This window comes from Pogoniulus pusillus, chromosome 10, assembly GCF_015220805.1.
Source record: "Pogoniulus pusillus isolate bPogPus1 chromosome 10, bPogPus1.pri, whole genome shotgun sequence".
Lineage (NCBI taxonomy): Eukaryota > Metazoa > Chordata > Aves > Piciformes > Lybiidae > Pogoniulus > Pogoniulus pusillus.
The window spans coordinates 35,166,076-35,742,791 of NC_087273.1; the positions used below are offsets into that span (position 1 = coordinate 35,166,076).

Below are 576,716 nucleotides of genomic sequence, written 5' to 3' on the forward strand. Positions count from 1 at the left end.
AGCACATGCAGGAGTGATACTGTCCTGCAGTCAGAAAGGTTTCAGGATTGGCTCTGTCTGACATGTACCTATCTCCCTCTGAGTCACAGCTCCCATTTCCATCCTCTCCCTGTGCAAATGTGATTTTAGTCCTGGAGCACATGCAGGAGTGATACTGTCCTGCAGTGAGAAAGGTTTCAGGATTGGCTCTGTCTGACATGTACCTATCTCCCTCTGAGTCACAACTACCATTTCCATCCTCCCTGTGCAAATGTGATTTTAGTCCTGGAGCACATGCAGGAGTGATACTGTCCTGCAGTCAGAAAGGTTTCAGGATTGGCTCTGTCTGACATGTACCTATCTCCCTCTGAGTCACAGCTCCCATTTCCATCCTCTCCCTGTGCAAATGTGATTTTAGTCCTGGAGCACATGCAGGAGTGATACTGTCCTGCAGTCAGAAAGGTTTCAGGATTGGCTCTTTCTTCAGGCTCCTTTCATTTAGTTGTTTGGAGGTTTTTTGTACCGCCTCGTTCCTGCTCGGAAATATCTCTGGCTGCACAGGAAGAGCATCCATTGCGGTTTAGTCTTCCTGACCTATTGTGAATCTAAAATAAACTGATTTTTTGGAAAGAAACCAGAGGCTCTCCTCTTTGCTCCCTTCAAACAAACCTGACCTTAGAGTTGTTTCTCATGGAGACAGCTGAAGCTTCTCCTTGAGTCAGTGAAAAGGAAGCAGGAAAGAGTAAAATTTTCCTATGTTGACCTTTTCTTTTTTAAGCATTCAGATTTGCTTTTAAAGAGTACTGGAGTTTGCAGCCTTTTTCTCTTATTTGCTGCTTGGCTTGTCGTGTCCTACACTCCCAACCTTTTGTTGCTTTTACTGAGTGCTTGGCTTTCCCCCAACCTCTCTACATATCCTCACTCTCCTGGAGCCCTGATGTGGCTGCTGCTGTTCCCTCTAATCCGTAGCCAGAAGAGATGAGAGGATGTGCAGAGACTGGGCTGAATCTTGGGCTGCATCCCCAGGACTATGGGCAGCAGGTCAAGGGAAGGGATTCTGCCAGTCTCCTCTGTTCTGATGAGACGCTATCTGCAGTGCTGGGTTCAGCTCTGCAGTCCTCAGCACAGGAGATACATGGACCTGCTGGAACAGGTCCAGAGGAGATCACTTGGGTCACCACACCCGCCAAGCAGTGCTACAGGTTTGGGACAGTGTGGCTGGAGGCTGCCTGGCAGAAGGGGATCTGGGGGTTTTAACAGTTAGGCAGCTGAATATGAGCCAGCAGTGTGCCCGGGTGGCCAAGAAGGCCAACAGCGTCCTGGCTTGGATTAAAAATGCTGTGTCCAGCAGGAGTAGGGAAGTGATTGTGACTCTGCTCTGGTGAGCACCTTGAGTATCGTGTTCAGTTCTGGCCACCACAATACAAGAGAGATGTGGAGGTGCAGGAGTGGGTCCAGAGGAGGGCAATGAAGCTGGGGAAAGGCCTGGAGAATAAAGTTGATGAGGAGTGACCGAAGGAGATGGGGCCAGTTAGGTTGGGGAAGAGGAGGCTGAGGGGAGACCTCATTGCTCTCTACAGCTACCTGAAGGGACATTGTGGAGAGGCTGGAGTTGGGATCGTCTCACAGGTAATTGGAACCAGAACAGGGAGGAATGGCCTCAAGCTGAGACTGAATAGGTTTAGGTTGGACATTAGGAATAAGCTTTTCACAGAGAGAGTGGTTAGGTGCTGGAATGAGCTGCCCAGGGAGGTAGTGGAGTCACCAACTCTGGAATAAATCCTGCCTGCTGGGGAGGGCTCAGCATTCTAATACTTTCAGCCTGGAGAAGAGGAAGCTCAGGGGAGACCTTTTTGCTCTCTATAACTACCTGAGAGGAGGTTGTAGCCAGATGGGGTTGGTCTCTTTTCCCAGGCACCCAGTGACAGAACAAGGGGGCACAGCCTCAAGCTTCACCAAGGCAGGTTTAGGTTGGATGTTAGGAAGAAGTTCTTTATGGAAAGAGTGATTGGAATCAGAATGCCTGGGGAGGTGATGGAGTCACCATCCCTGGGGGTGTTTAAAAGGAGGCTGGATGAGGCACTTAGTGCCATGGCCTAGTTGATTGGACAGTGCTGGGTGATAGGTTGGACTGGATGATCTTAGAGATCTCTTCCAACCTGATTGATTCTATAGTTTAGTTAATTAGAAGGTGTTGTGTGATAGATTGAACTCAATTATCTCAAAGGTCTTTTCCAGCTTGGTTAATTCTGTGATACATAGTCCTGAAGATCACAATGAGACAGGTCTCAAGTCCAAAATAATTTTGCAGGATACCATATTCAGGTTTATTGTGGGAGCTGGAGATTCAGGTAGTGTCTATGTGGGCCTGCAAGACGGAGATAAGCTCTGATGCATAGAATACCCTACAGTATGTATCTACTCTGATACACAGAATAAGCTCTTAGCATAGAATACTTATATTTTGAGGTCCCTTCCAACCCTCAGCTCCTGCTTAGCCCAGAGAATGCTCAGCTCAGTCTAGGAGAGAACATCAGGTGACTTTCTAAACCTTTTGCTTTTCCAGACTGGGGTTGTGTTTTGGGGAGAAGACGACGAGCTCTGGTGGGCATTGACCATGGAGTTCTCAGTCTTAACTATGTGCATCTGTCTTATTCAAATGTGAGTTTTCAGACTGGACAAAGTGCTTTAAAATCACTCTCTGAACTGAGCAAGTAATGAACCATCCTGACCATCGTGGGGGAAAAACAAATGCAGTTGGAGGCTATCAGGAAAGGCTCCTTTCTGACAATTACTTCTATCAATGTGATGGAATTTAGCTGGGAGCTAGGGAAGAGCTCTGGGGGGCAAGGGGAGAAACATCTCTCCCTCTGGTTAACCTTGCTCAGGAAATGTGAATCACTGAACTAAATAAAGTTTGCAAAAGATGCTTTGAAAACACTCTGCTACGCCCTATAATTCAGACGAGAATGAAGGAGGAGGGAAAAGAAAACATCAAAACTCTCTGCTTCTTTTTATATTGCTTCCTGGCACATTTCCCTTTCTTCCTTCTGCCCCATGCCCACCCCCTCAAAAAAAACCCACCCCAAATCTTCTTTCTGGTTGGGTTTTTTTTCTCTTTTGTTAAAACAACAACAAAACCCTCTTCATTTTGTGGAGCTGCTCCCATAACCTTAACCAACAACCTTGTCGTCTACAGACAGCAACAATCCTGAGAAATGCCAAGGGAGGAGGGAGTCCTGTTGGGATTGCAGGACAACAAAGGCCTCTCTTTTTTTCTTCTTGGTAATGTTTTTATTAGGACCTGATGATGTACACATGAAAAATTAATTTCAGAGCATGAGCTGCTCTTCAGATGGCGCCGTTTAAATCTGGAGGACGTTAACATTCCTGCGGCATGACAGAGGCCACCACCCCCTGTGCTTGATACTCATCCTGCTCCAAGGGGCAAGAACGGCTAAGGATGAACACAGGCCAGGGCACCAAAGCCTGCTTGGGGGGCTACTTTCACAGACTTAGCTTGGGATTTTCTGGCATTCCTTGTCAAGGTCAGTTTGCCCTTGAGGGCTAGGCTGCAGGGCTCCAGCACCTCCATTGTTTGCACACATCAAGATGTCACTAGCAGAAAAGGGCACCAAGGCTGCTGAGGTGGCTGGAGCACAGCCCTGAGAGGAGAGGCTGAGGGAACTGGGGTTGTTCAGCCTGGAGAAGAGGAGGCTCAAGGCAGACCTTATAGCTCTCTACCACTACCTGAAAGGAGATTGCAGCCAGGCGGACGTTGGTCTCTTCCGCCAGGCTCCCAGTGATGGAACAAGAGGACACAGCCTCAAGCTGCACCAGGGCAAGTTTGGGCTGGATGTTAGGAAGAAGTTCTTCACAGCAAGAGTGATTGGCATTGGAATGGGCTGCCTGGGGAGGTGGTGGAGTCACCATCCCTGGAGGTGTTTTAAAGGAGGATGGATGAGACACTTAGTGCCATGGTTTAGTTGATTAGAAGAGTTAGGTGATAGGTTGGACTTGATGATCTCAGAGGTCTTTTCCAACCTGGTTAATTCTGTGATTCTGTGACTTTGCTTTGGCAGAGAGGGTCATTCGTGGTGGAGGAGGAAAAGCAGCAAGGAAGTGCCCCAAAAGTGTGGAAGTGCTGATTTAGGAGTTCAGTGCTGATTTAGCAACCATAACTGGATGACAGAGTAGGGAAAGAGCCATAACCTGTTTGCATGGATGAGCTCATCCATTGGTGCTCCCATGCTGGCATGAGTGGAGCAGCGGGAGCTGGTGATGGCAAGTGGTGGCCAGGTGATAGAAGGCAGTGGGAGATGCTGGGCTTGTAGTCACAGTCACTCGTCCCTGTCATGTCTGCCTGGCATTGAGTCTTACCTGTTTAAAGGAAACTTAGCAGGGCTAAGATGTGTGATTCCTGTGAACAACCTTCCTCAGGAAAATGCCCAAATTTTGCTCTTAGCACCAAGGAAAGTAACAACAAAACTTAATAATTTTACTTTGTATGAAGCCAGAGTGCCAGGGCAACCACAGCTGCTCTTTCCTTTCCCTGGCCCTGACAGAAGCCTTGCAGACAGCTCAGAGGAGCTGGGACCTGGTGGTAAGCAGCCACCTGGGCTTTGTTTATAAATATATAAAGGGTGAGTGCCAGGAGGCTGGAGCCAGGCTCTGTCTTGGTGATGCCCAGTGACAGGACAAGGGGCAGTGGGTGGAAGTTGAGGCATAGGAAGTTCCATGGAAACATGAAGAAGAATTTTGTTCCCTGTGAGGGTGACAGGCTGCCCGGGGGGGTTATGAAGTCTCCCTCTCTGGAGATATTCAGGACTCACCTGGATGCTTTCCTGTGTGATCTGGTATAGATGATCCTGCTCTGGCAGAGGGGTTGGGCTGGCTGAGCTTTCAAGGTCCCTTCCATCCCCTGATAGTCTGTGATTCTATGATGCTGTAAGCAGCCACTCGGGCTTTGTGAGGAGGTGGCAGCTTTTGTGCTGTCGGAGAGGCACCAAGAGAGTAGAATGGGGCCGTGAACTTGGCTTGTCATCTGCTTTTCCATCTCTGCTTTGCTGCTTAACCCCTTGCCCTTCTCGTAAAAACAAATACAGGCAGCTTGACTTCCAGGTGCTTTGACTGGTTAAATGCCCATCGCAGCGGAGGCAGCCTGGGGAGGGCTGGGGCTGTCTGCAGGCTGAGAAGGGAAGGAGCTTTTCTCCCCAGGCCACCGAGCTCTGCAGCCGCTGTTTAGCCCGAGGGCTGGACTAGCACACATGTGGCTCAGGAGCTCCCTACAGAGCAGTAATGACCTCTGGATCTGTAGCTGTAGCTCCACTGTCCCCGGTCCTGGTGCTTTCCCATCTGGTTCCTGCTATTCCGCTAAATCCCTGCTGGCTGTTGAATAGTTTCAGTGAAGCTGAGGTCACTTTGACTCGCCAAGTGTCGCTGCTTCTAAACTGGAAGCAGCCTGAGCCGAGGGCAGCGTTTGTGCTGGGTGGGGAGCAGTAACAGAGTGTCCTACGACTCCTCCTCAGATGGGGATCACAACGCCACATCCTGAGCTCCAAGGTTGGCTTTGTGTGAAGGTCAATCCTTGGGAGCACATTTGTGAACGTGCCACTGAGTGACTTCAGACGTGGGGGTTTACACCAAGATCCTTGCCTGTTTTGCATGTACACACTGTGTATATCTAGAGAGGCTTGATACACCCAGCCTTTGAATTGCCCTCTGAGGAATATGCACAAGCACCCAGAAGCCCAATGTGAGCAAAGAGCTTTATTTCTCTTTAAGGTCAGTAAAAGTTGAAAAGAGATGAATTCTGACAACTGCTTGGCTTGCAGATCTGTCAGTAGCACCAAAACTCTGTGGTCAGTTAAGCACTGCTGAAGCAACCTTCCCCAAGGTTAACTATGCTTTACCTGGGGGCTCTGGCTTCTTTGTGCTGTCTCAGAGTGCAGCCTTATGCCAGGAGAGCTGCCCCGGGGTTGCTGCACAGCAGGGCTGTGCTCTTGATCTGGAGACAGAAGCCCCTGAAGCTGCTCTTTCATGCAAAGCTTGAGTGCCCTGCAGAAGGAGTAGTTGTGCTGCTCTGCTCTCCTATCCCCAACTCAACCTTCTTTTTTCTTTCTTCCTTTTCCATCTGAGAAGAAATGGGGGCAGGTTTGCAGGAGAAGAGTGTTTGCTGAGCTTATGCAAAGCTCAGTGACAAATGACAGCTGGAGAAGCATGACAAGGCATGTAAACTGGAGCTAATGGAAACCTGTGTGCCAGCTGAGTGTTTATTCAGGCCTGTCATTGTCAACACAGACCTCTTTACCAGACAGGTATTGTTTGTAGGAACAAGTGCACCGTGAAGGGGGAATGCAGCTTTGAATTCTATCAATGCACCTCTTGAAAATAAAATTAAAGATGGGGAAAAAAAGCCCAACCCAAACTCTTACTCCATCCTTGCATGGAATAATGGTTGTAGCTAAATACCTTCTTGCATGTCTGCATATTTTGAGTTTAATCAGTCTCTCTTTCATAAATCAAGGCACTTCTTAATTGCATTCTTCCCCTCAGTACTGTGGGGCCCATGTTGTTGTCTCAAGTATATGTAGCCAGGTTGTCACCTTGAAGCTGTATCTTTTGGTATCACTGGCTGAAAAACAGTCCAAAAAGGGAACAAACTGATGATGTTTTCTCCCTGCAGAACAAAAGGAATTAGAGTTTGTTGAGCAGAAAGTCACCCTAACTCTTCAGCAAGGTGTTTCTCAGCTAAGCAAACAGTAGTGAGAGCTGGTGTTGAATGAAAGTCACTGTTTTGCAGCTATTCAGACAAAATCTATGCAGACTCTCAAACACAGCATTAACCAAGTACTAAATCTCATGTCCACGCTGCACTGGGATGCATTGCATCCTCCCTGTTGTAGCAAGAGAGAAATATCCCAGCAGTTTTGCTGATCTTTGAATGGGTTTATGAAATAAACCTGGGCTGCATCAAAAGCACCTCCAGAGAGGTGATTCTGCCACTTTGCTCTGCTCTGGTAAGACCTCATCTGTAGTACTGCATCCAACTCTGGAGCCCTCAATACAGGAAGGACACAGACATGATAGAACTGGTCCAGAGGCAGGCCAGGAAAGTGATCAGGAAGCTGAAGCACTTTGGCTGTGAGGACAGGCTGAGGGAGCTGGGGGTTCAGCCTGGAAGAGGAGGCTCTGGGGAGACCTAATAGCAGCCTTCCAGTACATGAAGGGAGCCTGCAAAACCATAGAATCATAGAATCAGTCAGGGTTGGAAGAGACCACAAGGATCATCTAGTTCCAACCCCCCTGGCATGGGCAGGGACACCCTACCCTAAAGCAGGCTGGCCAGAGCCTCATCCAGCCTGGCCTTAAACACCTCCAGGGATGTGGCCTCAACCACCTCCCTGGGCAACCTATTCCAGAGTCTCACCTCCTCACATTCAGTCTGAACCTACCCACCTTCAGCTTTGCTCCATTCCTCCCAGTCCTGTCACTACCTGATGGAGGTAGGAGATGGATGGAGAGAGACTGTTTACAAAGGCCTGCAGTAATAGGGTAGGGGAAAATGACTTTAAACTACAGAAGAGCAGATTTTGATTGGATATTAGAAAGAAGTTCTTTACCATGAAGGTGGTGGAACACTGGAACAGGTTGCCCAGGGAGGTGGTTAGGGCCCCATGCCTGAAGATATTCAAGGTGAGCCTTGACAGTGCTCTGGGCAACCTCATCTAGTTGAGGATGTCCCTGTTGACTTCAGGGGGATTTGGACTAGAAGAACCTTGGAGGTCCCTTCCAACCCAGACTATTGGACTAGCTGAGCTTTGGAGGTCCCTCCCAGCCCATTCTATGATTGCATGAAATATGTCAGTTTGTCCCTTTGGAAAAACAGAAGCATCCTAGACCTGTAGAGTTCTACTGACCTCATGGACCTGTATGGATGCTGGTGAACTGGATACCAGATGGCTGAGACTGAGAGCTCACTCTATGTAAAACAGGGCTAGATATTTGATGCACAGAACAAACTTCATCCTCATAAAGTAATCTGAAATAGCACTCAAAGTTGGTCTGTCAGATCTCCTGAGTTTCATTGTGGAGAAATGAGTGTGTGATAGCACACACTAGAAATTCAGGGTCAGTCTGTTTCTGATTCCATTCTGGCTTTCTGAGACAGATACTTAAGTTCATCATGCCTCAGTTTCTCCTACTTAAACTCCCACACACACTCACCCATACCTGCCTCAACACTACTTCCCTCAAAAAGATACTGTGGAATATAATTACTGTGCAATTCATGCAGATCTTTTGGAGAGAAGACATCTTCAGAGATGTGCACTCACAGCCCAGAAGCCAACTGTGTCCTGGGCTGCATCCCTAGCAGCTTGGGCAGCAGGTGGAGGGAGGGAATTCTACCCCTCTGCTCCACTCTGCTGAGACCCCACGTGAAGTGCTGGGTCTAGCTCTGGAGCTTGCAACACGAGCAGGACATGGATCTGTTTGAGCATGTCCAGAGATGATTACAACAGTGATGTGAGGGCTGGAACCCTTCTGCTGTGAGGACAGGCTGAGGGAGTTGAGGTTGTTCAACCTGGAGAAGAGAAGGCTCCAGAGAGACCTTATTGCATCCTCTCAGTGTTTAAAAAGTGCCAATAAGAAAGCTGTGGATAGATTTTCTATCAGGGCCTGTTGTGACAGGACAAAGCCAATGGCTTTAAGCTAAGAGAGGGGAGATTTAAACTAGACAGAAGGAAGACATTTTTATGCTGAGGGTGGTGAAACCCTGGCCCAGGTCACCAAGATAGCTGCATCCCTGGAAGTGTTTAAGGTCAGATTGGAGCAAGCTGATCTAGTTGAAGATGTGCCTGCTCACTGCAGGGGTGTTGGACTAGATAAAGGTCCTTGCCAACCCAAGCTATTCTATGCCTGTCTGTGCAGGGAAGCAGCTGTCAGTTTGAATTATGAACAGTGCCACACAGTGAGCTTTGAGCTGGGGTAAAGGAGTCCTCTCACGAATGCTATCTCTTTTTCCCTGGCTCCTTGGGTCTTCTCCAGAGATAGCTGCTGTGCCAGGATCCCAGTAAGGCTCCCTACACAGTCTGGATGGAGCTGATTTAAAGACAGGCCTGGTTGTGCTTGGGGTAAACTGTCTCCTCAGCTACACCACTCCCCAACATTACTTCATTTCCAGAGCTGCAGCAGAAGCTGTGGGAAGGCAGTCCTGCAATCTGCTGCTGGAGATAATGTTTTAATCTCTCCTGTTTTCCTTGGAATTCCTGCTGGCTGGGCACATGGGAAATGTGTTTGAGGCAGCTCTGTGTGTGGGATTTGCATGCAGCTTTGGGAGGACCTTGCTTACCAGGCTCTACTCTCTAGCTCACCAGAAAGAGCACCAAAATGGTGAGCCTCTCAGCAGCTTGGAAAAATGTCCATTTCTGGTCTTGAAGTCTTCTGGAGCAAAGCCTTTAGGGTTGGCTGTTGCCTTCATGAAGCAATCTGAGATGAAATGTAAGAAACTGACCCTGGAAATAGGTGAAATGGAAAAAAAAACACCATATATTTGAGTAGATAAGGACAGAATGTGCAAAGCAATTTAAGGCAGAGCAGCAGTGAGCAGTGGGTGGTGGAAGGTTTTGCTCTCACATGCTCTGATTTTTCTTTATCAGCTTGAGAACTAAGCAGATTGCTGGCATTCAGTTCAAGAAGTATACAGATAATAGTTGGACTTGATGATGTTAAAGGTCTCTTTCCAATCAAAATGATTCTGTGAGCCAGGCCTCTGCAGTCAGGGACAAACCCTATGGTGCTACCAACAGCAGAATCCAAACTCTACCAGTAACACCAGTGCTTAAGTACTGAAGTGTTAGCAAAGTGCTTGACAAAGGTTCCTGCCCAGTGTGGGCAGTATTTAACTGGTTTCTGCATGTTTCTGCTGGGCAGAAACTCTTACTAGAACCATACACAAAAATACCTCTGGCAAAGTGTCTGGAGTCAAAAGAATGCAGGCTGGAAAAGCAGTACCTTAAGTCACCTAAACAAAGAATCTCATTTGCTTTTGCTTTCTTTAGGAGGTATCACTGAATTCTTACAGTGAAATGTGTTGCAGAGATCACCTTAGCCAGAGCTTCTGGCACTGCAGGCAACAGAAATGTACTGTCATGGCTCCTGCCCAAGCTTGCATCCTGATCAGATGCAGGATGTGCTGCTGAAGTGCTTGTCCCCTGTGTGTGGCTCCTAGGGCACTGTGCCTCCAAGTGTGCCAGTGATGGAGGGACAGACAAACCTCCAAGGGTGCTGTGTCTCTGAATGTGCCAGTGATGGAGGGACAGACAAACTTCCAAGGGTGCTGTGTCTCTGAGTGTGCCAGTGATGGAGGGACAGACAAACCTCCAAGGGTGCTGTGTCTCTGAGTGTGCCAGTGATAGAGGGACAGACAAACTTCCAAGGGTGCTGTGTCTCCGAATGTGCCAGTGATGGAGGGACAGACAAACCTCCAAGGGTGCTGTGTCTCCGAATGTGCCAGTGATGGAGGGACAGACCAACCTCCAAGGGTGCTGTGTCTCCGAATGTGCCAGTGATGGAGGGGCAGACCAACCTCCAAGGGTGCTGTGTCTCCGAATGTGCCAGTGATGGAGGGACAGACAAACCTCCAAGGGTGCTGTGTCTCCGAATGTGCCAGTGATGGAGGGACAGACCAACCTCCAAGGGTGCTGTGTCTCTGAGTGTGCCAGTGATGGAGGGACAGACAAACCTCCAAGGGTGCTGTGTCTCCGAATGTGCCAGTGATGGAGGGGCAGACCAACCTCCAAGGGTGCTGTGTCTCCGAATGTGCCAGTGATGGAGGGGCAGACCAACCTCCAAGGGTGCTGTGTCTCCGAATGTGCCAGTGATGGAGGGACAGACAAACCTCCAAGGGTGCTGTGTCTCCGAATGTGCCAGTGATGGAGGGACAGACAAGCCTCCAAGGGTGCTGTGTCTCCGAATGTGCCAGTGATGGAGGGACAGACAAACCTCCAAGGGTGCTGTGTCTCTGAGTGTGCCAGTGATGGAGGGACAGACAAACCTCCAAGGGTGCTGTGTCTCCGAATGTGCCAGTGATGGAGGGACAGACCAACCTCCAAGGGTGCTGTGTCTCCGAATGTGCCAGTGATGGAGGGACAGACAAACCTCCAAGGGTGCTGTGTCTCTGAGTGTGCCAGTGATGGAGGGACAGACAAACCTCCAAGGGTGCTGTGTCTCTGAGTGTGCCAGTGATGGTGGAGGGACAGACAAGCCTCCAAGGGTGCTGTGTCTCTGAGTGTGCCAGTGATGGTGGAGGGACAGACAAGCCTCCAAGGGTGCTGTGTCTCCAAGCTTGCCACTGATGGAAGGACAGAAAAACCTCACTTGAGGGCCTGGAGATGGCTCTCAGTAATGCTCTGAGATACACTGCAATTACATCTCCTGTTCCCTATTTTCTCTCTGCAGCACTGCTTAGCCAGTCTGGAGGGGCTGGACATGCTGCCTAGCAGAAAAGAACCAAGAGGTGTTGGGTGATAGCAGGTTGAATATGAGCCAGTGTGTGGCCAGGTGGCTAAGGAGGACAGCAGTATCCTAACTTGAATCCAGCAGGACTAGGTGATTGTGCCTCTGTACTTGGCACTACTGAGGCTGCATCTTGAATCCTGGGAGCAGTTTTGGGACTCTTGCTGCAAGAAGGACCAGTGAGGTTCTGGAGCATGTCCAAAGAAGGGCAACAAAGCTGGCGAAGGGTATAGAGAACAAATCTGGTGAGGAGAGGCTGAGGGAACTGAAGTTGTTTAATCTGCCAAAAAGAAGGTTCAGGGGAGACCTCCTCACTCTCTGTACTGCCTGAGAGGAGGTTGCAGCAAGGTGGGGGTCAGTCCTTTCTCTCAAGTAGCAAGCGATAGGATAATAGGGAACAGCCTCAAGGTGCACCAGGGGAGGTTTAGGTTGGACGTGAGGAAAAATATCTTCACTGAAAGGGTTGTTAAGGCCTGGAACAGGCTGTCCAGGGACGTGGCAGAGTCACCATCCCTGGAGGGCTTTAATGGAGGTGTAGATGTGGTGCTGAGAGACATGGTTCAGCGGTGGATTTGCTGATGCTGTGTTAATTATTGGACTCAATGATCTTAGAGGCCTCTCCCAGCCAAAACAGCTTCAAACCCTAGGCAAATCACTACTGAGAGTCCAGCTTTATTAAAAACCTTGGAAATGCCTGGATTAAAACCAGATGTGCTTTTCCATAGGTGCTTCTGCTGACAGGTTCATTTTGTCTTAGTGCCTGGGAGGGTGAAGTCATCAGTGTACAGCAAGTTATTTGTCTCTAGAAGGGTTAAGGCAAAGAAAACCGTGAGTCATTACAGAATAATTCCTTTATTTGAAGCACAGATGAAACAGGAGCCTGGAGAGCAAAGGAACAAAGGCTCATTCTTTCCTGTGTGCGTTTGCTGAGGGCCTTGGTGTCTTAGATAAAGGACAAGTGTCTTCTAGAGGATTAACATTACGAAAAAGTCAGGATTAAACAAAAAAAAACCCAACCAAGCCAAAAGACATCCTGGGTGAAGCTGTATAGTTGAAGCTCTAGAGCAGTTCAAAAAGCTGAGGCCAGTAATCTCCTGGCCACCAGCTACATTCATGTATTTCAGGACAAGAAGACAGAATGCTAACTGTCAGGGCAGCACACGGAGAAGGGGGGAGAACAGGAGGGATGCCCTGGATATTCAGTGACAACCATCTGAACCCCACTTCAGAGGCAGCACAGAGGGTGGTTAACGTGCTGCCTTTGCCCTGTCTGAGAGCACTGACCTTGCTCTTAATCCTGCCCCTCCAGGGGACTTCATTTCCAGCCTTGCTCAACCCAGTCAGGCCTGTTTAACAGTTTCTTTTCTGAGTTTAGACTCTTTGAAGAGGCCCTATTTTCTCTTCAGTGACATGAAAGAGATACTGATGTTGATTATCAAAGGCATGTGCTCCAAACCACCAAGCCTCTAATGCCCAAGGGAGGTAATATTATCTCTGCCTTCAACGTTTACATCCTCTTGCCAAGAAAGATGTGGTGGTTAACTAGCACATCTTTTTTATTTCTTCCTACTAATTTTACATAAGCTATTAATCAGAGGGGAAAATGAACTAATTCTTCAGTGTGTAGGTCATGCTAGGGCAGGGTTCTCATCTAGATGAAAAGGACAGCAGAGTGGGGCTAAGTCAGCTTGGCTATACCTTGAAGCAAGGCAGGTTTGTGTATGATCTTTTCACTACGTGGTACCAAGGAAGTCATCCTGTACTTTCTCAAAGTCTATCCAGCAACTGCAAACCTTGGCCCAACTGCACAGCTGCAGGACTGGTGACCCCCCACCTACTCCTGCCCTTGGGGGGAGTCTGCCCTACCTACCAGCTGCTGGGTAAAGGTCAGCCAGCATCTGCCTGTTCACTCTGAAAAGAAAAGAAGCTCCCCTGAAGAAGGAGCTCCTGAGCATTCACGTTTGAGTATGGCTTCTCTTTCAGGCAATCATTGTCTGAGCTTTTAACCCAAAAGCCTTGAAATCACACTGTGGACAGGTGAAGTTAGGGAGGTGACTGTCCCCTTGTACTCAGCTTTGGTGAGGCCACACCTCGAGTATTGTGTCCACTGCACCGTGCCACCGAGTGTTGTGGGCACTGCAATACAAGAGAGATGTGGAGGTGCTGGAGCAGGTCCAGAGGAGGGCAGCAAAGCCAGGGAAGGGCCTGGGGAATAAATCTTATGAGGAGTAACTGAGGGAGCTGGGGATGGTTAGTTAATGAGTAATCCCTTCAAAACTGAATTTGCTAATATGTTTCTACTAGGAAACACTGAACCAGCATGTAGGAGCACATGTTCGTGATGTGCCTTCATAAGGGGCTTGGATTTGGTCTTGCAGAAGAGGATTGGACTGCATTTGCTTTAGTCTTGATTATTCCCAGAGTGAAAGAGTGCCAAGATGTGTTCAGACACTTTAGTTCAGATGGAGACTGATTTTACTCACTAGTGTGTCTACACATACTAATATATTTAACGATGGCTGTGCTTATTCTGCCAGCATTCAGCCCTGGAACTAAGGACACTGGCAGTGGTGTATACAGACATATGGGTAGAAGCCCATACTGATGAGTTCTACACTGGGAAGACCAAAAAAAAACCCAAAACAGGACCCTTCTCACAGGGAAAAAAAGATATTAGTATGATTGCAGCTTTATCTTGATTTGGAAACCAATGTCCTGGCTCATCACCAGTATCAGACTTCTGTTCTTGCATGCTTCACCCTCTGGGAAGCCCAGGTTTGGAGTGAGGCCACTGGGTAATAATTGGAAGCTGCCTCTGATCCAAAGAACAGTAGCAGCTGACATAATGGCAGGGCTGGAGCTAACCAAACCACATGAACTGCTGCTGCTCACTCATGACTTGGAGGGAGCTGTGGAAAGAACAGGCAGATAGTCCAGCCTCTTGCTGAAACCAGGGCAGGCTTCTGATCCAGGGCAATTCCACCATGGTCTGAACTGGCTGTAAGCTGTGTGATGGGCTCCTCAATTCAAGAGAGATGTTGAGGTCCTGGAACATGTCCAGGGAAAGACAACAAAGCTGGTGGGGAGGGACCTGGAACAGTCTTGTGAGGAGAGGCTGAGGGAGCTGGAGGTGTGCAGCCTGGAGAAGAGGAGGCTCAGGGCAGAGCTCATTGCTGTCTACAACTACTTGAAGGGAGGCAGTAGGCAGGTGGGGTTGGTCTCTTTTCCCAGGCACCCAGCAACAGAAGAAGGGGACACACTCTCAAGTTGTGCCAGGGGAGGTCTAGGCTGGATATTAGGAGGAAGTTGTTGGCAGAGAGAGTGATTGGCATTGGAATGGGCTGCCCAGGGAGGTGGTGGAGTCACCGTCCCTGGCAGTGTTGAAGACAAGACTGGCTGAGGCACTTAGTGCCATGGTCTGGTTGACTGGATAGAGCTGGGTGCTAGGTTGGACTGGCTGATCTTGGAGGTCTCTCCCAACCTGGTTGATTCTATGATTCTATGTGTTTTCCCAACAGTCCCAGTCCCCACTAGAAGTTTTGGTCTTTGTTGTAGGATACTCCATGGGAATGGACAGGTTTAAAAGCCTCTTCTTTTTTCTACTTTGTCTTGTAGGCAGTACACAGATCTGTTTCCAGTGGTTCAATTTCCACCACCAAGTTGAGCCAATCAGGTGAGTTAAGCTCATTTTTGATCACTTGAGTGGCTGTGAAATAGCTGATTAACTCCCACTGCCAACACCATCCATTTGCAGACAGCCTGCTTAGCTGTGAGCAGTTACAGAGGACACTCAGGCAGGATATGATCTTCTCTAGAATGAGCTGATGGTTTTGTGGAAGCTCCATTTTCCCCTTCTCCATCTCCATGTCATATAAGTCTTGAATTCAGTGGACAACCTAAACTCTAGGTTGTGTTCCTCTTTTTCATCATAGCTCTGCCAGTGTCCAAGCACTCTGTGAAGTGTCTTGTGGAGTTCATGGGAATGTAATGTTGATATTTAAAGAAGTCAGAGTATTTTATGCTGATGCTGTCAGTTCTCTGGTTTGGGTTGAATAGTAGGAAAAAGATTCTGCACAGAAAGGTTTGTCAGGCCCTGGAACAGGCTGCTCAGGGACGTGATGGAGTCACCATCCCTGGAGGGATTTGAAAGATGTGGAGATGTGGTGCTGAGGGACAGAGTGTAGTGGTGATCTGGCAGTGCTCAGTTGACGGTTGGACTCCATGATCTTAAAGGTCTCTCACAAGCAAAATGATCCAATGATTCTGTTAAACAATGTTCAAATCTTTTGTGCTCTAGAAGGAACAGTAAATGGGTTTATTTTTAAGGATCTCAAGTTGCTATAAGCAGCATTGGGTCTGAGTTCAGCCTCAAAGAGCATCCATCTGCTGTGCCCTCATGTGCTGAGTTCACTGTCGGTTAAGTACAGCTCCACTACTCAAACTGTGTAGGTTTTGTGACCTTAAAATAAGCTTCTTTAGTCTCTCCTGAAGCCAGCATTACCCCCAGATTTGTTCACAGAGCAGTAACAATTCATCAAAACAAATTTCAATCTCTTTTTCATGCCAAGCCTCCATGCAGCACTCTGCCAGCTTCTTTCAGAAGGTTTATCTCCCCAAATACAGTTAAGAAGGTGGTTTAAAGGCTTCATGCCAAAAATAATGATTTTTCTGATTCCACTTTTCCTGTTCTTACACTCCCAGAGCTAGATGCAGAAAAGCATTATATAATTTATTGACATTTGGAGCTGATTCAGGTAGGTCTTGTGCTTCCATGACACCACTCCTCTGAGCTCAGCAACCAGCAGAGAAGTGCTGGTGGTCTTGAACACGAACTGATGTGTTTTTCCAGTTGAAAGCTTTTGACTGGAGACCCAGTTGGCCCAATAACTCTTTTTTTGGGCTGAATTTTTGCATGCAAAGCAACAAATGCAACCTGTGGTCAAAGGCTAATGGAACCATACTTAGCTATTTCATCTCTGTGTAATTATCTTTCAGCACTGATGTGCAGTACAAGATGACACTTGGATGGTTTCAGACAGATCTGTTGCTCTCACTCTGATTATGGAACAGCTGAGGGCTTTGATCAGCACAGCAAAAAGCTGCTGGCAGTGTGGAAGAGCCAATTATTTTTACAAAATCCTCCTAAAATAGGAATCTACAAATCTAAATGTATAGAATCAGAGAAGAGTTTGTATTGGAAGGAACCTCTACAAGCCATTTAGTCCAACATCCTTGCAGTCATCAGGGAAATATTCAGCTCGATGATCAGAGGGCTGGAGCACCTCTCCTGTGAAGACAGGCTGAAACACTTGAGTCTGTTCAGCCTGGAGAAGAGAAGGCTCTCAAGAGACTTTATAGCTACATTTCTGTATCTGGAGGGGACCTACAGGAAGGCTGGGGAAGGATGAACACTTTGTGCCATGGTCTAGTTGATTGGATAGGGCTGGGTAATAGGTTGGACTGGAGGATCTTGGAGGTCTGTTCCAACATGGTTGATTCTATGATTCTGTGACTGTTTAGAAGGGCTTGTAGCAATAGGACAAGGGGCAGTGGTTTGAAACTGGGGCAGGGTAGATTTAAGCTGGACACCAGGAGGAAGTTCTTTACAATGAGAGTAGTAAAATACTGGAACAGGCTGCCCAGGGTCTTAGTTGAGGTCTCATCTTGGAGACATCCAAGATCTGACTTGATGTGGCCCTGGGGAGCCTGATTTAGTTGGAAGTATCACTGGTTTCTGCAGGGGGGGGGGAGATAGGAAAAGATGACCTTTGACTGTCCCTTCCAGCCCAGTGCAGTCTGTGAATCTGTAGATCGGATTGCTCAGAGCCCAGTCCAGCCTGGCCTGGAGTGTTTCCAGGGATGGGGCATCTGGCACCTCTCTGAGCAAGCTGGACCAGTGATTCACCACTCTTGTTCTACAGCATTTCTTCCTTCTCTCTAGTCTAAATCTCCTCTCTTTTAGTTTGAAACCATCACCCCCTTCTCCTGTCACAACAAGCCCTGCTAAAAGTATTGTCTCCATGGGGGTTAGACTCGATGATCTCTTTGGGTTCCTTCCAACCCCTAACATTCCTGTCATCCTGTGATCTTTCTTCTAGACCCCCTTTTCAATATTAAAAGGCCACAGTAAGGTCTCCTTGGAGCCTTCTTCAGGCTGAACAACCACAGCTACTTCTTTGCCTTGTTGCCTCTGTTGAGAGCTTTCTCTCAAGGTAAAAGCCACTGCCTACACCTGAGGTATAGAAAGACACCATACATGGATCCTGTGGAAAGAGAGCTTAGAAATTATATAGGAGAGGAAAATACACACCATAAACCAAGGAAATGCCTGCCACAGAACACCTTAAAAACTGTCTTTCTTACATTGAGCTGCTCACAGCCTTTAAGGAAGGTTTCATGACCTTTGCTGATCATAATCCCGAGCATGCTCTGTATTCAGCAAGCTGAATGAACAAATAGTTCATATGCAGCAAGAAATGAAAAAAATACAACAACAACAACCCTTAGAAATGGATTGTAGTCTGTAACTGTCCCACTAAGGAGCTGCAGGAGCTTTACAAATCAAGTGACAGCAGACTCGGGCAAGCCAAGCAATCAAAGGCACAGCCAAGCCATAGTGAAACCAAAAAGCCAGAAAATAGGACAGCAGCCAGCAAAGCTGACTAAACACACAGAGCATGAAAAAGAAAATACATAGTAGATATGTGAGGTCACTGTGGCCATCAGGAAATGGTGCCAAAGAGTTCTTGCTGGCTCGACTTCCCCTTGGCTTAGACATACAAGTGGATGCTGAGCTGAGCCCAACTAGGCATTGAGCATAGCCTTGCCTGCTCCTTCATTGACTCAGCAGTTCATCCTCTAGAGGTTGCCTGAGCAGGTTTGTCATAGAGATTTGCTTCTCTAGAAGGGAAATAAAGGTGAAAAGCTTGATCTGAAATCCCTTCATGACCCCTGAAAGTTGGAAGGGACCTAAAGAGATCATCCAGTCCAACTCCCCTGCCAGAGCAGGACCATACAATCTAGCTTAGCTCACAGAGGAACACATCCAGACAGGCCTTGAAAGTCTCCAGAGAAGGAGACTCCAAAACCTCTCTGGGGAGCCTGTGCCAGTGCTGTGTGACCCTTACAGTCAAGAGGTTTCCCTTGTGTTGAGGTGGAACTTCCTGTGCTAAAGCTTAACATCCATTGCTCCTTGTCCTACCATAGGGAGCAAATGAGCAGAGCCTGTCCCACTCCCCCCCCACCCCCCAGCCCCCAGATATTTATAAACATTTATTAAATCCCCTCTCACTCTTCTCCTCTCCAGACTAAACAGCCCCAGGTCCCTCAGCCTCTCCTCATCAGGCAGTGTTCCAGTCCCCTAATCATCCTTGTAGCCCTCTGCTGGACTCTCTGTCCCTCTTAAGCTGGGAAGTCAAAACAGAATGCAGTACTCAAGATGAAATTTCACCAGGGCAGAGTAGGTTTCATCAGGATCACATCCACTGATGCTCTAACAGTAATTTTTGGGTTTGATTTTTCAGCTGTGATCTGAGAATAAGAGCTCCTGAAAGCAGCCAGATCTGGCTTTGTCATTTTGCAGAGCAAGAGCCTAGTGAAAGCAGCCAGATCTGGCTTTGTCATTTGTAGTTCTTTCTCCTCTGCAAAACGGTTTTGAGAGGTGCTGAACGTGTAATGAATGTTTCCAAAGGCTCAGTGTGCTCCATATGTCATATTGAAGCAAAAGCATTTTATTTGTGGTTCTAATTCCTTTAATGAGACTCTTCACCATGCTCTAGGCACCAGATTAGCTTTCTGTGAGGTATTTTGTTTGAGTACCTGTGCATCAGGGCATGTGTTTGTTTCCTTCCAAACAGGGAGAGGGATCCTCTGAGGGATCGACTGAGGTGACCCAAGGGTCTGGGTCAAGGGTTGAGGGGGTACCCAGGGTCTTTTATTTCTGCAGACAAACCTATTGACCACATACTTCACTATGAGTACCAACAAGTAAAGACATTTCATAGAATGGTTTTGGGGCAGAGGGGCTTTCAAAGTCATCTAGTACAAGACTCCCTGCAGTCAGCATGGTGGGCGTTGGGGCTGTTCAGCTGGGAGAAAAGAAGGCTCCAAGGAGACCTTACTGTGGCCTTCCAGAATCTGAAGGGGGTCTACAAGAAAGCTGGAGAGGGATTTTTTTTTAGGGTGTTGAGTAGTGATAGGACTGAAGGGAATGGAGCAAAACTAGAAGTGGGAAGATTCTGATTGGGTGTTAAGAAGAAGTTCTTCACCATGAGGGTGGTGAGACACTGGAACAGGTTGTCCAGGGAGGTGGTGGAAGTCTCATCCCTGGGGGTTTTTAAGCTGGGCTGAATGCAGCTCTGAGCAACCTGATCTAGTAAGAGGGGCTTGGAACTGGGTGATCTTTGAGGTCCCTCCCAACCCTGACAGTTATGTAGTTCTATGATTCTGTGACATCTGCAGCTAGAGCAGGTTACTCAGAGCCCAACCCAGCCTGACCCAAAATGATTCCAGGGATGGAATTTGTACCACCTCTGCAGACAACGTGCCCCAGTGTTACTTTCACATGCATCAACAGTAAAGCTGAAAAGTAAGAGTAAAACGTGTCAGCTTTTGATGTTTGCTTGTCTCTGGAGTCTCTTGGCTTCCTCATGCTTGCAATGCCTATTGGCAAGAAAGGCTGGTGACATAAAAATAGCTAAGAAGAGTGAAAAAGGGGGGGGGAAATGGTCTGAATCAGCAAGAGAAAGCTCTGTGGGGTTTTCTTCTTTCCATTGCCATCAGTGGGTTTTGACCAGGGCTTCCCTGAATTAGAAATTAGGCAGAGATAGAATGTTTGGCTCAGAATATGCACTTCAGATGCCCTCCCCCCTGCAAAGAAAAGAAAAAAAAATAGAGAAGATCATTCAGATTTGGTGCAGATATGCAAAACAAATCTTAAAATTATTAGGACTACTTACATGATAATTGTTTTTCTTTAGGGCAAAATGGTAATTGGGAGAAACAAGACCTGGGACTGATCTTTTGGGTTGTAATTACCTTTATAGATACACAATTGCGTGCTTGGCTCTGGCAGCTGAAATGGTTTCATTTGCTTTTCCTTTGTGTATGTTGCCTGTAATTACTGCATCTGAGCAGAGAAGACTTTGTGTTGTTGCTGTTTTGTAAGACCAAAAAGGGTGAGGGGAGGACTGTGGTTTAGTTTGCTGGCTAATTTCAGAAGTTTTGAATACCAGAAAATTCCTAAGGAATTGCCTGCTTTGTTCAGCTGCTTTTATTGTACTTCTTCTTTCTCTCATTTTTCCCCTCCCCTTTTTCTAGTGTTCTTAAGAGTATAGGGTGGGAGGAGAAATGGCAGGAGCACATTGGCTTATTTACTACCCACAAAGGGGTTCAAGCATTTCTCTGCCTGCTCTAAGTATTGTGGAATGTTGCTAACAATTGTGAATAATTTTATGCTGCTTTTGCACTCTGCTTGAGCATCCTGACTGGAGTCCATGGTTCTACTGCTATTGTCATGGACAGATGTAAGCTGAGAGCCTAAACAAAAATGTGATGCTCAAGTGCACTTCCCCTTCAGTCACACCCCAGCCAAATTCAGTGGTAGCCTTCTCTGATTTCTGGAGAACAAAGAGTTGGATGGAAGGAACTGGTCACAGAATCACAGAATCAGTCAGGATTGGAAGGGACCACAAGGATCATCCAGTTCCAACCCTCCTGCCATGGGCAGGGACACCCTACCCTAGATCAGGCTGGTCAGAGCCTCATCCAGCCTGGCCTTAAACACCTCCAGGGATGTGGCCTCAACCACCTCCCTGGGCAACCCATTCCAGAGTCTCAGCACTCTCATGGTGAACAATTTCTTCCTAACATCCAGCCTGAATCTACCAATTTCTAGCTTTGTTCCATTCCTCCTAGTCCTGTCACTCCCTCATAGCCTGAAAACTCCTCCCCAGCTTTTTTGTAGCCCCCCTTATTGTGATAAGGTCACCTTGGAGCCTCCTCTTCTCCAGACTGAACAGCCCCAACTCTTTCAGTCTGTTCTCATAGCAGAGGTGCAGCAGCCCTCTGAGCATCCTCATGGCCCTTCTCTGGACACGCTCCAGCATCTTCCATACGTCATTTGTCATGGTCCAAACATGAGGATTGATGCCACAGATGGACAATTCAGCACCATGGGGCCATATTTTCAGTTCTTTGGGGCGTAGAAGAAGGGCTCAGGAAACAGAGGATTTTGTTCTGTGACCTAAGTATTCTGCCACAGTACTCATAGCACATAGTAAATATATCCCCTGCCATATTGACTCATGCATTTTGAGCTTTCATTTTCTAGTTGGAAAGCTGCCTTTGCAGCATACTGCTGCAGCAGAACAACTCCAACACATCTACTGTTTTCAAGGACTCTTAGGCTTCTTTGCATTTCTACACTCGTACTTGTATATATACAAGAGCAATGCTATGGGCTACAACCTTGCCCATTTGGAGAGGACTCTTCTCCATGAAGTTCCCACCCAGTGGAATAAACTCTTCCAGAAGTGGAGCTTCTACACAGACTTAGCCTGCCCGTTTCAAGTGCAAAGCTACTTCTTTGACCTCATCTTCTGTAGTATGAATACATATCAACTTATCTAACAACAACTTAAAATGATCCCTACCCTAAACACAAAAGATATTTTTCACTCCTCAGGTCCCTCTTCCTTGGGGAGTGGGGAGCAGACAGGATGGGCCAGATGTTAGCTTTCAGAAATTGGTCAGACATTATCACAGGTACACAGAACTTTAGAGGTTGGAAGGGACCTCCAGAGATCATTTAGTCTAACCCCTCTGCCAAGGCAAGATCTCCTAGGGTAGTCCTCACAGGAATGCATAGAGGTGGGTTTGGAAAGTCTCCAGAGAAGGAGATTCCACAGTCCCCCTGCGCAGCCTGTTCCAGTGCTGTCACCCTCACTGTAAAGAAGTTTCTCCTCACTTTGCAGTGAAACCTTCTCTGTTCCAGTTTGTAGCTGTTGCTCCTTGTCTTATTGCTGCTGACCACCGAAAGAGATTGGCCCCAGCCACTTGACCCCCACCCCTCAGATATTTGTACACATTGATCACATCTCCTCTCAGTCTTCTCTTCTCCAGACTAAACAGGGCTCTCAATCTCTCTCCATAGGGAGATACTCAAGTCTCCAAATCATCCATATGGCTCTCTGCTGGACTCTCTCCACCATGTCCTCTTGAACTGGGGAGCCCAAAACTGACCCTATGGGTCAAAAGTAGAGTATAGGCACACAAATGCAATGGGGATGAAAGATGTTAAGATGTTAGGGTTGGAAGGGACCTCTGGAGATAGAGTCTGAATCCCCTGCCAGAGCAGGACCATACAATTTAGCTCAGGTCACACAGGAACACATCCAGACAGGTCTTGAAAGTCTCCAGAGAAGGAGACTCCACAACCTCTCTGGACTGCCTGTTCCAGTGCTCCATGACCCTTACAATGAAGAAGTTTCTCCTCATGTTGAAGTGGGACTTCCTGTGCTGTAGCTTGTATCCATTGATTCCATTGAATCAGTCATGGTTCTTGTTACTTGAAACTTGTTCCTGCAGAAGAATTGGTAGTTTCTCTCATCTGTCCACTTGGACCTTGCTAGGTACTTGTAGGGATAAAGAGAGATGTACAACCTACAGCTCCCTGACTCCCACTTTCCCCTTGCCCTTTGCCTCTCCTGATACTTTCTGAGTTTAGAGGGTTTCCAGAAAAAGCAGCAGAGAGGTTCAGTAGCCCTAGGCCAACACTGAGAAAGAAGAGATAAAGGAAAGTGGAATGCAACCACAAACTGTGTTTGTTTCCCCCTGAAGACCTCTCTTCGTTGCCCCAGTGGGTTGCAGGTGGAGAGCCCCAGGCAGATGCAGCCGGGGAACAGCCACAGATGATCAGAGCTGGGATGTCAACCTTCTTCCCAGCCAGAAACAAGGGAAGTGCCTCGAGGGAAAGGTGGGATTTTTCCCTGGGCTGTACCTTGGTATCTGGCTCTGTTATCAGTGAAGCATCAAATAGTTTATCTTTTGCCTGCATATGTATTTCTCTCTCTTGCCAGCCCAGCATTTCTTCCTCTGAACATGTGACTAATAATCCCCTTGAGTTGCTATGGATAAAATAAAAGCATGCTAAAATCCTCAACTGTTCAGGGAAAGATTTTATCTTCTGTTACGTGAAAAGATGTCTGCAGCCTGGCTTCAATAAAGGAATAACTTAAAAGGCAGAAAAAATAAGCAGCAGCACATCAGCTCTCACTTTGGTGTATAAACTTTGGAAAGGCCACCTGTCAGATCCCTGGTGGAAAGCAGCATTTTGTTTGGCATCTGGCAGATTGCCACCATGAAACGTTGAAGTGTTTGGAAACTTGCAGGACTTTCTTCAAAAGGCACACTTCCCCTCCCCCCTGTTCTCTAAATAATTAAATCTTAAGCGTTCTGGCTTGCAGTTAAGGGAAGATAAAAGGCTGCGGCAGGCTTCTTTCAAACACACTGGCTAATAACGTGGGGGCCTTTCACGCTATTTGTTTTAGCTGTCCCCACGTGAAATGCAGGAGAAATGGCTTTGGTGTCACCTTAGCTTTCCATCCTGGGCAGTCACTGCTGCTGAGCTTGGTAGCTGGAGTAAATCTGAAGTAACTCTGCTGAAACATGAATCACAGAATCATAGAATGTCAAAGGATAGAAGGGACCTTGAAAGCTCAGCCAGTCCACCCCCCCCCTGCCAGAGCAGGATCTCCTATACCAGATCACAGGGCAAGGCATCCAGGTGGGTTTTGATTAACTCCTCTGAGCAGCCTGTTCCAGTGTTCTGTCACTCTCACAAGGAAAATATTCCTCCACATGTTGATATGAAACTTCGTGTGCCTCAACTTCCACCCATTGCCCCTTGTCCTGTCATTGGGCATCACCCAGCAGAGCCTGGCTCCAGCCTCCTGGCACTCACCTTTACGTCTTTATAAACATTGATGAGGTCACCTCTCAGTCTCCTCTTCTCCAAGCAGCAGAGCCCCAGCTCCCTCAGGCTCTCCTCAGAATAGAGATGTTCCATTCCCTTCATCTGCTTTGTGGCTCTGTGTTGGACTCTCTCAAACAGTTCTATGTCCCTCTTGAACTGGGGGCCCCAGAACTGGACACAATGCTCCAGATGCAGCTTCTCCAGGCCAGAGTAGAGAGGCAGAAGAACCTCCCTCGACCTACTGGCCACAGCCTTTCTGATACAGCCCAGGATGGCACTGGCCCTGCTGGCCACGAGAGCAGACTGCTGGATTGCTGTGTCATTTCTAATTGGTAAATAATTGTACATACATGTAAACATACATCTTTATAAATCACCTGTCAGGCCCCTCTTCTCCAAGCAGCAGAGCCCCAGCTCCCTCAGTCTCTCCTCTTAAGAGAGCTGTCCCATTCCCTTCATCCTCTTTGTGGCTGACCTAGTTGCAGAGTGCTGCGTACTTATTCCAGCGTACAAATGCGTTGTTGATCTCAGGAACCTTCTCCTGTCCTAATGCTGATCAGTCCCCAAAGCTGCTCCAGATTTTAGTGACTCCCATGAGCCACTGCTGAGTCGGGCAGTGTGACTGAGGGCAGGAGGAGACCCGCAGCTGTCAGCTGGCTGCCGACTTGTCTCGCAGAAGAGATAAAGATGCGACTGGACGTCTGTCGGGCGGCTGGCAGAGCTTGCTCTGATCGCTCTGCCTGACTCTTTCCCCCCACTGCTACCTTCTGCTGCAGGGTCCTGTTGGAAGCAAGTTGCTTCATGATTCCGGCACTTTGGGGAATGCAAAGCTCCTGATTAACACCATCTGCTACTTGGAGATAAAAGTGAAGAGGCTGCGTTAGTGGCCAGCCCTCTTTGTAACTGCTGCTCTTTTAAGTAGCAGACACTGTGAAGCTATAAGGCTGGTGAGGGGGCTGGAGCACAGCCCTGTGACGAGAGGCTGAGGGAGCTGGGGGTGTGCAGCCTGCAGAAGAGAGGCTCATGGTGACCTCATTGTCTACCACTACCTGAAGGGAGGCTGTAGCCAGGTGGGGATTGGTCTCTTCTCCCAGGCAACCAGCAACAGAACAAGGGGACACAGTCTCAAGCTGTGCCAGGGCAGGTTTAGGCTGGAAGTTAGGAAGAAGTTCTCCACAGCCAGAGTGATTGGCATTGGAATGGGTTGCCTGGAGAGGTGGTGGAGTCACTGCCTTTGGAGGTGTTCAAGAAAAGGAGACTGGCTGAGGCACTTAGTGCCATGGTTTATTTGATTAGAAGGTATTAGGTGACAGGTTGGACTCGATCTCAAAGGTCTTTTCCAACCTGATTAATTCTGTGATTCTGTGATCCCACATATGCAAAAAGGGCTTCAGGGTAACCATATCAACCTGCTTTCCTTCTCTGAGCTTCCTCTGTGCTCTCTTCAGACCTGCTCAGGGCAAGGAGATATCCCAACCCCTCATAGCTAGTCTTCAGGGGAATTATACTGCAGCCATGCCAGATGTGGAGCTGATGGGCAGCTTAAAGGACTTCTTCCCTGATTAGTATCTGGAGGCAAGGCCTGCAGCATAGCCCCTGTGGAGCAAGTGCAAAAAAAGACCCAAACCAATGCAAAACCCCCTAAGGAGCTGCATGAAGGTATTTTCTCACAAAGGTTGCCTTCTCTAGAACCTCTTCCTGTTGGTTTCAATGACAATGGGGATGGTCCAGACCACTGTAAATTAAAGGAAAACAGGAATCCAGTTTGCCCTTTACTGTCAAGGAGTCATTTCTTCTCTCTGGGTGCTAGTTTGAGCCTAGCTGGGATATTTTGGTGAGAAGAATTAGATTATAGGCTGTGGAGAGGAAACAGTGGTGATGTCTGCTTCACTCATAGGCTTGCTGAGATGTATAAAAACAAGAACACAAACATAGACAATAGAGTCTCTCTCTGGGCTTTTTGGGCTGGATGTTAGGAAGACCTTCCTCACGGATAGGGTGAGTAGACATTGGAATGGACTGCCTAGGGAAGTGGTGGAGTCATCATCCCTGGAGGTGTTTAAGAAAAGATTGGATGTGGCACTTGGTGGCATGGTTTAGCTGATGTCTTGGTGTAAGGTTATGGGCTGGACCGGATGATCTCGGAGGTCTTTTCCAGCCTCGGTAATTCTGTGATGTTAAACCTTCAATGACTAAAATCATAGAATCAACCAGGTTGGAAGAGACCTCCAAGTTCATCCAGTCCAACCTAGCACCCAGCCCTAGCCAGTCAACCAGACCATGGCACTAAGTGCCTCAGCCAGGCTTTGCTTCAACACCTCCAGGGACGGCAACTCCACCACCTCCCTGGGCAGCCCATTCCAATGCCAATCACTCTCTCTGCCAACAACTTCCTCATAACATCCAACCTAGATCTCCCCTGCCACAACTTGGGACTGTGTCCCCTTGTTCTGTTGCTGGGTGCCTGGGAGAAGAGACCAACCCCACCTGGCTACAGCCTCCCTTCAGGGAGCTGTAGACAGCAGTGAGGTCTGCCCTGAGCCTCCTCTTCTGCAGGCTGCACACCCCCAGCTCCCTCAGCCTCTCCTCACAGGGCTGTGCTCCAGGCCCCTCACCAGCTTTGTCGCCCTTCTCCGGACACATTGCAATATCTCAACATCTCTCTTGAATTGAGGAGCTCAGAACTGGACACAAGACTCAAGATGTTGCCTGACCAGTGCTGAGTCCAGGGGAAGAATAACCTCCCTTGTCCTACTGGCCACACTGTTCCTGATCCAGGCCAGGATGCCATTGGCTCTCTTGGCCACCTGGGCACACTACTGGCCAGTACAAAGAACAGCAACAGATTTCTATGGTTACACTTGTCCCATGGAAGGCTTTATTCTCCTGTTCAAGCCTTTCCTATTTATCCATATAGGCACTAACTCTGTTCTTTTATGTTTTCCATTGTATTTATCACCTTACATTTCTCTCTTGCTCATATTGCTTGATTTAAGCAATATAACATGCACCACTGGTTGTTCATAACCCTCTCAGGGAGTTCCTCTAGAGCACTTAGCTAAATACCACGTGGCTCTGATTAACAGTTATTGTGCAGTTTACAGTTTCTTCTAGGCACAAAAAAATCCTTGTATCAACACTTCAGATGGAGAGGAATCTTCAGACCTTTTGTCTCTAAAGAATGGTCCTGGTATGAGGAGCTCAAAAAACTCCTCAGCAGCCAACAGTGAAGCCTTGAGGTCAACTTCACATTTGCTGCTCCGGTCTGATCTTTCTTAAGTGTGCATTTTACACATAGATCATTTTTCAAGCTCACCAATTCCTTGGCATGTTTCCTACTTTGGATGTTTGCATAAGTTCCTTTTATTACTTTTAATACCTTTGCTGGAGGTTTTGGCCTTCCTTATTAACAGCTTCATGTTTATCTCACCCATATTAATGCTTTCTTCCATTTCCCTTCTAACCACAACCCCTGGGTTTGAAGAATACAATTTCCCCCTTCATAGTTTTCTTTTCCTTTCTTTCTTTGGCTTCTTTTCTTTGGTCTCTTTGTGTCTTAACTGATCATTTTCAACTGGTAGAAAACATTTAGTTGTCTGACACAGTGACTAAAACCTTTTTTGCTCTTGTTCTCCCAAGCATTTCACCCTGTTAGCTCCTCCATCTGATTAGCTTTGCCTTACCTTTCACTGACCTTTCTGAGAGTCACTGCTTGTGCTTTGCATTTTGGGGGGAAATGCATATTTAGTTAGCTTTATCTGTCAGAGAAGAATGTGGATTTTCCATGCAGTCTCATCCCTGACCAAGAAAGTTTCTGAATTAACACATCATGGACCAGCTCCTGCTGGTTTCTGCACTGGAACTGCTTCTCTTCTTCAGATCTTTCATTGTTTTTATCCAAAGTGCTACCATTTCCATAATTAACAATTGAGATGGTCCTTCCTTTGGGGATCTTTCCCTTGTTTGCAGTAGGGTGACTGAAACTTCCAGATACATCTGACAGTATCTCAAAAAATCAGGATGCTCAGAGGGCTGCAGCACCTCTCCTATGAGGACAGACTGAAAGAGTTGGGGCTGTTCAGTCTGGAGAAGAGGAGGCTCCCAGGTGGCCTTCTTGTGGCCTTGCAGTATCTGAAGGGGGCCTATGAAAAAGCTGGGGAGGGACTTTTTAAGCTCTCAGGGAGTGACAGGACTAGGGGGAATGGAGCAAAGCTGGAGGTGGGTAGGTTCAGGCTGGACATGAGGAGGAAGTTGTTGAGCATGAGAGTGGTGAGAGCCTGGAATGGGTTGCCCAGGGAGGTGGTTGAGGCCACATCCCTGGAGGTGTTTAAGGCCAGGCTGGATGAGGCTCTGGGCAGGCTGATCTAGGGTAGGGTGTTCCTGGGCATGGCAGGGGGATTGGAACTAGGTGATCCTTGTGGTCCCTTCCAACCCTGACTGATTCTATGATTCAAACCTGCATTGACTGCGTTTTCCAGGATCCTAAACGTGTGTTTTCCTATAACTTCCACTTCTCTGGGTGCTACAGAGCTTGAGTCATCTACCCTTGCCTGGTGTAGGTACAAAAGAATACAAACCTAAGACAAGTGGCTGATGATGCAAAGATAAGTGACTAACACATAGGAAAGTTGTGCTGCCATTCAGTGGGACCTGGGCAGGATAGAGAGTTGGGCAGAGAAGAGCCTAATGAAGTTTAAAAAGGGCAAGTATAGAGGCCTGCAGAGAGAGGAACAATGCCCTGCACCAGTGTGGATGAGGGACTGACCTGCTGGAAAGCAGCTATGCAGGAAAGGACCAGTGAGTACTGGTGAAGAAGTTGATCATGAGCCAGTAATGTGCTCATGTGGCCAAGAAGGCAAACAGTGTCATGGGGTACATCAAGATGAGTAGGGAGAGAAACTAAGAGCTCTGGGGCTGTTTAGTCTGGAGAAGACTGAGAGGTCTGATCTGTGTGTACAAATATCTGGTGGGTGGGTGTCAAGTGGCTGGGGCCAAGCTCTTTTCAGTGGTCAGCAGCAATAAGCCAAGGAGCAACAGCTACAAACTGGAACAGAGAAGGTTTCAGCTCAACATGAGGAGAAACTTCTTTCAAGTGAGGGTGACAGAGCCCTGGAACAGGCTGCCCAGGGGGGTTGTGGAGTCTCCTTCTCTGGAGCCTTTCAGAACCCACCTGGATGCATTCCTGTGTGGACTACCCTAAGTGATCCTGCTTTGGCAGGGGGGTTGAACTTGATCACTGGAGCTCCCTTCTGACCTCTAAGGTTCTGTGATTCAGTGAACTGTTTTTTGGGTGTTACTGGTAGCAGAGACTAAGAGAGAGCAACCTGGCCCAGCAGAAATGTCACCAGTCAGCTGGACAGCTCCTGCCGTTCCAGTCAGGAGAGGAAAGGGTGACTTTCTGGAAGCAGGGACAAGCAGGCAGACGTTTGGGAAGCTGGCAAGCTCTTGAGTAGATCTGATCTCTGAAAAGCTTCTTCATCTGCATGGGCTTTATTTCGGTTTGGTTTTATTTGATGCTGTTGTTTATAAACAGTTTTAAATGTATCATCTATTCAGAATGTTTTCAGTAGTTTGATTTAAACTTCATCTTGGCCTGGATTAAGAGTGATTTCAAGAGAGATGAATAACAAACAGTTGCTTAAGCAGGGAGAACCAGACCACAGCTGTCCCTATCTGTTAGAAATGCACTGGTCTGAGAATCACAGGGTGATGGAATGGTAGGTGTTTGGAAGGAACCTCTAGAGTTCATCTAGTTCAACACCCTCTGCTAAAGCAATTCCACCTAGAGCAGGTTGCCCAGGATCACATCCAGGCAGATTTAGAGTCTCTGAACAGAAGGAGACTCCACAACCCCTCTTGGATGCCTCTTTCCATGCTTTGGCACTCTCAAAGGAAAGAAGATTTTCCTCAGGTTCAGATGGAACCTCCTGTGTTCCAGTTTGTGCCCATTGCCACTTGTCCTGTCAGTGGGCACCACCAAAAAGAGTCTGGCACCATCTCTTTGCTCCCCACTCTTTAGTTCTTGATGACCATCAATAATAGCCTTCTCAGTCTTTTCTTTGCCAGGCTAGACAGCCCAAGCTGTGGTCAGCCTCTCCACTTAAAAAAGATGCTCCAGTCCCCTCAGGATCTTCACAGCCCCCAGCCCTCCACTTGACTCCAGTAGTTTAAAGAAGCTCAAACGGATGTCCAGAAGCACAAATGGATCCAGTGACAGACTTGGTCCTCAGATGAGGGGAGAGGTGGCATTACTTTTTGGTTTGGATTATCATAAAATCAACCAGGCTGGAAGAGACCTCCAAGATCATCCAGTCCAACCTAGCACCCAGCCCTGGCTAATCGACCAGACCATGGCACTAAGTGTCTCATCCATGCTTTTATTCAACACCTCCAGTGACAGTGACTCCACCACCTCCCTGGGCAGCCCATTCCAATGCCAGTCACTCTCTCTGCCAACAACTTCCTCCTAACATCCAGCCTTGACCTCCCCGGGCACAACTTGAGGCTGTGTCCCCTTCTTCTGTTGCTGGTTGCCTGGCAGAAGAGACCAACCCCGACCTGGCTACAATGTCCCTTCAGGTAGTTGTAGACAGCAATGAGGTCACCCCTGAGCCTCCTCTTCTCCAGGTTGCACACCCTCAGCTTCCACAGCCTGCCCTCATAAGGTTTGTGTTCCAGGCCCCTCACCAGCTTTGTTGCCCTTCTCTGGACACATTCCAGTATCTCAACATCTCTCTTGAATTGAGGAACCCAGAACTGGACACAGTACTCAAGGTGTGGCCTGACCAGTGCTGAGTCCAGGGGCAGAATAACCTCCCTTGTCCTGCTGGCCACACTGTTCCTGATCCAGGCCAGGATGCCATTGGTTCTCCTGGCCACCTGAGTACACTGCTGGTTCATGTTCAACCTACTATCTACCACTACCCCAGGTCTCTTTCTTCTGTAGCTTGCACAACTCAGTATTCCTCTGAAACATTAAGAAAAGGTAGGCTGCCTCCTGTAAATGGCTTAAGGAACTTTCCCCTTCCCCCAGTTAAAAATGTGCTAGACCAGCTCAGACAGATTGGAAGTTAGATGAAGCTATATTTGCTGCAAAGCCTATATACACAATATATTTAAATGTATTTACAACTACAAATACAGAAATCCAAATTCCCTCCTGGACACACAAATGAAGCCCAGAAGGGACTCAACACCACCCTCTCTCCCCCCAGACAGAAAACAATCATCAAGGCTCAGCCAGGGTTAGTGGAAGAGATTCAAGGGGAGCAAAGGAGAAGCAGAGGGAGAAGCATCCCAGAGCAAAAGAGGGACAAGTTGTTTGTACTTTGGCTTTGTATCCCTTTTAGCAAAGCAATGAATGATACAGACTTGATCATTATTTTCTTTTATAACCAGTGATCTAGTTTCTCTTCTTAGACTATTCCAATTAGCCTTCAGCCAGCACACCTCCCAGAACCTGTCCTTGGCTTATGGCTGCGTTCCCTGCAGAAGGCTGCCAGGCACTCTCCAGTCCTGGGCTGGGACACAGCTGCAGCGTGTGCCACAGAAGGTGGATCTTTACCCTGTTTTCAGGAAGGATGTTCTTGGGCTGGTGGCAGACTAGCTATGACAAGCTGCCAGGCACTGTAGGGTGCAAAATGCTCATGAGAGACGTGGCAAATGAAAGCCATGTTGTGTTTTCTCCTGCTGTTGGGTGCTGAGTAGTCGCTGCTAGCTCGACGCCAGGTTGTTTAAATCCAGCTCAAGTATTTCTGCACGCCAGACAGAGGTATCCAGGAACTCTCCTTGCATTGAACAGACAAACTGTTCTGTATTTTTAGTGGAAAGAGAAAAAACCCCACAACAACACCTCCCCCCCCTAAAAAAAACAACAGACCATCAAACCTGCAGTCTAAAAAATATTTATATAGGACATTGCAATTACTGTTCAGAATTAATGAGTTCTATCCCCTCCTTTTTGGCTGAAAGAACACAAAATCCCAATGAAAGGAAACAGATGTAGTTGTTTTAAGCATTTCCAAAGGAAACTGCAGTAAAGGCTGGAACATCACTGGATAAAAGCCTTGTGTGTCGTGGAGATGGTCTGATATTGTTTTCATTTGCCAGCTGTGTGTAAAGAGGGAGTTATGGCTGCGGCCAATAGGTCTTCCCACATCAGAGCAGCAACAGCAACAAAGCAAAGGAAATATTAGGAAAATGCTAACTTTACCTTCACATACACTTGATTTTCCTAAACAAGAAACACGGGCTAGGACTCACTTCAAAGAAAAGAAGTGGTCAGAATTTACAGAGCTCGACTGAAAGAGACAATAATAGGAAGAAAGAGCATTCATAAAACTGATAATCATGCTAAAGGGAGTGAGGCCAACGAGTAAGAGATCAGAACATTACCTCCTAGCTCTCTTCCCTGGAATCACAGAATTGTCAGGGCTGAAAGAGACCCCAAGGATCATCCAGCTTCAGCCCCACTGCCATGGGCAGGGACACCTCCCACTAGGTCAGGCTGCCTAGAGCCTCATCCACCCTGGCCTTAAAGACCTCCAGGGAATGAGACTTCCACCACCTCCCTGGACAACCTGTTTCAGTGTCTCACCACCCTCCTGGTGAAGAACTTCTTCCTAACAGCCAATATGAATCTACCCACTTCTAGTTTTGCTTCCTTCCCCCCAGTCCTATCACTACCTGACACCAGAAAAACTCCCTCAGCAGCTTTCTTGTAGCCCCCTTCAGATCCTGGAAAGCCACAATAAGGTCTCCTCAGAGCCTTCTCCTGTCCAGACTGAACAGTCCCAACTCTCTCAGCCTGTCTTCACAGGAGAGGAACACCAGCACCTTCAGTTGGCCTGAAGAGATGTGGAACAATAAACTAGCAAGCAATTTCTGAGCCTGTGAATGGGGTGATTCAAGTCCAGCTCCTGCCTCTGCCTTCACCACTGGTGTTAAGTGCTATTATCTGTGTCTTATGGGAACACCAAGAAATCTCACTCCTGCTGTAACAGCCATTTCTATGACAGATTCATAAAGCTGGAGATTGTGTCCTGGAAACAACCTGCAGCCTGGTGATAGGAGCTTCCCATGCTTTGGCTTTCCTGCTGGTCCAACCAGGAACTTCTGTTTGACTCAGAGATTCATAGAATGGTTTGAGTTGAAAGGAACCTTAAAAGTCATCCAGTCCCAGCCCCACCACCGCCATGGTCAGAGACACCTTCCAGTAGACTCAGCTGTGGGTTTCCAACTGAAGTTCTTTTTCACTCGCTGCCCACTGGAAAAACAACTGTTTGGATACTGTAAGCTGCAGATCATAGGTCCTAGTTTTGCATTCAAGGCTACACAGTCACAGAATTACAGAAGTAACCAAGTTGGAAAAGACCTCAGAGATCACCAAGTCCAACCTATCACCTAACACCTTTGCATTAACTAAACCATGGCCCTAAGTGCCTCATCCAGTCTCCTTTCAAACACCTCCAGGAATGGTGACTCCACCACCTCCCTGGGCAGCCCATTCCAATGCCAATCACTCTCTCTGGCAAGAACTTCCTAACATCCAGCCCATACCACCCCCATCACAACTTGACACTGCATCCCCTTGTTCTATCACTGGTTGTCTAGGAGAAGAGACCAACCCCACCTGGCTACAGCCTCCTTTCAGGTAGTTGTAGACAACAATAAGGTCTGCCCTGAGCCTCCTCTTCTCCAGGCTGCACACCCCCAGCTCCTTCAGCCTCTCTTCACAGGGCTGTGCTCCAGGCCTCTCACCAGCTTTGTTGCCCTTCTCTGGACACTTCCAGTATCTCAACATGTCTCTTGAATTGAGGAGCCCAAAACTGGACACAGGACTTCCAACATCCTTCTTAAATTGAGAGGCCCAGAACTGTGGTTTACACCTTTACATGAAAACTGTATCAATGACCAATATCTACAACTGCATTACAGCATCAAAACCCTTCACACTTCTCAGGCACCAGAGGAGTCACTGATAAGAAAAAGGATTCCTTCTAAATCATATCCAAAATCACAGTGCTCCCTGATACCCTGCATAGTCTCAGTGCAGGGATACATTCACACCTTGCTACATACAGACACCAAGCTACTGAACTTACAGACTCATGGAGTGGTTTGGATTGGAAAGGACCCTTAAAGGCCACCTAATTCAAGCACCCTGCAGTGAGCAGGGGCATCTTCAATTAGATCACGTTGCTGAGGGATCTATTCACCATAACTTGCTCACCTTTTGCATTTCAAAGGATTATCCTTTCATTTCCAAGAACTGTGCTGTTGCCCTGACAGCTTGCAATTAAACCATAAGACTCAAAAAAACCCCCTCAGCCCTAAAACACTTAAAGAATGGTTTTGTTTGTTTGTTTGTTTTAAAAGCCCTAATGAAAGATTGTATGGAAGTAAACTCCTGGTGACCCAACAGAAAGAAAATATCAGAGAACAATAACCCTTTCAGGAGACAGACATTTCACTAAGTACATATCCTGTTCAACAAATACCATCTAGAGTGTTAATAAAACACAGGAAGGCTGTCAAAGCTCACTTGCTGGACAAAGGCTCTAGAAAAAAAGCACTTTTGTTTTTCTACTAAGAGAGGATCATAGAATCAGTCAGGGTTGGAAGGGACCACAAGGATCATCTAGTTCCAACTCCCCTACCATGGGCAGGGACACCCTACCCTAGAGCAGTCTGGCCAGAGCCTCATCCAACCTGGCCTTAAACACCTCCAGGGATGGGGCCTCAACCACCTCCCTGGGATTCCCATTCCAGGCTGTCACCACTCTCATGGTGAAGAACTTCCTCCTCCCCAGGTAAAGAGAGTGATGAGTTATCTTGTGTCTGTATTTCACGTAGCTGCTAGAACCTTATGTAGCCACCACAGAGGGGAGAGGGAGAAAGAAGCTCTCTTAAATTCACAGCGTCACAGGATGATGGGGATTGGAAGGACCCTTAGAAATCATCTAGTCCAAACCCTCTGCTAAAACAGGGTCACCCAGAGCACGTTGCCCAGGATTGCAGTGTCCAGTTGGGTTTGGAATCTCTCCAGAGAAGTAGACTCCACAACCTCTCTAGCAGCCTGCTCCAGAGCTCTGGCATCCTCAAAGTCAAGATGGTTTTCCTCACGTTCAGATGGAAGCTCCTGCATTCCAGTTTATGTCTACTGCCCCTTCTGCTGCTGCTGAAAATACTCTGGCCTCATCTTCTTGCTCTCTACCCCCCAGTTATTCATCAGCATTGAGAAGACTGCTCTTCTCCTGGTCCCGGATCTTTTTAGCCTCTCTTCTTAAGAGAGATGCTCCAGTTCCCTCACCATCTTTGTGACCTTTCAGTACTTTCCTGTCTCTGTTGAACTGGGAATCCCCAGAGCTGGACACACTGTTCCAGATGTAGCCTCACTAGGGCAGCACAGAGTGCTTTTGACCTGCTGCCCATGCTCTTAATGCAACCCAAAAGAGACAACCCAAAATCTACACAGAAATAAGAGATTAGAAACTTGCCCTTCTGAATATGCCTGAACTGGGATGGTGCTGTAGCTGAATGTCTTTGCTTGGCTAGGCACAGATGTGCCTAAACAAGAAGGACATGGAAGTGTTGGAGGGAGTCCAGAGAAGGGTCATGAAGATGCTCAGAGGGTTGCATCAGCTCTGCTATGAGGACAGGCTATGAGAGTTGGGGCTCTTCAGCCTAGAGAAGAGAAGGCTTTGAGACCTTGCACTGGTCTTCCAGTATCTGAAGGGGGCTATTTACAAGGTCTTGTAATGACAGGACAAGGAATAATGAGTTTAAACTGGCAGGGGGGAGATTTACACTGGATGTTAGGAAGTTCTTTGCAGTGGGGGTGGTGAGACACTGGCACAGGTTGCCCAGGAAGGTTGTGGCTGCTGCCTCCCTGGAGGTGTTCAGTGCCAGATTGGATGAGGCTTTGAGTGACCTGTTCTAGTGAGAGGTGTCCCTGCCTATGGTGGGGGGTTGGAACTGGATGAGCTTTGAGATCTCTTCCAACCTAAACCATTCCATGACTCTATGATTCTATGTGCAATCTGTACATCAAAATTACAAGATGTAGGAGAAAAATGAGTGAGGCAAAGCTTTGCTTTACATGTCACATAAGCCTCAAAGTACAGACCCAGGCAGACATGGCACTTCAGATCATGATGCAATGGGCATGGTGGTGTTAGGTTGACAGTTGGACAGTTGGACTCTGATATCTTAGAGGTCTTTTCCAACCAGAAGTTCTTCCCAGAGAGAGTGATTTGCCATTGGAATGGGCTTCCCAGGGAGGTGGTGGAGTTGCCATCTCTGGAGGTGCTCAAGAAAAGCCTGGCTGAGGCACTTAGTGCCATGGTCTAGTTGATTGGCCAGGGCTGGGTGCTAGGTTGGACTGGCTGGTCTTGGAGGTCTCTTCCAACCTGGTTGATTGTGTGATTCAATGATAATAGCACTTTGTTGCAGTGCTTGTTACACAGCTTAAGAGGCCTTCAGGATTTCTCTTTTTTACTCTCAAATTTAACCTCCTATCGAGGCTGCTTAGATTAAAAAAGCCAAAACACAAACCATGAAGACTGATCTCATTTCTATCAACTGAATGCCAAGTTGTAATTTACAACAAGTAATTCTGACCTTCTCCTTCTAGGAGCATATTAAAGGGTGGGGAAGAATATAGATAGCAGATTGTCATACTTTGATCCTATGTCTCTCTATGCTTACCAGGCAGACTTCCCTTCCAAAGGAGGCTACTGGAAGCATTTTGCAATAGATGGAAAGCAATTTCCTTTGCCTGTGGTCTCTGCAACAATTGAAGATCTTAGTGGTATAGCTCTGTGCAAAGTGTTTTTTCTTGCTGCTTGCATTTTATTCTTGACTAATCAGCACTTGCCTGTCACAGAGCGTTGTAAGGGCAGTCAGCTGGAATTCACAGCACAGCTGACTGGTGAGCCTGGCAGAGTCAAAGCAGGACAGGAGACAAGCTCAGCACCCAGGCAGAGAGTTAGGCTTTCTCTGTTGATAGCCTAGAAGTGAGAAGGGCCTGTCTGCTTCTAGCATTGTGGAGAGTTGACCCTGGCTGGGTGCCAGGTGCCCGCCAAAGCTGCTCTGTCACTCCTCTCCTCAGATAAGCAGGGGAGAGAAAATAATAGAGAGGGGCTAGAAGGCTGGCAAAGGGCTTGGAGAAGAAGAATTGTGAGGAGTGGCTGAGAGAACTGGGCTTGTTTAGTCTGGAGGAAAGGAGGCTCAGGTGAGACCTTCTTGTTCTTTACAGCTACCCAAAAGGAGATTGTAGCAAGTTGAGGGTCAGCGTTTTGCATGGAACAGAAGTGACTGGGGAATAGGCTCCCCAGAGAGGTGGTTTAATCACCATCCTAGGAGGTGGTTACAAGATAAAATGTGATGCTAAGGGACTTGGTTTAGCACCAGACTTGGTAGATTTAGATAATGTTTGGACTGGATGATCTCAAAGGTCTCTTCCAACCCAAACAATTGTAAAATTCTGTAACAAAAGGCTCAGGTGTTGAGACAAGGACAGAAATCAGTCAGCAATTACTGCCATGGGAAAAACAGACCTGGGGCAGTCATTTTAATTTATTACCAATCAAATCAGAGCAGAGTAATAGGAAGAAACCCCAAATCTTAAAACCACCTTGGCCCATCCCCTCCCTTCTTCCTGGGCTCATCTTCACTTCTGATTTCACTGCCTCCTTCCCATCGGTGGCACATGGGGACAGGAAATGGAGGTCATGGTCAGTTCATCACACATTGGCTTTGCTGCTCCTTCCTGCTCAGAGGGAGGACTGCTCACACACTTTCCCTGCTCCAGCATAGGCTCCATCCCACAGGAGACAGTCCTCCACAAATTCCCTCAGCCTGAGCCCTTCCTATGGGCTGCAGTTCTTCATTAAGTGGCTCCAGTGTGGATCCCTTCCTTGGGCTTCAGTCCTTCAGGAGCAGACTGCTGCAGCATGGGTCTCCCATGGGGTAACCTGACAGCAAACCTGCTCCTGCACAGGCTTCCTGAGGGGTCACAGACTTCTTTTGGTGCATTTACCTGCTCTGGCATGAGGTCCTCTGCAGGCTGCAGATGGGTATCTGCCCCACTGTGGATATCTGTGGGATGCAGGTGGATAATCTGTCTCACCATGGCCTTCACTAGGGGCTGCAGAGGAATCTCTACTCCAGTCCCTGGAACACCTTCTCCTGGTCTTTGTTCACTGATCTTGGTGTCTGCAGAGTTGTTTCCCTCACATGTTCTCACTGCTCTCTGACTGCAGTTGTGCAGGGTTGCTTTTTCCCCCTCTTAAAAGTGTTATCCCAGAGGTACTACCACCATCCCTGATGAGCTTGGCCTTGGCCATTGGTGGGTCTGTCTTGGAGCCAACTGGCATTGGCTCCATCAGACAAGGGGAAGGCTTCTAGCAGCTTCTCACAGAAGTCAACCCTGTAGCCCCCTCCACTATCAAAACCTCATGACACAAATGTGCATAGGGGGAGTATTTATGTAAGAAACCTGGACAAGCTGCAGCTCCAGTATGAAACCTTGACATGACTTAATTGTACTGAGTGGTTGAAGTGCAAAGTCATGTAATAGGCAAGCAAAACGTGAGCACATCACTTAAACCAAGTCCTTAAACCATACATGTGCTGAAGCTTTGTATAAGAAGATTTAAGGACTACATAAACCCCATTTTTGGCACAAAAGCCATTTCACATCTGGAGAGACTGGCCCTTTGATTCAATCTGTTCACAACTACAAGGGATAAACTGTATATGAAGGCTGCCTTTGAAGATTGAGAGGCTGCTAGGAGTGGAATCTCTTTGGTAGCTGTGCTGAGTAGCTCTGTATCAGTATCTTTCCAGGGAAACAACTCTATCAGATATTTGGGCTTGGAGCATCTATGCTGATTCTACCAGGTACTGATTCATGACAGTATGGTCAAGCACTTCCAGTTATAAGCATACTACACATATCCCACCCTCAGGACTTTAAGAGGAAACCAGTAAGTCCATAAAATCCCAAAGGCAAGATACAGAGGAGAAAGGGAGACATTGTCAAACATCTCTTCAAGGAAAAGCACCAAGGGAATAAAATAAAGCTCCTAAAATCCAGGCTCAAACTAGAGCAAAGCAGGGAGTTCTTGTTTTAACAGGCAGATGAGTACCTTGAGTCCTCTGTCCAGTTCTGGGCTCCTCAATTCAAGAGAGACGTTGAGATACTGCAATGCGTCCAGAGAAGGGTGACAAAGCTGGTGAGGGGCCTGGAGCACAGCCCTGTGAGGAGAGGCTGAGGGAGCTGGGGGTGTGCAGCCTGCAGAAGAGGCTCAGGGCAGAGCTCATTGCTGTCTACAACTACCTGAAGGGAGGCTGTAGCCAGGTGGGGTTGGTCTCTTCTGCCAGGCAACCAGCAACAGAACAAGGGGACACAGCCTCAAGTTGTTCCCGGGCAGGTCAAGGCTGGATGTTAGGAGGAAGTTCTTCAGAGAGAGGGTGATTGGCATTGGAATGGGCTGCCCAGGGAGGTGGTGGAGTTGCTGTCCCTGGAGGTGTTGAAGCAAAGCCTGGCTGAGGCACTTAGTACCATGGTCTAGTTGATTGGATAGGGCTGGGTGCTGGGTTGGACTGGATGATCTTGAAGGTCTCTTCCAACCTGGTTGATTCTATGATTCTATGAGTCTATGAGCTGCAGAACACTTCAAAAGGTACTGTAGGAGCTGAAACCTCAAATGGGGGAAAGGGAAGACAAGGCAAGCTTATAGAAGAGAAACCCACAAAATACACATATACAGGACATAAATCCTGCTTAAGAAGACCCCATACCAAAAATATTTGGAAGAGAGGGGAGCAAAAGGGGGAGTATCATAGATGGTTGCCTCACTACATCATTTTCTATGTATTCTGGGTACTGTTGAAGACTGGAAGAGGTGGCTCTGATGTCTAACCAGGTCTGACCTTTCTTAGCTTTCAGTAGTACTCCTCAGCCTCACATTAGTCAGGCAAGACTGACTGACTTTGGACTGGCTGATCCTGCTGGTCCTTTCCAACCACAGCGATTCATAGCGATTAGAAGTTGTGCTGAGAGATTTGGTTTAGCCAAGGACTTGTCAGTGTGAAACTAATGATTGGACTCGATGAGCTTGAAGGTCTTTTCCAGTCTGAGACATTCTGTGATTCTGTGACTTCAAAGCAAGCAACCTTTTACTTTGTCACGTAAGAAATACTACCAAGTGCTTGAGTTCCAGTGTAGCATTAGAGAGTCTCTGAAAATGGTAAAGACCTCAAAGAGAAACTATAACACAAAAGCTGTGAGATTTTTGTCCTGCTTGTTTTATTCTAAGGCACATAAAGCTGTTTTCCTTCAGCTGGAAATAAACCAGGCTCACTGCCTCTGAAAGCCAACAGATTTAACAAACTGCAGTGTCAGTTCCTCTGACTGAACACACAGAAAAATAAGGGAATCACTGGTTTGCTGCTGTTACATAGGATCATAGGATGCATGGGAACCTTTAAAGCTCATCTAATCCAACCCATGTGCAGTGAGCAGGGACATTTTCAACTAGGTCAGCTTGCTCAGAGCCTTGTCCAACATGACCTGGAATGTTTCCAGGGATGGGGCATCCACAGCTGGAAAGAAAGAAAGAAAGAAAGAAAGAAAGAAAGAAAGAAAGAAAGAAAGAAAGAAAGAAAGAAAGAAAGAAAGAAAGAAAGAAAGAAAGAAAGAGAGAAAGAGAGAAAGAGAGAGAGAGAGAAAGAGAGAGAGAGAGAGAGAGAGAGAAAGAGAGAAAGAGAGAAAGAGAGAAAGAGAGAAAGAGAGAAAGAAAGAAAGAAAGAAAGAAAGAAAGAAAGAAAGAAAGAAAGAAAGAAAGAAAGAAAGAAAGAAAGAAAGAAAGAAAGAAAGAAAGAAAGAAAGAAAGAAAGAAAGAAAGAAAGAAAGAAAGAAAGAAAGAAGGAAGGAAGGATGGATGTAATTTACCTGATCCTGAGCAAGGCCTTTGACACTGTCCCACACCACAACCTGGTCTCCAATCTGGTGACACACCATGAGATGGATAAAGAACTGGCTTGATGGCCGCACCCAAAGAGTGGCAGTCAATGGCTCCATGTCCAAGTGGAGGCCAGTGACAAGCAGGGTCCCTCAGGGATCAGTCCTGGGACCAGTCTTGTTCAACAGCTTTGTGGCTGCCATGGACTGAGGCACTGAGTGCAGCAAGTTTGCTGATGACACCAAGCTGTGTGGTGCAGCAGACAGGCTGGAGGGCAGGGATCCATCCAAAGGGACCTGGAGAGGTGGGCACAAGCCAACTTCATGAGGTTCAACAAGACAAGTGCAAGGTCCTGCATCTGGGGTCCTGCATCTTGGTTGGGGCAATCCCAAGCACAACTCCAGGCTGAAGGACTTCTTTGTAGCATCCAGTCTGAATCTCTCTATTTCTAGCATTGTTCCATTCCCCCTAGTCCTGTCACTACCTGACATCCCAAGGAGTCCCTCCCCAGCTTTCTGGCAGGCCCCTTTAAGATACTGAAAGGTCACAATAAGGTCACCTCAGAGCCTCTCTTTCAGGAGCCCTCCCTTTTGAAATAATACTGCCACCTATAATCTATAAATACATCTATCATTTCCCCTAATAAATCCACACTATTTTCCCCCACCAACCTCACAAGAAGATTACTCCGAGTCCCACCCCCACTTCCCCCCAGTAAACCTGCATTGTTTTTTCCCACCAGCATGAAAACACCCAGAGTTCTCTGGTTCCCATCCCCACAGCTGAAACAGAACAATCAGGATGGAGGGTGAATATCCTTTAAAGAAATGCTAGCAAACTCTGAGTTAAAAGAGGCTTCCTGCCTGTGTTACATCACAAATGTGTTACTTCCCTCCGTCTTCCTCTCTGGAGGGACACAGCAAGCATCAAATGATGGAGTGGAGGAAGGCAATACTTACTACAGTGTTTTCTCTGTTTCTGTCTCTCTTTTTCCTTTTCCTTTTGTTACAAGCTGAGATTAATATGCTGTGGAGAGATTAGAATGCCAAGATATTTGTGGTTCATCAGACTGGAAGCAGTGATGGGGAGACTCAGTATATAAATGTGTCTGTGGGCCAGATTTGCTCAGCGAACCCACAGCTGCACTGCAGCAACACACTCCTTGTCTTTCTGGAGAGTCAGATGAAGAATATACAGGGTCTCTCCCAGTATGTATGTGGAACAATCAATCTGGACTACTTCAACAGCATTTACAATAAACATCTGAGGGGGAAAAACCTGGTCTGGAGCCAACATTTCTGCTGGTAACCCAAAGGAACGACCAGATGATGATCTGAATGAAGATTTAACCAGAGCTTCAGCTGAAAGTAGGAGGATACTTCAGGTCAGCAGTTGGCAGACTGTGACCTGGCTCTGTACTGAGCCAAATCTGCACATTCAGTGGGTGACAGCCTTGTGAGAAATTTGGATTTCAAAGGCTGGGTCAGGCTCAGCCACTGGATTGCAGGTCCATCATTCCCTGGCTAGGCTGTTGGTATATGCTTCAGCATGGCTTGAATTATTTTTTATAGCACTGCTTGCTGTAAAGAAATGATAACCCACTTGTCAAGAACAGAGTGTCTGTAACATAGGAAATTAATCTTTTCATGCTGATTAGCTGCACTTTGTAGCACTCATCCAAAGAAGAACTGCTACAAGCCCCTTTGGTAATGTATCCTGCACTCTTTTGTGTTTAACTCTTGACAGCAAAAGGAAAAGTAGCTATTAACAATGTCTGCTAAATATATATATATATATATATATATATATATATATATATATATATATATATTATTCTTTAGAAGGAAAAATAGATTGTTAAATAATTATCTGGGTTAAAAAACTGCATTCCAGTAATTCTTCCCTCCTAAAGGGTTTGTAAATGAATCCATCATTCCCTATGTCAGTGTAGGTTTATGCTTCTTGGCAAAAGAAAAGGCTTGAAAAGAACCCACCAAAACCTCCCAATTATCATAAAATCTAACAATGCTGGAGGTGGTCTTAACATGACAGATTTGAACATTAAAGTCAACTAGCTTCATAAAGGGAATGTGCTGGGGCTGACAAATGGTATTGCTTACTGGAGGCACTTAACATGCAGCCATAGTGCACAGCTGAACTCAGATAATTAGGTCCTAAAGGATTCATTCAAGAGTCTTGGACAATTCTTCATCCTACCGAAGTAGCTTTACCTTTGAATTCATTTGGTTATGAACATTTTCCTTTTTCACAGAGTCACAGGACATTAGAGGTTGGAAGGGACCTCCAGAGATCATTGAGTCCAACCTCCCCTGCCAAAGCAGCATTCCCTAGGGTAGTTTGCACAGGAAGGCATCACAGAATCACAGAACATTAGAGGTTGGAAGGGACCTCCACAGATCCTCAAGTCCAACCTCCCCTGCCAAAGCAGGATTCCATAGGGTAGTTTGCACAGGAATTTATCCAGGTGGGTTTTGAGAGTCTGCAGAGAAGGAGATTCCACAATCTCTTTGGGCAGCCTGTTCCAGTGCTCTCCCACCCTCAATGGAAAGAAGTTTCTCTTCATGTTGAGCTGAAACCTTCTGTGTTCCAGTTTGTAGCTGTTGCTTCTTGTCTTATTGCTGCTGACCACTGAAAAGAGATTGGCCCCAGCCATTTGACATGCCTTAGATATTTGTATACCTTGATGAGATCTCCTCTCAGTCTTCTCTTCTCCAGACTAAACAGCTCCTTCTCTTTGTCTTCACAGGGTAGCCCTGTGAACAGGGTGGTGGCCAGACATTGAGGAGGTACCCAGCCTCTCTTGAAGCACTGCCTGATGTGAGAGGCTCATTTGCTTTGGCTGACGTTGGACAGCTGCGCTGGAAGCTCCAAACAGAGATGGAGGCCTCCTGGTGAGCAGTTTCCCTTGAAATCACAGAAATCACAGAAACATTCAGGTTGGAAAAGACTCCCAGGATCACCAAGTCCAACTGACATCCCTACTCTACAAGGTTCAACCTAAACCATATCCCCAAGCACTGCAGCCAAATGACTTATAAACACATGCAGGGTTGGTGACTCTACTACCTCCCTGGACATTTGGCACCTGCCTGACCACCCCTTCCCTGAACATTTTTTTTCCTAATGTCCAGTCTAAACCTACCCAGTGGCAGTTTGAGGCTGTTCCTCTTGTTCTACCAGTAATTACCTGTGAGGAGAGACCAGCACAAACCTCTCCAAAATATTCTTTCAGGTAGCTGTACACAGCAATGAGGTCTCCTCTCAGCCTCTTCTTTTTCAAACGAACCAGCACCATCTCCTTCAGTCACTCATCATAAGATTTATTCTTCAGGCCCTTCCCCAGCTTTGTTGCCCTCCTCTGCACTCTCTCCAGCTCCTCCACATCTCTCTTGTAATGAGGTGCCCAAAATTGAACGCAGTACTCAAGGTGTGGCCTCACCAGAGCAGAGTCCAAGGGGACAATCACCTCCCTACTCCTGCTGGACACAGCATTTCTAATCCCAGCCAGGATGCCATTGATTTTCTTGTCCATCTGGGCACACTGCTTGCTCATATTGTGCTGCTTGTCAGTTACATCCTCCAGGTCCCTTCCAGCTGGGCAGCTTTCCAGCCACAGTGCCCTGAGTCTGTAGCACTGCTTGGGGTTGTTGTGGCCCAAGTGCAGAAACTGGCACTTGGCCCTGATGAAGCTCATGCCGTCAACATTGGCCCATCCATCCGAGCTATCCAAGTCCTGAGCTGCATGCTGGGACACTCCAACAAGGTGCCTGCCCTGGCAGTGATACCTCAGTGCCTCAAGCAGAGCCCAGTTGTGAACACCTGTTCGTGATGGAATGGCCAAACCCTATTATGCAAGAGTGGCATTTTGTTGCCTGCTGCCTTGCCTCTCCATTTGTTTCCATGGCAGCAATAGGGAAAAAAAATAGGCCTGGTAGTGTAAAATCAAGGCAAGAGCCTGTTTTTACTGTCAGGAGGCAGCTTGTGATGTACTGTGATATATCTGTGACAGCTAACCCTAAACCTGTTTCGTAAGGAGTGGAGACATTCAGCATAAATGACAAACCCAGGATCTTTCTTTCCTGTGTTCCATAGTGAGCCATTTCACTTGGGGTTTGTGTGACCTGGGTTGGGATTTCTGCACTCCAGCATGAGGAAGGCAATGTTTAGATAGAAATCCATACATGCCCAAAACAAGATGGTCATTTCACAGCAGACATTTAAGCATCTTCTACTTCTCTACGCTGCCCTGCAACTTAACTTCAGGTTATGCAACAGCAGAACAGACAGCTCCTGCTGGGCACCACACGAAATATGGGATATGTGTTCAAACAGAGCCCTCCTGTGTTTGCTGGGTTCCATTACAACAACCAATACATCTGAGAGATCATTTCTTGACCTACATTGGGAGTTGCCATCCCTGGAAGTATTCCAAGAAGCACGAGGATGTGGAAGTTCAATAGAGACAAGTTCAGGGTCCTGCATCTGGAGAGGAGTAACAAAAGGCACCAGTAACACGCTGGGGACAGAGTGGCTGGAGAGCAGCCAGGCAGAAAGGGACCTGGGGGTACTGGTAGATAGTAGGCTGAAGATGAGCCAGCAGTGTGCCCAGGTGGCCAAGAGCGCCAGTGGCATCCTGGCCTGGATCAGGAACAGTGTGGACAGTAGGACAAGGGAGGTTATTCTGCCCCTGTACTCAGCACTGGTCAGGCCACACCTTGAGTACTGCGTCCAGTTCTGGGCCACTCAGTTCAAGAGAGATCACAGGCTCACAGGATATTAGAGGTTGGAAAGGACCCAAGGAGATCATTGAGACCAACCCCTCTGCTGGAGCAGGACAATCCTATCTAACACAGATCACAGAGGAACACATCCAGACAGGCCTTGGAAGTCTTCAGAGAAGGAGACTCCACAACCTCTCTGGGGAGACTGTTCCAGTGCTCTGTGACCCTTACAGTAAAGAAGTTCCCCCTTGTGTTGAGGCAGAACCTCTTTTGCTGCAATTTACACCCAGTGCTCCTTGTCCTATCCCAGGGAGCAGTGAGCAGAGCCTGTCCCCCCCCTCCTGGCCAGCCCTCAGATACTTATAGACATTTATCAAATCCCCTCTCAGTCTTCTCTTCTCCAGACTAAACAGTCCCAGGTGCCTCAGCCTCTCCTCATAAGCCATGCCCTCCAGTCCCCTAATCATCCTCATAGCCCTCCTCTGGACCCTCTCCAGCAGATCCCTGTCTCTCTTAAACTGAGGAGCCCAAAACTGAACACAGTATCCAAGATGAAGTCTTACCAGGACAGAGTAGAGGGGGAGGAGAACCTCCCTTGGTCTGCTGGACACACTCTTCCTAACACATACACCCCAGGATCCCATTGGCCTTCTTGGCCGCAAGGGCACATTGCTGTGCCATGGTTAATTTGTTATCCACCAGGACCCCCAGGTCCCTCTCCACAGGGCTGCTTTCCAGCAGATCACCTCCCAGCCTCTACTGGTGCAGTTTATTATTCCTTCCCAGGTGCAGGACTCTGCACCTGTCCTTGTTGAACCTCATTTGGTTCCTCTGTGCCCAGCTCTCAGTCTGTCCAGGTCTTGCTGGGTGGCCACACAGCCTTCAGCTGTCTCAGCCAAGCCTCCCAGTTTGGTGTCATCAGCAAACTTGCTGAGCAGACTCTGTCTGTCTGTGCCCTCATCAATGTCATTGATGAAGATGTTGAACAGGACTGGCCCCAGCACTGATCCCTGGGACACACCACTAGTCACAGCTCTCCAGCTGGACCTGGCACCATTGATCACCACCCTCTGAACCCCATCTTGCAACCAGTTCCTAACCCACCTGACTGTCTGCTCTTCCATCTCACACCTCCTCAGCTTGCTCACTAAAATGTCTTGGGAGACAGTGTCAAAGGCCTTGCTAAGCTCAAGGTAGACTACATCCACTGCTCTCCCTGAATCTTCCCATTCAGTTATGGCATCATAGAATTCTGTCAGGTTAGTGAGCCATGACTTTCCCTTGGTGAATCCATGCTGACTACTCCTGATAACCTTCTTCTCTTCCAAGTGCCTTGAGATGCCCTCCAGCAGGAGCCTCTCCATCATTTTCCCAGGGATGGAGGTGAGGCTGCCTGGTCTATAGTTCCCTGGAACCTCTTTCTTGCCCTTTTTGAAGACTGGAGTGACATTTGCTCTCCTCCAGTCTTCAGGCACCTCTCCTGTCTACCACAGTTTGGCAAAGATGTTGGAGAGTGGTAGAGTGATAATATCAGCCAGTTCTCTCAGCACCCTTGGGTGCATCTCATCAGGGCCCATGGACTTGTTAATGTTTAATTTGTGTAACTGATCCCTAACCCAGTCTGCACTGACCAGAGGGGAGCATTGCCTCCTCCAGGCTTCCTCTCCTTCATCCAGGGTCTGGAGTACATAGGGGAGTTCAGCCTTAGGTGTAAAGACTGAAGCAAAGAAGGCATTCAGCAACTCTGCCTTCTCTGCACCCTCAGTTATCAAGGCTGCCTCCTCGTTCAGTAGTGCCCCCACACCTTCCCTGTTCTTCTTTTTCTACTGATGTATTTGTAGAAGCCCTTCTTGTTGTTTTACTTCCTTGCCAGCTTCAGTGCCAAACTGAAATGAGCAGAGGATGGAACCCCTCTGTTGTGAGGGCAGGCTGAGAGAGTTGGGGTCGTTCAGCTTGGAGTAGAGAAGACCCCAAGGAGACATCATTGTGGCACTTACAGTGTCTAAAGGGAACCAATAAGAAAAATGGGGATAATCTTTTTAATAGGGTTTCTTGTGATAAGGAGTGGTGGTTTGAAACTAAAAGAAGAAAGAATCAGACTAGATAGAAGGAAGATTTTTTTTACACCAAGGATGGTGAAATACTGGCCCAGGTTGCCCAGAGAGGTGACTACTGTTCAAGGTGAGGCTGGACAAAGCTCTGAGCAGTCTGATCTAGTTGAAGATGTGCCTGCTGACTGCAGGGGGAGATTGGGCCGGATGACCTTGAAAGGTTCCTTCTAAGCCAAAATATTCTGTGATTCTATGAGGGTGTTCAGCAACATGACCAAAGCAATTAATCTCAGGAAGGATTTTATGCTGAAGAATAAAACATAGGACATTGGAGGATTGCAGCAGATGTTGTAATTACTCCATGCTACCATCTGGAACAAAACCTAGCAACCGTGCAAGCCATGATAATGAACTCAACTAACTAGCTGTGCCTCTACCAGCATTAAAACACTAATGTGTGCCATTCATAGCTCAAAAGAGGGGAACATTGTATAGCACATTCAGTCCAAGAGTGCATTCCTGGTTCAAAGGCAATCAGCTTTGATGCCAGAACAGCTACACATCCTTTTCTGGAGCAAAGTAAGCTAAACACCATGTTAAAACAAACTGAGGAATCTCATCACTCAGCTGCAGTTCTTTCTTCAGGAGTGCAAAACCATCCCATGAACAGAAGCAGCCAAAAGCTCAGCCAGCCTCATCAATTTTATTGGATATTAGTGATCAGGCCAGTGGAGTGGAAACCTCCAATCTTTGTTTCCTCGCTTCCCTGTTGATGGATATGAAGTACAAGCTGGCATCTGAAGGCACCATTCATTATGCACTTTGGCAATCCTGTAGAAAAGTGGAAAAATCAATCAAATTATGCTTTCAAAAGTGAGGAAATCTGCTATGTTTTCCTGCCTCTCTTCTGGGATCCATGTCAAACGTTATTTTGGTGACAGACTGAAGGATGTGCTCATGTCACATTATGAAAGCCTCTTGATTTGAGGAACAATGCTGCATTTCAGGCTTCGTTTTCCACCTCTCAGCGCAGCACAAAGCATCTTGTGGAGAAACTGCAGCACTGCAATGAAGAGCCATCAAGAGCCATTAACAATGGATGGATCCAGAGAGAGAAGTAAATGAATTCCTGCCACGGCAGTCGATGTGAGAGCCTTCTGTGATGAATAATTCATAGACTAACAGATTGCATTGTGTTGAAAGAGACCCTTAAAGGCCATCATAGTACCATAGAATTGTCAGGGCTGGAAGGGACCACAAGGATCACCTAGCTTGAATCCCCCTGCCATGGGAAGGGACACCTCACACTAGATCAGATTTCTTGTCTAAAACTCCTGCAGTGAGCAGGGACACCTCCAACTAGATCAGGCTGCTAAGAGCCCTATCAAGTCTGATCCTGAATGTCTCCACAGATGGGACCTCAACCACAACCCTGAACAACCTGTTCCAGTATTTTGCCGCTCTCACTGCTAAGAACTTCCTCCTTAAGTCCAGCCTAAATCTACTCTGCTCATTTCCTGAGGTTCTGGATTCAGGAAGTTGAAGCAGAAAAGATGTTGTGTCTTTAAATTGTGCACATGCTCTATCCTGAAGAAACTACTGCTCAGAAAGACTAAAACTATGATTATACATTTCCTTACGCAATTCCTGCCTTTCCACACCACTCTTTCCTGCCCTTCCACCTCACTCTGCCCCTTCTGGGCAGCTTCTTTGTCCAGGAGGGAGTTTGGACTTCTGTGCTATTTCCAATTTGCATATAACTGTAAGCAGTTCTAAATATATTGTGTGCATGTGCTTGTCAGTTTTGCCATGCTGCAAATACAGCTTCATCTTACTTCCAAGTGGTCTGGTAAATCTCAGGTAGTGTGTGGGGGGGCAAAGGTTCCTAAGCCATACTACATAACTATGTTAATTTCCACCTACACTTAAGGAAAAACCTCCTTGAGAGTGACAAAGCACTGGACAAGACTGCCCAGAAAGGTTGGAGAGTCTCCTTCTCTGGAGAGATTCAAAGCTTATGTGCATGTGATCCTGTGCAACCTGCCCTGAGTGACCCTGCTTTCTCAGGGGGTCACTTCCCACCCCCACCATTCTGTGATTCCCTGACATGCTCAATAAACAGTGGGGAGAGCATGGGGAGTATTTCCCATTGGAACCCCTTACTAGACAGCAGAACACCCTCCTTCTCTGTTATATCCAGTGAGTCTGGAAAGGCAATTAGACATTACCTCCTTCCCCCAGTTGGGATATTTATACTGTCTCTGTATTCTCTGACATCTAACACCCACTGCAGTCCTCTGCTATTTAATTAAAGACAATCAGCAGGGAGACACAGCTCCCTTTCCCCCCCCCCCCCCAGAAAACCAGCCTTGATTCATTTTACTGCCCTCAGAGTTAACTTCTTTGCTTTCTGCCATATCCATACGACAGCGACAATTAATATCTCACAGCCAAATGGTTTCTGTGGATTTAATGTTGGAGACAGGAGAACAAAAAGTACTGGAGCACTGTCATCATCCTGGGAGGGAGTGATGGCAGAATAAAGTGTTGTGCATATAATAGGCCCAAAATGTGTCTGAGCCAATTGCTCATTAGACCATCAATGTGAGTAGCAGTCTGCTTGGGAGGAGGAATATGCAGTTCCCTTTCCCTTCCTCACAGGTAATTTCCTCAGTGTGGTGGTGCAGTTATTGTTAAGAATCAGAATCATTTCAGTTGGAATAGACTTTTCAGATCATTGAGTCCAACTATCAACCCAACACGGCCAAGTTCACCACTGAACCATGTCCCTCAGCACCACATCTACACATCTTTAAAATACCTCCAGGGATTATAGTTACAACTCCAGCTCAGACACTAATAAATGAGAGAAGGCAGAACTTTCCATGTCCTGTTGCCAAAAAAAGGGCATCAAACTGAGATGGGAAATCCAGATCTAGAAAAACTTAAATTCACCTTCCACATCCAGTGGAACAGCAGATAGGATTCTGCAGCTGATGTAAAACACAACTCACTGCAGCCAGTGTTGACTTCCTGAACAAGAACACAAGGTATTTACAGCAAAGTTAGTGTTAACTGGAAAACAGATTTAGCTATGGCTGTGTTGATAGCGTCATACATCCAACAACAGAGCTCTGAACCAAGCCTAGGCTGTCTTAATTACAGTCTCAAGATGTGCCAGGAGAAGTATAGGCTGGATGTTAGGAGGAAGTTTTTGCCAGAGAGAGTGATTGGCATTGGAATGGGCTGCCCAGGGAGGTGGTGGAGTCACCATCCCTGAAGGTGATCAAGAAAAGACTGGATGAGGCACTTAGTGCCATGGTCTAAGTTGACTGGATAGGGCTTGGTGCTAGGTTGGACTGGCTGATCTTGGAGGTCTCTTCCAACCTGCTTGATTCTATGATTATGGTGTGAGGTGCTGTCCTCAGCTGCCTGCCTTACCACTTGCCAGAGGTTAACCCCAGAGAATCTCAACACAGATGCTTTTTAACCCATTGCAGACAGAATGAGCTGTATCAGCTTATGCAGCTCATTCTTGATAACCTTTTGTTGCAATGCTGAAATGCTAAGAGAGGATACAGAAGCCCTCTGCAAGGAGTAGTGATGCCAGTTCTCAGAAGCAGCTGAGAACTGGATAATGATCAGTGGCTTCTACTGGTAAAGCTCTCTGCAGTTTACATCTGCCTAGCAGACAAAACCTTTAAGCTGATACTTTTAAAGGTTTGCCACTCCAACTGCTATGACTGTCATTTTTTTTTCCACGTTGCATGTACCTGGTGGTTTTTCCCCCCCACATTTTAATTCACAGCCAGGCACCAGATGCTGTGATACGATCCTTCCCAGATGTAAAATCTCCGGAGGTTCCACGTCTGCAAAATAAAAGCTACCCAGGAATATCCTATTTCATTTAATACTAATCTTGGAACTCTTTCATCTGGCCCTTGCAATATAAAGCCTTGCCAGACAGTGTGCATGGGTAGTTTCACTAGAAAGTGAGCTGCTATTTATAAACTGGGGAACACCAGCACAAGCATGCATACAGTAAGTCATCAACTCCTGAGAACCACTCAGAGGTTGTTCTGTCCTCTAATGCCACAGTTCTATGATTTCATTATTCCCTCTAACACAAATTGATTTGAAAGGCACTGAGACAAGCTCATAGGTCTGTGTCCAGATCTCTCCTGGCTAATACAAGGAGGGAAAGAAGAGACAGATGTGGTGACACACCAATTTTTCCAGTCAGAGCTTCCTCTATTTCTCACCTGCTACCAGTCCAGTGCTTGCCAGAAACCTCTTCATGTGTGCATTAGGCAAGCCTGGCTATTTTCTCCCAGTATGACATATAAGTCTTATGACTTATGACTATGACTTATGACAGAGAGAGTGATTGGCATTAGGATGGACTGTCCAGGGAGGTGGTCAGGAAAAGCCTGGATGAGACAGTGCCATAGTCTGGTTGATTGGCTAGGGCTGGGTGCTAGGTTGGACTGGATGATCTTGGAGGTCTCTTCCATCCTGGTTGATTCCATGATTCTGTGACTACTCATCTGCTTTGGAAAGCAGAAAAAGAAAACCTCTCTACAACCTTTTTTTTCTCCCCCTACTGTTCTAGGGCACAAAATACCAGCATGGAAGATTTAGTGAGGATTTTCTACCATCTGCAATAGATGACTGCCTCTCAAGTACAGTGCAAGAACCAAAGTTAGGAAAATGAAGTTTTAGAACCTGGGAAAAGAAAAAAGGAAGAGCCATTCAGCCCTCTGAGTCTGGTGCCTGGCTGGAATAAAACAAATAATGTAAGTATTGCTTCTTTTCACCATTAAAGGTAGCAGCAACCACGAATCTCTGATTCCTGCAAGCAGTATGGACTTGCAGTGACACCTACGGTCTGGTCAGAGTTCTGCCAGTTAAACCAGCTTCTCGCTTCACTTTCACCTGTGTTGATAAATATCTTTGCTATTCAGACACAACAATAACAATCCCCAAATGTGGAGCATGAACACCTTCCCGGCCTCAGTGACTTAGCTTAGAATCATAGAATCAGCCAGGTTGGAATAGAACTCGAAGATCATCCAGTCCAACCTAGCACCCAGCCCTAGCCAGTCAACTAGACCATGGCACTAAGTGACTCATGCAGGCTTTTCTTGAACACCTCCAGGGATGGTGACTCCACCACCTCCCTGGGCAGCCCATTCCAATGCCAATCACTCTCTCTGTGAAGAACTTCCTCCTTCTGATTAACTTCTGTTAATCAAAGATGTTTCCTGTTAAAAACAAGGAGACTGGACACACATGGGCAGTAACAGAGGCTTTAGAACCTCCCAGTCAATTGCTAAGTGTGTAATTTGGGTATCTTGCGGGACTGCATCAGTCTGTGTTAGCAGCTCTGGTGTGCTCTGCCACCACTCACACCTTCTGCTTTAGATTTCTGTGCCAGCCTAACTGGAGACAGCCTTTTGTTTTCACAAATACCAAATGAAGCAGAGGGGCACACCTCAGCCAAAAAAAACCCAAACCTCTGGAGGCTTTTTTCTAGTAGTCTACAACTACCTGAAGGGAGGCTGTAGCCAGGTGGGGTTGGTCTCTTCTCCCAGGCAACCAGCAACAGAACAAGGGGACAGAGTCTCAAGTTGTGCTGGGGAAGGTCTAGGCTGGATGTTAGGAGGAAGTTGTTGCCAGAGAGAGTGATTGGCATTGGAATGGGCTGCCCAGGGAGGTGGTGGAGTCACTGTCCCTGGAGGTGTTGAAGAAAAGCCTGACTGAGGCACTTAGTGCCATGGTCTAGTTGACTGGCTAGGGCTGGGTGCTAGGTTGGTCTGGATGATCTTGAAGGTCTCTTCCAACCTGGTTGATTCCATAATTCTATGCAAACTAATGGGTAACGTAGACATCGCTGTTATTTTCTTTTCACAGCCAATGATCTCATTTCTCTCATTAAAATACTCCAATTAGCCTCAAACCACCACAAGTACTGTGTGCAGTTCTGGGCTCCACATTTGAAGAGAGACATGAAGGAGTCCAGTGGAGGGCTGCAGGGATGCTGAGGAAACTGGAACATCTCTCTGATGAGGAAAGGCTGAGAGAGGCTGGGGCTATATAGCTATAAGAGGATTCAGAGAGTATCTTTTCAACATCTTTGCAGAGAACATGGTGGGCTTGGGGAGACCATGGTGGGTGTGGGTGGGCCTGGGCAAAAGATGGTGCACTTGGGGAGAAGACATGAACAACACAGAGGAAAAAGATGGGGATGACACAGAAGAGACAGTACACAAGGCTGTGCTTGTGGATTAGAAGGGCGAGAGAGTGGGTCAGGCCTTGGATGAGTCTGACCAGGGAGGTGGTGGAGTCACCATTTCTGGAGGTATTTGAGAAGCATGCAGATGTGGTGCTTGAAGACATAGTATAGTGGTGATGGGAGCTGGATTATGGTTGGACTCAATGATCTTAAAGGTCTTTTCCCACGTTAATGATTTTGTGATTTTTAATGCTTGTCAACAGCTAAAGGACAGGTGTCAAGAGGATGAGGCCAGGATGGGAGCAAGCTGATCTAGGTACAGGTGTCCCTGCTCAGTGCAGGGGGGTTGGACTAGATGACCTTTAAAACCTCCTTCCAACCCAAACCAGTGCATGATTCTTTTCAGTGGAGCTTAGCAACAGAACAAGGAGCAGCGGGTACAGTCTGAAACACAGGAGGTTCCATCTGAACATGACGAAAACCTTCTCTCCTCTGAGCGTGCAGGAGTCCTGCAGCAGATTGCCCATAGAGGTTGGGGACTCTTCTTCCCTTCGATAGATTCCAAACCTGCCTGGACAACCTGCTCTGGGTGACCCTGCTTTAGCTGGGGGGGGGGCTGATTCACAGAGGTCGTGTCCAATCGCCACCCTCCCCCCCCCCATTCCGTGATTCTGCTGACAGCCACAGCCCAACACTGCTAACAGCCATTCTCCTGCCAGGTAACACCACCGGAGGGCTGCCGGGAAACAAGAACACACCGGCAAACCAAAAGCACACAGCTGCCCCTACAGCGCAGACGAGTGCCGCGGTCCCTTTAAGTCCCGCCGCCGCCGCGGGGGCCGGGCTCCGGCAGCCGCAGCCCTCCCCGCTGCCTTCTGAGCCCCGTCGCGTTCCGTAGCGGCACCCCCGGCGGAGCCGCCGCGCTGGCGAGATGGCGGCGCAGAAGATTAACGAGGCGCTGGAGCACATCGCTAAAGCGGAGAAATAGTGAGTGAGGCGGCGACCGGGCGGAGGGTGAGGGGAGCCGAAGGGCCGCACGGCGGCCGGGCGGAGGGTGAGGGGAGCCGAAGGGCCGCACGGCGGCCGGGCGGAGGGTGAGGGGAGCCGAAGGGCCGCACGGCGGCCGGGCGGAGGGTGAGGGGAGCCGAAGGGCCGCACGGCGGCCGGGCGGAGGGTGAGGGGAGCCGAAGGGCCGCGCGGCGGCCGGGCGGAGGGTGAGGGGAGCCGAAGGGCCGCGCGGCGGCCGGGCGGAGGGTGAGGGAAGCCGAAGGGCCGCGCGGCGGCCGGGCGGAGGGTGAGGGGAGCCGAAGGGCCGCACGGCGGCCGGGCGGAGGGTGAGGGGAGCCGAAGGGCCGCACGGCGGCCGGGCGGGGGGTGAGGGGAGCCGAAGGGCCGCACGGCGGCCGGGCGGAGGGTGAGGGGAGCCGAAGGGCCGCACGGCGGCCGGGCGGGGGGTGAGGGGAGCCGAAGGGCCGCACGGCGGCCGGGCGGAGGGTGAGGGGAGCCGAAGGGCCGCACGGCGGCCGGGCGGGGGGTGAGGGGAGCCGAAGGGCCGCACGGCGGCCGGGCGGAGGGTGAGGGGAGCCGAAGGGCCGCGCGGCGGCTGCCCGCGAGGCGGCTGCCCGCGCGGCGCCCTGGCTGTCGGGCCCGCCCGGCTCTCGCGCTCCGTGGTCGAATCTTCTGGGCGCCTGCTCCAGCGAGGCTCCCTGGCACCGTCTCCTGGGCAGCGGGGCCGCAGCTCGGTGCCCGCTTCTCACCGGTGGGCCCTGTTTGCCTGCATTTATTGGGAGATGAAGTTCTAGACAGCGACTGCGTGCAAGTGGACGCCTGGGGAGAACTGCAGCTCCCGTGGTGCGCGGAGGAGTGAGGCAGGGGCAGTCTGTGGGGAGGTTGGGGGCTGAGGGGAGAGCTGCCTGTGTCAGAGATGGGGGGGCTGAGGAGAGAGCTGCCTGTGTCAGAGAGGGGGGGGGCTGAGGAGAGAGCTGCCTGTGTCAGAGAGGGGGGGGGTGAGGAGAGAGCTGCCTGTGTCAGAGAGGGGGGGGGCTGAGGAGAGAGCTGCCTGTGTCAGAGAGGGGGGGGGCTGAGGAGAGAGCTGCCTGTGTCAGAGAGGGGTGGGGGCTGAGGAGAGAGCTGCCTGTGTCAGAGAGGGGGGGGCTGAGGAGAGAGCTGCCTGTGTCAGAGAGGGGTGGGGGCTGAGGAGAGAGCTGCCTGTGTCAGAGAGGGGGGGGCTAAGGAGAGAGCTGCCTGTGTCAGAGAGGGGGGGGGCTGAGGAGAGAGCTGCCTGTGTCAGAGAGGGGTGGGGGCTGAGGAGAGAGCTGCCTGTGTCAGAGAGGGGGGGGCTGAGGAGAGAGCTGCCTGTGTCAGAGAGGGGTGGGGGCTGAGGAGAGAGCTGCCTGTGTCAGAGAGGGGGGGGGCTGAGGCGGGGAGTGCCTGTGTCAGAGATGGGGGGGGGGGCTGAGGCGGGGAGTGCCTGTGTCAGAGATGGGGGGGCTGAGGTGAGAACCACCTGTGTCAGAGATGGGGCGGCTGAGGTGGGAACCGCCTGTGTGAGATGGGGGGGCTGAGGTGGGGAGGGGAGAAGGGGAGCGCAGTGCTCGTCTGAGGGAGGCTGGCGCGGGGAGCGGGAGGACATGGCTGCTTGGCTCTTCTGCCTCAGGGCACCCTGCCTACGGGAGGTGGGTGCTAAAGAGCACCCTTGCACACAAAACTGGGAGAGTAGAGCAGCGTTAAGACTAACTAGTCGTGCCTGTCAGGCTGTAGGGCTCAGAGGCCTGGAGTTTGAGCTGTTTCCTTAAGGGCCATTTAGCCTTACTTGCTCACATATAACTGGAAAGCGATTGGAGTAGTCACTTCTGTTCTCCTGCTAATGTTCCTGAGAGAAAGAGAAGCAGGAGAGAAGAGCGATGGCGATTGCGATGTATGAAAGGCATTAACCTTGTTGTGATAAGTTTATTTCCTGCCTGTGAGAAATGTGTGAGCGTTTTTTTTCCACGTGTTCTAAAAGACCTGTGCTGTCCATTAGCTTAACATCTACGTGTGATAGTCTTTTAATGAGTACTTTATCATTCCATATAACCATTTTGCTTATAAACCTCAGTTTCTCAGGCCACAGTGTAGGTGTCTTGGAGCTGACTGACCTAAAGGTGATATGATTTTAGTAACGTAAGCATAGATCCAATGTATACCTTGTGATAGAGACCTCCTCAGAATAGAAAACACCTCTACCTGACTATCTTGTTCAAAGTACTTGAGCTTGACTAAAAGTGCTTTTCAGTGGAATCAATTTTCAGCTTATCTTGCAAAGCATTTGAAATAAAAGGTGCCTAAGTCTTAAACTGTGTTTAGGGAAGAGCATTGTGTATTTCAGCTCCCTGCATTTGAGACATTGCCTGTGATAAAAATGGCACTATGTGAAGGCTTGCTTTAGAGTTGCATACTTGGGATTTCATCCAAGTAAGACAAGACCAACATAGTTTATATACAACTGGTTTTCCAAACTAAGCATATATTGAATCTCAAGTGTCTGCTTAGAACAGATATGATCTGTTGTAGACATAGAAGTGACAGGTGAAGCTTTGTCTTTGCGTTGGTAAATAGATCCTTTGTGTATGCGGTAGAAAGCCTTTGATAAATCTCAGCAGCCAGTAATTGCTGTAGAGGGAACCCTGGAATCTTTGTGATGTGAGCCAAAATAATACCGTCAGGTGTCATGGTGTTGGAAGTTTTGACATCATCTTAGTGTAGGTGGGAGTATTTTTCACCTGTGGAGTTCTTACTGTTGTGAAGACTCTGGGGACAGTAGAGGCATGTCATGGTGAGGCATGTAGCTATGGGAGATCATTGCAGTGCTCTAAGCAATTCCTAACAAAGCCAGTGTTTATTTTTTTTGCAGTGGGGATGTCACTGTGGTGCTGACTTGTGAGTAATTGCTCCTTTTCAAAGGTAGTCTGAAGTGTCAAGTGTATCTGAAAGCTTAAAATACATCTGGAGTGCTTTGAGGGTAGGGCATAGCATCTTTACTGATTGTTAACGGGCCTTTCTTCTTGCATTTTAGTCTGAAAACTGGGTTCTTAAAGTGGAAACCAGATTATGACAGTGCAGCTACTGAATATGGGAAGGCAGGTATGTATGGCTGTAAATATGGTCTTCTGCTTTATGGTTTCAAAGAGGTATTTAAGTTTAACCCCTGACAACGTTTGGCATATTTTCAGTACATTGCTGCTTTGCTAAAACTGTTTTGAAGACAAAAATAAACAAAAATCGTCAGCACAGTAAAATTTGAAATTGTATTTTGAAATCCATGAGAGTTGTCAAAACAATTTCACTTTGATTTTCAAGCTCACAACTTCTACTTTATTTTTATCACATGTAGTAACATACAAAGCGTTTCCTCTTTCACTTGACCCATTTGGGAATCCTATGGCTTTACCTACAAACTAATAAATATTTCAGCTGGTTTAAAATCTTTGCTTTTTCATCATCTTCTGAAGTGTGTCCTGACAAAGACTGTCTCAGTAAGGCAGAGAGATGCTGCCAGGTTGTTTTTTAGCCATAGGAAGATCTCTTACTGCTTTTTTTACACTTCAAATGTCACACTGAGTGTAACATTCTTACAGCTGATTCCTTTTTGTTCTTTAAATTTCTTATTAATAAAAATAGTGACAATAATAATGTGATAACATTAGTAGCAATTTAATATGTAATAATTTATTATGGTGGTTTTTTTTGCTTCTTACTCAAGGCATTTCATTTTAAGCCTGAATTAAAAAAAATATATATATCAACTTGGAGAAGCAACTGGAGCATTGCTAAATGCAAATTGATTTTAAATCCTACTTTCATAGCCCCTCAGTCTAATAGAGTTAGAAATAAATATTTATGCCTTGCAGTGGTAGTGTTGAACAGATTGTTACAGGTGATGGTACCTTTGTGTTCCTGCCATCCTGATTTTATCTTACCTCTAATGATGAAAACTTTGTACGTGTGCACTCTCCTGTAATTAAAACAGGTAAATAAGGAGTTCCAAAATGCAGCTAAAATCATCCTGCAGAGTGTGTGGAGCACTGATGGTATGGAAGTGCTGTTGATAGATGGTTTTTAAATGGTGACTGATGAAGCAAGGAGGGGTGACGTGGGGTTTTTAGGAGGAGCTAGATAAACTGGAGCCATTCATTTAAAGAGCCTTGAGGTGGCTAAAGTTTTGAGCAGAAAGTGGTGATAAAAAGAAGCAAAGTCAAGCTGTAAATAACAGCTTTGTTTGATTTCTTGCAGCTGTTGCTTTTAAGAATGCCAAGCAGTTCGACCAGGCAAGGGATGCCTGTTTGCGGGAAGCTGAGGCACATGAAAACAACAAAGCGTATCTTTTCGTTGCTTGCTCTTCTCTTCTCCCAGAAGCTGGCTAGTTGCTACTTAGAATGGGGTAATAGGGTAGAAGATGTGTTTCATGTAGGAGATGTGCTTAATATATTTGTGCATTTTGTCAGGCTAACTAAATTGTCTTTTGAAAAAGCATGTGTAGAACCACAGACTGGTTTGGATTGGGGCCTTTAAAGGTTGTCTAAAGCAACCTCCCTACACTGAGCAGGGACATCTTCAACTAAAACAGGTTGCTCAAAGCCCTGACTTGTCCTGGAATGGTTGCAGAGATGAGACTTCCACCATCTCTCTGAGCAACCTAGGCTTGTGTTTCATCAAACTCAGCTTAAAAAAATTTCTTCTATTTAGTCTAACTTTCCTCTCTTTTTTGTTTAGAACTATCACTCTGTGTCCTATTGCATCAGGCCCTTCTAAAAAGATTGTCTCCATCTTTCTTGCAGCCCTCCTTGAAGTACTGGAAGGCTACAATAAGGTTTCTCTGTAGCCTTCTTTTCTGTGGGCCGAACAGCCCCAACTCTCCCAGCCTTTCTCAGCTGCACACAGCATTGCTGTGTGCTCGGAGTGGGAAAACTAAAGACCTCTCTTGATTAGAGAGGTCATGTTGTTCCCACTAGTACCTGGCCTGATAAGATGCTGACCAGTGCCTGAGATATTTAGGTGCTGCTTCAAAAATTATCCTAATAATTATCTACAACTGGACTGTATAAACTAACTGCAGCTCTGACATTATTGTAGTATTTGTATTTAGTAACCAAGAACCTATAAAGTTGGGATTTCTGCCTTTACATGTAATTACACTCTGATATGTTGTGTTTATTGTATTCTTAGAAACATTTATCTGGACACTTTGCCTACAAATGCAGTGGGTTTGAGTTGCCTGTAAGGGATTCTTTGCTTTGAAGCTTGTATTAGATTTTGTACACAAATAATTTTTCTGCATTATATTTTTGTGGCTTTTGTCCTTGACTTTGACCATGTTGCTTCCAGTCTCTTCCATGCAGCTAAGTAAGTACAGAAGCACTGAGCAATCTGAAATAAATTTTCTAACCTGTGGTACAAGCATGAACTCACATTTAGATCTCAGTGAGGTAAATCATACAATTATTAAGGTTGGAGAAGACCTCCAAGACCACAAAGTGTAACCATTAACCCATCACTGCCAGGTCACCACTAAATCATGGCCCTGTTCCAGGGATGGTAGCCTGTTCCAGGGCTTAACCACTATTTCAGCTAAGAAATTCTTCCTCATGTGCAAACTAAACCTCCCCTGGTGCAATTTGAGGCCATTTCCTCTTTTCCCGTTGCTTGAGAGGAGAGACCACCACCCATGTCACTACAACCTCCGCAGCCTCTTTTACTCCAGACTAAACGATATCACTTCCCTCAGCTGCTCCTCACAAGGCTTGTGCTCTAGACCCTTCACCAGCTTCATTGCCCTTCCCTGGGCATGCTCCAGCTCAGTGTCCTTATAGTGAGTGGCTCAGAAGTGAACAGAATATTCAAGGTGTGGCCTCACCAGTGCTGAATACAGGGGGACAATCACTTTCTTAGTCTTGCTGGCCACACTGCTGCTGATACAGGCCAGGATACTGTTTGCCTTCTTCAACACTTGGGGATATACTGGCTTATGTGTAGCCAGCTGCTGACTAACACCCCTAGGCCTTTTCTCTGTTGGGCAGCTTTCTCTGCCCCAAATGTAGAGCATTCATGGGGTCATTGTGATGCAGGTGCAGGACCTTGCACTTGGCCTTGTTGGACCTCATACAACTGAACTCAGCCTGTTGATTCAGCTTTTCTAGTTCCCACTGTAGAGCCTTCCAACCCTTGAGAGGATCAACAGTCCCACTCAGCTTGATGTGGTCAAAAATGTAATGGTTGAAGAGATTTCAGTCTTTCAAAATCACTTTAATGGAAGTGCAGGCTGGGAAAGCCTGGAGACTTGCAGTGGGCATCTGCTGAAATGATGATTTTCACCTCTTTCTGCACCTTTTGATGCAAGTTTTTTTTAATTGAGTGAGCATTTTCACATTTTGGAATCCTATACTGTGGATTAATTTTTAATTAAAGAGTCCCTCAAGCAGACAGTGATGAATACACCAAATTATTGCCTGTGAGTGAGATCACAAGAAGAGGCTTTTGCTGAGGAGTGTGATTGAAGCAGTTCATTTATGGAAGATGATGCCACACCTGCACTGTCTCATTAAATAGAGCACTTGAAACATCTTCCAGGCATTAAATATTAACAGTGGAGTGATGTCTGATGCATGTCAACTTTTATTGTGTATCTACAGCTTGCTGAAATGTTTCATGTTTTTTCTCTCTGCAGAGCTTATGAACAAGCTGGCATGATGCTAAAGGTATTTTCATTTACTAGTGTTTATTAAAACCTAGCTTTTAATGAAGAATATTGTGCACTGAACCATTTTACATTGTAGAAGTCAAATCCACATCCAAGTGATACTTTTCTGTTCCCACCAAAAGCCTCAGCAGGTTGAGGGAATTACTTTTGTAACTGGAAGGGGGAAAACTTGTTTTCTTTTTGTAGGACAGGTGAGAGTCTCCTACCAGAAGGTAATGAAAAAGTAGTGCTGCTTCTGCTCTACCACCAATTCAAGCCTTGCATGAAAGTTTGGTGCTTAGAAGTGGATTTTAGGGAGTTGGTGGTCAACTTTCACTGGTTCTATGAATAAAAATGAGAATCTTAATAAACAGATTTACAGAAGGGTTTGGATTGAAAGGACCTTAAAGATCATGTAGTTCCAACCCCCCTGCTGTTGTCAGGGATACATCATACTAGATCAGGTTGGTCAAGGCCATGTCTAACATGACTTTGAACACTTTCATGTTTGGAGCCCCCACAACTTCTCTGGGCAACCTGTTTCAGTGTCTTGCCACCCTCATGAGGAAGAACTTCCTAGTGTCTAATCTAAATCCAGCTTCTTCCATTGTGAAGCCGTTGCCCCTTGTCTTTGTAAAAAGTACCTCTTCAAATACTAGAAGGCTGCTCTAAGGTTTCCTTGGAGTTTTTTTTCCTCCAGGTTGAACAACCCCAGCTCTCTCAGACTGTCTTCGTGGCTCTCCTCTGGACCCCCCCCTCAAAGAGGGCCATTGAGACTCCAGAGCTGGACTTGGTCCTCCAAATAGGTTCTCATGAGAGTGGAGAAGAGAGGGAGAATCTCTTCCCTCAGGCTGCTGGCTGTGAGTGCAGCCCAGGACACAGCTGGCTTTCTGGGCTGTGAGCACACGTTGCTGTCTCACGTTGAGTTTCTTTTCAAGCAGCACACCCAAAATCCTTCTCTTCAGCACTATTCTACACCCAAGTGTGACAGATTTGTGCTTGAGATTGCCCTGACCAGGAGCAGAACCTTACACTTGGCTTTGTTGAACTTCATGAGGTTGACATTGGCCCACTTCTGTGGCTTGTCCAGGTCGATCTGGATGACATCTTTTCCTTTCAGTGTGTTAACTGCACCAAACAGTTTGGTGTCATCAACAAACTTTCTGAGGGATCCCTCTCCATGACTCCAGCAAAGGAGTATTGGTCCAGCCCCTGAGGTACAGCACTCATCGCTGGTCTCTGCTTAGACATCAAGCCACTGACCGTCACTGTTTGAGTGTGATCAAGTCAGTTGGTTATATATAAGGTTATACTTTCTTAATTGTACTACTTTGAGGCTAATTGGAGTATTTTAATGAGAGAAATTAGATCACTGGTTGTGAAAATAAAATAATGATGAAGTCTCTATTGGCTTACTGAGAGGGATTGAAAAGCCAGAAAGGAAATAATTTATCCCACTCTGGTCTCTGTCACTGGATCAATTTCTATCTTCCTCACCTCACTATAATATTTTTTCACTAATCTTGGCTGACAGAAAACAACCTAAGCTTTGCTGGTTGTTTTGTCTGTTTGGGAAAGTAGAGGGAGAAAGGGTAGCTTTGAGCTCTTCTGAGCAGTTTCCTTTGTCTGGGAGGGAGTTTGGGTTTCTGTATTATTTCCAATTTGTATATTCATCTTAATTCCAGGCTGTCTGAACTACTCTGGTAGATTTCAGTAGTATGTGTGTGAAGTTCCTAACCCACCACAGTAATGAAGGATTCTTACTAAACAAGTTTGCTTTGTTTTGTTTCATTGCACATAAGCACAACTCCCTCTGACTGTTGCTTTGCAGGAGATGGGCAGGCTGCCTGAAGCAGTCCAGCTGATCGAGAAAGCCAGCATGATGTACCTGGAGAATGGGACACCAGACACAGCAGCTATTGCACTGGAACGGGCTGGCAAGTGAGTCTGTGGTACTGGTAGATAGGATGCATGCAGGGCATGGATACATCTTCAGTTTCCTTTCTCATCTTTTTGATGCTTTTAAGGAAAAAATGTTTTCACCTAAACGGAAATGGTTAATGTTTCTTACAGGTTAATAGAAAATGTGAGCCCAGAGAAGGCTGTGCAGCTCTACCAGCAAGCAGCATCAGTATTTGAAGTAAGTGGAATTGGTTTTGTTGGTGGATTTGAGGGGGATTTGTGGGTTTTGGTTGTTGTTTGATTTTGTTTGGGTGTTGGGTTTTTTTACACCAACAAAGAATTTCCCTGTCCCAGAATGCACACAAAGATGAGTGAATTGGGGGTTAGAGTCAGTTATGAAGTTAAGAAAAAGCCTAAGATGAGGTTCTAAAGGATTTTTCCTTCCTTTTCACCTCAGTGATTGCTGAACATGGCTGCTATTGAGTCATGGAGCCTAAAATAGTTTGAAATCCTTGAAGGCACAGAGGAGTTTTCTTCATGTGCTACCCAGTGGCTGATGTCAACTAATGAAGCTGAAGGTTTCTTATGCTGTAGAGAGGGAAATAATACAAGTTAGCCATCAGTTTGCTTTGCCTGAACTTCATATGTCATCAAGTTTTCAGCCTCTTGTTGGACAGCACAGAGGGTAGAAACAAGACACTGCTGTTAAGTCTTGGAGCTTAAAACACCTTGAAATCATTGAAGACACAGCATTGAGGTTTTCTTTATGCTCTGCCCATCCCATGAACAGATAATTTGCCCTTTTTTTGCTGCTGCCTTTGGCACACCTCTCTGTCATCACTTGCCTGTGTTGGCATGCTACTATGGATGTTACTTTGCTCAGTAGATCCATACAGGAGCTGGCTGTGAAACGGGTGCAAGTGTATGAATTGCTGACAAAACAGCTATGAGTTGTTCTTTTCCAAATGAATCACTTAGATTAAGTTTGAGTGGTCTTAATTTGCTGCAAATGACTTAGGAATGCATGAATTCTTTTTGTTCTTCTCTAGAACGAGGAGCGTTTACGGCAAGCGTTAGAGATGTTGGGGAAAGCATCAAGACTTCTAGTCAGAGGACGCAGGTATAGCTTCATGTCTTTCTTTAGCTGCAGTTGAATCTTTAATAGTGATTTTCCTTAGGGTTTTCTTTTTATTGCTGCTGTGGAGTTTATATGCTGTTACTTAGGCTTGTAACTGGGGGAGTCACACAGGGGTCAGTACTGGGATCAGTTCTGTTCAATGTATTCATCAACGACCTGGGTGAGGGCACAGAGTGCACTGTCAGTAAGTTTGCTGATGACACCAAACTGGGTGGAGTGGCTGACTCACCACAAGGTTGTGCTGCCATTCAGCCAGACTTCGACAGGCTGAAGGATTGGGCAGGAAGAAATTGAATGGAATTCAACAAGGGCAAGTGTAGAGTCTGGCTTCTGTGAAAGGATGACCCCAGGTGTCAGTAGAGGTTGGGACTGAGCTGTTGGAAAGCAGTGGAGAGGAAAGGGATCTGGGGGTCCTAGTGGATGGGAGCAGTGTGCTCTTGTGGCCAGGAGGACCAATGCCATTCTAGGGTGTATTAGAAGGGCTGTGGTTTGTAGGTGGGGAGAGGTTCTCCTGCCCCTCTGCTCTGCCCTGATGAGGCTGCATCTGGAGTGTGTCCAGTTCTGGGCCCCCCAGTTAAAGAGAGATGTAGAACTGCTTGTGAGAGTCCGGCACAGAGCCACAAAGATGATGAAGGGAATAGAACATATGTCTTATGGGGAGAGACTGAGGGAGCTGGGGCTCAGCTACTTGGAGGAGACTGAGAGGTGACCTCGTCAATGTTTATAAAGGTGTAAAGGGTGAGTGCCAGGAGGCTGGAGCCAGGCTCTGCTGGGTAATGCCTAATGACAGGACAAGGGGCAATGGGTGTAAACTGAGGCATAGGAAATTCCATGGAAACACGAGGAGGAATTTTTTCCCTGTGAGGGTGACAAAGCACCAGAACAGGCTGCCCAGGGGGTGTGTGGAGTCTCCCTCTCTGGAGACATTACAAACTTGCCTGGATGCATTCCTGTGTGATCTGGTATAGGAGATCCTGCTCTGGCAGGAGTGTTGGACTGGATGAGCTTATGAGGTCCCTTTCAGACCTTGGCATTCTGTGATTCTGTGATACTTTATTCTTCAAGACACAAGCTCAAATTGAGTTTCTGTGGGATACGTCACATTTGTCTGGATGTCTCCATCTGTTCTGTGTTCTAGGATGGGGAGAATGTGGGCTGTAAAGCTTTGATTCCTTTCTTTGTTGAGTAGCTGGAAAGCACATAGACCAGTTTGCATTAATTCTTGAACTACTTCAAGATTTATTATTTTCTTCCAGCACTAATATGTAGAAAGTACTTGGAGCTCTTTTACAGCTGTGGAATATACACCAGGGGAATTAAGAGACTAACCTGAGGAAAGAACTGTTTGCAGCAGATTTTGGTCTTCTCAAAGAGTGTGTCTTAGTCTCAATGTTAATTGATTTTTAATTGATAATTGCTTGAGCCAAGCTTGACCTGCAGTTCAACTTGGTCTTGTTTCACTGAAACATGTAGATCCTTCAAGGAATTCTCTTGAGTGTTTCACTCTGCTTTTAAGACACTGTATTTCACTGCACAGTTGTGGTCAGAAAAGGAAATGTATCAAGTAACTTGAGTGTCTTTGTGTGAAAGCAAGTCAACGTTGCTTCAGAGCATATGAAAAATGTGGTTGCTCTGCTGCTTTGTGCCTCATCTCCTGTTGCAAATTTCTGGGAGTTTAATGAGATGATTAAAAGGGTATTCAAGCTCCAAAGTGATTGCTGTGACTTGCTGATGGCTCATAGTAACCTGATGACATGGAGAAATCTATTAGGCTATGTAACAAAGCACTTATCTTGTGCAGTGCATCCCTGTGGTGAAGGACCTAAGTCTTGGTGGGCAGCAGGTTCTCCATGGAACAGCAGTGTGCCCTTGTGGCCAAGAAAGCCAGTGGTATCCTGGGGTGCATTAGAATACTGTGTCCAGCAGATTGAGGGAGGCTCTACTCTGCCCTAGTGAGACCTCACCGGGAGAATTGTGTCCAGTTCTGGGCTCCCCAGTTCAAGAGGGACAAGAGTCTGCTGGAGAGAGTCCAACAGAGGGCTACAGTGATGATTTAAGGGACTGGAGCACTGCCTTATGAGGAAGGGCTGAGAGGTCTGGGGAGGAGAAGACTGAGAGAGGATTTAATAAGTGTTTATAAATCGCTGGGGGTCAAGAAGGAAGGAGGAGGGACAATCTCTGCTCACTTGTGCTCTGTGATAGAAGAAGAGGCAATGGATGTAAATGAAGTTCCACCTCAACATGAGGAAAAACTTCTTTACTGTAGGGGTCACAGAGCACTGGTACAGGCTGCCCGGTGTGATTGTGGAGTCTCCTTCTCTAGAGACTTCCAGGATCCATCTGGATGTGTTCCTGTGCAAACTGCGTTAGATTCTATGGCCCTGCTCTGGCAAGGGGATTGGACTCGATCTATGGATGTCCCTTTCAAGTCCTAGCATCCTGTGGTCCTGTGATGATCTTAGCCCTCAACTAAGCAATTACTGACTCTGTATTTCTTTATCTGCTCTGTTAGTAAGATCTGCTTAGTTATGTTGCTTTTCATTCTAGCAGACTTGTCTCTGTGTTAGCTGAACACTTTGTGATTGCCTTCAGATTTGTTCTGCTATCTTCCTGACACTGACACTCCTAACTTTGTTTTTTAGGTTAGATGAGGCTGCCTTGTCTCTTCAAAAGGAAAAAAGTATTTATAAGGAAATTGAAAACTACCCAACCTGCTATAAGGTAAAGTCCAAACCCATAGTTTCTGACAGTGCATTTCAGGTTTTGCTGGGTAACCAGTGTCAGCTGGCATCTGAGTGACAATGTCAGGGATGTATTTCTTGCTCAGCGATGAGAATTTGAGGTAGTGAATGGTTCCCAAACCTCTAACTGTGCTTTTTATTTTCACTGCTGTAATGTTGAGAATAAGATGTTGTCATCTACAGAAGCTGTCAAAAATAAACACATGAAAAATAAAGTTGTTTTCAAACATAACAAACCTCAAAACTTGCTACTGGGTGCAACATATCATTGCAATGCTGCAAGAGATAACAAGTTTCATACCAGCTGAGGAGATAGCTTATAACTTCTCTAAATTGTTCTGACTCTATTGTGGCAGTATCTTAGGATCACTGTGGGGTTGTATAAGCTTTTTCACACACAATATCAGTGTTTTTCTCTCTCATATTTTACTGTTAATTTCCAAAGAATTATCATGATTGAGTCTTTGTTTTATTTCTTTTTAGAAAACAATTGCTCAAGTCTTAGTTCATCTTCACAGAAATGATTATGTTGCTGCAGAAAGATGTGTGAGGGAAAGCTATAGGTAAGTCTACATCATCTATGATTTCAGACTGTTCTTAGGGTTTCCCTAACTGCCAAGAAATTCTGAGCCTGTTCTCGTGTTGCCTTGCAGCACAATAATAGCATTCCCTGATATGTGGCTGTCAGGAATTTTTCTCACTCCTCACAGATTTAGCTGTAATTACCATGGTGATTCTTCTTAATGAAGCTAAAATAAAAAGTTAGTCATCAAGAAGCAGTCATGTGCCACAGGTGAAGTGAGATGGAAATTGGAAGGTCTTCTTGATCTATTTTCATCATGCAAGGCTGAGGAGAATACAGTTTTGGCTAGGGTTCTTTCCTGACTGATCCTTTGGGTTGTGTCCTTTTCAAATGGAGCAAAGGTTAATTGGCTGTTTTAAACATGAGTGAGATTAAAAATAGGTATTTCTGGATGGTGCTAACTGAATTCTAATTTTTTGTTTTCATGATCTTTTTGCCATGATACCTGTGGAGGCCCTTAAAATGCTGAGATTCTGACCTGTCATGACAGTAAAATCAGCTCAAGCTGTCTCGTATGGTGATTAGATTGAGAGAAAGATTAATGTGTCTGGTTTCCTCAGCTGCACTCAGTAGAATTTTTTTTTTTCACTCCAGACCCTTCACCACCTTCATTTATCCTTTTCTGGACATGCTTCAGCACCTCAACATCCTTCTTACAGTGAGGGGTCTAAAATGGATCCCAGTGTTTGAGGTGCACCTCACCAGTGCCAAGTACAGGAAGATGATCACTTCTCTAGTCCTGCTGGTCACATTATTGCTGGTCCAAGCCAAGATGCTGTTGGCCTTCTTGGCCACCTGATCACATGCTGGGTCATATTCAGCCTGCTGTCAGCCAACAGCCCCAAGTCCTTTTCTGCTGGGCACCTTTCCAGCCTCTCTCCCCCAAGCCTGGAGTCTTCATAGCATTGTGACCCAAGTGCAGGACTGAGCACTTGGCCTTGTTTAATCTCACACCGTTGGCCTTGGCCCACTGACCCAGCCTGTCCAGATTCCTCTGTAGAAGGTCCCTCCTTGCCTTCAAGCAGATCAAGGCACCCGCTCAATTTGGTATCATCTGTGCCCAGACTTCCTGCGTGTGCCCTCTATCCCCCTATCTATCCCCTCTATCATCCAGATCACTGACAAAGATATTGAAGAGGACTGGCTCCAAAACTGAGCCCTGGGGAACACTGCTAATAACCAGCTACCAACTAGATTTAACTCCATTTTCCACCCCTTTTTGGATCCAGCTACCTAGCCAGTTTTTTACCAGCAAAGCATCCACTCCAAGCCATGAGCCATAAGTTTGATTTTCATATGATCCATTTGCCAAGAGAAATCTTAGTGCTTACAGTTTTGTGGAACAAGCAGTCTATCAGATTGCTGTTCTGCTCTAATGAGCAGCATTTCAAGATAAAATAGCTGAGGGCCTGGTAGATTACAGTTCTAAGAGGAAACAGCCTCAGGTTGCACCAGGGAAGGTTTGGATTGGACATTAGGAAAACCATTGTCCTCAAAAGGATCAACAATCCCTGGAACAGGCTGCCCAGGAAAGTGGTGGAGTCCCCATCCTTGAAGGGATTTAAAAGCTCTGTAGGTGTAGTGTTGGGAGGGATGCAGTTTAGCAGCGACCTGGCAGTGCTGGGTTAATGGTTGAACTTAATGATGTCAGAGGTCCCTTCCAACTTAAATGGTTCTGTCACCGAAGTTCCCTAAAAGAACTCTTTAATTTCCTTCAGTATACCAGGATTTAATGGAAGTGAAGACTGTGCAGCACTAGAGCAACTTTTAGAAGGGTATGACCAGCAAGATCAGGATCAAGTTTCTGAAGTCTGCAATTTGCCACTCTTCAAGTACATGGATAATGATGTAAGTAAGAAGTTCCTTTTCCTTGTTCAGGGCGAGATAATATATTGCCTATCCTGGGCAATAATAATAATAGCTGCCCAGAGAGGTGGTAGATGCCTCATCCATGGAAACCTTTATTAAAGGTCAAGTTGGACTGGGCTCTGAGTAATGTGATGTAGTTGAAGAGGTTGAACTAGGTGACCTTTAAAGATCCCTTTCAACCCAAGCCATGGTATGTTTCTGTGAATAGTAAAATCTAAAGAACACTCATAAGACTTTCTGCATGAAACACTACTGGATAATGTCTGCAGACTACTGGATAATGTCTGCAGAGCTGCATGCTGAAAATTTTTTAACCTAATGTTTCAACCACAGAAGCTGTAGGGTGTGATCAAATTATTTTGTAGTAAGCTGTGTCAATACAGATCTTGCATCCCATTCTCAAAGTGTTTTGAGATTGGTTCATTCCTTCTGTGTTAGTTTTATTCTAAGCTGGAAGAAGACCATCTGAAAGCAGCATCAATCATTCTGTTGTCTGTCCTGAATGTTACCTGCTTCTCCATTGTGAGCCTTGGTCGATTCTGTGTCCCTGCCCGTGGCAGAGGGGCTGGAATGAGATGATCTCTAATGTCCCTTCCAACCCAAACCATTCTGTGATTCTGTGCAGTGTAAGTCAATGAGATTTTACTGCCGTGACAGTGCAGCAGTTAACCTTGCCTTGTTACTGTCAGTATGCCAAGCTTGGTCTTACCTTGGTGGTCCCTGGAGGTGGAATCAAGAAGAAGTCACCAAATGCTGCACAAGACAAAGCCAGAGGACCAGCTGCAGCAGGGTCTCATGCTGATGAGGAAGAGGATGAATATTCTGGTGGACTGTGCTAGCTGCAGACAGAGGTTGTCTTAAGTACACGACTTATTTGTGATGCTGAGCATATCCAAAGGTACCAGATTTACCAGAGCTTCATTGCAATTGTGATGTGAGAATGCTAATCTTAACTTGGCAGCTTCTGGGTACAGTGCAGGAATAAAAGCATGATTGTACCTATCATCTCAAAAACATCTTGGGACTTTATTCCTTACCTGGTGGGAGCTTCCTCAGGGCCTTGCTTTCAGTTGACAGGAGACAAAAAAAAAGAGAGATGAATCCTTACTAAAAGCACAGTTTAAAAGAAACCCAAACCCCTGAAACACTGGAGTAGGTAGAGTGATATGAAATGCAGTTGCTGGATGTCAACAGCTGATGCTTTTTTTGGTCCCAGTTACATGTTGATGATTGCCTGAGTTAAATACACAATGATTCCTGTATTTATCTTCTGCTTAACACCACTTCAGACAGACTCTGCCAGACTGGATTATTCGCTCCTTTAAGCACTAGAGGGACTACCCAGTTCATTGCCAACATATTTTCACTCCAGTATCCATGTGAGTGTGGAAAACAGTAAGCCATCTCATCCTGCAACCTTGCAAGTGCACATGCATCTTTTCATCTGAAGAGCTTCATTGATCTGAAGTCTTTGGAAATAACCTTTTTGAGTGGTATTTCTCCAGCATGCCATAACCAAACCAAAAAGAAGAAAATGAGAGTAGGAGGTGATGTGCATTGAATGTAAAGCTTTGAAGACAGTGTTTAGCCAAAAGTGAAGTGGGATGTTTCAGTGATAGATGTGAGTCTGTGACTGCTCTAGGTGTTTATTTACTAATCTCTGCACTAATTTCATTCTCAAAGCATGGAACAGCTTACTTGTAACAAAAGGCATTTTCCAAACGAACTCAGAATCTAAAATACCCAAATTTTAATACATCTTCTCTGATTTTTCAAAAATCATTTTCAAAGCAGAATGTATTTAAGCAGTGTCTTAAATTCTCTTTGGCCATTTTATGCTTAAAGTTTGCCCAGCCTGGATGTCGTACTTGTGGTCTCTTCCTTCAGAAAGACCAAATCAAGATCCCTTGGAATCCTGCAGAGGCTCATACGTGATTTGTGGTGCCCAGAGTTCAATCCACAGTAGATCAAAAGCACAATGTTGATAAGAGTTTCTGCCCTGTTAAGGAATTGGATGTCTTCAAGAATAACAAGAGTGCATCTGACATAAAGGTGATGTCTGCCATCAGTGTGCCTGTCAGAACTGTGCTGAAGGTGAACTTTCCGAGGGTTAATTAATATTTGCTGTCCTTGGGGTAGGTAGCACTCAACAGAGTTGTGATGGCTGCACAAGCTACAGCAGGATTTGCAGGCAGGGCTGCTGTCAAAGTCACATTATACAGTTCAGTAGCTGTTCAAACAGCAGTTTCATCTCTTTGTTTTTTGGATTAATTATAATAATAATGGGTTGTAAAGCTGTTTGAGACTGCACCTGTAGTTCTTTCCTGTCTGACAGGCAATTTCCCTGTGCTGTTAATAGAAGTTTTTGCTTTTCTGTAAAACAGTCTAAATGACATTTTGGGAATTGAAATGCTCCTTTCTGATCACAAATGTACATCAAAGATGGTTTTGAAGGCTTTCCTGTAACTTCTTTTCCCACTGTTGGAGCGACTCACTCTAATTTGCTCACTTTCCTGCCTTCTAGATTTGTTCATGAAGGTGACCATGCACTTTTTATGAGGAGTCTTGATCACAAGTAGGAAAAATCCCACACCCATAGGAGCACTATGGAGGGACACTAAGTTATTTTTATCATGCTTTTCTTGATGCTTCCAGTTCTAAAATCAGTTCTCTTGAACGGTCCATTGAAATCTTGAATCTTAGGAGCAGAATCTTAATCTTTGATTGCAGTGTTGCTGCAAACACCAAATCTGCTGAAATGGAAACATCTGAAAGAAATATAAGATGGTCTATTTTGTGTGTATGTCTGAGGCCATGACATGCAGGAGATAGAAAACTGGGAGCCTCACATGTGAAAGAAGTTGCAGACATTATTTAAACTGTGCTTGTAATACTAACAGGCTCTTAAAATAAAAATGAGAATCTATGCATGAGATCCTTAAAGGATATTTCTCTTATTGCCAAAAAAACCCAGATTTGCAAGATTGTCTTCCCACTCCCCCAGCATTCTTTGCTCTTTGCCCTGTGCCAAGCGTGGAAAGCTTGAGGCAAAAGTAACTTCTACCAAGCAGGTGAAGCTGCCATTCAGTTGAAATCTGGAATCTTAGGAGCAGAATCTTAATCTTCAATTGCAATGTTGCTGCAAAGACCAAATCTGCTGAAAAAATTATAAGATGGTCTATTTTATATAACTTATTCTCCTATTTTAGGCAATGAAAGTGTGATAGGAATGTTAACTGCCTTTTAGTAGATGTTTAACTGTAGAGGAAGCTGTCTGTATATTATGTGTTTAGTGTTTGTTTCCCTTTCTCAAAGCAATTTGCACACATATGTAAATATTATGTAAGTGATTTAAAGTGGAGAAGGTGCCAGTTGCAAACATGAAAGTCTCCAAATCTGTAAGAAGAACAAACTCTGCATGAAGGCTGAGAGATGGTCAGTGCAATGTGTGATGTCACAGCAGAAGGTTTCTAAGTTACCTGTAACTTAAGACTCAGTATGCTCAAGTGCAGTGTGACACCTGTGCTTTTTTTGTCCTTTTCCCAAATCTGTGGTGTATTAGAGTGCAAAATGTGCTTGTAACAGCTCTACAAGATGCTGCCTCTCAAGAGGGGGCTTTGTGTTTCACCAACATGAGAAATAAAACTTGAAATGAACACCTGTGGGATAGCTTTTCCTGTTGTCAACCAGAGCCTGCTGAACAGCACCGTTGGAAAGTGAATATTTGTCATCTGAAGCAGATTTTGCCTCTGGCTGGCCAAAGGTTTTGTCACCAAGCATTGCAGGTATGTTGTGTTGTCGTAGATGGAGAGTGTAGAGCAAAAGGCTTGTGAGCAGTGGCTGAGGGAACTGGGATTGTTCAGCCTGGAGAAAAGGAGGCTGAGGGGAGACCTCTTGTCTCTACAATTCTCTGAAATGCACTTGGAGCAAGGTGGGGCTTGGTCTCTTCTGCAAGGAACATGTGATAGGGCAAGAAGCCTCAACTTGCACCAAGTGTGGGTTTAGGTTGGACAAACTAAAACCTCCCCTTTCTTGACCAAAAGGGTTGTCAGACACTGGAGCAGGTTGTCTAGATGGAGTCTTCATCCCTGGAGGGATTTCACAGCTGTGTAAATGTACTGAGGAACGCAGTTAGTGGTGACCTGACAGAATTGTTATGGCAGGTGATTGTCAGATCTAAGTTTCTTGCCATGTGAATAACTGAGGGACTTGAGCATCTCCCCTATGGAGAGAGACTGAGAGCCCTGGGGCTGTTTAGTTTGGAGAAGAGAAGACTGAGAGGTACAAATATCTGAGGGGTGGGTGTCAAGTAGCTGGGGCCATTCTCTTTAGAGTGGTCAGCAGCAGTGAGACAAGGAGCAACAGCTACAAACTGGAACATAGAGGGTTTCAGCTCAACATGAGAAGAAACTTCTTCAGTGAGGGTGACAGAGCACTGGAACAGGAGGGTGATTTGCCCTCTTGGCCACAAGGGCACATTGCTGGCCCATGCAGAACTTGCTGAAAGACCTCACTCTTTGTATATGTATATTTATAATTTGTATTTGCTTTTCTTTTTTATTTCTTGGTTTTCCTCTTTATTTCCTCATTTTTCCCTCTTAGGCAGGTGTGATTTGCTCTTCATCACCCAGCATAGTGAGCAGGAGAAAGAGGTCTGGTTACTACTCCAAGCAGAAATGACAAAGAGATGGTCATGAAAAGGGTAGTTTACAATGCAGTTTTCAGTTTTATTAGCTTTTCTGTACTTCCCTTCTCCCTTCTTTCCTCTCTTTCTCCTATTTCCCCCCATTGTCCTCCTTGCCATCTTCCTTTTCTCTTCCTCTCATCTTCCTTTCAATCATCTTCCTCTTTCCCCCCACTTCTTCCTTTCCGTTTGCATCTGTTCCCCATTTGCCTCTTTTCATTTCCATCTCTTTCCTCTCTGTCTCCTGCTTTTCAGCACCACCTCCCCTTTTCCACCATGTCTGCCCCTTTTCATCCCCACAGGACATTCCCCATTCCCTCCCCCAAACTCAGAGCACCTGGCTTCTGTTGCAGTCTCCTCCCACCCCAGGTGTGACCACTTTGCCTCTTTTCATCCCCACACTGCATTCCCCATTCCCTCCCCCAAACTCAGAGCACCTGGCTTCTATTGCAGTCTCCTCCCACCCCAGGTGTGACCACTTTATCCTCCCTGCCTGCTCCGTTTTTAACCTGCTCCATTTTTAACCAGCTCCAGTAAAGGCAGAAGCCCCAAGCTTGCCCTGCTAAGCAGAGAGATCATCACTGGTGAGTCCTCATGGTGTATACTGGGTGAATAAAGAGGGGACAAAGGCTGGGGGGCCTGATAGTCCCTGGTTAGGCAGCAGTAGGCTTGATGGTCATTCTGACCTCACCCATGGGTGCTGGCTGGGCCTCCTTACTTAGGCTGAGCATTGTGTCCAATTGGGCTCCTCATTTTGAGATGCTGAGGTATTGAAGTGTGTCCAGAGAAGGGTAACAAAGCTGGTGAGGGGCCTGGAGCCACAGCCCTATGAGGAGAGGCTAAGGGAGCTGGGGGTGTGCAGCCTGGAGAAGAAGTGGCTCAGGGCAGACCTCATTGCTGTGTACAACTACCTGAAGGGAGGCTGTAGCTAGTTGGGGGTTGGTTTCTTCTGCCAGGCAGCCAGCAACAGAGCAAGGGGACACAGTCTCAACTTGTGTCAGGGGAGGTCTAGGCTGGATGTTAGGAGCGAGTTGTTGCCAGAGAGAGTGATTTGTGTTGGAATGGGCTGCCCAGGGAGGTGGTGGAGTCACCATCCCTGGAGGTGTTGAAGCAAAGCCTGAGGCACTTAGTGCCATGGTCTAGTTGACTGGATAGGGCTGGGTGCTAGGTTGGACTGGATGAGCTTAGAGATTTCTTCCAAATTGGTTGAATCTGTGTTGTTGTGTTTAGCTGCTTCTTTCTGCTTACTTGTAAACTGTAAAATGGCTGGAATGAATCTGAGAAATGTTTTGAGAAGCCTTGAATTAGCATGGAGGAAATGCCTGAGAATCCCTAATAAGGGAAATGAAATAAACCTCAAATCTTATTGACACTCTTTTATGTCAGAGTGGCTAAAACTCTGTCCTGTTTGTAACTATGTTAAAACCAGCTTTATTCAGTACCAGGTGAAATCCTGACTGTTAAGTCAGGGCAGTAGGTGACTATGGTGTGGTCGAGGACTTTACTTTATGAAGCTGCTTCACAGCCAGAGGTTTTTACAGATTGCTACCTCAAACCATGTGTATTTCTGCTTCAAACTGTTAATTTTCACATAGGCTAAGCAACCTCATTTCACACCTCGTGGCTGCAAACTGCAGTCCTTCAGCTGCTCTGTGGGTTGGTTGGAAAATACATTGATTGGTTCCCAGGTGGATAGAATTATAAAGCTACTGCACTGAAAATTCCCCTAAGGCTGTTTTTCAGCACTTTTATGCACCCCATAGAATTGTGAGGGTTGGAAGGGACCTCAAAGATCATCCAGTTCCAACCCCCCTGCCGTGGGTCCCATGGACACTTTCCACTGGATCAGGTTACAGAGAGTCACATCCAACCTGGCTTTAAAAACCTCCAGGGATGGATCTTCCACTGCCTCCCTGGGCAATCTGTTTCAGTGTTTCACCACCCTCATGGTGAAGAACTTCTTCCTAATATCCAAGCTGAATCTCCCTCCTCTAGCTTGGATCCATTCCCCCTAGTCCTGTCACGACCTGACACCCTCAAAAGTCCCTCCCCAGCTTTCTTGTAGCCTCCTTCAGATCCTGGAAGGCCGCAATAAGGTCTCCTCAGAGCCTTCTCTTCTCCAGACTGAACCACCCCAGTTCTTTCAGTCTATCCTCACAGGGGAGGTGCTGCAGCCCTCTGATCATCCTTATGCTGCTTCTCTGGACATGTTCCAGCACATCCATATCCTTCTTGTAGTAGAGGCTCCAGAACTGGGTGCGGTACTCCAGGTGGGGTCTCAATAGGGCGGTGTGGAGGGGGAGAATCACCTCTCTCAACCTGCCGGCCACACTTCTCTTGATGCAGCCCAGGATCTGGTTGGCTTTCTGGGCTGCAAGGGCACACTGCTGGCTGGTGTTGAGCTGAGATACTGCAGTGACAGAAGCAGGCTCTAAGGTGTGTCTAATGGGTCATTATCAGCTGGTTTAGTAGTTTTGAATATTGATTTATGTGTGTTTATTTACACCAAGCTTTTAAACGTGGTGTGACTAGGAATTTGTGCTTTTGTAGCACTAGATGGTGCCACAGAGCCAGCAAAGAGCAGTCCTCTGCTGCTGGCAAGCCTTTGCTCCAGCGCTGGAACAGCTTCGGGGTTTAGATGGCCTCAGCTGGTGTTTTGGGTTTGGTTAGAAAGATCCACGTGGGAAGCTGATCTTGCTGCAGCTTTTCATGATTGAATCCTAGAATGGGTTGGGTTGGAAGGAATCTTTAAAGGTCTTCTACTCCAACCCCTCTGTACTAACAGAGGCATTTGAAACTACATCTGGTTGCTCAGAGTCCCATCCAGTCTGACCTGAGATAGGGCATCTACCACTTATTCTCTGGGCAACCTGGGCCAGGGATTCACCACTCTTAGTAAAAATAATTTCTTCCTTCTCTCTAATCTGAATTTTCCTCTGTTAGTGTAGAACCATCACCCCTTGTCCTGTCACAACAGCCCCTGCCAAAAGTCTGTTTGCAGCTTTCCTGTTAGCCCCTTTAGGTACTGAAAGGCCACAGGAAAGGCTCCCTGGAGCCTTCTCTTCTCTGGGCTGAACAACCCCAACTCTCAGCCTGTCCTCAGAGCAGAGGGGTTCCAGCCCTCACATCATTGTTGTGGCCTCCTCTGGGCCCTTTTCCAACAGCCCTGTGCTTAAGACTTAAGAGCTGGACCCAGTGCTGCAGGTGAGGTCTCTCCAAAGCACAGCTGAGGGTCAGAATTCCCTTCCTCAATCTGCTGGTCACCAGACCCATCTGCTTCTCACCTACCCTCTCCAAACTCAGACAAAAGCATTTAGTTTTGGTCAGAGTGCTTGACCACCTAAGGAACTGAGCCCTTCCAGAGGTCCACATCACAGCTGTGATGGACATGACCCATTTGCTTTTCTCTGAACACGGGCCTGGGAAATCGTGTGATGGAGAGCCAGGTTGCAGAGGGTGGGTGAAGAGAACGTGAAACAGTAGCTGGTGAGCAGTGTAAGTAAGTTGTTGATAGAGATTTCCATCTCTAGGGCTGTCTGATTCTGCTACAGCTGCAACTCTCCTTGCAACCAAAACATTTCCTGAAATTCCTCATGGGCAAAATGCAATGTTAAGGACAGAGAAACAAGCTGCAGGGGGGAAAATGTTAGCTGGAAATGCAAGGAGTGAGGAAGTCATCAAGCAATGGCATGTTGGCTGATGGAAGAAGTGGCTCCTGCTGGGATTTGCTCTAAGGATTACACTTCCAGAAAGAGAGCCACTTTCTGATTCAGAGTCATATAATTGTTTCAGTTGGAAGAGACTGTTAAGGTCATCAAGTCCAACCATTGTCTGACTCTGCCAAGTCTGGTACTAAACCATGTCTCTCAGCAGCACATCTCTGCATCTTTTAAACATAGAAGAGATCAACACCCACCTGTCTACAACCTCCCTTCAGGTATTTATAGACAGCAATGAGGTCTGCCCTGAGCCTCTTCTTCTGCAGGCTGCACACCCCCATCTCCCTCAACCACTCCTCACAGGGCTGTGCTCCAGGCCCCTCACCAGCTTTGTCATCCTCCTCTGGACAAGTTCCAGTATCTCAACATCTCTCTTGAGTCGAGAAGCCCTGAACTGGACACAGGACTCAAGGTGTGGCTTGACCAGCGTTGAGTACTGGAGAAGAATAACCTCCTTTGTTCTATGAAAACATGAGGAGGAATATTTTCCCTGTGAGCGTAACAGTACAGTGGAACAGGCTGCTCAGGGGGGTTGTGGAGTCTCCCTCTCTGGGGATATTGAAAACTCACCTGGATGTGATCCTGTGTGATCAGGTATAGGAGAGTCTGCTCTGGCAGTGGGGTTGGACTGGATGGGCATTTGAGGTCCCTTCCAGCCCCTGACATTCTGTGGTTCTGTGAAATGTCCAACCTATGTGGAGAGATAATGCTCTGGTACTGAATGGTCATTTTCTTTGGCTCACCAGCTTCATTTCCCCTCTCATTAGCCCCTGGAAGGAGATGCAGTACTGAAATTTTGCACAATGTGTAAAAATGCCTGAAGCTACTATTTTGTGTTCCTTTCCTTTCTTGAAATTCGTGAGTGTTTCATATTGGACACTTGGAAGCTTTAATACAGGAGCCATCTTACTACAAAGTGTGTTCTGTAAAGCTTAACCCATTTAAAATAGTTTTATCTACATCATTTGCATGAAAAGTACCAAAAGTACATGGAAGTGGCCTGCAAGAAAGCCGGGAAGTGACTTTTTACAAGAGCTCCTAGTGATAAAACTAAAGGGAATGAATTTAAGGTTGAGGAAGGCAGATTTAGTCTGGATATTAGGAAATAAATTCTTTACAGCTAGGGTGGTGAGATGCTGGAACAGGTTACCTGGGCCAGTTTGAGATGAAGCCTTGAGCAACCTGCTGTTGTGAAAGTGTCCCTGCCCATGGCAGGAGGGTTGGAACTAGATGATCTTTAAGGTCCCTTCCTACCCAGATTGGTTTATGAATCTATGAAATCAAGACAAGGTATTGTCAGAAATCAAGCTCTGGTGCATCTGAGAGGATCATCATTCCTTCTCCAACTATTCAGCTTGCAAAATTCATACCTTTATCTAAGATATGGGCCAGAAAATTGCTGGGCAGCTGAAGAATCATACAATCATAGAAAGTCAGGGGCTGGAAGGGACTTCAAAAGATCATCTGGTCCAGCCTCCCTGCCAGAGCAGATCACCTCGAGCAGATCACACTGGAATGCACTCAGACTGTTCTTGACTATCTCCAGAGAGACTCCACAGCCTCCCTGGGCAGCTGGCTCCAGTGAAAAAATTCTTCCAGATTCTCATGGAACCTCCTATGCCTCAACTTCCACCTGTTGCCCTTGTTCTGTGCCTGGGCATCACCCAGACAAGGCCTAGCATCTGAGAGTAATTGATTAGTAAATTAAATTTTAACAACCTAGAGGCTGCAGATGGGCCAGCATAGTATAAATGATTTGGATCTGCAAAGCTGAAACAGATGTGCTCTGTCTGACCTTGGCTTTTATGGAGCAGAAGAGATTGAAAAGGCAGATGCTCAGGTTCGTCTGCTTGCTTGGCCACTGCAGCCAGAAATGGCAGCAGTGCTTTCAGAGCACGCTTCACACTGATGTTTCTTTGTGAGCTGGAGAGCAGACACAGCAACATGCAGCAAAGCTGGGCTGGATCCTCCTCACACAGCTTTGCTCCCTTTAGGCCTTGTTCACCTAGGGCAGGACTCTGACCTCCCGTTGCAGGTTGAGTCCATCGCCGCTCCCTTGCCTGGAAGGGAGGGGTGTACCAGCTGCCCCCATGCCATGGATGGCAGCAGAAAGTATTTGGTCCCCTATCACACAATCAACCAAGTTGGAAGAGACCTCTGAGATCATCCAGTCCAACCTATCCAGTCAACTAGACCATGGCACTAAGTGCCTCATCCAGTCTTTTCTTGAACACCTCCAGGGACAGTGACTCCACCACCTCCCTGGGCAGCCCATTCCAATGGCATTCCCCTGCCACCTTTGCCTCAAGGAAAGTGCAGGTTTTGCCCTTTTCCTGAACGAGAAGGTTCCAGGGAAACCTTCTTGTGTCATTTCAACACTTAGAGGGAGCAATAGAAGAAGTGAAGGCTTAGAGGAGACCTTGTAGTGGCCTTTCAGTATCTGAAGGAGACTGACAGGAGGGCTGGGGAGGGACTATTTACAAGGTCTTGTAATGACAGGATGAGGGGTTTAAAAGGTGAGGTTAAAACTGGCAGAGAGATTTCAACTGGATGTTAGGAAGAAGTTCTTTCTAGTGAGGATGGTGAGACACTGGTACAGGTTGCCCAGGGAGGTATTTAGGGCCAGGTTGAATGAGGCCTTGAGTGACCTGTTCTGCTGGGAGGTGTCCCTGCCTATGACAGGGGGATTGGAACTGGATGAGCTTTTAGGTCTCTTCCAACCTAAACCATTTTATAAGAAAGGTGGGAGCAATGCATTTGGCAGGACCTGATGGGACAGGACAAGGAGCAGTGGTTTCCAACTGAAAGAGTAATGTTTAGGTTAGATAGAAGGATGAAATTTATTGCACTAAGTGTGGTGCAACATGGGCTCAGGTTCTCCCGAGAGGCTGTAGAAAGCCCACCCCTGGAAATGTTCCAGATCAGACTGGATGGAGCTCTGAGCAGCCTGAGCTGGTTGAAGCAGGGAGATCAGACTAGATGACCTTTAAAGATGCTTCCCATCCCACAGCATTCTATGATGATATGATTCTGCTGATCTGTCTTAAACCCAAGAGCCTTGAGGCACTCTGCTTCAAATGGCTTTCCCCAGGCTCATTCCCTGTAGCTACAAGCTCCAAACCCCAACTCCCAACGCTGCTTAATGTTTTCCCAGAGGTCTTTAACAAGCATCCAAAGTGAATTTTCCCCCTGAGAGCTGAAGCCCATTGCTGCTATCAGCATGGAGGAAGCTGATGCTCCGTGGGTATATTTTCTCCCTCTGTCTCCTTGGAAGGGCAGGTTCCCATCTCCTAATTTTTAGCAGTTGTGTTCTGGAGCTGAAGTGGAGACTGCATGTTTGACACCTCGGATCTGCTCTGACTGCTCTCAGTGGAATTTTCCTATGTAGATGCTAAGTATTACTCAGTGTAAGCAAAAGTCAGCCTGTTAGTTTTATTTTCCATTATAAATCAAACCTTCTCTAGTTTTTGCCTGAAGTCCTTCCTTCTAGAGAGGAATTTGCTGTAGCTGTAACATCGCCATGAAGTATTCCAGCCGTGAAAGGCTGAAAAGGGATTTCTTCCTGTCTAGAAGTTACATTTCTTAGGGAATCCAACTTGGCCTAAGACCTCTAAATATTACATCCTGATGTATCTTGACCTAGAAAGATTGGTGGAAGAGCAAATGGATTTGGGTCCTGAAGCCAACAGCTTTGGCCAGAGCCAAGCCAGCAAGCTTGGCGTAGACAACAGCCAAGCCACCAGCTTGGATTACCCAAGCGTTTGATGGACTCTTTAGGTCCCTACTGAAGGGACATAGAATCATGTGGAAGAGACCTCCAAGCTCATCCAGACCAACCTAGCACCCAGCCCTGTCCAGTCAGCTAGACCATGGCACTAAGTGCCTCAGCTAGGCTTGGCTTCAACACCTCCAGGGACGGTGACTCCACCACCTCCCTGGGCAGCCCATTCCAATGGTAATCACTCTCTCTGCCAACAACTTCCTCCTAACATCCAGCCTAGACCTGCCCTGGCACAACTTGAGACTGTGTCCCCTTGTTCTGTTGCTGCTTGCCTGGCAGAAGAGACCAACTGCCACCTGCCTACATCCTCCCTTCAGGTAGTTGTAGACAGCAGAGCTCTGCCCTGAGCCTCCTCTTCTCCAGGCTGCACACCCCCAGCTCCCTCAGACTCTCCTCACAGGGCTGTGCTCCAGGCCTCTCACCAGCTTTGTTGCCCTTCTCTGGACATGTTCTAAATTTAAATTCCATTTAAATTTAGATGTATTCTCCCTCTTTTTGTTCCAGGGCCCAAGGAAATTAAGGAGTTAAATTTTATTTAATGCCAGCCCAATTGCCTGAAACCTCTTTGGAGCATGAACTGGGGAGTCCTTGGGAGAGGACTGGAAGCCTTCCGAACTCGTAAGTAGGACCTGCAGACTTTAGGGAGCTGTTGTATGCTGTTCTTCCATGTGGATGTCGCTGCCAGATCAGCTCTGAAGCAGATTAGAGAGCATTGTGATGAAAGCTGAAGGGGGCTGAACACTAAAGAAAATGTAACAGCTGCTGGAATGCACAGTTGTGAGGTCAAAGCTGCACACAGCTGAGGGGAAAGAGCCAAAACCCAGAAGTTAATTGGTTAAGACTTGCTGAAATGATGTCAATTACATGACTGTGTGATGTAACTTCTTCAGATGAGCTTGCAAGTAGGACATTGAGAGCTAAGTGTACTTATAACCTTGCCCAATCTGCATGCAATTATTGCTTTTCATCTACTGCTTCTGCTGTTGCCTTCTGGTCCTAGCTGATACCAGTCCCCCATCCATTTGTTGCTTTCTGTCTAGCTGCTCCTATTGGGTTGTGTAGTCCGGAGCAAAGTCTGAGTGGTGCTTGAACCACTTCTGTTTTCATTTGTCAAGGGTTAGGTCTGGGTTGACCACTAGATGAGTGCCAGCGCCCCTCTATGAAACCCTCCAGCTTCCAAAACAGCAAAGGGAATAAGGGAGAGAGGCTGATGTGTTGGGAAATGAAACTGGAGCAGCTTAATGGAAATAGTAATACAATGAAATATACAAAGGTAGATAGAAACCTATATGGAACCCAACCCCCTGATGGCAATGGTGTCCCTGTCACCAATGTTGCTGTGGGCAGGCAATGGGGAACTGCCAAACTGCACTCAGTGGCAGATAGAAACTGGATTAAGAAGCTGGGTTCTGGAGTTAGATTGAGGAACGCATGGATTGGGATAGAAGGCAGAAAGGACAGAGTTCTCCTCAGGCATTGCCTATTGAAGAAGAGGCTTGACCCTGAAGATAACATCTGTGGGATGGAATCCCTTGTTGGTCAGTTTAAAGTCAATTGTCCTGTCTGCTCCTCCCCACTGCTGCCACCTCTGATTTCCTGTACCCCAGCGTGGAGCATTATATGTGGCAGTGCCCTTGGTCTGCACAGGAGCAAGTCTAAACCAGAGCCTTTCTGCAGTCCAGCCCTTGGCAGTAACTCTCCCCATCAGTGCTCTCACAGCTAGAAGCAGCCCCTGGCTGTGCGAATCTGCCTTGAACTTCATCAGGTGCTCTCACTGAGCAGAGACTGAGCTAAGAAGTCACAGCACTGACCAGAATTGGTTCTGGTCTAGCTCAAAGCAGGACCTGTAGCAGTCACATCCTTAGAGCTCAATCAGAGCACACATTTTGCTGTGCTCTGCTGGTCTGTGTGCCAGGGGAAGGGGGCAGTGCAGGCCTGGGTGACAAGGAACCAGCAAGCACCAGCCTGTAGGAAACACTTTGATATCTGCCCCTAAGCTTGTGGGGAAACTGTCATTACTGTACTGTCATCTCCACAGGGCACAAAACCCAGCACAGCTGCCTGGCACGGCCTCTGCAGCAGGCTGCAAGGAAGGAGATAGGTTAGCACCAAGGGGCCTTAAGTCTTCCTTCTAAAGAGACTGTACTAATCCATAGTTAGTTTATGGAATCAGTAGGTGGACTGCAGTGAGGAATGCTGCTTCCTAGCTGGCAGGTTGGTATCTCAGCTAGATGCTCTGGAGCACTGAAATCCTCATGGGGATCTGTCACCCCTCACCTCTACCTACCTTGTGTCTTATGGGGGAATCCTACAGCAGCTTCCTGATACCTTCTGTGCCTTGTAGTAAACAGACTGCTCCTGTGAGGGAGCACTGGACCTGGCTGCTCAGACAGGCTGTAGAGTCTCCTTCTCTGGATAGATTCCAAACCTACCTGGATTTTGCAACCCTGGACACCCCTCTGTGGTTGACTCTGCTTTAGCAGGGGAAGTTGGACTAGAAGCTCCCCCAGTGTCCCTTCCAGCCCTCACCATTCTGTGAGTCTGTGTTTCTGTTTAGGTTAGAAAAGACCTTTAAGCTCATTGAGTCAAACCATTAACCTAGCACTGCCCACCACTAAACCATTCCCTGAGCTCTACATTGACTTCATTTAACCTCAGTAAAACTCTGTCTGTTCTGAGGAGGCTCCCATATTTGATTCTCACAGTAATGCTGTGTGTTCTGTGTTGGCTAAATGTGTGGAACAGGATCACGCCAGAGCCAAGAGGAGCAATGCTTTGTGGTGTCAGTACTGAGGGATGGCAGGAGGATCCTCCTGGAAGGAAGTACTCTGCACTTCCTGTCCTGTCAGTCTGCTTGCCAGATCCCCTCTCGTCCACCTACCCTGTCATGTCTAGACTGCTGTCCTTCATGGGGCAAGCCCCACAGAGGGACCTTTCCAGGCTGGATGGGTGCGCAGAGGCCAATGGGATGAGATTTAACAAGGCCAAGTGCAGGGTTCTACACTTTGGCCACAACAACCCCAAGCAGCACTACAGGCTGGGGACAGAATGGCTGGAGAGCAGCCAGGCAGAAAGGGACCTGGGGGTGCTGGTAGGTAGTAGCTGAACATGAGCCAGCAGTGTGCCCAGGTGGCCAAGAGAGCCAATGGCATCCTGGCCTGGATCAGGAACAGTGTGGCCAGGAGGACAAGGGAGGTTATTCTGCCCCTGGACTCAGTGCTGTGTCCAGTTCTGGGTTACTCAGTTCAAGAGAGATGTTGAGGTACTGGGGCATGTCCAGAGAAGGGCAGTGAAGCTGGTGAGGGGCCTGGAGCACAGCCCTGTGAGGAGAGACTGAGTGAGCTGGGGGTGTGCAGCCTGGAGAAGAGGAGGCTCAGGGCAGACGTTGTTGTCTACAGCTACCTAAAGAGAGGCTGTAGGCAGGTGGAGGTTGGTCTCTTCTGCCAGGCAGCCAGCAACAGAACAAGTTGTGCCAGGAGGAAGTTCTTCACAGAGAGAGTGACTGGCATTGGAATGGGCTGCCCAGGGAGGTGGTGGAGGCACTGTCCCTGAAGGTATTGAAGAAAAGCCTGGCTGAGGCACTCAGTGCCATGGTGTAGTTGATTGGCTAGGGCTGGGTGCTATGTTGGACTGGATGATCTTGGGGGTCTCTTCCAACCTGGTTGATTCTGTAATTCTAAGGAAAGCTCCTATTGGGAGAATTTTACTTCAGGGCTGAAGTTGTGCTTAAGCACCCAGAGGTTTTCTAAGCAGTTTGTCTGTGTGCTTGGTTCTCCATGCCTGCATCTCACCAGCTTGAGGCCCTGGGCAGATGAGTACTTTGGGATATTATCACCACCAGTTGGCAGCTGGACAGCTTTGTGTCTCCTGGAGAAATTTCTCTGTGATTTCAGAACTGGTTTAGTTCTGGCCCCAGAGTGAGGCATGCAGCTCTAAGGAGTTTTATAGGACAGGAATGCCATAAAAAAAATGAAAGCCAGAAATAACTTCCCCTCTCCCCTCCCCCACTCCTTTCACCTCCTGCCTTCCGAGCCAGTTTTCACTCAGGGCATGGAAAAGAAGGGAGAGCCATGTGAAGACTGTCAGAGCTTTGGCTGTAAAACCTTGAGCTGCAACATCTCTTTGACAGCAGAGGCCTGAAGAATTTCATCCATAATAAAGCACTGCCCAAATGCTGTGCTTGACAGAGATCTAACTCATGCTGACAACCACTTTTGGGGTATTTTATCAGCTGTAATCAGCTATTAAGATGTTGCTATTGCCTCTTAAATCCATCTAAATGGAGCAAAGCACTCTCCACAAGGATGAAGTCCCACACCCCTCTTGCCCAGCAGATGGAGCCAGACGATAGAATGTTGCAAGTGTCTTTAAAACTAGTCTGCTGCAGCCAGGGACAGGGAAATGAAGCACACTACTTTCACAGCAAGATACTAGACTTAGAGAAACATCAGAGCACAAAGTGGGACCAGAAACAAGGGCCACAAAATTGGGCTGGGAGAGTCTTCTGGAGATCCTTCTTGCTCACTACAATTCCCTGAAAGGAGATTGTGGCAAGGTAGGAGTTGCTCACTTCTCCCAAGGATGAGAGGAAGCAGCCTCAGGTTGGACCAGGAGAGATTTAGGTTGGACATGAGGAATAACTTTCCCTGGAAGGGTTGTCAGACCCTGAAAGAGGCTGCCCAGGGAAGTGGTGGAATCCCCATCTGTGCTAGTGTGAGGCTAGCTGGAATATTTTGGTGAGAAGAATTAGATTGTAGGCTGTGAAAAGGACACAGTGGTGATGTCTGCTTCACTCATAGGCTTGCTGAGATGCATAAAACCAAGAACATGAGGGTAGATAACCCACTGTGGCTCTCTGGTGCAGCTGGTGCCTGCAGTTTTCTCCCTAACCTGCTTTCTGTGTAACTAATCCTTTTGCTTTCTAACCCTCCTGGCTGATCATCCAAACTCATCTTGCACATAAGGCAAACTCTGGGATAGGCTAGAGGGATGGAGAGGAGGTGGAAGAGTGTAGGGGGAGGTAACACCCAAGCCATCACAACATCCCTTGAGGGATTTAAAAGCCACATAGCTGTGATGCTGAGCAACATGGTTTAGTGGTGACCCTGCAGTGCTGACAGTTGGACTCAATGATCTTCAAGGTCGTTTCCAACCAAAAGGATTCTCTAATTCCAGACACTGAAATGGGTAGATGCTTGCAGTGGGGACCAGAGTTCAGTTCCTGTTCCACAGGCTGGAAGAGTCTGATTAACAAAAGAAAAAAGACAGTCAGTAAAACTCACACTCTACTGCCCTTGACATCTGAACCAGTTCTCCTTGGTCTAGTTGACTGGATAGGGTTGGGGGATAGGTTGGACTGGATGATCTTGGAGGTCTCTTCCAACCTGGTTGATTCTATGATTTTCTGGTTTGATATGGAAGTGGGATATAAGTTACAGCTGCTTTGGCAATCCATACTTAAGATGTTTTGCCTTCTACAGGTCTAATTTCTCAGTCTGACTATTCAGTTGAATATATATAAATTGAAGGAGGCTACAAACACCTGCAAGTAAAAGTTCTAATTATGTCAGCAACCTAAGCATGTAGTACTGAAGTACTGGAAGGTCACAATGAGGTCTCTCCAGAACCTTCTCTTCTCCAGGCTGAGCAACCCCAGCTCTGAGCCTGTCTCAGCTGCACACAGCATCTCTTCTATCTAGCCTAAATTCTTTTAGTTTAAAACCAACACCCTTTGTCCTGTCACAATGGAGCAGCCTGAAAACATTGTCCTCATGTTTCTTATAGGTTCTCTTTAAGTACTGAGAAGCCACAAGAGGAGGTCTCCCCAGAGCCTTCTCCAGGCTGAATAACTCCATCTCAGCCTGTTCTCAGAGCAGAGGTATTCCAGCCCTCACATCATTTCCATGGTCTTAGAAGGTACCTTTAGAAGGGTAGAATCCTTCCTCTTTTGGCCTAACTGCCCATATGCTTCCACTTGAAATTCATCCATTCAGATTTTCTAGGAGAAGGCTCCCAAGAGACCTTATTGTGGCCTTCCAGTGTTCGAAGGGGGCTACAAGAAAGCTGGTAAGGGCCTTTTTAGGATGTCAGGTAGTGATAGGTCTGGGGGGAATGGAACAAAACTAGAAGTGGGCAGGTTCAGATCAGATGTTAAGAAGTTATTCACCAGGAGGGTGGTGAGACACTGGAACAAGTTGTCCAGGGATGTGATAGAAACCTCACCCCCTGAAGTTTTTAATGCCAGGCCTGATGTGGCTCTGAGCAACCTGATCTCATGGGAGGTGTCCCTGCTCATCACAGAGGGATTGGAGCTAGATGATCCTTGATGGTCCCAGCCCTGACAACTCTATGATTCTATCATATGCTTCACAGCTGTGGGCTTCACAGCTGGCTCTTGCTCTGATGATCTCCCCTCTCTTCCTCCCCCTTCTCCCCAGAGCTGGTGAAAACAGAGAATTTTACAGCTGGATGAATGCACAGTTAATACACTGTCTTGCCCTCCAAAGTTCAGCCTCTACAAGGTATTTTGAGATGTCAGCTGAAAGGGTTCATTAATATTTTACTGCATTACCTCACTCTTGCTGCTGCACAGTTAAAAGCATGCTGTCCCCAGATGTTCGTTGCAGAAGTCTGATGGTCACTCTTTCATGAGCTGTCTGTGTCTGCTGGCAGCTCTCTCTCCCACCCCAGCATGGGCTGCAGGAGGCAGCAGCTTGAAAAATTAATGAGACCTAAAATACAGCAGTCCTGGGGGATTAAAAGAGAGCACACAGACATACACACACATGCAGAGAAATGGTCAATCTCCATAGAATCATAGGCAGGTTTGTCTTAAAGATCATCTACTTGAAGCCCCCAGGGTCAACACAGAATCATAGAAACTTAGAGGTTGGAAGGGCCCTCCAGAGATCATTGAGTCCATTGTCCCTGCCAGGGCAGTCCAGTTCTGGGCTCTTCAATTCAAGAGAGATGTTGAGATAGTGGAACATGTCCAGAGAAGGGTGACAAAGCTGGTGAGGGGCCTGGAGCACAGCCCTGTGAGGAGAGGCTGAGGGAGCTGGGGGTGTGCAGCCTGGAGGACGCTCTGGGGGGACCTCATTGCTGTCTACAACTACCTGAAGGGAGGCTGTAGGCAGGTGGCAGTTGGTCTCTTCTGCCAGGCAAGCAGCAAGAGAAGAAGGGGACACAGTCCTAAGTTGTGCCAGGGGAGGTCTAGGCTGGATGTTAGGAGGAAGTTGTTGGCAGAGAGAGTGATTGCCTTTGGAATGGGCTGCCCAGGGAGGTGGTGGAGTCTGGATGGGGCACTTAGTGCCATGGTGTAGTTGATTGGCTAGGGCTGGGTGCTAGGTTGGACTGGATGATCTTGGAGGTCTCTTCCAACTTGGTTGATTCTGTGATTCAACTAGACCAGGTTGCTCAGAGCCCTGTCCAAGCTTGCCTTGAAACCATGTATGTGTATGGATCTTGCACACACTGCTTTGTTGGTATCAGGGATTGGCCTGACCCAGGCAGGACCTTGAACTGGGCCCTGTTGAACTTCAAGAGGTTCACATGGGCCCAATTTTCAAACCTGGGCATGTTTGTTTGCATGCAATCTGATATGATTCTATATATTATCTCTCATGTGTGTTAGCTACACCACTCAGCTTGATGTCATCAGCAAACTTGCATAGGGTGCACTTGCCACTGTGTCATTGGTGAAGATATTAAACAGCACTGGCCCCAGTACAGCCCCCTGAAGACATCACATGTCACTAGTCTCCATCTGGATACGGAGCTATTCACCACAGCTCTTTGTATCACAGAGTTACTTGGGCTGGAAAAGACCTTTAAGGTCATCATTCCCAACTGCTTTCTAACTCTAACAGGGCTGGTACTAAACCATGTCCCTCAGCACCACATCTCTGCATCTTTTTGACACCCCTAGCGATGGGGATTCAATCATCTCTGTGGGGAGCCTGTTTCAGTGTTTGGGAACCCTTTTAGTGAAGAAGATTCCTCAAATAGCCAATCCAAACCTGCCCTGGTGCAGCTTGAGGCCATTTCCTTTTGTCTGTCACTTCTTAGTTGGGAGGAGAGGCCAACCCCCACCTTGCTACAACTTCCTTTCAGGTGGTAGTAGTAGTAGAGAGAGAGGTCTCTCCTAAGCCTTCTTTTCTCCAGACTGAACAACCCAAATTTCCTCAGTCATTCTTCACAAGTCTCATGCTCCAGACCATTCACAAGATTCTTGCCCTTCTCTGGACACACTCCAGCACCTCAATGTCTTTCTTGCAGTGAGTGGCCTGAAACTGAACACACTACTCAAGGTGTAGCCTCACCAGTGGTGAGTACAAGGAGACAATCACTTCTCTGGCCCCACTGTTCCTGATACAGGCTAGGATGCTGTTGGCCTTCTTGGCCACCTGGGCACACTGCTGGCTCATTTTCAGCAGAAACTGGCTGCCAGTTTGACTTTATCTGTCTGGTTTGACTCAAACGATGGTCCATCAGCAGCAAATTTTACCTGTTGTAGCTAGGTCTTGAGTCCATGTCACCACTGTGACTATAAAATTTTTCCCCTTCCAATAAATAACTAAATAAACAAACAACAGAAGAATCCTTTTATTGTCAAAGTTTGATCAATCCATGAAAGAAAGAGCAGCACATTTCTGCAAAGACCAAATAACTCTACAACTTGTTCTGCAGATAGATTTTTCTCACCAGAAATTAAGTGCCTGGTAAAGAGAAGGAACCAGGAAGGGAGCCAGGACCAACTGTGGCCAGTTGAGACACAACATCACACCCTTTATACTTCTCCCTCCATCACTGCTCTCCTTAGAATGACTGAACACCCACAAAAGGACATCTTGGCATCCCTGCTGGATCCTATTGCCAGGGCTGCCCTGTAGATTTGGATTTTTCATTCACAGGTGTGATGGAGCAAAAAAAACCCAACAACCTCTCCACTGGGGCACCTTTCTGTTACGCCTGGGAGGAAATCAGGTTGTCTTCCAGTGAGTTCCAGTCCACAAATGGTTTTATTGTTATGATACAAAGAAGCAATTTTTATTTGGTGCACTTGGTGGTGCTCAGAACGTTGCTTTTTCACAGTATAGAATGGATGTGACAGCATTTGTTACGGAAGCACTCAGCGAGGGTAGGTTGCAGCCTCCCTGGGTCATGCTGCTTTCAGCAGTTCCATAGCCAACCAAGCCGGCAAATCACACTGCCTCGGATTCTTCCTGGTGATTAACCAATCCTCCCTAGAATAAATAGCAGCTAACTACAAGAAAGAGCTTGATTTCATCACAGAACGTTAGAGGAAGGTCAGTCTTTTCCCATTTGGTGTCAAAAGGCAGAGGAGGGGGGAAAAACAAAATACCTACTTCTACAATGACTTTGCCACGTGTGCTTTATTTGCCGTCATTACGGAATCAAAACTACACAGTATGCCCCCTTTTAACATACCCTAATTGCTCGATGCTGCTCTTGGGTTTGTTTTTGCAGTATTTTCTTTTTAACATGGAATGAAACTTACATTGCAATTGTAAATTTTCATGCTACAATGTTCTCTAAATGAGCCATTTGTGTCACTAATAAGAGTAATTTTAAAGGGGGGGGGGAGGGAGGGAAGAAGAAAAGCTGTTTTCTCAAGCTCTGCGTTTGGGAACCTCAAAACAAAAAACCCACCCCAAAAAACCCGTCTTGGATGTGGAAAAAAAGAAATGTGACTTGGAAGATGTAAACATTGTCATATACCTGAAACATTGGAAGAGGAATATCAGCTAACAGCCAAAAAAAAAAACCCAAACAAAAAAACACCTCCCCAAAAAAAACCCAAACAACAGTTGCCTTAACTCATGGAAACAGGAAGAAGCGCAGCTCATAGGGAGCAGGGAGAAGCAGACACTACTCAGTCTTTAAAGGGTTCTAAGAAATGAAGTAGCTCCTTAGGTGGTTGAATTCACTTTCTTTTCTCATCTAAATGGAAAGCAGGGACTTGGAAGAGGATGGCCCAGCAGAACACCCCACCCATTCACCATCGCTGTTTCTAGCCATCAGTTAACCTCGGCGAAGCATCAAGTTTCAGTTGCTTGTTTTGATTTGGGTTTGGATTTTTTGGTGGTTTTTTTCCTGAGAAAAGTCATTGCTATTTGGTGGAAATGGCTCCTGTGACTGTACAAACAAAACTAAGGCATTGGAAGAGATCATTCTTGGTTTCTTTTTTGCTGACAGAGGCTTATCCACAGTGTTCTTTGTACATCAAGAACCGCTGCTTTTCCCTACGAATGGGTATGGCTAGGATGTCTTCAGTTCCCACTGTGGCTCCAGCTCTGGGGTGTCCTGAAGGTTAGTCAGTGTCCCATTACTGTAGCTTGTCAGTCAGTGATGTACAACAGCATATTGCACAATCCAACCTGTATGGCTCCAGGAAAGATGTCAGAAGGTACCCTGGAGTCACCTGGGCACGGGGGGGTTCATTCCTTTTCTTTCCTCTTAGTCACGATGGCCTGGAAAACTCAGCTAGCCAGGCAAAGATGCAAGCTCCTCGTGGGTGGAATTACAAAGCAGTCCCCGGGTTGTAGAGGAGTGGCACATTAAAAAAAAGAAAAAACAACCAACAAATCACCCAACCTTTGTCACTGTTGATCCTTAACTTGAAAGGCAGCATGGATTCCTAAGGCCAGAGCTTCCAGGACTCCTTCAGTGAAAAATCATTTTGCTACCTAACTATAAAAGGCTTAGCTCTTAAGAGAATATTGTGCTTTGTTTGGTTGGTTGGGTTTTTTTTTTGCTTTTCCTTTAAAATTCAGATGAAATCAACTGGCTTTGCAGTGCCACACCAAAGAGATCAATTAGTTTTTTCCCTAGTCCACTTGATCATAGTCTCTGGTGAGCGATACAGGAATATTAGTTTGGCATAAAGGTCTTCTTCTAGTTCCAGTTCTCCAGTCTCTCGCACTAAGAAGATGTCAGTGCACAGCTTCAGGATCCGGTCGACGTTGGGTAGCTCCTCAAACATGATGGAGTGAGAGATCCCGCTGAAAAACTCCCGGACAAACTTCCCTATCACCAGGACGATGGAGGCATACAGTCCCATGATGCTGAAAAGAGAGACAGGAAAGAGTTCATGCCTTGAAAAGAGGTCAGCCAAGTGTGAGTGAGCTCATCGACATGGCTCAGGGCACACTGTCAGCTGAGTGAATGCTACTTTCTAGTTAGGATCTTGTTCCTGCTGCGCTGCAAGATGAAGGCAAATAAGGTCCTTTCAAACAAGTTTTAACAAGGCCAAGTGCAGGGTTCTGCACTTTGGCCAAAACAACCCCATGCAGTGCTACAGGCTGGGGGACAGAGTGGCTGGAGAGCAGCCAGGCAGAAGGGATGAGGGTGGGGTACTGGTTGACAGCTCAACGTGAGCCAGCAGTGTGCCCAGGTCACCAAGAAGGCAGATGGCATCCTGGCCTGTATCAGGAGTATTGTGGCCAGCAGGAGCAGGGAGGTCCTTCTGCCCCTGTACTCAGCACTGGTTAGGCCACATCTCGAGTACTGTGTCCAGTTCTGGGCCCCTCAGTTTAAGAAGGATGTTGAAGTGCTTGGACATGTCCAGAGACAGGCACCAAGACTTCAAGAGGAAACTGGTGTAAAGGGTTCTTCTGCCTTTTATTTTCTCCACTGCAGAGCAGGTACAAGGGTAATGTCATTCCTTATAAACTTGAAACTGTCTAAAAATCAATGAATCACAGAATGTTAGGGCTTGGAAGGGATCTTGAAAACTCATCCAGTCCAACCCCCCTGCCAGAGCAGGATCACCTATACCAGATCACACAGGAAGGCAACCAGGTGAGTCTTGACTATCTCCAGACAGGGAGACTCCACATCCTCCCTGGGCAGCCTGTTCCAGTGCTCTGTCATCCTCACAGGGAAACAAATTTTCCTTATGTTTCCTATGCCTCAACTTCCATTCATTGCCCCTTGTCCTGTCATTGGGCACCACCAGTGACAAGCCAAGCAGAGCCTGGCTTTATCCTTTTGGTGTCCATCTTTATGTATTCATCAACATGAACAAAGTCACCTCTTACTTCCTCTCCAAGCTAGAGCCCCAGCTCCCTCTGTTTCTCCTCATAAAGAAGACATTCCACAATCTTCATCTTTTTTGTGGCTCTGCACTGGACTTATCCAGGTAGTTCCCTGAGGTTCTTCCTGAACTCAGGGGGCCTGAGCTGGATACAATATTGAAGATGCAGCCTTCCAGGGCAGAGTACAGGGGGAGGAGAGCCTCTCTCAACCTACTAATACCTTCTAATACAGCCCAGCTTGGCTGGCCACAAGAGCACACTGCTGGCTCTTGGTCAATCTTTCATCTAGTAGCATCTCCAGGTGAATCTGAAAATCTCACAAGGCTTCTTTTCAAAAAGCAATCTTCAAACCCTACAGCAGCACAGAAAAAATAACACCACCATTGCTCCCAAACCAGCAAACAAAATCACCTCTACTACTGTCTTATCTACATCATTTTAGTTTTACGTGAAGATTCCTTCTTACCCATAACCAGCCAAGAATCCAAGGCTTGGTGGACTGACTTTATCACTGAATATGAAGAGCTCAAGACTCTCCTCAGATGTTTTGTATCTTTTCCCAAGCTGATTCAAAACCCACCACTCACGAACTCCCTCTTCAGACACATTTTTGACCAGTGAAACAGTAATGTTTTCCCATCTGCAGTCTATTGAAGAACAAAAAAAGAGGAAAAAAGAAGAAGAAATGTTAATATATATATATATAGCAAGAATTGCAAAAGTCAAACTGTTTTGAGTCAGAAACTTCCAACATCTGCATGGTAAGATGGTAACCCTAACCTCCATTTGACATTACCTCTCTTCCAGAGTATAATATCTGGACTTCTGTGGTTTTCCTTCTCCAAATATTATCTGAACGTGCATTAAAGAAAGAAAGTGCTCCCTTATCACCTACTCTTTCTTCTGCACAGCTGCCAAATCATTTCAGTATTTTTGGGCAGCAGTTCAATGGCAGTCGGCACATGTCCATAAAGAAACACATTTAACCTTGAGAGAGAGTGGTCAGCTTCTATGTGGCAAATTGAAACTAACACTGTGAATAATTTAGATTAAGACTAGAATAGGTAGCAAGAATAAACTTTTTTGCACTAAGAGTGGTGAAACACTGAACCACGTTGCCCAAAGAGATGGCAGAGGCCCCATCCCTGGAAACATTCCAGGTCAGCTTGCATGAGGCTCTTTGAACCCAAAAGGATTTTCACAGGCACGTATGTGCACATCTGTGTGTAGCTGTGAGTAGCTCTGTGCATTCTGATTGGGTAACAGCACTCTGAAATTAAATGATTTTATAGAATCCTAGGATGGTGTGGGCTGGAAGGGACCTCTGGCAGAGCTGGGTCATGCACAGCAGGTTGGCCAGGAGCGTAATGCCAAGGTGGATTGTCATGGTAGGCCTGATGGGCCAGAAACAGGCTTATACATGTGCTGGCTTGCCCAGGCATGTTTTTCTCCTGTGACAAGCAAGGTACATGTGCTTAGCTTGTGCCTGCCCCGTGCAAGGCCTGTGTTTTTCCCAGATTTGGATAAAGCAAGCCTGTGGCTTTGCCTAATATGGTCAAGCTCAGCTAACTGCCATTTGGATCTGCTATTCTGTGTCCAAAGGTCCATTAGTCTCAGCCCACATGGATCAAAAGAGTTGAGCAGGTAATGCAGTGTGCTCTGCCATGCTCTGCCATTATATTCTTGGCTGTTGCCTGCTGCTGCAATTGCTCTCTCTTTCTGGCAGGATACAGCCTTATTGTTTGCCTGGAAACTCCACTGTCTCGAGTTTACCAGGAAGAAGCTCTAAATACCTCCACACGATCAGCCTGCACAGCCAGTGTGACATCCTGCTGAGACTGTACATTGTGAGACATCCTGCCTGCACCCGAAAGTCTTGGAGGTAGACAGATCATCCAGAGATCCAGGTCAGAGGTTGTCTGTCTCCTTTCCCCTAGCCTGTGAAGCCTGGGAATGGGAAGCCTCAGCGGCTGACAGTAACAGAATTCCCTGAAATCGTTTGGGTACTGTCTGAAGCTGTAGCCAGCCCTTGCAAGTCAGGAGGTAATATTTCATGAGTAAATATTTAAAGTCTCTTTGTAATTCACTATTGCCTTCTGCCAGAAGCAGAATGGACCTCCCTGAGTCCATCTAGTGGGCAAGCGGTATATGGACCGCAAGCGGCATTTGGCCCCAAGAATCTTCTCTCCCAGTTCAGTTAATGTTTATGTATTTTTGCAAGTTATTTCTAGATCTAGCTATTGTCTGTAAAATGTTTCCATCACCCTGCAAGAAGCCATTACTATTAAAATCAGTGGTGAGGTTTCTGAATACCAAACTTAATAATACTAATTGGGGAAAAATATCATCTCACAATTAACTACCCCACTTCATGACATGGGTTTAGGAATCTCTCCAGAGGACACTCCAGACTTCTCTAGGCAGCTTGGTTCAGTGCTCTGGTACTCTCCCAGCAAAGAAGATTTTCCTCAGAATCACAGAATTTCTTAGACTGGAAAAGACCTTCAAGATCACCGAGTCCAGTCATTAGTTTCACACTGACAAGTCCTTGACTAAACCAAATCCCTCAGCACAACTTCTAATCACTATGAATCACTATGCTTGGGAAGGGCCACCAGGGTCATCCAGTCCAACCTTCATCCCAGCAGCCTTCATCACTAGACCATAGCCTCAAGCACCACATCCACTGTTCTTTTAAACACCTCCAGGGATGGCAACTCCACCACCTCCCTGGGCAGCCTGTGCCAGTGCCTGACTGCCTGCCCAGTAAAGAACTTCCTCCCAACAGCCAACCTAAACCTCTCCTGATGCAGCCTGAGGCCATTTCCTCTTGTTCAGATGGAACCTCTGGGTTCCAGCTTATGTCCATTGTCCCTTCTCTTATCACTGGGCACCACTGAACAAAGTCTGAGCCCACCCTCTTGCCCTTCGCACTTTAGATGTTGATCAGCATTGGTAAGATCCCCTCTCAGTCTTCTCCTTTCTAAACTAGATTCTTTGTAGCCAATAAGGAAGCATTAAAAGAAAAGCATAATGTAATGTAGTGTTATTATTTAGGTTGAGAAGCTACACTGGCAGATGTGCTTGTGGGAAGGCAGCAGGAGTGAAACTTGTCATTACTTCCTCAGAAAACAAGGAAAAGCAGACCTGAAGGAAAGGAGCTGGACTTCATCCTTGGAGTCCTTGCTGTTAAATACAAAGCTCAAACAATTCCAGCTGCATTTTCTGCCTTGTGTAGTATTACCTCATCTTTGCCTGTGCTTGCAGACACCACCAGCTAGAAACCATTTCAGGTGTATTTTAGGCTGTGGTGCCCATAACAGCTCTGAATGTGCACATGTGGGTGCTGCGTTGCCCTTGTCTGCAGCACCTTCTGTTTTCTGTGGTCAGGACACATACCTGTCAATAGCTGCTTGATGGGTTTTGCCAGAGAATCACTAGGAGCCTTGATGTAGTAGGGGTACACTTTCTCTAATGTGCTGGAAAAAAACGAGAGAGCAAATATTTCATATTTTTATACCTCTACAATAACTTGGAAATACCTCACAGGGCCAGACACAGCTCTCGGGCAGTCCTGGCTTAGGCTAGGGTTTTAGAGTGCCCAGGTGTCACATCTGGAAGGCAGTGGGATTTATTAGCTCTGCTCTGTCGGTAGTTCAGCAGGGAGCTCCATCCATAATGTCACCATTCACAGGCCATGAATCCCACACACCTGGGGCATGTGTCTCCACGAGGAAAGGGGACTCCACATTTTTAACAAAGCTGCCTTTGATTCAGCAGCACAAAAGCAGGCAGCACATCACCAGCAGTAAACAAGCTAGAAAAATGAGTAGTGAGAGCAGCTGTTGCTTCAGAATTGGAAGGTGCTTTGATAATAACACCTGAAAGGAAGGAGATTTTTTTTTTTTGCTAGAATCTTTCACTGGAAAATGTTTTCCCAGTTTGTAGGAGGATTTCAAACTCCAAAAGAGAGAGATTTGTAAAAGATCATCTACTGGACTCAAAATTAAATCACCTTAAGTGGAATAAATGATCAGCATCTGGAGAGAGTGGCATTTCAACTTTGTCAAGGGTTAGGGCGTGGCTGGCCACTAAATGAGTGACAGATGCACTCCATCAACCTTTCTTCTTCCCTAAAGGAAGAGAGACCCAGGGATTGGAAGAGAAAGCCAAACCAGGTTTAATGACTGAATAATTTCAGGAAGGAGGAGCTCTCAGAGAAGTGTTGCCACAGTCTGTGACTTTGTCACTTTGTGATTTGCCACCAGGCTAAGGAAGAATAGAGGTGGCCAGTAAATTTAAACCCCCTGCTGATCCCTCCTACAGACTCAAAAGATCACTAAGCTCAGCAGCTAGGTTCTCCCAGCAGAGGTGGTGGCTGAAAGCTCTCTGCTGGTGTAGTCACAGAATTACAGAATGTCAGGGGTTGGAAGGGACCTTGAAAGCTCATCCAGTCCAACTCCTCTGCCAGAGCTGGATCACCTATACCAGATCACACAGAAAGGCATATAGACAGGTTTTGAATGCCTCCATCGAGGGAGACTCCACAACCCCCCTGGGCAGCCTGTTCCAGTGTTCTGTCACCCTTACTGTGAAAAAACATCCTCTTCATATTTCTGTGCAACTTCCTATGCCTCAGCTTCCACCCATTGCTCCATGTCCTGGCACTGGGCATCACCAAGCAGAGCTCCATCCTCTTGGCACTCACCCTTTACATGTTTATAAACATGAATGAAGTCACTTCTTAGTCTCCTCTTCTCCAAGCTGAAGAGCCCCAGCTCCCTTAGTCTCTCCTCATAAGAGAGATGTTCCACTGCTTTCATCATTTTTGCATCTTTGCACTGGAGTCTTTGAAGCAGTTCCCTGAGGTCTTTCCTGAACTCAGAGGCCCAGAACTACACACAGTATTCCAGATGCAGCCTCACCGGGGCAGAGCAGAGGGGGAGAAGAACCTCTCTTGACCTAATAACCACAGCCCTTCTAATACAGCCCAGAATGACATTGGCCTTGTTGGCCACAAGAGCACACTGCTGGCTCATGGTCAGACAGCTGCTGACAAAGTCAAGCAGCTTCTAGCTGCCACAACCAATCTTGCCTTTATGACAAAGTAGGAAAAGATGAACAGTATGTAAATGCAGGAGTATCTTCTGTGTTACTGCTTGCCTCCTGCAAAAACAGAATTCCTGTGGACTGCTAGAAGAGGCAGCTTTCCCCTCCTTGGCACTGTGCTGTCTTAGGAAAAGGTCCTGTATGCTCAGGCAGCAGGAAAGTGAGCTGTAGAACATTGGTAAATGTGACTATCAGATGTGTGACATCGATCTGTTTGGATGCACAAGTGTGTGGGAGTGCAAAAAAAGGGCAGATCTCATTTCCAGGTACTAACAGATAGGAACCTCTCAGAGGTTCCACTGTCCCAGTTGGCCTCAGTGTTAACTTTTCAACTCTCGTGGCCACAAACAGATCAAGCGGCCTTCGGGGGTGATGTGCTGGCTTAGCAGTATTTAGAGGCTGCTGCTGGAAAGTAATCCCTGGTGAGGAGGTGGGAGAGGAAGAGCCAAACTCCTTTCAGACCTGAAAGGAAGCATCGCTGCTGTTAATGCCATAAGGCTCTATCCATAGAATGATGTTTGCTGTCCATATGAACCCTGCGAATTTCCTCTCCAGGAAATGATCTGATGTCAGAAACGACTGCAGATGTTACCTCCTGGCCACACTGATTTAATGCTTCCTTGCCTCTCTGATACTAGTCAAGAAAAACAATGAGAAATACAGTCTGGATGGTTACTCAGAACCAAAAAAAGTCATCAGTACAACACCCTCAGAGCAAGCTGAACTGAAGTAGCTCAAAGGAGACTCAAGCTGTGACTATACTGAAACTTATAAATCAAAGGGACTAATAGCTTCTCCGTGCTCACTGGTGGTGTCTCAGTGTTCATGCTCTTCTCAATCTACACTCATAAGCTTTTACTCAAACTATTATGTGATTTCAGTGCTGTTGGCCTCTGTGAACAAGGCTGCAAAGTTATTAGAGGGGGGACAGGTGGGCGGGTAATCAAATTGCACAATCCTGATCTCCTTAGGAAATTAAGTTTAAGAAGGGAATGTTTGCCTATGAACAGGCAAAGAAAATAACTTACACCTTTTCCAGCTGCTGCTCTCCAGACATCATTGTAGCAATATCTCTTCTGGTGTTCTTTGGGAGGACAAAGGTAAGTTTATCTGATGCTATTTCTGCTTTGGCACCAAGGGTGAGATTTCTGTTGCAAGCAAAAAGGAAGACAGATTGTCAGCCTGCAATGAGAACATGACCCAAAGACTCATCTGTTCAATGCTAGAGCTAATATGTCTAAGTAGTCTAACTGCACTGATGCTGGCTACTCAGGGCTTTGCTAAGGCAAGCATCATAGAATCACAGAATGGTTCAGGTTGGAAGGGATCATCCAGTTCCAATCCCCCACCATAGGCAGGGGCAACTCCCACTGGAACAGGTCACTCAAGGCCTCATCTAACCTGGCCTTGAACACCTCCAGGGAAGGAGCATCCACAGCCTCCCTGGGCAACCTGTGCCAGTGTCTCACCACCCTCACTGGAAAGAACTTCCTAACATCCAGTTTCAATCTCCCCTCTGCCAGTTTAAAGCCGGTACCCCTGGTCCTGTCATTATAAGACCTTGTAAATAGTCCCTCCCCAGCCCTCCTGTAGGCCCCCTTCATAGAATCATAGAACCAGCCAGGTTGGAAGAGACCTCCAAGATCATCCAGTCCAACCTATCACCCAGCCCTAACCAATCAACTAGACCATGGCACTAAGTGCCTCATCCAGTCTTTTCTTGAAGACCCCCAGGGACGGTGCCTCCACCACCTCCCTGGGCAGCCCATTCCAATGGGAAATAACTCTCTCTGTGAAGAACTTCTTCCTAATATCCAACCTATACCTACCCTGGCACAACTTCAGATGCTGGAAGGAGACTACAAGGTCTCCTCAAAGTCTTCTCTTCTCCAGGTTGCAGAGCCCCCACTCTAGTAAGCCTGTCCTCAGAGCTGCTCCAGCCTTCTGAGCATCTTTGTGGCCCTGCTCTGGACTCACTCCAGCAGTTCCATGTTCTTGTGTTGGAATGCTGGATGTCACCTGCACCTGAGAAGGTGTTTTCTTGTGGAGGATATGTGGCAGCCTTAAAGGTGTATTTTCCTGACCATACTGTTTAATGTCTTACCCAGCAATGATGACAGGTGAATATAATTTTGCTCGTTATGTCAGACAAAACAGAATGGGGGAAGAGAGAGCTGACTTGAGGCAACAGGACCATCTGCATTACCATACAGTTTGTGTGAGGGCAGGTAAGGATCATCATCATAGATTCACCGCAGAATGCTTTAGTCTGGAAGGGATCTTAAAGATTATCTAGCTTGAGCCCCTGTGCCATGGGCAGGAACACCTTCTGCTAGATCAGGTTGCTCAAAGCACCATCCAGCATGGCCTCAAACACTTCTGGAGATGAGGCATGCACAGCTTCTCTGGGCACCCTGTTTCTGTGCCTTACCACCCTCACAGTGAAGAACTTCTTCCTTACATCCAACCTAAATGTACCCTCCTTCAATTTAAAGCCATTACACCTTGTCCTATCTCAAAAAAACCCCTCTCTACCTTTCCTGTAGCCTCCCTTTAGCTACTGAAAGGCTGCTTGAAGCCTTTCCTTTAGGTACTGGAATGTCTCCTTGGAGGCTGAACAACCCTAACTCTCGCAGCCTGTTCTCACAGCAGAGGTTCTCCAGCCTTCTGATCATCTTTGTAGCTTTTGCCTAACAGGTCGATAGTCATCTAACATTGGGAGCCCCAGAGCTGATCAGAGTGCTGCAGGTGGAAGGACTCTTTGCAGAGTAGAAAGACAGAATCCATTCCCTTGACCTGCTGCCTATGGTGCTTTGATTGTAGCCCAGGATATGGGTGGGCTTTTGGGCTCATGTTGAGCCATGTCTCCAAAGGACAATCCCATTCCCATTCCTGGCTGGAATGAAGGATCATAGGATTATTGAATTGTTTTGGTTGGAAAAGACCTCGAAGATCATTAAGTCCAACTGTTGGTGCTGCAGTAAGCTACAGCTTCCCAAAACCCCACCTCAGCCCAGCAGGACCATGGTTCTAACAGGATCCTCATGGTTGCCCTCAGTCTTCACACAAGCTTCAGGACACAGCTAAGGCAGGCTCAGCTTCACATGGACCTTATGCCACGTCCAGCAACTGCATGAAGCAGTTCCTGGGCTGCTGGGGCTGCAGAGGAGCACTCCTGGCAGATGATGTGCAAAGGCAGAAGGTCTGTATGCTGCCTGAGTGACATAAAAGGCTTATCTTAGAGCTGTTCTGGTCCCCTGGCCCAGATTAAAGACAGCAGCTTCCCTTTACAGGGAAAAGAGTGGGATCTCACTGTGGCAAATCTTCAGCACTTTCAGGCATTCATGGTCACAATGTAATCTGCAGGATCTAATCTGAGGGTGAAAAGGGTCCCTTTCACCCTGTGTATCAATGTTTGTATCTACACAAGCCCAGGGACAAGCCAAGTAGCAGTACTAAGAATTAATATAAGGTTCAGGGGTGGTGGAGTGATGTAATTCACTAGCTAATACTGTTTGCTTCCAGGAAAAGAGGTCGACTAAAGTTGAATTAAGGGTACAGATTGATCACAAACCTATTTTGGACTGTGGAAGGGCTGCCCCAGCACGTTCAGAGCTCCTGCAGTGATTCAGCTGACTTGTGGACAGTCTTTAGCTGAGGATTGTTACAGTGATCCAGCATCTCCTTCCAACAACCCAGGTAGATACTGGGGTTGCAAAGGTCTTTGATTCCCATGGAGTGATGACCTAATTCCAGTTCAGTCCAGTAACTCTACAGGAATTCCATCTGGTGCAGGACAGCCAACAAACCACCTTGCTGCTTTATATTCTAGGCTGTCTCTTGCAAAAGCTTCACTGTGAAGTCATTACTTTAAACAACTGAGGTCAGTTCACTGAGGCCAAAGGAACCACAAGTAAAGGCAAATGTCCCCACAAAAGGGACCTGTGCCATTCTTGTGCTATTTGCATAACAAAGTCTGAGTATGTGTGCACTAAAAAATCACTTGTCAGTTCCAGACTCCCTTCACAAGAGGACCAAGCACTTCTGATCATTTCCACTCAAGAGTTTTTTCTGCTTTAACTCGGTTTGAGTATTAATTTCCCATAAATGATAACAAGTCTGTTGTTTGGGGCAGTTTATCTGAACATCCCCATCTAAAACTGGCTAAAGTTTTCCTACTTTCCTCTCCCTCCCCTCAAGTCCCATTGAAAACTCCACCCTGCCTTTTTAAATACCGTACTTGGAAGTGGCTCCACTTCTCTAGTTTTTTGAGACCTGCAGGCAGCAAATGTCTTCCTGGGTAACAGAGGTCACTTCTCTCTGCCTCTCCCCTTCCCACTTGCAGGGCTTATTTTATTTGGGTTTTTTTTTTTTTTTTTTTGCTATGCAGTACAACAGAATTTTCTGTAAAGCTAACCACAAATGCAGTGGTGAACTGTTCTGATGAGGGAAGACTTGGCAAATGATCCATCAAGCTCCCAACAGCCACGTTAGTTACCTTTGAATAGTCCAGGAAAGAACCACCGTGAACTCAGCTGAAAAATCCAGCAGTCCCTGTATCATTTTCTCTCTGCTGGGAGGGCTGATGGTCCATAAAGAGTTTGAATTTCCCTCCAGATCTGCTAGAGTTATATCTTCTTTTCCATAGCCCTCTAGAAACTGCAAGGCAGCCTGTAGGTGCAGGAGAAGACAAGAAAAATTAAGTGCAGTGATATTCACAAGACACAATTTTCCACACAGGCAGGTCTGTAAATGTTGGATTAATTCTAAGTGCAGTGGTTTGCTTTGCACTGATTGTTTTCCTCAGGTACCAAATGGAGCTGTAGAAGGGAAGGGGAATCATAGAATGTTTTGGCTTGGAAGGGATCCTTAATGATCATCTAAGTCCAAGCCCCCTGCAGTGAACAGGAACATCTTCAACTAGATCAGGTTGCTCAGAGCAACCATCCAAATTTACCTTGAATGTCTCAATAAACAAAGTAGAGCTGAGCTAAGAAAGCAAACCAGAAATGGCCCTGCTGTTGGAAGGGTGGTGGCCACAGAGGTCCAAGTGAAGCTGCAGGTTCATAAACTAAAGTCTGTAGAGTCTATTCAGACCTAAAATTTGGCTCTCTCACTAAGCATCTTTCTGCACAGAAAAATACCTACATAGGCATTTCAAGGCAGCTTGAAACTGGTAACTTCCAAAGTGGATCAAGATCACAATATTGCTGCTACAATTCTTTTGGCCTTTTTGGTAGGATCTCTGTGCTAGTTTGAAGCTAGCTAGAATGTTTTGGTGAGAAGAATTAGATTATAAGCTGTGAAAAGGAGACAGTGATGATGTCTACTTCACTCATTGGCTTGCTGGGAGGTATAAGAATAGAGAATACAAACACAGATAACAGTCTTTGACGTGTTGGGCTGCATTTCTCTCTCTAACTCAACCTGCTGCCTGACTAATCCTTCTACTTCCTAAGCCCCCTGGCCAACCCTCCAAACTCATCTTGAACTTAAGGCAAAGTCTGGGGTAAGGTAGAGGGGTGGGAGAAGGTGGAAGCGTGTTTGGGAGCCCCTCCTGGGGACTCAGGTTTTTGGGAGGGCTGTTGTGCTTCTGTATTACTTTTTAACTTTTTCAGTGGTGCACACTAATAAGACAAGGAACAAGGGATACAAACTTGAATATAGAAGGTTCCACCTCAACATGAGGAGAAGCTTCTTTCCAGTAAGAAACTCTATTACTTTACCTGTATTACTTTTTAACATATCAAAATATGCATAGGCCAGAGCAAGAACTTTTAAAAGAGCTGAGTTACTTTAGTAATGCAACAGCTCCTTCTAGAAACTGTCAAAGCTTGTCACCTCTGTGCATGTTGCACTGGGAAATAGTGAGGCTGTGTTTAAATGGTTGTGGTTTTACATCTTCATATCAAAGATGAGGCTGTGCACAATTTCTTTGGACAGCATCACATCTCCTCAGTGAGATGAGGGGAAAGCTGCATGTGAAGGAGCACAGGGCTAAAAGTGCCAATGCTGTTTTGTCCCCACAGCATGTTTGTTTTGGCAGTACAACAACATCTTGACATCCTCTGAAGGTTTGTGTCATTTAGAGGGAAGGTTTTTATCACAGAAGGTCTCCAGAAATCATTGAGCCCAACCCCCCTGCCAAAAGCAGGATCCCCTAGGGTAGTCTGCCCAGGAATGCATCCAGGTGAGTTTGGATAGTCTCCAGAGAAGGAGACTCCACAACCTCTCTGGGCAGCCTGTTCCAGTGCTCTGTCACCCTCACTGGAAAGAAGTTTCTCCTTGAGTTGAGGTGAAACCTTCTATATTCAACTTTGTATGCCTTGTTCCTTGTCTTATTACTGTGCACCACTGAAAAGAGATTGGCCCCATTCACCTGACACCCACCCAGGTGAGAGGACACCGAGGGCTGCTTCCTCCCATGGTTTTGTGCAAAGCTGTTTTGTTTAATGGTAACTTGTCTTGCCACAACCCAGCCCCCATCCTGACAAATGACTTCTCAAACCTTTAACTCATGCAAACCTTTTATGGGAAACATTCTTCCTCCTGCTGGTCACTTCCAGCTACACAACCCAGACTCACAGTAGGCCTTTATGGAAGCGTGCACACATATTTAAGTAATGAGGTATTCCAGATGTCACTTACAGTGTTGCCCCTATAGCTTCCCAGAAAGGCATTGAAACCAGTCTGATTCAAATCCTTGAGCTGACTCTGCTGAGCACTCATTGTAAAAATAGGCTGGGAAAGAAAAGAACACACACTTATCACATTTATGACACACACACAGAGCATCCTGCACATCACCTGAGACAATCAGGGCAAGCAGTCCAAAGGAGAAGGTTATGATCTTACTCCACTCAGAAGCAAGCTGCCCTCACTTTTCTCTTTGCCATGTGGGCAGCTGAACCTGCAGACAGTTTTTGACTGTACTTAATGTAGGATCATTTATTCAGATGTTTGGGTTCTGGTTTTAACTTGCAAATTAGGAGACTATTTTATATCACTGATAAGCTAAATTCATAAAATAGTTGGAAAAGACCTCTAAAGATCATCAAGTCCAACCATGCCCACTAGGCAATGTCCTGAAGTACCATGGCTGTATGCTTTCTAAACCCCTCCAGGGATGCAAACTCCACCACTGCCCTGAGCAGCCTGTTCCACTCTCTCAGTAAAGACATTTTTGCTAATATCCAATCTAAACCAGCCGTGGCAGAGCGTCAGTACATTTCCTTTCATCCTATCCCCTGAAACTAGGGAGAAGAGACTGACCCCCACCTCTTTCTAACCTCCTTTCAGGTAGTTGTAGACAGCAGTGAGGTCTCCCCTCAGTGTCCTCTTCTCCAGGCTAAACAACCCCAGTTCCTTCATCTGCTCATCACAAGACTTGTGCTCTAGACTGTTCACCGTTTTCATTGCCCTTTGGTGGACCTGCTCCAGCACCTCAATCACAGAATATTAGAGGTTGGAAGGGACCCTCAGAGAGCAACAATGTCCTTCTTGTAGTGAAGCGCCCAAAACTGAACTCAGGATCTGAGGTGCACCCTCACCAATTCTGAATACAGGGGAACATTAACTCTCTACTCCTGCCAGCAACACTGCTCCTGACGCAGGTCAGGACGCTGTTGGCCTTCTTGGCTACCTGGCCACACTTCTGGCTCATGTTCACTAACTTGTTTTTAAACCCCAAAGGGATCATTTGTGGGAGTTTGCCTACATAAGGCAGGAGAGTTCAATTCAACAACGGAAATAAGAAACAGCACAAGGAAACACCATGCAAAACCAGTTTGCTTTTTGCCCTTTTTTACCTGATAACCTCCTAGAGTTATTGTGATTGATACATCTAGAGGCTTGTTGGTGATGCCTGCAACAGATTTGATTAGAGACATGAAGAGCAGTGGGAACCAGACAATACAAATCAGCAAGACGATAATCATGCCACCCATTCCATACTTCACAACTTTCTTTTTCTTCTGGCCTCTCGGTTGGGGATATCTCTGCAAAAGCAAACAGAACATGGTAATGTCTCTTCTGTTCGAGGTATGCTTGGTATGATGTGCTGGGTGAACATACAGTCATACAATCACAGGATGGTAGGTGTTGGGAGGGAGCTCTGGAGGTCATCTTTAGCCCACTCTGCTAAAGCAGGATCACCCACAGCAGACTGCCCAGGATTGCAATGTCCAGGTGGGCTTTCAAAGTGTCAAGACAAGGAGACTCCACAACCCCTCTGGTCAGTCTATTTCAGTGCTGTCTCATTCTCAAGTAAATGAGTTTCTACAGATTTTTCCTTAAGTTCAAGTCAAAATATTAATGATCTTAATGCTCCCCATCTCCTGTGGTAATTTTCTACCCACTGTCAGCCCAGGCATTCTGAGTTGTTTGGGGCTTTTATTAGCTAAAGCTGCACGGGGACTGAATTTCTGGTGCCAACACAGAGAAGTGCAAAATGAACCCATATCAAGTGTGTCTGGTGAGAAAAGAATTGTAAACTTCTGTGGTTCTAAACCTTCAAAACCGTAAATTGGGGGAAATTGGGTAGGATAAATTGATTTTTTTTATCTGAAGGAATGCAAATACGAACCCACAGGAACAAACATTCACAGCAGCACAATAATTTGTTTAGAAATGGTATTTGGGAGTGACCCATGTTCTTGCATTTATCCTTCCAAAAAGTTTTATCTCAAAGCTTTTATCTCAAAGGAGGCAGAATTCCTCTCCTACAGACTGAAATGCTGCACATTGTGTTTCAGAAGGAGGGAAAAAATGTAGTTTGCCATGGACAGCCAGTAGGACTGCCTGAAAAAAATTCATTGCCTCCACATTTGTTTCACTCCTCACACAGAGTGTTTCTGCATTGTTCACAGGCTTAACCTGACCTGCTCCTGGTGAATCCCACCCCAACTGCATCTGAATAATGTTTGAAGTTTTGTTTCTGTTGCTGAAGTCTTGATGCTGCTGATGCAGCATCCTTCCCTCTTCTAGCTTCTGAGACCAAAAGTGGCTTTGCTGTTGTCCTTCTCTTTTCAAAGCATATCACATAACACAGAATGAAGTCACAGGCTGGTGGGGCTTGGAAGGGATCTTTAGAGATCTAGTCCAACACTCCTGCTAAAGAAGGATCAGACACAGCAGGTCACCCAGGATCAAAATATCCATGTAGGAATTCAAAGTCCAGTGAAGGAGACTCCACAACATCTCTGGGCAGCCTGCTCCAGGGCTCCAGCACTCCCACAGGGAAGTTTTTCCTTATGCTGAGTTGAAACCTTCTGCATTGCACTTAGTGCCCATTTTCCCTTTCTTATCACTGGACACCACTGAATGGAGCCTGGCCCCACCCTTTTGTCCCCCAGCTTTTAGATATTAATAGGCATTGATAAGATCCCTTCTCAGTCTGCTCTTCTCCATGCTAAACAACTTCAGGTCTCTTAGCCTTTCTTCATCAGAGAGATGCTCCAGTCCCCTCAGCATCTTCCTAGCTTCCAGTAGCTCTTTGTTTCTTGTGAACTGGGGAGCCCAGATCTGGACCCAGTACTCCAGTTGTGGCCTCCAGCTAGGACAAAGCAGATGGGGAAGGCTGCTCTGCCTTGTCCATAATTCACATCCTGTCTTATTAACCTCATGACTGAATATTTTAATAGCTTCACCATCCTGTAAAATGCATTCAGCATCCTGTAAATGACATCACTGTGGCTTATTTTGGTGTATTCTCCTACAGGACTTAACTCCACACAGAGCTTTAAACCTCTGAGCTTCATACACTGCACAGGCAAAATATGGATGCGCTGTTGTGCTAGTCTGAACCCAGACCATCACAACTGTACTGTGCTGCACCTCAAGCACACACCAGGACTCTGGCTGTCAGGAAACTCTGCTTGGTTTGCAGCAGGAATCCATAAAGCCCTAGGAGAATATTCAGTGTGCAATACAATGCTATATTTAAATCCAATCAGTTACTTTTAAAAAGCAGTGTATTAAATCATTTATCTTGCACTACAGAATACTCTTTTCATTAAAAGAGCCTATCTAGATCACCAGGGATGCATTATTTTGTGTGTCTGAGATTGGTTCAGGCACTCCTAATAATGTTACAAAGCAGCTCAGAAAGCCTCTAGCAGACCAAGTACTTAGGCAGTCCACTCTGTGTGAGAGAGGGACAGAGAGAATCAAAGTCCCTTGAACAACACTCATGGGCTGTTATTTTTCTACATGACACACACACCCACACACACTCTCCAGCTTAGACCTGGACGTCTTCCTACCTCAGATCTATGCTACCCATGATGCAGAGTGATCCTGTGGTGGCATAAAAACAGGCAGTGAGATGGGCAATTAAAGTATCACAGAATCACAGAATGGCAGGGGCTGGAAGGGTCTTTGAAAGCTCATCCAGTCCAACTCCACTGCCAGTGCAGGATCACCTATACCAGATCACACAGAAATGCATCCAGGTGGGTTTTGACTACCTCCAGCGAGGGAGACTCCACAGCCCCCTGGGCAGCCTGTTCCAGTGTTTTGCCACCCTCACTGGGGAAAAAAAAATCCTCCTCGTGTTTCCATGGAACTTCCTATGCCTCATCTTCCACCTATTGCCCCTTGTCCTGTCATTAGGCATCACCCAGCAGAGCCTGGCGCCAGCCTCCTGGCACTCACCCTTTACATCTTTATAAACACTGATGAGGTCACCTCTCAGGCTCCTCTTCTCCAAGCAGCAGAGCCCCAGCTCCCTCAGGCTCTCCTCCTAAGAGAGATGTTCCATTTCTTTCATCATCTTTGTGGCCCTGTGCTGCACTCTCTCGAACAGTTCTATGTCCCTCTTGAACTGTGGGGGCCCAGAACTGGACACAGTACTCCAGATGCAGCCTCAGTAGAGCAGAGGGGCAGGAGAACATCTCTTGACCTACTAACCACAGCCCTTCTAGTACAGCCCAGATTGGCACTGGCCCTCCTGGCCACAAGTGCACATTGCTGGCTCATGGTCAACCTCCCATCAAGTTGGACTCCCGAATCCTTTTCTCTTTCACTACCTTCCAACAGGTCAGTCCTCAACCTATACTGACACCTGGGGTTGTTCTTTCCCAGGTGCAGGACTCTACACTTGCTGAATTTCATGAATTTCATTTCTTCCTGCCCAGCCTGTCCAGGTGTGGCTGAACAGCAGCACAGCCTTGTGGCATGGCAGCCACTCCACCCAGTTTGGTGTCTGGTGCAGCCATCAGACAGTGAAAGCAGAAGTGGGTTATTATTTCTCTGTCTCCTGAAGCCTCCGGTGACTCTCCACTCACAGCAGACATGAAAGTCATACAGCAAAAAAGCCCAAAAGCCTACACACAAGATTTGTGTGCACTTCAGCTCTGGGTTAATCTAAGTGACATACTTGGAAAGTAGCTGCTCTTAAGAGACAGGATTATAATAAAAGCAGAAACACGTCAGTAACACTCCAAAATGCAGCTGTTCCCTTGCAGAGCTCCAATTCTGACCGGCTGGGTCACTCTTAGAGGAATGCTTTAATTTCTTTCTCACCATTGGCAAAACAAGCAAGCATATGGTTGCAATCTTTGGAGAGGTTATAAGGGAGCCAGAAATTTGCAATTTAATTTCAGCTGAAGCTTAAAATGATTTAGAGAGGCTGACATTTCAGTCAGACAAATGGTGGGTTTATCTGGCCACTAGCTCAGTTGTGGATGTGCAGGGATGCTCCTGAGATAAAAGAGCCAGCTGAGCTCACTCTCTGGTGACACGAGCCAGGTGTCCCTGGGTCTTAGAGCACAGAGGCACAAGCTCTTCCTTCTCCTGAGCTTTCACTTCTGCTAGTTTCCCTGTTACTGCAGGTCACTCATTTGCCTGTTATGGGCAAAGAGACCCAGTGTGACTATCAGGACCTTCAACCCCAGTCTTGAAACTCAGGCATACAGTTAAGCTAGCAGCAGAGATGACAGTAATGGTGGAAAAATCAAGCACAACAAAGAAGCCATTCTGGCACTTGCAGTGACTGCCAACTAACAAAGCATCCAACAGCCTGACTATCTCTGGACATGAACACCAGGTTTATCTTCTAACAGACTGGCTTTATGATGGATTTCCCACTTTAGAGACTCCAGATTGTTTCTGCATGGAGAAGGGAGGCTTGGATCGCTCCTGTGGAGCTTCCTTACTTTTTCTGACTCTCTCCAGCACTTCAGGATGAATATATGAGCATAGATATCTTCAACACAGATCCAGCTGGAAAGACTGAGAGTGGTATCAGTCCAAACCCAGTCCATTACTGCTCTCAGCTCTGTCAAAAAGGGAACCAGGCGGAACCTAAAGGGAGACCACAGCAGGTAACTGGTCACAAATGGGGTAATAACATTAAATGAGCACAGTAAGTGTATATATGACAAGAGAGAGAATTGAGCCAAATGACAATGCAATGGGAGATTTTGGGAAGAGAAACACAATCACATCCTGCAATTGCACAGCTACTTTTGGGAGTGGTGTCTTTTTGCCACAGCTCATGTTTCTCTAGATCTCCCTATCAGGCTATAAACAAGCTGTTGCATCATTAAGTCCAGCAATTGTGATTGAAATATTGGTGGAATGGTACAAGAGAGACTGCCTTATGTTTCCAAATTCCAAAATGGAGTTGAGGAACACTCTTTTCACAGGCTGATGGGAATTTGTGTTTTATCTCCTTACACCAAGGGGTGCAGAGCTTCTTTGCAGTCCTCAGTTGCATATGGAATCACAGAATGATAGAATCATCCAGGTTGGAAGAGCCCTCCAAGCTCAGCCAGTCCAACCTAGCACCCAGCCCCATCCAGTCAACTAGACCATGGCACTAAGTGCCTGATCCAGGCTTTAGACACAGGATGTTAGGGGTTGGAAGGGATCCAAAGAGATCATCGAATCCAACCCCCCTGCCAGAGCAGGACAATCCTATCTAACACAGATCACAGAGGAACACATCCAGACAGGCCCGGAAAGTCTCCAGAGAAGGAGACTCCACAACCTCTCTGGGGAGCCTGTTCCAGTCCTCTGGGACCCTTACAGTAAATAAGTTTCCCCCTGTGTTGAGGTGGAACCTCTTTTGCTGCAACTTACATCCATTGTTCCTTGTTCTATCCCAGGGAGCAAGTGAGCAGAGCCTGTCCCCCACCTCCTGGCCAGCCTTCAGATACTTATAAACATTTCTCAAATCCCCTCTAAATCTTCTCTTCTCCACACTAAACAGCCCCAGGTACTTGAACACCTCCAGGGATGGTGATTCCAATGGGCTGTTATGACTCTGAATGAAGCAGCAGCAGAAGGTTGGATAAGAGGACACCCACATGCGTATAGCAGAGTTAGAAAGTGCATTATTCTCTTCACTAGTTCCACACTTTTCTATCTGGCCAGGTCACAAGGACTATTTCACATGTAAAAAGCTTTGGTCTGTATATTTTCCTACTGGAATGCAACAAGTCCCTACTGGAAATACTGGGAAAAGGCTGAAATTATGGCAAATTTCTGTGGCATGTGTTTGTTTTCAGCTGGCTTAGCCACAACATCAGCATAAGAGGAGAATAGAGTGTGCATCCTTCACCTCACTTCCCACACTGTGCCTCTTACTTGCACTAACATTCCTAACTCCAGAAGGGCTTTCAAGGTGCAGCACTTCTCAAAAGACATACCAAGGAAGCATGTTTGGATGCATAGCTCTGATTTCTCATGTGCATGGTCTTTCAGTTTAATCTTCTCACCTGCTGAGGTAGAGCCTGCAGACCTTCTCCAAAGATCACTTTGGGATTTGATGCCTTACTACTTTTTAGAACTGCAGAGCAAACCACAGAATCATAGAATCACAGAATGTTTAGGGTTGGAAGGCCCCTTCAAGGCCCATCTAGTTCAACCCCTGGAGTGTTTCCAGGGATGGGGCTTCTGCCATCTCTCTGGGCAACCTGGGCCAGTGTAGCACCATTCTCAGCATAAAAAAACCCCACCCTTCTCTCTAGTCCAAATCTCCCCTCTTTTAGTTTAAAACCATCATCCCCTGTCCTGCCAGAACAAGTCCTGCTAAAAAAGCTGTGCCCTTATTTCTTACAGGCATCTTTAAGTATTGAAAGGCTGCTATAAGGTCTCCTTGAGGCTTTCTCTTCTCCAGGATGAACAACCCCAACTGTCTCAGCCTATCACCTGTTTTCCAGCACTATGTGTAGCCCCCACCTCTGCCATCAGAGGTGATCTCCTAGAAATGTTAAGTCTGTCTCTTCCACAGGGGCCTGAGTAGCTGCCCAGTAGGGTCAGGCTTCAGGATTCTGATTCTTCTGGATTCTGATTTTGCTGAAATCTGCATTGTTGAAGTTGATTTATTTGTGTGGACTAGAGAGGACATATGACATATACAGTGTATGCTCTAGCAGAGTTTACTGCCAGCAGCCATAATTAACCCCAGCACCTCAGGATAACCAGAACTTTGCTTCATGTGAGACAGGAGGAGGGCAGTAGGGTCTGGACTTACCCTTGAAACAAGAACAGGTTGACATAGTTATAGCTTTTAGTGAGGAAGTTGCCGAGAACACGAGTTGGATATCCGCAGCGTATCTGATAGGCTGATAAGCCAAAATAAACACATTTCACAAAGTACCAGAGCTGGGCAACTGTGTTTTGGCTGAATTTCCTGTAATGGAAAAGGCAGATAAAGGGAAATGATGAGCTTTGTATCTCTGCACCACTAAATTAGCTTGAAGTGCTTTGTGCTCCTGGAAATTTCCCTTTCCTGTGATCCTATTAAAATTTCTTGGTTCTGACCCCACTGCAGGGCTAAAACAGAATCTGAAAGGCACTGGATAGGAAAAGATCTATAAACAACAGCTGTTGTCACCTCGGGGGCACAAAGGGAGAGAACAGGAATGGGTTTCCTAAATACTGAGGTCTGTGGGGCAGTGCCCTGCTGCCCAACAGAGGGCAGTCTGTCCTCAGTCCCCATGCTGACACATCTCTCTGTAAGCTCTGCTTCTCTTGGCTTTGCACAGGGCTGGTACCTAGGCTAAATCCAGGCAGCTTGAGTGACTGTGTTCCTGGGGGCACCTCCAAGGTCATGAACTGAATTCAAATTGGAGTAACCTCTGAAGATCACCTTTCCTCACCCTTCCCTGCTTGCATTCTATCTAATTACATCAAGTTGTAGAGGGATCTGTCCAGCTGAGTTTTGAGTATCTCTGAAGATGGAGGTCCCATAACTGCCTAGGAAACCTTGTCCAGTTTTCAACCACTGTCATGGTGAAAATATTTTTCTTCCTAAGTGAAATGTGCCTTTTCCCCCACTTGTGGCCTCTTGTCCTATTTGAAAAGGGCTCAGCCTCTTCTCAGTGCCCTCTTGATAGCTGAAGACAGCTCTTCAGTTTCTCTTCTCCAGATTTAAGTAACTCCCCTCAACCTCTCCTCACATGTTCTGTGCACCATCCCCCTGACCATCTTGGTGGACATGTGCCACTTCTGACTGCAATTCCACCGCGTGGTAGAATTGCAGGAGATGCCTCATGATGGACAAGATTTGTGAGCCAGACCTGATCCAACGTTTCCCATCGCATCCTGCAAAGATATTTTCTTTAAAACATTCTCAGAGGCTTCTAAGACTCAGCCTGACTCAGAAGAAATAGAGGAGGTTTCAGAGGTAGATGTGAGGTCATTAAATGTCATCAAAGCCCAGAAAAAGTCAATTCCCTCTCAAGGGAGCAAATCAAGCTGAAAGTTTCATATCGATTCTCAATGTGTAGCAGATGCACAATGAGGGAAAAAAAAAAGCATTTCCAGACCAAGTTGGGGCACAGTTCCTGCTGCCCTTAGGAGAAATAAAACTTCTGGGTTTGAGAAGAAATGAGACCTTTCAGTCTCTTTTTAACACTATTTGTCTGGTTTGGTGAGCACCTCCACATGAGCTGCTGAGCCACGTGGCAGGAGCAGGGGAGAACTTTTGCTCTTCAGAAGAGACACAGGCTTTAGACATTCCTCAGTCTGAAGAGATATAAATCCCCAGTTCACACATTCCAGGGACGTGCTAAATTATGTTACTCTGAGGGAGACATTTTTTTACTCATTCTTCTAAATCAGTTTGTAGAAGTCTTGGGAATGGGAACCCAATCAGAGGCCAGCATTGTCCCAGCTGAGGGCTCTAATCACTCTGTTACAGACAAGTTCTCTTTTACCTGCTTGTGTTTTGGCCCGAGTTAAGAATACATCTGTACATATATAATTAATCCCTCCTCAAAGTTATGTTGGCCACAGTTATTGCTGTGGAAAGGGACTCCAACATTTCTGCTTAGAAATGAGACCAAGAAGAAACTTGCTCATGATTCCACAGCTTAGCTAGAACCACCTCAAATAAAACCATAGGATCACAGGATGTCAGGGGCTGGAAGGGACCCAAAAAGATTATTGAGTCCAACCCCCCTGCCAGAGCAGAACCATACAATCCCCTCTCAATCTTCTCTTCTCCAGACTAAAAAGCTCTAGGTCCCTCAGCCTCTTATCAGGCAGTGCTCCAGTCCCCTCATCATCCTCGTAGCCCTCCACTGGATCTTCTCCAGCAGATCCCTGTCCCTCTTAAACTGGGGAGCCCAAAAGTGAACACAGTACTCAACAAAGTGGTAGAGCATCAGTATTCTACCCATATCATGTGATTACAAGGATTATACCTTTCTGTCACTCCAGGCAAGATAAAGAACATCCAGAAATGTATTCCAAAAACAAGGATGACCTGGAAGATGACCTTTCCCATGACAGTCTTTTTGAGGTACAGTGCTCTGTCTACCACCATGGTTCCAAACTGTATGAGCACCATCACCAAAAATGCCTCTGGGACCTGGTCCTCTGACAACGAAGAGGTAATATCTGCTGCTGCAGAGTGTTTCTGAAAGAGAAAATAGGGCAGTGGTGGAGGAAGGAGGACACTCACATGATATTTAGCATCTACAGCATATAAATCCAACTGAGGATTTACAGAGATGCCTCTGTGACATACCCCAAAAGCCCAAAATCCAAACACAATGATGATGAAGTCCACTGTGTCTGCGAGGAACATCAGCACGTAGACATCAGTCACTGCACTGTAGTCTGGGTGGATAAGGTTGTAGAAGAACTGTCTGATGGGCACATACACCTGCAGAGTCCTGAAACAGCACAGACCACGGTGTCAGTCCACAGCACTGCAGCTTGCACAGATGGAGAGTGGCTGAAGGTGATAGGATTCATGTTTATAAAGATATCTAAGATTATCCTCTAAATAGATACCTAAATAGATACCTAATGGACATCTTCTAAATAGGTATCTAAATAGATATGTGAATAGATACCCAATAGATATCTAATGGACATCTTCTGAGTAGATATCTAAATAGATGTGTGAATAGATACCTAATAGATATCTAATGGACATCTTCTGAATAGATATCTAAATAGATATGTGAATAGATACCTAATAGATATCTAATGGATATCTTCCAAATAGATATCTAATAAGTATCTAAACAGATATGTAAACAGAGGTCTAACAGATATCTAATGGATATCTTCTAAGTAGACATCGAAATAGATATGTGAATAGATATCTAATAGATATGTTAATAGATATCTAATAAGATATGTGAATAGATATCTAATGGACATCTTCTGAATAGATACCCAGATATGTTAATGGATATCTAATGGACATCTTCCAAATAGGTATCTAATAGATATCTAAATAGATATGTGAATAGATACCTAATAGATACCTAATGAACATCTTCCAAATAGATATCTAAACAGATATGTAAATAGAGGTCTAATGGACAGCCTCCAAATGGATATCTAATAGATATCTAATTAGATATGTAAATAGATGTCTAGTAGATATCTAATGGACATCTTCTAAATAGATATCTAAGAATATCTCAAGAGTAGATACTCTGAGTCTCCACAGGGCTCTGCAGACACCAGTCTCTTGGCCTGATTGCTCCTAAACCACCATATTAGCTTTTGTTCAGTGGAAATACACACAGCCAACCATGTTCACACAGGATATTGAGCTTTGTTTATCAGGCAGATGCTCTTTGAGCATCTGCTTGTTTGTCTGACGGTCAGCTGGTGGGACTCAGAGTGAAAGCATCTGCATACAATGAACTGTGTATGTCACTATCCAGCCCCTTGAATTAACAGATGTCATATCCTGCTCTCTTTGGCTGCTCTGCTGCTTGGAACCCCCTGCCCCAGATCAAGACAACTCCTAGCATTGCTCACTTTTTAATTGTAAAGGCCTTGGCTTTGATCATTTGTTCTCGAAACTTCTCCATAAGAAGCTCTTTTCTGGACTTTTGCTTGATGCTTAACACGCTGCTTCCTTTCTGACTGCTGTTTCGTGTACTGGTACTTCCTGGGGAAAAACAGAGAGTTAAAGAGGAGCTAATTCCAAACAAACTTACCTACAAAAACTAGAAAGCAATGCATCTTGAGACTTCTATCCCATGTGAGAGTCCCACATTTCACAGATGATTTGAAATGAATTGTTTTGTTTGCTTTATTTCCCCAATATGATAAAACCTTGAGAGCATGGAGTAAAGGGTTAATAACTGGCAGACCAAAACTTGATTACTACGAAAAGGGAAGACCACTCATAAAGGCAAGCATTTGATTGATGCAGTCACCTCAATCAGTGACATAGATTTAGGTTAGAGTAAGCCCATTGCTTTTCACAAGACACAGAATAGTAAACATTGGAAGAGACATCTGGGGATCATCTATTCCAACCCTCCTGCTAAAGCAGGGTCATCTACAGCAGGTTGTCTGAGACTGCATCCAGGCAGGGTTTGAGTCTCTCAGAATCACAGAATTAACCAGGTTGGAAAAGACCTCTGAGATCATCAAGTCCAACCTATCACCTAACACCTTCTAATTAACTTAACCATGGCACTAAGTGCCTGATCCATTCTCCTCTTAAACACCTCCAGGGTGGCAGCCCATTCCAATGCCAATCACTCTTGCTGTGAAGAACTTTCTCCAACATACAGCTTAAACCTGCCTTGGTGCAGTTTGAGACTGTGTCCTCTTGTTCTGTCACTGGGTGCCTGGGAGAAGAGACCAACCCCACCTGGCTACAGCCTCCCTTCAGGTAATTGTAGACAGCAATAAGGTCACCCCTGAGCCTCCTCTTCTGCAGGCTGCACACCCCCAGCTCCCTCAGCCTCTCGTCACAGGGCTGTGTTCCAGGCCTCTCACCAGCCTTGGTGCCCTTCTCTGGACACGTCCAAGCACCTCAACATCTTTCTTAAATTGAGTGGCCCAGAACTGGACACAGTACTCAAGATGTGGCCTAACCAGTACTGAGTACAGGGGCAGAAGGATTTCTCTTCTCCCCCTAGCCACACCATTCCTGATACAGGCCAGGATGCTGTTTGCCTTCTTGGACACCTGGGCACACTACTGGCTTATGTTCAGTTGGTTGTCAGCTCGCAGGTCCCTCTCTGCCTGGCTGCTCTCCAGCCACTCTATCCCCAGCCTGTAGTGCTGCATGGGGTTGTTGTGGCCAAAGTGTAGAGCCTGACACTTGGGCTTGTTAAAACTCCTGGCACTGGACTGTGCCCATCTATCTAACCTGTCCAGGTCCAGAGAAGGAGACACTGCAACCTTTCTGGGCAGTCTGTTGCAGGGCTTGGTCATCCTCACAGGAAATAAGTTTTGCCTCATGTTCAGACGGAACATGTCAGTTTATGTCCAGTGCCCCTTGTTTTGTTGCTGGGCACCACTAAAAACCATCTGGCCTTATCATCTTGACATTGATAAGCATAGTTAAGATTCTCAGTCATCTCTCCAGGCTAAATAGCCCCAGGTCCCTGTTTCCTTGTACAAGAGATGCTCCAGTCCCCTCACAGCATCTTCATAGCCTCCACTGGGCTCTTCCTAGTAATTCATTGTCTCCTGAACTGTGGAGCCCAGAACTGGGCAGAGTGCCCCAGATGTAGCCTCACTAAGGCGGAGTAGAGAGGGAGGAGAACCTCCCTCTACCTGGGTCAGACAAGAGAGGGAATCTATTTCTATATACATAATCAAACCTTTTTCTCTCTTCAAGAATCACCAAATGTAGATATGAAAAATACATCTGCTTTGCATTGCCTCTACCCGGAGATTAGGCTGAACTAGAAATCCTGGGTCTGGGCCACACTGAGCATTCCTTTCCCAGCTTTTTGGATCATGTAATTTTAAAAACATAATGAATCACAAAGCATGGCTCTCCATTTGAACTTTAAGGAGGCTTGGAGTGTGTTCAATCACAAAGATACTTTGGTTCATATCCTATTCCCCTACTGAGGAGTAGCAGCATTCAGTAGCCTCTGGGATCTCCACAGTAACTGACACAAGGTTTCAGCAGGATGATCTTGTGGGAAATGAACATTTGCTCTTCAGATCTTAAAAATGCCATGATAGTTACCTCTCTTAGATCTGTGTGAGGAGAAGCTGGACCTGTGTGAAAGCTGCGATACACTGCTAGAGCTCTTCCTCCTGACGGCAGTCTGCTGCTCAGGGAAATGGACATGAATGGACTCCACTGAGGCAGCCAGATTGACAGATTTCAAAGAGGCAGAGGAGTCTCTCCTGCCTCCTGTCAGAGAAAGCTCATCATCAGTATCCTCTTTATTGCTGGAGCTGTCCCCTTTGTCATCTTCATCCCACAACCCGTGGCACTAGAGAAAAAAGAAGAGAACATTTCAGCCTTGTACCTCCATCACAGAAGTTATCACAGGCATTGCTAAGCTCAGTTATGGTTTCACAAAGGAGAAGACAAATTCTTTGTGCTGGGATATCATAGAATCATAGAATCAACAGGTTGGAAGAGACCTCCAAGATCAGCCAGTCCAACCTAGCACCCAGCCCTGGCCAATCAACTAGACCATGGCACTAAGTGCCTCAGCCAGGCTTTTCTTCAACACCTCCAGGGATGGTGACTCCACCACCTCCCTGGGCAGCCCATTCCAATGCCAATCACTCTCTCTGCCAACAACTTCCTCCTAACAGCCAGCCTAGACCTCCCCCAGCACAACTTGAGACTCTGTCCCCTTCTTCTGTTGCTGGGTGCCTGGCAGAAGAGATCAACTCCTACCTGGCTACAGCCTCCCTTCAGGTAGTTGTAGACAGCAATGAGCTCTGCCCTGAGCCTCCTCTTCTGCAGGCTGCACACCTCCAGCTCCCTCAGCCTCTCCTCACAGGGCTGTGCTCCAGGCCCCTCACCAGCTTCACTGCCCTTCTCTGGACACATTCCAGCACCTCAACACCTCTCTTCAATTGAGGAGCCCAGCACTGGACACAGCACTCAAGGTGTGGCCTGACCAGTGCTGAGTACGGGGGCAGAATAACCTCCCTTGTCCTACTGTCCACACTGTTCCTGATCCAGGCCAGGATGCCATTGTCATAGATTCAATCACAGCATTGCTTGGGTGAGAAAAGACCTCTAAGAACATCAAGTCCAAATGTCAACCCAGCACTAAACCATGCCCCTGATCACTGCAGCTACACAGCTTTCAAATTCCTGCGTGGATGGTGACTCCACCGCTTGGCTGGGCAGCCTGTGTGAGCAGGTGACAAGGACTTGACAACCCCTGCAGTGGAGAATTTCTTCCTAATATCCGAACGAGTGACTTTCCTACATCCCACAAGTGACTAGAAATACAAAATGAGAAAGAAAATGAACTCAGATTACCTTTAAAATGGACCTGTGGAAGAATAAGGCAAGGAGCTGAACAAGATCATAGTGCACGTAACCCTCTTTCTTCTCAATACCGATGATATTGGGTGGATGGTAAGGTTTATCTTTTGTGTAATCCACATATTTATTCCAAGGAAAGAAGCCAAACTGGAAGAAGTACTTGATGACAATGGCCACCTGTTCAGAAGCACAGCACACATGGGGTGTTTATAAGCATGGCAGATAGAACAGCCTGGTGACATTAAGAGGATTGGAATAGGATGACTTTGGCAGCTTTAGGAGGAGGCAAACAAGTCAATTCATTGCTACAGAGGAACAACACTTCCCATCTCCTCAGTAATGAAGTTGACGCTAAGCAACAGATGATGCTCAGTGGTACTTGAGATAGCACAAGCAGTGTGTAATGTTTGCAAATGATCTGTGCTTGTGCTAGCTGCTTTGTGCAGTGCCAGGAAAGAGATCGCTCACTGCAGTGAAGAAAAGCACAAAAGAGACCTTTTTATGCCACACACACTTCTGAGGGCTTTAGCAAATATTGGTATTAGTAGCAAGGCCCAAAAGATCCTCATCCTAGAGATCAAAACCAGAAAAGAGAACATTCAAATTTCACAACATTTCTGTTGTGAACTGCAAACCCAGCAGCCTACCTCAGTGTAGACAATGGCTGTCATCCAGAAACGTTTGCTTGGCCGAGGAACAGACAGCATGGCCCAAAGGAAGATAAGGATTGGAAGCACCAAGGTTATCATGGAGGCAGAGATCATGTGGTTGAGGATGATCACGAAATAGCAGACCATTTCTGAGCGGGCCACCAGTGTATTGTACAGGGCATAGATAAGAAGCAAGACTCGAGGCTGACCGACGTAGAACTTCTCCGACTCCTCCAGCTCGTCATCACGGAACATCCTGTGAGGAGCAGAGTACCCAGCGTGAAATGAAAACTACTTTCACAACAGCTGCTTTCTTCAATTGCTCCTATTTTTCCTTTTGGAAAGGTACAAAAACCTGCTGCTGAGTTCAATAAGGAAGGGGGGGGGGGAAGAAAACTGATGGGATTTGGTATTATAATGAAATTACCTGATACTAAGCTCAGAAAACAAGAATTTCAGGCAAAATAGCTAGAAGCACTGTTCTGCTGCTTTTGTGCTTACTCAGGCAGTCAGCCTGGCCCAAGAACTTCTACAAGAACCATCTTCCTAGAACTGCTCAACCAACCATGGTGCTGTGGTCCTGTCTGGGTTTTAATCTGCTTTATCAACACAAATGGGAGTTTGTACAACCTTGAGAGGTCAGTGAATCACAGAACTTTAGCGGTTGGAAGGGACCTCCAGAGATCATTGAGTCTAATCTGCCTGCCAAGGCTGGATCACCTAGGGCAGGCCACACAGGAACATGTCCAGGCAGGTTTGAAAAGTTTCCAAAGAAGGAGACTCCACAACCCCCCTGGGCAGCCTGTTCCAGTGCTCCATCACCCTCACTTGAAAGAAGTTTCTCCTCATGTTGAGCTGAAACCTTCTATGTTCCAGTTTGTAGCTGTTGCTCCTTGTCTCATTGCTGCTAACCAGCAAAAAGAGATTAACCCCATCCACTTGACACTCACCTCTCAGATATTTATAGACATGGACGAGATCTGCTCTCAGTCTTCTCTTCTCCAGACCGAACAGCCCCAGGGCTCTCAGTCTCTCTCTCTAGGGGAGATGCCCAAGTCCCCCACTCATCCTCGTGGCTTTCTGCTGGACTCTCCAGCAGGTCCCTGTCTCTCTTGAACTGGGGAGCCCAAAACCAGATACAGTATTCCTGATGTGGTATCACCAGAGCAGAGTAGAGGGGGAGAAGAACCTCCCTAGACCTGCTGGACACTTCTCCTGATGCACCCCAGGATGCCATTTGCTCTTGAGACGTGTATTATGAACAGTCCTCTGATGTTAGACTAAAACATAACAAATGCCCTGGAGCATTAGATGTGTTCCCCTTTACCTCACCTAAATATAGAAGGCAGCAAGAAATCATGGTTTGACTTTCACCTACACTCAACAATTCTCTGCTTTCCACACAGTGTACCCTGGCCTGAGAACAACCTGAGAAGAAATCTCACTGAAAAGCAAAAAAAGGCTATGGAAAACTAGAAGAAAAGACACTGCATTCCCCAAATCAGATTTCCAGGACTCTCTCTCTCCAGCTGCAGTTAGGCTAAAAGCTTTTATACAGTTTTGAGACATTGTCCTCACATTTGGGGGAAGCTCTCCTCTAGCTGAGTTAGGCTGGAAAGCAGAGGAAGAAGAGCAGTGGCACCAACTCCACCTCAAAGCTGGCTGTGGTGGAGGGGCAAAGGGCACATCATGTCCCTTAGGAAAGGACTTACATGGACGTGCTGGAGCGTGTCCAGAGAAGGGCCACGAGGAGGATCAGAGGGCTGGAGCACCCTGCTATGAGGACTGACTGAAAGAGTTGGGGCTGCTCAGTCTGGAGAAGAGGAGGCTCTGAGGTGACCTTCTTATGGCCTTCCAATATCTGAAGTGGGCCTACAAAAAAGCTGGGGAGGGACTTTTTAGGCTCTCAGGGAGTGACAGAACTGGGGGGAATGGAGCAAAGCTGGAGGTGGGGAGATTCAGACTGGACGTGAGGAGGAAGTTGTTCAGCATGAGAGTGGTGAGAGGCTGGAATGGGTTGCCCAGGGAGGTGGTTGAGGCCCCATCCCTGGAGGTGTTCAAAGCCAGGCTGGATGAGGCTGTGGGCAGCCTGATCTAGGGTAGGGTGTCCCTGCCCATGGCAGGGGGATTGGAACTAGATCTTTGTGGTCCCTTCCAACCATTCTGTGACTTCTGAAGGTGGCCTCTCCATGTAGCCCTCAGCTCCCACTGTCTGAAACAAAAACTCTGCCAAAGTTCAGAGCTTCCTTTACGGTAATCCAAACTAATTAAAGGAGAAACATTTTCCCAGATAGCCCTGGAGGAAACTTACTTGAAATCACAGCTGCCTGGAGGAGAGGAGCCCTGTCCACAAGGAATATTTAGAAAAGCCCTTGACCCCATGACAACTGCAACAGGGAAATCTGATGCTAATTGGAACAATTAGGGATGGTATCTGGGGAGAGAGTGGAGATTCTTTCCAACATGAATTTGAATCCTTGCAGAAATCTGTAATTAGAGCAACTGCACAGGAAATGAACTTCTTCCCTTAAATCAAACTTAGCCAAAGGTCTGTATCAGAAACTATAGGATAGTTCTGAGCCAAAAAAACCCAAAGCCATGAGACCAGCAGTTTCTCCCTGCTGGGGTCCTTACTTGTTCAGAAGCAGTTCGCTGGCAGTTAGCTCATGCGTCAGGGGAGGGAGGATCGTATCCAGTTTGTCCGTCCGACTGTCATCTGGGCTCACCATCATGAGGCTCTTACCAGCTGAGTCCTCTGGGGAGCCAAAGGGAAGGTGTTCAAAGCTGACAGCTTTGCTGTAGGAAGGTGGAGCTTCTGCGTTGCTGTCCACAGTGGAGTACAAGGGCACATCAGTATCGGGAGTGTACGCAGCTCCTTCTGAATCCAGGCTGTAATCTTCCATCTCCTCTTCCTCTGGCCGCGATACAGAATGAGCTCCTTCCTCCTCATGCTCCCCTTCTACCTCCTCAATGGTTTCTGTTGTTCCCTGACGAGAATAGAGCATGGTGACCTGTGTAGGTTCACTGTTGGGGATGGATGAAGAGAGAGAGAGTTGAGGCTTGCAAGGCTCACCAGTGAATGATTTGTCAATGTTAACTTCATTCATAGAACTGAGCAACCCCAATGCATTCCCAGGCCTTCAAAGTTCAGATAATACGGTAGAAAATAAATCATCATGATCTCCTTTTGAACAGATGGACCACCTGGGTCCATATTTTCCCTCAACAACACCCCAGTGAACCCAGTGATTCACATCAACAAAGGGCAAATTAATTTCACCATCAAGAGAATCTGCACTAACTTTCTGAAAGTAGTCCAAACACTTCCTGACCCGAACCAGGATCATGTCCCCTGTGAAGGATGGGCAGCCATGGGGTTCTTTCTATGCCTGGTGCTTTTAACATCCACCAGATAGGTGCTCTACAAGTGAAACATGAACTGAATGCACACAGCAGCCACAATTCCAAATACAAGAAGTCAGCTGCTAACATGGAGAAGTACAATCCAGGTGGCAAAACTGTCCCAGTGGTATCTTGCTTACCTTTAGGTTGCCCTATGTTCTTCAGTACAGTCTTCATCTTTACCATGCCTGCCTGTTTTTCTTCTCTGTGTACCTATTTTCTTTTTCACCTGTTCTTACTCGTTCTGTTCAGCTCTCTGCTTGTTCACCTTGCTTACTCTGTGCTTTGCATCTCCATAATCACTTCCTCTCTTAATTGTCTGAGCTGATGTCTCAGCTGGTGTCAATTCACCCAACTTCACAGCTCTAGACAGGAAGCTGAACATCATAACCCCCAAAATATTTTATTTGCTTTGCATTCATCCTTCTCATCCCTCAATTATTTTTTCTCCTCTCCCTTTGAACATCATTTTTCATCTCTTTATAATCTCCATTCTAGGCCTTCCCCATAGGTTGAGCAATAGACATCAACGCCTTGTCTTTTGCTGGCTGCATGTGCTTGTACCTCAACACAGGCAAAACCAGATCTGACATAGCTCCCCTGAAATGAATGGGGCCACATTTACACTTAAAGTATACCCTTTTAAAGACAACTGTCACTGGCCCTACCATCTCCTGCCAAACCCAAAAGTTAAGTTCTATTTCTTTTTGACACTGCTCCCAACTATATAATGGCTAGGTGAGAACACCTCATTACCCCCCCACAATAATACATATTTCTGTTCATCAACTAGAGCATGTAACTCTATTATATAGGATATGTGTTTTGATGATTCTTAGTGAGCACTGGGTTAAAAAGCACAGAAGTATAAAATCCCATCATTTCATAACTGCTTGGCACCAAAAATGTGGAAAGCACTTTAAATGCTGAAAAAAAGAATGATCAAATCTGCAGGAAAATTCCACATTGATGATATTTCTAATACTAGCTGAAACAGTTTCCCAATGCCATATAAAACCCTGGGCTTTACCTGCTTAAAAAAATACAATTGAGTGAATGGCTCTGAATACTTCTTTCTTGCAGTGTATTAATGTTAATATTAATCAATATCTTTTCAGAACTGTTTCCCCTGTCTTAATTCCCACACCTCACAGCCTGCAAATGAATGGTAATCACAAGAGAATCAGGAATCTTTCCTGTATGAGGAAATCTCAAAACTGAGAGAGCAAGGCCAATGTGCTTGCCTATCTTTGTTGCTAACATTAGACATCTGAGTTCATATTTAGCATAACTGATTAGCTGAGGAACTTCCCTTCCAGCTGAAGTTTCATAGGAATAGCCATCAGCTTGCTAAGGCTAAAGATCAGACTTTATTTTGAGCTGAATAAAGGCAGAGTTCTGCCAGTGCACTGTGGTGGGAGATCTTTCAAAAACACATGAACTAAGGATGAAAACAAAGAAACAAAAGAATAAGAAGTGAAACAACACATGAGCTCTAGATTAACTCTGCTGGTTTGAGCCTAGCTGGGATATTTTGGTGAGAACAATTAGATTATAGGCTGTGAAAAGCGAACAGTGGTGATGCTTACTGCACTCATTGGCTTGCTGAGATGTATAAGAACATGAACATAAATATAGATAAGGGAGTCTCTCTGTCTCTGGGGCTGCAGGAACTTTTCTCTCTGTCTGTGTGACTAATCCTTCTGCTTCCTAACCCCCCTGGCCGACCCTCCACACTCAGCTTTGAACAGAAGGCAAAGTCTGGGGTAAGGTAGAGGGGTGAGAAGGTGGAAGGGTAGTTGGGAGCCCCTCCTGGGGACTCTGGTTTCTGGGAGGGCTGCTGTGTTTCTCTACTACCTTTTTAAGGTGTGTATTTCTGTAACTATCTGCCTGTACATTGTGCCTAGCTGTAAATACAAAGCTTCATTCAATTTCCAGAGCTGGCTGAGTCTAGCCTGGGTGATTTTCTTATGTGTGGAGGGATGGTTAACACCCAAACCATCACAACCACCATGAAGAACAGAACCCAAACCCTAGATTTTCAAACCCTGACTTTCAAACCTTGACTTTCAAACCTTGACTTTGAACCTCAGAACCACATTGCCACGCCACAGAAGAGAGTAAAGCTTCCACGAACCATGCAAACCACCACAGATCTGCAGAAGGCAACTTCCTGTCCCCTGCGGGTCAAACACGATGGTATTGGGAAAATGAGTGAACAAAGCATGCATGAGGTAAGCACCTTGACACTATACTGCCACTGTCAGCTGATGAGGAGGACATATCCATGCTCTGCATTTTACGAAGCCTAGGTCGAGCGCGCTCACTTGTTTTAGGAACAGTGTCTGGTCCATCTAAATCATCAAGGGTGGACTGCCTTGAGAACAGCATGGTTGCTTCAGTGTAGCAGCTAGCAGCGCAAACAGTTACAAAGACAGTGTTAAACACACATGGTAGGCATCATGATACAACAGGCTTCAGTCAAGGAACACGCTCGCCATGCAGCACAACACTGACACAGAGTGAAGAGAGAAGATAAGGATTTGTTTGGCGTCACCATCTCAGCACCTCTCTACGCACAGGTTGTATCAGCGTAGGGGCTCTGGAAGGCTAACAACTTGTTTGAGTACCTCCTGGATAGCTTCCTTGATAGGAAATGCTTTTCAGGGGGCAGCAGCTTATGTATGCAAGGAGGGTTTGTTTTCTTTGTTTGCCCCTGAAATTTCCAAATTCCACCCAAATTGCTTTGGGAAGTGCCCTTCTCCGTACAAACTCTGTTTTATTAATGACACGCCGTGCCCAACCTTTTGACACAGCTACAAGCCAATTTCCTCAAAGAGCCCTTCAAACTGAGCAGGCTCTCACGTTCCACAAACAGAAAAAAGAGCTGTCAGACGTTGGCTAATCCTCTTTCCAAACCCAAGAGCCAAATGGGATGCGTTACTTAGCCAGTAGGTGCGTGCCAAATACAACCTGCTCTGCATGGGATGGGTTTTATTCTGATATTTAGTAGTAAGCCCTGATGATTTCCTTCCAGAAGATTTCATTTACTTCCACCCCAGCTTTAAAATGAGCTCAGGACTGGTAACATGCACATCTTGAAAGAACAGATATAATAAACCCTTATCTCCTTTCACTTATCAAATACAACAGGACACCAGAGATGTACATCGTCTATTGAGCATTTGTGTGTTACTGGAGGAAAGAAGAAGAACTGCATGAGTTACGAGAAAGAAAGGACACAATTAAATACAAGCACATAACACAGCAACAGGAAAGAAGCAAATACATTAATGACATATGGTAGGGAAATGAATCCTTTTTTTTTCCCTGTGAAAAACCCTTGAAAAACACAGATGTCTGTGAAAGAAGCTGAAGGACCTGGTGGCTTAACACATGCAGCGACCTGCCTGAGTCTCTCAGAGAGAAGAAAGGACACCAAAACGTAGGATTTACACTCTACTTTTCTTCTTTTCAGTCCATCTGTATCACACCTGAGCAGTGGCATCAAGGGATTTGATTCCTTGGCAAGCATCATGTTTGTCCAGGGGCACAGAGAAGTGGGAAAGAGGTCAGAAGGGAAGTGCAGTGTTGCTTTCTATGTTTTTTTGGTCTTCCTAGTTTGAAGTGAGGGGGAAAAAAAATCTGCTGGCATGACGTGATGGTTTGCAATTACTGCCTTAAGGAAAATGGGGAAGAAACCTGCAAAGTAAGTGAAAACCTTACAGTCACTGATGCTCATTTCTGACAGAATGGGCTGAGACTAAAAGCATGCTTTGGTCTCTGAACAGAAGTATCACTGAAGGCACTGTGAAACAGTTTCCTTCATAGAATGGCTTAGGTTGGAAGGGACCTCTAAGATCATCCAGTTCCAACCCCCTGCCATAGGCAGGGACACCTCCCACTAGAACAGGTCGCTCAAGGCTTCATTTGGCCAAGACCCTTTACAAGCCACTCCACTGCTTCTGTGTGTACTCAGGGCTGTCTGCATGGTGCAGGGTTTTCATGTGGCTGTAGGACCAGAAGATCCACCCTAAAGACCTGATTCAGCAGCACGGAAACCAGCTGGAACTCTGTGTTACTGACTCCAGGGGCTCATTAGACCAGAGGTTTCCCTTTGCACAAATACCTATGGAGTATAACCAGGTTGTTGGACCATCAGAGAAGTGTTGGGAGATGGCAGCAAGCAGACAATCTGATTTTGCAGATGACCTTTCTGTCTATGTGTGACAATGCTATCCTGCATCTCAAGGGCTGAGTTCACTCTTTTCAGGAGTTACACCTCTTAGGTTCTGAAATATTTTAAATGCAGACAGAGTTGAAAGGGAACCTTCCAAGGGCCTTAAGCAGAGCAGCTGTTGAAGTCAAAGTAGCACATGCCTGTTCATTTATTTTCAGTGGAAGAAACACATGCCAGCTGCCATTCAAAACATAGAATCATAGAATTGTTTTGCTTGGAAGAGACCTTGAAGATCATTGAGTCCAAGCATTGACACAGTACAGCCAAGTCCACTACTAAACCGCGTCCCTCACTGTCACATCTACATGGTTTTTAAATCCCTCCAAGAACAGCGACTTCACAGTCCTGGGCACTCTGTTACAGGGCTTCGCCTTTTGGTGAAGGAATTTTGGCCTAATGTCCAATCCAAACTTCCCCTGGTGCAACCTGAGGCCATTTGCTCTTGTCCTATTGCTTGTTACTTGGGAGAAGAGACCAACTCCCACCTCACTACAGCCTCCTTTCAGGCAGTTATAGAGAGCAAGGAGGTCTCCTCTCAGTCTCCTTTTCTCCAGGCTAAACAAACCTATTTCCTTCAGCCACTCCTCCCAAGACCTGTTCTCTGGACCCTTCACCAGCTTTGTTGCCCTTCTCTGGACCTGCTCCAACACTTCAATGTCCTTCTTGTAGTGAGAACCCCAAAACTAAACTCAAGACTCAAGGTGTGGACTCACCAGTGTTGAGTCCAGGGCACAATCTTTTCCCCTAGTCTTGCTGGTCATACTATTGCTGACATAGGCCAGGATGCTGCTGGCCTTTTTGGCCACCTGAGCACACGCTTGGCTCATGCACAGTCGAGTTCTGACTTGGGTCCCAGAATAATCAAAGGAAACCAGCCTTCAATCCCAACAGCTAACCCAAAAGCCTATCCAGATAAAGTTCCTGCAGTAATTTGGCTTAAAGCTGCTTTCGCTAAACAAGGCATGACTCATTAGAAGAATCCTTGACTGAGGAGCTGCTCTGTATCTCTGCACGTCAGGAGAAGTATATGAGCTGACACCTGCACCAGTCTGCATGTTCTCTACATACTTTGTGTACTCCCAGCGTGGAGAAAATGAGAAGTTGGCAGAGCTGGTGTTGACTCAGTCACTGACTATCACATAAACTTAACCCACACATACCTTCCTGAGTGATTCTACAAATTTCTGTCCTTGCAGACCTTGAAAAGCCCTGGGCTCTTGAAAATAGTCAAAGATTTGGTATTTTAAGTTCACTGTTCATTAAAAGCCCCAAATTCAAGCATTTCTTACATAAAGTTGATTGGGTATCCAGTTCAAATGGGAGTGGATGCAGCAGAGGTGTTTTAATCCCTGGTGAGCAGGACATTTCTTTATGACTTCTTTTAGCTAAACAAATTTACCCTTGCTGGAGAGTTTATTAGTTTAAGGGGTGACTTAGAAATTTTTCTGTCCATGGGCTAGTTACTGGCTGCCATTACTTTTATGGATCACTACAGTTCCAGATGCCAAACATTTCCAATCAGTCCTGCTCCTAAACAAGACCCAGATCCAGCCTCAGACTGGGACTCCACAGAATCATGGAACCACAGAATTTCTTAGACTGGAAAAAACCTTCAAGATCATCGAGTCCAATCATTAGGTTCACACTGACAAGTCCTTGACTAAACCAAATCCCTCAGCACAACATCTAATCACTGTGAATTACTAAGGTTGGAAAGGACCACCAGGATCAGCCAGCCCAACCTTCATCCCAGCAGCCTTCATCACTAGACCATAGCCTTTCCTTCTATCCTTTCTCCTGCTTCCCAAGGCAAATATTACTTCTTCAGTACTCTCTGCCTCCAGCTTTATTCTCCTACCTGGTAAGGGAAGCACACATGAAGAGTGTTGTCCATAAACACCCTGCCCACACTGGTATGTTTACTCAATCAGGTGGGTCAGGGGGGCTCCCACCTGCAGCTCCTGTTAAAATCTACACCCAGGTAGCGCTGGGAACTGAGAACTTTATTTGTGATTGATAAAAATGAACACAAGTTAAACTGGATATAAAACCTTGAGTATGCTGAAATCTGCCTTTGGACCTGAGTCTTGCTACTATTTCATCAGCAAAGTCCCCAAAAGGCAACCAACTGGTTTTAGTAAGTTTTTAGTAAGTTCTCAACCACACTGCTGAAGGTCACAAGCTGTTTCAACTAGAAGAGAGAGGCTTAGCCTAGGCAGAAGGAAGACTTTTTTTATACTGAGGGTGCTGAGACACTGGCCCAGGCTGCTCAGAGAGGTGGTAGAAGCTCCATCCCCATCAGGGGATTGGAACACCTCCGCTATGAAGACAGGCTAAGGAGCTGGGGTTGTTCAGCCTGGAGAAGAGGAGGCTCTGGGGAGATCTAACAATGACCACCTGGTACCTGAGTGGGACCTACAAGAAGAATGGAGAGAGACTGTTTACAAAGCCCCGGAGTGACAGGGTGAGCGGCAATGGCTTCAAACTAGAGAAGACCACGTAGTGCCATGGACTAGTTGATTGGCTGGGTGATAGTTTGGGCTGGATGATCTTGGCAGTCTCTTCCAACCTGGTTGATTCTATGATTCTAAGAGCAGATTTAGATTGCATGTTAGGAACAAGTTCTTTACTGTGAGGGTACTGGAACACTGCAACAGGTTGCCCAAGGAGGTGTTTGAGGCCACATCCCTGTTGATACTCAAAGTTGAGGCTCAAGAGGGCTCTGGGCAACCTCATCTAGTTGAGGATGTCCCTGCTTACTGCAGAAGAGCTTGGACAAGACAATCTTTAGAGTTCCCTTCTCTGCTGGTTTGAGGCTAATGGGAATATTTTAGTGAGAAAAATTAGATTGTAGGCTGTGAGAAGGAAACAGTGGTGATGTCTACTCACCCACAGGCTTGCTGAGATGTATAAAAGCAAGAACACAAACATAAACAAGAGAGTGTGTGTGTGTGTCTGTCTCTCAGAGTCTGTGTTTCTCCCTGGGCGGCTTCTGTGTAAGTAGTTCTTCTGCTTCTAACCCCCCCTGCTGATCCTTGCAGCTCACCTTGCATGTAAGGCAAACTTTGGGATAAGGAGAGGGGTGGAAAGAAGGTGGAAGAGTGGTTGGGAGCCCCTCCTGGGAACTCTGATTTCTGGGAGTGGTATTGTGTCTCTGTATTACTTTTAACCTGTATTTTTCTATATATAGCTGTAAATATCTGCTTGTATATTGTGCTTTAAATGAAAAGCTTCATTCCTTAGCTTCCAGCTGGCTGAGTCTAGCCTGGGTGATTCTATAAGAGTGGTGGGGTGGGTAACTCCCAAATCATCACACCTTCCAACGCAGACCATTCTATGATTCTATGAATAGTGGTTAGAAACCCTTTGCACCTTCTCAGCAATCTTCCATTTGCAATCCTTAGGCCCATGGTGACAGGGATGCTTTTAGATTTAATTAGTTGCTTTTACTGAAAATCATTATTTTGAAATGTAAAATGTCTCTCTTTTTTTTTTTTGGTCAGTTAAAAACCAAAAAAAAAAAAAAAGGCTCCAAATTATTTCTAAAATGGCTCATAAGGAGTTTGGTCATCCCAGGAAGAGACATGAAAGGGTGCCCCAAGGAACAGATGCCATTATCATTCAATCAACAGACTCATATTTGCTTCCTCTAATTACAGGTCATTATTGGTATTATAGCAGATGTGCTCAATTTGTGCAAGAATATTTGATTGTTCCTTGCCAGAAAGAGAATCAGAGATTAATCAGTTGTGATACTGCCTTTTGCTAATCCTCTGTTGATAGGTCCTGTGACATCTTCTGAGGAAATGGAAATGACAGTAAGACATGTGAAAGACTTAACAACTTCTGTTGCAAAGCAGCTCCACAGAATCACTGAGTTCTCTGAGTAGAGATTTTTGAGTGTGCTTAAAGCAGGGTGACAAATGGGTGGTTATTCTGAGGGGAGGAAGATAGGAAGACATAAGTGGAGCTCAGCCCTGGATACCAGCTCATAGAGCAGCAGAATTCATACATGAAAATGGCAAGATTTGTCTTTCATTTTTATCATTCATTTTGGAGTTAAAGTTATTGCTAACTGTCCTGGTTTGAGCTAGACCAGAATGCATTCTGTCCAGGGATTTGACTCTTCTGCTCACTCTCTGCTCAGTGCCAACACTTTCTGAAGTTCAAGGCATGTTTGCACAGACAGTGGCTGGAGTTAGTGCCAAGAACTAGGCAGGAGAAAGGCTCTGGCTTAGACCTGCTGCTGTGCACACCAAGGGCACTGCTAAATCTTGTGTGCAACATGCAGGAAATCAAAGGTGGCACCTGTGGGAAGGAGTGGTCAGGACAGGTGACCCTGAACTAGCCAACAAGGGATTGCATTCCATGGGTATCACCTTCAGGATAAAGCTGACCAATCACCAGGGTCAAGCCTCTTCTTCAATGGCTGGTGTCTGAGGAGGACTATGTTCTGCCTTTAATCATGATCTATGTGTTCCTGAATGCAGTTCCAGTTTCCAGCTCCTAAATCTGGTTTTCATCTGCTGCTCAGTCCAGACTGTGGCTTCCCCAGCGACCACAGCACCAGTGGTGACAGTGACATCACTGCCATCAGGGAGCTGAGTTTTATATTGGTTTGTATCTACTTGTCTGTGTTTTATTTTGTTGTTATTGTTTTCCTTAAAGCTGATCCAGTTTTCATTTTCAGTCAACAGGTCTCTCAGGTCTCTCTCCCTTATTCCCCTTCTCTTTGCTTTGGGAAGGGAGTGTGGTTAATAGTGTCTGTCACTTGCCTAGTGGCCACCTGAGTCCTAACCCCTGACACTGCTATGGCTGTATAATAAGGACAGTAAACAGTGTGACTAAAACCCACTTAATGGAAGCAGGACTGATATTATCATGCTTTTTTAGGTGAGACTGAACTTTGTGTAGTCAAATCCTGCCCCACAGACATCCAAGTGGCTCCGAGTGAGCTGGTAAAAAGACTTTGGCTCTACATTTTTCTCATGTCATCTGACTTCTGTAAAACTTGGAGACAAAACACAAAGGTGTTGCTTAATTGGGTAGCTGGCCACCAGGAAAGATTTGCTGGGCTTTGGTGTTTTTACTGGAGTGACCCCCTCCAAGGCCAGTGCTCACCCTAGGGAGCAATCTGTGTATATCTTGTTGAAGTACAGCACTCCCAGGCGCTCTCTGACACTTTTTTCTTTAGCAGTAGAAAGAAAGACAAGCCTTCATTGTTTTCAGCCTCCTCACATCTATCCATATGTCATTAGTAAAAGCTAACCATAATTCAGTATACACAGAAGCTACTGAGTTTGCTGGGAGTACCAAACACCAGCTGATACTACTGCACTGCAGAGGAGAACAGCAGACAGTGGGACGCGATGGATTATGAACCAGCTGGATTTTCAAAGCCCTCCCTTCTCTCCCTCGTGTTGGACAGATTCTACAGTCTCTAAAAAAAGTCAAGAGCACCAGGGACAGGGTGGGAACAGGCTGCCTCTGTGAGAGAAGGAAATGGGGGGGTGTGCCTCAGCGTGCACGGAGCAGCAGGAGCGTGCGGTAGTTCTGGCAAGCGACTCGATGGCATCCGCCTTCGGTAAAGAAGGAGGAAGGTGGTTTTCCTCAACTACTGTGGATATTTGATCCACAAACTGTGCAGCTCTGCTGGATGCTAAGCAGAGCAGTTATGAAATCAGGCTTTTCAGATGGTCTTTGCCCTGTATGTGAAGGGGATTTTGTTCTTTCAAATCCAGAATCGCTCTCGGTGCAAAATCTTTCGTTGATTTGTGGGCAGCAGGCAACAATTTATTCTACAAAGGCAAAATACTCGTAACAAATCAACCTCCCACACCTGAATTCCTGTGACAGTGTCCCATAAGTATCCTCTTCCCATTACTTTTTACATGATCAGAACCCCTGTCAAGGAGGTAAAACTAGAAAGGACTGGGGTGGTCATGCAGTGGAAAAGGAGTTAAGCCAACAACTGAGTCCACCACTGTAAAGGAATTGTAATCTGGAGCAGAGTTTGCACTGTAAAAATGCAGTGGATAAATCCAAGAGAGGATTCAGTATTGATTAGAAAGCTCATCAGTACTTAGACATTATCTAACCTGATGTCCACTGCACAATCCATCTCTCACAAGATAAAATCAAATCCATACCTGGACATACTGTCGCGGGAAGCTGCTGAATCTAAACTATCCATTCTTTCAGATGCTTGCAAACCAGAAGCTTGCCTGGGAGTTTTATCAATTGAGTCCAGTCCTGACTCCTTTGAAAGCTTCATCATGTGGTTCTGGTAGTACATGTGGATGCTCTCCCGCGTTGGAACATTTCCCTGTGGAAGAGAGTAGGGGGACAAGCGGTGGGACATGGCAGGGGGCTGCTCTATTCTCTGAGGAACTGGTTTCTCCTGTCACTTAGCAAAGAACAGATTCAGGACTGTGCAAACAGCTTCCTAGTAAACTATCTCCCATTAGTAGCTCCTTTTCATAGAATCAGTCAGGGTTGGAAGGGACCATCTAGTTCCAATCTCCCTGCCATGGGCAGGGACAACCTACCCTAGATCAGGCTGTCCAAAGCCTCATCCAGCCTGGCCTTAAACACCTCCAGGGATGGGTCTTCCACCACCTCCCTGGGCAACCCATTCCAGGCTCTCACCATCCTCATGGTGAGGAACATCTTCCTCACATCCAGTCTAAACTACCCATTTCTAGCTTTGTTCCATTCCTCCCAGTCCTATTGCTACCTGACCTCCTAAAAAGTCCCTTCCCAGCTTTCTTGTAGGCCCCCTTAAGATACTGAAAGGTCACAATAAAGTCACCTCAGAGCCTTCTCCTCTCCAGACTAAACAGCCCAAACTCTCTGTGTCTCTCCTCTTAGTAGAAGTTGTATTCTGACTTGTTGGTAGATATCCCAACCCTGGAAAGGGCTCTGAGCAACCTGATCTGGCTGCAGATATCCCTGCTGAGTTGGACTAGGTGACATTTAAAAATCCTTTCCAACCTAAATAGGGGGAGGGAATGGAGCAAAGCTGGAGGTGGGCAGATTCAGACCGGAAGTGAGGAGGAAGTTCTTCATCATGAGAGTGGTGAGAGCCTGGAATAGGTTGCCCAGAGAGGGGTTTAAAGCCAGGCTGGATGAGTCTGTGGGCAGCCTGATCCAGGGTAGGGTGTCCCTGCCCATGGCAGGGGGCTGGAACTGGCTGATTCTTGTGGTCCCTTCCAACTCTGACTGATTCTATAATTCTGAACTATTCTATGATTCTGTGACTAAAACAAAACAACTAAGCTGCAGTTTTCCTACCTTTCATCTGAGCATCCAGCTACCTTTAAATAAATGATTCAATGATTTTGCTATTTTCTAAGAGGTGGTTTAAATTTAAAAGAAAGAAAAAAAGCCATAAAAGGGTCCAGGTCTATTTTTTCTAACGCTCATCTAAATGAGTTTTTCATCATTTTTCTCTTTAACACAGTGATCTGAAAAGACAACTTTTCGTTTTCCACTGAGCTGGAAATGGCATTAACAGAATGAAAAAGACCAAAGGAGTTACCTTCTTAATCTCCCTGGTCAGCATACAGCGCTCGATTCTTAGCACGGTGGAGATATCGATGTGCTCTCTGGAGATGGAATTAAGCCAGGCTGTGAAACTGTCCAGTGTTGCCAGGAAAAGGACCCAAGTGAACTTCAAGATATTAAATATCCTCTTGATGATGTTATCTAAGGGAGAGCAAAAGCAATGGAGTGAGTGAGTACAAACATCTTTCATTCTGTTTCTGTTGGAGTCAGACTCTTTTTTGTCTAAAAGCAATACTCCAGGCTGCAAGACTCTGTCAGAGTAAGAAATCTCTGAAGGTGGCTGGAGGCCTTTTGGCTGTCTGGACCATTGCTTGTCTGGACTTACCTGGAATCCCTTTTCCACACTCTAACTCCCTCACCCTGCAATCATCAGTCAAACAGTCTTTGATTTTAGAGAGACTTTCTATGCATAGATCTGTAGAATGAAACCCACAGACTTTGTGGCCAGCAGGAGCAGGGAAGTCCTTCTGCCCCTGTACTCAGCACTGGTCTAGTTCATTGGACAGGGCTGGGTGATAGGTTGGACTGGATGATCTCAGAGGTCTCTTGCAACCTCGTTGATTCTACAGTTCTTGAGTACTGTGTCCAGTTCTAAGATCCCCAATTTAAGAAAGACGTTGAGGTGCTTGAACATGTCCATAGAAGGGCACCAAGGCTGGTGAGGGGGCTGGAGCACAGCCTTGTGAGGAGAGGCTGAGGGAGCTGGGGGTGTGCAGCCTGGAGCAGAGAAGGATCAGAAGAGACCTCATTGCTCTCAACAACTACCTGAAGGGAGGTTGTAGCCAGGTGGGGTTGGTCTCTTCTCCCAGGCAACCAGTGACAGAACAAGAGGACACAGTCTCAAACTGTGCCAGGGCAGGTTTAGGCTGGATATTAGGAAGAAGTTCTCCACAGCAAGAGTGATTGGCATTGGAATGGCTGCCTGGAGAGATGGTGGAATCACTGCCCCTGGAGGTGTTTAAAAGGAGGCTGGATGAGGCACTCAGTGCCATGGTTTAGTTAATTACAAGGGTTAGGTGATAGGTTGGACTCGATGATCTCAAAGGTCTTTTCCAACCTGGTTAGTTCTGTGATTCTGTGACTTGGGTATCTCCTGAAAGCTACTCAACACTCCTGTGATCATCACTTCTGCTTAGGCAGTGTGTTGAGCTGAACTCCTTACCTCCCTATTTATATGTGCACATTTCTCTGTCTTTTCTGCTTGAACCTTGCTTAGTTGAGTCTACCCTGCCTAAATGCTTTTTGATTCTCTTGCAGCCTTCCACCCAGGTGAGCACACCTCTCAGCATATTTACTGTTCCCAAAGCCTCTCTCTTTTATTTCTTTTTTGAGAAGCTGCACTCTGTCAGCAGTGACTGCAGATCATGTAGCCCAACTAGGTCAAACCACACAAATAATATGGATTTTACAGATGGGCCACTCAACAGATAAGGAACTGACTGAATGCTGTGAACCTCATGAAACTTAATGAGGCCAAGTGCAAGACTCTTGTGTGAGGGAGAGGGTAGTTCCCAGTATCAATACAGGCTGGGGGACGAAGGGATTAAGAGCAGGCCTGGGGGGGGAAGTGTGACTGAAAAATTGAGTATGAGCTGGCAATATGCACTTGCAGCCCAGAAGCCAACTGTTTCTTGGGTTGCATCCCCAGCAGCATGTGTGGTAGGAGGAGGAAGGGGGGCTTGCCCCTCAGCTCCACTCTTCTGAGACCCTACCTGCATTGCTGGGGCCAGCTCTGAAGTCTTCAGCAAAGGAGAAACGTGGACCTGTTGGAGCAGTGCCTAGAGAAGGCCATGGAAATGATATGAGAGCTGGAAGTCCTCTGCTGTGAGGACAGACTGAAAGAGTCAGGGTTGTTCAGTCTGGAAGAGAGAAGACTCCAGGGAGACCTTCTTGTGTCTTTTTAGTACTTAAAGGGGGCCTACAGCAAAGCTAAGGAGGGATACTTTATCAGGCAGTGTAGTGATAGCATGAGGGTAACAGTTTCAAACTAAAAGGATGTTGGTTTAGATTAGCTATGAGGAAGAAATTCTACACTATGAAGGTGGTGAGACACTGGAACAGGTTAGCCAGACAGGCTGTGCCTGATCCCCACCTTGAAGTGTACAGTGCTGGGTTGGATGGGGCTGTGAGCAACCTGGCTTGGTGGAAGGTGCAAAGTGGAAAGTGTCCCTGCCCATGGCAGGCAGGTTGCAACTAGATGACCCTTAAGGTCCCTTCCAGTCCAAACCATTCTATGACTCTTTTGTTCTTGCAGCATTTTGCCAACCAACGTCCAGTGGGCCATGATTAAGGTGAGTTGCTTCATTTGAGATGCAGCTGTCTCAAGTTAATTTCTCATTTCACTAGTTCCTTTAGCACTAGCAACTGCATTTCTCACCCCAAACACAGGACTTTAAGCTTACTTTCATTCTGCTCACAAACACCCACATCCCTCCACAGTTCTTACAATTTCCTTCCATTTAGCTAGCTTCAGAGTTGGCCATCACTGTGTCAGCAGTGTTACTGTAGCTATAAAGATTAGTTGTTGCTATAGCTATAAGGATTAGTTGTGGATGAACCAGCCTAGGAAATAACAGAACATTGTCAATAATCACCCACCATGCAAGCACATAAAGCTTGGAGTAGATACTAAGAAGCCAACCTATGAGTTAAAAGCATGATGCTTTCCTTACCCTCACTTCTTAGCTGTACCACAAGATGGCATGCAAAACTTTAAGGAGCACAGGTTTGCTCTTTCTAGAATGATAGAGCTGTTTCGGTTGGAAAAGACCTTTATAGAATTTCCAGGGCTGGAAGGGACCTCAAGGATCATCTAGTTCCAACCCCCTTGTTACAGAGGATCAAGTTGCCCAGACACACATCAAGCCTGACCTTAAAAACTTCCAGGGAGGGGACCTCCACCACCTCTCTGGGCAACCCGTTCCAGTGTCTCACCACCCTCATGGTGAAGAACTTTTCCAGTTGTGGACTCACCAGAGCAGAGTAGAGGGGGAGGAGAACCTCCCCAGAGCTCCTGGACACACTTTTCTTAATGCACCCAGGACACCATTAGCCCTTTTGGCCACAAGGGCACATTGCTGGCCCATGCAGAACTTGCTGTCCACCAGCACTCACTCCAAGGTCTTTCTCCATGGAGCTGCTTTCCAGCAGGGCAACCTCTACCCTGTACTGGTGCCTGCTGTTATTTCTCCTTAGATGCATGACTCTATACTTGTCCTCTTTGAATTTCATGAAGTTTGCCTTTGCCCAGCTCTCCAGCCTGTCCAGATCTCACTGGATGGCAGCACAGCCTCCAGGTGTCAGCCATCCCTCCCAGGTTCATATCATCAATGGTGATGATGATGAATGGGAACATTTATGATCAGGAAAATCTCATTTTATAGAGGAGATTACTTCACCTTGCTGAATGTGTGAGTATCAGACAAAAGTATTGTCCCAAGCTTGCTAAAATACACCAAAAAACACAAAGTCTTTGTGCTAATAATGACATTTCAGACATTCAAATCCATGGAGAGTTTCACACAGGGCTGTATGCAAGCTGGAGTGAAACCTGAGCTAAGGTGTAAATTGTTCTGTCACTAAAATGTAAAGTTACCAAATCTGAACTTGCAGTTATGTTTACTAATGTCTGCAGAGAACAAAGGTAGCTGCTGAAGCTCCAGGAGCAGAAGTTCCTATTCTCAGGACTTGTAAACCTGAAAGCAGTTACGAAGTTCTCACTACACAGGTTAAGAGTTGAGTTTGTGGCTTTTATGCAAGTCTGGGCTCGCTGTAAGGCTGTCTCTGTGCTACGATACCAGTCACAACTGCATTGCAAGAGCAGACAAATCCTCCTTCTGCCTTCATACCTGGTCCATCAGATTTCTTCTTGACTGGTTCCTCTTCACTGTCTTCACAGTCTGCATCAGTACCACCTATTGAAAACAGCAGTGAGTGTTATACCTATAGAACTGGGGGTCTAAGTGGCATGCAAGTTAGAAATGCTGTTACTAAGCAGCAGTGAATGGTTCCTCACCCACCACCAGTGGGCACATTCCCATTTCTAAGGCACTTAGGTAAGGGGACCCCCCTGTCAGTGAAGGTGTTCATGGATGACCACACCTCTCCTGTAATTGTTCTGGCATTTTCAAGATCAGCTTTTGCTGTGCTTTGCTGTTCTCTGCCTCTAACCGAGCAAATCCAAGTGAAGTGACCTCCATCTAGTCCAACCCCTTCTGCAGTTAGCAGGGACATCCTCATCCAGATCAGGCTGCCCAGAGCCCTGTCCAGCCTCACCTTGAATATCTCCAGGGATGGGACCCCAGCCACCTCCCTGGGCAAACTGTTTCAGTGTTCCATCACCCTCATAGTAAATAACTTGTTCCTAATTTCCAATCTAAATCTGCTCTTCTCTAGTTTGAAGCTGTTGCTCCCTGTCCTATCACTGTAGGCCTTTGTAACTATGGCTATGGGCTGAGGCATGGAGAGACAGCAGGCATTTTTTCCAGTTCTTGGCCAGAACTTGCCTTCTAAAGCTCAGCTGCCTTTCACTACCAGGGTTCTAGTCAACACAGAGGTCTACCTACCGTCCCCAGACCCCTTTCGCCTTCGCCTCTCCTCTTTGCCAAAGCTCTTCTTCTCTTTGCGCCTCTGCCGGAGCGCTGTTTTAGGGTCAGTGATCCAGGCCTGATAAACAAACTGGAAGGAACAAACTCATTCATTTCAAGGTTCATCACGTTTTGAGAGTCACAGAACAAGCCACAGGCAGGACTACACAGTTTGATTAAACACATTCAGATCTGCAGGGGTAAGGAAATACTTTTGAATCCCAAATCAAACACCTCCCTTGCAGATTTGCTGAGTTTTCATGTGCTATTTTTGCAAGCATGAAACCAAATGTGAAAACACTGTGGGTGAACCAACTTTCACTAGAACCCACAAAAATTCATGCTCTGAACTCAGGGAAATAATAGCCTGTTGTGCATACAGGCTACTTCACCTGAAGCTCTCCGCTTAACTCAGTGTTTCTACTTCATCATTCTATAGGCAAGATGCAGAGTACTGGAAACTTGAAGAGAATTTGCTGGAGTCAACTTAACTAAAGGCATCCAAAGATGTGTTCCTATCTCAGTGCAGGTATTCCTGCTTCCACACTTCTCATCCTTCAGGTTGGCTTTTTCTCTCTCAGTTGACAGCAAAATCCCAAACTTGGCAGTGAGGAATTTCTCCAATTTCATCCTGATTTTGACAGTCTCCTTTTGTTGTTCTTGGTAAGTCACTTAGGGATCCTTCTGATACTGTTTTTCTAGTTGGGAAGTGAAGACAGTGATACTTACCTGCAGATCAAGAGGATTTTATTGGGGCCAAATCCTGCTTACAGCACTCACTCAGATCAAGTCTGTTGACCTGTATGACTATGTGGAGCTTGGAAACTGCCTCAACTGGCTCAACATATTTATGAATGCCATAGCAGAGGGAGGGAGGAAGGCAGCAAGGAAGGGGGGGGAGGGGAAGGAGGAGAGGGAGGAAGGGCGAGAAGGGAGGTGAAGGAAGGAAGGAGGAGGGAAGGAAGGAAGGGGGGGGGGAAGGAAGGAAGGGAGGGGAAGGGAGGAGAAGGGAAGGGAAGGGAAGGGAAGGGAAGGGAAGGGAAGGGAAGGGAAGGGAAGGGAAGGGAAGGGAAGGGAAGGGAAGGGAAGGGAAGGGAAGGGAAGGGAAGAGAAGGGAAGGGAAGGGAAGGGAAGGGAAGGGGGGGGGGGGGGGGAGGGGAGGGAAGAGAAGGAAGGCTGTGAAGAAAGGTTACCACAAAAAGCAGTAACACTCATCTAATTTTTTCTCCTATCCCATCTAAAATGTGAATACCAGAAAGTAAGGTAAGTGTATCTTCTCCACAGCTCTCTGGGACATAAGCTGAGCTTTTGTTCCTCTTATGGCTTTCACTGAGAAATGGGCATCGTCTTTAATTGCCACTGCATTGTCTTCTCTTTCTACACAAGGATAGCTGGGAATAGAGACAGGGAAGGCCATGGCTGCAGGCAGGAGAGTGAAAACAAAGCACAGGAACAAACCATCTCTTTTAATTCACAAGACAAACATGCAAGCAACGACAAGAACACACATGTGTCTCAGTGAAGCTGGAGGCAGTGACAACATTTCTGCTCAGTTTATGTCTGGGTTGAAAATGTATATGCACAAATTGCTTTGGAACATTAACCCATATTTTTTTTTACAGCTGTTAAGGTGATTTTAAATGAATTTAAAAGGCCAAAAATTGCTTTGTTCTGTTTTGTGACTGTGTACAAGAATGAAGGGGAAATCTCTCAAGGTCTGTACATTTACTCTCATTTCACAGCAAGCATTACATGAGGAAATGTGTGTGATCAGACACACTGGTTCCTCTTTGCTTTGTAGCAGGTGTCTTCTAATGAAGGTGGTCCAGGGGCATGTTGAAATGATGTTGAACTGATGTAGTGCTACTTACTGAATCACAGAATCATAGAATTATAAGCTGGTTTTACTGGAAGAGACCTTTAAAGGTCATCTAATCCACCTCCCCTGCACTGAGCAGGGGACATCTGCAAGTAGATTGGGTTGCTCAGAACATCCCATCCAGCATCAATTTGAATGGTTCCAGGGATGGAGCATCTACTCTGGATAACCTGGCCCAGAGTTTTACCACCCTTGGCATAAAAAAATCTTCCTTAAATCTAGTCTAAATCAGACATTTTCAGTATCTGTTATTAAACAGTTAGCTGAGAAAATGTAACCTAGCCACAGTCAGGGTGTGAATAAAAAAATATAGCTAAAAGGCAGACTTGGAAGAGGGTAGAAGATTAGAATGAAGAAAGGGAACTTGATTAATGAACTTCTGCAGTGGATTTTTTAAGAGCTGACTGGATGCATACATATGATACATACTACTTTAAGTTTTTACCCATGGATGAACTTCACATGTAGCATTTTTTAGGTGCTGGAGCTGGTACACTCAAGCTAACACTCTCTCTTTACAAATACCATGTTATATATGGAGTGTGAAGTGATACAGCAGTATGAAATGCTAAATGTATTCAAGAAGGACAAGAGCAATGAGCCCACACCTCGAGTATTGTGTTCAGTTCTGAGTGCCTTGCTATCGAAAGGACATTGAGGTGCTGTAGAGGAGTAGAGGTCCAGAGAAGGGCAGTGAGGCTTGTGAAGGGCCTGGAGCACACGGTCTATGAAGAGTTCAGTCTGGAGGAGGCTGAGAAGTGCACCTCACTGCTCTCTACAACTACCTGAAGGGAGGTTGGGGGCGAGGAGGGGGCAGCCTCTGCTCCTTGGTGGCAACAACAGGACTAGAAAAATGATTTCAAGTTGTGCCAGAGGAGGTTCAGGCTGGATGTTAGGAAATATTTCTTCCCTGAAAGGGTTACCAAAGACTGGAATTGTCTGCCCAGGGCAGTGGTGGAGTCAGCATCCCTGGAGTTGTTCTCAAGCACCGTGTGGACCCAGCACTTAGGGACATGATTTAATGATGACCCTTGAGTGCTTGGACTGGATGATCTTTGAGGTCTCTTCCAACCAGATATATTCTGTGATTCTATGAATGAATCTCTTTATAGTGATGAACAGCAGAGACCTAAAAGGAAGTCTGGAGCAGAATGTGTGTTTCACAAAGCATTTACCAGCTCTCTGAGGTCAATTACCATGGTGTCCATAAGATGCATGCAAATTGACACAAGCATCTTGTACAGCATCAGAAGAAAATGAGAATTTGAGTCTGCACTTTCTCTCCAGGGGAGCACTTTAAAACACACTTCCTGTGTCTTGACCACTCCAAAAGTATAAAACTTTTTTATTTGCAATGTTGCTACTCATTTACTAGGAATAAAGCTTTAGCTGTCATTATTTTTTGTCAATCATTCAAGTAAGAGGAAAATGCAGACAAGGACAGGAGCTATGGGATGGGTCACTCACAAAACATCAAGTACCTTTCCTGCTTTGATTAAATACTGAAGAATGGTTTTGGGTAATTTAATGACAGACTTTGGCAAGGCTAAAATGGCTGAAGCAAATTTCCCAATAGCTCTCTATAAAGAAGAACAAAGCAAGAGCAGTTAGTAGAAAACAAGAAAGTATTATTAACAAGTACCTACAGAATAACTGTATCTGGATTACATTGAGTTTAGATTCAGACTTCAATATGAACAAAGATCACTTGTGATGCTCACAATGTCATTAAGAAGATTCTCAACTGCCTTCACTCTCTAATAAATACACATCTCCAGTTTAACCCTTGAAGTGACCACTGCACACAACTTCCACAAAGAGAAAGATCAACAATTAACCCCAATTCTTCAGCAGGCTCTAGCACAAACATTACTGTGCTAGCACTTTTAGTAAGACCACGTAGATGCAGCTGGGAGGTGAATAAGGTTTGAAGACTAAAAGCTGATCAAGCTTTTCACAAGCACAACCAATGTTCTGTTCCACACCACTCCTCGCCTACATAAAGCCATCAAACATCTTCAAGGCTGTGCATATTGCAGAACTGGCAACCTATACAGAACCTCTGACCAGAACTGTGAGAGAGAGACCAAATCCTCCATCCTCAGATGAGTAGTTTCAGGACTTAACTCTAAAAAGCAAAAGAAGGAAGGAAGGGAGGAAAAGAAAGAGAGAAAAAGAGAGAAAGAAAGGTGGAAGGAAGGAAGGAAGGAAGGAAGGAAGGAAGGAAGGAAGGAAGGAAGGAAGGAAGGAAGGAAGGAAGGAAGGAAGGAAGGAAATGAAAGGGAGAAAGAGAGAGAAAGGGAGAAAGAAAGGAGGAAGGAAGGCAGGAAGGAAAAGAGAGGAAGGAAGGAAGGAAAGGAAAGAAAAGGGAGGAAGAAAGGAAGAAAGAGAGAAAAAAAGAAGAAAGAGAGAGGGAGGGAGGGAGGGAGGGAGGGAGGGAGGGAGGGAGGGAGGGAGGGAGGGAGGGAGGGAGGGAGGGAGGGAGGGAGGGAGGGAGGGAGGGAGGGAGGAAGGAAGGGAGGGAGGAAGGGAGGGAGGAAGGGAGGGAGGAAGGGAGGGAGGAAGGGAGGGAGGAAGGGAGGGAGGAAGGGAGGGAGGGAGGAAGGGAGGGAGGGAGGGAGGGAGGGAGGAAGGAAGGAAGGAAGGAAGGAAGGAAGGAAGGAAGGAAGGAAGGAAGGAAGGAAGGAAGGAAGGAAGGAAGGAAGGAAGGAAGGAAGGAAGGAAGGAAGGAAGGAAGGAAGGAAGGAAGGAAGGAAGGAAGGAAGGAAGGAAGGAAGGAAGGAAGGAAGGAAGGAAGGAAGGAAGGAAGGAAGGAAGGAAGGAAAGGAAGGAAGGAAGGAAGGAAGGAAGGAAGGAAGGAAGGAAGGAAGGAAGGAAGGAAGGAAGGAAGGAAGGAAGGAAGGAAGGAAGGAAGGAAGGAAGGAAGGAAGGAAGGAAGGAAGGAAGGAAGGAAGGAAGGAAGGAAGGAAGGAAATGAAAGAGAGAGAAAGAAAGGGAGAAAGAAAGGAGGAAGGAAGGCAGGAAGGAAGGAAGGAAAAGAGAGGAAGAAAGAAAGAAAAGACAAAACCCCCCAAATCACCCCCCCTAAAGACCCAAATCAAACCAAAGCAACAAACAAACAAAGAGACCCACCCGCCCCCTGCAATAACCCAGAGTAAAGGAAAGAATCTTCTAAGCTTCTGACCTCAAGTTTAGAACTCTAAAATCTCAGCACATCTGAACAAAATGCTGCCGCCACTTACAACCAATCAACAAGAAACAAGAATGCAAACTTTCCTCTATGCCTGCATGGAAGCCCAGAAAGAAAAATGACCTAGGAATTCCCAAGTCGTTTTTAGGCTCCTAGGTGAGTTAAATTGCAAAATCTGTTTTAAAAATTCAGCCTAAAAAGTAGAAGATAAAATTTACTTTGAACATTATTTTTCACTGAGGTTCATTTTGTCTTGTTTAAGGTCAGGAAATAAATCTTTCTGTGTCATTACCACACAGGCACTTTAACAAATGTTATCAGTTGGCAATGTCATGTAAAGATATAAACGACAGGCACATGGTGTCAGTGAAATAAAGAAAGTATTACTTCTTGTAATTCAGTAATGTCACCTGGGGAGCTACTGGCATATGGAAAGGAAGAGCAAGGAGGCAGCTTCTTGCTCTTGCTTGAGCTGGGCTTTCAGTAATGAGATAGTTCTGCACTGCTCTGAGCTTGCTCCTTGAACTGAGTATTCAAGCAGCAACTCTTTCTTTTAAGCTTTTAAAGTTACAGATTGAAAATCATCCTGTGGTGTTTCTTCAACAACCAAAACTTTGATCTAATGAAGATTAAAGCAATACATGAGCATTTCACTAACTTCCTCACCCCAGTTCTTCATTTAAGCCAGTGGATTCAATACCTGGCACTGTCTAGCATCAACCAGTCTGTACCTAGAAGGCCAGCTAGGAAGCTTCAGCTTTTAACATTACAATATTCTCTTCCTTCAACACAACCTCTCACTTAAAATTCAAATTAATAAATTAATGTTATCCTGAGGAACAAAATAAAAAGGAGAGAAAGTGATGTGGTCTCCTTTTGTAATTTGAACTGCTAAGCTCAACCTTAGGATATATTACTCTGGTCCACTAAGAACTATAATAAAAAGATCTATATAAAAATCTTCTAATCTTATAATTATAATCTTATATTATAATATTACAGATCTAATAAAGCTCTGTAAGAAAAAGCCACATTATTTATTCAATATGTGTTCTTTTCCATGAAAAGTCACTAATTCCTTTATGGAATGATAAGATCTACTCTAAACCTCTGAAGCATTATAAAGCAGTGCCAGAGGTAAGTCAGCTTCCCCACTTGCCTTTATTGCAATGCAGAAAAAGTTAAGCTCAAGATCTTAACTTCTGGGTTTGTATTTTTGCTTTCCTCAAGTGTAAGTGAATGACGGTAAGATTTTACTACAGTTCCTGCAGGATGTGCTAGTTTGAAGCTAGCTGGAATATTTTAGTGAGAATAATCACATTATAGGCTGTGAAAAGGAAACAATGGTGATGTATACTTCACTCATAGGCTTGCTGAGATGTATAAAAACAAGAACATACATATACATAACAGAATTGCTCTCCCTGGCTCTGACTGCCTCCCTTCTCTCCCTAACTGTCTAACTAATCCTTCTGCTTCCTAACCCCCTGGCTGATTCTCCCAGTTTACCTTGAACATAAGGCAAAGTCTGGGATAAGGTAGAGGGGTGGGGAGAAGGTGGAAGGGTGGCTGGGAGGCCCTCCTGGGAATTCTGCTTTCTAGCAGGGGTGCTGTGTTTCTGTATTACCTTTGTAACTTGTCTCTTTCTGCACATAGCTGTAGATATTGCAAATACCTGCTTGCATATTGTGCTAAGCTGTAAATACGAAGCTGTATTACCTTTGTAACTTGTCTCTTTCTGTCTGTAGCTGTATAGGTTGTAAATACCTGCATGCATATTGTGCTAAGCTGTAAATATAAAGCTGTATTACCTTTGTAACTTGTCTCTTTCTGTCTGTAGCTGTATATCTTGCAAATACCTGCTTGCATATTGTGCTAAGCTGTAAATATGAAGCTGTATTACCTTTGTAACTTGTCTCTTTCTGTCTGTAGCTGTATTGGTTGTAAATACCTGCATGCATATTGTGCTAAGCTGTAAATATAAAGCTGTATTACCTTTGTAACTTGTCTCTTTCTGTCTGTACCTGTATAGGTTGTAAATACCTGCTTGCATATTGTGCTAAGCTGTAAAAACAAAGCTGTATTATCTTTTAAACTTGTATGTTTCTGTATATATCTGTATAGATTGTAAATACCTGCTTGTGTATTGTGCTAAGCTGTAAATATGAAGCTGTATTACCTTTGTAACTTGTCTCTGTCTGTCTGTAGCTGTATAGGTTGTAAATACCTGCTTGCATATTGTGCTAAGCTGTAAATATGAAGCTGTATTACCTTTGTAACTTGTCTCTGTCTGTAGCTGTATAGGTTGTAAATACCTGCTTGCATATTGTGCTAAGCTGTAAATATGAAGCTGTATTGCCTTTGTAACTTGTCTCTTTCTGTCTGTAGCTGTGTATCTTGCAAATACCTGCTTGCATATTGTGCTAAGCTGTAAATATAAAGCTGCATTTCCTTTGTAACTTGTATGTTCCTGTATATATCTGTATAGATTGTAAATAGCTGCCTGTATATTATGCTAAGCTGTAAATACAAAGCTTCATTCTAGTTTTCAGCTGGGCTGAATCTAGTCTGGGTGATTTCATGAGAATGGGGGGGTGAATAACACCCAAACCATCACACAGGAATGTGACTTTGCTTAAACCAGATCAGCACATTTTAAACTGGCAAGAAATTCCATTTAATATACTTCTCAGGTCTGCTTTAGATGTTGCTTTACCAGGTGTCTGTGTTATGAGGAGCCTACTTCTTTGTTTTCCCCAGGTGTCAACAGAAAGCAAATTATCATCCAGTACCTGAAACGCAGACTTTTTCCGAGGCTCTTCCTCTTCTTTTTTCTCCTCTTCTTCTTCCTCTTCACTATCCGTCTCAAACAAATAATAATTTCCACTTCTGACCACTAAGTGAAACAAAATATTTTCTTATTTTTTTGGGAAAAGTTCAGCTCTCAACTGCCTCAAGACCTATGAACAGCCAGTCAAGTCATTTCAAAACTCATAACCAGGAGTGGTGAGAACAGAGAAACAGCAAGAGATGGAAAGGTCTTAGTCAATTTATTGGATATCACAGAATCATAGAATCAGTCAGGGTTGGAAGGGACCACAAGGATCATCTAGTTCCAACCCCCCTGCCATGGGCAGGGACACCCTACCCTAGATCAGTCTGTAACACTTTGGGCATGAATGAGAACTACACAAGAACTGAGGAAAACATCACCAGGAGAAGAAAATGTAAAGAAAAAAAGACTGAGGAGGAAGTTCTTCACCATGAGAGTGGTGAGAGCCTGGAATGGGTTGCCCAGGGAGGTGGTTGAGGCCCTGTCCCTGGAAGTGTTTAAGGCCAGGCTGGATGAGGCTCTGGCCAACCTGGTCTAGAGTAGGGTGTCCCTGCCCATGGCAAGGGGGGTGGAACTCAATGACCCTTGTGGTCCCTTCCATCCCTGACTGATTCCGTGATTCTGTGAGGCTCTATGAAGTCATTAGGTTCTTTAGGGGGGAAAAATGGCAGTTAAGTCTAAATCAATTTGGAACTGGTGGTTATTTGAGGGAGTAAAAGAAAAAGAGCCCAGCAGGCAAGTAAATGACTTTACACTGGACAAAAAACACAGAACTTCTCTTCCAAATGCTGAGGCATCTGTTATGGGATGGGATGGTATCAATCATCACTCAAAATGTTCTTCAGCCATTTGCTTTGATGAGGCAATGGAAAACCTGGGTTTGTTTAAAACAACTCACTTGGCTTCTACCAACATCATCATCACAAATGAGTTTCAATTGTGTTTTTTTTTAAATAGATTTTTGGTTTTGCCCATGGATTCAGAAAATTTCTGAAGCCTTGATACAGTCAAGATGCACAGTGAATAAGCTAGGCCTTATATCCTTGAACAGAAGCAATGTGGTGGTTGGTTTTGGTTTGCTTTGCCTTTTTTTTTCCCTCAGGTGGCAAATAGGCCTACAGGAACGAACAAGGGCAACAGAAGTAATGAAAAAATAAGGTCATGAGCAAGAGGGGGGGAAAAAAAAATCAAAATCACAGCATTACAACCAGCAGTGAAAAAAACAGGAAAGAATTTCCACATTTAAGCTGAAATATTTTAAGGAACAGTTACTGAGATGGAAAGTCAGACAATCTGGATACGTGGAGCAATACACACACTGAAAATGCTGTTTAACCCTCATTATAGGTTGCTGGAAAAAAGAACAATAGCTCTGGTTCAATCATACCTTGATTCCCACACAGATGACCACACATAACTACCACAGACACGTCAGGGCAAGCAGACTGTGATATTTAGTCCACTGGATCACAATCTTTTCAATTCCCTCATGTGCCTAGTTATGACTTTTAACATCAATGAACACCCTGCAAATGGACAGCGTCCACTCCAGCACCTTTAATTTGCTGAATGGAGATCAAGAAGGCCAACAGCATCCTGGCATGTAGATGAGAAATCATCTAGCCAGCAGGACTATGGAAGTGATCATCCCCCTGTACTCTGGTGAGGCCACATCTCAAATCCTGGATTCATCTTTGTGCTCTTCACTACTGAGGTGCTGGAGCGTGTCCAAAGAAAGGCAGTGAAGCTGGTGAAGAGCCTGGAGAACAGGTCTTGTAAGGAGCACCTGTGGGAACTGGGTTTGTTTAGTCTGGAGAAAAAGAAGTTGAGGGGAGACCTTCTCAAGCTCTGTAACTACCTGAAAAGAGGCTGGGGTGTGGTGGGAATGGCTCTTCTTACAAGTTACAAGCAATAGCACAAACAGGAATGGCCTCATGTTGAAGCAGGGGAGGTTTAGGTTGGTTATTAGGGAAAAAAGTCATCCCTGAGAGAGTTATCAAGTCCTGCAACAAGCAGTCCTGGGCAGTGGTGTGGTCACCATCTCTGGAGGGGTTTAAAAGATGTGGTGCTGCTTAGGGACATGGTTTAATGGTAGAGTTGGTGGTCAGTGGTTGGCCTTGATGATTTTAAAAGTCTATGCCAACTAAACTGACTTTATGAAAAGAAAGTTTGGAAGTGTCTTGGATGAAGCAAACTCAGTGATTCTGTTATTCTAAATGAATTACAGGCCCTTCTAAGAATGTCCATTTCAATGCATTAAAGAGATTCATGTATTTTAAGAGACAGTATTCTGCAATTCCCCTTCATAAAAAGGAATCTTGCAGTCAGGAACAGAAAGAGATCAGCAGGATAAGGTCTGACATCAAGGGGAAGCCTCTGCTACGGTGCAGCTCTCCACAGGCTCAGAGTAGCACCTGGTCAGACTTTGAGCACCTGGACAAGTCTACACTGATCTCCCTCTAAAAGTCTTAAGTTCAAGTGTGACTGAGGGGACACTATAACATAGCTGTTCTGTCTCTTGTACAGCTAAAGAGGGAGGTATGATTGAATAGCAATAATGCACAGCAAAGTAGAATAAGAATCCCTACAGGGATTACTAAAGAGACTGAATTTTAGTAGTAAGATGATTCCTGAGCAGACTGGAATTGGGGGACCCCTCTCCTGCTGCAAAATGGGATGTTCTCCTACTGAGAAAAGGGACCTTCAGGTTTTCTTGTGGGGTGAGATGGAGAGGGCAGGGGTGGGAACCATGCAGGAGAAGTCAACATAATCTCATATGCTTTTACCCAGAGGGAAAGAGTTCTCCAGGAGAGCTAAGAGCACTATCTTCTGTGCTACATCTTACCCACCTTTGTGGCCCAGGAGAACCTTAAAGCAGGTGGCCCTAACTTCTGCTGATCCTTGTGAGGATCCATGAGTAATCCACGCACACAGGAGGAGCCCTATCTCCTTGTAAGGGAGTGTGAGTCAGTGTCCATGAGGAGAGCAAGACTGGTGAGGGGACTGGAGGGAAAGTCTCACAGGAAGGGGCTGAGGGAGCCAGGGTTGTTCAGCCTGGAGAAGACGAGACTTAGAGGAGACCTTATCACTCTCTACAACTACATGAAGGGAAGTTGTAGTAAGGTGGGGGTTGGGTCCTTCTCCCAGGCAACTTGTGACAGGACAAGAGGGCATGGCCAGGAGCTGTGCCAGGGAAGGTTTAGGTTGGGTATCAGGAAGCACTTCCTCATAGGAAGGGTGAGTAGGCACTGGCAGGGACTGCCCAGGGAGGTGGTGAGGTCCCCATCCCTGGAGGTGTTTAAGAAAAGATTGGATGTGGCACTCGGTGGCATGGTTTAGCTGATGTCCTGGTGTTAGGTTATAGGCTGGACTCAATGACCTCAGAAATCTTTTCCAGCCTCAAAGATCCTGTGAAAGCCTCACTGATGTTTCCCATCTGTTCTGCTCAGACCCAAATGCAATGATTGTGTTTTAATTCCTGCGATGTACAAAATCAGATCTCTCTCTGCACAACAAAATTATTACAAGTGGTACAAAAGAAAAACAGTGGAAATCTAAACCAAACATCAGAATTGGCACAAAACTTCAAGCTTGAGCAACTTCAATAGAAACATTTACACTGCCACAGCCACAAACCCACTGATGAAGAGGAACAGCAGAATGCTGCAGCGACAGCCCAGTGTTCCAACATGGATAGATGGGGGAATACCAATCTATTCCTAGTTTGCATGCCCAGGAACACCTACTGCCAGTGCCACGTTTCAGAGAGCCTGGCAGGCAACCTCTGTTGGCACAATCAGGGTCTATGATGTTTCCCACAAGGTTTTGCATTACTACAGCCAATCATTTCAGGAATTCTTACTGTTTAAATAACAAAAAGCAGGTTGCCACAGAGAATATTAAATAATGAGGGTGAAATAAATAAAAGCCAGAGTCAGTGCCTCTCTTTGAACAGTTCTTATTCCAGAACCAGTAGTGAATAAATAAGAGACCCTATCCCATTCCTTCAACAGTTTGCAATTCAACAGCAGAAGCTTGCAAATTATAGTTTTGAGCTGTTTCAATTGTAATGAAATTACAGGGCAAGAGGTTTATTTTTGCTAAGACTTTTGAAAAGGGATAGGTCTCTCTAAAGTGGCAGTGTGCCCTTTAGAAAACATAAACCAGAGGCACAGGTTATTTGTGACTTGATAGAAATAAGCCTATGGAATTTTGTTAAGTGGCTATATATATATATATATATATGCTGGAGTTATAAATGGTAAATGAAGCACTGTGTAGATGTGTAGAAGTATAACTTAGAGTAACTCTTAAATGAAATGATCAAGTACAATGTAGACATCCGTATTTAGCTCTGATCAATGCTTTACACTTGAATGTTTGGTTTTCTTTAATCTCCAGTGGATTTTCAATAGCTCATATATGATTTCCTTCAACAAAGAAGGATAGGTGATTTGAGTTTACAGTCTACTTAATTTGCTTGGTTTATCCAATCCATAATGTAGGATAGTATTGCACTGTAAGCCTGGATTGGGCTACAGACATTACAATAGCATAATGTTGCAAAGGGCAACAAGGCTGAGCAGAGGTCTGGAGCACCTCTGCTGTAAGGAAAGGCTGAGAGAGTTGGGGCTGTTCAGACTGCAGAAGAGAAGGCTCTGAGAAGACCTTATTGTTGCTACAAGGAAGCTACAAGAAAGCTTGAGAGGGAGTATTTAGGAGGTCAGGCAGTGAAATTAAGAGAGATTTTTAGATACTGGAAATGTGTCCAGAGAAGGGCAAAAAAGGTGATGAGGGGCCTGGAACACAGCCCTATGAGGAGAGGCTGAGGGAGCTGGGGGTGTGCAGCCTGCAGAAGAGGAGGCTCAGGGCAGACCTCATTGCTGTCTACAACTACCTGAAGGGAGGCTGTAGCCAGGTGGGGTTGGTCTCTTTTGCCAGGCAAGCAGCAACAGAACAAGGGGACACAATCTCAAGTTGTGCCAGTGGAGGTCTAGGCTGGATGTTAGGAGGAAGTTGTTGGCAGAGAGAGTGATTGGCATTGGAACGGGCTGCCCAGGGAGGTGGTGGAGTCACTGTCCCTGCAGGTGTTCAAAAAAGGCACTTAGTGCCATGGTCTGGTTGACTGGCTAGGGCTGGGTGCTAGGTTGGCCTGGATGATCTTGGAGGTATCTTCCAACCTGCTTGATTCTATGGTTCTATGATAGGACTAGGAGGGATCCAAGCTAGAGGAGGGGAGATTTAGATTAGATATTAGAAGAAGTTCTTCACCATGAAGGTGGTGAGACCCTGGAACAGGTTGCCCAGGGAGGTGGTGGAAGCCCCATCCCTGGAGGTTTTTAAGGTCAGGCTGGATGTGGCTCTGGGCAGCCTGATCCAGTGGTGAGTGTCCCTGCCCATGGTAGGAGGGTTAGAACTAGATGATCCTTGGGGTCCCTTCCAGGCCTGACAATTCTGTGACTCCACATGATTCTGTGATACAGGCTGGTACTTTTTGTGCTCAAGGCTGAATATATTTTTGCTTTCTGATTAACACACCCCAAATCTGAAATAACCAAACAACTGGCATCAACAGTGCACTGGAGTGTGAGCAGATAGACTCAGCTGGGCTCTGCACAACCTAGTCCTGGGAACAGTGGTGTTGCCATGCTATGGCACTCAGATTTCTGCAGCTGACAGCAGAGTGACTGATGGACCATAAAAAAGATGTATGATGTGTGCCTATGAAAAAGAAATGATGACTATCCTAACATGCATTGGCAAACCTTCACCTTCACATATATTGTGTGCAGTAGAGGGGGAGGTGAGGCTTTTGAGGCCAAAACAGACTCTTTTGGCACATATTTATCTGATCTGATATTTCCCTAAGTATGCCTGGAGTGTCATGAGCTCTCAATGCTTCCAACACACAGTAGTTCAAAGTCACTCCTTGAAGGTTTGGAAGTAGAAACAGTTTGTTGAAAGAAAACAAACCCAAGCCTTCTATCAAGTCACAATCATAAAATCAGGCATAAAACAAACAGGTCATGGGAATGCCTTCATTCTGGTCAAGGATATAAGGGTTAAATCCACATATTTGTAAGATGATTGAGAAAACCTACTGGAAGCATGATCAACCCAAGGCCGCCACCACAGCTTTTTTTTGCCCTTGGCTTTCTCTTTCTCTGCTTCTCCTAAAATGAAATACGTCCAAATATTAATTTTACAAATTAGAGATGCTTACAATTTTCTTTTTCACAAATGAGAAACATGTTTCTTACACTGATTAATCATTGTTTTCATTTCTCTCCCCCAGAGCTACAATGGCAGGAGCACATGGGATGTCAGATCTCCTGAACACGGCATCAAAGGCGTGACAACTAAGCAGAAGTACTCTGGTTTATGCAGCAGTTAGAACATCATTCTACTCTAAGCCAGCTAAAAAGCTCAAGGTTGTGTTTTAAAACATACAGTCCCAGCTGACTGCAATTTCAAGAAGAAAAATCATTTCCCTTTTCTCAAATCCCCTTACATTTCAGGCTCCAAAAAAAAACCCAACCCACACTTAAATCCACTAAGTGCTGATCTCAAGTGCCAGAACTGAGACGCTAGATCGGTATCGTTTTAGCTGTTCCCATGTTTTAAACAACATTTAAGAGTATACAAACATCTCAAGCTACTGAAAATAACTCACAGCATCCAGAAAACGTTGCTGGGGTAAAAAAAAAGTGGATGCTACCTGTTTGTAACGCTGTGGTTTACAGATAATGACTTTGGTCACAACAAACCCCTGCTGCTCTCCAGCTTTTTGCCAACAGCATGGAGTTAACCAAAGGTAACCTCAAAGGAAATAATTTTATCTAAGCCCTCCTGCCTGCAGTAAAAAAAAAGTCTTCTGTTTCTCAGCTGAATCAAGCTCCAAACATGATATTCAACTAACAACCTTGTGACATGCTGCCAGTTTTAATGAGCAATTTCTGGCTTGTCCAACTATTAGGTCCTTAGTGATCAACAGTAACTATGGTATTACAATCTAATGGTACCTTCATCATCTTCTTCAGAAGCATTCCGAATCTCTGGCCCCTCTGATGAGTCCTGGGTCATGCTTAACATCCTCTCTTTACCCTTCTTGTATTTTTGTTGCCTGGCTTTGATGCGATCCATTCTAGCAAAAGGAAGAAGCTTATTAGATTCATCTCTTCACCCTTTTTGATCCACCTCTAAACCCAACTGCTAGACATATGCATATACACACTCAGACACTCCTAAAGGAAATAATCCATTCCACATTGTCACAAATCCTGCCCTTAAACACAAGAGGCTCTGAAGGGGCTGGCTGGAAGAATCAAGCCTAGATGGTCACTTATTGGTCAGTGGCAGCTGGGTTGCTTGGTTTTACCTATTCCCCCTCAACCACTTTATCATCATTTCAAAGTTATAGAAATGCTGTCAGGAGCTACCACACGGCAAATGAAGCTCTGACAAAAGAGGACTTCCTCCTAACACCGTGGTTTCCCTGGAACCTGCTCCTCTGAACCAGGGATGTGGTTGTTCCTACACTATTTGTACAACTCCACCACCTGGGCTATCAATTATCCCATAGATCTGGAAATACAGAAGACTGAAACTGGTTCACTTTTGTCCACACATAGAAAACCTTCAATCTTGTCAAGTTGGCACAAGTTGGTCTTGAAAGATGTCTCTGCTCTCACAGTTTGATAAATGGTATTTAAAAAGAAACTGGAGTCAACAGGTCTTTCTATGTAAAAGGATTAGAAGCAAATGATTCACTGATTTCACTGATCAAAGTGCACTGAAATCCTTTCATAATCTGTCCATTTCCCAGTAGAGAAGGTAAAAACCCTTTCATCTCAGCTCACTATTGGGTGAGATTTCTTTCCCTATCATTCATCTGCTGCTGAATTTACAGTGCCAGACAAGACAACTTCATTGGTCAGAAAGCTGTACTGACAGTTGTCTTCATCCTGACCAGTCTAAGCTGTACTGAGGTACTGGTGCACATTAGTGAATGAAATAAAACAAGCACCCCCTCTATGAAGGCAGACATTATGCAAGTAAGAACTGGCAGTCTCCAGAACAATATGGATTTGTTTTGGAGTTTGTTCTGGTTTGAGGTAGAAAAGAACAATTCTGTTCAGGGATTGGACTTCTCGGCTCAGTCTCTGCTCAGTGAGAGTTTCTGAAGTTCAGGGCAGGTTTGCACAGCCAGGGGCTGCTGCTTAGAAGTGAGAGCACTGATGGCAGAGAGTTACTGCCAAGGGCTGGGCTGCAGAAAGGCTCTGGCTTAGACTTGCTCCTGTGCAAACCAAGGACACTGCAACATCTTGCAGCCCGCATTAGGGTGCAAGAAGCCAGAAGTGGCACTTGCAGGAAGGAGTGAACAGGACAGACAACCCTGAACTGACCAACAAGGGATTGCAACCCATGGATGTCACCTTCAGAATCAAGCTGAGGGATTACCAGGGTCAAGCCTCTTCTTCAAAGACTGGCACGTGAGGAGGACTGTTCTGCCTTTGATCCCAATCCATGAGTTTCTGAATCCAGTTCCAGAATCCAGCTCCTGAATCTGGTCTCCACCTACCGCGGACTCCAGTCTGGGACTTGCCCAGTGCCTGCCCCCACTATCAGTGGTGACAGAGGTGACACCACCGCCATCAGGAGGTTGAGTTCAATACTGCTTTGTGTCTATTAATATCTATTACATTTTATTGCTATTGTTTCTATTAAAGCTGGTTTAGTTCCCAGCCCATCAGTCTCTCTCTGCTATTCCTTTTCTCTTCCCTTTGGGAAGGGAGAGAGCTTCACAGAGAATATCTGTCACTCATCTAGTGGCCAGCCCAGCCCAAACCCATGACAGCAGGACTGCAAGCAATGTGATCTCCTCGATCTTAAACTCTGCAGAATTATCAGGAAAAAATGATTCCCAGAGCAGGGATGTCCTGTTAATTGGGATAGGTTTGATTCTAGCACAGAGCAGCAGCAGCCCAGTATATAGTCTGTTAGGAAACCCCAGGCGTGCAAGCAGGGAGCATGACCCCTGCAGCCTTATGATGCTCCTTTGGCCATGGAGGTGCTGAAGAAGCGATCAGCACTGGGATTTGACATCATGTTAGGAAGCAGCTACAGCTTTTCAGGCATATCAGTGGAGGAGCTTTGAAAGCTTTTTGCATGTATTTTAGCAGCAGGCTGGCTGCACCATCAGAAAAACCCACAACAGAGTAGGATGTGAGTTGTACAAAGAGGAAGGATCCTCAGGTCAGTTAAGTTGATGCAAATACATTCACTAAAGGTAAACATATATGTTTTGCACTCATACACTAGAAGAGGAATCACAAATTCAATAGAAGCAACAGGCATCCAGGAAATCTTTCTAGGAATGCAGATACACAGAACAAAATCCATTTATAATGGTCAAGTATTGTCAACTGTTGCAGTAGGGTCAGGATGTTCCCCAGATTCCATAGCCCACAGTGAATTCAGACTACTTGGGTGGATTTTAAGCACAGATTCCCTGATTTCTGTGTTTTATTAACCTAGTTCTTGTTTCTTGTTTCCCCTTTTCTAACCTTTAAGACTTGCACCCTCAGGGGTAACACAGCACTTCTGGTTAGTAACCTCCCCACCCTTTTCATGAGCTCCATAGGGTAACTCAGTGGAGCCCAGTGACAGGACAAGAGGTAGTGGGCACAAACTTGAACATAGGAAGTTCCAGCTAAACATGAGGAGGAGCTTCTTTGAAGAAGGTAGAGCACTGGAATAGGCTGCCCAGAGAAGCTGTGGAGTCTCATCTCTGGAGTCATCCCAAACCTGCCTCAATGATTTCCTGTAGCACCTGCTCTGGCAAGAGGGTTGCAGTAGATGATCTCCCAACCCTTATCTTTCTGTCATTCTGTGATTTGCATTTGACTATCCTACTCTTCTGAGACATGGAAAGAGTCAAATTAAGAGGAGAGCAGGATAATTAGTGAAAGGAAAGAGATAAAAAGTTTGCTTTTCTCTCCTACTTCCTCTGCACCTCTGCATTCAAGTGCACAAAATAGAATAACTCAAACCTACAGCCGAGTTGGACTTCTAATAGAGAGAAAATTCAGCACAGACACAGACCACCTCTTAAAGATAAAAATATATGGTCTTGTTGCTATCATGCTCAGGTGTAGAATAATTAAAAGCTAATCTTAACCTGTCAGCACTGGATTTTTAAGCTTTAGAAGATCCTTCAGGAGGGCTCACTTTTTCTCTCTTGATTTACAGGAAACATCTGTTTCCATCACAATTTCAGGCACACAGGAGGAGGAGGTAAGTCAGCACATTCCACTTGAATTCTTTTATGTTAGCCTTACAACCTTTGTAATTCTAAGTTCAAAGGAAAGTTTAGGTTTTGCAGCATGTTGTCTTTTTGAAAGTGATGACTTTAAAAATGCATAATATAAAACTAACTCAGATCTCTGAATGCCCAGAGAGTGATTTTTGGGAACTGCAAAGTCATACTTCAAAACCTAATCAGCATTTCTGCAACAGAAGGGGGCCACATAAATATCAACAGTCAGTAAAATACATGCATGTGCACTTGTGTATATAGACACAAAAATACACTAAATACATACTGTCTTTTCAGTTGATCCATTGATTTTTTCTCCTCTTCAATTCTTGCCTTTACAGCCTTGACAATTGTAGCCTGGAAAAGCTCAGCACCCCTGTGGCAGAATTGGGGAAGGAAGAAAGGGGAAAAAAGGGAGGAGAAATATTAAATGTTTTTCAATTTCCCTTCTGCCAGCTCACCACAGAGAAGTGTACTCCCTCTGTATCTGACCTCATCTGAATAAACCCAAACTAATCCAAAACCTGAGAGCAATAATCAATTACTGCAGAGTACTAATCTGTTTATGGGCAATAACTGCAAGATCTGGGGCCAAATGTTCTGATCTCTACTCAGTTATAAGCTGAAGTAGCTCTTCAAGGAATTCAGATTCCAGACCTCAGGAACAGAACACAGGTGAGTCCCTATCTTGCACACCTCCAGATTTTGGTCTTTTCAGTCATTTCAGCATTATAATCACTTTGTCCCTCTGCCTCAGCCCCCTGGAAGCTGTAAGCAAAGACCAGCTTTATCCAGAGGTGATGACTGGAAGCTGTAAGCAAAGACCAGCTTTATCCAGAGACATGACTGGAAGCTATAAGCAAAGACCAGCTTTATCCAGAGACAACGACAGGAAGCTGTAAGTAAAGACCAACTTTATCCAAAGCCATAACAAGCATAGCTTCAGCTTCATTTTTACCCTGTGAATACTACAATGCTTTCAATCTAATGCCACAAATCCTTGAGCAAGCTTCTAGTGTTCCAGAAGAATATAGTTTCTACCTCTGTTTCATTAGAAATATAATCAGCTCATTGATTTGGATATTCAGATGACATGTCTTGGCCATTCTCCTTTTGAAGACCCTCAAAAAGACTCTCTCAGAGAGCCAGCAGATGGTGTTTCACAGAAAAAAATGGCTATACTTCTACCAGCTTCTCAATTCATTTGTTTTCTGACTGTTTGCTTTGTCAGAGTTGGGTTTGCAGCTATGAATTTAGCATGGATTGTTTAATGTAAGGGATTGTTTTGACACTACCCATTACAGAATCAGTCAGGATTGGAAGGGAACACAAGGACCATCCAGTTCCAACCCCCCTGCCATGGGCAGGGACACCTACCACTAGATCAGTCTGCCTACAGCCTCATACAGCCTGGCCTTAAAAACCTCCAGGGATGGGGGTTCCACCACCTTCCTGGGCAACCCATGCCAGGGTCTCACCACCTTCATAGTGAAGAACCTCTTCCTAACATCTGGTCTGAATCTACTCACTTCTAGCTTTGTTCCATCCCCCCCAGTCCTATCATTACCTGACATCCTAAAAAGTCCCTCCTCAGCTTTCTTGTAGGTTCCCTTAAGATACTGAAAGGTCACAATAAGGTCACCTCAGAAACTTCTCCTCTCCAAACTGTTCAGGCCCAACTGCCTCAGCCTCTCCTCACAGGAGAGGTGGTCCAGCCCATCATAAAAAAGCAAGCACTGTATTGAGGGAGAGATTTGAACTGTTTCACTTCACTGGTTGGAACTCTGTGTTACCTGGATGCTAGGATCTGAGAAGCTTTTATATCTGCAACAACATGCAGGAAGTAGTAGCTCATGAAGACTCTTCTTTGAAGCAGCAGGAAAGCAAAACATATACTGTCCCAAATGATTCCTGCTTCTCCACTGGGCAGCTTACAATCTAGATTGTTGGTTGCTGGAATTAAAGGAAAGAAAGAAAAGACACCATCAGCACAAGGCTGTTGTGTTAAATATTCTTTTCTAATGTGTCATCAGCTAAACAGGCTTTGAAAAATATATTAATGGAGGTAATGAATGAGTATTTTCCTTACTAAAACTGGCATGCATTTTCACACAAAGCACACTCTATTTCCCTTTGCAGCCAACTCAAAAGCTTCCAACGATGTGATACCACAACAAAATGAATGCAGCAAAGGTGAAGCATTCTCAAACAAATACATTTTATCCTATAGGTACTTGAAAAAACAAACCCCAGAGTATTTTTTGATAGCTTGAAGTATTTTATTTTCTAAGAAGCAAGTTTCAATTCTTCTTTCATTTCAAATAAATGACTTTTTGCCTCTTTTATTCTATTAAGAGCACTACCAATGTGAGAACTAAGTGCTTTATTTTTATCAAAACAGATATTTCTCTGCCTGCCACCAGCTAGGATTTTTATTTTTCCTCTCTACAGCTCAGTTCAATGTTTCTTTCCATTGCATAAGAGAAAAAATATTTGAAACCACAAAACTTCTTCCTTTGGGGTAGGAGGAGATAGGCAGAGAGGAAATCTCATTCCTCTTACCTTTACATTTTGGCTCAGCATCTTTCTTTCTTTCTTCTCTAAAAGACAGTTCTCTTGGGGATATTAAAACATTAAATCTGGGGTTTGTGAAGCTAGACTATAAACCACATGGCCTAGGCTGCCCTACAGAAGAGAGCAGAAGGACTCTGCTATGAGGACAGGCTACAAGAGTTGGGGCGCTTCAGCCTGGAGAAGAGAAGGCTGTGAGGAGACCTTGGAGTGACCTTCCAGTATTTGAAGGGCACCTACAGGAAGGCTGGGGAGAGACTATTGACAAGGTCTTGTAACGACAGGATGAGGGGTAATGGGTTTAAAGTGGCAGGGGTAATGGGTTTAAAGTGGCAGAGGGGAGATTGAAACTGGATGTTAGGAAGAAGTTCTTTCCAGTGAGGGTGGTGAGACACTGGCACAGGTTGCCCAGGGAGGTTGTGGAGGCTCCCTTCCCGGAGGCGTTCAAGGCCAGGTTGGATGAGGCCTTGAGCAACCTGTTCCAGTGGGAGGTGTCCCTGTCTATGGCAGGGGGTTGGAACTGGATGATCCTTGAAGTCCCTTCCAACCTAATCCATTCTATGATTCTGTAACTCAAGGGACAGACTCTGGCTCAAAGCTGGCTTTACAATGAAGCAAGCCTATGCTGTTCTGGATAATACAAGAACTACTTCCAGCAGGGAGGTGTCCCTGCCTATGGCAAGGGGGTGGAACTGGAGGTCCCTTCCAACCTAAACCATTCTATGATTCTATGACTCAAGGGACAGACTCTGGCTCAAAGATGGCTTTACAATCAAGCAAGCCAACCTAATGGGTCTGCAAGGTCAAGCTCCAAGAGCTTCAAAGACTGCTGTGCTCATCCCGTGGGGAGCTAGAAACCTGTGCCTGAACTTCTGGTGCTGCTCAAACTGTTTTGGACAATACAAGAACTACTGGGCACCATTTATCTTGTGCATTTGTGTCTTCAGATTTCCTTTCTCTTCCACTCCTCCTCACCTATTTCTTAGGGTCATAAACTGGTGCTGCAGGCTCACTAAGATGATCTTTAAAGTCAGGAGAACAAAACACTGGAAACAAATCAGGTATGTTCAAACCATCTACACAGAATGACTGTGAAAAGAGTGCAGTCAAATTAATAGCTTTCTGAGAGGTGAAGTATCTTGCTCTCCATACTTCATTCCTCCCTTTTCTCACATCCACACACATCCACTATCCACTTCCTCTCTGTTAGCATCACAAACATGAGAAAAATAATTCAAAAGAAACCCCAGCTGCCTAAAAAGTCACTGTTCCTGCAAAAATTTACCACTTTGGTGCTGGCAAAGCCCCATGCTGTTTCAGTGAGCTAAACTGGTTTACCCTTTGGCCAACTGATTCTTTTCAGTGGTGCTCAATGACAGGACAAGGAGCAACGGGCACAAAGAGGAACCCAGGGGTTTCCATCTGCACATGAGGAAAAACTTCTTTTTTGTGAGGGTGGCAAGGCCCTGGAGCAGGCTGTCCAGAGAGGTTGTGGAGTTCTTCTTCTCTAGCGAGATTCCAAACCTGCCTGGACGTTGCAATCTGGGGCAGCCTGCTGTGAGTGACCCTGCTTGAGCAGGAGTGTTGGACTAGCTGATCCCCAGAGCTCCCTTACCAATCTGTGATCTGTGATTCTGTAGGTGTGTTGATAGCTCTCAAGGTATGCACCTCCTTTGCTTCTGTGAAGCATTTTCAATGTTGTTTCTTGCTAGTCCATGCAGGACCAAGCTGTACCAACTGAACTTGCAGGTTTTAAAGGCAATTCCTTAGTTATAGAACATGATGAAGAAAAATGAGCTGTACTTACGAATACGGTAGCCTTTAACTGTACAAGCCAAGCTAAATGCCTGGATCAACCAGCAGCTATTCTTAATGAGTGATTCAATGTAGCCACATGCTCCTATCTGGAAAATAAAAGAACAGTTTCATACAACAAGCCATAAAAATAAAGACAAGCATTGCACCTCTTTATATTACGGAATACTGTGACTTTCACTGGCTGTATTACATCTCATCAGAGGTTAGAAGAAAGAGCATTTTCACCAGTGATAAACATGACCTAAAGCAGCAAGAATTAGTTCTCTTTGATGATCAGCAAGGTAGGAGGTTTGTGGGTTTGGTTTGTGTTTTGGCAGAGGGAGTGATAACGTCTGGCACGTGAGGCAAGGCGACAGCTAAGTCATTTTTATAGGTCACCCACCTAACGCTGCAAACACACATGGACAAGCTTAACACACACACACACACACAGCTCCAGGTCAATTCCCAAGCATAAAGTGAAGCACATATGCAAGCATTTAGACCATTTGCAAATTCAAACCACTCATAAATCAAGTTTATTTCAGTGGAGTGACTTATATAAATGCAGAAAGAAAAATGCCTGCTCTTTTAGATCCAGCACTGAAAAGAAAAAGTGTTCAAAGCTGAAAGGCAATTGCCAGGAATAAATCTAAATTTGTCTTTCAAAGAGATTTAAATTACTGCCTTGTCTCAGCTACCTATCAGTGCCACTGCAAGAATCTGCTCTAAGAAGTTCATTAATGTAAGAAAACCTTCGATACTTTGCAGAAGAATCTGACATTTAACTACCAAATCTATCTGTTTTCACCTGAAATTCACACTGGTTCTGAAGGAAAACAGGAAGCCAGTTTGTAATTTTGCCATCAACCTCACTACTTAGATCACATCACACAACTCCATCTAGCCCCAGGCTTGAAAAGTCTCATTTTAAATAAAAGGTTAATTAAATGTCAACTCTTTATTGATGCTATGACTCATCTTGCACTTCTTAATAATTTCTCACCCCACTGAGATTTTCACAACACTTCTAAGGAGAGACTTTACCAGGCAAATGAATCAGAATCTGGCCCTTTGAAAACAGCTTTTGAGGGCTCACGGAGCCCAGCTGAACCTAAGGGTGCAGATTTTCCTATCACCACCTTCCACATTACCACATCCTGGACGTGCTCTTGCACTTTCAGAGTTTAAATGGAGCCTGCTTTGCACTTCCAGAAGGCTATGGTCCTGAAAAGTATTTCTAATGACCACTCAGCTGGCTGTGTCCACTCCCAATGAAACCAAAGGGATGAGGGAAGATGAAAGGCTACTTACTGAGAGGATGTTCTTCATTGTAATCACAAAGACATTGTAGGCAATCAGCCAGTCCCAGTATCGCAGAATGCTCCTGATGGGTTTCAGCAAGAGGTCTCCACCAAAGAGAAGGAAATAAAAGCAGGCAACCAAGTAGCCCATGCAGAATATGCTGATCCTCGTGGTTCCCGTTATGAAGATGATAGTAAGCACAAACCAGAAGAGGTAACTAAATATTATCACTTTATACATGTCTAAGTAGGACCTGGAAGTAAAAGAAGAAGAAAATGTTACCACTTCCTGAGGGTACTGCTACCTTTCCTCTTTCTGTGCTACTGCCTGCCACTTGTGCTTAAGGTCGTTCAACAAGACAAGAGGAAATGGCCTTGAGTTCTGCCACAGGAGGTTTAGATCAGATATTAGGATGCATTTCTTCATCAAAAAGGTTGTCAAGCACTGGAACAGGCTATCCAGGGAACTGGTGGAGTCATCATCCAAGGAGGGATTTAGAAGCCATGTAGACGTGGTGCGGAGGGATGTGGTTCAGTAATGAGCTGGTAGTGCTGGGTTGATGTTTGGACCTGATGATCTTAAAGATCTCTTCTAAGCAAAACAATTGTATGATTCTTGCCCCACTTAGCAAAGTCAGTAGGTCTGGCTCATTCATGGGTTTGCCTGGCTCATATACTCCATTCTACATCACTTTCATGCATAAGCACCTGGTTGCACCCGGTCAGGGCACTTCATCAAGCAGGATCAATCACATCTTCTACCATGGAATGGGGGAAAACATGTTCTCACCATACTTCATGACAGGGTGACACGATCTGTCAAGGCCACATATGCAGTCTGAAAGTTATCTGAGAGCATCTCATGGTAAGACAAGGGGCAGTTGTTTTAAATTAGAGAAGGGTAGATTTAAGCTGGAAGTTAGGAGGGAGTTCTTTATCATGAGGGTAGTGTAACACTGGAAAAGGTTGTGCAGGGAGGTGGTTGAGTCCCCATCCTCAAGGTCAGGCTAGAAGGGGCTCTGGGTAACTTCATCTAATGGAGGATGTCCTTGCTGACTGCAAGGTTGTTGGAGTAGATGACATCTGGAAGCCCCTTCCAACCCAAATCATTCCATGATCCTATGATCTTGCAAGAAGTCTGAGCAATATAGGAACAAATCTCTCTCAGAAAGCCACCTACAGGACAAAAACTTTGTGTGTCTTGATGACTCCTATGGAATTCAGTCTGGTTGTAAGGCTGCTTTTCAAAGCCAGTGGCAAACAGTATCATTCTCCAGTGGAGGCCAACTGTAGACGTTCTGAGGTGTAAAAGGTTGCTCCAGAATGTAAATGTGATTGAACTTGCTGAGCCGTTTGCCAGGAGCCTACCAGACAGAGCTATCTGAAATCAGCCTGGCCCACACTGAGAAAGAGTGAGAAACAATTTGGTGTTTTCAGATTCCTTAAAATCTTGACTTAATATTGACTCAGTGAGCTTCCAAATAAGAATATCTGCCAAAGGCAATAATGAACACTACACACAGCCAAACATTGCAAAACCAACTAATTCTTAGTTTCCCCCCCTTTCAGTGTTTTGATTCCAGATGGAACTCTGCTTTCAGGGTCTGTTCACCCAGGCTGTGAAACTGGATTTGTCAGGAAACCAGGCAGGGAGACAGCACCATAGGAGCACACATAGACCTGAGCCAAGCCATGCAAAGGAGTAAATGAACTAAATGCACTGTATGAAGCCACATAAAAAGGCCCCTGCTGCTTGATGTGCTCAGGCTCAGAACTTTCTAGGAGTGTGTATTTATAGTCCTGCATTTATAGGCCTGTATTATGCATTTCATTTGTTGGAGCCAACCAGAGAGGCATTTAATGAAAGGTAACATGAAAGCTCCTCTATATTTATTTCCCACAAACATTTAAGACATTTATGGACTACTGCCTGTTGAAATCTAAAACTGTCATGGCTTTAGAGACGCTACTGGGTTTTGAGTGATAAAACATTAAAAAGAATCAATATACACTGGGAAAATAAAGAAGGTGTCAGCCATCCTGGTCTTTACTAACCTCCAGGAGAGGGCAATGAAGCCCTTGAAGGGTATAAAGAACAAAACTTCTGAGGAGCAGCTGTGGGAAATGTGATTGTTTAGTCTGCAGAAGAGGAGGCTGAGGGGAAACCTTATTGCTCTCTACAACGACCTGAAAGGAGGTTGTAGTGAAGTGGGTGTTAGTCTCTTCCCCAAGTAACTAACTACAGCAGAAGAAGAAACAGCCTTAAGTTGCACCAGGGGAGTTTCAAAACAGCTAATAGGAAACTTTTCTTTGCTAAAGAGTGGTTAAATGTCAGAACAGGCTGCCCAGGGAGGTGGTGGAGTCACCACCCCTGGAGGCATTCACAAAATGTGTAGACATGACACTTCAGGACATGGTAAAACAGTTTGGCTTCATAATCTTAAGGATATTTTCCAACCAAACAATTCTGGTTCCATAATATGCACTGGAAATGGTGCTCCCTTTGTTCCTCCACAAAAAACCCCCATCATACTATTTAGTGTTCCTTTAATAATGTGTGACATGGCTAGGAAGACATCACTTTTCTGATACTGCAGTACTGCAAGCACCTTGTCCTTTGCTATCAACCAAATGAGAAAAGCCCCAGATGGAACTGAACTGATCAAGCAGACTGCAATATCTCAATACTCTTCAATAAAAATGGACTCTGTCTCTTAAAGACAACTGGAACTGGCTGGATCCAAGCATTCCAACATATAAACATGGAATTTGGTGGAGTCATAGTTCAACAGCAGATACCACTCTCATGTGGGAATAGAAAAAGGAAGACAATAATGTAGCTATTTTTTCACTGTGATGTTAACCACTTCCTACATTTTAACAGTTATCTAAGATATTAAACACATCTGTTCTTCTCATTTGCCAATACACATGAAATGTAGTAACATTGGGCACCTCTAAAGCAAGCAACCAGTGAAACTGAGTGTAAAGAAAAAGACTTCTCAAAAGGCAGGAGGCAATACAACTATGTCAAGGGACAGATGATGGAGTTCCTAGAGATGGAAATCATTCTGAGTTGTATAAATATGTAATTCCAAGCTACCCCAACCACAAAAAAGGCTCTCAACACCTTCACCTTGGAGTGGACATCTTACAAAATAGGGTTTCAGGAAGTCATCCAGGGCACATCTAACTACCAACCATCCCAGGTACCTCTGTGCTGGGCTAAGAACATATTGAAGCAGCACACGGAGCTACACACGAGTACTCCCAAGGAAACAAAAATATTGCTGAAATCACATTTCTTTCAGCTGCAATAAGCCAAAACCCCTTGGTCACAACAGTGTGGAGTTTGGGCATGTTACAAGTTGGAAGAAGTGTGAAAGAAATCAATCCTGAAAGAAAGAAATTCCTCAAATTTACATTAACTATTGACAATGTTACAGGTGGGTCATGTGCTGTAGGAGCAGGAGCAAAGATGACAGGCAAGAGAGCTCTCAGCATGTTGTCTCTCAAGTCAGGCATTGGAACAAGCTGCCCAGGGAAGTGGTAGAGTCACCATCCCTGGAGGTGTTCAAAAAACATGTAGACATGGCACTTTGGGACAGTGTAGTGGGCATGGCAGTGTTGTGCTGACGATTGGACTTGATAGCCTTAGAGGTTTTCTAACCTTAATGAAGTCTTTTGGCACTTTCTCAGGTGAAAATCTTCTAATTCTGCCTTGAGCTGGCAGAAATGGGAGGAGTTTCAATTCCTTGCTAGGGGGACCTTAGTACAAAGCCACCCCAACAATTAGAAAGGCCCTACACAAACCCAGAGGGTCAAGCTTCTCTGCTTCTCCTCTGCCTGAAAACTTCTTCACAAGCAGTAAAAAATGCTTAGTCTTGGATAGCATATCCCATAATTTTATGCTTTCACTGCAGACCACACTGATCATTAGTTTAATGCCATCTAAACCTTCCAAACCTCACTTTCTAAGTGGTCTTTAAAACTACATCCAGAAAGGAGAGGCCAACTCCAGGATGTGGTATTTGACAATACACCTGGGACATCCGAGCAGCTGCTTCTCTAGGGGATAGTCCCACTCCCCCTCACCCCCTTTCCAGCTCTCTCTTTGATACTTTGAACCAGTTTCAATTTGGAAAATCCTATTTATTTTGGAGGAGGACAGAAGGAAGGGGCATTTTTCTGCCTATAAACCAACCCACTGGTGGTTTGATGAATGCAAAGGTGGAAAGAGCCAGGAATACAGCCACATATCTGAGTAATGGAAGCCACCAGTGCACCGAGAGCACCAAAGTAAGGCTTTGGGCAGCACAATAACCCCTGAATGGGAGATTATAGAGAGAAACCCTGAAAGATGAATGAAGAATACAAGATGTTCATCTGCCAGCTGTGTCAGTAGCAGAACCATCACCACTCTGGATAACATTTTGGAAAAAAATGACCACACCACTTTGCTCAAGCCCAAGGAAGACTAAGTTAGAAGCTCATTCCAACCACCCACCAAAGCTATAGTAACTTCTGCATCAAGGCTCTCTATATCAAAGTGCTTCTCTTCACTAAACCTTCATTAGTCTTAGCATCAGTGCTTCAATATTTTATTTCCACATGAATTAATTTTTAACTGCAACCCAATCCAGCCTGTTGCAAAGAGATTGCTCTTGGTGTAGTTGTTTTCCTGGCATGCTCGATCATGTCCCTGGCTGGGGCCAGTCTAGTGGCTGGACCTCAGCCTGCGGGCACCAAGAGGTGCTGAAGCTGTAGCTGGTAATTCCCTGTGAGGTAAAGTGTCTGGCCTCAGTCAGTGTTGGGGGAAAGAACAGCTTCTGCTTACACACTGGTGAGAGCCTGTACAGCTAAGGCACTAATCAATATAGCTCAATGCTTCTTCATGCTGGAGGAGCTGCTGTCATGTAGCTTCACTGCCTTTCTTATCAGCCTCCTATTTTCCTTTGAGTGTAGCTAACCACTCCACAGCCTTCTTCTGAAGACTACCTTCTCCCTTTCCATTGAACACATTATCCCTATGCATCAAAAGCAGCACGGTCAGTAAGTTGAGAGAGATGATTCTGTCCCTTTGCCTGCTGCAGAGGGGTCCCGACCTGCAGAGCTGGGTCCAGCTCTGAAGTCCTCAGCACAGGAGAAACATGTTGGAGCATGCCCAGGGGAAGCCTCAAAAAATGATCAGAGGGCTGGAAGCCCTCAACTGTGAGGACAGGCTGAGAGAGTTGGAGATTTTCAGCCCGGAGAAGAGAAGGAAAACTTTTTGTGGCCTTTCAGTACTTAAAGGGGCTTGTCAGAAAGATAGAGATGATCTTTTAGCAGGGCCTGATGTGACAGGACAGGGGTGATGGTTTTGAACTAAAAGAGGGGATCTAGACCAGATGAAAGGAAGAATTTTTTTCCACTGAGGGTGGTGAAACTGGCATAGGTTGCCTAGAGAGATGGTAGGAGACCCATCCCTGGAAATATTCTGTGTCAGGTTGGACAGGCATCTGAGCAACCTGATCCAGCTGAAGATGTCCCTGCTCACTGCAAGGGTGTTAGACCTTCAAAGGTCCTTTCTGACTCAAAAAGTTCTATGATTCTATAAGCATTCTGTAGGCTACTCCCACTCTCCAAGTTTATTCTTTCTTTCCCCTCTTCCCCATCTCCCTTTCCTTACCTTTTTGGCAGTCTGTCTGACCCTACACCACAGTCTGTTTCCCCTTTTAATTCCAACATTGCCAATTTCTCACCAAGCTGCCATCCCCAAACGCTCTCCCAGTTGCTCCACATCATCATTCAGAAAACAAGTTCATTGATTTTTCCTTTGCCAAGGGCAACATCAAACCTTCTGAAGATTAGTTCCCTTATTTCAATGCACTTCTTCAAATTTAGTGTTGTGGATCCTGTAGTCTTAGTACCAACTATTTTTATCAGGGTCTCTCCCAGAACTGATATTCTTTAACTCTCACTCTTACCAGTGAGGTCCTTCCTTCACGCTTCTGTTCACTTTCAATACTCCCAGATCCAAAGCTGTGTCATTTGTTGCAGCTCACTTTAACCTAATTTAGCAGTGTAGTTCCAGGAAAGGCATTAAAGCTGCCTTGGACAGATGTCACCTGAGTGACCTGGTGGTGGTTCCCAGGGTGCAGGTGTTAAAGGAGACAGTTCAGTGACTGGCTGTTAATGTTGGTTTTTACTTTCAAGTGGAAAAAAGTAGGTTACAATCCCATTATTGTTTTCCTTGTTAGGGTCCAGGAGAATGTCTGAAAACTGCTTGGGAACCAAAATGAGAATTTTCCAGCATTAGAGACTGTGGGAAAGGATTATCCTCAGAGAAGTAACTTTAAATCCTGGTTCATTTCAAAAGCTCCTACTTCCATTCTTCGTTTTTATTTCTGTTTCTGAGCTCTTTGATTATGCTCTCCCTTAGGGTCAAGCTCATATCCCCTGAGAAATCTGGGGGTGGAAAGACAAGAACATTTCAGGAAATCTCTTCTGTACTGTGTATTTATCATGGTTGAGCTTGAGTATTTCTCCAGAGAGAAGAATATAAAGCATTTGGAAATATGATCTTTTTCTACCACTGTTTATATTGCAGTTCAAACCTTTTTATCCATGCCTACTAAAACAGTGACCAACGAGCACCTTCTTGAGGGAAGAGATGCTTCACAAAGGGTGCTTCAATCTGCAACTGCCACTTCTTTGACATGGCAGTAAATACACATTGGGCTTCTCAGAAAACACATGAATACTGGCACTCATTTCTTTCTATCCTTTGTCATTTATTCATAGCCAGGTTGTCTTCACTGATTCACTGACTTCTTGAGAAATAGCACTTTTCAAAACACTTGCTTGTACCAGTGTTGAAGCAAATTCTTGTCTATGACACTAAATGTTTAGACCATTCTGAAACTTTGTGGCTAAGTGCAAGGAAAGTTTATAGCCAAAGCTCTTTCAGTTCCAAATCATCTTGGATGGAGGCCAGATACATACATTTCTGCTGAGATACATCTTCAGTGGATTCTCCAGAACTTGAGAGTCCTGCTTTTTAAAGATTTATAACACTTGATAAAAGATTCAGCCACTTTAGTAGACTTCCAGCCATCCTCTGGTGCTGCTTTGAAGCAAATCAGGCATTTAAGGTTGCAGATGTGCAGCGCAACCTCTTAAAAACAACATCATCTAAAGCCTGGGAAAATCTTCATTGTGAGATTAATGTAACAGTGGTCAATCAGTGGTCCAGCTGCAACACAAGCCCTTGGCCAAACTATCTGAGTCAGAGTGGACCTGAACATTGTGCAAGAGGAAAGAATGAGAATTTGCATATCAGAAGAAGCAAGGAGACAGGTCCTTTGCTACCTGATGAATAGGCCAAAACTGTCCTTATCTGATGAATATGCTAAGACCTCTGCTCCACGGGAAGCAGATGTGGCAGACAAGAATTTAGATTGGAAGAAGAGATGGTTTTGCATGTGATAAAATGACTATTCAATATGTAAAAATGTTAAGCCCTCTGATACCTTCTGACAAAGTATGTAAGTCCTGTATGTTGCCTAATAAAGTTGGAACTTAGCTTGCATCAAGCTGTCTCCCCGTCCCTTCGTCGCAATGAAGTGCTGAAAGCTTTGAGGGAAGTATTTAAAGGTTCAAAGGAATGAAAGATACCAACGCTGTTGTTCATCCTGAAGGAAGGTCTGTTTATACCTATAGATATCATTCTCTGAGTCACAGGACATTCATGGAGGGAATACAGGCTTTGAGGCAAATTTACCACTGAACATGCTTCTGGGGAGCACAGAAAAGAATCAGAGGTGTTAGGAAGACTTAGTCTCTTCTGACATTTTCCAATCCAGAAGCTGATTACCTGCAAGCTAACTATCTGCTGTCCACACAGCAGTAAAAAATATGGTATGAGATGGGAACATAGATGAATATAAAATTCCAAGTAGAGTTGGAAGCTGTGAGAATGACTTTCACACTAGAGAACTTGACAAAAAAAAAAAAAGGAAATGCTGTGTTTTCCAAGGGTTTAAGACTCAGTTCTTACCGGCAGTGAATGAAATCAGGAACAGGATTGTGCTGGCTAAAAGATGCTGCATCAAGATTCATGCAAATTTCTACGTTGTCTCCAGCCATGATTCGTACTGCAGCTTTGTTTTCATCCTCAAATGTCTGCCTTTGCAAGGAGGCACACAGCAGCAACATGAAATCATCTAGGAGAAAGCAGGGGTCGGAAGGGAAAACTCAGTCATAAACTTGAGTGGTGATGCATTATAATGAAGTTACCAGACTCTGTCCTGTGCTTTCTCCACATTTAGCACCAATTTGAAAGTAATTAATGTATTTAGGTGTATAGGGTTAACACTCCAGGGGGAGTAACCCTGAACCTGACCCTAGGGGGCTTGACCCCTTGTAAACTTCCCCACCTCCAGTACCTTTCTAAGTTATTGTTAAACTTTTCCTTTTAACTTCCAAATCGAGTGAGATTGATTTATTCGGGTGTGCTTCTCTCTTTCTCTCCCTATATCTAATCCCTATCTTTGGGAAAGGAGGGGGAAGAGGGGAGGGCACTCTACAAATTGTTATTGGGTCTATCAAATTAATTAGAGTCCCTGGGAATTTTAATTAGAACCCAAGACATTAGGTTTTTAGCTTACCATCTTCTATGGTTTTTTTAAAGAAACTCAGTTCTAGGGAAGGCTGAGAAGGGACTGTTTGGAAGGGCTTGTAGCGATAGGATGAGGGACAATGGTTTTAAACTGCAGCAGGGCAGATTTAGGTTGGACATGAAGAGGAAGTTCTTCACAATGAGGGTGGCAAAATACTGGACCAGGTTGCCCATATACGCGGTGGAGGCCATAGCTCTGGAGATATTCAAGATCCAACTTGATGAGGCCCTCAGCAACCTGATCTAGCTGAAGATGTCTCTTCTTGGAGGCTGGATAAGGCACTAAGTGGCATGGTTTACTTAATTAGGATTAGGTGATAGGTTGGACTGGATGATCATAGAATCACAGAATCAACCAGGTTGGAAGAGACCTCCAAGATCATCCAGCCCAACCTAGCACCTAGCCCTAGCCAATCAACTAGACCATGGCACTAAGTGCCTCAGCCTGGCTTTGCTTCAACACCTCCAGGGACGGTGACTCCACCACCTCCCTGGGCAGCCCATTCCAATGCCAATCACTCTGGCAAGAACTTCCTCCTAACATCCAGCCTAGACCTTCCGCAGCAAAACCTGAGGCTGTGTCCCCTTGTTCTGCTGCTGGTTGCCTGGCAGAAGAGACCAACCCCTACCTGGCTACAACCTCCCTTCAGGTAGTTGTAGACAGCAATGGGGTCTTTTCCAGCCTAGTTAATTCTGTGATTCTGACTACAGGGGAATTGGACAAAATTACCTTCTAGAGTCCCCTTCAACTCAATGCATTCTGTGGTTCTATGAAATAAGTTAGAAAAGAGGAAATAATTCTCTTTCCTTTTTTTTCTGACACTGCTTCATTTAAAATGCAGTATGGAAAAAGAGATGCAGAAATTACTAATTCTCTGATTTTTTTTCTGCTACACACAAAGCCACACTTAATACCCAATCTCCCAGAGAATCCATCAGTTTGCTATTTAAGAGTAAATAAAAGGCAAGCTTCAAATTGCACTGTTGAGATGTTCTAAGCAAAGGGCCTGTAAACACTTCCCAACTACATGCTAAAATACTTACAGACGAGGAAGACAGGGTTTGGTCTCACAATGAAGTCTGGAAAGTATAACCACTTTATGATGTTGGAGTTGAAGTTGGCATTACCACTTCTCCATGGATAGTCTGTATGAGAGAAGCACACAAAAATGTAATTGCTGCTTTGCAATAATTACATCATCCTTTTCATCTGAATACTTATCAGTGTTCCAGCGCTCTCCTATAAAAGCAAGCAGCAGTCTGTAAAGGATAAGTGTCCTTACCTTTACAAGGAGCAGGTGGAATGCCAATGCAAAGGAAGTACTGGAATGTAATGATGCATGCCAGAAAACAGCAGTATTTTGGCCAGATCTCTGCAATAGCTTTCCTCCTACGTCGATACAACACAGCGATCAGCCAGAAGGCATGGATCATGGCATAGAAATCCATTCGTTGACCAATGACATTCACTGATAGAAGAAAACAGGTCTGGAAAAGAAGGAAAGGAATACAAGTCACATTTACAACCTGGTGTTGAGTTGATGCAGCAATGATAAACTGTTCTGGATGCCAACAGAGTGCCTGGGCGTGTGCCAGGGCTGCCCGCAGAAACCCTGTGCAAAACAATAAGCTAGAACTAGTTGGAGCACTGTGTCCAGTTCTGAGCTCCCCTGATCAAGAGGGACAAGGAAACACTGGATAAAGTCCAGCAGAGGCTACAAAGATACTGAGGGGTCTGGAGCACCTCTCTGATGAGAATCATAGTATCACAGAATCATAGATTTTTTCCAGTTGGAAAAGACTCCTGGGAGCATCAAGTCCAATTACTGACCCTAAAAGTTCACCCCTAAACCATATCCCTAAGCACCAGTTTGAAATGACCTTTAGACACATCCAGGGATGGTGACTCAACCATCTCCCTGGGCAGCTTATTCCAATATCCGAGCAGAAAGGCTGACAGACCTGAGACTAGAGAAGAGAAAACCGAGAGGGGATCTCAGCAATGATGACATCTAAAGCACAAGGCTCAAGAGCATGAGGCCAGACTCTTTTCAGTGGTGCCCAGAGACAGGACAAGGGGCAACAGGCACAAACTAAACTAGAACACAGGAAGTTCCATCTGAACAGGAGGAAGGACTCACTCTGAGGATTACAGAGCTGCCCAGACAGGTTGCAGAGTCTCCTGTGGAGAGATTCCAAATCCACCTGTACACAATCCCTGTGCAAACTGCCCTGAACCTGCTTTAGCAGGGTGGCTGAACTAGATGATCTCCAGAGATCCCCTTAACCCCCTCAACATGCTGCAATTCTGTGTCTTGCCAACACCAAACTCCCTCATCCCAGCCTCCCACATTTTGGATACTCTTGTATAAGTGTCAGCTGTGTGAGTAGAGCACTACAGCAGGCTTCCATTGTGTGATATCTAGAGACACAGAATGGAAGAGCATTGTCATAGCAGTCTATACATTAAATGCTTAATTGTTGCCAAGCAAAGTACATATTATCCAGCTATATATTTTGATGGCACTTACAGATGTGAAAAAGAAGAGGAACTGTTAAGAACAGCAATAAATAAAGTGTATTCTCACGTGGCAACTGAGCATATACACACACAAAAAGAGATTTAGACCATGTAATGTCTGCTGGCTATAGACATATAGACAAATCCACTCCATTCCTGTAAGGCAGCTTTAGTTCTTCATTACTTGAAAGCCCTGCCACAGCATTTCTGCTCTCTGGTTCCACTTAAAGTAGTCCCTTCACTCAGTGCCATGAAGTATGTTTGCAAACAGTAAATAATTCATTAAGATTTATTTATTCAGTGCACTTCACTGTCTCAATTTCTCTCATCAGGATGAGGTTAATTTTATTTCCCAAATGATTAATGCTGATTAATTTTAATTTTCACTCATTCTTAATCCTCAGACTGGCTGTGAACAGTTTGTTCTATTTATCAGTAGCAAGGGGTGGTAGAACTTAAGAGATAGGTCAGGAGCACTGTTAGGATTAGATTTGGGAGGCATTAGTCCAGGAGTTCCTTTCTTCAGGTAGTCATAGAAATTTATTAAGAAACCACTGTTTCTGCAAGTTCAGCTCTGATGTTTTGCTGCTGGATTGGATGAAGCACACAGAAGGAAAACATCAACTGAGCCTAGGCTCCAACAGCCTAGATCACTGCTGCTGGCAAACAGACCTGCAGATCTATTGCACAAGACATGTACCAGGTTTAGCACTAGACCTGGGAGAGTTAGATAATGGTTGGACCCAAGGATCTTAAAGGTCTTTTACAACCAAAACGATTCTATGATATTTAGCTAACATCATGGATCTTCAGAAAACCCCCTTGACCCCTTGCATCCACCTCTCCCAATTCTCTGTGTGCTTCCTGTCTACTAAAAAGCACTCTGGGAAAAGAACTTTGTCTTACTCTAGTGGAACAAAGCAGCCATAACCTTCACTGGAGGTCTTGATCCTGAGGACAGCTGGCAGCTATAGGAACAAGTGTAAGAAAGGAGGATATGTTTGTGCAGCTGCAGGTGAAAGAAGTTTAGAAATGTTTAGGTAGACAGAATGGTCTGCTAGCTTCTGCTTCCTTCTGCTCCTGGAGTTCCTTGTATGTGTGTCCCTTATCCCATCTACTATCCCTTTTGTTGAGTTATAAATAAGATATACAGTGATGAGAAAGAAGCATTCAAATGTCAAATGCAGTTCAAGTTATTATTCACAAATCACACAATCAAAGGTTATTCATTCATCCATAGAATGGCTTGAGTTGGAAGGGACCTTAAAGATCATCTAGTTTCAAACCCCCTGCCATGAGCAGAGACATCTGCAACTGGACCAGGTTGCTCAAAGTCTCATCCAGCCTGGTCTTAAATGCTCCCAGGGATAAGGCACACAATAACTTCTCTGAGTAACCTGTTGCAGTGTCTTACCACCCTCATAGTGAAGAAGTTTGTCCTAATCTCTAATCTAAACCTACCTTGCTCTAGTTTAAAACCATTGTCCCTTGTCCTGTCACCACAGGCCCTTATAAAATGTCCATCTCCAGCTTTCCTGTGGGCCACCTTCAGGTACTGGAAAGGTCTTCTCTTGCCCAAGCTGAACAGACCCAAGTCCCTCAGCCTGTCTTTCATAGGAGAGGTGCTCCAGTCCTCTGATCATCTTTATGGCCCTCCTCTGATTCCTCTTCAACAGATCCATGTCCTTTCTTGCACTGAGGGCTCCAGAGCTGGATGCAGTACTCTAAGTGGAACCTCCCAAGAGTAGAGGAGAGAGATAGAATCACCTCCCTTGACCTGCTGGCCACACTGCTCTTATGGAATGATACTATCAAGTAAATTAACATATAATGATTTACCTCCAAGCCAAACTTGTAGAAGAAATAGTTTATGAAGTACTTGACGCAGTTGACAAGTCCATCATCCAGATGTGCTCTCGTGATGTCATGGAAAATGGTTTTAGTCACAGGAGCAGTGAGGTTGTTCCGACATCGGTAGTACTCCTGGTGCCGATAGATTGTCACTTCAAAGGCCAGAATAGCCAGCATCAGCAAGTTGTTCTAGGGGAGACACAGTGGGAACATTAAAGCAAAAACAATGCCACAAGAAGCTATAAAATGTTCTCATGAGCATAAACTCAGGAATCACAGAATGTTAGGGGTTGGAAGGGACCTCAAAAGATCATTGAGTCCAACCCCCCTGCCAAGGCAGGATCACACAGGGCAGGTCACACAGGAACACATCCAGGTGGGTTTGGAAAGTCTCCAGAGAAGGAGACTCCACAACCTCTCTGGGCAGCCTGTTCCAGTGCTCCATCACCCTCACTGTTGAGCTGAATGAAACCTTCTATGTTCCAGTTTGTAGCTGTTGCTCCTTGTCTTATTGCTGCTGATCACCGAAAAGAGTCCACTTGACACCCACCCTTCAGCTATTTGTATGCATCAATGAGATCTCAATACTCAAAGCAATACTCTCAATACTCAAAGCAATGTTACCACAGTGCACTTCTGTGCTCCAGGAAGCACTGGCACCTGTTCTAAGCTGCTATCATGGAAATCAAATAAGGTTCCCATCACCTCTTGGAGTTTGATGGATCACACTGACATCCAGGATGTAGATTTAAAGACATCCATTTAAAAAATACTGTAATGAATAATACTTTTGGAAAGGAAGGGAAGAGAAAATGCTTTCACTTATCCATGTTCCTTCTCATGTTTCACAGCCTCTCTTAAGACATCATACTCCTCAGGAGGCAGAATAATTGAATCCCAACATTGTTAAGGTTAGAACAGACTTTTCTAACCTGTCAGGAAGGTTGAAGTAGATGCTATCTAAGGCCCCTTCCAACCTAAGCCATTCTATGATTCCATGATTCTATGAATGTTTTCTGGAAATGTCCTGTGCAGCAGATACAGCTTCCTGCTGTCTCCATCCCCTCTACACTTCCCAAGTAGCAATGGGTGTGAATTGGCTTTTTTTTTTTCCATCTGGCAGACTACTTCCTTCAAAGACATCTCTGACTTCAACACAAATAAGAACATATCTCAATATTGATTATTAAAGAAGTTACCCTTAAGTACACAAGCAGAGGATAAGACTTCCTTAATCCAACCCATTCAGCAGGATCAACTGGCCCACTGTAGAGGACTGAAGTTTTGAGTTCTTCTAAATTGACCTTAGTTTCATTCTCTCCTGGCTAGAAAGAAAATGCAACAGTTCATAAACAATGAGTTAAAGGCTTCTTGGGGAGGGGATGATCATCAACAACAACAACACATCAGGTGAACTCTGATTTACACTACTTGATATGCTCCCTTTTGCTCTTCTTCACTGAAGAAGGCAGCAGCCAAACGTTTTTAATGTGCACTTGTACTCACCAATGTACAGTTACTGGAAAAAGTGCTGGGATCAATAGATGTGAGCTGGTACAACATTTTGCAGACAATAATCACACATGTCCAAACAGTGCAGATACTTGATGCCAGTGGGCGAAACTGAGCATATGGCAAAGCAAGAGCCCAGGCAATTAGAAACACAAAATTAAACAGAGACACCTGAAAACACAAGAAACAGGATGGAAATTACATGGAGGAACAAGAGAACTGAGAAAGTCTGACCTTTTCCACAGCAATTTAAACAAACAAACAAAAAAAACAGTAATAAAAATAATTCTAAAGAAAGAGACATAGAGAAACTGTGAGGGAAAAAAAAACCCTTACAACAATATTCACAGGAACAGACACAAAGCAGTAAGTGAAGAAGGAAAACCTTATCAGTTGGTTTAGGATGAATGTTATCTCCTGCAGAATATTAATAGCATTAGACCCAAAAAACTGCAAACCCACTCTACAATGACACATGGAATACAAAGGACCACATGCTGGTTCTGCTGCTTTTGCATGCACAAAACAAAGAAGAGGTGATGATGATACAGATTTGAGTGTCTGTGGAACCCACTTTCATCCTCATGATCTTTTCCCAACCAAATGTGAAAAAAAGGTCTTTTTATTTTTGTTCTTTTTTAGAGACTCTTGTCCTACTGCCCTGGTCAGGAATGTCAGGTAGAGCACTGTGCTAGTGTGAGCCTAGCTGGGATATTTTAGTGAGAAGAATTAGATTATAGGCTGTGAAAAGCAAACAGTGGTGATGGCTACTTCACTCATAGGCTTGCTGACATGTATAAAACCAAGAACACAAACACAGATAACAGAGTTGCTCTCTGCCTCCCTACTCTCTCTATCTTGCTCTCTGTGTAACTAATCTGTCTGCTTCCTAACCCCCCTGGCCGATTCTCCAAACTCACCTTGAACGTAAGGCAAAGTTTGGGATAAGGTAGAGGGGTGGAAAGGAGGTGGAAAGGTGGTTGGGAGCCTGTCCTGGGGACTCTGCTTTCTGGGAGGGCTGCTGTGTTTCTGTATTACCTTTTTAACTTGTCTATTTCTGTCTATAGCTGTAGATATTGTAAATACCTGCTTGTGTATTGTGCTAAGCTGTAAATATAAAGCTTCATTCTAATTTCCAGCTCAGCTAGTCTAGTCTGGGTGATTTCATAAGAATGGGGGGGCAGGTAACACTCAAACCATCACATCATGCTGCCCACACCAAAAGCAATAGCTAAAGGTGTTACTCCCTTTTTCTTTAGGTGAAGTTCCGTGTTAGAGTGTTGGACTTAACGATCTTTAAAGGTCACTTCTAACACAAACCATTTCCCTTCTGACCCATACCAACCCTCTAACACATACCATCTCATAACCCTTACCCTTCTAACCAAAACCATATTCTCCTCCTATTTCTTCAACACCAGACCCAGCTAAGTAATCTTTCTAGATGTTCCATGCCAGCCCTTTCCTAGACTCTCCGTCCTTGGATGATGCCCTCAGTCAGCTTGACCAGAGGAAGGATTACATCTCTTGAGTTATTAGACTAATAAAACACAAATATGTGGCAAAAAGGGACTGGCAGACAACATCTTGGCAGACAGAGAAGAGGATGTCAAAGCAGGTCCCCAGAAGCAGACAAGCCCAGCCACAGTTTCAGTGAGCTTCCCAGACACGGCCGCGCCACTGTATAGCAGATGCTGACATGCCTCCACCGTGGGGGTGTTTACTTGCCTCTTTCACTGTGACCCAGATGATGTAAGAGGAAACGATTTTGATGATGTGCAGCTCCAGCAGCCACCACACAAAGACTTGCATCTTATGAAAGTACTCCAGGAATTTCAGAAAGAGCACTGTGAGGCGGTCGATCACCAGGTGCCACTTGTTCTTTAAGTCTGCAGAGATGTTCCAGCAGAAGCAGTGGGAAGAGAAAAACAGAACACTGTAAAAAGAAATGCTTCACTAGACAACAAGGAGCTTTCTACTTCTGCTCTTTCAGGCCTTAGAGTAAGACTAAGAGGTTAAAGTGATGGCTCAGCTGTTAACTAAGACAAAAATGGGTTGAGGCCCACCCAGTTATGGTGCTCTTCTATCTCACACACAATCACTGATAATATTCTCCACTTCAAAAGTGATAGTGGTGGCTTTCCTTGGCAATTCTGCTCTTATTCTGATCAAGCAGAGACCTTCTTGGGATTCATTTTCCTCCCATATCTTTGGATCCAAGATTAGGGATCCTATAGAGGGACTAGATCTGAGATTCCCTAGCCCTGGGTGGTGAAGGGCCAAGAGAGTCTTATGAGAAGCAGATGAGCGAAATGAGGTTGCTTAGCCTTGAGGAGTCTCAGAAAAGATCTTCTCACTCTCTACAATTACCTGAAAGGAGACTGGAGTGAGATGGGAGTTGGTCTCTTCTCACAAGTAACAAGTGACAGGACAAGAGTAAAGAGCCTCAACGTACACCAGGGGAGGTTTAAGTTGGATATTAGGAGCAATTTCTTCCCTTATAGGGGTTGTCAAGTCCTAGAACAGGCTGTACTGGAACATAGTGGAGTCACTGTCCCTGGAGGGATTTAAAAGGTGTGTAGCTGTGGTGCTGAGGGTCATGGTTTAGTGGCAAATTGGCAGCGCTGGGTTAACGGTAGAAATTCATGATCATCGAGGTCTTTCCTAGCCAAACCAAGAGTGTGTTGTTTCTTTAATCCAGTTCAGAAAGAGTAGCATTTTCTTTGTCATTTGGGAGGCAATCTGCTTTCAGAATGCACAGACTACTGTTGAAAGTTTTTCAGCCAACCTGGAAGAGATCCGTGCACACTAGGAGCAGGATTCTTGTCCCATGGGTTAGACAGCTGTATGATAGATGTCTTCATATGCCAGTTATCTAAGTTGCTTTGCAAACAGCACACCCACCCAGAGTGTCATTAGTGCCATCCCAGAACAGATGGAACATCTATTATGTATGAAGATATATGACAATACATACTCTGAGCAGTGCTAAGTGCCTTATTGGCTTGTGACTTGTCACAGATCTGTTTGACCAGGCTGGTATATATTATTATAAAGTCTTCACACTGTATGAGAGGTTTCAGAAGCTTTTTGGAGATTAGGAAGGATTTTGCACTCGGTGAGATCATTCGTTACAGTTAACAGCAGAGATGGAAACATGTAGCTGACACCCAAATACATCACTGCCTAAGCTGTACAAATGCAAAGGATTTATCAGCCCCTTGAAGTCATTATTTCTGCTTATCTGCTTATTTTATAGGTAAAAAAACCAGACACACACTTGGGAGAAAAAGCTGACTTTTAGAAGTTGACTTTGGACAAGCAAATTTCAGTTATTCTTTTTCTTTGACCCTTTTTCTCCAACCACAATTTAGAAAATGGTAATGAAAGGGCTGAGTGATGCAAAAGCCATGCCTAAATAATTCAGAGGGAAAAATTAATTAACTCTAATGATAGAATGCTTTGGGCTGGAAAAGACCTTTAGAGGTCAGCTAGTCCAACCTCCCTGCAGTGAGCAGGGACATCTTCATTTTGCTCAGAGTTTTGTTCAACCTGACTTGGAGTGTTTCCAGGGATGGGGCATCTACCATCACTCTGAGTAACCCATCCCTTTATGTGGGCTTTCAAAAGCACAATGAGTGTCTTTTCTGAAAGCTTTTCTTGCTAGAATTAGATGCTGTCATAGAATCATAGAATCAACCAGGTTGGAAGAGAACTCCAAGATCAGCCAGTCCAACCTAGCACCCAGCCCTGTCCAATCAACTAAGTGCCTCATCCAGTCTTTTCTTCAACACCTCCAGGGACAGTGACTCCACCACCTCCCTGGGCAGCCCATTCCAATGCCAATCACTCTCTCTGCCAACAACTTCCTGCTGACATCCAGCTTAGATCTCCCCCAGCACAACTTGAGACTTTGTCCCCTTGTTCTGTTGCTGCTTGCCTGGGAGAGGAGACCAAGCCCCACCTGGCTACAGTCTCCCTTCAGGTAGTTGAAGACAGCAATGAGGTCTGCCCTGAGCCTCCTCTTCTGCAGGCTGCACACCCCCAGCTCCCTCAGCCTCTCCTCACAGGGCTGTGCTCCAGGCTTCTCACCAACTTTGTCACCCTTCTCTGGACATGTTCCAATATGTCAACATCTCTTGAATTGAGGAGCTGTGCTAGTTTGAAGCAAGCTGGAATGTTTTGGTAACAGAACTAGATAACAGGCAGTGAAATGAAAAACAATTGTGTCTACTTCTCTCACAGTTACGCTGAGAACTCTGGGAAGAAGAAAGTCTTATTCTCCATTTTGTTTCTCACTCTTGCTTTTGCCTTGGACCTGGTCACATCTCATTAACCCTGCTCCTACTAACCTTGCTCCCTAACCTCTTGGCTGCACCTCTTTTCTTCCTGAGAACTGGGGTAAGGTTGAGAGGGCCGGGGGGAGGTGTTGGGGTGGTTTGAGAGCCCCTCCTGGGGACTCAGGTTTCTGGGAGGGGAGTTGTGCTTTTGTATTGTTTATCCTTTGTATATAACTGTATATAATTGTATATAACTGTATATATTGTAAATAGCTGCTTGTAAATTCTGCTAGCTGTAAATAAATTGCTTCATCTATATTCCCAGGGTCCGTCTGAGTTAGCTGGGGCAAATACAAAAGTGTGGGGGGGCGGGGTAACCCCCAAACCATCACATTTTTAATTGGCTTTCCCAACGTGGGGCTAGAGATTTCAGTGAGTGGGAATTAGCTCTGGGAATTAAGATGAAGCTAATCAAGCAGCTATTGTATTTGGTTGGTGCATTGCTCTGGTCTGGTTTTGTTTTCTTGGTATTTAGTTGGTTAAAAGGTCAAATTGTTGCTTATTTCATTGATCTGGCTTATAATAAGGCTAAAGCTAAGGTTTCAGATATGTTCTGGAGCTGGGGTGATTTTATTCTTGGTTATGCTGGTTTTAATATCTCTGAGAATATTACCAAGGACATTACAGGAGCTCTGGTCAATAATGTGACAATCAATGGAAATTCTGCTTTAAATATGGCTCTAATGAGAGTTATTCAGCCTAAGACAGGAATTCCAACTGTTTGCCTAGGTACATGCTCGTGTAAAACTGTTTTTCTTCTCACAATTTTTAATATTTGCCTCATGATTTTAATATTCATATTAATTTTGGCATTATTGGTGAAAAATTCAAAACCAGCTTCTGTAAGAGCTAGGAAAAATTCTGTGTCTCAGAAGCAGTCTCTTTCACAGCAAAACAAGGGAACACAGTCATCGGCTTCCCCCTTGCCAGCCTCTGCCCCTCCTTCTCCAAGTGCTGGGAACACAGCCAGTGTTCCCCCCACTAACGTAAACAATGATAAGGATAACCAAAACAAGCCACAGAGTTCAGCAGGAGCCCTAGGAGGACAGGCAGGTACCCAAAATCAGAATGTCCCTAGCAAAAATCAAAACACCTCAGGGTTGGCAGGCATCCCAGGAGGACAGGCAAATAATCCCACTAATGCTAATACTACTACTAATGCTGGTAACGCTAGCCCAGTCAGTCCAAATCCTAATGACACCAGCTCAGCCAATTCAAACCCCCAGCCAGCAGACCAGAACCAAAATCCTCCTGTTAAAAGCAAGGCAGATCTGAACTCACAAGCTCCAAGTCAGACCTCCAATAATTCAAATGCTCCAGGTCAGACCCCTAAGGATTCAAACCCTCCAAGTCAGACTCCTAAAGATTCAAATCCTCCAGCAGACACATCCAAGTCTGTTGCTGCTCAGGCTTTTCTGGCACCTGCTAAGGCAAAAGCTAAGACAAAGAGTGGTTCGCAGGAGGATGTAAGACAGGGGACCTCTGGTGATCAGCAGCAAGAGGAGGAAGAGGAGGCAGTTAGTCTGCGAGACCTTGTAGATGTGCTGAGACAACAATACTCAAGTGAGAGGAGTGCTGTGAGGTTAGCTGCCAGGAGAGAGGATGGTTCCAATGAGTTTAGGAATGCTATGAGGAAGATTGTGTTAGGCCTGGCACCACCAGAACAACTGGAAGAGGAGGAGGAAGATGACATCCAAGGCTCCAAGGATCCACTCAGAGAGGTCAGGGAAGTTAGGAAGGAATACACAAGGGAATCAGGTGAGCCAATCCTAAGCTGGCTAGTGAGATGCCGTGGCATTGGTGCTAATGCTCTGCAGGTAGGAGACAAGTCTGCCAAGCAGCTGGGACCACTCACTAAGGAGAGTGGAGTGGACAAACACCTAGCAAGTCCTCTTGGTAGGGTTAGCTTGTGGACACGCCTTTTGTTGGCTGTGGCTATGAGATATCCTTCCCGAGATGATTTGCCATGGGCTGCCAAGAAATGGAACACTGTTGAGCAGGGAATTAAGCTTCTGAAGGAGTTTGCTGTGAAGGAAGTGCTTTATGGAGATCATGGCACACATGAGCCTGATGATATTCCTTTGGGAACAGGTCTCATGAAGAAGCTTATTAAGCTTGCTCCTTCATCCTATGCTAACATCTTGGCCAGTAAGTTTCTAGCAAGGAGTGATAATGGAAGATCTTTCACTGTTGGTGAATTCACTGATCAGCTCAGGCAGATTGAGGACAGCTTGTCACATTCTGGCCTAGTCTCTGCCATAAAGACTATGACTACAGAGATTAAGAATACCATGAAAGAACTGAAGGAGGACCTTACAACCTCAATTTCCAATCTGGTAAAGGATACCGTTCCTGCATCATCTGAATGGGTGCATGTTTCTGCAGTCAGGAACAGACGCCCACCTCCTGCAAGGCAATTCCAGCCCAGGAGGAGACAAATTCCACCCAGACAGCAGCAATCACGTGCGTCACTGTGGATACTTCTGCGTGACAAATATGGTGAGAACATGAACAAATGGGATGGTAAACCTACTTCAGCTCTTTCAAAGAGGGTCAGGGATCTGCAGAGTGGCAGAAACAGAGGCAGTAATGCCCGGAAAGTAGCTGTCACTTCTTCAGCTCCCGAGAGCAACTGCAATTGTTCCAACAGTTGCAGTTCCTCTCACAACAACACCAATCATTGTGTACACCCTACATGCCATGTTCAGCATTAGGGGTGCCCTGCCTCCAGCCAGGAGGAGGAAAGGGATAGTGGAGAGAACCGAATCTATTGGAATGTATTCATTAGGTGGCCTGGCAGTTCAAGAGTTCGGAAATACAGGGCTTTAGTTGACACAGGTGCTCAGTGTACTTTATTGCCATCTAATTGCAAAGGGACAGAGTCCATTTCTATCTTTGGAATCACTGGTGGATCTCAAGAGTTAACTAAGGTACAGGCTGAGATCAGTTTAACTGGTAAAGAGTGGAAGACACATACTATTGTAACTGCTCCTGATGCGCCTTGCATTTTGGGAATTGACTTTTTGAGACAAGGTTGTTTCAAAGATCCTAAGGGTCATAAATGGGCTTTTGGAATAGCATCTGTAGAGATTGAGGATGATAAATTGAAATTGTCCATTAGACCTGAACTTTCTGATGAATCTGCAGTTGTGGGACATCATAACATAGAGGACCTGGAAGTGCCAATTGCAACTCAAACTGTTCATCATAGGCAGTACAGAACTAACCGTGACTCTTTGTTGCCCATTCATCAGCTGATTCGTCAGCTGGAGAGTCAGGCTGTCATCGAGAAAGCTCATTCACCTTTCAATAGTCCCATCTGGCCTGTGCGCAAACCTACGGGCGACTGGAGACTGACAGTTGACTTTCGTGCCCTCAACGAGGTGACGCCACCCATGAGTGCAGCTGTGCCGGACATGCTGGAACTCCAGTATGAGCTGGAATCGAAGGAGGCTAAATGGTATGCAACCATAGACATTGCTAATGCTTTCTTCTCTATTCCCATAGCAAAGGAGTGCAGGCCTCAGTTTGCATTCACCTGGAGAGGAATCCAGTACCAGTTCAATCGTTTGCCTCAGGGGTGGAAACACAGCTCAACCATCTGTCATTCAGTCATCCACAATGCACTGGAGAAAGGTAAAGCTCCAGAGCACATCCAGTACATCGACGACATCATTGTGTGGGGCCAAACTGCTGAGGAAGTCTTCGAGAAAGGTAACAAAATCATTGACATTCTGTTGCAAGCAGGTTTTGCCATTAAGAGAGACAAGGTCAAAGGACCTGCCAGAGAAATTCAGTTTCTGGGAGTGCGGTGGCAGGATGGTCGCCGTTACATTCCTCAGGATGTGATCAACAAAGTCTCTACCATGGCAGTTCCCACCAGTAAGAAGGACACACTTTCTTTCCTTGGTGTGGTGGGATTTTGGAGACTACACATTCCTGGTTTCAGTCAGATTGTCAAACCTCTGCATGATGTGACTCGTAAGAGAAACAATTTCGAGTGGGGACCTGAACAACAAGCAGCCTTTGATCAGATCAAGCGAGAAGTGGTCCATGCAGTGGGCCTGGGACCTGTGAGATCTGGTCCGGACATTAAAAACATTCTGTACACGGCTGCCAGTGACAATGGTCCAACTTGGAGTCTTTGGCAGAGAGCTCCAAATGAGACACGTGGTCGTCCACTTGGTTTCTGGGGACGTTGTTACAGAGGTTCAGAGACAAATTACACTGCAACTGAGAAAGAGATTCTAGCAGCCTATGAAGGAGTGAAAGCAGCTTCTGAAGTGATTGGAACTGAGTCACAATTGCTTTTAGCTCCTAGACTGCCAGTTCTTAACTGGATGTTCAAGGGCAAAGGTTCATCACCACATCATGCCACAGATGCAACCTGGTCTAAATGGATGGCTTTGATAACCCAACGAGCACGAATGGGTAATCTTGATCGACCTGGTCTGGTGGAGGTGATCACCAACTGGCCGGAAGGCACAGACTGTTCCAAACCTCCAGAGGAGAAAATAACTCGTGCTGAGGAAGCTCCTCCCTATGGTGATCTCTCTGATGAGGAAAAGAACTATGCTTTGTTCACAGACGGTTCCTGTCGTCTTGTTGGGAACAAGCGAATATGGAAGTCAGCGGTTTGGAGTCCAACCAGGAGAGTTACCGAAACGAAAGATGGCGAAGGAGAATCCAGTCAGTTCGCTGAGGTAAAAGCTGTTCAACTTGCTCTTGATGTGGCTGAACGTGAGAATTGGCCTATCCTTTACCTCTACACCGACTCGTGGATGGTAGCCAATGCTCTATGGGGTTGGCTAAAGGACTGGAAGAAGAATGGTTGGCAGAGGAAAGGAAAGCCTATTTGGTGTGCTGATCTATGGCAGGACATTGATGCACGGCTGGAGAGAACTCCAGTGAAGGTGCGGCACGTAGATGCACACATGCCTAAGAGCAGAGCAACTGAGGAACATCAACACAACCAGAAGGCAGATCAAGCTGCTAAGATTGCTCAAGTTGATACCAACTCTGAACTTGACATTGACCTTGATTGGAAACACCGAGGTGAGCTGTTCTTAGCTCGGTGGGCCCATGATTCATCTGGACATCAAGGCAGAGATGGAACATACCGATGGGCTCGTGATAGGTCAATTGACTTGTCCATGGACGCTATCACCCAAGTCATCTATGACTGTGACATTTGTGCTGCTATTAAGCAGGCTAAGCGAATCAAGCCCTTATGGTATGGTGAGAGATGGTCAAAGTACAAGTATGGTAAAGCCTGGCAGATTGACTACATCACTTTACCTCGATCTCGTTCTGGCAAGCAGTATGTGCTGACAATGGTAGAAGCCAGCACTGGATGGTTGGAAACCTATCCAGTTCCACATGCTACTGCACATAACACCATTGTTGGTTTGGAGAGACAAATCTTGTGGAGACATGGAACTCCAGAGAGAATCGAGTCAGACAATGGTACTCATTTCAAGAACAATCTTGTGAAAAACTGGGCCAAAGAGCATGGTATTGAATGGATCTATCACATACCCTACTATGCACCAGCTTCAGGGAAGATTGAACGCTACAATGGTTTGCTGAAAACCACCCTAAAAGCCATGGGGGGTGGAACTCTGAAAAACTGGGACAAACATTTAGCAGAAGCTACCTGGTTGGTAAATAGTAGAGGTTCAGTAAACAGAGCAGGACCTGCACAATCAGATTTGGTCCAAACAGTAGACGGTGATAAAGTTCCTGTTGTACGTGAAAAGAATCTGTTAGGGAAAACTGTTTGGGTATTTTCTCCTTCGGGCGAAGGGAAACCTGTCCGAGGGGTGGTTTCTGCTGAAGGTCCTGGTCATACATACTGGGTAATGCAGGAGAATGGTGAAATCCAGTGTATTCCACAGAGAAATTTAACTTTAGCTGAGAGAGCTTAAATTCAGAGTGTGTAGCATAAGTTGTTAGGAGTTTTCTGTTCTAGGTAACATCGGCGCCCAACACTGAGAGAATCTACGATAGAATCTACAATACGTGAGCACGAAACCCAACATCACCTGGGAGTCCCTGTTCTGAGCTTTTGAATCACCTACATCTGATTGAAGTGTGAACTGAACTTGTATATATTGTTTTAGTGTAAATATTGGTTTAGATTAGATTGGATAATTCTCAGCGATGCTCTGAGCGAAGTAGACAGGGGTGGATTGTGCTAGTTTGAAGCAAGCTGGAATGTTTTGGTAACAGAACTAGATAACAGGCAGTGAAATGAAAAACAATTGTGTCTACTTCTCTCACAGTTACGCTGAGAACTCTGGGAAGAAGAAAGTCTTATTCTCCATTTTGTTTCTCACTCTTGCTTTTGCCTTGGACCTGGTCACATCTCATTAACCCTGCTCCTACTAACCTTGCTCCCTAACCTCTTGGCTGCACCTCTTTTCTTCCTGAGAACTGGGGTAAGGTTGAGAGGGCCGGGGGGAGGTGTTGGGGTGGTTTGAGAGCCCCTCCTGGGGACTCAGGTTTCTGGGAGGGGAGTTGTGCTTTTGTATTGTTTATCCTTTGTATATAACTGTATATAATTGTATATAACTGTATATATTGTAAATAGCTGCTTGTAAATTCTGCTAGCTGTAAATAAATTGCTTCATCTATATTCCCAGGGTCCGTCTGAGTTAGCTGGGGCAAATACAAAAGTGTGGGGGGGCGGGGTAACCCCCAAACCATCACAGGAGCCCAGAACTGGACACAGGACTCAAGGTGTGGCCTGACCACTGCTGAGTACAGGGGCAGAATAACCTCCTATGTCCTACTGGCCACACTGTTCCTGATCCAGGCCAGGATGCCATTGGCTCTCCTGGCCACCTGAGCACACTGCTGGTTCATGTTCAGCTTCTATCTATCAGTACTCCCAGGTCCCTTTCTTCTTAGCTGGTCTCCAGCCACTCTGTCCCCAGCCTGCAGTGCTGCTTGGGGTTGTTGTGGCCAAAGTGTAGAACCCTGCACTTGTCATTAATACTTTCACAGCATTTTTAAATTTGCAGGGTTTCCACCTTGCTGTGGTACACACATGGCCCCAGGGAGAGGGCTGCAGCTCCCCACGTCTCTGCTAGAATCTGTGGCTGCACAGGGTAACCTTCAACAGATGCCTTCTGTTCCCAAATCCTTACAACATGAAGGGATGGCCAGAGTGCAACAAATTCATAATACCTCACAGACTACATGAGAGCTGGCCAAGAAAGGTTTTCATGGCCCATGAACATCACTGTGAGGGAAGATATCTTTGCCAGGAAAGACAAATAGTTTCAGCTCATCTCTCTTGGGGCAGCTAAGCCATGCACTGCCATTTTGCCTTGACAGAGACCCTGTCCCTATTCATGAGTCACATTTCTGTGAATATTGGCATCAGCCCCTAAATCTGTGGTTTCAGACAGCACAGCTTCCTTGGGTGTTAAATGCCCTTCCCTGGCTTTTATTCATGGCCTACATTCCCAATTGAGCTAGGGAAATAATCCATGTGAGGAGTTCCTCCTAACAGTATCAAGATTGGCAACATCAGTCTTATCCATGCCTGGCCTTAAGCATTTTTATGTTCATCTGGCATCAATGACACATTCCATATTCAAAGTGAAAAACATGACACTAATGTGCACATGAATAATGAAGCAGAGCCATCAGGAGTTGTGGAGTGCCTTGAAAGCATGCAGTATGAGAGATTAATTATGTATGTTTATTACCTTTATTACAGAGCTCTCACTCTAAAGAAGTTCTTAGGATTTAAGATAACCTTCTATTAATCCAACCCAGACCACTAAGAAGATGGTGATAGGGTTTCTTTTGCTTTTAAACTCTCAGTATCCTACAGAACCAGCATGATCTTTCCCTAGAAGAGGCTGTAGCCTGTTGAATAATTGACAAGTGGCCCTCTGCTCAGATCAGGGTCTTTAGGCAAAGGCTGTATGTAAAAACACAAGGAAAACATGATGTCTGAATGGAGCTGGGATGGCCAGGAAAAACCCATCTGTGACCACTGAAAAAGGCAAAATCTGCAATTTGCAGAGCTTACCTGTAGTTTCCTCTTCTTCTGACTCATTGTCTTCATCGTCATCATCATCATCCTCATCATCTTCCTTTTCTTCTTTTCCTTTTTCAACCCTCCCTTCCTCTCCCTCCCCCTCTGGCTCTTCCATCCTTTTCTCGCCAGCCTCTTCCAGCATTTTATCCTCTTCCTTTTCTCTGCTGGCTGCTAAATTCATCATAGTTATGTCAGGTAGGCTTCCATCCTGATGCACCAGTCTGTTGGTAAACGGCAGCGTGTCAGCACACTGAGCAGTTATCACATCATAGTCTTGATGTTGGTTTTGAGATGTACAATTAGAAATAATAAACCATTCAAGGAAAAATGCCTTAGAAGTGGAAAAGTTAATGATTGTGGTACTTTCTCCAAACACACACTGCAAATTGAGTTCAGAATATATTAGTAACTACGTCTCACTCAGGTACTAATGGTTAGTCAGTAATGAGTGGTATTGACACTTAAACTTGACATTTTCCCCACCTGGAGAAAATGGTCAGAGTTTAAGATGCAGAAGCATGAAATGGCATTGTTTAAGAGGAAACATTTCATGACTTCATAGGGGACTTACTCATTTTGGTGGTTTGGTATTTTTTTCTTGAGGCTGCTCAAAGTAATTGGAACAGAAAGAAAAAGGGAGATGAGAATAGAGGGGTTACAGAAGAAGGTCATCGACAAATAGGTCATGCTATATCACAAGTTACAAAGCATTCTCCTACTCCATCTGCAGAAGCCTTCTGATGCCAAGAGCATGCCATCATGACATTCACAGGGTGCTTCTAACAAAGAGAGGTGGGCTGCAGAACAGATGGAAAGGGGGTGACCTATTTACACCAGTGTTAAACAGGGTTGGTCCTGCACCATGCCGTCAGAAACGCAGCTGGATCGGCACCAGCAGCCGACTGATTACTGCAAATGCAGTTCCACTTTTGGCCAGTTGAAAAATGCAATGAAGAAGCCAAGGAATCTGCACATTTTCTTCCAGCTATAGGTTAGGGGATGAACAAAAGCAAAATATTCCACAGCTGTGGCTTCAGTATATTTGACCATCTCTGTCTTGGACAGCACCATTCATTCTTTCTCTCTTTCCTACATCTCCCAGAGAATTTTTCTGAGTTCTCTAACTGCCTCTTACTAAACCTATTATTCAATTTCAGACTAGCAAAATGGGGATCCAACTGATTTAACATGGAAATGGCATTTATGGCCATGGGGCCATTTTTCCTCTGAAATGTATCCAGTATATGTAGCCTTTCTTTACTCTTACGGCTTCAAATGTTTTCTCTCCCCAAGCTGTGCTGTCGAGACTCACCTCCTGTATTTGCTCAACCCCCACTTTTCCTCATTCCCTGACCCTGTGTGCTTGGCTCAGTATAGTTTTACTGTTATAGTTTCCTTGAACAGGACTTCCTGCAATAAAGTCTCCCCTTGACAAGTCAGTATCTGTATGATCAGGTCACTACATGTTTAGTTACGCTATGGAAATTACTACACTCAGCATATTTCAGGCACCTGAACATTCCTAGACTAATGTGACTTTGATATTCAACAATACCAGCTGAGGGATTTCTTTTTCACCATGTCAAATTCTGACATATTACCATTTAGACAGGAAATTCTGTCAAATTTAACCAGGATTTGTGGCAGTTCAAGAAAATAAGCATCTGGATTTATCCATCTGAGCATCTGAAAATAAGAGCCTAGGCTAAGCAGTCAAAGAGCAACTCCAGCAGAATTATTTTCCAGGTATTTGAGAGCTGCAAATGGAAGGTTTGGTGGCTCAAATGAGAGGACCAGAAATAGGAGAAATTCCATACCAATTACCAAAAAGCAGAAAAGGTGGTATAAAGGTAGATTAACAAGACAGTCAAGCAGCAAATTAAAACCAATCTCACTGAGTAAAGATATCTGTGACAGTGATTACTAAAATCCCTCATCATGAGTTGGGCAATGACCTGAGTGTCTGATAACCTGAAAATCTCTTGTACTCAACTATATATCCATTAGCTTTGGCTACTGAAAATAGGGCTTTGGTGTCTGTGTCTTGGCTTGAGTTAAAACAGAACCAATTCTGGTCAGTGCTGTGACTCAGTCTCTGCTCAGTGAGGGCACTTTCTGAAGTTCAGGGCATGTCTGCACAGCCAGGGACTGCTGCTAGTTCTGAGAGCACTGATGGGGAGAGTTACTGCCAAGGGCTGGGCTGCAGAAAGGCTCTGGCTTAGACTTGCTCCTGTGCAGACCAAGGGCACTGTTAAATCTTGTGTGCAGCACTGGGGTGCAGAAGTCTGAGGTGGCACCTGCGGGAAGGAGTGACAAGACAGGTGACCCAGGTGGCCAAGAAGGGATTCCATCCCATAGGTGTCATCTTCAGGATAAACCTGAGAGATCACCAGGGTCAAGCCTCTTCTTCAATGGCTTGTGTCTGGGGAGCATTCTCTAAGTCCTTCCTCTCATCTTGATCTGTGTGTTCCTGAATCCAGTTGCAGAATCCAGCTCCTGAATCTGGTTCCCATCTGCTGATGAGTCCAGCCTGGGACTTCCCCAATGCCTGCCCCTAGCATCAGTGGTGGTGACATCGCTGCCATCAGTTCAATACTGGTTCCTATCTGTTTGCCTGTTTCACTGTATTGTTCTTCCATTCTAGCTGGTTTAGTCTATTCTCCCAATCCACCAGTCTCTCTTATTCCCTTTCTCTTTCCTTTGGGAAGGCAGAGGGGTTCATAGGGAGCCTCTGTCACTTGTCTGGTGGCTAGCCCAGCCCAAATCTTTCACAGTCTGACATTCTTTGTTTTCATATTTATGCCAGTGTAAGTATCAAAATGATATTCATATCTGTTTAAAATGACTAAAAAGCAATATTCCCTAAAATGACATCCTCTAACTTTGCAAATCTACTTAAAACTCTAATAAAATGCCTGCAGGAGGGCATAGATATGGTGCTGAGGGACACGGGTTGGTGGTGATGTAGCAGTGTTGACTTAACAGTTGGATTTGATGACCTTACAAGACTTTTTCAACCAAAATGAACGAATTTTCAGTTCAGTTCAAATAGGATGCAGATCACCAGTTACTACCAATCATCAGAGCCCATTTAGAAGGCAATGCCCCATGAAAGGAAAGGCTCTACTGTAATCACAGGTTTAGCACAAGTGCAGTTGCACTGATTTTGAGATTATCTTCCCAGCTGGCTTTTATGATGGAAAAATCTAGGTTCACACTGGTGTAAATCAAGGTCTCAATGACTTACCTCAAGACCCCAAAGGATTTTGTAAGCGAGGACTTTCTCTTATTCATCTAACTCCCACTTGTATCCAGGAGATCCAGGTGATATGGTTATAAAAATGGGTGCATGCAATATAGCTGATAGAGCCTAGTCTGAGCTTAGCAGTCCCAAGAAGGGCTTGGGGGTATTAGCTGATGGAAAACTCAACATGAGCTGGCCCAGAAGGCCAACTGTATCCTGGGCTGCACCAAGAGAAGTGTGGCCAACAGAATAAGGGAGATGATTCTGCCCTTCTGCTCTGCTCTCATGAGAATCCACCTGCAGTACTGCATCCAGTTCTGATGCCCCCAGCATTAAGAGGAACATCAAACTGCTGGAGTGGGTCCAGAGGAGGGCCACAAAGATGATCAAAGGGCTGGACAATCTACCCTACGGGGGCAGGCTGTGAGAGTTGGCACTCTTCAGCCTGGAGGAGACCTTATAGCAGCACTCCAGTACCTGAAGGGGATCTACAAGAAAGCTGGGGAGGGACATTTTACAAAAGCTTGTAAATGGTAAGACAAAGAGGAATGGGCTGAAGCTTGAGGAGGGCAGATTTAGACCAGTTATTAGAAAGATATTCTTTAGAGTAAGGGCGGTGAGACACTGGAAGAGATTGCCCAGGGAAGATGTGGGTAACCTATCCCTGGAGGTGTTCAAAGCCAGGTTGGACAAGACCTTGAGTAACTTGGTTTAGTGGAAGGTGTCTCTGCCCATGGCAGGAGGATTGAAACTGGATTATCTTTAAGGGTAATCCATTCTATGATTGTCTGATTTTGGACTTCCTGCAGAGCAGTTTTTCAGCTCTGGTGAACTTTTAACAACCCTGGCCTAAACTATGTGGTGACATTTGAAGAAGGAGCATGAACATGACACATAAATAAAGTTCTTGTCAAAGCAGGTAGTCACAAATATCTAAACAAGGGATTTCCTTGGAATTTCTGTTTATATTCAGTAGCAACAACAAACTCAGAAGTCCTTCTATTCATGGAGCTGATTAAACAAAAGCCCACATTTGTCTCAGTTAAATATTTTGAAAGGAATTTACTTGATGGAAGTGTTTGCAAGATACCATTTATAATGTGATTCATGAAGATGATGAGAGGACTGGAGCATGTCTCTGAGAAAAGGCTGAGACTTGGGTCTGTTTAGCCTGGAGAAGACTGAGAAGGAATCTTATCAACACTGATGTCTCAAGGATAGGAGTCAAGAAGATGGGGTCAGACTCTTTTCAGTGGTGCTCAATGACAGGACATAGGGCCACAGGCACAAAGTGGAACTCAGGAGGTTCCATCTGCACATGAGGAAATACACTTTTTCCTGTGAGGGTGACTAAGTAGGAACAGGCTGCACAGAGAGGCTGTGGAGTCTCCTTCTCTGGAGAGATTCCAAACCCACCCAGACAATGTAATCTTGGGCAACCTGCTGCGGGTGACCCTGCTTTAGTAGGTGAGTTGGACTGGCTGATCCCCAGAGGTCTCTTCCAACCCTCACCATTCCATGATTCTGAAATAGGGATGACAGTGATGGCAATGTGGGCTTTTGCAGTTTAGATCCTGTAGCTCCCAGCTCAGCTCATGACTAAACAGCCTTAGCATGCAATGGTGCTGGTGCATGGCATCCTACATTTCTGGCTGTGCAAACTCATGATACATACCACACATTTAATTGACCAGATCCTCATATTGCCTTTCTTAGGTGCACGTGGGGAAGACTGGAAAGTGTGTCTGTGATGTGCACATGCAGGCATGCATCTTTCCATGCACAAACAAAGGGTAGATTAACGAGCCTCCCTCAACCAAGTCTGATGTCTGCAGCCAATTACAAATAGCACCAATTATTCCTCCACTGAGGCATGGGCAAAGTTTAAGAGGTGAATTCCCAGCTGGAACATGAACTCACAAGGTATAAATACACAGGAGAGACAGATTAGCTACTTGACCAGTTTTAGGAGACTATCTGAGCAACATTATCTCCCTGCTTACTTCACACTACTGTGCAGCAAGAACTTACTTTGTTTTAAGGCAATTAAAGAAGTAACACCAAAGTTAAGGTACACCTGTTTTAAAGGAAAGGAAGAATTGAAGTACCCACCTATTAATTATTAGATAAACACGGCCATTGACTTTGGCATGGCTATGAGGTGGGAGATGAAAGCACAAGAATGCATGAGATGAAAATGGGAAATGAATTCAAGAGAGAGAGAGAGAGAGAGAAAAAGAGGAAACTGTTAAATAAGAAGGGATGCACTTTCCTGTCTACCAAGAGAGATACACTGTCATAGCAAAGCACAATCTGACACTTTTACACACAGCATGCAGTCAACAGTCTAGGAAGCTCTCAAATGCATTAATTAAGGCATTTAGACTGCATGCAGCTTCAGTTAGAACTTCACAGTACTTTTCAGCAACCACAAAATGTGAGGTACTTTATATTAGGTAAGCCTTACAATACCCATGCTTTTAGAAATAAATTGTCTTTAGTATTATCATTATTATTATTATTATTAAGCTCCACATCGTAGAATTTGTCTTCCTCCCTGTCTTTATCTCTGCCATACCCATATCATATTCCACGGCTGAGCAGGGAAACAAGCTTGGAAAAGTCTTAATCAGAGGATTTTTCTTTCTCTTTCAGATGTAAAATGGAGACACTGAGCTCTGTCAGCTCTATAAATACTGAGAAGTGCCTCACTTTGCCAGTTGCAGTGTGCCAATTCCTGTCCCCACTCTTTGAAGCTGGCAAAGCCTTACTCCTGACCTTGCTGTGCAAACTTTACTCATATGAAGCAGCACCTAACACGGATGGTCTCAGCAATTTTACCAAGACTTCAAACAGATACAAACACAATGTTACAATCATATATGGCAGTTGAAGGGTTGATGGAGGAACTGGAGTTGCTTTCCCTAATGACTTTCATGACTGGTTCTTTTCTGCTGTAGAAGAAGTTTGCTTCTAAAAGGATCTGCTATTAAAAGTTCTGTCTGCTTACTTAAAAATTAAAGTTCATCTTCTTTAACATTTTTTATTTGTTGCAAAAGAAGCAGCACAAAAGCAGTTTTGAAAGGCAAACCAGATGCTATCTTCAAAGCAAAAAGGAAAAATTAAGTTATAGTGCCTTTGTAAGAAAACTGAACATCTACATCTAAGTCTTTAATCTCAGTTTTAATTGCCCCTGCAGCTTATTTCTACTGCTGGCAATACTGTTAAGCTGGATCTGGCTGTTGTGATACTTCTTACCCAGCTTTATGCATCATCAACACAAGTGTCTCATCCTCAAGCATGGAAATACAAAACTGGGTGATGCTCAGGATTGATTTATCACATCAAGGGCAGAAAACACCTGCATTTTCACACATCAGGCAGTGCTTAGAGCAGTACAAACCAGAAAAAGAGTATTCTGACTGAGGCATTGGATATACAGAAAGCTTCTGAGGAGGAACGTGTGATAATTGTTTTGTTGAAGCACTGCAAAATGGAAAATAGAGCAGAAAATGCCACACTTAGGAGTTAAAAATGCCTGTCTACCTCTCTGACTGCTCAACACGATCTAATACATATTTTGACTTAAAAAATAGCATGATAATAGCAAGACAAAAAAGCTAATTATATGATGTGACTTTAGTTACAGAGATGGTTTATGTGAACATTTGGAGAGCTGTATAATAGTTTGGTGTCTTGCATGTATAACAAACAAATGCAAGAAGTGGTTTCACATCCAGAGTGCCCTATACTATGAACCCACCTAAGGGGTGCTTCAAGGGGTTTTTGTGCCCATTGTGTCAGACTAGGAGGGAGGAAAAAGCTATTTCTATGTGACTCAGCACAAGTGCGAAGTGTTTGAGCTACAGAAGAGCTTGTGCAATTACTGCAGACCACAGTGCATTTATTCTTTATACTTCATTATTCATTTTCAGTCTGTTCTTAATCATATAGAAGCAGAAGTGGAAGGAAGGAAAGAAGGAAGGAAGGAAGGAAGGGAGGAAGGGAGGGAGAAAGAGAGAGACAAAGAGAGATAGAGAAGGAAAGAGAAAGAAAGAGAGAAGGAGAGAAAGGAAGGTGGGAGGGAAGAGAGAGAGAAAGAGAGCAAGAAAGAGAAAGAAAGCAAGAAAGAGGAGAGGAGAGGAAGATAGATGGCTATCTGGATGAGGCTCTGGCCAGCCTGACCTAGGGTAGGGTGTCCCTGCCCATGGCAGGGGGGTTGGAACTAGATGATCCTTGCAGTCCCTTCCAACCCTGACTGATTCTGTGATTCAAATTAAAAGCCATGTTTCATAGTATGGACAGAATTACAGAAAGGCAAACACAGAAATCAAGTATCTACCTCCTATCAAAGGTCAAAGCCAATGAGATAAATACATAAATACCATTAATACCTTTGAAAACGTACCCCAAAATAAAGAGCTTCAGTGTGTAAGGGAAATAGGGGAAAAATAGATCATTTAGTTGCCTTTTGTTTAGTGGTGCACTGGATACTGAGCACCTTTTCATGCCAGGTATTCATAGCAAAAGCAAATGCCCATCTCATGGAAAAGTGAGCATTCCAAGACAGTCAGAAAGAACATTTTGATACAGCTGATCAATAAATAGGTCCATTTGCTTAGTTTCTTTACCTGTAAATGGTGTTGTCCTGTTTGCTGGTCACAGCTTTCAAATCAGTGAGCTGGAGAAAGCGATCATGGAAATAGTGAAGGTGTAAGATGCACGCCAGGAGGAAGGAGGTGGGGATAAAGATGCGTGTGAACAGCTCAGCCACAGAAAACTGTTTTAAGCCAAGGTCTGCTAGTCTGGAGAGAAAAAAGAAAGCAAGCCACTAAACCACTTGTTCACATCAAGATCTTGCCCTGAGACATTATTACAAGTTTTTCAATTTGTGTTATTCAAGGTATTCATTAATGTCCTAGATGAGGACATGGAGTGCACTGTCAGCAAGTCTGCTGGGGACACCAAGCTGGGTGGAGTGGCTGCCACGGCAGAGAGTTGTGCTGCCATTCAGAGAGATTCAGGCTGGAGACTTGGGCAGGGAGAAACTGAATGAAGCTCATCAGGGATAAGTGTAGAGTCGTGCATCTGAAAAGAACAAGCCCATGGAACAGTATAGGCTGGGGACTGAGCTGCTGGAGGGCAGTGAAGGGGAGAAGGACTTGGGAGTCCTGGTGGATGGAAGGAAGGCCATGAGCCAGCAGTGTGCTCTTGTGGCCAAGGCCAGTGCCATTCTGGGGTGTATTAGAGGGGCTGTGGTTAGTAGGTGAAGGGAGGTTCTTCTTCCCCTCTGCCCTGGTGAGGCCTCATCTGGAGTAATGAGTCCAGTTCTGAGCCCCACAGTTTAAGAAGGACAAGGAGCTGCTTCAGTGAGTGTCCAGCACAGAGTCACAAAAATGATTAAGTTGAACATCTTCCTTATGAGGATAGACTGAGGGAGCTGGGGCTGTTTAGCTTGGAGAGAACACTTGAGAAGTGACTTCATTAATGTTCATAAATATGTAAGGGGTGTCAGGAGGACAGAGCCAGGCTTTGCTTAGTGATGCCCAGTGCCAGGACAAGGGGCAATGGGTGGAAGCTGAGGCACAGGAGATTCCATGTGAATCAGAGGAAGAAATTTTAACCTGTGAAGGTGGCAGAACACAGAACAGGCTGCCCAGGGAGGTTGTGGAGAGTCCTTCTCTGGAGATATTCAAGAACAGTCTGGATGTGTTCCTGTGTGATCTGGTATAGGTGATCCTGCTCTGGCAGGGGGGCTGGACTGGATGACCTTTCAAGGTCCCTTCCAGCCCCTGACATTCTAAGATTCTATGATTTGTAATAGGAAATAAGCAGCTGGGACTTACATGCTTTAGGGGGTTAAAATTGTGCTTTAGGGGGTTAAAACTCTGCTAGCAAGTTTTGCAATGCAAATCTCTTGCATTTGTACCCAGTAATGTAGATTCTGGAAATGTACAGAGTCAAATGAATCAACTCTGCCATACATCTCTTAAACCAGATGAATTGTCTCTGGCTGAAAGTTTCACACTGCAGATCCACTCATGTCACATTATCTCATACAAGCTCTTGTTGAGACATGCCAAACACATCATGGGGAGGAAGAAAAGTGGCCCTTCTCTTTAGCAGGAGGGCAGGTACACCTTTTTTACCTCCAAACGTCCTGCAAACCTACCCTTAATCTCTTCCTGGATCTTGTTCCTGTGGTCAAAGAGAGAAGTACTGGCACTGTACTGGGACCAGGAGCAATGCCAAGGTTTTTGGCAGCAGATGGGAGGAAATACAAGTCTTTGTATTTTTCATCTTCTTGCACATCTACACTGTTACACCAATAAATCTACAGCTGAGCACTTAAACTTCAGTTCAAATCAGCTATGTCCAGGGATGGCCTCATGATATTTTTCTCCTCTAAGAAAGAACATAATTCCTAAACCATTCCACCACATTGAACTCAACAAGTCCAAAGAATTAAAAATGAAGCTGATCAAAATCACTTACTTGTTCTCATCTAGGCCTGTCATGTTCTTCCACAACCCAGGGAATGACTCAAACTGGTATGTATAGATGAAGATAAGGACCAACATCGTGTAAACAACCACGGACATCCAAAAGTACTTTAAAATCCTTCTCCACCATTCATAGTGCACCTGAAAATCACACACTAAAGATGCTGAAACAAGCTGAAGGCAGAGACACTGACAAAATGACTGATCAGACTGTCCTGGCAAACATACAGATGAAGGATACTGTTTTCCTTAGCTGGCCTGAACTAAACAGCAGCCACAGCTCTCTGTGATACAGCTTTTACTTCTGATGCACATGAACTCAGTGTGAAAGTCTGCTGGGACATGGTCACATGTCCACAAGGCCAGGCACAGATTCAGTCACTCAGTTTCATCACCATTAGGTAATGAAAGACCTGGAGGAGGGGTTACCATGCTAATTGGGGTGTGGAAACTGTATGGACCAGCTGCCATGGAAACTGGTGGCTAGGCAGGACATGCACAGGGGCAAAAAATTCCCACTCAGGTTCAAGGCTGTGGTGATGTGAGGTGGTGGCAGAGGTGTGCATTGCATGCATCTAATTTAAGTGCTCTTTGCCTGTCACTATAATCAAAAGCTAAAGGAACATCACTCTTAACCCCTTTAAATTCTCTTCCTATGTTATATCTAACTAAAGATCAATCACACAGTTTGTGAATCCTATTGGGAGCTATTTTGTTACCACGTTAAAGGTATGAATATTCAACAGCAAAACTTACTTAACACAGTTCTCCTTTACCTGATAGAGGGCCACACAGAAGAGGAACAGCACCATATAGATGATTTTGTACATGACAATTCTACCCTCAAAGCTGACAAAGAAGAACATGCCTCCACAGACATAAATCCAGTACTTGATGAACATAGCCATCACCAGCTTCCCCAGGACTTTCATAATATCTTGTTCATCCTCATCATCCTCTTCATCCTCCTCCTCTTTCTTCTCCTCCTTCTTCTCTTCCTGTTCTGGCACTTCTCCATCTTGCAATTCCTCTTCTGCAAATACAGAGTCACATTTGGCCTCTGGGCACTTTTAGTAAGAATTTAACCAATGGAAATAAAATCTCTGCACACAACACAGAAACTTCAACCACAATATTCACATGAAACTGGATTTCTCAATCACACATGCCTCCAGAGTAGGAGAAAGAGTTCTAACTTCATGTGAGTTTCAACCTGCTCCTGGAGCCATATGGTGCATAGCTGCATGTCCATACCAGACACTTGGCTTCACTTTGTCTGAAACGTGGGCAACTGTAGTGGAAAATTAGAGCCTAAGGGTTGTACAGTGGATAACAGTCAAAACACTTTTCGTGGCAGTGAAACCCTTTAAACTGGAACACAAAGAAACCACCAGCACCACCAGAAACCACTCATGTTGAGTTTTAAGTTTAAACTCTCATCTTGAGTTTGACCCTCTCATCTTGAGTTTCGTCCTTTAGAGGACGTTGTGGTTACCTCCAGAAACCACAAGTAAGAGAAAACATTAGCATAAAACCAAAGGAGCTTAAAAAACACAACTGCAGCACCACCACTGCTCTTTTCAGAGAAACTGCCACTGATCACCTTCCCCTGCTGTTAACAGAGCCCCTGCAGAAAGAAACAGGCTGCTTTTGCCCTGTAGAGAGGTTATGATTCCCCGCCTATTAACCCTGTGAGGCTTGTGGAGGGGTGGCTAAGTGTCCATCCAAAACTAAGCACATGATCAAGTATGGAGATGACATGGTTGGTTAAACTCATAGCATGTAGCTGTAATGCTCCTCTTCCTGCTGAGACTTGGCCATCAAAAGGCTTGACCACTTCTTCTGCCAACTCACCACCACTCTTCTCAGACTCTTTCCTTGCAAATCCATGCAGTGCCCAGGTCTGACACTGATCAGTTGTTTCACTGAGACAAATACTGTAATTAATCAAACAGGAAACTGCTGTTCTACCATTTGAGTGAGTTGAACTTCCTCAGATCATCATCCAGGGAGACAGAAAAGGGTAAGGAAGGTTTTGGGGGCACATGTTTCTATATAAGTGTTTATGTAGAACCAAAACTTTGAAGGAATTTAGCAACTGACTTTTTTTTTTCTATGTAAACTTCCCTCCTGCTGTGGTTAAACTCTTAAGGCAATTAATCTGCTGGTTTGACTTTGGGACACAGGAGTAAACTGATCATTCAAAGGTTCCATAACACTCCTCAGATGAGTCATTTCAGTTACCTTCCAGGAAGGAGAATTCCCATTTTATTTGAATTTCTAAAGTTCAAAGGTTGTTTGTTTTTATAGTTAGTTGTCATGGATTAAACCAGTACATTAAGTTCAAACAGGTATCTTGCTAATTGCTTCTAGCATCACAGATGTGCAGCAACTGGAGCTTCTATCATGACTGAAGGACTAACTTTGATCTGGCTTTACCTTTTTCTTCGTCTTCTTCACTTCCAACTTTGACCTCAGACAAAGTAGCTTCTTTTAGGCGAAGTGCTTTCTGTTCAGTGAGGTGTTGCCTAAGCAGTAGCCAGAAAGTAATTGTGAAAAGAATCTGCAAACAAAAAAATCAAAACAAAAACAACAAACTAATTGTATATCCTATGTCCTACTAGTACAAACATATGTTGTCATTAATTCTGCATGCCTTTGACTTGTCTGTCCCTCAGAAAATGGCAGTGTCCCAGTTAAATGGCAATGCCAAAGCGCAGCTGAGAAGGCTCAGGGAGAATCTCATCCAATGTCTATGAACACCTGAAGGAAGGGTGGAAGGAGGAAAGAGCCAGGTGCCCAGCAACAGGACCACAGGCAATGGGCACAATCTGAAGCATAGGACATCAGGAAACCCTCCTTCCCTGCAAGGGTGACCAAGCACTGGCTCAGGTTCCCCAGGGAGGTTGCAGTGTCTTCACTCTTGGCAATATTCAAAAGTCACCTAGGCATGGCCCTGGGTAATCAGCACTAGGCAGCCCTGCCCAAATAGAGGAGCTGCACCACATCACCTCTAGAAGCCTTTCAGCTTCAATCATTCAGTGATTCTGTGATTCTGACTGCAGTATATTCAGACTAAACCCCTCCACCAAACATTAGCTTTATGGTGTGGCCAAATCCTCATAGGCAACCAAGAATTTCCTCTCTTGACACCAGCTAGTTTCAGGTAAGAGATTTGATGGGGATCAGCCTCTTCTGCCAGGCAATCAGCAACAGAACAAGGGGACACAATCTCAAGTTGGGCTAGGGGAGTTATAGGTTGGATATCAGGAGGAAGTTCTTGACAGAGAGTGTGATTTGACATTAGAATGGACTGCCCAGGGAGGTGGTGGAGTTGTGTTGTTGGAGGTGATCAAGAAAAGCCTGGATGAGGCACTTAGTGTCATGGTCTAGTTGATTCGCTAGGGCTGGGTGCTAGGTTGGATTGGAAGATCTTGGAGGTTTCTTCCAACCTGGCTGATTCTATTCTATTCCATAGTTAATAAGGAAACATCAAAGGGGTTGACATACTAAGACAGTTAAAGCTCCTTAGAGATTTACAAAGTCACTGAGAGAAAACATAGAACCTTCCTTGCAGAACTCCTTGAGCTTTAGCTCTCCTACTAAACTATCCCTACCTTCACATGAGAAATGATGCAGCACCCACTAATTTTCACATGCATTAAAGACCCAGAAATGGTAGTCCAAAGGGCACCGCCAACAAGGAAAGTTGCTTCCAAAATCACCTTAAATGGTAATTTGGAGTCACGAGGGAAGTGATTCACTTAGCACAAGGGGTGCAGTGCCAACTAGATGCACTCTCTGAGCCCCTCTTGAGTGTTCTAGGAAACAACTTCCTGTTTATGCTCATTCTCTCTCCCAGAAGTAAACTTGCCAAAGAAAATGCATTTTGTAGGTCTCTCAGGAAACCAAAGGTCAACAAGTTCTCTTGTTTCTGGTCTGAAACGGATTCCAACTCACGCTGCTTCAGATGTGAGGATAAAGAATTAAAGCCAAGTCACAACCCTGTGGTGCTGCCTGTGCCAAATCATTAAGGGAGGGAGTAGTAGTGGTAACTGCAAGGACACCACAGTTCCAGCTGCCATCAGATTCAGAGAATGCCCTGATGTCCCGTGGTATTGCAATAATCTAACAAATCAAATCACACCTAGATTTGCAGCCAGCTTGTAAAACCAAACACCTGAGCGACTTCCATCCACTAAGCATTTTCTACAGAATTACCACCAAAAGCCACACCATTTGGTCTGGTAGTGGAGAAGTGAGAAGCAATTTCTTAAACTCTATTCGTTAATGTCTCATCTTTCATTGTAGAACTGCTGAACATGGTTATACTGAACACTTTAAAGATCCTCCAAGAAATCCTTAGAGATCCACCTTCGGGCTCCCCAGTTCAGGAGAGACAGGGACCTGCTGGAGAGTCATGAGAATGATTTGGGGACTTGAGCATCTCCCCTAGAAGAGAGACTGAGACACCTGGGGCTGTTTAGTCTGGAGAAGACTGACAGAAGATCTGATCAGTGTGCACAAAAACCTGAGGGGTGAGTGTCATGTGTCTGGGGCCAATCTCTTTTTGGTGGTCAGCAATAATAAGACAAGGAACAACAGCTACAAACTGGAACAGAGAGGGGTTCACCTCAACAGGAGCAGAAACTTCTTTACAGTGAGGCTGACAGGGCACCGGAACAGGCTGGTCAGAGATGTTGTGGTGTCTCCTCTGGAGACTTTCCAAACCTGCCTGGATATGTTTCTGCATAGACTACCCTAGGGGATCCTGCCTTGGCAGGGGGGGTTCGACTCGATGATCTCTGGAGTTCTCTTCCCACCTCTAAAGTTCTGTGATTCTGTGATCCACATTTTCCTCACAATGTATTTTGTGGTTCCATGCATAAATCTCAGCTGTTTGCAACACCTACCTTTGAAGCCAGCTCCCCAGGTTCCTTCCTTTCTAGAAAGCCAGACACTTGAGGAAGCTCATCATTCCTAAGCTCAATACTCCATATATACTGCAATGTCAGCAGCAAATTCCCATAGAAAACCATGAAAGGTGAACTGATCATGGCATATTTCCTGCGGTCCCGGATCATCCACAGCGTGCAAGACCAGATCAGCAACACGAAGGTCAGCCAGCTGTGATATGTGATGCTCCATGCCTTTGGAGAAGGAAGGTGAGAGAGGTAGATATGTTCACAGATACGTTCAGAAACAACACTGATGCATATTTGGATGTTGGGAACAGGTTCTTCATCATGAGGGTAGTGGAACAGTGAAACGGGGGGAGGTATCTGGGGCTACACCCCCGGAGATCTTCAGGTCTCTGGGCAACCTGATCTAGTTGAGGATGTCCCTGCTGACTGCAGGGTGGTTGGACTAGATGAGCTTTGGAGGTCCCTTCCAACCTAGACCACTCTGTGATCCTATGATTCTACAGTATTTCCAGTCATGCTTAACTTATGCTTCTCTACTTAGGCCACATTTTCATTGTCTTGGGACTCTAACCCATATTAATCAGGGCCAGCTGGAGTAAACCCCTTGGAGAATGGCCAGAAAATGAATTCTTAAGAAGTCCACAGCTGAGGGTGAAGTCTGCTTGGTGCACTGGCTGCACCTTGGTAAGGTTTATAAACAGAATCATTGCTTGGGGCCGTATTATGAAATACTGGGTCCAGTTATAGGCTCCCCAGTTCAGTAGAGATGGAGAACTACTGGAGACAGTCCAGTGGAGTGCCATGAGAATTTTGAGGGTACTGGAGCATCTCTCTGATGAGCAGAGGCTCAGAGACCTAGAGCTGTTTAAACTAGAGAAAGGAAGACTGAAATGGGAATTTATCAATGCTTATCAAGATCTAAATGGTGGGGATCAAAAGGACTGGGCCAGATTCTTTTCAGTGGCACCCAGCAACAGGACAAGGGGCAAAAGCAATGAACTGGAACCCAAGAGGTTCCATCTGAACATAAGGATAAACTTCTTTCCTGTGAGGGTGCCAGAACACTGGATCAGGCTACCCAGATTGTAGAGTCTCCTCTGGAAAGATCCCAAACCTGCCTGGACACTGTGATCCTGGGCAAGTTGCTCAGGCTGACCTTGCTTTATCATAGGAGCTGGACTAAAAGATCTCCAGAGGTCACTTCAAACTTTATGCAAAGAAGCAGCAGCCAAGATAATTTGTTTTACCATGCAAAATTGTGCCACAAAGCTGTTATGGTTAATGTCATTGCAGCTGAAACCTTTCCAAACCATTAAAACCAAAGCTTGCACTGGGAATATATACATAGAGATCTAATCATTATGCCAAACGCTTGCTACAGTGCAGCTCAAGGTGCTTGCAACAAGTGGGCTTCAAAGCAAGCAACAACACAAGACAGACAAATAAAAGTGGTAAGTAAAATCTTGCTTGGCACAAGGTTATATTTTCCTTGAGACCTTTCTGTGTTTAACCTACAAAATCAGGCTTTACAGATCCTGGCCTGCATCAGGAACAGTGTGGCCAGTAGGACAAGGGAGGTTATTCTTCCCCTGTACTCAGCACTGGTCAGGCCACACCTTGAGTACTGTGTCCAGTTCTGGGCCCCTCAATTTAAGAAAGATGTTGAGGTGCTGGAACATGTCCAGAGAAGGGCAACAAAGCTGGTGAGGGGCCTGGAGCACAAATCCTATGAGGAGAGGTTGAGGGAGCTGGGCCTGTTTAGCCTGGAGAAGAGGAGGCTCTGGGGTGATCTTATTACTGTCTACAACTACCTGAAGGGGCATTGTAGCCAGGTGGGGGGTGGCCTCTTCTCCCAGGTAACCAGCAATAGAACAAGGGGACACAGTCTCAAGTTGTGCTGGGGTAGGCATAGGCTGGATGTTAGGAAGAAGTTCTTCACAGAGAGAGTGATTTCCCATTGGAATGGGCTGCCCAGGGAGGTGGTGGAGGCATTGTCCCTGGGGGTGTTCAAGAAAAGACTGGATGAGGCACTTAGTGCCATGGTCTAGTTGATTGGATAGGGCTGGGTGATAGGCTGGACTGGATGATCTTGGAGGTCTCTTCCAACCTGGTTGATTCTATGATTCTATGATTTTTTCTCCTCAGAGAGCAACTGGATGCCATGAGCCCGAAACAAGGAACTGTAATTGTAAAATCTGCTAAATTTACTGCATTTCTAGGCAGTGCTTGCATTTTGTGGGCAGATTTCTGAGAGGAGCAGAAGCAGGACAAGCCTGCTTACGCAGAACCCCCAGAATCAATAGGAAACAGAGTCCCAGTGGCCTCCTGACGTGTGAGTGACAGCAAAAGCCAGGGCTTCTCGTCCTGGAAGCATGTTTCCATGTTTCCCTATCCACAGACCTATTCCTATGGGGGAATCATGCATTAATAACTGAAAATGGACTCCAAATGATGCCACGTTGGTATTTTCCAACCCTGAAAGCCAACTGATGGAAGCACATTTGTTGTTGTTACCCTCAGTACTTACCATCATAGCTATCAAAGCACAAATGTAGCTTTGCTTCATGATGAATTGGAACACAGAGACCAAGGCATGTAATTTAACGTTTTCCTTTTCCTCCTGAGTAACTTCCTCTTCCTCCTCTTCCACCTCCTCCTCCTCTTCCTTTTCTAAGTAGAAAAAGAAATTCTTATTTGCAATTCACACTAAAAGTCACACTTGTAATCACCGTTTGACACAGTCCCCCACCACGTCCTGGCTCGCCAAACTGGAGAGAGGTGGATTTGATGGATGCACTGTACAGTGGGTAAGGCACTGGCTGGATGGTGGCATCCAGAGGGTAGTGCTCAATGGCTCCCAGTCCAGAAGGAGAGCAGTGACAAGTGGTGTCCCTCAGGGGTCCACACTGGGACAAGTACCCCTTAAGGGTTTTACCAGTGCCACAGTTGGATCGAGGGCACCATCAGCAAGTTTGCAGATGGCACCAAACTGTGTGTGTGTGGTGGCATCAACACACAGAGGGTGCTGGAGCACTGCAACAGGTTGCCCAGGGAGGTGGTTGAGGCCCTTTCCCGGGACATTCAAGGTGGGCTTGACAGGGCCCTGGGTGACCTGGTCTAGTGGGGATGTCCTTGCTGACTGCAGGGGGACCAGGCTAGATGAGCTCTAGAGCTCCCTTCTGGCCCAGACCATTCTACGATTCCATGATTCATCCATCTTGAGCAAACTCAAGGTGGGAGCCAAAGGAAAATGCCATCTGAGCACTGCTCATCCATGTGAAACCAACAAGCACTGTGTTGGTGGAGTACTCTGAGCAGTATAAAAACCTTATCACCTAGTCAGCCGCTCTTGTAAGGCAGCAGTGTCTCAGTTCAGACAGGTGCTCCTTTACCTCTTCCAAGAGGGGTAAAAGCTCACCCAAAGGTTTGAAGTGGAAGGTTTAAATGGAAATGCTGTTTGTAACTACAGGCAAGGGCACAAAAGCACCTAAAATACACAGACTCCATAGGCCATCTTGGCCACCACGCCTTAAGAACCTCCTGAGGCCAAAGCTTCACGCAAACCTCCCTCTAAAGCAGGCCAGCAAACCCAGGCCTCCAATGCCCACCCATGCCCCATCACCAAGCCTCTACCCCTGTGCTGAACCAGTGTGATGCAGCTAAGTTCAGCTTCACAGCTCCAGGCCCCGACCAGGCCACTCCAGGCCCCAATTAGGCCGCTCCAGGCCCCAACTAGGCTGCTCCAGGTCCTAATTAGGCCATTCCAGGCCCCACCTAGGCCCCTCCAGGCCCCGATTAGGCCACTCCAGGCCCCAGCTAGGCCGCTCCAGGTCCTAATTAGGCCATTCCAGGCCCGAACTAGGCAGCTCCAGGCCCCGATTAGGCCATTCCAGGCCCGAACTAGGCAGCTCCAGGCCCCGATTAGGCCATTCCAGGCCCCAACTAGGTCCCGATTAGGCCATTCCAGGCCCCAACTAGGCCACTACAGGCCCCGATTAGGCTATTTCAGGCCCCAATTAGGCCATTCCAGGCCCAAACTAGGCAGCTCCAGGCCCCAACTAGGCCGGTCCAGGACCTGATTAGGCCATTCCAGGCCCCAACTAGGCCATTCCAGGCCCCAACTAGGCGGGTCCAGGCTCCAAGTGGCAGCACTGCCAAGACAGAAAAAGGCCTCCCTTCCCCCCCAAGGAGCTAACAACCTGCACGTCCCCCTGAGTGCAGAGACAAGGGGAAAAGGGAAGAAGCTGTCTGTGGAGCCAGGTTTATAGGGCTGTAGGAACGAAGCACACTTTCTGCTCCACCTCCTGGACCTCTGTAGCCTTTGGAGGCCCTTAACTTCGTGGCTCTTAAAGGCATCCAGCCTCAACCTACCACAAACAGCAATTACTTAACTTCGACAGAACACAATGAGAGTAAACATCAGAGGCCAAAGAGAAGAAGAAAAATGCTGGAACTAAGGGCAACTGCCAGGCAGTTCACTACCTGAGGTGTCGCCTGCGGGCTCCCACTTGTACTGGGGCGTGGAGTACATCTCTGCTTTGGCTGGGCCGTTCTCCAGCGGCAGGGCAGGGTGGATGGTGTGGTAGTCAGCAGGGTTCCCGTTCACCGTCACCAGCAGCACCTGCCAGGACAGGGGAGGAAGGCACCGCGCTTAGGGTGTTTCTATGAGAACACAACTCCTACTTCTGTGCTGCGCTACTGTGGCATTGGCAACGTTCAACAAACTTAACAACTAACTACAGGCTGCCCAGGGAGGGGGTGGATGTCCCATCCCTGGAACCATCCCAGCCTGGGTTGAACTGGGCTCTCAGCAAACTCATCTGCCGTTGGAATGGGCTGCCCAGGGAGGTGGTGGATGTCCCATCCCTGGAACCATTCCAGCTTGGGTTGAACTGGGCTCTGAGCAAACTCATCTGCCGTTGGAATGGGCTGCCCAGGGAGGGGGTGGATGTCCCATCCCTGGAACCATCCCAGCCTGGGTTGAACTGGGCTCTGAGCAAACTCATCTGCCGTTGGAATGGGCTGCCCAGGGAGGTAGTGGAGGCACCATCCCTGCAGGTGTCAAAGCAAAGCCTGGATGAGGCACTCAGTGCCATGGGCTAGCTGACTGGGCAGGGCTGGGTGCTAGGTTGGACTGGATGAGCTTGGAGGTCTCTCCCAACCTGGCTGATTCTGTGATTCTATGATTCATCGAGTTGAAGGTTTCCCTGCTCACTGTGGGGGGGAGAGGCTGGACTAAATAACCTTTAAAGGTCTCTTCCAACCCAAAGAGCTCTGTGCTTGTGTGAAATTAATGTTAAGCACCGCTGCATGCAAAAGCTCTGCCTAACAGCTTCCAGAACTGTCAGCTTTCTATGCATGCAGCATCAGCAGAATTACAGATCTGTTTCAGTCAAGTTCTTCAGCAAACAGTAAAATGCTGCTGAAACCTTGAATTTCTGCAAATACTTCCTTGGAATGCTAGCACTTGTGGCTTTTTCACACTCCCAGAATGCAATGTTGCATTAAGGAACACCTCACTTGACACACAGGCAGTCTGAAAAGGAATAAAAATGTGGATGCACAAGCAAAAGCAGTCAAGTTTCTGCAGTCAGCTGAGCCATAGAATCGTAGAGGTGTTTTGGGTGGAAAAGACCTCTAAGATCATTGTCTGCAACCCTCAGCCTACCACCCCCATGGCCATTAAACCACGCCATGAAGTGGCATGCCTACATGTTTTTTTTAACACCTCCTGGGACAGCAAATCCACCAACTCCCTGTGAAACCTATTCCAATGTCTGACCACAGCCTCTGTAAACAGTTTCTTCCTAATATCCAATCTGAACCTCCCCTGGCACAATTTCTGGGCACTTCCTCTCCTATCACCTGATGCTAGGGAGAAGGAGACACCAACGCTCACCTCATTACAACCTTCAGGCAGTTGTAGAGAGCAGGGAGGTCTACCCTCAGCCTCCTCCAGACTTAAACAAACCCAGTTCCCTCAGCCAGCCCTCTTAGGACTTGCTCTCTAGGCCCTTCACCAGCTTTGTTTTCCTTCTCTGGATGTGTTCACTGTGAGGGCAGCGAGGGCCCCAAAAGTGGCCACAATACCTAACTATTTGCATGCTCTTAGCCTGTCCTACCCAAGAAATCAGAAAGGAAAAACAGTGTTAAAGTGGAATAAGTTAACACACTCAGAGCTGGGGAAGGCTAAGGTCGACCAGATGGCTCAGTGCACAAACAGTAGCTCAGTGAGCTCATCTTCAGCCATCCTGCCCTCTCCTGCTTTAAATGGCTTTTTACAGCCAAGCTAGGAAAGCATCATTAGATCTATCTCCTGCATTTCAGTTAAAGCTCTAACCAAAAACTCATCTTTCCTCTCAGGCAAACCATCACATCATGATTTTCAGACTTTAAGCTCAAGTAGTTAGGAAAATAATGGTTACAAATGACTTTCAATTTTTGAATTATTAACAGTAAGAGCTACATTTGCTGCCATCAATAAAAACAACTGTGGTAATTAAGCTGTGGTAAATGTTATAGGACAAGAGGAAATGGCCTCAGTTTGCATTGGAGGAGGTTGGTTTAGGTTGGATATTAGGAAATATTTAATCACCCAAAGGGATCTGGTGGAATCTCCACCCATAGAGGCATTTAAAAGCCATGTAGATGTGCTGAGAGACATGGTTTGGTGGTGACCTGGCAGTGCTGGGACTTGGTGATATGGAAGGTCTCTTGTAACTAAAATGATTCCATTCCTCCACAATTCCATGAATTATTGTTATGGATGCCACACTTATGCCACTCTTTTTTGTCTTTCTTTCTCTTTTCTCTTGTGACTTGAATTTCATCCTTTGTGCTTGTCTGGATGATGGCTTCAGCAACCACAATCACAACTCTCTCTCACACGCCATAGGTCACTGATGGCAGTACATGCTGAAGCCTGACTTCTGCTTAGGCTATGAGATAGGAACACATTTTGCCTTTTGAAACTGAGTAGCCATGGGTAGGCTGCTGCACAGTAGTGTCTGGGGTGTGTCCAGTTCTACTCAGCAGCTTTGTCAAGGCATAGCTGTGGAGCAAATTAGGTTTGGTCATAGCTGCTCCCAAAGTTAATCTTTATCTCCATTCCTCTGTGTGTGCTGAAAAGAGGGAATTCTGTTCTCAGAGTCTGCTAGGGTCTACAGCAGACAAGAGACTGCCCATTTGCTGCCACTTCAAACAAAGACTTGGATTTTCTGTCATCTGCAAATTGAACTCATGTGTGCTGTCAGTCCTGCTTCAAGGACTCTCTTGGAGGTCTCTTCCAACCTGGTTGATTCTATGATTCTACGACTCAGCATTTCAACACAGATGAAAGAAAAAAAACTGAGCAAAGAAGCTAAACCAAGTTTCGAGATGACTTGCATTAGAAAGCATATTTTGATGTCTTATTGAACCCCAAGGAAATAGCAAAGATGGTTTGCCAGCTGGTACTACTACAAGCACTTTCATTTGAAATTATCAATTTTAGGGCTGGGCAGTGGTTTCTCAGGGCAATCATTAAGGAAGCAAAAGACAATTTTATTCAGGATTATGGAAGTTATAGGGTAAATAGCAGGCTAACCACAATAAAGCAGCTTTAAAAGCGTCCTCTAATGCTTTATCTGTATAGATCAGTGTAATGCACATCTACACACAGGAAGGATTACAACAGCACAAAGACTAGTAGCATACTAACATCCGATGGCTTGTATTCATCTTGGGTCATTGACAGAAGCTGCAAAAAGCAATGCAAGGACAAATTATTAAAGAAGCACAGCTGAAGCATTAATAAGTTTAACTGTCTGAACACAGGTGTGTACGCTTGCTGGCTTTTGCAGGTTGGCACTAAGGAATTCAGGGAGAATTCCTTCAAAGCCAGCAGAACTGTACACAGTGCTCCACAAAATGCCATTTACTGTGCCATAGCATTGACATCACTTCATGGGATACACCAAAACTGAAAGTGTGGCAAGGAAATTTTGGATAGTAGATCGAAGGATTAATCAGTATGACATTATACCGATTAACTGCTTTCTAATGTCTTTCTAATGATCCAGTGCTTAAAAACTAAGTTTTTAAATGATCATTAGAATGACCAAAAACACTCCCAAGGAACTGCTCCTAGTAATGTAAAATGTGACACTTGATTAATTTGCCAGCTCATTTACCATCAGGATTATTACAGCAAAGCTCTTTGAGCTTGAGTAGCTGTGGCTCAACAGTGTTTCTACATCCCAGATTTGACTGTAACTCATGAAATGAGATTTTGCACTGCAGATGGCAGAAAGCTGGACCTATCCGGGTGCTGTAACACCAACTGCCTTAGCTGGCCTGCTGTAAATATCCAACAAGGACACTAGTATGCTTGGAGAAAGAGAAGCTGGCAGTCCTCCCTTACCAATGACAGTGTGAATTAGAAATCACAAGGCAGAGCAGATCTTTGCATCTCCCTCACAGAATTTCAGGCTGTTTTGCACAGAGATAACAGCATCATGCCAAAAGCTTGGCCCTAAATGTTTTAAACGTAGAAGTAAACAACACAGAGCACACTCCTCCTGTACTATCTTAGTAATTTCCACAAAAGATATTCCTTTACTTCCTTTATTCCCTTATTAATTTCTACAAAATATATTCCTTTACTTCCTTATTCATTTCCACAAAAGATATTCCTTTACTTCCTTTATTCCCTTATTAATTTCTACAACATATATTCCTTTACTTCCTTATTCATTTCCACAAAAGATATTCCTTTACTTCCTTTATTCCCTTATTAATTTCTACAAAATATATTCCTTTACTTCCTTATTCATTTCTACAAAAGATATTCCTTTACTTCCTTTATTCCCTTAATAATTTCTACAACATATATTCCTTTACTTCCTTATTCATTTCCACAAAAGATATTCCTTTACTTCCTTTATTCCCTTATTAATTTCTACAACATATATTCCTTTACTTCCTTATTCATTTCCACAAAAGATATTCCTTTACTTCCTTTATTCCCTTATTAATTTCTACAACATATATTCCTTTACTTCCTTTACTCCCTTATTAGTTTCTATAAAACATATTCCTCCTCTGCCACACAGCCTTGATATTGTATCTGATTTACACAATCACACATTCAGATCTTCTTACTTGCCACCTGTATAATGCTGCTTTTCCCTTAATTTCAAAGTAACTGGGATAAAATTAACTGACTGGAATACAATTAATGCAGAAACCCTTCCCCCTCCAGCCTTACTTTTCTCTCATCAGTTGTATAGTGGCTTGCATACCACAGACTGCGTCTTCTCTCCGCTGTCATTGGGATTGGGCTGCAGGCTAGCTCTTTGTCCTCTTCCCTGCTAACAGATTTCTCTTCATCAGGCATCTGCTAAACAATATAAATAACAAGAGTGGTTACAGTTCTGTAAATAACTCTCTCACCAAAGGAATGTAAAGTTTCCCCTAAGTGATGGCCCCTCTGCAAAGTATATCTCTGAAGCATCTTTTAGCAGCACTCCATCCATGACAGGGAACTCTTACTGAGATGGCATCATCAGAAAATATGGCATAGCTGTTCTGTAACTGCTAGTCATAGAATCACAGAACCACTGAAGTTGGAAAAGACCTCTAAAATCATTGAGTCCAACTGTAACCCACCTAAACTACATCCTGAAGCACCACATCTCCGCTTCTTGAACACCTCCAGGAATGGTGACACCACCACCTCCCTGGGCAGCCTGTTCCAACACCTCAGCACTCTTTCAGTAAAGAAATTCTTCCTAATAGCCAATCTAAACCTCCCCTGGCACAACTTAAGACCATTTCCTTTCCTCCTATCATTGGTTACTTGGGAGATGAGACCAGCACCAGCCTCACTACAACCTCCTTTCAGGTAGTTGTAGAGAGCAGCAAGGTCTCCCCTTGGTCGTCTCTTCTCCAGACTAAACAATTCTAGTTTCCTCTGCTGTTCCTCATAAGACATGGCCTCCAAACCCCTCATCCTCTTTTCAGGACACCCTCCAGGACCTCAACACCTTTCTTACAGCATGGCACCCAGAAGTGGTCACAATACTCAAACCGTGGCTTCCCCAGGGCCAAGACATCTCCCTGATAGCTACAAGACACTAGAATTTTACAGCTTGCTGTGAACTACCTTACCTTACCATCCAGTCTTATCAGGAGCTAGCATGTAGATATTCAATTCCCAAGGTACTGTTATTGAAGGAAAAATCTCTCTTGTCATCTCCCTATTTATGGGAAAAGCCAAGTCTGCTTCGCTAAACAACTGAAGAACTGAAAGATCTTTTGATCAAATGTATCTACCATTAAAGGCTAACCTAACTCACTGATCCATGCTTTGGTAGGTAACAAAGTAGTCCATGCTGGTCACTCAACTAGGCTCACCTAGGCTTGCTTTGGAACAAATATATCCACCATTAAAGGCTAACCTAACTCACTGAACCATGCATCAATATGTAACAAAGTAATCCATGCTGGTCACCCAACTAAGCTCATCTAGGCTTGCTTTTGAGTCAAGCCATAAAGACACTTCTGTGTGCTCATGCTCACAGGTAGGATGAGATGAATGGGAAAAGCCAGTATGGGTTTACCAAAAATAACCTGTTTTATGCTGACAAAATCTAGTTAAGTGGATGAAGAGAGAGCTATGGATGCTCCTCGGGCACTGGTACTATTCAGTGTCTTCAAAATGATCTGGATGGAAGTACATGCAATCAAAATGTCTTGGGAGGTGAGGCAGATGGGCCAGAAGGAAGAGCCACCATACAGAGAGATGCTAGAAATGAGCCAACAAGAATACACAAGGTTTAGCAAAGATCAAGTCCTGCAGCTGGAATAAACTCCAAAGTCATAAAGGCTGTGGATAGATTGTGTGGGAAGCAGCTCTGTGGAACAGGATCAGGAGGTCCTGGTGCACAACAAGCTGAACATGAGCCAGCAGTGAACTGCAGCAGCAACGAAGGCAAACGTGTGCTGGACTACATCAGCAAGAGGACTGCCAGTGGATCAAAGGATCTGATTATTGCACTGTACCTGGCAAGTGTCAGCCCGTACCTGCAATTCAGTTCTGGCATCCCCCAGTTCAAGAGAGACATAGAAAATGTGGAGAGGGTCCAGCAGAAAACTGCCAAGATTTTTAGAGGGTTGGAGAAGCTCAGGGATGCAAGAATTTGGGTTTCTTAGCCTTCCAACACCTACATTGTAACTGTAGAGAGGACAGAGGTACTCTTCTCACAGAGATGCATGGTTAGAGCAGAACAAGAGGCTAAGGGCATCATTTCCTTCAGGAAAATGCCTTCTGGACATATTAAAAAACAATCACTGGCACTGGCTGCCTTTGCTGGAAATATCCATGATTTGGCACTGGATAAGTTAATCTGAGGGTCTGCTCTCACAAGAAGTTCCATCAGACAATCTCCAGAGGTTCCTTTCAATCCAGACTCTTCTGTGACTCTGGAATTGTCTAAGATCCACAAGCTCTCTTTCCCTATCTGTGACAGGAACTGCTACCATCACATGGAGAAGGATTCCTAACACACAGGTCTTTACTTCATCTTAATTCCATGGGCCAGCATAGTCTCTCAGACTTAACACAGCGCAGTGACAAGTGGGAGACTTTATATATACCATGTACATACACCACACTAGGTTACATCTCTTTGGGTTCCTTCACGTTTCTTCCTGCACTGTGCCTCTTGCTCCTGCAGCCTTGAACTTCCCAGCTGAGCTGTCACAAAGCAGCAAACCTCGCTGTTCGAGCCAGTGGGAGGAGGAAGCTCAGCTATTTGGTTCTTAAAGGAGGTGCTCTGGAGTCAGTGGACTGCATGTGAAAGCTGTGAGTACCCCCAGCACAGTGCTGCTGTGCAAGACTCACTGTCACTGGAATAGAATCATAGAATCATAGAATCAACCAGGTTGGAAGAGACCTCCAAGATCAGCCAGTCCAACCTAGCACCCAGCCCTAACCAATCAACTAGACCATGGCACTAAGTGCCTCATCCAGGCTTCTCTTGAAGGTCCCCAGGGACGGTGCCTCCACCACCTCCCTGGGCAGCCCATTCCAATGCCAATCACTCTCTCTGTGAAGAACTTCTTCCTAACATCCAGCCTATACCTACCCTGGCACAACTTGAGACTGTGTCCCCTTGTTCTATTGCTGGTTACCTGGGAGAAGAGGCCACCCCCCACCTGGCTACAATGCCCCTTCAGGTAGTTGTAGACAGTAATAAGATCACCCCTGAGCCTCCTCTTCTCCAGGCTAAACAATCCCAGCTCTCTCAACCTCTCATAGGATTTGTGCTCCAGGCCCCTCACCAGCTTTGTTGCCCTTCTCTGGACATGTTCCAGCACCTCAACATCCTTCTTAAATTGAGGGGCCCAGAACTGGACACAGCACTCAAGGTGTGGTCTGACCAGTGCTGAGTACAGGGGAAGAATAACCTCCCTTGCCCTACTGGCCACACTGTTCCTGATGCAGGCCAGGATGCCATTGGCTCTCTTGGCCACCTGGGCACACTGCTGGCTCATCTTCAGCTTACTGTCTATCAGTACCCCCAGGTACCATCAGGGAGAAGCTGCCACTATTGAAGTTCCTCAGCATCTGCCTTTAATTTTTGTTATTATTTGCCTTCTCCACTTAGTTTTCTTGTTTCTCCTCTCCTTCCACACTTCAATGTAGTTTTCAAACGTTTGGCTCATTTTTTTTACTTTAAGAGTGACAGAGCACTGGAGCAGGCTACTTAGAGAGGCTGTGGAGTCTCCTTCTCTGGAGAGATTCCAAACCTGCCTTGATGTGGTCCTTTTCTGGGTGACCTTGCTTTAGCAGTGGGGCTGGACTAGGTGATCTCCAGAGGTCCTTCCCAACTGCCACCATTCTGTATGATTTTGTGATGGAAATAGTCAAAAATTCAGAGGAAGGAATGCGAGAACATGAAGTGAATATTATGGAATAAGTGTGGACAGGGCTGGGTGATAGGTTGGACTGGATGAACTTGGAGGTCTCTTCCAGCCAGGTTGGTTCTATGAATATTCTGTGAATGAATATGAATAATAATGGCAGTGGCTGTTGAACTCTCCCATCCATTAATGCCTGCAAGTTCTCCTCGAAGCTAGGAGGAATGGTGAGAACTGAAAGGTACTTCTAAATGTACTGCTTGTAAAAAAAACCCTGTTCTCTTATATGGAAAAGTGTTCTGGTATTAAATACACACAGATGTGATGCAAGCTGGAGGAGGGGAGATTCTTCACCACAGGGAGGTGGTGGAAGCCTCATCCCTGGATATTTTAAAGGTCAGGTTGGATGTGGCTCTGGGCAACCTGATCTACTGAAGAGTGTTCCTGCCCATGGCAGGGGAGTTGGATCTAGATGATACTTGAGGTCTCTTCCAACTCTGAAAATATCATGACTCTAAGAAGGAATACGAATTGCCTGGGTCAGGTTCTGCATTGCTGTTGAATTTAACAAAACTCAGCAAACACCCAATCACCACGATTTAAGCATTACCAAAAATCTCCTTCCTCTCCTAACAATCTCCACCAGGAGCAGTTGTTTAGCAAGCATTGAGCCAAATCCTCACTCACACAGCTGCGAGGTCTTGCTTCACAGAACAATCCCTGTTCAGCAAAGTACAACAGGAGCTTGCGGAACCTGGGGCAAGGTCTTAGCGACTTCTGCAGGACTCAAGTAGCAGTTCAGGAACTCTGCTGAGCTGCAGTCAACTACAGGTCACATAGCAGCTTGAGTAGTGTTATTCTGAACTTACCCTGTGATTCTCTACAAAACAACTGCTTTTGTTGTTTTGATCAGGTTGCTCAGGGATGTGGTTGAGGCCTCATCTCTGGACATATTCAGGGTCAAGACTTGATGTAGCTTTGGGCAGCCTGATCTAGTGGGACATGTCCCTGATGACTGCAGGAGTGTTGGACAAGAAGACTGAGGGTCCTTTTCAAGCCAATGCAATCTGTGATTCGGTGAACTGGTCAAGCCAACCAATTGTCATGTCTTATTTCAGCATGAATGGTCTGTAGGGACTGAAACATTTTCTCCTGAGCATTTTGTCCTCTCTGCTTAGCAGACAATTGTATTGCTGTTTCAAATGAAGTCTTAGAACACCAACTTTTGGGTTGCAACAGAAAGATCCATCTGCCCCGATACTCGTTGTTTAACTTGAACTCTGTCTCCTGCCAACAAAGAGATCCTTCGTGATGTAAAAGCTGTTTTTTTGTCTGAACTGGAGGTGTTTCAAAGGCAGGGTACCAAATTAGGAACTAGCCAGCAGTAAGTGGTCTCCTTGCTTATGCAAAATCAGCTGATATGATTAAGAATAAATCAGGATGTTTGGCAGAAGTCTGCAAAGCTACCCATGGGAACAGGACATCCAAACACCCTATCTGGTTTTGAAACTCTCTCCATTCCAATCCTAACAGTAAGGTCCTATTTTTTCAAGTCTTAAGATAAACAATGGTTATTAATTTGGTTTTGCTTCTCAGAGGCAATGGTAGCACATTTCACATATGATTGGGTATTTACATTTGATTATGAAAGAGCATTCCTAGCCAAACTGTAAGATGAAATAAACTGCATCTCTGTTTAAAATATTTGTCACTGCCATTTGAAGCTTTAATATTAATGTGGGCCATAAAGAGCTGTTTGTTAGCAGCATTTAGCTGGGCACCAGGGTAACCAAAATAATACCAAAAAGACCCAAGATGTAGACAAAGATTTCAGTCCCATATTTTTAGCCTAGGAGACCACAGGGAAGGGTAGAAAATCTTGAGCTGCACACAGTGCCGAAGGTGAAGCTTCACTGGTGCCAAGCAGAGGGGCAGAATCACATCCCTAGTCCTGCTGGCCACACTATTCCCAATACAAGCCAAGATGCCATTTGCCTTCCCTGCCATCTGGGCATACTGCTGGCTCATGGCCAGCTGGTTGTCAGCCAGCACTCCCAAACCCCTCTTTGCCAGGCTGCTCTCCAGCCACTCATCCCCCAGGCCATAGTGCTGCAACTACCTGAGCAGCTTTCAAAAGCCTCAACTCAAACAATTCTAAACACTCTATAAGAGGGCTCTAAATTAAACTGCTGTAGCTCTGTTGACTTCTGCACTGCTCCTTTACTGCTCACTGGACAGCATGAATGGGCTCTATTCATGGATTCAGTACTAGCAGTCACAAGTATGAGCTAAAACCTCCAGAGACAGATTGCATCTTCTTATATGCAGAGGTAGAATTTCACCAGCCTCAACAGTAAAGCAAACCAGGATCCAAAACTCTAAAAAAAAGAGATTAAAACTTCCACTGGCAGCCAAGAGCTTTTAGCTTGAGTAAGATCCATACAGATTCCCACACACAGATTGTACACTGGAATCTCAGAGGCACCATACTCTGACAGACTGTGGCACACAGATGACAAATCTTCCCCCTGAAACTCATGATTTGAAGTAGGTGGTGTTCTTTTAAGATTGTTCAGCAGTATTCAGAGACAACCTCAGGAGTATCTGTCTCAGAAACATCCAGGTTGGAAAAGCTCCTCAGAATCAACAAGCCCAACCTATACCCCGCTCTACAAGGTTCACCTTAAACCCTAAGTACCACATCCAAACGACCCTTAAACACATCCAGGTGACTTCAACCCCTCTCTGGGCAGCTCATTCCAGTGCCTGACCACTCTATGAAAAATTTTTTCCTAATGTCCAATCTAAACCTACCCAGTCTCAGCTTGAGGCCACTCCTCCTTGTTCTGTCTCCAGTTACCTGTGAGAAGAGACTAGCAGCAGCCTCTCCACAACATCCTTTCAGGTAGCTGTAGACAACAATGAGGGCTCCTCTCAGCCTTCTCTTTATCAAACTAACCATCCCCAGCTCCCTCAGTTGCTCCTTGTAAGATTTCCTCTCCAGGCCCTTCCCCAGCTTCATTGCCCTCCTCTGGATCTGCTCCAGCACCTCCACATCTCTTTTTTATTGCAGTGCCCAAAACTGAACACAATACTCAAAGTGTGGCCTCACCAAAGCCAAGTATAAGGAGATAATCACCTCCCTCCTCCTGCTGGCCACAGCATTTTTAATCCCAGCCAGGATGCTGTTGGCCTTCTTGGCCACCCGGGCACACTGCTGGCTCATATTCAGCTGCCTGTCTATTACAACCCCCTGATCCCTTTCTGCCAGGCAGCTCTCCAGCCACACTACTCCAAGCCAAAAACAGAACAGAGCCTACTGGGAGAAAGCCCACAAGAGAAAGACTAATTCCTGATCTGTGACACCTCTAAAGGGAAAGCAAATTCTTAGAGACAAAAAAAGACCAGAAGGAGGAAGTGTGTAGAATGTGCTGACCCTTGCAAATCTCAGCACCTCTTTCCAATGACAAGCACACGCAGCACTAGATCCTGTGCATCAGAAATAAGAATTAATGCATGGGTATAATTCTCTTCACAAATGTTCTATTTTTTCTCCCTATTTTTTTTCTCTTTGGAGGGAAGCATCATTCCTCTGGCATCTGAAGTTCCCATGGGAGTGCCAAGACTTCACATTGCCTCTTACGTAGCCATGGGCTTGAGAGACATTGACTTCTCTTAAATTAATCTGATAGTTACTCAAGTTCAATTGCTTAGAAAGCATCTCTGATTTGACTCATTTCCAATTCTCAGAGCCTGATTTTAGTCTCTTAGGGGAATATCCTTCTCAGACAACACAAGTGCAGGCAAGTCCACTCTAGCTCCTTTCTAGTCCCTGGAGGAACTTGCAGGATTCCCTCTCTCCTGAGGCAAATAAGCTCATTTTTCTCCACTGAGCAAGCACAGTAACAAACGTCAGGATGGTGAAAGATGAATGAAAAACAACTTGGGTACTGGAAGTTAATTCCCAGAGATGCTGGGATCACACAGCTCCCACTAACTGCATTTTGCATGTGGTGACTTCTCTGTGAGTAGTTCTCACCAGTTTGCTATGTGGTTTGTGAGATGTGAAATTATAGTTAGAGCCTCAATGCTCAAATCTTATTTGCAAATCTTTGTTTTCATTTAATGAAAATTAAAAAAAGAAAAAAAGGAAAGAAAAAAAAGATCAAGAAAAAAAGAGAGAGAAAAAAGAAAAAGAGGGGAAAAGGGGAAAGCAAAAGGAAAAAAAGAGAGAAATAAGGAGAAAAACAAGAGAAAGGGAGGGAGGATAAAGGAAAAAAATGAGAAAGATAAAAAGAGAAAAAAGGAAAAGAAGTAAAAAGGAGAACAAAAAGTAAGAGGGAAAAAAGAGGGGGAAAAAGGGAAAACAGAGGGGAAAACAGAGGGGAAAACAGAGGGGAAAAGAGGGGAAAAGAGGGGGAAACAGAGGGGGAAACAGAGGGGGAAACAGAGGGGGAAACAGAGGGGGAAACAGAGGGGGAAACAGAGGGGGAAACAGAGGGGGAAACAGAGGGGGAAACGAGGGGGAAACGAGGGGGAAACGAGGGGGAAACGAGGGGGAAACGAGGGGGAAACGAGGGGGAAACAGAGGGGGAAACAGAGGGGGAAACAGAGGGGGAAACAGAGGGGGAAACAGAGGGGGAAACAGAGGGGGAAACAGAGGGGGAAACGAGGGGGAAACGAGGGGGAAACGAGGGGGAAACGAGGGGGAAACGAGGGGGAAACGAGGGGGAAACGAGGGGGAAACGAGGGGGAAACGAGGGGGAAACGAGGGGGAAACGAGGGGGAAACGAGGGGGAAACGAGGGGGAAACGAGGGGGAAACGAGGGGGAAACGAGGGGGAAACGAGGGGGAAACGAGGGGGAAACGAGGGGGAAACGAGGGGGAAACGAGGGGGAAAAGAGGGGGAAAAGAGGGAGGAAAGAGGGGGAAAAGAGGGGGAAAAGAGGGGGAAAAGAGGGGGAAAAGAGGGGGAAAAGAGGGGGGGAAGAGGGGGGAAAGAGAAAAGAGAAAAAAAATAAAAAAGAGAAAAAAGGATAAGAGAAAATAGGAAAAGAAAAGAAAAAAAGGAAAAAAAGAAGGAAAAAAAAGGGGGGGAGAGAAGAGGAAAAATAAATAAAAAGGAGAAAAGAGAAGAAAAAAGAGAACACATTTTTAAAATAAAAGAAAATAAGGGGAGAAAAAAGAGAAAACAACAACAAAAAAAACCCAAGCAAGCAAAACCAACCCAACCAACCAAGCCAACTAAACGAAAACAAACCAGGACACCCACCCCCCCCACCCCCCAAAAAAAAAGAACCCAATGCCAGAGAGCAGTGGACCACAATACTGTGACCTCAGAAAAGCCAATCTTAAGCTTTCTGGAAACTTCAGACACGACTTTATCTCCTATTTTTATAACCTAGTTTTAACGCAATGGGTTTAATAACTCAAGCTGACAGTTCTGGCAGCATTCACCTTTTTCTGTGAAACCCAACAGATGTGGACACCAAATATCAGGTATCTCAGTGCAGAGGTGATGGATTTTCCCACATTTTTAAATGTGAAACTGTTACATTATCCATTATATGAGGAAACACCCTTAAAATAATGTGCTAGTTTGAGCCTAGCTGGGATATTTTTGGTGGGAAGAATTAGATTATAGGGTGTGAAAAGGAAACAATGGTGATGGCTACTGCACTCATAGGCATGCTGAAAACCTCCAGTGTTTTAGAACATCTGGAACGTGTCCAGAGAAGGGCCACAAGGATGAGCAGAAGGCTGGGGCATCTCTCCTATGAAGACAAGCTAAGAGAGTTGGGGCTCTTCAGTCTGGAGAAGAGGTTCCAGGAAGACCTTTCAGCATCTGAAGTGTGCCTACAAGAAAGCTGTGAGGGTCTTTTTAGGGTGTCAGGTAGTGACAGGACTAGGGGGAATGGAGCAAAACTAGAAGTGGGGGGATGCAGACTGGTTATTAGAAAACAGTTCTTCAGCATGAGGGTGGTAGCAGGTTGCTCAGGGAGGTGGTGGAAGCCTCAGCCCTGGAGGCTTTTAAGGCCAGGCTGGATATGGCTCTGAGCAACCTGATCTAGTGTGAGGTGTCCCTGCCTTGGGAAAGGGGATTGGAACTAGATGATCCTTGAGGTCCCTTCCAGCCCTGACAATTCTGTGATACTGTGATTCTGACTTGCTGCTATGAACTCTACCAGTTCACAGCTCAGCTCTGATTATTTTCATTGTGATCTACAGCACTGCTAAATCTGAATAATAAAACTCAACACCAAACCTCAGAGGCTCAGGAGATTAAAACAAATAACATTTAGGATCATCCTTTGTGTACTTCCAGTTTCTAAGCTCTTAAAATATTTTGAAATACATATTCCCTTCTTCCTCTGAAACCAGAAGAAGCAAAAAAAAACACTTTTTTGTCTCTTTTTTTTTCCCCTTTTGCTCTGATACAAAAACTGGAGGTTCACTCAGGCACAGATTCAGAGGGAAAGGTTTTAAGACAAAAAACCCTCTGTGATAAAATTGCAAATCTGCCTTGCTTTACAGTGCCTGCATCTGACTTCAGTGCTGCTAGGCAAGCCTTGGGTGGTTTGCCTTCCAGGTGACAGCACCTGCATCACTTCATATGGACGCTGCCTTTCCGAATCAGAGTAAGCATCGATGCTCTGTCATTGCATTGCTCACCTAAACAGTCCTGCTGATTCTATGATGAATAACTACCTAACCCCTGCAAGATTAGTTTCCTGAAGACCTATCATGGGTTGAGTTGAGCCTGCTGCTGTTATTCACACCATGCTGCAGTCATGACAGCCTCATAAAATGAAAGTACTTGCTGGAGAGTAGTATTATGGGGCTAAGACATCAGTACCAAAGCAACTGAATTCAAGGTAGCCACTTGCACTTGCTATCTACATCCCTTAACTTTCCTGGATGTTTGCAACTCTTTTAGCAAGGAGCTGCACTGCCCAGCTCAGAGTCACCAGTGCTGAAAAAAGAGCAGGGGGTACCCTTACAACAGGCTCTTGCAGCCAGAGACGGATGAGCGTTGCGAGGGTGTAGTACATCACCAGGAGTAAGATTGGATTGGCATGGTGATACCAGTGGAGCTCCTGATTTTTGATGATCATCCAAGTGCTCGAGCAGTTTGTCTGAGTAAGAGAAGTGACACCAAACAACCTGTGGATGTAACAAAAAACACAACAAACCAACCACAGTTAACAGAAAGAACCAATACCAAATCTTACACTGTTTGAAAACAAAACAAAACAACAACAACAAAAAAACAACAAATAATATGCTGGGGTGGGATTCTTCTTTACCTGAAATCAGAAGATTGTCTAGAAAATCACCTGGTCCAATGCTCCTGACAGAGCAGGATCATCTAGAGCAGCTCACACAGGAATGTTTTGAATATATCCAGAGAGGGAGACTCCACATCCCTCCTGGGCAGCCTGTTCCAGTGTTCCATCACCCTCACAGGGAAAAGTCTTTCTCATGTTTCCATGGAACTTCCTATGCCTCAACTTACACCCATTGACCCTTGTCCTGTCACTGGGCATCACCCAGCAGAGTCTGGCTCCATTCTCCTGGCACTCACTCTGCACATCTTTATCAATATTAATGAGGTCATCTCTCGGTCTCCTTTTCTCCAAGCCAAAGAGCCCCAGCTTATAAAGAGATAGTAGAATTATGGAATGGAATAACACTTTGCAATTTCCTGGATCCTGTCTAGCCCTCTGGAGGTCTGTACTCTCTAGTTAAGGCATCCCAGTGCCATAAACCCACAACAGAGGTATAAGATTATTACACCTACCACCTCCAACATGAAACCTTTAAATGCACTGCACCCTGTAGCCTCAGAGCTACAGGAAAAGGGTAGAACAAAAACCTGGCTGTAAGGCCACTGGCAAATCACAGCACTGTGACATTTCAGAGTGATTTAGTGAACTGATACACACCACCACTCCAGCCACTCTGCCAGGGCAGAGCTGTAAAGAGCATCTCCTCACCACACTGAAAAGCTGCATGACTTTTACTTTCATTTTCACACAATCACAGAATGCTAGGGGCTGGAAGGGACCTCAAAAGATCATCCAGTCCAACCACTCTGCTAATAATCTCAATACATTACTGTCTAATTATGCCAATACTTACAAACATAGAGAGTTCCACTGAACTGATCACTGTCATGGACAGAGATATTCAGAAACAAAATTGTTCTTTATGATCAAATAAATGAGAAAAAAATAAAGCAGAAAAATCAGTTCTATAATCAATATTAGTATCAATGACAGGAGACCTTTGGCTATTTCTGGGGAAAAAAATGGATCTCACAATATTTCCATCAAGCAGCAAACTTCTGTTGGAGGAACACACTTAAGAACACACAAAAAAACCCTCAACATTTTAAATATAAGATGTTGGAAGAAAATGCTTAAGAACATACTACAAATTCTCAACAACTTCAAGTTAGGATGTTGGAGGACAACACTTATGGAGACACCAAAAAATCCTCATTTTAAATACAAGATGTTGGAGGAAAACACTTAAGAACAGAGACATAAAAATCCTCAACATTTTCAAGTGAGGATGTTGGAGGACAACACTTATGGAGACACCAAAAAATCCTCAACATTTTAAATGTAAGATGTTGGAAGAAAACACTTAAGAACACACCAAAAGTCTTCAGCATTTTCAAGCTAGGATGTTAGAAGAAAGCACTTCAGAACACACAGACACACACTATAAAATCCTCAACATTTCAGCTTGAGGATGTTAGACACACTTTAGATGTGTTAGATGTAGGAAGCCATGATTCATCTTCCTTTTTTTTTAACTGTGAAATATTTTGCAGAGTTCCAAAAGCAGGGCATAGAATTAGCAGTGCCATACATCAGCACTTAGTATGAACAATTTCCTTCCACTGACAAAGAGTTTTCTCCCATAGTGAGCATCAGTTTTCAGTTTTTACAAGAAACAGATTTCATTCTGAGAGACATCTGAGGAGAAACATTTCCTGATAGAACAAAAAATCCCAAACTATTGTTACTCTGAAAGAGTAAGACAAATAGGGATGTTGGATTAGATGACCTTTAAAGATCCTTTCCAACCCAAACCTAGGATTCTATATCATTTAAAAAAATAAATGCTTTTTTTTCTGCTCAGAGGTTTGATTAGAAATAGTAAATGTTTAACAGGTTCCTTCCTTTACCTGTCAAGATCCAACACGGAATGGGCTGCCCAAGGAGGTGGTGGAGTCACCATCCCTGGAGGTGTTCAAGAAAAGCCTGGATGAGGCATTTAGTGCCATGGTTGGGTGCTAGGTTGGACTGGCTGAGCTTGGAGGTCTCTTCCAACCTGGTTGATTCTATGATTCTCAAGATCATTGAGTCTAATCATTATCTAACTCTATCAAGCCTGGAGCTAAATCACATCCCTCAGCTCCACATCTCTGCCTCCTTTAAACACCTCCAGGGATGGAGATTCCACCACCTCCCAGCGTGTTCCAGTGTTTGAGAGAATCACAGAATTGTAGAATCAACCAGGTTGGAAGAGACCTCCAAGATCATCCAGTCCAACCTAGCACCCAGCCCTAGCCAGTCAACCAGACCATGGCACTAAGTGCCTCATCCAGGCTTTTCTTGATCACCTCCAGGGACGGTGCCTCCACCACCTCCCTGGGCAGCCCATTCCAATGCCAATCACTCTCTCTGTGAAGAACTTCCTCCTAACATCCAGCCTATACTTTCCCTGGCACAACTTGAGACTGTGTCCCCTTGTTCTACCCAACCTAAACCTTGCCTGGTGCCACCTGAGGCCCTTCCTCTCATCCTAGATAAGAAAATGTCCTAATGTAAAAGGGTGAAGGAATACAAAGATTAAGTATGAGACTAATGTAAAAGGGTGAAGGAATACAGAGTAAGTATGAGACTAATGTAAAAGGGTGAAGGAATACAGAGTAAGTATGAGACTAATGTAAAAGGGTGAAGGAATACAAAGATTAAGTATGAGACTAATGTAAAAGGGTGAAGGAATACAGAGTAAGTATGAGACTAATGTAAAAGGGTGAAGGAATACAGAGTAAGTATGAGACTAATGTAAAAGGGTGAAGGAATACAGAGTAAGTGTGAGACTAATGTAAAAGGGTGAAGGAATACAGAGTAAGTATGAGACTAATGTAAAAGGGTGAAGGAATACAGAGTAAGTATGAGACTAATGTAAAAGGGTGAAGGAATACAGAGTAAGTATGAGACTAATGTAAAAGGGTGAAGGAATACAGAGTAAGTATGAGACTAATGTAAAAGGGTGAAGGAATACAAAGAGTAAGTATGAGACTAATGTAAAAGGGTGAAGGAATACAGAGTAAGTATGAGACTAATGTAAAAGGGTGAAGGAATACAGAGTAAGTATGAGACTAATGTAAAAGGGTGAAGGAATACAGAGTAAGTATGAGACTAATGTAAAAGGGTGAAGGAATACAAAGAGTAAGTATGAGACTAATGTAAAAGGGTGAAGGAATACAAAGAGTAAGTATGAGACTAATGTAAAAGGGTGAAGGAATACAAAGAGTAAGTATGAGACTAATGTAAAAGGGTGAAGGAATACAAAGAGTAAGTATGAGACTAATGTAAAAGGGTGAAGGAATACAAAGAGTAAGTTTGAGACTAATGTAAAAGGGTGAAGGAATACAAAGAGTAAGTTTGAGACTAATGTAAAAGGGTGAAGGAATACAAAGAGTAAGTATGAGACTAATGTAAAAGGGTGAAGGAATACAAAGATTAAGTATGAGACTAATGTAAAAGGGTGAAGAAATACAAAGAGTAAGTGTGAGACTAATGTAAAAGGGTGAAGGAATACAAAGAGTAAGTATGAGACTAATGTAAAAGGGTGAAGGAATACAAAGAGTAAGTATGAGACTAATGTAAAAGGGTGAAGGAATACAAAGAGTAAGTATGATACTCGGCAGAGATGTGCTGCCTGAAATCTGCCCTTTGGATGCTGCAAAGTGAAATGAATACAGAAATGAAGAGGTTATACCTGTTCATTCACTGGGGGTTGTGGATTGTGTGTATTACCTTTAACTGCCAGAACCAGGGCTCTACAGTATTTTATTAAACAGTTTATCAGCACTAACTTCTCCTTCTGATTGTCAACATGAGCCAAAGACCATAAACTTTAAGACTTCTCAGAGGTTTTGGGTGGATCCAAGGTTGGAAATGCATTGATGCAACTTCAAGAAACTGACAGAGCTGTGTTTGGAGTTGAACCAGATTCAGCCTTCTGTAGCATCCAAGCACACTGAAAGCTGGTGTTACAGTTTGGCTCCATCTGACTGCAATTCACACTGAGTTGTATACTGTTGGTATTTCTATCAGCATAAGGGAACATCTTGTTTTGTCTGCTTGCCTCCCTGCTGACTTTGATGGCTTCTGGCTAGAATTATAGAATGGTCCAGGCTAGAAGGGACCTCCAAAGGTCATCTACTCCAACCACCCTGAAGTCATCAGGGACATCCTCAACTAGACCATGTTGCCCAGAGCCTTGCTGAGCCTCACTTTGAGTATCTGCAGGGATGAGGCCCCAACCATCTCCCTGGGCAACCTGTAACTTTCTGCCCATCAATGATTAGGATTCTTGAGGTCCTTTTAGTTTCATCTTCTATTTCACAAGACATGTCCCTATCTGTGGTTCATTTTGAGCTTTGCTATGGACCCTATTTCTGTTTCATAAAAATAACAGAACCATGGTGAAATCCAATTCTTACTGGAGTTGAGAAGTCTTTCCAACGACAGTGAGTAATGAATATTTCCTGCAGGATTGAGAGAAAGTTCCTGAAGGTCCTTAAACCCTTCTGCCAAGTAGATCTGATCTTCATATCACAATATTCCATTCCTGTATGCTTTATAATATACTATAACTATAATGCCTCAAAAACTTGCATTTCACTTTTATCTCTACTGGAAAAAAAAGCACAATCTAACATTAGCCACATAATCCTACCAGTAAGGAAATTCTATTATGTTTCAGATGAATTCTCATCCTTGGAGTTTCATTTGCTTCCTTCAAATTTTCCATACATTATGTTATTGGACTGACTTACACTCCCTTTTGGTCCTGCATTCACCAAATAGATATAAGCTGCCATGGGAATGGGCTGCCCAGGGAGTTGGTGGGGTCACAGTCCCTGGAGGTGTTCAAGCAAAGCCTGGCTGAGGCACTTAGTGCCATGGTCTGGTTGACTGGGCAGGGCTGGGTGCTAGGTTGGCCTGGCTGAGCTTGGAGGTCTCTTCCACCCTGGTCAATTCTACGATTTCTATGATTCTTAGTTATGATGAATCTCTCCCCTCTCAGTTGCCACCTGAGCAGCATTGCATTCATTTAATCCATTTCACTTTGTCTCATCAGACATGAATCTAGAGGAACTGCTCCTCATTTCTGAATTCTCCTTGGGTTTTGAGACTTAATCACAAAGGTACTCAACACAGCATCCCCCATCTATGAAATCCAAAGTGCACAGCTTGGGAATGATCACTCCATCTGTTGGGGCCTCCAAGAAGGCTCCAAGTTGCTTCTCATTCAATATTTATGCTTTGTCATTATCTTCAGTGAGAAATGCTGGTGCAGAGCATTTTTCAGAGGCACAGAGTCACCTTCTCTTACTCAAACCTTTTAAAGGCACAGGAATAAAACATATAAGCTACTACAGTAAGCAACTGGTATTAGAGCGTTACTGAGTTCTGCATACTTCAGTCCACAAAGATGCCATCACATTCAGTATTGATTGCAAACAGCTGTATTTGTGACCAGCTCTGATCTCAGAATCATTGGATCACTTTGGTTGGAAAATAAGTTTATGATCATTTAGTCCAACCACTAACTCCCTCTACCAAGTCTGTTGTTAAACCACATCTCTCAGCACTACATCTCTGCATTTTTAAACACCTCTTCTGCATTTTTAAACACCCCTAGGGACAGGGATTCAACCACCACCCTGGAGAGTCTGCTAAGTGAAAAGGTTTCTCCTAATAACCAGCCTAAACCTCCCACGGTGAAACTTGAGGCTGTTTCCTCTTGTCCTATCATTTGTTACTAGGGTAAAGACATCAACACCCACCTCATGAGAAGGTCTTTCCTCAGCCTCCTCTTCAGACTAAACAACCACAGTTCCTTCAACTGCTCCTCAACAGACCTGTTCTCTAGACCCTTCACCAGCTGCACTGCCCTTCTCAGTGTGACTTCATCTTAGCCAACATACATATATACTACCAGTGAAAGAATGGAACAAAGCTAAAAATAGGCAGATTCAGACTGGATGTTAGGAAGATGTTCTTCACCATGAGAGTGGTGAGACTCTGGGATGGGTTGCCCAGGGAGGTGGTCAAAGCCCCATCCCTGGAGGTGTTTAAGGCCAGGCTGGATGAGGCTCTAGGCAGCCTGATCTAGTGTGAGGTCCATGGCAGGAGACTTGGAACCAGATGTTCCTTGTGGTCCCTTCCAACCCTGACTGGTTCTGTGATTCTGTAGTAAAGTTAGAGTGAGTCGTAAGTGAAGACACTGATCTGCTGGAGTGGCTCCAGAAGAGGATCACAAAGGTGACTGGAGGGCTGGAGCACATCTCCTATGAAGACAGGTTGTAAAAATTGAGGCTGTTCAGCCTCAGTCTCTTTCTCTGGAGACTTTCAAGGCCTGTCTGGATGTGTTCCTCTGTGTTAGATAGTGTTGTCCTGCTCTGGCAGGGGGGTTGGACCTGATGATCTCCTTAGGTCCCTTCCAACCCCTAACATCTTGTGATCCTGTCCCTTCCAACCCTGACAATTCTGTGAATCTGTGATTCAATTCTAACTGAAAACAGGTAAGAAATTCCTGTTGAACCCACAGATACCTGACCTAGGGAGCTGCTGAAGTACTGCATTCTGCTACTGCACTATGGACAATGTAAAACTGCTCCAGCATGTATTATTCAATTATTACATTAATAAAGTATAAAAAGTGGTACTAGTAATTAGCCATGGTATTAAAAATGAACAAAAATGGCCACAAATCAACAACATCCATGAGAACAAATCTGTCTCACAGATAGAATTTTCAAGCACAGAAATTACAGATCCCTTTGGTCTGCAGATTCTGTCTCCAGTTGTCATAAAAAGATATTTGTCAGCTCAGATCCTGCATGTATTGATATTTGAGAAGTTGACTTCAGACCAGGAACAGCCTCATAATTTCCAGGCAAGGGAAATAATAACTCTGACTTCCTGCATGATGTAGGACACATAATAATTCTTGTATCTAACAAATGCTTGGGGCTGAATTACAGCTTATAGTTTAGAAGGGCATCAAACCTTGATTTCAGCTGAGAGTGAAGCTTGTACTGTCTCCTTGTACTCAAACACATTCAGTTTCTGTAATAGTCTTGCCTGGATGAGATTCCCAGTTGCTCCATCTTCCTACAAATATGTGCACTGCTCCACACACTGCTTTTCACTACAGACCAGGTGGAATTTCCCTGTATTTTCTCTGCCCTTGCACGAAGATTTCTGTTTCTCCCTTCTCCTCCTCTACTCCACTCTGGTGAGACCCCACCTGGAGTACTGCATCCAGTTCTGGAGCACCCATTACAAGAAGGATGTGGAGATGCTGGAGTGTGTCCAGAGATGGGCCATGAGGATGCTCAGAGGGCTGCAGCAGCTCTCCTAAGAGGACAGACTGAAAGAGTTGGGAGTGTTCAGTCTGCAGAAGAGAAGGTTCCAAGGTGACTTTCTTGTGGCCTTCCAGTATCCAAAAAAGGCCTACAAAAAAACTGGGAAGGGACTTTTTAGGATATCAGGGAGTGACAGGACTAGGGGGAATGGAGCAAAGCTGGAGGTGGGGAGATTCAGACTGGAGGTGAGGAGGAAGTTGTTGAGCATGAGAGTGGTGAGAGTCTGGAATGGGTTGCCCAGGGAGATGGTTGAGGCTCCATCCCTGGAGGTGTTTAAGGCCAGGCTGGCTGAGGCTCTGGGCAGCCTGATCTAGGGTAGGGTATCCCTGCCCATGGCAGGGAAGTTAGAATGAGATGATCCTTGTGGTCTCTTTCAGCCCTGACTGATTCTATGAGTCTAAAAGGAAATCTGCATGAAGCTGCATCAAGCCACATCAGGAGCTACATTTGCTGATGTAGTGTTTATGATTACAGGAGGGATTTTTTTGCTGGGGCCAGTGTATAAGGGGTGGTTACACACAGGAAGGGCATCTTTTTAGCAAGGCCTGTTGCAACAGGACAAGGGGTGGTGAGCTTACACTAAAAAAATGGGGAGAATTAGGCCAGATAGAAGGAAAAAAGTAGTTATGCTGAGGGTGCTGAAACACTGGCAAAGGTTGGCCAGTGAAGCTGTAAAAGAAGACTCATCCTTGGAAACATCCCAGGTCAGGTTGGATGGGGCTCTGAGCAACCTGATCTAGTTGAAAATGTCCCTGCTCAGTGCAGAGAACTTGGACTAGATTATCTTCAAAGCTCCCTTCCAACCCAAAGCATTCTATGATTCTACAATCAGAGACTTCTGCTACGTTGGGCTGGGTTTGGGGAATCCATTTTGGTAAAACCTGTGAATTTTTGGTTGGATTTTATGATCTGATTCTTTATGTCATCTGGATATCTCTTCTTGCACAGTCATTTCACTCTCCATGCATGGAAGAAGGAAGGACCAGCGCCTGCCAAGTCTGGGGTAGCAGAATGGACTATCAAGACTGACTGACTGACATTTGAATAGCTGAGCTCTAAAATGGAGATGTTCAGAGGCCAAACAAGAGACTAAAAGGGAAGAGGAGCAAGTGAAAAAAAAGGAGAGGAGGGGAGAGTAGAGAGCAGAAAAACAGAGTGAAACTCAATGACAGTGACCCCCCAGAAATGTAGACAAAATTCAGCCATTTGTTGAGGAGGTGGTAACTGGGGGGGAGTGGTGTTGTGGTAGAACATTCCTTTTCTGGGGGTGAAAGGGCTGACAGACAGGGACAAAAGGCAAACCTTCATATTTCACATGCCAAGCCCTGAAAATTGAGATTTGTGAGGAAGAGTAGTTCACATCCTGAAAGGGCTGGGTCCCAAACACTGCTTAAGGAGTGAACACTGTTTTATATATGCTTTCCAGAGAAATATATAGATATTCTTTCCAGACAAGAGCAACAAAGCTGGTGAGAGGCCTGGAGCACAAACCCTATGAGGAGAGGCTGAGGGAGCTGGGGGTGTGCAGCCTGCAGAAGAGGAGGCTCAGGGGTGACCTCACTGCTGTCTACAACTACCTGAAGGGAGGCTGTAGCCCCTGTAGGTGGGGTTGGTCTCTTCTCCCAGGCAACCAGCAGCAGAACAAGGGGACACAGTTTCAAGTTATGACAGGGGAGGTCTAGGCTGGATGTTAGGAGGAAGTTGTTGGCAGAGAGAGTGATTGGCATTGGAATGGGCTGCCCAGGGAGGTGGTGGAGTCACTGTCCCTGGAGGTGTTGAAGAAAAGCCTGGATGAGGCACTTGGTGCCATGGTCTGGCTGACTGGACAGGGCTGGGTGCTAGGTTGGACTGGACGAGCTTGGAGGTCTCTTCCAATCTGGCTGATTCTATGATTCTACAATAGCTTCAAGGAGATGCATACTCTCATCAGATTTGCAAATGATCTTTGGATAAGAGTGGGAAAGGAGTGGAAAGAATTGAAAAAACCCCACAAAAATATCAATAAATGAGTTCCCTCACAAAGTCAGGAGTTCCTCTTCACACAGGCCATCCTGACAAGTTTTCTGTGCTTGGATGGCAGAGCTACACACAAGTTATATCCATCAATTCTCTTGCAAGAGAATTCTGTGAGCCATCCCACTTCCCCCAGTTCATCATTTGGCTACACATCCAAAGACATAAATGCTATTGGAAAGGACCCAGCCACTCCTGTGGTACCTCCAAGCCCATCCTGAACTTCCAGAACATTCTTACTCTCTAGGCTTTAGGCTGGGAATTCACACTGGGACTAATGCTCTGGGAAGTACCAAACTAACACAAATCCATACTTCAACAGTGGCACAAGGGGATGAAGGAGGTGAGGAAGTTGTCTGAAAAGCATTGAGCTTCCCAAGGAGTTAGGGTTAAGATGAGCAGAAGGCATTCAGTTTCACATGGCTTTTTAAGGGGGGGAGAAGTAAAGGTAGAATGAATGGAAAAATTGCCCTTTGTCTTTCCAAATCATCTTTAAAAGGTTCCACGGCGCTGATCCTTCAGGTCTGCTCTTCAGCTCAGCAGGACAGCTGTGTAGGGAGATACTGCAGACACAGATCTCAGCCCACAGCTGGACTAAAGTTACTAAATTCATCTATTTCAGAGTGACACAAGCTTTAAAAAGTGCTGCAGGTATTCTTTAGTGCTTAAAAGCCCTCGGCCTTGCCTTGGATATCTCAGAACTAGCTCAGTGGAACCGTGTCATGTTAACAGTAAGACAAAAATTGGATTGTTGGGTTGAGAAGGGTTATGATAAATTTCAGCTTAATAGCTAATAACTTTGGGGGTTAAGAACTGAAAGTGTAGACTAAGACTGGAAGTGTTTCCCTTCAGTGTTGCTATCACAACGCTCTAATGCAGGCATACACACAGTCAATACAGGCTTGGTGGGTAAGCAGATCACTCTAACTTTTGTTTTAATGCCATCATGCTTCTCTAGCTCTTTAGCAGATGTCTACATCTATATATACTTTATTCTTTTCTTCTTCTTTTTTTTCCCTTGGTTTCCATTGCTTCTATTGGATCAGAGCTTTCCTGGCAATGACAAAACCAGCCCTGGGATATCTCCCACCCTCTTCTGAACATCAGTGACTTTTCTTTCAAAGGAAAACTAATTTCAACTGCAGAGCTATTGCATGAGGGGGGAAAAAAGGTAATTTAAATCTTATGTGCTAATATCACCCAGATAATGAGGACAAGAGAAATCATGAGCCATTAATCCAGGAAGCCATAGAGGAGAAAGGATAGCTTTAAGGGCTGTGAATTATATATAAGCTTGCAAAAAAACCCTATAAATACAACACAAATCTTAATTCAGGAAGAATAAAACCACCACATAAGCAGCCACAATAAAATCACTTTGGTCTCAAGTGAATTAACATCTTTAGAATAGGATGCTAAATATTAGCTGCTTTATAACCTGTTCTTTTTTTCTCCTTTTCTCTAAAGTAAGCAGATAATGGAATTTTCTCTGAGACTATGTGACTGGAAGCTGTTAAGAACTGGGCATCCATTAAAAATGACCAAACCTCAGATGTTCAAATACTTCATAGATCTGAAAGAAAACAGCTGCCCTGAGAGGAATTTAAGCTTGAACATAAAGATTTGTGAGCTATAGACCACATTTCATCCACTAATTGAGCTTTGTACTGACTTTCTATTCCAAAAGCTTGCAGTATGCTTCCATTGCCTTACCTGCAATCACTGCTATCAGTAAGAGTAGAAGGAGGTCTATCGATCCCTTGTTGACTGAGCAAAAGTCATCTTCAGAAGTCTCATGTGAAGAAGAATTATCCTATCCACATGATTCCTTTCTGGATCCCCACACCCTTTCATTGCCCATGACATCACTACAAGAAGCACACTGAGTTGGTGGTGCATGCCCAGAGAAGGACAACAAAACTGAAGAAGGGTCTAGAGCACAGGTCTTGTGAAGAATGGCTGAGGGAACTGGGACCATTCAGTGCCTCAGCCAGGCTTTTCTTCAACACCTCCAGGGATGGTGACTCCACCACCTCCCTGGCCAGCCCATTCCAATGCCAATCACTCTCTCTGCCAACAACTTCCTCCTAACATCCAGCCTAGACCTCCCTCGGCACAACTTGACAACGTGTCTCCTTGTTCTGTTGCTGGGTGCCTGGGAGAAGAGCCCAACCTTACCTGGCTACAGCCTCCCTTCATTGTAGACAGCAATGAGGTCAGCCCTGAGCCTCCTCTTCTGCAGGCTGCACACCCCCAGGTCCCTCAGCCTCTCCTCACAAGGCTGTGCTCCAGGCTCCTTCCAGCATATCAGTAAGCTAGTAAAGCTGTAATGTTGCTGTAGGCTTACACAGAATCAGCCACAGAATCATTTAGGTTGGATAAGGCCTTTAAGCTCATCAAACCCAACAAACAATCCAGCACGGCCAACTCCATCACTAAATCACATCTCTAAGTACCACATCTACTATTGTCTTTTATATGCCTTCAAGGATGGTGGAAGTGATGATCATATCTAACTGTGCTAACTGGAGAATGACACCACCCAAATCATGCCAACAAATTAGAATGTTCATAATGTTCAGTTGCATTTTTTACTCAGAAACAGAAATAATGAAAAAACAGCTCCAAGTTTCTAAGGAGCCATGTGGAGAGTGGCAAAGAGACATGTTCTGGCAACACACACACAGCCCAGAAGCCAATCATCTCCTGGGCTGCATCCCCAGCAGTGTGGGCAGCAGGTGGAGGGAGGGAATTCTGCTTAACTGAGACTCCTCCTGCAGTGCTGGGTCCAGCTCTGGAGTCCTCAGCACAGGAGAGACCTGTTGGAGCAGGGTGAGAGAATGCCACAAAAGTGAACTGAGGGTTGCAGACTGCTGTGAGGACAAGCTGAGAGAATCAGGCTTGTTCAGCCTGGAGAAGAGAAGGCTCTGGGGAGAGCTCCTGGTGGCCTTTCAGTACTTGAAGGGGCAGATAAGAAAAACGTGGACAGATATTTTAGCAGGGCCTGCTGGGACAGGACAAGCAATGATGATTTAGACTAGATAGGGAAGAAATGTATTCCACTGAGGGTGGGAAGACACTGCACAGGTTGCCCAGAGAGGTGCTAAAAGCCTCATCTCTTGAAGCATTCTGGGTCAGAATGGGAATCTGAGCAACTTGATCTAGTTGCAGATGTCCCTGCTCACTGCAGGGATGTTGGACTAGATGAGTTTTCAAAGTCTTTTCCAGCCCAAAGCTTTCTATGATTCTGTGGATAGTAGAAGCATGTTGGGAAACATCCATGGGCACCAAGGTTTCCCCTTGCCAGAGAGTAAGCTTGGACACCCCAGCAGGAGGCATGGCTTAATAACATCTTTCTGTGCCAATTACTAGGGGAGATTATTGCTTTTTCAAAGTCAGTTGGCAGAGCTGCTGAAAGGAAAGGAGCCAACAGTCTCACCTCAGAAAGTCTCACACAGGCAGAGCAGAGGATGTGAAGAAAGCCTGCTCCCAAAACTCAAACTGGTCATGCAGGTCTTGTTGTCCCAAGCTGAGGTGCTGGGAGGAGATGGATGCACACAGCCAGACCATCAAGTGCAAAGCTTCATCAGAAGTCATTTAGGAAAAGGAAACCTTGCTCCAACAGCCCCAGTGAGCATCAGCACTTAGCAGGGTGGTGCCACTGGACCGTAACATGCAAGTGACCTGGTATGACATCCAGCTAGGCAACTGCCCACCAGCTTAAGAGATTCACTGATACCTCTTAGACTAACAGATGCAGAAGACCAGAAATTGTTTGGAAGTGTGGCTTCAAATTCATTTCAACTTGGAGGTAATCTGTCTGTGATCTAAGAACCTAAGGACATAGATTGCAGCCAAAAAACTTTGGGGTCTTTTCCAAGCTCTGGCTGCCTGGGGTGGGGCTTATGCAATTTATCTCACTTCTCTGCCAGGGAATTTTTCCACCTGTGAATGGGGATGATGATACTTTTCACTCACACTGGGACAGTCTGTTGGGTTTGCTGATGCAAGCAGAAGATGAAGAGCTTTTCCACTTACTCAGTTGGACTGAAAATAAAGCAAGAATGATTGATATCTGAATTAAGAGATTGTGCAGTTATATGAGAAAAGAAGATTTTAGTTTCTAGCTGAGAATGCACTAAGGCTATGATTCCCATTTGTCTTTAAATAGAAAAAGAAAATCAAATAGCAGGATATGGGAAAGATGATAATGAGATCAGGAACAACCAGGCTGGGAAAATGTGAGCAAAAAGCCTAATTTCAAAAGCAAAGCTGTATAACATGGCTGGTTTTAAATTAGTTATAAACTCTACCCAAATGGCTCTGTTTTCATCAGTGAGTTCCAAATTTCAACTAAATGAACACAAAGAAAAGATCAACAAAGCCTGGAGAAGAGGAGGCTCAAGGGTGACCTCATTGCTGTCTACAACTACCTGAAGGGAGGCTGTAGCCAGGTGAGGTTGGTCTCTTCTGCCAGGCAACCAGCAACAGAACAAGGGGACACAGTCTCAAGATGTGCTGGGGGAGGTCTAGGCTGGATGTTAGGCAACTTTGGCTGTTCCTACGGTAACAGAGGGCTCTTTAGGGGCAGGATACAGCAAGGAAGTGGCAAGTTGCCAAAATTATGTCATGAGATGGGAACTGATTTTATGTTTGCAGTTTATGCTGGGTTTCTGGATACAAGGCACCCGTTGTTGGGAAAGTCAAGGCTCCTCTTCCCACTAACAACAACCATCTGGGACCAGGACCAGTCCCACCAGGCTGCCAGAGAGCTCATGGCTCAGAAACTGTCTTCCCCAAATACAGAAACCCCAAAGTATTAGTATGTGTCTTGGCTTACAAGCCTTTCAAGTCCAGGGGAAGATAGAAGGATGTAAATCACTGGTGGTGTAACGCCAGTAATGGGACTGGAGTTGTGCCAGGTGCTGCCAAGCTTAAACCTGGCGTTGGCACAGGGCGAGAGTTATGATGAATGTCATGGAGATGGGGACCCACTAGAGTGCAGACTGCCAGGGAGGCTGCAAGGGCACTTCTGCCAGAGAAACAGCTGCAGTTTAATTAGTAGATATCATAGAATATTTTGGGCTGGGAGGGACATTTGAAGGTCATTTAATCCAACCCCCTCACAGTCAGCAGGGACCTCTCCGACTAGAGCAGGTTGCTCAAATCCCCAGACAACCTGCTCTGGGATGTTTCTGGGGATGGGGCTTCTACCACCTCTCTGAGCACCCTGGGCCAGTGTCTCACCACCCTCAGCATAGAAAATGTCTTCCTTCTCTCCAGTCTAAATCTTCCCTCTTTTAGTTTAAACCCATCACCCCTTGTCCAGCCACAATAGGTCCTGCTAAAATGTTTGTCCTCATTTTCCTGTAGGCTCCCTTTAAGGCCACAAGGTCTCCCTGCAACCTTCTCTTCTCCAGGCTGAACCACCCTGATTCTTTCAGCCTGTCCTCACAGCAGAGGTGCTCCATCCCTCAGATCATTTTTGTGCCCCTAAGCTCCTCCATTGCTCTTTTCAGAAAACCTCAACCTTGCTGTAAATCCTGCCACAAAGAAGAATTTCCTGACTGAAAGCAACTGCAGTGTAGCAAAAAGAGATGAGCATTAATAACCCTGTAAAGACCAGAGAGAGTCACTCTCCTGTGAAGTGAGCACAGCATGGGCATTTATTACATGTCTGCTGATGGGTGAATCTCCAGGGATTCCCCCTGAACAAGTGATGAAAGATGTGAATTCATTTTGGATGAGCCACTGAATGCCCAGGAGGCAGACAACACCAAACTGGAAATCTCACAACACTCAGTAGTTTTACATCATTTCCAAGGCTTTCTTGCTACAGCTGCCTGGGAACACCACCAGTGGTTCTCCTTTTCCTCAGAGGTCTGTACTGGGAGCAGTGCTGTTTGTCTTTACCAGTGACATGGACAGGGGGATCAAGTGTGCTTCCAGAACAAGCTTTCCAAGATGTGATGTGGTCACTATGCTCATGTGAACCTCATGAGATTCAACAGGGACAAGTACAAGGTCTTGCATCCGGGTCAGGACAATCTCCATTATCAATACAGGCTGGAGGATGATGTGATAAGAAAGCAGCTCTGTGGAAAAGGACTTGGGGATACTGGTGGACAAAAAGTTGGATGTGAGACAACAAGATGCACTTGCAGCCAGAAGGCAAATCGCACCCTGGGCCAAATCAAAAGCAGTTTGGCCAGCAGATTGAGAGAGGTGATTCTGCCACTTCGCTTTGCTCTGCTGAGACCTCACCTGGAGTACTGTGTCCAGCTCTGGGGCCTTCAACACAAGAAGGGCATTGACCTAACAGAACGAGTCCAGAGGAGAGACACAAGAATGATCAGAGGACTGGAGCACCTCTCCTCTCGAGACAGGCTGAGGCACCTGAGATTGTTCAGCCTCGAAAAGAGAAGGGTAGTCCAGGTGGGATTGTAGAGTCTCCAAAGGAGACTCCACAACCTCTCTGGGCAGTCTGTTCCAGTGCTCTGTCACCCTCACTGGAAAGAAGTTTCTCATCATGTTGAGGTGAAACCTATGTTCAAGTTTGTATCCACTGTTCCTTGTCTTACTACTGTGCAGCACCAAAAAGAGATCATCTCACCCAACCTTTCATGGGAAAGAGCCCAGATGGACCCACCTGCCCTGGGCTAAATTGTAGCTTGGAGATTGTATTAACTGTGTTGTCACTGGGAGTTAAAACTTGCATTTCTAAACTGCTAAAAGAGTAATTCACTTATCTGAAAAAATAATGTAAAAGATATCATTAAACAGAAGATAGAATCACACAGAAGTTAAAGTTCTAAGAAAGCACATAGGCTAAAACCTTCCAAGCAGAATTGTCTCCTAAGATATAGCACATCAGACAGCTAATGTGAAATTCAACTGCAAAACTTCTATAAGGATGAGATCAATTAGCTAATTTCTCTTCCTTTGCAAGATTGAACTCCTGGCTCTCCAACCTAATCTGGTCGTTATGACAAATGTGGTGGCAAGACTGGAGCATGCTCTGTGACTACAGAGTGATAAAGGATGTTGGAAACAGAAGGGCAGTGCAGTGTCTTTATGTGGCATGTATCCAGAGGTTTCTGCCCTGGCACAGGATAAAGTAGTACCAGAGTAGTAAGTGGCCAAAAAGGCAGAAAGCATGAAAGCTGTTGCAGCCAAAGGGCAGCTCAGCATATGAATACTCCATCTTGTCTAACACATTGGCTCATGACCAGGTTGCAAGGCAACTCCAAATCCCTCCAAAATTCATATAGCAGTAAGAATAGTCATAGAATAGTCTGGGTTGGAAGGGACCTCCAAAAGTCATCTAGTCCAACTTCCTCTGCAGTCAGCAGGGACATCCTCAACTAGATCAGGTTGCCCAGAGCCTTGTTGAGACTCATCTTGAATATCTCCAGAGAGGCCTCAATCACCTCTCCAAGCAACCAGTTCCAGTGCTCAGCTACCCTCACTGTGAAGAACTTTTTCCTAACATCCAATCTAAATCTCCTCTTCTCTAATTTAAAACCACTGCCTCTCATTCTATCACTGCAGGCCTTTGTAAACAGTCCCTCTCCAGCCATAGAATCATAGAATCAACCAGGTTGGAAGAGACCTCCAAGATCATCCAGTCCCAGCCCTAGCCAGTCAACTAGACCATGGCACCGAGTGCCTCAGCCTTCTTGTAGTACCCCTTTATGCACTGAAAAGCCCAGAGGTTTTCATTTACATTACACTACTGGATCTTGAACTGAACATTTTTAATTATAAGCACAGTTTGGGGCAGGAATAACTTTACTGACTCAGGATAAACTTCATACCACTGCACTGATCCTATTTCTTCATGTTGGCAAAGCCTTATCATTGCCCTGATTACATCCTCTTGCCAAAATAAACAGTATCAGGAAGAAAGGAGGCAGCAATCTGAAAAATGGCAAATATATCACTGCATATTTTTTCAGGCTGTGGCAGTGTGTACATAATTTTTGTGAAATCATTTTAGCTCCTTGCCTTGTTTCTGTTAACTCAGGTGAAAAGAATTTGATGGCAGGAATGTGATACCTTCACAATTTTGCATTTAAATGGGTGTTGATTGCTATTGTTTCCCCACCACCAATCCTGCAGTACAGCAGCAAGGCAACACAGAAGATATCTGCTTGAAGTGAAGTTAGATATTAATGTGGGTATTTTATTTGACAGGCATCAGTTGGTAGCTAATCAATGTTAATTTATGCTACTAGGTAACTCCTACCTGAAGGGTAGGCTCAGCTTTATTTATGCTGCTCCTCTCACACCAGTTAGGACCAGTGAGAACACTGTCTTAATCATCTGCTGCTCAGTTATCCACTGCAGCAGGTTTGGAGAAGAAAGGTTGTTAGTGGCAGAGGCAGCCTCGTGTCTACCCGACACATCAGACAGGCTCTGAGCAACCTGATCTAGCTGCAGATGTCTCTGCTTACTGCACAGGAGTTGGACTGGATGACCTTTAAGGGTACATTCCAACCCCAAACATTCTATGAGTCTCTGATCAGCTTTCATCTAGGATTAAAAATGCTAACATGTTTTATGTTTTTTTTCTGCACTATTCCAGTACATTTGTCCTCATTTCCCTCCTCCAGCTCTCAGTCCTACCCCAGTCATTAAAAAGTGTATTAGTGGCTTTTCTACATGCTCAGATTTGCACTTCCAAGCACTGATAACACCTGTCTTGATGATCTTTATTTCCCTGAAAGTAGAACAAAACTAATCCATAGCAAAAAGAGCCATGACTAAAGAAACAGGATAGATTTACTGCACCTTCTGTTGAGTTGTCCTTGGTGGTTTGAATATTTAAACAGAATTTCAGTCCCTCACCTGTGTAAAGGGCAGGCTACCCAACAGTGCCAGCTAAGGAGGCAGACTGCAAGAGGATAACATCATTTTCTACTAAATAAAAGGCCAATACTTAGGCTTTTCAAAATCCAGACTCTGAAGGTGCTTTGTCTTCTACAGTGAGGTGGAGGCAACTTGATTGTAGTCTGGTCTTTTTTTCACTTGAAAAATCAGTGACTGTGCTTAAGTGGCATATATGTACTGAATGAATTCTTATTATGCAATGTAGAATTGCTGTATTCACAACAAAACCAAAACCAACCAACAAACCCACCAAAACCCAACCCAAACCCAAAACCTAAATTCAAAAAACAGGTCTGCAACTAAGTTGATTGGAAATTACTGTAAATAATGTCCATTTAAATGGACATTAATTTAGTTTTTAAAGAAAGTTAAATTTAGTGGGGGTAAAATAGAAGAAAATGCTAAAAAGAAGGAAATGACCTTTTCTAATGGATGCATATGAAGAGGGTGTCACATATTGCAGCAAAATGTGGATGGGGATGTGGAGATGCTGGAGCATGTCCAGAGAAGGGCCACGAGGATGCTCAGAGGGCTGGAGCACTTCTCCTATGAGGACAGACTGAAAGAGTTGGGGCTGTTCAGTCTGCAGAAGAGGAAGCTCCCAGGTCACCTTCTTGTGGCCTTCCAGTATCCAAAAGGGCTACAAAAAAGCTGGGGAGGGACTTTTTAGGTTCAAAGGATGAGGGGGAATGGAGCAAAGCTGGAGGTGGGGAGATTCAGACTGGAGGTGAGGAGGAAGTTTTGTTCAGCATGAGAGTGGTGAGAGCCTGGAATGGGTTGCCCAGGGAGGTGGTTGAGGCCCCATCCCTGGAGGTGTTTAAGGCCAGGCTGGATGAGGCTCTGGCCAGCCTGATCTAGGGTAGGGTGTCCCTGCCCATGGCAGGGGGTTGGAACTAGATGATCCTTGTGATCCCTTCCAACCCTGACTGATTCTAGGATTCTAGGATTCTGTGAGATGGTGTGCCACACACACTTCCTCCCCTTGAGAAGATGCTATTGATGTCTGGAATCATTTAGCAAGCTTGGAAGAGACCTTGAAGATCACCAAGCACAACTGTTAACCCAGCACTGCCAAGCCACCCCTAAACCATATTTGTCACCAGCACACCTACACATCTTTTAACGCCCTCCAGGGACGGTGATTCCACCTCTTTCCTGGCCTGCTTGTTTCAGGGCTTGACAATTCTTGCAGGGAAGAGGACAAAGCTTTATGAGATTATAGCCTTATAGGCAGACACCTCTGAATTTTGAAGTCACTTCTTCTTTTTCTTAATACATGGAGTAAACAAACTAAAGGTTTTTAGGGAAGCTGTGAGCATTTCAGCTCCTTGGTACCAGCAAGCGTCCGTACATTGACCTCTAGGTGGCAGAGGAGAACCTAAACTAAGCAAACTTGATTTTTCAGAGTTTTTTAGTGTCTTACCAATCCACCTTCTCAAGTCACTAACTTCAACATCTACTAACCTGAACAAATGAAATGCCAAAATAAGCATTAAAGTAGCAGCTCCTGTAGCCAGACAGCTCATTTTTTATTGCTTTTGATGGTGCATTGAGATCTAAATTATTAATGGATACTCCACACAACACTTCAACTGAGAAGACTTAAAAGGAACAGTACACTTAACTAGAAATAAAGTTAAGGCTTATGTTTAGTTTAGAATCATGGACAGATAGGATCATAGAATCCTAGAATCAGTCAGGGTTGGAAAAGACCACAAGGATCATCTCGTTCCAACCCTCTGCCATGGGCAGGGACACCCTACCCTAGAGCAGCCTGGCCTTAAACACCTCCAGGGATGGGGCCTCAACCACCTCCCTGGGCAATCCATTTCAGCCTCTCACCACTCTCATGCTGAACAAAACTTCCTCCTCACATCCACTCCGAATCTCCCCACCTCCAGATTTGCTCCATTCCTCCTAGTCCTGTGAGCCTAAAAAGTCCCTCCCCAGCTTTTTTGTAGGCCCCCTTCAGTTACTGGAAGGCCACAAGAAGGTGACCTGGGAGCCTCCTCTTCTGCAGACTGAACAGCCCCAACTCTTTCAGTCTGTCCTCACAGCAGAGCTGCTCCAGCCCTCTGAGCAACCTCATGGCTCTTCTCTGGACACGCTCCAGCATCTCCACATCCTTCTTGTAAATGGAGGCTCCAGAACTGCATGCAGTACTCCAGGTGAGGTCTCACCAGAGCAGAGTAGACAGTGTTTTCAATTGGAAGGGACCTTAAAGATCATCTAGTTCCAATCCCCTGCTATAGGTAGGGACACCTCCATTAGAACAGGTTGCTCAAGGCCTCATCCAACCTAGCCTTGAGCACCTCCAGGCAGGGAGCATACACAACCTCCCTGGGCAACCTGTGCCAGTGTCTCACCACCCTCACTGTAAATAATTTCTTCCTAATCTCCAGCCCAAATCTGCCCTCTTCTATCTTAAATCCATTCTCCTTCATCTTGCCACTCACTTAATGTAAAGATAACTACAGCACTAACAATGAATACTGTAAAACCCAATTTGCAACCATAACCCAGCACACACAGAGAAAGAAGCAGCAGAGTAAAAGACATCCATAACTTCATCTTATTTATGTTACAGCAAGTAAAAAAATGTAGGGTCACTGAAACTGCATCCAGTCAATATTTACTTCAGCAGCAACTAGAAATACTGTTTTTTGACTCAAGTGATGTAGCTGTTGGTATGAACAGAAGACCAGCATGCTCTGCATGAGCAGAGAGAATATTTATACTAAAAGACTAATATTATGAGAGGTGCCACAGCAGCCCTCCTGTCTCTGCATGCAAGGATAGCATCACACCTGTGTTTAGCCCCACTTAAGACACATTAAGACTCGGAGCACTTCCTTTCCTTTACCAAGCACACACTGTCCTTGCATCAACACCACCACTTAATTACTTTGTCTTCTGTCTTAGCCAAATCATTCCCACTCACTCTGACTGAACTTCGAATCACCTTCTTCTCCTAACCTGACCCTGCCCCCTGCATTACAACTTCCCACACAGGACTTCCACCACTTGATCATTCAAACCCATTCATTCTGAAATGCTTCAAGTCTTTGAACACTGACCATGAAGTTAATGACATAAAATCTGTCAAAGCATTATGTGGAAGAGCATCTGCATCAACACAGGAAAGCACAGCACTGCACTATGCACCCACAATTAAAGAGGAAAGGAACTTCTCTCACCTGGCATAGAAATCTTTTGGTGGAATAACCTCCTGAAAGAACTGTAGCTGGTACAGGTAAAGTCCAATCAAGTGGCCCGCACTGAATATAGCCATTAGCACACACAGACAGCTGAATATCAGCGGATCAAACACTTGGCAACAGGACCACCACGTGCACAGGCCCAGAAAGACAAAGAAATACACAGCTGAGGTCAAAGATGGCACCATCATACCTGTAATAAACAAAAACAGGGAGGCTTAGAAAAGTCTAGATAGTATCATTCATAAAACCTTCAGTCTGACAAGAAGTGCACTGAATAATTTAATCCAATTAGTGTTTATGCTAATCATTACAATTAGATCTTTAGACTGCTGTTAGCTTTGAGGCCAGGAAAAAAGGATCTTGATGTTTTTCTTATTTTTGTTCCATTTCCTCATTCCACACTTTAGCATCTAGTACACCAAGCCTTTCCAGAGCTTCCTCTGAGTTGAAATCTCTGTAAAGATGTTTCACAAAGCATGGGGAAACCCAGAAACACGGCTGCAAGGGCCTGAGAACACTCTTGTATTCAATCTCAAACTGAATTTCAAGTACAAGATGCTAACCTGGCATGATGGATGGACAGTGAAAAGCCTTCTCATATAAACCTTGAGATCTCTGGAGTTACTAAACCCAAAAAGACCTGCTGTAGATACTGCAAAGAGAAGGGACCTAGATAGTATCTAGAGAATATTCAGTAAAAAATTGATTTTTAAACAGTTTTTTGTTGAAAAGATATGTTTAACTTTTAGAAATCCATCATTTACACGTGGCAAAGACTCTGCTGTCTTACACCCAGATATGGTTTGCTTTCTTTCACATGCAGCAGAGGATTTCACTTGTAAAAATGTCTGACTGGTTCAAGAGAGTCGATGCTCTGTGCATAGCCTGCAAAAATAAGTGAGGCAGTAGGAAAGTCTCACATGTCTATGACTGGCAGCCCTAAGAAGATGACATCAGAAAGCTTACATCCAGCACAGCAGTCCAGTGGAGTCTCTAAAGTAACAGTACTGAAGCTAAGAGGGGCATCTGCCTCAGTTTCTTTTGCACTAGTGGATGTCTAAGAGCCACCTTTGTCAGGACTGCTGGTGGCCCTCTGTTCTGGCAGCTGGGCCAGCCACCCTGGCAGGAGGACTCTAAGGCTTTAAGGGGCAGTTCTCAGCTGGATCGAGTCCAGGCACTGTAAAGACTCTTACCCAGAGCCATTTCACCTGAGCTTCACCATCCCATCTTTCACATGGTACTTCAGACCAAGTCTCCAGTCTAGGCTATTCTGTTTCTGCTCCAACTTGTAACTTGCTGCTGTTTTCACAGACTCACAGAGTAAAAAAGCACGACAGGACCACAGGGATCATCTGTTCCCACTGCCTTCATGGTGTGGGCTGCAAAAGCTCTCCCAGCAATTTCTGCCCCGAGCCTATGTCTATTTCCTTCCCTCATTCAAAGAGGTGCTTTGTCTTTATTTAAACACTTCAGGAGAAGAAGAATTCATTATACCCATAAATAAGTTGCTTATTGCAGCCAATTACTTTAGCTGCAAAAAAAAAAAAAAAACAGACCTAAAATAAATTATTTCTAGTCTGAAATTGTCCAGGTTTAACTTAACCACTTAACTGTTGGCTCATGTTATAACTTCTACTAGATGAGATGTCTGCTAAAAAAAATGAAGGCACTTTGCACCTTTGTCAGGCTGCACTCAAATCACCATTCATCTTTTTTTTCTCTTGGCAGAGTAAGGAAGGAAGTATTTAACTAATTAAGCTCAAGGTCTCTCCCTGGAATACTGACTTCCCAGCCCTCAAGTCCTTTTTGTAACTCTCTGAACACCTCCCAGCTCTTGGCACGTGTTGGGAGTCCAACAGACAAGCTGCTCATCACCGCTCAGAAGAAACTGTGCCTTGTCACTGCTGTGTGCTCCTTCTGCTTCCTCCTTCCTGGGTGATTGTGGCAGGGTTAAAATTACCCCCAGAGTCATAGAATCAGAGAATTAACCAGGTTGGAAGAGACCTCCAAGATCATCCAGTCCAACCTATCCAACCTTGGCTGCAGTTGATAATAGGCAAACCTAAACAGCTACTGCAGAAGTATCTGCAGCTACTAGTTGAAGACCTGTGATAAGTAACCTTGTAAAGGCCCAGGCCTGCAGTGACTATGGAAAGCAGGAAGGAGATAAAGGAGAAGCAGAGATATCCTGACATGGAACCACCAGACTAGCTCAGAAGGTTTGGAAGCAAAATGAAGCTGTATTTACAAGCAAGCTGCAAACCTAAAAGCATGAAAATGCAACTAAGATGTACCAAATTTATTTACAGTTTCTTACAATTCAAATAAATAACACAAGGACCTCCTGGACAAGGGAAAAGTGAAATAAACTCTTCCCCCACCACCACCTATAAGGGAGAAAGAGAGAGAATAGAGAGGCCCAACTGCTGCTACCTACTTAGCCGTAACAAGAGTCTCAGCCAAGGTCATCAAAGCCATGCAAAGGCATCAGCCAGAGCGAAGAAAAGGAAGAATAGTTTGTGCAGCACACTTTATGTTAACCTGCAAGCAAATGGAATGATACAGACTTATCTATTATTGCTCTTCTGTATCAAATCCTCTATTTTATTTACCTCTTATTATTTTTTTTTCTATTCAGTATCTCTGGAATTTTCCAGTTCTGTGTTTGCAGCTTAGAATTAGGCTGAAAGGTTAAAACCACCACAGTGATGTTCACCCATTTAACTCCCAAATGACATGAGACTTTTGAAGGGTTTCCTTACCAGCATTTCTCTTCCCTGATGTCAGGCCCCATAGTGATCCACTTCTTATTCTTTTCCTTTTTTAGATTCCTTACTTTGCATTTGGCTACAGATAAGGCTGTCAGATAATCTTACTTCACTTAAAGAGCCTACCTGCCTTACTAAAATGACTACCTTTTAGTAGTCCTCTTAAAAAGACCTGACCAGTTCTCATCACTCAATACCAAACATTTTTTTGGTACTACTGCTTTATGCTTCTTGTAGTAGTACACTTCCAAAATATAAATGCATACATAGCATATCTGTAAGGACTCAACCCACTTGTGAGCAGGGAGATAAATGGTGATTTGCAATTGCATGGTCCAATTTTGAATTCATTCATTCCAAACCTACAGTGATTTTGCACACTTTGATTCTGGCTGTGGCTGGTTATGTGGCACTAACTTAGTCTTATAAAATGGTTGGCTGTATCATACCCAAACAGTTCCTTTTATCAGCCACAGCTCTTTTTACCAACCACATCAATGACCAACATGAAGTCTCCTTAGCACACTTTAGATGCACTCCAGTGCTGATCCATTAACCTTTTCTATTGCTTTCGGCTGGTTGGTTTTAAAAGTCTATAAGTTCTTTTTTAAACTTGGAAGTGGTGGAATCAAATCCATGAATTCCTGTTTTAATATATGGAGTCACAGAGTCATAGAATGGTTTGGTTTGGTTTGGAAGGGACCTTAGAGATCATCTACTCCAACACCCTTGCCATGGGCAGGGACACCACTCAACTAGACAAGCCTGCTCAAAGCCTCATCCAACTTGGCCTTGAACAACCCCAGGGAGGAGACATCCACAACCTCCTTGGGCAACCTGTTGCAGAGTCTCACTACCCTCATACTGAAAACCTTCTTCCTAAGATCCAGTCTAACCCTGCTCTCCCTCAGCTTCAAACCATTCCCCCTTGTCCTGTTGCTAGACATCCTTAAGAAAACTCCCTTTCCAGTCTTCCTGTAGGATCCCTTCAGGTAATGGAAGGTATCTCTAAGTTAGTCACTTTGCTCCCTCCCTGGAGGTGTTCAAGGCCAGGTTGAATGAGGCCTTGAGCAACCTGTTCTAGTGGGAGGTGTCCATGCCTATGGTGGGGGGTTGGAACTGGATGAGCTTTGAGGTCACTTCCAACCTAAACCATTCTATGATTTTATAATATACATTCACTTAAGCAACCTGGTCTAGTAGGAGGTGTCCCTGCACATGGCGGGGGGGGGTTGGAACTTTGAGTTCTCTTCCAACCCTGACTGATTTTATGATTCTGTGACTCTAAACCAGTAGTGACAAGACTAGGGGTAATGGAACAAAGCTGGAGATGGAGAGATTCAGACTTGGAGGTGCAGAGGAAGTTCTTCACCATGAGAGTGGTGAGAGTCTGGAATGAGTTGCCCAGGGAGGTGGTTGAGGCCCTGTCCCTGGAGGTGTTTAAGGCCAGGCTGGATGAGGCTGTGGCCAGCCTGATAGGGTAGGGTGTTCCTGCCCATGGCAGGGAGGGTAGAACTAGATGATCCTTGTGGTCCCTTCCAACCCTGACTGATTCTATGATTGCATGATTCTAAACCATTCTATGATTCTATTATAAATATATATACACTTAATCAACCTGGTCTAATAAGAGGTGTTCCTGCCCATGGTGGGGGGGGTTGGAACTAGATGATCTTTAACATCCCTTCCAACCCAACCCAACCTACGATTCTCTAATAAGCAAACATTCACCATTTGGTTCTAACATCAACTGTGCAAGTCATACACAGAATGAAAGGGCCACACAGTATTAGTACCAAAACAAAGACCAGATCCACAAACCCCAAGCAACTCAGCATACTCCAACGTCTGCCAAAAAGTTAGTTCAAATAAAATCAGCAGCAATTTCTTTTCCCTTCCCAGCTTCCATTGTTATTCCCGCAGGTGCCCAAGCGCTAAAAACTCATTTGTTCAATGCACCACCTAATGGGCTCTGGGAGGAAACCTTTCAAATACACCAACCTGCTGAACCAAGTAAAATGGTAACAACAACTTTTCCAGTGGTGATTATCATGTTGCCAATGAACTCCCTCAGTCGGGACGCTAGGAAGGCGATTCGACGCAGCAGTTTTAGTTTCATGGTTTCCTCGAACTCTGCTTCACCACACTCTTCATCATCTAGATCTTCTTCGTATATCAAAGCATCATCCGGCTCTAACTTTTCCCTGACAGCCTAAAAGACAGAGAGAGAAAAGAATTTGAAATTCAAGGCAGATATGTATTATTTAATGACAAGGTTTTCTCATAATCTTTGACCATGTGCAAGCAACAAGAGAGTTAAGGAAGCTGAACTGAAGCTAGAGTTTTGCAGACCCACTTCAGCTCTGTCGCAAGAAAAAAGGATGTTAAGAGCTGTCTCTGAGGAAGAGTGCGGTCCTCCTACACGTGCATAAGAGCCAGCAGTGTGCTTGCAGCCCAGAGGGCCAACCAGATCCTGGGCTGCATCAGGATAAGTGTGGCCGGCAGGTCAAGGGAGGTGATTCTTCTCCTCTACTCCGCTCTGCTGAGACCCCACCTGGAGTACTGCATCCAGTTCTGGAGCCCCCATTACAAGAAGGGTGTGGAGATGCTGGAGCGTGTCCAGAGAAGGGCCACTGGGATGGTCAGAGGGCTGCAGCAGCTCTGCTAAGAGGACAGACTGAGAGTTGGGAGTGTTCAGTCTGGAGAAGAGGAGGCTCCCAGGTGACCTTCTTGTGGCCTTCCAGTATCCAAAAAAGGCCTACAAAAATGCTGGGGAGAGACCTGACCTAGATTGTATGGTCCTGCTCTGGCAGGGAGCTTGGACTTGATGATCTCTTTGGGTCCCTTCCAACCCTAACATCCTGTGATCTGTGATTGGTGACCAAAAGGAGTCTGGGAGAGAAAAAAATGCACTAAGGAGAAACTTTAGGAGAGAATGAGAAATGCTGAAACTGGCTGATGGTGAAGGAAAAGGAGAAAAAGAAAGCAAGAGAGTTGAGAAAGTTTGTGTGACCTGCACCAATTTAGCAGGGGAAATCAGACTGGTGGTTTAGAACTACACAATGGAAAAAGGAAAAGAAGGGAACGTGTGAAGGCCTCTCATACTTGAGGGGTTTGTTAGGATTTGGCAGTGGCCTTCACCATCAAGTCACCGTTGTATCTTGGAGACCAGAAGGCATACACAGCTATTGAGTGATGCAGACTAAATCATCAAGCCATGGTAAGAATCTGCAGGATTAGCAAGAGGCCCACCCAAAGATACACTTTATGGAAAAAAAAATGTCATTTGCAGGCATGTAGGGGAATATTTTATATATATAAAAAAGAAAGTAGTGGTTTTGAGCCAGGTTCTCACTTGGTGCAATGAGCATTGCTGCCTTGGCACTAATCTGAACGTCTATTAGCTAACATTAGTTCTAGCCAAGCAGCATCTGCGCGTGTGTGAGAGCAAGAAAGACAAATTCTTGCTGTTTTGCAACAGAAGAGTAAGTTCTAATATTTATTAGTGCCCTTTGGAAGCACAAAATTCAAGACCAGCTGATAAGACTGCAGCAGGAACAGCTGAACCCTCAGCTTGCTTAACCAAACTCATCAGCACCATTTTGTTAAGGAGATTCCCAAAGGAATGAAATCCCTCTGTGGCCTCCTTCATTTCACCTCTAAAGCTGGTGCCAGCTTTCTCCTCTTACTCTGGAGCATTAACAAGGTTGTGAACGCCCAGGAAAAGCCTGCTTATCCTCAGGAGTGCCTGTTACACAGAGAAAGAAGGATGTATTGAATACAGCAGGGCTGATCTAGGAAATCTAGCCTTCTCTGGGACAGAGCTGCCTATTTCCCTAGCTACACCCATTTTAAATGGACAATTAGCACTTCAGTTGCTTTGTTATTGTCACTATTCACTTTTACAGCTCTCAACACGTGAACGATGAGATCCTTATGCAAAATAAGGGAGAGGAGATGGCAGCCCAAACATGCAGTCATCACACTTTGAGCCCTGCAGCACAAAGAGGTGTTGTATCTGATCATCACTGCTGCTCCTGAGCTCCTACCTAAAAAGGTGCTACTGAAATACTCAGCAACAACCCTGACAATAGGCTGAATCCTACCATCTGCTCTTACTTCTGCTACAACTGCCACACAAAAGGCAGAAGTTATGATCATTTCTGCTCATGGTGTAATTACTAGATCAACCTGCTCCTCATCTAGTGTTTCTAGGTCCAATCCTGCTTCTCCTGGATGGGCTCTAGTGCTCTGTGACCTGAGCTTACTATGACCAGTGAAAAGTGAAACCTTCAACAGTCTTCGGTGGCTGTCCAGTACCTGATGGGGGTCTACAAGAAAGCTGGAGAGGAACCTTTCAATAAGGGCCTGTTGGGACAGAACAAGGGGTAATGGTTTTAAACTAGAGCAGGGTGGATTTAGATTAGATATTAGGATGAAGTTCTTTACTATGAGGGTGGTGAGACACTGGAACTGGTTGTCCAGGGAAGTTGTGGACACCTCATTGCTGGAAAAGTTGAAGACCAGTCTGAATGAGGCTGAGCAACCTGGTCTAGTAGGAGTGTTCTTGTCCACAGCAGGAGGGTTGGAACTGGGTGATCTTTAAGGTCCTTTTAAATTTGAGCCATTCTATGTTTCTACAACCAACCATAACCTGCAGCCCTGGAAGCTTTTCCCTAACAGATGCATGCTGGCTTGCAGCTTTTCAGCATGGCCTAAATTATCAATAGTATGGCTGTGCAAGGATTGCCTGGCTTCAGAGACCAGGGCTTTACACCAGTACGCTCTCTGGAAGAGGTGGGCTAGCTTCTGCATCCTTCTCTTCCCTATCTGCAAGAGCTTCTGAGCACTTAGCCTTAGTGTCTACCCTCAACAGTGGGCTTCACAACCTAGTAGCACATTCCTAAGCACCACATCCAAACAACTTTTAAACATATCCAGGGTTGGTGACTCCATCCCCTCCCTGGGAAGCTCATTCCAATGTCGGACCACTCTCTCCATGAAAAACTTTTTCCTAACATCCAGTCTAAACCTACCCAGTCTCAGCTTGAAGCCATTCCCCCTTGCTCTGTCTCCAATTACCTGTGAGGAAAGGGCAGCAGCAGCCTCTCCACAATGTCCATTCAGGTAGCCATAGACAGCAATGAGGTCTCCCCTCAGCCTCCTCTTTTTCAAACTAACCACCCCCAGCTCCCTTAGTTGTTCCTCATCAGATTTATTCTCCAGGCTCTTCCCCAGCTTTGTTGCCCTCCTCTGCACTCACTCCAGCACCAACACATCCCTCTTGCATTGAGATGCCCAAAACTGAACACAATACTCAAGATGTGGCCCAACCAGAGCAGAGTCCAAGGGGACAATCACCTCCCTATTCCTGGCTGGACACAGCATTTCTAATCCCAGCCAGGATGCCACTGGCTTTCTTTGCCACCTGGGCACACTGCTTGCTCATACTGAGTTGCTTGTCAGTTACAGCCCCCAGGTCCCTTTCTGCTGGCAGCTTTCCAGCCACCCTGCCCCGGGCCTGTAGTGCTGCTTGGGGTTGTCGTGGTCCAATCGCAGGACCTGGCATTTGGTCTTGCTGAAGCTCATGCCATTAACAAGACTATGACAGCTCAACAACTACAGGTTTGCTATGGTTTTGTGTACAAACATAAGTTTATATCCCATATCCAAGCTGAAGTCAAGTAGCTGAAAGGCCACATTCCAGTCCATGTCAAAAGGACAAACTTTTGTTTGGAACTCTCATATTCATCACTCAACATCTGCCTTATCTGAGCCTGCTTCCCAGTTTCTCCCATGGAGCACTTCAAACTGCTGAAGGCAGGCAGTGAACAGGTTTTAGATCCAACACGGTGATAATGTGCCTGTTGTTTTAACACTTGCTGATGATTAAACAGGCCACTCAAGGACCTGCTCCTCACAGCACACCATTACTCCAGCCAGACTCTATTGCAAAGCTCTTTTTACTGCGTGGATTAGTCTAAAACTACAACCCCATGCTACATAGGCTCCAGTTAGAAAAAAGAAATACTTTTACTTCCATAATAAATTACTTATTATGCAATTACAGGATCCCTGTGGATGCTGATTAAATCAAATAAACTTCTCCATTCAAGGAGTATAGAGCATTTGTGAAGCCATAAACATGTGTTTCCATGACCTTTGCTCTGCAGAGCAGGGCCCCAGGACTTTCTATAAACAAACTAAATGCAGTTTAGGTTTTTCAGCAATGGTGTGGAAGTCCCAGGAGGATTTGTTGTACAAGGTTTTCTTGAACTGCCAAACTGAGATAAAGAACAGGCAAAGAAACAGTACAGCCTCTGTGGCAGCTATGGCAGCTACTATCGTGGCCAGGGCCAGAATGTCCATTAGCTTCTTTGGGGGCTGCTTTGCTAACAACATCCAGCTTTCAAATGGTTCATCTGGTACAGCATAAACACTACTGCACAAAGATATCATCTTGTCCCAGAGATCTACTTACTAACAGCAAGTCTTAACTCCAACCTAAATCCCATTCTTGCATCAAAACACTCCTTGCTTCGTACCTACATTTAATGATATTGTGCCTGTAAACACAAATTTGGTTATTTATTGACTTGTTTTTAGGAAGAACCCTCAGGAAACTTCCAACATTCAAATAATGAGCAACAAAATGTAACCAACCAGAACTGTTACAACCTAGGATAGAGAAGTCTCAGAGTGGACACAACACCCATCCCCATGAATCCACTGCATTGGAATGGGCTGCCCAGGGAGGTGGTGGAGTTGCCGTCCCTGGAGCTGTTCAAGAAAACACTGGCTGAGGCATTTAGTGCCATGGTCTAGTTGACTGGATAGGGCTGTGTGCTAGGTTGGACTGCATGATCTTGGAGGTCTCTTCCAACCTGGTTCATTCTAAGATAAGATAGCTACAGCAGTAGGAGGAACTGATTACTTGCCTGCCTTTAGGATCACCACATAAATATGTTCATGTAGGAACACACGGAGTAAAAATAACTGAAATAACACAATAATCTTTAGACAGGCCCAGCTTTAAGTAAAAAAGCTGGAAAATAAATTTAACTACTACTTGTTTTATCATCAAAGGAACTGCAAGCCCTTAATGGGATACAAATGACTGTAGTTTTAACCTGCAGTCAATACTAGACCACGTTAAGGTAGTCATTTATTGAATTTCCAATTACACAGGAAAGCAAAGGACTCCACAGTTGTTCTGAAAGCACTGGCATGTGAGAAACTGGTATCTCCCCTTTTTCTGTCACAGAATAGACACAAAAAAGTTCCACATAAACAACCCTCATGTGTCCTTCAACTTAAGTACTACAGAGATGGAGCTGCCTGGCAAGAATGTCTTCTTTAAGGCCATCTTGCATGAGATATACGTAGTGCTCAAAGGAAGCTTAACTGGGTCTACAAAAAGCCAAAGGGAAACATAATGCTACACATGCACAGGGGAGGGGCAAGCCAGCAAAGAAAAAGAAAGCTCTGTAACTTCAGAGGGAGACCCTGAGAAACCCATCCCTGCAGGTGTCAGAAGATGCAGAGATGTGTTGATAAGCGACATGGTTTAGCATCAGACAAGGCAGAGTTAGGAAATGTTTGGAGTCAATTACCTTAAAGGTCTTTTCAACCAAAACAATTCTATTCTCTCTACATCTACCTGAAGGGAAGTTGGTGCAAGGAGGGGGCCAACCTCTTCATGATGAGAAGTGACAGGACTGGAGGGAGTGATCACAAGCTGCACCGGGGAGGCTCAGGATGGATCTTAGGAACTATTTCTTCACCGAAAGGGTCCTCAAACATTGGAATACTCTGCCCAGGACAGTCGTGGAGTCACCATCCCTGGGGGTGTTGAAGCATCTTAGGGACGTGGTTTAGTGTTGCCTGTTCAGTGATGGGTTGAGGGCTGGACTGGATGATCTTTGGGGTCCCTTTCAACCAGATATATTCTGTGAATTCAAGTGTGAGGTAATCGCCACGACCGTTTTGGTAGGTGCAACATTAATGAGATAGAATCATAGAATCAACCAGGTTGGAAGAGACCAGCTTGGCTAGGAGCTTCTTGTGGCAGACAGTGTCAAAGGCTTTGCTGAAGTCCAGGTAGACTACATCCACAGCCTTCCCCACATTCACCAGGCAGGTAACCTGATCATAAAAGGAGACCAGGTTGGTGAGACAGATAGAGGCAACTGGGAAGCTAAGTAGTAATCAAAACCTTCTCTATTACTCATGTGAATCAAAGTCAAAGAAAAAAATCTGAAATTAACTTTAGGTCCTATAGCTCTTAGTGAAAAAAACTACCACTGGTAGCTCAAGTAGCTAAATCCTGGTTAAAGGCCTGCACAGCATTGGACAAGTTCATGGGGGATGTACCCTCACATTCAGTGTGTCTGCAACGTTTGATAGCAATGCTTGATACACACTTCCACAGTGAAGTCTCCTGTGGGAAAGAGGATCCAGCCATTTACTGGAAGCACAGAGGGCCAGAGGCATTTAGTGATTCAGAGGAACTGAAAGATAAAAAATTGATAAAGACAAGCACAGCTCTGAAGTAGGATGACAGGAAGGCGACTCATTAAATCCTGTGTACAACAGACATTGTACTGAGAGGGCTGAAGATTATTTCACCTCCTGAGGTACCTGCACCACCTGAGCAAACACCAAGTGATTGCAGCACAAGACTCACTTGGCAGAGGTGGAAGTAAGAGTTTCACATCTTGACTTCAAAAAGCTGTCAGGCATGTAAGCCAAATGCAAAGGAGTGGAGAACTCACAGGCAGAGTTCAGTGGTTTGGCCTGAGATTATTCAACCTGGGTTGGATTTTTTTTTGGTAGTGAAAAGGAAATAGGAAGAGTTGGGTTATGACTACAAGGCATAATTCAACACAAACTCTACATGATCTAGTGCAGGTATGCAAAGCAGCACAGGCACCCACATGGTGTAATTCTTGGACCAAAAAATATACACATTATACCGTTATCCATCTTGCTAAAAAGGATGGTAAATACCCCAGGCATGTGGCTGTGGTTCTTGGCAGCATTTGCCAAGTGGCTTTAATAGTTCTCCAGTCCCACCCTGAAGAGCCACAGATTACTGGGATGGCAGAATGGGACATTTAATCCACAAGAGGATCCAAATTTACTTGGCTTCCTTCGTCTTACAGAACAGCCTTTAAAGAAATAGGGTTTTTTTCTCCCCAAATATCAGAGAAACAGAATGAGATAGATATCAGAGACAGAAAGAAAGGAAATAGCCTCAAATTGTGCCAGGGGAGGTTTAGGCTGGATATTAGGGAAAATCTCTTTCCTGAGTACTGTGTCCAGTTTTGGGCTCCTCAATTCAAGAGAGATGTTGCAATATTGGAACGTGTCCAGAGTAGGGTGACAAAATTGGTGAGAGGCCTGGAGCACAGCCCTGTGAGGAGTGGTTGAGGGAGCTGGGGGTGTGCAGCCTGGAGAAGAGGAGGCTCTGGGGTGACCTCATTGCTGTCTACAACTACCTGAAGGGAGGCTGTAGCCAGGTGGGGTTGGTCTCTTCTGCCAGGCAACCAGCAACAGAACAAGGGGACACAGTCTCAAGTTGTGCCAGGGGAGGTCTAGGCTGGATGTTAGGAGGAAGTTGTTGCCAGAGAGAGTGATTGGCATTGGAATGGGCTGCCCAGGGAGGTGGTGGAGTCGCAGTCCCTGGAGGTGTTCAGAAAAAGCCTGGCTGAGGCACTTAGTGCCATGGCCTAGTTGACTGGATAGGGCTGGGTGCTAGGTTGGCCTGGATGATCTTGGAGATCTCTTCCTGGCTGATTCTCTGAAAGAGTGGTCAGGCACTGGAACAGGCTGCCCAGGGAAGCAGTGGAGACACTGCCACTAGAGATGTTCAAAAAACATACAGACAGGGCAGTCTGGAGCATGGTGGTGTAAGGCTGGCAGTTGGACTCCATGATCCTAAAGGTCTTTTTCAACAAAAACCATTCTATGATTCTATGAAATAAATGCTAGAGAAGAACACAGCACATGGAAGCAAAAGAGCTGAACTAGAAAGTTTATAATGCAGTTATGAATACACACACAAAAGAAATTAGATGTTTTCTAACCACTAGAAAAACAGATTTATGGAACAGGGTCCTGTCAGTAGAAATAGGATGAAGAAAAATTGCCCTGTTTCTAAAATGGTGCTTCCTACCTTCCAGAGGGAATTACATGACATAGCTGCCTGCAATAGCAGCAGAGTGAATTCCATGACCCAAGAGATTCCTTCTTGTGCTGTGTTATGCATCACTCAAACTGTCCCCAGGCAATAGCATTCCAGGATTTTCATCTCCCACTTAACATGCCTGTATCTCCAAATTTTGAACTGAGGACTGCTAGAAGAGCAAAGCAGTAACCTCAGTGAAGACCTGCCACATGAAGAATTTCTTCATGTCACATTTTAGGCCAAAGCAGGCCAGGAGTAGGCTGAAGTTTCATCTGCTGCAGTCTGTGAGGTTCTGTAGCTGAGGCACTGCTGCAGTCTAATTAGGTATCTGTGTTAGGACTTATCCACAGACTTGTGCATCAAACCAAGAAGCTAATGCAACTTGTAAACTTTTGACCCTTGTTAAAACGAGATGCACGAGAATTGTTACTCAGGGAGGCAGCTGGGGAAGGTCTGGCAAACTTCACCACTACAAACATCATGAGCAAAGCGATAAGGGAGCCTCAGCAACTCTTTTTAAACCACAGAAATAAGGTATTAAATCCTACTCCCACCAGGTTCAAAGCAGACTAAGACCTACTGGGTTTGGAACAGTTCTCCAGAGGGTGACACAAAAGAACTATTTATAATCAATCAGAAAAGGTAAGGCAAGGCTGTGCTGAACAGAGAGAACAACAAGAGGAAAGAAGGAATAAAAGAGATGTCATCAGAAAGCTAAAAGAAGGCAAAAAGTTTCAACCCTCTCTAAGAAATTCTTTACCTCTCTATTTTTTGGTAATCATTCCCACAATATCCACACCTTTGCTATCACTGAAGGGAAGACTGAAGAAGTTGTATAGGGGAACAAGATGTTCAGAGAAATCAAGGCCAAAAGTTCCTATGTCAGTGAGATGTTGAGTGTTTGAAAGAAACATAGAATCATAGAATGGCAGGGACTGGAGGGGACCTTGAAAGATCATCTGATCTAGCCCTGCTGCCAGAGCAGGATCACCTAGAGATCACACAGAAGCACATCCAGACGACTCTTGAATATCTACGGAGAGGGAGACTCCACAACCTCCCTGGGCAGCTGGTAAAGCAAAATTAAATATAATTAAAGAAAAACAAATAAGAAAAACAAACAAAAGGAAAGGGGAGGAAAGGGGAGGAAAGGGGAGGAAAGGGGAGGAAAGGGGAGGAAAGGGGAGGAAAGGGGAGGAAAGGGGAGGAAAGGGGAGGAAAGGGGAGGAAAGGGGAGGAAAGGGGAGGAAAGGGGAGGAAAGGGGAGGAAAGGGGAGGAAAGGGGAGGAAAGGGGAGGAAAGGGGAGGAAAGGGGAGGAAAGGGGAGGAAAGGGGAGGAAAGGGGAGGAAAGGGGAGGAAAGGGGAGGAAAGGGGAGGAAAGGGGAGGAAAGGGGAGGAAAGGGGAGGAAAGGGGAGGAAAGGGGAGGAAAGGGGAGGAAAGGGGAGGAAAGGGGAGGAAAGGGGAGGAAAGGGGAGGAAAGGGGAGGAAAGGGGAGGAAAGGGGAGGAAAGGGGAGGAAAGGGGAGGAAAGGGGAGGAAAGGGGAGGAAAGGGGAGGAAAGGGGAGGAAAGGGGAGGAAAGGGGAGGAAAGGGGAGGAAAGGGGAGGAAAGGGGAGGAAAGGGGAGGAAAGGGGAGGAAAGGGGAGGAAAGGGGAGGAAAGGGGAGGAAAGGGGAGGAAAGGGGAGGAAAGGGGAGGAAAGGGGAGGAAAGGGGAGGAAAGGGGAGGAAAGGGGAGGAAAGAAGGAAGGAATAGAGGAAGCAAGCAAGCATCTCAGGAAAAACCTCCCAGGCTTTAAGAGAAACAGGATGGGTACCTAGATAAGGTCATGAGCACTGCTGTAAACAGCTCAGTGGAGATTTCTGCATCTGAAGGCAAGACAAATGGCAAGGTGCTAGCAACATGGACTGGAGTATCAGATTTTTCTTGGAGCTGTGCTCTGAGCTGACCTAATTATCCTTGTGTTACACAGGGCATCCATCCAGGGAGGTGATACGCTAGAAGAATTGTCTCCTACAGTTTCAAGACTAGGGTGCTAAACTGTAAATCCATTTTTACAAGAGAATTCCAGGGTACTTCCCAAAGTGGGGCTGAAAAAAAGATAAGAGATGTATTTATCTATTTCATTGGTGTGTTATTTTCCTATCCAATCTGAGGTTGAGAGGGCTCTTTCTCTTGCTTGCCTGTTTCTCTCCCTCTGGTCTTGTCTGTGCTGAAACATTGCAGTAGTGAGTTAAGATGACATGGCCTTGCAGGCTGCACTGGCTGGTGGGGAGGTGGTAGGACCTGTGTCCTAGGGGGGGCTCTGGGCTTTTTTCTGGGGAGCTAACTGGATTTTTGTCTAGTTCTAAATGTTTTTATATATATATATTATCTTTTATATTTAGCCTAGTTTGTAAATATGAATTTCATTTTCCATCCAAAATTCTCAGTAGCGTGGTTGTGCTGGTTTAAGGCTCATTGGAACAGTCTAATCAGAGAAATGGGATCATTAGTTGTAAAACAATAATAATGATAAAATCTTGTATCATTTATTATCCCTTTCCTAAAAGGGATAATAAAAAGTCCAGATAGAAACAATTCTTTCTTCTTTGCTCTGGGGTGTTTCTCTCTCTAATCTCTTCCACCAACTTTGGCTGACCAGGTAACACATAAGCCTTGCTTGCTGTTTTCTGTCTAGGGAGAGAGAGGAGGAGGTGAGGGTCCCTTATGGACTTTCTTTGCCTAGAGGGGAAGTTTGGGTTTCTTTATTATATCTAAATTGTATACAGTTGCAAATGTATTGGACATATACGCCTGTAAATTCAGCTTTGCTGTAAAATAGAGCTTGATCTCACTTCCAAGTCATCTGATTTGGTCTGGTACATTTCAATTGTGGGGCAATGGGGGAGTTCCCAACCCACTACAGTGGCAACTGACCTTTGGGTGGGGGGTAAATCATAGAGTCACAGAATCACAGACTGGTTTAGGTTGGAAGGGACCTCAAAGATCATCCAGTTCTAACCTCCTGCCATAGGCAAGGACACCTCCCACTAGAACAGGTCACTCAAGGCCTCATCCAACCTGGTCTTGAACACCTCCAGGGAGGGAGCAGCCACAACCTCCCTGGGCAACCTGTGCCAGTATTTCACCACCCTCACTGCAAAGAACTTCTTCCTAATATCCAGTTTAAATCCCCCATTCCTCCTTGTCCTGTCATTACAAGAACAGGTAAATATCCCTCCCCAGCCCTCCTGTAGGCCCCCTTCAGATATTGGGTGTAAAACCACCACATTGCCCAACCCAACAATCTGTGAGTCTAATAATGAATGTCCTAACACTGCCAATTAAATCAATGATGAGACTGAAATGCTGTCACTGCTGTTATCTGTAACTCAAGAGAATTTGGCAGAAACAACAGTAAAAAAGCAAGGGATGGGACAAAAGGAATTGAAAAAAAAAGGATCAGGGTTTGCCTGTCTTTATAAGATAATAAATCACAGAACCATAGAACTTTAGAGGTTGGAAGAGACCTCCAGAGATCATTGAGTCCAACCTCCCTGGCAAAGCAGGATCCCCTAGGGTAATTCACACAGGAACGAATTTGGGCAAATTCTGAAAGTCTCCAGAGGAGAGTCCACAACTTCTCTGGGCAGCCTGTTCCAGGGCTCTGTCACCCTCACTGTAAAGAAGTTTCTCCTCATGTTGAGGTGAAAATTTTCTATGTTCCAAGGAGCTATTGCTCCTTGTCTTTTTGCTGCTGAGCACTGAAAAAAGAGTGCCCCCATCCACTTGACACCTACCCCTCAGATATTTGTATACATTGATCAGATCTCCTCTCAAGTCTTCTCTTCTCCAGACTAAACAGCCCCAGGGCTCTCCATCTCTCATACATCTGATTTCTCTTATACCATCTCACTCTGCTTTGTAACATGTTGTACAAGGGACCTTCCACAAAATTAAACAGTGTTACATTCAGAACAAAATCAGAGAGCACTTATTAAATTGTGGAAGTCCTTGCTTTGTGATGCCACTGAAGCCAAGAAATTAACAAGGTTTTAAAAGGGTCTGGATAATTACATGTTTAACAAGATCATCCAGAGTAGCTCTAATTAAAAAAAGCAACATTCTTTTGGAAGGGGTTTGAAACCACATGTTTTAGAATGAAAGCCAGTCTCCTAGCAGGAGAGAGCAGAATCAACTGTTTTGTTGGAGATGGGGCAAAGGTACTCCCTTACTTGCTTGGTGTCCTTATTCAGTAAGCACAAGCTGCTTGCAAGATGAAGATGCTGCTCTAAATGGGCAGCTTCTATATGGGCAAGTCCTTGGGCAAGGCATGGGACATGTGTACCTATTCTGTACAGTTACACTTGGAGATCTGGAACAAATGAGAAAGGCATAGGACAAATAGCCCTGTCATTGTTTAGAAAGACAGAGTCAGGAAAAGGAGCTTTTCTGCTGCTTCTCGTGGCCAAGAGACGCAGAAGCTGAGAGACAGATGAAGCAATAGTGGTGAGGACAGAAACCAAGTTCATGGCCAAAGTGAGCATCATGCTGGTCCTCCCGACTCTGCTTCAGTATCTTCACTCCAAGCCAAGCTGTTCTCACATTCTACCCAAACTGGACTTTTTTAATTTCCTCTTTCTATTTTTTAGTTCTTCCTTTTGAGATCCCAAGCAAATCTCTGCCTTCCACAGAGGACAGGAGGGGTGGAGGCCCTGGGATCAAGCTTGCCCCAGGTTACGAGACAAAGTACACACCTAGTGGTCCTATTTGCTTTCTAGAAGAGCATGGATGAGAAACAAGCTCAAAAGGGCAAGTCCATGGGAGGAAGTTAGACTGAAGACTACAACTGCATATTTCAATTTAAATAACACCTCTTGTAAGGTTTAAATTGATTGATTTCCCTCCTCGCTTAAGATATAATGCAACTCCTCCTCCATCTCAAGAAAAATCTCTTTCCTTTCTATTACCTATCACACTGCATCTGCACTCTGGCACATGCAGCACCATCTGCACCAAATCAAAAGTGTCATAGCTTCGGCTGCAGCTGGGAGTTAACTGTTCTTTCTTATTTTCTTCCACCTTTTACACCTTGTGACCGGCATTGTGCTTCTCAGCATTCGCAATCTGGGCTGGTCTCCAGCTAAATTCACCTGCTTTAAATTTTCTGAGCCCTAATAAAAAAGGCCTGCAGACACGTTTGCTCCAAGTGTGCAACCATTTAGGGGTGGTAATGAGTTGGACTGCAGCCTGGTGTCTGGCAAACCTTCTTACTTCATGACTCACTGTTAATTAAAACCACACTCTTTGCTTATTCCTGGGATAGCGTTACTCACAAATAATTGAGAGTCTCTCGCTGCCTTACAGCCTCCTCCCCCCCAAGCTCTGCTCTGCAGAAGGCATTTTTCTGATGCAGATCTGCTTCCCTTAAAGCTGGAGGCAGTGTAATGAAGAAGGACATCCATTTTTCAATGAATCCTTCTTATCCTTAATTTGGATTCTGGTACTTCTTCCTTGACTTGCATCCCAATCCACAAGCAGTCTGTCCCACTGTACTCTACAGCTGCTTTCTGGAGGCTGCTGCTGCGACGTAGCACACAGCATACAAGTGAGCAGCACGAACTGCTCCTCAACCCCAGGCAATTTTTTAGCTTGCCCACATAACAGTTGAAATGGGATGGATTCACAGAGAGCTTTGAGAAAATTGCCTTTAGAAGTATTAAAAACAATTACTTAAGAGGGTTTTTTTCCACATATAAATTTTGGAAGGAGTATATTAGCTTCCATATTTTAATTGAATTCTTTAATTGTTTCCCCCATGCACAAAGCAGATGTCTGAGAATCATTCCAAGTAAAATCATTTGATGCAAAAAGGTAAAGCTGCAAGACAAACTCTCTGCGGTTGCCTGGAAGCCGTAGTGTTGATTTCTTGATTTCTAAAGCTGTCTGTGGCTAGACAACATGAAAAATGAATCACAGAATCACTATGGTTGGGCAAGTCCTTTCTCATGGCTCTATTGAGCCTGTCTGAATCAGTTGATGCACCCCTAACAGAACTTCGAACCACCAATCTGTGATGACTGGTGGCAGGGATGCTCAGCTAGAAGCTCTTCAGCTCTGGAATTGGCTGCAGAGCTGACAAACCCAGAACTATTTCCATTGGAGGTGCAGTACCAAATGCAAGACTTCCCCTGAGGGGTTTGTTCTCAGGGTAGTTACTGATGCAGCTCATTTTGTGTTTTCTAATTCAGTGGAGCTGCAGGGTCAGCTGAGATGGAGGTGAGTAGATTCAGACTGGATATAAGGAGGAAGTTGTTCACCGTGACAGTGGTGAGAGACTGGCTTGCCCAGGCTGGTGGTTGAGGCCCCATCCCTGGAGGTGTTTAAGGCCAGGCTGGATGGGGCTCTGGCAAGCCTGTTCTAGGGTAGGGTGTCCCTGCCTGTGACAGGGGGGTTGGAACTAGATGATCCTTGTGGTCTTTTCCAGCCCTGACTGATTCCATGATCCTATGAAATCAGCACCAACATCCAGCCACAGGCATCAGTCAGCTAAAAGAGAATTCAAAGAACTGATCACTTCCTTAGTTTTGCCTTTTCCCTACATATTCTACCAGGGAAGAACTGAAAATTATCATGTGAAACCCACAGTTTGGACTTGGTTATTGTGCCAATATTCTCCCAGATTCAGACACTCAGCTGCATGCTCTGCATATGCATTAGCTTCCTTCCAGTCACTCCTGCCAAATACATATTCCTAGCAGATTCAGCTGCTTCTGCAGCCTCCTCCTAACTAGCAACAGAAATGATTCCAGGATGTTACGTGCAGACACCTAGAAAGAGAAAGCTAAGGCTGGAAAAAAGTCTTTAGTAAGTATTTAGTTTTCCACTCTCCCTTTCACTCCACCATTAAAAACCAAGCAGGTTATTCTGATGCAAACTTATCATTTTAGCTGGGAAGAATGAGAATTCTTTATAGCCCTGGGGATCACCTCACACAACAGTTAACTATTAGCCCTTTAATGAAAAAAAATGCTTCTGATAAGAGTTTTGGGTGTCACTAAATCTAAACACAGCTGCTGCATCCACTAAATATTCTATCACACATCCAGTTCACAGACCATAAATAATATTTGCTGCTTTTTGATGTGAAGAGGTAAAATATATTCATGCAGATTTCTGTTTGCCCAGTATCAATATTTCTTTGCAGCCAAAGTTTTTTTTCCCTTCTCCCTGCTACTCTTTGTGGAACATTCTGGACCATTTAGCTGCTCTGGTGGATTGCTTTGAGGTAGCCAGTCTAAGAAGAACTTAAAGCTATACTCTGTGCTATGCAATCGGTGTTTTAGCTCAGGTTTTGCTTTGTATTCCAGGCAAATGATTGTTGAATCCTGCCTGGAAGCCAGCACCCAGCCTCTCCAGCAGACCAAGCTCCCTTTGACCCACACTTCAGGCTCAACTGAAGAAAACCAAAAGTGAATATCTTAACTCTGTCCTCTCAATTCAGGGAAGCCTAAACATGGCCTTTTGGTTTTCTTATGAGCCTCTGCCATCAGCTTACTCCTGGGTAATGCACATGTATGTTTTCTTTTCCAGGAGATCAAGATCTTCAAAGAAGTCCATTACAGCCCACTCTGCTAAAATGCAGCTCTTAAGAGAGATGGGCTGAACACAAAACATGCTAACAGTGTGGAGGATTAAGGGATTGAGAGCAGCCCTGTGAAGTAGCATTTGGGAGCATTGCTGGGTGAAAAGCTGGATGTGAGCCAGCAATGTACACTTGCAGCCCAGAAGTCAACCATGTCCTGGGCTGCATCCAAAGCACCATGAGCAGCAAGTGGAGGGAGGGTATTCTGCCCTTATGCTCTGCTGAGGCCCCACCTGCAGTGCTGGGTCCAGCTCTGGACTCCTCAGCACAGGAGAGACAGAGACCTGTCGGAACAAGGCCAAAGAAGGACCACAAAAATGATTAGGGGGCTGGAAATCCTCTGGTGTGAGACAGGCCGAGGGAGTTGGAGCTCTTCAGCCTGGAGAACTGAAGGTTCTTGTGGTCTTTTAGTAGTTAAGGAGACAGAAGAAAGCTGGGGACAGACTTTTTAGCAGAGACAGTTGTGGCTGGACAAGGGGTGATAGTTTTAAACTGCAAGACAGGAGATTTAGACTAGAGAGAAGGAAGACATTGTTCACCATAAGGGTGGTGAGACACTGGCCCAGGTTGCTCACAGAAGTCATAGAAATCCCATCCTTGGAACTGTTCCAGGTCAGGTTGGATGGGCTCTGAGCAACCTGATCTAGTCGAAGACATCCCTGGTGAGTGCTGGGGGTGTTGGACTAGGTGCCCCTTAAAGGTCCCTTCCAACCCAAACCATTCTGTGATTCTGTCATTCATGTCAGCAACACTTCCTCAGTACCTCTATCTCCCTTTTTAGGTGTAGCCCCAGACTCTAGGCTGCTGCTAAATCCATTATCCACCATCTTCAATGACAAAGTATCTTACAAGGTGACAAAACCAGCTTCAAGGACACACACTAGAACCTTCTGCATGCTCATCAGACCAAGGTCTAAATATCCCTCCATGGACTAGATACAGAACAACAATACCAGTCTATACCATTCCATTAGTCTGCTGTTTAGGATAGAAGTCTGTTGTATAAGTGTATTTCTGTCCTCTTGCCTCTTGCTTCTCTGCCCTGACTGACTTCTGCTGGTTGATCTTGCATGGCTGCACTAACCTTAGCTGAGTAAGTAACAGCAGGTCTGATTTCTCTCTGGGAGAGAGAGGCAGGGGGCGAGGGAAGAATAATTTGAGAGGTTTTCTGGTGTTATTTCTGGATTGCACATATATGTAAATACATTTTGCACATATGCATTCTATTATATGCTTTTTAGGTTCTAACTTGCTGTAAATACATAGCTTCATTTGTTTCCAAGCCTTCTGAGCTAATCTGCTCATTTTATTTGGGGGTGTGTAATTTTCAACCCACCACAGCAGCTCAACTGATTGTGCAGCAGTATATCCTCAAGTTGGAATTTTATCCTGTTGGTAGGAGGGCTGAGGGATTGTAATAAATCAATGGTTTTCAAGTGGCTGTTGCTGTCTCTTTTGTGGATGCCTCCACAACATCTCAGACAGAAATCATGGAATCACAGAATCAGTCAGGGTTGGAAGGGACCACAAGGATCATCTAGTTCCAACCCCCCTGCCATGGGCAGGGACACCTCACACTAGATCAGGCTATCCAGAGCCCCATCCAGCCTGGCCTTAAACATCTCCAGGGTTGAGGTTTCCACCACCTCCCTGGGCAACCTGTTCCAGGGTCTCACCACCCTCATGCTGATAAACTTCTTCCTAACATCCAATCTGAATCTACCCATTTCTAGCTTTGTTCCACTCCCCCTAGTCCTATCACTACCTGACACCCTAAAAAGTGCCTCCCCAGCTTTCTTGTAGCCCTCCTTAAGATACTGAAAGGCCACAATAAGGTCACCTCAGAGCCTTCTCTTCTCCAACCTGAACAAGCCCAGCTCCCTCAGTCTCTCCTCACAGGAGAGGTGCTCCAGCCAAGGTGATTGCTTATTAGCTAAAAAGCCATGCAGGAAGAAAGACAGAGCACTGGATACCATTTCCTCGTTTTCAAACTGCATGTTGCACTGCGCTGCGCCCTCCGTTAGCGGCTTCTGGAAGACGTTGCGGCAGAGGAGCCATATGGACAGACTGGCGATGAACATCCCAATGTCTGGCACAAACAGTCTGATCACGTTGCCAGCATCTGCTCCTTTCACACTGGATAGGATGACAAAAACAAATAAAAGTCCATCAAAACACAAAGAAGCATCAGTTATTTCTAATGACATTTTCAACTGGAACAGAAAGATAGCTTGGGGGAAAGCAAAACAAGCCCTAAACCCCGGTAAAAAGAAACGTCACAATACAATGGGGATGGAGGAACTCTAGATAGGCAGAGAGATTTGCTCTCCAGAAGGAGAGAAAAGCTGATTGTTTTCTGAGAGCTCACACTGGCATGTTTTAGTGACACTTCACACTTTGATTAACTCAGCTCCGAACTCATTTTGTGAAGAGTTAACATGGGAATGACCTTCAAATTCCAGAACACACATTGAGGGTGAAAGGGGGAGTCCTGGGGTGGGAAGTGCAGATTTTGGGGTGAAAAGGAGAAGAGCTGGGGTGAAAAGGGGCAGATTTGGCATGAAAGAGTAAATTGGGGGGGTTAGGGATAGATTTGGGGTGAAAAGGAGCAAATCTGCGGGGGTTAGGGGCAGGTGTAAGGTGAAAAGGGGCAGATTTGGGGTGAAAGAGTAAATTGGGGAGGTTAGGGATAGATTTGGGTTGAAAAGGAGCAAATCTGAGGGGGTTAGGGGTAGGTGTGGGGTGAAAAGGGGCAGATTTGGGGTGAAAGGGGGCAGATTTGGAGGTTTGGAGCATATTTGGGATTTTAGGAGCAGATTTGGGATGAAAAGGAGCAGATTTGAGGGTTTAGGGGCAGCTTTGGGGTGAAAAGGATCACAATGATGGCATTCCTAAGTGTGCCCTAATCATTCTAGGCAGACAGAGGAATGGCCAGAAAGTCTGTCATATTTTAATGTGTTGGGGTTTTTTATGTTAATACATTTACTCAAACAGAACTCTCTGATATCTTTTGAGGCGATTAACTGCTAATATTTAACTACAAATATTTAAATTCTAAAGATTTGTAAGTTTGGATGAGCTGTATGTAAGGGGGGGGGGTGGGAAGTAATAATTGCACTGCTTCATTGTGCAGATTTAATTGTTTGGGCTGGAAAATCTGGGTTTGGATGTGGTGTTTCAATCTGGTTCTCTGCTGAAACAGAAAGCTTGGGTTCAGATTTAGTGGTGCAATGAACAGTTCATCAAGCTGCTGCATGGACCTGCTGAACTTAACTATGAATGAGAAGATACAATATTAGTTATCTGAGTACGTACAGCATATACCTGCCGGTCTTGAAGCTAACATTTTAAATATGCAGCTCCAACTTTAATTCTAAGTTTTGGGTTTTTTTTTAGGGCCTATGCCATGGTCTAGTTGACTGGATGGGGCTGGGGGATAGGTTGGACTGAATGATCTTGGAGGTCTCTTCCAGCCTGGTTGATTCTGTGATTGATTGAATTAGTTCTAAGGACATCTGAGGCCTCTCTATAGCTGCTGAATGCAGCAGATTAGGTCTGCACAGCCTGAACTGGCACAAGTCATTACATCTGCTTAGTTACTTTTCAAAAGACCTCACCACTGGCATAAAGAGGTTCCTCAACTTGTACAGCTGCAGATTGAAAGGTCTGAGGGCATGAAACTCCTACTTAGTTGTACTTGTTTGCTGAGGCATCTGGTGTTTGCAAATGGGGTCTGACCTCTGTCTCACCTCCATATTTGCTGTCCTGAGGTATGACTCAAGAAATTACCAGTGTTTCTTTCACTGCGTGGAAAGGTTATAAAAGAAATCATTAAGTGCCATCAAGTGACTCTGGACAACCTGGTCTAGTTGAGGATCATAGAATCATAGAATGTTAGAGGCTGGAAGGAACCTTGAAAGATCATCTGGTCCAGCCCCCCTGCCAGAGCAGGATCACCTATAGCAGATCACAGTGGAATGCATCCAAATCATTCTTGAATATCTCCACAGCGAGAGACTCCACAACCTCTCTGGGCAGCCTGTTCCAGTGCTCTGTCACTCTCATAGGGGAAAAAAAATCTTCCTCAGGTCACATAGAATCTCCTACACCTCAGCTTCCACTCACTGCCCCTTGTCCTGTCATTGGGCATCACCAAGCAGAGCCTGGCCCCCTTCTCTTGGCACTCACTCTTTACATTTTTATGAACATGAATAGGTCACCTCTCAGTCTCCTCCTCTCCAAGCTAAACAGTCCCAGCTCACTCAGTCTCTCCTCATAAGGAAGATGTTCAACTTTCTTAATCATTTTGTGGTTCTGTGCTGGACTCTCTCAAGCAGCTCCCTGTGCGTCTTGAGCTGAGGGGCCCAGAACTGCACACAATACTCCAGAGGAGGACTCACCAGGGCAGATTAGAGGGGAAGGAAAACCTCCCTCGACCTACAAAGCACAGCCCTTCTAATACACCCCAGAATGGCACTGGCATTCCTTGCCGCAAGAGCACACTGCTGACTCATGGCCATCCTTCCATCCACCAGAACTTGGAAGTCTAAAGATGTCCCTGCTGACTGGAGGGGGAGTTGGACTAGATGACCTTTGGAGGTCCCTTCCAGCCCATTCCAATCTATGAGTCTATGATTCTATGACCTGGACAGGTTGTTTTATAGACCCAAAACACTGTGACAGAACAAGAGGTGATGGTTTTAAAATAAAAAAAGGGAGACCTAGACTAGATAGAAGAATTTTTTTACCATGAATGTGGTGAAACACTGGCACAGGTTGCCCAGAGAAGTAGGAGAAGTCCCAATCCCTGGAAACCTTTATTCCAGGTTAGGTTGGATGGGGCTCTGAGTAACCTGATCTAGTTGCAGATGTTTCTGCTTGCTGCAGGGGTGTTGGACTAGATGAATTTGAACCTAGGAACACCTCTGGTTTTCTTTATCATAACACTAACAGCTTTGAAGTTAAAAAAACCCAAATCAAACCTATTTGTGAAGGAATTAGCTGCAACTGTAGGTCTAGAGTGTCTAAAAAGTCACTGAAGTGATTATGACACAACCCCTGTGAGGAATTTTGTTGGCCTGCTCCTATGTTCAAGAGCAAATCCTACATTTCTGTCGGTGTTGCTGACCCACTTTTTCCACTGCTATATGTCTTGTAAAATAACACATTCCCAAAGTAGGAGTAAAGTTAAGTGACTGGGAAGCCAGCTTTAATGCTTGTTTTAGCAGGTACCAATGAGTGTATCAAGGAGAGCAGTGAGAAAAGTGCAAGACTGTTGGATACAGCTACAAGATGGAGCCAGAAGTACTATGGAATTGCTTCAAAACAGGAGGGAGAAAGTTAAATCACTTCTTCTTCTTCCCAGACAGAGACACATGATTATAGATTTGTTTTGGTTGAAAAAGACCTTCAAGATGATTGCATCCAATCATTATCTAACTCAACCAAGTCTGCTGCTAAACCATGACCCTCAGCACCACATCTCTGAATCTTTTAAACACCTCCAAGGATGAGGATTCAACCACCTCTCTTGCCAGCCTGTTCCAGTGTTTGAGAAGCTGTTCAGTAAAGTTGTTTCTAATACACAACCAAAACCTTCCCTGCTGCAACTTCTGTCTATTTCCTCTGGTTATTTGGGAGAAGGGATCAAAACCCACCTCACTACAACCTCCTTCTGGGGACTTGTAGAGAGTGAGAAGTTCTCTCCTCATAATAAATGAGCTGATAAGGTGCTGCCTAAGGAAAACAACTTAAGATGTGAAATTGTAGATTCTTTTAAGAGAATGAAATTGCAAATATGCAACCAGAGGAGTTCCTCCTCTGGTAATGCTCTTTGCTGTTACAGATTAACTATGAACGGCCATGCAATATAAAGCACTGAAGGGGCTTGAAAAGATGTCATTAATGTCTTCTAGTTGTACTGAAGCAGAGAGAAAAGTTCAGTAATTCACTGAAAGACTTCTAAAAGGGTTAGATAGCAAAGTCCTTGCTGGAAGGCTTGCATGTTACTTGTGCAGGCAAAGCAAAGCCTGCTGCAGTCAGTGGGTGTATGAAGATGTAAGCAATCTGATTAACATCACAGAAAACACAGGCTTGACAGGTATCAGGTCACTTTGCATCACTTCTCCTGCCACTGAAGATGAGCTAGACGAGGCACTGAGTCTGCACCTTCTCCTTTGGTAGAAAGCAGTAAGAAGTTCATGTTAACGGAACCAAATTCCCAACAATCCCAAGAATCCTGGGATTCACAAAGCAATAATGAATTAATGGCACTCATTACGATGAAACCCATCTATTAGACAAGTTTTACTAAGTGGCAACCCAAGCTGAATTTTGGGATCTGAAAGTGTCACTCTGGAACATCTTTAGAAAGAGTTGAAACAAGAAGTCCTTGAATTTGGTATTGGTCAGTGTAAGGACAGTATAAATTTGCCAGTCTCATTGAAAAATAGAGCAGATTACTTGATACAATCCTGCTGTGAGATTTTCTGTGCACAGGCATGGAGTGCCATCAAAATAAATACTTTTGCATCACTTCTGAACTTAAAGCATGATTTCATCAGATTCACCCACTCACACATGAACCAATTAGAAGACAGCAGCCTTCAGACACTCCTGTGTTAGTCACACCAGATTCTCCTTCCTCGCATTGTACTCCCATGGAGCCACACTAGGGCTTCCTTCACATATCCCCCTCCCCAGAACAAGGGGAGAACCCTGCAGGAGCACTGCCTCTATCACAGCTCACATTTCTTTCCACTAACCCAAACCAAGTGCTTCTGATCTAACATAATAAATCATTTAGCATGTTGTGAAAGATGTAACATGCAGCTCTGGCTAGCAATGGGGAGGCTGAACAGCAATCCTTAACCACAGAGCAGAGAAAAACCCTGCACATGAATAGTTTATTCATCACAACCGGTCACAAATCTATGCTCTCCCTGTCTCCCCAGGACAAGGAAAACAAATTGACCTCAGTGTGATAATTAAAAAGGAAACAAAGGGTCATTTGAAAACCAGGAGAAATGTATATCTTTTGCTGAAGGAGAATAAAAAAGCTGCTTCAGTCGACCCCAAGCAATTTGCTCCTCAGTTTTTTGCAGCAACAGCTAAACCAAAAGTCAGTTATTTCCACTTGTTATCTCTGGCAGCACAAAACCAAAAAAGAAGCAAACAAACCAACCCCAAAACAAAACAAACAAACAAAAAAAAGGGTAAATACTGTAACCATTCCACAAACATTTCTCACTTTATTTGTGCATTCACACGTGGTCATATTTTGCACTTGATAACAGTCTATGCATTGTGCTCCTCACTCCTAAAAAGGCTCTCTGATTACAGAATCATTGAAGTTGAAAAAGACCTCTGAGATGGTCAAGTCCAGCCTGTAGCCTAACACCACGACATCAGCTAAACCATGCCACCAAGTGCCACATCCAGTCTGCTCTTAAAGAACTCCATCACCTCCCTGGGCAGTCTATTCCATTGCTTCATCACCCTTTCGTTGAGGAAGGGCTTCCTAATAATCAAACTAAACCTCCCTTAGTGCAGCTTCAGACCATGCCCTCTTGTCCTGTCACAAGTTGCCTGAGAAAGGAGCCCAAATTAAATTAGAAGCACAGGAAACCTATTCAGGACATCTCTGAGACAAACAGGTTTTTGGCTTTTAATCTCTGCAAGAATTGCAGCATATAATAAATTGGTTAGAGTCCTTGATCTATGATTGCTATAGTATCATTTATTCACCTAAACTAAATAATTTACCTACAAAGCAACTTTAATTGAAATAGGTGTCTCTGACTGGAGCTTATAACTCATCCCTCTGGCTGAGTAATGTAGAATGAGAAATGTAATTACAGTAAAGAGCAGCTTTTCCCCCTCTTTTGCTCTTTCTTATAGGACGTAGAATAAAAAGCACTCAAAAACCTCCCCTAAAAAAATGTTAGGTGGTTAAAATGTTTTTCCACATCTCCTTGACCCAGTAAGTTACTTTGCACATGTTTTTAAGACAAAGAATTACTACAGGCAGGATTCTTCATAACAAAATGTGAATTTTAAGGGGACAAAAGGAATCATAGAATCAACCAGGTTGGAAGAGACCTCCAAGATCATCCAGTCCAACCTAGCACCCAGCCCCATCCAATCAACCAGACCATGGCACTAAGTGCCTCAGCCAGGCTTTGCTTTGACACCTCCAGGGATGGTGACTCCACCACCTCCCTGGCCAGCCCATTCCAATGCCAATCACTCTCTCTGCCAACAATTTCCTCCTAACATCCAGCCTAGACCTCCCCTGGCACAACTTGAAGCTGTGTCCCCTTGTTCTGTTGCTGGTTGCCTGGCAAAAGAGACCAACCCTCACCTGGCTACAGCCTCCCTTCAGGTATTTTCCATGTAATTTATGTATCACCACAGCAGTTTACAATGTAATTCCCACAGGCTTCATCTACAACTGTAACCACTTGGATAGGAGGCAAATCAGACTCAAGAATAGCAAGCACTATCCTCTGGCAACATGGACTGGCAGTAGCACACATACTGGGAATGATTCATTTGTTTATCACCAGTATCCTCTCCCTGATCCAAAAGTAGTGGAAACTTTGAGGCTAAAGGCTAAAAACCAGACTGCCTTAGAGATGTACTTGCTGATCCTTGGATATAGGATTTCGGTCATGTAGGTCTTGGAATCAGGTTTTGGAGATGGCTGCAGATGGAAACAAGTTAAAGAGGCCCCCTATCCTCTTTCAGTTTGAACTAAGGATGAAATCACAGAATCACGGAGCTGTTTCAATTGGAAAAGACCTTTAAGATCATCAAGTACAACCAGAATCTCCCAAGCCTGGTGCTAAGCCATGTCCTTCAGCACTGCATCTCGGCATCTTTCAAATGTCTGCCTCTGTACTTAACTTGCACGCTTCATTTCTCTGGGTCTGGTGACTGTAGACCTGGTGTGAGCCCCAGTCAGCACTTCAGTGGACACAGGACATTCACACTCTATAGCCATGCCCTAATTACTTGGTTCAAAAGAGAAGTTAGATATGATGGATGGTAATCTCGATGTGACCCTCAGGGCAAATCTCTGCCATGAGTAAGGCATGCAAGTTGCTGTGCACTGGTAGGTCTGCCTGCACTGCTAAGGAGGATTTGATCTAAATGCAATTACTTTACTTTCTAGCTGTGATTTCAAACTAAGCATCATGTGTTCAAGAAACATGTGGACATGGCACTCTGGGACATGGTTTAATGGCCATGGTGGTGTTAGGTTGCTGTTTGGACTTGATGACCTTAAAGGTCTTTTCCAACCCAAACCATTCCATGTTTATAAGTCCTTTCCTTAGCTCACAGTCATCCATGAAGTGAAAATAAATTAAGTATGGCAAAATATAAACTTAGTCACATTAATTGACTTGGATTTGACTATCTTAGAGGTCTTTTCCAACCTTAACGATTCAAGCCTAGGTTGGATGAGGCCTTGAGCAACCTGTTCTAGTGGGAGGTGTCCCTGCCTATGGCAGGGAGTTGGAACTAGATGATCTTTGAGGTTCCTTCCAACATAAACCATTCTATGATTCTATGAATATCAACATTCACTGGGTTATGCATGATCACTCTTAATCCTGCACCATCTTAGTGTGACTCAGTTTATGCAGTGTTTTACCCAAAATACTTCAGGCTGCACTTTTGAGAAAAACTTGGTCCTGCAAAGAAAAATGAGTGGAAGAATGGGAGGAAGAGGGAAGCAAAAGCCACATAGAAAACTACTTACAAAAAACATTCAGCAGGCTCTGACCTACCCAACACACTAGTTTGTAGGGCTGCTGTAAAATCTTAGTCACTGCTTACAAATTACATCTGTGTGGACTCACAACCCAAAAGCACACTTTGCTTTCTTGGGACAGAAACCTTTCAATGAAGAACATTCCCTGCATGGCAAAAGTGCTTAACCACATAATAACCAAGCAGCTTCCCAAACTCTGCTCTGCAGAGAGAGGCAGAACAGCTATCTGAGATTAAATGCAGAGTACCAAGTTTTGGTGCCTTGTTGCTTGCATGAAGACATTCAACATTAAGAAATTATGGTTACGTGCAATATGTAAAATGTTGCTTAATGCCAATTTCTTAAAGCACCCACAATGTCCTGTCTAATAAAGGGTGAATTCCAGCTTGCCCTGCTTGCAGAGACATAAAATTTAGCTGGGATTTAGCAGCTCTCACGCAAAGCGCTCAGCTGTGCGGTTGCCAGACTCCAACAGTCCAACATGCAGCTCACTTTGCCTGACTCCTGACAGGCCAACATGCAGCTCACTTTGCCTGACTCCTGACAGTCCAATGTCCAGCTCACTTTGCCTGACTCCTGACAGTCCAACATGCAGCTCACTTTGCCTGACTCCTGACAGTCCAACATCCAGCTCACTTTGCCTGACTCCTGACAGTCCAACATGCAGCTCACTTTGCCTGACTCCTGACAGTCCAACATCCAGCTCGCTTTGCCTGACTCCTGACAGTCCAACATCCAGCTCACTTTGCCTGACTCCTGACAGTCCAACATGCAGCTCACTTTGCCTGACTCCTGACAGTCCAACATCCAGCTCACTTTGCCTGACTCCTGACAGTCCAACATGCAGCTCACTTTGCCTGACTCCTGACAGTCCAACATCCAGCTCGCTTTGCCTGACTCCTGACAGTCCAACATCCAGCTCACTTTGCCTGACTCCTGACAGTCCAACATGCAGCTCACTTTGCCTGACTCCTGACAGTCCAACATCCAGCTCACTTTGCCTGACTCCTGACAGTCCAACATGCAGCTCACTTTGCCTGACTCCTGACAGTCCAACATCCAGCTCACTTTGCCTGACTCCTGACAGTCCAACATCCAGCTCGCTTTGCCTGACTCCTGACAGTCCAACATCCAGCTCACTTTGCCTGACTCCTGACAGTCCAACATGCAGCTCGCTTTGCCTGACTCCTGACAGTCCAACATGCAGCTCGCTTTGCCTGACTCCTGACAGTCCAACATCCAGCTCGCTTTGCCTGACTCCTGACAATCCAACATCCAGCTCGCTTTGCCTGACTCCTGACAGTCCAACATCCAGCTCGCTTTGCCTGACTCCTGACAGTCCAACATCCAGCTCACTTTGCCTGACTCCTGACAGTCCAACATGCAGCTCACTTTGCCTGACTCCTGACAGTCCAACATCCAGCTCACTTTGCCTGACTCCTGACAGTCCAACATCCAGCTCACTTTGCCTGACTCCTGACAGTCCAACATCCAGCTCGCTTTGCCCGCACCCCGCAGCTCCAAACGTGGAGCAGGACTGATGCTGGGCAGCCAAAAGGAAGCAAGCACATTCCCCTCCCCAGTTGTGGTGCCTCAGTGTGTGTCAGCTGCCTCAGTGCTGTGGAAAGGACAAGCCCATCCACAGCAGAAATTATTTCAGGGAATGTGATCCCAGATGGAGGCAGAGCCAGACCGAACAGAAGAGACACAAGGAAATGGCAACTGTAGGTGCATTTTGGTCTGAAATCTTCAAAGAGGCTTGCAATTGCAACTATTATTCAATCACAGAGTGTTTTGAGTTTAAAGAGACCTTTACAGGTCACCCAGTCCAAAATCTCTGCATGTAGCAGGCATCTCATCTGAGCCCTACCCAGTCTGACCTTGAATAAAGGTTTCCTGGGATGTGGCTTCCACCACCACATTGGGCAACCTGGGCAGCGTTTCACCACTCTCAGAGCAACAGATTTCTTCCTTCTATCTAGTCTAAAACTCTCCTTCTTTAGTTTAAAAGCATAACCCCTTGTCCTGTCACAATAGGCCCTCCTAGAACTCTGTTCCCAGCCCCTCTAAGTATTAAAAGTCCACAACAAGGTCTCCTTTGAGTCTTCTCTTCTCCAGCCTAAATAACCCCAACTCTCTCAGCCTGTCCTCACAGCAGAGGGGGTCCAGCCCTCTGACCATTTCTGTGGTCCAGCAGGTCCACATATCTCTTGTGCTGAGGACTCCGAGGCTGGAGCCAGCACTGTAGATGGGGGTCTCAGCAAAGCAAAGCCATAGGGCATAATCCCCTCCCTCCACCTGCTGCCCACAGTGTTGGGGATCAGCCCAGGACACAGCTGGTTTCTGGACTGTGAGCACACACTGCTGGCTCATGTCCAACTTGTCACCCATCAGCACCCCGAAGTCTCTCTCTACAGGGCTGCTCTCAATGTCTTCACCCCCTAGCCTGTACTGACACCAGGGATTGCCCTGACTCAGCTGTAGGACCTTGTAATTGGCCTTGTTGACCCTCTTGACATTTACATGGGTCCACTTCTCCAGTTTGCCTAGGTCCCTCTGGAGGGCCTTCTCTCACTTACACACACACTGTATCAGGGTTTGGCTGAAGCACTAACCCAGCATTTACTGATGACTGCAAAAGGAGCAGTTCACTCTGTCCCTAGCACTCACAGATGCATGGTGACTGACAGCACAGTGTTTACAGGAAGGCATACACACATCCATATGCTCCACAGCATTCCTGCCTAAAAGTGCTGAAAGCACTGCTGAAGCAGCCTGACATGCAGTGATTACATCAAACCAGATCTGTTCCCTCTCTCTGCAGCTTTTACTGGTTGGAACATGAGCAGATCATCATTTCAAAACTACTTTTTATTTCATTCTACCACCAGCATGTAATATAATCACAGAAAGTAAAAGATGTGTCTAGACTTTCCAGGCAGCTGCAGAGGGAATAACATTTCCCACAATTACAGTGGGCAACACAGTAAATTAGTGTCATTTTATGAAGCCAGATCAGGCTCAATGCAGAAGAAAAGCACACAGCCATTGGGAAATGTCACAGGTTGAGCTGAAGTGCCCATTGTGCATGGTGGACTCCTCCACCTCCCTTGCTCCATTCCTGATTCAATACCAACCAAGTGCAACATCCCACCCGTAACATATAAAAGAGTTTGCAGGGATTGGGCCATTCATAAAGATCCTCAATCAGATCATAGATTACAGAATGGTTTGGGTTGGAAGGAATTCTTCCACATGAAGCTACTCACAATCTACTCTACCTGTTTTGGACCTGCCAATCTTTCTCTCTGCAGTGCCCAAGTGGGACAAGATAGAACCTTCCCTACCATCACTATGGGGACAGGCTGTGAGAGCTGCGGCTGTTCAGCACGGAGAAAAGAAGGCTCTAAGGAGACCTTACAGCAGCATTCCAGTACCTGAAAGTAGCCTACAAGAAAGCCAGGAAGAGAGTTTTTTGTAAGAACTTATTGTAATAGGATAAGAAGGGATGGATTGAAGCTTGAGGAGGGCAGATTTAGACTGGATATTAGGAAAAAGTTCTTCAGAGTGAGAGCGTGAGACACCAAAATAGGTTGGAAGTCATGGAACTGTCCCTGGAGGTGTTCAAGACCAGGCTGGATGGAGCCTTGAGCAACCTGGTCTAGTGGAAGCTGTCTCTGCCCATGGCAGGGGGGTTGGAATGAGATGATCTTTAAGGTCTCCTCCAACCCAAACCATCCTATGACTCTATGAACTGTAAAAGAAGAGTGGCAGACACCACTAGTAAACTAAATGTCCCAACATCTTGAGATGTTGCTTCTTGTGTTCAAGTCTTCCCTACAATAAAGACCCTGAGATGCTGAATAGTGTCCAAAGAAGGGCAACAAGGCTGGTGTAGAGTTCAGAGCACAATTCTTCTGAGGAGTGGCTGAGGGAACTGTGGTTGTTTAGACTGGAGAACAGGAGGCTAAGGGGAGACCTTCTCGCTCCATACAAGTACCTAAAAGAAGGTTGTAAAAGGTGGAGGTCAGTCACTTCTCCTAAGTAGGATGTGATAGGACAAGAGGAAACAGCCTCAAGCTGCACCAGAGAAGGTTTAGGTTGGGTATCAAGAAAAATTGCTTCTCTGAAAAGATTTGAAGCCCTGGAAGAGGCTGCCCAGGCAAGTGGAGGAATCGCCACAGGCAGATGTGCAGATGTACAGATGCAGTGATGCTGAAGGACATGGTTTAGTGGCGACCTGACAGCACTGGGATAACTTCTACCTGATATTTATTGTCTGTTCCAACAAAAACTATTCTATGATCTGCTCATTGACTGGGCTGTGTGGTCACCAATGATCTCTCTCAGGTGCAGGAAGAAACTGTGGTCCTGTTTTGCTGACATGGGAGACTCTTAGCTTGGCCAAACATTGAAAAAGGCAGGATTGTTCAGATTCAAATGAAGCAAAAAGAAGCTGAAATCTTGTGCTTCTGCTTTCACCTGCAACCTGGGTGCCCTCTGTCAGCATACTGCAGCAAATTGGTCAGACAGCTGCTACCAACATCCTTCACCAGCCACTAGCCTCACAGAATCATAAAATCATTTCAGTCGGGGAAAATCTTTAGGATTATCAAGTCCAACCATTCACAGAAACACAGCATCATAGAATTAAACAGGTTGGAAAAGACCTCTGAGATCACTGAGTCCAACCAATCACCTAACTCTTCTAATTAAATAAACCATGGCACTAAGTGCCTCATCCAGTCTTTTTTGAACACTTCCAGGGATGGCAACTCCACCACCTTCTTGGACAGCCCATTCCAATGCCATCACTCTTTCTGTGAAGACCTTCTGTCTAACATCCAGCCTAGACCTCCCCCAGCACAACTTGAGACTGTGTCCCCTTGTTCTGTCTAGTAAGAATCACAGAATGATAGAATCAACCAGGTTGGAAGAGACCTCCAAGATCACCCAGTCCAACCTAGCACCCAGCCCTATCCAGTCAACTAGACCACGGCACCAAGTGCCTCAGCCAGGCTTTTTTTGAACACCTGCAGGGACAGCGACTCCACCACCTCCCTGGGCAGCCCATTCCAATGCCAATCACTCTCTCTTTGATGAACCTCCTCCTAACATCCAGCCTAAACCTGCCCTGGTGCAGTTTGAGGCTATACCTCTTCTGTCACTGGGTGCCTGGTAGAAGAGACTAACCCCCACCTGGCTACAAATTCATTTCAGGTATTTGTAGAGAGCAATAAGGTCTCCTCTAATCCTCCTCTTCTCCAGGCTGCACAATCCCAGCTCCTTCAGCACTGCCAAGCTCACCACTAACCCATATCCCTAAGCATGTTGCTTGTATTTCATGTGCCAACTGCTATCTGGAGATTTCATATGATACATTCACGAACGAAAACCAGCAAACCCAAAATCAAACACAGAGCCAAGCTCTCCCAGAGAGTTTTTGGATACTAATTGCACTGTTGATTGCCTTCCAGATTAAGACCTAAACTGGCTCACGTTCTGCTGCCAGTGGGTTTACCACTGTATTGCTCCCAACTACCACTGTGCTGCAGAAGGCCAGGCTGTGCCAAGAAAAACACTGACAACAGTCTTACAACTCAAGTGCTCAAACGACACAGGCCATAAAATAGCTTCTATCAGATGTTTGCTTCCTTCAAATCCCTAGGTTAAATGGCATGAGAAAAGTTAGATGAAAAGAAAACAAGCACGAGGGGTGGCAGGAAATGAGCAACCTAAATCTCTAACACAAACAGTTGGACAAATAAGAGTCCTCCTAAATGCAGACAGCTCCTGAGAGGACCTTATGCCATTGCTGAGGCAGCCCAGACCGTCAGATGAACATGACACAAGGACACGTTTCAGAAGGGCAAAAGTTCTACACAGCAATTAGGCAATTATCTGAGTGCAGAGATCCTTTCTCCTCACTTGAAGTTGGCAAAGAGAATATATATAAGGAATAAAAATTAATGCACAATGATGAAGTCTCAGTTAGAGATTGCTCTGCGACCCCTTTCCTCTTTCCTTCTATTTCACAGTACTCCTTATCTTGTCACCTATAGATCCAAATACAGCTGGATCACCTAAGGAATCTCTTCTTGCAAAGCATACTACTGCAGCATGCTATTAGAAATGGTATGGAGTAACAACCACTCAGTTTCCAGCTCTTGGTTTCAATGTATTAGTTTTTCATTAACTTACTAAAAAAAAAATCTGTTCAACTTTAAGCTTCATTCCTCTTTATTCTCATTGAGTTGCTGATGGTATGCATGCTGCAGCTGTTAGCAGGAAGTAAATTTACCTATTTGATTTACATCCCTGTGCCTCACAATCTCTTATTTCTTTCCCTGGCTTTATCTAAAGCCCATCCATGAACATTAGTAAGTCTTCTTGTTTTTTTAACCACTACTGGGAATTCCTCTACCAGAAATATACAATCACTGTAACAGGTTGGCAGAGAAGTAGCAGGATGAAAACAGCTATATTGTGCTCTGCTAACCTTTGCTTGATTGAATGACCCCCTTCCAGAGCTTCCCCTTAAAAACCTATGTCTTCTGAGAGAAGAGGAGGAGCAGAAGAAGAGGAGTAGAACAGAGAGAAGAAGAGAGAGAAGGAGAGCAGATGAAAGAATAAGAGACAGAAGAATAACAGAAAGACAAGAGAAGAAAAGAGAGAAGAGAGGAAAACAAGAGAAGAAAAGTTGGAAGTGAGCTACAATGACCATCTAGGCCAACTGCCTTACCACTTCAGGGCTAAAACTTAAAGCATTACACGGGCATTGTCCAAATATCTCTTAATTCCTGCCAGCCTTGGGACATCAACCATCTCTCCAGGAAGCCTGTTCCAGTGTTTGACCACCCCCTGGGTAAAAAAATGCTCCTTGATGGCCGATCTGAATCTGCCCAGATGGAGGCATACCCACATATAAGAGATTCACAGCAATCATCCAGTTGGAAGAGACATCAAATATCATCCACTCCAACCTTCAACACAGCTTATGGTCAATCCTAAACCATGTCCCTAAATGCCAGGTCCACAAGCTGCTTAAACCTGCATCCTGTTACTGGATCCCAGGGAGAAGAGCTCAACACCTCCTTCTCCACATTCCCTCCTCAGCGAACTGGAGAGAACAATGAGGTCACTCCTCAGCCTCCCAGTCAGACAAAGCCTTCAGCTGCTCCTCACAGGACATTCATTCCAACCCTTTCCCCAGCTTTGTTGTCCCCCTCTGGGCACCTTTAAGGACCTTCATGATCTTCTTAAGTGCTTGGACGCAGAAATGCACAAACTGCATCACAGCCAGAGTGAGTCCCAGAGAAGAGATGGGACTGAAGGAGCAGCTGGAGCCCAGGGCCTGCTCTATTACCATAGAATCATAGAATCAACCAGGTTGGAAGAGACCTCCAAGTCCAACCTAGCACCCAGCCAGCCCTAGCTAATCAACTACACCATGGCAACAAGTGCCTCAGCCAGTCTTTGCTTGAACACCTCCAGGGACGGTGACTCCACCACCTCCCTGGGCAGCCCATTCCAATGCCAATCACTCTCTCTGCCAACAACTTCCTCCTAACATCCAGCCTTTAATTCCCCGGGCACAACTTGAGACTGTGTCCCCTCGTTCTGTTGCTGGTTGCCTGGGAGAGACCAACCCCCACTTGGCTACAGCCTCCCTTCAGGTAGTTGTAGACAGCAGTGAGAGAGATGTGCTAGCAACACACTACTTCCCATCCAGAAACTGCTCTCCAAGCACCTTCACCTATGATACAGACTTGAAGACAGCTGATACACCAGATAAAAAAAATCATGATGATGCTGCCTGCCATTAACAAAGCAGTATCTCAACCCAGCTGGATTCATCAAGCTGCGTTTCAATCCCAAAGCATATCAGGAATAATGAAGAGACTGACTGGGAGGATGTCTCAGAGACTTCATTGAAAATTAATAGAGATCTTTGTCTGTCAAAGTTTTGTCATCTCTTGGACAGTAAAGAGCAGAGGGATAAAGTTCTTTGCTCCCTCCTTTTGCCATGGGAAGAGAGAGCCAAAGGATCAGCTGATACCAATTATAAATTATTGGTCAAGATTACAGAAGGAAATGAAATATGGAGGCAGACTGATCTGATTTCCAGCAGCACTGAGCTGGAGCAGATGAAAGCATCAAGTCTTCCATCTCTTCTTTCCTCCCACATGTCTTTTTCTCCTCTGAATGGTAGCCCATGAAGGGAAATATTGGCTTCTTGGTAAGGTCCCATAATTCACCCAGATTTCACAATAACACTAGATATTCCTTTGCTTTCTAACAGTGTGCAGAGGCCACATGAGTCCCCAGGGACCCAGGGGTGTTAACCTCCACTCCATCTTTCTCATTGCATGCATATGGAAAAGAATATTTACTGGCTGCTTGGAAGAGTCAGTACAGAACATTTGCTCATGCCAGAAAAAAGGGAGAAGCTTTCTACTGTGAAGCTCTCTTCCAGGGTTAGATTAAATTTTCAACACCCAAATAAAAACAGCAAACTCATTTCCTCTATGGTTTGGGGTTGTTTTCTGATTAATTATTCACCAGTTTACACTTCCATATTAGCTCAGCACTTGCCCAGAGCATTTAATAATAACAACTTTCTTTTTCAATACAAAATCTACTAAAATGTTCTGTTCATTCAGCTGCCTTTTTTAAATTATTATTTGCATATAGAAAAGGTTTTTATGTACTTGATTTATTTCTCTTCATTCTCTACTCACTCTGAGCATTTCCAAAGCTCTCAAAGAGAGGAGTATTCGACCACACCTCAAAAGTATTTTAGGTCTTGTGCACAATGAGGTTTGTTGCAACCAGTGCATCATGATGAGTGTGCTTTAGATATGGAACTAATCAGTGTTTTTACTTTAAAAAAATCAAGTCATTACTTCAGGCCTTGGAATGGGCTGCTCAGGGAAGTGGTGGAGTCACCATCCTTGGAGATGTCCAAAAGAACATGTAAACCTGGCAGTATGGGATGCGGTTTAATGGGCGTGGAAGTGCTGGGTTGACAGTTGGACTCGACTGGGTGTGAAGGTTTGGGGGTTACCCCGCCCCCCCACACTTTTGTATTTGCCCCAGCTAACTCAGACGGACCCTGGGAATATAGATGAAGCAATTTATTTACAGCTAGCAGAATTTACAAGCAGCTATTTACAATATATATACAGTTATATACAATTATATACAGAAATATACAAAGGATAAACAATACAAAAGCACAACTCCCCTCCCAGAAACCTAAGTCCCCAGGAGGGGCTTTTAAACCACCCCAACACCTCCCCCGGCCCTCTCAACCTTACCCCAGTTCTCAGGAAGAAAAGAGGTGCAGCCAAGAGGTTAGGGAGCAAGGTTAGTAGGAGCAGGGTTAATGAGATGTGACCAGGTCTAAGGCAAAAGCAAGAGTGAGAAACAAAATGGAGAAAAAGTCTTTCTTCTTCCCAGAGTTCTCAGCGTGACTGTGAGAGAAGTAGACACAATTGTTTTTCATTTCACTGCCTGTTATCTAGTTCTGTTACCAAAACATTCCAGCTTGCTTCAAACTAGCACACTGGGACATGGTGATGTTGGATTGCCAGGTTGACAGTTGGACTTGTTGACCTTAGAGGCCTTTTACACCCTTTATGATTCTATGCAAAACCATGATTAGCTCAGGCAAAATAGGAAATGAATGTGAAGGAATATTATTCCAGAATCCACAAATGTATTCTTTCACCTTTGGAATCAAACAAGCTTCACACTGATACCCTTCTTTGTATCACTTATTGTTGGGGTTGGGGCTATATTCTCTTCTCTGATGAGTTTTTCATTTTAAAGTCACAGCTGCTGAGGCTGTTCATTCACAACTGCATCTGCTACAGCAATGAATCTTCAGGTTGTGCAATCCCTTGTCAGTGTCATCACATCACAGAGGGATGCAGTCTGATGGCAAAGACACAGATACACTTAAGCTATAGGAAGGCAGCAAAAAGTAATCCAAGTAGGTTTGGGTTTTTTCACATGCTGAAGCAGAAGAAGATTTTATGGCACTACAGTGACAGGGGGAGGAAAGAAAAGATGACAGAGACAGAAGACAGATGTGCTGCCATGTACAGCTGTATGGAATAAATATAAAGCCTCTATGACTGCCTCCAGCCAGGCAGCTGGGTTGTCTGCAGCATGCACCCAATTCATTCACACAGAGCAGAAATCAGGCCAAAGGGATAGAGACAAGGCAGCATCAAACCATTCCCTTTCAAGACTTGGAAAGCAGATTTGCTCAGAGGGACCTTGCAGTGCCAATGCACAAGTTCACCAGGAACCAGCAATTTGTCCTCATGGCCAAGAAGGCCAAAGGTATCTTGGGGTGCATTATGAAAAATGTGACCAGAAGGTCAGGAATGGTTTTCCTCCCCACCTACTCTGAGTAAGGAGACAGGGAATTATTTGAAACAGCCCAGTGGAGGCTACAAAGATGCTGAGCAGATTGAAGCATCTCTCTGAGGAGGAAAGGCTGAGAGACCTGGGGCTGTCTATCTTGGAGAAGAGCGGGAAGGGATCTCCTCAGTGCTAAGCAATATCTATAGGGAAAGAGCCAAGATGATGGGGTCAGACTCTTTTCAGTGGTCCTAGCGACAGGACAAAGACCAATGGTCACAAACTGGAATACAGGAGGTTCTATCAAAACTGAAAGAAGAACATTTTTCTTTTAAGGATGGTGAACAGGCTGCCCAGAGATGTTGTGGAATCTCCTTCACTATAGAGATTTCGAACCCACCAGGACACAGTGATGCTGAGCAACCTGCTGTGAGTGAACCTGCTTTAGCAGGGGGGTTGGACTAGACGATTCCCAAAGGTCCCTTCCAAGCACTACCATGATTCTATGAGTTGAAGTTACATGGCTAGCAACGTGAAACAGTCTTTCACAGCTTCAACATTACCTTGATAGCTGCCAAAGCTTTACTGGGGATCTTGTGTTTTCCTAACATTTCACCTTCTGCAGCCACATGACTGACAAGCACCACCTTTTCCTTACACAGAGCACACAGATCCATTTTCAGTCCTCACAGCTATTAGGAAAATCTGTGAAATGTGATATATTTTTTTTTTTAAAGGGGAGAAAAAATAACATGTTTTTAAAATCATTCCACTTTGAAGCTACTCATGATTGTTTAAGGCATCTAAGCTTTACTTATTTATTTATTGTGTGGGCAGTAGCAGAAAAGCCTTGAAAACAATTCAGGGAGTGTATAATTATATTTGTAAAAGAAGTAATCAAGGTAGCAATAAAAAGGATATTTTTTGTTTGTTTGTTTCTTGTTAAATGATATTATATATCACAGAATGTTAGGAGTTGGAAGGGACCTCAAAGGCTCATCCAATCCAACCACCCTGCCAGAGCAAGGATCATTTAGGGCTGGTCACATGGGAACACACTCAGGCAGGTTTTGTATGTCTCCAGAGAAGGAGACTCTAGAACCTCTCTGGACAGCCTATTCTCAGTGTATTGTCTTTTCCTGATGTTCACGTGGAACCTCCTATGTTCCAGCTTGCACCTGTTACCACCTGTTCTACCACTGGACACCACTGAGAAGGGCCTGGCTCTGTCCTCCTGACATTCACCCTTCACATATTTATAAAGATGAATGAAGTCACCTCTCAGTCTCCTCCAAGCTCAAGAGCCTCAGCCCCCTCAGCCTTTCCTCATAAGGCAAGTGTTCCACTCCCTTCCTCATCTTTGTAGCTATGAGATGGAGTCTTTCAAGCAGTTCCCCAAAGTTCTTCCTGAACTAAGGGGTCCAGAACTGGACACAATATTCCAAACATGAAAGATACATACCTTGGGTATCTTACCTAGTACACCCGGTACCAAACACCTCTTTCCAAGCAAGCAGGAAAAACAAAGGCACATTTCCCAAACAGACTACAAATAACTGACCAAGTTTTCAGAAGTTGTTAATACTGCCATTCTGATTGGAAATCAAAATTTTCACTGCCCTCAAAATTAAGGGATTTATTTTTCCATACTAAAATCCCAACACTTCCTCCTATCCCTAAACTGCCTCCTCTGTGTGAGTTCTGTCCTTAATTTAACAGGCAGAATTACAAAGTTGCTAAGATGTAAAAGCTTAATTTCTGTTTTGATCCAAATTACTCATAAAGCTACTTTTAAGACTGAAAGCATGAGGCAAGCCTCTATTAACCCACAATTTGGCCTGGGCTCCTAAACTATTCCATTCCCCAAAAACTACCCACAGGGTTGGAAGCATTGGAAAGTAACTTTATAGAAGTATTTAGCTTGGCTTCTAAATACACCTTTGCTCTTTACATAGAAACACTTCAATGTATGTAAGCAACTTTCACCCATGCCAATAAATAAGCTTCAGATTGGTTTGAAAGACTTCTCCAAGTGGGATTTATCTCAAAGTGGGCTTTTCCTAAAGAACGAAAGACAAACCAGGTAAGGAAGCTACAACATGAAGCCACATAAAAGATCAGCTCTCCAGGGAGTGACTTAAGAAAATGCAGGTTTCTGTAATTCTTAACTCCAGCTGAAGAGATCTTCTAGAGGGATTTCTCCCCAGGAATCTTCTCTATTTAACATTTTATGCATGGAGGAAGAATGATTCATGTTGTAAAACTGTTATGTCAGGATAGGGCATAGGAGTGACGCAAGAGTGTTTTCAGCAAAAGGGAATCTTCTGTCAAAGGAGAGGGAAAAGGGAAAGGAAAAAGATAAAAGGGAAGGAAAAAGATAAAAGGGAAGGAAAAAGGGGAAGGGGAGAGGAAGAGGAAGGGGAAGGGGAAGGGGAAGGGGAAGGGGAAGGGGAAGGGGAAGGGGAAGGGGAAGGGGAAGGGGAAGGGGAAGGGGAAGGGGAAGGGGAAGGGGAAGGGGAAGGGGAAGGGGAAGGGGAAGGGGAAGGGGAAGGGGAAGGGGAAGGGGAAGGGGAAGGGGAAGGGGAAGGGGAAGGGGAAGGGGAAGGGGAAGGGGAAGGGGAGAGGAAGAGAAGAGAAGAGAAGAGAAGAGAAGAGAAGAGAAGAGAAGAGAAGAGAAGAGAAGAGAAGAGAAGAGAAGAGAAGAGAAGAGAAGAGAAGAGAAGAGAAGAGAAGAGAAGAGAAGAGAAGAGAAGAGAAGAGAAGAGAAGAGAAGAGAAGAGAAGAGAAGAGAAGAGAAGAGAAGAGAAGAGAAGGCTGAAGAGAACTGCCATGCTTCCCATGAGGCCTTTCGTACCTTTAGCCTCTCCATGCAGAGGATTAAAACTCAGTGACAACAAAACTGTACTTGTGTAACAAACCACACAATTTCCCTCTGCACTACCTGGTGCAATGGTCGCTTTGGATTTTTCCTATCTGAATTCTGAGTTAGAGAACTTGGAATTTTCTAAATAATTCTAGAGAATCCACTAAGCTCTCTAAAATCTACTTTATGCCACTAGTGATATATTTTCTGTCCTGGTTCCACAGTGTTTCTTCCCAGGAGATATATCCTTGAAGTCCACTAATTTGCTTATGTAATTAAGGACTTGTGTGTGTGTGTGCAGACCTCTAGCAAATTCACATGACTGCTTTCAGTGTTGTTTAAAAAGAAGGTGTTAAAGCAGCTGCAATCAACCCAGAGGAAATACCTGTCTTGGCATACCAAAGTGATGTAGTCTAGAGAACAGCCATAGTTTCTCTAACTGTTTTTGGTAGAGATTGTTTATGTTACCATTAAGATGACTGCATAAACAGAAAAGAAAGGAGCATAACCTAAAAAACCCTCTCTAAAGCTAACAAATGAAGTTATTTTAGTGAATGCATACATAATCAATGATAATCATAGAATCAAGCAGATTGGAAGAGACCTCCAAGATCAGCCAGTCCAACCTAGCACCCAGCCCTATCCAGTCAACTAGACCATGGCACTAAGTGCCTCAAGCCAGTCTTGTCTTGAACACCTCCAGGGATGGTGACTCCACTACCTCCCTGGGCAGCCTGTTCCAATGGCATCATAAGATTCTTCAGAGATTCCTTCCAAGCCCTACTATTTTGTGATTAGTTCTAAGCAGGAGCCTCAGGACAGGTGCTGTATTTGACCCTGGAGAGTAGGGTACCTGCTTACTTGACACAAAGTGCTGGTACAAACCCCCCTAAACTGCTGGGGGAAACCAATAAACCAAACACAGCAAAAAGAGTGATTTTAGGAGAGAGGAAGCCTCCCTGAAGGGCCTCCCATGCTAGCAACCAAGCCACCCTGAAATGAGGACTGCTGCCCAGCTCTATGGATACAGCCCAGGGCTGGAGTGAAAAGTAAGAAATTCATAGGGAACCAAGAAACAGCACTGGTAAATGGGGTGAGAGTCCAAAACAGAGAACTTGTTAGTTCTGATCTCATTTCAGATTATGCTCACCATGGGGGCAAGGGTGGGTGTTCTGAAGTGATTTCCTTCTCGGTAGGAGCGACTGGGTTTGGTTCCCCCCAGACTACTCCAGCATGCCCAACACAGGGTATTTTTTGTTACCAAGCCATCAGAAAAAACTTATTCACAGTAACTGCTCTACACACCAGTTTACTGGAGTAAAAGTGGACACTGGAATAAAATCCACAAAGTTTGAAACTAGATTTTATGTGTTTCTTCTTGGCTATTTTAAAGTGACTAAAAGACTTTAGCTGAGACAGTACTGGGGGGGGGAACCAACATTCATTTTTCTTCTTTTTAAACAATGTTTTTACTCTTTGCATATATAATCCAATTTTTCTTCTGGCTTTCTCTGAAACTCAGACTTTTATTTCAAAATCTCACTTTTCTCTTTTTTTTTGGTCAGAGCAGCAAAGAAAACTCAATTTAAGACAGAACCTCAGGCATGCAGTATATAACAGATGAAACTGAAAACACATTTCTTCCCCATTTCCCACACTATAAACAACATGAAAGCTTCAGCACACACATGTATAAATTCCACAGTCTTGGCCACCAGCAAGTTACAAAATGAAGGAAGCTTTGAAAATGCAGTTAAAACAACTTCAGTCTCCCTCTCTTCCCAAGACTGGGGACCCTGTGCTGCCCTGTGCCTGGAGACAAGTGCATGTGTGGGAAGCTCCCTCACTTGAAATCCTTTGCCCCTTTGGACAAGGACTGCAGACTTGCAACTGAAGGATGAACAAAATCAACTGCAACAGCATGGTCAGCAAAACAAGAGAAGTGATTGTCCCCTGTACTCATAGAATCATAGAACTGATGAGGTTGGAAGAAACCTTTGAGATCATCAAGTCCAACTACTTGCCAAGAGCTCACAATCCCACTGCTACTGCCAAGCTGCTACCACTAAACCACATCCCTAAGCACCACATCCATATGTCTTTCAAATACCTTCAGGATCACCTCTCTGGTCAGACTGTTCCAATACCTGATAACCCTTTCTGTGAAGAAAATCTTCCTAACATCCAACCTGAACCTTTCTTGGCACAACCTGATGCCATTTCCTCTTGGTCTGTCACTTGGTCCTGAGGAGAAGAGACTGACCTCCACCTTGCTACAATCTCCTTTCAAGAGGAGGAAGGTCTAGCCTGAAACTCCTTTTCTTCAGGATAAGTGAGCTCAGTTCCCACAACCATTCCTCACCTCAGCACTGGTGAGATCACACCTCGAATATCTGGCTCAGTTTTGGGTCCTTCACTGAAAGATGGCCATTGAGGTGCTGGATCATACACAAAGAGGGACACCAATGCCAGTCAAAGGTTTGGAGCACAAATCCTATGTCCTGTGTCAAACAGTTGAGTGAAGTGGGGTTGTTTAGCCTGAAGAAAAGGAGACTTTCTCACCCTCTAAAACTATTTCAAAGGATGTTGGAGTGAGATGGAAGTCTCTTCTTGCAAGGAACAAGCAATAGGACAAGAGGAAAAGGTCTCAAGTTGCACCAATGGAGAGTTAGGTTGGGAAAAATTCCCTCACTGAAAGGGCCATCAAGCCCTGGAACAGGGAGGCCAAGGAAGTGGTAGAGTCATCATCCCTGGAGGGATTTAAAAGCTGTGTAGATGTGGTGTTGAAGGTCATAGTTTGGTGGTGGACTTGACAGTGCTCGGTTAACTGTTGGATTTGATATTAAAGGTCTCTTTCAATCAAAATGATTCTATGATACCACAGAATCAGGAGAAGAGTTCATATTTCAAACACATATTTATTCTTTTTACTCAATCACTGAAGACTGTGGAGAAGAGTGGAGTCTACCACTACAGAAAACCATATGGTTCTTGGATTTCCAAGCCAGAATTGAGCATAATAAATATGTATATAATCTAGGGGTATTCTCCTCTTTCTGTTTATTCTTTACATGTCACCCAGACAAACTCTGGCCAAGCACCAATCAAATATTCCAAGCAATCTCAGCATGGGGGATGGAGAGAGCACACATCATCAATAGGCTTCTAATTAGCAAGCTAGACCTGGAAGGAGATGATTGCAAAGTGCCTCTGATAAGCCTGGGTTCCAATGCTCACCACACATCACAAGTGGTTTCAGAAACGGAGCTCACGTTGTCTGCAAGGGGTAGGGAAAATGTACACAGCATTTTTGGCTGGACTGAGCAGGGGCATGTGTGGAGCAGATGCAAAAGCAGACATTTGTCTGCTGTCAGAGACCAACAGACGAAGAAGGCAGCATCTCTCAGCGATGACAGCTAACTTGCTTCTGGTGTCTGCCAGGAAAGTTGTGCTTCCCTGCGTGAGGCTGTGGGGCTGATACTGTGCCAGGCATAGCCGGTGCAGACTGCCCTCCTTATCACCTTATGATCACAAGAGTTGAAGCAGTTATTGAAATACAGAGAAGACCTGGAATGCATCTTAATATGAGGAAAGCTTCTTATCTAGAGTCCAGGCTTGATAGAGCAATCTTTTGGTGGTCTTCTCTTTCCTGGATAGTCTAATTCCTTCCCTGCTCCCATATCCTTTCCTTGCGATGTGACAGCTACTAATAATAAACTACTACACTCTTCAGAAAGAGGGAAGTTCCTCCTTCAAGAGAAATAACTCTCCTCCTCTACTCCATTCTGGTGAGACCCCACCTGGAGTACTGCGTCCAGCTCTGGAGTCCTCAGCATGGGAAACATATGGACCTGTTGGAGCAGGTTCAGAGAAGGACTCCAAAATTATCAGAGGGCTGGAACCCCTCTGTTGCAAGGGCAGCCTGGGAGAGTTGGGACTACTGGAAAAGGCTCAGGAGAGACCTCCTTGTGCCCTTTCAGTAGTTAAAGAGGGTGATCATGAAGATGGGGATAGATTTTTGCCAGGGCCTGTTACGACAGGACAAGGAGGAATGCTTTTAAACTAAAGGAGGGAAGATTTGGAGCAGATAGAAGGAAGGAAGTATTTTTTTAACAAAAAATGTGGTGAAATACTTGCCCAGATTGCCCAGAGAGGTGGTAGATGTTTCATCCCTGGAAACATTCCAGGTTGGGTTGTTTGGGAATCTGAGCAACCTGATCAAGTTGAAGATGTCCCTGCACACTGCAGGGAGGATGGACTAGGTGAGCTTTAAAAGTCCTTTTCAATCCAAACCATTTTGTGATTCTACACGACAGTGAAAGTATTTTGAACAAGAGCAGAAGGAGCACACAAGTCAATACACAACACTTTACTAACAGGAGCAGCTTTTACTATTGGTCACCCTCTGGATCACTTCAGCCAGAGTCTGGAATGCTGCATGTTGCACCTTCTACACGTTAGCATCACAGAGAGCAAAAGATACATCCTTCTGTATATATGAAAATGCAACTTCTAATTAACAACAGATTTTTGTGTGCCACAAAAATAATTCCAGAATCAGTCTGAAGCTATCAACCAAACAGGGGTTTTACCTCTAATATGGAAATCTCAGGGGTTTCATACAGATAATGACATTTTACTGAGCAACTACTCCTCAGTTCTTTTCTCTGCCACTGAAAGGGGTTATCTATTATGAAAAACACACTTACCAAGCATTGCCAACAGTGCAATAACCACACATCTATTATTCTTCAAATCTGTATTTTTTTTTTTGCTTGAAAACAGTTGATATTTACTTAACATATTGTAACAGATACTAAATCATTCTCCAGCCTGTTTTTTGGAGCCGTAATGTTAAGCATCGTGCACACAAGCAAACCACCACGGGAATGAATGCAAAAAGGGAGTAGATGTGTTGTTAGCAGCTGAGGTGTTACTAGGCACATTAGAAAATACAACTCTCTTATAGGTTGTAGACCTCTGTCCTAACCATAGAGATAGTTCCTCCAGAGTGCCAGAGGGTACAAGGAGCTGAGCTGTCACAGAATAATAGAATCAACCATGCTGGAAGAGACCTCCAAGATCAGCCAGTCCAACCTAGCACCCAGCCCTGTCCAGTCAATTAGACCATGGCATTAAGTGCCTCATCCAGGCTTTTCCTGAACACCTCCAGGGACAGTGACTCCACCACCTCCCTGGGCAGCCCATTCCAATGCCAATCACTCTCTCTGGCAACAACTTCCTCCTTACATCCAGCCTAGACATCCCCCAGCACAACTTGACAATGTGTCCCCTTCTGTGGCTGGTTGTCTGGCAGAAGAGATCAACCCTCATCTGCCTACAGCCTTCATTCAGGTAGTTGTAGACAGCAAAGAGGTCAGTCCTGAGCCACCTCTTCTCCAGGCTGCACACCCCCAGCTCCCTCAGCCTCTCCTCCCAGGGCTGTGCTCCAGACCCCTCACCAGCTTCATGAAGATGTGGGTGTCATCTAAACACACACCAGTAATTACTAGTAATCCCCAGGCTAACAGAAGCAAAAAGGACTCATTGTGTTTATCCACAAGTCTACTTGCTTTGGTTCACTGAAGATTACACAAGAAACCCTGCAAGGTGACAGTTTGCTGGACGTGGAGGTATCTACACATGGGCAGCATTTTAAACCATGCTCCTATAAGAACACAGAATCTTAAAATCAGTCAGGGTTGGAAGGGATCACAAAGATCATCTAGTTCCAATCTGCCTGCCATGCCCAGGGACACACTACCCTAGGTCAGGCTGGCCAGAGCCTCATCCAGCCTGGCCTTAAACACCTCCAGGAATGGGGCCTCAACCACCTCCCTGGGCAACCCATTCCAGCCCCTCACCACTCTCATGCTCAACAACTTCCTCCTCATGTCCAGCCTGAACCTACCCACCTCCAGCTTTGCTCCATTCCCCTCAGTCCTGTCACTCCCTGAGTGCTTAAAAAGTCCCTCCCCAGCTTTCTTGTAGGCCCCTTTCAGATACTGGAAGGCCACAAGAAGGTCACCTTGGAGCCTCCTCTTCTGCAGACTGAAGAGCCCCAACTCTTTCAGTCTGTCTTCACAGGAGAAGTGCTCCAGCCCTCTGATCATCCTTGTGGCCCTTAATATACTAGGTAACATTTTTTTTCCATAATTCTCCACATTTCTCCAAAATGCTCAGCAGAAAATGCAGTCAGGGACTGCAATAAAGATCATCTTGGACAAAGGTGATGACTGCTATAGCATGTTACAATGAGCTTATTTTCAATGGCTCAAATAAACACTCAGTAACACAAAGACATTCATTTAAAGCTATCAAACCCACATATGCTCCATTTAATTGCAAAGCTCTTAACTCCAGTAATTTCCTGGATATAAAGCTACTTGACATGAGTCCCAGCCTTTTTAATTTCCCTCACACTGAAATGCAGCATCCTCAGCTCATGAGGAACACATACATAAAAGCCTCACAGTCAGATCTGTTGGTGCCTGTCTGCTTTTTCAGGATGTGAAGACAACAGCAGTGTAAACACTCCACTAGTGCAGAATAAACATCACAGAACCACAAAGCAGTGATGACATAACCTGTATGTTATCTGGGCTTAATTTTCTGCAGCATAAACTGAGCATCTGCATCTCCTGCCCTTCAGTCCACTTTAGAACAGCTCATTAACAGGAACATTTCATAGGAGTTTTCCAGTTTTTAAGCAAAGACATATTCCTCCTTAGGACACTTGCCTCTGTGTATCTAAACACCTTGCCTCCTCCTGAATAAGAATGTCCTGGCTTAAACACCACATTTAAATGCTACTGATACAGTCTCAAGTTGTGGCCAGGGAGGTCTAGGCTGGATGTTAGGAGTTCTTCACAGTTAGAGTGATTTGCCATTGGAATGGGCTGCCCAGGGAGGTGGTGGAGTCGCCTTCCCTGCAGGTGCTCAAGCAAAGCCTGGCTGAGGCACTTAGTGCCTCAGTCTAGTTGACTAGATAGGGCTGAGTGATAGTTTGGACTGGCTGATCTTGGAGGTCTCTTCCAACCTGGTTGATTCTATGACATTTCACAGGTGACTCCGGGTGTCATTTTGCCAACAGCTTGCAGAGAGTATGCTTTAAATAGCAAAATGTGTTCCTGCTGCTTCTTTTCTTAAAGTTGGTAGACTTAATACAAGAAGAATTGTCCAGGATCAGGCCTAATGCAGGTGAAGCTCACTGTCCTCTCTCTCTGTGGCAATAAAGAGATGTCCACTGAAGAGAGTATGACTAGGGAAAGCACAGAGTGCTACAACCCTTGAATGAACCCTTAGGTTTGGGAGACCTGCAAAAATCCAAGATGTCTACTCCTGGGGCTGTAAGCTGAGGGCACTTCTTGCATCAAAGTATTACATACAGCCATGTGAATCCCTTTGTTTACTTTGGGAATTATTCCTTAAGGGAGAACAAAGGCTGTATCAAATGAGAGTAGACATTAAGCATGATCTTAACCACACACAATATGCTATTAAGCAAACATTGCTATAAAGGAGTTAACACAGAACTTCATGTTACTAACTAAATGTTACTCGTGGACCTTTTAGTCAGACAACTTATAGAATCATAGAATCATAGAATCAACCAGGTTGGAAGAGACCTCCAAGATCAGCCAGTCCAACCTATCACCCAGCCCTATCCAGTCAACTAGATCATGGCACCAAGTGCCTCATCCAGTCTTTTCTTGAAGACCCCCAGGGACGGTGCCTGACATATTCATCTCACACCCAAATCTTACTTGTTCTACCTGTTTAAAGGACTTTATTTTTCTTGTTTTCCTCTAAAAAGCTGCTATGAGAATATGCTCATAGCTAAAGCCAAGTGTGCTCAAATCTTCACTCCACCCATGCTAACTACGTGCTGCTTCAAGTAAACTTACTCCAGGATGACAATCAAACCCTCGGGGTGCAGAAGTGCCACCTGAGAGCCTTTCTGCTTTTCAGACTAGGATGGCAATAACGGAACCTGCACATTATCCCTTCTACACATTCACCTTCTCTCAGGTAAGTACTCCATATATTTGCTCCTTTTCAGCTGTAATCCACTCTTTGAAGAGTTCTCTGTGTTTCATGTGGTATGTACATTGGATAGACACAGCTGGGGTGGGCCCTTGTTTTGAAACATCTCACAAGCTGCAAATTGCCACAAATAGAACTCACCTTAACAGAAAATAAATCTACCATTTCCCACTGGCAGTGTCAAGCCATAGAATACAGGTAGCAATTCAGAGAATCAGAATGGTTTAGGTTGGAAGGGATCTCAAAGATCATCTACTTCAAATTCCCCACAATAAGCAGGAACACCTCCCACTAGAACAGGTCGCTCAAGGCCTCATCCAACCTGGCCTTGAACACCTCCAGGGAGGGAGCAGCCACAATCTCCCAGGGCAACCTGTTCCAGTGTTTCACCACCCTCACTGGAAAGAACTTCTTCCTAACATCCAGTTTAAGTCTCCCCTCCGCCAGTTTAAACCCATCCAAATCTCCACATCGGATCACTCTTGAGTGCACTTGGCCTAGTTCAATTGCCAAGACAGACATATGTTTCTAGTGTGATGATGACCTTGTGGTTAAGTTGGGCTGCAAGAAGCTCTTGCAGTGGAGGAATGCTGAATTCTGATTTTTCCTCTGTTGTTAAATAGCACTCTGCCAGCTTTGTTCCGCTTCAACTCCATTTACTTTTGTCAACTACTATGTCACAGGCTAGAAGTTTCATGGAAAAAATACTATGAGCAAGAGCAGTATCTTCATTCAGAAGTAAGACTTCTGCCCAAACAGTGTGTCACCTTTTTCATACTAGCATGCTATAGAGTGGCCAGCAAAAAACCATTGTGAGCCAAATTCATATGGTGAACGTGTTGCTTCAGAACAACTAAGGGAAGAAAAGAGGACATAAAGGAGAAAGGTGAAGATAGATGTGCATGACATTGCATAACTTCCTCTCTAAATGTGATGTCACAGATATGTTCTATAAGCTAAAATAAACGACCCTGCAAACTCGCCCATGCAGTTTGTCTTCCTTCTCTTTTTGCACTGGAAAGGAAACAAATTTGTGGCTTACCTTTCAAAACCAATCTGCCGTAATGTCTTCTCCCACGTTGAACCTATACACAGAGGAGAAAAAACAAACACCCTCAGTAAGGAGCTGTTACTGCCTGCACACTCCTACTCCTCTCCTCGTGCAGCTGGGATCTGTGTAGCAAGGTGATTTCTGCCCCCTCCCCCTACAGAAGTACTTGCACATAACATCTGTTTTCCCCAGTGAAGAAGTGTTGTGAAGAGGTTAGCAGAGGGTGTGGAGGGCTATCAGTCCATATAACTCCTTTAGATTGCAAAGCAGCCGGCCACTGCCACAGCTGACTGCAATTCCAAGGGTGGTCTCGTCTCCCAGAGCAACATGATCTGTACATGACTCCTGAAAGTGCTGAGCTGGCATCTCACATCACGCACTCTTCACATTTCAGCTTTTCATTTTACTGGAGTGTTTGCCTGATTCCTGCTGAAAGCTTTACAACTCCTTCTGAAATCCAGCCCTTCTCTTTTTAAGCAGAAGCATGAAGATCTAGCTCTGCTTTATTGTTTAACCCTTCATGCTCATACAAGCAGCAGCAAAAGACCCTGAAAGTCATCAAGGGCTCAGGCCCACAGACTACTCAAAGAGATGCGGTGCTGAGGGACATAGTTAGGTGGTAATTTGGCAGTGTTGGGTTAATGGTTGGACTTGATGAACCCAAAGTCCTCTTGCAGGTAAAATACCTCTTTGCTTCCATGATTTTATGATTCCTAATGGGCAGGCACCTCAAAGAATTGCCCTCAGTATGTCTGATACAACTTCCACCTAGTTTTTCTCAAAAATAACTCCCCCCATGCTGCAAGAAATGCATGACCAGTTTTGAGATCTTGGTAGTTTTTTAGAATCACTGAATCATTCAGGTTGGAAAAGACCTTTAAGATCAACAAGTCCAACCCTTTTGCTTATTTCCAGTCTCTTCCTTGTTACCATTACGTGGTCATTCTAAATACAGGCTACTAAGAGCACAAGTTTCTCAAATCATGCAGAGCTGTAAGGCAAATAGGTAGGAGAACACGAGGCTGGGCCATAGTTTGCCCTCTGTCCTTTTGCAGTCCCGTGGGAAATGTAACAGGCCTGCATTCAAGGTAAGAAACTGCAGCTCTTTTTGAATGCTTCATTGTATTTAATGTGAAATCAGAGAAGTGACAACAACTGCTGTTACTGATGCAGTCTGTCACCCAAAGAGAAATATAAACTAAGAACAGACAGGTTGCCTGCAAGGGACATTTAGTAGCACCAGAGAAACTCAAAGACAAGCAGCAAAGCTTCCAAGAAATGTTCAGAAAAAGCAGAAAGATGGGAACAAAGGAGCTTTGTCTGGTTTAAATGTGGAGAATTTCAGAATTAAATGCATATTGTGCAGTGACTATAACAAAATCATGGATTAGATCCTTTCCACTGACAAGCCAAGTCACATTTATCCAAAGCAGTATGGGAAAAGCTGTGCCATGATACCATCAGCCAGAAAAAAACCCTGCAGCTGTATGTCTTAGCATCATTACTTTTCCATGCTATTAAAGATATCATCTCAGAAATCAATGACCTGCCACATTTTAGTAGAGTATTTATCTCTAATTTGCAATATGTTCAGTATTTGAGCAAGACCTAGTAGGTGCTTTTCATCTTTGAATTCAGGACACTCTACTGCCCATCTAGATAAGACTCTCAAAACTAAACTTCTAGGAAGTCTTGGGCTTGAGGGTTTGGGTTTTGAGTTGTTTGTTTGTTTGCTTTAAGCCTAGCACCAGAATACTTTCAACACAACTGACTAAATTTTTCTGTTTAGCAAAATGCCAGTTGGCAAAATTCCTGAAGTAAAGACACCATTTTTCTGCACAATGTTACCTGGTATCTGTCTGGTTTGCAAATCACAGGCTCAGCAATTAAAAACTGATATTAATAACCCCCCAAAAGTTAATTTCTTTATAGACTTGTGTTGTGCCTTCACAGTTCCTAATTGGGCAGCTAAAAAAAAGAAGTTAACATGGACCTATGGAAAATAAACTCCTTGTATTAATCTCTGGTTTTTAGAAAGAGGAAAAGAAACTACAGTAAAGTATATGCTCCTAAAATCAACCAAAGTCCAACGTTTCAGTATATGCTCCTAAAATCAACCAAAGTCCAACATTTCAGTATATGCTCCTAAAATCAACCAAAGTCCAACGTTTCAGTATATGCTCCTAAAATCAACCAAAGTCCAACGTTTCAGTATATGCTCCTAAAATCAGCCAAAGTCCAACGTTTCACTCCATCCAGGAAGAATTTTGGTTGGCTAAGGGCTCCATGGTTGATTCCAAATGTGGTCAGTATGCCACATTATCCTCTTCTGGATCTCCTTCTTCATTCATCTTCGCACTGCCAGACACTTCAAACTCCATTCACACATATTTTTGATGAAGGACTCTAAAAAGCCTTTTCTTATGACACTTTAGGGCAATGCACACAAAGCTTTTCTGTTCAGAACTGTAACAGCTATAGCCACTGATCAAGGCAGCAACACTTTTAGTTGTCCCCACTTGGATGCAAACCATGCCAGGATTTCAGGCCCATATCCAGCAGTGCACACAGCGATATGAAGCTTCAAAGCTGAGCTGGAGAAAGCTCTACCCTCACATTATGGAAAAGAATGAGACAAGTTCTGTTTTGGAATAACTGAACAAAGCACATTGATCAGCACAGGGAGCTTTGGTTGTGGCACCTCTATTTGCTTGAGTGAGGCAAGACTTCTGCCTGCACAACTACCTACATACAACACCTTTAATCAACACTACCTCCATATTTTATCAGAACTCCTCCTCTAAAGACATCTTTAAAGCAGGACAACTTTCTCAGACCCATTCATTTCAAATAAAAATGACAACCAAAAATCATGCATAGCACAAGAAACCACACTCACAGGTTAGCCATGCTGTCTGAGAGAAAGGGCGGTCCAGACCCATGTCAGCTCTTTCACATGAAGGGGGGAAAGGTTTTTCGTGCCTTTTCCTCTCCCATTCAAACCACAGAGGGAGAGGAATTTTGGGCTACCCAGGACTCCAGGACAGAGAGAAATGAAGTTGCTCAGGCTGGAGAGGAGAAGGCTCCAAGGAGGCCCTTTTGTGACCTTTCTGTACTCGAAGGATATCTTACATGAAAGATAAAGACAATTTGGGGATCTTACAGGAAAGATAAGGACAATTTTTAGCAAGTCCTACTGCAACAGGACAAGATGGGATGGTTTTAAGAAAAATAAAACCCCAAACTGGAGATTTAGACTAGATAGAAGGAAAAAGTGTTTTACATAGAGTGGTGAAACACTGACATGACTGCCCAGAGGTTGCAGAATGCCTGCCACTAGAAACTAGTACTTAAGGTCAGGTCAGGCAGGGCTCAAAGCAACCTGCTTCAGTTGCACAATGTTCCTGCTCACTGAAGGAGGAGTTGGACCGGAGGATCTTTAAGGTCTCGTCCAGCTCCAAGTATTCTATGATTCTATGCAGCATGGATGAATCAATCCATTGCTAAAGAGACGACAATGCCCCTTCATAGGTCGGTGCAGGGCAGATGCAAGCAATCTTTCACACAGTTTATGCAATCCTGCTGGCTCTAAAAAAGTACTCAACAGGTTCTGAATTCTGAATATTCAAAGACTGAAGAAAAGACATCTCAACAGCACATCTTAGAGCACAGGCTAGCACTGGCATCTTCAGTCAGTGTGTCTGTGCTTTCAACAGCACATCTTAGAGCACAGGCTAGCACTGGCATCTTCAGTCAGTGTGTCTGTGCTTTCAACAGCACATCTCAGAGCACAGGCTAGCACTGGCATCTTCAGTCAGTGTGTCTGTGCTTTCAACAGCACATCTTAGAGCACAGGCTAGCACTGGCATCTTCAGTCAGTGTGTCTGTGCTTTCAACAGCACATTTTAGAGCACAGGCTAGCACTGGCATCTTCAGTCAGTGTGCCTGTGCTTTCAACAGCACATCTTAGAGCACAGGCTACCACTGGCATCTTCAGTCAGTGTGTCTGTGCTTTCAACAGCACATCTCAGAGCACAGGCTAGCACTGGCATCTTCAGTCAGTGTGTCTGTGCTTTCCACTAGTTGCATGAATTTTTCACCCCATGACTGGCTTCACTTCAGTTGCATGATATATAAAGAGTCCTACAGAAGAGAGTGAGAGGGGGAAAATAAAACCAAAAGAGAAAAAGAGAACTGTGTCTCCATTGGTTAGAAACATTCTTTTGCTGTGGCTGGCTAGCAGAATACTCTTGGAAATGCATATGACTCCTGTGAAGCGAAGCCTGCCAAGAACACAACTAACATTTCATATTCAAAAAATATAGTTTCTTTTTAATCTATTTTATGGAGTCTTATTTTAAAATGTTTATGATCTAAACACTCTGCTTTAAGATTTGCCAATCCTATGCTCAACAGTATCAACTTCTACACAGCCCTGACAGCCAAAAATAGATACCCTGAGGTAACAGCAGCACTAAGAGAATAATGCTATTAAAGGAGTAGAAAACTTATTATTTGGTTCAAACCTTACCCAGTGCTTCCAAGACATTAAACAGGAGTTAAGTCATGTAACTCTCATTAAAATCAAAACAGGAGTTTTTCATGAATTAAAGACTTAATCCTGCTCCAAATCAATGGGAATTTGGCTACTGAACTCAGACTTTGTCTCTGCTGGGACTATGGAAAACATTCACCTGCTGACTTCCACGTTCTGTCCACTGCTACACTTTCATTGCAAAGTTTATTTGGCTTCTTTTTGCATTCTGTGTTTTACCACCGTGTCAAAACCATCACAACTGCTTATAGGAATGCCTTCATTTGGTAGCCATGCAGTTAAGCATTTGTTCCAAGCATTTGCTTCAGAGTGTTTGACCATCCCCATCTGTTCCAAAGATTCTGTTTCACATTAACAGTGCTAGCTTTAAAAATCTTCCAAAAGCTGAAGTTCCAGAATTACTGCTACACTTAAGAGGAACGATGCTGAAATGCACACCATGCTTACATATAGGCTCAATGAAATCCTAGCATGAGTGTAAGAATATGAGATTGCATAGAATCCTAAAATCGTTTTGGCTGGTAAAGACCTCTAGGATCATCAGGTCCAACCACTGACCAAACACCACCAGGGACATTAAATCACAGTATCACCAAGGTTGGAAGAGACCTCACAGATCATCAAGTCCAACCCTTTACCACAGAGCTCAAGCCTAGACCATGGCACCAAGTGCCACATCCAATCCTGCCTTCAACAGCTCCAGGGACGGCGACTCCACCACCTCCCCGGGCAGCCCATTCCAGTGTCCAATGACTCTCTCAGTGAAGAACTTTCTCCTCACCTCCAGCCTAAATCTCCCCTGGCGCAGCCTGAGGCTGTGTCCTCTCGTTCTGGTGCTGGCCACCTGAGAGAAGAGAGCAACCTCCTCCTGGCCACAACCACCCCTCAGGTAGTTGTAGACAGCAATGAGGTCTCCCCTGAGTCTCCTCCTCTCCAGGCTAACCAATCCCAGCTCCCTCAGCCTCTCCTCGTAGGGCTGTGCTCAAGGCCTCTCCCCAGCCTCGTCGCCCTTCTCTGGACATGCTCAAGCATCTCAATGTCCCTCCTAGACTGGGGGGCCCAGAACTGAACACAGTACTCAAGGTGTGGTCTAACCAATGCAGAGTACAGGGGCAGAATGCACAGGGGCAGAATGAGCTCCCTGCTGAATCACATCCTGAAGATTTTCTGAAATAAAAAGAAAAACCTCTTCCTGAAGTTGTAATCTTTTACAGGTAGGCTTGCACTTACATGCCACCTTTTGTATTGTATTTGGGTTGGTTACAACTTTCTGCTTACTAGGAACTTGCTATGAGTGAGAGGACTCATAAGCCATTGCTGGGCTACTCTTTACAAACCATGAAACTGTCTAACTGCTGAAGTGCAATGGCAGGCTAGGAAAAACACAGAACAACATATTCATAGAATCACACAGTATCAGCTTGGAAAGGACATCAAGGATCATCTGGTCCAACATTTCCTTTTACAGGAGGCCAAAAGATGACTGGTGGGCTGGAACCTTCTTGCTGTGAGGGGAGGCTGGGACCTGGGCTTGTTCAGCCTGGAAAAGAGAAGGCTTCAAGAAGATTTTCTTGGGATCTTTCTCTAAAGGGACCTAGATGAAAGATGAGGAAGGGCTCTTTATCAGGAAATGTCACAACAGGCCAAGGTATGATGGTTTTAAACTAGAAGAGGAGAGGTGCAGAGTAGATGGAAGGAAGAAAGTTTTTATGCTGAAGGTGGTGAAACATTGGCCCAGGTAGCCCAGAGAGGTAACAGATGCTCCATCCCTGGAATCATCCTTCATCAAGCTGGACAGGGCTCTGAGCAAACTGATCTAGTTGAAGACATCCCTGCTCACTGCAGAAGGCTTAGACTAGACCTTTAACAGTCCCTTCCAATCCCAAATATTCTGTTTTCTATGATTCGATGGCTCTTGTCTGAAGCAGTCTAGATAAGATTGCCCAGCTCCCTGTCCAGCCAGACCTGAAAAGTGTCCAAAGCTGCTGAAAAATACTGCATAAGTAATTTTCAGCCACTCACAGAGGTTCCACTTTTAGCCACATCATGCCCCCACCTGCCAGCACAGCAGAAGGCTGTAGCTGTTCACGAGGAAGTCTGGCATGCACTGTAAATGCACAGCAAACCCACACATCTATACCATGCCCACTGCATATGGATTTGTGTCCCTGTGACTGTGAGCAATGATTACCTACAGTCCTGCTATCTCTCCACCTCTCCAGAGGCAGTGGCTGCTTTAAGATCTATGTGCTTGTGTCCAGCCCTGCCCCTGAGGCTCTTTAAAAATAGTAGTTCTCGCATCCTTTTCTCACTTTGATCTGACATGAGGGCCAGAGGGAAAAACACAACAAAACCAATGAAGATCTCAAATGACTGGCAAAGGAGAAAGTATCTGTAAATTACTTCAACTCAAGGGTAAAAAAAATTACAGCCCATCAGTAAGTATCACAGAGAGACACTCTGGCTCTATAAAGGCACTAGCAAGGTACCACATGTAAGAGTCACACAAAATGCTACCTTCAGGCATGGCACTGATACCTTAGAAAGAGGTAGATAGTCTTGGAATAGTAACTAGACTGATCTTTTCTCTAACATGTTGAAGAAGAAAAGTTCCAGAGGAACTGCTGATTTGATACTAGTCAGACTATTTCCCTTTCAAAATTTTACAGTTTTAGGACTAGGGTCCTAAATTGTAAATAAAAGCTTTCCAGAGAATTAGGAGAGTCCAGGGGAGTGGACTCTACTCTCAAAGGGGCTGAACAAAATATAAGAGATATATTTATCCCACTCCACTGGTTTGAAAGATTCTATGTAGTTTGGAGTTACAGTGTGCTCTTCTGTACCCTCAGGTCCCTTTCTGCCTGGCTGCTCTCCAGATGCTCTGTCCCCTGCCTGTAGCACTGCTTGGAGTAGTTGTGGCCAAAGTGTAGAACCCTGCACTTGGCCTTGTTAAATCTCATCCCATTGGCCTCTGTCCACCCACCCAGCCTGACAAGGTCGCTCTGCAGGGCTCTCCTACCCTCCAACAGATCAATGCCTGCTCCCAGATTGGTGTCTTCTGCAGACTTACTGATGCTGGACTCAATCTCCTTGTCCAGGTCATCAATAAAGTTATTGAAGAGGACTGGGCCCAGCACTGATCCTTGGGGAACACCACTAGTGACAGCTGCCAACTGGATGTGGCACCATTCACTGTCACTCTCTGGGCCTGGCCCTCCAGAGTTGCATCTATGCAGTATAGTTGTATATTTGTATTTGTATATATTTGTTACCTTTCATATTTAGCCTACTTTTGTAAACAGTAACTTGATTTTACTTCATATCCTCAGCAAGTGTGGGAATTTACTTTTGGAGGACAAATCCCAAAGTTCTATGTGGTGCAAAACCACCATGGATCTGAAGCATGTAATATTTGCTAGCACTTTCTACCACAGAAAAGAGGAAAAAAAAACAAAAATGAAACTCAAAAACCCCATCCCCAAACAAAACCAAATAAACAAACAACCAAAAAGCCCCAAAACTAGCAATAAAACCCCAAAACAAAACAACAACAATAAAAATAACCAAGCAAACCCCATCAAACTTTCACATATTAAGGAGATACACAACAGTAATATAGAATACTCCAGATATGGAAAACCTTTCCACTGCAGGTTCTCCATTCAGTTACTTAAGTGAGCAATAGTTCTCAGAGTCCTGCCTCAGCAGACTGTCCAGGGATCCAAGTATCTGAATCCACACTTAAAACCTCTCAAACAACTCAAAGAACACACTGGCTTGTCTTCCTAGAGCTTCTCTGTGCCACAGAAACCACCTGAGCTTTCACAGCCTGTTTCCAGTGGAATAGGGAACTGCTGTATATTCATAAAATCATAGCATCACTGAAGGGTTTAGGTTGGAAGGGACCTCAAAGATCAACCAGTTCCAACCCCCTGCCATAGGCAGGGACATCTCCCACTAGAACAGGTTGCTCAAGGCCTCATCCAACCTGGCCTTGAACACCTCCAGGGAGGGAGCAGCCACAGCTTCCCTGGGCAACCTGTGCCAGTGTCTCACCACCCTCATTGGAAAGAACTTCTTCCTAACATCCAGTTTAACTCTTCCCTCTGCCAGTTTAAACCCATTACTTCTTGTCCTGTCATTACAAGACCTTGTAAGTAGTCCTTTCCCAGCCCTCCTGTAGGCCCCCTTCAGATATTCTCTATCATCAACTTAATACTTACTAATTACTAACTGGGACTGAAATGTACATAATTATCACTGATAAAAAATGCCAAGCTTGGAACATGTTGATTTCAGCAGCTTCAAGTATTATTAACAGTATTCTGAGCTGCTTGTTCCCAGATGCAAACTTCAATCTTCTCCCAAACAACCAAAACCCTAAATAATGTTTTCTCACAATTCCTACTTTTCTTTTTGCTTTTTATTCAATACAGAACTGCTGGGTTTAGCAGTTTTGACTCCAAAAATGCATGTGGCATGAGAAAGGACTTTATCTGACTGGCCTACAGTACCACAGGGGTATTATTAGCACTTACCTGTACCTTGGATAGCAAGTTCCATACAACTTGCCTCTTACAGAAATGATGACTCTTCAGTGAAGTGGCATCAGACAATGTTACCTCAGCATTCAGCATCCATCTGTCCATTTGGAGAAATAAATCTCTCTTATGCTTCCTCTTCTTTAATTCAAACAATCAGGGCTTCATCCTGCACTCAGCACTTTGCAATTTGACCACCACAGGAACACCCTATGACGAGAGTCTGAGGGAGCTGGGGGTGTGCAGCCTGGAGAAGAGTAGACTCAGGGCAGACCTCATTGCTGCCTACAACTACCTGAAGGGAGGCTGTAGCCAGGTGGGGTTGGTCTCTTCTGCCAGGCAATAAGCAACAGAACAAGGGGTCACAGTCTCAAGTTGTGCCAGGGGAGGGATAGGCTGGATGTAAGGAGGAAGTTGTTCACAGAGAGAGTGATTTGCCATTGGAATGAGCTGCCCAGGGAGGTGGTGGAGTCACTGTCCCTAGAGGTGTTCAAGAAAAGACTGGATGAAGCACTTGTTGACATGGCCTAGTTGACTGGCTAGGGCTGGGTGCTAGGTTGGAGTGGATGATCTGGAGGTCTCTTCCAACCTGGTTGATTCTATGACTCTGTGATTATCAGGGGTGATGCCATGGCCTTCATTTACAGTGAGGTCTCAATACCGCATGGCACCACGCTGCTGTGCCCATACTGGTGTTTTAATTCAGATCAGGAGCCTATTTCTCAGACAAGTCTCTTACCATGCTTTGATTTGCAGGACAGAGTGATCTCCAAGTGAACAAACTTTATTCCTTTCGCATGAAACTAAACCTCACTCCGAGCACACATAACCACTAATGGGCAGTCAGACTGCACAAGCAGAGCAGAGCTAATCCCCAGCAACCCTCACTCAAAACATTTCTCATGTGGCAGCCAGGGACTCTGCATTAACTGCTTTCCCCCTTTCCCCGATCACTGTGTTAAGGCAGATGCAGCTAACCCCACCACACCCAGTGCTCCCAGGGAAGCTTTCCAGTTCCAGTACCTCAAGGGATGAAGGGGCAGGTCAGGTTTCTCATCTTCAAGCTTATTTTCTGGGCTGTAGCCCATCTGCTACAGCAAGCAGAAGCCTTTCTACTGGTCTGATGTACAAGCAGGGTTGGACTGGATGCTCAGCACAGCTGCACACCTCACAAAACTCAGGGAGCCATTTCCACAAGGCAAAACAGGAGATTATTTTATTCTTAAACCAATTTCTTAAGGAGAAGGAATAAGGGAAATTCTGGCCTGTTATGGTGCGTTGTGCATAACACAGGGTCTAAAAGCACCACTAAAACAGAAGTGGAGGGCATTTGATCTAGGATTCTGACTATATACATAGATATATTCTACCCTAGTGAGGCCACATCTGGAGTACTGTGTCCAGTTCTGGGCTTTCCAGTTAGAGAGAAAGAAGGAACTACTGGAGAGAAAAAAAGGCTATGAAGATGATGGAAAGGACTGGAACAACTCTCTGAGGAGGAAAGGGTGAGAGACCTGGGGCTGTTTAGCCTGGAGAAAAGAAGACTGAGAGGGCATCTTCTTAATGCCGATGAATATCTAAAGGGTGAGGAGCAAGAGGATGAGGCCAGAGTCTGTTCACCAGAGTCTAGCAATAGGACAAGAGGTACAAACTGGAACTCAGGAGGTTCCATCTGAACATAAGGCAAAAATTCTTTGCTGTAGGAGTGACAGCACTGGACCAAGCTGCCCAGACAGGAATCTCTCTCTAGAGAGACTCCAAACCCACCTGGCCATTGTCATCCTGGGCAACCTGCTCTGGCTGACCTTGCTTTAGAAAGGGGGTGTTGGATTAGATGTTCTGCAGAGACTTTTCCAACCCCCACCATCCTGTGATTCCCTGAGATATAACAAGGTCATACCAAGAACAAAGACAAGACCTTGCAAGCCTTTACTTGCCTTCCACTCACACCAGCTATCGACAGATTTTTGACTGACTAAAGAGTACAAATTTGACCCCTACACAGCACTGTCCTGGGACAGATTTATTGTGTGTTTTCTCCTGTAAGGAAGCTATTAAATTGTTATCATGAGATACAAAAATTGCCTTCTTATTTAAAAAGAAATCTTGACTCATTCCATGTTAACCGGAAAAATAACCACCAGCAAAAACACTACTTCTCCTCCAAGGAGACATTAATGAGTGGGAACTTTCACTAATAAAATGAACAGACTTGGAACAGAGTGCAAAGAGCAACAGTACCAAAACTGTATGTGCACAGAGATACACAGTGCTTTGAAATCAGTACTAAGAAGACATCAGTTACAGTGAAGCGATTAGAAGCTGTATCTGGAAGTGAACTCTTCCAGTCTGCACATTCCTTTGGAGCTCTGGGAGCCCAGAAGGGTCAGCAAAGCTCCTGCAAATAAATGGGGACTCTTTGGATCTTGATCTGCATCAGAATGGAAGGGCTAAGAGAGGAATGTTTTTCAGATTGATCATTTAACTTAAGGTAGACAACACGATGAGAAATGTTCCCTGGAGTACCTGGGCCGTAAGCGATCCAGCATCTCACTGGTCAGACCATGCCAACTGGGACAAATCCCAGATGACTTTGTGTGATGGTAAGGTCATTGTCTTAGAGCCTGGATCAAGGCCTACAGAAAAAACTGGGATGATTTGCAACAATGGACATGCATAGTCTGTCTGAAACGGAGACAAGTAACAAGAGATAACAAAGATTCACAGAATAGTTCAGGTTGAAAGAGACCTCAAAGATCATCTACCCTCCCTGTCATGGGTAGGAACACCTCCCACTAGAACAGATTACTTAAGGCCTCATCCCAGCTGGTCTTGAACACTTCCAGGCAGGGAGCATCCACAGCCTCTTTTGGCAACTTTTTCCAGTGTCTGAACACTCTCACTGTAAACATTTCTTCCTAATCGCCAGTCTAAATCTGCCCTTCTCAACCTTCAATCCATTCCCTCTCATCCTATCACCACAAGACCTTGTAGAAAGTCCCTTCCCAGATTTCCTGTAGGCCCCCTTCAGGTAGAAATTTCCAAGGACACTGGAGATTTGAATGAATCCTGGCATCTCTTACTTTGGTTTTCTACCTAGGAGTGCCAGTTTGAAGCAGGCTAGAATGTTTTGGTGAGAAGAATTAGATTACAGGCTGTGGAAAGAAAACAATGGGGATGTCTACTTTGCTCACAGCCTTGCTGAGATGTATAAAAACATAAGTCAAAACATAGATAACACTCTCGGCACCACTCTCACTGGGGCTGCTGGCTGAGCTGCAGCTCTCTAACCTCACCCTCCATTTTGGGCTAAGCCATTTTGCTTCCTAACCCCCTGGCCAAACCTCCATTCTTCCTTGGGACTGGGGTAAGGTTGAGAGGGGCAGAGGGAAGGTGCAGGGGTGGTTGAGAGCCCCTCCTGGGGACTCAGATTTCTGTGAGGGGAGTTGTGTTTCTGTATTACCTTTTACCTTGTATATTTCTGTATATAATTGTATATATATTGTAAATCTCTGCTTGTATATTGTGCCAGCTGTAAGTAATAAGCTTCATTCATATTTCCAGAGCCAGCTGAGTCTAGTCTGGGTGATTTCTAAAGTGTGGGGGGGCAGGAACACCCAAACCATCACACTAGAGCTGCTCCTCTTTTTCTGTGACAGAGCACTGAAAAAAAACCCAACAACCCTAAGATGAAGAAGAGGACTTTGCACCCTGTGCAGTGCAGAACTCTGTAAGGCACCAGCAAAGAATGACTTTGCAGGAGTAAATGGAGAAACATTCAGATGGTCCACAGACAAAACCAATCTCCTATTCTCTTTTTTACAGCTGGAAAGGGTGTCAAAGCTCTCAGAAACAGCCTTGGGGAAGGCAACGTTTCCTGCTATTGCCGTGGGGGATGACAGCTTCAAGTCAGAGCGTCACTGAGCTTAAGAGCATCAAAGTTCTACTCCACGCCTCCTGAAACGAGGCCAGTTAATAACTAAATGGGACCTATTTCAAATCTTGAAGACTGGATTTGCTTTGCTTTTCAAAGTGAAAACAAAAAGAACTTAGGGAAAACTTGTAGTGAGTGCTATTTTTCATTACCTGAAGAAAATGGATTTTTTTTCTCCTCCATTTTTGTTGGCAGAGTAATTCTCTCCTCTCCCACCCCAACCAGCACTGTTCTGTCTGCTAAAAAGTAACTTAGAGGCAAGGATTTGACTTCAGAGCATAGCTGGCAGGCATCCCTCCAATGTCTAGAGCTACCCTCAGCCTAGTTTTCTTGTAACATAATATACTGTTATGAAGGATCATGTCAGCCTAGTTTCCTGCAGCAATGAACGTGTGCCATGTGTCAGTGGCAAGGAAGTTACTTCTTGTCTCATCAGAAGGAAAGGTGGGCAAATGCTTCTTCCTGACCTCTGTAGCACAGATAAACAGGAGAGCTAAAGAACAAATATGTCCCCAGTAGCACATCTATATGTAAGAAATTGTGGAAGAGAGATGAAAGGATGGGACACTAGGAAATGTAGGTGCTGCAGCATGTCCTAAGAAGGGCAACAATGCTGGGGAAGGGCCTTGAACACGAGTCTTACAAGGAATGACTAAGAGAACTGGGGTATTTAGTCTCCAGAAGAGGGGGGATGGCCAAGCTGTGCAGCCATCTAATGAGATCTGGACAGGCTAGAGAACTGGGTGAAGGCAAACTCACTCATGAAGGTCAATAAAGACAAGTGCAGGGTCCTGCGATGGGGAAGAACAACAGCAGGCACCAGAACAAAGCAGGGGTTGCCCTGCTGGAAAGCAGCTCCATGGAGAAAGACCTTGGTGTGCTTATGGACAGCAAGTTATCCATGGGCAAGCAATGTGGCCAAGAAAGCAAATGGCATCTTGGTGTGCATTAGGAAAGTTGTGTCCAGCAGGTCTGGGGAGGTTCTTCTCCCACTCTACTCTGCCCTGGTGAGACCACACTTGCAGCATTGTGTCCAGTTTTGGGCTCCCCAGCTCAAGAGAGACAGGGACCTGCTGGAGAGAGTCCAGCACAGAGCCACGAGGACGACTGGGGGAGTTGAGCATCTCCTCTATGGAGAGAGACTGAAAGACCTGGGTCTGTTTAGTCTGGAGAAGAGAAGGCTGAGAGAGGATCTGATCAATGTTTATAATATATGAGGAGTGAGTGTCAAGTGCATAGGGCCAATCTTTTTCAGTGGTGCACAGTAATAAGACAAGGAACCAAGGATACAAAAACCACAGAATGTTTCACCTCAACATGAGGAGAAACTTCCTTATAGTGAGGGTGACAGAGTACTGGAACAGACTGCCCAGGGGACATGTGGAGTCTCCTTCTCTGGAGACTTTCAAACCTGCCTGAATGCCTTCCTGTGTGAACTGTCCTAGGGAATCCTGCTGACAGGGGGCCTGGATTCGATAACCTCCAGAGGTCACTTCCAATCTCTAACATTCTGTGATTTTCTAATGCATTTATTTTCTGAAATTGCCTTTTTTTTCCTAACATAACTTTTTCTAAAGATAATAGAGAATCATTTCATTCATGTCAATTCTCTCACAAATTACCTTCAGTTAGTATAATGAAAAGCAAGTCATTGTTGGTAGCCTTGAAGACCTGCCAATATTCAATTTTTTCAGCAATACCTTCCAAATGTAGCAAGGTGGTAGATGCCCTGCCCTGCCTCTGAAAATATCCCTGGACACATAAACAGGGACCTAAACCACTAGACCTAGTCAGTGAGAGCAACATCCAACCTGACCTGGAATGTTTCCAGGGATGGGGCTTTTACTACCTCTACAGGCAACCAGTGCCAGTGTCTCACTGTAAAAAAGTTCTTCCTTCTATCTAGTCTAAGCCTCCCCTCTTTTAGTTCAGAACCATCACCCCATGTCCTGTCACAACAGACCCTGCTAAAAAGACTGTCTGCACCTTTCCCACAGGCCCCCTTTAAGTACTGAAAGGCTGCAATAAAGTCTCCCAACAGGAGATGCTCCAAGAGCAGAGAGACTCCTCATCCACCCACACTTCTCCATCCAAACTCTGGAGCATCTATAACAGACCGAAGGATTGCATCCCGTCTGTGAGCTGATCATTTATCAACACTTAATTAGCTTTCATTAGCATGCCACAAATAGAACAAGCACTACCAACAAATTAAAGAAATCATTCAGCTGTCTAATTGTTTCCATTTTTAAAAGCACTCCATGCTCTTTGTCTTGCATCAAATAGCTTGCAAATATTTTGATCTTTCTACAGTTATGTGCTTTATTAGGAGCACTATTGGTGGAGATGGTGGAGTTACCATTCCTGGAGGTGCTCTGGGGAGGTGGTGGAGTCATCATCCCTGGAAGTGTTCAGAAAAAGCCTGGCTGAGGCACTTAGTGCCAGGGTCTACTTGACTGGATAGGGCTGGGTGCTAATTTGGACTGGATGAGCTTGGAGGTCTCTTCCAACCTGGTTGATTCTATGACGTGGCACTTTGGGACATGGTTTCCACACGGTGGCATTAGGATGATGGTTGGACTTGATGATCTCAGAGGTGTTTACTAACTTTAATGATTTAATGACTAGGAGTAACTTCTGCCCAATTAGTTTACTTGGCTAAATCTAAGCCAGAAAACAATCAGTAAAAGCAGTGACAGGTTTGACACGCTCAGGTGACAAAAGCATTCTCACACTTACTTAAAGAGTGGCTATTTTGTCCTCCCTGCAAGGTGTTTTATTGAAGTGCTTCCTGAGAGTGTTAAGGGAGTCCTGCCTTTTGAGGAAACACTGAAGAGGTTGATGAGCAGTAGTATTTCCTACTCACCAGGGATTTTTCAGGTTAGAGAAATCAGAGCCAATTTAGACTCTCAAACACGTGTAAATCAGTGATTTTGTGTACCCATGTGCTGCTTCCTTGCTTTAGATGTGCTATTACCTCAGCATATTCTATTGTTAGCTTCTTTTCAAAGATACATAGCCAACAACAGCAATACTTCAGAGCTCTTGCCAGTTGGTGAGTTTTCACAATCCAAACAGATCTGAGGAACTGGAATGTCCCACAGTGGGATGAGCGTATGAGGTGATGCAGCACAGGTGCAATCAGTGCCCCTAGAGAATAAGCAGCTTATACAGCATCTTCACAGAGCAGAAGAATCACATCAGTTGCAAGAAATTAAGATCAAATTCAACTATTAACTCTGCACTGTTAGGTCACCACCAGACCATGTCCTTCAGCACCACATCCATGGCTTTTAAATCCCTCCAGGGATGGGAACTCCACCACTTACCTGGGCAACCTGTTCCAGGGATTAACAACTCTTTCAGTGAAGAAGTTGTTCTTGATGTCCAACCTAAACTTCCCCTCGTGCAACTTGAGGCCATTTCCCCTTGTCTAATTGCTTAGTCTTTGGAAAAAGAGACCCACTCCCACCTCACTATGAGCTCCTTTCAGGGAGCTGTACAGAGCAAGAAAGCCTCCCCTCAGCCTCCTTCAAGCTAACCAACAGGAGTTCCCAAGTCCTCACAGGACTTGTGCTCTTGACCCTCCACCAGCTTCATTGCCCTTCTTTGGATATGCTCCAGCATCTCGATGTTCTTGTAGTGAGAGGCCCAAAACCAAACACTGTATTCAATGTGCAGCCTCATCAGTGTCAAGAACAGGTACATTCAATTCATAATGTATCAAATTAATTCAAGGGTGTATCAAAACACATATTGGAAACATCTTTGTTGTGCTTAAAATAATACACACCAAAACCACTGCAGTTGAAGACAACTTGTATGAGGGATACTGGCCCAGTTTCTAAAGCTCTCTCATCCCAAATTTTCCTCTGTGTCACTTTCAGAAAACTGCTTATACTGAATATACAAATCAGGGCATTTTGGCAACACTTTCTGTAAGGCATAAAGCCTGTCAGCCTTTCCTTGCCAGCTGGAAGGCACTGAGTGTATTTTACACAACTGCAAATGTGAATTGTTCACAGCAGTGAGGGACGCTACTCACTGCAGGCTGAATGAGAAGCAAAGAAGTGGAGGAGGAAAAAAGTAGCATTCATTTGAGCTGCAAAGTATAAAAGGGATATATTTCTAACAAAGAACAAGAGGTGCAAATAGCAAATTCTGCACTAAATCACAATTTCATTTAGGTCTAAATTAATCTAGACTTAATTAAACCACTTTTATCTGGAGTAAAGTCTTTTAAAAGGCTTTACATGAAACAAAATTAACTCACAGTCTAAAATCTGCACCATACCCTTTTGAACTATGGTTCTGGAAAAGAGGCTTAGTGGTGGAAATCTGAGTCTCTGTTTCACATCACCATTCTGGTACAGCTCTTTTTTAAAGTTGGTGGATGAGAAGTAATCAGACTTCATCAGGGCTCTATAGTATCTGCTAAGTTGGATTTCCTTGTGTTTTTTGCATCTTTGACATCATTACCATACCTGCATGTGACAGAAGGATAAAACAACACCCAGCTGCTCCTCTTTATAGGGGAAGAGGGCTCTAGACTAAAGGGAAATAGACTCTAAGCACTAATAACCAAGCACATGGAGATGCAAGAGAGACACAGGTCAAAAGGATGCTGCAATTGTTTGTGTTCAAAGATGTACTACGTAGAATCATAGAATGGGCTGGGCTGGAAGGGACCTCCAAAGGTCATCCAGTCCAATCGCCCCTGTAGTCAGCAGGGACATCCTCAACTAGATCAGGCTGGCCAGATGCCTGTTGAGCCTCACCTTAAATATCTGCAGGGAAGGGGCCTCAATCACCTCCCTGGGCAACCTGTTCCAAAGTCTGTGTGATCTCTCTAGTGGATTCAGAAATCTGTACTGCCACATGGACCAACTTTCCAAAACCTGCAATTTATTTGGAAGTTTCAATTCTAATATAACATCACTCATCTTAAAAAAAAATACTAACATGCAAGAATGAATCAGTGGATGACTTTAAAAATATTCAATATAGCAAAGCTCATAAGCTACTGGCCAGACTAGGAAAGCTGTGATCAAAACCATCTTGACAGATACTTGGATGCCTCTGTGAAACATTTCCTGCTGCTGGTGCCTTTTGCTCAGTGTCAGTTTTAGTACCCACTGGGTACACCAGAAAAGGCACCAAAAAAATCAAGTGAATGTTGCCGCTCGATTTAATGGGACCCAAATTTATGCTCTGGATGTTTTGGTCCTTTTTTTAAAGGGGGAAGTCTGTGGCTCTGAAAAAAATAAGTCAAATTCACCTTACATCTTCTAGAATTTGAATTACATCATTAATGAAAGAAGCGAGCCCTTGCTGCTACTGTAACTTCCCTTCACAGATAAATAATGAGATGATAGTGTCCACCCCTTCAACACACTGAAGAATGAACTGCACCCTCCTGCCTTTTCCTCCTCTCTCTTCTTCTCCTACAGTGCTGCTCAGTCCATGCCAATATCCTGTCTTCATAGTGGGATGGAAAATTTGGACTCTTCTTGAACTGAAGCACTCTTCATGCCAAAAACCCTAAGTTGAAAGTTTTGAGGCAAGCAGGGCAAGTCTTTCAGAGGAAAACCATGGAGCAATCCCAGGAACAGTCCATAAACATCAAAGGAAATCCCTCAAGAAACAACTAAGGCTGGATGTGCAGGTACAGACATCTACAGGAGATGTTTTATTTCCTTCATCCCTGTTCTCCACCTCATTCCAAGGACAAAGATGCTGACTAGGTTAAAGTCATTGCACTAGATCAGCCTCACCACCCACTATTCACTGCAGTTGTGGAAGAGGAGCTGTACTCAAATTGCTCAGGAGTTTTGTTTCTGTCTCAAGAGGTAAAAACTGCTCACTCCAGTTTAACAAAAAGAAAAACAAACCAAGCCCCTTCAAAAACACTTAGGTGCAAAAAAAGAGAGAAAGGTTATTCATCATTAATTAGACAATTTCTCATTCCTTACGTCTAAATAGAGATTTAAAAGCAATCTCTAGCTTTAAGTAAAGAAGTTGACCTTTGGTACAGAATTAAGGATAAATTCAGGAGAGAGGTTTTAGACTTAGAATCATAGAATCAGTCAGGATTGGAAGGAACCACAAGGATAATCTAGTTCCAACCCCCCTGCCATGGGCAGGGACACCCTACCCTACTCTTAGTAGGCTTTTTCCTATTAGTGCCTTGTAATGAGTTAATTGGTGAATTAGCAAGACATTTTGTCAACCCCTAGTAAGCAATTACAGTTAATAGACATAAAACAAATCACTGCTCCATTTCAGAATGTGAACAGTAAAAGTTTGGCATCAGGTTCTAATTATCTACTCAACATGAGTCATGCCAAAACCTGTGGGACAAATCATATCTGAACTCCTGATGTTAATGTGGCCCTGTTGAATTCAGCTGCCCTGCATCATGGCACCAATCCTGAAAGCAGGGCCCAGTGGGGTTTGTACAGGTGCAAGAGCTGGCCCACACTCCCAGAAAGTCAAAGGGTGCTGGTTTGACCTGAAAAATGAGAGCAAATGCAACAAGGCAGCTCAAGCCATTCACCAGAGGAGGTCAAACCTCTGCCAGAAATAGCTAATATCTTCTATTGTAGACACACAGAATCGCAGAATTGGCAGGGTTTGAAGGGACCTCAAGCATCATCCAATTCAAATCCTCCTGCCATAGGCAGAGATACTTTCTGCTAGATCAGATTGCCCAGAGCCACATCCAGCCTGGCTTTAAAAACATCCAGTGATGGAGCTTCCTACACCTCCCTGAATAAACAGCTATGCACACTATATCAAAAATAATACCCAGGACTCCAGACATACCTGGAGAGAGATTAAAAAAGGGCACAAATGCATGGCTTTTGGTTTACAGGTTTCCATACATGAAATGGAGGGGACCTTATGGCAGCCTTCCAGTAATTGAAATGTGTCTACAGGAAAGAAGGGAGGGACTCTTTATCAGGAAGCACAGTGATAGGATGAAAGGTAGCAGTTTCAAGTGAAAGAAGGTAGATTTAGATGAGCGATTAGAAAGAAATTCTTCATTGTGAGGGTGGTGAGACACTGGAACAGGTTACCCAGGGAAACTGTGGATCACAGGATGTTAAGGGTTGGAAGGGACCCAAAGAGAACATCGAGTCCAACCCCCCCTGCCAGAGCAGGACCACACAATCTAGCTCAGGTCACAAAGGAATGCATCCAGACAGGCCCTGAAAATCTCCAGACAAGGAGACTTCACAACCTCTCTGGGGAGGCTGTTCCAGTGTTCTGTGAGCCTTACAGTAAAGAAACTCCCTCTTGTGTTGAGGTGGAACCTCCTGTGCTACAATTTATATACATTGCTCCTTGTCCTGTCAGAGGGAGCAACTGAGAAGAGCCTCTCCCCCCCTCTCCTGACACCCAGCCTTCCGTGGATGCCTCTTCCCTGAATGGATGTCTCTTCCCTGGATGGATGTCCCTTCCCTGGAAGCGCTAAAGGCCAGGCTGGATGGGACTTTGAGCAGCCAGGTCGAGGGGAAAGTGTCCTTGCTCATAGTAGGGGTTTAGAATAGATAACCTTTACGATCCCTTCCAAACCAAACCGCGATACTATGAACTACAGACTCTGAAAGCTGTCCATAATACCCCTACCTCTCACTAATTCCCTGCTGGCAGTGAAAAAGAGAAGGACTGACACTGGAGATTTTTTGTTTGTTTGCTTTAAAACCCCGTTAAATAATTCAGGGCTTTATCTCTTGCACAGCTGCTTTTCAGCAGTTGACATGGCTGCTGTGAGCAGAATTACCTCCTAGCTTTGAGCAGTGACAGTAACGTCTGAGTACATCTTATGCTGAGAAGTCCACATTGAAGCTGACACAAATGCTGAATTTCACATGAAACAGTGCAGAATTAGCAGTCTAAAAAAGGAAAATAAAGACTCATTTGACTGTGTTTCCAGCACACATAGAATGGAAACCCAGAAACAAATTCTGCAGTTTGATTTATGAACAAGCTCATCAGGGATCTAAATGACTAGTCTTAAGGTATCTTGCATTTTATGCATTCCTATGCCAGGAATTCAACTCCCCAAATTCACTTTCTTTAGAAGGGAAAATTTTCCTTTATTCAAGGAAAGTATCTTTCCTGGTGAATTTGCTGGCATCAGTTCTGTCTAAAGGCCAGGCAACAGCAGGATTCACCTGGGCTGGGAGCTGTAAAAACACAGAAGAGCACAGACAGTGCTTACTTGAAAAATGTGCAGTGCAGACAGGACAAAACACTGAAGGAAAGGTTAAAATCCAGCCCTTTAGGAAAGGCTGGGAGAAAAGGAGGCTCTAGGCTGCACTGAGCTGGATCGTGATGTTTGGGAACATGCCTCTGCAGCTTCTCATCCTTCCACAGATGGATGAGGTTCCTCTTAGCTGTCAAACGGCAGAGGCACTCCATCTCACAGCATGACAGTTGGAAGGGACCTCTAGGCATCACCTAGTCCTGCCCCTTGTTAAGACAGGACAAGGGGTGATGGTTTAGTGTTAGGAAGAAGTTTTTCACCATGAGGGTGGTGAGACATTGGAACAGGTTGTCCAAAGAGGTGGTAGAAGCCCCATCCCTGAAAGTTTTTAAGGCCAGGCTGGATGTGGCTCTGAGCAACCTAATGTAGTGGAAAACATGCCTGCCCAGGGCACACAGGTTGGAACTAGATGATCCCTGAGGCCCCTTCTAACCCTGACAATTCTCTGATTCTATGATTTTGGTTGGAAAAGACCTTTAAGACCTTCAAGTCCAACTATTAACCCAGCACAGCCAAGTCCACCACCAAACCAAGTCCCTTGGCATCATGTCTAAATGGTTTTTGAATCACTATAGGTATGAGGACTCCACCACTCCCTGGGCAGCCTGTTCTGGGTGTCAACAATCCCTTTTGGTAAAGGAATTTTTCCTTATATCCAACCTAAACCTCCTCTGGCACAGCTTGAGATGATTTCCTCTTGTCCTATTGCTTGTTACTTGGGAGAAAAGACTGACCTCAACCTCACTACAACCTCCTTTCAGCCAGTTGTTGGGAGAAAAGTCTGACCTCAACCTCCTTACAACTAGATGTAGAGAGTGATGAGATCTCCTCTTCACCTTTTGGCAGAGGGCACACTGACTTAGGACTTTCATAGCGTTTCAATAAAGGCTTGAGAACAAGGAAATTGAGTTTTCACAAACTCCAAGAACAAGAACTACAAATGGGTATATCTTGAACAAAAGCCAATGTTTAAACAGGAAAGCACCATCCAATTCCCAAGATAGAGCAACAGCAGAGACAGATTAGCCACAGAGGTCTCCCAGAATAGCGCAGGGTACCGATGGAGCCACACAAATGCTTCCCACATAAGGTTCTTTTAGCGTGCAACAGATTCAGTGACGTTTGCAACAGATGCATCAAGTGAGATGTTGGCAGACCAATTAAACCCAACAGCCAGGTGCAGCGGATGTGTGCACATGAAATGGATGTGAATGTATGCAAGCATGTGAGGGCTGTGCATGTCAAAAGCCCTGTTAGTTGACTCTACCCTACGTAAAGAAGCCTGAGATTTCCAGGAACAGAGATCATCATTCAAAGCCTAGCCAAACACCGGGAAATATCCAGAGAGATTATGATCTAACTATCCACATCCTGGACTAAGGATTTCAAAACAAAAAAAGGCACTCACATTGTTATTTATCCTGAAATATTACCCAACTCTTCCACCATTTCTGAGTTCCAAAATATACTAATCATTTTCAGAGGCATACCTTATTTGTTTCGCGTTAAGAGCTTTCATATATATCCTCCAATTGAGGAAGGAATAATGGACAAACCCAAGTTAGGATGGAGTACCTAAAGAGCAGATTTACATCTGAAGGGATTTAGCATCGGCTTTTGGAAATTGCAAAAGTTGATATTCCCCTCTCCAAACTCAAATTTTTCAGCTCATAAACCTTGTTGGGATTTATAACAGCTCTCACTTTGCAGTGTCCTCTGCATCCCATATGCTAGGGGGATGGGGTTTTATTAATACCACTAGCAAATTATAGAGGCCAAACTTTGTGAGCACTCACCCAAATATAGAGGATGTGACCTCAGAATTAAATACATCCAAAAAAAGGTACAACTCCATGGTGAAAGCAGCTATTTGTACCACAAACAGTAAGACAAATAATAAAAAAACAACCCTCTACAAACATGGGATCACTTTGGCAGCAGCACTGACTCGGAGAGGAGAACCTGAAAGTGAGGGTTTCAGACATGAATGCAGGCACTGTGTGACACGTAGAAGGCTGTGAGGGAAGGGAAGCAGAGCAAGTGAAAAATGTTTTCCCCATTTTCCATAACCTGGCTGCATTTTCTCACATATGAACTATCAAGAGCCTATTAGCAAATCTTTGGAGCCCCAGCATAACGCAGTGCAAATCTGATAATTAACCTTTACTCCTTCTCAGAGCTACGTAAAAGAGTTCTTAGAATGGAGAACAAAAAACAAGGTTCTGTGACTACTTTTGCTAAATGCTTCCCTTGCACAAGATGGAGATAGCCAGCTAAACCCTGTCCTCTACCTCTATGAAACAGCCTAATTATACCTTAGAATCATTAAATAGTTTGGGTTGGAAAGGACATTTAAAGGTCATCTAGCCCAGCCCCCCTGCTCTCAGCAGAGACATCTACAACTAGAATATGTTGTTCAGAGCCCCATCCAAACTGACCTGGGATCTTTCCAGGATCTTTCCATCTACCACCTCCCTGGGCAATCTGGGCTAGTGTTTCATTACCCCCAGTGTGAAAAATTTCTTCCTTCTCTCTAGTCTAACTCTCCTTCTTTCAGTTTAAAACCATCACCCCTTGTCCTCTCACAACAGGCTCTGCTAAAAAGTCTGTCCCCTTCTTGCTGATAGGTCTCTTTAAGTACTGAAAGGCTGCAACAAGGGCTCCTCAGAGCCTTCTCCATGCTGAACAACCCCAACTCTCTCAGCCTATCTTCACAGAAGAGCAATTCCATACCCTAATCATTTTTCTAGTCTCCTCTAGCCCTGCTCCAACAGATCTGTCTCTCTCCTGACCTGAAGACTTCACGTCTGGACCCAACACTGCAGGTGAGCTCTCAGCAGAGCAGAGCAGCAGAATTACCTCCCTCCACCTACTCACCACACTCTCTGAGATGCAGCCCAGGACATGTTTGGCTTCTGAGCTGTGAGCACGCATTGCAGGCTCATGTCCAACCTTTCACCCAGCAGTACCTGCAAATCCTTCTTTGCAGGGCTGCTCTTAATCACATCATTCACCAGGGCACCTGCCCTTGTTGGAGCAGTACTAATAAGACTCCTATTTAAAATTAAAATAGCCTTTACATATGTTACTAGCCTCCTATAGTGTTTACAGTAACTCTATCATTGAACAATGCAATGTAACTCCTGTAAGAAGGAACAAAATAACTGAATCCCACGTGGGGGGCACAATGGCACAAAATCACAAAACTGGTAATTCCACCAGCTTTGGAGAAGTTGTTGAAATTGAGTTGCCACTACCTACAAGGGAAGCAGTTGAGGCCCCATCCCTGGAAGTGTTTAAGGCCAGGCTGGATGAGGCTCTGGCCAGCCTGATCTAGGGTAGGGTTCCCCTGGCCATGGCAGGGGGGTTGGAACTAGATGATCCTTGTGGTCCCTTCCAACCCTGACTGATTCTGTGATTCTACAATTTTTTGCTCTTCTCCAAGCAAACTGCATAGCAGAACACAAATGTTTATTGCTACCTTTTGACTAAATACCTCACCCAGTGATTCAATCCAATATTCATCTTCAGTTCCTGCAGCTGCTGTTGTGAAATGTTTCACTCTTTGCTATAGCTTAACAAAACCCCAAAAGCAATAGGACCAAGTGCAGGCTCTGAAGAGGAAATGTGATATCATTTTCTTATTGTTCTCCAGAATGACATAGGGTAGGTGTGGAAACTCATCTTTGACTTTTTCCAGATGTTCATGGAACCCTATCAGCATTCCAGCTTTGTTTTATGTGGATGTGTGTTCTGTGAACTTCCTTGCTCAGGATTTTCTTTTTTATCATACATAAGAGAATTTTGACAATGTTTCAGTGGGGACATGAGAAGCCATAAAACTCATTTCAAAATTCAGCTATCATAGGTGTTGTGCAATCTAACTTGTGGAATGGCTGCTGACAGAGCAGGATGGTAACAAACAGGTGGTATTTCACTCTTGAAGCAATGCAAGTCCAGGAGCTGAAATTTATTTAGGCTAGAATTCCTCATAAAAACACATAGCATGATGAGAATACAGTATCAGAAGAAAGGGCTAAGCCTATGGAACTGCTGCAGTGGGCACTCCCAGTGCCAACAAGACAAAACTGATCCCAGCCAATCCCCAGAAGTTTTCCTTTAGAATCATAGAAACATTGAAGTGTAGAATGGTTTGAGTTCAAAGGGACCATTACAGGTCATCTAATCCAACATCTTCCACAGTGAGTAGGGATATCTGCAACTAGATCAGGTTGCCTGACCTGGAATGGTTCCAGGGGTGCAGCATCTACCACCTCTCTGGACAAGCTGGGCCACTGCTTCACCACCCTCAGTGTCAGAAATGTCTACCTTCTCTCGAGTCTAAATCTCTCCTCTTTTAGTCTAAAATCATCAGCCCTTGTCCTGTCACAACAGACCCTTCTATATGTCTTACAGACTCTTTAAGTGCTGAAATGCCACATAAAGTCTTCTCAGAGCCTTTCTTTTCCAGGCTGAACAACCCCAGCTCTCTCAGCCTGTCCTCACAGAAGAGGGGCTCCAGCCCTGGCATCATTTCTGTGGCCTCCTCTGGTCCCGCTCCAACAGGTCCATGTCTCTCCTGTGCTGAGGACTCCAGACCCAGCACTGTGGATAGGGTCTCAGTGGAGTGGAGCAGAGGGGCAGAATCCCCTCCACCTGATGTCTTCATGGGTTTGGGTGCTCGGGACACAGTTGATCTCTGGGCTGCGACTGCACATTCACAGAATCATTACACAGAATCACAGAATGCACTGAGCCAAAAGGGATCTCTAGAGGTCATCTACTCCAACCCTCCTGCAGTGAGCAGAGACATCTTCAGCTAGATCAGGTTGCCCAGAGCCCTGTCTACCTTGACTTAGAATGTTCCCAGGGATGGGGACTCGGTCACCTCCCTCAACTACCTGTTCCAGTGTTCCACCACCCTAACAGTAAAGAACTTCTCCCTAATGTTCCTCATTGCCAGCTCACACCCAGCTTTCAATCCACCAAAGCTGTATGAAATTCTTGATGACATTTAGAAGCAGGACTAGGAAATGAAGGCTTTCTGAGAATAAGTGTTATGACTAAAAAATATTCCTATATATATCAGTTCCTTCAGCCAAATCTTGTTGAAGCAACAACTGCATGAGTAGTAGTCTCAAGAGGTTCAGAAATGCAAGTCCACTATTGCCTCTGAGCTGCTTAACCAGAAACTAGTTCTGGGCTCCTCAATTCAAGAAAGATGTTGAGATACTGGAACATGTCCAGAGAAGGGCAACGAAGCTGGTGAGAGGCCTGGAGCACAGCCCTGTGAGGAGAGGCTGAGGGAGCTGGGGGTGTGCAGCCTGCAGAAGAGGAGGCTCAGGGGTCGCTGTTCCTGGAGGTGTTCAAGAAAAGCCTGGCTGAGGCACTTAGTGCCACGGTCTAGGTAATTGGCTAGGGCTGGGTGCTAGGTTGGACTGGCTGATCTTGAAGGTCTCTTCCAACCTGGCTGATTCTATGATTCTGTGAATACACAAGTATACCTGCTGGCCTGCTCCCCCAGCTTTCACATGACCCCTACTCCTGCATATGCCATGGCCACTGAGCATCCCACCATGGAGAAATACAAGTTCAAGTACAATTAATTTCCAGTGGTGCCCAGAAACAGAACAAAAAGGTACAAATTTAAACACAAGAAGTTCCATCTAAACATGAGGAGGAACTTCTTTACTTTGAGGGTGGTGGAGCACTGAAACAGGCTGCCCATAGAGACGCTGGAGTCTTCATCTCTGGAGTCATTCAGAACCCACCTGGATGCTAGTGTGCAATCTGCTCTGGGTGGAGCTGGGGTGGCAGGAAGGTTGGACTAGATGAACTCCGCAGGTTCTTTCCAACTCCTATCACTCTGTGATTTTGTGCTTCAACACTCAATGTCTACACTCAATATCTCCATCCTGCATACAACAGTGGCTTACTATGTGACAACTATTTGAGTGTACATAACAGTACTAAGATTGTTTCCATTTTGATAATAAAGCCACTGACTTCTTTTTTTTCCTGTTAGATCTCAAAGCATTCCCTGTAACCTTGCCTGTTTTATACCTGTCTGTATGTCTTTTGGAAGCACCCCTAGCTGAAGGGAAGAAAGTGAGCTTCTACACAGCTTCAGAGACCATTCCTTCCTCCCTGGGAGTTACACTTTTATAAACTTTGGACAATTAGATGGAATTTTATTATTGAAATAAGAATGCTGAAATGTCATGTAGCAAAGTTGACTAATTGGGTAATTCGATCAGCTTGACTCCTGAAATTGTCCAGGTTGCTGTGCAGCACTAAAACTTAATAAGCACAGAGAGCTTCTGCTGTAATGAATAAGGCCCCTGATGATGAAAATGTGTGTGAAGGGTTTATAGAAACTGGAGGAAATCGAGCATAATCTGATAGCAGTTTGAAAGCCATCTCTTGCCTTCTCTTAGTTTTTCTGCCACACTTGTGTTTTATCCTTAGAAAAACATCAAACATCAGATAGCCAAGAATAAGGTTAAGTATGAAATAACAAGATCTGGAAGACCAATAAGACTTACAAAGTTGGAACTGCTGCCAGCACAACAGCAGCACCTTCAGTTATTTAACTACCATCACCTCAGCTGATCATTGCCGTGTGCTTGGCCCTGCTGAGGCTGCTCCTCAAATACTGGGTTCAGTTTTAGGTCTTTCATTGTAAGAAGGAGACTGAGGTGTTGGAGCATGTCCAAAGAAGGGCAATGAAGCTGGTGAAGGGTCTAGAGAACAAGTCTTCTGAGGAGTGGGTGAGTGAACTGGGGTTGTTTAGACAGGAGAAAAAGAGACTGAGGGGAGACCTTCTCACTCTCTACAACTACGTGGAAGGAGGTTGGAGTGAGGTGAGTTTCAGTCTCTTCATCCAATTAACAAGCAGTAGGATGACAGAAAGTGGTCTAAGTTTGCTCCAGGGGAGGTTTAGGTTGAGCATTAGGAACAAATTCTTCACTGAAAGGGTTGTCAAGCCCTGGAAGAGACTGCCCAGGGATATGGTGGAGTCACCATCCCTGAAGGATTTTAAAGATGTGTAGGTGCAGTGTTAAGGGATATGGTTTAGTGGTGACTTGACAGTGCTAAACTAATGGTTGGACTTGATGATCTTTGTAAGTAAACTCCAAGCATGAAGTTTGTATTGTATCTGATTTAGGTTTAGGTCTATGTTCTAACACATTGATGCAGAAGAGCCCACCAAGGAATTTCAAGTCCAAGTCTGAGAAGAAAACTTTTGTCTAGATGGTTCCAAGCCATATTTATGTGAGTGATGCCTTTTGCTTTGCTGCTTCTGCTCCCTCCTTCAAGAGGGCAGAGTGAGACAGAAAACAGCTGCCGTATCTCTCTCTTACCAACACTCCTAAATTAAGGCACCAGAGATGGTCACACTTCTTTTCTACTACCCCATGGTCAAGTGCACCCATCTAGGACATGAAAACCAAAACTGCATCATGGCACCAGCAGACACACTGAGTGTAACATGAGAACACCTTTGCTATGTGTTATAGTGGGTCCCTCCCCCAATAACTTATTGTAAATCTGCCCCAGAGAGCAAATTCACCACAACTCAGGATTTGGAAAGTCAGAACATGAAATTATTTTTTTATCATTAGACTAAATATAACAACTACAGTATTACAGAATCTAGTGACCTTTGAGGGAACAGAAATGAAGTAAAGCCAAAGCAGCAGCGAAGGGGAGAGAGCAAAGAGCAGCAGAAGAGCAAGAGCAGGATACAAGCTGTACTTCCAGCCATAAGGTTTCTAATGCTCCAATGAAATTATATCAACTTATCTATTTGTTGCCATTTTGTGGCCTATCCCTGGTATGCCTACCTTTTCACTCAGACACCCTAGTATTTTTCCACTTTACAATCAGTGTCTAAGTTTCTCTGTTTCTAATTTCTATGTCTGAGGTAAAATTCTCTCCCAAACCACCACAGCTCCAGCTTTGGAAAGAAGCTGTACACTGCATGAGCCACACAACACTTTCCCAACTCTTCTCTCCAATGCAAATCTGATTGTCGAAACCACAGGTTGTGCTTGGCACTAAGAGCATCTCCTCCATCGGGTTCTGGTACATGGTGAAACACAAGGGAGTATGCTGCCACCTTTAGAGCTTAACTATACACACGAGGATGACTGGGGGACTTGAGTATCTCTCATCTACAAAAAGAGACAGAGCCCTGGGGCTGTTTAGTTTGGAGAAGAGAAGGCTGAGAGGGGATCTGATCAATGTCTATAAATATCTGAGGGGTGGGTGTCAAGTGGATGGGGCAAATCTTTTTTTGGTGGTCAGCAGCAATAAGAGAAGGAGCAACAGCTCCTTGTTTCTCAACACGAGGTGAAACTTCTTTACAGGGAGAGCGACAGAGCACCAGAACAGGCTGCCCAGTGGGGCTGTGGAGCCTCCTTCTTTGGAGAATTTCCAGAGCCTTCTGGATGTGCTCCTGTGTGAACTACTCTAGGGGATCCTGCCTTAGCAGAAGGTTTGGACTCAGTGATCTCTGGAGGTCCCTTCCAACCTTTAATACTCAGTGATTCTGTGATCATACAGAAGGTGTTATGTATCAGGGCTGAAAATGAAGATTTAGAGTATTACTCCATTTTCACATGGCAGCATGTGAGTCCAGAAATACAGACTCCAGGAGTACAATCAACACCAAATTTCCAAACTGCTAGGCAGCAACACCCAGCAGGAAATTAAGCAGGACTTATCATACATGCCTGAGAAGCAATTACAGAAGCTTCTGTTTCCCCTGTCATAAATTTCCTGGCTATATAAAGCTGCACTAGAAAGTGTTGAAGAAATGCTGACATTCAGCATATACTGAACTAAAGGAAAATCAACTTTCACGTGCAAACTAAAATACCCTCACTAACACTTTTCACTGATTGAAAGTTTATCACATGCTGTGTGTTCTTGATGCTTGGAGACATAGAGGTGGCAGCTGGAAATGGTCTCTGGTAACACTGTACAACCACACACCTGTGAGAGTCCAAATCATCTCTCCCTTTGCAGCTAAACCAGTTGTTTGGACAGCACCTTGAGCTCTGCTTGCTCAGTGAGGAATGGATGTGCTTGCAAGGAAGGATGAGCTGGGATGTTTGCCTGGGACACAAGAGCTTGAGCTCTGCTTAATGTAGCAGATTTAAACTGGATGTTAGGAAGAAATTCTTTACAGTAAGGGTGGTGAGACACTGGAATAGGTTGCCCAGCAAGGTCATGTATGTCCCCTCCCTGGTAGTGTTCAAGACCAGGTTGGATGAGACTTTAAGCAATCTGGCCTAGTGAAAAGGGGGTTGGAACTAGATGATCTGCAAGGTCCCTTCCAACTCAAACCATTCTATGAATCTATGAACGGTTACCTTTGATCCTGGTAAGCAAAACCAATCCAGAAGACACAGAGGTTATTTCCCAATTAAAATATAATTATTACTTTACTGTGACTTCTGCTCAGAAACTTCTTCTACAAACTTACTGCTCTTCTTGGTGCCATTTGGATTAATTGCAGTTCACAATAAAAAAAAAAGGCATTTTTGTAACTAGAATTGCCAAAATTACCACGACAATTCACAGTTAGGAAATTCCCAGAATGTTTGTTTCATTAAATATCATTTAGAATTTGCAATAGTTTCAAAATAATTGTTTCCCAGGCAGCCTCACATGAAATGATATCAAGTGCCCATGAGATAGGCAGGAGATGAGCCACTAAGCCATGACATTTGAAAAACCTGCCTGCATCTGCCACCCATCTTCGAAATAAAACCATGAAATCTCTTCATATTTTGTCCCTTCATAATCCAGCATCTTTGTTTCCAACGAGCTCATAAATCCAAGCAGAAATACAGCATCTTTTACAGATGCAGTACTTAAAAGCATACTCAGGAGGGTAGAAAGGACATGAATTCTCACCAGGTATAGAGGGAAAAGTAATTATTCGTTCCTGTGAAAGGTCAGAGGCAGTCCCGAGCCTGAGCTTTTCAATAAATGCTGAAACCTGATTTATTTGTACTGGGATTGCTGATTCCTAATATAACCCAAAACCTCAGGAACAGACTGGTAGTAATGCAAACACAGGAGGATCTTTTAGCCAAGAAATCATTTCAAAATTTATCTAAAGCAGAAAGTTATGATGATTCCACAATGGTGGCATGCATTTGTTTGACATTCACCACGACATACTGGGGACAGAGAAGTATCTGAATTTAGTTCCCATGATCTAACAGAGAAGCTATCTAGGCAACTTGGTGCTTTAGGCTTGTTTTCTCTTTTTTTTCTTCATGCTTGTAAACAAAGCACAGGGATGATACACACTAAACAAAGGCAGAGAATCACAAGAAGTCTTTAGAAGGATATCAAGCTACCTATTTCAGCTTCATCAGTTCTGCTCCTTTGCATGTAAGAAAAATATCCAGAAATACCTTAAATTCCTCTTTCGGTATTCTGACAACATTGAATACAAACTTAACTAGAGAATAGCTGAACTATTCTTAGTTGCATGTCTCATGGAACAAAATACTCTCCTGAAAGAATAAGTATTTTACTAGATCCATGTGTAGAATTCAGGACCAAGAGATGGTAGAGTCAGCACAAAACACAAAAAGTGGATGCCTATCACAAGTAAGTGAAAAAGAAACTGGAAGTTTTGTACAGGCTGTACCAAACACAAGAAGAGGACACACTACAGAGGAGAAGTATCATGAGGGATAACTGCACCAATTTACTGGAAGAAAAGTTTAAAATTAACATCATGGAAAACATTCCTGGCATTTTTGAAGATGTTTAAAATTAGTGCTAGGAAAGAACTATAGCGTGCAGAGTGTGACTCCACATTACCTTGTGATCTAATTTTCAACTGCCTGTCTCACAGATTCTATACTCAAAAGTTGTTTCCCTAATCTAATAAACAGAATTTTATTCCATCAGAAGTACAAATTTAATCATGAAATTGTACTGCTATATGAATACTATAGCATCTCAAAATCAGAGCCTGTGTTATATGGAGATGTCAGCAAAACACAACTGATTATGGAGCTCTTGATAGCTTCACAGGATTAGCCTAGCTCAAGAGTTCCACATTTATCCTTTACCTTTCATTCCTATGCTTCTCCTTTCCTAAAACAATGAAATTATCTGGGAGCTATTCAGTGTTAGTTCCAATGCAGCTGTGGTTAAACAGAAATCTTTCATTAAGATAAATAAGAGGTTCTAACTACTACATTTTATTAGTCCTAAGCAAATCAGCACTATGCTGGAGTTGAGTGGAGGTGAAACTAATTAAGTTCCAGAAAAGAAAGTTTAGAGTCCTGCATCTGGGAAGGAATAAGTCCCTGCAGTGGCACAGGTGAGGGGTTGACCTTCTAGAAAGCAGCTCCGTGTAGGAGAACCTGGGAGAGTTGGTGAACAAGCTCACCAGGAGCCATTTATGGGCCCTCATGGCCAAGAAGGCTGATGACATCCCAGGATGCACAAAGAGTGTGATAGCAGGTCAAGGGAGGTTCTCCTCCCCCTCTACCCTAGAGAGGCAAGATGTGGAGTAGTGTGTCCAGCTGTGGGCTCCCCAGTTCAAGACAGATGAGGAACTACTGGAGAGGGACCAGCAGAGGCTATGAAAATGATTATGGGAATGAAGCATCTCTCCAAGGATGAAAGGCTAAGAGACCTGGGGCTGCTTATCCTGGAGAAGACATAGGGAGAGTGAGGGAATCTTATCAATACCTAAAGAGAATGGGGACAGACTTTTTTCACTGGTGCTCAGTGACATGAAAAGGAGCAGTAGTCTGAATATGAGGAAAAGCTCCTTTCTTTTGAGGGTGCCAGAGCACTGAAACAGGCTTCCCAGAGAGGTTGTGGAGTCTCCTTCTCTGAAGACATTCCAAACCCTCCTGGATGCATTCTTGGCAACCTACTCTAGGTGAATCTTCTTGAGCAGAAGTGGGACTAGATGATCTCCAGAGGTCCCTTCCAGGCCCTACCAGTCTGTGATTCTGTGCATACTCACAAGTCTCTGAAGCAACAAGAACTCTCTCAGCTAAACTTTTTGAACACCTCTATCAACTTGCCAACAAACATCTCCTATATGACTGAGAGAACACCAGAGCATTTGCAGCTGTTCTGCAAGTATGCGAGCTCTAAAAGAGGATGGGGTTGTAAGAAATGACAAACTGAAGAAAAATAAACATTCCAGGTCTTTTTACCCTAAGCACTATCAGCTGATTCTCAATAATGTAAGTTCAGGATATTTTAAAATCAGCCTGAAATTTTGCATGCCTGCTCTGCTCTTGCAGATGGCCCAAATTAAACTGCCTCTAGCTGTAAAAGGTAAAGGATTGATTGTTCACCATTTCCAAAATGAAACTACAACTGTATGAGGTTTAAGAGGTGATAGTCTGTATCACACCTCTCATTTAAACATTTTTCAAGTGTTTCTTTTACCAAAATGAAAATATTTTCTGAGGTTTTAACACAGCAGTGGGAAAAGAAAAACTAAAACCAGAAAATGATCTTTTGATTCAGAAACTGGCATTTGAGCATACTGAGACAAAATGACATACCAAATTTGAATACAAATATATAACCCTCCTCTCACCCATGCCTGAAACTGCCAGGAGTCAGATTAATAACTACACAGAGGTAGCAAATTGCCCAAAATACAGAATTAAGTTGAAATATTTATTCATTTATTTCTGAATCAGCTTTCAACTCACTGCAGGACGAAAGCAAGAAAGGGAACAATCACTGCAGGAACACATGAAATTTCCCATACTTTTCATAGCAAAAAGCAATCATTATCTAAAATATTTGCAAGGTTTTTTCTCCTTTCTGCTGTTACATTTTGAACCTTGAAGAACACCACTGGATGTAACCACTTTCCACTCTCTGTATCAAGTTCTTTTCTTTTCCAAAAGAGGAAGGCATCTTATTGTTGTATTCTGCTAGGCTTTCGGGCTCCAGGAAGCTTAAATCAGACCAACACACATAGAATCACAGAATGATAGGGCCTAGAAGGGACCTCGAAAGATCATCCAGTCCAACTCTCCTGCCAGAGCAGGATCACCTAGGGCAGGTCACACAGGAACGTATACAGGTGGGTTTGGGATGTGTCCAGAGATGACTCCACAACCTCTCTGGGCAGCCTGTTCCAGTGTTTTGTCACAGAGTCACAGAAACATTCAGGCTGGAAAAGATCCTCGGGATCACCAAGTCCAACCAAGAATCCTACTCTACAAGGTTCACCCTAAACCATAACCTCAAGCACCATATCTGAACGACTTTTAAACACATCCAGAGTTGGTGACTCAACCACCTTCCTAGGCAGCCCATTCCAATGCCTGAATTTCACTCACCCGCAGAAAGAAGTTGTTTTTCTTCTGTTCACATGGAAATGCTAATAAACAGGCAAAAATTATATGTTCACTCTGTTTCTTCAGGAGTGGGCTCTTCAGGATAAAGCATTTTTTCCCACTGCAGACCCCAGTGCCCACCACAGGAGGAAGAAAATGGCAATGGTTGTGCCTGTCTTGGACAGTTAGGAACTCTCTACTCATACAGTGTCTGGCTGATAGGTACCTGAATCTAAGTTCCATGTGAACCTGAGGAAGAATTTTTTTCCCTGTGAGGGTGACAGAGCACTGCAACAGGCTGCCCAGGGAGGTTCTGGAGTCTCCCTCTCTGGAGATATTCAAGAGCCATCTGGATGCATTCCTGTGTGATCTGCTACAGGTGATACTGCTCTGGCAGGGGGACTGGACCAGATGATCTTTTGAGGTCCCTTCCAGCTCTGACATTCTAACATTCTATCATAGAATCAACCAGGTTGGAAGAGACCTCCAAGATCATCCAGTCCAACCTATCCCCCAGCCCTAGCCAGTCAACTAGACCACGGCACTAAGTGCCTCATCCAGTGAAGACCATGATTCTATGACAAGTAAAAATCCTGTATTTTCAGCCTAAGACTATGAAACAGATAGAGAAAAGGAACTGCTCCAGTTCACTCAATGAATAACACACCTTTTTGAAAAAATGGTATCTATTTTCAGACTCTGAAGGTCTGCTTTGAACTGACTAAGTCCATTTTAACATTCCAGTTAAAGCTGATATTTCCTAAGTACAATTATGCCTTTGACTTTAAGAAATGGTTTGAGTTAAAGGTGAAATGGTAACGCTCACTCTAGGTTTCCTTGGGATTTTGTTACTTTAAGTCAAATGCTTTACTTCACATAAGGTTCCTTCTGTTGAATTGTAGTGCAACTGTTTACTCAAGTGGCAGCAGCCTAACTCTGTGATAAATTAAATGGACATTTATCAAAGGCAAGCTGACAGGTTTGAATGTTAAATGTAAGCGCTCTAAGACAAGTACAAATAGCTTCTACCTGGAGGTTGCGTATCTAAATCACTGGATAGCTATTTTAATTAACTTCTGCACAATAAAGAATGCCTGCTTCTGAATTATTGAAGAACATTTCCTGAGAGAGGAAGACACAAAAAGTTGTGCAATATATTTTAAAGTAGTGGTTTTACATATAAATAAAACCTGAAAGTCCTTCTTCTCGTATAAGAAAGAGACAAATGCTGTATAGAAAGGTCTTGAGGTCAAGATTGAAAGCTAATTTAAATTAACAAAAGAGTTTAATCAGAAAGAGGTGTAAGGCATGGCCAGAGGGGTTTTCTTGAGGTCAGGATTTAAATGAAGTGGAAAAACTGTACAGAGTTCCATCAGAAAAAGCATTAGACATGAGCAGAGGGGTTGTCATTACTGCATCTCATTTGATTCTTACACGCTGAATTATGATCTAATAGCACACACATGTGTAGTCACTCAGGTTCTGAGGGAGTTTTGAGAAAGCCTAACAGAAAGCCTAAAGAAAACACATCTCTGGTGGGAACCAAACAGTTAATACACTTCTCTCATTTCTTAAACCCATCTAGTTTTCATGTCCTAACAACAGCAATCCTTACCAAGCTGGGAAACAGAAGCAAGCTGCAAACCCACAGGAGTGTCACCTTAAGTGCCTTCTCATCAACCCTTTGCCTTTCAAACCACTGAAGCATCTCAATGCTTAAAACACTAATAAAACCAAAACAGGTTTTACTCACAGTTGAAACCAGGTTCGATCGTTTTTCCAGCTTCCAGACTGTTTATTGTAATCTGAAAGATGATGTGCAGCAGCAGAAATGAGAGACTGGTGAAACACAGAGATTTCAGTAACCGTCCTGTATGCCCTGAAAGACAGCAACAACAAAAAGATGCATGAATATAGGTGGTGAATTTCTAAACATTGCTTTGTTTTCAATATAAGAGCAGGAAAAATATCCTGACTCAGGATATACTACAAGTCAGGTCCGCATTACTCATGATTGTCCCTCAAGAGTCAACATCACAGCAAAAAACATGCTTAAATTATAGTGTCATTGAGCACTCCTCAAGCACAGATCCAAATGATTTTATTGCTGATTATTTCCTTTTAGGCTTTAAAAAAAGTTTCTCAAGTCTCCAGATGTTGCTATCAGTAACGACACCACAATGCTTTTGTGGTCGTGAATTTCTTCCCAGGGGAGGGATCAGCCCAAACCCGGGACAGCTTTTCACCACGTTACCTGGTACAAAGACAAAACATGGATGATACTTCCCATCTGGAGAAGCTAAAAAGCTGTTTATCTAATTACTCTTTCCAAAACAAATTACATGGGAGCAGGAATAACAACAGAAATCGCTCAGTCTGGCTCAGGAGGACAGACATAATTCCAAATGACTCTTTGCCTTGTGCAGACTGCCCTCTTTCTCATCCTGTAAAAGGTGTTGAAAATAACTTTCAATCCACACAGACTTAGTCACAGTTCCTCTATGACTTATTCATAGATTCTTAGGTTGGGTTGGAAGGGACCTTAAAGACCATCTAGTTGCAACTCCCTGCCACAGGCAGGGACACCTTCCACTAAACCAGGTTGCTCAAGTCTCACCCAACCTGGCACTGAACACCTCCAGAAAGGGATGACCTCCCTGGGCAACCTGTTGCTGCGTCTCACCACCCTCCCCTCACTGTAAAGAAATACATATCTCAAAGCTGGAGACAGAGACTCTGACAGCAAAACTCTGTGGACTCAGCTGTGTTAAAATGTAGTTTGGTGATTTTTCAGACTGAGATAGAAATACTCCTTGGTGTTCAGGAGTTAACTGTTCAACACATATCAAGCACTTAATTTTCCATACTGAAGTTGTATTTGGAAATTCTTTGCTAGACTTGTTTCAGTCAACCTCCAAAGGACAAAATGAAAATACAATCAGCCAGCACACATTCACTTCCCACTCGGTTCCCATATTAAAAAAACAGAAGCATTAAAAATCTTGGATCCATGTTTCAATGCTTCAATTGTCTGAACTCTCTGAAATAAATCTCAATTTTAGACTTCATTTTTTAGGGCCTGAAAACAAACATATCTGAACTGTAGATTGAACAAAGCATTTCCTTAACAAAGCTTTAACTTTTGCACTTTCAGAATAATTCTTTAAGACCTATTTCTTGAAAGGCTGAAATGTTGAAAAAACATCTTTCTGCACAAAGTTAGGGAGAATGTGAAAGAACTATTATCATAGAATCATAGAATCAACCAGGTTGGAAGAGACCTCCAGGATCATCCAGTCCAACCCAGCACCCAGCCCTAGCCAGTCAACTACATCATGGCACCAAGTGCCTCATCCAGGCTTTTCTTGAACACCTCCAGGGACAGTGACTCCATCACCTCCCTGGGCAGCCCATTCCAATGCAAATCACTCTCTCTGCCAACAACTTCCTCCTAACATCCAGCCTAGACCTCCCCTGGCACAACTTGAGACTGTGTCCCCTTGTTCTATTGCTGGTTGTCTGGGAGAAGAGACCAACCCCCACCTGGCTACAACCTCCCTTCAGGTAGTTGTATCAGTCATGACAATAAATAGTTTCTCTGTGCCTTGGTAAATGTGGCATGGAAAATGCAGAGGTGGAAGGTAGTCAGACGTGTTCAATGCAGGGTACACCATTCCGTAAGGGCCGCTCACTTCATGGCCATCGGTGGGACAGGACCACCTACAGATCACACTGAGCAGGAGCCCTTTGCCTACATCACATTCAGCTATGCCAGCAGGAACTGCACATACAAAGAATTTGGGATAGGTAAGAGATACTGTGTCCCTAACTTTAAAAGTTTTGGAGAGGCATCAACAAGTTGGGAGGAATAGCAGCGTTACAAATCAGCAAACAATTGGATACATCATTTATGCCAGGGAAGAAGTGACAGGTTTGGATGAGGGATGAGTTTCAGCTTAGAGTGGGGTTTGGATAAACCCATATGACTGTATTTTAACTTCCTTTTTTTTTTTTCTTTCTACTAGAAATTTAGTTCTAAACGACATAAAGAGAAGATTAACTCCATACGTACAAAACTGAGGTGGCAAGAGAAGAAACAGCTGAAATTAACCTCCTGAAACACAAAAGAGATTCTTATGAGAAGGAAAAAAACATATTTGTCACCCTTCTTTAATTGTGATTCATTCTAATTCACTCATAGTTACAGGTTAGGGATTGTCTGGGGGTGTTTCATATACTCTTCATTTGTGCTAACATGAAAGCAGCCCTTGGGGACATGAAGAGAAGCTGATTTTCCCACAGAGAAGATGACAGCAATTGTTCAGAAGTCACAACACTCAGTCTTCTGTCTCTAGACTTGTGTGTGTCCATAAAAAATAAGATAAGAAAAATCTGGGGAAAATTAAAATCCCAAAGGTTTGTAGCTTAAGTGCTGGATTCTGCTTTTACTGACACCAGCAAGATGCCACCAGCTTCAGCAAACTGTGGGGAATGGAAAGGAGAGAGCAGAATTGTCTCAAAACTGACCTGAAATGCTAAAAGTGGGTTTGCTTTCAGGTGCAGAGTGTCATTCCTAATGGCATCCACTGAGACCAAAGCCTGGCATGTAGCTTTAGAAGCATACCCTTGTGCACCTTGGAAACACACATGGAGGTGGCTCCAGCTTCCTTCTCCCTGCAGAAGGCTCCAGGAGATGGCTTTCTGCCCTCTGCTGAAGCCTGAAGGAAGCTGGTCTGAATGTGAAGGCTTCATTCCCCTCTTTTTCTCCAGCCCTGCTCCCACACTAAACTGGACTCAAGAGGCCCAGAAGCTTTTCACACGTGGCAGAGGAATCCATTTCCTATTTTTCAAAGGTAATCCAGCCAAGAGTGGGATTAGTGATGGCATGTCCCCTCCAGCCACAGGCATGTAGCTCCAGTACAATTAGCTATTTGAATGCATCCAGCTATGACTTCTGCCTTCAACAGAGAGATGGACCTCCTGATGGCCAATTCCATGATTGTCTGCAGAGGTGGAGCCTGCTCCTCACATCGTTTTCAAAGGTAATCCAGCCAAGAGTGGCATTAGTGATGGCATGTCCCCTCCAGCTCCTGACATCACTTTCAACAATGCATCCAGCCTGGACATGAGAACACTCTGGGGACATGTTCTTGTGGCCTTTCAGTACCTGAAAAGGGTTTACAGTAAAGATGGGGACAAGGTTTTTTATCAGGGTCTATTATCACAGGATGTGGGGTGATGGTTATAATCTAAAAGAATGCAGATTCAGACTAGAGAGAAGTTTTTTTCTACTGAGGGTGGTGAAACACTGGCCCAGGCTGCACAGAGAGGTGGTGGAAGCCTTATTCTCAGAAACACTCAAGGTCATGCTGGATGAACTCTGAATAACCTGATAAAGTTGAAGATGTTCCTGCTCAGTGCAGTGGTGTTGCACTAAATGACCTATAAAGGCCCTTTCCAAGCCCAAATATTCTATAATTCTAAAACAGAGGAGGAAGTTAAAAGTTAATTTAAGACTCTTTACTATTCCAAAGTGCATTTCCTGAAATGAGGAAAGCTGTGGAGGGACTTTTTAGGATGTCAGGTAGTGATAGGACTAGGAGGAATGGAACAAAGCTAGAAATGGGTAGACTCAGACTGGATGTTAGTAAGAAGTTCTTGCCCATGAGGGTGGTGAGATGCTGGGATGAGTTGCCAAGGGAGGTGGTCAAAGCCCCATCCCTAGAGGTGTTTAAGGCCAGACTGGATGAGGCTCTAGACAGCCTTATCTAGTGTGAGGTGTCCCTGTCCATTGCAGGAGGGTTGGAGCTAGATGATGCTTGTAGTCCCTTCCACACCTGACTGATTCCATGATTCCTTCATCATGATCACACCTAGGCACCTGAAGGGTAGTTACAAGAGTGTTTGAGAGTTTTATTCATGATGCTTTTATTATTTTGCACTGGGAGTTTTTATGTATACAACCTTAGTGCTGCATTTGTTTCAGTCAGTTGGGCTTTAGGTAGTTGTGGATACTCCAAACTGCTGCACCACTTTCAATTGTACTTGATGAGTTTTGCTTGGCAGTTTTTTAATGCACCATTTTTCATTCAGATCACAGCAGATGAAATACCAAAGCACAAATAGCTTTTCACATAGGCTTTGATAGCATGCTGTGAGTGAAAAATATTAATGTGCATTTATCTCCTGAACTAGTGACACTACAGTTAATAAAGATACTCTATTACTGTCTTGCAGGATTTGCTTTTTAATAAACATCTTCATCATCAAGTGACAAACATAAAACTAAAGAGCTCTGGGGACAAGCCTTGGTTACAGTCAACTTCTGCAGCACAGGCAGTGCCATGGAATTTGTTTCAGATGCAAATCTTTTCTCTTAATGTCTTCATTTGCCATCAGGAAACCCAGAATCACTTCAGAGCCTAGGTGGAACCAAGGTCGCGAGGCTTTAATCTTCTGCACCTTGGTTCCAAATGGGATTCTGTCAACATCATCTACATTGTAGATTGGGGCAGCTAGGGGTGGAGAGTTCTGCATCCAGTTCTGGAGCCCCTATTACAAGAGGGATAGGGACATGCTGGAGTGTGTCAAGAAAAGGGCCACAAGGTTGCTCAGAGGGCTGCAGCACTTCTCCTATGAGGAGAGCTGGGAGTTGTTTAGCCTGGAGAAGAGGAGGCTCAGGGGTGATCTTATTACTGTCTACAACTACCTGAAGGGACATTGTAGCCAGGTGGGGGGTGGCCTCTTCTCCCAGGCAACCAGCAATAGAACAAGGGGACACAGTCTCAAGTTGTGCTGGGGGAGGTCTAGGCTGGATGTTAGGAGGAAGTTGTTGGCAGAGAGAGTGATTGGCATTGGAATGGGCTGCCCAGGGAGGTGGTGGAGGCACTGTCCCTGGAAGTGTTCAAGAAAAGCCTGGCTGAGGCACTTAGTGCCATGGTCTAGATGACTGGATAGGGCTGGGTGCTAGGTTGGACTGGATGATCCTGGAGGTCTCTTCCAACCTGGTTGATACTATGATTCTATGTGTAGAGGTTGGCCTCCTAAGTGCTGAAATGCAATGAGCCACAGCTATGAGTAGGGGATAGAGGAAAGCAAACACATGGAAGTACCATATTAAGAATAAAACTTAATAAAGATGTGGCTTGGATGTTGTGCAATGGCAAGCCACTGAGCCACCAGGTAAAGTAACTGCATATCAGCTTCTATTCACTAATAAACTCCCCCCAAAAACCCAAAACACTAACGTTTAAATCATCCTGAAGCTGCCAGGAGTTATTTTAATGGTTGAAAATCCTCTATCATTTTCCACCCAAAATGAAAACAAAACTTATTTCCTCCTTTCTTGAAAGCCCTGCTGTCTTTCAGCTGCACACTAAAGCACTGTTAGCAGTACATCTATATTTAGTTTAACAGAAAATGCATTTCTATTTTTGCCCCCCAAAGAGTATCTTATATTTCAGCATTATCTTTTACCCAGAGGATTTCAGCTTACTGAAACAGCAGGCAGACATCATCTCTGCACAAATACAAACCCACTTGTTTCCTTTGCCTGATTTCCAGCAGCAAGACAAAAAATGAAGAGCACTGAACTAATGTCATGGGGTTTGATCTGTACCTGCCCATGTCCAAGCCTTAAAATGTGTATCCATAAACAACAGCACAAGATTTGTATCTGTGTATAGGGTTCTCTGCTCGAGCAGCCACGGTGAATCACAGAATGCATGGGGCTTCAAGGGACCTTTAAAGACCACCTAGTCCAACCTCTCTGTGGCAAGCAGGGACACCCCCAATTAAATCAGATTGCTTGAAGTCCCATCAAGTCTCATCCTGAATGTCTCCAGGGATGGGACCTCCAAAACCTCACTGGCCAACATGATCCAGTGTTCCACCATCCTCATAGTAAAGAACTTCCTCTTTTCCGATCTAAATCTGCCCTTCTCTAGTTTAAGACCATTGTCCCTTGTACTAGTGCCATATGCCTTTGTAAGAAGTCCCTTCCCAGCTTTCTGGTCAGTCCCCTTCATGTATTGGGAGGCTGCTAAAAGGTCTCTCTGAAACATTCTCTTCTCCAGGCTGAACAACCCCATCTCTCTCAGCCTGCATTCGTAGAATCTTGGAATCACAGAATAGCCAGGGCTGGAAGGGACCTCAAAGATCATCTAGTTCCAACCCTCTGCCACAGGCAAGGACAATTCAGAGCAGAGAACTACCAGATTTCAGAAATTCCACAAGAATCTCCCCAATGTTTGAACAGTTTTGTCCCAAACAGGTCAACTCTTCCCATATGGAGCCAAATGTTGCAATCTACAACTGTACCCAACAGGGAAAAAATGAGTAAACTTACCAAAAAACTCCACCATGATTCAAAGCACCCAAGGAGATCATGAAGTCCAACCCCCCTGCCAGAGCAGGAGCACACAATCTAGCACAGATCACAGAGGAACACATCCAGACAGGCCTTGAAAGTCTCCAGAGAAGGAGACTTCACAACCTCTCTGAAGAACCTGTTCCAGTGCTCTGTGACCCTTACAGTCAAAAAGTTGCCTCTTGTGTTGAGGTGGAACCTCGTGTGCTGCAAGAGGACAAGTTTCAAGCTATTTTTTGTATCCCTTTGTATTTCAAATGACAACATTTCTTACATCTCAAAACCATCACCAGAATTTCCATTAGTTTATCATGAAATACCTCAACATTTTATGTTACTTTCTAACGCAAAACAAGACAAATTGTTCCAGACCCTTCATCTGCACCAAAAAAAGTGTGGGTTCCTGATGTAATTGAACATGCCCTTGCTTACTGCAGAGGGGATTGATGACCTCAGAGATCATTTCCAACACAAATTATTCTATCATACTCTTTCATATCACAGAATTGTCAGGGCTAGAAGGGACCTCAAGGATCATCTAGATCCAACCCCTCTGACACGGGCAGGAACACCTCACACTAGATCAGGTTGCTCAGAGCCATATCCAGCCTGGCCTTAAAAACCTCCAAGGATGAGGCTTCCACCACCTCCCTGTGCAACCTGTTCCAGGCTCTCACCACCCTCATGGTGAAGAACTTCTTCCTAACACCCAATCTGAATCTCCCGACTTCTAGTTTTGCTCCGTTCCCCTTAGTCCTATTCACTACCTGGCACCCTAAAAAGTCCCTCCCCAGCTTTCTTGTAAGCTCCCTTCAGATACTGGAAGGCCACAATAAGGTCCCCTCAGAGATTATTATGCAATATTCTATCCTATTTTACATGTATTTCCTTACATTCCTCTTTCTGTTCCTCATACTTTTTCAAATGCTACAGTGCTCTAAGAGGGGGGAAAATGTTTGTTTAGAGATAGAAATATTGCAGGGATGCCAGCCAGACTTGGGTAAACACAGTAAAAAATGTTATGTGTAATTTCAAAGGAAAAAAAATCTGATTTAGAAATGCAAACATAAAAGTGCTGCATGGGATTACAAACGCCTGCTTACTCCAGCTTCTTGCAGGATTTCCTGTTTTAACTAGAAGGTTTTGTGCCCAGAATATTACTAACACTGAGCTGTATCCTGTGCATCAATAGACAATGCCATCCTTCAAGCTAGTCTTAATCTCCAACTTGCAAGTTTACAGAGGCAATTTACCCATTCTGTTAACAAAATATTTTGTCAGACGACTCACAACTTGACCATTCTGGTTTGGTTTGTTGTTTTGGTTTGTTTTTTTTCCCAGATGATACTCATTAACTTGCAAAACAAACAACAGCTACTTGATGTCTGCTTCTTGACAGGTGACTGTACCAACCTAAACACAGGAAATAAGTATCATAGATTCATAGCATGGTTTAGACTGGAAGGCAACTTAAAGATCACCTAATTCCAACCACCCTGCCATAGGCAGGGACATCTTCCACTAGACCAGGCTGCTCAAGGCTTCATCCAACCTGGCCTTGAACAGCTTCAGGGAGGGGGCTTCCATGATCTCCCTGAGCAACCTGTTCCAGTGTCTCAACACTCTGACTTAGAAGAATTTCTCCCTAATCCCCAGCCTAAATCGGCCCTCCTCAAGCTTCAATCCATTCCCTCCTCTCCTATCACTACAAGCCCTTATGAACAGACCCTTCTCTGCTTTCCTGTAGGTCCCCCTTCAGGTACTGGAAGGCTACTATAAGGTCTTGCCAGAGCCTTCTTTTCACCAGGTTCAACAGTCTCAGCTCTCACAGGTTGTCTCCATAGGAGAGGTGCTCCAACCCCCTGAATCTCTTCATGTTCCTACTCTGAACCTGATTTAGCAGTTCTATGTTCCTCTTATGCTGGGGGTACCAGAGCTGGATGCTCTGGTGGTGTCTGACAAGCACAGAGAAGAGTGCAGAATCACCTCCCTCATCCTGCTGGTTACACTTCTCTTGCTGCAGCCCAGCACACAGCTACCTTCTGGACGGCAGCGACCATTGCCAGCTCATGGTGAGTTTTTCATCCACTGACAACCCCAAGTCCTTCTCCTCAAGATCACTCCATAGCCACTCCTCACTCAGCCTACATTTGTGCTCAGATGTTAGTACATACAAGAACACTGAACAATTTGAAGCCAGAGTAGTTCTTTCGCAAGAGGATTTGAAGCTTTTAATACAGAGTTTCAGTTACTTCCCTTGAGGAATCAGACCCTCTATGTTTGCTACTAACAATATTTATTTTGAATTAAAATTCATTCAGTCACTATAGTGTGGAGCTTAGCTGCCTACTGGGGTTAAACCATGACAGCAGACTATAAATACATCTGAAATCTGGACATCAAGTAACCCCTGATTTCTGCAGGAGAAGAAATCACAGTTTTCAAATGGACCTCAGTGCAATGCTGAGATCCTGCCACCACCACCTGTGTTTCCTTGCAAATGGAATGCAAAAGGTATTCACTGAAACATTCTACAAAACAAGCAGAGAACAACTAGATGTATATTGTATCTCTTATATCAATTGCACACCATTTCTTCCCTCTTACTCTCTCTGCATTCAAACCATAGCTGTAAACATGGAATCATTACGGTTGGAAAAGACCTTTAAGATCATCAAGTCCAACTGTAACCAAACTACCATGACCACTAAACTATATCCTGAAGCACCACATCTCCATGCTTATTGAACATCTCCAGGGACAGTGACTCCACCACCTCCCTGGGCAGCCTATTTCAATGTCTCACCACTCCTTCAGTACAATTTTTTTCCTAATATCCAAGCCAAACTTCCTCCGGCACAACTTAAGCTCATTTCCTCCCATTTTATCCCTGGTTACTTGGGAGAAGAGACCAACAGCATCCTCACGATAACCTCATTTCAGGTAACTGTAGAGAGCAATAATATCTCCCCTTAGCCTTCTCTTCCCCAGTAAACAATTCAAATATACTGGACCAGGCTGCCCAAGAAGGTTGTGGATGCTCCCCCCTAGAGATGTTCAAGGCCAGGTTGGATGAGGCCTTGAGTGACCTGTTCTAGTGGGAGGTGTCCCTGCCTATGGCAGGGGGTTGGATCTAGATGATCTTTGAAGTCCCTTCCAACCTAAACCATTCTATGATTCTGTGATTATATACTGTCTATCACTCTAGGCAGATCAAAGGAATTTTGTACAAATAATCCACTACTTTTAACTCCAATATGTTTGCTATGAAGTCTCTTAGGTCAGCCTACAGGTAAAGACCATAAATGAGCCATCACATTTCCATAAGAAGATACCTGTTGTATTTTCTGGACAAAAAAATGCAGAGAGGAGCAGAAAGTTCTGACCCAATGATAAGCATCCTGTGGTCTGCATAGTGGAAAAAGGAGGCAAACATTCCAGCAAGCTGAGTCTTTGCTAATAAAGTGTCTTTCAGAGAAGTGTACAGTTGAGTAATGAATTACCAGCAATGCTTTTCCTTCCGTGGATGCTGCTACCATGGACCAGGCATTTGGTGGCAGCAGACTAAATACTTGCATGCTAAAACACAGAATTCAGAGCTGGTATTGACACTTGGAAATCTTAAATCACTTCTGTGAACAAACCAAATCATTGATGTTCTGAAGACAGATGAGGAAGGGTGAGGGGCTGCACACCAGCACACAATTCTGGGAAGAAGAAATGTTTTAATTACACTCTTAATTCTGAAGGTCATGAACAGAGATGCAGATTTAACAAGTGAAAGACTAGAAGGAGGAAAGAAGTATCTCTGAACTTCCAGAATGATTTTTAAGCAGGTGAAAGAAGATAATTTTGTGATGACAGAAACACCTGTGAAAAAGGAAACTCAAAAGTGGGAGATGCCAAGGCAAAATGCTCTAACCCAACAGCAGAACAGACTTGTACGCTGCAATGCCATAGAATGGGCTGGAAGGGACCTCCAAAGCTCATCTAGTCCAACCCCCTCTGCAGTCGGCAGGGACATCAGCAACTAGGTCAAGCTGCCCAGAGACCTGTCGAACTTCACCTTGAATATCTCCAGGGATGGGGCCCCAACCACCTCCCTGGGCAACTTGTTTCAGTGTTCCACCACTCTCATAGTAAAGAACTGCTTCCCAACATCCAATCTAAATCTGTTCTTCTCTAGTTTGAAGCCATTGCCCCTTGTCCTATCACCACAGGCCTCTGTAAACAGTCTCTCCAGCCTTCTTGTAGGTCACCTTCAGCTACTGGAAGGTCACTACTAGGTCACCTCAGGTTGAACAACCCTATCTCCCTCCACCTATTCTCACAGCAGAGCTGCTCCAACCCCTGGATCATTTTCACGGCCCTCCTCTGGACCATGTCCTTCCTATATTGAGAGCTCCACATCTGGACATAATGCTCCATGTGAGGTTTCACCAGAGCAGAGTGAAGTGGTGGAATCACCTCTCAGGATCTGTTGGCAACACTCCTTTTGATGTAGCCCAGGATGCAATTTGCTTCCTGGACTGTAAGCTCACACTATCTGCTCCTGTCCAGCTTCTCATCCATCAGTACCCCTAAGTCCTTTCCACAAGGCTGCATTCTATCACCTCATCCCCTAGTCTGTATTGGTGGCAAGGACTGCTCCTGCCCATCAACCAATAGTTTACTGTTAAAATCTCAGAAGCTGTAAGCACAAAAGCAGCTAAGAACATTTGTATGCACACTGACAGAGAACCAGACGTCCATTCTCACCAGCAATCAGTGGCAGCAATAAGATGATGTCTGGGAAGTGTGCAGGAAGATGAATGCTCCCTCCAAGGCTCTAACCTTTTTGAGACTGCTTGAAGCAGATATTTTGGTGAATTCCTTCTCCATGAACTTTCCCAGCCATATGAATTTTCAGCAGACATAACATCTTGCAGCAGGAACTGCCACGGGTCAGCTGTATACACATATATGAACAACATCCTTCTGCTTCTTCTCAGCTCTCACATTATGAGAAAAACAGAATAATTGGTTACTCTCAAACCTTTCCCTATCCCTTATGATTCTGTACCTCACAAGGACACAGTCTTTCACTTGTATCTTTTCCCAGCTAGACTCCTATCTCTCTGTTCCTCAGACACTGCTTTATACCCCAACCATCTGTCTCTTCAAGTGGAGAAGAGAAGGCTCGAAGGAGACCTGAAAGAGGACTTACAAGAAAGATCTGGAGCACTCTTTTTACCAGGGCCTGTTGTGACAGGATAAAGGGTGATGGTTTTAAACTGAAAGAGGAGGCATTTAAACAAGATAGAAGGAAGAACATTTTAAAGTGAGGGTGATGAGACACTAGTCTAGGTTGCCCATAGAAGTGGTAGAAGCCCCATCCCCAGTAATGTTCAGGTCAGACTGGATGGAGCTCTGAGCTGATGTCCCTGCTGACTGCAGGGGGTTTGGACCAGATGACTTTAAAGGTCCCCTTCAACCCAAACCACTCTATGATTCTTTCCAGTTCAACGACATGCCTTTAGGGTAGGGTGTCACCATCACTACAAAACACAGACCTCTTCTGGCATTACACAGCAGCACAATGTTGTTCTGGTTCATTTTGCTTCATTCCTTTATGTCACGATTCTTTTTTTTCCAGCCTCTGATGAGGCTCTGAACTAATGTCTCCATGAATGTATGCACCATGAGCCCTGGATTGCATTCTTGAAGGACTATGTCAGCTCAGTGACCACTCTTTTCTGTGTGATCTCTCTCCTAAACTTCAGCTTTACATACACTTGTCCCACAACAACACAAGTGGGATAAAAGGAAACCACTGCGTTCACCGACTGAAGGATCATCTTTGTTGCTGCAGAGATGTAAATTGGGTGGGAGTGTTGATCTGCCCAAAGGTAGGAAGGCTCTGCATGTGGATCTGGGCAGGCTGGATTGATGGGCTGAGGTCAACAGGCTGAGGTTCAACAAGGCCAAATGCTGCGTGGGAGCCACAACAACCCCATGTGATGCTAGAGGATTAGGGAAGAGTGGCTGGAAACTGCCCAGTAGAGAACAACCTAGGGCTGCTGGTCAGCAGCCATCTGAACACGAGCCAGTGTGTTGCCTTGCATCAGGAATAGTGTGGCCAGCAGGTGAAACTGCACCTCAAATTCTGCCTTCAGTCCTCTCACTATAAGAAGGACGTTGAGGTGCTGGAGCAGGTCTAGAGAATGGCAGCAAAGCTGGTGAAGAGTCTGGAGAGCCAATCTTCTGAAAAGTGACTGAGGGAACCAGGGCTGTTTAGTCAGGAAGAGGCTAAGGGGAGACCTTACTGCTCTCTAGAATTCAATGAAAAGAAGTTGCATCAAGGTGCTGATCAGTATCTTCTTCCAATTAACTTGCAATAGGATGAGAGAAGACAGCCTCAAATTATGACAAAGGAGGACTGGATTGGATATTAGGGGGAAAATCTTTACTGACAGAGAGGTCAAGTGTTGGAACAGGCTGCCCAGGGGAGTACTTGAGCCACCATCCCTGGAGGTGCTAAAAAAAAAGCATAGGTGTGGCACTTCGGGATGGGGTGTAGTGGGCAGGGTGGTGGTGGGTTGATGGTTGGACTGGATGATCTTAGAGGTCTGCTACCACCTTAACGATTCCATGACTGTATGCATGCAGAGGTCACTAGATGCATGTTCTTTCAATCCTGACACTTCTTTGGAAAGCACACCAATCTCCACTTCAGTTAATACCTTTCAAAATTCTCTTGTCACATTGTCTAATGGGCACTGTGAACGACTGTTAAGTTTTATTAGCTTGCTTCTGAATGAATTAATTCTCCCTAAGCACAACTTATCTATTGTAGTGCCTGGAATCCGTAGCCAGGACGATTGCCTAACACACTCAATCAATTTGTCAAAGACCAACTCACTTCATCCACACATCAAAAACTACCTGAAAGAAAAGCATGTGCAGTCTTCAAAGAGAAATTCTCCAGCTCTTCTCTGTATCCCTGTGAGATTTTATTGAGGTTTTTCACAATAGCTTCATTTCTCCAAGAAGAATAACCAATCACCAAGCATTTGCTGTGGGACATTGGCAGAGCAATGCTCATGGTCCAACCAGATCTAACATATGTGGCGTTTTGTCCTCTGGGATTGACATAAAAGGATCAGTAGTTTCATTCTTTCACGTACAGCAAAAATTGTGGGGATCCTGCAGCCAAATGTAGTAAAACTGCTTCAGCACTGAAGCTGAATTTGGCACTGGTGCTCTGCACACATGTAATCCAATTGTTGTCCAAGCAGTGTTTCAGGATCCAAGAGGCCTCTGGAGTGGTCTATGAGACACTGCTGCGATTCAGCAGGGATTTCTCACACATCTGTCTTTCTGGTAAGAGGATTTGGAATCATCCCCTGGTCAGCAGTAGGGCTGGTGCGACAACAACCTGACAACTCTCCCAAGAAGCATTAGGGTCTGTAACAGAGGACTGCACTATTTACACCTTGATAGAAAGGCCTGCTGCGTGAACACTTCTAAATACTTTTGCCTGTGGTAGGAGGCCTAGGTATGAAGCAAGAAAGCCTAGAGAGAGAGCAACAAGAAAGAAATCCCAGAATCATTTCAGCTGAAGAGACTTTTAAGATCATCAAGTCCAACCATTAACGCAGCACTGTCAAATTACCACTCAAATCATGTCCCTCAGCACCACACCAACCATATCTTTTAAATCCTTCAGGGATGATGACTCCACCATGTCCCTGTGTAGCCAATGCCAGAGCTTGACCACCCTTTTGGGAAAGAAATTATTCCTACTGTCTAAATCAAACCTCCTGTGGTCCAACTTGAGGCCATCTCCTCTTGTCCTACTGCTACTGCTTGCTGCTACGGAGAACAGACACACACACACCACCTCACTACAACCTACTTTCAGGTAGTTGCAAAGAGCAAAAAGGTCTCCCCTAAGCCTTCCTCTTCTAAACAATCCCAGCTTCCTCAGCTGCTCCTCACAAGACTTGTGTTCTAGACCTTCCATCACTTTCATTGCCCTTCTTTGGACATGCTCCAGCACATCAATATAATTCCTGTAGTGAGGTACCCAAAACTCATCGGAGTATGCCATGAGGTATGTAAGAAGATGTACTGGAATATACTTTACTACCATGTTTCCCTGAGTATGGTGCAACTGAACCACTTGCTCTTTTCATGGCCTGGATTTCAAAACAAAAGAAATGTTGAGAGGTACAAAGCACACAGGTTATGGAGTACCTAAACCATGAAGTCACTCCTGTGTTCTTCACAACTAGTAAAGGTAGTGTCTCAGCTCTATTACCATGGAGTGTGAGATGTAAGTCTCAATTTGGAGAAAAGAACAGAAAATTAATCTCTACCATTCTCAGAGACTATGCAGGGAAAAGAGCGAAGTGACACCTCTAAAAACTACTTAGGCATTTTTAATCACCCAGAAGGTTATACAATAGCCAAAGGGACTTTGACACTGCAAAATACCAGCTCAAAAAGTGCCTCAAATTACCCTGTGATCCTGCACTTTATGCCTTCCATTGAATGGTGAAGGGCTCTAAGAGGTTTCAGGGAGTGGTCTTAAAAGTCCCTGAGAGCTTCGGTGCCCAGAATATATATTTCTATTATCTCTGCAAATCTAAAAAGATAAGAAATCAAGGGAAAAAAATAATCTCTAACTGTCAAAGCTGGAGATTCAAGTGTGGAAGACAAGAAGAAAACTTTGGTTTGGCAATATGGCCTGTGGGTGTGTTCTTTAAGTCACTGACATCATTGTAGCAGTGTAATGCCTGATCTGCAGTTAGCATAATCTCATTATCAAAAATAATGGAAAAACTCCATAGAAAATCGACTGAAATATATTAAAAGAATGGTTTGGGACTGTTTTTTGTTTTGGTTTAGTGTTATTATTAGGAGAGAACAGTGAGTGTACCTCTAATGTGAAGAAAAGTGAAACGTACATCTTCACTTGCATGTAGGTTGATCTTTACCTCTGGAGTACCTAAAAATGTTGCTATGAAATGAAAGCCAAAGATTTTGCATTATTGTGGAGACAAGAATGGACATAGTTAAGCATACACATGAGTGTTGTGTACATGCAGAAGGACCTAGTGACCACATAAATATATCACATAATGGCTTGGGTTTAAAGGAACTGCTAAAAGCCACCTGGTCTAATGTGTCTGCAGTCAGCAGGGACATCTGCAACTAGAGCAGGTTGCTCAAAGTCCCATCCAATCTGATCTGGAATGGTTCCAGGGATGGGGCTTCTACCACCTCTCTGGACAGCCTGAGTCAGTGTTTTGCCACTCTCAGTGTAAAAAAAATTCCTCTCTAGTCTGGGTTTCCCCTCTAGGTTTAAACCCATCACCCTGTCACATTGCTATGCAGACAATCTTTTCTGAGCTCACATCACAGCTAATAATTTCACTTGTACATTGAGAGGCAACAGTGTGCAAAATCCATTTTGTCATCAACATTCAGTCTTATAAAACATGTGCTTCACCAATTTCAGCATGGAGTGTGCTGGACATTTGGGAAGGAAAGAATCATGAAGACTGGAAAAGACCTCCAAGATCATCAGGTACAATCATCAACCCACCACTACCATGCCCACAAAACCATGTCCTGAAGTGCCATATCTACATATGGTTTTGAACACCTTCAGGGATGCTGAATCCTCCATCTTGCTGGGCAGCCTGTTTCAATGCCTGGCCACTTTTGTCAGGAAAGAAATTATTTCTAATATCCAGCCTAAACCTCCCCTGGCACAACTTAAGAGTTATTTCCTCTTCTCCTATTGCAACTTACTTGGGAGAAGAGCCCAACCCCCACCTTGCTACGACCTCCTTTCAGGTAGCTGTAGAGAGCAAGAAGGTTTCCCCTCAGTCTCATTTTCTCCAGACTAAACAACCCCAGCTCCCCCTCATAAGCCTTATTCTCCAAATCCCTCTCCAGCTTCATTGCTCTTCTAAGATTTTTCTTCATACAGCATTATCTCTATATCCAACCCAGAACAAAATGCAACTATCACCTGGCTTTGTGTTGTGTTCATGCACTTAAACACAAAAGCATTTCAAACAGAAAAATACTAAGCCATGAGGTGCAATGATGAAGGGGAAACACATACCTGATGTTTAACACTGGAGCCCCAGCGTTAAAACAAAAACCAGCCATACATCTTACACACGTACACCCCTGGTATAAAAACCATCTGTATTCAGCACAGAGTTAGTAGCCTAAGCTGTTTTCCAGTCAGACACAGCCAGACCTTTTCTTAGTCTACAGCATACTAAAAATATTTCATATGAAGCAACGTGCACAAGGATCACCGAAGTGGAAGCCTGATTCTATTTTTGATTGCCAGCCTTTAATAATTCAGGCTGAAATTCCAGTTGCTAAAGGAACTTTAACGATACTTGGCCGGAAAGATGGAATGCCACTGTTCAGCTCAAGAAATACAACTATTTAGCTTGAGCTTCCCAAGCATTAGGTCTTTTCTTTATATATCTTTTCAACATAGTGAAGATTTTCCACTTCAGTGAATACCAACATTTCCTCACTTAAAAAAAAGAAAAAGGCTTCTAATTTTATAGCAGTACACACTCCTCCTTTTAAAGTGCATCCGAATTAGTATCAGCTCAGAAGGCATTTTTCATAGAAAGTTATGAAATCACAGAAAGAGAAGGGACATTGGGAAAAAGAACAGCAACAACACATAGCATTAGCAAGCATCTTCTGAAGTGTCAGTGACACTTTAAAGCAGCACTAATTGGTTGCTTTTGTACCAGCATGAGGTTTGTGTAATAGATGACAGCAAGGCCTGCTATGAAGGGTTCAGGGCTGTTTGCTGGGGATAACCTTTGGAGTACATCCAGGGCTCTTTGCCCTATGTTAGTGATGGAGCCTTGCAAACTCATGCTAATATAACCATGTTTGTGTTGATACACCACCACAGCAACATTTGATCTCTGTATAACAGGCAGCTCTCACAGAATCACAGAATATTAGAGGTTGAACGGGACAGGACCTCTAGAGATCATTGAGTTCACCCCCCCCGCCCACCAAAGCTACATCACCTTGGGCAGTCCACACAGGAATCATCCAGGTGGAGTTTGAAAGTCTCCAGAGGAGAATCCACAATCCCCCTGGGCAGCCTGTTCAAATGCTCCATCACCCTCATCATAAAGAAGTTTCTCCTCATGCTGAGGTGAAACTTTCAAGTTTGTATCCATTGTTCCTTGCCTTTTTACTGTGCACCAGCAAAAAGAGATTGACCTCATCCACTTGACACCCACCTCTTGGATACTCATAGACTGCAATGTGTGTCTGAGTACATTTTTCCAAGCACAGTTACATAAGAATCATAGAACCATAGGCTGCTTTGGGTTGGAAGGGATCTTAAAGGTCATCTGGTTCAACTCCCCTATAGGCAGCAGGGACATCTTCGACTAGATCAGGTTTATCAGAGCTCCATAAATGGTTCATAGACTGCTTTGGTTTGGAAGGAAGAGTTAAAGGTCATCTAGTCCAACCCCTATGCAGTAAGCAAGGATATTTTCAACTAGATCCAGCATATGAAGAGGAAACACCACCAAGACTAATCCACCAGATGAAGATGAATGTATTGTGAGCAATATTTTTTTGTCTGTCTTCTTCTGTCCTTCCTTTGCCTATTTAAATGAAAAACTCTTTCAGGCCAGGCGTGGCTTGATGTGATCAGTGGCTCTGACACTGAGGTCTGCAGCATCAAATATTTTGGTTGGAAGGGACATAGCCTAACTCTCCTGCAGTGTGCACAGACATCTGCAACCAGATCAAGTTTCTCAGATCCTTGTCCAACCTGACCTGGAATGTTTCCAGGCATTGGGCTCCAACCACCTGTCTGTGCAACCTGTTCTATTTGGGATACTTAAAACTAAATGAAACTCTAACTTCTCCCCACTGCAAAACACTATGCTGGGCACTCTGGCAAGGGAAAACACAACCCCCATCTGCTGCCCACATTGCCCAGCACTGAGGGAGATGAATCAGACCAGCTTGGTCCACCTCAGCATCCCATGAGGGGCATGCACAGCCTCCCCGAAAGCTGAGCTCTGCTCCAGCAGCACACTATGGATATATCACTTCGTGACCCTCCACTGACACTCAGCACAAACACTGGGAGCAGGACAACCTCATGCAATGGTAGCTGAACAGCTCTCTAGGTTACTACACTCCTCAGAGGCAAGGAGAAGCTGTATTCTCCTTTATTATTCTACCACATTTCCTTGTGTATATCAACTGTTCCTTAGTAACTGAGAACTGTACTCTTTCTAGACAAGTGCAATGAATCTTCAGAAAAGGAGGCAAAGTTATTTATTTTCTATTAAAGCATTCTGAAGAAAGCCCCAGAGGGCATTAAGGCTTTTATTTACAGCCTTGTCTGCTCGGAAGCAAACACATCTCTATGTAGCCACCTCATGGTAGTGTATCCTAGCCATCTTGTAATGACATTATTGCACACGTATCAGCAAGACATGAAGCCACATATTTAAGTCATTAGGGTGAACTCTGGCAAGGGTCAAAGTCCATTAGTTATTTTGATTAGAGCTGAGTCAATCTCCGTTAGGTACGATTAACATTTGGGCTAACTTTGCTCTGTCTTGCAGCTGAAGGAGCCTCCTCTCAAGCTCAAAATGAAACTCATGTTTTTGAGGTTTACTTAATTGTTTCAAGTCTGGGCCAGCCTTCACACTATATCATTACCTCTTGTTTATGAAAAGGAAAGAGAGAACTACAGTAAGGCAGAAATCAGTTCAGGCAATGTTTGTTGCCTAGACCGAAATAACAGCCAATTACTAACACACAAAGGATAGCAGCTTAAGGAAGATGGTAAAAAGTTCCCATCTGCAATATTTTGTAGTTGACATTTTTTAGACACAAAAAGATCTCCACAGAGACTTTTCCAGAGCATACTGACAAGCATTAACAGACACGTTGCAAGAGCTGTGATTCTGTGTGACAGTGCTGATGCACCTTGACTGGCTGTCCTCTGCAGAACACTGCAAGTTCTATGGGGCCTGTAAGAATCATAGAAATGCAGAATCCTTTCGGTTGGAAGAGACCTTGGGTCTTCAAGAAAAGACTGGATGAGGCACTTAGTGCCATGGTCTAGTTGATTGGATAGGGCAGGGTGATAGGTTGGACTGGATGATCTTGGAGGTCTCTTCCAACCTGGTTGATTCTATGATTCTATGATCAAGTCCAACTCTTAACTCAGCCCTGCCAAGCCAGCACCAAACCATGTCTCTCAGTACCACATCTACATGGCTCTCTGAGAATGGAGACTCCACTACTTCCCTGGCAGCCTGTTCCAGGGCTTGACAGAATTTCTGGTGAAAATTTTTGGCACAGTTTGAGGCTGTTACTACCTCTCTGGGTAGCATAGTCTCATGTTTCACCATCTCCCACATAAAAAGTGTCTTCCTCTCTCTAGTCTGTATCTCCCCCTTTCAGTATAAAACCAAACTAGCATCCCTTGTCCTGTCACAGAAGTTCCTAATAAAAAGACTGTTCCTAGGTTTCTTACAGCTCCCTCCCATGTTTAAGGTGCAATAAGATCTCCCCAGAACCTCTACTCCATTAACCAGGAAAGATCCTCTGAAGCATTTAGACTCTGTACTGTTCCAAGTTTAAGAACCATTATTCTTCCCTTAATACCTTAGATATAGTTATAGATACCTTAAATGTTGTTCCTGTTGCAGCACAATCAGTACAGTAACTGACATGTGACCGTAACTGTAGGACCTACTGTATTCAGAAGGGATCCCAAGCCTGACAGTCTATGGAAGCACAGAAGACTTAGGAAAGACTCTGGCTGGTGCAAATGTATTTCCAGACATGTAAGAGCGTAGATCACAGAACAGAATCATAGAATCAACCAGGTTGGAAAAGATCTCCAAAATCATCCAGCCCAACCAACCTATCACCCCGTCCTATACAATCCACTAGACCATGGCACTAAGTGCTTCTTCCAGTCTTTTCTTGAACACCTCCAAGGATAGCGACACCACCACCTCCCTGGGCAGCCCACTCCAATGGCAAATCACTCTCTCTGTGAAGAAATTACTCTCCCTGTGAAGACCCTTGACATGGCGCTGTTAAAGGTTTGCAATGTTAACAGTTTAAAGCAAGTCAGTAAAGAAGCAGGCAGCAAAAATATCCAGGGAATGCAGCAGTTCACTGCAGAAGTGGACTTCAGGCTCAAGGATTGCAAAGAAAATGAGGGAAAACTGCCATGTACATGTGTTCTTATCTCCTGCATCCCCCTAATTCCAAAAGAATGAATGTAGAAGGAAGAAGGAATAACCAAATGGTAGGTAAGGACTCTTAAGTCATTGAATGATAGCTGAATAAAGCACTCAAAACTCTGAACAAAACCACACTATTTAGAGATAAAATAAAGAAGGCCAAACCAGACCTGCACCATGCCCAAGAAATGGCACGGTAAATTAAAAGGATCCTTTTTATACCTGGAAATTGCAGACTACTGAATGCAGGAGATGTGAAACATTCTGGAACTCAAAACATGCTTTACAAGGCCTAAAAAGCAGAACAGGTACTGCCTGCCACTCAAAATTACTTTGAAGAGATGACAGACAACAAAGAGAAGCTCTGAGTCATCGTCCAGTGCTGCTTGCTTAACCGTTAGAAAAGCTGAGACACAAAACTACCTTACTTTGCACAACTCAAATGCTTTCTCTTTTAGTGAGATCTATGCTTTCCTGAAAGACAAAACCTCCATGCTCCAAAATCTGAACGCCATCAATGAAACATGAGGCACTGGGCTAGGAGAGCAGGCAGCCAATCTACACTGAAAGACCTGAAGACATTAATTTGAGATTTAAGGGACATGGCTCTCCCAAGAAAAGAGCTGCAAGCTAAATGTGCAGGCTGAATGCTCAAGCTGGTGTAAATCAACATTGCTCCGCTGAAGTCATCTCAACTACACCATTCAAAGAGGCTGAGGCTGGATGCTCTGTTTAACATAAACAAGTACCAGGCAAACATTCCCCATTTTCTGCTGAAATTTCACATGCCAGTCAGATGGCATTTCTCACCTCCAATTCAAGAGTCTAAATGAAATGGCTTTGAGCAGCTTCCTGCTGGTAGCATTAAGACAACATTTGGCAGAAAGAAACTTTCTGCAAACAACCAACGTGGGCTTGAAAATACTGTTGCTTTTCTACTGACAAAACTGATTTATCTTTAGCTACCAGATGGACTCAGGAAAGAGAGATGCATTCTGTAATGGAGATGGAATGCCCTATTTTATGTCTCTCTCATCGCCACTTTGTGTGTTCCTTTGCTCTGAATTCAGTTTGATTAAAAAAAAAAAGGGGGGGGGGAAAGGGTATTTTCATAAGGATAAATATTTTCAATTGAGAATTTATTTGCAGAGAAGGGTTTCAGTCAGCCTGTCTTAACTCCAAGGCATTCCAAAACATGAAAAACTAACTAGGACCATAGTTTTTAAAAGCAAATACCAGTTTGCAAAGGGTTACAGCTAGGCTGGCTGCTAGACAGATGCTCACTAGGAACCACTCTTCCCTCCCACAGGGGAAGAGAAGGGGAATAACAAAGACTGATAGGTTGGAAAAGAAAACTGAACCAGCTTTAGTGAAAATAATAAGATGAAACAGATACAAACCAATATGAAGTCCAACCCGTAATGGCAATGACATCGTCATTGTCACCAGTGATGCTGGGGGCAAGCACTGGGGAAGTCCCACACTGATCTCAGCAGCAGATGGGAACAAGATCCAGGAGCTGTATTCTGGAACTGAGTTCAGGAGGACATGGATTAGGATCAAAAGCAGAACAGAGTCCTCCTTGGACACCATCCACTGAAGAAAAGATTCTACCCTGGTAATGCCTCAGCTTGATCCCAAAGATGATGTCCATTGGTCACCTTAGGGTCACTGCCCTGTTTGCTTGTCTCTGCAGGTGCCACCTCTGACTTCCTGCACCCAAGTATAGGTCAGAGCCTTTCTGAAGCCACTCTGGGCAGTAACTCTCCCCATCAGTGCTGTCACTGGCTGTGCAAACCTGCCCTGAAGTGCAAAAAGTGCCCTCACTGAGCACAGACAGAGCTGAGAAGTCAGATCCCTGAACAGAACGAGTTCCAACTCAAACCAGAGCACAGATTTGCAACTGCAATAACCTCCTTCCTTTCATAGTGCAAACAGCAGGGCATTGAGCCTTAAAAGAGGTTCATATTCCCACTGACCAGAAGAATAGACAAGCACTTGTTCCTATCACAAACATCTTGGGAACCAGGAACGGTTCTCATTACCTTTCAGCAAAACATCTTTTAAGGGTCAGGTTTGGAATCGCAGAGGTCCAGTCTTGCCAAAATAACTAAGGTGTCCAGGAGCACAAATGATCCAGCTCCTACCAGAAAATCTGCTAATAAAAAATATAAAGCCTAGAATTATCCAGTTTGAGAGCTGGCAGTTGCTCTCAATTAGCCTCTTCTGAAGAGCTTAAACACAGCACCTCTGAAAATCTAGCTTGGGCAACTATCTCCATGTGAGAACACCAAAGTGTGTACACATCATTAAAGTGGTGTTGCTCGCTTTTCATTAGATGTGTCTTTATCCTTGGCTGCCTGTGTGTGTTTACAAGCTTCCCTTTCACATTTCCTGTAATGGTCATCACAGTAAAATGACTACCAGGCTCCTTCTCATTCATCACCTCCCTTCTGAGCCAAAACGGTTTTAACCATCCCCCTAAGTGGAGACAAACTGCTGAGAGTCACCTGGGTTTGGCACACACACTGGAGCAGGTCACTGATTTTTGACACTGCATTTGTCCTTCTCATTCCTACTCCAGTCTCCTATTTGTAGGGAAACAGGTAGGAGCTTTGAACATATTTGCTCTGTTTTTCCCTAGAGGGGAAGAAAAAAGCCAGTCAGAGGGGGAGGTGATGAGTCTAAACCTCTGCAAAGTTTTGACAAAGGCTATTGTGGAATTAGTTGAGGTATTGTTTGCAAAAGGGTTGAAGTAACTCTGTTCAGGTCCAGACTAGGACTGATTTCAGGCAGTTTGGTGTCTACCCTCTACAAACACTTTTATGTGGTTCTTAAAGCACCAAATGCTTTACAGGAATTACTAGGAGGATTTTCCTCTGATAAAACCCTTCAGAAACTACTATAATTTCCTGTCTGACTAGAACACACAAGTATCATAAAGCTCTTAAGAGTAGATTAATTGGTCAAGCCTAGTTAATTTGTAATAATAATCATGGGCTTGGTCTCTGGGCAAGAGACTCATTTTCATTGTTGTCATCTGTTGGACATCATTTATTTGAGTTGGCTATAACATGCCAGAAGTGACTCATACTCTGAGAGCCAAAATCTCCATAGAGTTGAGTATCCTCATTCTCTCTTCATCTCTGAAAAAGATTTATTGTCTTGTGACTGTTTCTCACTGCCTTGTTCAATATGTTTGTTTTTTTTATTGGTAGCACTATCTTGGGTAACAGATATATAGACTGTCAAGAAAAGATACAATGAGGGTGGTGAAACACTGGCCCGGGTTGCCCAGACCATGCCTGGAAACATTCCGGGTCAGGCTGGACAGGGCTCTGAGCAACTTGATCTAGTTACAGATGTCCCTGCTCACTGCAGGAGAGTTGGACTAGATGACCTTGAAAGGTCCCTTCCAACAGAAACATTCTAAGATGCAGACTCCAGTAACAAAGCCACTGCTCACATCAAGACAGTCCTGGTCTGAAAGAAGTTTTCATTTAAACAGGCAAAGGAAGGAAAGAAGAGAGACACAAAAAGATTGCTTACAATATGGCTATAAACTGTTACAGCCATTGTTACAGGAATAATGGATTCATCTTCATATGCTGGATTAATCCTGCTAGACTCCCCTTCTTCTTCATTAAAGTTAATAAAAATAATTCCATCCTGCTGTGTTACCCACACGCATTTCATTATTACCTTCACACCTCCTTCAGGCCCTCTCAAAGTACAATGCAGCTCGAGGAGATTGCCACAAAACGAAATGCACTTGCTGTGGTTTGATGGAAGTGAAAGGGGAGACGACTTGCTAAGCTAAAACTGTGTGTCATTACAAAGTAACATCTCAAGGAGCAGGGAAAGAGAGCTGGTTTAATACTCCTCTGTAGTGCTTGGCTGTGCTCGCCAATACCTGAGGCAGGCACGCTGCCTGCAGGTCTCCAGCAGTTTGGCACCGGCACTGCCGAGCGCCGTTCGAGAAATGCATTGGCACAGCTCTGCCCTAGACAGTAAATAACTGATTTCAAACACTGAACACAAAACATCAAGGGTGTAATTACTGAGTCTCTCTGTATATTCCCCAACATGAAATAACAGACAGTATTATCTTTAAGGTAACATTTTACAGGAAGAGTATTAAGGCTAGTTAAATATTTATTTTGAGGGACAGGTTGTGGTTGGCTTGTTGGGGTTTTTTTATTATTATTATATTATTTGTTTGGGGTTTTATAATGTATTAACTTGGAGCATCCAAAAAACATTCCTGGTTCACACACTTCCTGTAAACCTGAGCAAACATGGCAATTTGCAGACCAGGCCAACTTTTTTACTCAATTATATTTGGCTTAAAGTAGGGTTTATAATGAATCTTGGCAAGGCTCTAACTAAAAAGAGACTATCTCCCATGTATAAGTAAGACTGTTTTAAATGTGAGTCATCTGAAAATCACCATCCTTGAAATGGGTTGATGTTTTCAAGTGAACTTCATGACATTTTAAGGAACCCAATCTGTATTTTTAAGACCAAGCTATTCTAAAACTTCAGCTGTCACTGAAGTCTCACATAAAATGTAATTTTCTTGTACATTGTTGACTTGAAAATTTATGTTTGCTTTCAAATGACACTGCATCTAAAATCTGTCCTCAAAATGTCTTTTTTTTGCCTGTGCACCCCACTGGTATGTGTGGTATGTGTGCACAAAAACAACTTTATTGTGCTTCCAGAAAAGGAACTTGAGAGTTGTGACAAAGAACACAAATGATGGTGCTGGTAATACTTCAGATTTTCTCAAGAGCTTGGGTTTTGGGTCTTTTTGTTCTGTTTTGGATTTTCCAGCTAAAGTAGAAAACAAGTCCATGAGAAAACACTTACTCCATGGATACATGGAATTCAGATGAAATTTTATCACCTCAGTTTTCATATTTGACAAGTTCTAACTGTATTATCTGAGGTCACTAAAGGCTGGATCTTCAATTTTGTCCACAGATAGATGTAGATCTGCCATTTAACCAATTAACATTTTCTCACTCCCTTTGAAGGCTCAAATGTAAGGACTGAAACAAAGGATCGTGGCAAAAGAATGGTATTAACATACAGCAACCCTAAAGGTATCTCCATCACCAAAGGAATCACAGAATGGGCTGGAAGGGACCTCCAAAGCTTATCTAGTCCAAACTGCCCTGAAGCCAGCAGGGACATCCTCAACTAGATCAGGTTGCCCAGAGCCCCATAGAGCCAGGGATGGGGCTCCAGCCATCACTCCAAGCAACTGTTTCAGTGTTCCACCACCCTCATAGTAAAGAACTTGTTCCTAACATCCAATCTAAATCTGTCCTTCTATAGTTTGAAGCCACTGCCCCTTGTCCTATCACCACAGGCCTTTGTCCAGAGCCCCATAGAGCCTCACCTCTGAAACAAGCAGCATCACCTTCCGCCATGTGCTAGGAGACGCAGAAAGTTCTTTACCAAAAGAATGGTCAAGCACTGGAACTGGCTCCTCAAGGAGGCAACTGAATCACCATCCCTGGAGACGTTCAAAAAACATGTGGACATGGCCCTTCAGGGCAGTAGGCATGGTGGTGTTGGGCTGATTGTCATGCATGATCATAGAATCAACCAGGTTGGAAGAGACCTTGAAGATCAGCCAGTCCAAACTAGCACCCAACCCTGTTCAATCAACCAGACCATGGCACTAAGTGCCTCAGCCAGGCTTTGCTTCAACACCTCCAGGGACAGCGACTCCACCACCTCCCTGGGCAGCCCATTCCAATGCCAATCACTCTCTCTGCCAACAACTTCCTCCTAACATCCAACCTATAGCTCCCCTGGCATAACTTGAGACTGTGTCCCCTTGTTCTATTGCTGGTTGCCTGGCAGAAGAGACCAACCCCACCTGGCCACAGCCTCCCTTCAGGTAGTTGCAGACAGCAATGAGGTCACCCCTGAGCCTCCTCTTCTTCAGGCTAAACAACCCCAGTTCCCTCAGCCTCTTCCACAGGGTTTGTGTTCCAGGCCTCTCTGGACATGCCTTTCTCTGGATACACGTGCCACACCTCTCTTGAATTGAGGAGCCTAGATCTGGACACAGTACTCAAAGTGTGGCCTGACCAGTGCTGAGTAACCTTAATGATTCCATGATTCTATCTTCACATGCTATGCATACAGTCAGTGGATGCCCATAATGGTTATGACTTTGGAAGAAAGGCTTCTCTGAGCACGTGAAGAATGTGTACACTGCTATGTGCATTTTCCACAAGTCACATTGCCGTTAGTACCCAGTTTGGTTTCCTCGAGCAGGCTCTTACTGATCTTTAGGGCACATAAAAGTGTCTGTTCACAAGACTTAATGGAGAGGATGTGTGTGCATGTGGAAAATTGCTTTTCAAATACATCTGTCCATTTCAGAAAGCAAAAAGTGGTGGTGAGCATTCCAAATCACCCCAGAAGATACTAGAATTTCAATAATGCTATGTTTCAGAACTAAAATGCCATATGTATGCCTACATTTGGAATAAATAAATGGAGGGAGAAACCCAAACATGCTGGAACACATCCAGAGAAGAGATATGAGGATAATCAGAGGGCTGGAGAACCTTTCCTATGAGGACAGATTGAGGGAGTTGGGACTCTTCAGTCTGGAGAAGAGAAGGCTCCAAGGAGACCTTATTGTAGCCTTATAGTGTCTGAAGGGGACCGACAAGAAAGCTGCTGAGAGACTTTTTAGGATGCCAGCCAGTGATAGGACAAGGGGGAATGAAACAAAACTAGAAGTGGTGAGATTCAGATTGGATGTTATGAAAAAGTTTTTTAGCATGAGGTTGGTGAGACACTGGAAAAGGTTGCCCAGAGAGGGGTGGAAGCCTCACCCCTAGAGGCGTTTAAGGCTAGGCCAGATGTAGGTCTGAGCAACCTGATCTCGTGTGGTGTCCCTGCCCATGGCTGGGTGCTTAGACCTAGATGGTCCTTGGAGTCCCTTCCAACCCTGACAATTCCATGAGTCTGATTTATTCTCCTAATCCTTAGACAGAACCATAGAATCAAAGTTGGAAAAGACCTCTAAGAACATCAAGCCCAATTGTAGTATATTACTTCCATAAGAGTATCCACAAAAGATTTTATCCAGTACCATACTGTTTTATTGCTGAATGTCAATTATCATTATCCCTCAAACATCTAGCTAGACCATTTCAGTGAGAGCTAAAGTACCTAGAAGCAATCAGACCAAACTCAGCCTAAATCCATTTTGCAGCTTCCAAATCTAATACTCTTGTTTGAAGAGAAGACTTAATGAATAGCAGTATGTAGGTAGAGGATGAAGTCAGTAAAACATTAAACTTTGTAAAGCTCTGAGGGAGTTTTAGATCATATCAGTAACATACTTTGTGCCCAGCTGGAATAGGGAAGTGATTGTCACTCTTTACTCAGCACTGGTTAGGACACTTCTTAAACATTGGGCTTTGGGCTTTTCACAGGATCACAGGATCTATGGGGCTGGAAGGGACCTCTGGTGATTTTCAAGTCCAACCTCCCTGCCAGAACAAGACAATAAAATCTAGTGCAGGTCACACAAGAACACATCCAGAAGGATTTTCAAAGTCTCCAGGGAAGGAGACTCCACAACCTCTCTAGGGAGCCTCTTTCAGGGCTCTGTAACCTTTACAATAGAGACAGACATTGAGGTGCTGCAACATGTCCAGAGAAGGGAAGCAAGGCTGGGAAAGGCTCTGGAGAACAGCTCTTATGAGGAGCAGATGAAAGATCTTGGGCCATTTAGCTTGATGAAAAAGAAGGCTGAGGAGAAACCACTACAACTCCCTGAATGGAGGTTGGAGCAAGGTAGAGGTTGATCTTTTCTACCAAGAAACAGGCAATAGGATGAGATGAAATCATAGAATCACAGAATGTTAGGGGCTGGAAGGGACCTTGAAAGATCATACAGTCCAACCCCACTGCCAGAGCAGGATCTTCTATACCAAACCACACAGGAATGCATGCAGGCAGGTTTTGAATACCCCCAGAGAATGGCCTCAAGTTGTACCAGGGGAGGCTGAGATGAAACATTAGGAAAAAATTATTCCCCAGTAGGGTTGTTAAGCCCTGGAACAGGCTGTCAGGGCAGTGGTGGAGTCACCATCCCTGGAAGGATTTAAAAGCCATGTAGAAGTGATGCTGAAGGACGTGGTTTAGTGGTGACTTGGCAGTGCTGGGTTAATGGTGGACAAGATGATCTTAAAGGTCTCTTCCAATTAAAATGATTCCATGATTCCAAAGTGTCCTAATGTTTAGCTAAACAAATACTTACTAAAGTAAATCTGGCATGTGCAGGAGGGTTTTAGTAGAACATGAATTTGGGGTATTGAACCACAAATTTGTGTCCTGTGGTAAATCCTGAACCTGGATTACCTCTGGATTTCTCTGCTTCTATCATAATGGTATCTACTTTGCAGAACTGCTATTATTAATGTATTTGTCTAGCTACACAACAGCATGAGCAAGTATGCTTCTAGCCCTTTATTTTCAGAACAGTAACACTGAGGCAGGTTTTTACACAAGTGTGTGCAAATACTTTCTCAGTATTGCATTGTCTTCCTGACTGTAAGTCATTTTCTTGTACCTGACCCCTTCTCATATGCCCAAGAAAAAAAACAACCCCCCAGAGGTCATTAAAACATGCACTTCCTGGAACTGGCTTCCAAACCTCACCTAAAATCTTCTTTCATAATCAGGACATTGTCTCCAACCATACATCAGTCATTTCTGGTTTGCAGATTTGGAAAAGGTTAAACCACCAAATAAAGATGCTGAGGTTAAAAGTGGATTTCTCTAAACAGTCATATTTCTGTGCTGAAACGAAACTAAAGGCTCAAAGAAGAAAACTTCAAGTTTAAGACACAATAGATCATCTTAATAGCAGACAAAGCACATCTGTACTGCCTACACAGCGTTTCTCCTGTATATAAACTCTTAGTCCATCAGGAGAAGTAAAGCAAGCAGTAAAACCTCAAACAGGCTTTTGTGCATAGAGAACCTCCAGGTATCTCTTGTTAAGTGCACGTAAAAAACTAGCCCATATGGCTTGCAAAGTGCTTACAATGCTGATGAGCACCAGCAGCAGTAGTGAATAAAAAGGAATCTGGTGTAAAGACTCTTTCCCATCATTGTTTTCTAGCAATAGTCAAGCATATAGCTGTGTGCAGTAAAAAGGGACTTCTCTGATGCCCACCAATGCTGGCTACAGGTTTAGGCTAATCACAAATTAGGCTAATTCAAAGAGGCTCCCCAGGGAAGTGGTTGAATGTCCATCCCTGGAGGCGTTTCAGAGACACAGAGCTGTTGTGCTGAGGGTCATGGTTTAGTATCAGACTTGTCAGAGTTAGATAACGGTTGGACTCAACGATCTTAAAGGTCTCCTAACTGCAGCCACTCTATGATTAGGGGCATTCAACTGTACTAAAAAGTTTGCAAATTGGTTAAATGCCAATGATTGTTGCCAAAGCTCCCAAAGAAAGCAAACCTTTTCAAATGGTGCTGCACACCACTTGGTTTCAGGTTCAGCTTGTTGCAGTTTCTGAGTATCAGCAGGGGCCAATTACAGCTTGGCTGACCTACTGCAGCAAAGTGTCTGGCCAAAACCGATCCCATCCTTGCAAAATTCATGAAGATTTTGCTTTCAGGAACATGTCATATTCCAGATTCTCTGGGGTTTGTATGAGAATGCAGAGATAGCTTGCTTGTGAACACTCACAGGATCACAGGATCACAAGCCAACTACTCTCCAGGCAGTATGACAGAAGATCTTATTGCAGAAGACCTTCTAATACTCTCAATGAAAGGAAGCCTCTGGCTTTTATGCGAATATGGGAGGAGAAATTATTGACAAACACCCACCCAAACTGCTTAATTGCTGCCCCAGCCAGATGTCATATAACTGCAAAGATATTTATGAAACACCAGAGTGAAGAAACTGATAATAACCTTCACTGAGATATTCGTGGCAGCAAGATGTCTCTGAAACCAAATGAACAAACCAACCACCCCCAAGTATTTAGGTAGTTGCAAGTACCCTTGCACACAGGAAAGAGAATTACCTGTCCACTGTTCAACATCAGTATTTCTCAATCTCCTATCCACCTACTTAAACTTTACCTCAACAATCAAGCAAAACTAAACATCACCTTCCTCCACCATCCCCCCCAAAAAAAAGAAAGAAAAAAGGGAAAGGGATACAATGTTAGGAATGATAAAACAGCATTTTAAAGTCTTGCTGATGCTTCCAGCTATTTATTGTCTAGCTGATTTTATGAATGTGAGGTTTCCACCAGGAATTACTTGTTTTCAGAAGAATATGGTTGCATTAACGGCAGGATCTGGGAAGCAGAAAAAAACCCAAACACAAAAGCCAAAGATGACAATAAATCAGTCAGTCTTTGGCATGTTCTATGTCCCAATCAGTCTCCTGTGATATTAGATGTAGTTTAAACATGGATTTCAATACTTTGCCTTGACCTTCTAACTGTTCTACAGTTAATGGTTTAAAACAGACTGCTGTTATCAGGTTACAGCTCCTTTGGATGCAAGAGTCTTCCCAAAACAACATCCAGCAATAACCTTTCCATTTGGCTCACCCTGGTTTAGCCCTTTAGCATAATTATTTCTTATTATCGAGCTAACACTCAAAAGTTCATTTGCATGCTCTACAGACAAAGCAGACGAATTGAAATCCTGATTTTTGTAGAATTTTGCAGAGGTGGAGGCAGGGGGTGCCCAAGGAATGGCACAAAGGGATGCAAAGCTGTCCATGTGGGCCACTAACTTTTAAGAAAATCCTTGAAACTGCCCAAATTAAAAGCTTTCATCTATCTGAAAGCAAAGGTTTGACTGCACAATAATCACAAAATCTTTTACACATCTTCTGACATTTTCACAGATGAAGGGGCTGGACAAGATGATCTCTAAAGGTTCTTCCAAACTAAACTATTCTAGGTCTGTCCATTTAACTAGGAAATGAATATTCTATCACTCTGAATACTTTACTTGCTCCACTAAGAGTTTACAGTCCTCCTCAACGATTAGCTATTGGATCTATTGATGATGAGCCACTAGAGATCTACCTACTCAGAAAAGCTGAAGCCAAAACCCAAAATCAAATCAGAAAGAGTTATAGCATCTAAAACTTCTGTATGGGCACAGTTAACTCATGTGGAAATGTCTTGTTGCAGCTTAGCAGGACAGAGTTCCCACTCCGTTCAGAGCAATCCAAAATAAACCTCTCAGATATGAAATCAGAGCGTTCATGTGGGGATTTACAGATCTAAATCACAAAACAAGATCTTTGTTTTGGAGTCATTTTGGAGCCAGGCTATAGTTCAAGGGCAGAAGCAGGAATTCAAGTCAGTGACTTCATTGTTGAAAGTCTAAGGGGAAGGGGTTGGACTCTTCTCTGGTGAGTTTTTTTGTATAAAACTGAGTGTCATAAACTGAACTAATGTATTATTAAAGGCAATCAGGAGAAAGGTCTTCTTAATGTATGTGCAACCACCCTCTCAATACAACCTGCAGGGCTGCACATGCTCTCTTGCTCACGGAATCAAACTTCTAAGAAGATCTTACCAAGCCTCCTGATGCCAAGCTAAGATTCTCCCCAGCTGAAATACAGTAACTCCGAGGCTGGAACACAACAGATATCCTGCAAATCACAGCAACACTACACAGTGGTTTAGGGCAGAGTTGGAGAATTCCAGATGAACAGAACCTCACTGAGGAAACTCTAGAGCCAGTGAAGTAAATATAAACATGGAAATATTCCATTAATGGAGAAGTTGCCAGTAGGTAACATTGAAAACCACATGTTGTGCATCAACAGACTGCTCAGACCTTTTGTTCTTGAGTCCTCAGGGATTCCTCTCTGTGGTTCTTCGCACGATCTTAGCTGTAACTATCAAACCTGAACCTAGCCAGTTAATTTAATTAGGTAGAAAAAGGGCTAATGGTTGCACATACAAGAGAATTGGCCCACAGATTTTTGATAATGTCTCCTTACTAAGGCGCTATTCAAGTATCACAAAAGACAGCTGATAAACTCCAATCTTCCCTTTAAAACTAACTGGCCTCTAACTCACTCTCCACTCTTGTGTCCAGTCCCCATACAGAGAAACCTTCCATTTCCAAGTGATTCTGAAATAGAGTTGTGAAACGTGCAGTAGCTGAAGCAAAGTATCTCTGGCCTATCCATCCCTCAGCTCTTCTGTCCCTTTGATGACAGAACCACAAAATCATTCAGGTTGGAAAAGACCCTCAAGAACACCAAGTGCAACCAATATCCCTACTCTCCAAGGTTCACCCTAAACCACATCCCCAAGCACCACATGTAACAAACTTTAAGCACACCCAGGAACGGTAACCCCACCACCTCCCTGGGCAGCCTGTTCCAACATCTGACCACTATTTCTGTGGAAAAAAAACTCTTCCTAATGTCCAGTCTAAACCTAATGTCCAATCTAAACCTACCTTGTTGCAGTTAGAGGCTGTTCCCTCTTGTTCTATCACTAAATACCTGTGAGAAGAAACCAGCACCATCCTCTCCACAACATCATCTCAGGTATTTGTAGAGAGCAATGAGGTCTTGTTTAGCCTCCTCTTCTTCAAACTAAACAGCCCCAGATCTCCAGCTCCAAACCACTGCTTCAAATCAAAGACTGCTGTGTAAACAACCACACTCCTTCACTGAGGCACAGACACCTAGGATCTGTATCTCTTCTGCATGGCAATTCAGTTTTCCTTTTAAAATTAATTTCAACATTTGTCGGTCTAAGCTGCCAGTTTAATTAAACATTTTTTTGTTACCACTCCGAGAGTTCAAACTCTGGGACTGAAGAAGGCCTATGCCAAAATCCATTCAGCCAAAGCACATTTTTTTGTGTGTTGCCAGCTGAGTATATAGAATTTGGCACTGAGAAATAGGCCAGGACCTGTAACGCTGCACCACATGCATACAAAATGCCTGAAGGTGCCAGCAGTATGTACTGCACACAGCTTGACTTTACAAAATGAGTATGTTCAAAACACCAGGTCAAGACTTGGAGTAAACTCCCCAAAATTAAGTCAGAAAGCAATTCCTTTCTGTTGTGGTTACTGTATCTGTTTCTATCCTAGCAGTATTAGGGTGCACTGAGCACTCCCACAACCGCAGTTAAGGTTGATGGCTGTTTGTATGCATGTAAACATATCTTCATTCTTACAGTCTACACACACAGTTAAAGCAGACATTTCATCAGCAGTCTGCTCTTCGTGCAGGATTGCACCATGCACCTCAGAGCTTTCAAAACTGGCTGCTATAGAGAAACAGAAAGGAATTATGGCCATAGTAATCCTGTTGCTGAAGAGCTTGAGCAGCATCAAAAACACATAATTAAAAAGCTAAAGGAAGTTTACAGATTCATTAGGATTTCTCTCACTGTGCCAATCTTCACAAGTGTTAAATTCAGTCCATTAAAGCACCTGATTAGGAGTTAAAAAAAAGAAGTAAGGTTAACTGTATTTTCTACCTAGAATCACAGAATTCTAAAATAGTTTGGATTGGAAGAGACCTTAAAGAAAGATCATCTAGTTCTGATCCACCTGCCAAGCTCATCAAAACAATCATCTAGATATAGAAATGGCCCAAACAGCAGGGTGGTGAGACACCCACCAAGAGCACTGAGCATCAGACTCAGGGAATATTTTAAGTATCATCCCTTTTCTTCCACCAAGGCTCAAGGACTAATTGTGCAGAAGAATAATGAAGACAACTTAAGGTTTATAAATAGCAATTTACAGTGCTAATACGTAACAATAGAAAGTAAATTAACCTGAATTATTAGATTATGGTCATTGCTCTCACCAGACTGAGTGGACCCTGGAGGTATACGTATGCTGTACACACTGGCCACTCACCAGATGGCCCAGAGGAGCCAGACTCCAGCTCCAGGAAACTAGCTACAAGCATTTAGGCAAGGATCACATTTCCAACTTCATTCCCATATTAGGTACTTCATCCCTATCTCTTCAGGAGCCTGTGAGGAGGACAAAATGCGTTTCTTTCTAATGTTTCTCCATTTCTGCAAGTCTGTCCATGATAAACTGTTCTGTAGAGATAGATTAAGCCTCTTAATAGTCCTTTACCCTCTCACACTCCAAGAGTCATATCTATGGTGCAAAGCTGGTGCTGGTTGCTCTGAATGGTTTTCCTTTGGCAAAACAAACAAACAAGAAACACAGCACACAAGGATGGGAGAGAAGGGAAGAATTGTGACATTAGATGTGAATCCATTATACTTCCAAGGCTGGATGACTGGTGCTGAAGTTGGAAGGGTGCATCATGAAACCTGATTTCCCATACTGCAGGCACAACCAGTGTCTAATGATGTAGGACAGACTTCACTTCTTCCAGATATTGATCTTCATCATCAAGCACACATGCCTACACTGCTTTTCTCTTAAATTACATCAGCTTTCGTTTCACCAGTGCAACACAAAGTAAGCTTTATTCCATCAAGCACATGGATAGGAACTAAAAATATATAGAAGAAATGTACACCACAGCCTTCATGTAATATAAGGCAAACACTGATCCATCTACACAGAGCTCAGCTAGAAAGGTACTGCTGCCTAAAATATTTCTGCTGTTCTCTAATAAATCTTTCAGATGGAGATGAAAACTCTTCATGGAAAACTGTCTGCTTTCTTCAGGACATTTTTCACTAGAAAGCCAAAATCCCACTGTTTTCACCCTGAATGTCAAACCCTCACCTTTTTTGGCCAAAAATGTTAAAGCCTTAGTAAAAAAGTAAGAGCAACCTGCTAAGTTTTCTGGGCATTGTTTTTTAATCCAAAAATGACAGGTTTTCCACAAGCACTATTCTGATTGAGGTAGCATTAGGAACACTCCATAGAAGAGATGGCTGTCTACACATAATTATTTTGCTGATGCCGAAGAAATCAACAGATTTGTTCATCAGTTTTGTCAACTCAGTAAAGTTTGTGGTGTCCTGTAAATGTTTCCCTAGAGCAGTGCTTTATATGCCACATTCAATGGATGTGGAAGCATTTGGATCACGGAAATATTCAGGTTGGCAAAGCCCCTCAGGATCTCCAAGTCCAACTTATATCCCTACTCCACAAGGTGCACCCTAAACCATATCCCCAAGCATCACTCCCAAATGACCTTTAAGCACATCCAGGGTTGGTGACTCAACCACCTCTCTGCGCAGCCCATTCCAATGCCTGATGGGCATCAGGTCCCACAAAGCTTTAAGTAACTAGAGAATCATCTACATGTTCTGCTTCCCTTGTTTTATCAAAGATAATCCACTGCTGTATACCTAAGGGCACTGCTTGTGCTTCAGGTGCCTCATTTTTCCACTGCATGGCCCCTAGCTCCCCAGGATGTTGGGGCTCTTTAGCTTGGAGGAGACTGAGAAGTGACTTCACTTGTGTTTATAAAGACGTAAAGGGTGAGTGCCAGGAGGATGAAGCCAGGCTCTGCTTGGTGATGCCCAATGACAGGAAAAGGGGCAATGGGTGGAAGCTGAGGAATAAGAAATTTCATGTAAATGTGAAGAGGAATTTCTTCAGTGTGAGGGTAATAGAACATTGAAACAGGCTGCCCAGCGGTTGTGTAGTCTCCATTCAAGACCTTCTTGGATGTGTTCCTGTGTCACCTGCTCTAGGCCATCCTGCTTTGGCTGGGGGATTGGACTGGATGAACTTTTAAGGTCTCTTCCAGTCCCTGACATTCTGTGATTTTGTGATTCTATAATCTCAAATCACTTTCCTGGGCTGCAGCACCTGGCATGTTGTCTGAGAAAAAACATATATTATGGAATATAACATTGGAACATCAAACTGTCCCATTTAACAGAAAGATTTTTCCACAGAGGCAAAATGTAAAAGCAAGCCAGACTTGCATAATAAAGATCCATGTCATTTAAGAGTCCCTGATAAAGAACACCACTTCAGACATTCGGATTTGGAAAAGGGCAACTGTTCTTTTCCTTCATTCCAAGAACATGAAGCCTAAATGTGGGGGTTTTACACCACTCAGAATTTGGGATTTAGCTGCAAAGAGTAAATTACCACACTACTCAGAATTTGGAAATTAAGTTATTCTTTACAGAAGGAGGCTAAATATAAAAGGTAATAAACAGTTACAAATACATATGTACATATACAACTAGACAATAGCCCAGCTACTTGCCCTGGACAGAACCCCAAGAGCTGTTACCAGCTAACACACTATCAGCTCTCTCTTCTTACCAGTAACCCAAACAATGGTCAGTGCAGAGGAGGAAAACAAAGTTCAGAGAGGAGCAAAGGAGGAAAGTAGGAGACAGAGAGAAAGAATACCCAGAACTTTATATTATAGAGAATATTCTTAGACCCATGGAATGGGCTAAACATCTCTATTTTGTTCAGCCCCTCTGAGAGTAGAGTCCATCCTCCTGGACTCTCCCTGAATTCTCTAGAAAACAGTTAGGACCCCAGTCAGAGAACCACAGAATTCAGGACCTGGGTCTCTCTGTGTGTTTTATATGCTTTTTTTTATTACAGGTGGTTAGTGTTGGAAAGGACCTGTAGACATCATTTAGTCCAACCTCCCTGCCACAGCAGGATCACCTAGAGTAGGTTATGCAGGAACAAATCCAGGCAGGTTTTGACTGTCTCCAGAGGAGCAGACTGTTTCAGGGTTGCTGCCCTCACAGTCAAAATGTTTTTCCTTATGTTCCTATGCTGCAGCTTGCACTCATTGCCCCTTGTCCTGAACTGTAACACTCAATCTATGGGAAAACATAAAATTAAGTTAAAAAAAAAATCACTCCCCTGTAGCACCAGAGTCTGCAAGCTCTCCAGTGAAATAATTTTTTACCACATTGTTTGTGAACTTTTTTTATGAGGACAACCTGAGGAAATAGCCAAATAATTGTAGAGAGGCTTCCTGTTTACACCCAGTTGACTTTTGCTTACCTCCTCTGATTGTTTTTGGCTCCCTGGCATCAGGAACAGATTGACATGCTGATGAAACCCAGACAGTGGTTACTGGTGTGAGACCAGACTCTAAACTTAGACATATAAATTAGCAGCTCAAAATGGCCACAAGTAATTAAATATCTCAACGTTATTTATCAAGTAGATAAGAATTACAAGCTCTCAGGTGAAGGTGCTGGACTGAAAGCACAAATTCCTGTGAGCACAGCACAGGCCAAGACTAAAGGAAAATTCTAGCTCTGCACCAAAAATCCATTTCTTTCTCACCAACACACCAGAAACAAAATAACCACAATCCAAGTTATTTAGGGCAGGAGAACACAGTTTGGTTAATGAGGACAAATTTAGCTTACATCAAGCAAGTGTCAAACAGCTGTAAAATATATACCATGAATTTCACTACAAATTTCAAAGTTCCACTTCAATATTGTTACTGTGAAGAAATTCAACACCAAAATAACTTCAGAAATACCAGCAAACAAACAACTACTCAGGTCAGCAGGGAGATAACTCAGGGAAAATATTAAGAAGTTCTTCAGTATGAGGGTGGTGGAACACTGGAGCACATTGCTCAGAGAGGTGGTGATGTCTCCTCCAGAGACATTCAGACTGTATCAGGAACAGTGTGGCCAGTAGGACAAAGGAGGTTATTCTTCCCTTGTTCTCAGCACTGGTCAGACCACACCTTGAGTCCTGTGTCCAGCTCTAGGCTACGCAATTCAAGAGAGATGTTGAGATAATGCAACATGCACAGAGAAGGACACCAAGGCTGGTGAGAGACCTGGAACACAAACTCTGTGAGGAGAGGCTGAGGGAGCTGGGGATGTGCAGCCTGGAGAAGAGGAGGCTCAGGGGGGACCTCATTGCTGTCTGCAACTCCCTGAAGGGAGGCTGTAGCTTGGTGGGACTTGGTCTCTTCTGCCAAGCAAGCAGCAACAGAACAAGGGGACACAGTCTTAAGTTGTGCCAAGGGAGGTCTAGGCTGGATATTAGGAGAAAGTTGTTGGCAGAGAGAGTGATTGGCATTGGAATGGGCTGCCCAGGGAGGTGGAGTCGCCGTCTCTGGAAGTGTTGAAGAAAAGACTGGATGGGGCACTTAGTGCCATGGTCTGGTTGATTGGCTAGGGCTGGGTGCTAGGTTGGACTGGATGATCTTGGAGGTCTCTTCTGACCCAGTTGATTCTGTGATTCAAGGTCACCATGATGGGGCTCTGAGTAACCTGATCTAATTGGAGACATTCTTGCTTACTGCAGGAGGGGTTGGATTAGATGACTTTTAAAGGTCCCTTCTAACCCAATGCATTGTATCACTCTGTGATAAGTAATCTCAGTGCGTCAGATAAAAGAGAGTCACTATCAATCAATACATGAAGCAAGCAGATAGTAACATAAGATAATTAGTGGTAGCATTCAAAATGCTTGAAAACATAATTGCTCAGGAAGACGGGAAGGATTCAGTGGTCTCTCCAAATGGTCTGTAACATCCTTCCTGCCCTCAAGGATTAATAGCTAAGATTAATACCATTTTTCAAGGTTTTTTTTTTAATAGAAATCTACCAAGTCTGAAGGTTATTAAATACTTAATCACAGGATGTTAGGGGTTGGAAGGGACCTAAAGAGATCATTGAGTCTAACGCCCCCACCAGCGCAGGATCATACAATCTAGCTCAGGTCACAGAGGAATGCTTCTAGATGGTCCTTGAAAGTCTCCAGACAAGAAGATTCCACAGCCTCTTTGGGGAGCCTGTTCCAGTGTTCCATGACCCTTACAGTAAGTATGTTCCCCCTTGTGTTGAGGTGGAACCTCCTGTGCTGCAACTTACACTTAATTAATAATATAGTTAGAACTATCTCTAAGGGTTTGATTTCAAAGATGTCAACAAGTAGGGCTTTGAATATTCACGTCTAGAAACTGGGTGAGGATATGAGCAATCCACTAAGCAAAAGTTACTAGTTCTTACTCTCCTGACTGAAAACCCAAGTGCTTCAAACAACAGAACATGTGATAAAAACAGAGCCTGAACACAGCACTGGGGAGTCAAAAGCACATCCCTTTGCAGGGGTCTTCGCAGCCCCTCTAACGCACGAGGAAAGGTGAACTTCTGATACAAGGGGAGAGGTGACAGCCCATCTTTCAATCCACATTATCCAACGGTGTACAAAAATAAGAATATGGAGAGTAAGGAAAAAAAACAAAGGGAATTGTCCCAAGCAACCAATTCCATGCCTTCAGCTCTGTGTTAATGTGTGCACATGAAAGAGCTGGTTCTGTCCCTCTGCTTGGCTCTGGTGAGCCACCAACTCCCAGCTCCACAGTCCTAAGCACAAGAAAGACATGGACCTCTTGGAGCAGGGCTAGAAGACACCACAAACATGATCAGAAAGCTAGAACCTCCCTGCTGTGAGGACAGGCTGAGAGAGTTGGGGTTGTCCAGCCTGGAGAAGAAAAGGTTCCAGGAGACCTTACTGTAGCCTTTCAGCACTTAAAGCAGCCTAGAAATGACATCAAATGTTTCCAGGGATGGGGCTTCTACCACCTCTCTGGGTAACCTGGGCCCTTGTTTCACCACCTTCACTGCAAAAAATGTCTTCCTTCTCTCTAGTTCAGCTCTTTTAGTTTAAATCACCCCTTGTCCTCTCACCATAAGCACTGTTAAAAAGATGGTGGAGACTACTGACTCCTTACCAGCAGGGATGTACTGAAGCTGAAAAAGAAAATGTCTGATGTTTCCTCACCAACTACCTACAAATGTAAGAGTGTCTGGGTGAACTCCCAGCACCGTATTTATGTCAGTGGGTTTTAGCAGGTACATATAATTGTGTTTATCTGCCAGATTAATTCTAACTGTGCTACAGTTTTTGAAAACAAGGCTTCAACTTGCTTGTCAGGAGGCATCCACAACAAATATCTGACTCACAGAGGCCACCTCTGGTGTTTATACTACTTTATTTGTATCAACCCAGAAGTCAAAATAAGGATCATTTGCTGAAATCAGACTCCCTCCCAAATTACACACCACAGAAGACACAGCCACCAAACATCCAGAACGAAATACTTTCAACGGAGCTTTTATAGCCTAAGAGATTTTTTGCAATCAAAACCAAACAAAGACACACACACAAAAAAAGGAAGGTGCTCACATAAAAATCACTTCAAACCACGTATTTTGCTCGGGGTGATTAGCAAATCAGAAAAGGAAGTAAGCTCTGTGACCTCACTGCCTTTTGCTACAGACCACCATGAGTCCATGGAAGCTGCCCCATGGCACACAAGAGGCTGAATTATCATTAAATGAATCTGCAGTTAATCCTGCAGCACCAGAGGCATCAAAAGCCAAGCCAAAACTGCAGAAGTGACACAGGACAAACTAAGAATTAGAGAGTCATAGCATGGTAGGGGTTGGAAAGAACCTCTGAAGGTCACCTTAGCCAATGCCCCTTCTGAAGCAGGCTTGCCTAGATTAGGTTGCACAGAAATACATCTAGGCAGGTTTTGAAAGTCTCCTGAGAAGGAGACTCCATAACCTCCCTGGGTACCTTGTTCCAGTGTTGTCACACCCACAGGAAAGACTTTTCCCCTTAAGTTCAAGTAAAGCATTCTGTCCTCTAGTTTATACACATTGTCCCTTGTCCTGTCACTGGCCACCACTCAGAAGAGCCCAGCCCCATCCTCACAACTTCCACCCTGCAGCTATTTATATACATTTATAAGATCCCTTCTCAGTCTTCTCATTTCCAGGCTAAAGAGCCTCCAGTCACAAACCCTTCTGGCTGGAGACATATGCCAGTCCCCTCATCATCCTCATGGCCCTCTGTTGGACTCTCCTCAGCAGCTCCCTGCCCTTGAACTGGGGAAGCCATGGACTGGACACCATTTTCTACCTAAGAAGGTGGTGCAAAGACCATTTTCCACCTAAGAAGGTGGTCCTAAGATCACCCTGCTCTCCCTTCTCACAGTGCTCCAGGCTCTCTCCCTCCACTGGCTGAGCACAGACATCTTCTTGGATCACATCTTGCATGAACAGTGGACCACAAAGCCACAGACTCTTTCTGGACAGCAGTGTTTCAAAAAAATACCCAGGCTCTGTAGCCCACAGCACTCTGCCCAAGGTAGCTGCCTAACCCACGTCACAAGAAATGCTTTTGTAACGAATGTTGCTGTGAATGAGGGAATTTGTTGTTCTGCTGAGCACTTCCTTTAAGTTTACCTTGCAAACAGAGACAAATTGTTTCTCTTTTCATTTTTTTTTAAGCAGAGAAGCTGTTAATATTAAAAACAAATCTGAATCTCCTACTGAGACAAGCTTTTAGTTTCTTTATGTTTTTTTAAACAGGAGCATCTTGTGAACCAAGACAAACATGTGAGGCTTGGTTCCTGACCAGCAAAAACACATATTCCAAATATCAGTGGACTTCAAGCAACCCTAACTTCTGCTACTGGTCTCCAAGTATTTGCACAGGACTTCAGCTTGATTCTATTATATTTTTTACCTGACCAACAGAAACATCCCAGTTAGAAGATCCGCTGTAAAAAATGCAAAGCCATGCAAGCCAAGGATAAAAGCAGACCCTGAACGAGGAAGGCAATGCACTTTGTCTATCCTTCTCACCTGCGTGTGGCTGTGTATTTGTGACATTAAGAGGAAGAACTTTCCAGAGTGGGGTGACGTGGACTATTTTCAGGAATCAGTTTCTGAGGGAGAGGGGAGAGGAGGACAACAGAAACGACCAAAAAAGCCCAAACAAAACCAACAGCAATGACAAAGGTATGATAAGTGAATTTCTCCTGGTAGGAGAACCTCAGAACTACACAACATTCCTTTTAGACAAAGACTGAGGATTAGTCCAGCAAAGCATCTGCATGCAATTAAATGCTGTCTCAGTGGCTTCACTTCAGAAGGACCATCTGCAACCAGACTCTGTGATTCCCTAGCCATGCTAAATTAGCTCATCTACAGTTCTGCTGCAGAGTCAGGACAAGAACAGCCTTTGTCAGAGAGCAAGCAGCATTCTCTAAGTATGCAGCAAACTTCTTCTCACAGATCTTATTTCTAGAGAAGCTGCTAATGGTTTTCTAGAGTAATGAGGGATATGGAAACTGAACTCACACAAATATCCCTTCAAGGCCACTTTTGGACACATGAAGGCATAGCTGATGGATTGCAACCACACAGGTACACCAGTAAAGATATTTTACACAGGGGCTCTTGATGCAGACAATGTAAAAGCCAAAACATATCTTCTATAAATATCCACCTGGGTCATCTAAGCAACAAAAAGCATCTCTTCTAAGTGATGAATTTTACCATCTCAGCAATTTCGAGTGAGCAAACTACCTGTGGCAGAAAACACACTGGCATATGAGACCAGGCAGCACCTTACATATCTTTGTAATAACTCTTCTCATAAATAATAATGAACTGTAATTGCTTAGCTTTCTTTTCCCATCTAAAATATATATGATGAACCCAGATAAAAACACAGGGCCAAGTGCAAGTCTAATTGTCATGGTGGTGGTGATGGGTGAACCACACCCTTTGGGATGAGAGCTTGTGCAACAGCCACAACAAAACCAAACACTATTAAGACCTTCTTAAGATAAGGAGCTGGAGATCATACCATAACGAGAACACTTCTACGAGGACAAAGGCATTGGGAGTAGTGAGCATGCAGGAGATTCACAACTGAAACAGCAAGCTAAGAGATCCTCTGCTCTCCCAGATTTGCATCCTGTGGTTTTGCCTGGGGCTCTGAGCAACCTGATCCAGTTGCAGATGTCCCTGCTTAGTGCAGCGTAGGTGGCCTAGATAAACTTTAATGGTCACAGAATCACAGAAAGGTTCAGGTTGGAAAAGACCCTCAGGATCACCAAGTCCAACTGATAACCCTACTCAACGAGGTTCACCCTAAACCATATCCCCAGGCACCACATCCAAATAACCTTTAAACACATCCAGGCCTCTTCTAACCCAAACCATTCTATGATGATTCCTCACTCATCTCAACACTTTGATATGCATCAGGACCAGTTAAACGCACCCAAAAGAGAGAGCAGTGTCCCCATTCACACAAAACTGGTTTAGAGCTAGCAATATCCAATGGCAACCTCATGACTTTGCACAACATTCTTCTACTGGAGCCACTTGCCAGCAATAACCTATATATTGATGTGCCATGAACAGAAACCTGGAGGCTTCAGCTGGGAGACAAACTGTCAACCAACCACTAATTGGTTTTTATGACGTGACTCACAGTTTAGTAATTTCCCAGAAATTAATCACAGGTCACCCAAAAAAAAGATCAATTAAATACCAGGCTCAAAATCTGTCAGAGGCCTGTCTGGGCCAGGGGAAGGCAATGACCTCAGCAGCTTCGCCACAGGATTTTATAAATGAACAAAGAAGGGATTTAAAAGCTAAGTGAAACTAAACGTGTGTTTCCTTGCAGACCCATTCATTGTTTTTCTAAAGAAGTTTGGGGGGTTTTGCAATGAAGTAAAATTTGCAAGATTGTGTCTTTCAGCCTATGGAGACAGACTGAGAGAGTTGGGGCTACTCAGCTGGGAGAAGAGAAGGCTTCAAGGAGACCATTTTGTGACCCTCCAGTACCTTGAGGAGGCCTACAAGAAAGCTAGTGAGGGACTTTTTAGGATGTCAGGTAGTGATAAGACCAAGAAGAATGGAGCAAAACTAGGAGTGGGGAGAGTCAGATTGGATTGAAGAATTCAGATTGATTGGAAGAAGTTCTTCACCATGATGGTGAGACACTGGAACAGGTTGCCCAGGGAGGTAGTAGAAGCCCCATCCCTGGAGGTTTTTAAGGCCAGGCTGCATGGGGCACTGAGCAACCTGATCTAACATGAGGTGTCCCTGCCCATGGCAGGGGAGGGTTTGAACAAGATGATCTTCAAGGTCCCTTCCAGCCCTGACAATTCTGTGATTCTAAGATTTATTTTATAACATCATTTTCAGATGACCATTGTGTGTGACTTCAATGGCTCTGTTAATTTTGATTGCATCTTCCTTTAGATCTGTCTCAATAGAAAAGGAGAAAAAGAAATTGAGGTATAAATTCCTTTGAATTCCTGTGCAAAAATCCTATCTCCTTATCAAAATAAATACTACAGAATGCCTCCTTTTACAGACCCCTAAACCATCATTATTAAAATGGTCCTAATAGCTTTTAATAGCAATAAAGATTAAAAGTTATTTTGGCCACAGAATGCTATGATTTCCCTTGTCTATGCATTTCTCCCCAACTTAACACAACAAAATATGGGAGGGTTATCTCCCTTCCTGCTTTCTACCATTGATACTTTTTATCAAGACCTTAATTAAAATCACAGTGTAATGCTGAGTAAATTTTTTTTCCTCTAAAGAGGTTTTACAAAACCTTGCCTAATCTCATCAGTTTTACCAGTAGGACACAAGGGAGGTTATTCTTGCCCTATACTCAGCGCTAGTCAGGCCACACCTTGAGTCATAGAATCATAGAATCACAAAATCAACCAGGTTGGAAGAGACTTCCAAGATCAGCCAGTCCAACCTAGCACCCAGCCCTATCCAGTCAACTAGACCATGGCACCGAGTGGCTCACCCAGTCCTTTCTTGAAGACCTCAAGGGATGGTGCCTCCACCACCTCCCCGGGCAGCCCATTCCAATGCCAATCACTCTCTCTGGGAAGAACTTCCTCCTAACATCCAGCCTACACCTACCCCAGCACAACTTGAGACTGTGTCCCCTTGTTCTATTGCTGGTTGCCTGGCAGAAGAGGCCAACGCCCACCTGGCTACAATATCCCTTCAGGTAGTTGTGGACAGCAATGAGGTCACCTCTGAGCCTCCTCTTCTCCAGGCTAAACAGGCTACACAATTCAGCAGAGATGTTGAGATACTGGAACATGTCGAGTGAAGAGCACCAAGGCTGGTAAGAGGCCTGGAGCACAGCCCTGTGAGGAGAGGCTGAGGGAGCTGAGGGTGTGCAGCCTGGACAAGAGCAGACTCATTGCAGACCTCATTGCTGCCTACAACTACCTGAAGGGAGGCTGTAGCCAGGTGGGGGTTGGTCTCTTCTCCCAGGCAAGCAGCAACAGAACAAGGAGACAAAGTCTCATGTTGTGCTGGGGGAGGTCTAGGCTGGATGTTAGGAAGAAGCTCTTCACAGAGAGTGATTTCCCATTGGAATGGGCTGCCCAGGGAGGTGGTGGAGTTGCTGTCCCTGGAGGTATTCCAAAAAAAGCCTGGATGAGGCACATAGTGCCATGGTGTAGTTCACTGGACAGATCTGGGTGCTAGGTTGGACTGGCTGATCTTGGAGGTCTCTTCCAACCTGGCTGAGTCCATTAAATACTCAAATTAATGCCATTTTTCTGTGCAGATTTATAGACAGCACAGAGTACAGCACAACTGTGATCAAATCACCATTATTCCCTGCCTTTCTGAGGTTTGTTTTGTCTTTCAAAAAGTTGCTCTTCACTGAGAGCTCCCAGGGGAGAGAAAAACAAACAAATAGGTATTTGATTTCTTTTCCCAGCCAAGTTAAGTGAAACAAGATTATACCTAACTGGTCAGAAGTAGGAATTTCTGGAGATCTACTAAGCCCTGTTATGACTATCTCAGATATTATTTAAATATGAATATGACTAAACGGATCACTTAGGCTTTCCTTACAATAACAATCAGCACCAGACTGAAAACCATTCTTCATTTCTTCACCCCAAAATGTATTGAATTATTCAGACTTACACTCTTTGTACTGACTTTGGTGATGGTGAACTGTGACAGTTTGGGTGTTACCTGCCCCCCTCCACTTCAGAAATCACCCAGACTAGACTCAGCCGGCTCTGGAAATTGAATGAAGCTTATATTTACAGCTTAGCACAACATACAAGCAGACAGTTACAGGATATACAGTTATAGACAGAAATATACACATTAAAATGTAATACAGAAGCACAACAGCCCTCCCAGATACCTGAGTCCCCAGGAGGGGCTCCCAACTGCCCTTCTACTTTCTCCCACCCCTCTCTACCTTACCCCAGACGTTGCCTTGTGCCCAAGGAAGAATGGAGGGTTGGCCAGGGGGGTTAGGAAGGAAGTGGATTAATCAGAGAGACAGAAGGTGAGGTTAGAGAGATGCAGCCTAGAGCCCAGACAGAGAGCAACTACTTTATGTTTGGATTCTTGCTCTTATACCTCTCAGCAAGCCTATGAGTGCAGCAGACATCACCATTGTTTCCCTCTCACAGCCTGTAATCTAGTTCTTCTCACCAAAACATTCTAGCTAGCTTCAAACTAGCACATGAACACTCCATGAGGATAAAGGGAAAACAAGGACATCTGACAGTGGACTGGGAAGAAACCACAGATCTCTGCAGCTGCCGCTACTATTTCACAAGCTTATTTACTATGATTCACAAACTCCTGACATGACCCCATCACAAAGCTCAACAAGAGAAAACCTCTAGCATTTTGAAATTCTCACTCTTCCCTCGATGAGTGCAGGGGCAAGTCAGACTCTATGAGGACATGGTGTTGTCCTACTGGAAAGCAGGTCCATGGAGGATGTGAGCGTGCTGGTGAACAATCTCACAATGAGCCAGCAATGTGCTCCCATGGCCAAGAAAGCAAATGGTATGCAAGGGTGCCCTCAGAAGTGCATGGTCAGCAGGCCAAGGAAGGCTCTCTGCTCCATCTCCACACTGCACTTGGGAGGCCACATCTGTACACTGTTCTGGGATCCTCAATTTAAGAGAGACAAGGAAGAGAAAGTCCAAAAGAGGCTACAAAGATGCTGAGAGGCCTGGAGCATCTCTCTAACAAGGAAAGGCTGAGACCTGGGTCTGTTCAGCCTGGAAAAGAACAGACCAAGAAGGGATCTTCTTAGTGCCTTCCTATATAAAGGATGGTGGTTGAGAGGTCAAGAGAGTGGGGACAGACTCTTTTGTGTGGTGTCAAGGGATAGGCCAAGTAGCTACAGTTACAAACTGGAACATGGGAAGTTCCACCTAAACATGAGGAAAAAAAATCTTTCCTATGAGGATGCTGAAGCACTGGAGCAGGCTGCCCAGAGAGATTGTGGCATCTCCTTCTTCAGAAAGATACCAAAACCCACCTGGGCATTGTGATTCTGGGCAGCCTGCTGTGGGTGACCCTGATTTAACAGAAGGATTGGACTGCATTCTTTTGAGAGGTGCCTTCCAATCCCCACCATTCTGTTATTCTGTGATACTGGCACAGCTCTGACAAAAATAATCACATATTTAAGAGGAAGGATATGGAGAAGAGGAGGGACAGCAAAAAGGCTCCATTAGCCAAGCACATTTGGGATACAGGAGAACCAGAATGAAGTCCCTGCTCTGAATTAGAACAGGATGTTAACAAATCTGCTTTGAGCAGGGGAATGCATTATAGAGTTTTCCACTTCATCCGGAGGCAGAGCAGATGCATGTGAGTAATGAGAAACTGCACACCTACCTCTGCATCTGCACCAACAGCTTCAATTTGAGGAGTTCACAGCTCCCCCTAAATTAGATTCAGACCAGAGTTTGAATGGTAATTAAGGAGCATGTGCATATTAATTTTCTGCTTCCTTCTTTCTGTATGCAGTGAGGATGCTTTTACATGCCTTTTGTTTGGGTTCTTATGGCCTTACTTGGTTTCCTAATATATTAGAGGGCACTTCCTGCACTGCTTACAGAAGCAAAATTCCCACTGCTAAGTGGGAGTTTTCCCTAAATAAGGTCAGCAGATCCTGTCCCAAGGGAGTGAACTGATCTTCAGGCTTAGCAATCCTGACGATCCAGCAGAAAGCAAAACAGAGATCACTCTTGTTTATGATTTGCTACTATATCGTGTCCTCCTCAGCCACATCGTCCAACACAAACACGTAGGAAACGTTTTGCTGCCACAATCCTTTTAATTAAGGCTCCCATCGCAGTGCAGCAGCTGCTTACTACAATACATCTTTGTCATGGAACTATTTATTTCCCAGAAAATATTTCTCTAGCTGCTAAGGCAGATGCAATAAACCAGATCCACGGAAGCAGCAGAAATCAAAGCAGCAAGCGAAATGGGCCCAGCTAAACATCCCTGCACTGAAAAAGAGGTGTTTCTGAGTGCACAATTTATTCTTCTGGGGTGGCAACAAGCTCATTCAATTTAAAGCACATCTGGGGGCCTCTCAACATCATGTCAATGAGCTACTACTGACATAGCTCACACATTCGTCATTAAGAACACTGCAAAACCTTCTGTCCTCCTGCTGATCAGTAGTGTTCACACGAGCCCTTAGAAGCCTTTTGGAAGGCCCACACGATAAATATTTGATGTACAGGCTCTTCCTTAATGACAGTCAGGTGCTGCTGATGGCATGTGAAGAGAAATGAATCAGCACCTTGTTACTGCCTCCCGTTCCACACAGACATGCTCACACCTCCACAGCCCCGAGCAGCCTGCTGAATGCTGCTTATTTATTTTACAAACAAGTCCAACCCACATTAACTGTCACTGGAATACAAACTGTAGTGACAAAAATATTAGCATGAACAACTTAATCCAAGCCCTGTGAGTGCTTGCAAGTGAGCAGGTTTCTTGCTGTAAACTCAGTCCCTGTGGTTTCAGCTCTGGACAATTTGACTGTGTTTCAGACAGCAGTGATAGCAGGAGGAAGGGACATTATTCTTCCCCCTCCATGTTTCCAATTATTTGAAAACTGTCCTTGTCAGCTGTCAAGCAGGGAATTCAGAGGAGTACATTTAGGTCAGAAGCTGAATACATGATAAGGTCCAAGAGGAGAGACACACTGAGAACCAAGGCCAGCTCTCTACTCCTGTTTTCCAGGCCTGAGGTCCAAATCCAGTGCTCCCTCTTGGCCCATAAAGGTCCTCAGGCTGAGTGAGGTACCAGATTAATACAATCTGCACATAACTTTGTCTAGATACAGCTGAAGATGCCAAGGCTTGTATCAATGCATTACTAATTAATTTCTCTGAAAACTCAGACATACAAATATCTTCTCCAGGCTAAACAGTCCCAGTTTGTTCAACCTGTCCTCATAGTGGAGATGCTCCAGCCCTCTGATCATCTCGGTGACCCTCCTCTGGACACACTCCAGCAGCTCTATGTATCCAAACCAATTATTTTTTTCCAGCCTCCTTCCCAGCAGGCACTTTTGCCTTCTCTGTGTATAATGCTGTCACCCTTATTCAAAACTGAAGCACACTCCTGTTTAAGTTTTGGGCACTGACACCTTCCACTAGATTGGATTGCTCAAGGCCTCATCCAACCTAGCCTCGAAAACCTCCATGGTGGAGGCATCCACAACAATCCCAGGCAACCTATTCCAGTGTCTTATCACCCTCACTGTGAAGAACTTCTTACTAATATCCAGTCTAAATCTAACTTCCTCGAGCCATTCCTTCTCATCCTATCCCTACAGGCCCTTGCACAAAGCTCTTTCTCAACTTTCTTGCAGGTCACCTTCAGGTACTGGAAGGCTGCTATAAGGTCTCCTCGGAGCCACCTTTTCTCCAGGCTGAACTACCCCAGCTCTCTTCAGTCTGTCATCAGAGAGGAGGTGCTCCAATTCTTTTATCTTGAAACATTAAACTAAAGCAATCACATTCAGCTCAACCTCTTTTTTTTTTTTTTTTTTTCCTAAAGTTCTGGCCATACCTAGACAATATTTGATTCCTACTTCATCCCCTTTTTATTACCAGCCAGACTTTTCATTCTTTCATTCATACAGCTAAATGCATTCTTATTCCTTCTTCCAGTTTCCTTTGCAGCATTCAACTCAGCTTGACTTCTGGCAAATTCTATTTCACCCAAACACTTCCTGACCTTAAGATGATTTCTTTATAGATTATTCCACTTTTGTTCATTCCTTGCAAATTCTGTTTATTCTTAATCTACTTTGTGGGAGTGGCTGGTCAGGAAGTTAGGTCTGGAGTTCACCCCTAAAAGCCACCAGTGCTCCAAAGGGGAGTTCTAGAAAGGTTACTGCATTTTTCAGTAGCAAATGTCACCACATCCAAATGCTTGAGCTCTTCAGTCACTATCTTGTTTCCCTAAACTTACTTTGCACTTAAGGTTAAGTAAACCTTAAAGACTACTTTTTGTTAACTTTGGATCATAAGACTAGCGATGACCAACTCTCTCTGACGTCTTTAGTCCCTCCAAAACCAGTTTTAAAATAACACTGTGTCTTCACAAGTCAATAATTGTTTGAGAAGCTGTTTGGTACCAGGGGAAGATTTGGCTGTATGGTAACGTCGCTCACCATCTCATTGACAGCACCCCACAACAGTTCCACGTCCATTTTCTCCTCCAGTATTATCTGAATCCAGTCAGATCTTATCAACCTCCTAATTCCCTTCCTGCAATGTAATTTCTACTTATAAATCATTCTGATGTAGATTCAACAATATCCCTTTTTCTCTTTCTACAGTCTGCTTACTGATTTAGAGAGCTGAAAAGCTGTACTGCTTCAGTATTTTGTATTTGTGTTTTATCTCTGTATTGTACAGACATTGATGGAGCGCATTTAAGACATCTCAGCAAAACTGACACAATGAAACTTTTCTGCCCTAAGCACTAGGTCATTACTAGAATCACAGAATGATTGTGCTTGGAAGAGACTTCAAAGATCACTGAGTGTCACCATTAACTCAGCACTGCTAAGTCACCATTAAACCATGTCCCTCGGCACCACATCTCCATGTCTTTTAAATGGGGACCACAGAGCATGAGGAAAGGGCCTCACCGGGGTGCAGTCTCATGCTGGCTGCTGTGCTGCACAAGCTGCACTGCAGCAGAGATGGATGTTGCATCTCACACTACCACCCTCCCAGGATGCCAGCCCATCTGAAGCCCTGTCACAGCAGGTGGACAGCAGACAAGGGCTCATGAAAACTGCCTCCCTTCATCCATATCTAAAACCTGACCCTACTTACAAAATACAGCATGAAAAAACAAGCTATGTTTACAAACAATGACCAACTACCATTTCAAGCTTTTACCACCAAGACTCCCCTGCATGCAGTGCTGTATTTCAAACACAGCTAGTTGAGATGTCCACAAACAATGAACACAAAATTATGCCAATAATAAAAAATATGCATCCCTGCTCCTCAAAATCAGCACAGAAAGAATTGTGAGACTGATCAATCATTTATGTATCACAGCATCACAGAACGGTAGGAGATAGAGGGGACCTCAAGGAGATCATCTGGTCCAATATCCCCGCTAAAGCAGAGTCACCCAGAGAGTGCTGCCCAAGATCACAACATCCAGTCAGGTTTGCAATCTCTCCAGAGAGGAAGACTCCACAACCTCTCTGGGTAATGTGTTCCAGAGCTCCACCACCAACAATGGAAAGGAGTTTTTCTTGTGAATAGCTGGAACTTGCTGTGTAGCAGTTTGTGCCCATCGCTCCCTGTACAGTTGCTGAGCACCACCAAAAAAAGTCTGGCCCCAACCCCTTTAGATATGCTGATAAGGGGTGATAAGATCCCCCCTCAGTCTCCTCCAGGCTAAACAACCCCAGGTCTCTCAACCTTTTCTTCTATGCAACACACTTTATACAAACAAAACACACAAAAAACCCAAATCAAACAAATAAATAAAACCCAAAACCAACACACTCCCACTCCAGAAAAACAGAAACCAAACCAAACCAATTTGACTCAGAGAAATATGTGCTTTATATTCTTCAGGACAAAGAGGAGATAACAAATTCTTAGTCTGGCTTTCGTGGCATAATCAGCACCATTCTCTTTCCATCAAAATCTGCAATTCCTACTACTATAGTGACACTAAATTATTATAAGGCAAAGGCAAGAACGGAATACAAAATGGATTATTTCAGTGCAGATTCTCTTTTAAATGAGCCTAGCCTGTGAAACACATTGTGGCAGGATATAATTTTGGTTAAGTCCTTCAAAGATGTTAAAAAAGGATCAACGTCTACCTTAGCTAAAATAAAAGCAAAACGAGTCATCATAATTAGGATGGGTCAGGATATGCTTTCCATAACCCAAATGTAACTCTGCCTTGCTTCTTTCTCTACTAGAACCCAGAGGAGAAAGTCTTCTTCCTTATACAGCTTCTCCTGCATCAACAGAAATCAGGCTGACAGAGCTGGAGCTGTTCAGCCTGGAGAAGAAAAGGCTCCAGGAAGACTTAATAGCAGCATTTCGGTACCTGAAGGGGATCTACAAAAAGGATGGAGAGAGACTGTTTACAAAGGCCTGCAGTGACAGGATGAGGGCCAATGGTTTGAAACAAGAGAAGAGCAGATTTAGATTGGATGTTAGGAACAAGTTCTTTGCCATGAGGGTAGTAGAACACTGGAGCAGGTTGCCCAAAGAGGTTGTTGGAGCCCCATCCGTGGAGATACTCAAGGTGAGGCTCAACAGGGCTCTGGGCAACCTCATCTAGTTGAGGATGCCCGATGTCCCTGCCTAGACTACCTTTGAAGACACTTCCCTCCCAGACCATCCTATGAGTCTGTATGTACAAAGAGACAAAATAAGTGTTTGATTTACTTTTGTCTCCTTCTCCCCTCAAAATAATACTGGTTAATGAAAAGCACCAGTAAAAATCAGTACAACAGAAGCTGGAGCTACACTTGGAGAAACTGATTAGCACTGATCGCAGATATGAGTAGCTCATCACACATTTAAAAAACTCCAGCTTCCTTTCTTCACCTTCTCTGCAAAGATAAAAAAGGATGATGGCCGGGGGAGGTCACTCTAAACCAGAACCTGAGACTCTCCAAGAAGTCTTCTTACAGAACTCTCACAAGAAAAGTTCTTTACAAGAGAAATGGATCAATGGCCATAACTATGGACAGGACACAGAATCATAGAATCATCAAGGCAGGAAAAGACTTGTTAAGATCAAGTCCATCTATCAACCCAACACTACCATGATCACTAAACCATGTCCCTAAGTGCTTTGTCTATGCATTTTTGACACCTCCAGGGACAGGGACTCAACCACTTCCCTGGGCAGCCTGGTCCAATGCTGGACCACTCTTACAGTGAAGAATTTTTTCCTAATATTTAATCTATAGATTCCTCAGAAATAGATGTTTATGAGACCCATCCCATCTATAAAGCACTTGAAACTGTCATTCCTCAGCAATGAAACCTTCATGTTTGGTGTCAACCTGTGGCCCAATCAAATCACAGTAAGCAAGAGTCAGTTTCTGTTCATAGGTGTTTAGAAGGTACATGGAATTCAAAAACTGAGAGGTTAACCCCAACTGCTAAGAAACTACCCTGGCAGAACAAAGTCAAGGTTAATGTTGATAGGAAAGGACAAAGAATGCCAAAATTTTGGAGTAAGAGCTTGTGGCAGAGTACTGCAAACTGCCTTCCTCACCCTCTGTCTCCAGAGGCTGGAATGGGGCATGAAACTTTTTTCCCTACCCCCACCTCCAGAGGTTTGAAGGGGAAAGAAGTAGGCCAGAAGCTGTTTTTCCCACCCCTGTGGGCTTGAATGGGGAAGAGCAAATCATGCCCAGCATGATAACTGGACACACTAACTAGGAAGATCTTGAAGAAGGGTGACGAGAAAGAGCGCAGTTCCCACTTTTGGACCACCGCATCCCAACGTCCTACTGGAAGGACCTGCCTCTGCCGCAAACTGCTGCTGTTCGTAGGAACACACTGAGCAGTTCAGCTTTTCCCTGTGCTGCTAAGGCAGTGCCACTTCATGAGAAGCATACAGAAGCAGTGTCTGAGGCACGGACTGTGCCACATGGATCCATCACTGGATTACAGTTTGCAGTTCCAGACACTGCCGCAAAGGAGCCAAGGCACTATCTCCAAATTCTACTCCACCAACCTAAGTAGATCAGACTTTCCCTAGGGCTCTGGGCTGCCTCTTATAAATAAGTGGGACAAAGCTATTTTGTGGCTTAACATCTTCCATTATTCCGATTTTCCTATACTACTAACATTTCCCATAAGCATCTTTATGAAGATTTCCTGACCAAATTAGGACCCAAAATTAACTAGTTTCTGTATAGTTTGGGAGGCAGGGCCTTTCAGAAAGCAAAACCACCTACATTTTTGTAAGTCCTGCCTCGTTAACCTCCTCAATTAAATCAAAGCTTCAGAGAGGTCTTATAAACTCAGACATACTGTACTCCAAGTCTCAATTTTCTAGTTCTTTTGTTTAGGGAACCAGGTGGATTAAAAAGGTCAGAATTCCCATTGGCCATGATAATGCATTTATGAGTACAGTAGTTAGCAAAGGTAGTATCTGTGAAGATAGTATTACTTCAAGAAGTTCTTTACAGAGAGAGTGATTTGCCACTGGAATGGGCTGCCCAGGGAGGTGGTGGAGTCACCATTCCTGAAGGTGTTCATGAAAAGACTGGATGGAGCAATTAGTGCCATGGTCTAGTTGACTGGATAGGGCTGGGTGATAGGTTGGACTGGATGATTTTGGAGGTCTCTTTCAACCCGTTTGATTTTGTGTTTCTGGAACTCTTCAAATGCCTCCTTTTTTGTTAGTGGTGCCATGGAAGCCACCTACTTTCTGCAGGATACTCTTCACATGATCTCCACCAGAAAAGATGGGAGAGGAGTCTGTCTGCCATTAGCATTGTGCAACATCATTTTTCATACTGGCCTGAAGGAGAACCATCTAAGCAGGAAGGAGATTAACTCAAGCAGCATCAATGCTTTGAACTGCACTTGTCAATCCCATCCAACAAGCTACGAGGTGACAAAGCCCACCACTAAATGATCATCTGCAATTGCACCTTCACTGCAAATTCCACCACAGAGATCACAAACTTTAATTTCTATATGGTTATGCAGCCATTTCCCTTGATGTCTGAAAAGCCACTCTTTTACACAGACAGCAAGCCCCTCACATACAGCAAGAATGGAACACTTCTGAAATGGCTTCTGCTTTTATAAGTCCACATCATTGCTTTCATATTTTAACTTGTAAAAGTTTGATTGGCATATGATACACAGATGCTTGAATGCCTGATGTAGGTATGTTGTCATCTTAAAGCAGTTGTAAGAAGTCAGGGCGAGAGTGATGTTTAAACAAGTACCTAAAATATAGTTGGATGAAATATCTTTAGCTCTCAAAAGTAGCTACAAATCCAGAGGTGCTGCCCAAGCTATGACAGGAAGAAGGAGTCAAAAACCTCATTTTTCACCCAGACCATGTCAGTATTCTAGAAGAAATAATGCCATAAAAAAGATCTGCCAGTACCACCATTGCTACACCTTGGGGCATGAATGGCATCATGGCTAGAAGTCCCTCAGCACCAAACCCAGCATATAGTCAAATTATAGCATCAAGGAATTTACAGAAGATATTAGAAGTGAGCTCATTTAGTGAAGGGAAAATACTCAAGACCCACCTTCTACTACACAAAGCCTTTTGTATGTACTGTGTCCACCACACACAGTGAGGGTGAAGCAACAAACATCTTACCTTGCATCGTTGTTTTCGTGGGTTCTGCAAACAGAGGAATGAGCAGGAGGTAGATGAGGTAGACAAAGGAGAGCCCATTGTAACGGAAAGCACAGGCTGTCAGGAGAGAAAACAAAAAGAACACACTGTTAGATCAGCCTGGCACAATCACATAAGCATATGCAACCACTTCAGCTCAAGAAGACCTCTAAGATTACCAAGTCCAGCCAGTATCTACCTCTACCAGACCCACTGTTACACCCATACCCTTGAGCATCATCTCTAGATAGCTTTTTAACACATCCAGGGATGGCAATTCAACCACTTCAACAGTACAAAGCATTGCCCATTTGTTATTTATCTGTCCAACTTTGCAACACTTGGTTATGCCATTTCTTCATGTGTGGGAGTTACCCACACCCCACACACTTAAGAAAATCACTCAGACTAGACTCAGACAGCTGGAAGTTAAAGAATGAAGCTATATTTATAGCTTAACACAATGCACAAGCATATACAGTTATATACAAATTAAAAGTCATACAGAAACACATCACCACATCACCCTCTGAGAAACAATCAAAGTCCCCAGGAGAGCTCCTGACCCAAACCCGCTTCCTGCTTTCTTTTTCTCTCCCTTCAGAAATAACCAGACCAACCCACGTATATCTCATGTGATAAATGTGGAGATCTGAGGTGAGATGTCAAAAAAAAGAGATGACAAGGATATTAGAGGAAAAAGGGGTTAGGTGGATTAGAGTCAGAGTCAGCCACAGAGACCAGACCACCAGAAAGAAGGCCCAGCCAGAAGTGAGAGCTAAGAAGTGTGTGAGAAGTGAGTGTCTTACCTATATTTTGACTAGGTGTGTTTCTCAGCAGAAAACTGAGGGATATAGATTACTGTTGGGTTTTTTTTCTTCTCACAGCTAAGGATTTCTTTTCCCTCAGTAAATATCAGCCTCAAACCAGCACATGCTACCAGTACTCTCAAGCTGATGCTTAAATAACTAATAAAAAATTGAAGTATTTTCACAGTGATATTTCTTTTACAGTTTAGCAAAAGGTGCATCCAGGCTACAAAGACTTTGTCCAGAATGCTGGATAATGTTGATTGTTACTTAAACATTTTATTTTCTTCCCCACAAAAATATATAGGGATACATAAATCAGTATTGATGGGCACTCTGGAAGAAGCTACAAGTCCACTATACTCCAAAGATTACTAGCAAATGATGAAGATTCCAAACTCCAGCTATCTTTAAAACAGCAACACCTCTAAATCATTACATAGGTCTTAGAGTTTTACTGTCACCCATTTGTTCTTACAAAGTCCTTCCAGTGACAAGATTGTGATATACAAATGAAAAACAGCTGCACAGCAATTTGCAACTGGAGCTATTCCGCTGATTTAGTTCAATATTTCCTGTTCTATTTTGAAAGTTTGGTGTATTTTCCTGAAGGTATCAAAGCCAGCAGGCCATGATAACAAGCAGTAATATTACTACAGCCAAGGTTCATCTTTTCAAGGAACATCATTCATGCTTAGGGCTGAAAGATAAGTTTATAGACTTCTAGGCAAAAAGAATCAAAGCAACAAGAAATGCTAACCTATTTTGTAATTCCACCAAACAGCAGATGTTGAAATACTACAAGGCCTATCACATTCAACCATTCCCATGAGATAACTACAGAGGAGTAAGGAGATGAATTAACCTCTATGTATATTTATACATGGAATGTAACTGATATCAATTGAGTCTTCTCAGTTATCACATAGAATCACAGATTAAACCAGGTTGGAAAACACCTTCGAGATCATTGAGTCCAACCTGTCACTTAATATCTTATAATTAACTAAATCATGACACAAATTGCCTCATCCAGTCTCCTTTTAAACACCTCTAGGGATGATCACTTGGCCACCTCTGCAGGCTGCCCATTCCAATGCCAATCACTCTTGCTGTGAAGAACTTCCTAACATCCAGCCTAAACCTGCCCTGTTGCACCTTGAGCCTGTGTCCTCTTGTTCTGTCACGGGATGCCTGGGACAGGTTGCCAAACCATCTTGGGTTTGGAGAACAGATACAGCCTCAGTCCCTCCTGGCCATGTGAGCACATTGCTGGTTCATGTTCGGTTCCTATATACCAGTACCCCCAGGTCCCTTTCTGCCTGGTTGCTCTCCAGCCACTCTGGCCCCAGCCTGTAGTGCTGCTTGAGGTTGTTGTGGCCGATGCACAGAACTCTGCACTTGGCCTTGTTAAATCTCATTCCACTGGCCTCTGGCCACCCATCCAGCCTGGCAAGGTCCCTCTGCAGGGCGCTCCTACCCTCCAACAGATCCACACCTGCTCCTAACTTGGTGTCATCTGCAAACTTACTGATGCTGGACTCAATCCCCTGGTCCAGACCACCAATAAAGATATCAAACAGGACCGGGCCCAGCACTGATCTCTGGGGGACACCACTAGTAAACAGCATAAACCTGAATTGGTCCTGATCCTCATCACTTCTGTCCATTATGACACTAAATAGTTACGCAGCAAAACCAAAAAAAGAACCCAAAATGGATTATTTCAGTGCAGATTCTCTCTGAAATTAACTTAGCCTGTGAAATGCACTGAGGCCATACATTTCTCAGAATTAAATGACAAGCCCCCAAATTAGCTGCAATATTTTTAGTATTCTCTACTGTAACTATTTCACTATTTCCATATCATGTTTATCTCCATTCAACTCATACACATTGCCTAAGAGATGAGTGCCTTATCAAGCTCATGTGTCAGAGCAAGGAGCCATGACTGAACCTATCTTTACTTCTAGCAAGATAAAAGCTCAGGAAAGAGCAGCTGCACCATATTTACATATTCACCCTGCAACATTATTAATCAAAACTGTGTGTTCCTAAGTTATGATACTCAAAACTACCTCAAAAAAGTTACTGGGTATATAATCAGTTTTGGTTTGTCAGGGATACAACAAAAGATGACACAAACCTCCAAACAAAAGCATCCTCTCTCTATTCACAAAGGTCCCCTCCCGCAACTGCAGCTGTACACAGATGCCTATCACAGGAGCAAGTCCTGTTTCATGTCAGTGGAATTCACCAACAGAAAAGGCACTTACACAAATTATCTTCTTGGCAAAGCAGGTGGCAGAGAAGTTTCTGGATATCTGGGTTACATTGGTCAGTTTGCACTACCAAATTTATCTACTTTTAGCATTTCAGGCTTGTTACCTCTTCCAAAATTGTCTAATCGATTAGTGAAATTCATTTCAGAGGAATTATTCTTGGACTATATTTACCTCAAAATTTACTGTTGTCTATTTCTAGACATGAGCAGATCTTGTTCTCAAAAAGCTCTTTTTTTTCCTCCACAACTACATAAACTGAACAATTAACAGAGATCACTTCTCTGTACAAATCTTCCTTTACATATTTTGTTTCAATGTCCTGCAGAAATATTAAAGCATATTTAATTTTACCACATATCTTGAAAAACTTCCTAAGCTGAAGGTGTTAATTTTATTAGTAACCAGGAAACCTTTTGGTTTCTTAGTTTCATAAATTTGCCTTAAAAGAACTCTAAACAAAATGTTTCAAGAGGTAAATGCATGCCAAGTCCACAGACACTTTCTTCTCTTCAGTCTTTGTATTTAATTCACATTTCTCACTGTGTTTTCTAACAGCCTCTAGGAACAAAACTCCAGAAATGTGATTTTTCATCTGTGGTTTTCTGTTACTCTCCGAAATCCAATGACAGCAATAATACACAGTTGTGAGAAGACGTAAGAAACAGAGCTATTGATACACATCACATTAATATATTAGAAACAAACATTCACAGAATCATAGAATCAGTCAGGGTTGGAAGGGACCACAAGGATCATCTAGTTCCAACCCCCCTGCCATGGGCAGGGACACTCTACCCTAGAGCAGGCTGGCCAGAGCCCCATCCAGCCTGGCCTTAAACACCTCCAGAGACGGGGCCTCAACCACCTCCCTGGGCAACCCATTCCAGCCTCTCACCACTCCCATGGCGAGAACTTCCTCCTCATGTCCAGTCTGAATCTACCCATTTCCAGCTTCGCTCTATTCCCCCTAGTCTTGTCATTTAATGAAGTACTTTAGGGTACCTTTCCCCTTGGGTGTCATGAAAAGAACACTTTATAAGATTGACTTCTCCAACAAAAACTGATTATTTGAAGTATTTCTGCTTTAATGCATAAAATGCCTTTTTTTTGTGCTCAAAGATGCTACCTTAAAAGACAGGGTTAGAATGTCACCTAAACCAACGTTTTATATATATATATATATAGGGCTGGGTGATAGGTTGGACCGGATGATCTTGGAGGTCTCTTCCAATCTGGTTGATTCTATGATCTACATTTGTGAAAGTTTTTAAATATATATATTAAATGTACATATATATATACGAAAGGTTGACCATGAGCCAGCAATGTGCTGTTGTGACCAAGAAAGCCAATACAAGTCTGCAATGTATTAGAAAGGCTGTGGTTAATGGGCCAAGAGAGACTGCCCTCCCCTCTGGTGCAGCTGCATCTGGAATATTGTGCCCAGTTCTGGGTCCTTCGGTTTAAGAAGGGCATCAGGAAACTGCTTGAAAGAGTCCAGTGCAGAGTCACAAAAATGATAAAGAGAGTGGAACATCTTCCTTTCAAGAAGAGACTGGGGGAGCTGGGGCTCTTTAGCTTGGAGGAGACTGAGAGGTGACCTCGTTCATGGTTTTAAATATGTAAAGGATGAGTGCCAGGAAGATGGAGCCAGGCTCTGCTGGGTGATATCAAACGACAGGACAAGGGGCAATGGGCAGAAGTTGAGACATAGAAGTCCTGTGGAAACACGAGGGAAAATTTTTTCACATGTGAGGGTGACAGAACACTGGAACAGGCTGCCTGGGGAAGTTGTGGATTCTCCTTCTCTGTAGGTACTCAAAACCTGCCTGGATGCATTCCTGTGTGATCTGGTATAGGTGCTCCTGCTCTGGCAGGGGGGTTGGACTGGGTGAGCTCTTGAGATCCCTTCCAGACCCTAACATTCTGTCATTCTGCGAAAAGTAGCATGCAAATGTACAGAATTTTCACAGAGGCCTGATAAGTAATTTATTTGTATCCAAAAAAATGTAGAAGTAGATTATTTCATCTTTCTGGCATCTGGTTGTTAAAAAAAATATGAAAAATTACAGTCACACTTAACTGAAGTCTCTCTTTCACCATAGCTGGAAATGTATTCAGAACTCACTAATTTACTACATGTAATATATATTGTAAAAAGATACATACAGATAAAGAATAAAATCCTAAAGTCTGGTCTTGTGACATATCCTGGAAATACTAGAGAGTAGAACTCAGCTCTGAATACCCAATGAAGAACATATTTTTACAAGATTTGCTGAGAAGCAAATGTAACAATTACCTCCTCCAGGTAATGCTCAGGTAAGAGGACCAATTTCACCAAAATGCAAAAATCTTTCCCATTATGCTACACTTATATTTATTATGAATTACTTTAATTACAAGGAAGGATTCAGGGAAGTGTTTGTCCACTGCATTTAGCACTGGTAAGGCCACACTTTGAGTACTGTGTTTCGTTTTGGGCCCCTCACTACAAGGACACTGAGGTGCTGAAGCACATCCAGAGGAGGACAACAAAGCTAGTGAAAGGTCTGGAGACAGCTCCAATGCCAAGCCCAGGGCAAGAAGCACTGCCCAGCTACTGCTGGCCACAATATTGCTGATCTAAGACAAGATGCTGTTGACCTTCTTTACCACCTGAGCACACTGCTGGCTCATGTTCAGCCAGCTGTTGTCCAACATCCCCAGATCCTTCTCTGCTGGGAAGTTTTCCAGCCACTCTTCCCCAAGCCTGAACCATCGTCTGGGGTTGTTGTGACCCAGGTGCAGGACCCAGCATTTGGCCTCATTGCACCTCATCCCATTAGCATCAGCCCATCGACCCAGCCTGTCCAGCTCCCTGTATAAAACAATGACAGAGCAGTTCCTGTCATCTCCTCTATAATGATATGAACCAACAATTGTTCAGGCCTGAGGTGGAACAAACCCTACATCATCTCTTTCCAGCTTTCAGTCACGAGTACAAATCTTACAAACCCTCTGGACATCCTACATTTAACCTCACATGGACACAGCTGATCAAAAGCAGTAAAAATAAGGAAACAGATTAAAAGTTAAGTTTGCATTGATAAAAATATCAAGAGTTTCTAAAGAACAAAGGGAAGTCATATTAATCCTATGACCTGCTAGTTTTTAGCTCTTCCAGCACTTCTGCACTTTTCAAATTTGTTTCAGGCACACAAATTTTGTTCCAGAATTTTTCCCCCAAGATTCTTCAAAATAACAAGGAAACAACTGCCTCTTGTTACAAAATTAAATATGCTGTGATCAACCTACTTTCAAGACTAAAAGTCTAGAAGCAGCCAAAACCGTTCCTCTTCAAGAACTATGCCTTCTAGTAATGACAAGTACCTGAAGGGCATAGTGCCCACTGCACTTTAGCTATCTTACTGAAATTCAGAGGAAGGGGTTAACTCCTAGCACTGTTTTGCTCTCACTCACTTCTGAGTAATTCCACTTAAAATAATGATTTTGATAGATGAGATTAGAATTATGCATTTCACTTAAATGTCTTACAGTGTATGTAATCTTATCATCCTTTCAGAGCAAATTAATGCTTATAGCCTACAGCGTGCAGGAAAGAACCACACAGAACTCTGTCAGCACTGGAAATGTTACCAGCTGCATCAACTCATCCCATACTCCTTGTACATTCAACAGCCCTGCTGATAATGCTGTGCTAACCAATACCATTCTCCACCCTGCTCTCAGCCAACATTTCAACATGGTGCTGCTTCATGTGTGCTACACCCTGACAGGAAACCTCTTTTCATTGTCCTGCTGGGAAAAATCACAAATGCTTTGATAAACAGATAAATGTCCTGCATTTGTGTGATGTTAGCACTTCTACAATTGCTTCTCAAGAGAGGTGACTGCTGGACAGTGAACACTTTCCACAGGCTTATAGGTTGGAGGCTTATTTTGCTTTGAATTGTTTTCTGCAGTTTCATTGAGGTTTCTCCCCACCAGAAATCATCTGAAAATTACTCTAGTTTTGTGACAAACACTGTCTGAGTGCAAAGAGCAGAGAGCACATTGTCTGACTTGTTTGTTTAGCTCTTAGGGACAGGAATTATGCTCCTCAGCTATCTTTGACATAAGGAAAACTAAGACCTCAGAAAGAAACTTAATGGTCTTAAAGGTCTCATTCGACCAAAAGGATTCTAGGTGTAAGCACACCACAGTCACCACCTTCCTCAAGATACAGCATTTTAAAGGAGCATCTACTCTCCAAGCAAATCCCAAGTCGGTATGCTTTGCTGACATGCCTAAGGATTTCCACTATAAAAACAATGTTGAACAATCACATCAGCAACTTCTTCCCATTAGAAAGATCTGATGAACATTTTAACTAATTTTAAGCTCAGCAGCAGGCTAAAAATTAATTAAAATTGTCTCTTACACTGCTTTAAGGTTTTGGTATTTCTGCATTCTGTTGGCAACCTCTAAGTCAATCAAAAAACTTGAGACAGGGTTGGGGTTTTTCAGCTAGACTGGTTTGGTTTATGATTTTTGGACACCTCTTGACATATATACCTTTCAGTTGCAGTCCCTCCTCTTCAGTGATCAAAGCTCATTCCAGGCACGCTCATCCCCACCCACCTCGCACAATCAATACAGGCCAAAGCAAGCTCTACTCAGAAAGCAGTGGTCCTAACCTCTCCTTCCTCCAAAACCAAAACAAAATGCAGTTGTTGAAGTCTCCTTTTTTTGATACGTAACAAAAAATTACGGCAAATCTGGGACCTACATTGTCCTCACGCTTTATGATCAGGGTAGCATTCCAGCCACCAAAACAGTGAGCACTCAGCTGCAGGAGCTCATTTTCACTGAAGTCATAATTGACTGAATTATCTGTACAGATAAATTTGTACATTGGCCTGGGAAGAGAAAGAAGATTTCACATTCCTCCACCGAGGCAGCTGTCTGTGGAAAGGAGGCTGTCAGCATTCCCATTCCTGCTCCAGCAACGGCTTTTCTGTCTCCAAGCTTCTCTCTCTAGGAAAGTAACTGGGAGCACAAAAAAAGTCACCCTGCACCTCATTCATTTTCATGGGATGAGAAATGCATGTTCTTTGCCCCCTGGACATCCAGAGAGAGCATTCTGGTTGTGCTGTTACAGTTGCATAACCCTGGTAAGACTCAAACTAAAAATAACAGCAAACGTGGAACACAGATGACGACCAAACGTCACACAGTGCTATGGCTAAACACAACATGAACCAGGGGCAGATGTGGAGAGTTGTGTGACAGAGAGCTTCATGAGCACAAAGGGACCAAGATCTTCACTTACAGCTACTGAGAAGCTATCAGACATCATAGCAGCTACTGAAACTCTTCCAGCAAGTAGAAGCAAAAATTTCAGCATATGTTACCAATCTCTCACAGCCATGCACACTCACTTGCTTTTAAAATGCATAAATTATCATAAATCAACTGACTGAGGATGCAGAAACAACCAAGTCATTTTTTTTTCTGCCAGCTGTTGCTTACACTGACACTAGGCATAAAAAAAAAGAATCAGATGAAGGATAAGACAAAAAAAACCCTAACCCAGACAAATGCTTCTGAGGAACATAAACATGACAAAACATCAGAGAAGTGTTAATATTAAGAAATATGAGTGTCATTAGCCAAGTCACAAATACGAATGCAGTGTTTAAAACTCTGCTATTATTTATTGCAATGAGGGAAAGGATAGATAAACTTCCTGTCTTGGTCCATCACTACATTAAAAAAAATGAATAATAAAATTTAAGAAAAAAAAGGGCTCAGAGGGTTGGAACTGCAAGCCATAAATCTGGGTGATGAAGGAGCACTTCAGACAGCTCTACAAAGCCACAGAGTGTTTACCAAAGGAAACAGAAACTCAAAAATAGTTATCTCCAGGATATCTGTCAATTGCGTAAAGCAGAGGTTAGTTCCTCGCTCTTGTCACGTCTCTATTTCAAACTGATGTTTCTTCTACAAAGAAAATTAAACTTAAGAAAATAAAGACTTTTTGTTTGAAGAGAATTTGTGCTTTTCTCCCCCTCTTTAAAATACAAAGCCATGGATTGGTAGGGAACCCCGGAGATCATCCAGTCCAACATTACTAAATAATCTTCTCTTATTATGAAGAAGTTTTACTCAGGATTGCTACAAATTGATTTGCAAACTTTTTATCTTGACTATAAACCAGGGAAGGATCCTGGAGAACCCAGAAAATCACAGAACACAGATTTTGGCAGATTTTGTAGCTGTTTGATCACTTATTGCTTATTCTCGAGAACCCAACAGGCTCTCACAGAACCACAGAATGTTAGCAGTTAGAAGGGACCTTGAAAGATCATCTAGTCCAAGACCCTGGCCACAGCAAGATCACCTAGAGAGCAGGCCACACAGGAATGCATCCAGGTGAGTTTTGAATGTCTCTGGAGAAAGAAACCCCACAACCTCTCTAAGAAGGCTGTTCCAGTGCTCCATCAGCCTCACAGTGAAAAAAAATTGTTCCTCATGTTCACATGAAAAATGCTATGCTCCTGCTTGTACCTATTGTCCCTTTTTCTATCACTGGATATCACTGAGAAGAGCGTGGCTCTTCCTGGCACTCAGTCTTTACATAGTTATAAACGTTAATGAGGTTGCCCTTCAGTCTCCTCCAAGCTAAAGAGCCTCAGCTCCATTGCCCTTTTGTCATAAGGAAGATGTTCCACTTCGTCTTTTCGGTTCTGCACTGATCTCTTTCAAGGAGTTTCCTGAAGTCCTTCTTGACCTGAGGGGTCCAGAACTGGACATAATTTTCCAGATGTGGCCTCACCAGGACAGAGCACAGGAAGAAAGGAGAATCACTTTTGACCTAGTAACCACAGCCCTTCTAATCTACCCCAGGATGCCATTGGCCACAAGGGCACATTGATGGCTCATGGTCATCTGTCTGTTTGTCAGGGGCTCCAGTTCCATTATTCCCTAAGCCACTCTTCCCAGCCCATACTGGTACACGGGTCTGTTCTTCCCCAGATGCCAGAGTCTACACTTGTCCTTGTATTGCATTCGATTTCTCCCCACCTGACTCAGCACAGCCTCCAGGTTCATTTCACTTCTCAATTAAATGTCACCTGCACACAACTACAGCCCCGGAATCCATCTGGGAAAGACGTGTTACTGTGGGTCTCAAATCTAATGCTTACCTAGCATTGAGTGGCAAATATCTAGAGTAAGTCCTACCATTGAAACATGGCCTTGTCCAGAAAGACAAAACACAATTTTGCATCTCTTTCTATGCACATCACTCAAGAATCTTGCCCTGGCCTCAGAGTGTTGCAGTTTGTGCTACTCAATTCAGGTTATTCAATCTTTGGCACTTGCAGGTGGCATTCTTCTACGTGTTATCTGGAGAAAAGGAGGCTGAGGGGAGACCTTCTTGCTCTCTAAAACTACCTCAAAGGAAGCTGCAGCCAGGTGGGTATTGGTCTCTGCTTCCTAGTAACAAATAACAGGATGAGAGGAAATGGCCTCAAGTTGCAACTTAGGAGGCTTAGATTTTGTATCAGAAGAAACTTCTTCATTAAAAAGGTTCTCCAATGCTGGAATAGGCTCCCCAGGGAGGTGGTTGAAACCTCATTTCTGGAGGTGTTTAGAGGACATAGAGATGTGGTACTGAGGGACTTAGTTTAGCAGCAAACTTGTCAGAATTAGATAGTGATTGGACTTGATAATCTTAAAGTGCCTTTTCCAACCAAAACAACTCTAAAATTCTACATTGAGTTTCTATTCCATGGGATCTGTAGCAACCTTTCCTCTCTCTGGAACAGGATTCATAGAAACTCCCCCAGACCTTTGATAAGCTCCCAGCCATTTTTTAAGAGCAAGACTGGAAATTCAGGATGATTTAATACCTCTTTTCATGTTTATATAACAAACCATTGTGTCCTTATCCAAGAACATTTGAATGGGGAAGTTAAGAAGTTTAACTTGAAGAAAACTTCCCACGCAGTTAGCAATTCTAATCTGTTTATATCTAAGCTCAATATAAAGTCTGACTACATGTTCCTTTGGAGTCAAGCCACTGTCCTGAAGATACCCAAAGACACTATGCAGCATCTCATCAGCATAAAAAGTGAAGTGGTCACATCCCACCAAGGAAATTATGGGTGTGGGTTTACTACTACAAAAGTTCTACCGCTCTCATTATAGTCAACCACAAAGTAAAGGACTGTTGCAAAGGGAAAGGGAGGTAATTAAAACTTGTCACCATTAGGGATGTTGTGAACACATGAAGACTGCTACAGGTAAAGTTAAGGGTCTTAATGTGGACACATTCTTAAAATGCAATAGTCTACTCTCCTCAGTGAAAAACACCACCATAAAAAAGGCAAAACCACAAATTAACAAAAACTCAAAAAAAAACACCGCGACAACAACAAACCCTCCCTCAATAAAAAAAAGGGGAACAAAAATAACCCCAAAACCGAAAAAACAAAGCCATAAACCAAACAAACCAGGAAACCCAGCATCTCTTTCATTGGGCAAGATCTCCAATCTGGAGAAAGGAGTCCACTAAGAGTCCCAGAAGAGCCGTTTCTTGAGAAAGAGCCAAAGTATATATCCTGGAGAATTAAAACTAAGTGAAGGGCTTATTAAATTTGATTTAAATATATGCTAGAAATTAAAGATTAAGATACAAACAGCAAGCTGTCCTTCAAGTAAAAAGAAACAGCAACAAAAGTGATTTTCATCACAATTTCTGAAGGGAAGAAAATGATCCCTTAATTGACAAGGAGTTTATATACAACGGAGATAACAGCAGTAAAGACTTACACAGTCTTACAGAACAGTGCTTATTTAAGAGCACTTCCATCTCTATAAAAAACTTTATCTGGTCAAGAAAGCATTTTCATCATAAACAGACGAAAATGTCTACCAGTTGAGAACACAAACAATGGATTTCTAAGCAGTCTTTATGAGCAAACTGACCAGAATTGGACTTGGATGAACTTCGTTGCTCCAGAAAAGAAATGGTCCGGAGTAATACTGGCTTTTGTTTGAACAGAGAGGATTCTCTTCATCAACAGCTAGAGCAATGTACAACAGCCAGTTAGAAGTGACATCAGGGTTCAGTACTGGGGCTTGTCCTCTTCAATATCACAGAATACCTTTATCAGTGATCTGGATGAGGGGATGGAGTGCACCCTCAGTGAGTCTGCAGATGACACCAAGCTGGGTACCTATGGTGCCATATGGTTATATAATGTGGTTGTAAACAGGTTGCATAAGCCCACGCGCCTAGCGTGTGGCCCACCTATGCTCTTCCCATATCTGGGGATACCAGACATAGGGATCCTTCCTCATTTGGTGTATTTTGGTTGTCTGACAGAAACCTGGACGATTGGACAATATTGTGGCCAAAAGACCATCAGTCTCGGCCCACATCTGATAAATAGGGCGATCCAGGTAAACAAGGGGCTCTTGCCACCTCCTCCGCTCACCCCTCCCAGCCTGCCTGCTGCCTGGGGCCACTACCTTTGTTCTCTTTACGCGACCCTTTGTTCCACGGCACTCTGCACCTATCCAGTGGATGATCGAACGAGGCGTTCCCGGCCGGCCGCCGCTCCAGCTCGCCGCATCCGCCCGATCGTGCCCGTGCAATCTTCTCAGACAGCGCGCCCCAAATTCCAGTTGAGCTATTAGCTCCACGAGAATCAACTACGTGGCTTCAATATATATATATATACACATATATATGTATTGGGGACCACAGATACTGAGACTTCCAATTAGAGAGTAGTCGAACTTTCTTGATTCAAGCTGCTAAGGTATTTTACTAACTTTACCAGTGTCACAGACTCTCTGACCAGGACATTTCTAAAACCTCTACCAAGCTGCTTAATTCGGCTGTAAATAGACATTCTATAAAGCAGTTTCACCAACGGCATACAAAGAATTTGCGTGGGTTAGCTGCACCTAAGTTTGGGGAAATCCTCTTTGCCTATATTAATAAATCATTTAAAAACCTTCAAATCGGCCTCATATCTCACCCCAGACGCAGACTCAACCCGCTCTGAAACATCTATTCCCATTTAAAGCAGTGCCTAGCTGATAGCACTCTCCCCTCCTTGCGAGGAGGACGCAGCTCTTATCTCACGGTTCGGGCCGGGGAGGCCACTCCTAACGGGCGGCGAATTGTGAGCTGCGTCATGAGGCCTGCGGGAGTGAAGCGCGGCGGAGGATTCTAGAAGGTTCTGGGTCTGCTACGCTTAGCCTAGTTCATGAACGTATTTATTCTATCTGAACACCTTCTGTACCTATGTACCTGTAAATATAATCTCCATTTAAAGTTCCCATCAGCGTGTAGCGTTTTTATTTCGCTTCCCAAAAGGAGAATATATTGTTTCTGTTCTCTGACATTGATGAGTGGCTTGTGGCTCTAAACCAGCACACAGAAACAGCATATGGAGAGGAAACATTCAAGATAAAAAAAAATAGACTGATAGGAGTGTGAATGGGGGGGTCCGACGGGAGGGTGCAAAAGGAGGGGGTCCGACGGGAGGGTGCAAAAGGAGGGGGACCGACGGGAGGGTGTAAATGGGGGGGGGTGGGGGGTGGAAGGTCCAAATTATGCCCAGAACAGGTATCCATCACATGCCCTAAATACCTGCCCAAATACCCATTTCCCCCCCCCCCCTTTCCCATTTCTTCTTCCCGGGTGGCAGAAGCAGGAAAGCAGGCAAAGGCTCTGGCGCCTCTCAAGTCTCCCACAGGCCCCATGCTTGGCCTTGTTTCGCAGCTTGCTTTGTCTGTGCTAAACACAGGTCAGGAGCCCAGGCCTCTGCATCTGCCTTTTCTGGAGCAGTGACTCAGGATGGGTTCCAGGGGGGCTTTTACCTGTTGCTGTTGGTCAGAGACGCTCGCCAGACCGCTCCAAACCCCGGCAGACTGCTCGCCTGCTGCTGCCGCTGTTGCTCTGCTGCCACCCGTTTGCCTCAGGGGCCTCTTTCGTCCCCTGCGTGCACCGCGCGGGAGCGGGGCCCTGCACACGGCCGGCAGCTTGGTCCTGCCCGAGTGCAGGTAACGACCCAGCAGCCACCCAGCAGCGAGCTCCGGCACCGGGACCCGCCGGGCGCTGCTCCGGCCCGGGGGCAGGCTGCTCGCTGTGCACAGCACTCCATCGGACTGCTGCAGCCCGCAGACCTGGACCCGGCTTTGCCCAGGCGGCTGCTGACCACCCGATGGCTGCCTGAGGGCCGCGGAGCAGCCCAGCCCCATCGCATCAGTGCCACCTGAACTCCAGCACCTGGCTTGCACTGCAGGGATTGTGCTGCCTGTGCTTCTGGAGCGCAAGCATGGAGACTTGTGACCGGCGAGCAGCCCAGCTCTCTTCGCTCAGGTTTGTAACGCTTTGCGCTTACCCTTCCCGCGGCAGTTTGTGCTGCCAGGCTCTCTGCTTACAAACCTCTCTCGAGTCTTTTCCTCAGTCATTTCTTTTGACTCTGCAGATACAGTCTGAAAAACAGTTTCACCAGCTGCATCATAGAACCTGTGTTAATTGTAAATAAGTTTGGGGAAGTTTTCTTTGTATAATGAATAAACTATTTAATAACTTTTTACACCGGCCTCATTACAATCCACTCCTAACCCAGATTCAAACCCTTCCTTAACGGGGGGGGGACCGACGGGAGAGTGTAAAAGCAGGGGGACCGAGGGGAAAGTACGATGGCAAGCTTGACATTCAGTCACAAAGACTTCTTCCCATTACAATCCTGTTTATCAGAGACTGAGGGTTCATTAGGACTGCCTAGCCACAGTCCACTGGAAGATGCTTACATTTCCATTTAGTCTCCAACCTGAGATAAAGAGGAGGAGAGCAGCTGTGGCTGACAACCACTAGCTTGGTGTTGTAGGTCCGAATGGTGGAGAACGAACGCCCAGCCTCCAGCTATGCTGGCACGCTTTGCCCTAAACAACAGAAGACAAATTTGCACCCCATCTAGACTTTGGCAGTGGTGGAGTCACCACCCTACCATGATGCCTGCTGAGCTTCACCAGCATTCCAAACAGCCCTCTGCAGCTCTGGCCCCAGCCAAAAGCTGTCTGCAAAGGCGTCAGCTCCTAGACCCCGCTGCCTCCACGCTGAGCAAATCCTAAGTAGCCCAGTACATGGGGCTCTTGGCACCAACATTTCTCCTCCTCAGCAGCTGCCACAAGATTATTTAACAGCTAACATGGTTCTGCTGGCATGGAAACAGCAGCTCTGTTTTCTGAAGCGAAACTACTTGATGCAAAAACAAAACAGTGGAGTATGTTAGCCTACGCTCTCACATCGGAGGACATGTGTTGTCTTTGGCAGCAAGGCTAAAGGACGGGTTTTGCCAAGTATCCCAGGCCATCACTGCAGCCCTACCAACATAGCTGCCTGTGGCACTCAGCACTGGCACAACCAAAGCAGTAGCACCCCGTGAAAAGCAGGGAGAATCATAGAATGGTCTGAGTTGGAAGGGACCTCCAAAGGTCATCTTGTCCAATCCCCCTCTGCAGTCAGCAGGGACATCGTCAACTAGATCAGGTTGCCCAGAGCTCGGTCAAGCCTCACCTTGAGTATCTCCAAGGATGGGGCCCCAACCACCTCTCTGGGCAACCTGTTCCAGTGTTCCACTACCCTCATGCAAAGAACTTGTTCCTAATATCTGGTCTAAATCTACTCTAGTTTGAAGCCATTGGCCCTTGTCCTATCACCACAGGCCTTTATAAACAGTCTTTCTCCATCCTTTTTGTATGCCCCTTTCAGGTACTGGAAGGTCATTGGGTCTCCCCAGAGCCTTCTCTTCTCTAGGCTGAACAACCCCAGCTCCAAGATGAGGTGAGCAAGAACTGGAGAAACTCACTAGTGGAGAAAACTGTGCAACTTCATCCCTCTAAGTTCTCTATGGCTTTTAAAAGATATCTTGTTCCTTCACCATCATGGAACACTGCTGCTGAGAAGGTGGAGAAGAGAAACTGCAGTGGCACGTGAGCTGTGAATTCACTGGCCATGTAATATAATGTTTTACATTCTAAGGAAAAGCACCAATGTCAACTTTAGTCATAGTAAAATCAGAAAGACATTTTACAGTTAGTTTCCTGTCTTATTTGTTGCTTCCTCCTCACCTTCACACACGTTTCTCAGGAGGAACTCTAACTGTGAAAAGGGAGAGGATAAAATGTGGGATATCTAAGCACTTCTCCAAAGGATTGTAGATAAAAAAGGATACATTGAGAGTTAACCTTCTAAAAAGATGGAAGGAAAAGCTACATAGAAATCTTCACAGTTAAAATGAAGTCCAACCGAAGGAGTACTGTGCTGTGGCAGGGACTACTCAAGCGCATTAAAGAGCAGACAACGGCAGCAAACAAGACTGTTTTGAAGGGGGAGGGAGAAGGGAAATACCCCTACCAAGTTTATGCAAATAAGAAACCAAAAGACAGAAAAATACTTGACTTCACCACATCTATGTGACAGACTTGTAGCAAAGTGACCCCAGGTTCTCAAACCTCAGCCTGTGTTCTTAGGGAACAACCTTTCCATAAAAAGATATTCTTGCCTCTCCTCCAAAACGGTGGCCGATGTACATGCAAGCAAGAGTTTACTCTGAAATCAACTGTATTTTTATCACCACACAAAGCAACCAGGAATCTTGAAGTGACAAAATCACTCTCCTAGTCATAGGAGTAATAACTGGGAAAATGGTGCAAATACAACTAGGAGAGTGATCAGTTTTCTCCTTATTATTTGTGTCATTTTCTGCTTGCACCCCCAGAACAGAAGGACAAAAGTATTGCCACCCTCCAAGAAGGCAGATGTAACACTCCTTAATTACCTCCAAATGTATTCATCAGCAGCCTTGCACAGTATCTCAAGGTCCTATAGCCACTTTCCTTCAAACAGGAAAAAAAAAAGGGGGAGAATAAGCTGCCCAGGGAAGTGGTGGAGTCCCCATCCCTGAAGCGACATAAAAGCCATATAGATGCTGTGTTAAGGGTAGTGGTTTAGTGATGACAGTGCTGGGTGACCATCTTACAGGTCTCTTCCAACCTAAACAACTCTGTGATTAGAAAACTATCCTTTAGAAATATTTTTGCACTATGGACTGGAATGAACAATAGTGGATCTAAAATATGATGCATCAAAATGTCTGGGGATCCCCTTTTGTTCGTGGGTGTAACAGATTGTAGTTCAGCTCCATTTATTGGCACGGAAAGACACCAGTGTGCATGGCACAGTCTCTCACAGCCAGCAGAAATCAACTGGTAAATCTCTTTCTTTTTAGCCAAAAAGTACATGAATAAAAATGAAATTTTAGAAGGAGATGAATACTGAATGACTTCACCTAAAAATGGGAAGCAGAGCCTAATATGTCCCAAAGAACAACAAAATACTGTGTGTGAGTGTAAGACAATTTGATCTTGATAAGACTATTTCTAATCTCTGAAGTGCTGTGTGAGCTGCACCCTGTGTTGTACAGCCTAACAGGCTGCCTTTGTGGATGATAATACAGAACACAGACAGTGAAGGGGCTTGTGTGCTCCCTCCTATGAAGTTAGAGGGTCAGCTGCAGATTTCGGAGAGCACACAACCTATTTGTGATTAGGCACGAGACAGACTCCCAGTTCAATTTCTGCATTTTGTTAATTTAGCTCATCTCTCCTGCCAGAGATGCAATCATTTTCCTCAAGATAAATTTCAACCCAGTAAGCCAAAGCCATTTATCAGCTTTTAGCTCAGAAATACTCAAAGAGCTGAAGAAAAAGGCCAGTATTAAAATGCTGATTGAAACAAGTATGAATGCTTTGATTATTAGATGGAGTGCTGGAGTGGGGAGAGGGGAGCACATCCTGTTTTGTGGTTAGGAAAAGCTGGCAATCTGAGTCTGCCCCCCACCCTTTTTTGTGCAGTCTCTGCATAATAAATCTGACATTTCAGAATAAAGCTTCCATTTTCCTCCAACAACCCAGTGCAGAGGAGTAAAGAAAAGTGGGTCCTCTACTCCTTTTTTTTTTCTTTTGCAGTGGTCCACAGGATTTCCAAAAATAATAACCTGCCCAGCTGTTGAATCCAACTTTAGTTTATTTGCAGGCAGCAGAATCAGTAGATTTCAAATTAGCTTCAGATGCTGTGAGTGAGGAAACATCACTTCCCTCCAACTTCAACATCTAGAAGCTTTTTTTTTGCATTTTTATGCTTATTTTTCAAAAATTATAGGCCAGGAATTAACAGTTGAGCTCTAAATCAATGCTTCTTTCAAGACCAAAGCTCTTGGACTCAAAGAAATCCTTAATCCCTGTAAAACTTGGGTGCTAATGGCACCCAAACATTCCATTTCAGCCACCTGCACTTCTTGTTTCACTGAAAGAAACCCCACAACCAAAAGCATAGAAGCTACTGAAAGTGGTAGATCATCTCAGACACAATAATGAAAATATATCTGCAGTTCCAAGTCAATTTTCTCTTAGTTCAGTATCAAAAGAGTTATTCTTGACCTCTTCCAATCTACCATTTCTTAACTGATGAACGAATTTAGCTTCCTAACAGGGCAATGAGATGTTTTAGCACTGTAGTCAGATGAGCTGGGAGGGGAAGATGAAAATACCCTCAAAACAATAATAATAAAATCTGTCACCAGGTAGGCAAAGAGTGCTCTGGACACATGGGAAAGGTTTGCCACAGAAGTACACTTCATGGTTCAAACATCTGCTCCTTCTTTTTTAGTCTAAGCACATCCGGAGCACGCAAAGATACAATTGCGGCATATTCTCAAGTATCTGGATGCCTCTATTAGAACAGTTTGTGTCTGGGAAATGAGGATTTAAAATAGACAGGGAGCCAAATCCTAAAGCCCTTAACTTGGGCAAGATTCCATTCACCAAAGTACAACAAAAAGTCCAATCCTTCTCCTTTTTTAAGTTGTATTTAGATTTAAAGAGATCCAACCACATTTCTAGAACTGTCCATCTGAAAGTTAAGACCATCTGCTAGTGAAAATGGAGAACTCTAGCCCAAGATTATTTCAACATGAAGCATCAAATCTGTTAAAAGTATAGCTTCAGATGAAGAAAAACAAAGTTTTCAATTAATCCTGCCACAATTTCATTGCTCTTGACCAGCTCTATTTCTTCCTATTATTAGTCCACTTAGGAACAACAGTAAAAGCACAAAGATCATTCTTTGGAATACAGACAGAGAGAAGATATTTTAAAGGATGCTTTAAAAACTACTCTTGACATGTTTTTGTCCAATCCATTTCTCTATAAACACTCTGAGTCACTCAGATGAAAACCCTGGTCACTAGAAAGCAACTTTTTTGGATACAGATGAAAAGCTCCCACTTCACTCCTCCATGTGCAAGGCTGACTCTGCTCTCAGGCATGGGGGCACAAAACAACTCAGCACAAACATCATTAAATATGCTCTGGCAGCAGTGGGAATTTTTACAGTATGCATCCTTACAGGAGAAGGAAGATTCAGGAAGCCCAGAGTTTATACTACTGATACCAAATATATCGAAAGTAGAGTGAGCAACTGGCCAAGGGAGGGTATTCTGCCCCTCTGCTCCACTCTGCTGAGACCCCCTCCACTAGTGCTAGGTCCAGCGCTGGAGTCCTCAGCACTGCAGAGAGACATGGACCTGTTGGAGCAGATCCAGAAGAGGGCCACAACAATGATGCAAGGGATGGAGCCCCTCTACTCTAAGCACAGCCTGAAGGAGGTGGATTTGCTCAGCCTGGAGAAGAGAAGGCTGCAGGGGGACATTGTGGCCTTCCAGAGCCTATTACAAAGACAGGGATAATTGTCATAGGACAAGGGGTGATGGTTTCAAACCAAAAGAGGAGAGATTTAGACAAGGTAGAAGGAAGAATTTTTTTCTGCACTGCAGGTAATGAAACACTGGCCCAGGTTGCCCAGAGAGGTGGTAGATGTCCCATCCCTGGAAACATTCCAGGTCAGGTTGGACAGAGAGCTTTGAGAAATTTGGTCTAGACCAGGGGGGTTGGACTAGATGACCTCTAAAAGTCCCTTCCAGCTTAACAATTCTATTCATGTCATGATCTCAGAATATCCTGCAGGTCCCTATGACTACTTCATGAAGAAATTAAAACAGCAGTTTCAGGTGGTTCTTGGAGGGAGGCTAGTGATGTTCAAAGGCAGAGCATCAAGGTTATAATAAGCAGAAATCAATTCTGCATGCTGACTTTAGCTATTCCTGGAATCTTTTCTTTTCCTGTTTGTTCTTGAAGAACAACCATCTGCACCACCAAAGAAACAAGACCCAAAGAATATCCCTGTGATAAAAGGTGAAAATAATACACTGGTGCATGTACCAGTGCTTGCACACACCCCAGACTCTACCAGCAATCTATTTTAAGTAGTCTGACAACGTGCCTGGCTTTCTCTTGTAAACAGCAGTCAGACTGAAGCAGTAATTAAGAGTAAACTATGGTTAATGTAACCTATGGTAAATGTGGGTTATCTCAGCATCTGAAGGTCAGAAGTTGTCACTTGGCACATTAAGAGTGATGGCTGACTTCATACTTCTAACTCTACCTCATGATGATATGCAAGTTGGTTTGCTCCACTCACCTTGCCCAAGTTATAATCAGTATATCACGTTAGGACTACACATTTTGGGCAGCACAGAAGTTATCTGCGTTGCTATCTTACTCTTACACAAACCACCAGAGTTCCAAGGCACTCACAGTTATTATCCCTGTCAGTTTGTTCTCCAGAAACATTGACCTCAAAACACTTTTTTCCTCACAGAAATACCAAGCAAGTGTCATGACTTCGAGAACATAAACATTTAGAAGCACTCCAAAAACCCCAAACTCCCACCCAGAAAACCCCACAATAATTCCTTTGAACTATTTATACTCTTTATTCATCTGTACTACACAATACAGACTTGTGACACAGCCCATCATATTATTTACATGTAATCCTGCTTTATGGAAGCTGGCATTCAGTTAAAGAGGTTCCACCAGCCCTGTGTTTATCTCTCTTGTGCCACTGAGCCTAGATTATAGCCATTTAGTCTTGGAGTGCTGCAGCACTAACAAAACACTGGAGGTAGTTCACAGAGTCTATTACTAGGGAGTGAAGTTAACGATCTCTGTCAAGATTAAGAGAGATTAATTGTTTGAGTGCGGCAAAGCGGAAGGTTCTATAAAAAGCTATCCAAAGGGCAGGAAGAGAGAATGCACACAGCCTGGGTACTGACTGAACTGACCTTACCACAACTCAAGCAGTAATACCATTTTTTTTTCTCTTCATCAGTAACCCTCCATGAAGAACACTCAACGCAAGGTGCGTTACCAATGGCTCTCCCTCTCTAGTCTGCTCTTGTGAGACCCTATCTGGAATACTGCTTCCAGCTCTGGAGTCTTCGACACACAAAGGACACAGAGCTGCTGGAGCAGATGCAGAGAGGTCACAAAGATAGAGGACTGAAGCACCTCTCCTTTGAAGACAGACTGAATGAGTTAGGGTTGTTCAGCCCAAAGAAAAGGCTCTAGGAAAACTCTATAGTACCATTTCAATATCTGAAGGGGACCTACAGGAAAGCTAGGGAGGGACTGTTTAGAAGGGCCTGCAGTAATGGGACAAGGGGCAACGGTTTGAAACTAGAGCAGGGCAGATTTAAGTTGGACATAAGGAGAAAGGTCTCTATGTTGAGAGTGATGGAAATACTAGAATAGGTTGTACACAAGAAACTTTCAAGGACAAACCTGATGGGGTCCTGAGCAACCTGATCTAAAGATGTCTGGGCTCACTGCATGGGGATTGGAGATGACCTTTAAGAGTCCCTTCCAACCCAATTCATCCTGCAATTCTATGATTCTGTGACTTAACAGTTCCCAAATCTAGAAATTACATTTGAGCAGCTTAAAAGAAACAAAGTGCAACACAGGAATCTCTCTGTTACTTAAAATCCCACAGAAGTGGGGAAGACAAAGTCTACTGTAAACCAAAACTAATTGCTACAGAAAGCTTGATAAATCAAGCTTGGGAGTGCAATTTGGGCTCCCAAGGTTAGCCATAGAATTGCTTTGGTTAGAAGAGACCTTTATGATCATGAGGTTCAATCGTTAGCCCAGTACTGCCAAGCCACAACTAAACCATGTCCCTCAGCAATACTTCTAACACCTCTTTTAAATTAAACTGGGAATGGTGACTCCACCACTGCCTTGGGCAGCCTATTCCAGGGCTTGACAGATCTTTTGGTCAAGAAACACTTCCCCACATCCAATCTAAACTTCCTGTGGTGGAACTTGAGGCTGTTTCCTCTTCTTTCACGTGTTGCCAGGGAGAAAAGACTGAACCTCACCTCACTACAACATCCCTTCAGGTAGTTGAAGAGAACAAGGTGGTCTTCTGTGAGCTTTTCTCCAGGCTGAACAGTTCCCTCAGCCACTCTTCACAAGACTTGTGCTTTCACAGTATCACAGTATCATCAAGGTTGGAAGAGACCTCACAGATCATCAAGTCCAACCCTTTACCACAGAGCTCAAGGCTAGACCATGGCACCAAGTGCCACGTCCAATCCTGCCTTGAACAGCTCCAGGGACGGCGACTCCACCACCTCCCCGGGCAGCCCATTCCAGTGTCCAATGACTCTCTCAGTGAAGAACTTTAGACCCCCTCATAGCACCCAAATCTCTATCCAGACTGGTGAGGAGTGAGAGACTAACTCTGAGTAAAGAACACAAATTAGGCTGCAAAACACAGTTACTCAATTCACACTTCAGTGGTAGACTGAAAAGCAGGTTTGTTCAGGTGCTTGAACTTCATTAGAAGTTCAGAGGAATGAATGTCACTTAGTGGAAGTAGTATTTGTTTTACTAACTGGCAGCTCCTCATGCAGAAGATAATTTGTTTCAGAAGATTATCCAGCTAGCTCAGCTGAGAAGAACGTTGTGATGGCTAGAGTGATTCTACAGGGCTTCTCTATCTTCAGCTTCTGATTCTGGGATTAACCATAAAAGCAAAGGCAGAGCAAGTTACTCTAATTCCTGGTGAGGAATGTAAGATGTCACATAATGACAGATGGTTTAATCCCTGTAGGGTGTGAAATCTCAGTGGCAAAATACCAAAAAGCATGAAGTCATACTTCTTATGCAATCAGGTCCTATTTCTTCTAGCTTGGTCTCAAAATAAATTAGAGAGAGGAAGAGAGAAAAGAAAAAGTCACAGGAAAAAAATTCTAACTCAATGCAAAACATTTTCAATTATTTTGGAAATCAGCATTGGCTATTACTGCCTAAAGATCTGCAGGAACTCTGCAGTGATGCTCTCCAAAGATAATCACATCCATGCTCCTTGCATGCAAACACCAGTCCTACTCCCTGAGAGGCTACAAATCTCAGCTCCCCTTGAGAATACATAGCTAAAAAAAAAAAGAGAGAAGTATTGTTTCACTAGAATTCTAGGGTAGAATTCAAGCTAGTCCTTCAAAGTGAGCATAAGGGCAGTGAACTCTCTGAAATCCTGGGTTTCAGCTGAAGCCATCAGAAAGATACAGTAAATGCCAAGCTTCAGTCCCCAAACACCACTGTACACAGAGACAACTTTCTCAGACAGATTCCGTTGGGGCTTATCTCTCCTCTTCTGATGGGTGCAATGATTACTTGCATCAACGCTCCTCTTTGGTTCACTGAATAGAAATGTGCTCTTCAGGGGGAAATACCAGTAAGGAGTTTGTCTTTAGATCAGTATCTGGGTCCCTCTGTGAACATGAAAACCAACAAGAATCTGCAGCTGCTTGTTAGAATTTAATATCACATTCTGTGAAACTTTGCATGTAACAAATCACAGAATGTCAGGGGCTGGAAGGGACCTCGAAAGCTCATCCAGTCCAACCCCCCTGCCAGGGCAGGATCTGTACCAGACCACACAGGAATGCATCCAGGCAGGTTTGGAATATCTCCAGAGAGGGAGACTCCACAACCTCCCTGGGCAGCCTGTTCCAGCGCTCTGTCACCCTCACAGGGAAAACAATTCTTTTCTCACGTTTCCATGGTACTTTCTACGCCTCAGTTTCCACCCATTGCACCTTACTGCAGCCCTGCACTACTCAAATGGGGCCTATAAGAACAATGGGGAAAGTTTCAGCATGACCTGTTGCCAAAGGACAAGGATCAATGGTTTTAAACTAAAAGAGGAGAGATTTAGTTTCGGTTTGTTTATGCTGAGGGTGGTGAAACACTCTGGGCCCAGAGTGCCCAGAGAGGTAGCAGAAGCTCCATCCCTGGAAACCTTCAAGGTCAAGCTTGACAATGCTCTGAGCAACCTGATCTAGCTGAAGATGTCCTTGCCCACTGCAGGAAGGTTGGACTGGGTGACCTTTAAAGGTCTCTTGCAACCCAAACCATTCTATGGTTCTGTGGCTGGAGCTACATAATACAACTGACTGGAAGAAACAAGGAAGATGTAGGAGCTCAGAAACCTTGGATGCAGGCACAGTGCCACTGCCACTGGGAAGTCACTGGCACTTTCTAGGAGCATGCAAGTCCTGTGTGGCCCTTTCCCATTAATTGTTCAAGAAATGGGCTTTATTGGCTTTCAGCTAAATGAAAATTCTAGTAATGAGCCATATGTCAGCTGGCTAACAATGAGCGAGCAACAGAGTTTTAAAGGGTCGTATATGCACAACAGAGATTTAATCACTCTACACAAAACCAAGGGGTTTTTAAAGGTATTTTTAACTGAAGCTGTGTTGTTCATGCCTTTGGAAACTGAGAGCAATTTCACTGAATTCCTCAAATACAATACACCAGTTCTCTATCATTCTAATACTCAAATATATATTAAATATCAATACATGATCACATTTGCTTCCTGTATATAAATCATAATTCAAATCTCAAATTCATTCTAGATTGCATTGTCCATTTGCTGTGAAACCATGAAATTATCCAATGCCTTCAAACACTTAGTTTAAAAAGGTAAGATGCATTCTTAACAGCTGTACAGGCATCTTGGTTCTTCATTACTTGTGTTCTGAAAAGCAGTTTTCTTTAGGAATGAAATAAAGAAAGAACAACCTTCTTCCTCTGTTCATCCACAGTTCAGTGTTGCTGAAAGACCTGAACAGATTTACTACAAATTTGATTCCAGAATATTATTGCAGAATATAGTGCAGGAGAAAATGTGTGATATAAGCATGCTACAAAAATATAATACTGTTATGTACTTATTTAGGAAGTTTTCAGTATGCTTCTCAAACAGCTTAAAAGGCTGAGATGAGAAATCCCAAGAATGTGGACCATCATCCACAGGCACCATAATGTGAACCACAATTTGCAACAATACAGGGAACAGCACGAGTTAATTTAATTGAATCCTAAAATTTAGCCTTATTTGGAAGCAAGAGGTAAGATAAGATCCTGAGGAAAAAAATATGAAGATCTCCAGACCCTTTTCCATATCACAACCATCTTGAAAGGAGACTTTCCAGAACAATCTCATTTCAAAGAAGACATTACCATGCAGGTGGTATGACACTGTGAGAATAAAAATGGATTTTGATTCAGAGAATCTTAACACTGACTAGAATTTACTTGCCTTGGCCTCTGAAATAGGTGAACGTGGAAGTTAATTTATTTCACACAGTGCTCAGTACAACAATTAAAGGTTATTTTTTGAGCGAGAGTTGCAGTGAAACAGGTAATTGTTCCTATTAAAGCTTGCAAACAAAAAGAAAAGGCATGAGCTAGGTAAGTGAAAAGTATTTATAACCTAATCTGACAAATCTGAATCTCCATACTCCAGAAGATTAAGTCTGTGTTCTGAAAATTAAAGATGGCAAAGGTTAAGAGAACAGAAAACTGCTGAAACATCAAAACAAAATATATCATAAAGAACTTTTTTGCAAGTATTCTCACCTCACAGAGAAAAGCTTGGTACCCATAAAGCATTAGTTCAGCTCTTTAGAGGCTGTCTGTTTACAACAAAACATGATCCCCTGATGCTGTCAACGCTACCCAAAAGCTTCTCCTCACATTAGCCACACTGGTTCCAGTGAGATACTGTCCTATGGAGCGACACAGCACAAGCTAGTAAGAGGCATTTCTGGTAGCCAGTGAAGCTGGTGTGGAATCTAGAGCATCTCTATGGCCTGATCTCCAAGACAGCAGACTTCTGGGAATATGGATACTGCAAGTTCTGATGACTAATATGTCAAATTCAGACATTTTCCATCTCACCTTGAACTAAGCATTTCAGAAGACAGAAAGACAAAGATACTTTGTATGTTCCGAGTTTGTAGAGAACACAGGCTGTGAAGCCAAGCACTCAGAAATTCAGAGCCACCAGCACTATGCCTTTACCTTTTTCCTTCTTGAGCTGAGCATTCTTCTCCCTGCAGGCTGGCTAATCTCCCCAAGCTCAAGCTTTTGTCACCCTCAGCTCCTCATCCACATTACCTTGCTTCCTACCAGTCACCTTGTGCTCCTTCTCTACTCCTCACCTACACCACCTTCTAGTTGTCCTGGGCTCTTCATCACCTCCCTACCTCCTCCTCTTCACTGTCTCAGGCTTCCACCTCAGAAAAACACAAATATTCCTTAACACCAAGGTAGCTAACAAAAAACCCCAGCCATCCTCTTTCCCATCACTAGGTTTTAAGTCTTGTTCCATTGCTTTTCATGCCCTTGTTGTTAAGCCAGATGAGTCTAACCAAGCTGTTCCTCCTATTTGCTCAATTGCTTCCCCACTCCAGCATACTCCAGACTTCACTGATTTCCCCAGCAAGTACCTGGTCCCAATTTCTTAGCTGGTGGAAGGTGACAGAAGATCCAGCCAACACTTCAACAATGAACATGGGGGGAGGAAATAAAATCAAAGCTCTTTATTGTCTTTGTTCACCAGTAAGAACAGGCCACCCAGAAAATCTGTGGTTTGGTATCACTGTGATGCAAGTCTTTTTGGATCTCCACCAAACCTCTTCATGAACCATTAATGCACCCTCTCACCAAACCCACTGGAACCAGTAGGACCTTGCTAAATTGTCAAGTGCTAGACAGACTTTTTTTTCCCCCTTCAAACAGACACCAGTAAAACAAACAAGGAGAAACAGAGTCTTTATCACAGTGCCAGTGGGTAGAAAGAGAAACAAAAAGGAGCATCTTTATGTTCTTCTGACAAATGTAAATTGATCTCAGATTCAGAAAATGTCCACTGGGAACAGCTGTCCTTATGCCATATCCATCTGCAAATATTTATGATGTACTTTCCGAGTTGGCCATTTGTGCCTGTGTACAGGAGGTCTGAAAACAGACCAAAACACGCACATGTAACACATGAGCCAAGATAGTTCAGGACTGGGATGTATTTCATTCAAAACCTGCATCATAAAATGCTTCTCATGTGAGTTAAAAATATCTTCTGTTAAGCTGGATGACCTTACTGCAGTGTTTTACAAACAGAGCTAGATTTCTGAGCTATACAAGACTTCAGTGTCTTCTCACTTGGGAAAACTAACAGAAAACTGAAGCCAATCCCTCCCTTCAAAATAATGCTCCTCACTCTCCAGATACAACCTCTCCTACCAGCTTTACTGTTATCTACAACCCACAGACTCTCTGGAAAGAAACCAGAAGTTGGGAGGCCATACGAAGGCCAAGTGGCTACAACTGTGGTAACAACTGAAGTCATTATGTATGGGGAAGTTATCCTTGATCCACCTCTTCGTGCCTCACTTGAAAGAACCAGGACTGCTGCTGCTGTCCCTTCCCCAGTAAGGAAGCAGGTGTGAGTGTGGATGAAGATTGCTAACTGGAAGAACAACACCTTTAAGAGTAGCTCATAATGATGGCATTATTTGCATAAGCCCTTCTGAACCAAAATGCATACAAACTGGAGAACAGTTTGTAGCTTTTATGGAGCTCAGGGAGTTCCCAAATCTAATAAAAACTCTGTTTTCTCATAGACAAGGGCAGTTTGAAAGATAAACAGTAAAAAAGGTCTGGTCTTCCTACATACTTCCTGCTCTGCAGTAGCATGGAGAGCATTGTTGCTCGTAGAAAAGAATGGTTTTTTGCTCCACTTCGTGCTTGAAGAACAAAGATCAAACAAATCCATACCTAGCACTGCTTTAAAATTTCACAAAGCTAGCAAATGGTCAAAAAACCAAACATCACCTGCAGAAGCTACCTTAATATTCATAGAACAGGAAGCTCATAAGCTCCACTGAAATTGAGTTTTGATTATATTTTCACATGGAAAAAGATCTCTTAGAATCATTAAGGTTGGAAAAGACCTTTAAGATCATTGAGTCCAACTGTAACCCAGCTACCATGACCACTAACTATATCCTGAAGCATCACAGCTACACGCTTCTTCAACACCTCCAGGGATGACAACACTACCACCTCCCTGGGCATCCTATTCCAACACTTCACCACTCTCAGTACAGAATTTTTTCCTAATACCCAATCTAAACCTCCCCTGGCACAACTTATATCCATTTCCTGTCATCCTATCACTACTTACTAGGGAGAAGAGACCAACATCAGCCTCATTCCAACCTCCAACAACCTGCTCTAGTTGTAGAGATCTCCCTTAGTTTTCTCTTCTCCAGACTAAGCAACCCCAGCTTCCTCAGCCACTCCTCATATGCCATGCCCTCCAAATCCCTAACCAGCCTTACTGCTTGTCTTTGGGCATTCTCCAGCACCTCAGTGTCTTCCCCATACTGAACTGAACACAGTATCTTCTCAGGTATTGAGAAGAGAGAATGCTAAATCCAAATTTTAATCTAACTAGCTTGAGTTCCTCCTCCTGCCCTCTTGGTTTCCTTAGCTCATCCCCTCCAGCTTATCCCCAGCCTCTCCCAGAAGCCATTCCTGCTCACACTCTTCTTTTGCTACACTTTTCACTATTCCTCCTTTCCAGCAGCCAACACAAACTTCTAATTCTACCCAGCGAAGTAGAAGTGAGGCCCATCCACGTGGCCCCTACTCAGACACCAGAACAAACCTGAATTCCCATAAAAGGATACACAAAAGGAATCAGTTTAGGTCACTGTCTGCTAAAATAACCACAGCAATCTGACCCCAAAATCTATGCTCCTCAGACAATATCGCTGCTTAAGTGGGTGTCCATGCAGCCTGCCTCGTCAAAATCTGAACAGCTCATCTATGGCTTCCCATATTTGAAGTACTATGCTCAGAGTTAGATGTTCACCATTAAGAGAGGTCAAATCATAGAATCAACCAGGTTGGAAGAGACCTCCAAGATCATCCAGTCCAACCTAGCAGCCAGCCCTATCCAGTCGACTAGACCATGGCACCATTGTCAGCATTTTATAGTGAATATTTCAACAAACTCTGGGAAACCAGGTCTGAAAAGATACCATAACAAAAAGCTACAGGTTTAATGGAGACAAGCCATAATTCCTAGTAAATTAGACTGTAGGTTACATAGGATGGATGAAAGACAAAGATCTGGGCAGAGGCATTAATTGTATTTCTCTTAGTCTGTAACTCAAGTTAAAAATAAAAGGCTGACCGTTATGACTTAAAATCTTCAGCTGCACTAATAGAGCCAAATGTAAAAAGGAGTATGATGTAAAACAGACTTAGAAAAGGATATTAAAAGAATCAGAGCTACAGGTCAAATCTCATAGGATTTCCCATGCTGACACTTCAAAAGCTTTGTAAATGCCAACGTGTAAGTCTTTCTCTGTCCAAAATCTACCTTTTTTAATATCAGCCATTAACCAAATTCATTGTGGTGCTTTGCCTCAGTGGAGTTTTTGAAACACCACCACTGTTTGGTAGTTTTTGCATAAAATCCTGTAACAGATATTCACCAGCAACCACCTCCAGGACAGCTGTTTTTTAAAATGAATGTTATTTCAATTATAAAGGTTCCTTTTGGGGACTCTTGTGAATATAAATATATTCTGATTAATTTTACAGATCTGCACGAAGTGGAAGGGTTTGTGAAATCCCTACAATATTAGGCTCATGTCTCAAATGAGGAGAAGCTCCAAATAAGTAAACCATCTACAGAAGCTCAGTGAGGTTTGGTGATTGTGACATCAGTGAGCACTGATACGCTACACTGATAGAGAACAGCAGACTTACTGTTAAACGATGTAATAAATACAGTACAACTCAAGGAACAAACTGCAATGATGGATTATAAATCACAGAACACAGCTGGTTGAAAGGGACCTCAAAGATCATCCAGTCCCATCCTCAACCCAGCACTGAAGGGTCAACACCAAACCATGTCCCTAAAGGCCAGGTCCACACACAGCTTAAACACCTCCAGGGATGGTGACACTAACACTGCCCTGGGCAGGTCATTCCAATGTTTGAGAACCTTTACCTAAAATCCAACCTGAACCTCCCCTGGTGCAGCTTGTAACCATTTCCTCTAGTCCTCTTGCTTGCCACCAAGGAGAAGAGGCTGCCCCCCTCCTCACTCCAACCTCCCTTCAGGGAGCTGTGAAGTGATGAAGTCTCCCCTCACCCTCCTCTCCTCCAGACTGCACCATCCCAGCTCCCTCAGACGCTCCTCATGGGACATGTGCTCCAGGCCCTTCATGAGCCTCGCTGCCCTTCTCTGGACACACTTCAGCACTTCTATGTCCTTCCTATAGTGAGGGGCCCTGCACTGAACAATGCATTGCTGTATCATTTTGACCTATAAAAATCCCAGTTTGGCTTTGAATAGATGACACAGACAACTTCAGTTTAACATGCCAGAGGTACCACACCTCAGTTTTACAACTAACACAAAGAGACACTTTAGTAAGAATCTATTCTGTTTGATATTCAGGACTACAGAAGCAAGCACCTAACTTTCACCTGCTTACAACACCATGTGTTAGGTTTCTAGTTTAATATTGCAGATTGCTTTTTCGCTGGTGCCCAGCAAGAGGACAAAGGATAACAGCCACAAACCGAGACACAGAAGGCTCCATCTGAACTTGAGAGACTTCTCTCCTGTGAGAGTGCCAGAGTCCTGGAGCAGCCTGCCCAGAGAGGTTGTGGAGTTGCCTTCTGTGGAGAGATTCCAAACTGACCCAGACATTGAGATCCTGTGCAACCCTGCTTTAGCAGAGGGAATAGACTAGATGATCTCCAGAAGTGCCTTCCAATCACAATATTCTGTGACTCTGAGTGATTCTGTGATGATTTGCATGCTAAATATCATAATTCCTTTGTTCCACTGGTCTCAGATGTAACAAGTGATATCCTACCTACCTGCTAGAATCAATGTCATGTTCTATTGAAACTATTTTTCATGTTCCCTTGGACAGCTTAACCTTGAAATTAGTTAGGCAAAATAGTTGCATTTTTTTAGTCAGTATTTAATAGCTTCACTTTCCCCAGTAGAAACAATAATCTTCCCAAAGCACAGAATAATGAATCACTCAAAACTAACTGCAAGATGAAAAAGTAGGAAAGCCACCCCGAGATGAAATTGAACCTGATCCTCTAATTGACTTGCACTGAAAAAATAATCCTCTTAATGTCAAATGTGAGTTTCACAGAAGAATTAATTTGAGGGTTCAATGAAAGCATAAAATGAGAAGGAATAGAGAAGAGGACAGACCATAAAAGTGTCTTTTGACTGCATTCTACTAATTTCAGACCCAGAAATTAGAGCAGACACTAGTCATGGGCTTTCCCTTCACATCACCGTCCTCTTGCTGCCTGAAGAATGGATGGTGAGCCATTTGCCTGTGAACTGCAAGATGAAAGAGAGAAGGAACCTGAGAAGGGGGGGAGCCTTTGCTATCAATTTACCACTGCTTATTATGTGGCCAGCAGGTGGAGGGAGGGGGTTCTGTCCCTCTGCTCTGCTGAGACTCCATCTGCAGCACTGGGTCCAGCTCTGGAACCTTCAGCAGAGGAGAGACATGAACCTCTTGGAGAAGGGGTCCAGAGAAGACCACAAAAATGATCAATGGGCTGGAACCCTTCTACTGTGAGGACAAGCTGGGAGAGTTGAGATTGTCCAGCCTGGAGAAGAGAAGGCTCCAGGGAGACCTTCTCTTTGCCTTTCAGTACATAAAGGGGCCTAAATGAAAAATGGAGACAAACTTTTCAGCAGGGCCTATTGCAACAGGACAAGCAGTGATGTTTTTAAAGAGGGGGATTTAGACTGGATAGAAGGAAGATATTTTATTTCCACTAAGAGTGGTGAAAGCCTGGCCCAGGTTGCCCAGAGAGGTGATGGATGCACCATCCTTGGAAACGTTCCAGATCAGGTTGGATGGTTCTATGAGCAACTTGGTCTAGTTGAAGATGTCCCTGCTCAGTGCAGGAGAGTTGGCATTTAAAGATCGCTTCCAACCCAAACCATTCCATGATTCTATTAGGAATGTGTTATTGATCCACTGTAAGCCAGCTGAAGTCCAGTCTGTTGACTTACTCTGTAATGCTCCAAACATATAATTTTGGTCACAACAAATGGAGCCTGCTTGTAATTAAACTAACATCTGCTGATACTTAATCCATTTATTCAGGCCCTAATACATGCAAGCTTTTTGCATTTAATGTCTAATCCATAAAGACATTCTGTGACCTTGGCATTAGACAAGCCAATGTTGGCTTATATTAAGTACAATCATAGGCCTCCTGTGCTTTGGAAAATAAGTTTTATCCTGAGATCCTTATTTTTCAGTTCATCAGATGCTACAAAACTGAAGTTCACTTGATTTGTTAATCACAGAATGGTTTAGGTTAGAAGGGACCTTAAAGATCATCTAGTTCCATCTCTCCTCTTTTATCAGTCATCCTATTTCTAATAGGAATAATACATGCATCTTTCACTCTCCATAAACTGCATTCCCTGACCTCCAGGACTCATAAAACACAGATAAATTGTCAAAACCATGCATCAATTTTGCACCTTGTTCCACGTTGCTACAAACAGGGTGAAAGCAGATAAGAAACACTCTGTGTGGATTTTCACAAGTTCTGCAGTCCTTTCTGATAAGAGGAGTTGTCTCCTCAGCATCTTTACAAAACCACAGAATAGATCTGATTGGACGAGACCTCGAAGCTCAGCCAGTCTGACCTTCAATCCAGCACTGAAGGTTCGACACTGAACCATATCCCTAACTGCCAGGTCCACAGATCACTTGAACACTCCGTGGCATGATGACCCTGGCAGAGCATTCCAATGTTTGAGAACCCTTTCAGTGAAGAAATATTTCTTAATATGCAGCCTGAACCTGCCTTGGTGCTGCTTGAAACCATTTCCTTTAGTCCTGTGGCTTGCCACCAAGGAAAAGAGGCTGGCACTCTCCTTGCCCCAGCCTCCCTTCAGTACACATGTGCCAGACATCTGCAGGTGTGTTTAAGGGCTAAAATATAATTAGATTTGAACATTTTGTTTGCTTGTTAGAAGCTTAGTAAAATAAGGAAAGACAAGCACAGTGGAGACCATTCAGGCAATCAAACTGTGGTGCACAACAGGATGGCTTCGAATGTAAGCCATTACGAACAGAACAGTCAAAGTAGTAACTCAGCATCAATAAAGACTTTGTGAAATAAGTAAAAGACTTCTGGAAAGTTAAGACAGTCACAAAGCTCACTGTTTATACTTCCCAGTATCTTCACCCTACTCCTAAAACGGAAAAAGAAACAGCCATGACAATACACTAACTGTTCATAAGATTATAGACAAGAGAAACTACCAAAAGAGAAAAAAAGTGGTTTGCAAATGAATGAAGGCTGAAAATCAGCATGATCCAATTAATTTGGAACAGATTTACCTTAAAAGCCATCCCCCCCAACTTACAGGTTTTAAACTAAGTGAATATTTCATTGGTTTTCTTTTTCCTGGGTTAATGTTGGGGAGTTTACTCCCACCCCTTTCTTTCTAAACTGCCTACATTGCGTGATGTATTTTAAAGGCTACAGTCACAGGCCCACAGAGAACAGTGTGAACAGGTGGGAAGGTGTTTGGAAAAGTCACTGTATTACCTGCACCTGCAAATTATGCACTTCAAGTAAGCAGATGGCAAATCGATTTTGCACTGCAGCCTCCTCCCCCTCACCCCTCTGAAATATTCAGGTAATGTATTCCCTGGATGTTCAGTCTGTGTCTCTGAGTATGAAGCTGGAAATAATGGGAAATGCTCTCTAAGATTGGAAAATATGTTGAAGTGCTCCACACAAATATCAAGTTTATGTGGTCTTAAAATACACCCAGAAAAAAAGAAGTGTGGGGTTTTTTTAATTTAAAAAAGAAATCATTAGTCTCAATGAAAATTCCCTTGGAGCTCCCCAACAAGGACCTTCACCTGCTTGTCAGAACTCTGCCCTATGCATTTTACACAATATTTCTACAGGCTCTTGTCAAAGTCAGTGCATACAGATGCATATACACACAGACTGCAGATCTCTCTCTCCCACTCAAAGAATGGTGGGGGTTGCAAGAGACCCCTGGAAGTCATCTAGCCCAAACCCCTTCCTAAAGCAGGGGTGTCCACAGCAGGCTGCACAGGATTGAGCCCAGGCTGGTGGAGTCGCCGTCCCTGGGGCAGTTCAAGGCAAGGTTGGACGTGGCACTTGGTGCCATGGTCTAGCCTTGAGCTCTGTGGTAAAGGGTTGGACTTGATGATCTGTGAGGTCTCTTCCAACCCTGATGATACTGTGATACTGTGAATGCTTTCAGAGGAAAGAGACTCCACAATTTGTCTGGGCAGCCTGTTCCAGTGTTCAAACCATAGCAGAGGTTTTCCTTACACTTAGACAGAACATCCTGATTGCAGTTTGGTCAGGCCACGTCTTGAGTACTGTGTCCAGGTCTGGGTTCCTCAATTCAAGAGAGATGTTGAGATACTGGAACATGTCCAGAGAAGTGTGACACATCTGGTGAGAGGCCTGGAGCACAGCCCTATGAGGAGTGGCTGAGGGAGCTGGGGGTGTGCAGCCTGGAGAAGAGGAGGCTCAGGGCAGACCTCATTGCTGTCTACAACTACCTGAAGGGAGGCTGTAGCCAGGTGGGGTTGGTCTCTTCTCCCAGGCAACCAGCAATAGAACAAGGGGACACAGTCTCAAGTTGTGCCGGGGGAGGTCTAGGCTGGATGTTAGGAGGAAGCTGTTACCAGAGAGAGAGTGATTGGCATTGGAATGGGCTGCCCAGGGAGGTGGTGGAGTCACTGTCCCTGGAGGTGTTGAAGAAAAGCCTGGATGAAGCACTTAGTGCACTTAGTGGTGGAGTTGATTTGCTATGGCTGGGTGCTAGGTTGGACTGGCTGATCTTGGAGGTCTCTTCCAACCTGTTTTATTGTATGCCTGTCACTGGTCATCACTGAAGAGTCTAGCCCCATTGTCTTGTGCCCACCCTTTAGGTATTGATCAGCATTGACAAGGTCACCTTCTCAGTCTTCTCACAGTATTACAGATTGGAAGAGACCTCAAGGATCATCCAGTCCAAACCGCAGTCCAGGCTAAACAGACCCAAGTGTCTCAGCCTTTCCTTGAAAGAGAGTTGAAGGCTGGGAATGCTATGAAAAGGCCCCAAGGAGAACAGGGGAGAGAGAAAATATTTTCACTTATTCTCTTTAGCAAACCTTGTGGTTGACTTTGAGGCAATCAGACAATCCATAAGCATATATAGAAGCCCACAGTCCAGTCCCTCAGTGCAGGAGGGGAGCCCTGCCTGCTCCACACAGAAGAGTCTGGATGATGACTTTTCTCATCTCTCTCTTTAATTGTTTATGTGGCTAGGGAGGTTTTCTTTTCAGGTGGTTTCCTGAGGTAATTCATTCACACCAGCTGTCAGCACCTTCTACCACTTTGAAACTGTAGGACAAGCTGTTAGCACATGCAGGTGTGCAGCTGTTGATGCCACCTTTGTTTTGGTTACCCCTGGAGGACATGGGGATGGACCAGCCACACAGTGCAGCAGGCTTGCAGGGCAGCCAGTAAACAGCCTGCATAATGTAAGAGCCACACATCTGACTGCTGGTGAAGCCTTGCTGGTTTTCAGCCCCTCTGCAGCAATATATCTTACTGTTATTTTTATTATCAGCATGGTAATTTGAGTCTGGTGAAAAGCTCCTGTGGCCAAAAAAAATAAAACTGAGGGGACAGAGCTGAATTAGCTCAATCCATTGACTACATACATTTTAAAATAAACCAGTATGACCATCTGGAAAACAAACAAACAAATGAAACTAGAGGTGGACATCTCCAATGAAAATCTTAATTGGACACAGAAGGTTAAAAAACAATGAAGATTGGTAAAATCATTTATAGAGAGGGTGGGGGAAATGTAAGAGGTTGTTTAAAACAAGAGTTAAAATAATGCCTATCTTTGATACTGGGAGAATTAATGAATAAGGCTCACATAGCAGGAACAGCTTCTGATCATTCCATCAATCAGGAAAGGCAGTATAAGAGCCCATAAATAGGGAAAAGGAAGACTTGGTCAGATTGTTTGGGATTCCATGCAAAAATCTTACAAACAGCTCCAAAGAAAACCAGAAAAGAGTAAAATTCAGGTTTACCAAAGCCAGACCCACATAATAATATGGTTCTTAACCAGTCCAGACAGCTGCAGTGAGTCTTTGTTTCTCTTTCAGCTTCACTATAGCGGCTGATAATAATACATTACATTGGGAATGAATTAAAACAAGGATTAGAAGTATAAAATGGAAGTGGCTGCAGAAAAAGTGCTCTGAGTAATGCTGAAAGTTCTTTCCAGCTGCAGAAAGGTCATTAGCAGAGTTCCTCAAGGACAGATCTTGGCATAGGCTTCAGTACTTTTTTCCTTTGACTTGGCAATTAAAATATGAGTGATAATGAAGCTTGCTAATAACACAGGGCTGGATACAAAGCGAATACAAAGGAGAACCAGCCTCCCAGAACAACTGCATGATCTTGAGGACAGGACTGAGATTTCATTTAGTAACACCAAACAAAAGACTACATACTTAGTACCAAGACATATTATTGAGAGCAGCCCTCTGGAGGACTTGGAGGTGCTGGTGGGTGAAAGCTGGACATGAGCCGACAATATGCACTCACAGTCCAGAGCAAACCACATCCTGGGCTGCATCCAAAGCAGTGTGGGCAGCAGGTGGAGGGAGAGGATTCTGCCCTTCTGCTCTACTGAGTTCCCACCCACAGTGCTGGGTCCAGCTCTGGAGTCCTCAGTGCAGGAGAGACAAGGACCTGTTGGAGCAGGTCCACAGTAGGCCACAAAAATAATTCAAGGGCTGGAACCCCTCTGCTGTGAGAATAGGCTGAGAGAGTTGGTTTTACTTAAAGGGACCTATAGAGAAGATAGGGCCAGCCTCTTCCATGAGGCCTGTTGCAACAGGACAAGGGGTGATGGCTTTAAACTAAGATAGGGGAGATTTAGACTAGATGGGAAAAAAATTCTTACACTGAGGGTGATGAAGCTCTGGCCCAGGTTGCCCAGAGAGGTGGTAGATGTGTCATCCCTAGAATTGTTCAAGGTCAGGTTGGACAGGGCTCTGAGCAGCCTGATCCAGTGAAATATGCCCCTGATCCCCATGGTGGGCTGGAGAAGGTCCCTTGCAACTCAAACCATTCTATGATTCAATGAAACAAGCTGGGTAAATGGGGCTGGGTGGGTCTAAACAACAGTGTTTGCTCTGTCAGCAGATAAACCAAAAACCAGGGTCATGTAGCTATACTGGAAGGGAGGGCATAGTTAAAGACAGTTCCATTGGTAGATGCAACAGGTACTGAATTACATCAGTCACTGGTAAAACCTCATCCAGACAGACATGCACACAAAGCTATTCTTCTTCAGTCCAAGGCAAGGCAGAGAATTAGTAAAAGACTTAGGGAACAACAAGGGAGTTCAAATTGTTTAGTCAGACAAAAGACAGAGAAAATAGCAGATGTCCTTAAACATGTAAGAGGCAGGAGAGTAAAGTGAACACAGAACAAAAGTTATGTATGCTATTTTTGCACCAAAAGAAAAGCAGCCCAGGTTGGCTATGAAGAAATTGTCATCGTGGGTTAATGGGGTTTTACCCTTGCAAGAGTGATGGAAAACCCAAGGAGTTTGAGAGAAGGGCAAGCAAAGGTTTGATTTTGAAGTGAGAGTCTGATGTTAATGTGTGGAAACGACACGTTGCCTCAACCTGCAGTAGCAGAACACATTCATGAGTCAGAAGGTCCCTAAAGAAACCAGCTTTATGCCTGGCCTAGTTCTAAACTACGTCCCACATCCATCTGCACGTCTCAAGTGAAGCGCTGAGATACAAGCTAACATAAACCAACAGGTGACAGACTTCAGGGAACGCATGGAGAGAGTTGGAGAGGAGGAAAACAAAAGAGGTTTCTTAGGGTTTTTTTCCTTTTCTTTTTTTGGCAAAGAGATGAGCTTGTGTTTCACCACATAAAGAGCCTCTCTCTAAGTGTACCAGGTTATCATGGCTCTGTTTATAGTCCCCTTGCTTGCAGTAGTTCCTGGCACTTCATATATTTTTCATAGCTGCTTCTTGTTAATATATCCTGTATTCCTCAGAGGGCCAACAAAAAGGGCACTTAGTTGTTACTAGCATTTTGCAACAACAAAACAAGCACCAAGAACCTTCTGAAAAATCTTACAGGACTACAACTTTTGATGTAAGAAACATGGCAACCCAACAGCATCCCAACCAAAAAAAACCAGATGTAAATACAACTTTGAGTGCCCAGTCACTGAGCCACTGATAACTACAGAGGTTTTTAACAGCAGATTGGCTTCCTTGTGCACACAAACATAGAGCAGTTCTATGCAAACCCACTAAAACAGGTTAGCACTATGTTTGCATGAGCAAAAAAGTTATAACACACAAGCAGAAGCCAATCACAGAATGGTCAGGACTGGAAAGGACCTCCAAATATCGTCTAGTCCAACTTCCTCTGCAGTCAGCAGGGGCATCCTCTGACTGCCAAGAGCTCTGCCAAAACTCACCTCAAGTATCTTCAAGGATGGAGCCCCAACCACCTCTCTAGGCAACCTGTTCCAGTGTTCCACTACCTTCATGGCAAAGAACTTGTTCCTAACATCCAATCTAAATATGCTCTTCTCTAGTCTGAAGCCATTGCCCCTCATCCTGTCACGGCAGGACTTTGTAAACAGTCTATCTCCATCCTTCTCCTAGGCCTCCTTCAGGTGTTGGAAGGCTGCTATTAGGTCTCCCTTGAGTCTCCTCCTCTCCAGGCTGAACAACCCCAGCTCCCTCAACCTGTCCTCATAGCAGAGGTGCTCCAACCCCCTAATCATTTTTGTGGCACTCCTCTGAACCTGTTCCATCAGGTCCATGTCATTCCTATATTGAGGGCTCCAGATCTGGACACAGTGCTCCAGGTGAGGTCTCACCAGAGCAAAGTGGCAGAATCATCTCTTTGGATCTGTTGGCAACACTTTTTTTGATGCAGCCCAGGATGTGATTTGCCTTTTGGGCTGCAAGCTTGCACTCTCTGCTTCTATCCAAGTTCTCATTCATCAGCACCCCAAAGTCCTTTCCCACAGGGCTGCTTTCTGTCAGCTTATGAAGAATTTGGTATCTGGCTTGACAATTGTTGGGGTTTATATTACCAAAAAAATCCTTTCAGAAGAAGAATCCAAAACCCCAAACCCTTGATAGTGCAATAGAGGAGATACCCTGACCCTACAAACAGTTCATTATGAGACATTCTTCACAAGGAAATCTGAAGATCACAGAATCAAGGAATCAACCAGGTTGGAAGAGACCTCCAAGATCATCCAGTCCAACCTAGCACCCAGTCCTATCCAATCAACTAGACCATGGCAATAAGTGCCTCAGCCAGGCTTTTCTTGAACACCTCCAGGGATGGTGACTCCACCACCTCCCTGGGCAGCCCATTCCAACGCCAATCACTCTCTCTGCCAACAACTCCCTCCTAACATCCAGCCTAGACCTCCCCTGGCCCAACTTGAGACTGTGTCCCCTTGTTCTGTTGCTGGTTGCCTGGGAGAAGAGACCAACCCCACCTGGCTACAGCCTCCCTTCAGGTAGTTGTAGGCAGCAATGAAGTCAGCCCTGAGCCTCTTCTTTTCCAGGCTAAACAAGATGCATTACTGCATTTACATAAATTCTTCCCTTTCAAAGCTTTTTTCCTTCTTCCTCACAAATCAATAAATTACCTCCCCCCCAAATCTGTGACTTCTCTTCTCCCCTCACTTAGCTGTTCTCCTTCTCAGTTTTTGCTCCATATACATCTGGTCCCATATACTTCCATGTCAACACAGAAGGGTAAAACTCTTCCTTCCACAGGCTGCAGTCTTTTCCACTAGAAAAGCAGGTAACAGCTAGTAACTCTACTGTCAGATACTTATGAAGGTAGGGAGGGATCTGGACATGCTGGATCAATGAGTCAAGGTCAATGTTACAAGGTCCTATAAGGTCAAGTGCTAAGTCCTGTAAACAGGTCACAACAACTCCAAGCAACACCACAGGTTTGGGGAACAGAGGCTGGAAAGCTGCCCAATGAAAAAGGACCTGGAAATTCTGGTCAACAGCTGGTTGAATAGAGCCAGTGTGTGCTCAGGAGGCCAAGAAGGCCAACAGCATCCTGGTATGCATCAGCAATAGCATGGCCACCAGGACCAGGCCAGTGAGTGCTCCCAGTGTGCCCTGTACTTGGCACTGGTGAGGCCACAGCTTGAATACTGAGATCAGGTTTGAGCTCCTCACTATTAAAAGGAGACTGGGGTTTAGGACAGGCTCAGAGCAGAGCAACAAAGCTGGTGAAAGGACTAGAGAATAGGTCTCACGAGAATCAGCAGCTGAGGGAACTGGAATTGTTTAGAAGGGATAAAAGAAGGCCAAGAGGAGATCTTGCTCTCTACAGCAACTTTAAAGGATGTTGGAGCATGGTGGTTGTTGGTCTCTTTAGTAACAAAAGACAGAACAAAAGGAAACAGTCTCCATTTTCACCAAAGGAATGTTAGGTTGGACATTAGGAAAGCTTTCTTCCCCAGAAGGCTTGTCAAGCTCTGGAACAGTCTGCCCAGGAGGAGTGGTGAAGTCACCATTTCTGGCAGGATTTGAAAGCCATTGTAGGTGCAGCACTGAGGGACATGGTTTAGTGGTGACCTGGCAGTGCTGGGATAAAGGCTGGAGTCGATGATCTTAAAGTTGCCTTCTGAACAAAATGCTTCTATACCCTTGATCAAACCACAACACATGTGATGCATAATTTAGTACTTCCTAAAACTTCAGCTGATTCCTTCTTCACTGCTCGGCTGTGTTTGGCTTAGATGTAAATTCAGCTTGAGGTTTTGCACGTATCAAACCAAAGCAGCATGTTTACAGAAGCCCCTCCTGCCTACGCTTAGCTTTGGAAGCCCTAAGAAAACAGCTACAAAGAAAGATGGAAAAAACCTCAACATTTTCTATCAAAGACTTAGCTTCCCAGTAGAGACAAGGCTAAGGAGTCCCCAGAGCATTGCAGCCATAGCTGCAAGAGTTTATCTCATTTCAGTAGTTCACAACTGTCCAGATAAACATGTTCCGTTTTCCAACCAGCAACAGGCACAACTCTCAAAGCAAAACAAAAAAGTGTTACAAATCCTGCAGGTTTTCTCCCTTCCCAAGATCACTGAAATAAATCTACCTTCAAGCTTTGCCTTCAAATGGTCATATTTTAATAGGAATAAAGACAAGAAGGCAAAGTTATTACTTCACAGAATGACAGAGGATGGTTGGGGGCTGGAAGGGATCTCTGGAATGGGCTGTCCAGAGAGATGGTGGAGTCACCATCCCTGGAAGTGTTCAAAAAAAGCCTGGATGAGGCACTTAGTGCCACAGACTAGTTGACTGGGCAGGACTGAGTGGTAGGTTGGACTGGCTGATCTTGGAGGTCTCTTCCAACCTGGCTGATTCTATGATTCTGGAGATCATCTAGCCCAACACCCCCTGCTAAAGCAGAGTACCACCCAGAACAGATTAGATTATTAAAGAATACAGCAAGATAAACCACACAGACAGCACATCAAGCAGAAAACCCCCAAACCAAGCAACTCCTCTCTTGAAACAACAGGAAAAAAAACCACCAACCAAAATTAAATGTCAGTAAATTTCCACATTTGAGGAAATTCTGTAAGAGGCAAAGTTTGAGGCGTGTAGGACATGTTATGAAAGTTAAATTGTCCTGGTGATGTGATCTGGAGCACAGAATGAACACACTTGTATGAATCTTCTTAGTTGGTGTATGACAGCACCACTTAATTATTTCTACATGTCCTGGAAGAAGAAACTTAAAAAGGCTGAACTGCTGCACCAGTACTATAAGGTCATGACCCAGTGAGACATGAGACAAACTGAAATCATGTTCCCAAGAAAAATCAAATTGCCTGAAAAATCCAAGCGCATAGATGATGTGTAAAGAGTATCTCTGCATGGTCATGGCACTGTTGGGGGTTGTAAGGATAAAATAAAGAGCTTGTTTGTCTTAAAGCAAACAACAAAATGCAATTCCCAGCCCTAAGACAAAACTGACCAGATGTTTTCCTGGAAAAGTGAACCCCCAAACACCACAATGGGCTGATTACTGACCATGATTCTAACGAAGCAGAGAGCTGCTGACTCATAAAATGAGAATGTATCTGACACTGGCTGGCTGCCTGACTCTGAGCTAGCTGCACCCAACATCCTTTGGCTCCCTGTGAAACACAGCTAAGGCAGAAGAAAAGGATAGATCACTACCACCCTAAGAGGCAAAGCATGATAACCCAAACAGATGCCATGTGTGAGTGACAACAGAGGAACAGGAAGGTAGAGGAAACAGGATCTTCGGATCTTCCACCTTGAACATGAGGCAAAATTTGTTTCCACTGATGATGACAGAGCACTGGAAAGGGCTGCCCAAATCCTGGGCATCTTGCTGTGGGTGACCCTGCTTTAGCAGGGAGGTTGGACTAGATGATCTCCAGAGGTCCTTTCCAGCTCCACCATTCTGTGATCACTCTCAAATGAGGATATATGAAGATTTCTCATGCTTGTGGTGTTCCCAGGGTAAACAGCAGGAGCCATGCACCAACAGTCCCAAGGACCCCAGGGCTTCAGCTGGAAGGCTGAAGGAGGCACTCTGAGCCATCACAACCCTTGTCTCTGCTGAGCTGATGGCCATGCATATTAACTCCACAAGTGCTCAGCTCTGGGAACGTAGAATCATAGAATGGTCCAGGCTGGAAGGGACTTCCAAAGCTCATCTAATCCAAATCCACACCCATATCTTCTCCCCATACCTCTCAGTCAGCAGGGACATCCTCAACTAGACCAGGTTGCTCAGAGTCCCATCAAGCCTCACCTGCTGAGGGATCACCATCATTGCTGGTCACAACCCCTCAGCCCACTGCCACACAGAGTCACTGAATCATTTTGGTTGGAAGAAACTATCCAGTCCAATCATTAACCCGGGTCCACCAGCCATGTCCTTTGGCATCATATTTACATACCTTTTAAATGGTTACAGGGATACCACTTCCCAATGCAGTCTGCTCCAGGGCTAGAGAACCCTCTGGGGGGAGAAATTTTTCCTAGTGTCCAACCTAAATCTCCTCTGCTGCAACTTGAGGCCATTTCCTCTTGTCTTAGTACTTGTCAGCTGGGAGAAGAGACAATCTCCCATCTTGCTACAACCTCCTTTCACTTCAGTTAGCTGTAGACAGTGAGAAGGTTTTCCCTCAGCTTTCTTTTACTGAGGCCAAGCAATGCAAGTTCCCTCAGCTGCTCCTCAGGAGACTTGTGCTCAGGGACAATGTCTCAGGGGCTGTATCCAGCCCAACACTAGAAGCACAAGGTCATCTGAGTCAGGCTTTGCTATATGAAGTCACTCTCTGCAGCAGCTCACACCGCTGCTTTGATCAAATGTTGAGAAGCCAGCCCTAGACTGTCATTGCCATTGCTTCATCATGGAGACATCACACACTGAGTGGGGTTGAGGAGGAAGGCAGGCAGCAAGAATACTGACCAGTGAGTATGCCAGAACCTTCAGTGGACCACAGAGCTGAAAGAAGGGCACATGATGGGCAGAAGAGCAGGAACACAGAAGGAAACCATGTTTATGAATAACTTTTAGGGCAGAAGATCTGGCTAAGTCTTCTGAATTTCCACTTCTGTTTCCACTAGGCGTTAGTTTGGATGCAAGCTTTGATTCTTTATTTCTGCATCACTTCCAGTACTCTTAGTGTTTGTGGAAGTTGCATCACTTCCCTTTCCAGGATTCACTGTTGCTGGCCATTATGACTAACAAACTTTCTCCTGACAGTGGTATTTGATGGTTTTATTCTCTCCCTGCCAGCTGGCCTAGTTGGCCGTTGTCTTCATCTTCCCAGCCTGCTTCCAAACATCATTGATCTCTCTGAGCCCATCTACACATTTTCTTATTTCTCAACACAAAGAGACAGTGATTTCTTGTCTCCTATCCCATCTCTCACTCTAAGAGCTTTCTTAATCTCATTCTCTGTATTACACAGTATCACAGTATTATTAGGATTGGAAGAGACCTCACAGATCATCAAGTCCAACCCTTTACCACAGAGCTCAAGGCTAGACCATGGCACCAAGTGCCACGTCCAATCCTGCCTTGAACAGCTCCAGGGACGGCGACTCCACCACCTCCCCGGGCAGCCCATTCCAGTGTCCAATGACTCTCTCAGGGAATAACTTTCTCCTCACCTCCAGCCTAAATCTCCCCTGGTGTAGCTTGAGGCTGTGTCCTCTCGTTCTGGTGCTGGCCACCTGAGAGAAGAGAGCAACCTCCTTCACTTAACTGCCCTTATCTGCCTGCTTTTAGACCCTCTATAAAATGGGCTTAAACCACTCTGAAACACGCGTTCATCACAATCACATTGTTATGCAGTTATCTTCTTCATGAATGATTCTCTCCTGTGACACTCAGCAGGTCAATAAATTGCACTCCATTTGTATCTCTTCCAATGTAACTCAGTTTCCTTCCAAGGAAGGTGACTGTTTTTCTAGAGTGACACCAACACAATCCCTATGTCCCACAGCTCATTCTTTCAGGAAATGGTAAGCTCAGAAGCAGACTAGCTCCCACTTGAGGGCATGCAGCTCCTAAAGGGGAAAGGCAAACCACCAATAAAGAATCACAACATCATTTAGGTTGAAAAACACCTTTAAGATCACCAAATCCAACTCTTTACCCAGCACTGTCAAGTCCACCACTAAACCACGTCCCTAAGGGCCACACCTACACGTTTTCTGAAGGGTTTCAGTGATGGTGACTCCACCACTTTCCCAGGCAGCCTATTCTAGGGCTTGACAACCCTTTCAGTGAAGAAATTTTTCCTAATGTCCAATTTAAACCTCACCTGGCAGAACTTGAGGCCTTTTCTCTTGTCCTATGGCTTTCAGCTTGGAAGAAGACCAACCTCTACCTTGCTGCAACATCCTTTCAGATAGATGTAGAAAGTGAGGTGGCCTCTCCTTGAGCCTCCTTTTCTCCAAACTGACCAACCCCAGTTAGAGCTTTGGAAAAAGCTTCTGAAATCCATCCAAAAAAGCCTGTCACCCATCTTGGTTCATCCTGGTACTCCGATCCACCTTCACAGAATCACAGAACATGAGAGGTTGGAAGAGATCTCCAGAGATCATGGAGTCCAACCTTCCTGCCAAGGGAGGATCGCCTAGGGTAGTTCACACAGGAATGCATCCAGAGAAGGAGGCTCCACAACCCCCCTGGGCAGCCTCTTCCAGTGCTCTGTCACCCTCACTGTAAAGAAGTTTCTCCTCATGTTGAGGTGAAACCTTCTCTGTTCCAGTTTGTAGCTGCTGCTCCTTGTCTTATTACTGAAGAAAGAAAAAAGAGATTGGCCCTAGCCACTTGACACTCTTCCCCCAGATTTTAGACACTGGTCAGATTTCCTCTCAGCCTCCTCTTCTCCAGACTAAACAGCCCCAGGGCTCTCAGTCTCTCTTGGCAGGGAGATACTCAAGTCCCCAAATCATCCTTGCAGCTCTCTGCTGGATGCTCTGCAGCAGGTCCCTGTCTCTCCTGAACTGGAGAGCCCACAACTGGACACAGTAGGCCAGGTGTGGTCTCACCAGGGCAGAGTAGAGGGGGAGAAGAACCTCCCTAGACCTTGATTCTTCACAAGAGCCTCACACAGGAAAAAAATCTTTCACGTGCATAACAGTGATTAACTTCTGCCTACCTTAGCATGAAGGAGACTCGTGTGTAGCAGCTGTGGAGGTACTGGACACCTGACTGCTCCTCAACACACACACCAGCATCCACCACAGAAAGCTGCCTGGGTGGCACTGGGCACTTGTCCCACTCAGCCAGTGTCTTCAGGCAGAGTTGAGTAATTCTGCAGCCTCTTCATCACAAGAGCTAGCCAATGCACTTTGTAACCAAGAGAAGGTGTCCTAGCTTAGGGCCACGAGCTGCCCAAGGACCACAGACTATGTTCACTCCTTTTGGGCAGTCAAAATGAAACTGCTGCACGCTGCTGGGAAGTTTCAATGGTGATTCCATGTACATGTGGAGAGAAGGCATTCAGGTAGAGTGAATTCATGCACAAACTAGGCTGAGCCTACCAGAGCAAAAGCTTCTAGAATCCTCCACCCCACCCAACTTCAGCAGGCCTGAGAGGAGGCCTAAACTGCCCTCCCCACCTGGGGCCTACAAGGCCTCAGCAGGCCTGGTGACGCAGCTACCAACTCCTGTCTCCCACACACAGACCATGAGATAAGGCTGGAGGAGGCACCCAGTGCCATGGCTTCGTTAATTAGACAGCTCCAGTGACAGGCTGCAGTCCATCTTGAAGGGCTTGTCCAGCCTGCTGAACTGAGAGTCTGTGACAGGAGGGCATGAGACGGGACCGGAGGGGAGAGCAGACAGGAGGGGATGAGATGTTCAGTTTACTTAGCTGTTCCCCAACCCAGTCCTCACTGACCCAGTGCCCATCAACCAAGAGAGCCTGCCCCTCCATCTTGTCTTACCCTGTGGCCTCAGGGGGGTGGAGCTCCATAGTATAAAAGGAGACAAAGGCAGCATTCAGCAACCCTGCCTTATCCGCATCCTCCATCACTGAGGCACCTACCCCATTCAGCAGGGGGTCTGCATTGCCTCTAGCACTGGCACCCACCCCATTCAGCAGGGGGTCTGCATTGCCTCTAGCACTGGCACCCACCCCATTCAGCAGAGGGTCTGCATTGCCTCTAGCACTGGCACCCACCCCATACAGCAGGGGGTCTGCATTGCCTCTAGCACTGGCACCCACCCCATACAGCAGGGGGTCTGCATTGCCTCTAGCACTGGCACCCACCCCATTCAGCAGGGGGTCTGCATTGCCTCTAGCACTGGCACCCACCCCATACAGCAGAGGGTCTGCATTGCCTCTAGCACTGGCACCCACCCCATTCAGCAGGGGGTCTGCATTGCCTCTAGCACTGGCACCCACCCCATACAGCAGGGGGTCTGCATTGCCTCTAGCACTGGCACCCACCCCATACAGCAGGGGGTCTGCATTGCCTCTAGCACTGGCACCCACCCCATACAGCAGGGGGTCTGCATTGCCTCTAGCACTGGCACCCACCCCATTCAGCAGGGGGTCTGCATTGCCTCTAGCACTGGCACCCACCCCATACAGCAGGGGGTCTGCATTGCCTCTAGCACTGGCACCCACCCCATACAGCAGGGGGTCTGCATTGCCTCTAGCACTGGCACCCACCCCATTCAGCAGGGGTCCGCATTGCCTCTAGCACTGGCACCCACCCCATTCAGCAGGGGTCCGCATTGCCTCTAGCACTGGCACCCACCCCATTCAGCAGGGGTCCACATTGCCTCTAGCACTGGCACCCACCCCATACAGCAGAGGGTCTGCATTGCCTCTAGCACTGGCACCCACCCCATACAGCAGGGGGTCTGCATTGCCTCTAGCACTGGCACCCACCCCATACAGCAGGGGGTCCGCATTGCCTCTAGCACTGGCACCCACCCCATTCAGCAGGGGTCCACATTGCCTCTAGCACTGGCACCCACCCCATTCAGCAGGGGTCCACATTGCCTCTAGCACTGGCACCCACCCCATACAGCAGGGGGTCTGCATTGCCTCTAGCACTGGCACCCACCCCATTCAGCAGGGGTCCTGCATTGCCTCTAGCACTGGCACCCACCCCATACAGCAGGGGGTCTGCATTGCCTCTAGCACTGGCACCCACCCCATTCAGCAGGGGGTCTGCATTGCCTCTAGCACTGGCACCCACCCCATTCAGCAGGGGGTCTGCATTGCCTCTAGCACTGGCACCCACCCCATTCAGCAGGGGGTCTGCATTGCCTCTAGCACTGGCACCCACCCCATTCAGCAGGGGGTCTGCATTGCCTCTAGCACTGGTACCCACCCCATTCAGCAGGGGGTCTGCATTGCCTCTAGCACTGGCACCCACCCCATTCAGCAGGGGTCCACATTGCCTCTAGCACTGGCACCCACCCCATTCAGCAGAGGGTCTGCATTGCCTCTGGCACTGGCACCCACCCCATACAGCAGAGGGTCTGCATTGCCTCTAGCACTGGCACCCACCCCATACAGCAGAGGGTCTGCATTGCCTCTAGCACTGGCACCCACCCCATTCAGCAGAGGGTCTGCATTGCCTCTAGCACTGGCACCCACCCCATACAGCAGGGGGTCTGCATTGCCTCTAGCACTGGCACCCACCCCATTCAGCAGAGGGTCTGCATTGCCTCTAGCACTGGCACCCACCCCATTCAGCAGAGGGTCTGCATTGCCTCTAGCACTGGCACCCACCCCATTCAGCAGAGGGTCTGCATTGCCTCTAGCACTGGCACCCACCCCATTCAGCAGAGGGTCTGCATTGCCTCTAGCACTGGCACCCACCCCATACAGCAGAGGGTCTGCATTGCCTCTGGCACTGGCACTCACCCCATTCAGCAGAGGGTCTGCATTGCCTCTAGCACTGGCACCCACCCCATTCAGCAGAGGGTCTGCATTGCCTCTGGCACTGGCACTCACCCCATTCAGCAGAGGGTCTGCATTGCCTCTAGCACTGGCACCCACCCCATTCAGCAGAGGGTCTGCATTGCCTCTGGCACTGGCACTCACCCCATTCAGCAGAGGGTCTGCATTGCCTCTAGCACTGGCACTCACCCCATTCAGCAGAGGGTCTGCATTGCCTCTAGCATTGGTTCTTCCTGTGATATATTTGAAGAAGCCCTTTCTGTTGTCTTGGGCCTGCCTTGCAAGATGGAATTCCAAGGAGACCTTAGCCTTCCTAGTAGCCTCCCTACATCTTTTGGCAACTGTGTTATATTCCACCCATGTCCCTTCTTCCACGATCTGTGGACTTTCTTCTTCCACTTGATTTTGTTCAGCAGCTTCCTACTTAACCATGAAGGGTCATTATCATGGCCCTCCTCTGGACCTGCTCCAGGTCACTCTTATGCTGGGGGCACCAGAACTGAACAGAATACTCCAAGCAGGGTCTCAGGAGAGCAGAGCAGAAGAGGATGATCGCCCTCCTTCCCCTATAGCAGAGTCACTCAGAACACGTTGCCCAGCACCCCAGTGTCCAGGTGGGTTTGGAATCAGTCCAGAGAAGGAGTCTCCATAAGCTCTCTGGGCAGCCTGGTCCAAGACTCTCTCACTCTCAGAGGAAAGAATTTCTTGTCCTGCTCAGATGGAACGTCTTATAGTACTCACTCTTAGTTGCATGTGTTACAGATACCTGATCTATTTAACTGTTAATGTCCTATCATGGTTCATGCCCACACCTCTTGTTTCAGATGTTCTTTTGGTTATAAGCCCAAATTCAGGTTCTGTCACTTTGCTTTGGTGAGACCTTACCTGGAGTACAGTGTCCAGGTCTGGAGCACTTAATATAGGAAGGACACTAACCTGATGGAGCAGGTCCAGAGAAGGACAATGAAAATGATCAGGGGGGTGGAAAACCATGCTATGAAGACAGGCTGAGGGAGCTGGGGTTGTGCAGCCTGGAGAAGAGAAGGCTCAAGAGACCTAACAATGACCTTCTAACACCTGAAGGGGGCCCACAAGAAGGCTGGAGAGAGACTGCAAAGGCCTGCTGTGATAGGATGAGGGGCAGTGGTTTCAGACTAGAGACAGGCAGATTTAGATTGGATGTTAGGAACAAGTTCTTTGTCATGAGGGTAGTGGAACACTGAAACAAGTTGCCCAGGGAGGTGGTTGGGGCCCATCTCTGGAAATATTCAAGGTGAGGCTTGACAGGGCTTTGGGTAACCTGATCTAGCTGAGGACACCCTTGCTGACTGCAGAGGAGGTTAGATTAGATGACCTTTGCAGGCCACTTTCAACCCAGACCACTTTATGACTTGCCAGGGTTCATTGAAAGGAACTAAATCAAAGTTACCAGAACTCCACCATCCACCTGAGAAACACATATGGAGCTCAGTCTCACCTATTCCCCTGCCTTATAAATAATGGCAAAGAATTCTTTACAGTGACAGTAGTGAAACATTGGAACAGGTTGCCCAAGGAGGTTGTGGCTGCTCCCTCCCTGGAGGTGTTCAAGGCCAGGTTGGATGAGGCCTTGAGCGACCTGTTCAAGTGGGAGGTGTCCCTACCTATGGCAGGGGGTTGGAACTGGATGAGCTTTGAGGTCCCTTCCAACCTGAACCATGATTCTGTTGTTCCAGTTGCTTTGACAGGAGCCCCATAGGATGGAATTGTTTGATGTTGCCACTTTGGGCATTTCTGATCCAAGCAAGCAGTCCTATGGCATCTCTGCTATAATTATTTCCAAATTGTAAGGCAGTTCAGGTTTCACTACCCATTCTATATCTGACTAATGCTACTTCCAAAAAAAGACAACAGATGGTGACTGCGGGATGCTGACCACTCAGAACTCACAAGAGATCAATGCAAGATGCAAACACTCAAACACTACAAGGTCAAAGCTATTTCTATAGAAACAGTGTGGCCAGCAGGACCTGGGAAGGGAGTGTCCCCCTGTATTCAGTGTTGGTGAGGCCCCTTCTGTATTTGGAACTGGTGAGGTCTCGTCTTGAGTCCTGGGTTCAGTTTTGGGCCCCTCACTATAAGGAGGACGTTGAGGTGCTGGAGCAAGTCCAAAGAAGGGCAATGAGGATGGTGAAGGATCTAGAGCACAGATCCATTGAGAAGCAGATGAAAGCACTGTGGCTGTTTAGTCTGGAGAAAAGGAGGCCGAGAGATGACCTCAGTCTCTACAACTACCTGAAAGGAGGTGGTAGCAAGGTGGGGTTGATTTCTTCTCCCAAGTAACAAGCAACAGGACAAGAGGAAACAGCCTTGAGTTGAACCAGGAGAGGCTGAGGTTGAACATTAAGTAAAACCTTCTCCAAAACATTTGTCAAGTGCTGGAACTCCTGCTGCTGAGAGAGTCACCTGTCCTGGAGGGATTGAAAGATGCTGAAGTAGGTGGCTCACATGTGACCTGGCAGTGGTGGTTTAACGGCTGAACTCGATGATCTTAGAGGTCTTTTCTAACCTAAACTATTCAATTAGATTCTATTTGATTCGATTCTACAGCACTTTTTATTATGTTGCCTCTACCTTATTAGTAATTGATGTTTTAGAAGCAATCTAAATATCTAATGAGCTTAATTACACTGTAATACAGATCTGACAGACAGGGAGCTGGGGCAAACTAATGAAAGATGCAATCTTTGCAGTTACCAACAAAAACACATAAAGGAAAGTGCAAAGAAGGATATTAAATGATGGAGGCAATTTGCTTGTGGTTTTGTTCAGAACACTCAACGTCCCTGAGGGCTCTGAATCTGTTACTCCAGATACAACCAGACAGGAACAGCTTAAGAAATAGCAAAGTAGCAAAGGCTGCTCTGTCAGTCTAAGGAATCTTTTAGTCCTGCTGATGTAGAGAGACAGTGATGTTACAGCCTGTGGTGGTGGTCCTTGTAGAGTAGTGTTTTCTACCAACATGAAACAAATCACTTCACTTTTCTGTGCCCATAACAGCTCTGTGAACAACACTGATACTGTCTTGTAGATTTGACTTCATGGAAGACACTCTCCTCTTGTGCCCAAGACTGCACACCTAATGTCTCCTTCTCCTATGCTTGTACACTCCCATGACACAGAATGAGGGTTGGAAGAGACCCTCAAAAGTCATCTTATTCGACCCCCCTGCAGTGAGCAGGGACATTTCCAACCAGATCAGGATGACCACTCATTTATTAACATCATTTGTGGTCTGACAGTAACCACAGACTGCTAACTTCAAGGCTGAATCTCAGCTATTTCTTATTTTCATGATCTATTTAGATAAAGCCATATCTCAGGAGTGAAGGGAATGACAAGCTTACAGTTAATTATCACAGAATCACAGAATCAACCAGGTTGGAAGAGACCTCCAACATCATCCAGTCCAACCCAGCACCCAGCCCCAGCCAGTCAACCAGACCATGGCACCAAGTGTCCCATCCAGGCTTCTCTTGCACACCTCCAGGGATGGTAACTCCACCACCTCCCTGGGCAGCCCATTCCAATGCCAGACACTCTCTCTGGCAAGAACTTCCTCCTAACATCCAGCCCAGACCTCCCCTGGCACAACTTGAGACTGTATCCCCCTGTTCTGTTGCTGGTTGCCTATCTCAAGTTGCCTAACAACAACAGCAGTAGTTTCTTCCTAATTTTGCTTTACACCTTCCTCTGATTTACTCAACTTTAACATGAGTTGTTATATGTTCTCTGATTCATGGAGTGAAGACACCAGGACATTCTGTGTCACCTTTAGGCACTGGCAATTGCCCGAGGAGGAAGACAGGAGAAGGACAATGAGGAGGAGCAAGGCAGGAAAAGAAAGACAAGGGGAAGGAGGGAGGGAGAAGGAATACAGAAGAAGAGGCTATTTATATGATTCATTAAAGAGTGTGCTGATCTGAAAGTTGGTGTTTTAAAATCAATTAAGGAACTGATGAGCACCAATCCTAACTGCCAACATCACCTTGACTAAAATTCTGTCGTTTCCAATTAAACAAAACCACATTACTAACAGAATTAATTACCTGAGAACATTTTAAATGCACCACCTCAAGGACAAGAAAAACAAAAAGGTGTGTGTGAAAACAGCAGGTTTCCCATCATTTAGCTTACTACCTTTAGTAGTAACAGATGTCTGTAAAATGCTGTTTTGAAGCATGCTCCTTCTGCTGAGGAAGATTCACTTCACGTCTTGAGTACAGATGTGGGATGTGAACAGGAAACTTGGCAGTTGTAGGATGCAGGAAGGATGGGTGTCCCTGAGCAAGTAGGGCTCAGAGTCAGGCACATCATCTTTAGCTCTTGTTCTTCTACCATGTGCTAGGAGAGTTACACACACTACTTGCTAGAGTATCAGAAATAGCTGAAGATTTCAGTTAGAGAGTCTTTATGAAACCCTAAAGTTACCAAAACTGCCTTTGCTTAGCACTGGTGAGGTCACACCTGGGGTGTGGACACTGAGGTACTGTGGTGTGTGTCCAAAGCACAATGGAGCTGGTGATGAGTCTAGAGAACAGATTTCACAAGGAGCACTGATCAAATTGATGCTGTCCAGCTTGGAGAAAAGGAAGCTGAAAGGACACCTTGCTCTCTACAACTCCCTGAAAGGAGGTTATAGCAAGGTGGGGCTCAGTCTCTTCTCCCAGATGACAAGTGACAGGATGAGAGGAAACTGCCTCAAGTTGGAGTGGTTAGATTAAATATTAGGGGAAAAAAAACCCCTTCACTGCAAGAGTGGTTGAGTCCTGAGACAAGCTGCTGAGGGAAGTGATGGAACCACTGTCCCTGAAAGTGTTCTAAGCCCATGTAAATGTGGCACAGAGGGGCAGGGTTTAGTGGTGGACTCAGCCTTGCAGGGTTAACAGTTGGACGCAATGATCTTGGAGATATTTTCCAGCCTTAATAATTCTATGAATGTTTCTAGCCCACCTTTTTTTTTTAATGCACATTATCCTGATGTTTCCCTGTCCATATAAATAAACTTTTCAGATGTAGGAAAGAAAAGAAGGTGGCCTCATAGTAAGCCACCAGTTTGAGAAGTAGACTACATAAGTTGCCAAGCAAAAAGCATACTGGAGTGTGATGCTTCTGCAATGTTTCACTCAGATGACACAGTGAATATTGCATTTGGAGTGTGACATGCAGGGTTAGTGCGAATCTTTCAATGCAGGGAAGAGGCAACAGATGCAGACAGCAAAAGATGCAAAGCAACAGGAAGACATGAGGACTTATCCCACAGTTAGGAGAGTTAACAGCACAAATAGGCCTCAGCAAAGTCATCTGAGTGGCTACAAGGCTATGACATCAGCTATTGTTTCCCATGTTGAAATCATCTGTTTCCTAAGGGCAAATGTGTCCAGAGCAGGAGGAAAAACAGTAGCCAGGTGTAACTTCTGGTTATCAGTAGCTCCTCTTTTCTCAAGTGAAGGCCAGAATGAATGCAACAAAAAGTTCCACTTTCCTTACGGTGAAGCTGATTCTCTTCCTTAACCCCTTCTGTGCTACATGCTTCTTGTATACAGCAGGTTGACCCTCTAGCAGCAGTGTAGTTAACTAAACACTACAGCCAAACTACATCAGTCTTGCACTTTTCAGGCCAAAATTTGGAAACAACTCCTTCTGCTGGATCCACAAAAACCAGCACAAGAGATTCCATGAATGCTAGCACCAAATGTGTTTTATACATCCAAAATGCAAGCCAGCTCTTCAAAGGCTCTTTCCAAACTGGCAACCCAGCAGTAAAAGAACTACTGCTAAAAGTAATTTGTCAATACCATGTGAGATGGAGAACATCTAGGAGAAAAGAATCCAATAGAGAAATATGCACCACAGATTTTTTTTCCCTGTGGTTTTAAAACAAATTAGCTGTCAGTGATTTGCAGAACAAGAAGAAATCCTGACTAATTAAAGATACTCAAGTATGTGAGCATGATTGCTGGGGAAACAGTGCCAGTGGTTTACTGGCTGGTTAGTCTCTCAGAGAACGCCAGCACTGGACAGTACTGGAAGCTGAGAAGCAATGGGATAGGTCTTGTGTTAATTCATCATTTGGTTCACCATGAGACAGTGACAGATGGCTGTGCCAGTGCTACAAAATAACCTTCATTAATAATCTGCACTTTGAGCTGAGGAACACAAAATTGACCTTTTTTTTTTTGAGCCTTAGGATGCATATTTTAAGTGCTAAAAGACAGCAAATGGGAACATGTCCTGCAAACACTGGCTCTAGATTGCTTCATTTATTGTTGAATCCAACAGTGCAAAATTGCACTCTCTGAGATTTGAGGTACCAGTGAGTTTAGTGGAAGCAGAAAAGAAACAATTCCTCAAAGCAGGATCTGGGCTGCATCTGAAGCAGCATGAGCAGCAGGTGAATGGAGGTGATTCTGCTCCTCTGCTCTGCTGAAACCCCAGCTATGGATACCTCAGCACAGGAGAAACAAGGACATGTTGGAGCAAGTCCAGAAGAAGCCACACAAATGATCAGAGGGCTGGAGCCTCTCTGCGAGGCCAGGCTGAGAGAGTTGAGGTTGTTCAGCCGGGAGAAGAGAAGGCTCCAGGGAGGCCTTCTTGTAGCCTTTTAGTACTTAAAGGAGCTATAAGAAAGGCAGGGACAGACTTCTTAGTGGGGTCTGTTGTGACAGGACAAGAAGAGAAGGATTTAAACTGAAAGTTCTGAGGTTTGGCTGGGGGAGTTTTGTGTTTGGTTGGTTTTTAGGTTGTCTTTCTTTGGGTTTGGGTTGGGTTTTGTTGTTGTATATGGTCTTTTCTTTCTTTTAAGCAGCAATAAAAATAGCCATTGTCTACTTTCCACTTCTCACATTGAAAGTGAGAAAGATTTTGATTGGATCTATGCTGTGACATTCAGCATAAGCTACTGGGCTGTACCAACAGCAGCATATCCAAGATTGCTCCCTAGAGCACCATACACAATTTTGACCTCTCTCAGGAATAGAAATATGGTGATAGACTTCAACAAGTTCAGGGGATGTCCCCCAAGTCAGTCAGGGTTGAATTCAAAGCCCCATGAGGTGAAGCTGTGGGACCAAGGCTCATTCAACCTCAAAACAAGACAGCTTTAGGGGCACCTCACAACAGCCCCCAGCACACAAGGGGAGGTTATGGAAAACACAAACCCAGGCTCTCCACAAAGGTCGAGAAACAATGGCCACAAAGTGAAGCTGGGAGGATTTAAGTGGGACATGACCTAAAAAGCCCATCAGTGTGAGCCTAGCAAAGCACTGGAAGTGGCTGTAGACCTCCATTCTCAGAGACTTTCAAAACCCAACAGGGAAAAGCCCAAAGCAATCATGCTTAAATTCTGACGTTTATTTTAACCAACCTGTTCCATGATTCTTATTTCAGTAACAATTAAGATGCATTAAGTACACCAAGACTTTGCTGTTGCCTTTCAGTGTGCAATGTTGTGTAGTGTTGGGACAATGATACTTTTCCATTTCAAGGACACCAGGAAAACAGCTTCCCCCACAAGGGGAAGAAAAGAGGAATTGCCCCAAATACAGAAGCAGAAATAGAGGCAGGAAATAACCTGACATCCTCCTCCTGCAATTCCAGCTGCTTCATTCTCCTGGGCACATTAAGGACTATTTGGGGTCTTCTGCCATTTCCTCCCTCTTGCCAGTATAACTCATCACCAAGCAGCAGGAAAACAGATTTGTGGACCTCTCTACAGGAAGAGATCCTCAGTTTAGAAGACAAAAGGCACTACTGCATAGAGTCCTGTGGAGAGCTATGAAGATGGCAGAATCCTAGAAGGTGCTAGGTTGAAAGATCATCTAACCCAACTCTCCTGCAGTAAGCAGAGACATCCCTAACTAAATCAGGTTGCTCAGAGCCTCATCAAGCCTCACTTTGAATGTCTTGGAGAAATTCAAGGTGAGGGATGTAGCCTCTGCCACCTTGCTGGGCAATCTGTTCCAGTGTTCCACCACCCTCACAGTGAATAATTCTTCTAATGGCTCATCTAAGTCTACCCTTCTCTAGTTTAAAATCACTGCCCCTTGTCCCAGAGCTTTAAATGGTCCCTCCCCAGCTTTCTTCTGGATGCCAATAATTAATTTAAAAGCAACTAATAGGTAACTGTGTGTTGCATCATTTCCAGTAAAATTCTTTACTTCAAGCCAGGTTTTTGGGTTTTTAATGGGTGTTATTTTCCCTCCTGTCAGTGTGAAGAGAATTGGAAGCTTGTGAGAGCAAGCTCTGTTACAGCCCAGAGCAGTTTTTTGCTTAAAAATCACAGCAGTACAAATAAACTGCAAGGATCTTTTTTTAAGCACACACACACAAAAAAATTTAAAAGATTCTATTGCTTTCATCAAATTAACAACAAAAATAAGAACCCAAACAACGTAGAATCATAGAATCAGTCAGGGTTAGAAGGGACCACAAGGATCATCTAGTTCCAACCCGTGGGCAGGGATACCCTACCCTACATCAGGCTGGCCAGAGCCTCATCCAGCCTGGCCCATAATATTTGTGGGATGTCTTCAAGCAGCTGTGATGTTCCATTTGCCAGTGACAGTGAGAAGCTGTGTGGAAACAGGGTTTGATGTTTATGTACACTAATGGGCAGGAGGACTGAAAATGTTGAGTCAGTTCATTAAGAACAAATGGCTGACAGGTTAAACCCTACAGAAGGGTATTTTAAGACACATGCTATCAATAAGAAGGGCATATATACACAGTATGCCTTGTAATGTGCTTTACCTCAGGCACTCTGCTTCAAGGTCAGACAAATATAAGGATTAGAACTTGGGGAGGAAATCTGCATTGGGTTCAGTTTGCTTAGACCTGGGACTCCTCTCACGCCAAAGGCATCGCTTGCAGAAGAGCAATGGAAACTAAACATCACTGAATGCTACTCCTAAACACTACAGGCTCACCATTAAGAGCATGCAGCCGTTAAACAAGGGGATGAAGTCAATTATTGGATTGATTTCAGGAGGAGCTGGGAGCACACTGCAGTCTTGCCTAGTACAGAGCAATACAATTTGTGCGGCTGATGAGGTTTTTCTCCTCCATCCACTATTTTCTGTGCTGTGCCTGAGGGAATATGAAGGTCAGTTCATCTGAGAGTAAGGAAAGAGAGAAGCTTTGAGCTAAGATGTACAATCTGGTGAACAGAAGGATGACCACAGGCCAGTAATGTGCCCAAGAAGGCAAATAGCATCCTGGGGTGTATCAGAATGGATGCAGTTAGTAGGTCTCCCCTTCCACTCGGCCCTGATGAGGTTGCATCTAGATTATTGTGTCCAGTTCTGGGGCACTCAGTTCAAGAAGGACCTCAGGGAACTGCTTGAAGGAGCCCAGCACAGAGCCACAGAGATCATGAAAAAAGTAGAACATCTTCCTCACAAGGAGAGACTGAGGGAGCTGGGTCTCCTTAGCTTGGAGGAGACCGAGAGCTGACCTCATTCATGTTTATAAAGCTGTGAAGGATGAGTGTCAGGAGGTCGGAGCCAGGCTCTGCTCAGTGACATCCAGTGACAGGACAAGAGATGCAAGCTGGAGCATAGGAAATACCATGTGAACATAAGGAACATCACTGTGAGGATGACACAAACTGCTACACTTGATCATTCTTTACCAGAAGCTTTAAGAACAGAGTAATGGCATTTTAGCCAAAGTTTTGAGGAGTTCTTTGGTTGGTTGGTTTGGGAGTTCTGTTTGCTTGTTTTGTTAGTTGGTGTTTTGTTGGTTTGGGTTTTTTTTTGGTGGGGTGGGTTTTGTTTGGTTTGGATTTTTTTTTGTTGTTGTTATTGATTTCCTTTCAATTTAGAGAAAAGAAGTCATGGAGGTGGTATTCATTATTTACATAGCACTGTGCTGCAAATGCAGATGATCAGCCTTTAGCTAAAAGAATAAGAGACAGGACTGGGTGATAGGTTGGACTGCATGATCTTGGAGGTCTCTTCCAACCTGGTTGATTCTATACTTCACAGATCTTCATTCTCCAAATAAAAGAGTAATTTGACCTATGTTGTGTGTCTAGAGAAGAAAGAAGGCAGAGGAAGAATCAAAAAGGCCCTGCAGCTTTTCTGGCTGGTGGCACAGGCATCCTAACAGTGTCTCTGACTAAAGAAAGCAGTTTCATGATCTAGGATTTAAAACACCCATAAACATCTCTCCACAGTTTTCTACACAGATACAGTTATTGCCACCAAAAAAAAATCATGTGTTCAATGACTTATGCAAAAAAACCATAGCATCATCAAGTCCAAACATCAACCCAAGGAATATAATAGGACAGCTCTTAAAAATCCTAAGCACTGACCAAGATAGAAGCAGGTGTTGATCTGTTGGAGAGTAGGAGATCCCTGAAGAGTGGCCTGGCTGGATGGGTGGGCAGAGGCCAATGGGATGAGATTTAACAAGGCCAAGTGCAGAGTTCTACACTTTAGCCACAACAACCCCAAGCAGCACTACAGGCTGGAAACAGAGTAGCTGGAGAGCAGCCTGGAAGAAAGGGACCTAGGGGTGCTGGTAGGTAGTAGCTGAATATGAGCCAGCAGTGTGCCCAGGCAGCCAAGAGAGCCAATGGCATCCTGGCCTGGATCAGGAACAGTATGGCCAGTAGGACAAGGGAGGTTATTCTGCCCCTGTACTCAGCACTGGTCAGGCCACACCTTGAGTGCTGTGTCCAGTTCTGGGCTCCTCAATTCAAGAGAGATGTTGAGGTGCTGGAACATGTCCAGAGAAGGGCAACAAAGCTGGTGAGGGGCCTGGAGCACAGCCCTGTGAGGAGGGGCTGAGGGAGCTGGGGGTGTGCAGCCTGGAGAAGAGGAGGCTCAGGGGTGAGCTCATTGCTGTCTACAACTACCTGAAGGGAGGCTGTAGCCAGGTGGGGTTGGCCTCTCCTCCCAGGCAACCAGCAATAGAACAAAGGGATACAGTCTCAAGCTGTGCTGGGGGAGGTCTAGGCTGGATGTTAGGAGGAAGTTGTTGGCAGAGAGAGTGATTGGCATTGGAATGGGCTGCCCAGGGAGGTGGTGGAGTCACCATTCCTGGAGGTGTTGAAGCAAAGCCTGGCTGAGGCACTTAGTGCCATGGTCTAGTTGATTGGACAGGTCTGGGTGCTAGGTTGGCCTGGATGCTCTTGAATGTCTCTTCCACCCTGGTTGAATCTATAATTCTATGATAAACCAAAGGACCCATGAATCGAAACACATCTCAGCCATCCCATTACAGCTAGGAACACCATTTAATGGCATTTTCTAAGAACTAGGCCAATAAAATGACAACATGAGCCAGTGTTTATTTATGGTAGTAAAGGGTTTCTGCATAAATAGGTGTTTAGGGAAAAACAAATTTCCCTCACTTGCCTTTGGCTTCTGAATTAAAATATTCTTAGAGCCCAGGAAACTGCTATTCTGAAAGATGTTGTCAAAAGCCACAAATATAACAAGGAAAGATAAACACAAGACAAACAAGTGCAGCCACTATGGAAACATTTTGGATGTTTCAGACATTTTCCAATACAGGAACATGTATTAAAACAAAATTCAGAGTAAATGTCACTGTGCTTGCTTGCTAGAGGTCAGGGGGTGATTTCCTAGACAAACAAAATAACCATACCCTGGATGGGCTGGAAAATTGGGTGAAGAACCCAATGAAATTGCAAAAAGGTAAGGGCAGGGTCCTGCATTCAGGGAATAATAATCCTCTGCACCACTACAGGCTAGGGCTTGAGCTGCTGGAAAGCAGTTCTGCACAGGACCTGGGAGTGCTGGCACACAAGCAGCTATTTGTGAGCCAGCCATGTGCTCTTAGGGCCAAAAGGGACAATGGCTTCCTGAGGTGCATTAGAAAAAAGTGGGGCCAGTAGGTTGAGAGAGTTTCTTCTCCCCTCGACTCCACCCTAGTGAGGCCACATAGAATCAGAGAATCAACCAGGTGGGAAGAGACCTCCAAAATCATCCAGTCCAACCTAGCACCCAGCCCTAGTCAATCAACCAGACCATGGCACTAAGTGCCTTTAGCCAGGCTTTGCTTCAACACCTCCAGGGATGGTGACTCCACCACCTCCTAGGGCAGCCCATTCCAATGCCAATCACTCTCTCTGACAACAACTTCCTCCTAACATCCAGCCTATAGCTCCATAGCTCCCCTGGCACAACTTGAGACTGTGTCCCCTTGTTGTATTCCTGGTTGCCTGGCAGAAGAGACCAACCCCACCTGGCTACAGCCTCCCTTCAGGTAGCTGTAGACATGTGGAATACTGTGCCCAGTTCTAGGCTCTCCAGTTCATGAGAGACAAGGAAGTACTGAAGAGAGTCCAGTGGAGGCTACAAAGACATTGAGGGGCTGGACCGTCAATGTGAGGAGGAAATGCTGACAGACCCAGGGCTGCTTAGTCTGGAAAAGACTGGGAAGGGATCCTCTCAGTGCTTATCAGTATCCAAAGAGTGGGAGTCAAGAGGATGGGGCCAAGCTCTTTTCAGTGGGCACAGTAACAAAGGCAACTGGCAAAACCTGGAACAAGACATGTTCCAGCTGAACATAAGGAAGAACTTCTTGACTTTGAGAGTGAGAGGTCACTGCACCAGGCTTGCCAGAGAGATTCCAACACCACCTGGACATTGTGATCCCAGGCAACCTGCTGTGGGTGACTGCTTTAGCAAGGGAGGTTGACTAGATCACTTCCAGAGATCACTTCCAACCTCTACCATTCCTTGATTCTGTGTGATCCTGTGATTCTTTGCCTGCATAGGCTTTGCATACCCTTTGGCACAGTGAAACTCCAGAATGCTCCCTCTTATCTGCTAAGGAAATAGTTCTTAGTCTCCTATACAACTTATGGACAAGGGCCAGAACTGACCCTCACTCTAACACCACTTCAATACTTCATTTTTAGTTATGTTCTGTCAAGCTACATTAACAAATTAGTGGCTTGGAAGCAGTAGACAGAGTATGTAATGTCTGCAGCCTTGTGCTTTGTAATGCTCTGCCAAAAGGGGAGTGATTAGTGTATCACTCAGAAACACACGGACTCACTTCTTCAACTTTTACTTCATTTCCAAAAGAGCTTCCAAACTGGAGACTGCATGAAAGCTCAGAGGAGATGTGTTATGCTCAGTGCTCTAATCTCAGAAACACAGAAACATTCAGGCTGGAAAAGCCCCTCAGGATCATCAAGTCCAACTGATATCCCTGCTCTACAAGGTTCACCCTAAACTATTACCTCCAAGCATCACATCCAAACAACTTTTAAACACATCCAGGATTGGTGACTCCATCCCCTCCCTGGGCAGCCCATTCCAATGCCTGACCACTCTTGATGGGAAAAGAAAGTTTTCCTAGTGTGCAGTCTAAACCTACCCAGTTGCAGCTTGAGCCCATTCCCTCTTGTTCTGTTACTACCTGTGAGAAGAGACCAAGCACCAATCTCTCCACAGTGCCCTTTCAGGTAGCTATAGACAGCAATAAGGTCTCCTCTTCTTCAAACTAACTATCCCCAGCTCCTTCAGTCGCTCTCCAGGCAATTTCCCAGCATCACTGTCCTCCTCTGCACTCACTACAGCACCTCCACATGCCTCTTGTAATGAGATACCCAAAACTGAACACAACACTCGAGGTGTGGCCTCACCAGAGCAAAGTACAAGGGGAGAATCACCTCCCTACTCCTGCTGGAAATTATTCAGGTCATAGAAGTACAGTGTCCTAAAACTCTCCAGTTACAGGGAAAGGCAGACTTAAATCATCCTCATCCCTTTCTCTTCAGAGCTGAGAGTTATTAATTTCTATAGCTAATCTGAATAGTTGATTTTACACCTTGCAAATGTTACTCTGAAGTGATAGAGCAAACAGAAGACTGGCCTGTTATTGATTTAAGTGTTTATACATACTTTTTTCTCATCCAAAGGATTATTTACTAAGGCAACAAACTGAAAACAAAATCGTGTTCCTTTTTATTCACAGAGAAGTTCACCCGTGGAATTCATTGCTACAGGCTATTATCAAAGCCAACACTACAGCTCAGAATTAAAGATAGAAGATCCAGAACAACCTTAATGTGACATTCAGGTTTTACATCTGCCTACTCCAGGCAGGAAATGGACAGGTAAGGCTCTCAGGAGAAGAGAAGTGGTGCATTAATTCAACCACATCCTGGAGGTAATGCACTGAGCAATACACTTCTAACAAATGCAACAAAAAGAAGTAGCATACAAAAGTCAACTTGTTCAGGTTTGAGGGTTTTGAGTATCCAAAATTTTAAGCTGGTTTGGCTGACAAAGCAATCCAATTTCTCTGCACATGAGAATCAGAAGACTCTGTCACTCACATCCCTGTCAGCAACACCTGCACTTGCTCTGAATACTTCTATCAGAAAATCACAGAATGCACTGGGCTGCAAAGGACCTCTAGAGGTCATCTAGTCCATCCCTGCTGCAGCAAGCAGAGATATCCCCAACTAGATCAGGTTGCTCAGAGCCTCATCAAGCCTTACCTTGAATGTCTTGGAGAAATTCAAGGTGAGGAATGGGGCCTCTGCCACCTTGCTGAGCAATCCGTTTCAGTGTTCCACCATCTTCATGGTAAAGAACTTCTTCCCAATGTCTAATCTAAGTCTACCCTTCTCTAGTTTAAAACCTCTGCCCCTTGTCCTAGAGCTAAAAATGGTTCTTACCAATGGTCCCTCCCCAGTTTTCTTGTAGGCACCTTTCAGGTACTGGAAGGACACAATAATGTCTCCTGGGAGCCTTCTATATTCCGGGCTGAACAACCTCAACTCCCTCAGCATTAGAGGAACAGATCATCTCTCTCATGAGGAGAGGCTAAGACACCTGGGGTGGTTCAGACTGGAGAGAAGCAGCCTGAGCTGGGATCTTCTCAATGCCTCCACCACCTCCCTGGGCAGTATTCCACCTCCCTGTTCCAGTATTCCACCATCCTCATAGTAAAGAACTTTTATCTGCATGTTGCCAGCTTCTGACCCACTTAGCTTCAGAGATCCATCAAGCCGACAGCATGATCACCACAAAAGCAATGTTAAAGAAAACCTTTACCCTAGAAAACAAACTTGATTGAGTTGATTGCAAATATTGATCAATCTGCTGCAGAACAGAAAGAAGGGGAAAGAAAAACCAAACCACAAAGAAATGAACCCCCCCAACTATGCAACTCTTTACTATCTTAGCAAATCAGCCCCACAGTAGCTCTATATCTGCCTGGAGATAACAAAAACACTGCATGGCTTAAGTTGGAAGGGACCTTTTAAAGGTCATTTAGTTCAACCTCCCTGCATAGACCAGGGACATCCTCAACTGATGTCAGATCACATTGCACAGAGCCCCATCCAACCTGACCTGGAATGTTTCCAGGGATGGTGAATCGACCACCTCTTTGGGCAACCTGGGCCAGGGTTTCAACACTCTTAGTGTAAAAGATATTATGAAGGTCTGGACCATCTACTTGCTAACATCACTCTTCATGAGAAGAGAAGGCAAGCAGTCTGTTTCTTAAGAGTGCTGCAGCCCAGCAGCAGAATGCAGTTAGTGATGATCTTCGAGTGAAACATCATTCTCAAAATGTGAAACTGCAGCACCTCATGGGCTATCATTTCAATATTAAAAGGCAAAGAGAAAAGATATGTAGAGAAGAAAGGCTGGATTGTAAGCACCCATCAGCTTCCCATGCATGTGAAAAAAACACAACACATTTTACTGTTAGGAAGGAGCACATCCTTTGCTGTCCCTCTCAGATACAATCCACTTAATGCCATTCCCTTCCAAGAAGCCTTTTGGCAGCAGCAGGCGATCTGAAGTTGGTCTACTGCAGCCAGCAAAAGCTGCATCACAAAATTTAGTGTTAAAACTGTTTGACTTTGTTCTCTACAGCTTGCTACCAATTTTTGTTGACCAGGTTTTAGGACACTTAGTGAAAGTACCCTGAAATGAAAGAGCACTGTGGGTACACGTGTTCACATGCACTAACAGAATCATTCTCTTCCCTGAACTCCCTCAGAAATATGCTCAGGAAAAAAATAAAGATGAGTTATCTGTTCCCAACATGCAGACACTTCTGCTATGTCACTGTGGGACTTGAGCATCTCTCTTATGAGGAAAGGCTGAGAGAACTGGAGCTTAGTCTGGAGAAGAGAAGGCTCAGATGGAACCTTATCAATGTCTATAAATATCTGGGAGGTGGCTGTCAAGATGAAGGTGCCAGGCCCTTTTCAGTAGTGCCCAGTGATAGGACGAGGGACAGCAGGGATAAGCTGGGACACAGAAGGTTCCACCTCAGCACCAGGAGACACTTCCTTACAGTGCTCCTTACAGCACTGGAGCAGACTGCTTAGAGAGGTTGTGGAGTGTCCTTCTTTGGAGACTTTCAGAATTCATCTGGATGCATTCCTGTGTGGCCTGCTCTAGGTGATCCTGGTTTGGCAGGAGGGTTGGACTGGACGATCTCTGGAGGTCTTTGCCAACCCCTAACATTCTGTGATTCATGCCAAATTTTGACTGCCCTGGTTAAAAAACCCATAATATAGCTCAGTGTTGCATACAACCATAGAACTGTTTAGGTTGAAAAACAACTTAAGAACACCAAGTCCAACCCTTGTCTCTGTCATTTAAAAGACAGAGGAAATTTCATCCACGTGATACCCATGAGCTACAAATAATGGATTGAAATGCTTCCCAGATCCCACAGTTACCAGGTTAAATTGTCCACTTTCTTCAGTTCTCTCCCATCAGCTGCCTCTCACTGACTTCCATTCCCACACTCATACTGTCTGTGGAATAAGGTACCTACTGGGCAAGCCTTAAAGCTTCCTAATTTACACATTCTGGGTTTGTTTCATCTGAACAATTCAGTGAATCCAAATCACTTAACTGAAGGGTTTGGCTACGTAAGCAGAGGTGGTAAGAACTTAAGGAGAGACATTTAATTCCCATTTTTCTGTGGAATGCATGGTGAAGCAGTTTCCCAGCATGCTTGCTAAGTGCAAGCAGAGCAGGCAACCAGAGAGGGCTGTCACAGAAAAAGGGAGCGCTGGGCTTGAAAGCAACTGCTGCCTCCCTACTCTCTCCAAAACATTTTCCTCTCCTCAAAACACTGCTTTCCGGACCTTAGCTGACCTAAGATGGAAGCCACAGAGGTTGAAGCCACATTTGCTTTTTGTGCTGAAGAAAATCTGCCCCTGTGCTTACAAGCCTGGAAAATGCTGCTCCTCCAAGCTTGTATTTATTTCTTCCCCTCAACACCATTCACCTGCTGCCAACGAGCAAGACAAAAGTGCCACCTGTGAAAGCAGCCAGGTGGATTTCAGGGAAGGAAAGCTAAACAGCCATTTTAGGACCTCCTCTGCAAGCTGCCATCCAAGTTAATGTCTATTATTTTTGAGCATGCTGGCCATTAAGGAGTTCCTAGACTTCTTGTTGCTGTGACTAACATTTTTATGAGCGTTCTGGGACAGCAACAGTTCTAAAATGTAACAGGAAGTCCATGTGAAGCTTTTTCATGCTGTTCTCCATCCTCCTTCTCAGAAGATCATAATAGATATTCCCTTGTGTCTCCAAATAAATAAATAAAAATCAGCTTTATTCTTTCTTTGCCTTCTTTTCAGTAGCTGAGCAATTTTAAAGCATAAGGAGCAGTGTTTTGACTAAGTGAGGTTCATTTCAACTTTGGAAGTGTGTCAGAGCTTGTGTATGATGTATGCACACACACATAGATACTGTCACATGCAAAGTCATCACACAAATGACCCTTTAACATGAACAGACCTGCGTCACAGCTTGCTTTGTCATCACCCTGACATCATCTGTGCAGACTGGAACATAAAAATCATTCAGTTGCCCGAAAACAGCAGCACAACATCATATTGCAACATCATTTTTCACCTGAACCTCCCACAAACCAAGAGCAAGCACCCAAAACTGTAATAATCCAGGCATGATACTCTTGTTCTGCAGACTGGCCTTAGAGTTATCTGACTTACTCTGTGTACAGAAAATGTGAAGAGCAAGAATTCAAAGCATCAAACATAAAGGGAGGTCTCGGATCCTGAAATAATCTTTAAAGTATTTAATTTTAACAGCATTTTAGTACCTGCTAATGTAGCAATGGAGCTATTTCCCCTCCAATATTTTCAGCAGTACTTGTTAATTTAGAGATAAAAACCAGGGAGCATCCAAGCATGCTGGGCTCTACGTTTTCCTTCTAAGGCAGAACCTCAGTTCCACTGAGGTGCTTCCAGCAACTGGATCTAAATGGTTTTGAAATACTGTGTGTGCTTGATAAAATGTTCTCTGTTCAGGATCATTTAGATCCTAAAGAGATCATCATTCCTGTTCATTCAACATCATGCTGAAGAATCACAGTCACTGAAAGGAGAACTAAAAGCAATTCTCACTATTTACCAGGGGAAGTATTTCATTAATATTCTGATATTATTCCAACTAGAAGCTGAACTCTGCTTGCTACAAAATATCTGAAGGCTTTTCCTTTGTTTACCAAGTACTGATACCTGTGTTCATTCCTCAAAAAAATCCAAAACCAAAGCAAACAAAAACCCCTAAACATTTCTAGAAGCTCCTACAGTTCTTACTTCATCTAGGTCAAAACTGAAGAGCTCAGAAATCGAGTGGAACTTCTCAGAAGCACTTGGCCAGGCAGTTCACTCACCAGAGCTGATTTGCTGACACCACCCAAGCCAGCTGCATCAATCAGAAACAAGCAAAAGCTGTTCTCTCTCTAAGCATTTTGGTTTTCCCAGCACCCCATTTGAAACTAATCTTACACTGATTAAAAGAAAGCCCATGAACTGTGTGTGAAGCAAAACAATTGGAGGCAGAATAATTAAAAATGGTTATCAAGCACTGCAAACCACAGCTTTGTGGTTCCAGCCTTTACAAACCAAAGAAAGCAATTAGGAAAAGATTATTCTGGTGCCATACTTCAGAGAGGCAACTCAGTTTTGGCATGTTGCAGGTTGAGATGAATAACTGTAAGAGACAGATTCAAGCCATGGCTTAAGCTTTAAAGGTGAAACACAAAAAGCATCCTTCCCACCAAGAGTGCCAAAAATTCCCTCTCCTCTATTTGTTTGTTTTTTTCAGGACTATGACACAAGAAAATATCACACTAATATCTCACTAAAATATCAACCACAGCAGATCCAACCCTCTGTGTCTCAGAGAGCAGAGAACAGCACTTCATTTGCAGGGCAAGTTAACATTACTGTGAGGTATCACTTAAGCTCTAGGCTTGAAGTGAATGTAAGATGATGTTGGATCAGCTTCGAAGTCCTAAGCCTACAATCAGCTTCTCAGTCTCCAGTTTTTCATTTTCCTCAAGTTTCCTGTCTTCAGCAAGCACTCAAGGCGTCATTCTTGAGCTTGCTTTTGTACAGACCTCCCTGCACCAGATGAAACTCTTCAGTGCTGCAGATCTGATCCTTGAAGAGGAGTTGTGTTTTCCCCTGAGTTCTGATCAACGTTTACAAAGTATTTCACAGCAGCAAGGGTACCTGGTACTTAATTTTACTTGCTTTTCAAATTAAGGATTTAAAGTGTTAAGGATTTAAAGCATTAACCATTTTGGAGGTATTTAAAGTATTCAAGGCTGAATAAAGTATTCAGCGTAACAGATGTGTTCTTTTTAATGAGTTTGCCACAGCTGCCTTCACCCTCCACACACCTCGTCAGAGCTCTCCAACCTTGTTTGCTTTCTACTCTTAGAAACAGAAAAACAAATTATACCACGACAAGAAACTGCAGCAATCAAGCGTTTGAAAAAAGTCTCACACGCTGACTGAACCAAAGAGAACAGCTCTGTGTTTCCAGCCTTTTTGGCACTGCCAGACAGATTTGCTGCCCAGACAGGGGCAGGAGACACAAGGCATCGCTCTGCGCAGCGAGTCCTCGTGGCAGCTTTTCAGCTGCGGATGTAACCTCACCGTAAGTCATACAAAAAACCACCACTCTGATATATGAACTCTAAAAAGCCTTTTTCCAGAAGCCCACGAAACACTTCCTTGATGCTCTGCAAAAGAATGCGTTTGCTCCAGGGTAACTCAGGTGCAGACACAAGTGGAGAAGTGAAGCAGGTTAAACTCGGTTTCACCCTAATGAGGGCTCTAACAGCTGCTAAATGAGACAAGCATCGCACCTACAGGTGCAGTAAATTAAAGTAAGAGAAAAGCCCTTTTTCTGTTTACTTATTCCTCTCTCAAACCCATCTGAGCAAGATCACCAGGTCCAAACCAAACCCCTCTGCAGAGGGGTTTCTTTTTTTTCATAGTCCAGACGGGAAGTCCCTCCTTCAGGTTTTATATTTCAATTAATCAATTGTAGGATTTACAACCATAAGCAATTCATGACAACATCAGTTCTCATCGGCTGGGGGGGAGTATTACTGCAATGCGAAAGTACCACACTGCATCACTAAATACCAGTAACCAGGGCAGCAAAACAGTTTTATCTGAACTTACTCTGATACAGAATGACTTTGGCAAGAACCAGACTGAGCACCTGACAGCACGATACCTCTGCTACTCTAAAGCCACAGCTAGGTATTATGTTATAAGAATAACATTTAAAGAATTCCACCTGAACACTATTTATTTTTGAGGATCTTTCCTTCTCCCCTCATGACTTTCCAGCAAATTCACCCCCATCCATAATCCAACTATCTTTCCAAAGTTTAAAGATAATACAGGTAAAGCCCAAAAGGTTTCAAACAGAGGGTGCCTGATACCATCTTCCCAGCCACCACCACCCAGCTACTCCACACGTTACATTTCCCCACATCAGCCACCAAGGGACTGACACACAAATGGCTCCAAGTAGGTGAGAACCCCTCACTTGCTGCCATGGGCCTGGGGAACTGTGGCTGGAAAGCTAACTCCCCATCTCACCTTTTGCACATCCCCCCACCGACCACACTCGAGCAAAGAGATGGGGGTGTGGGGGAAAGTTCGTTCTCATTCTCAGTTCATGAAGAGGGACTGCGCACCATGAGGCACCAGGGAGCAAGCTGGGTCCTGTATGTCTCTGGCACGGCAGAGGATGGGGTTGCAGAATCAAAAAAATACCAAGGTGGAAGGGACATCAAGGATCAACTGGTCCAACCTTTCCTGGGAAAAGCAGAGTCTAGATAAGACAGCACAACACCCTGTCTAGCTGAACACTAAATGCCCAACGTTGAGGACTACACCACTTCCCTGGAGAGATTATTCCAAGGGCCGATGTCTGTGTCCTCCATCCCAGAGAAGTTGGAGGTAGTGGGGGGGGTACCTGGAGCCAGAGCTTGGGGCATCTCTCAGGCAGGATGGAGAGAAATTGAGAGGCGGTGGCCAGGTCACCACGGGGCTTGCTAAGGGTAAAGCCGCAGGAATGATGCCTATTTTGGAGGGGAAGGGTGGGCGCTGAGGTGTCCTGTCCCGAGCCGCACGCCTAGGAGCGAGACGCGACCCCCTCAACATTGCACGATTGGGACGGGGGTGGCGGCGGCCGGGATGGGACGAGGTCGGGAGCCCCACAAGACACCACCGACTGCGGTGTGGGGCTGAACACCGAGAAGAGTGGGCACCATCTCCGGCCCCAGCTTTCCCCGCTCCCCGGCCGGCAGCAGCGCCGGACCCAGCCAAGCCGCTCTCGGCGAGCGTGGAGACGAGCCCGTGGTCCCTGCGAGCTAACGGGGGAGCATCGCTTAAGCGGGGGCTTTATCTTCAAACGGCGCAGAGGGCAGCGAGTCATATTAACACGTTCACTCGTGGCAGGGCACGCAGGTCTCCATCCAAAAACAAGTCATTGCCTGGCGATGGCGATTGAATCAACTGGAATCTCTCGCTCTGGAAATAAGAACGCTCCCCAAAACTAAAAGAATCTCTCATTGGGAACGACGCTCACAAAGTACTCCCCGAAAGTAAAGGCAGAAGGACCAGAATGTTTGGTGGCGAGCACCAACCCCTCTTCTTCATCTCTCCTACCCAGGGAGATGCGGGACGACGCCGGAGACCGGCGGCTTGTTCCTGCGAGCGGCCCGGCCACAACCAGGCGACAACGACCGGGGCGGGCGGCAGGGAAAAGCACAACAAATCTATAAAGAACTAAGTGGTGAGCTGCGAAGTTTGAACTCCTTGTAAAACAAAGTGAAAAATCCAAACACCAGAGAAACAAAACACCGCAGAGAGTGGAATAGCTGCGAGGAGGCATCGCGGAGCATCCCCTAAACCCCCGACCCCAGGACGGTCCCGCCGCCGCTTCCCGAGCCACGCACCCAACCGGTGACCCCTAAACACTCCGCGGGACGTACCGGCAGAGAGGCAGACGGGCAGGAGTAGCCGGAAGGTCAGCCCGCACACCACCTCGCTGGCCATAGCGGCGGGGCGGGGGGTCGCGCCCGGCCGGCCGAGGAGCCGCTCCTCTCCCTGCGCGCCACCGCCGCTCCTAGGTCCGGCCGTGTGCGGAGCCGCCGCGGCGGCGGAGGAGCATCGCCCGTCACCCTGCGCGCTTCGTTCTGCTTCGCCTCGCCTCAGCCGCGCCGCCTCACGCCTCTCGCCGCATCCCGGCGGCAGACCGCGCAGCCAGCGCCGGGGCCCGAGGCACCGACTCGCACACTCCCGCCCTCTCGGGGCTCCCCGCACCCTCCGCTGACAGCGAAGAACGGACCCCTCCTCTCAGCACCGGTCCGACGGTGCGACCCGCACCGCGCAATGAAACTTCCCCCGCCCCGCCCCGGCGGGGCTGGACCGTGCAGCCTGCCCCCGCCCCTGCCCCAGGCTCCCTCTACTCCTGCCTGCCCTGTCCTGCCCTTACTCTTGCTCATAAGGCTGCCTTGGCCCCAGCCTCTGTCTCCACTCCTGCCCCTCGTCCTGTCCTGTCCCTCCATCTTCTCCTGCTCCTACCCCTACCCTGTTCCTACACCTGTCCCTACCGTCACCCCAGCCACATCCTTACTCCTGTCCCTGCTCCTGTCCCCGTCTCTACTCCTGCTTCTTCCACGCCACAAAGACCATCCTGCCACCGTGGTGACAGTTCCCTGCCGGCTCCTGTTCTGCACTTTAAAACGTCACCATTTTTCTTTAATGCTTCTTTTTTGTTTGGTCTAGATTGGTTTGTTTGTTTGTTTTTTAAACAACATTTTAAAACTCTTAATATTTCCTCTCCCTCCCTTTTTTTTTTTTTTGTTGTTGTTGCTTTGCTTGTTTCTTGAGCAGAGAGGATCAAGTTTTCTCTAATTTGTTCATCTCCCACCCCGGGTTTCTTTAGGTCCACAAAAAAATCATCACCTGGAAAGAAAATAGATGAACTATGCCTGGAATGTGTTGGGCTCTTATGGAGAGGTTTTATACATGAGACTGAGCAGAAAGTGATGAGGGTTGAAGGTTTAAGGCTCAGCTGGTGAGTCCTTGAGTGTGCTGAACAAACCCCAGAGTTGGGGCTGAAATGGTGATGCTGTGAAAAAGGAAGTTCTTAATGTTGGTATTAAAACACATAAAAGTACACTTAATCCTCATCAATATATAGCTTAAATTGAGGCACCATCCCTGGAGGTCTTCAAGAAGAGACTGGATGAGGCACTTGGTGCCATGGTCTAGTTGACTTGATAGGGCTGGGTGCTAGGTTGGACTGGATGATCTTGGAGGTCTCTTCCAACCTGGCTGATTCTATGATTCTACATGAGATGAGTTTAGACAGGATATCATCCTTGGGAGCACTGTGTTGTAGGTAACTCATGGCTCTCCTGCAAGATCTGGAGTAGGAGAGAGGGCAGGAGCAGTGATCCCATGGTCCTTAACATCCATCAAGGGAGGAAGGGATGGACTTAATCAATCAAAGGGGGACTATCAGAAAGATGGGAACAATACCGTTAGCAGGACCTGCTGTGACAGGACAAGGAGTGATGGTTTGAAACTATAAGAGAAGTGACTTAGACAAGACAGAGGAAAAAAATACACATTGTGGGTGGTGAGACACTGGCCCAGGTTGCCCAAAGAGGTGGTAGAAGCCCTATCCCTGGAAATATTTCAGGCCAGGTAGAGCAGGGCTCTGAGAAACCTAATCCAGTTGCTGATGTCCCTGCTTGCTGCACAGTGGTTGGACCAGATGACCTTTAAAGGTCCCTCCCACCTCAAATCATTCTGTGATTCTATGAATGCTGTGTTTGTTCCTGGTGAAGGACCTCACCCCATCTTACCTCCAATCTTAGAAGTCTTAGATTTGTTCTTGAATTGTGTGGGATTTGGACTCTTATAATTCCCTTTTTTTCCCATTTGTTTAAAGCAACAAACCCAAACATGTTCACATCCTTGTTGCAGAGAAAAATGTTAGCAAACATGAGTGTGACTCAGGAATATACAGAGGATCTTTGAAGAAAAGAAGAACAACTTTGTGTTTTGGGGGTTCATGCAGACCCTTGTGGGTATCTGATTTATTATTTTTCTAACAGATAGAAGCAATTATTTAGATGTTCAAATACTCTCTAAGTGACTGACTCTAATATTAGTGTGTTGGAGAACAACTCCAGACTTACATATAGAAAACCGCTCAGGAACACTGTGGAAAGTCATCCACATTATCTCCGTGTGCCAAGCAAGACCATGAACAGGACCTGTGTCATGAAAGACTCATGCCACAATGGAGCTGTATCATGCAGCACCCATATCTCCAAGACAAAGAGCCTCCTCTGAGGAGGTGTGGTCAGTTTGCACTCCGAGGTGTGCGGAGTTTAAATGTAACATTTTCCCTCACTTCAGGAAAGGCATTGAGATGCTGGAGAAGGGTATCAAAGCTGGTGAAGGGTTTGGAGAACAGGTTTTATAAGCAGCATCAGCTGCCAAAAAGGAGGCTGAGGGGACACCTTCAAACTGTCTACAACTACTTGAAAGGATATTGTAGCCAGGTGGCTGCTGGTCTCTTCTTCAAAGTAACAAGTGATAGGACAAGAAGGAACAGCCTCAAGTCATGCCACAGGAGGTTTAGGTTGGGTATCAGAAGAAACTTCTTCACTGAAAGGGTTCTCAAGCACTAGGACAGGCTACCTGAGGAGGTGGTTGAATCTCCATCCCTGAAGATGTTGAAAAGATGCAGAGATGTGGTGCTGAATGACATAGTTTAGCTCCAGATTTGGTAGAATTAGATAAAGGTTTGAGTCAATAATGTCAAAGGTCTTTTCCAACTGAAACAATTCTACAGTTCTATGATCCTTCTTCATTAACAGAGGTTGTAATGAAGCTTTGCTGCAGGACAAATGTGACGCCTGAATTCAGCCCAGCCTGGAGAGATCAGTCTCTCCCTCCCTGCCCATGTTTTGAGATCAGACCCCTTGACAATGAATCAAGCCTGGGTACTCAGTTCTCAGCGGTCTGGTGAGGGTTTCTGTGCACACGATCTTTGTGAATGATCCTACCGATCGTGTCTGTGGCTGATAAAACACCAGATCAGGCAGTGATTAATCTGCTAATGATCCATCCTCCCAGCCCGTGGTAAAGTCAACTCCAGTTTTGTTTTGAGACTACAGGAACAGCCTCCAAACCTCAGAGTTACTAAGGAAGCTCTCCTAGCAGTTAGCAGGAGCAGCCTGTGTGTGTAGGATACCTACACAGCTGAAATACTCCATGCACTTTGGCAGCAGATTTGCAGACATTTTATTGATCAGGGATTTTTTTTTTTCATTATTATTATTCAGCTGCCCAGGTTGACTGTAGCCAGGATAAAGCATTTATTACCTTTAAAGTACACTTCCCAAAGTGTTCACTTCCTGAAGCACTGATTTTATTCTGATGTTTGGGAAATAATTAGCCGGTTTTCCATACTTACCGTTCACAAGGTATGCAAAGCAGAGTTAAAACGCTTGTATCGAGTGGTTCACTGCCGCCTGCCTGACTGCTCCAACTCCACTGCGGAATCTGTGCAGCCGCAGTGCCACCTTTTGGCTAAAATGTCTTGGAAATGACATTTCTTCCTCACAGTTAACTGTTTACACGCAGGTAATTTCGAGAGAACAACGAGATGTGTCCATCATCCGGCCATACCTGTGAAGCCTTACCCCGTACGGCTTCTGTAAGTCAGTGCTGCCAGGAATAGCAAATGCATTACCCTGAAAACTGGAGGAGGACTATTGGCAGCATGGAAACAATAAAGCAGCAGGCTTATGAGCAAAACAGGGAACAGAGAAACTGAACCCACATTGAAAATATTGGTTGAATTAAGTATACATAGCAGAGAACCACATCTAGAGGACAGCCAGGAGCTATTTAGCTGATAACAATTTTCCAGGTGACAGGCAATCTGAGTATAAAGCAGGAAGGCTGCTTCTTCCCTAAGGGCACATCATTTGTGGAGATCACTCCATGTGCCACACATATTTTTTCCCCCCTCTTTCCCTCATCAAACTGGAGGAACTGGCCGAGTTGTGTGTCCTATGACACACAGCTGATGTGCCAGCAATGGAGACAGACATCTCACCGCCTACAACTGTTTCTTTCCCTTCTTTCCAAATACCAGGACCTCAGACCCCTCACTGCCAGGTATGCAACACTTACCTTAGGTGAAAACATTTAACAGCAAGGAGGTTGAAGAGGCCTCAATGAAGAAAGGGAAGAACTTACACCAACAAAAGAACAAATTTCAATCATTAAAAGATTTAGAATCATAGAACCATTAAGACTGGTAATGACCTCTAAGATCATCATGTCCAACCATCAACCCAAAAGCACCACACACAATAAACCATGTCTCAAAGTACTATATCTACAAACTTATTGATCCCCACCAGGAATGGTGTCTCAACCACTTCTCAGGGAAGCCTATTATAGTGCCTGCCCAATCTTTTAGTAACCATTTCCCCCCTAATATCTAATTTAAACCTCCCCTGGCCCAACTTGAGGCCATTTATTCTCATCCTATCACTAGTTACTATGGAGAAGAGACAAACATCCTTCTCCTTTCAGGTAGCTGTAGAGATCAAGAAGTTCTTCCTTCAGCCTCAACAACTCCAGTTCCCCCATCTTGCTCCTCACAAGACCTGTTTTATATACCCTTCACCAGCTTCCTTGCCCTTCTCTGGACTCACTCTAGCAACTTAATGCCTTCTTGTAGTAAGATGCCCAACTTGCTCCATCCACCTCACCTTATTGCTTTTTCTAAAGCAATAACTTGGGGTAGTTTTGAATAAACACCATCCTTGCTTCACCCAATATGCAAAATCAGTTGCAACTAATAGAGTTGAAGCCAGAAAGTTACTAGTGTGAGGGGAAAGAAGTCCAGAATATATTGTGTCAGCAATTCTATTCGGTAGAGCACAATCAATTAGAAGTGCTGATTGAAATTAACTGACTGGCCAAAATAGCAGTGTCCCAGGCCATCATCTCATTGCCTCAGCTACACTATTTGTCTGGCTGCTAGAATCACACACTTGTGGTGACAGCCAGAGGCTCTGGATAACATAAGCAAGGGCTTGTGTATGGATAAATAGGTAGATATGTAGGTATATATACATGCTCACACAATCTGTACACCTGGTGAGCTCCACTGAGTGCTGAACTAGCTGAAGACACACAACTCCCCTATACAAAGAAACAGCAAGGCATTAAGTCCCTTTGAGAGGCAGGAGAAGCTCCTGAAACCTTTTCAGGGCAGTTACTGCTCTACAAAACTGCCTTATATTTGTTATTCTTACAATATGAGAGTCCTGCTTTGGGGACCTGTGGGGAAGGAAATGGCTTTAGCATTTACAGTGATGATTAACTAGTGTGTTATGTCTCTTGATCCATGCTCTCTAAGACTACATGAAAACATCCTGCTCCTCTTACCTCTTCGGGAAGTCCTCCTCCTCCTGCTTTGCCCGGTCAGCAGCCAAGGGAACAGCCTGCAGTGGCCCACCTGGAGTTCAGTGATTTGGTTTTTCAGCTAAGTTCACATTTAGCTCTGACTGAAGCTGTTATTGTTCACTTCCAGCATGAAGTCAGCTAAACTTCAGCATAACATTCAAGTTCAGTTCTGGTTCAGCAAAAGCTGGGAAAAAAAAAACCAAAAAACACAAACAGTTGAAACTGATTATTTATTTTTTTTTGGCTGAGGGTCAGTTTAACCCCCCCAGTACCAGCAGTAGTCAGTAACTATTTTAACCTCTTAAATGATGACCTTGTCTTGCCTTACAATAAGGAAATTCATTTCACTCAAACATGTCCTTAGAGGCATCCTTAGGAGGAAAGGTTTGGCTGCTCCAGCAGAGCAGGGAAGTTTCCTAAGAGACTCCAAATTTCCTCCATGCTTGATTGACCTTCCATTCACTAAGCCACAATTTCACCACTCATTTCAGCTGAGCAGAGGTTTTGCAGAAAGCTTTCTAAACTCAGGTGCTTTACTAAAGATCTGATTTTTTTTTCTCTCACTTTTGGCCTTTGTTTATCTTCACCATTTGCTCTTGAAGTCTGCCTAAAATTTTTGTCTTGCCCAGAAAATAGCTCTTTATGGAGCTATCTTTATTGATGGCTGATCTTGTTCTGCTGGATGTTCAACTTGAAGCATCAAAACAGTGCCATGGTCTAGCTGACTGGATAGGGCAGGGTGATAGGTTGGACTGGATGATCTTGGAGGTCTCTTCCAACCTGGTTGATTCTATGATTCTATGATTATTAACTTTACCTGAGAACGAGGCAAAACACAAGAGATCTGTCACTTCTGTCAATGGTTCTGATTTAATCACTCTTTATAGGACACTTTGGTGGAAACCAATTGGCATCTCATGGTATCAGTAACTCCACTGAGAAAGGAAATCTGTTCCTGCACTTCCACCCAGATCATGGAATCATAAAATCATAGAATCAGTCAGGGTTGGAAGGGACCACAAGGATCATCTAGTTCCAACCCCCCTGCCAGGACACCCTACCCTAGATCAGGCTGGCCAAAGCCCCATCCAGCCTGGCCTTAAATGGATCATCAGGAGCAGCATACACCATGAGCATTTAGGAAAACTGGGTTGTCTAGAGATCAGTGCAAGGGAGTAGCAAAACAGAGCTGCTGATGGAACTGATGGAAACACATCCCCAAGCTCCTCTCGCATGCACCGCATAGCTAAATCGATAATGAGATCCATTAACTCTAGGGAGCCCTAGAGAGGCTAGGGAAGGGGAAAGGGAAGTGGGGGCTTCTCCTGGAGCTGTGACATCACATACTTGTGGATTTATATGTATCAGGAGCAAATTGTACCAGTGATACATGAATTATCTTTGCTCCTTTCAAACCAAAGAAGCTCTAGCAGATGAGCCACTGGTTTGTTTGCTTCTAAGCTTCTCTTCTTGGTGGAGTAAGAAACCTAAGATACTCCCACAGTGGATGGAAATGAGATTGTTAGCAGTTTAAGGCTTCTGGGGCAAATCATGCCAAGGAATTTTAAGCACCACCCCTCAGCAGTGAAAGAAAAAAGATAGGAAAAAATGATGCATGGTCACCTGCCTGCATGCAAGCACCTTTGACATTGAAAGCATACTGAAAAAGATTGTCCCAAATCTGAAAAGATCATTCAGTAAACAATTACCCACAAATTCTCCTCTCCATGTTGAGTCCAAACATAAGCAGACTCTCAAATAACAGGCATGTCACAAAAGGAAAGCTGCTTAGTATAGGAGCATATGTTGGCAACAGTAATTTTCAATCTGAATTTAATTCCCTACTCATCACTCAAAAAAAAACCCAAACAAACCCAACCCCCCCCAAAAAACCCTTGCAAACTCCCCCAGAAAACCAAACCATTTACAGTATTTGTTAAATATGCCTTGAACTGTGGAGCCTTTGGAACAGGAAGGAAGCCACAAAAATGATCCAAGGGCTGGAGCACCTCTGCTCCAAGGACAGGCTGAGAGAACTGGGGTTGTTCAGCTTTGAGAGGAGAAGGCTCCAGGGAGACCTTCTGGCCTTTCTGTACTTTAAAGGGACCTATAGAAAAGCTGGGGACAGGCTTTTTAGCACAGCCTGTTGTGACAAGATAAGGGATGATGGTTTAAAACTGAAAGAGGGGAGATCCAGGCTAAACACAAGGAAGATAGCTTTTACACTGAGAGTGGTGAAACATGAACACAGGTTGCCCAGAGAGGTAGTAGAAGCCTCACCCCTGAAAACATCCCAGGTCAGGTTGGACTGCACTCTGGGCAACCTGCTGTAGTGCAGACGTCCTTGCTGAGTGCAGGGGGTTAGACTGGATGACCTTTAAAGGCCCTTTCCACCCCAAAGCATCCTGTGATTCTATGATTTACATTTCAAGTGTAATGTTAAGCAAATTTAAAGCCAAGTTTGGAACAATCCAACTACTCTTGGTTATGCTCTGTAGGTGACATTACTGGCTTCACTCTGGCTAAATAGAAAGTAATCATAAAGAATGAAACTGTTCCAAGACAGTCTTGTGCAGGTGGTTGTACACACACAGCTCTGCACCAGGCCTGAGCTAGCTGGAATAAAAACATGCAGCATTGCTCTGGACTGCTTTAGTCATGGCTGTCAGCTTTGCTCTGCTGCAGTGGTGATATGAGTTACATTCCATTTAGTGGCCAGCAGAGAGCTGGGCCTTTGTATCACGGAAGCACCATGGCAATTTACACTTCTGCTGGTGGCATCAGCTCAGAGCAAGGAGAAATGAGGCTGAGCAGATCCCAAAGCACACTGGACCAAACCCAGGATTCTCTGAGGAGCAGTATAAGAGCAAAAGAATAGATTTATGACCCAAGCAACGCAGCAGGCATCGCTCACACACCTGTGTAGCAGCCAGAACTCCTTCCTCCAGCTGAGCCTATGCAATCAAGGAAACCACTAACTCCTCCAGGTCCTTAGTTCAAATCTAGTTTAGGCTGACTGTGACTGAAATGCATCATCCCTGACAGCTGGATAGTGGGCAGGCTTGTCCCAAAACCACTCTTCCGCTCATTAGGAGGGGAGAACTCCCTTCTAGTTAGACAATGAAATGCCTCCAGCTTGATGGTTGGTTTTCAGTTTCCCTACATCTCTTCCATCTCACCTCTCCTTGCCTTGCCAGTGTGAGAAACCCTCTAATGCCACTGCTCTTAACACATCCTCTTTGGCATGAGAGGACGAGTCTGTCTACAAAGAATACTGTGTTCATTCACGAGAGGAAGAACACCCCTGAAAAGGGAATGCAAAACCCAAGCAGTACATGGCTGGAGCACACAGCATGGAAGCCTAATTAATGATTTTGTTTGACAAAAGCTGAATCCTAGCTCTCCATTCAGACATCAGTTTGGTTCAGCAATGCATTGCAGGATACAAAATAAAAGTACAAAGGATCTAAATATTGCTCTCTCTCGAGGATGAGAGGAAATGGCCTCAAGCTGCACCAGGGCAAAAATTCCACATTGAAAGGGCTTTCAAGCTCTGAAACAGGCTGCCCAGGGAAGTGGAGGAGTCACCATTCAAAGCTGTGTAGATAGATGTGATGCTGAGGGACATGGTTTAGTGGTGACCTGGCAGTGCTGGGTTAGCAGTGTGACTTAATGATCATAAAGATCTCTTCTAACCTAAAGGATCCTATCACTCTGTGTTTCTGAGTTTTTACATACAAAAGCCCTTTGAATATTTTCACCACTCAGCTTGGAAGCAAATCTTCCAACAAATTCCACAGAGAGATGGAGGCACCTCCAGAGGGCAATCCTGAGCATATCATTAGGTGGTAGCTGAGCTTCTGTTTTGAGAGCACTGGATTTTTCTCCAAATATGCTCATTTCTGCCTCCACTGACTCCTTAGCAAGCCTAGAGGGATGGCCCTGAGTGGCCCTTCTGGGTGACATAGCCATTAACAGCCCTTATGGACACTGGGGTAGTAAAGCAGCAGCAGACTGCCAAAACTCCCTAGCTCCTATACACGGCAGCATCCTGAGTCATAAGGTTTTCCACCACTAGTTCTTGACACCTGACAGCAGGCCATGCAAACACATTCATTGCCTTCTTGCTCCTCCTTGGTCAGCTCATATCAGCTCATATCTGAAAAGAAAATTCAGCAGAACTACCATCAAATCATAGACTCACAGAATCACTTTGAGCAGAAGAGACCTTTATGGTCTAATGCTACAAGTCCACTGTGAAACCAGGGTCCCTCAGGACCCCAGCTATACATCTTTTAAACTCCTCCAGGGATACTGACTCCATCACTGCCCTGGGCAGCCTGTTGCAGGGCTTGACAACCCCATCAGTGAAGATAATTTTCCTCTGAGCAGCCTGATCTAGTGTGACATTTCCCTGCCCATGGCAGGGCTGGTAGAACCAGATGATCCCTGAGGTCACTTCCAGCCTTGATGGTTCTATGATTCAATTCTAATGTCTAATCTAAACCTCCCCATGGCACAACTCAAAGCCATTTTGTCTTCTCCTATCACTTGTTACTCAGGAGAAGATACCCACCCCCACCTTGCTACAACCTGCTTTCAGGTAATTGTAGAGAGTGAGAAGTTCTCTTCTCAGCCTGCTTCTCTCCAAACTAAACAACCCAAATTCCCTCAGCCTCTTCACACAAAATTTGTGCTCTAGACCCTCCACCAGCTTTGTTGTCTTTCTTTGGACACACTCAAGCATCTCAAGCTGTCCTTCTTGTAGTGAAGGGCCCAAAAGGAGCAAAAACATTGGAGGGGAACAATCTTTTCTCATCCCAGAGCTAGGTATGCTTATTGGCTTGAATATTAAGGGAGTTCCTGAACTTAGAGCAAACTGTAATATAAGGAAAATCAAGGTCAGTGGCAGAGCATTATCTGAGTGTGTATTTGACCTGGGCCATCCATCACCTCTGTTGTAGTGTGGGTTGTCTGTATGGAGTGGACAGGGCTTACATCAGACACATGAGTCCAAGCTGTGGGTTGTCTGTGTGGAGTGGCAGGGCTTACATCAGGCACACAAGTCCAAGTCTCTCCTCTTCTCCCCTTCCTACTCACTTCATGTTCCCAATCCCAGATCGGTATCTAACACCCACCCAAAACACAGGGGCCAGCCATCAAGGCATGCTGGTACTGTGTTTGAAGGAGCAGAGTCTTTAAAACAGAGTTCAGCCTCCAAGCAAACAGTTCAGCTGTGCTTCTCCGCCATGAGCTGCTGAGGTAAGGCACAAAAGCTGCACAGGTGATCTGCAGTCACACTGCCCAGGGCATGCTCAGAGCAGGGTTGTGGGATCCAGTCTTACAGGAGACACCACACTGATATTCCTGCAGCACTTGTAACTCAGAGACCATCTAGTCAAAATCACAAGACAGGAATGCTTTAGCCTTGACATCATTGGCAATTCTAAAACTGAAAAGGGGTTGTTGTTTTCCTCCTTTCCTTAGAGAATTATTCCCAATATTTTCAAGGAACTGTCATTTCCTGTAAAATAATGTTTATGGTGGCAGGCTCTCTGTCTTTCTGGTGTTAGGGGTTTGCTTGGTTGGCTTTCTTTTCACAGGGTTATTATTTATTGTAGCTGTTCTCTGTTCTCTGGGTTTGTTTTTTTCTGACTACAGCAGGGCAGCCCCATGTCTTCCAAAACTGCAGAGATTTTACAGTGGAGTTTTAAATGAACACTAAAAATGTTTTAATGTTTAAATGCACACTGAACATGCCATCAAATGTTGGGGTCCATTTTAAAGAGACTGTAAGATGGGCATTAAAGGAAAAGGATGTTCATATCATGACCCTGTTTATGCCCTTGTCTTTCAGCAGTCTTTGGACAGGTTTGTTAGCAGGACCTGCTGTGACAAGACAAGGTGTGATGGCTTTAAATTAAATGCAAGAAAGAAAATGGACTAAATGCAAGAAAGAAAATTTTTCCAGTGAGGGTGGTGAAACCTTGGCCCAAGCTGCCCAGAGATGCAGTGGAAACATTCCAGGTCAGGTTGGATGAGTCTCAGAGCAAGCTGCTTTAGTTGAAGGTGTCCCGGCGCATTGCAGGGGGATTGACTGGGTGATTTTTAGGATCCCTTTCAACCCAAACCATTCTATGATCCCTCTCCAAAAGTATTGAGCATGCCAGCTGCTCCATTCCATGGATGTATTTGAAGCAGCACAATCTGTGAAACCATGCTAGCTACCTTTCAGCTTGATGCTTTTCCTTAGCTCTTCCCATAGCCACCCCACATCCTAATCACCATTAGGTCCACACAGATGAACAGTGTTCAGTCCACACACAGTCTCAGGGAAAACGAAAGGAAGATGCTGAGTACAATGACATGACAGAATAGTTACCTACTACCTCTATCTTAAGTCTTCTGTTTGAAGCTGCTGAGCAGTTGTAAACATAAGGCAATCCCATATATCATAAAATCACAGAATCACAGAACTGTAGAGGTTGGAAGTGACCCCCAGAGATTATCAAGTCCAACTCACCTGCTAAAGCAGGATCCCCTAGGGTAGCCTGCACAGGAATGCATCCAGGCAGATTTGGAAAGTCTACATAGAAGGAGACACCACAAACCCCTTAGGCAGCCTGTTCCAGTGCTCTGTCACACTCACTGTACTCAAGTTTCTCCTCATGATGAGGTAAAACCTTCTATGTTCCAGTTTGTAGCGGTTGCTCCATGTCTTATTGCTGCTGACCACCAAAAAGATTTGCCCCAGCCACTCAACATACACCCCTCAGATATTTATAGACATGGATGAGATCTCCTCTCAGTCTTCTCTTCTTCAGACTAAACAGCCCTAGGGCTCTCAGGCTCTCTCCACAGGGGAGATGCTCAAGTCTCATCATTCTCATGGCTCTCTGCTGGACTCTCTCCAGCAGGTCCCTGTCTCTCTTGAACTGGGGAGCCCAAAACTAGACACACAGTACTCCAGGTGTGGTCTCACCAGGGCAGAGTAGGGGATAGAGAAGAACCTCCCTAGACCTGCTGGTCACACTTTTCCTGATGCACCCCAGGATGTCACTGGCTATCTTGGCCACAAGGGCACATTGCTGGCCCATGCAGAACTTGCTGCCCACGAGGACTCCAAGGTCTTTCTCCATGGAACTGCTATCCAGCAGGGCAGCTAGAAAGAGTTTATCAGAATTTAATCTAGATCTAAGTTTCCTTGAAGGAACTTTCAGCAGCACGCCAGGAAAATCCAGACCAGAAACCCACACGAATGTGCTTCTGAGAAGAAGGAGCTGCCTTGGTGCTTGCAAATCTCCTAGGCTGCAAGAGCAGTGAGAAGAAATGTTGCCTGCTTGTGCTCCTCTTCAGTTGCACACAGAAATCCCTAAGTCTTGCTTATGGTGGCAAAATGTGCAATTTACTAATGCAGTTTGTGGTCACCAAAAGGAAACCCCATGCCAACAGTGACTTCAGGGAACAGGCTATGGCTCAAAGACATGAAGGAAAAGAACAAGAGTCAAATTCTGTTCATGTCCCAAGAGATAAACCATTCACCAAATGCATATTGTGACCAGCAACCTACTGGGACATGAAAGGTGCTGACAGCATCTGCCCAGAATGTGGAGTCAGGGAGAATACAGCCATAATATTCTACAAAGTTTTTACTAGGAGAGGTGGAGGCAGCAAGCAGTGTTCTCCCACATCCCCTCTGCTCTCTCTCACAGACACTTCCTTTGTCTGTACCAGCTGGGTTATTAACAGAATATTGTTTTTCATTCCATTTCTCCTCCCTTTGGGCTTTCTATACTCCTGGTTGCAGAGAAGAAAGTAAATAAACCTTTATAATTATATAGTCTGTCAGAATTTTTCCATACTCACCCAATTTATTAAAAAATATATAGGGTTTTTTTTTTTACTTTTAATTTATTTTTAACCCCTTTCCTTTACCCTTAGAGTTTTGAGTTTGAAGCTAAACGTATCTGTACCATCAGCAAAGAGCACAGCCCTTTCCTTCCAGACACCCAGAAACCACTCTTGCAAGACTGTCAAGAGAGATGTTGAGGTGCTGGAACATGTCCAGAGAAGGGCAACAAAGCTGGTGGAAGGCTTGGAACACAAACCCTATGAGGAGAGACTGAGGGAGCTGGGGGTGTTTAGCCTGAAGAAGAGGAGGCTCAGGACTGACCTTATTTCTGTCTACAACTACCTGAAGGGAGGCTGTAGCCAGGTGGGGTTGGTCTCTTCTGCCAGGCAACCAGCAACAGAAGAAGGGGACACAGTCTCAAGTTGTGCCAGGGGAGGTCTAGGCTGGGTGTTAGGAGGAAGTTCTTCACAGAGAGAGTGATTGGCACTGGAATGGGCTGCCCAGGGAGGTGGTGGAGTCACTGTCCCTGGAGGCGTTCAAGAAAAGCCTGGCTGAGGCACTTAGTGCCATGGTCTAGTTGACTGGACAGGGCTGGGTGCTAGGTTGGACTGGCTGAGCTTGAAGGTCTCTTCCAACCTGGCTGATTCTATGATTCTAAGACACATTTTATGCCAAGTTTGTTTCCCTTTGTGCACAAGAGCTGATACACCTAGAGCCCTGAGAAGTGGTCCAGAAGAGGAAGATACTTTACATTACCTTCCAGCTGTGCAAAATACTATAGTTGCCACATCAGAGAACTGAAGGCTCAAGCTCTTTGTTGGATGACTTTCACAGGAGTTGAAAATAGATTTCCTACTTTCTGAGTGGACTTAAAATGTCACTAGGCTGAAAGAGTTGGTACTCCACAGACTAAACCCAGACTACAGAAGTGTAATTTGCTTCCAGACTAGCATGACTTTAGCTTTTGAGGTAAGCTGAATTGGTGCTGAAATGTGTGCTGCTATATGACTGCAGGAAAACAGCTATTGTAGCCTCAGGACATTTTAAACAGAGGGCATGGAGTCGACTGACATAAAGGAGGACAAAGAGAGTTTCTGTGCAAAATAAGAATTGAATTCCTTATTGGTAAGCATAATGGCTCTGATGCAAGGAAGATCAAATAGTAGCTCTTTGCTAGATGGATGTGCATACATAATTTCATTCATACCATCCAGGTTTGGATTACTCCCTCTGTGCTTATCATTCCCTGAATCTACTTTTTCTCCTAATATCCTGCCAGAGGCTCAGCCCTTACTGGCCACCCTCACCCATGGAGACCTGAGACCCTGGCTTTCCTCCTCAGGCATGCACACAAAAAACCCTGGGCTACTACACTTGTAAATTCACATTCCTGAGCCCTTTCCCTTGAAAGGAAAGCAAACAGTGGAGAGAAGTTATTTCATGAAGAAAGGTAGAGGATTACTGTCTTCTCCTCACACAGACAGCCTGGCCGCTGAGAGTAGCAGGACATTTTGTGTGCTAGCAAAGTCTTGGAGAGTGAGAAGTGTAACACTTTCCAGCAGCATGAAAGAACAGATGTTCTCCTTTTGAGAAGAATATGTAGCTTTCTTGTATAACTCTGAGAATTGATGGGTTCTACTCAAACTCTTCTTTCTCCTGTATGTGTGTATATACATAGTCATAGAGAAACTGAGGCCTCTCCAGAGATTTTCAACCTCACCTAATGAAATGAGAGTAGGCCAACTACATTATGACTGCATTCAGATTCAGACTACTCTGTGGTGCCCCTCTCCCTGTCTATCTCCTTCTCTCTCTCCCTCATCCTCTCTCTCTCCCTCTCCCTCTCCCTCTCCCTCTCCCTCTCCCTCTCCCTCTCCCTCTCCCTCTCCCTTTCCGTCTCTCTCTCCCTTTCCTCTCTCTTTCTCCCTCCTTCTCCTACTCCCGCTCCATCGTCCCCTCCCCATCCCTCTCCCTCCATTCTCCAGGACAGGTAGTTCAAGTACAGAGCCAAGGGACTTTCCTGCTCCAGAATCTTCTGCTTCAGATCCTGCTCCGAATTTCCTGCCAGCACTGCAGAGAAGTAAGACAGAGGCAGGTACAAGGGTTGCAATTGCTTCTTCTCTGCTGACTTGTGAGTCTGCTTTGTTCTCCCTATCCAGAGATGTCTGGAGAAGTTGCCTCACCAAGATTCTGCTTCCTCTTTCAGCTTATGTGACCCTCTCCCTGTCCCATTCCATCCTAGAGCAGGAAATCCCTCTGTAGTGGTTTCACTGAGCTCTGTCTTCAGCCCCAAGCCTGCTTAAAATGGCCCAAAAACCTTTTCAGAGAGGAGTTAAGAGACAGATGCCCACAGATTACTTGTTCTGGTGTTCAAAAGCCTGCATTTGGATAAGGGAAAGAGACTGGTGAGGTTGAGGGCACTGTTCAGATCAGAATGAACCCATTAGATGCAGTTAGCATATTGTCAGATTTAACCAAATGTATGCAGGGGATGTGCACTTGGCTTCCCTGACCTGCTGCAGAGGCTTTCACTGTGCTGGTGCTGCCAGCCCCAGCCAGGATGTTTGTGCTCCCACAGGGAAGCTTCCTACCCACAGCTCCTCTGGAAAATGGGGCTTGGTTGAACAGCCAGAGGGGGACCAGGCAGGACTGGGGGGCAGCCTGAGTACTCACCACATCCTTTCTCACATGTGATAGAGCAGCTGTGGACTCACCTGCAAGGGAATTTTCTCTCATGGACAATAGTGGTAGAATAGAAACCAACAAAGCTCTATGTCCTGGTTTGATTAGTCCTGTTCTAGACCAAACCAGGCACCATGATCACAGGAAGCAGGGTCACAGCTACTGATAAACCACGGCAAATCCCCAGGTACTGCCTCAACTATCATGTGAGAGGCACCAGTGATCCTAGTTCAAGGATAAGCCTGAAATCAGAGTGGCACAGAAGACATCTCTTCAAGAGGAACAGCAAATCTGCTTCTTTAATCCTCCCTATCTTCTCCAAAGGCTCAGGTATCTGCTTTGAACACCATGGGCAGGCAGCACTCCTGCCACTGATCTGTGATTATCAAGGGTATTTTTGCACCCATTGGAGCAGAGCAGAGAAAGTTCACTGAAATTTTGGCTTTCCCCCAATCTTTTGGTGGAGGAAAAGAAAGGCAGTGAATAAAAATATCTTGGAAACCAACTGACTTGATAAGAAGAGCCTTTCAGGAGGCATTGCTTGATTCTCCCCCTCCAATGAATACTTGGACTGCACAGACCTCCTTGTGTGGTCCAGGACTGAAATGCCTTTGCTGTCAGGCAGCTTGAGGACCATCCAGCTCCTAGTCTGGCATTCCCAGGTTAAGAAGTCTGCAAGAGACCTTCTGCTACTTGATTCCATTTATAGAACAGCAGCTCTGCTCCCCATCAACATCACCAGGGCATCTAGATTGTCAGTGGGCAAGAAGATAAAACAGACTAAAACCTTGTGCTGTGACACAGATTAATTTCTTTGGTGTGCAGAAGTTGTTAATTTGAGGACTGTTGAGGACTACTGAGGAATATTGAAGAATCTCTCAAATCCTTTGTGCTGAATCCTCATCTGAAAGCAGATTTTATAACCAAACCATCCACCCTGGGGCCTGAGCTGTCACAGTTTGCTGTTATGTTAAAAACACGTGCACATAGGAAAAACTTTGAGATCTACTGCTCTCCTTTTTGCTTTTTTTTGTATCCTCAAGTGAACAATAAAAGCCAAGTAAAAGGTAAATTTTTAGAACAGGAAAAAAAAAATAAAGCCAAGGAGGAAGCTGGCCTCATGTCTTATTGTATCTGGATCTCTCCAGAGGAAATGCTCTAAACTGCATATGTGAGCATGCTGTCAGTGCCCATTGAAAACTGAGTCCTGAAGAGAAGAATGGATTTATTTCATGTGCTACTTTGATGTGAATGAATAATAGGTTCTTTTGTTTCCCCCTCCATTATCATCAAACCCAGCAGGGTTAAGTCCTCAGGTGGTAAGGTGAAAGCCAGAAATGAGAAAGGCAAGATGAGAAATAAATCCTAAAGGGCCAAACTGAGTGGTCATTACCTGGCAGCTCCTAAAAACACCTGCAGCAACATTTAGGATTTAGCATGAAAGTTGTTCTCACACCACAGAGATTCTGGATTAAGGAAAAAGAGAGGGAGTTTAATCTGTCAAGGCTGGTATCTAGAAAGGAGATAAAAGAGAAACAGAGGGAGGCAAGAAAAGGGCACCCATCTCTCCTCAGGGCTGTCCTGTGAAGTTTTCAGCAGGCATTGAATAAATAGTTCTCATAAAGGGGTCTTCTGGGCACTTCCAGTGGTCCTTCTCAGCAAGGACTTGGCAGATGCTTACTTTGGGGCATCTGTCATACTCATGTATGTGGACACACAGGGCATCTGTAGAGTCCTACATGCAGGGCATCTGTAGAGTCCTACAATCATTTAGGTTGGAAAGGACCTTTAGGATCACTAAGTCCAACCATTAACCCAGCACTGCAGGTCACCACTAAACCATGTCCCTCAGCACCACATCTCTATGGCTTTTAAACCCCTCCAGGGATGGAGACTTAAACACCTTCCTGAGCAGTCTGTTCCAGGGCTTGACAACCCTTTCAGTGAAGAAATTTTTCCTAAGGTCCAACCTGAGGCCATTTCTTCCTGTCCTATGTTTTGTTCCCTGGGAGAAGGGACCAGCTCCCACAGTCTGACTGCTACAGTACTGTGTGGTTCTGTGCAAAAAACAGCTGAGCAGGGAAATCTGCTGCCACTAAGCTGTACAGGAGTATAACAAAATAATCCTTCAGGCCTGCATGATGCAGCTGCTGTAACAATCTGGGATTGTATTTGGCTGTTCTCAAGTCTTATCTTGAAAATTAGAAGTTTTCCTATACCTGCTTTTAGGATACAGTGAGTCTGACATTGTTGTGTCTCAGGAGCACTCTGCATGCTGAAATTCACAGAATCATAGGATGGTCTGGGTTGGAAGGGACCTCCAAAGTTCATCTAGTCCAACCCTCCACTGCAGCCAGCAGGGACATCCTCATCTAGATCAGGTAGCCCAGAGCCCCATGGAGCCTCACCTCGAATATCTCCAGGATGGGACTCAAACCATCTCCCTCAGCAACCTGTTCCAGTATCCTACCACTCTCACAGTAAAGAAATAGTTCCTAACATCCAATCTAAATCTGCTCTTCTTTCGTTTGAAGCCATTGCCCCTTGTCCTATCACTGCAGGCCTTTGTAAGCAATCCCTCTCCAGCCTTCTCATAGCCCCAAACCCAGTTTCTCTTTTGAACTCACAAGTTGCAACTGAAACCAACAAAAAACCTCTATTAAACATTATCCTTACCTAATTGAAGATATTAGCTGTATACAGCAATGACTTTCTCCTCTTTACAGTATAGTAAAGCACTTATGATATCATAAAACCTACCACACAGTGCTCAACAGCCCACTGTGTTGAGCAATTCAGGTTTTAGTGCCTCGTGTAGGGCAGGAATTGATTTTAATTGCCTGGCATAAATCACACAGTGCTACTGTAGAGACCCTTGTTATTTCACAGACAGGGCTGGCATTAATCCTATATATTCCTGGGGAATAAGAGTGAAGCAGAATGAAAAGAAAATCACCTCTTGAAAAATTACTTCTAAGCAAGAAATTGGTTCTAAACTCAATGAAAATGCAATGAATGCTGTGCACATTAGTCCATGTTATTGTCATAAGCACAGCAGTACAGAAAGCTCTGCATATCACCACTAAAGCTGAGGCATTGCAGCAGTTTACTTCTTTAAAGGCACACATTGAGGGTGCCAGAGCACTGGGGCAGGATGCCCAGAGAAGTTGTAGAGTCTCTCTGAAGGTATTCAAAACCCACCCAGACATGACCCTGGGCAACCTGCTCTGGGTGACCTGCTTTAGCAGGAAGTTTGGATTAGATGCTCTCCAGAAGCCCCTTTCAATTCCTATTAAGCTGTGATTCTGTGATACTATGTGAGGCTTAGAGCAGACAGACTCTGCAGCACAGACAGAGAAGTCTTCTGCTTACACTCCCGTCCTGCACTCTGCCTTTCACAGCCAGAAAAAACACCTTCATGTATTTTGCATGTATGTTTGGAGTTACAAAGCATGTAAGAGGCAAACATTCCCTCCTAAAGATGTGCCCCCAGCTGTAGATACTCTGTGCCCACATAGTTTGGTCAATTGCCTTAGTATTAACTTCAATAAAACAAAAACTAAATTTCAAATCAAGCCAAAACCTCCTGTGTTTAGGGGTTAAAAAAACCCTGCAAAGTGGAAACTGTATTTGGAGTTCTTGCCCTAATTATTAAGGTTTTCAGTCAAATGTTTACTTCTGGAAAATTATCCAGCATTTTGAAGAGTAAATGGAAGTAGAAGTAGGCTGTATATGATTGTGAGCTACCATCCAGTTAGTACATTAGTGATACTACCATTTTTTGTCTGTACTGCATAATGATTCCTAGGGGAATGTGAAGACTGCAGGGGAGAGATTTGCATCTTGTGTCTGCAACACACCTAGAACCCAAATTTAGGTCTGTTCAGTAGTGATTCATCTTCTTGTGCAAGTGTCAACCTGACACTTCTCCCCTGCAGGAGTAAACCAGGTCCCCTCCGCTTTGCAGCACTCTGATGTGTCCTTACTATTTGCATGGGGAAGAAGCAGAAGATGAGCACCCAGACACCACAGAAACCAGTTCAATGTAAGAGTCAAACCCAACATTTAAGGTACAGAAATAGATATCTGATGTTAGATTCAGTCATCAGACCTTATAACTTCAAAGTTATAGATAAAGGCCTTTTTTTTTAATGTAAAGAGGAGAAACTCTCCTGAGTTAAAAAACCTGAGACGATTTGCAGAGCAAACCAGACAATCATTTCCATGTAATTAGTCACATGAACTTATCACTTCTCTAAATGCATAATTATTGCTTTCAGCATTTTGGAAGACCTTTCATTCTCGTTATTGGACTGTCAGCTGCACAGTTATCAAGTCTGGAAAGGCTAAGTCATCATCTTTTACAATCACATTATACAAGGGAAAGTTAACCACCACGGACAAACCAGTTCTAAAGTTCTTGGTGCCATTACAGAGGTCATGGTGATGCTTAGTGAAAAGTGAGTCACACATGAGTCAATACAAAAAGACAGATTGTCTGCCTTCAATAAGGAGCTTTTAATGTTGTGCCAGTTTATTTACCAGCAAACTCTGCAACATCAGCAAACTAATGAAGAATTCAGGATTTATGGGCTCTTTAATTCAATATAGGAAAGAATAGCTGGAAAGTGACAGGCTAATAGTCCAATTATCTGAGGAATATTTGGTTTAATTGCCAGAAATTACAAGGGGATGCATATTAAAAATACCTTCAATAACCAATTTATCCCTGCATTAAAACAAACCCGTTCATGACTACTGTGCTACAGAAAGCACCATTAAAATGTTCAAAGTTCTTCCCCTGATGCCAAACAAAAATGCTTAACCAGGGCCATATACAATATTAATATTGTTTTATGGTCAATTTATGTCTAGACACAAGCAATAAGAAGTGGAAGGATACTACAGAAATTACAGCTTCTATGCAGGAAACAGGAACAGAGCCCCAAAGGACTGGAGCTGCATTTGTCTTATTCCAGATTTAGAAATGATTCTTTTTCCCCTATTAGGTGTGGATCTAAAATATTAGCTGTTTGCTCTGCCTGAATGAAGTCTGGAGAGGGAACAGTCTGGCAGATTTTTTATTAAAAAGTACTTGAAATAAAAGTTTGCCTTTTTTTCTTCAGCTGACATAATTGCCCTGCACTTCAGACTGGTGAACAACTGAGCTGCATGAAATAAACCAACAGCATTCACAGGTCCCGACTCCATGGAATAGAATCATAGAATCAGTCAGGTTGGATGAGACCTCCAAGATCAGCCAGTCCAACCTGTCCCCCAGCCCTATCTAGTCAGTTAGACCATGGCACTAAGTGCCTCATCCAGTCTTTTTCTGAACACCTCTGGCAACTCCACCGCCTCCCTGGGCAGCCCATTTGTGAAGGAGCACAGATGGCAGAGAATTCAGAAGCTGGAGTTCTGCTGTCAGTTAAAGAAGTCCCCAAAAAGTGGTATCTACACCTACAGGCTTTGGCATGGAATAGAATCATAGAATCATAAAGGTTGGAAAATACATCCTAGATCGTTGAGTCCAACTGCTGAAGCAGAACTTCCATGACACTACTAAACCATGTTCCTAGATGCTACATCTTTAGCATCTTTGAATCCTTCCAGGAACAGTGATTCCACCACTTCCTGGGCAGCCTGTTTCAGGGCTTGAAAACCCTTTCAGTGAAGAAATCATTCCTAATGTGCAACCTAAATCTCACCTGGTGCAAACTGAGGTTAATTTCCTCTTGTCCTATCACTGGTTACTGGAGAGAATAGACCAAACTCCACCTGACTGTAACCTCCTTTCAGGTAGTTGTAGAGAGCAAAAAGGTCTCCCCTCAGCCTCCTTCTCTCCAGACTAAACAACCTGAGTTTCCTCAGCCATTTCTCATATGACCTGCTCTCCAGCTCCTTCACCAGCTTTGTTGCTCTTCTCTTGACTTGCTCCAGCAGTTCAATGTCTTTCTTGGAGTGAGGGGCCCAAAACTGAACCCTGTATTCAAAGAGTGGCATCAGCAGTGCCAAGTACAGGAGGAAAGTCACTTCCCTGTTTTGCTGACCACCCTATTTCTGATGGCCCTTCTGAACAGCTGGACACATCCAACCTCTCCAGATCTCTCTGTAGAACCTTCCTACCCTCAAACAGATCAATACTCCCTCCCAGCTTGGTGCCATCTGTGGACTTACTGACAGTGCCCTCAATTCTCTCATCCAGACCACCAATAAGGATATTAAACAGCACTGGACCCAGCACTGAGCCCCATGGAACACCACTTGTGACCAGTCAGCAACTGGATTTAACTGGAATGAAAGACAGTTTAATCACAGAATGCTAGAGGTTGGAAGGGACCTCCAGAGATCATTGAGTCCAACCCCCCTGCCAAGGCAGGATCACCTAAGGTAGTCTGCGCAAGAATGCATCCAGGTGGATTTGGAAAGTCTCCAGAGAAGGAGACTCCACAATCCCCCTGGACACCCTGTCCCAGTGCTGTGTCACTCTCACTGGAAAGAAGTTTCTCCTCATGTAAAGGTGAAATCTTCTCTGTTTCAGTTTGTATCTGTTGCTCCTTGTCTTATTGCTGCTGACACTGAAAAGAGATTTGCTCCATCCTCTTGACACCTACCCTCCAGATAGTTATAGACATGGATGAGATCTCCTCTCAGTCCTCTCTTCTCCAGACTAAACAGCCCCAGGGCTCCCAGTCTCTCTCTATAAGGGAGATCCTCAAGTCCAATCATCCTCATGGCTCTCTGCTGGACTCTCTCCTGTTTTCTTAATTCTGGGGACATTTTTTTGGGAGCATTTCTGCACTAATCATCACAGGAAGGCATTATAGTTCCAGATGGAAAGAAAATAATCAAATCCAATATATATTTCCCATATAATGAACCCAATACATTATTTCCAGTGGGCATTGACTTTACTAAAAATAATATAGATAAGGAGGCAGCATCTGCACTATTGCTTTAGTAGGTCATGGGAAAAAATGTTATTAGAAAACAATATTCTTAGGATTTTCTGCAATGATCAGTGGCTCTGAGCAGCCTGAGTTGGGGCAGCTGTCTTTATGCAGGCACAAGGGTTTTCTCTGTTAGGAAGCTTTAGCTGGATGTTGGAAAATGAAGACACTTGCATCACGTTTAAAGTTTTTGGCTGAAGTTTTAGTTTGAGTTGGGAAAAGAAAGAATAAAAAACAATCATAAAGTAATTCCAGTGGCCACTGTGTAACCTTTAGACTTCCTCAGGCCTAGGTTGTTCCCATGGACAAGGTCCTAGGAAAGTCAGATATTTTGTTCTGAGCTGATTACAGTAAATTCTTACTCAAAACTTGATTGTTTTCCTCCAAGAGCTCAAATTTTGGATCAGCTGCTGAGACAGAGTGGCTGGGGCTAGCCTATTTGTGCTCAAGGGTAGTGCTTGCTTAAAGGAAATAGAAATCAAAATAACACACAAGCTTAAAGGAAATGGCAACACTAAATTTGTCTGATTTTTTACTGTGGAATTTTCCACTTAGCAAAGAAAATTCCAGCAGACAGGGAATGACAGAGTGTCACAGCTTTGTTTTTTCACTTGTGGTTAATGGAGAAGCCCAAAGGAATTATTCTTGTGATTTAAGCAAATGAATCAAACAAATCCTTTTATTGTACTATAGTTGTAGGCATAATGCACACAGAACCACACTGCTGAAGTGGTCCCACACTACAGCGGTGGTTTGATGGCTTTCTCTCCTGCTTTTATGTGTCTGCAATGAAGTCATTTCTTTATGAGGCAACAGAGACACACTTTCACTAATCCACAAGATGCTTCAGAACTGGGACAAGGAATTCATGCATCTTTATTTCTCACCGTGGCAAATCTCTCTGTCTGTAGATCACAGAAACATTTAGGTTGGAAGGGATGTGTTGAGATTATCCATCCCAAGCCTCAGGACCAGGGCCAAATCTTATAGAGGCTATCAGGTCAGACTAGAACTAGATTAATATAAGCTAGTTCTAGTTAATACTAGAACCACCACCTACTGCACCTGGTGTAGTGTAGTTTGAAAAATGTAATGCAGTGATTTAATGTTTTGAGGCTGAATCTGATGTCCAGTGCTGACACAATAATGGGTAGGACTCATTTGGAGATGGAAAGTGAAAACAGAAAGAGATGTGACTACTCTACCAGATAATCTGCCCATGCTAAAGGAAAAACCTAAATCCTTTCTCTGTGACCTTTACTTCCTTCCTTGTATCTGCAGGTAACTGTGCTGCTTTTAAGCTGCTTTGATATTCCAGCTCTCCTTCACGGAGCAGTCTCATTTCACAGAATCACAGAACACTGGGAGTTGGAAGGGTCCTCTGAGGATCATTTAGTCTGAGCCCCCTGCTAGAGGAGGGGGCAGAGCATGTTGCACAGGCAGGTTCTGAATCTCTCCAGAGAAGAAGACTCCACAGCCTCTCTGGACAGCCTGCTTCCAGGGCTCCAGCACCCTCAGAGGAAAGAAGTTTTTCCTTATGTGTAGGTGGAGCTTAACCTGGTTAAGTTTGTGCTCATTGCCCCCTGTCCTATCTCTGGGCACCACTGAAAAGACAGCCCCAGTTCCTACTGCTGCACAAATGATCAAGGATACCAAAGTTCTGTGTTTTGGCCATGTTTGAGCAAAAAGCCAGACTACCCCAAGCACCTCTGATATGACCTTTGTCATAATGACCAAACAGGAGGAAATGGCTTCCAGCTGTGCCAGGGCACATTTAGGTTGGACAGTAGGAAAAGTTTCGTCTCTAAAAAGGTTGTCAAGCCCTGCAATGGGTTGGCCAGGGAAATGGTGACCTTTTGAGGTCCATTCCAGCCCCTCACATTCTATGGTGGAGTCATCATTCCTGGAGATGTTCTAAAGACATGCAGATACGGTGCTGAGGGACACTGTAGGGTTAAGGTCATGTTTGGATTCTGTGTTCTTAAAGTTCTTTTCCAGATTAAATGATTCTGTAATTCCATGAATTTTTCCCCAAATCACCTGAGGTATTATTTTGCCATGCAGAAGCCAAAGGAAGACTCTCAGTATCCCTTTCTGCACTGATTAGCCACTTCAAGATGAGAGGAGAGGAATTCCACAGAGAATTCAGGAGTCTTTTGCTGTGCAAATCATCAGAGAAGGGGAAGGATCTTCCATCCTATTGAAATGCATAGGGAAGTGACAGGCAGGGATAGGATCTTCCAGTGTTCCCACCTCAGGTATCCCAGGTCCCTCTAGGATGCTCCTGTCACCTCCCCATAAGCCCAGAACACTGACAGGCATGTTCTCAGGATCCCTTTCCACTGATGTGTCTGTGCTTCAGCTTCCCTCCCAGATTCAGTGCTAACCTGAGTAACAGTCTGAATAAGAGACATGTTAATCTTTACTTCTGTCTTCCTTTAATTTATGAATCCTCACTAGCTAAAGCTAAAGACAATAGGATTCAGCATTTTGACACTGAGAAAACCAATCCCATGCTGACTAAGTGCCCAGTTTCTTAATGTGTGGCATTCAGTAACTGCCTGCACAGGGAGGTGATGGCCTGCTGATTGTTAAAAACTGGAGGAGGAATTAACTCATACACATCAGCTCCATTCCAAGCACTTGCACAGCAGATAGCAATGTGAATGGAGACCTTCACCCACTGTTTTAAGACAGAGCCAGGTGTCTACTACACCCTTCCAAAGCTGTTTGCACTTGTGAACTCTGCAGCTGTTAGCATCCCTGCACAGCTTCCTTGCCAAGCTACTTCCATGCACATCTGTGTCTGACAGGCTTATTTCTCCTGAGTACTTGCAAAACCAGGCTAGAGGCAGAGACACCATTAAAAGGTGCTCAGCTGGTGAGGCTGATGTTTTCTTTCTTGATCAACACCAAGTATTTCCCAGGGAAGACAAAGTTTTCCTGCTGTTAGATTATGCACAGAAGCAAAAAAGGGAAGTAAGTGGAAACTAGTGAAACCAAGCAGGGAAGGAGACTGCCTGTGCTCTTGAGTGGGTCTTATCTCAGGTTCATCTGATATATTGTATGTTCACAGATTCACAGATTGCACTGGGTTGGAAGGGACCCTCAAAGATCATCTTGTCCAACTCCCCTGCAGTCAGCTGAGACACCTCCAACTAGATCAGGCTGACTAGGGCCACATCAAATCTCATCTTGAATGTCTTCAGGGACAGAGCCTCAATGACAGCCTTGGCAACTCGTTACAACATTTCACCACTTTCATTGTAAAGAACTTCCTCCTAATGCCCAACCTAAATCTACCCTGCTCCAGTTTCAAACCATTGCCTCTTGTCTCTTTGCCACAGGTTCTTCTAAACAGTCCTTCCCCAGCCTTCCTGTAGGCGCCCCTCAGGTACTGGAAGGCTTCTATATGGTCTCCCTGGAGCCTCTTCCTCTCCAGGCTGAACAGTCCCAATTCTTTCAGCCTGTGTTCACAGGAGTCATGCTCCAGCCCTCTGAACATCTTTATGACCCTCCTCTGCACCCACTCAGGCAGGTCTCCCTTGTGTTGGGAGGTCCTGTAGCTGGACACAGTATTCCATGTGAGGTCTCATCAGAGACCTCATTCTGTGCAAAAAATGTTGCACAGAAGTCAGATCTATTAGAGAGAACTGGACCACAATTTATACCTCTTTTGCTCTATTAAAACACGTTAGGGCTATTTCTGCTGCTTCCTGGTTGTTTTGAAGATGAGGCCACTCACATCAATGAATCTCTCCCTGATGCATCAATTTAATTTCTACTTCTCTTTTTTTCCCCCTTTTACTGGCAACCAGGTTAAAAGCCATATTTACACATTAATTTCTAAAATCCTTGGCTCAGTCAAACTAATCTACATCTACAGAAAAACAAACAGCCAACAAATGGATTATAGAGCAGTTGCCAAAGGTTCTGACTTGTGGCTGAACAATTTTTTTCCTTTCAGTTTGGATACAAGCCCACAGTCCTGAAAATTTACATGGCAAGCATAAGCAATGGTCTCTACTTCATCTATTCTGTTGTGAGCACAACAATGAAAACATAGTTTTGCTCACAAATAGATTTCCATCTTGCTTAAAACCCCCTACATTGATTTTCATTGAGTCATAGACCAATCTGAGTTAGAGCTGGTGTTACAGGGAGGAATGTAGATGCCTTTTGATCCTGCAAATGCCTGCCAATGTCCAACAGTGCAGTTAACCAAGGGATAATGTTCAAAATCAAAAGCACTTCTCATATTGCTATGCATCAAAATTTGCCCTGAGGACTAAGCTAAAATTTTATTTATTTGTTGGGTTTTTTGGGTATGTTTAGTAATATTTTACATCAGTGAAAGACTGAAGCTGTCTGTGCTGGGTTCATTTTTATCCAGCTAGGAAATGCACGTTGTCTGCAGAAGAAATTCCTGACTCCTTAAAACAAAAAGGCTGCATTTTCATCAAAGCACAAGAAAGCACTGAAACTACAAACAAATTTGTCTTAAATTCAAGCACTAAATTATTGCTGATGGTCACATTCATGCTTTAAAATCTTTTCAGATGTGTACCATCTACATAGACTTGGGGTTTTTTTCACCAGTTGTCTGTGTTTACAGAATCACAAAAACATCCAGGTTGGAAAAGTCCTCAGGATCACCAAGTCCAATCTAGAACCCTACTCTACAACATTCACCTTAAACCATATACCTAAGCACCACATCCAAAGGACCCTTAAACACATCCAGGGTGCGTGACTCCACCACCTCCCTCGGCAGCTCATTCCAGGACCACTCTCTCCATGATGTTTTTTCCCTAATGTCCAATCTGAACCTACTCAGTCTCAGCTTGAGGCCATTCCCCCTTCTTCTGTCTCCAATTACCTGTGAGAAGAGCCCAGCAGCAGCCTCTCCACAACCTCCCTTCAGGTAGCTGCAGACAGCTCCTTTTTCAAACTAACCATCCCCAGCTCCCTCAGTCACTCTTCATGAGATTTATTCTCCAGGCCCTTCCCCGGCTTCATTGCCCTCCTCTGGACCTGCTCCAGCACCTCCACATCTCTCTTGTTTTGCAATGTCCAAAACTGAACACAATACTCAAGGTATGGCCTCACCAGAGCCAAGTACAAGGAGACCATCACCTCCCTACTCCTGCTGGCCACAGGATTTTTAATACAAACCAGGATGCCATTGGCTTACTTGGCCACCTGGGCACACTGCTGGCTCACATTCAGCTGCCTGTCTACTACGACCCCCAGATCTCTTTCTGCAAGGCAGCTCTCCAGCCACACTGCCCCAAGTCTGCAATGTTGCTGTATACCCCATACCTAGGGCTAATCACCTGATGACTCCTCCCCAGCAGAGAGAATGAGGATCAGAAAAAGGAGAAAAGAACCACAGCTTGAAATGAAAAGGGACTTGATGCAGTAACCAAACTGGTACCAGTGTCAGTGCAGTGTATATAAAGTTATACTCAGCCCAGGTAAGTGCAGCAGCCACAATATCCAAGAATGCAGTCCTCAAGAGCAGGAAAGAGGTGAGGATGAGCCAAAGCAGAAAGCCCAAGCAGGCTAGCAGGAGGCTCCTTTCTCCTCAGCAAACTTTCTCCCTTGTACTGTGTGTAGGATTCATCTCATAGCATGAACTCAAGTCAGAGCTATCCTGGCTGACTGAGAATTGTTAATGACCTGCAGCCTGTGGCTGGCCTGGAATTCTGTCCCAGCAAAACCAGGACAGCAGGACTTGTGTATAAGCTCTGAGCTTGTGGGTAGAGTGTCGACCACCATTTCTATGCACTGATTATTGTAATGGATGCAAGGAACACAGATCTGTCCTTTCATCTCTGACCTGACATCGCTCCGTTACCATTACAATTTAATCATCTAAAAGTGTCCAAAAAAACCCCAAACCCAAAACCAAACAAACAGGAAAACAGCTCAACTCCTCCAAGCCTTTTATCCATGTTAGGCTGGACATTATATATAGAGAATGTTGCATCCACTTCATGGATTATAAATACATTTAGTTATAAATTATTTAGGAGAATAACAATTGAAGTATCATTTAAATTATGTTTTCACCAGGAAAAAAAAATAAGTAGCCAGACCTGGATACTGCATAAAAAATAATTATCTGATAGTTTTCTTTTCCTTAGTTGGTGAGTACTTTGACAAGCAGAACCATCTTGTCAAGAAAGAGAACTCCTTTCTCACTGATTTGCATTATTTTGAGACAAAAAGCAGCAGAGTACAGTATGAGAATGTAATTCTAAGGGATATGAAGACATGGTATGAGCATCAGCACATGTTTCATTATATCTACCTTCACTCAGTGGTGGCACTCCTGAAGGAAGGAATAGAGCTTCTTGAGGAGAATGTTGTAAATAGCTATTCATGATGACACTTCTGAAGAGTTTGATTCAAGTTCCACAGGTCTCCGGCTCAGGAATTGATTCAATATCTTAATTGTATCTTGGCATCTGAAAGAGTGAGGCAGAAAGGTAAACTTCACTCATTTGGAAATGCCACATATCTGAAAAAAAATGTTGGGAGAGCAAAATTACAGAGACAAGTTTCTAACTTTTTTACTTTGTGTAGAGTTCTTCATAAAAGGTTGTTGGTTTTTTTTTTCCACTTTTCATCCAAAGAACAAATTATTTACACCTCTGGACTTGTGAGAGGGAACTCTTCACATTATAGAAAAAGATACTTTTCTTTTCACTGTTATTGTTTCAGAAGCAAACCAAGTGCTGAACTCATAAACAATTAAATGTTTGTGACAATAACAATCCATATCTATGTCTGCTGCAAATCCAGACCAAATCACACAATGGGTTGGAAGAGACCTCTAAAGATCACCTAACCCAACCTTCTGCTAAAGCAGGGCCAGGATGCCCAGGATCACAATGTCCAGGCAGGTTTTGAAAGTTTCCAGAGAAGGAGACTTCACAGTCTCTCTGGGCAGCCTGATTCAGGGATCTGCCAATCTCATAATAAAGATGTTTTCCCTCATACTCAAACAGAACCTCCTGGGTTCCAGTTTGTGCTTGTTGCCTCTTGTCCAGTCACTGGGCACCACTGAGACTGTGCTGAAATCACAGTATCACAGTATTATCAGGGTTGGAAGAGACCTCACAGATCATCAAGTCCAACCCTTTACCACAGAGCTCAAGGCCAGACCATGGCACCAAGTGCCACGTCCAATCCTGCCTTGAACAGCTCCAGGGACGGCGACTCCACCACCTCCCCGGGCAGCCCATTCCAGTGTCCAATGACTCTCTCAGTGAAGAACTTTCTCCTCACCTCCAGCCTAAATCTCCCCTGGCACAGCCTGAGGCTGTGTCCTCTTGTTCTGGTGCTGGCCACCTGAGAGAAGAGAGCAACCTCCTCCTGGCCACAACCACCCCTCAGGTAGTTGTAGACAGCAATAAGGTCACCCCTGAGCCTCCTCTTCTCCAGGCTAACCAATCCCAGCTCCCTCAGCCTCTCCTCGTAGGGCTGTGCTCAAGGCCTCTCCCCAGCCTCGTTGCCCTTCTCTGGACATGCTCAAGCATCTCAATGCCCCTTCTAAACTGGGGGGCCCAGAACTGAACACAGTACTCAAGGTGTGGTCTAACCAGTGCAGAGTACAGGGGCAGAATGACCTCCCTGCTCCTGCTGACCACACCATTCTTGATGTAAAATCACTGAACAGGATTAGTCCTGTTCTAACTCAGATCAGGATATAAACCCAGACAGCTAAATAAGCTTTAGTTCTGTGGCAAGAGAGTGTTATATAGAATCATAGACCACAAGGATCATCTCATTCCAACCCCCCTGCCATGGGGTATATATATATACACATATATTGTGTATACAGTACCTAAAATCTTACTAAAGCTACTCAAATTGTTTGCAGGCACATCACAAACCCTCCACATAGGATGAAGATACACACACTAAAAAACTTAGCCCTGTGCCAAGCAAATATTCATGAAGCCAGGTGACATACCAAGAGTCTGCTTAACTGCCTCTGTCTGGTAGCAACACTGAATTCTTATGGTAATGACAAAGTAACATCAACACAGAAGGGACTCAAAATACTTCAAGTTTCAAAATGAAAACCCAGTGCTACTTTTGTTCTACAGCCTTAATTATTATCAAGTATCTAAAATTGTGTTTCAAATAGAACATTGAATGCACACTGTCCATTTTACAGTGGCATTCACTCAAGAGTTCAAAAGAAATAAAAGGTTATGTGTGGCTGAGTAGTGGCCTTAAATCACTGTTAGAATTTAACTACAGATGAGATGTGGATTCCAATTCAATTAAATCACAGACATCTCTATCCACCAAAGCCCAGGCTTTCTTCACAGCTGCTTCATCTCAGGGTATGAGGGAGAGAAGAGCCTAGTTCTAACTATGCACTCCTTCTGGGTCCAAAATTTCCACATGTTTGGATGCAATATTCAGGTTCTGGCTCACTTGTGCAACATGTCAGAACAAAGCCATGAGATAGTCAGTAAAAAAGGGATTCTGGGATGAAGAGAGAAGAAAAGGAAAAGAAAAGGAAAAGAAAAGAAAAGAAAAGAAAAGAAAAGAAAAGAAAAGAAAAGGAAAGGAAAGAAAAGAAAAGAAAAGAAAAGAAAAGAAAAGAAAAGAAAAGAAAAGAAAAGAAAAGAAAAGAAAAGAAAAGAAAAGAAAAGAAAAGAAAAGAAAAGAAAAGAAAAGAAAAGAAAAGAAAAGAAAAGAAAAGAAAAGAAAAGAAAAGAAAAGAAAAGGTTTCATTTAGAATCTCTTTCCAACATCTCAACTTGCACAAAAAATACGATTTGGCAAAATGCTCAAGGTGACACATTGGTTCTTAAATCACAGAGCTGCTGTTAATGGAGGTGCTTAGGAACAAGTTCTTCACCATGAGAGTGGTGAGACCCTGGAATGGGTTGCCCAGGAAGGTGTCTGAAGCCCTATCCCTGGAGGTGTTGGCCAGGCTGGACGAGGCTCGATACAGCCTGATCTAGTGTGAGGTGTCCCTGCCCATGGCAGGGGAGTTGAAACTAGATGATATTGTGGTCCCTTCCAACCCTGACTGATTCTATGATTCTGTTGAACTTCTAAGACAGACAAGTTAATAAAGGGGTTAAAATTTATTTACCTGGGATTTATAAGACACCATTTCCCTGCTGGTATATACTAAAGGGGTATTTTATTTAGTTTCAAATGATTTTTATGCTAGAGGAGTGATATTCTGCTAAACTGAAGCAAATATAAGAATATAATGTTGTCATATGATATCACTCCATCCAAGCCCTGCCTGTATGGTGACACAAATGTGATGGCAGAGCAGTTCCATGGAAAGTCAAGGAAGACCTTCATTCTGACATAAAGCCAGCCCAGAGTTAATACAGACCATGCAGGGGTTTAAGTGAATTAGCTTTACATTTATCATTAAGTTTACACATGATGCTTCACTTAACTACTGACATTCCACATGCCAGATCTTCTGTTTCTTGTGTGCAAGGGGTCTGTGGCTATGACTGTAGGGCCATAATCAAAGGCATCATGATGGGCTGCCTTTGGGCCTAAGCAAAATTGGACTCACACAATCACTGGGTCATAGGGATTGGAAGAGATCTCTGGGGATCATCTAGTCCAACTCTCCTGCTAAAGAAAGGTCATTCATAGCAAGTTGTCCAGGGTTACAATGTCCAGGTGGGTTTAGAATCTCTCTAGAGAAGGAGGCTCCACAACCTCTCTGGGCAGCCTGCTCCAGTGCTCTGTCACCTTCACAGGAAAGTTTTTTCCCTTATGTGCAGATGGAATCTTCTGGGTTGCAATCTGTGCCTACTTCACCTTGTTTTGTCACTGGGCACCACTGAAATAAGTCTGGCCCCTTTAGATATTAACAAGCACTGAGGAGACTCCCTCCAGATCTTCTCCAGGCTAAACAACCTCAGGTCTCTCAGCCTCTCAAGGGAAATGTTCCAGTCTCATCACCATCTGGGCAGCCCTCTGTTGGACTTTCTCCAGTAGCTGCCTGGCTCTTTTCAAATGGGAAGCTCAGCTGTAGACCCAGTATTCCAGATGTGGCCTGACTAAGGCAGAGTAAAGGGGGAGAAAAATTCCCTCTGCCCACTGGTCACGCTCTTCTTAGTGCCCTGCAGGAGACCATTGACCTTCATAACCACAAGGGCACATTGCTGGCTCATGGTGAGCTTGTGGTCCACTAGGACTCCCAGGTCATTCTCTACAGAGCTGCTTTCTGTCAGTTCAGTCCCTGCCTTGTACTTGTTCAGGAAGTTATTCCTCCCCAGGTGCAAAAGTCTTCACCTGACCTTCTGAACTTCTTGAGGTTCACCTCTGTCCAACTCTCCAGCCTGTCTAGGTCTCACTGAAAGGCATCACAGCCTCACAGCATGTCAGCCACTTATCCCAGTAGTGCTTCATCAAATCCTGGCTTCTAGAACTGAAAGGTCTGCTTTTAGCAGCATTTAACTGTAAGGCACCTCCTTAGATCTAATACCTTGAGATCCCCTAGATGACAAGCATTCTTTACTGGACATTCTAATTGCTTCTGAAGTAGGCATGCAGGGTTTGCAGAAGAAATGTTCCTCATTTTCCCATTATGCTTTTGTGCACCCATACAAAACTATGGAGTCTTCTTGCTCAATATGTTATTCCAAAGAAAACACAGAGTGATCTCCCAGAGTGTCTTTGAAAAAGTGAAACCTCAATACAGTTGAACTGATGATTTGAATTTCCTAAATATTGCATTTTTAAACTGCAAATAAAAAGATATTAGATTAAACTACACTCTGGAGTCTATTCTCTTGGCAATTTATTGTCTACATTTGTATAGGGGAGCTAATATAAAAATTGGAAATGTGACATAATGGAATTAAAGTGCAGTCAGGCTGAGTAATATGGGAAATGATTCTACAGAGTGAAAAATGAATTGGATTGAAATTAGCTCTTAGCTGAGAAGCACAGGTCAGCTCCAAAAAGTGACTGCAAGTGAAATTGAATTAGGGTACCTCAGTGTCTGCTAGAAAATGCATGTTGTAGCCACACTCCTAGATTCCAGACTTGTCAGTTTGTGAGTGCATCCCACAGGTATGCTGGTGTGCTTTGAATGAGAAATAAAGAGCCATTCCAAAGGGTGCAGGTAAGTCTAACAGATCAGCTCAGTTAAGGACATCAAACTGCCGACAGCAGAAAACTTCTACTTGACAGGTCTCTCTCCTCCATATCTATTTATCTCTATAGGAATGTGAAGAAGCCAAAATGAATAAGCTGGAGAGTTGGGCGGGGAGAAACCAAAGGAAATTCAACAAGGGCAGGTGTAGAATCCCACATCCAAGAAAGAACAACCATATGTATCAGTACAGGGTGGGGACTGACCTTCTGGACAGAAGCTGTGAGGAATAGGACCTGGGAGTGCTAGTGGCCAACTTCACCAGAGCAAACAACGTGCTCTTGTGGCCAAGAAGGCCAGTGTGTCCCAGCATGCATTAAGAAGAGTGTAGCCAGAAGATCAAGGGAGGTTCTTCCCCTCCTCTCTGCCCTAGTCAGTCCATATCTGGAGCACTGCATCCAGTTCTGGGTATCCCAGTACAAGAGGGACAAAGAACTACTGGAGAGAGTCCAGTCACATCTACAGAGATCATGAAGGAACTGGAGCATCTGCCTTATGAGGAAAGGCTGTGAGACTTGGAGCTGTTTATCCTGGAGCAGAACCCAAGCAGCACCTGAGGGGTGATCTCATTAATGCCTGTGAAATCATAGAATCAATCAGTCCTGTTGATAAATGATGGAGAGTGGCTGGGGCCAGCCTCAGTGGTGCCCAGCAACAGGGTAAGGGACCTCAGGCACAGAGTGGAACCCAGGAGGTTCTGTCTGAGCACAAGGGAGAACCTCTTCACTGTGATGATCAGGCTGCTCGAGCTCTGGGTCAGGCTGCCTGAAGTGGATGTCTCTAGAAACATTCAAAACCTGCCTACACAACCTGCTGTGGGTGAGTCTGCTCTAGCAAGGGGGGGATGGAGTAGATGATCTCCAGAGGTCCCTTTTGATCTCCACCATTCTGTGATTCTGTGAACCCAAGACATAGTTTCTATTACTAGCATTTCTTTCAAAGTTTTATCTTAAATGCAGCAAAATTCTTTCTGTTGGATGAAGGGACATTATTGCTGCCTACAACTGCCTGAGGGGTGGTTGTGGCCAGGAGGAGGTTGCTCTCTTAGGTGGCCAGCACCAGAACGAGAGGACACAGCCTCAAGCTATGCCAGGGGAAATTTAGGCTTGAGGTGAGGAGAAAGTTCTTCACTGAGAGAGTCATTGGACACTGGAATGGGCTGCCCGGGGAGGTGGTGGAGTCGCCATCCCTGGGGCTGTTCAAGGCAGGATTGGACGTGGCACTTGGTGCCATGGTCTAGCCTTGAGCTCTGTGGTAAAGGGTTGGACTTGATGATCTGTGAGGTCTCTTCCAACCCTGGTGATACTGTGATACTGTGACATCATTGTGATGTTTTCTAACTTCCCCAAATCACCCCAGAAGATTCCTTAATGTTCCTGCAAGAAGCTTAGTCTGTTTTGTAGATGAAAGCACCACAGCAGAATTCACATGGAAAACAATTTCTGGTTTACTTCACCATTTTCTGGATCATCTAGCTAAGAATAAACAACAAAAATGCCTCTAATGAGTCTCAAAGCAAGTGATGGAGTTTTAGGAATCCTGATAATTTCCTTAAACTGTGTCCTAGGCCAATGCTAATTTAATTTTTTTTTCCCAGAAAGTTTAATCTTCCTTCAAAACCTTCTTCAGCAGGAAAACTTCCAAGTGTCAATGAAAAAAATATGCCTATATTTACAGTGCCCAAAACCTAGCATGATCTTCCCTGCAGCAATTTTAGCAGAAACAAGACAAATGTTTTCCAGGCTTTTTTTCTTCAAGGAAAAAAATATTCTTGGATTTTGTCATCTCAGAGGCCTTGTCAATGTAAATGCACAGCATAGCATGCAAAGGCATGGAAGAGAAAAGCATGCCAAGGGATGGAAGGGAAAAACAGGACAAGGGATGGAAGCAAAAAGCATGTAAAGAGATGGAAGGAAAAAGCATGGAAAGGGATGGGAAGGAAAAGCAGGAAAAGGGATGGAAGGAAAAAGCATGCAAAGAAATGGAAAGAAAAAACATGCAAAGGGATGGAAGGAAAAAGCAGGAAAAGGGATGGAAGGATGGAAGGGGAAAGCATGCAAAGAGATGGAAGGAAAAAGCAGGGAAAAGGATGGAAGAAAAAAGAATGCAAAGAGATGGAAGCAAAAAGCATGCAAAGAGATGGAAGGGAAAAGCAGGAAAAGGAATGAAAGGAAAAAGTATGTAAAGGGATGGAAGGGAAAAGCAGAAAAAGGGATGGAAGGAAAAACATGCAAAGAGATGGAAGGAAAAAGCAGGAAAAGGGATGGAAGAAAAAAGATTGCAAAGAGATGAAAGCAAAAAGCATGCAAAGGGATGGACAGGAAAAGCAGGAAAAGGAATGGAAGGAAAAAGTATGTAAAGGGATGGAAGGGAAAAGCAGAAAAAGGGATGGAAGGAAAAACATGCAAAGAGATGGAAGGAAAAAGCAGGAAAAGGGATGGAAGAAAAAAGATTGCAAAGAGATGAAAGCAAAAAGCATGCAAAGGGATGGACAGGAAAAGCAGGAAAAGGAATGGAAGGAAAAAGAATGTAAAGGGATGGAAGGGAAAAGAAGAAAAAGGGATGGAAGGAAAAACATGCAAAGGGATGGAAGGAAAAAGCAGGAAAAGGGATGGAAGGATGGAAGGGAAAAGCATGCAAAGAGATTGAAGGAAAAGGCAGGAAAAGGCATGCAAAGGGATGCAAGGGGAAAGCAGGAAAAGGAATGGAAGGGAGAAGTATGTAAAAGGATGGAAGGAAAAAGCAGGAAAAGGGATGGAAGGGAAAAGCAAGTAATTCTCTCTTTAATCAATTTAAATCATCTAAGAGAGTGGTGGTTCTCTCCGAGAGCTGAGAAATAAAGCTCATGTTGTGACAGGCAGCTGACATGCCACAAAAGCTGTGTATTTTTACCTCCATTAACCAAAAAAGTTTCTTCAGGACTAAGGGACCACCTGGCATCAGTTGGATGTCTCTCTGCAGGTTCTGAAGGGTGTTTGGCTGTGCTGTGCCATGCTATGTGAGTCTAGTTTTTATACATGCTGGTAATAAAGGCTTTTCCCTATCTCAATCTGTGCCTCCATCACTTTTCCTGAGGATCACAATGCTCTTTCCTTCTGGCACTTTCCTTCTGGTGTGCAGCGCCTTCATCCTCCTCTTGTGCCATTCTGTTGTGCTACCCAGCCTCTTCTTGCACAGTTTTCACTCTAGCCTGTTTCCATGATGCTGCCAAGCTTTCAGATCAAGCTTTCTGCAGGAGAACTGTCAAAGCCACGCTTGCTCTTCTTGGCTGTGCCAACAGTTTGGGTTTGCACCAGTATTTTTGTCAGTTCTTTCTGATCTGACATGGTCAGAAGCATGTCTTTAAATATCTGAGGACTGTCAAGTGGCTGAGGCAAACCTCTTTTTAGTGATGCACAGCCATAAGACAAGGAGCAACAGCTACAAAATGGAACATAGAAGGTTTCATCTCAACATAAAGAGAAACTTCTTTACCGTGAGGGTGACAGAGCCCTGGAACAGGCTGCCCAGGGGGGTTGTGGAGCCTCCTTCTCTGGAGACAATGTAGCACCCATTGATAGCAAATCTTAAAAATCCATTTTATGCTGCACAGTTTGGCCAACAATTGTCTTATAAATGAATGACTGAAGGATCTTGGGTAGCTCTGTACATTTTGTGTTCTTATTTATCAGGGCAATTTGGTTTTCTTCTTTTCTAGTTGCTATGATCCATTTTTCCAGCCTGCTATGAATTCCTCAATGCTTCTCCATTTTGAAGTCTTTCACTTACAAATAAATTACTGAGGCTCACTCAACATAGCACAGGCTTTTACAGCAAACTCTAGAATCACTCAGTTCTTTTAGCTAGCTCATCTATTCAGAAGTGATTTAAGTTGTGAGTTCTCTCTTTTATATCCTGAGAGACAGAAAACTCCTGCCCTTTGATCACTGGAACCTGCATACACCAAAACCAGCAGCAAGTTATCAAGGTCTTGAATCAGGATCCAAGCACAGGAATCACAGAATCATAGAATGGTCTGGGTTGGAAGGGACCTCCAAAGCTCACCTAGCACAACCTCCCTGCAGTCAGCAGGGACATTTTCTGTTAGATCAGGCTGCCCAGAGACGTGTCAAGCATAATCTTGAATATCTCCAAGGATGTGGACTCAATTACCTCAATGGGCAACTTATTCCATGTTCCACCACCCTCACGGTAAGTAACTCCCTCCTAACACCCAACCTAAATCTCTTCTTCTCTAGTTTGAAGCCATTGCACTTTGTCCTGTCACTGCAGGCTTTGCAAACAGTCCCTTTCCAGCCTTCTTTTGGGCCCTTTCAGACACTGGAAGACTGCTGTTAGGTCTCCTCAGAGTCTGCTATTCTCCAGGCTGAACAATGCCAGCTCCCTCAGCCTGTCCTCATAGCAGAGCTGCTCCAACCCCCTGATCATTATCATAGCCCTCCTCTGGATCCACTCCATCAAGTCCACATCCTTCTTGTGTTGAGGAGAGATCTTACCAAAGTGGCAGAATCACCTCTCTGAATCTGCTGTCCATGCAGAAAATCTCTGTATGTCATCTCAAGTGCTAAGATATGTTTAAAAGCTGAGCTCAGTGGACTTTCCTTAATCAAAACAGGTTTAGGAGCTTATTAAACTACCTAGCTTTGTCACTGTGTTTCCATTCTTCTGGTCATTGGGATACCACAGAGGAAAACTTATGCTTTCCAGATGGATAAAACTAACAGCACTGCAGTAAGAACATGTTTTCTTTTCTTCTCCTTTGTTACAGAAAGCTAGTGAGAATTAAACATGAACTCAATCTATTTAACAGACAAAACCTCACATCTCCAGGGAAAATGACATGAAAGTAGCATGTGGAGAAAAAGCTTCAAGAGGTGAAAAACTCTCCTTCTCTTTGTGACAGTACACTGCCTTTGTGTGTGTGTCCAGAGGGGCAGTAGGAGAGGCAGCTTGCTCTGTCTTTTGGGGTAATATCTCCAGGACAGCATGGAGGAAGATGGAGATATTTGCACTTACTTCTCAGTTCTTTGTATCTAATTCATCTGAATATCTGTAAGGACATAACCTTAACTCTTTCTAAACAGAGAGCACTCAAACTCGTCCCTTTCCCCTCCTTTCCCCCTGATTGTCTTTCATACCCATAGAAAAGAAAGTTGTAGGGATCCCAGGTACAGCAGGACAGTGTTAGGCAAGACACCTTCCATAAGGTGCAACCTATCTTAGTGGTAGGTGACACAAACCCAAGAAGAAGTCAATGGAAAGACTATTTCACCATGACTGCAAAGAGTTTTTATTTTTATCATATCCATATTTGATCCTTTCCTAGCACACAGAAGCAGACAAGATGGTTTCTTAAGAGCTGTTTCCTAGATCCACTCTTCTAAGTTCCTATATACCCACAACAAGGCTTGTTGGAAATGTTCAGATGAAAAAGGCAACCAACAAACACAAGTTACAAATATTGTGCATGAGATTTTGAATATTTCCTCTTTTCAGTATCACTTCAAATTTAATTAGCCTATGCTGAAACACTTTAGTTTCTTGATATGACTTAATCTTTGTTTTAAGTTATTCCAACATCATCTATTCAGGGACAAAATAAACCAGGAATCTCTTTGCTAGAAAAATTGACTGTAGTCTTGGGACTGAAGCAAAGGGGATTTTCCCTTTCCTTCATCATCTTCCAAATTGAATTCCAAGTTTCTGCAGTTTCATTTTCTGCATCACAAACCCAAAAATGCATCTGTAAGACAGAGTGAGAAAATGCCATGTACATACACATTTTATTTGAGGGAAGTGGTCAAGGTGAAGCAAATGTGACCCTTGCTCAGGAGGATTCAGAGTAGCTCTCCAGACTAACTGACAGCCCAAGATAGGTGGGGAATCAGAGAATCACAGAATGGTTTGGGTCGGAAGGGATCTATAAAGGTCATCTCATCCAACTCCCATGCACTGAACAAGGACATCTTCAACTAGATTAGTTTGCTCAGAACTCAACCTGAAATCTTTCCAGGGATGAGGCTTCTACCATCTCTCTGGGCAACCTGTGCTCATGTTTCACCATATTCAGCTTTAAAAATGTCTTTCCTGTATTTAGTCTAAACCTCCTCTCCTTTAGTTTCTAACCATCACCCCCTATCCTGTCACAACACACCATGCTTAGTAGTCTGCCCCCAGCTCTCTTACCAAACCCTTTAAGTACTGGAAGGCCACAAGAAAGTCTTCCTAGAGCCTTCTCTTCTCCAGGCTGAACAAACCCAACTCCCAGCCTGTCCTCACAGCAGAGGGGTTCCAGCCTTCAAATCATTTTTGTGGCCTCCTTTGGACTTGCTCCAACAGGTCCATGTCTCCCCTGTGCTGAGGATGACATAACTGGATCCAGCACTGTAGGTGTGGTCTCAGCAGAGCAGGATAGACTCCCCTCCCTCCACCTCACAGTACAAAAAGTAAAGAGAGAGATTTATGTACCTCTTGAAGACCACAAAGAGGAGCCTTTTGTCAAGGATATGGGATGATAGTCACTAAAGTGAGTCTTTGGAGGTCAGAGGTCATATCCAGGGCTGTTTATTAGCTACTGCCACTTCCTTGGGATGCCAAAAACTGAAAGGCTGTGTCAACTCCTAGCAAAGAGGCCTCTTAACTGAGGAATTCAGCTACTCACTTCAGATAGGCAGCATTCAAAGCCACAGCTAAAAATGGCCTTCCTAAGGGCTGATTAAAACCTTGAGATTAATCTATCACCACTGTCAGAAAGTGAACAGGGCACTTTTATTTACTTATTGGCTTTTCTAAGTCTAGGTGGTGACCTCAGTTGTCTCTTTGCAAAACCAGAGGCTACAATAAACTATACTGGGTAGGGCTCACTTAGAGATCAAGGCCTTCAAGTTTAAATGCCAGTCTGGATGTACCCTTGTGTGTTCCATGGCATTAAGGTTGCTTGAACTAAAAGAAGATCTAATCATACAGTGGGAAAGCCTTAAAACAGAGATTTTGGATGTCCTACACCTAAGGCTGGCCAGTGAAGTCAAGCTGGGGCTTGGAGACACTCAAACTTCAACCTTACCCTGGGCTTCACAGTTTCAATTTAGAAAGAACAGATAGCAGCTCACTGCAGTCTTGTGCTATTAAACTCCTTAGTAACTAACAGCACCTCTGGGGGCTCTAGACAATGCCCTTTGTCCTGGTTTTAGCTGCAACAAAACTAATGGTGGTCACTGATTTAATTTCCAAGACTCTTTTCAGTGAGGGCACTTCCTGAAGTTCAGGGCAGGTTTGCACAGCCATTGGCTGCTGCTAGCAGTGAGAACACTGATGGGGAGAGTTACTACAAAGAGCCAGGCTGCTGAAAGGCTTTGGCTAAGACTTGCCCCTCTGCAGACCAAAGGCACTGCCACATCTTATGCTGCACCTTGGAGTTCCCGAGGTCATAGGAGGCACTTGCAGGGAGAAGCAGTCAGGACAGGTGGCCCCAAACTGACCAATAAGGGTTTCCATTCCATGGATGTCATCTCCAGGATTAAGGCAAGAGTCAAGCATCTTCAGTGTCTGTTGTGCAAGGGGACTCTCTCTGTTCTGCCTTTGATCCCAATCTGTGTTTTTCTGAATCCAGCTTCTGACTTTGTTTCCCATCTGCTAAGTCAAATCTGAGACTTCCCCAGTGCCTGCCCCGCAGCATCAATGGCACCAGTGATATAGTTACCACCAGGGGATGGATTCCATACTGATTTGTATCTCTGTCTCTATTTCATTAGTCTGTTCTCCTTTCCATTTCACCTGGTTTAGTTTAATTTCTAGCCTGTCAGTCCCTCTCCCTTGTCCCCTTTTTTCTTTCCTGTGGGAAGACAGAAGGGTTCATAGAGAGCCTCTGTCACTTGTTTAGTGGCCAGCCCTAACCCCTAACCCTTGACATGGTTGCTGACTGTCCACAGGACCTGCCTCTGTCACCAACATGGCCTTGTTATGATGCTGTTATGATTACACCTTCTAGGTGATATCTTCTGCATCTGGATTGCCTTTTGCTTCCAGCTCATCCTCCTTTGTGGAACAGCCTGCCCTTACCCCTGCCTGGCAACTGTAATTATGCTGAAAGCACTGTCAAATGAAATATCTCTAGAAAGGGTCAAGCCCTAGAGAAGAAAAAAAAATCATTGTGTTGCCAATTCAGGAGGAAATGAAGTTGCCCATTTAATATGCTGTGGCACCTCCAGATACTCCAGGCACCATTAAAAATCATTTCAGGTGGAATGTGGGCAAATCATGGAACGCAGTGGCTGTAACTGTACAATCTGTATAATCACTGAGTGTCTTTGTCTACCTTTCAGCATGGACTGACTACAGGAGTCTGTGGTGAGCTGCCAGAAGACTGAGATTTCATTTTATTTCTAAAATATCCCACAGATCATTGATTAATACACGAGGGATCATAAATAATTAAACCAGGTCTGCAATTGTCAGAATCAATGCAACAAATAGATTAGCTGATTTTGCACTCATACAAGGTTTATTTGCTTACTCAGTCACTTGGAAAGCTCTAATTTACAATGGATTGCAGCAGTAATGTCCTTCTTCCATAAACATCTTTTGTGAGCTAAATTAGCTGTTAATAATGTAAATCTGGAGGGTCAGTCATGCCCTGACAAATCCTCTGCTGTCTTCAAAACCAACACCAAATCTCTGTGGTGTCTAAACCTAGAAGTTGTTGGCTCATGAGACGTTTCTCACAGAAGTCACTGGCGACAGCAGATCCAAACCAACAGAACTCTTACATCAGTAAGGACTTTTCAAAATGAGATTTTTTTTTCCCTGTCATCACACAAAGGAAAGAATAAGAAATTCTCTTTCCTCCTTCTTCATGGCTGCATTTCACAAAGTTGATGCCAGAGCAAGCTATGAACAATAATCCCTGCATTTTCACTGTCAAGGGTTAGGGCTGGCCTGGCCACCAGACAAGTGCCAAAGACTCTCTATGAATCCCCAAAGGAAAGAGAAAGGGAATAAGGGACAGAAACTAATGGGCTGTGAAAGAAAATTTCACCCAGCTTTAATGAAAATCATAACAATAAAAGCAAATAGACACAAACCAGTATGGAACCAAACTGCCTCATGGCAATGATGTCACCATTGTCAGCAGTGATGCTGGGGGCAGACACTGCAGAAGGCACAGGCTGGATTCAGTAGCAGATGGCAACCAGATTCAGAAGCTGGGTTCTGGAACTGGATTTAGGAACACATGGATCAGGTTTAAAGGCAGAACAGACAGACACTAGCCATGGAAGAAAAGGCTTGACTCCTTTCAGCTTTATCCTGAAAATGATGTGTATGGGATGGAATCCCTTATTGGTCAGTTTACATAGAATCATAGAGGCTGGAAAGACCTCTAAGATCATCCAGTCCAGTCTACAACCTAGCACCATGACATCAGCTAAACCATGCCACCAAGTGCCACATCCAATCTGTTCTTAAAGACCTTCAGGGATGGTGACTCCACCACCTCTGTGGGCAGTCCATCCCAGAGCCTAATCACCCTTTCTGTGTGGAAGTGCTTCCTAATATTCAACTTAAACCTTCCCTGGCACAGCTTCAGACCAAGTCCTCTTGTCCTGTCATAAATTGCCTGGGAGAAGAGCCTGACCTCCACCTGACTACAACTTCGTTTTAGATAGTTGGGTCACCTGTCCTGCCTGCTCCTCCCCTCAAGTGCCACCTCTGACTTCCTGCACTCCAGGTTGTGCACAGGATTTAGCAGTGACCTTGGTCTGTAGCCCAGGCCTTGGCAGTAACTCTCCCCATCAGCATCCTCCGCGCTGGAAGCAGCCACTGGCAGTGCAAACACACCCTGAACTTCAACGAATGTCATCACTGAGGAGAGACTAGGCTGAAAAATCAAAACACTGACCAGAACTGGTTCTATTCTAAGTCACACCAGGACATTCACTCTATATGATTTGCACTACAAAACTCAGGTACAGTGCTAAGTTTCCTCATGTGTTACCAAGAGATCACTCCTTAACAATGTTTGGAGATACACACAGGTGGTTTTACACAGCAACAGCCTAAAACATTCATTAACTACGGTCTCTAGGGGATGTCCATCCAGGGGATGGTGTCAGATGAGAGGGGAGGAGAAAGAAGGAGACCTGTCCAAGTCTTTCTAAACAGCAGCCATTCAATTAATAAATTACAGCCTGTGAAAGGTCATCAAACACAGTGGGATGTCTGAATACCAGCTAGCTCTCAGGAGATTTCCTCTCAGGGCTCTGGCATAATTTGGCATAGCTGGACAGCTATCAACACAGGAGGATTGATGCCTGTAAGCTCCACTGAGCCTAGAAGATTTTGGCCCTACGTTAAGTTGTAGCAACTTGAACACAGGACACATCCTCCACAAAAACCAGATCAATATAAATGCACTGACTGCTGTGGAATGGTGATGGTTTGGAGTAGTTAAGATCTGAGTTGTTCATTGAGGAGTGCATTTTGATTTCAAAATCCATTTCACTTGAGAACCTTTGGTTGAACTCTGATGTGACTTAGTTATCCTTTGGAAGTAGCAACTGCAGCCACGTTGGTTTGTGCAAGCTATGGCCCAAAATAACTGACTCCACAATCTTTAGTGTAAAATATCACCATTAGAGCTTGAAAGTTAAAAAAAGCCTCAAAGCCACTGTTGAGAACCTTCCCTTAACTAGAGGTGTAGAGATTATAAGGGCCATTTCCAAGCAACATCTTGAAAACTCCTTTTTTACAGCATTAATGTAAACCTTTTGCTGATAGTGTGCAGGCAGCAGAGGCAGAAAACACCTGGTTTTTCTCCTGGATGACTTTTGGACTTCATTTTCTCCCAAATCTCTCACATCTGGGCTGTTTTCAAGTTTTGCTCCTTTTCCTTTGAAATATCTCCAAACACAGTCTGTTCTCCCTGGTCAGATTTACCCAGTCACAACTCATCTCACATCACAACTGTTCTGTTTTCCAGGCGTCAGCCTTGTTTCCCAGTGGCTTCCCCAAATCTATTCTGAATGCTGCTGTCAAAATTACCTTTCTGCTTTATGACTTTTAGCAAAGTGATTCCTTTTCTTCCTCATTTACCTTTCCACCTAACAAACATTTTAAACATTTTCTGTCTTCCTATTTAGGGTTCTTGATGTTTGGGTTAATTGAGATGCTTTATTGTGCTGGAAATAGCTATAAACTTCCAAATTACTTTTAGCAAATCAAATACAGTATAAAAGATGTCTTTAAAATAATACAATAACTGGTCTGAGTTAAAATACTTCAGTTTAAAGAGCCTTCAGTCTTTTATGTTTTTCCCTGTTACCATTCTTTGAAATGAAAACTGACAATACTTCCTTGCACTTTCAGACACAAAAGAATGTCCTGTCAGTAAGGAAAACCCAAAAGAAGCCCTCATAATACTCAAGCACCTCTTTGCAAGCACTTCTGGACTTCGTAGAACTTTACCCACACCAGAACACTCCTCATAGCTGAAATGCTTTGTAGAAGAAAGCCAGGCCCTGTTCCACCAGGCAGCTTCCAGCCATTCTGCCCCAAACCTATAGCAATGCACAGAGTTGTTGTGACCCAAGTGCAGGACCCAGCATTTGGCCGTGTTGAACTTCATGTCACTGGCCTCGGTCCATTAATCCAGCCTGTCTAGGTCCCTCTACTGAGCCTTCCTACCCTCAAGGAGATCAACACTCCTGCACCTTGGGTTGGCTCAATCCCAAGCACAGGTACAGGCTGGGTGGGGAATGACTGATAGCAGCCCTGAGGAAAGGAACCTGGGGGTCTGGGGCGATCAACATGTGCCAGCAGTGTGAGTGCAGCCCAGACAGCAACCCTGTGCTGGGCTGCAGCAAGAGCAGCGTGGCCAGCAGGGCAAGGGAGGGGATTTTCCCCCTTTACTCTGCTCTCCTCAGACCCCACCTGGAGTACTGTGTGCAGTTCTGGAGCCCCCAACACAAGAAGGACATCAAACTGTTGGAGCGAGTGCAGAAGAGGGCCATGAAGATGCTCAGAGGGCTGCAGCAGCTCTGCTGTGAGAACAGGCTACAAGAGTTGGGGCTCTTCAGCCTGGAGAAGAGAAGCCTTTAAGGAGACCTTATATTGGCCTTCCAGAATCTGAAGGATGCCTACAGGAAGACGGGGGAGGGACTATTGACAAGGTCTTGTAATGACAGGACAAAGAGTAATGGGTTTAAACTGAAAGAGGAGAGATTCAAACCAGATGTCAGGAAAGGGTTGTTTCCAGTGAGGATGGTGAGACACTGGCACAGGTTGCCCAGGGAGGTTGTGGATACTCCCTCCCTGGAGGTGTTCAAGGCCATGTTGGATGAGGCCTTGAGCGATGTGTTCTAGTGGGAGGTGTCCCTGCCTATGGTGGGGGGTGGAACTGGATGATCTTTGAGGTCCCTTCCAACCTAAACCTATGGCTCTATGATTCTATGGTTCTAACACTTCCTCCCAGTTTATCATCATCTGCAAACTCTCTGAGGGTACCCTTGATCCCCTTGTCCAGATCAATGATAAAGATGTCAAAGAGAACTGGCCCCAGTACTAAACCTGGGGAACACCACTTGTGACTGGCCACCAACTGGATTTTGCTCTGTTCACCACCACTAGGTTGGCCATCCAGCTAGTTTTTCATGCAGCAGAGTGCTGGTGTTCATTGTCATTTGGTGCTCTTTGTCAGGAGCTGCAATGATTCTGGACTTTCAAGGATTCTCCCAGCATCACTGTCCTGCTACCTCTCAGCTTACCACACGACCAAAAGTAACTCTGAATTAAAGGCACTATCAGGCACAAGAGCTCTGATGCCATGCCTGACATCTGGCATTGTCTTACTGTGGCTCAGAGATTCAATGTTATTTTAAAGCCAAATTAGAAATAGGAAGAATAGGTACTTACATTATAGACCAGAAGAAATAAGTCATTCTCTTGGAGGAAATAAATATTTGTTCCTCTATATGCAGGTGGATTTAGTTCTGATTCTTGAGTGTTTAGCACAAACAAGGTAAAAGACAGCCAGATGTGCCCCAGTCTTTTTATATTACTGCTGAAGCTTACTAGACAAAGCTGCTCCAAAGCAGTTAATCCATGACAACTCAAACGTAACAGATAGCAGCCAAGGGCAAGGAGTTGCAATCACTGCATTGCTTCATCTGCTTCTGCACGTGGAAGTGCTCTGCTTCATTCCCAGCCCCTAACTTTGCAAAGACACTGACACATTGTTTTGCTGCAGAGGTGTAGGGCAGCATCATACTCTTATGATGGCTTTATCAGAGAGCTTTGCTCAGAGCAGGCTTCCAGAACACAGAGGTAGTACTGCTGCAGCAAACCAGAGATACAGCAATAGTCAAGCTTAGCACTAACATCTGTCTCTTTCTCTCTCAGATATCTGCCTATACCTAGTGCTCCACCATCATCTCCTCTTATCCTTTTGTTCCTAAGTACTCCACTAAGTTGTGTGTTTTTGTAACAGACTAACATCTGCCTCTTTCTCTCTCAGATATCTGCCTATACCTAGTGCTCCATCATCATCTTCTCTTATCCTTTTGTTCCTAAATACTCCACTGAGTTGTGTGTTTTTGTAACAGAGTAGAGTTTTTCAAAGTAGGACACAGTAGAGTGTCATGGTTTAGGGTTGGAATGGCCACTGCACACATCACGCAGAATCATGGGATAGAAGGGGTTGGAAAAGCCCTCTGAAGATCGTCTAGTCCAGCTCCCCTGCTACCTCAGGGTCACCCAGAGTAAATCACACAGGAACATGTGCAGACTGCTTTTCAAGACTTCAAGAGATGGATGCCCTACTAACGAGAGAGGCTCTCTATGAGCTACTCTCCCTTCCCAACAGGGAAGTAAAAGAGAATAAGGGAGAGACTGCTGGGTGAAAAAAGACAACTAAACAATTTTAATGAAAATAATAACAATAAAATGAAACAAGAGTACATTTGCTGATTTGTTTTCATCTAAATGGAGTCTGGTCCAAGCATTCTGGGATTGATTTGTATCATAAACAAGGGAAAATCAGGAAATTTTCCTTGAGAAGCACAACCCTGACGTGGACTCAAATACTAACAAAGAGACTGAGGTGCTGGAGCAGGTCCAGAGAAAGGCAACACAGTGGGAGAGCAGGTATCATAAAGAGTGGCTGAGGAAACTGGGGTCTTTTAGCCTGGAGAAGAGGAGGCTGAGGGAAGACCTCACTCTCTAGGACTCCCTGAAAGGAGGTTGGAGTGAGATGGGGTTGGTCACTCCTCTCTAGTAGCAAGTAATAGGATGAAAGGAAATGGCCTCAAGTTGTACCAGTGGAGGTTTAGGTTGGATATTAGAAGAAAAATTCTTCACCAAAGAGGTTATTAAACACTGAAACAGGGTTCCCAGAGAGGTAGTCGAACCCCTATCCCGGGAGATGTTTAAAAGTTGCAGAGATGTGGTGTTGAGGGGCATGGTTTTGCAACAGCCTTGGCAGAGCTAGGTAGTGGTTGGACTTGATGACCTTAAGGTGTTTTCCAAATGAAATGATTCTTTGATTCTACAGTTCTATGATTCCATGCACTCAGTAGTCTCAGCCCCATTTATATTTTGAGTCCAACTTTGGTTTGGTTATTTTTAATCTTGGAGCACTCCAAGCGAAATCATCAGCCTCAGACTTTCTCATGGCAGTTTGTGATTTAGCCTTCTTAAAAATGAACAAGTTTCCTCTCACATACAAAACTGTAGTGGTTCTGGGTGTCACACATCCATCCCCCCCCCCCCCCCCCCAAGGATTCACCTAGACTAAACTCAGCCAGCTGGAAGTTAAAGAATGAAGCTTTCTATTCACAGCTTAGCACAATTTACAAGCATATATATACAATATATTACACATATTTACAGCTATTTAGAGTAATAGACAAGTTAAAAGTAATACAGAAATACAAGACCCTTTCCAGAAGTTTGAGTGCCCAAGAGGGGCTCTCAACCACCCTTCCACCTTCTCTCCACTCCCTCCCTTATCTCAGAATCTCCCTTATGTGCATTGTGATCTGGAAAGGTCAGCAGAGGGTATTAGAAGCAGAATGATTAGCTGGAAGACATGCAGAGTAAGGCATGAGTAAGAGTTAATAAAGCAAAAGCCAAGCAGAGACTGTCATCATAGAATAATAGAATCAACCAGGTTGGAAGAGACCTCCAAGATCACCCAGCCCAACCTATCACCCAGCCCTATCCAGTCAACCAGACCATGGCACTAAGTGCCTCATCCAGTCTTTTCTTCAACACCTCCAGGGACGGTGACCCCACCACCTCCCTGGGCAGCCCATTCCAATGGCAATGTTTGTGTCCTTGCCTTCATATGTCCCAGCAGGATGAATAGGTAATTTAGACATCACTACGTTTTCTTTTCACAGCCAATAATCTAATTTCTCTCCTTAAAATATTCCAATTAGTCTCAAACCAGCACAAAACCAGAGGAAAAATCCCAAACAAATAAACAAACAAACAAAACCAAAAGCAACTCTGCATAAAAATATGGAGAGAGCTACTTGTAGGAAATTCTTGAGAGGTACTGAAACCAAAGGGCTTTAAAAGCTACTCTCAGTCATACTGAAAAGTAAAACCTGGGACTGGTTAAATCTCTTTAGAATTCAGGCATGAAATGTCTAATGTTACACTGCTTGCTGCACACCAGTAATGAGTGCTTGGAGAGACATTACAATCATTTTGTTTCCTGAAATTTCCCCCAGTCCATTTTTTAAGCCACGTTTTAAATAAGCAGTACATTGTTTGAAGATGTCTACTTTTGAAATTTAGAAACCGAGGCAAACAAAAGTTAAATAAATTGTGCAGGGTCCCAGGGAAAGCTGTGGCAGAGTTTCATTTTCAGGGTGAATTATGCTGTCCTCATTAATAACATAAATTGGAGTGGTCCAGATTGCCATTTAGCTTTCCCCCCTTTATAAAAGCAAGAGCTTTTCACAGAGTCACAGACTGGCAGGGTTGGAGGGGACTTCTGGAGATCATTTAGTCCAATCCCTTTGCTAAAGCAGGGCCATCCAGAGCAGGTTGCCCAGGATTGCAATATCCAGGTGTGTTTGGAATCTCTTCAGAAAAGACAACTCCCCAACCAGTCTGCACAGCCTGCTGGTGAGGAAACCACACTGAAAGAAAGCAACAGGGAGCAAAATGCCTCCAGCTGCTGTGGCAAGATGTGCCTCTCTGCACTGGGCTTCATACAGTCCTGAAGGATATCACTTGTCTGCCTCCAGAAGCAAAAAGGGAGATCTGTGTCATACTATATACATAAAAACTAATCAAAATCCAAACTACAACATGCTCAGCCATTGACCTTCTCTTTTTGACCAGAAGATCAGAAGAGAGCCATCACATAGCATCAGTCTGGTTGGTAATTATGAGTGACTGAGGCATGAAAGACAGACACAATCCCCAATTCTTTACAGCTTGAAATGGATTTGAACAGCACACCTGCCTTTGCCTGTGTATCTAAAGATTTTACAGTTAGCAGTGTGACAGTGTCAAGCACCATGCCAATTCTTTTTTGTCTAGCAGAAGTATTTAATGTTGAGCTCAATTAATTCCAAGCAAATCAGAGATGGATGCCACTGAGCTGACACGCCACAAAACCACCCTAGTTAGAAGAGAAATCAATTAGTGATGCAAACCTTCAAGGCATCATCAACTATTTAGCTGATGAGCTTAGGAAAAAGCTTTCCCTACAAGCAACTACTGCAGGTATCTGCACCACTCAAGCAATAGTAGGACACCACAAACATAGTCTACTATCTTGGTCCCTAAAGACAATGTCCCTGTTACACCATCACGGAATCACAGAATGGCAGGAATTGAAGTGACCTCCAGAGCTCATCTAGTCCAATCTCCACTGCTAAAGCAGGGTTGCCCAGAGCAGGTTGCACAGGACCATAAAACTGTTTCATTTAGAAAAAGTCCAACTTCTCTGGCCATTAAACCATGTCCTGAAGTGGCTCACAGTAGTTTTTCCTTACACTGAGTTTAAAAAAGTTAGTCAAGGTGAGAGAGCTTTTGAATCTTTGACATTTCACACAGCAGTCAAGCGGAGCCCACATCTCAGCGTTGCTGATGAGAGTGTCATAGCTAGGACTTTAAAACAGGACAGACAGAATTTCCTACATTTAGGGGACCCCAAAAGTCTGCAAGAAACATGACATGCTCAAATGGTTTTAGTGAATATAATATAATGATCTAGCTCACTGCAAGACCTGTTAGGTCTTTCACTACAAGAAGGACATTGAAGTGCTACAGCATGTTCAAAGAAGCTGGCAAGGGTCTAGAGCTCAAATCTTCTAAGGAGCAGCTGAAGTAAGTGGGGTTGTTTAGCATGGAGAAAAGGAAATGAGGAGAGACCTCCTTACTCTCTACAACTACCTTAAAGGAGGTTGTATTGTGGTGGAGGCTGATCTCTTCTCTCAAATAACGTGATGAGAGGAAATGGCCTCAAGGGGCATCAGGGGAGGTTTAAGTTGGACATTAGTAAACATTCTGTCAGAAGAGTTGTAAAGCTCTAGAGCAGGCTGTCAAAGGACAAGTATCAAGTGGTAATACATAAATTGGTGTCATGGACAGGATTCAAAAGATAAATGTGTTGGGATTTGTGCTTCAACAGAGATAAAAACCTCTTGATATTTCTCAGAGGAACCTCTTGATGCTAGCAGAGGCAGAGCATCCTGATATTTAGCAGAGGCAAAACCTCTTAGAAAATCCCAGTAAATATTTGTTCTGTGTTTTTACTTAGAATCCTACCTATCAGCAACACAGCTGGGTGACCTTGGAGGTCTTTTCCAACCAAACCAAGTCTATAATTCTGCAGTTATAACTTGTAATTTTGGCACTGCTAGGGTAGGATTCAGGAGCAAAATACCAAGCATATCCTGTTTGAACTACAGTGGGAATTTCAGCTAGGCAAAATCTAATGACACAAGATGGAACACAGCCAGTGCCACCAAGGAACACTCTTCCTCTTGTCAACTGTGCCATTGGATTTTCTTTTAATGGTTAGCTTTGCCCTAGACCTTGCTTTATTTATTGCATTTGAAAGGTGGAGAATGTGCTCATTTGTGTGGAATCAGTTCTAAAGGATATAATGAAAATGGACCCAGGCCTTGTATAACTGGCTTTAACAGCTAGAATCTGACATCTAGGTATGGACAGCATGAGGCCACAAAGGAACCTTTGTGTAGTGTCAGAATTTGTGGTCTTTATTTTTTTTGCAGAGGCTGGAGAGAAGTGGCAATAAAAATTAGTGTTGAGACTGTCTTTTAAAATATTTCACTCACTTCATAAATAAGACTCTGCAGTTTTAGCATATTAATAAAACTGTTCTGCTTCTGGCCCTTCATTGTGGCCTTGGAAAGGGGAAGAAAGCAGAAAGCAAAACCGGTAACAGGGATCATATCCCAAAGAACAGGACCAGAAAATGAAATCTCCCCACACAGCATACCCCCAACAGTTCAAAGCCCACTCATCTAACTTCTAAACAGCATTAGTTTATGCATGTATGTGTGGAGGGGTGTGGAATGCCAACAAAATGCCACTGGAAATCACAGCTGGTTTGTGCACTGCACTAAGACAGAGAATCATAGAATCAGTCAGGGTTGGAAGGCACCACAAGGATCATCTAGTTCCAATCCCCCTGCCATGCCCAGGGGCCCCCTACCCTGGATCAGGCTGGCCAGAGCTCCATCCAGCCTGACTGTAAACATCTCTAGGGATGGGGCCTCAACCACCTCCCTGAGCAACTCATTCCAGGCTCTCACCACTCTCATGCTGAATAACTTCCTCCTCACCTCCAGTCTGAACCTACCCATCTCCAGCTTTGCTCCATTCCCCCAGTCCTGTCACTGCCTGAGATCCTGAAAAGTCCTTCCCCAGCTTTCTTGTAGGCCACCTTCAGATACTGAAACGCCACAAGAAGGTCACCTCAGAGCCTCCTCTTCTCCAGACTGAACAGCCCCAACTCTTGCAGTCTGTCCTCATAAGAGAGGTGCTGCAGCCCTCTGACCATCCCAGTGGCCCTTCTCTGGACATGCTCCAGCATCTCCACATCCTTCCTGTAATGGGAGTCCAGAACTGGATGCAGTACTCCAGGTGGGGTCTCACTAGAGCAGATTAGAGGGGGAGAATCACTTCCCTCAACCTGCTGACCACACTTCTCCTGATGCAGCCCAGGATCTGGTTGGCCCTCCGGGCTGCAAGTGCACACTGCTGGCTCATGTTGAGCTTCTTGTCTACCAGCACCCCCAAGTCCCTCTCTTCAGGGTTGCTCTCCAGCCAGTCACTGCCCAGCCTGTATTTGTGCTTGGAATTGCCCCAACCCAGATGCAGGACTTTGCACTTGGTCTTGTTGAACCTCATGAGGTTGGTTTGTGCCCACCTCTCCAGCCTGTCCAGGTCCCTCTGGATGGATCCCTGCCCTCCAGTATGTCTGCTGCACCACACAGCTTGGTGTCATCAGCAAGCTTGCTGAGGGTGCACTCAATGCCTCTGTCCATGTCACCCACAAAGATGTTGAACAAGACTGGGACCACAGGCAGCTTTTTGGACATAATTTGGTGAATTCCACAGGTGCAGGGACAAGCCTTTGGCATCTGGATCATTGCAACAGTGAGCAGTGGTGGTCTGCACCAAGAGCTGACACTTGGAGCTCACTGGCTTTTAATCCTTGCCTGAGGAAACAGCTGTGAAATAGCTTCATTAAGTTGCCACTCAAGTAGAAGGAAAATCAGCCTGCAATTAGCAAGAGGAGAAATCCAAGAGCAGTGGGCATGGGTGCATCCACCTATTGTACAGGTAGTGCTTTGGCTTACTATAGAATCATGGGATTGGAAGAGACCTTAAAGATCATCTAGTTCCAACCTCTCTGCCATGAGCAGGGACACCTTCCACTAGAGCAGCTTGTTCAAAGGCCCATCCAACCTGGCCTTATTCCAGACACATAACTCACTACTTCAAAAAAGATCTTATTCCTGAGCAGAAAGAAAAACATGTCAGCAGCAACTTGGGAAGATCAGTGACTAACAGGTTCAGTATTTAACCAATGATCATGGCATGTTTAAAGAACTCATGTAAAAAATGCATTATTAAGTAGAAGCTGATTTAGTTTTTCACAGCAAAATTGCTATCAAATCCTTAGAAGTCCTGAATTGGTGACTTGATAATGGACATGTTCAAGGAGATCATCCAATGGAAGGATTTTTGTTAGGTTACAGCAGCACCTTGTAAAATGCCAGCACAGATGACCAGCCCTGTGCTCAAGAGTACAGTAACATTGAATTCCTGCTCCTCTAAGAAATGCTGTTAAAGATATACCCTGTGATGCCCTCAGCACATCACACCAGCCACTCAAATCAGAGGGCTGAGAGGAGGATTCCATGGGTCCTTCAACTCCTAAAAAGAAAGAAGGCAGAGGGAGAGGGTACAGTCAAGAGCCATATTTTGCTGCAGGGCAAGGGTGACTGGCACCTGGGCTTAGCCAGCTCCCATAAATCTCCAGTAATTGACCTGAGCAACCCTGCACCTAAAACTGAGTGTACACAGCTTAATACAGGCAATCCTTTTATTTTCCAACATCTAGTAAGCATTTTCCCTCCAGAATTTTTCTCTTTTACTCTCCACACTTTTAGTTATAAACCTTTTTTCCTCAGGTAGGGGCCTTATGGTTTTGAAAAAGATTAATTATGTATGGCAAATTGTACAGGGTTAACCCTCCAGGGGGTATGACCTTGAACCTGACCCTGGGTGGTCTTGACCCCTCCTCAGGAGTGGGTCTGAACACCACCAGGGTATTCATGGTTGGCCCACACCCCCTTCCTGTCTAAAGGTCTATAAAAGCAAGGGGAGCTTCCTGTTCTCTCTGTGCTCCCTGCCTCCCTGCTTACCAGCATCACCATCCTGTTCCTGGTTCTCTTTGTTTTACCACATGGCCATCACCCACGAGGTGGACAAAGCCCTAACCATCAAAAAATCTGCTTCTATTTACACAGTTTGTATTTGTTTTTTCCCTTCTCTATACCTCTGTAACTTTTCTACCTCAGATACCTTTTTAATTTACTGTTAAACTTATTCTTTTTAACTTCCAAATCAGAGTGAGATTATTTATTTGGGTGTGCTTACCTTTTCCTCTCTCTACACCTAATTCATAGAATCATAGAATCAACCAGGTTGGAAGAGACCTCCAAGCTCAGCCAGTCCAACCTAGCACCCAACCCTGTCCAGTCAACTAGACCATGGCACTAAGTGCCTCAGCCAGGCTTTGCTTCAACACCTCCAGGGACAGCAACTCCACCACCTCCCTGGGCAGCCCATTCCAATGCCAATCACTCTCTCTCTGTCAAGAACTTCCTCCCAACATCCAGCCTATACTTTCCCTGGCACAACTTGAGACTGTGTCCCCTTGTTCTGTTGCTGGTTGCCTGGCAGAAGAGACCAACCCCCACCTGGCTACAATGTCCCTTCAGGTAGTTGTAGGCAGCAATGAGGTCACCCCTGAGCCTCCTCTTCTGCAAGCTGCACACCTCCAGCTCCCTCAGCCTCTCCTCATAGGGTTTGTGTTTCAGGCCTTCCACCAGCTTTGTCGCCCTTCTCTGGACACGTTCCAGCACCTCAACATCTCTCTTGAATTGAGGGGCCCTTTCTTCTGGGAAAGAAGGGGGAAGAGGGAAGAGCACTCTACAAAATTGTTACTGGTTATATCAAATATATTTGAGTCTCTGGGAATTTAAATTAGAACCAAGATACAAATGCACAATCCTGGACCTGTAGGCACTGCAGAAGTTCATCTTTGTCACCTTGGAACTGAGCATGATCTATGTGGTGAAAGGCCTAATTCTTCTTTAACAACTGAGATTATCTCTTTTTAAATTCAATCCAGTAAACCCAACTCTAACTGATCAGTAACTGTACCAAACTGAAATAACACTGTGAAACTAACTATATATTCAAGAGCCATAAGTTCTTGGGGTTTGAAATGTAGGGATTTAATATGAGGGTATTTGGATATTTTCCTCAGCAGAGCCCACTGTAGCAATCTGACTGCCATGTATATTGCCCTGCTTTAAATTCAGCTAGTAAAAAGAAATTACTTCTTTTTTTTTTTTTTTTTTAACAAATGGAAGTAATATTTTGGAACATCTACCATTGGGACAAGAGGCACAGTTAGGTTAATGCCTTCAGAGAGCTCTAGGCAAAACCAGAAAAGGCAGATTTGGACCAGAACACTCCCTGTGTTCAGAGCTGCTCAGAGGCAGAGGTATTTTTATGTTGGTTTCTCTGGAAATCGTTCCTGTAAGCACAAAATCTGCTCTTTTGACTTGCTTCTTGCACTTCAAAGCCTGGGCTCGTGCCACAGGATGAAATAGCTATTGAGTGAGAAAGGGAGCTAAAGCTTTCTGAAGACACCTTGCCAACATGACTCAAAACAGCTATGAAGGGACCATCTATAAAGCTTGGAAGTTAGTTTAAGCTCTCTTCACACTGAATTTTTTACCTTTCTGCTAAAACTACCAGAAAACATCAATTAGTGCTTTAGTGTTGCTGGCATCTCCAGCTGGCCCGAAACCACCAATTCACCTACTAAAGGGCAAGGATTCCTTTTTCATCTCTTTGCTTACTGTAACAGTAAAGATTTAATGCCATGTGATCTATGAATTCTTTATGTTTGTCTTGAATATGAATTGCTGTAACAGGAAAATGATTGTGCAGCACAGCTAGTGCGTGGCTAGACAGTAAAGAAAATATTTCCACAGTGAGTAGATGACATACAGGACAGGGGAATGCAGGAGTTGATCAAACAATGTTGTTTCCTGAAAGCTCAAAGATGCCAGAAGCAGCAGTGGGGTGGGGATGCCTGTTTTTCTGCAGGTAAACAGGCATACAGGAAGTTTAGGAGGGCAGCAAGACTGGTGAAGGGCCTGGGGCACATATCCTATGAGGAGCGTCTGAGGGAGCTGGGCTTGTTCAGTACGGAGAAGCTGAGGCTGAGGAGAGACCTCATTGCTCTCTACAACTCCCTGAAGGGAGGCTGGAGTGAGAAGTGGTCTGGCCTGTTCTCCTTGATGGCAAGCAACAAGACTAGAGGAAATGGTTGCAAGCTGCACGAGGGGAGGTTCAGGCTGGATAATAGGAAATACTTCTTCACTAAAAAGGTTCTCAAACACTGGAATGGTCTGCCCAGGGCAGTGATGGAGTCACCATCCCTGGAGGTGTTAAAGAAGAGTGTGGACATGGCACTTAGGGACATGGTTTGGTGTTGCCTCTTCAGTGGTGAGTTGAGGGTTAGACTGCAGGATCTCTGGAGTTTCTTCCAACCAGCTGTATCCCATGATTCTGTGAGATTTCCTGTAGTTCCAAGGCATCTGCATTCAGAGTATGAGCAAAGCAGCTGATGAATGAAAACTCCATGCTTTAGCCCAAAGGAGGTACTGTGAACTGGCAGATACAATTTTAAGAACTCAGATAACAGAAGAAAAGCAAAGCAGCAGACAGAGGGGGGAAACAAACTGCATTCTGCTGGAAGATTTGCCAAATAGACCTTAACTGTATTTTAAACACATGCATGACAGGGGGAAAATACAGGAAAATTTATTTAGTGATCCATCCTCTGTTTTGTGCATTTCTTAAAACCAAACATTTATCAAATGTTTTGTATTTGTGTTTATCTACAAGATTTATATGCTCATGCATATATTTGTAATTGTTCCTTTTTTTGCCATCAATATATAGTCAGCTCCCAATTCCACAGCATGGATTTTGTCCACATTTTCTCTATGCCTTGCATCAGCTTCTCATTTTTCACACGACTGGAAATTCTCAGCACTAGAATAGGTGCAAATGATTACTTCTATTAGCAAGTCATTACAGTCAGTTAAAAAGAAAGAATAAATATGGGACTAGGAATAGTAATAATGCTGTCCTCCCACATGTAAGAAGCATTCCATTTTGCAGAAAGCATCCAAAGTATTCCAGACACCAAATAAGAATCCAGCCACTATTGATCTCATATTTAAGAAGTTTTGAGGAAGGCATTAGTCTTAGTTGCTGTTATGCTCCATCAAGTCTGAACATTTCCTAACACTATGCAAAGACCAAGTTGACAAAATACTGGAATTCCTTATAAAGGGGTATCTGTGTTCTGAATCTCCAGATATATGGCTTTAATAATAATAATAAAGCAGGTTTGATTTTTTGTCTGGAATAATATTGTCATAATTTTTATGTGACCCTGCCTCAGCAGAGAAGTTGGACCAGATGATCTCCAGAGATTCCTTCCAGCCTCCACCATTCTGTGATTCTGTGTGTTAAGCAAGCAGATAAATATTTCAGCAACAATAATAAATGTTGATTTTCTAGGGGGAAAAAAAGGGGGGGGGAGGGGGAAACTCAGACATTCTAATTGTGTTTTGCAGCAGGGTATAAGTAGCACCTGGGCAGAACACTACCTGTGTGCACTCACTAGATCTTTGCTAAAGCTTTTTCAGTTAATGAAGTGTGTCTTGGGCCAGCTGATCCAAATGCTGGTTAAAATGAGAACATCATGCAGAGGCTAAAGTAGTGTTAAATGGAAGCTTCACTTAACTGTACATAGATTATGTTGTAGTGGATAGAGGAAATGAAGCCAATGGTGTGCATTTGTGTCTGGTAGTGAGAGCTTTATAATTCAATATGTGCAACCACCAAAGAGGAACAGTCCTAGGAATAGGCACAGTAGTTACAGCTAAAGGAACCATGTAGAAAGCACTAACATCAATCTAAAGTAGTTTGTCAGATCACAGTGAAGTTAAGATTGTTGGGGGAAAGGGAGAGTTATTGAACCCTGGTAACACAAGGATTTGGAGAGAGCAGCTGTGAATTTCAGTGCATGGAATGACCCTCATGGCCTCCTCATGAAGCAGAAACTTGCTGGTTAATCAACAGATCTGAACTCTCTTTCCATCCTAAACAAAAGAAGCTGGGCAAGCCAGGTGAATGCCAGATACCTACCCTGTGACAAACATGGACTATTCCCAGTCTCACTCCTAACCTGCTGATGGTAGAGTGTCAGAGCATAGAGAAGAGGAGGACAAGCAGAGGAGGAAAAAAAAAAGAGCAAAGTGCAGATGGACAGAATGAAGATTTGACAGCTGTGAAAAGTCCTGAACCTTGCTGCTCAAAATTTCTGAGCAGTACTCTGCCAAATCCTGATAACCTCCTTAGAAGACATGGAAACCAGAAACCTGAACTCTGCTGTAGCTTACTTCTGTTCTGGCCATAATTGTGCACAAACTCCATCCGTCAGACATGACGTGAAGCCCAGTCAGTTCTAGATGCGCCAGCCACATACCTTCGAACCTAGTCAGCAGCAGAATCCAACTTCTTAATGCATTCCCACTCTTTTTTTCTATCAGTTTCTGTGGCCAGAACAAGTCTCCTTCCTGAAGAAGTCTTAGAGGAGACTACTGGCCAAGATTATTTCTACAGCTATTTTATAAAATAACATAAAATTATTTATATGCCAAAACCAGAGGTTTCTTCAAGCTGATGTAAAAGCACCTTTGTGCTTATGTGTGTCTAAAAAGCTTGGGCATACCATGAGATGTGTCTTAGACACTCTTTTGTAATGGCTAGTGAATCCACAGGAACATGAGGGAAGCTAAAGTACTAGAGCTTCTGTCCTGAGGGAATGAACAAGGGAAATGTACCATGAAAAGCACGGAAAGTAAAAACACTTTTTAGGTCAAACCCAACCTCTTTCAGAGAATATATAAACATGCAAAGTTAGAAGTGTTATTTAAATAGGGAGATCCATGTCATTTGTGGAGAACAAAACAGCAATGGGCTCTGTGAAGTTTCAGCCCATTAAACACAGGGGAGATTATATTATTATGTAAATATTTAAAAGCAATGAATTGCTGATATCCTATTGCGCTGAGGAAGGATATTCCCAGCTCTGACACTAAGCCCAGCCATAGTGAGGAAACACTTAAAACACAAGAGCTGTTACAATGTCATTGGAACAAAAAGGATGGCAAGAACATCATAACCAGCATGAGGAGAGTGAATAAGGGGTGGTTATTTTGCAGAAGAGCTCAGGAACATTGCTGGGTGCCAGATTTTAAGCAAGAGGAAGGAAGTGTTTCCCAGTATAATGTGTAATCATGCTGTGGAATCCATTGCCACAGGACACTATAAATGTCAAAGCTATAAATACATGGCAGATAGGTCCATCAGGGGCTATTAAGACACTAGATGCAACCTCCAGTTGAGGAAGTTGCTAAACTTGTGATGGCCAGAAGCTGGGAGGATGTACCAGGGGAAGGGTCATGTTATTCTTGTTGTGCTTTAAACATTCAGCTAGTGGCCCTTGTGAGAGGCAACACACTGGCTAGAAGGGCTGTAGATCTGCTTAGGTAGGGTAGGCCTTCCATGGAGACTTTCAAAGCCAACCTGGATGCATTCCTTTGTAGCCTGCCCTAGGTGATTCTCCTTTGACAGGGAGGTTGGACCCAGTGATTTTTGGGGGTCCCTTCCAACCCCTATCATTCTATGAATCTGATTTTTTATGTACCAGAAGGCAGCCTGGTTGATCTCATGTCAGTGGAAAAACAAAGAGTGAGGAGCTTGGCTCAATGTGGCCTAGAATGAATCATCATCTCTGGAGGGATTTTAAAAGCATGTAGACATGGTGCTGAGGGACATGGTTTAGCAGTGGACTTGATAGTGTTGGATTAATGGTTGGGCTCCATGGTTTTAAAGATATTTTCCAGCCTAAATGATTCTATAGTTTAGCAAAAGCCAGTAAGGATAGAGCTATAAATACAAATATGTCCACAGGCTACTCAGACATTCAAAGTTATGGCAGGTTAAATTGAGTGAGGAGAGCATCATATCAGTACCTTTGAGAACCCTATCTAAGTTACTGGCATAGGGTGCTGATGGAAGTCCTACAGAAGCACCCACTAACACTTAGCCCAAGTGAAAAGTGGAAGTGGTTTAAGGAAGTAGGAGATCAAATGATATACTGGATGGTTACAGTGCTTTTGCATTGAGATCAGGAGATAAGACTGATCAATGTTTTTTATCGTAGGCATATACCATGAAAAAAACTCAGATCAAATCAGTACATTAGTACACAACCCTTGAAGACTCTTAATTATATAAAGAAAGAATATTGAGCTTTGAAGTGTTCAAAATTCACACAATTGAGAGATATTCCTTGGAGTATATCCAATATGAAACCACTCTTGTCACCATATGTTTTCCATACAGTAGTGCAGGTACATCTTATGGCATAACACATCCTCTTTAATGTGTTTAAATGTGTTTATGATGCTCATTTACAATTCAGGTAACACCAACAGCACTGTGTGAATAAACAAACCTCTAGTATGCCATCTGGTGACAACAGCAACCTGTGTTGTAGCTGGCATGTGGCATAAGGCTGGGCATTAGGCTACAATATAAACCAGTTTGCCAGGGAAATCAGAAATGCTAATGTGGATAAGAAGAGATCAAGATGTAGCACAGAGGCAGCTTTTAAGCAGATATTGCAGAGTACAGAGCAGATTATAGATTTTTCAAACCACAAATCATTCATTTGAGCTCAGTAATTACAGCTTCTCTTACTTCAGGAATATCCCAGAGTAACAGGTATATAATAAAGACAGAACTTAACTTTGTGGTGTGTCAGAAACCCTTCCCTGGATGAAACTGCTGCATTGACTCTCACTTGGCAACTCTTTGGCACCACCACATGGTAATGGAACCATTATCTCTAGTGGTTTCTATGCTAATTTGAAATCCATTAAAGCCTACCTGCTTTTCACAAAACAGACCCACTTATGAAGGTGAGGACAGTCCTGTTTGCACAGTGAGTCTGTGCTTGAGCTGCACAGAAAAGGCCACACAGTTTAAGTGGAGCTGTTTGCTTTGTCATGCCCAAATCATGGACAGTTGAAGAGTTTTAAGGAGGTTGACTAAATTTGTGGAAGTCCTCTCAACATCAGCTGGTTTAATGTGCTAAAAGTGAAGCAGGTCTAAAAAAAGAAAAGTTATAATCTACTAATGTGTAGAAGAGAGAGAAGATAACTTCTAGGTGATCATGACCAGCCTGCTGCCAACAGAGGCTGTTTCCTGAGGAGAGATCTATTCCTAATTGACTGAATGTAAGTTAGTTTTGCATGGGACAATTCTCTCCATACAAGGAGCTGTCTGATACTTAAATGCTGTCTTTGAGGTGTTTTGGAGGATGGTCTCACAACTGAAATGTGATTAGATAAATGGTAATATGAAGACTGAGTGTCTCTACTCAGAGAATGATCTTAGATGTGCAATTAGAATCATAGAATAGCAGAGTGCTTTGGGTTGGAAAGGACCTTTAAAGGTCATCTAGTACAGTCCCCCTGCAGTGAGCAGGGACATCTTCAGTTAGATCAGTTGTTCGGAGTCCCATTCAACATGATCTGGAATGTTTCCAGGGATGGACTTCTACCACTTCTCTGGGCAACCTGGGGCAGGCTTTCACCACTTTCATGGCATCTAGTATTTTCATGTACCTAGTCTAAATCATTTCTCTTTCAGTTTAAAACCATCATCCTATGTCCTGTCACAATAGGCATTGCTAAGAAGTCCGTCCCCAGCTTTCTTATCAGCCCTCTTTAAGTACTGAAAGGCCACAGTCAGGTCTACCTGAAGCCTTCTCTTTTCTGGGCTGATCAACCCCCATTCTCTCAGCCTGTCCATACAGCAGAGAGGTTCTAGTCCTCAAATCATTTTTATGGCCTCTTCTAAACCTGCTCCAACAGGTCCACGCTCTCGAATGTGGCACTGAAATAGTAAGTAGCTAATAAATACAAGTTATAGAATACAAAATTTATAACCCCCAAATAAATATAAAAAGATATAGCCTATATTTATCAGCTACTTACATATTATATATTGCAGAATATATTTTAGCTATTATATAGTATGCTTATAAAATATATAATTATAGATATAAAATGCAGTACCACATATTCTCAGATACCTTCCACCTACCCAGTTCAGACGCTGTAACTTTTTTGTGTGGTAGTTCTGGATACAGTCAGGCACTTGGATATGAGTAAGAAGCAAAGATGACACTGGCTTGGTTTGTAGGAACTAAGAGCCAAGAGCCACATGACTATTTACAACTGAACAGGTTATGGGATGAAAGATTAATACCTACAAAAGCAGTAGTTAACTTTCATATCCACCAAATGTGCTGTATTTTAAGGAAGGGAATGAAAAGAAATTCATTTGTTCCTCTCTTGAAAGCTGAGGTTTCAGCTCTGCGTTTTCTAAACGTGCAGGTTTTCAGCTTACAGAAATCTGTCACACAGTGGACTGGTGAGCCCTGTAGTGTACTTATACAGAGGTTATAGCTGCAGTTATACTGGGGTTATAACTGCAGTTATATTGGAGCAGCAGTGCTCAGACTGGGAAAATGAAAGTGGAACACTAAAATCACTTTAAAAACTGAATGTAGATCTATGTTATAGGAGTTCCCTTCAGACTTATCCAAAAGGTTTGTTTGATAGGATTAAGTGGCCAGATAGTGTGGCCAAGAGGACTAGGGAAGTCCTTCTGCCCCTGTACTCAGCACTGGTTAGGCTACACCTTGAGTACTGTGTGCAGTTCTGGGCCCCTCGGTTTAAGAAAGATGTAGAGATGCTCAAACGTGTCCAGAGAAGGGCACCAAGGCTGGTGAGGGGGCTGGACCACAACCCTGTGAGGAGCCTGGAGAAGAGGAGGCTCAAGGGGGACCTTCTTGCTGTCTGCAACTGCCTGAAAGGAGATTGTGGCCAGGTGGGGTTGGTCTCTTCTCCCAGGCAAGCAGTGACAGAACGAGGGGACACAGTCTCAAGCTGCACCAGAGTAGGTTTAGGCTGGATGTTAGGAAGAACTTCTTCACAGAGAGAGTGATTGGCATTGGAATGGGCTGCCCAGGGAGGTGGTGGAGTCACCATTCCTGGAAGTGTTTAAAAAGAGACTGAATGTGGCACTCGGTGCCATGGTTTAGTTGATTAGATAATGTTGGATGCTAGGTTGGACTGGATGATCTTGAAGGTCTTTTGCATCCTGACTGACTGTGATTCTGTGAATTCTTTCAGATGACTTGGGATCACACACTGCTTTCAACTGACCTTCAGGACTCTATGCCACAGTGTTTCAGAAGCCAGGGCTTCAGTAGAAGATCTTACCCTAGAGTCTAGCAATTAGTTCAGTGTCTTCACGCTGGGTAGACACAGCTCTGTTGTGTTTTATATTTTTGATCATCCTGGTGGGTTCTGTTTCCAAGCAAGTCAAGTCCAGTCCTCCAGCAGACATGCTGACTGCCATTCTGGTTTCAGAACAGGGACTTCTAACACAAATAGTTTGTGGTTTCCAAGGAAGCTCATTGCTTGTGCTCCAAATATCTTGGGAAGTATGGAATTGCAAAACTATGCTAAAAAAAATTAATTTCACCCCAAACACTTATATAACTCAGTTTCAGACTTCACTGGCAATAGCTTAAATAAATGTCAGAGCTAAAGACTGATCCCAGTCTCTAGGCAAAAGGCAAACCACAGTCAAAGGGAGAGAAAAGAAAGGTCACAAAAATGCTTAATTAATGTGCATTCTAATCAAGTTTTCTCCCAGTTGTTCTTGTGCTTCTTCCATCTTTGTCCCTCCCATTTATTTGACTGCCTTCCAACTTTTATGTTTCTTATGCTGTCTTTTGTTCCCCCGCTCACAGAATCACAAAATGACAGGGGTTGGAAGGGACCTCTGGAGATATTCTAGTCCAACCTCCCTGCCAAAGCAGAGCCACACACAGCAGATTGCCCAGGATTGCATTGTCCAGGTGGGCTTGGAATCCCTCCAGAGAAGGAGACTCTGCCATCTCTCTGGCAGTCTGGTCTGGTGCCCCAACACCCTCTCAGGAAGGTTTTTCCTTACATTTAGGTGGAATCTCCCATGTTCCAGTTCGTGCCCATTCGCCCTCATCCTGTTGTAGGGCACACTGAAAAGAGTCTGTCCCCCATCCTTTTGACCCCCAACATTTAGCTGTTGCATTAAGAAGATCCCCTCTCAGTCTGCTCTTCTCCAGGCTAAACAGCCTCAAGTCTCTCAAGCTTTCCTCCTCACAGAGATGCTCCAGCCCCCTCAGCATCCTTGTGATTCTCACCATTCTCCTGCAGCTTCAGCACACACCTATTTATTTCTGCATCATCACAAACTCTTTTCTGCATCCATCCTCTCTAAGATCTCCCTTTGCAAGGACAGCTCTACTTTGGACCTAGAGTGGGGAGCTAGTCAGAGTCTTTTTTTCTACTTTTGCATTCTTTTTTGTTCCTTTGATGTTGTGACTATTTTGTTACTTATAAATAGGCCCACAAATACATACATGGAGGAAATACAGACAGTGAGGGTTCATAAATTTAAACTGAATCAGATTCTTGGTTTATAACTCCTTTGGGGCATGAAGCCAGGAATGACTTAATGAAAACAACTGACTGTAGCTACCAATTTCTACATCTACATCAGCTGGAGCAGCAGAGTGATTTGTAGTTAGTAAAAGAGTCTTAGGTTCAAGCTGGCATGGTTAGTGCTGTGTGCATTCATGGTGATGTTTATTCTTAACAGACAACAGTAAAAATATTGTGAAGTCACTTGGGAGCAGATACTGCTGCCTATAAAGTGCAAAAAGTGTTTGTTTCCCCCAAACACTCTTCCTTAAGTTAATGTAGAGGATTGTTCTCAAACCAGCCACTGTTAGTGGGTTCGGATATCATATCTAATTAGGTGTCTAGTTTAGAGACTCATAGAATTACAGCTTTGTTTAGGCTGGAGAAGATCTTTAAGATCATTGACTCCTATCATTAGCATTACCAAGTGTCTCAGCACCACTTTAAACACCTCCAGGGATGGTGACTCCACCACTTCCCTGGGCAGACTGTTCCAGTCTTTGGTAACCCTTTCAGTCAAGAATATTTTTTAATGTCCAATTTAAATCTCTCCTGGTAGAACCCGAGGTGGTTTCATCTTGTCCTGTCACTTACTACTTAGAATAATACAATCATAGAATCAACCAGGTTGGAAGAGACTTCCAAGATCATCCAGTCCAACCTCTCCCCCAGCCCTAGCCAATCAACTAGTCCATGGCACTAAGTGCTTCATCCAGTCTTTTCTTGAACACCTCCAGGGACAGTGACTCCACCACCTCCCTGGGCAGCCCATTCCAATGGCAAATCACAGGCCTCCACCTCTCTCCAACCTTTCATGGAGTTGCAGAGAGTGATAAGGTCTCCCTTCAGCCTCTTTTTCTCCAGGCTAAACAAGCCTATTTCTCTGAGCTGCTCCTCACAAGGCTTGTGCTCTAGACCCTTCATCAGCTTCATTGCCCTTCTCTGGACACACTCCAGCATCTCAATGTCCTTCTTTGAATGAGTGGCCCAAAACTGAACACCAGTGCTGGGTACAGAGGGACAACAACCTCTCTAGTTCTGCTGGCCACACAATTTCTAATACAGGCCTTGGCCACCTGGCCCCATGCTGGCTCATGTTCAGCCAACTGTCAGCCAGCACCCCCAGGTCCTTTGCTGCCAGGCAGCTTTCCTTCCATTCTGTTGCCCAGAGTTGTTGTGACCCAAGTGACTCATACTTAGCCTCAAACCTCAGAGTACTAGCCTCAGCCCATCAACCCATTCTGTCCAGATCCCTCTCTAGAGCCTTCCTACCCTCAAGCAGATCAATTCTAGTATCATCAAACTTCATAAACTGATTACATGAGATTGTGTCCTTCTGTGTGTCAGGCTTCTTACAGGCTTTGCTTCAGTTTGAACTACACATGTGCGGCAAACCATGCAGCAAACCACACAGCCCAAAGGTAGACTAAAAATGTCTATGTCCTTTGTGAGTCCATGCTCTCTGCACAGATTTGTTTGCTTGGAAAACACCAAGGGTTGTTGTTTTGGTTTGCTAGTAAATCTAAGACTCATCTTCCTAGACCTGCAGAGACCAAACCATGTGCCAAGACTAGTTCAAGAAACTCATCTTTTGATTCCAGTTGAATGTTAGTCTCAGATGTTGTGTTGCTTGTAGGACTTTTCCTGGGGCAAGGAGAAATGTTGGCAAGCTGACAGTCAACTCACTCCTGCTTTCTAATGCCAGTTCTCATCTCCAATATGACCACAATTTGCTTTCTCTGCTTAATAAGACTCTTAGCTCAATGAACTCTGCTGAGTGGACTGAAAGGTTAGAAATTGGTGTGTGGTCATGTTACACATCTCCCATCCTCCTCCCTGAATCCACTGACAGTAATTGGTTCCTGAGTTTCTCTAATGTAAGCATTTCACTTTTGCTTTTCCAATTGTCTTACAGACAGCAACTGTGTGCTGGGCTGCAGCAAGAGCAGTGTGGCCAGCAGGGCAAGGGAGGGGATTCTGCCCCTTTACTCTGCTCTCCTCAGACCTCACCTGGATGCCCTGTGTGCAGTTCTGGAGCCCCCAGCACAAGAAGGACTTGGAACTGATAGAGCCAGTCCAGAGGAGACCACAAAGATGCTCAGAGGGCTGCAGCACCTCTGCTATGAGGACAAGCTATGAGAGTTAGGACTCTTCAGCCTGGAGAAAGCTTCAAGACCTTGTAGTGGCCTTTCGGAATCTGAAGGGGGCCTACAGGAAGACTGGAGAGGGACTACTGACAAGGTCTTATAATGACAGGACAAGGGGTAATGGGTTGCAACTGGAAAAGGGGAGATTCAAACTAGATGTTAGGAAGAAGTTCTTTACAGTGATAGTGGTGAGACACTGGCACAGGTTGCCCAGAGAGGTTGTGGATTCTCCTTCCCTGGAAATGTTCAAGGCCAGGTTGGATGAGGCCTTGGGCGATCTGTTCTAGTGGGAGGTGTCCCTGCCTATGGTGGGGGGTTGGAACTGGATGAGCTTTGAGGTCACTTCCAACCTAAGCCATTCTATGACTCTATGTTTCTATCTTCCATCAAAATCTTAGGTACCATTTGACAAACAAGGGTTTCCTGAGACTCTTTTCATTTCTTCTTTTCATAAAATGAGAAGATGTTTTGCAGGATTGGCTCCCTTCCAGCTACACTTCTGTAGAAATGGTTTCACAGGGCAGGAAATCTTTCCTCAGCAGCACTCCCAGCCTCACAACAGAGCAGCTGGCCATGCACGTACTCAAGTGCTGATGGCCAACACGCAAGCCCACTCTGCCCCAGTTTTGAGTGTGGATACCATCAGAGATCTCCCATCTCTCTCACAAACTCAGCAGCCAGAATTCTGTACCTTCTCTTTCAGACTGCTTTTGGACCTTTTCCTGGTTTTATATATGTTTAGGTATTGATTTGGAGTGAGTAAAGGCAGCAAGGGAGAGTAACTGAATTTTATGGCCCGCAGTCAGAGCACTCAGTTGGGATGCAGGAGAGAAGTGCTCAGGCTGTATGGATTAAGCTTTTCCCACACTGCAGATGGAAGAGCTCATTCCCTGTGCCAGTAACCATAACATGCTTTGTAATTTGTTTTCTAATGTCAAGGGTGTACAGTGCTGGTTATTTGTTCTCTTGCCAGCTTGGCTGATCATTTATTTTTCTCTTAGTTTATGGCTTTCAAAGACAGTTTTCTGCTTTTCATTTTAAAGTGTTGCCCATGCCTGAGTTGACATCAGGCAACTTCAGACAGCCACAGATGTTTAGATGCCAGCCAGTCCACCTACTGAGCAGTGTCTGAGAAGCACCAAGCCTTTCACCAGGCCTTGATGCTGTTGGATCTGTCTGAGGTGCATGGGACAGGGAGGTTAACACTACACGTTTGTTCTGCATTTTAAACTACATGAAAAGTACCAGGACTGCTCATAAATGTAAAGCACAATGAACAGAAGGTAAACTGAGAAAGTCTTGAACATCAAAATGTCCTGTAATGCCTGAACTTTTGTTGTTGCTCTCTTTAAGTGACCACTTTGCAGTGTTTTGTTTTGGTAGCTTCATTGCTACCTAATTAAAAAATGGCTTTACATTGCTGGCAGCTCCTCTCTTCATAGAATCATAGAATCAACCAGGTTGGAAGAGACCTCCAAGATCATCCAGTCCAACCTAGCACCCGGCCCTATCTAGTCAACTAGATCATGTAATTTTTCCTCCAGACATGCTCTCCCTCATCCCTAAGCACCTGATTTTCTCCTCCACCTTTTCTGCCCCCTTTTCTTTACCTGGGAAAGGATCTTCATAGACTCATAGATTCATCTTTTCTTTGAAAAGACCTTTAAGAACATCATGTCCAACCACTGACCCAGCACTGCCAGGTTACCACTAAACCATGTCTCCCAGCACCATATGTACTAGACTTTTCATTCCCTCCCCTCCATCCCACTCCCAGGATGGTGATTCCACCACTTTTCTGGGCAACCTGTTCCAGGGATTGAAAACCCTGTCAGAGAAGACATATTTCTTAATGTCCAACCTAATCTTCCCATGGCACAACTTGAAGCTGTTTCCTCTCATCCAGACTTGGTAGAGTTAGAGAGTGGGTGAATTCAATTATACTAAATGCTTTTTCCCCAAACAAAATGACTCTGTGATTCTGTGATTCTAGGTAAAGGTAAATTTCTGGAGTAGTTGGGGAGTTTGGAACTTTTGGTACTGCTTGGTAAATGATAATTTCTTTTCACTCTAGGAAAAACTACTTCCACTGTATCATTATCTCCTTGGCTTTCTTTTTTCTTAGTAGGATGCATGCAAAGAAAAGTTGAGAGACCTGGGTCTGTTTAGCCTGGAGAAGAGAAGAATGGGAGGGGATCTTATCGATGGTGATGAATAGCTGAAGTGCAGCAGGCAAGAGGGTGGATCCAGATTCATTTTAGTGCATTTTAGGGGCAGTGGACACAAACTGGAACCCAGGAGGTTCCATCTGAACATGAGGAAAAGCTTCTTTCCTGTGAGGGTGCCAGAGCACAGGAGCAGGCTGCCCAGAGAGGTTGTGGGGTCTCCTCCAGAGAGATTCCAAACCTACTTGGACATGATTCTGGGCAACCTGCTCTGAGTGACTCTGTTTTAGCAGGGAGGTTGGACTGGGTGATCTTCAGAGGTCCCTTTTAAGCACCACCACGCTGTTATTCTGTGACTGTGTAAGGATGCAAAACCACAACAGCAATGCCTTGCCCGTTATCTCCACACAATGTGTAAACACTGAGATAGTTACAGCAATTCCCATCCTTAACTGAAGGAAACTTCCAACTTCTTGCTCTTCACATCAGAAGGAAAATGTTTCCTATTTACTTTATGTTCATTGTTTTTTACGCTCACCCTGTCTGTCAGACAGTAGTGCCCACTTCCTTTTCCAATTACACAGTCTAAACCTGAGGAAAATGCCCCATTCTTCTACTCTCTGATTGTCTGCTGCTAAAAGAAACTGCTCTTTTCCTTGCTGTATGAAAGGAGCACACTGTACCAATTAAAGAGCTTTCTATGAAGAAATCCAATTATTAAAAGACAAGGCCTGATTCAAAGCCTATTTTAGTCCATGGAAAGATTTCTGGTGACTTCTGTGGGCTCAGGTCCATATTCAGCAATGGTTAAATTTAATAAGAAAAGAGCTTATTTTCGGTTAACAAACAACTCATGGACATGTTGGATGCAACAATCTACTACATTATCTCTATATATTCCATTAAAAGACACAAATTGACCACTTCAGTATTGTGCCAACGAGTTCTTATAAGAGTTTATATTCCTCACATATGGAACTCTTTTGATATCTCTTCTCCTATGTATCTGTAGAGTGTCCTGGAAGGATAAAAGGCCTATTAGATGCCCTGGATTGCCCCAACCTTCTGCTGATGGGGGAAGCAAGGGTGGAGGGAAAACAGAGGTTTAGGCAATGAGGTTTGAGAATGAGGAAAACATTTTCTGCTCTGGACATTATGACATGGAGATGCCCAACCTGCATTCTGAAATGCAAACTTTCCTCAAGTTACCTATTTCAGAATGCCTATTCAATGACTTTTTGTGCTCACATATCTAGTTTCCAGTCAAACAGACTTATTTTTTTGTTATAATTAGGCCTTAAAAACCTGCATCCATAAAGAGATATGAAAAAGCAGAGTAGACTTTCCCCCTCTTTCTGTCCTAACAGCAGGACAGCAGAAGAGGCAGATTTGGTCCTTTTTGGCATTGCCTGTTACCCATGAAACAAAGAATGGCAACAGTTTGGCTGCAGGTACCTTGTTAAGCAAAAAACATTTCTGCATATTATGGATTGCTCACAGAAGACTAAAAGTTCTGAGTTATAAAAATTCACTGTAGCTGAGCAACTGATGAATTGCTTACAAGTATCTCTTAAAAGAAAATGCGAAGCTATCAATGTGATAGGAAAAAAAATACCTGCTAGGAAGGACAGGTTTATAGTAATGGAGATAAAGAGATGAATTGGCTGTAGTGGTTACTAAAAGGCAGTCAACAGGAGATCAGATGTCTCCAAAATGGAAGAAGGAAAATGGATTGTAAGCAATCAGTGTTAAATTAACCAGTTAGGCTGTAATGACTGACAGATATGTCTAGCCTAGATGTCCTTGTGTAAAACTTTGAGATGAGTTTTTCTTAGCCTGTGTGCTGCAGACAGGAAGATCCATTCATTACTTTCCTTTCTGCTGCCATCTATCAGTGGGTGAGCAGCTCAAATGTCTGAGGAGCACCAGAAAAAAGTCAGATGGTGTAAGTATGCTGGTTCTTCTGGACTTCAGACTTTCAGCAGGCAGGGAGACCGAACTCTTCCATCACTCTTTCTGTTCCCTCAAATATATCTACATTATGTCTGTAGGATTCAACTAAATTACCTTGAAATGCACCACATTTCCAACCCCAACTATTCTAAAGTGCACCACATTTCCAACTCCAACCATTCTATGAGTCTGGGATTCTGCTGCTGACAGATGTTCTAAAGAAGAAAAGATGAAGACCAAGTAAAAAGATTCAACACAGTTGGAGCACATCAAGCAGGGAAAAGAAACCACTGGAAACACTGAACTTAGAACTGAGATGGAAGAGTGAAACTGTTTGTACCATAACCAGTTTGCTGGCAGAAGCAGGCAGAAAATGAAAGAGATAAATATTCAGTACTGGATGAGATACAAGCTGGGGTCGGAGTGGCTGGAGAGCAGCCAAACAGAGAGGGATCTGGGGGTGCTGATTGATACCCGCCTGAACATGAGCCAGCAGTGTGCCCAGGTGGCCAAGAGAGCCAGTGGCATCCTGGCCTGCATCAGGAATGGTGTGGCCAGCAGGAGCAGGGAGGTCATTCTGCCCCTGTACTCTGCACTGGTTAGACCACACCTTGAGTACTGTGTTCAGTTCTGGGCCCCCCAGTTTAGGACGGACATTGAGATGCTTGAGCGTGTCCAGAGAAGGGCGACGAGGCTGGGGAGAGGCCTTGAGCACAGCCCTACGAGGAGAGGCTGAGGGAGCTGGGATTGGTTAGCCTGGAGAAGAGGAGGCTCAGGGGTGACCTTATTGTTGTCTACAACTACCTGAAGGGTGGTTGTAGCCAGGAGGAGGTTGCTCTCTTCTCTCAGGTGGCCAGCACCAGAACAAAAGGACACAGGCTCAGGCTGCACCAGGGGAGATTTAGGCTCGAGATGAGGGAAAGTTCTTCACTGAGAGAGTCATTGGACACTGGAATGGGCTACCCGGGGAGGTGGTGGAGTCGCCGTCCCTGGGGCTGTTGAAGGCAGGATTGTAGGTGGCACTTGGTGCCATGGTCTAGCCTTGAGCTCTGTGGTAAAGGGTTGGACTTGATGATCTGTGAGGTCTCTTCCAACCCTGATGATACTGTGATATTGTGAGAGTAATGTCTTCTAGCTTTAGGAGATAACCCCTTTGTAGCACAGAGAGATTACTTGAGTCAAACACATTTTAACTGGCTACTAAACGTACCTCTACCATCTGCATGATTTCTTTCTTCTCCCTTCAAATTATTAGTATTGCCTATTTATTTTATGACATTGCACACACTTCCTTCTAATGCCTCGCTGTCTCTCCATTCCTTATTTGAACTAAGATGTGGAGCTTTAGGTCTCCTAGAGAAACTTTAAGTGTCCTGAAGATGCCAGTCAGTAGGAAAATCAATTCTACTTGAGACTTGAGGACTCTCCTGGAAATCTGGGGAGCCCAAGTGTCCTTTTTTTTTTTGGTTGGCACTTGGTTTGCAAAAGGTAAAGGAAGCCAATAACAAAAGGCAACTCTTATAAAAAGAAAGCAGCTGTGTGCAGGCACAGATGCTGTGTTGTGTGCATGCCTCTTATTTCTCATGGATAGAACATTGCTCTTGACCTTGGAGATTGGACCAGTTCTCTCCTCTCACTCTCAGTGTATGTTCAGAGGAATGTCATAGAATCAACCAATCAACTAGACCATGACTCTAAGTGCCTCAAGCAGTCTTTTCTTCAATGCCTCCAGGGACAGTGACTCCACCACCTCCCTGGGCAGCCCATTCTAATGGCAAATCACTGCCTCTATGAAGAATTTCCTCCTAACATCCAGCCTACACCTTCGCCTGCACAACTGTGCTGTGGAAACAGAGTAGGAGGGGAAGAAAGTAAGCATGCTCTCTGTTTTGCCTTTATGTCTCATCTCTGAGGAGATGCTGTCTGAATTCCTCAGACCTGGAGACAGTCCAGAGCAATTAGGCAGTGTACCCCCCCTGAGACATGACTGTGAATTTTGCTGAGCTTTGTGGACTCTTTATTCTTTTCTGTTCAATTAAATGGGGGGAAAAGGCTAAGAGCTGTATCATATGCTCACATTCTCTTTAAGCAGACAAAATCACAAGGGTCTCTGTACCCACTTGCCAGAGTAGCTAACCCTTTCCCTTCTTCAGCTCTTCAGTTTTTAAGATGATTTGACAGTCTGTATGAAACTAACAGTCAAGTTCAGCACTGTGGAACAAGGGAAAGCTCTTCTTTATCTGAATTGCTTTTTACTGACCCTTGTGTATGACTCAAAGGCTGTGATGGAATCAACAAAACACAGAGCAGAAAATGCATAGCAAATGGATTCAGGTGTCATGTCAGTCCTATTATTTCCTCACACAATGTATGTGTGAGGCTTCTCAGGTATAACCAACATCAGGCAATGTCAAATCTAGAAACCCTTAGTCTGAAGAGATTTAAAACCAGGGGAGTTGCAGCTACAGCAGAAGAAATCTGAAATGATAGCATTATTGAATCATGCAAACTCCAAAGGTCAGTTCTGCTTTAAAAGATGTCTCTAAGTGTTGAGCAAAGTCCACATTTATGGAGTTACTAGCTTCTGCAACGGCTTCTTTACGTCTTTAATACAATTTCATATCCCCAGCAAAGCCTTTTAAAGGCCTAGAAGTGAGCTATGGGGGGAAAAAAAGAGCTCTCCAGATACTAGGCTTACAACACTGCACTCTTCCAAATATTGGCACACTGCTCATAACAGGTTTCTTCAACCCCCTTACTCTGCCTGATTCATCAGAATAAATTGCCTTGTTGCAGAAGAAGTTGGTAAGTGGAATGCTGGATCAGAGCACCAAGGTAGGAATAGTGTCTGTGTGCATCCTTTGCACTTCTGCTAAGAAAAATGCTTTGTGGCTGACTCAAGTGCTGACAGAAGTTTTAAAGGAAACAGTCATCTGTGTCAGGACCTGACTAAGCAGCACTTGTGCCATGAGTATGAGGAGAGACAGGGAGCTGGGGCTCTTTAGCTTGGAGAAGAGGAGACTGAGAGGTGATCTCATTAATGTTTATAATGAAGGGTGAGTGCCTAGAGGCTGGAGCTCTGACAGGACAAGGGGCAATGGCTGAGACATAGGAAGCTTCATTGAAACACGAGGGAAAAAAATTCACTGTGAAGGTGACAGAACATTGGAACAGGCTGCCCAGAAATGTTGTGGAGTCTCCCTCCTCTCTGGAGATATTCAAAACCTGCCTGGATGCTGTCCTGTGTGATCTGGTCTAGGTGATCCTGCTCTGGTAGAGGGGTTGGACTAGATGAGTGTTTGAGATCCCTTCCAACCCTTGTCATTCTGTGATTGTGTAATCCTGTGAAGTGGAGCATTGCTATAGCTACTGCTTGTTTATCCTTCTATACTTTAGCCTGAACTTTCAGCTATGTGATGCTCTTCCAAATCATACATTATCCACGTGTGAAATGGGAGAAAGATGACACTCTGCAAATCATCTCCATATAATGCAGTAAGCTCTTGGAGATGCTGTAACTCAAACTTCTGTTAGCACTTAGTAATCCAGAGCTTGTAAAGTTTGATGATGCAAGACAGCCCGGTTGCAAGCCATGTGATTAACCTGCCTGTATTACATCTAATATCTTATACAATGTGCAATTACAATATGACTACAAAACCATTTGGAAATAATAATAAAAAGCAGGAAAGACAGATGTGGATTCACTACAGATCCAAATGTTTTGAAGTCTTCTTTCAAATTTTAGTAAAGAAGCAATGATTTAACTCTCTTTGGTCACACAAAAAAATCAATTGTGGGCTTTGCAAAAAGAAATCAAGACCAAAAATTAATAATTAAACAAATTAACACTCAAAACAAGACCTTTGAACACCTCCAATACAAATAAGATCCTTAGTGAGTGCACACAGAACTGTTCATTTGCTTCCCACTTCTGGTGTTTTCAAAAAATGAAATAGAACACAGAAGAGTTCAGATTCTCTCTGCCAGGGCCCTAAGGCATCAGCAGCCCTTGGGCTCCCCCGAGTCTGCCCGTAGTCCAGGATCCCATTTCAACCCACCAGAGCCACCAACACCAGTGACAACACAGCAGAGCTGATCCTTAGCTCCTCACAGCCCTGCCCTGCCCAGCCACGGGTCCCACTGAGCCAAGTCTACCCCAAGCAACCTATTCCAGCTCCTCAGCACTCCAATGGAGAAGAATTTCTTCCAAATGTCTAATCTAAATCCATCTCCTTCCATTACCCCTCATCCTGTCACTATATGCCTTTCTAAAAAGTCCCTCGCCAGATGTCCTGTAGGCCCCCTTCAAATACTGGAAGGCTGCTCTAAGGTCTCCCTGGAGCCTTCTCTTCAGCAGGCACCAGTTTGATTCCTTTCTCTTTAAAAGAACCAGTTCTCCACACATTTCCTGCAATCAAAATAAGAGATTTCATGCTGGATCATGCTCTCAGCAGCATGTGCCTTAGCCTTGACTGATTCTACAGATATCAGATTTACTCCACTTTTGTAACATGGATCAATCAAAACTCTCTTGTCTCTAACATCCTGGCTATCTTTTCCTGCTTTATGCCACAGCTGTAGCTCAGTCAATAGTGCTTTCAGGTTCTAAAGGGAGTATGGTTATTTTGGAGAACAAATCTTCAACTCAAGAGCTGTATTTAGCTCCAACAGTGTTGCTTTATCCATAGATCAGAAACATTTGCAAGGGGGGAAAGTCACTATCATTATGCCTGGTTTAGAAGTAGGAAAGTTCATAATAATACATCTGGTAGTAAAATGATTTTTCCAGCATCCCAAAGTTGGCACCAAAGCCAACTGGATCTCCTGAGTCACAGCCTAACCCTTTGATTATTCAGCCTTTTGGCTTCCCCAGCAGACTTCCACAGTTTCTCTAGAGGATTTCCCAGACAGAAATACCAGCACTGTAGAAATGCCCATCAAACCAGCACACATACAGTGCGACCACATCATGCAGGTGACAAAAAAGCTTGTAATATTTACTACCTTGGGCACAGTGGACGTGGCAGACTTCCACTCATCTCACAGATACTGCTACTGACATCCCCTAGCCCTAAGTAGGTGCCCAAGGTTCTCTTTCTCTACTCAGACAGAATTTCTGAGAGATTAAAACCAAAATCTCTAAATCAAAGAGGATAAAATACAGCTATTTGGACTTAAATTCATGGGGTGTGTTTTACTTCTTCCTTTTGTCAGAAGAGAGTGATTTTGACCAGATCCTGTAATTATGTCTGCCACGAGAAATCAGTGAAGTAGAGATGTATAGTGTTAGGAATGTGAGTTCTTTCCCTTGTGTCTGCACAATATCTATGTCTGTGGATAAATGCACCTTCTCTGAATGATCAAGTATTAGGTAACAACATACTCCACAAGCTCAGACCTCAAAATAATGCAAAATTCATTCCAGAATGAAGAAATGCTGGACCATTGTGTGCTGATAAAATGAAATTCTCACAACTTTTGGCCCAGATGTGCCATGAGAAGTGGGTTAGACGACACAGCCAGATCTTGCCATAATTAGCCTGTTGCCATAAGCATTTTATAGATCTTCTGATATATGGAGGAAGGAGTACTCAAGAGGAAAGATTATCCTCATTATTTATGACATTTAGGTTCCTACACCCAGTGAGAAGTAAAACAATTTCACCTTTGGGCAATAGGTTGTTTATAATGGCAGTTTATTGAAATATATCAAAATTTGAAGGTGTTCAGATGAAGATTTACTGTTGCTTACTTGATGGTGTGAATAATTCATCCTTTTCAAGAGAGGCATATACTTATTTCAGAGAGGAAATGCCTCCAAAGCCACATTTATTGACTTGGGCACCAGCATTCACCAAGCACCATCAGATGCGTAACTCGCAGTAGGGAATAAGAGAAACTTTAAGGGATGTGCTGAAATGTGTGTGGGGGGGGTGTGGGATAAAAAAGAGTTTTGCCCTTTACTGGTCACAAATTTTGTTTCTGCAACACTGAAACAACTATTTTACATTTCTAAGTGCCAAAACTCAAAAAGACATTCCAGCTGCAGCAATGAGCAAATGATTGTCCTGGTCTGAGCTAGACCAGAACCAACTCTGGTCAGTGCTGGGACTTCTCAGCTCAGTCTCTGCTCACTGACAGCACTTGTTGAAGTTCAGAGCAGGTTTGTCACAGCCAGGGGCTGTTTCTAGAAGTGAGAGCACTGATAGGGAGAGTTACTGCCAAGGGTTGAGCTCTGTCTTAGACTACATATATAAAAAAATAGAGTTATTTTCTTTTCCTGAAACCCTGCCCCCAAAACTACATGCAGGAATTCATTTAGTTTAATTAGCAGACTCGCTTTGATTGAGAAGAGCTTACAAGGATACCATCGATAAATTAGACTATTTCAGAAGTCAGAGAATGGAAAAGGCTAAGCTTTAAACACAGCTTTCCCACGTGTCAGTCAGGCTGAGCAGAAAGTTTACTCAAAGGTGAGCCAGGCTGTGTGAGAGAAGGGGCAGTCCAGGTGGGTGTCAGCTCTCTCTCTTTCCAAAGGCATCCGAGCCCTTAGGCCTGTGGAGCTTGCACAGAAGGGCTGCTTTTGGCGGGAAGCTGTCCACAGCAGGGACGGTCCTGTCCCTCAGCAGCTTGTCCTCCTGAGCGCCAGAGGATTCTCTGCAGGAACTATCCAGGCAGGGCAGAACTCTAAGGCGGGCACCCCAAGGTGGGTTGTACCCCACTATTGATCCTTTCCTAGACACAGAGTTAATTTACCGCTTCCTAGGCGTGAAGACCACAGCCAATCCCCAGCCCGATTCCAGCGGAGGCATCTGCAGAGGTCAGCCCTGGTGCTGGAGGGACCTTTTGCTCCCTTGCTTCATGCCTGCAGGGCAGGAGTTGGGGGAGACAGGTTTTTGCGCCTTTTCCTCTCCCATTCAGACCAGGGAGAAGAATTTTGGGCTATCCAGGGCTCCAGGACAATCAGAGATGGCACCTGAAGGGACAAGCGTACAGAACAGGTGACCTTAAACTGACCAACATGGGATTCCATTCCATGGATGTCATCTTCAGGATAAAGCTGAGGGATCACCAGGGTCAAGCCTCTTCTTCGGTGGCTGGTGTCTGAGGAGGACTCTTTTCTGCCTTTGATACCATGATCAACGTGTGCCTAAATACTGTTCCAGAGCACAGCTCCTGACTCTGGTTGCCATCTGCTGCTGAGGCCAGTCTGTGACTTTCCCAGGAGCTGCCCACAACACCAGTGGTGATGGTGACATCATTTCCATCAGGGGGCTGGGTTATATCTCTTTACATCTAGTTTATTTTAGTGTTATTGTTTCCATTCCAGCTGGTTTAGCTTCTTTCCCAACCCATCAGTCTCTTTCCCTTATTCTCTTTCTCTTCTCTTTGGGAAAGCAGAGGGGTTCATAGAGAGCCTCTGGCACTCATCTAATGGCCCTAACCCCTGATAATGTTGCATCACAAACAACTGGAAAGAGTGATTGCACCCTGCCCTGCTCAGTGACTGGAGCTCCCCTGCACCCAAGCTGATGAAGGAGCCCAGCAGCATACCTTGCCCTTGGAGAAACGTAGTTAGCTGCTCTGGGGACACAGACAGAGCAGTGTAACTGCTTGTGATATTTGGCTGCAGGTTCTGAAGGGCTGCACAATGCAAGTGGAGCACTGCATAGCCCTCTTTGGCATCACCCCCTGAGGCACCCACCCTCGACTGCTCATGCCTGTTAGATGTGACTATAGATGCTACAAGACACTCTCCCAGCCTGTATAACAAAACTCTTTGGAGTCCACTGTAGAATGGGTGAGTCTGACATTTGTCATTAAAATGAAATTAAAAGAAAGATTTGTGGACTGAATGAAATGAAGCAAGGAATCATGGGGTAACTGCAATAGATGATGGCAGGCTGCAGACTTATGTTTCTCTGAAGTCCAAGGACCCAGAAAATATATTCCTTAAAACACTAAAGAAACTACCCTCAGATGTAAAAGGCATCTCACTGGCAGTAACCAGCTCCTTGGATTCACATTCATAATGTGAGGTTTAAGAGGTCATGTTAGACACCGGGGATCACCAGGGTCAGGCCTCCTCTTCAGCAGCCAGTGTCCAAGGAACACTCTGTCCATTGTGCCTTCCATGTCCATGTCTCTGAATCCAGAGACAGAATCCAGCACCAGAATCAATCTCCTGAATCTGGTTCCCACCTCCTTCTGAGTCCAGTCTGGGAATTCCCCAGTGCCTGCCCACAGCATCAGTGATGACATTGACATCATTGCCACTGAGGGGGCTGGGTTCAATATTGGTTTGTGCCTATTCATATCTATTAAATTTTTATTAATTTCACTACAACTGTCTGAGTTTTCTTTCCCAACCCATCAGTCTCTTACCTTTAATCCCTTTCTTTTTCTCTGTGGGAAAGTGTCTCTCATTCAGGCCACTGCCTGTGCACCCCTAAGCCCTGACAAATCCAAACCACCTATTGCCACTTGCTGTCCATTTCTTTTGGACAAAACTACTCATCTTCCTCATACATCTTCAGCCACATTTAAACCTTCACTCCAGGCATATATTTATTGGCCTGTTTTATTTCAGTATCTCTGCCCAAACCAAGAACAGAGATTTATGGTGCACTCAGGCATAGGAGAAGATAAAATACTGCCCTGAGGAGCAAATATAGAAGGGATAAGCTGGGCATGACAACAGCACAAATGCCTTTACATATCGACATGGAGACTGTCATGAGAAGAGGGATGTATTTTGCAAAGCAATCAGGAGGGAACACACCAAGTTAATACCTCAGAACATGTGGGAGCTGATGCAGTTTCAAAATAGCTCTAATATTTTCCATTGTATTTGTCAAAAACTGTTCTTGAGATCCTACCTTGAATATAAATAAGGGGATCAGCTTTCACACACTGCCAGGTCAGTTCAGCTCTTACCCTAAAAGCAGCAATGACTGTTCCAATATCAATAACATTTTCCTGTTTTACTAATCATTATATTTGCTCATAAATGCTTTGATTTTGCCTTTCATGAATTTAGTACAATAAGCTCCACATTTATGAGAACATGAGCAGCCAAGGGAAAAGGCTATTTCCTTTGGCTCAGGCCTCACTCTGGCTGGGCTGGGCAGAACTATTCTTGACCCAGTTTTATGGGTTTCACAGTTGGCTGACCCATTCATTGTCAACTGATACGGATGTTAGCTCAAAATTGTCCTAGCAACCAAGAAAGCACACAAAGATCTGACGGAACTCCAGTGCTTAAACATCCCATTTGAGATCTCCCATTCAGTGTGAGTTCAGCAAGTGCAGTGGAGAACATGGGCCAGGAAGGAGTAGGTGACAAGCTGCTCTGTAAAAAGGCCACTAACCAAAAGAAGGTTCAGAGCATGCTCTAAGTAATTGCCTATTTAAAAAAAAACACTCTAAAGAATCACTGAATCATAGAATCACAGAAATGTTTGGGCTGGAATAGACCTTTAAAATCACAGAATCAAAGAAACATTGTGGTTGGAAAAGACCCTCATGATCATCAAGTTCAACTGATATCTCTACTCTACAAAGTTCACTCTTAAACCATATCCCCAAGCACCACATCCAAAAGACCTTTAAACACATCCAGGGTCAGTGACTCCCTGGGCAGCCCATTCCAATGCCTGACCACTCTTGCTGGGAAAACATTTTTCCTAACGTGCAGTCTAAACCTACCCAGTCACAGCTTGAGGCCATTCCCTCCTGTTCTAAATCACTAATTACCAGTGAGAAAAGACCAGCAGCAGCCTCTCCACAATGTCCCTTCAGGTAGCTGTAGACAGCAATGAGGTTTCCCCTCAGACTCTTTTTTTTCAGACTAACCAACCCCACCTCCCGCAGTCGCTCTTCATAAGATTTATTCTCCAAGCCCTTCCCCCAGCTTTGCTGCCTCCTCTTCACTCTCCAGAACCTCCACATCCTTCTTGTAATGAGATACCCGAAACTGAACACAAGATCATCATGTCCAGCCATTAACCCAGCACTGCCAGGGCACCACTAAACCATGTCCCTCAGCAGCACATCTACAAGACTCTTAGAGCATGTGTCCTATCCACAGGTTGTGCACTGTCTCCTCAAAACTAAAGGAAACAGAACAGATAAGACTATCTTAAAGTGGGTGCACATGGAGACAAGGCTGCTCTACTTCCAGCAACAAATGATAAGGGCTGTGCAGATTCAGAAAGGTTGAGTGTCCAACAAAAACTGTAGTAACTCTGACGCCTTATGAGAATCCCCAGCTTCAATGCACTGTTAATGACTTTTCCTTCCTCTCCCTCCCCTTTAACTCTAAGCCACAAGAGAAGCCAACAATGTCAAGCTTTGGAAAGTGCATCAAGACCAGATTTGAGAGGAACCATTGCTGTAAATAATTTTAGGTTTAAAAGGAAACATGCAGTAAACTTTGCCAAGTTCACCAATTCAGTATGATCTCCACACTCACCTCCTGAAATGGGTTGGGATTACTATGACAGTTTCAACCAAGAAATCAGGGTAATGGTAAGAAAACAGAAACTAAAAACTTAAATAGGTTTGCCAAATATAAAAATGCCCAGAAAAAGAGATTTTAAAAAATAATAGCCATGAGAACAGCCTTTACTTTATTATTATGTCAACTTTCATAGAATCATGGAATGCTTTGGATTGGAAGGAACCTTGAAAGATCATTTAGTGCCATGGTCTAGAGGATTGGATACGGCTGGGTGCTAGGTTGGACTGGATGATCTTGGAGGTCTCTTCCAGCCTGGTTGATTCTATGATTCTATGATCTCCAACTAGAGCAGATTTCTCAGAGCCACATCCAACCTGACCTGCAATGGCTCCAGGGATTGGACTTCAATCAGCTCTCTGGGCAACCTGGGCCAGGGTTTCATCATCCTCACTGTGAAAAATGGCTTCATCTCTCTAATCTGAAACTCTTCTCTTTTTGCTTAACCCCATCACCTCTTGTCCTGCCACAATAGGCCCTGCTGTTTCCCCCGGGACCCTTTAAGTACTGGTGTTAGAGGTGTTACTCCTGTAATTCTTTTAACAAGTTTCTTAATCATATTGGATTATGTGAGCTACTTTAGTCAGCTTTTATTCATTCTTTAATTGCTTCAGTGTCTTTCTTTGTCCTTTTTCCCTGTTGTACATGTTCAGGACTATCATCTTGCTCTTCCATCAATGTCATTTAGACAGGAGTAAAAAGGTCAAATTGCAGCTTCTTTATTTTTCAGTAACTTGCTTGATGTTTTACAGACAAATTAGTTTCCCAGTGGCTAAGGCATGTATGACCTCTGGGTTGGTAGTCTTAGAGATTTGGAGGAATCACATGAAAAAATCGTCACAAAATGGACTTCTACTGAAGAGTTTACCACAGCATTCCTGCTATTCCCTATGTTTAGAAAGAGAAATTCCAAAATTGCCAGAAGAAGTGCCATACAGAATCCCAGCATGGCAGAGTTTGGAAGGGACCTCTGGAGATGATCTGCCCCAACCCTCCTGCTAAAGCGAGGCCGCCCACAGCAGATTGTCCAGGGCCACAATGTCGAGGTGGGTTGGGAATCCCTTCAAAGAAAGAGATACCACAACCTCTCTGGGCAGCCTACTCCAAGGCTCCAGCACCCTCACAGGAAAGAATTTTTTCTTTGTGTCCAGATGTAATCTCCTGTGTTCCAGTTTGTGCCCATTGCCCCTTGCCTTGCTGCTGGGCATCACTGAAAAAAAGTCTGGCCCCATCCTCTGGACACCTGCCCTCTAGGTATTGATCAGCATTGATAAGATCCCTTCTCATTCTTCTCTTCTTCAGGCTAAACCATCCCAGGTATCTCAGTCTTTCCTCCTCACAGAGATGCTCCAACCCCCTCAGCATCTTTGTAGCCTCTGCTGGACTCTCCAGTAGTTCTCTGGAACCTCTGCTCCATGAGTGGTGCCTTATGGTAATTTTCTGGAGAATATGCTCTCTTTTAGGGAGACATTTTGATCTATTGTCAGAAATAAATCCCTGTGGATTCCCACTCCTGCGGAAATGATAGAGCAGGAACTGCAAGAGTAGGTGTGAATTGTGAAGAAGCACCACAGTAACAAACAAGTCAGAATCAATTAAACCTTTGATGTCAATGGTAACATTATCCCATGCAGAATGTGGTTACAGGGACCAGAGTCAGCAAATTCTTACTGCCTCACTGAGAGATTTAGAAGCAACACTGATTTTTAGAACAATGATTAATCCAAGTATTCATTAATTCCTAATTAAAACCAGCTGCAGTTCTACCAGGTTTTGGAGAGAAGAATGCATGTGAGTTGCAAAACACATAGGAGTACCCAAGTCTGAGAAAAGTTAAAGTGAACAGCTTAGCAATAACCAAATCTAACAACAAACTTACGATTAGAACAAAAAGAGGAGAGAATCATCAAAGAGTGCTTCAGGTTTTTTTCTTCACCAGTCAAAAGAGCACCAGGACCACCACAACTTAAAGATCAGACATGAATACTTTGCTGCTAGAGCTATGGGAGGAAACTACAACATTGCTTCTTTAATCCTCATGGATATAGCAGACTGTTGGAGCTTGGATTTGTCTGCTTTTCCCTAAAGCAACATAATCTTAATCTGGCCTTTTTGCCTCCATTTTATGTCCTGGCCTTTCAGCAACAAAAGCCTAAGAAGTTCATGTAGTTGTCATTCTTTCACAAAATCACAGAATGACAGGCTCTGGAAGGGACCACGAAAGCTCATCCAGTCCAACTCCCCTGCAGAGCATGACCACCTATACCAGACCACACAGGAACACATCAAGGTGGGTCATGAATATCTCCAGAGAGGGAGACTCCACAACCCTTCTGAGCAGCCTGTTGAAGTGCTCTGTCACCCTCAATTGAATTTTTTTTCTCACATTTCCATAGAACTTCCTATGTCTGAGCTTCCACCCATTGCCCCTTGTCCTGTCATTGGGCATCACTGAGCAGAGCCTGGCTCCAGCCTATTGGCACTCACCCTTCACATATTTCTGTGTCACCACTCAGTCTCCTCCTCACCAAGTTGAAAAGCCCCAGCTCCCTCAGTCTCTCCTCATAAGGAGGATGTTCCTCTCTCTTCATCATTTTTGTGGCTCTTTGATGACACATAATGGTGAAAGAACAAAAAAATACACTCATGATAAAAGTCCAAGACAGTCCCATATCCGAAATTGAGCACTGCTCAGAAATTACTGGTTTGTGTTATAAAAGGGGCATTCTGTCATCCTTGACTGCAGAAATTCTTATGCAGAAGTCACAGATCAAGACAGAAGCAAATATGGTCTAAAGAAAAAATAAGGTTTAGAGCACAAGTCTTATGAGGAGTAGCTGAAGGAGATGGGTTGTCTGGAGTAAAGAAGGCTGAGGGTAGACCTTTTGGCTCTATTAACTACCTGAATGGATGTTGCAGCCAGGAAGGGAATGGTTTGTTCTCCCAAGCTCCAAGTGACAGAACAAGAAGAAATGGCCTCAAGTTGCTCTAAAGGAGGTTTATGTTGGACATTAGGAAAAATTTCTTCACAAAATGGGTTGTCAAGTCCTTTGACAGACTGCTCTGGGAGATGATTGAATCATCATCCCTGGAGGAACTAAAAATACTTGTAGATGTGGTGCTGAGAGACATAGTTTAGGGTGGACATGTTAATGTTGGGTTAATGGTTGGACTCAAGGATCTTAAAGGTCTTCTCTAGCCTAAATGACTCCATGATTCCATGATTCTATTAGCAGTGGTTGTTTATCAAGCTGTATAAGATGAATCAATCACTTTTTCATCAATGACAGTAAAAAGCATGAAATTCTGAAGGGAGACTGTAGCCAGGTGGGGTTGGTCTCTTCTCCCAGACAACCAGCAACAGAACAAGGGGACACAGTATCAAGTTGTGCCGGGGAAGTATAGGCTGGATGTTAGGAGGAAGTTCTTCACAGAGAGAGTGATTGGCATTGGAATGGGCTGCCCAGGGAGGTGATGGAGTCACCATCCCTGGAGGTGTTCGAGAAGGTGTTCAAGAAAACACTGACTGAGGCACTTGGTGCCATGGTCTAGTTGACTGGATAGGGCTGGGTGCTAGGTTGGACTGGCTGATCTTGGAGGTCTCTTCCAACCTGGTTGATTCTATGATTCTGTGATTCTGTATCCTGCAGATACTTTGTTAAACAAAAATCTATTCTTACAGCAACGGTCTGGCCTTCTCCTATCACTGCATCTTTATAAACTGAGCCTTTTGCTTCTTTTATGCACTCCACATGAAATTTAGCTCGTAGAAGTGTTTTGGCTTGAGAAGAGGAATGTTGAAAATGCCCCCAAGATATTTATGCAATTTAGCAAATGCACACCTTTTTTGTTGTTGAACAGCTGAAAAAAAAACAAACCCAAAACTGACTTTTCACAAGGATGTAAGAATGAAATTTCAGTTGGAACAGCCTGGGAGAGTCAGTTGGCATAAAAAACCAAGGGGTTTATAGAAATGCCCAGATTTGAGGATGCTTGTTATCTTCCAATTCCTTCCATCAGTGACAGCATTCAGACTACAGAACATAAAATAAAGAGTCAATGAAAAATAATATTTTCCATCTTCAGTAGAGTTCATTTTCAAGTAATGGATTTGAAGGCAAACTGAAAGCAATCTAATCCAGTTTAAGTATAAGGTTTTAATTAGGCAAATGGCATTACTTAGTTGTTTTGCTTAAATTATGTCCCTCAATTCCACAGTGAGAGTTCAGAGGAGGTTTTATTTTCCTATTGCTAAATCCAATCCATCACAGACTCATGCAAAGGAATATTTTTCCCCAGTAAGTGGCAAGTCCTTTAGGTCTCCAAAGATTCTGCAAGATTTCTGTGACGTTCTGAGACTTTAACTAATAATTTATTTCCTTGTGGATCAATAAACTGCATTGCTATGGACTGACTGTTACTGTGGAATTTAGTCATCTGCTGACACATCTGTTGGGGTCCAGAGGCAATACTACAAGCAACTCCCCCTGTTAGAACTGATTCTGCTGCCTTTGGAATTTTTTCACTCTTTTTTCTTCTGGATCTTCTTGCACAGAATCATGGAATCATTTTGGTTGGAAGACACCTCGAAGATCAAGTCAAGTTAACCCAGCACTGCAAAGTCACTACCAAAGCATGTCCCTCAGCACCAATCCCTCCAGAGATGGGGACTCCACAGCTACCTTGTGCTACCTATTGCAGGGCTTGACAACCTTTTCAGTAAAAAACATAATTGAATTACAGGAGCTGGAAGGAACCTCAAATGACCATCTAGAACAATCTCCCTGCCAGAACAGGATCACCTATACCAGGTCACACAGGAATGTTTCTCATTCAGAATTTCTATCCCTCCAGGGATTAGGTTAACACTCTGACTGCATCCGAGAGAGTGGGTATTGATGTATAATTCCACCCTAAGATTCTGCTGGTAATGAAGAACTCTCTCAGCCTGTCTCCACATCAGAGGGATTCCAGCCCTCAAATATTTTTTGTGCCCTCCTCTGGCCTTACTCCAACAGGGCCACAACTCTCTTATGATGAAGACTCCAGAGCTGGACCCAACACTGCAGGTGGGGTCTCAGCAGAGCAGAGGGGCAGAAGTCCCTCCCTTGATCTGCTTCTCACACTGCTTTGAATGCAGTCCACAACAGACAGTTGACTTCTGGGCTGGGAATGCAAACTGCCACCTTATGTGCAGCTTTTCATCCACCAAGTATGGTAGCACATCACATAGTAAGCCAAGGCAGAGCAACAGCACTAAGCTTGCCACCAAAATAGCCAAGTAAGACAGTGACTGCAAGCAGGTTGCAGTTGCTGTCCCCATTTGAACAACTCATTTTGCTTGCAGGGTGCTTCTGGGAATTAGATGGGGAAAAAATGGTTTAACGTGTGGCACATTAGCTGCAATCTGAATCCTTCTGCCACAAAGCATTTCCTCCCACATGTATTAGCCCTGAGCAAAAAAGCACCAAAAGGAGTGAACATCACCAAAATTAAAGGTGAGAGCAAACACTAAAGATGTGTTGTTCATTTTTATGGATTAAAGTATTCATCAGAAAAAGTGATTTTTTTTTTTTTAAGGAGAAAGGGCAGTTGAGAGGGTTCTCTAGAATGAACCTCCTAATAAAAGGTCAAGAATACAACAGAATCATAGAATCATAGAATCAACCAGGTTGGAAGAGACCTCCAAGATCATCCAGGCCAACCTAGCACCCAGCCCTAGCCAGTCAACCAGACCATGGCACTAAGTGCCTCAGCCAGTCTTTGCTTGAAGACCTCCAGGGATGGTGACTCCACCACCTCCCTGGGCAGCCCATTCCAATGCCAATCACTCTTTCTGTCAAGAACTCCCTCCTAACATCCAGCCTATATTTCCCCCAGCACAACTTGAGACTGTGTCCCCTTGTTCTATTGCTGGTTGCCTGGGAGAAGAGACCAATCCCACCTGGCTACAACCTCCCTTCAGATAGTTGTAGACAGCAATGAGATCACCCCTGAGCCTCCTCTTCTGCAGGCTGCACACCTCCAGCTCCCTCAGCCTCTCCTCATAGAAGTTACAGTTTGCTTGATGAAGGTTTCTGTTCTCATGAGCATAAAGACACTGGATCCTCCCAACACCGGTCAATAACAGAGAAGTTAGGAACAAGTCAATCAAGTTTCAGATTGGTTTTAATATTCAATTATTGTTGCAGTTTAATGTTTGAGGTGCAAGAAGCCTGTTTAAATAAGCCAGAAACGGACTCCTCAACAACACCAACAACACAAAATCAAAACCCAGGGAGATACCTGAAGTTGAGAAATCAGCTGCTTTGAGCCAACAGAGAATTACCAATGGGAAGAATTCAGTCACTGGGCAAAATAACATTCTTTTAAAACCCCTTGGTGCCTGCTGTTGTGCACCTCAGGTAAACACAGCTAAGTCAGTCTTCTGTTACATGCTTGCCAGCTCAGAGCTCTTTATGTTTTCAGAGTGATTAAAATTCCTGTGGCTCAGAGCTGTTGATATCACACATCCAAACACTTTCACATTATTTTCCTCATTTCCTCATTTGGAGTTTCATTTTTTCACTAGTTGGCTTAAAGTCCCAAGTTACTGCAGCACGCACTTTGGTGAATATTTAACACAAAACACATGTTCACTCTTTAGGCCCCTGAGAACACTGAAATCAACTAGGAATTGGAACTGCAGGCCACTGACTTCACTATAGGAGGCTGAGAGGAGAACTTCTCACTCCCTACAACTACCTGAAAGAAAGTTGGAGTAAGTAGGAGTCAGTCTCTTCTCCCAAGGAGGGAAAAGAAGAAATCATAGAATTATAGAATCAGCCAGGTTGGAAGAGACCTCCAAGATCAGTCAGTCCAACCCAGCACACAGCTCTGTCAAATCATCTAGACCATGGCACTAAGTGCCTCAGCCAGGCTTTTCTTCAACACCTCCAGGGACAGTGACTCCACCACCTCCCTGGGCAGCCCATTCCAATGCCAATCACTCTCTCTGCCAACAACTTCCTCCTAACATCCAGCATAGACCTCCCCTGCCACAACTTGAGACTGTGTCCCCTTGTTCTATTGCTGGTTGCCTGGGAGAAGAGACCAACCCCCACCTGGCTACAGCCTCCCTTCAGGTAGTTGTAGACAGCAATGAGGTCACCCCTGAACCTCCTCTTCTGCAGGCTGCACACCCCCAGCTCCCTGTGCTCCAGGCCCCTCATCAGCTTTGTCACCCTTCTCTGGACATGTTCCAGTACCTCAACATCTCTCTTGAATTGAGTGGCCCAGAACTGGACACAGCACTCAAGGTGTGGCCTGACCAGTGCTGAGTACAGGGGAAGAATAACCTCCCTTGTCCTGCTGGCCACACTGTTCCTGATACAGGCCAGGATGCCATTGGCTCTCTTGGCTACCTGGGCACACTGCTGGCTCATGTTCAGCTACTATCCACCAGTACCCCCAGGTCCCTTTCTGCCTGGCTGCTCTCAGCCACTCTGTCCCTAGCTTGTAGTGCTGCTTGGGATTGTTGTGGCCAAAGTGTAGAAGCCTGCACTTGGCCTTGTTAAATCTCATCCCACTGGCCTCTTCCCACCCATCCAGCCTGTCTAGGTCCCTCTGCAGGGCTCTCCTACTCTCTAACAGATGCACACCTGCTCCTAGCTTGGTGTCATCTGCAAACTTACTGATTGTGGACTCAATCCCCTGGTCCAGATCATCGATAAAGATATTAAACAAGACTGGGCCCAGCAGTGATCATTGGGAACACCACTAGTGGCAGCTGCCAACTGGATGTTGCACCATTCACCACCACTCTCGGGGCCAGCCCTCCAGCCAGTTCTTGACCCATTTGAGAGTGAATATGAAATGGCCTCAGGGTGTGTCAGGGAAGGTTTAGATTGAACATGAGGAAAAAAATCTTTCCTGAAAGAGTTGTCAAGCCCTGGAACTGGCCTCCCAGGGAATTGGTGGGGCCATCATACCTGCAAGTGCTCAAAAATGTGTAGATGTGGTGCTGAGGGACACAGTTTAGCAGTGGATTCGGCACTGTTGGGATGCTGGTTAGGCATAATGATTCCTAAAGTCTTTTCCAGCCTTAACTATTCTGTGATTCTATGTCTCATGTCAAAGGTTTCATGTGAAAACAAAGCATTTTCATGAATGGGTGTTTTCCTCAACCTGTGCTTACATTGTGTCATCTCACAGCCCAGCATCCCTTTGATGTATTCGGTAAGTAAACTGCCTGGAAATTCACACATCACCAGCCCTGGCCTCAGGAGCTGAAAGAATTTCTTGAATTGCTGTCCCAACTGGCAAACAACACATCACCATATCGATGTTATTCTCTTCAACTGAAACACCACCTTATTCCCAGCTGCGTGAGGGGAACTGCCACTTGAAAAAGAAACAAAGAATGAAACAACCATTCGAATCTTTAAAGGAATAAATTGACAGTGATTTCAGGAAGACTTGGTCCATACAAATGTCTCTGAAGTCAGTGCTTTCAAAGGGACTGTTCAAGCAGGAGGCAAAAGAGTTCCCATGTATAAAATGGTTCCTATTTATGGGAAGGAAGGGAGTGCCCACTCAGCTAACATGCCAGGGGCTGTCATTATCCTGCAATCAAAAACTACTCTCAACTCATAAATACACCAATTTCAGTTGAAATGGAAGGGGAATAAGCAATACAAAAATAAAGAGCGTGTAAAAGGATGAGATGTTTTGCAAAGCAGTTAATCATGTGAGATTTTGGAATGACAGATAACAGAGCTGTTTAACAGAAACAAAACTCCTAGCTAGAGTAACCACAGAATCATAGAATTGTTCAGGTCAGAAGGAATGTTAAAGATGACCTAGTTCCAACCCCTCTGCCATGGGCAGGGACACCTCCTTCTAGGACAGGTTTCTCAAGGCCCCATCCAACCTGCCTGTGGACACTTCCAGGCTTGGAGGCTCCGCTGCCTCTCTAGACAACCTGTTCCAGTGCCTCACCACCCTCCTAACATTTACTCTAAACCTAGCTTCTTCCAGTTTGACTTCATTACTGCTCCTCCTGTCACTCCTTGCCTCATGCCTATTTTCTTCCCTTTGGGAAAGGAGATGGGCATCTTTCACACATTTAGTGGCCAGCCCAGCTTTAACCCTTGACAGAATATAGTGCCTTCAGGACTTCCTTGGCAAATTAGCAACCAATCAAAGGTTCAGTCAACGTTTCAATAAAAGATTTTGGTAGTTACGAAGCTAAATACCTGAGTAAATAGATAAAGAGAACACTCATCTAATACTCTTTTTTCACTTGAGGGAAAAGGCATCAGTTGAAGCAGCAGCAGCTACAAGGTTGATCTTCAACAAGGCAAACATTGTTTCAGGTCTTGGCCGTGAAAAAAAAATCGAAACATTAATTCTTCTTGGCCAAACAAAGTTTAAAATCAACTGGGCCAACAGGGTAGAAACATTCTCCCTTATACAGAAGCCAAACTCAGATCTGCTTTAACCAGTGGTAAATCCATTGGCTCTAACAGTATATTCACTTTAAGTTGCATTTGTCATAGTGTTACAATGCATCTTTATAATTTCACATCAACAGCAGAAGCTCTGCTTACTCCAGTTGTACAGCATGGCAGGGATGAGTGTGAGAAGGAAACCTCAAAAGGAACTTCGTTGACTGTTGAAAGCTGAAGTCAGAGCCAAATTATCAACTGATTTGATTCATGCATGTCAGTGCAGGAGCCATGCCATTCACTAGCAAAAATGCCTGCTTTGCAGGACAAGACAGCCCATTCTGGCCTCCAGGAAATGTGTACTGCTTCATTATGTAACAGAAGCTAGGAGCACTCATTAAAACTGTCAACCAACTGCAGCATAATGCAATCAGGAGCAAGGTCCCCATCATAATGAAGAACATCATTTTCCAGGCCAAGACTGTACAGATTCCAGGCACTGGTGGGAAGAGTTACTGTCAAAGGCTAGGCTGCCCAACGGCTCTCAGTTAGGCTTTTTCCTGTGTAGGACAAGATCACTGCTAAATCTTGTGACCCCACACTGGGTGCAGTGAGTAAGAGGTGGCACCTGCAGGGAGTAGAGGACAGGACAGACGACCCTAAACTGACCAAGAAGTGATTCCATCCCATGGACATAATGGTATAAAGCTATGGAATCTAGCCTCTTCTTCAATAGTTGGTGTCTGAGGAAGACCCTGCTACTTCTGTCTTTGATCCCAACCCACGAGTTCCTGAATCCAGTCCAAGAACCCAGCTTCTGAATTCCATTTCTGTATGCCACAAAGCCCAGTTTGGGACTTCCCTAGTGCCTATCTGCAGCATCACTGGTGATGGTGTCATTGTCATCAGCAAGTTGGGTTTGATATTGGTTTGTATCTATTTGTGTCTATTCCATTTTATTATTTTCATTAAAGCTGCTTTAGTTATTTTCCCAACCCATCAGTCTCTCTCCTTTCTTCCCTCTCTCTGTCCCTTTGGGAAGGGAGAGGCATTCATAGAAAGTGTCTGTCACACAGCTGCTTAGTGACTGGCCCAGCCCCAGCCCTTGACAGTGATCAAGTCAGGAAGTTTATGATTTTATACCAGATTGTAGCCTCCTTCAGCATTCCTGTGCAGACTAGAAAGGAAGCCTGGATGTACTCACTATTACGCATCCCCTCAGGCTCTACAGACTTTGGACAACCATTTCAGTACAGCAGTCTACTGGGTTATCAGTTTCTCTTCAGCCCTTTTTGACACAGAAGTTACCTCCACAGATTATTTTTTTCATGCAAACATCAATAAGCTGCTTTTATAGGTCAGATCATTCAGAAATGTTCTCCTTAAGTACACTGCCACAACTATGTCGAACTGAGCAAAGATGCACAAATATAAGCAAGGGCAAAAGCTGATCACACAACTTAAATCAAGAACTAGCTTGTCCCAGATGAAAAACTCTGGATAAATTTGAATGAACTTAGTACCCTCACTAATGCATTAAAATATTGGAGCTAAAATATAATGCAATCTCTGGAAAATATATCAAAGAGGTATTCAACAAACATAATTCTATCAGAGAGTCAAATAGCATCAGCTGCTCAAAGTGTATCCAGAGGCAAAAAATAAAACAAAGAAACAATTGATGAGGCTAAACCAACCAAATGAATTCATTCCATGTTAGAAAACATAAAGCCACTGATTGAAAACTTGAAGTTAAGGCTTCAAAGCCATTAATAATTCATGGTAGTATAATGTAAAGCACAGAGCAGAATAACAGGCTCAGATTCCAGTTTGAAAGAGTTAATTATGCATATTCATATAGGATAAAAATATGCTATTAAGACTTGCTCTCTCATTTAGGAAGCAAAAGAAGAGGTTCTAATTGCTGTATAAAGAGCTTACTGTAAAGGGAAGAAATGGTTGTTTGGTTTGATCAAAATATTCAGTCCTGCCTTTTATGTCCATGTTTCTAGGTTTTCCTGGGTTGCCTTTAATAATATTTATCCCTTCTGAAAGCTTCATGCCTATGAGAAAGCTTCTTCTATTCAGCTCCCTTGGCTTTTTTGGTCATACAGTTCTGTAGAGTTGACCAGAATAAATTTCAGTATCAGCCTCACAGTCTCCAAAATATTTGCTCACTTGGAGTTGATTTCTTAGGGGCTCTCTACTACTGAAAAACAAAATACAGGTTCATTCTGCACCCTTGAAAAGAAATCAGGCTCTGAATGGGGAGATGGTGCCTGCAGAGCTTCCTGTAGTGCTTAACATTGTCACACAAGTCACATCTAATGATCCTCTCAGCCCAGTTTCTACACTCCACTTTCTCACTTCACAGATTCATTCTTCTCTGCCTTTCTTGTCACTTTCCCAGGCTAGCTTCATGAGAAATCTCTGACTATGCAGTCCACTAGCAAACCCCTTCAGAGTCATCTATCTTTTCCTTTGGACTCAGAATGGTTACCTCATTCCACAAATAAACAAACTCACCAATGATAAGGTCTTGGCCTTTTCCTGGGTATCAGTTTCCAGATTTCCCAGTGTCACCATGAAAGTTTGGAGCATCAACTGGAAGAAAAATAATAGAAATTATTGTATCTTTTGGAGAGAGATGTTATAAACAAAAGGAAAATGCAGTAGCTAGTAGATGACATCCATCTCTTCTCTACTTAAAATCAGATCCATCAGAACCAGACAAGGATGTTCTGAAACCATTAAAAGTATTCACTTGAAGATTCTCTGAACAGAGAACACTTCTTTTTCAATAAGCTTTTGGAAATCAGGAGGGAAACCTGCTTCAGTGTTTGACAAAGCCTCCAGTCAGTAGGTTTCTTCTAATATCCAACCTGGTGCAACTTGTCCTGTGACTTGTTACTAAGGAGAAGAGACTGATCCCCTCCTTGCTCCAATCTCCTTTTAGGTAGTTGTAGAGAATGAGAAGGCCTTTCCTCAGGCTCCTTTTCCCCAGGCTAAACAGCCTCAGTTCCCTCAGCTGCTCCTCATAAGACTTTTGCTCTAGATCCTTCACCACCTTCATTGCCCTGCTCTGGACACGCTCTAGCACCATAATGTCCTTCTTGTAGCGAGAGGCCCAAAACAGTACCCAAGGTGTGGCCTCACCAGTGCTGAGTACAGGGAGCAGATAACCTCTTTAGTCCTGCTGGCCATACCATTCCTGATGCAAGCCAGAATGCCATTGGCCTTCTTGGTCACCTGGGCATCCTGCTGGCTCACATTCAGCCACTCATTTTAATTGCCCCCATCAGCCTGTGTGCTGCTGGAGCTGGATGTGACCTCTACATGTGCAGATATGACTATGTCACTTTACAGCTAATATTGACACTTAAGAATCCATCAGCAAATGAGAAAGAACTCTTTGTCTTAAGGCTGCTGCTGTGTTTTCAAAGATTCTTCTTGTCTTACAACACAAAGTTTTACCTTAAATTCCCAATTCAATGACATTTACAAAATATTAATACAAGGAGTTAAAGCACCAGGGAGAAGGTAGGGAAGCCAGTTCCAGGGAGAATAGGAAGTCCCCTTTGGACTCATGAGCCCACACCCTCAGTCTTCTACTACTCATTTGTCTTTCCCAGAAGGAATTCTTTTTCACTGTATCCTGTGGCAAGAAGTTTCAGTGGCTTTTTAACCTCTACCATACAAGCAGATCTATTTGAACCCAACACACAAACCAAACTGTTGTCTAGGCATGGCAGCAACCTACTGTGCAAAAAAGTCCCCTTCAGATTCCTGATTCATAAGAAACATTTGGTTCTGTAGAATCAGTAGTTGGTGTGAAAGACTTCATGGGAAGTATTTGTTCACCAAGAGAAGATATTTTCTGTCCAATAAATGCTTCACCAAGCTATTATCTGGACTAAACAAAGCAGCATCAGAGAAAGAATCAGTTCTCCCCACATTTGAAATATAGTTCACCAGACATGTTAGAAACATGATGTTCAGGGCAGGTTTGCACAGTCAATGGCTGCTGCTAGCAGTGAGAGCACTGATGGGGAGAGTTAACTCCCAAGGGCTGGGCTGCAGAAAGGCTCTGGTTTAGACTTGCTCCTATGGAGACCAAGTTCACTACTAAATCTTCTGTCCCACGTTGGGGTATAGTAAGAGGTGGTACCTGCAGGGAGAAGAGGTTCATAGAAAGCATCTGTAATTGACCTAGTGGCTGGCCCAACCTTGACCCTTGACATAAGCAAACAATAAATGTTGTCATTAACAAGAATCACCAGAATGATAGAATGGAAGTCTAATGCCAGAGATACACAAGATGAATTTGAACCAAAGTGCAGTTTTGCAGATGATTGACTTAGAAACCATGATGCCTGGAATCTTGTTTGTGGACTCAAGTTTAGAGTTCTTCACTGACTTATCAATGTTTTAATAGACATTACTCTAAAAACCAATGTACAATCACACAATGGTTTGGTTTGGAAAGGACCTTAGGCATCATCTAGTCCAGCCCTCCTACTATAGGCAGGGACACCTCCTACTACAATGGGTTCCTCAAGGTCACATCTAACTTGGCTTTAACTACTTCCAGGCTTGGAGCCTCCATAGCTTCTCTGGGCAACTTATTCTAGTGCCTTACAACCCTCATGGTAAAGAATTTCTTCCTAATGCCTAACCTAAATCCAGTTTCATCCAGTTTGAAACCATTACCACTTATCTAGTCACTACAAATCTTTGCAATGCCTGGAAGAACAATAGCACTTCTGGGAATAGTTTTACTAACTCTTCAGATGAGGTTAAAGACAACATTTTTGGGAGAGAGGAAGAAAAAAAGTCTTCAAAAACTCTCTTTTCAGTTGCACAAACCTAATTTATGGGACACTGGTGGCTCATCAGAGCATAAAGAAAATCATGCTGATAGGATCAAGGCTGAATTTAGTGCTTAAGGAATATTTCTGACTCCAGGGTTTGTTTTTTTCTTTTATTAATTCCCAGTTGAATTTTGATTTCCTCAAAGGCAGTGAAGTTCCTGACTTTCAGTGGAGTTAGGTGCTCTCAATTCAACTATGCATCCATCTACTACTGCAAGAAACATTCCTTCTTGTTTTTATCATCTTAGTTGGAATGAAAGAAGCATTTTCAGCTATCTTATCAGCTAGCCCTGTAAGACTCTGTTCTCACTCCCATCTCAGGATGTATTATTAATGACAGAAGAGCACAGCAGGCAACAGAGTTTTACACAATTGATGGTGCTCAGTACCATGCCAAGATATTATTAATGCAGCTTTTTGTGAAAACAAAAACAGATTTAAAATACAGCCTGTAGCTCATGGGGCCATGGTTTAATGTTTCAGGATGGGAATCTTCTGTTATGGGTATTTTGACTCTGAACAAAAAAGCAAGATGTCTCTTGGTCAGTATTACCTGTGTCTGTGTCACTACACCCGTCTTTATCTCCCCAAATCACTGAGCATTGCCAATACACCCTTGGTGCTTTTTTTTCCCCAGACCTAGAATCCTGCAGGAAACTTGGATAGAGAATCACTTGGGTTTGTTGTGAAGTTCAGCCCCATATCAGAGTACCTCAAAAATAGTCATTATATTAGAACAGGAATGGAATCTAACTTGGTTCCCATTCAAGACCTGGTTTAACTGCTAATCTCTGTCCAAAACAAACCAATAACAAACCTGATTGGTTTAGTTGATTTTCATTATGAGACTTAGTTTGCTTATTGTTCATATCACTGTTGAGACATAAAACAAGCAGGAAGAGTGTAAGGAGGAAGGAGATGATCCACCCAGTCTACAATGCTAGTGCTCACTCAATAAGACTGTAGGTCTCAAGCTGCTGAAGTTCTCACCGAGCAAAGGTGTCTGGAAGAGAAGCTGATACTGCAGCTGGCAGTAAGGTTATGTGAACTATCAGTTTGAGTCTAACAGCACTCAGGTATCAGTGCTGCCTTTTCTGCTTGCATAATGCCCACAGTGGAGCTGTGGCTTCCCTAAAGGAATTTTCTCTCAGCAGTTTCCTGAAAGCCAGAGAAAGGTGAACTCCATTTCCACCAGTGAAGTGTAACAGGAGAGCTCTGATGATACATTACACATAAGGAATGAGTCACACTGCGGTTTCCTGCTTCAGTTTACTGAGTGCAGTGTTGCTTGGCCTTTTCCTCCAGCTCTGACCCTTCTCCTGCTCAGAAGCCCTTGAAGGTGGCTCTTTTCTTTCCCAACCTCCATAGTTACTGACAGGATCAAAGATACAACTTTGTTATGCAGGCTCTTACTCTTGGTTCAGAGGCAAAAACGTACACCCACATCTTGTAAAATCCTGGTGGCCAGCAACAGCCTGAAGTGCATAAAAGAGCAATGCAGCTCACTTACAACTGCCCAAATCAGATCCTTTAGAGGTATTCCTAAGCAGCTCATGTTAGGAAGTCTGTTTACTGTAAATTCCAAATCACAGAATGATGAGGGTTGGAAGGAACCTCTGGAGATTATCAAGTCCAACCTCCTGCTACAGCAGAGTCACCCACAGGTTGCACATCATCACATCCAGGTGAGTTTGGAATGTCTCCAGAGGACAAGACCACAGCCTCCTCTGGGCAGCCTGGGCCAGCTCTCCAGCACCCATACAGGAAAGAAGTCTTTCCTGATGTTCAGATATTGACAATCAGTGATAAGATCCCCTCTCCATCTTCTTTTCTCCAGGCTAAAGAGTCCCAGGTCTCTCAGCCTTCCCTTGTCACACAGATGCTCCAGTCCTCTCAACATCTGTGTTGATCATCAACATCTTGTTGATGTCAAACTTCTCAGGGAGCATGATGATTATGAATAAACTAAGAGCTGCATTCTATTCAAACATAGCAGGGCAAGAAGTTCAGGGCACTCTAGATATAACCTACTAGCTGAAGGAAATTGGACAGTGCCTGATAATTCTTACACTTAATAAGATGATGCTTTATCATACAAACAACTTCATCACTGACACACATTGTCAAGAGAGGTGGTTGAAGCCCCATCTCTGGAAACATTCCAGATCAGGTTGGACATGACTCTGGCAACCTGCTGCACTTGTAGATGTCCCTGCTGACTGCAAGGGGGTTGTGCTAGATGGCCTTTAAAGATCCCTTCCAACCCAAACCATTTGTATGATTCTATGATCATGGGAAGTTAAGAGCTCATTATCATGATCAAAATATTTTCTTAATAGTTAGGTATGGGTAAGGAAAGCAAATCATAGGACTGTTTGAGTTGGAAGGAACCTTAAAAGTCATTGATTTCCACCCACCCCTGCCATGAGCAAGGACAGGTTGCTTAAGATCCTGGCTTTGAACACTTCCAGGCCTGGAGCCTCCACAGCTTCCTCAGATTGCACTGTTTCAGTGCCTCACTAAGTGTCTAAAGAGTAAGTCAAAACTGACTGCTTCTAAACAATGTAGATATGACATTACAGTAACATGAGGCCTTGAGCAACCTGTTCTAGTGGGAGGTGTCCCTGTCTATGGTGAGAGGTTGGAACTAGATGATCTTTGAGGTCCCTTCCAACGTAAACCATTCTATGATACTTGCAAGAAGCAAAAAATGTAGATAGTCCTTTGTGACCTCATGATACTTGCAGCAGCTTGTCAGTGCTACAAAACCATGAATCTCCTTCAAAGCTGTTCATACTGCCCCAGCCTACATCTAAGTGAGACCTAGTCCTCCAAATCAAGACTGCTCTTGGCTTACAGTAACACAGGGCTGAGGCATCATGTTTTAATTGAATTTTATTATTTTCTTATCTTAGAAGCACAGAATAGCCTGGATTGGAAGGCACCTCCAAAGGTCATCTAGTTAGACCCCCTCTGCAGTCAGCAAGGGCATCCTCAACTTGATCAGGCTGCCCAAAGCCCTGTTGGGCCTCACCTTGAATATCTCCAGGGATGGGGCCTCAACCACCACCCTGGACAACCTGTTCCAGTGTTCCACCACACTATCCAACCTACATCTACTCTTTCCTAATCTGAAGCCATTGCCCCTCATCCTGCCACTGCAGGCCTTTATAAACAGCCTCTCTCCATCCTTCTTGTAGGCCCACTTCAGGTACTGGAAGGGCACTACTAGGTCTCCCCAGAGCCTTTTCTTCTCCAGGCTGCACAACCCCAGCTCCCTCATCCTGTCTTCATAGCAGAGGATTTCTAACCCTCTGATCATTCTCGTGGCCCTCCTCCGGACCTGCTCCCACTTGTGTGCATACAGAAGCAGACACTCACTGTCAGCCCAAACATCTCCTTCAGGACTTGTGAATCTTTCAGAGAAATTACTGAAAATGTCATTCTCCTGACCAAATCTTCTCTTACATCTCCCTCATAGATACCTTTACATTTTTGTTCTCATTTTCTGGCATTTGGAAAAGGCCTTCCATACACTTTCCTATAAACCTCTGTCAGAACAATTCAGATTTCTCTTGGAGCAGTAGTGGTCGGAAATAGCTTCTTATTATTTGTGTAGTTATCTCTTCTCAGTGACAAGCTTATCTTCAAGCTGTTTAATGTTTCTGGAAAGCTGCTTAAAATGTGTTCTCAATGAAAGGGAGTTGTATTCTGGCAGTTCAGCCAGTTTTCCTTTTGTTTGAGACAGAGCATATTCCTCTGAAGGGCAAGGCCAGGCTAGACAGGGCTCTGAGCAAACTGATCTGGTGGAAGATGTCCCTGCTCACTGCTGACAAGTTAGACCAGATGACATTTAAGGTCTCTTGCAACCCAAACAGTTCTATGATCTTTGTCATTACCAGTATTACTGTGATGGCAAGAAGAAGACATTGTGAATGCTTCTGCAATGCACCTCCTGGCTGCATACTTAGGTCTTTTAAAGACAAATCCTTTGTATCTACAGCAGAGAGGCCAAGTTTGCAAGCACAGCTTGCAATTATCCACCATTAAACATGGGGCCCCAGATCAGCAGATCTTGTGGTGGTCTCTTAGCTTTCTGGATTTCCTAGTAGAGAAAGTATAAATTGCAACCAGTTAGGACAGACTAATACAATCATAGAACAGTTTTGGGTGGAAAAAGGCCTTTAAGGTCACCAAGTCCAACCATTCTCTAACTCTACCAAGTCTGGTGCTAAACCAAGTCCCTCAGCACCACATCTCTCTGTCTTTTGAACACTTGGGGATTCAAGCACTCCCCAGAGAGCCTATTCCAGTGTTTGAGGTCTCTTTCAGTGAAGAAGTTTCTTTTGATATCCTATCTAAGCCTTCTCTGGTGCAGTTAGTGGCCATTTGTCTCATCCTGTAACCTGTTACTAGAGAAAGTAGATCAGCTTCCACCTTCCCTCAGTACCATGAGTTGTAGAGAGTGGGAAGGTCTCCCCTCAGCCTCCTTTTCTCCAACCTGAATAACTCCAGGTCCCTCAGCTGCTCTTTGCACTCTAGACCACTTCACCAACTTTGTTGCCCTTCTCTGGAGGCTCTCCAGCACCTCAATGTCCTTCTTGTAGTGAGTGCCTCAAAATTGAACACAGTACTTAAGGTGTGGCCTCACCAGTGCTGAGTACAGAGACGATGGTTAAGAAAAGGTAGCTTGAAAAAAAAGGCTTTTGAAAAGTAGCAAACTCTTACTTCATACATGTTGGGAAACATTTAAAGAGGACATGCACTGATGGGAAGAGTTAATTTTTCTGGGGTCTGTGTAGTCTGGTTTCTAAGTGCAAGCTTAAGTGGAAGTGCAAGCTTAAGTGATGCTGAAAGTACTGCAGCAAGAGATAAAGTGTATGATGCATTATAGTCTAATGGCACTCAGCCTTGATCCATGCTGGGTAACATCTGAATAAGTACCAATTCTGTCAGCGCTGCATCAGTGCAGACCTTGAAATTCAAGGATACAATCCTGTGCAACCTATTCTGAGACTTTGCAGGGCAGCTGGACTCGATGGTCCCCAGAGATCCCTTCCATTTTCTATCACACTGAGATTCTGAGAATCTGGGATGTTTCCCCAGACAGTGGACAATTTGACACCTTTTTGAAGTATCTAAGATTCTACCACAAGATACAGAAGAAAAGCATGAGAAAATGTAGAGATCGTGACCAGTGGTTAGAAGTGCAGAGTAAATTTTTTGTGCTAAAACAACTGCCACATCACAAGCAGTAGTAGCTGTAGGACAGAAAAGATTGAGAATAATACAATGAGAAGCATTTAATCACTGCACAAGTGTGGAATGCTTTCAGAAGCCTGTAAACATAAGAGAAACTATTACTGAATAGAATGAAACCTGCAGAAAATGAAGGTTTCTTTCTGAGTGCTCATTTAGCAGGTGTCCCAAAGCAAACAAGCCTATGATTCTCTTCCAAAGAGCACTGAAACAGGTAAAAAACATCAATGGAGTCCCCTGTGGAGCACTGGCTTGTAATCCCCACTCAAACAACAGAGATCTGATGGGGCTGTCAGCCACCTCTGGGGCTCTCTTCTTTCTGACATTACTAAATGAGAAGACACAAGGAGAGCCTGCATTTCTCTGTGCTCTGCAATGCTAACAACTGCAAACTATGTGGATGGGCTTCCCAAAACCACTATCAGCCAGTTGCACTCTTCCACCTCAGAGATTCACTGGCATGGTTGTGGTTGTGTCAGAGACACAGAAATGAGAATGTGAAGATATGTAAAACTGAAGGTTGGTGTTGCTTGCAGTGGCCTCGAGTAATGACTTACAGACTGAGGCTGTGCTTGCATGCTGGGTGTTCAAGATATGCCTAAGACAATTGCTGTAGGAATGTCTGGCCCAAACAGAGAGGATTATTTACTTCTGCAAATGAAGAAACCATGACAAGAATCATGTGTGGGCATTTGAGAAATAGTACACAGGCTAAAAGTTAATAAGGGAAGAAAGAAATGCTAAAAGCCATAAACAAATCCTTCATGGAATGGATTTAAAAGATTTTTTTCAGTTAATACATTTTTCCAAGAATTTTTACATAGCACTTATCAGAACTGGCAGAACTGCTGGGCTTCACCTGCAGAATGTTTGCTCCTTCTGGAAAACAAATCTTGGGATGGGATGAGATAGGCCGGGATGGGTTGGGATGTGAAGGGATGAGGCAAAGAAAAAGAGAAGCAGCACTGGCTGTAAAATAAGGTTGGGTTTTTTTCATTAAACTCAGCAAAAGCATTAAAAAATTATAGATGTGAAATTGTTGCTTTGACAGCACACAGCTATCTTTGCATCTTTAAACAAACTATTTCCTCTGCAAGCCAGCAAAAATGTTTGTCTTGGTATTCAAGGCAAAAATCTTTGCTTAATAATTTCTATTTCTGAAGCAGCATCTGAGGGATGTAAATCATGAAAAACAATGAAGACACCAAAAAGGAGAAAGAGTTCTTCCATGGTGGTTCAGGTATTTTTTTTCTCTCAATCTTTGTATTAGTTAGGCTCAAACAAACAGCAAAATTCTTGTTTGAACTTTGTCATGTCACTGCAGATCTTTTGCCTGACATTTCTATACTGGATTCTACAGAAAGAACAAAATACTAAATATTAATATATTAAGCAGGATAGTGGGGAAAGAAATAACATCACTGCATCTCAATTTTCCTATATCCTCCCTAGAGGCTGAAGCAGATTAATCATAGAAACGTGGAATGGTTTGGGCTGGAAGAGACCTTAAAGATTGCCTTGTTCCAACCCCCCAGCCATGGGCAGGGACACCTCCTACTAGAATGGGTTCCTCCAGGTCCCATGCAACCTGGCTTTGAACACTTCCAGGCTTAGAACTTTCACAACTTCTCTAGGCAAAGTGTTTCAGAGCCTCAGCACCCTCACAACAAATAGTTTCTTCCTAATATCTAAGCTAAATAGAGCTTCTTCCAGTTTGAAGCTGTTAGCCCTCATCCTCTCACCATGTGCCTTTGTAAAAGGTCTTTCTCTGGCTCTTCTGTAGGCCCCTCCAACACTGAACAGCTGCTCTAAGGTCTCTCCAGAGCCTGTTCTTCTCCTGGATGAACAACCCCAACTCCCTCAGTCTGTCTTCCTGTGAGAGATGCTCCAGCCCTCTGATCATCTTCATCACCCTTCTCTGGACACACTCTAACGGTTCCATGTCAAAAAAACTCACTGGGTAGTGAGGTAGTGAGATATTTTCATTGGCAATATCTGGCATGAAAGTGCCTACCCAGAAGTTGTACTTCTTTAACAAAGAGATGTACAACCAATCATCTCCACACCTTCCCCAGTCCTTGCTTCATGAGACAGAAATGCACATTCCTCTGGTTTTGAAAGATACTGAAAATAAGTAGAGATACCAACGTGAAATAAGTAGTTCCCAAATGAAATTAATAAAGCAATACTGGAACTGAAAAGTCTCCTTTTGTAGTTGTCTCTAGTAGAATAGGATCATAGAATCATAGAATCAACCAGGTTGGAAGAGACTTCCAAGATCATCCAGTCCAACCTAGCACCCAGCCCTAACCAATCAACTAGACCATGGCACTAAGTGCCTCATCCAGTCTTTGCTTGAAGACCTCCAAGGACGGTGCCTCCACCACCTCCCTGGGCAGCCCATTCCAATGGGAAATCACTCTCTCTGTGAAGAACTTCTTCCTAACATCCAGCCTATACCTACCCTGGCACAACTTGAGACTGCGTCCCCTTGTTCTATTGCTGGTTGCCTGGGAGAAGAGGCCACCCCCCACCTGGCTACAATGTCCCTTCAGGTAGTTGTAGACAGTAATAAGATCACCCCTGAGCCTCCTCTTCTCCAGGCTAAACAATCCCAGCTCCTTCCCACACAGGCAGTACTACCTGGTTTTGTTTTCTTTTATGATAATTTACTTTTAAGGGAAGGGTCAGTTGGAAAGAGAAAGCAGAAAATAAGTGCACACAGCTACCAAGAGTCAGCAATTCGCAGCCATTAAAGTGGTACACTAATACCATGGGACAGGACAGGTTTGAAATCATTAAGGACACCAAATTTTGAGAGAGGAAATTGGTGCAAGATTGCATTATTTATAGAGTTAAACTATTCACTGGACCCAGTCCAAAGTAGTCCTCATTAAGCAGTGAAATCTGGCTGCTCTGAACAAGCCATTCTGTTCTCTCTCATATCAATATTACAGCAGCTGGTTTTAGTAAAACTTTTGGTAATGAGTTTTGGACCTACATAATTCTGCTTCTGATCAGCCTTGTAATTTTTATCATTATAACTCATTTTGAAAGAAGTTTACAAATGGACACATACAAAAAACTCCCCTGGCCCCAATTACAGCAATTTTAAAAGGAAGAATTTGAGGTTTCAACTGCAAACTCTCTGCTTTGTCTTTAGGTGTCCTCTATCAGCTTTATAGTTTGAAAATGCCCCTGAAAGCTTCTCTAAATTTTTTACTTCCTGATTTGGTGGCCTATCTTGCAAAAAATACATGTAAACAGATGTCAAAATCTTAGAGGTTATGCTAATGGAGCACAACTGTCCTGGTTTCAACTAGAACAGAAGCAAATCTGTTCAGTTATGTGACTTCTCAGCTCAGTCTCTGCTCGGTGAGGGCATTTCTGAAGTTCAGGGCAGGTTTGCATAGCCAGGGGCTGCTTTTAGCAGTAAGAGCACTGATGGGGAGAGTTACTGCCAAGGGCTTGGCTGCAGAAAGGCTCTGGCTTAGACTTGCTCCTCTGCAGACCAAGGACTCTGGTAAGTCTCACGCTCCATGCTGGGAGTGTAGGAAGTCAGAGGTGGCACCCACAGGGAGGAGAGCACAGAACAAAGTGCCTCTCAACTGACCAATAAGGGATTGTATTCCATGGATGTCCTTTTCAGGATAAAGCTGAGGCATCACCAGGATCAAGCCTCTTCTTCAGTGGCTGGCATTTGTGGTGGACTCTGTTTGTTCTGCCTGGGTCCTGATCCATGTGTTCCTGAATCCAGTTCCAGGATCCTGCTCTTGAATCTGGTTCTTGTCTGCTGTTGAATCCATCCCCAGTTCCTGCCCACATTATAAATGCTGTGGGTTGGATATTGGTTTGTATCAATTGGTAGCTATTTCTTTTGATTCCTTTCTTTCCCAACCTACCAGTCTCTCTCCTTTATTCTCTCTCTCTCCCCTTTGGGAAGGCAGAGGGATCCAGAAAGTGTCTGTCAGTCATCTAGTGCCTGACCCAGCCCTAACCCTTGCTAGTTTGTAATTTTGAACATTATGTATTTGCTATAGATACAGATCAGCAAAGAAAGGAATAAAGTGACGTTATCAAAATACTTTCTGACTGTTACTTGATTTTCAGGAGAAATAGGACACCATAGAATAACTTTTCTTAATGTTTGACATACACAAGTGTAATGTTCAGTCCATATCAGGAAATGTCTTGTTGATACAACACATATTTCCCAGAAGCCATTATCAAAAGCTTTTCTTGCATGATTAACATAATTGAATAAAAAGAATAAGGATCTGGTTTCACATAAACAGTCTTTTGGTTAGAAGCGGAAGCTGAAATATGTTTTTGGGGGGGAACGTGGAAATATTTCCCAGAGAGGATACTCCACAGCAGAAAGTACCAGAAAAACCACATGAAAAAGACCCCACACTGGGAAAATTCAATGTTTTCAGATGAATGCAGCAGTTCTTTCACATACTCTTTGCTTGACTGCTTCCTAAAATTCTTTTTAATCACTGGACAAATGAGATAATCATTGGAAAAGACACTCAGCCTAAAACAACTTGAATAATGTGACTGCAAAGGACATGGCTCTGAAAATGGCAATGTACCTGTTTCTGCTGGACAGTTTAATCTTCTGGGGCTTATTTACTTACATTCTGAATCACAACTTGATCCTTTCTCTAATGAACTTCTCACCTATACTTCAGGGTGCAGAAAAGCCCTACCACCTCTATAATGCTAGCTGAACTCTGGGCTTTGGGGTGCACCAACTCATCAGATGTCATTGCATCAGAGGTTAGGCATCATCACAAGGCAGGATCAGGAAACTCCATTGTCTGTTACAGATGCCAAAAGTAAACTGCTCAAGAAGAAAAATGTTATAAAACAAAAGCAGCCCATGTAAGCAAAGCTGTTTGAAGTTGATTCCTGGCATGCAAACCAGTATCCTCAGAAGGCATAATGCCTTTTATTCCTGCCAGACACCTGTGATGAGGTTGCACGTCAGCCAGAGCAGGGAGATAGCTTTGCCTTGAACTCCTTTCTGAAAGCAAACTAACAGGATTTTATATGTTAAAAAACCTAAGCAAATTGGGGTGGGTGAGAGTCTCTCAGTACACAGAGCAGGATCATTGCTTGTTGTTACCCAACTACAACTTGACTAAAAAGCTTTGGGTTTGCTCTAACTCATATTTTGCTCCATTTGGTACGATAGTTGTAGGTAGGTCTTCACTGCTGTGCCAGAGGGACTCTACTCCCCCAGGTTAAGAAAATCCAAGACATGCCATGTGTCTAGACTCAAACACCATGCTGAATGCAGGTAACCATTAGCACACCATTAGCATGTGGTACAAAGAGAGATCAAAATCAGAATATAGAATGAATACAAAAGCAAGGCAGTGCTAGAATAGGAGATGCACAGGAAGATTGGCAGTTTGGTACAACTGAGGGGCTGTGCTTTGTGCAGTGGCAGGGAGAATATTTGTCATCTCCTTGATGACAAGTCACAGGACTAGAGGAAATGCTTTCAGGCTGCTCCAGAGGAGGTTCGGGCTGAATATTAGGGAATATTTCTTCACTGTTCTCAAACATTGGAATGCTCTGCCCAGAGCAGTGGTGGAGTAACCATCCCTGGGGCTGTTCAAGCAGCATGTGGACCTGGCCCTTAGGGACATGGTTTAGTGTTGACCCTTTAGTGTTGGATTGAAGGCTGAACTCTCTCCCAACCAGACATATTCTGTGATTCTGTGAGTGTCAAAATCTCCCCAGTCCAGACAGCTACAGATTTGTTTGTATCCCCAGGAATATCATCCTAAAGACTTGTTCTGGAATACTTTCAAGTAAAACAAGAGCTAGGAGCTGGATGTCATTTCTGTAATTAGGAAGATGAGAATTTGGGGTTAACAAGGGAAAAAATAAGACAAGAAAATAAGAGATCACTATGATGATTCAGAGAAAGTAAAGAACATATATGATCTACACATGGAAAAGCACAACACCTTAGTAAGGAATGCTTCTTGCATGTTAGTCACTTAATCTAGCTCCTAAGTGATAAGCATATTTAAAATACTTCCCATGACTCATTCTTAAAGTGCATTCCAAAGTTTTTAGACATTTTAGAAACCTAATTCAGAAGTTTGGACATTGAGTAGCAAAATGTGGAAGCTCCCAGAGCTCCAGACTCTAAAGTTATCAGGTTTTTCCCTAAAAAAAATGCAAGACTCTTGCAGGAATGGCTCCAAAGTAAGCAAAATTATGCTACTTAGCCTTTTTTAGACAAGTTTTGTGTGTCAAGTTTGAATGAAGCCAGACTTGGTTTTGGTATTATTGTTGTTGTTATTGTTGACTCTTTAAAAAAAATAGTAGAATGGCAAAGAGACAATGAGCTTTAAAGATGTTTCCTTCCAAATCATCACAATCCTAACATATGAGAGGAAAAAAACTGTGCATAGAACACCAAAGACACTAGAAGGAGCAAATCCAAATGAGTTTCAAGAAATGCTTTGGCTTTCAGTAGAGGCAAAGACTAACACCAGAGTTTAAGGATAAAAGGAAAGATCTCTCTATTATAAAGGTAATTCCTTTTTATTTCTAGACAGAAAGCCTTACAAAAGCAAGAAAAACAGTTTTCCATAGAGTGTTCCAGCATGGAAATAGAAAATCAGAGCAGATGAACTTCTATCATCAAATCCTCCTCAGAGAAAGCATTTGGACTACTACCAAGTTCTTACCTAGACCACAGTAGCTGGACAGAAAATGTATGTGTCTGTCTTTTACCTTCCTCTCCTTTGCTTGAAAGGGTTTTGATGAGCTACCAGAAAGAGTAAGTGCTGTCTCTCACTTCCTGGGGAAAAGCAGGCCCTTTGACCCATGTGGGCAGAGAACTAACAGCTGCAATCTACCTATTCATTTCTGCAAGTGACATCATTCTAAAAGGGTTGGTTCTCCCAGTGCAGAAGGACACAACTGACCTGTAGTTTGGGGAAACTACTTTGCTTGCCTCATAGGCAGACACACCTCTGATCAAAGCCTTATTTTGTATGAAAAAGAAAATAAAGAGTCCTGAAAATGAGACATTTTTTCCCTCTAATTATAATTTTTAGAGCTTCTTTGCTGTGGTATCACGATTACTATTTGCCTGCATCACCATCTGGTATTTACTATCAAGTGAAAACTGTTTACTTCATAAATCACAAGAGTCCCTTGATATCCCTCTCAATGTAGCATTAATAATGTAATCCAATGTCCTGAGCACTATCCTGGAGAGTTTATTAAGAGCACATTAACTACTTAGTCTCAGTGCTTTCAACACAGTTGGTATCTTATATATCACTAGTTCCTGTTGGCATCACATCTATTTTGACAGAGAAAGACAAGCAGCACCATCTGGGCACTAACTGTGATCTCATCTTGGAGACATGTGGGTTTGATTTTTGAGACACCACAGACAGCTTGTCCCACACAGCATCTGAAAATGCAGGTTTGTAGGCAGGTAGTGCTGTCATTCCTCAGTTGACTCACATTTGGAGTTCTGACTGGAACACCTTTTTCCCTGACCTTGCAAAATATATTTTTCATAGAATCACAGAATTATTTTGGTTAGAGGGGAACTCTGGAGGTTGTCTTATCCACATACCCTGGCTCAAGCAGGGCAAATTACCTCGTTTGTGTTCATCAAGAAGTATATGAATAATAAACACACAAAAAAAACCTCTGTAGGAAGGTTGAAGAAGTTTTAGGAGGACCTTACTGTGGCCTTTCAGTACTTAAAGTGGATCTAGAAGAAAGATGAAGATTATCTTTTTAGGAGGGTGTGTTGTGACAGGACAAGGGGAGGCACTGAAGGAAAGAAAATTTAGACTAGAGAGGAAGAATGTTTTCACAATGACAGTGGTGAAACACTGGCCCAGGTTGCTCAGAGCGGTGGTAGAAACTCCATGCCTGGAAACATTCCAGGTCAGGTTGGATGGGGCTCTGAGCAATCTGATCTAGTTTAAGACATCCCTGCTCAATGTAGGTGGGTTAGAGTAGATGAGATTTAAGGTTTCTTTCTCACCCAAGGCATTCTATCATTCTATGACTTCATAAACCATAACACTTAGATCAAATTTTGTTAAGTTTAATCCACGATTTCCACCAATTCTGACCAAACTAAGACTACAATTCTAATGCAGTCTTGACCTCTGCACTGACCATAGTAACACTTGAACCAGTCCTGTGACCTAATCCTACAGAACTAAAATGAAATATGTCATTTGATTTTCTTCATGTATTTTTATATAAATAGAGAAGAACAGGATGGTAGGTGTTAGAAGGAGCCTCTGAAGATCATCTAATCTGCCCCCCGTGCTAAAGCAGGGTTGCCCACAGCAGATTGCCCTGGATCACGGTGGAATCTCTCTAGAGAAGGAGACTCCACAATCTTCCTGGGCAGCCTGGTCCAATGCTGTGTCACTCTCACAGGGAAGAATTTTCGCTCATGTTTAGGTTAAACTTCCCACATTCCCCACTTTGTCCTGTTGCTTGGACCTGTGCTAGTTTGAAGCAGACTAGAATGTTTTGCTGAGAAGAACTAGATTACAGGCTGTGAAAGGAAAGCAATGGTGATGTCTACTGCACTCATAGGCTTGCTGAGATGTATAGGAACAAGAAATAAAAACATAGATAATTACTCTCACTTGGGCTGCTGGCTGAGCTGCATCTTACTCTCTAACTTCACCCTC

The 576,716-nt window shown here is 44.6% G+C and overlaps 2 protein-coding genes and 1 long non-coding RNA gene across 4 annotated transcripts; 2 read left to right on the top strand and 1 right to left on the bottom strand.

Annotated features, from left to right (window-relative positions):
• Window positions 1–54,898: 54,898 nt before the first annotated feature.
• Window positions 54,899–74,490, top strand: NAPG (NSF attachment protein gamma). Of its 2 annotated transcripts, none has more exons than XM_064150229.1 (13): window positions 54,899–54,998; window positions 55,187–55,454; window positions 58,522–58,589; window positions 59,739–59,823; window positions 60,831–60,848; window positions 62,170–62,200; window positions 64,013–64,122; window positions 64,255–64,321; window positions 65,133–65,203; window positions 67,864–67,942; window positions 68,446–68,525; window positions 70,264–70,393; window positions 74,105–74,490. In XM_064150229.1, exons 2-13 carry the CDS (start codon window positions 55,399–55,401, stop codon window positions 74,132–74,134), a joined length of 825 nt encoding a protein of 274 aa, XP_064006299.1. In that variant the 5' UTR covers window positions 54,899–54,998; window positions 55,187–55,398; the 3' UTR covers window positions 74,135–74,490. The 2 variants fall into 2 exon arrangements, with proteins under 2 accessions (XP_064006299.1, XP_064006298.1); XM_064150228.1 differs by lacking the exon at window positions 74,105–74,490 and adding an exon at window positions 71,104–74,070 and having other exon boundaries at window positions 54,903–54,998.
• Window positions 74,491–91,187: 16,697 nt separating this feature from the next.
• On the bottom strand, window positions 91,188–466,377 carry PIEZO2 (piezo type mechanosensitive ion channel component 2). The gene is made up of 55 exons (XM_064150231.1): window positions 466,017–466,377; window positions 394,621–394,716; window positions 338,232–338,357; window positions 301,810–301,852; window positions 271,680–271,842; window positions 253,892–254,102; window positions 249,099–249,312; window positions 227,312–227,474; window positions 216,655–216,786; window positions 215,107–215,145; window positions 211,890–212,028; window positions 209,935–210,068; window positions 207,396–207,632; window positions 204,922–205,045; window positions 203,259–203,515; window positions 202,475–202,623; window positions 200,611–200,784; window positions 198,092–198,133; window positions 193,307–193,339; window positions 192,727–192,956; window positions 182,068–182,228; window positions 180,334–180,510; window positions 180,027–180,152; window positions 178,816–179,016; window positions 175,739–175,943; window positions 175,500–175,601; window positions 173,835–174,000; window positions 165,807–166,050; window positions 164,503–164,599; window positions 161,918–162,077; window positions 160,411–160,500; window positions 156,829–156,950; window positions 155,908–155,979; window positions 149,766–149,869; window positions 145,265–145,363; window positions 141,884–141,995; window positions 141,167–141,232; window positions 137,293–137,459; window positions 135,902–136,077; window positions 124,745–125,134; window positions 122,108–122,366; window positions 121,455–121,637; window positions 120,189–120,441; window positions 118,004–118,136; window positions 116,748–116,895; window positions 116,422–116,636; window positions 114,246–114,404; window positions 111,922–112,069; window positions 107,575–107,763; window positions 106,415–106,507; window positions 104,265–104,437; window positions 100,795–100,914; window positions 98,057–98,136; window positions 95,124–95,304; window positions 91,188–93,685 (listed from the first exon to the last, which is right to left on the bottom strand). Exons 1-55 carry the CDS (start codon window positions 466,078–466,080, stop codon window positions 93,433–93,435), a joined length of 8,394 nt encoding a protein of 2,797 aa, XP_064006301.1. The 5' UTR covers window positions 466,081–466,377; the 3' UTR covers window positions 91,188–93,432.
• On the top strand, window positions 143,067–143,704 carry LOC135178875 (uncharacterized). The gene is made up of 2 exons (XR_010303769.1): window positions 143,067–143,167; window positions 143,291–143,704. It is a non-coding gene; the product is annotated as an uncharacterized LOC135178875 (long non-coding RNA).
• Window positions 466,378–576,716: the final 110,339 nt, after the last annotated feature.

What these genes read in the sequence shown, in the direction of transcription:
- NAPG (XM_064150228.1), top strand. Translation starts at nt 55,399, where the DNA reads ATGGCGGCGCAGAAGATTAACGAGGCGCTGGAGCACATCGCTAAAGCG. An exon ending in TACTGAATATGGGAAGGCAG is followed by an intron (nt 58,590 to 59,738) that starts GTATGTATGGCT and finishes GATTTCTTGCAG; the next exon opens with CTGTTGCTTTTAAGAATGCC. An exon ending in GCACTGGAACGGGCTGGCAA is followed by an intron (nt 64,123 to 64,254) that starts GTGAGTCTGTGG and finishes TGTTTCTTACAG; the next exon opens with GTTAATAGAAAATGTGAGCC.
- PIEZO2 (XM_064150231.1), bottom strand. Translation starts at nt 466,080, where the DNA reads ATGGCCAGCGAGGTGGTGTGCGGGCTGACCTTCCGGCTACTCCTGCCC. An exon ending in TCTACAAGTTTGGCTTGGAG is followed by an intron (nt 175,944 to 178,815) that starts GTAAATCATTAT and finishes CTTCTTTTCCAG; the next exon opens with ACCTGTTTTCTTCTATCAGT. An exon ending in CTTTCCTGGACTATTCAAAG is followed by an intron (nt 100,915 to 104,264) that starts GTAACTAACGTG and finishes TGCTTGCAACAG; the next exon opens with AAATCTCACCCTTGGTGCCA.